Genomic DNA, 517,910 nt, shown 5'->3' with positions numbered 1-517,910 from the left:
CAGCCCAGAGCCTTGACAGGTTTCCAAAGGAAAGGGAGGCAGGGCAGAAGAGACAGCTGACCGGCTAGTTTGAATCATATTGGTGGCTGTGGCTACCAAGGTGACCAATAGTTGCTTGGGACCTGGGCCTGGGCTAGTGTAGGGCAGGGGAAATGCTGGCTGGGTGTGTGAGTTAGATAAGGAGGTGGTTCAGACCATGGGCTGCAGTTCTCAGGAGGAGATGTAAGCAACTTGGAGTGTTAGTTTGGCTCTATGATGAGTAGATGCCAAACAGACAAATACAGGCTCTAAAAAAAAAACACAGAACATGATCGTGTAGGGCAGTGGTTGGCAAACTGCGGCTCACGAGCCACATGCGGCTCACGAGCCGCGGTTTGCCGCTCTGTTGACTGAGTTTGCCAACCACTGCGTAAGGCATTAACCTTACCCAGAAGTTTTGACTTCAGGTTAAAGACATTAGTACATTATTAAAATGTTTCTTAAGTGTTTTTCCCTAAGGCAGTGGTCGGCAAACTCAATAGTCAACAGAGCAGCAAACCGAAGCTCACGAGCCGCATGTAGCTCGCGAGCCACAGTTTGCCGACCACTGGTGTAGGGTCTTGCAGATCAGGCTAAAATTCCTAGAGTGCGCAAGCTGGGTGTACCCGGGAGTGGCAGGAATCCCTCCACTCACCACAGACGGGTCCACTAACCACAGTAGCTACTGTGACAGTCACCAAGGTGCGCACCTAACTGCTCATACTCAGTTTTTCAGCTAAGATTCCCACCTATTTCCTGATTTCTTTTAGGCGAATGTGTGCAGCTGGTTACAAGTTTTATCTGATCACTCCTGGTGTTACTTGGTATGTGTTGGTTTTTTCATTCAAGTCCGGTTTTTGTTTCTGTTCCAAGGAAATAACAGCAGAATTTGTACCGATGGGCTTCCTAGAGCAAGATGGATGATGGCCCAGATGCGAGGGAGTCTGTTCATCTGGATTTGTGGTTCAGCATTCATTTCATGGAAGAATGCTTCCTGAGGTTATTACTCACATCCAAGGACAATCTAAGCTCCATTCTGTGAACTTACAGATGCTTTTTTAAAAATTGAAGAGTTTATCTCACAGCCTGGCTCTCTGATCGGCTCTGTCTTTTGTGTTCATTTGTTTTCACTGCAATTAAAAACCACAGCAATTATCCAAATGCAAAGAACTGAACTGGCAAGGACTAATGTTTGAATCTTGCAAAATAAACATTTTGCTTTCCATTTGCCGTATTCCAGCTTATTTGATCTGCTGAGAGCAATAAGGCGACATAAATTATGTTTTCCAAGAGCTGCCTCAGCTCAGGTGACCAAGGAAAGTCAGTTGTAGATTCAGTCACAGAAAGCTCAGAATTTCATTCATTTGGCAAATAATTAATGGGCCTTTGCTGTGTGCCTGGCACACAAAGAGAGCATAGCACTAAATAAAACAAACTTGGTCCCTGCTCTCATGGAATTTAAGTCTACTGGGGGAGAGAGACGTCTAAAAAAAAAACCACGCCTGTCCTAGTTGGTTTGGCTCAGTGGATAGAGCATCGGCCTGTGGCTTGAAGAGTCCCGGGTTCAATTCTGTTCAAGGACACATGTCTGGGTTGTGGGCTTGATCCCCAGTGGGGGAGGGGGGGGTGCAGGAGGCAGCCAATCAATGATTCTCTCTCATCATTGGGTTTCTATTTCTCTCTCCTTCTCGCTTCCTCTCTGAAATCAATAATATATATATATATATATATATATATATATATATATATATAATAAAGAAAAATGAAAAACACCTACTACATATATCATTATAAGTTGTGATACATGCCATAAAGGAAAAGTAAGGAGAGAGGAATACGATTTAGACTGTGGAGGAGGTATCTAAGGAGGCCTCTTTGAAGACAGGTTATTTGACCAGGGACTTAAAAGATAGACAGGAATGTCCAATATAGTGGCATAGAATTCCTGCTAAAAAATTCTGCAGGTCAGGATTTCAAACCAGGCCTGGTGGCAATGGCCTGTTTCTGCTCCACAGTGTTTAGGGTCTCAGCTAAGAAAGCGTGCATGTCTGGGAATAACTCAAACAGCTGGGGCTGGAATCATTCCTAGATTCCTCACGCACCTCAAGGTGTTGGCCACTTATAGCAGGGAGTAGAGTGGTCACAGTCTGCACTGTGCGTGCTGGTAGCCACTAGTCCAGGCGCTGTATTGGGCTGAATAGTGGCTCCAAAGAGATATGTCAAGTCCTAATCCCCAGCACCTGTGAATATGACCTTATTTGCAAAAAAGCGTCTTTGTAAATGTGATCAAGTTAGAGATCCTGAGGTGAGATCATCCTGAATTTAGGGAGGGTCCTAAAGCCAATCACCAGTGTCCTTGTAAGAGAGAGAAGAGTTAGGGGGAGGAGAAACACCGGGACGGTGATGTGAAGATGGAGGCCGAGGCTGGGGTGTCTACATGCTGGGGAGCACCAAGGATTACTGGCTACCACCAGAAACTAGGAGGGAGGAGTGGAACGGATTCTCCCTCCAAGACCCAGAAAGAAGCAACACTGCCAACACCTGGATTTCAGACTTCCGGCAGACTTCGGAGCTGCAAGAGGATGAATTTCTGTTGTTTTAAGCCAGTGGTCGGCAAACTCTTTAGTCAACAGAGCCAAATATCCACAGTACAACGATTGAAATTTCCTTTGAGAGCCTAATATTTTAAACTTAAGCTTCTTCTAACGCCACTTCTTCAAAATAGACTCGCGCAGGCCGTGGTATTTTGTGGAAGAGCCACACTCAAGGGGCCAAAGAGCCGCATGTGGCTTGCGAGCCGCAGTTTGCCGACCACAGTTTTAAGCCATCACGTTTGTGGTAATTTATTAGGGCAGCCACAGGGAACTAATATAGGCATCTAGGCTGGGATGACTCAAAGGATGAAGCAGCGCCCTGTGGCCTCTTATGTGGTTTCAGCTTCTCATAGTGTGGTGACCAAGAGCATGACTGTCAAGAGACCAGGGCAGAAGCTGTAGAAGACACGTTAAAATCACTTCCATCACAATTAGATTCAAGGAGAAGGGATATAGACCTCATGTCTCAGTCCGAGGTGTGTCACAGAATTTGTGACCATGGTCTGAAACACCTCCAGGCGTCGGCCACTTGTAGCAGGGAGTCGAGTGGTCACAATCTGTACTGTCCGTGCTGGCAGCCACTAGTCCTGTGCTATTTAAACGTAAATGCATTTTAAATGAAATGAAATTAGAAATTCCGTTCCTCAGACACACGAGCTACATTTCAAGTACTCATGTGCAGAACTAGAGAAGAGTGGCATAAAATAAAACTGCTCACACAAGACTGGACTGAATATTTAAAGGAGTTTATATTTTATTCTAAGTGAACTAGAACTTGCCTAATATGTTGTTTTGTATTTTGAATATTGATGAGAGGACTAAAAAGGAACAAATTTATTGTGGTTTGTTGGTATATTTATTAGTAAAAGTTTTGCTATAAGAGACAGAATCCAAAAATAATGAAGGTTTAACCAAATTAGAAATCTATTTCTCTCTCAGTTTACATGAATGCAGGCTGCTATGGTGACTCAACAATAATCAGGAACCCAGGCTCTTGGTTGAGGCTTCTACCTTATTATCTAAGATGTCTACTTTGGTCCAGCCATTATATCTGCTTTGCAGCTAGTAGAAGGGAGAAAGGGGGAGATGGAGAGCTATTGCCCCTCACATCCAGGATGACCTCACCTCCAGATCCTTAACTTATTTACATCTGCAAAAGCAATCTCCAGATAAGGTCATAATCACAGTTATGAGGTGAGGGCTTGGACATCTGCTCAATTTAAAGACATGTCTCAGATCAAGTTACACATTAAATGTAGAGAGCGCCTGAGAAGGCATATGGGCATTTCTTTAATTATTGTCAGCTGAATCCAGTGGCGTTGGCAAAGCCACGTCCTGGAAACACGCTTTGCCAAAAGGCAGGAGTGTTGTCATCTTAACCTTCAGCCCAGGTGCCAGGGGGTGGGTTTTGTTTTTTAAATCCAGCCAAGCACCAAGAAGAAATACGACTCGGGCCCACCCAAGAATGCACATAATCTCCTTTGTCTTGACTCTTAGTAAAACTTCTTGTTTTTTGCTGTATAAAATAAACACACTGAACCCCCTGGCAATGGGCAAGGAGACACCTGATTGGTGGTGCTGCTCTTATATCAATCAGGGGCAAAGCACATGTACCGTCCTTAGTTCATCCTAGCTTGATGCCTGTGTCGGTGGCCAGAGCTGTTTCATGCCTGAGGCACATAAAATAAAAATAAAAAATAATAAAAAATAAAATAAAAAAAATAAACACACTGTATTGGCTCTGGGTCCCCGTCCCTGTCTCCATCAGAGGACAGCTGTCCCACCCGGCCCCAGCTTTTTCTTTCCATCTCTGTGTCTGTCTCTTTCTTTCATTTTCTCAATCCCCAGCCGCCCCTACTCAGGAACCGGATAGCTATCTAGCCGAGCTGGACTCGGAAAAGAGAGAAATATCCACAATTAAACTTCCACTACATTTTATTGGCCATAACTTTGTCATATGGCCACATCTACCTTGCAAGGGAGGCTGGGAAATATAATCTTTATTCTGGAAGCATGTGCTCAGCTAAAAAGGAGAATTCTATTACTATGGAGGATGCCAAGATGAGCTGTGAGGGGCAGCAACTATCAATCTCTGTCATTATCATATGCACTTAAGCATTTCCCACTAGACCCTGAGTTCCTGAAGGAGAGGGGCCAGTCTTATACATCTTAAATCCCCAGCATCTCGTATATAATAACTCATCACTGATTATGTGCTGACTTGCATGCTTGCTCAAATGTAAGGTTGTTTTTAATTACAACATTTTTATTCCCCAGAAAGATTTCTTTCCTAGAAGCCACACCCTCTCTTCCCCTCCACTTGCTGGGAGCATGAGGGAACTTTTCTCCAATCTCCATCCTGAGAATCTGGTGGGGCGCCTGGAGATGAACAAAAGTGTAGGAGCCCTGTAGACACTCCCCATCCCCACCCCGGGAACTTTTAATTCTCAAGCTCCTTTACCCTGAGCCTCCAGCAATTTGTCACTTACAGTTGAAGTGTCGCCACTGTACTGGCCCCAGCTGCGGACTCGTGCTCCTGGTAAGGCGATCCTCTGTATTTGCCCGTCTCTCCAATTCTCAGGGTAACGGTTGCCTTGTGACCTTAGTTCTCTGAGTTGTTGATTTTCAGTTTGTTCAACTTTTTCCTTATTGATACAATGATGTAGGAAGGGGCTAGGTTGGTAGGGGAGAACACAAAAGAGAGAGAAAAGGTGAGGGATAGCCAGGAGAGGCAGGAAACACAAGGAGCTCCACCTTCCTACAGCCACCCACTTCTTCCATCTGGCCACCCAATTCCTGCTGCCCTTCAGCCTCCACAATGGCGATTTCAACGCTGATTGTTCATTGGGATCCCCTGGGAGGTTTTGTAACTCCCTGCTCCGTCTCCCTAACTAGAAGCACCTGAGGGCGCGCCAACGTGCAATTGCTGCTGAGAACCAGCGACCTGACGGTTGCTACTCCAAGGGTGGCACAGGGACTCGCAGCGCTGGCACCACCTGGGCTTATTAGAAAGGCAGCTCCCAGGCCCTCGCCCAGATCTACCGACCTTATTTGCGGTTTAATAAGATCCACGTGTGATTTCTATGCACCCTAAAGTATGAGAAGATCTTCCCACACCCGGTGGTCCTTATGAAGCAGACGGCTCCCTGGACAGTGCGATGTCAGCCAGGTGTCCTGTTGACCACATGACAATGGAGAAGCCCAAAGCAGCCAGCGTGGCCGGTGTGCCTGCTCTGATTTCCCAGGGACAATATATTTGAAATGGAGAGAATTCGATCTTCCAACAGGGGTAGGGGTCCTTTAGTCCCGTGGTCGGCAAACTCATTAGTCAACAGAGCCAAATACCAACAGTACAACGATTGAAATTTCTTTTGAGAGCCACATTTTTTAAACTTAAACTTCTTCTAACGCCACTTCTTCAAAATAGACTCGCCCAGGCCGTGGTATTTTGTGGAAGAGCCACACTCAAGGGGCCAAAGAGCCGCATGTGGCTCGCGAGCCGCGGTTTGCCGACCACTGCTTTAGTCTGAAACACCAATACTGGGTTCATTAGCTTCAGGATACACAAGAGTAAAACACTCTAATTGAATAAATTATAATCTAAGAGTTGGGGTTAACTTGGAGGGTGGGGTTGGAAGCAGGCAAAAGAGACTTCAAGTGGCAAAGCAGACAAAGTACAAGGCCGAGAGGAAGGACCACTGGGGGTCAGCAAGTGAGGGGGGGAAGACCAGAGGTCGGCAGTTCAGGGGGGAGGAGGAGCCCACAGTGAAGCCGGTGGACTCACGCAGGAATGCCCAAGCGGGCGACTAGAGAGGAAATGCAATGAATAGTCCCAAATACTAACTCCCCCTGAACCACGTGGATGCAGTCACTCAACCCTGGCTTACTGTTACACAAGCTCTGGTTGCCGCTTTCCCTACAAGATCTCAGCACTTTGTGGAATAAATAGCAGGCTTGTGCCAGGCCCTTGACTGCTCACCGGGACAGGGGCATAGAGCGCAGGTGAAGTGCAGCGGCTGAGAACTTGGGCTGTGGAGCCACGTAGCCTGAATTCCAGTCTCAGCTCCGCCACGTACTAGCGAGTAACTTTGTGCAAGTCAGCTGGCCTCCTTGGAGTCCTTCCTCGTCTACAAAATAAGAATGATGCTGGCCACCACCTCACAATGTAAATGCAGAAAGGATGTGAAGCAAAGAGCACCAAGCCTGGCACAGTGAGATACATACACATACACATGTACGGACACATATACATGGCATATTATTGAGTATTCTGTAAGTGTATGTTGAATATTATACACAAGGAGCTGGGGCCTGATTCTCCTGACTTTTTCTGCTTGAGGATTGTCCACCATTCCATGTCACCTGTCTAGGTTCCTTCAAGAGCACTCAATGAGAGTGAGAACACTTAGGAAGTGATTTTTTAAAAATATATTTTATTGAATTTTTACAGAGAGGAAGGGAGAGGGATAGAGAGCTAGAAACATCAATGAGAGAGAAACATCGATCAGCTGCCTCCTGCACACTCCCTAATGGGTATGTGCCCGCAACCAAGGTACATGCCCCTGACCGGAATCGAACCTGGGACCCTTGAGTCCGCAGGCCGACACTCTATCCATTAAGCCAAACCGGTTAGGGCAGTGATTTTAACCAAATAATTGTGCAGAACTTGTTGGGTCCTGATTTCAACAAACCATGGATACAAAGACATATTAGGTGTGATAATGGTATGGTGGTATGTGAAAAATATTTGACCATTTTGACCTGCAGAAACAGTAATTCCATGTGGCTCAAATATGGGCAAAACAGGCACCTACCCAGCACTTTCTTGCTCACCCAGACCAGAATATAAAGCATAGATAGAGTGCAGGGACTAAGTGTAATAAATAATGTGATGTCTGGGATTTTTAAAAAATATATATTTTTTTATTGATTTCAGAGAGGAAGGGAGAGGGAGAGAGAGAAACATCAATGATGAGAAAGAATCATCAATCAGCTGCCTCCTGCACACCCCACACTGGGAATCAAGCCTGCAACCAGGGCATGTGCCCTGACTGGGAATTGAACTGTGACCTTCTGGTTTATAGGTCAATGCTGAACCACTGAGCCAGGCTGGGATTTTCTTTTAAAACTAGAGTCCCAGTGCATGAAATTTGTGCACTGATAGGGACCCTAGTGGCTGCCGACTGCTGGCCTGATACTCCCTCCCTTTGCCCAGCCGCCTTCCTCCCTCTCTTCCCTCAGCCGGCCCCACCCACTGGTCAAACTCCCGGACAGCCTCCCGGTCAAGGGAACAATTTGTATACTATGCTTTTATTATATAGGATATTCCTGAGGAACAAAAGGGAGGAGGTATAGACAAGATTGTCAAAATATTAATAACTGGGAGGCTGGGTGATGAGAATGTGGGGTTTCAGCACATCATTCTCTCTACTTTTGTGTTTGAAACTTCCCATAATAAAAAATATATATTTTTTAAAGTTTTGTTTGATACTTTTCAACTGTGTATCAGTATTTATGACTAGGGCAGAAACCCAATTCAATCTTGCTTAAGCCAAAGGAGGGATTTAATTGTGCTGTGTAATTGACCAGAGGGCAGCGTGGAGCTGGTCTTGAGAAAGACTGGATTCACTGCCCGAATACCTTGACATCTTGTGTCTTTCTCTAGTTCTTGGTGCATTAACTTCCTCGGCTGATACAAACTTGTCCAGGTGGTGTGGTAGAGCTGCTCCCAGCTAGTAGGCCCATATCCTTGGGCTTTGTGATAAGAGGAACAAGCGGTTCTTACCCCCTGACATGTGCCCACTCCATAGACCAGTCACTGTGGCTGTGGCTGTGAGGGTCTGTAATTGGCCCACCCGGGATCACCTGACCACCTCTGCAGCCAGAAAGGCTGTTTTCTGATGACTCGGGAGAGGGAGAAGGGCTGAGCCGACAGAAACAATAGCCACCCTTATAAGGTTTCCTTCCGGTTATTGGCACTAGCTATTAGATTACAAGCAGTCTTTGATCACAGATCATGACTTTTTCCTTCCCAGTTGTTTGTTTTCTCTCCAGTTTTTACTTTAACATTTTATAAAGCTGGCCCCAGGGCTTGTGCAAAAAAATAATTAGCAGTTACCATCTCTTCCCCCATTTTCCTTCCTGGGAGGCAAATATTTTCAACTCTCTAAACTGGATATTTTGGTCTTATTTCCACATATATAAATGACATCCTTATATTGCTATACTTGGTTTTGCAATTTTAGGCATTATCCATTGATTCCTACCATGGGAGATGATCCTGAGGTCTTTCACACACACCCACACTCCCCACCCCATTTATTTGTCCTTTCTATCCCCCCAAGTTCCCAATAGTATCATATTGAGAAGATCAATATTTAACATTTACATGCTAGATTTTACATGATTAACATTACAGCATTATGACTGTGTAAACACTATCTCCAGCTGAGCCACAGCTGTACACCTTTTTGTTTCTCCTTTGAGTTCGTAAGTTTTTCCCAGTGACATTCAGTCCCTAATTGTCCAATGGTCCAATTTTCCTCTAAAAAGATACATTCAGATTTATGAGGTCTCTGAAGCTGTCTGACCCAATCTGAACTGGTTGCCACCCTGCCGGTACCCAGCTCCCATCCTGGGGTTTCCCTTCACCACCACCCTAGGGTCCTCTTTCCTTATTTCCTGCAGAAGTGTATTCCTAACAACAATCGCCGAAACTACCTATAAAGCTGGATTAATAATAACCCTGAATAGTAGCCATTAAGACTATACTAAATCCTGGGTGAAAATATTGCAATGAAACTCACCTGTTCCATGTAGCCATTTAAAACAAAGTAATTAAAAATACTACTAAAAAATGGGAACTAATACCCTTTAGGCAGATACATTTGCTAAATTTTCTTGGTCCAATTTTTTTTTTCAGTATCCACCTACAGTTGAAGTAAGAACTTGAAAGTATTTATGAGATGACACATAATTCTGTATCTGTTTCACATTGGCATTCCTGTAATGGCTTGAAATAGTGAAGAGTTAGGATGATATGGCTCTCTGATTTATTTTTTTAAACATTTTTTTTTAGGATTGTCACATTGAAATGCTCATGAAATATCATCTGGGTAGAGTCTGTCTCACCAGCATACATTTTTGCTTAATAAAATTAACACATAGGTCTCAACTTGAGACTTCACCACTGTTATTTCAGGTTAATTGCACCCCCAAAATACACTTATTTTTATTACATTTTGTAACATAGTTCCAAATGAGGCAACGATTTGGTAAAAAATAAGTTTAGGGGGGCTTATAGTTATGGAAATGTATCAACTTTAGTAATTTTTCAGAAAACAGAGTGAGCCAAAAATGTAGAAAGGTATATAAGGCAAGGCATACACAATATTTCTGAACTTCTGACCACAGCATTACACCGTCTGAAGGTATGTATGCTATTGCAATATTTGGTGCTTTTTAAATGCTAACTTGATCTAATGTTTACAATGTGGAAGAAATGATTTTCAGAAAAGATATCCGAACAGTAATTCTCAAAGTGTGTCCAGAACAGCAGCAGCCTAGCCTAACCTGGTAACTTGTTAGAGATGCAAATTCTCCTCGTCCTTGACTCATCCCACTTCCTGAGAAAGAGGGGGAGGGGAGCAATCCCTGTGTTAACGAGCCCACTAAGGGATTTTGATGCAGACTAATGTTTGGAAACCATTGTCCTAGAAAAACATTGTATAAATTAGGGATTATGTTCTGATGTTAGTAATAGAGATCTGAGATAACAGTAAACATGTCAGTTTTTTTCTCCCATAAAAGAAGACTGGAAGTAGATAGTTTGGGATGGTTTAAATGTCATATTTTTATTCTGTTCTTATCCCTTGCATCCTCATGGTTTCAAAATGGCTGCTGAAATTCCAGCTATTACAAACACATTCCAGGCAGCAGGAAAAAAGTAAGGGAGATGGGTGGAAGACAAGCTAGGTAAGCCACGTTTTAAGTGCATAATCAGATGCCCCACTCAGTGACTTCTGCTTTTTCTCTTTGCCACACCTACTTAAAAGGAAGGCTGGAAATGAATAGCTGGTCATATTGTTCAGAATAAAACCACAGAAGCCAGGAGAATAGGTACTAGAAGGAACTAGCAGCCATTTGGGCCTTCATTGAATGGAGTCAGTGATCCAAGTTATACCTTTGAGCATATCATTCTGAAAGAGCTCTTCACTAACCATACATTAAAACATATTGTTGGCCCTGGACGGTTTGGCTCAGTGGGTAGAGCGTCAGCCTGCAGATCGAAGGGTCCCAAGTTCGATTCCTGTCAAGGGCATATGCCTGGGTTGCGGGCTCTATCCCCAGTAGGGGGCATGCAGGAGGCAGCCAATCAATGATTCTCATCATTGATGTTTCTATCTCTCTCTCCCTTCCTCTCTGAAATCAATAAAAATATGTTAAAAAAACAACCACCACCATATTGTTTGATCTGTTAGAGGAATGGCTACAACCTTGCTTTAGGCAAAGTCTTTGCTCACTTTGAGAATCAAAACAGCCATATATCAGAATAAATAAATACAATTTATTTCACATAGGTTGAGGCTGTCGTTGATTTACACCAACCAAGTGTCCTATATAATTATTTGAGTGGGTGATTTGCAACATATATTAAAAACAATCAGAAAAAAAATAATAATATAAAAAACAATGCATTCTCTTCAGGATTGTAATCCCACTCTTGAAAATGCCTCCTAAGGAATTGTATAAGGCTGTTCACAGCATCGTTATGACAGCCAAAAAAAAGTTAAGTAGCTTAAAATTCAAATGTTCTACAATAAAGGAAAGACTGAGTGAATTATGGTAAGACCAATAGATAGCCATAAAGATCATGTATTAATATGGGAAAGTGGTGCAACTATATAGGCAGTGGGAAGAGAGATAAGAAAATGCATGTGCATATGGATAAGATTAGAAGAGCAGTCAGAGAATTATAATGATTTTTGTCAGCATGTTAGAATTATGAATACAAAGGGTTTCTGTTTAAATTGCCTTTATTGTCCTCTGAGAAACAACACCCACCACAACACAAGTGAAATAAGCTTATCCGGACGGCTGACCATGGTTTTCTGACTCCATGCGTCCTCTGCGGGGTTCAGGGCGAGGTGCCCCCGGGAAGGAAGGAGCTGCAGCTCTGCGTGAAGAGCACCCTGCCACCCGGGGAATGGTCTTCCTGTGGGTTCTGCACACCCACGTAAGTTGACCCACTGATCCCGTCTCTGAAGTGAAGCTCCAGCTGTTTGCTATGCATCATCATAGGAATAGTTTCCCAGTGATAGGCATGAATTTGCAGTCACCTGCTCTCTCTTGCCAGGGTTTCTTCATAATCAGTTTCATGAAACTAGAAGCCAGTAGTTCTAGTTTAGACGCAACTTTGTAGACACCAAAGGAAATATAAAAAATATGGAACTGCTTATCTAGAAATCAAGCCTATGGGTCTTTAACCTTTTGCACTCGGATGTTGAGTGTGACTCGACACGGTTAGCATTAGAATAAAGGAATCGAGAAAAAAGCAAGCGAGTACAAAGGGTTAATACGGTGCTGGAGAGATTTCCTCACCCTCCCCACCACTACTAAAAAAAAAAATCCAAATTCTTCTGTGAGATGACTATGCTTTGTATGATTGACCAGCTTGGCAAGAGCTAGAACTAACCTCAGCTGGAGAGTAGGTGTACATTTCTTTATGAAGATTCCTACAATGGGCTTACTCCTTGAGATGGCTAATTTATGAGTGTGACACGCATGCTCCTTGCCAGCTAGGAAGGCTGGTGGCTGTCATTGCTTTAGAAAGGGTGAAAAAAGAAAACAGATGAGGGGGTTTTCAGAGCGAGGGCAGGGGCGTGTGGATGAGCAATGCCAAATATCCCTCAGCCGAATAGACCTGGAGAAGGTCATGTTAGGAGGACAGAGGGAAGCTCATCAGGAATTACCCACCAGCCAGGCCTGAGGACACCGGTTGGAGCCAGTCCTCATGTCCTCAGGGCTCACAACCTGGCAGGAGTCTTGATGCAGACAGAAAGTCTGGCTTTTCCAGGGACTGAGGGACAGGCGATAAAGGGCTCTCGCTGCCTTATTAAGAACTTCCACAAAGTAATCAAGTAAACACAAATATTTATCTAGAATCTAGATGGTTAGATTCTAGATAATTAATCTTAGGGAAACCAACCTGAAAGAGGATGAAGACAGGGAAATCCTGGACGATCCTTTGAGACTTGGCCAAATTAAACAATTCATGTTTGTGTGCCTATGTTCTGTATAGAGTACACACACCGAATGTCTTCTGCTCTGAAGTGAAACTGACTGTGGTCCTCACAGACTGGGCAAGTATCACAACCTGAAAGAGTCTTTGTGGGGAAATAAAATAGCACAACCAGAGAAAGGCAACACCATAAATGTTTGGAGAACATTTTATTTTACAATACTGGAGAATTAACATCTGGTAGCAGCAAATACACAATGCAATTCCGATCTATTTAAAACTCGTGTAATGGGAAATACGTATTTTGAAAATGGTAACACACAGGAGGAAAGACTTAGAGATCATTTGATAAAAACGTTTTAAAAAATCAAAACTCTCATTCCATCATCATCAACAACCACAAAAACAGCTGGAACATTCATAGGGTACATTCTTCCACTTTATTCGCAAAGAAGATTGTCATTTCATCGAATATATATCAAATCATCACATTCTGGAAGGCAAGATAAATCTTCAGGTTTAACTCTACAAATTTAAACATTTATATAAATATTTCACTTAAAACAAGCAAAACATTAAGAATAGCAGCAGCATGGGTCTTTATTATAATATTACAGTAGTTTCTTCTGTGTGATATATATATATATTTTGGTAGAACTTTCATTAATATTATTTGATACACTTTACAAACCCCAAGGTCCTGGTCTCATCACCAAATAACTTAGAGTGTAGATTCAATAAATACTATGCAAAGACTAATGATAAAACACAGACTGCAGGACATCCTCCAGACCAGAGCGGATCATGCAGAAAGGCTGTAGGGAAGGGTCGGGCTGGGAGGCATGTACGGATTCTGCAGGGTCCCTGAGGCCAGGGCATGTTCTGACCAGCTCCCTGAAGGTTAGACAGCGAATCCTGAGAAATGTGTCTGTGAAACAAAAGAAGGCACTGCCACCTTTTCATGTTCCGTGTTTCATCTGAACATGGAATTACACTGATTAATAACTTGCAAATTTCCCGAGGAACAAGAAAGAGAATCATTCCTCCTGAGAGGCAAGACACTGGACCAGGAGGTCGACATTTGCTTTTCAGTATTTGCATTTATTCTGATGACCAAAGGCATAAAAACCAAGATTGCATCAGGATCTTGTGTACTTAAACCTGGATAATAGGAAATGTACTCCAATCCATTCTCCCAGTCTAAGCCACGGGACCAATTTGCTCATCATATTGGCTTAGAAAGAAGCCCCACATGGAGTGACTAGAGTTTCTGCATACCTGGATTTGGTTCCAGACGTTGCCCCTGCAACTGTGGCTCCTTTTTATATTTCAAAAGTTGTGGGGTTTTTTTCCGAAAAGGTAAATGGTTAAGTCTAACAATGGTGTTGGATCTATGTTAGCCTTATTGTAAGGCTGTTGTTCTCTGACACTTCAATAATTTGTCCCTATAGTCAAAACACTTCATAGCAGTATTATTTACAATAGCCAAGATCTGGAAACAGCCCAAGTGCCCATCAGTAGATGAGTAGATAATAAAGCTGTGGTACATTTATACAATGGAATACTATGCAGCTATAAAAAAGGAACTCCTACCTTTTGTGACAGCATGGATGGACCTGGAGAGCATTGTGCTAAGTGAAATAAGCCAGACAAAGACAAATACCATATGATCTCACTTATATGTGGACTCTAATAAATAGAATAAACTGATGAACAAAATAGAACCAGAGGCATGGATACATGAAACAGACTGACAAGAGTTCAGAGTGGAGGGGAATGGGGGAACTGGATGAAGGAAGGTGAGGAGATTAGCCAAAGAACATTTATGGATAGCCCACGGACACAGACAGCAGTGTGGTGACGGGGCTGGGTGGAGGTAGGCAAAGCCAGGATAGGCAATCCAGTGCTCACTTCAAAGACCGAAGTGACAGCTTGTCACAGTCACACACACTAACGACCTGATAAGGATGTTCTGCAGAACCCAGCTCTGACCAACAGTTACTTATCTTTAAGAACAAGGACTTGGTTAACTGTTTTCTGAAGAATAGAGTCATTTGAAGCAGGTAGGGGAAAGGAAGGGAGAAAAATGAATTCCAGGGAGACAATGGTGCCACTCGGCAGTTAGTATCATAAACTTTAAAACAAGCAAAGTTCATTTCACAGACATTTTAAAAAGTACTTAAAATACTTCAATCTTTCAAATAGTCTCACACTGGCATTGATTACTACATCTTCATATAGTCCCTGAGGCTGACACTGAAACATAAGATCACCAAGAAATTTTTACGAGTCCCTTGATTTCCCGAGACATAAAAACCCTGCTCCTATCCCATTTCACCTCCAGCACCACACAGTTACATTACAATAGGTTTATATTTGACTCATTTGGTAGTTGTCTAAGGTGTAGATTTTACAAAATATCTTTAATCAATATTCTTGCTATATCCTTAGGAAAATTAGCTTGTTCTCTCTGGATCTAAGCTAAGAAGACTGCAATGAACTTTCATAATTTTAAGTTTGGGTTCCACTTGGACAGTTGCTGGAGAAGAAATTTACTTTAATGACCATAATAATTAATTTTGAAAGCTGTCATATTTCATATAGCCTTTTCAATAAAATTCAGCGATTCTCAGTTTGGTAGTTCCATAAAACAAAAGTATACTAATTTCATTATAAAGAAACTTATATGTAATGGTAATCTATGAACTGGAAGACTTATGTTCAATGTTCTGGAATATAACATTTTGAGTATTAATCAGTTCTCATTTTTAATCAGGAAATGTGCTTTGAAGAAACAGTTGAATTAAAAAGGAGGCCATCATGTCATATAAATCCCTTTGTTCCTCTTCAGATACCACGTGTCTCAATCCCCCTACTTAACCCAAACACCTCCCCAACATTCAGACACTATAAATGCCACACCCACAGGGTCTCCCGACCCTGAATTGAATGAGTGAGGCATCAAAAGGTAAATTATGCTTTGGCAAGCAGGAAATTGGACAATTTTTTTTAGCTCTTCTGAGGTAGTGAAGTCTCTCCTTCTAATATTCTAATGCAGGGGTCCTCAAACTTTTTAAACAGGGGGCCAGTTCACTGTCCCTCAGACAGTTGGAGGGCCGGACTATAGTTTAAAAAAAACTATGAACAAATTCCTATGCACACTGCACATATCTTATTTTGAAGTAAAAAAACAAAACAGCAAAAACACCCGCATGTGGCCCGCGGGCTGTAGTTTGAGGACGCCTGTTCTAATGGTTAGAAAAAGTTGAATGAGTTGAATTAAGAGACAAGTGGAGTATTGGTCACTGTACTTAAATGCTATTCTGAAATGGGAGGTTTATATGGGTGATCACCACACTCTAAAACTTATTCAGCAGGACCCAGGTTGTTATGTGGAGAACTTAAGATATTAAGGTTGCTGTATGAGTAGGGAAAGGCATATTCCCTTGAGAGCATTGTATAAGTCATTAAAACTTGGACTTAATTGCTACACATTTCTAAAAATTCGTCTGGCATACAGTAGGAGATCAATAAATATCTGATGGCTGTTTAAGAACTCTGACTTAACTCAGTGAAATTACAGGCAGAAACAAACAGGCCCAGCTGGTATGGCTCAGTGGTTGAGAGTTGACCTATGAACCAGGAGGTTGTGATTCGATTCCTGGTCAGGGCACATGCCCGGTTGCAGGCTCGATCCCCAGTAGGGAGCATGGAGGGGGCAGCCAATCAATGATTCTCTCGCATCATTGATGTTTCTTTTTCTCCCTTTCCCTTCCTTTCTGAAATCAATAATAAAAAAAAAACAAAAAACTTTTTTTTTTTAAAGAAACAAACAAAAGTACTCAACCAACTGCAGGCTAATTGTCACCAAAGGCTAAGTCACTTTCCCTTGTGCATGGAATTTTAGATCCCTTTCAAACAATTAGGAAGTTAAGCTCATATGGTACTGGATATGGGATAGTATACAACTCCATATTAACTCCATTTATCAGATGCCTTGTTTCCATAATGATTTTATCATGACGAGATTGTGGGATTTTTATCCATAAATAACTTTTCTGAAGACAAATTGATCCACTCTCTCTGTTGTTCTTCAAGCTTTTCTGCCAAGCATTTAATCAAGACAGGGTCCACCTTAGAATCAAATTTATTAGCAAACCAATGTCCATCTTTGATAAGCCACCTCAATTCTGCTGCTCCATAGATACACACACTTCGGCGGTGAGAGCCAGTACAACTGGGATAGAAAAGGCCTTCGTGATAATTCCATTTGACAAGGCGGGTCTTACTCTGTAGGTCAGACACATCCTTGGCTGACCGAGAAATCTCCCCAGGGATTCCTGGCACCCGAATTAAGGTAGCCCAAAAATGCTCATCAGGCGAGTAGGTGTCTTCAGACCAGGCAAAAAAGTCTTTAACCAGGGAGTTGTTGAAAACATATTTAACAAATGCTCGACTTAAAACAAAGTAAGCACTGCCAACAAATATCTCAATGTTATGAGGGGGTGCTTCTTTGGAGATGTTTGTCCTTACTGGTAGCTTCACATATTCATAAGGCACCTGTCTGAGTTCATGGTGATAAATGAATCTTTCCGTTTTACTGTTAGGGGGTTTCACTGTCTCTAACATATTTGCTCCATTGAGTTTCTTCAACTCTGACACTAATTCAAAGTTGGACTTCAAAGGAAAGTCTTGCCCACACAGGTTGATAACATATTTCCATTGAACTGAAGACTTGAGAAGATCTGACAAGCAATTTAAATCAGCTTGGAGTCTGGAAATGTGGGCATAATGCACAGTCTCTAATTTGGAAGCAATGAAAATATTGGAGAAGCACTTAGCTAAATTGTTCATGGCGACTTTGAAGGTGTCGGGTGACTTACGGTCATAATGGATGCAGTAAATATTGTGCTGGTTGTATATAGCATGGATTAGCCTTTCAACCATGATTGCATCTTTGTGAACCACCAAAGAATAGGCTATTGGGAAGCTTTTCTCTTCCCTTGAAACGAGCTTTTGATGGTACCTTCTTAGGAGCTGATAAACGTCACAATTGCTGGTCATTGCCACAACGTCATCATCATCCAAGTCGATGATGTCTCTTCTTCTAATTTCCAGAGTCTTGCCAATTTCCAAAGGCTCCTGTTCATAGACACCCGAACAGTTAACTTTATACCGGACTTCGTTGTCAACATGGGTGTATCTGTTCCTTACAAAAGGGGAGGTGCTGAGGAAGTGCTCCACCAAGTAAATGCCTCTCTGAGGGAAGAGGAGTCTTCCCACATTTAGAAGCTTCAACAGGGAGAACAGCCACAGGGTTAAGAACAGGATGAAAACTTTCTGCTGTAGGGGGTATTTAATACAACATCTGAATATCTTCATTCTGTAAGAGGCAAAAGGAATAATTCAGTGGAAACATTAAGATAAAATTACTTCAACAGACACAGACAATAGGATGGTGAAGGCCTGGGGTGGAGGGCAGGGGGGTGGGCTGGAAGAGGTGAAGGGGTGTCGGGGGAAGGGGACATATGTAATACTTTCAACAATAAAGATTAAAACAAGTTTCTTGCCTTGAGAGAATCCAGAAATAAGGAAATGGAACTATGTAGAATGGTGGTATTTTGTGGTATTCTGTACTAACTATATCTAATCTTGAGAGATGTTGCTTACCAAGTAGAATGGAAAATAATGTAAACTACTAAAATATAGCCCAGCCGGGTGTGGCTCAGTGGTTGAGCATGCGTAAACCCAGGAACCAGGAGGTCACCAGTTCAATTCCCAGACAGGGCACATGCCTGGGTTTCGGGCTCGATCCCGTGTGGGGTGTGCAGGAGGCAGCCAATCAATGATTTTCTCTCATCATTGATGTTTCTATCTCTCTCTCCCTCTCCCTTCCTCTCTGAAATCAATAAAAATATGTATTTTAAAATATATAGATACTTTAGTACTATGTCATTTATATTGTCTGCGTTTCTGCTTAGCATATTTGGGGAGGGAGTACTCTGGGCAGAGGTCTAGAGAAATGGATGTCATTAAGAAATCTTTGGAGCAGCAAATGGCCCACCTGAGGCTAAAAGGAATATCTTTCTTGATTTTACCTTCAGATCCTGATTAGATGGACGTCTGAAGTCAGATGGGAAAAACCCTGTGAATCCCACTGTTATAGACTGAATGCATCTCCTCCAAAATTCTTATGTTGAAACCAAATCCATAACTGTGATGGTATTTGGGAGTGGGGTTTTGGATCATGAAGGTGATTGGGTCATGAGGGTGGAGCCCTCATGAATGGGATTAGTGCCCTTATGAGGAGAGACCCCAGTGAAGACATAGCAAGAAGTCAGCAGTGTGCACCTGGGAGAGGGCCTTCCCAGAACCCATTATGTTGATCTTGCACTTCCAGCTTCCAGAACTGTGAGAAAGAAATTTCTATTGTTTACCAGCCACCCTATCCATTGTATTTGTTATAGAAGCCTGCATGGACTAAGACTACCTTAAAAAATAAGAGCAGTAGGCAGTCACCCAAAGGAGCTATGGTAGGTATTAGGACTGTAAAATTTTGTACAAATTATACAAATTTGGTAATCCTGCACATTTCTTTATTTTTTATTTTGTTGGCCTCCATTTCCTCATAGTGTTTAGCAATTTAGCTCTCCTTTATGGTGAAAAGAACATGACTCTCATTGAGGGTGGGGGATAAAAACTACTTGGGGGGGGGCAGTTAGGCCATATCTCTCAGTTTTACATGTACCTACCCAGAAGAGCTCATGTGTGCAAGGAAGGTGTGCACACAAGCAGGTTCCCTGCAGTGTTACTTGTTCAGGTTAAAGACTGAAAAGCACTAAAACATCCCTCAACAGGGACTGATTAATTATATCCACACTCTGTGAAAAAGACAAATCTGCATGTGCCCCTGTGGAACAATTTCCACCATACAGTGTGAAATAGAAATAAGCAAAAGTCAGAACTGTGTGTAGCGTGCTCACATATGTTAAAAAAAAAAGACCATACACACAGGTGTCTACACACAAAGGGCACATGTTGGCAAAACTTTCCTTTCTCTGTCACAACTCTTCAACTCTGCTGTTGAAATGAAAATGCAGCCTCCAGACAATGTGAGAGTGGGCATGGCTGTGTTCCAATAAAACTTTATTTACAAAAACAGAGAGCTGGCTGAATCTGGCCCATGGGCCAGTATTTCTGGGAAGATGTTGTATAGATACAACACTGCTGGGAACAGGAGTTGCTTTGCAGGGCAGGGTGGGCTAGGGTAGGAGGGGGATTTACTTATCACTGAATAGCCTTTCATACTACTGGAACTTAAAAGATGATGCATTACTTTATTAGGTAAAAGCAGCCTAATGAAGGGGAGGGCACAGATAGGCTATTTGGGAAGTAGCAGGATCCAGAGGGTACTACCTAAGGTTTGAGGAACCCAATGTAATTTCCTAATACATCTCAATACATCTTAAATGAGAATGTAAACCTCTACCAATTTCCTTAGAGAGAATTAGCAAGAAATTTTGGAACCTGGTTTATTTTTGAAGATTGTATAGCTGAATCGAAAAAGGTTTTGCTGGGAATAACATTTACTCATTTACATTCGCCGGACTCACTCTTCCTTAAAGAACACCTACGGACGGTGAGCTGCTCGGCAGAATCCGCGTCCTCTCCAGCCACATCTCAGTGTCTCTCTGTGGGCTTCCTCGGGGTCCTGTTCTCTACTCACTGCTCTTTTCACGCACAGTCCTCCTGGGTCTTTGGATTTCAACTTCCACGTACACAATGTCAACACTTTATCTCTAACCCCCACCTCTTGCCCAAGCCTCCGAAGTGAACAGCCAATTGTTTGATGGACACGTCCATTAAGATGTCTAAGGCACTCAACCTCAATGAGTCCAGAATTGAACCTGACATTTCATCTCTTCTGTGTTTTCTGTCTCAGTTTATAGTGAGACCATCCACTCAATGAGCCACGCTTGAAACTCAAGAGCCATCTGACTCCTCCATTTTCCCATACACACATTAACAAATCACCTCATGAACACGCCTCAAACCCAGTCTTTCTTCTCCATCCTGTTACCAGGTCCAGACAACACCTTTGCTGACTCGGAACCCAGGTCAAAGGAACCCCAACCAGGCACATGGCTCAGGGTCCCTTGCCAGGCCTTGGCCTTCTGCTCCCCCACAGGGAACTGAGTAGGGTTCCACCCACTCAGTCTCAAGGCCACAGTTCCTGTCAGTGGTTGGAAAGTGTGGGAGAACTGACTCCCAATGAACAAGGCGACAGACACAAACTACAACCCCCGACGCCCGAGCACACGTTCGGAATTGGGTGTTGTGTCTATGGCCATACTACCCTGAGTGCACTCATCTCATCAGAATTGGGTGTTGTGACAAACTTAGAGATTAATCAATCCCAAAACAATCACTCTGTCTCATCATTGTCCTAATTCATGGTAATTAGGCATAAATAGAAAGCAACTTACATAAACAGCTAAAATTAGAATGAATCTTACCCAAATGAAGTTTTTGCTTTTTCTTTTCTTACTTTATTGGTCCAGGAAATCTCAAATTAGCATTAGTTAATAGTTCCCGCTGATAACAACAACGGTGATTAAAATGAAAAGCCCTCGCGTTGCTAAAGAGGTTTACAAAGGCTCCCAGGGCTGTCATGTCCTTTATGACGTGCCGTTTAATTACCAGCTTCACACTTAAGTAAAAAGGCAAAGGCGGCTCCGGGTCCTGCCAGCCTTTCCCAGACCCTTTCCCGGGACCCCCTCTGCACCACGCTTCCCCCGAGCCTTCCTGAGAACGGAATGCCTGGAGCACACACTTCTGACTCCAACCTGCTGCCTGGAGAGGCTGAGTGGGGCAGGAGGCCTGGCTGCCTGCCCAGGGAGAGAGGTCACAGGGCACCGGAAGGGAGAGGCACGCTCTGGGTCCCATGTCTGAGCTTCAGCAGTGAGGGACCAGAGTCAATTTTAAAGGAAGAAGGAGCGGCAGTTGGACAGCCCAGGCACCTGGCTTTTGACCCTTCCAACCAGGTGTCTTTAAGGGGAACTCCTTGTCTGTCTGTGGCCCAGTCTTTGACATCAGGGGACAGAATCAGCCCTAAAATAAATCCACCCTGTCCCCAGTCAAAGCAAAACGCCTTCCCAGAAATTCCTTGACTGAAAGCATTCCTCTCCCCAAGTGAGAAGATGTGATGGTACAAGATGAGCTTTTGTCAAATGCTGAAAGGGGCTGCTGGCCTCTTCCCAGTGGTGAGAAGTCAGCAGCTTATCTCGGGCTCTCAAGCCTGCGGGAAGTTCCAGACCAACGTGCCCAACCAAGGCTCCACTTTTGGACACCCACGGCCCTCCCAGCTGGGTCTTCGATTTGCTTAGGGAACATCCAGCAGCAACAGAGTCAGGGGCCTGAAGTGGAGGTAAGCTGGGGGCAGGCGCCAGCCCATTGGGGCACTGCCTCCCTTCCCTGCCACCTGCAGCCCAGGCCTGTGAAAACCCCCAGGCGCCGGGTCTGGAGGGAGAAAAGGGAGCACCTAGCCCTGCCCCAGGTCTGACTCGAGTTGGCTGGTCGCAGGCTGGCAGCTATGCTGGCCCCCTGGTTCCTAGGAGACCAGGGCAGCAAAGCTGAAAAGCTCATGAGCAGGAAGCAGGCAGGTGTTTTGCTGCCCAGAAGTCATCTTATAGTTACACTAGAGCAGTGGTCGGCAAACTGCTCTGTTGACTAATGAGTTTGCCGACCACTGAACTAGACTAAATGTTACCGTGTAGTTGGAAGCTGTGAGGATTAGGCAATTGTGGCATATTGTGTGCAAAGAGGTAAAGGGTAGTATATGACAGTGGTCTGCAAACTCATTAGTCAACAGAGCGGCAAACTTCGGCTCATGAGCCGCGTTTGCCGACCACTGCACTAGAGGCCTGGTGCATGAAATTCATGTGTGTGTGTGTGGGGGGGGGGGTTCCCTCAGCCCATCCTGTGCCTTCTCGCAGTCTGGGACCCCTCAGGGGATGTCTGCCTGCTGGCCTAGGCCTGACCTCCCCTCCCCCCGCCAGGGATCTGGCCTAAGCCGGCAGTCGGACATCCCTCTCGCAATCCAGGATCCCTTGCTTCTTAACACCCGCCTGCTTGCTCCTTATGGCTCGGCTCGCCGCTCCTTAGTGCTGCTGCGGAGGTGGGAGAGGCTCCCGCCACCAAGGCTGCGCTCACCAGAAGTGAGCCTGGCTTCTGGCTGAGCAGCGCTCCCCCTGTGGGAGTGCACTGACCACCAGGGGGCAGCTCCTATATTGAGCGTCTGCCCCCTGGCGGTCAGTTCGTATCATAGTGACCAGTCGTTCTGGTCATTCCGCTGTACGGGTTGCTTAGGCTTTTATTATATAGATTACAAGTAATCTCCCACCAATGGGAGAAGGGTATTTCCCCTCCCACCCGCCCAGGCAGAGAAGGAAGCCTGACCTGGCGTGGAGCCTATCTCCACATGGGTTCAGTTCCTGGTGATGACGGCGGAACTGAGAAGGAAATGACGGTGAAGTTTGCTCACCAGAGCGCAGCTGAAATAAGGTCTACTTGGATAATTCAATAAAAACCCAACAGGATGTTGAATGAAGCTTTTCCCCCCGAATCATCATTTCCCCCAGCCCTTCCAGGTGCTGTTTACAGACTTAAGGGAAATAGCAGGCACAAAGGTACACCCAGCTAAGTAGTTATAATTGCACTCAGGGCTAAATGGCCACAGCCATTAGCAGCTCCTCAATGCACTCTCCTCAAGTCAGCGATTTTAAAATCCAGACATGTCATGGAAGTGCATGCTTCCTGTCCCAGGGAAGGAAGGGGATGGTAGTCATGAATGGGAGGAGGGAGCCTGGAAGAAAGGTGCTGAATAAGGTTTAGCCTGGGCACCAAGAATGAGGGACCCACAGGCCATATGTGCAGATTAGGTGGCCTCAGCCCCCTCCAAGGCCCCTCCCTTTCCTGCTGCCTCCGTGCACACCTGCAATTCCTTCCAGAAACTCCTACAGGTTGGAGGGGGGCACTTGGGAGAGAGGAAAGGAAGTGCCTGTGTGGGCTGCAGGATGCCACAGACCTGAGCTTGATCCATGGAGAAACACTTAGTAGCTGCAAGACTGATCAAACCAACCTCGGAAGCCCGGTTTTCTGATCTCAAAGTGGGGATTAGCACCCCTCCCCCCAGCTGCTCTGAGGGTTCAAGAGACCCTGTGACAAGGGTCACCCCACAAGCACACGTGATCAGGCCTCTTTTTTCCCATGCCCAGCTTGCCAGACTCTCAATCTGGGAGGGTGTGCTGACTTTGTGGGGGTTTTTAATGAAAAGAATTCACTAGATAATTTTATGTAGACGACATTAAGGAGATAACTGACTTTTACTTTTCTGATCAAAGTGAGAGGTGGAAATGTTTTAGGAAAGGAGAACTCTGTGGCGAGCTAAGAGCTTGCTTGGGGGCTGGGTGGGAGAAGAGGAATCCACATGGGATCCTGAAACCATTGGGTTCAGCTCAGGAGAGGCCCCTGCACCCCTCAGGAATGGCCCATCGAGCACCTGGGTCCTGGACAAGCCCCTCGACCTCTGCATCTTCATTGGTCGTTGGACGTTAATAACAGCAGTAACACCTGAGGAATTTTGGGCTGAACCAGGGGATGCATGCACAGTGCCTCAGCACAGTCCAGATCATGACCGCCTGGTAAATGCCAGCCGTGGTTCCGTCCCCTCCTCCCCATCACCTCCACCCTCATGCCCAGACACTACTGTTCCTCAGTGGTAAGCACTTGTATTTTTTTTTAGATTTTCCCCAGACTTTTGGCATCTTGTCTTATTTTTCAACCTACTTTCTATTCCCCCTAAAAGTCTCAACATAAACTCACTATTTTGGAATGAATCATGCCTGAATGCCTCCATGTAATGCTCTTCATTAATTTAATAATATCATCATTATTAATGTAGACTCATTCATTAGAGTTGCTACTCAGGACACTGTTCTAAGTGCTCTGCATGTAAGAATTCAACCCTCTCAACAGACCAGTGAGGTAGCACCACCTTTGCTCTCCGACAAGACAGTAAACTGAGGCACGAGGAAATTGAGAAGCTGCCCAAGGCTACAGGGCTAGAAAGTACTTTAGCTGGAACTTGAACCCAGAGAGTCTCGTTCCAGAGATGCACTCTTAACCCTTTAGCTAATACTGTCTCTTGGCATCGAAAGAAAAACTGTATTTTCCACAACAGTTTTGATCCCTGACTAAACTCTTTCACTACTATGTCTTATCTAACTGGCCCAAAGCTGGAACAGACATGAACAGCAAACCACGTGTGAAGTCCTGAGCCTTCCCCCGTGTAGGGATTATTTATTTACATGGGGAACGAGGCTGGGCCAATCCCGGTGGGAAGGGAGAGATGAGCCCATCTCCCAGCCCGTGGAAGGCTCTGAAGGAAAAGAAAGCCAGGTCATCCTAAGAAATTCCTGTCTCGTGTCCTGTCTCCGTGTACTTACTGACTCATCTGTTTTGCAGGGGCAGTGACACCATTTGGGCTCTGAGAATCACTAACTATGTCAGAAAACTTTCTGGAGGAACTCTCTCTCTCTGGGTGGAGACTGTATTCCCTTGTGGTCCACCTTCAACTTCTTAAACTTTGCATCATTAGGTCAGTGTGAAAATAGGATTTGAAGTTTATTGATTTAGAAGTGTTAAGATTTTGTTTCTTGCTGAAGTCTTACAAAGAAGAATCATCACTTAAGAACACTAATATAAAGATGAGCTCACTAAACAAAAAGAAAAACCAACTAAACAAACAAAAAGAAAAACCCCTCATCCAGTTGCATGAGCTAAGGTCCTTCTACTGAATGTAGCTCCTTGATTTCAACAAAGCCACGGGTTCTCTTTGATGACATGCAAACCACTGAACCCAGAGAAAGTTTTGGAGCACAACCACTAGCGCGAGGATGACCCAGCCAAGATGAATTTCCTCCTCCCCCCCCCCCCCCCGCCAACCCTCCCCCCCTTGCCTCCACCCCCACCCCTGCGCAGCACCAGAAGAGCCTGCAAAGGAGCAGGAAGGCAGGTCTCTTGCCCAGGTGGCCTTCCGTTCTCATTGTTCTAGAACAGTGGTCGGCAAACTCATTAGTCAACAGAGCCAAATATCAATAGTACAACAATTGAAATTTCTTTTGAGAGCCAAAGTTTTTAAACTTAAACTTCTTCTAACGCCACTTCTTCAAAAATAGACTCGCCCAGGCCGTGGTATTTTGTGGAAGAGCCACACTCAAGGGGCCAAAGAGCCGCATGTGGCTCTCGAGTCGCAGTTTGCCGACCACGGTTCTAGAGGAAAGATTGCAACAGCAGATAATTATCTGACTAAGAGCAGGAAACAATAAGGAGGCAAAATAGAAGACAATACAAATTGAGAACGAACAGTCCTAAATGGTAAGAGGGGATAGTGTCAGAAAGGAAAGGAAAAGGTTTTCCATTCTCTGTTTATGAAAGTCAACATCTTCATTAAATAAATAAAAACCAGAAAGTCAGAAAAGTCTCAGAGAAAAATACAGCTCCTTAGTAATCCACCTCCCCTGCGTAAGGACACTCTGTGGGTGATGTGTCCTTCCAAACTGTTTTCAATACACCTTGTTGGGTGTTTTTTTGTTTGTTTTTGTTTTTGGCTTGCTTTTTAATAAGAAGTCTCACTATATAGCACCGTCTTATGTTTCTTTCATTTCACAGTATACTGTGAACAAGTCCTAACCTAAACTGGGACTTTAAATTGTTAGAGGGTGATTTCGAACAGGGGTCAACATACTTCTCTATAGGAAGAAAACATTTAAAGAATAGCATTTACTTTTCTGAGCCTTCTCCACCAAGGCTTAATTAATTAATCCACACTTCCTGATAAGCCTGGGAGCAAAATTTTAAAACTGACAAGGACTTTAATGGTGATCGAGTTCAAATTCCTCCTTCTCTAAATGAGGAAACAGGCCAACCCATCATTTAACACCGTCCCATTCTTGGGATGCTGGGAACATGTTTTCCCCATTGAATACATGTTTGTACATCCACCTGAGCCCCTCAAGGGATTGGACAGAGCAGGGACCTCTAGGCCCCATATCCGGGCCCCTCTGGGTAGCGTTCTATCCATCCCAGCTCCACAGTCCCCTCCACTTAGGGTTCTGGCCAAAGTCAACACAAGTCTCCATGCTGCCTGAGTCACTGGGCACATACCTGCCCCTCCTAATGGTCTAGATCTGTGGTCGGCAAACTGCAGCTCGCGAGCCATATGTGGCTCTTTGGCCCCTTGATTGTGGCTCTTCCACAAAATACCATGGCCTGGGCAAGTCTATTTTGAAGAAGTGGCATTAGAAGAAGTTTAAGTTTAAAAAATTTGGCTCTCAAAAGAAATTTCAATCGTTGTACTGTTGATATTTGGCTCTGTTGACTAATGAGTTTGCCTACCACTGGTCTAGATCACTAGAACTATTTACATTTTCTTGTTTACTAGAGGCCCGATGCACGAAATTCGTGCAAGCTCGGCCCTCGCAGCCGCGGCAGCTTGCCTCGGCCTTCACAGCCCCGGCTTTGTCCAGAAGGTCTCCCAGAAGGTTGTCCAGAAGGATGTCCAGAAGATCATTCGGCTGTCTGGTCTAATTAGCATATTATGCTTTTATTATTATAGATTCCACTCAATACGCCTATGAGGCAGGTACTATCATTATCCTCATTTTTCAGATCAGGAAATTGAGTCACAGAGGATATATGTGGAGGAGCCAGTATTCTCAACTATGGCCCAATTTTAGAGCCTACACTTTTTTAAAAAAATATATATATTTTTTAAAGATTTCAGAGAGGAAAGGAGAGGGAGAGAGAGATAGAAACATGAATGATGAGAGAGAATCATTGATTGGCTGCCTCCTGCACGCCCCACACTGGGATCAAGCTCCCAACCCAGGCATGTGCCCCGAACAGGAATTGAACCGTGACCTCCTGGTTCATACATTGATGCTCAACCACTGAGCCACACCAGCCGGGCATAGAGCCTATACTTTTAACCACAATGCGAGGCTGCCTCTCCAAGCTCTTGACAGTAGCAAAACCCATCCAGAAAGTATTTTGAATCCTTTCCACCCACCCCTTTCCACTCCATCAGAACCTCTCTAATCCAAGGCAGCATCCACTCCTGCCCACCTATGAAATAACCTCCTCACCGGCTTCCTTTGCTTCCTCTAATCCATTCCCTGTACGGCAGCCAGAAAGATCTTTTAAACACATCAGTCCGATCACTCCCCCTCCCTCGTCTCACTCCCAACACTTAAAGTCCTCCACTGGGGTTTCATTGCACTTAGAATAAAATCAGAAATTGTTCCCATGGCCACAAGGCCCAGTGGTTCCTGCCCCTGCCCTCCTCTCCAACTTCATCTTATTCTGCTCATTATACTCTAAGCCACCCCAGCCTCGACAATTTCCTAGGACACCAGCTTCTTCCCTGCCTCAGGACCTTCGTACGGCTGTCCCCATGTTCAGACCGCTCTCCCTCGGGCCCTGGCCTGCAGGCCCCTCACATCCCTCAATGTGGGAGGAATGTCCTTCCCTGGGATCCTCTCTGATCATCCTCTCGACTCTCTCAAGTCCTTGTTTTCTTCTGAGCACTTATCACAGTGGCAGTTACTTTGTTAGCCTGTTTATTTCTGTCTCCTGGTCAGGCCTCTGTCTGTTTTCTCAACATGTAGGTTTTATTTTAGGTTAATATAATAAAGAATTTAAAAGACTGTTTAGTTAAAAAACTAAACATCCTGCCCTGGCCGGTAGCTCAGTGGTTGAAGTGTTGGCCTACACACTGAAAGGTCACCTGTTCGATTCCAGGTCAAGGGCACAGGCCTGGGTTGCAGGTTCAATCCCCCCAGCCCAATCCAGCGTGTGTGAGAGGCCACCAATTGATGTGTCTCTCTCACATTAATGTTTCTCTCTCTCTTTCTCTCCTCCTCCCTCCCTCTCTTCCACGCTCTCTAAAAATCAATGGAAAAATACCTTCCGGTGAGGATTAACGAACCAACAACAAAAATCTAAGCAAACTTATGCCAACTGTATAGAACAGTAAAAGCAGACGCTTCAGATTTCCATACAAACTATAATGTTACAATCATTAGGACAGTGTGGTGCTGTGCTAGAATGGAGAGAGCAATGCGCTGAAATTCAGAAACAGACCTGGGAGGTAACGCTTTTGTCTATGGCTGTGGAAGAGGCGGCCAGTTACCGTGCAAGACCCACCCTTCCTTTCTTCTGTACTAGGAGAACCCTACATTGTTGTAGCAGAAACGTGCCCCTCCGTTCTAGAGGACCAGTCAGTGAAATATAATGCCAGTCTCTGGGAAAGTTCTTTAAAAACCCTAATCTGGGGGGACGTATGCCATGTTGTTATCTATTCCCCTTGGTCCATTTTTCTGCCTGAACTCCAACATGGCGGCTAGCATTGTAGCTGCCATCTCGGCACCATGAAGCACCAGGTCAAGCGAGTGTCAGAGACCTCAGCCCCCAAACCTCAAACCACTGGGCCAGCAGCAGCAAAGGCCCACTCTGCGTTATCATATGAGAAAAACAACACCCTTCTATGTTTAAGATGACCATATGGAAAGAGTAATGCTTCACACACACACACACACACACACACACACACAAGCTTAAATTTAAACCAGGCTAACATGTCCACTTATACAACAGTACAATCCCATATATAGCCAAGTGCAAAATTATGTGTCTCAGATGATGCTGAATGTCTGTCTCATCCATCTGTACGTAGAGGCAGATGGAGGCTTCGGGTAAACATTGGAAGGAAAGCAGACTCCAAGATTTACCGAACTGACTCTGATGTTGGCATGAACGGGGCAGCCTGCTCCCCAAACCTCAGGTAAGCACGGCTCAGCTTACGGCAAACCTCCTTTGGTCTGGTTCTGGCCACGGGCAGGGGGCAGGCCACGTGATTGCTGAAAGTCACCTTACAGGTGAGCAGCCTTCTGGAGAGCTCGTTGTAACAAGCTCGTTACAAAGAAAAGGTATCAGTGTCCTGTAGGGTGAACCACACTGAGCGGTTGTGAGTCACTCTCTCGTTCCTCCCCGACCTGCCTGACCCCATTCCTCTCCTCCCTGCCACACACTTGACACCCCGCTCCCCGTCTTACCCTCCTGCTCTACCTCTGTGTACAACATCATGGGTTTGGAATGTAAAGTCGACAGTTCTGAATTTCAGTCCTGACTGCCCTAACGAGCTGTCACTAATCTTGTTACCCCCCTGCTTCCTCATCGGTGAGAGAGGGCCCGGGGGCTGACTCACAGGGCACTGTGGGGACAGAGCTCACACACGGGCACACGGGCACACGGGCCGCAGGAGGGTAAGGGGCGGAAAGCAGTTAAACAACAGCCGGAGGAGGAGCACCAAGTTTCACAAAGCAGGGCTGTTCTCCTAACGGGCACTGGACTCCATCCTCAACATGCCGCCGCAACCCCCCACACCCCCACACCCCCATGTCTGCACGCAGAGACCGCCTCCCAGAGGCAGCCGTGGGGGTCCCCCCACCCCCCGCCCCGCAGAATGGTGCTGAAGCCCCATCAAAGCCTTCTCACCATCAAGGGGAATCAGACGGCTGCCCACTGTGCTAGTCTTACGACTTTTCTGTAGGTTTAAAATGTTTTAAAACAGCTTCCTTTTTAAAAATATATATTTTATTGATTTTTTACAGAGAGGAAGAGAGAGGGATAGAGAGTTAGAAACATCGATGAGAGAGAAATATCGATCAGCTGCCTCTTGCACACCCCCTACTGGGGATGTGCCTGCAACCAAGGTACATGCCCTTGACCGGAATCGAACCTGGGACCCTTGAGTCTGCAGGCTGATGCTCTATCCACTGAGCCACACCGGTTTCGGCAAATAGCTTCCGTTTTGTTTGCTTGTTTTTGTGTGTGTGTGTGGGGGGGGGGGGATAACGGGGACTAAATGCCTTTGAACATCCCTGGCTTGTATAAGGATTCAGATGTCCATTCTGAGCAGCACCGTCTTAAATATCTTTACAAGCCTGGTGTCACTGCCGGCCTCTCTATAAATAAACTTCCTGAGTATTACCTGCTTAACGTCTTGGTTATAAAAATAACTTCTGTTGTTCCATATTTATGAATTAATTGTTAATATATGCACTTTATACTATTTTATTGTCATAAAATATATAACATAAAGTTTACAGTTTTAACCGGTTTTATGGGTACAGTTCTGTGGCATTAAGTACATTCACTGGTTTGTAGCCAATACCACCATCCATCCACAGAACTTCTTCTTGCCCAACTGAAACTCAGTACCCATTACACACAAACTTCCATTTCTCTCCTCCTCCCAGCCCCTGGCAACCACCATTCTACTTTCTCTTTATATGAACTTGACTACTCTGGGAACCTCATATAGGAGGAATCAGACAACATTTGCCTTTTTGCGACTGGCTCAGATTACTTAACACATGTCTTCAAGTTTCATCCATTTTCTTCCTTTTAAGGCTGAATAATATTCCATTGTATGTATAGACCGCATTTTGTTTATCCATTTGTCTGTCCATGGACACTTGCATTGATTGCTCCCATCTTTTGGCTCTTGCGAATAATGCTGCTATGAACATGGGTGTTCAAATATCTGTCATGTCCCTGCTTTCGCTTCTTTTGGGTACATATCTTATATACATGCCTTTATGCTCATATAGCCTACTTCTATCCCCCTTCAGTTGGTTGCCCATCCATCCAGCAAACATTGACTGTGGTCCCACCATGTGCTAGGCAGGCACTATACTAGATTCTGGGGAGATACAACTAGAAACTGTGCTGCCCAGGAGAATACAGAGAGAAACAGTGAGGTCCTGGGCCACTTGAACACAATCTCCAGAAATCCCAGTCATTTTGTGACATTTAAATTTTATTGTAGCGACAATTCCCCAGAAAAGGCCACTAGCTAGCAGTTGGAAATGCTTCTTTTATTCAGGGATTTTCATGCCATGGTATTGACTGTATGTTCCTCCTGTCTTAGGATCCCTCCCCTGGGCCCCACCCCTTTCTTCAGCTCCAGAATCTCCATATGATTCTTTTCAAATATATTTTTTTTATTGATTTTAGAGAGAGGGAAGGAGAGGGAGAGAGAAAGAGAAACATCGATCGGCTGTCTCCTGCTCATCCCCTACTGGGGATCAAGCCCACAACCTGGGCATGTGCCCCGACTGGGAATTGAACTGGTGACCTTTTGGTGCATGGGATGACGCTCAACCTACTGAGCCAAACTGGCCAGGGCTCCATATCATTCTACTAGCATGTTTTCATGATCCAGTCTTCACACTTTAATTTGTATCTACCTGTGTGTCATCCCACCTGTTTCTCTCCTGACCCATCTGATGCTACATCCATCTGCCTTTGCCTGCCTCAGAGCAGGGCAGGGTGGGTGCCAGAAAGGCCAAAGGGAGAACCTGGTGGAAGATGATGACTGGCAGAGAGAGCCTCTCCTTTTAGTAAATGTGGGGGGAGTGGGAGGAGGGCGGAAAAAGGATGCAACAGTTTAAATATTCCAAATATGCTGCAATGATGCAGAGGAGTAGAAGGAAAAGAAACCTGGGCAAGCAAGGACCTGTGCTGAGACTGTTCTTCCTGGTCTGGGCACCAGAGCCCACCCTCTGCTGCCATCGGAACCAGCAGCTTTGTCACAGGTTGTCCACATCTGGCAGAGGCCCGTGGCATGCCAGCGCTCACAGAGCCTCTGGAAACAGGCCCAACCTATCCAAAGGCCGACAGGCCGCCTGTCCAGGCTGAGCACAGGAAGCCCTCCTCCAAAGGGACTGCCTGGTCCATTTCTCCCTTAACTAGATCAGAACACAACAAAGGGGGACAGACAGAGGAGGCATGAAAGGAAAGAGCTAGAAGAACCGAGTGTTCATGGACGTTTACTTGAGGTTACAAAGCGCTGCATTGGCACCAGACACGTTTCTCTGTTTGCTGCAGTAAGGGAGAACCCATCGAAAGAGGTTTGGTATTATCTTGGAAGAAGAAAGTCGTCTTGGATTTTTTTTGGAGATTTTTGCAGTTTGGTTTAAGGCTCCTCTTTCCGTGCAGGCGGAGGGAGGAAGAAGAGGGCGCCAGGAGGATTAGATAAGGGTCATGAAGAACAGTGTAGAATTCCAGGCACTGCTTCATGCCCTAGCAACCATGGCTAAAAGCATTCTTGCCATAAAGTTGTTTTGCTTTTGCCTTTTAAAGCATTTTTTGTGCAATGACATTATCTAGTTGTACTCCTTTAAGAATCATGTATGACAGATTGCTGACAGATATATGAAAAGATGCTCATCCTCACTAGCTGTAAGGTAAATGCAAGCCAAAACCACAATGAGATACCAGCTCACACCAGTTAGAATGCCTATTATCAACACAATAGGAAGTAGCAAGTGTTGGAGAGGGTGTGGAGAAAATGGAACCTTCACACCTGCTGGTGGGAATGTAAATTGGAGCAACCTCTATGGAAAACAGTATGGAGGGTCCTCTAAAAATTAAGAGCTACCATATGACCCAGCAATCCCTCTTATGGGTATCTACCCCCAAAATTGAAAACACTTATTCATAAAGTTATATGTGGCCCTGACCGGTTTGGCTCAGTGGATAGTGTCGGCCTGCAGACTGAAGGGTCCCAGGTTTGATTCTGATCAAGGGCATGTACCTTGGTTGCGGGCATATCCCCAGTAGGAGGTGTGCAGGAGGCAGCTGATCAATGTTTCTCTCTCATTGATGTTTCTAACTCTCTATCCCTCTCCCTTCCTCTCTGTAAAAAATCAATAAAATATATTTTCTTAAAAAAAGATATATGTGCCCTTATGTTCATTGCAGCACTGTTCACAATATCTAGGACATGGAAACAACTCAAGTGTCCTTCAATGGATGACTGGAAAAAGGGGACGTGGTTCCTACATACAATGGAATACTACTCAGCCATAAAAATGATGAAAATTTCCATTTGCGACAACATGGCTGTATCTTGAGAGTATCATGCTAAGTGAAGTAAGTCAGATGGAAAAAGATGAGAACCATATTTCACTCATATGGGGTATACAAAACAGAAATGAACAAACAAAACAAACAAACTTATTGACACAGATATCAGTATGGTGGTTACCAGAGGGGAAGTGGGGTGGAGGGAGAAGGAAGAAGGGAGAAGGTGAAGGGGGTCAAACATATGGTGATGGAAGGAGACTAGACTCTGGGTGGTGAGCATACAATGCAACATACATATGTCATCTTACCCCTATACATTTAATTTAAAAATCCTAAAAAAAAAAATCATGTGTGAGCAAAATTTTACATTATAAAATAACTTAAATCTCTTGGCTAAATATGGACTTGAGTTCTAGAGCTTGGGAGAAGGGAGTGTGCAGTGAAGCAGAGAGAACAAATGAGGCACAATTTTTACTTCCTATTATTTTGAAGTTTCTGAATTCAGCTTCATCTGACTGTAGATAAGTTGAAAATTACTTCTGTGTCACCTACAAAAAAATCTCAGTTGGTGGTCTAAACATAAGAGCGAGAAAGAAGCCTTCATCACAAACAGCTCCTGAGGAGAAGCCCGCCCACCTGGTGAGAACAGCTCTCCCCGGAGAGACTGCCGCGGAGCACTTGAGAACAGCAGTAATTTCAATGCAAACCACAATGGGACTGATGACAACTACTCTGATGTTAGGCCCACAAGGACTGCAAAAGATGCCAAGTTTTCAAGCCTCATTAACTGTGGGGAAGGCCTCTAACAAAAATACTCATATTGTTAATTCCTCAGGCCAGGACATCAGCGGCCAAATTGGCAGAGGACATGAAGGTTTCTACGAAAAAGGACAGAAATAGGACTCAAACAGATCTGGACAGACTTGCATCTAGTAAGATGAAACTTAACAGAGATAAAGACTAACACTTAGGTCCAAGAAATTAGCTGCACTTGTCCCAGATGGAGAAATGTGGTTCAACAGGAGCATCGATGGAGAACAGCTGTGTTTTGGCTGGCTCTATTATTTGGAAGAGTCTCTGTTTAGTATAAAACTGCCAGGTGAGTTTTTCTTTTAAAGGCAGCAAAACCAAATCAATGTGGTTCTCCCAGAGTGAGGATCACAGAGCTGCAGAACCCTAAAGGGATCTTAGAAAGCATCTTCCACCAGTTTAGACCTTGGGACAGAGAAGGGAGGGGTTTGTGTCTGGCCACAATTTTCTACAAGTTAAGCAGCACAGTGAGAAGCTAGTGACCACAAGAGGGAAATGAAAGGTTAAGACCAAAGAAGTGAAAATTCAAGAGGAATGAAAGCTGGGTCCAAATATATATATATATATATATATATATATATATATATATATATATATATATATATATATATATATTGATTTCAGAGAGGGAGAGGGAGAGAGAGATAGAAACATCAATGATGAGAATCATTGATTGGCTGCCTCCTATATACCCCCTACTGGGGATCAAGCCGGCAACCAGACCTGTGGCCTGCCCGGGAATTGAACCGTGACCTCCTGGGTTCATAGGTTGACACTCAACCACTAAGCCACACCACTGGGCTTGGCTCTAAATATTAAAATGCAGGTTGCTGGACCCAGAGGTCCCAATTCAGCAGATCTGGTGGGCTCAGAATTTGCATTTTCCAGGTGCAAATTAATAAGTTCCCAGATGATGCTGATGCAGCTGGTCTAGGGACCATACTTTGAGAACCACTGCTCTAAGTAACAAAATCATAGTTGTTCTTAAAATATATATATACTAGGTGTACTAGTTAATAATGCGGATTTTGTAATCAAAGAAAACATGATAATTTCAAGAGAAACACCAAAAGTGCTTTATTCAAAGTAATGTCCATCGCTAGCTACACATTTCCCCCATCTTTCAGGTAATTTGTGGATACCGTCCCAATAGAACTTTTCTTGTTTTGAGGCAAACCATTCAGAGACCCAATTTTCTACTTCTTCGTACGTTTTGAGGTGATGCCTGCTCTTCAGTCATTTGGTCGTCCCTCACTAACACCCCTGCCGGCCTGGTCGTAGGCAGCCATCTTGTGAGGGCATGAGGGTTAATTTGCATATTACCTCTTTATTATATAGGATATACATATATATATATATTTTTATTATTATTATTATTATTATTATTTTTTACTAAGACCTATCATTGTCAATGGCCTATTTCTTAGTAAGCCCAATTTAGGGAAACTTTATTGGTTTTAAAACTCCACACATTGGTATTTAAGATTATGCTTAAAAGTTCCACCTTTACTTTCTGACCCTTAGCGTTTTTTATTAGTTCAGCTTCATAAAGCAGACTTTGGTTTCTGCTTCATTTTCTGGCATTTTATGTAACAGGCCTTTTCTCTCTGGTTTTCTTCCACTTTTCCTTATTTTTCTAGTATACTCAGCAGAAAAGCTTTATCACACATTAAGATGTGACCTGCTTTTATCAAATGGTATCTGGCTGTTCACATCTTCTAGAATAGTAAATATTGATCCACTCCTTTCCCCAAAGCCCACACCAAGCCCATCATTCCCAGGGGCCCATTAGGGTTTGAAGCAGCTGCATTTAATTCCTCATTAATTTTGTTTGATCTTATGTACTTGAAGCTTCAGCCTTTAGATCTCACAAGGAAAATTACCAGCAGATGGAAATGCATATAAAGTGACATGTAAAGCAATGCAAATTAATACAAAACATATATCTCTACATCGTTTAGGAAAAGTCTGATATCTGCTTTGCTCCTCCGCGCTCTGGTGAGCGTCACGGGATCCTTTTATTATAATTAATTTAATTTTGTTTTATTTATTTTGTTTGTTACAGCTAATTTTAAAGAGCATCTGGAATCTGACACTTGTTGATATGCTAACCTGCCTGTGAGTTAGGCAAATGGGATCCTGGCCTTAACTTTGCTACTGTTCGGCTCTGAAGGGCTTGGACAGGTTCTCAAAATTCTCTAGGTCTCAGATTCTACATCTGGAAATGATGGAAACGACATCATCATAATACATCCACCAGCGCTAAGGCTTCCTGAGCACTATGTACCAGGCACAATGCACACACACACACACACACACACACACACACACACACACATTGGACATTCATGATGCACATGTGCCTACCTTGTGCAATCATCATACACACATTCATACATTGTACAGACACTGCACATACATAACGCACACATGCAATCCTCACAACAGCCTGCAAGAAGTCACCATAGAGCATGTACCCCTTAGGTGTGGTGCCATTTCAGAGGCCAGGAGACAGGAGACCAGGCAGAAAGGTCAGGGAGCTTGTACAAGGTCATGAGCTAGAGAGTGGTGGGGCCACTCCAGGGGCCACTCTCAGCCACTCTGCAGCTCTACTGTGTGATTTCCATCAATGTTTCTCCTAATCATTAAATTTGCATATCTACGAAGTAAAACTTCAAACTTCATAGACATAAGTGCTTCAAAATTTGTCTTAGTAAGATGTTGAAATTTGTTACATGAGTTTGATATCAAAATGCCAGCATGACCAGTCTGTTTTTACCTAATGCTCCCAGAGTGGAAGGGGCTCCAGATATCCCGTATGTTCATCCCCTCCTTCCCACGCGTTCATTCCATTCACAGATCAATGTGTGCAGCTCTCTCATCTTAAAAAAGCCAGCCCCTGCCCGGCTGGTGTGGCTCAGTGGTTAAGCATCAACCTATGATGAAGAGGTCACGAGTTCAATTCCTGGTCAGGGCACATGCCCAGATGATGGGCTCAATCACCATTAAGGAGTGTGCAGGAGGCAGTCAATAAATGATTCTCTCTCATTGATGTTTCTCTCTCTCTCTCTCCCTCTCCATGCCTCTCTGAAATCAATAAATATATATTTTTTTAAAAAGCCAACACTCTGTCCCACCTCTCATTCAAGGGGCAATTTCTAGGGAGGTTAAGTGTAGCCCCGCGCGCGCGCGCACACACACACACACACACACACACACCCCACGATGCTCACTCCCACTGCAGCTTAGGTGGAGATCCAGCACCGCCCTGGTTTTCCTCCACCTTTTCCCATGAAGGCAGGGGCTTTTTTCGAGGTCCACACCCCTCCCCCAGCCCACCCCAGGCTTAAAACAACAGGTGACCCCCAGCTCTTAATCTTCGGCCTGCTCTATCCAGACACTGAAGTATTTCCACTCTCAAAGCCTAGAAAGCAGCTCAGAGTCAACAAAACCAAATCCGCCCCCAAATCCTCCCCAAATCCGCCCCTCCTCCACTGTTCCCTCTTTTGCACATGGCAGCACCACATACCCAAGTGCTCAAGCTTAAACTCAGCGGCGTCACCCTGCACTCTCACACCCTACACAAAACTAGTCACCAGGTCACTCCGAGGTCTGCCGTCAATCCACCCACCTGTGTCATCCCTGCTGCCACGACCTCAGCCGAGGCCACCAGGCCTTCTCACTGGCCTGGAACCAGCCCTGTCTCCTTGAAGGGCTGTCAAGTCCATTTCCCACACAGCCACTGCAGCTTTGAACGTAACTCTCACCAGGACACTTTCCGATGTGAAACAGTCCTGAGGATCAATTCTGCAAGATGGCCCAAAGATCGGGCATCACCTAGCCCTGGTACCTGCTGACCTCAGCTGGTGCCGTCCTCCCCCAGGTCACACTAGACGGAACAGTCCCTGCTCTCCCCTCCTCAGCCTCCGGGCACACCCTTCCCTGGGCGAGCACACTCCCCCTTTTCTCCTTTGCCTCCTCCCACTTAGTTTATGCAGCTCCTACTCATCCTTCAGGTTCTAACTTAAGTCTCCCCCAGAAGGCCTCCTTCCTTCACCCCAGCACCCAGTACTGCCAGGCACACAGTACGTGCTCAGTAAATGTGGGTTGATGAAGCGCCTTTCCAACCTTGCATTACAGAATCCTGTCTTACTGCTGCTTTCTTCCTGCCTTTGAAGCTGGCCTAGTTTTACTCCCAGTCCGTGGTGCTATAAGCCCCAGGCCCCCAACACTAGTGGTCCCACTGGCTGGTGATTCTCAAGGGAGAGAGAGCAGAAGCTGGGCACTCTCTGTAGAGTCTTATGTCTCTACCTGCTCCTGCCTCCATGACCCACGTTCACGCAAAGTTAGTTCCATAACGATGTACCGCCCTGTCCTGAGGGCACTTGGCCTGGCGCCATCGAGTGAGAATTTGGACTAACTGCCCAATGGTGCCATTCACCCCCACAAACCACCTCTCTGCCGACTGTGTGGCATTTAGCAAATCACTGTAAACGTGACCTCCCAACGGAATGGGTCCAAGTCATAACCAGGAGGGAACACTTCTCCCCCACTCCCAAAGGAAACTCCCCAGTCTTTCCCACAGACGTTCAGTGCCCCACAACCCGATTCTGTGGTTCTTCCGCTGTGTGCTTCTCCGCAAAGGCAAGTGAAACAACGATTCAACCGCATCTTAACTGGTCATTTCTCACGGCGAAATGGATCCTTAGGAAGCGCGACAGAGAAACGGCTCTCTGCAACGATTCGCTTACCTTTATTAAGGGTTTTACTTCCTCGTGACACTGTCAACAAGAACTGCGCGAAGGACAGGCTCTAGAATGCCTTGGATAGGTGGCTGCATGGAAAGGCCACGTTTGCGCGAGTAAGACAAGACCCAAAGGGGTGGCTTTCCTGTCTGCCAAACAACGTGGACACTTAACATGGTCTATCCCCAACTCCCTCGATAGTCTGTTTGCTGCTTTTTGATTTTGAGGAAGAGAAAAGACAAGTGCCTCAAGGCTAACGCCAGCTCCCCACCGGCCCAGACGGACGACAATACACAAGTTTCCTCGGCTACAACCACGAGAGAAAAAAAAAATCCTCCCCCAAGCGGGACAGCGTGGTTCTGAAATTAACACAACAATGCCGCCCGCCAGCTCCGTTAGCCGAAGGAAAGACGGTAAGCCGACTCCGGGGTGCGCACCTCCTGGCTCGGATCCCCGGAGGCCCCAGCCCGCCGGGAGGGCGCCGCCACGTCGCGGGGGATGGAGGGTTCCCGGCCGCTCCGCCGCGCCAGCGCCAGACCTTAGCAGCGCCGAGGATCGTCCCCGCCGAGGGCGCCGCGGGGAGGTCAGTCCCGCAGCCTCCGGCGCCCGAACTATTAGGAGACATCCCCACCCCCGATCCACACACCTTGTCCTATTGGGGAAGCCGGGGAAGCAGCCCGTTCCCGCGGGCGCCGCCCCCCTCTCCCGCCCCTTCGCCTCCCGCCGCCCGGGGGCCGGGACGCCCAGGTCGTGGGCAGCGGGGCCGGGCCCCGCAGGTCCAGGTCCCGGGGAAAGGCTAGCAGGAGGGTCCGAAGACACGGGCGTGGGGACCCCGTCCTTCGGCTCCCCTCCCCTGGGCGAGTCTAGGTGGCCCTCCGGCCAGGAGGACCAAGACGGCGGGCCCCGGCCCGGGAAAGGCGCATCCCGGCAGCCGCGTCCTCACCCGGGGGGAGAGTCCAGAGAAAACCCTGGGGCGCGCGCGGCTACTCCGGCCACCCCGCTGCGCTCTGCCCCCGGGGCCGGGGTGCGGACCCGCGGACCCCATCTCCCAGGACGCCCTCGCCCTACACACGCCGGCCGCCCCGCACCCTCCGCCCGCGTCCCCAGGGAACTTCCAGCGTCCGGCCTCCGCCCGGGGCCCTGAAGTTGCTGCGCACGGCGGAGCCGCCGTCCGGTGCCCGCACCGGCCTGGGGACACCCGCAGGCTCAGCCCAGGATCCGAGCGACTTCCCCGGCCGATCCCCGCCCCCATCTCTCGAGAGGGACGGGCGCCCAGGTTTTCCCCGGAGGTAAAGTGAAAGTCGCGAGGAAGAGAGGGTCCGGACGTCCCGGCCTCCCAGCGGCTGGGACAGGGGCCCCGCACCGCCGCCGCGGGGCCAAGTCGACTTACGAAAGAGAGCGGGCAGCCCCGAAGCGGGGTCCCCTCGGCTGCTGAGGTCGTCCTGGAGGGGGGGGCCTCGGCTGCGCTCCGGACTCCCGGCCCCTCTGCCCCCGCGGGTGGCTCCCGCCTTCCCCGGCACCTCGGCGGCGCGCCCTGCCAAGCAGCGGCTGTCCCTCCGCCGGGGGTGGGAGAGCGCCGAGCGGCCCCCGTGACGTGGAGGGGAAAGGAGGAGCGCCGCCGCCGCGCTCCCGCAGAGGGAGCTCCCGGCCCCGCGCTCCGGGGTCCCGGCCCCGCGCTCCGGGCAAAGTTCCCAGGCGCGCGCGGCGCACGCTCCGCTCGGGTCGAGCCGCGGCTGCCCCGAGCGTCACTCAGGTTCGGTCCCCTCCCCGCGTTAAACAGACCAGAAACCCGAGGCCTGAAGAGCCGAGCGACTTGCCCCAAGTTGCTCAGAGAGCGGTGGTGACAAAGCAAACTCACATCTGCGTCTTCTTGCTCCCCGCTCCCCCCTCCCCCTCCCACCCCCCGAAGGCTGGGCTCCGCGAGGCTCGGCTTTGCGGGACTCGCCCGCTTCCATTGTCCCGCGCAGCCTGGAGAAATGTCATCGAGGAGCAGCGTGGGAAGGTGGCGCTTTATGCCCAGTAAATAGAGTACAAAGTTGTTTCTTTCAATCAGTGCCTACATGCCAGACAGACACCGCGGCTTCCTCTTCACCCGCAAGCGGGGTGAGGGTGGCGGGCTGCGGGCGCGGTATCCGGTACCAATCCTGCTCACCCCAACACTGCCTGAAAGCAGGCACACGCCTGTAGCCAATTGGGCAATGTCTACCTCTCTGCCCGCGTAGCGGGTTCCTGTGCGTACGCTGACTTTATTAAACGCGTGCTCGCTCTGCGCTCTGCTCCTAATTCAGTCCTGCACTCGCAGGCGCCCCCGCGGTGCTCCCCCCTTCACGGCCAGAGCTCCGAGGGTCTGCCTGGTGGGGCGGGGAGCGCACCAGGAAAGCCACCCAGCTGGTTTCTTCACTCCTTCCTCCGCGGTCTACGGTGACTGTGTGCCTGGCTGGTTGGTGGGATCTGAAAAGGACCTGGTAATCCGGCTAGGAGTCCCGAAAGGGATCCCATATTCTTTTCTCCCAGGATCTAGAGTCTGTCCACAGTAATAGAGACTCTGAGACTACCCTGCCCTTTACAAAGTTCCCTGTTCTCAGGGGGAGCAAGTAATATCCATTTTACAGGCTTATTTTCAAGCAAATGGCTAGTTTTGCACTCATCTTTTTCCCAGTGGGAAAGTCACTCATTCACTCCTCTGGTCTCCCTCATTTGCACATCATGGTGATGATGGCGATGGTGATGGTGATGATAATGACAAAAACAACCGAGGCTTCCATTATCCATCAATGGTGCTATTCTAAGCAATTTATGCAGATTAACTCTTTCATCCTTACAGCCTTAGGAGGGAGGTGCCATTTCTATTCTGATTTTACAGATGAGGAGAGGGAGGCAAGTGAGGTGAAATAATTTGCCAGTAAGTGGCGGCCCAGAACCCAGAGTGGGAGGTCTACCCTGGTGTCCATGCTGTTAACAACTGAGGAAACTGAGGCCTCCAGGACTGGAATCCAAATGGTTCACCAGCCACCAGCAGCCGGCTCACACGTGGGCCTCCAGGTATCTCAGGAAGGCTGCCAGGAAATCCACACGCACACTCCCAACTAGGTCCATTTTACCATTTTGAATCTATGATATCATAAAGTGGTTATCCATTTAACTCGCTCTACTATCTCCAACTCCCAGACCAACCTTCTTGTCATAAAGAGAACTGTGTCTATGATGGGACTTTAAAAACACCATTAACATGAATTCTGTAAACTTTGTTTTAGATTGTTCTACACTCAGACCATACCCAGCTCTCTCCCTGTCCTGTCCACCCACTGCCTTCACTTAACCCTTTCCTTCCCTTGAAACCGCGCTCAGATCAGCACCTTCAGAAAGCAGTTGCCCGAGGATGGATGGTGGCTCCAGAAGGCCTCTGCCAAGTGCCACAGCATGCTCAGCATTCCCAGGGGCGTTTCCCGGGGCTGCTGTAACAAACTGGGTGACTTACAGCTGCAGAAATGGATTCTTTCGTGGTCGTGGAGGCCAGAAGCCGGAAACCAAGGTGTTGGCAGAGCTATGATCCTTCTGAAGGGAAGACTCCTCTGCCTCTGAGCTTGTGGTGGTTGCTGCCCGTCCTTGGTGTTCCTTTTTGCAGCTGCCTCATTTCAATCTCTGCCTCCACCATTGCGTAGCCTTCTTTTCCTGTGTCTCCTCTGTGTCCAAACTTCTCTCTTCTATAAAGAATACAAGACATTGGATTTATGGCCACTCTGATCAGTATGGCCTCATCTTAACTTGATTACATATGCATATACATGAATTTTGGAGGGACCTTATTCAACCCAGTACAATGGTCAAAAGTTAACATTGTTAGTGAAAATGTGTTGCTTGAGTTGAGAATGCAAAGAGATATAAGTCACAGTCCCTGCCCTCAAAGAAAGACACTGTAGCTACAGAGGTAGTCCCTGCACCCAGAACATAACTAACCAACAAGACAGGGGATGCTAAGAGCCAACTGACTGGGACAAAAGACAGTTCATGGGCCAGGTGTGAAAGCTCCTCAGGGAATTCTGATGTGAGCCAAGGCTGTAAGCCCCTGAGACCTGCAGCACTGTTTTGGAGAACTCTCAGTACTGCTAGGTTGTGCTCCAGTGGCTTCCAGCTCCTTGTGTCCCACAGCTGGGATCCTTGATCTTCTAGTCTGAAAGGGACATGTGCAGGGACTTATACAATAACTCAGTTTGGGGAGAACTATAATCACTCTCTCTATTGTGAAAAAAAAAAGTGTTACTTAAAGCAACTGAATGTAATCTCTTATACTTCACTAGAGGCCTAGTGCACAAAATTCAGGCACGGTGGTGGTCGGGGGGAGGCTCAGCCCAGCCTGCACCCTCTCCAATCTGGGACCCCTTGAGGGATGTCCAACTGCCCGTTTAGGCCCCATCCCAGTGGGATTGGGCCTACACGAGCAGTTGGACATCCCTATGACAATCCAGGACTGCTGGCTCCCAGCTGCCCTCCCCTGCAGGCATGGTCCCCCCAACTGCCCTCCCCTGCTGGCCTGGTCTCCCCCAACTGCCCTCCCATGCAGGCCTGGGTCCCCCCCCCCAACTGCCCTCCCTTGCTGGCCTGGTCTCCCCCAACTGCCCTCCTCTGCTGGCCTGATCACCCCTAACTTCCCACACTGCCCTCCCCTGCAGGCCATCTTGTGGTGGCCATCTTGTGTCCACATGGGGGCAGCCATCTTTGACCACATGAGGGCAGACATTTTGTGTCTTGGTGTGATGGTCAATTTGCATATTACTCTTTTATTAGATAGGACTAGAGGCCCAGTGCATGATTGAATCATGCACGTGCAGGGTCCCCTACACGCTTTCGCTTTCCATCGCGGGGGAGCTGGGTGCCTGTCCACTGGTGCACCAGGCCTTTCAGAAGCCTCCAGCTCGGCGGAGGCTTCTGAAAGGCCTGGTGCCGGAGCAGACAGGCACCCAGCTCCCCCACTTTTGATGGTCCGCAGCGGGACGTGAGCTCGCTGCCCCAGAGGCCCCTTCTTTTCTGCAGCACAGCCATGGCGCAGACGCTGAGCTCGCGCCACCGCTGGCGACGCGAGCTCAGCGTCCCGCTGGCCCAATCGGCTACCCTGGCCACCCCAAGTCCCGCCCCCTGCACCTCCCGCTGGCCCAATCGTGGGCGTAGCGGAGTGATGGTAATTTACATATTACCATTTTATTAGGTAGGATGGCTAGAGCAGACAACACTACACGAATCCTATATAATAAAGTGGTAATATGCAAATTGACCCTCACACCCTCACAAGATGGCTGCCTATGACCAGGCCAGCAGGGGGGTTAGTGAGGGACGACCAAACGACTGAACAGCAGGCTGCATGGGGCGACCAGGCCAGCAGGGGGGTTAGTGAGGGACGACCAAACGACTGAACAAGCAGGCTGTGTGGGGTGACCAGGCCGGCAGGGGGGTTAGTGAGGGACGACCAAATGACTGAACAGCAGGTCGTGTGGGGCAACCAGGCCGTCGGGGGAGGGCGGGCAGTTGGGGGCGACCAGGCTGGCTGGGGGGCAGTTAGGGGTGATTAGGCTGGCAGGGAGGGCAGTGAGTGTTGACTAGGCCGGCGGGGGGGGGGGGGGAGTTGGGGGCAACCAGGCTGGTGGGGGGGTGGGCAGTTGAGGGTGACCAGGTCAGCAGGGGGGGCAGTTAGGGGCGATCAGGCCAGCACGCAGAGGCAGTGAGGGGTGATCAGGCCGACAGGGGGCAGACAGTTAGGGGCGACCAGGCAGGCAGGCAGGTGAGCGATTAGGAGCCAATGGTCCAGGATTGTGAGAGGGATGTCCAACTGCCAGTTTAGGCCCAGTCCTGGCAGTTGGACATCCCCCAAGGGGTGCTGGATTGGAGAGGGTGCAGGCTGGGCTTAGGGGGCCTCTTCTTCTGTGCACGAATTTCATGTGCCGGGCTTCTAGGGTTTTAATAATGAGAAAGCTGAAGCCCCCTGGGCAAAGCCTATATGGGCAGGGGTGATCACAGAGAGCCAAATGGTATGCTTATAATAAAACTAGTAGCCCTGTGCACAAATCCATGCACCAGTAGCTCGCTGCCACCTTCCAGGAGCTCTCTGCCCGCTGCCCGGCCCCCCTCCCCCCCATAGCTTGCTGCCCTGCCCCCTCCTGTAGCTCTCCGCCGCCCGCTTGTAGCTCGCTGCCCCACCCTCCTACTGATCTGTGATCCGGTCATTATGCGGTCGGTTGTTACACTTCACGGCGTAACGACCATTTGCATATTACATCTTTATTATATAATAAAATAGGGGGGAACATAGGAGAATTTTGACTTCCTATGGCAGGCCTGGAGAAAGGTGATGGGTGGCCCAGGAGATAGTGAGAGAGAGAGAGAGAGAGAGAGAGAGAGAGAGAGAGAGAGAGAAGGGGAAGATGTGGAAAGAATCTATAGAAGTGGTTTTCAGCCTGGCTGCACGTTAGAATCGCCTGGGGAGCTTAAGCAATTACTGATGCCCAAACTTACTCTGAAAGATTCTGCTGTAATGGGTACAGGAGTGTAATGTATGTGTGAATGATGCAGCAGGGTTGTTAATCAGAGGTTTAGAGAGAACTAGGGGAGACTTCTCATAATAACAACACATGTGATTTATTGAGTAACCACTATGTGCCAGCCAGTGGGCTGCTCACTTTACACAGATTGTCTTATTAAAGCCTCACAGATATCTTAAGGGGAAGGTACGTATGTTTAGACATGGAATGAGACCTAAGGAGGGTCACAAGGTTCCATAACTAGTGAGTTGCGGAGCCAGGATGTCAGCCTAGAGCCTGCACTCATATCCACTCTCCTATACACCTCATCCAAGGCCGGGTCTGAAGGGAATATCATCAAGGACAGAGTCCCTGCGGGAGAGACCATGTTCAGTCATTTCTAAGTCGTGTGCTGTACTGTAACTCCTTCCCCTTTACTACCAAGCCTTCCAGGAAGCTTCTCCTGCTCCACAACAGCTGGGGTGCCTGGTGCTTTGGGAAAGGCCCAGGTGGGGTGGGATCAGCATGAGGCAGGGGCATGTGGGAGGTGGTGACTGCACAGTGGTGGTTGTGCTGAGAGCTGAGAGCAATGACCAGGGACCAAGCTGACCAGCAGGCTAATGGATTTTTTCATAGAAAAGCAACTACAATGGGAGAGCATAAGTCTATTCTTGGGAATATGTAGAGAAACCAGGGTACCTAAAGTGGGGGAGGTTAGTGGCTTTTGCCCTGGGTGTTGACTAAAGGGCTTAAGTCACTCCATTTGGCCACTAAAAGTAAAGGAGGGCCACAATCCCAGGGAGCTAGGGGCTCTCAGACATGCATTACTGCACATGAAATCGTTTGTGGCACAGAGCTGGGCTCTTCCAAATTTAACTGCCTGCCCTTTATACGTCCTGGATATCTCTCTTTTGGGGTCGGAGCACTAAGAACCAACATTTTCTTAAACCTCTTCACTTCCATCACCAGCCTATCTTCTGGGGCCATTTTAACACAAAGAAACAGTTTTTGTTTTGTTCTGTTTAATCTTTTCATGACAGATAATGTGTAGGCTATAATGAACAGAACAAAGAGGCTGTGCTGAGATGCAGGTGTTGGGTGATTGGTGAGGCTCACCCCCCAGCTAGGAAACTCGCCTTACCACTTCCTTGCCTCCAGCTTTGAAGGGACAGGACCCAACTTCATATCTCATCCAGGTGTCTTGTGTACAGAAATGTTAGCTGCCTGTACCTTTATAAGTACCACTATTCACATTACAGCTTCAAATGTCTGCATCTATTGTTTCTATTTTAAAGCCCCGTCAAAGTAGCCAAAATGAAAGAATGTGAACTTAAAATTTGTCCAAGGAATTTAGAGGTTAACCATGCAGCCTGTACTTGACAGGTTGAGTTGATCTGACATGGCCTCAAATTCTGTTGCTCTTATTTAGGTGGGAAAGGAAATAGGGATGTGAGATGATGATCGAGGTTAAGCAGAAACTTACCACATTTCTTGGCCTTTATGTATTTAAGAAAGATATATTCCTGGTTTCCTGTAAAATGGGCTTCAACAAAAATGAGATGAGGAGCCCTAACCGGTTTGGCTCAGTGGATAGAGCATCGGCCTGCCGACTGAAGGGTTCCAGGTTTGATTCTGGTCAAGGGCATGTACCTTGGTTGCAGGAATATCCCCAGTAGGGGGTGTGCAGGAGGCAGCTGATCGATGTTTCTCTCTCATTGATGTTTCTAACTCTCTATTTCTTTCTCTCTGTAAAAATTCAATAAAATATATCTATTTTTAAAAATGAGATGAGGAAAATAGAAGGAAAAGGAGTCCAGAGCAACAAATGTGGAGGTCATGTGCTGAGAACTGAAAATCCAAAGAGACTTAAAATCCAGGTCCTATGGGCACATGCATTAACTTAAAAAGAACAGGATACCCCGAGCTGGTTTGGCTCAGTGGAGAGAGCGTCAGCCTGCAGACCAAATGGTCCCGGGTTCAATTCTGGTCAAAGGGCACATACCTTGGTTACAGACTCCTCCCTGGCCCAGGCCCAGCCCCTGGTCCTGGTCAGGGATTAAGCAGGAGGCAACCAATCAATGTTTCTCTCACATAGATGTTTCTCTCTGTCTTTCCCTCTCTCTTTGACTCCCCTAAAAATCAATGGAAAAATATCCTCAGGTGAGGATTAACAAACAAACAAACAAACAAACAAATAGGATAGTCTCCAAGAAAATTGAGTTTAGGCAATATCTCAGATGAATAAGCTTGACTCATTCTTTATACCTGGAACTCCCTAGATTGAAAAAGAGAGCCCACGAGCAGATACCAATGTGTTCATCCTGAAACTTGTCCAGCAAGACGTCTACATTCCATTACCCACCAATGAGTATCACCATCTTCCCTGATTGCCTGTCATTCACCAAAATGAGCAAACACCAACTCCCTCAGAATGTGTAGGTTGGAAGGAGCCAAGAGTCATCATCACTCAGAATGATGTTGACACTGTTTTCAACATTTAATATATATTTTCAGGCAGATATATTGGTTGAGAGAAATATATGGTACATCACAGTGTGAGCCTGAAGCCAGATTGCCAGGTTTAATTCCACCACTTGGAAGCTGTGTGACTTTGGGTCAAGTTACTTCATCCTGTATCTCCATTTCCTCATCTATAAAATAGGGATACAATTTCTTACTTCATAGGGTGTGGTGAGGATTAAATGAGTTAAAACCTTGAAAGTGCCTACCAATGACTAGTATATATTAAGTGTTCAATAAATATTAGTTCTCACCCCAACCCTTCCCCACACACATGGTGTTTTGTTTTGTTGTTTTTCTTTACTGGCAGCCTGAAGTCTATACAGCTGACTACTCTCTTGCACATGGGGATGTACTTACTTCTCTCAGCCAATCAAGGTAAACCCGATTCCCTGTTAGTAACTGACTAAGGAACACGCAGATGGTACAATTCTGAGGCAATGGCCAATTTTCTGGGGTGGTGGTGATATTCAGGAAAGGTTTATTCCCAAAGGATGTACATTGAAAGAAAATGTTTCTTTCCTTTCTTCTTCTCTTTTTAAAATATATTTTACTAATTTTTTACAGAGAGGAAGGAAGAGGGATAGAGAGTTAGAAACATCGATGAGAGAGAAACATCGATCAGCTGCCTCCTGCACACCCCCTACTGGGGAATGTGCCCGCAACCAAGGTACATGCCCTTGACTGGAATCAAACCTGGGACCCTTCAGTCCGCAGGCCAACGCTCTACCCACTGAGCCAAACCGGTTAGGGGCTCCTTTCGTCTTGTAATGATGTGATTCCTGCAGGTACACCTGCCTGTAACAGCAGAGCCATCTTGGCACTGGGAAGGGAGCTGGAAGAAAGACAGAAACGTAATCACATTGTAGAGTGGAAGAATTAACCAATCCTGAAGTCCCTACCTCTGGACTTGTGTAAAATAATGTATTTTCCTTATTGCTTAAGTCATTTTGAGTAGGGTTTTGTTATTGTACTTGAAAACACCCTAACTGACTGATATTTCTTGAGCATCTAGTATGTGCAAGATATTTTATAGGAAACACACAGTGTATAACCCTAAATGTGATCATGACAAGTTTTCCAGTTACTTGGGGGAGATATGCCATGAAGAGAAAACTAATAACTACCAAGCAGTTGATATTAAGTGCTTGGATTTGGGTGGTCTGAGAAAGCAACACAAGAGTTCATACAGGAAGAGAGGGCTCAAAGAATAAGGAAAACATATATGAGCAGGAGGAGAAGGAACATTCTAGGTAGTATAAACAAATGTAAGGGATATTTAGAGATTGTATTAGTTTGCTAGGGTTGGGTGGCTTAAACAACAGAAAGTTATTCTCACAGTTCTGGAGGGTAGAAGTCCAAGATCAAGGAGTCGCAGCAGGGCTGATTTCATCCTAAGGCCTCTCTCCCTGGTTTGCAGATGGCTACCTTTTCACTGTGTCCTCACAGAGTCTTCTATCTGTGCAGGTGCATCCTTGAGGTCCTTTTGTGCAACTATATTTCTTCATATAAGGACAACAGTCAAATTGAATTAGGCGCAGCCTTATTCTAACTTAATCACCCCTTTAAAGGCCCTATCTCCAAATACAGTCACATTTTGAGGTGCTGATGGTTAGAACTTCAATATATGAAATATATATATATATATATATATATATATATATATATATATATATATATTTCAGAGAGGTAGAGATAGAAACATCAGTGATGAGAATCATTGACTGGCTGCCTCCTGTACACCCCTAATGGGGATTGAGCCTGTAATCTAGGCATGTGCCCGGACCAGGAATCAAACTGTGACCTCCTGTTTCATAGGTCAATGCTCAACCACTGAACCACACAGGCTGTGCTCAAAATATGACTTTTGAGGGGACACAATTCATCCCATAACAGGGATGAAAAAAGTTTATGAGTGAGTTAAAGTTAAAGATGATTGGGACATGTAGCTGGAAGGTTATATATGATCACTGAGTAGGAGTCCTTGAATGTTAGACGTAGGTTTTCCTCTTGAAGCAGCAGGGAAGTAAAATAGATCTTTAAGAAGAAGAATTTGGCACGGTGTGCCACAGGTTTGCATAAGGAAAAATGGGGGTGGGTTAGGATTGCTGATGCACATTGTCTAAACAGGCACTGATAAAGGACTGAAACCAGGAGGGGAAGTGGAAGGGACTGAATGAAACTGAGAAAAGGACAAGATGTATGCTTGGACATCAGCCTTCAGGCCATGGGAGCCTGTACCATAGTAACTCAAGCCTTAAAAGGAAGTTTTATTTTATAATTTTTATAACAGGATTGTGACATTGGGGTTCCAGCTTTCTAACACTGAGGACTACCTTACAAAGTGATGGTAAGGAATAGGCTTCCTTGGTGAGTAAGGAGTATCTGGAGGTGTTCAAGAAGTGAGTTTTATGGGAAGGATGCAAGTATCAGGCAGAAGACTGGATTTTTAGATACTCCCTGAAGTCCCTTAAATGGCTTAGAATCAGAAGCTTGAGGGTTTCATTTAGAACTCAGAATAGGCAAAACATCTAGCAAATCCCCAAATTGCCCAGTCTTCTCTCCTGCATGATCTGGGTCAGGTGGCTTTCTGTACCTGAACCCTAATTGGAGTAGACCTTTTTGCTGTTTAGTTTGGGCAACACTCAGTGTGCCTCAGGGCCCTAGGTGTTATTTCAGTTTCCAGTTGGTATATAAAATTTTAAATGGGCTTAGAAAATTAAGTGTAAGGATTTGATCACTAAAATGAAAAATTAGAATTGCAAGATTTCTTGTAGTATAAATTTAGAATGTATGGCTTTTGTAAATTATAATCACTAAATAAAATACCTGCTTTTAAAGTTGTTCTTAAAATATATATTTTTAAATTACAAAAGAAATCTGGTGTGTGTTTTTTAAGTTGAAAGTAAACTGCAAAAGTATGCTTTCACCAGGGATTAAGAAGCACAAATTGGCAATTATAAAATAGTCACGGGGATGTAAAATACAGCACAGGGAAAACAGTCAATAATATAATAATTATGTATGGTGGCAGGGGGTACCAGACTTATAGGGTGGTCACTTTGTAAGTTATATGTCTAATCACTATGTTGTACACCTGAAACTAATATAATATTGAATGTCAACTGTAATTGAACAATAAAATTACAAAAATATCCTTAGGGACCGTCACTGCATAGTTTTATTTGCAGCATGCCATACCTTTTACTCAACATACCCTACCCTCCTACACACTTATACAAATACACATTTCATAGCTTATAAAGTACATATAGCATACATAATATAAATATATACATACTAGAGGCCCGATGCACGAAATTCATTCAAGCGTAGGCCTTCCTTCCCCCGGCTGCCGGCACCAGCTTCTCTCTGGCACCCAGGGCCCGGGCTTCACTCGCAGCCCTGGTTCGTTCGGAAGGTGGTCTGGAAGGACGTCCAGTCTAATTAGCCTATTATGATTTTATTATTATAGACTTATATGGTTATTTTTATACATGCACTCAAAGGCATATAATTTTTATTCATTTAAAACCAGTATGTTTTAAACATTTCCTAACAATTTGCATCTTTCATTTACTTACATGTATAAGTTCCATGTTAGTACATATATTCCCAAAGGACCCATGTTTTTGTTTTGTTTTTTAAAATATATTTTATTGATTTTTTTTTTTTTACAGAGAGGAAGGGAGAGGGATAGAGAGTCAGAAACATCGATGAGAGAGAAACATTGATCAGCTGCCTCCTGCACACCTCCCACTGGGGATGTGCCCGCAACCAAGGTACATGCCCTTGACCGAAATCGAACCCGGGACCCTCAGTCTGCAGGCTGACACTCCATCCACTGGGCCAAACTGGCCAGGGCCAAACGACCCATGTTTTAAATATATCCTTAAGTAATAAAAGCCAAATAGACCACATCATGTAAACTATTCAAGAATTATGATAATGGAATAGTCTAAGAAAATTATGATGGAACTAGAGGCCTGGTGCACGACATTTGTGCACTAGGGGTCAGGGGGTGTCCCTCAGCCCAGCCTGTGCCCACTTGCAGTCCAGGACCCCTTGGGGGATGTCCACTTGCTGGCTTAAGCCTGCTCCCTGCAGGCAGTTGAACATCCCCGAGGAGTCCTTAGTGCTGCCTCGGGGGCAGAAGAGGCTCCTGCCACCGCTGCTGTGCTTGCCAGCCATGAGCCCAGCTTCTGGCTAAGCGGCGCTCCCCCTATGGGAGCACACTGACCATCAGAGGGCAGCTCCTGTGTTGACCTGGTGGTCAGTGTGTATCATAGCGACTAGTCGTTACACCATTCAGTCGATTTGCATATTAGCCTTTTATTATATAGGCTAATGAAACTCTTTTCAGTTCTCAAACATTACAACTTGAAGGGTTATTCTATACTGAACATTTTCAATGGACTCTCAAAGGAAGAAAAATAAAATTATCTACTATCTACATAAATAAAAGAGAAACATGCAAATTGACCATCACTCTGCTATGCCCACCAGCCTATCAGGAGGGAATATGCAAATCAGAAGGACAAAAATGGCAGCCACCCAGCTGCTCCAGGCGCGGAGTGGCTGGGCAGGGCAGGATGCCTGCTATAAGAGGGAGGGGGGGCGCGAAGGGATCTACAGGAGCAGCACTCCAGCTGCAGCGAAGACGAAGACTGCAGACTCCGGAGTCTGCAGCGAAGATAAAGATGGCAGACTCTGGCTGGAGCCTGCAGCAAAGACGAAGGCAGCAGACTCTTGCCAGAGCCTGCAGCAAAGACAAAGGCAGCAGACTCTGGCCAGAGTGAAGGCCTGAGTCCCAGGTGCCAGAGGAAAACCAGTGCTGGAAGCCAAAGGAAGGAAGGCCTATTGCACGAATCTCTTCGTGCAATGGGCCTCTAGTGTCTTTATACTTTTAGTAATAGGTAAATCTTCCAGGTGCTTTCTTTTCAGAAACTTAAAATTTGTATCTGAATAGAAAGCACACATAGAACCCATTCAAAATTTGCCAAAGGGTCCATGTAGTTAAAACTCTTTCTTTCCCCTTAGATCCCCATTAACTTTTCTCCTCACAGGTAACTGCTAATGATAAAGATATTTAAAATTCTATACACTTAAAATAAGAAATATAAAAAACACCATCCTATCTCCTCTCCACCTTCCCTCAAAATTCTAGCACTGCTAGAGTAATTTTAATTGCAATTTTGACTTCTCAAATGAGAGAGAAGGGATATAATTAGGCCACAGAGTTTATTTGGGAGTCTGGGATGATGACAAATAAGTGAAGTTTATTTGGGAGTCTGGGCTGATGATGAATAAGTGAAGAATAATATGGTTATCAAAGGATTAAGACAGACCCTTGAGAAAACTTACAATGCTCTTGAATATATCTCTTTAAAAAAACCTTCATGAAAATGTAGCAAAAGTCAAAGATGAATTACATCCTAGTTAAAATAATCAGCCCCAAATCAACACTTGATTCATGTTTTTGTTCTAAGACTCACACAGTTACAATTCTATCTACGCTAAATTTTACAAAACTTAAATCTCTTTAATAATTTCAAATTTTTATTTTGAGATAAATTTCAAAGTAAATGGGGAAAGGTATTGGGACTTGACTTCTTATTTGAAGTAGATTCACTTTAGCCAGGCCTTTTTTTTTCTTTCCAATGACCACTCTTGCTTGTATCCTTATTTCCATTAAGGAATAACTATTATTTATACAAAGGTAGAGGTGTTGATAAAAAGATTAGTTTTAAAGTTATGTTGGTAAAAAGAAAGCCAGAGAGTCAATATGGTTTACTTCAAAAATGCCTTTATTTGAATTGATGAGCAAATATAGACCCAGAGACATAGAAGCATGAACAGACAGTTGAACCTCAGAGGGAAGGCAGGGGAGGGTAGATGGGAAGAGATCAACCAGTAAACTTGTATGCATATATGCATAACCTATGGGCACAGACAATGGGGTGGTGAGGGCCTGGGGGTGGGGCGGACAGGAGCAGGCTGGAAGAGGTTAATGGGGGGGAAGGGGGCCTATGTAATACTTTGAACAATAAAATTTTTTTTTAAATGCCTTTATTTGAATGGTAAAAAAGTATTAATCTTACTTCAGTAGTTGAAGTTATGTTTTTTTCTTACAACAGTAAACACACATCTTAAGTGTGTATTAAAATAGGCCCACCAGACCACAAAGATGAAGTATGAATGTTAGTTAATAATATGAACAAATACCTAATACATTATTAAGAAAACAAGGCTTTAGAATGTTAGCTCCTCACACTCCACATAGAACTTCCAATGCTGATCCATTATATGGCATGGGAGAAATTCTTGATCGCTGATTAATAATATTTCATTTATTTGTAGATAATGTGGGATACTTGGCATTGACTTGCTGGAAGTTCCTATTTAAATAAGTGTCAACAAATTAAAATCTGCCTTTAAAAATAAGATTTAAATTTATTGCAAATCTCAGACCCTCGTCAAGTCTACGAGCACACATAATAGGCTTTCTGACCACATAACTCTTCACTCCATTTTCTATACCCAAGATAAGCTGTAAATCAGCGTTGGCTGATCTTCGGAGAAAGAAGCCTGTTTGCAGTCTGAGTCATTCATCCTGAAACTGGCTTCTTCATCCTCCCTGACAGTCTCAGAAAGTCCTTTCTCAGAGGGCTATATGAGCTCTATATCATTCAGCAAATTGAATCTTAGTCCACAGCACCAATATGGGTGTGACCTTTGCCAGGCAATTTCAGTTAGACAGACCATGTAGTCCAAGAGCTCTGTTCATAACTGCTCTCCCCTGCAGGCCTGGCCGCCCCCAACTGCTCTCCCCTGCAGGCCTTGTCCCTCCCAACTGCCCTCCCCTGCAGGCTGGGTCACCCCTAACTGCCCTCCCATGCAGGCCTGATCGCCCCCAACTGCCCTCCCTTGCAGGCCTGGTCCCTCCCAACTGCCCTCCACTGCCAGCCATCTTGTGGCAGCCATCTTTGACCACATGGGGGTGGACATCTTGTGTGTTGGCGTGATGGTCAATTTGCATATTACTCTTTTATTAGATAGGATATCTAGTTGTACTAAGGGAAACATTCTATTATGGCTACTTAAATAAAAGTTCAATGCCTTTTAAAAAGAAAGGGATCCTAATGGATAAATATGGTAGTAGAGTACTACATGATTTGATATTTAATTAAAAATTTTTCTTTGTTTATTGATTTTTTTTTTTTTTTAGAGACAGAGGAAAGGAAGGAGGGAGGAAAAGGGAGGGATGGGGCAAAAGGAGAGAAAGAGAAGGAGAGGGAGAGGGAGAGAGAGAGGGGGAGAGAGGGAGAGAGGGAGAGGGAGAGGGAGAGGGAGAGGGAGAGAGAGAGAGAGAGAGAGAGAGAGAGGTTGATTTGTGTGTTTCACTTATTTATGCATTCATTGGTTAATTCTTGTAAGTGCCCTGACTGTGGATCAAACCCACAACCTTGGCATATTGGGATGACACTCTAACCAACTGAGCTACCTGGCCAGGGCTATGATTTGATATTTAAAACTAAATTATAATTTGATATTGATTCACATTAATAAGATCAAAAGTCAACTGTGAAATTGAAGTTGTACTGGAATCAAGAAATAAAGTTGAATTTTATATTTTGAAGTTTAAAACTTTGTCAGCCCTCATCCTTTGGGGAAAAATGAAATTTAATAGGTGGTTCCTTAAACTGAATTGGATTTGAGGTACTTGATTTTATATGTAAATTTGCAGGTTTTTGTGTCTTTGTTGTACAAGCACGAACCCTGGAGTTCTGCTGAAAAGGAGCTCCTAAATGGCCTAACGTATGTAAATGTGAAAGCATCTGGTAGAGGGCCAGGAACATGGTAGATACTCAACAGAGAGCTAGTTTTCTTCCCTTTTCTCCACTTTATGAATTAGGTCAAAGGAGTATTAATCATAAAACCAGTATGAAAAACATGATGAAAATAATGAAAAACAATTAAGAGTTGTAAATAGGAGCTGAAATAAACCCTCTGCTGTTATCAAACACCCATCTTCCTTGGGTGTTTACGGTTTAAGAAGTTCTTAACCACATAAAACAGAAGCACCTGTGTATGTCTGTGCTCTATTACTTATACTTTTACAGAGAAATGAAGCACAATAACAGCACTGAAATGATGAAAACTCTTTAAAGTCACTTTTTATAACAGATTATCAGTAAGTCAAGGACTATTTTTATGTTTTTAAGTGCCCCCGGTGGAAAAATTCTTTGTCACAAAGCTAAGTAGATGTTCATGGTTATCATTGCAAAAGGAGTCTGTTTTTTCCTGAAAAAGCATGTTCTATTTTCAAATGAACAAATGATGTTAAGCCCCCATGAAAGAGTTTACACTTTTCTAACTTGCCATGTCTTTGGATTTTTGTAAGGTGATAGATCCTCCCTTTCCCCAACTGATGGACGGAGTATGACGTAACCTGCACCTGCGGCCTGGACATTCCTGAGCATCTAACTAGGCACCTTATATGGACTATACATTGAACCACCAATCAGCACCTGCCAAATACCCTAAGTACCTAAGTGCCTAATCATGTGCCTTATATGAAACCACCAATCAGCGCATGCCGAGTACCCTAAGCCCATCCCTTCCCATTCCTCCCCTCAAAAGGCGTGTTCCCCTCTGCACATGTTGCTACTCTCCCCTTTTGAGACAGCCAGGCAGGGTCCTTCTCCTCTAATAAAGCCTGTAGTCCTGGTTTTCGGCCCTCTGTCTCATCTTTCATACGGTACCACAAAAAGTAAGTACAAAAGAATCCTAAATCAAGAAGGTTCAAACAAAACTCTAACAGCAGCCTACAGAATATCAGCAGGGACCTGCCTGTAGATTCCTATTCCCAGATGAAGGTAGTAAGAAGTGGGTTCTGGTACTTCCACAGTTCTCAAATTAGCATTAATATTTTTTAAAATATCTAAAGGAAAGATAGTTCAGAATTTAGTAACAAGAAACTGTTTATATTGTCAGTAACAGAAACAGCAGTTGAGAAATCATTTTTTTAATTTCATGCTCACTTAGCAGGGAATTGTGGTCTCTGTGAGGAAGGAGATGCATGGCTGGGGGGTGGAAATGCATGCCTATTTTAGGATGTACTACCCTTGGCCTATTCTGTTTGGACATGCTTTCTGAAATATATTGTTATAAATTTTTCCCCATAGCTTCAAGCAAACACCCTGCACCTGCAGAAGATAAGATACACTCCCCAGCTGACTCAGGCGCTCCCCTCTGCCTGAGTTGTGTTATCTTCCAAGGACTTCCTATTGTTTAGGCAGCTACCCAGCTGGCTGGTGCAACCCTGACCCAGTCCATATATAAGAGAACATAAACACTCCCTCCGTGCTGATGAGGGGGAATATAAGACATGTGGGGGGCAGGGGGTGGTGGCGCTAGCGATCTGAATCTGTGCCAGTAACCTAATGTACATTCTTGATAGCCTATATTTTAAGTTACTGTCCCTTTCTCCACAATCTGGTCTAGCAAAACCTGTTTTCCTAATTACTCCCAATTTACAGAGGGGCCATAAACAAAGAATGTAACAGTTTAGCTACAGGGGAGGTCACTGACACCACCCAGACCAGGCACTTAGATACCATCTAACTCCCCCATTCTAACTGACTCGGGAGGGGCTGTGGGAGCCCACCACAAAAGCCTGGTAGTTAGGAAACAGACAGAAAACAAAGAAGCCAAAGGGTATAAAGGGAAAGCTTCCTCCATATTCACTCGCTCAGGATTTGGAGAACTGACTCCCTGAGTCACTGTACTAGTACATTTGAAAATAAATGGGTTTATCATCCTGGACCTCTGAGTACTCCCTGTGTGTTTTTTCGGTCGCCTGGTAAATTCTGTTACCCTGACACTGACACAATAGTCTCAGCCCACTGTGAGAGAATATAATAAAATTTCTTAAACTCTCATGTCTCTTGGCCTGGCTCCTGTTGGCATGGACCTAACACGTGTCACTGGAAAATCTGAGGAGCAGATAACCTTTGTGTATAAAGAAGACCTACAGTTCTGCTTCGAGGTTAGAATCTAGGAGAAAGAGTTTACTTGGCTTTCCTTCAATGTGTGTGTGTGTGTGTGTGTGTGTGTGTGTGTGTGTGTGTGTGTGTGTAAGAGAGAGAGACAGAGAGAGAGCGAGAGAGCGAGAGAGCGAGAGAGCGAGAGAGCGAGAGAGAGAGAGAGAGAGAGAGAGAGAGAGGGAGGGCGCCTGTGAGCACTAGATCGGGTGTGCTTTTGAATCAAAATAAAGGATGAATGTATCAAGTTTTCCAATTATTATCTGCATAAGTAATCAGATTCTACTAGTCATTCAAAGTAATAGGTTTAGAGTAATAGGTCAGGCTGACTACATAAGAATCACTTTTTAAAATTCAGGTTCCTGAACCCTACGCCAAGATTTGATTAGATAGATCTGCAGTCAGGGTTATAGGAACCAAATACCATAAATTACTACACAAACTCCTTTTCGTTTCTTAAGGCTTTTAATTTCACCACAATGGCTGTTTTATCAAGTCTGTTTCTCCCAAATGATAATAAGCACTTCTGAAGCTGTCTTCAGAAAATTGGGGGAAATGCATCCTATTCTGAAACCAGTTTTGGAGACAAAGGAGGACCCTCAGAAGTTAGGGTGGATTAGGTATCAAGTTAGGAGAGGAAAGTACTTTGAATTATTGGGGTTTGTTGTAAGGAAAGGAAAATCCCTAGAGCGCCCTGGTTAGGGCCGTGGTGACGAAGCATAGTAACCTCCATCTTGTATAAAAAACTGCTGTTTGAAATTCTCTGCTATTGTTAGATAATCCCTTGTCCTGTAAACTCTGTCATTATAAACTCTGTCACTTTAAGACAGTCTCTTATTCTCTAAAATGACTTTGTTTTTAGTTCAAATAATAGAAAAAAGATAAACTTAACTGTCTAACCTTGCAAGCTAGCCATCCAATGTAATAGACTGATATGGACTAATACTGATAATAATTCCCATATTCTTATGCCAAGTACTAACTCATTATGTATTCAAGGTTACAACTGTCTGTAACAATAACTCACACAGAGCCCTTTGTAATATCTGCAAACAAAGAAGCTGCACAATAAACGACTCCTAATTAATTGGCTCATTAAGGCATCTTGTATCTCATTTGCTGATTTACGATACAACAGTGATAGTAATCCCTGTTTGGTTCATGTCTCTGGTTATTTCAGTATTATTATCTTCTGATTTGTACCTCTTCTCTGTCTACATTGTCCCCAACTAGTCTAGGGCAGAGACGGGGATGGGGGTTGGGGGGTTAGGGGGGGTAGGAAATACTATAGCAGAGAAGGGTAACTTAACATTAGTTAAGTTTTCCAAAAATGTGTGCTGCCACTTTAAGATCATTTCAAAATCTGCAGCTAATTGGTGAAGACTACATTCTTTTCAGTTTTCTCAGGCTAAGGTTTATTTCATCAGATAAATCGAATTTTTTACACTAATAAGCAAAGATTTATTTTAGTATATTTTTAGAAAATATGAAAAACTAACCAAATCATGACATTAAAAAAAAATCTACCCAAAGAAAAGAGAACGAAATTGTGAGCAGAGGCTATCATTTCTTTAATTATCCTAGAATCAGTTTGTGGTTAAAAATGGAGTGCTATAAACAAACAGAAAATAGCAAGTGTTGGTGAGGACATGGAGAAATTGGAAGCCTTGTACATTGCAGTTGGGAATGTAAAATGGTTCAGTTGCTGTAGAAAACAGTTTGGCTGTTTCACAAAAAGATATAGCATGGCTCAGTAGCTAGAGTGTCGGCTTGCCCCTGCCAGGGGCATGTGCCTGGGTTGCAGGTCTATCCCCATCCCAATCCAGGCGTGTGCAGGAGGCAACCAATTGATATGTCTCTCACCTTGATGTTTCTCTCTCTTCTCTCCCTCTCTTTCTCTCTCTCTCCTCCCCCATCCCTTCTTCTCTCTGATATATTCAGAATAGGTAAATCCATATAGACAGAAAGCAGACTGGTAGACCCCAGGGATGGGGAAACTGGAGAATGGGGAGTAACTGCTGAATGGTATGGGGTTTCTTTTTGGGGTGATGAAAGTGTTGGAACTACACAGAGGTGGTGACTGTACAACATTGTGTATGTACTAAATGCACTGTGTATGACTTGTTCATTTAAAAATGGTCATTTGAATGTTATGCAAATTTCACCCGAAAGAAAAAGAAGACAAAAATAAAAAAGAGGAGTGCTTTCCCAGTAGGTTTGTGTGTGTTGTTCTCATAACTAAGAAATGGGTGTGGGTCTGCACATACCTGGAAGATAAGGTTGATGTTGCTGAGGTACCAAGTTTGGTTCTGGAGGTATGGGTACTTCTTCAGAAGCACACTTTAAAAGCTCCTTCCCCAGATATGTTACCTGTATATAATTAAGCACAGAATTTAAAAACTATATTATATAATAAAAAGGCTAATATGCAAATAGACCAAATGGTGGAATAATTGGAACAACCGGTCGCTATGATGTGTGCTGACCACCAGGGGGTGTGTGCGGAACATGGCGGGCGTTGGCTGCAGCGAGATGGTGGAGCAGGTGAGCGGGGCGCCAGACCAAGGTGGGGCGCCAGCTGCTGTCATTGGGGTGAGGCTCTGGTGGTTACTGAAAATTCTTTGCTCCTGCATGCCGTGGTCCCGCCTGGCACTTGCACATACTGCCGGTGCTGGCCCTGCTCACACCCGCAGCTACCACCGGAGTTGCCGCTTGTACCCGCTGCCAGTGCCCAGCGTTGGTCTCAATCACTCAGCGCCATCAGCAGGTGGAGTGGCAGCTGACAGCCCTGATCGCCCCTGAGGGCTTCTCCACCTCCCCCTGTTCCTGAGGGGTGGTCAAGGCAGCAGCCGCTGCTCGAACCCACTGACGGCGCTGGCCCCACTCACACCCACTGCTGGCACCGGCCCCAATCGCTCCACGCCATCAGCGGTGCGAGCAGGGCCAGCACTGTCAGTGCATGGGAGCAGTGGTGGCAGGAGCAGGGCTGCCGGCAGACAGAGGACCGGGGGCTGTGGCAGGAGGGGCCAGGCAGGGGTGTGGAGGATGGGCCCAGACCCGCCCTTGTGCCTACTGCAGCCTCACGGCCCACAGTTCCTTTCAAGGTGCATGAATTTGTGCACTGGGCCCCTAGTACATTTTATAAGGAGCAAATTGTAACTTTGGTCAAGTATTGACTGTTGTATATTATGAATTGGTAAACTGCAGCCCAAAACCAAATTTGACCTGCCACCTTATTTACATAAATAAAGTTTTATTAGAGCACAGTGATACCCACTTGTTCACTTAACATCTATGGTTGCTTTTGTGCTACAACAGGATCAAATAGTTGCAACAGAAACTATATGGCCATGAAGACTAAAACATTTATTACCTGGTCCTTAACAGAAAATATTTGTTGACCCCTGTTGTATATCATTTCTCTTATCCATTCACTTATTTAACAACCATTTATTTGGCACTTGATACTTCAAAACTTTTAAAAATGGTACTTTTCAAGAAACCAGATACTTAACTGATTAGATTAACAACATTTGGGTCTATACATCCAAGTTTTTTTGTTTGGGTTTGTTTGTGAACTTGGTTATTGTTTATCACTCCGAAAGGTTAGAGCTTAGAAATATCTACAATGAATGGGCTAGGCAGGGGTGAACTGGCAAACACCTACCAGAAATATTCTGGGCCTGACTGTCCTTGGGTCCTCCACTCTTAGTTCTAGGGCAGTCTGATAATATGCCCCAAAAGCTAGGTTCACTGTAGCTAAACCATCAAGTCTTAACTTGAACACCACTTCCTCCAAGATGCCTTCCTAAACCTTTAACTCAAGTAATGACCCTCCTCTAGGCTCCCATACCTTCTGTGCTCATATTTCTGCCAAGGCACTTATCACACTAAAATAAAATTACGTGTTAATATATCTGTTTCCATTAAACTATAAGCTCCTTGAAGACAGGGTCTGTGTTATATTCATTTTTATACTCTAGTACTTCACATATTTCCTGGCAGACCTGGGGGGGAAAGGGGGACTCTGAAGTCCTAGCTCTTAAGCAAGATTCTTAAATTCTAAGTCTGTTTGTACATTTATAAAACGAGCACCTTTGGCTTATTAAGTTGTAGTGAGGATTACGAGAGATAACATATGAAAGTCATTCGGCATACTGTCTACCAAATCTTCAATAAATGCTTGTTACTGAACAGAGTGAGGAGCACCTAGGGAATCTGGCAGGGTTAGGCACCCTTTGGGCTCAGTCCCATGACCAAAAGAAGCCTGGTAATGGAAATGAAACAGACCTGGCTACTCAGTGTGCTAACCCCTCCTCACTTGCATTGGAAGAAGGGCAAGGCACCAAATGCCATCTGTCAGTTCTCTAAACAACTAAAATTAGAAACAATGGATTTTATTCATATTATGCCCTGACCATATACAATACACCTTATATACTCATCAATGTGGAGGCTCAGTATGTTTTCACCTATATCTCAGATTTAAAGTACATTTTTGTCAGTTGGTGCTGGGTAATCTTACCTAATAATAGACAAATATGTAAAATGACCATACCTCTGCTATGCCACCAGCCAATCAAGAGTGATATGCAAATCAACCCAACAAAGGTGGTAGTTAATTTGCATACACAGGTGCCGAGTGATGGGGCAGGTGGGATTCTGCCCCACCCCTGGTCTCTCAGGGCCTCTGGGCAGCGTGGGAAGGCGGGACTGGAGCGGAAAGAGGGAACTCCCAAGCAGAGAGAGGCAGCTCTGGGGCCTGAGCGGAAAGGGGCTGGGCCAGAGTGGAAAGGCAGTGCTGGCAGTCAGGGAAAGGAAAGCCCATTCTAGCACGAATCTTCATGCATTAGGCTTCTAGTCTATATATATAAAAGGCTAATATGCTAAGTGTCCCTCCAACTGTCCGACCAGTCGCTATAATGCACACTGACCACCAGGGGGCAGACGCCCAATACAGGGGCTGCTATGACACACACTTGCCATTTACAGAGAAATGGCAGGGCGGACCTGGCGCCAAGAAAACAACACTCGGCTTCCCCCAAGAGGAACACAGGCCCTGCCACCCACCCCAGAGCGACAGCCCACCAAATCACAGCTGATACTGCCGAGACCCCATGGTGCAAAATGCGGCCCACAGCCCAGCCCAGCCTGGAAACGGTGGCTGTGGGTGCCAAGTAATGACATCACGTAGCAAGGCCCGGCTTCCTCTCCCTAGCGACTAGCCTCCTTGCAGTTTCTTCAGCCCAGGAACACAACTTGCTTTATAGCCAGGTGCAAACATTTCACACTTTAACCAAATGTCTGTGAAGCATTTTCCTGTGCCTCATCTCATTTGATCTTCACAGAAGTCCTGGAGTAGGTAGATAGGAGACTCAGTAGAATCCTATTTTCTTTTCATTAGCCGGAAAATGGAAATTTAGAAAGCTTAGAAACTTGACCCGACTGAAAAGAAGAAATGGTGGATGCTGAAAATGACTGCACAAAATGTAGTCAAACACTGCTGCAGTTAAATAATTTACCCTTTGTTCTCCCTGCATGATCTACAATAATAATATGCTTTGTGTTGATATTTACTGCTGTGTTGCTGACAATGACCTGAAAGAGAAGGTGGGGTGCTTCACTGGGCCAGAAAAAGTTTAGCTACATCAGAAAGTAGGTCTAATTAAGCAAGTTTATTCTATATATATAAAAGGCTAAGTTGACTTGCACATGCACCATATATATAAAGCTCTCGTTGGTGCCAATCACATGCGTGTATTTCGATCTGTCATTGTCGATCATGAATTTGGTTGACACTCCTAATACAGAGAAAGAGCAAATAATGATATTAAAATATTTCTTCTAATTAATTTCCTTTCAACATGCACAAATTCATGTATTGGGCCACTAGTATTATCTCTCTATATAAAAGGCTAATATGCAAAGTGTTCCCTTGGGAGTTTGACCAGGAGACCAGGAGTTCGATCACTCGCTATGATGTGCGCTGACCACCATGGGGCAGCATAGAACACGGCGGGTGACCAGTGGTGGCGGCGGGGTGCTGAGGGAGCGAGGGAAGGAGGAGTCGGGGAATCTGAATGGCCCTGATTGCTGGCCAGGCCCTGGGACCCTACCTGTGCATGAATTTCGTGCACTGGGCCTCTAGTAATATAATAAAATTATAATTTAGTAGCCTTAGAGATTTTAAACATACCACATACAGCTTTAAGAAAATCCACTGAACTCTTTGAGGAAGATGTGGTTATAGATGCAGCAGAGCTCTGTCCCACCCGCTCCTGCTCCTGACTCACCAAGAAACAAGTCAGTCAGGAAGCTGAGCCACAGCCATGGCTTTAAAGGTACCAGAAAGATACCCGTGGAACCATGGAACCAGAGGTGGCAATTCACCGAACTGTAATTACTCTAACCAGCCACAATGTAAAATGGTTGGAGGAGCTGTATGCTGACTTGACCAGAGGTGCAAAGATAAGAATCCCAAAGTGAAAGGACCAGGTCAGATGCCTACCAAAACTCAGAGGATCACTACAAAAAAACCCAGTGGGGAGGGTTCTAAAACTTGGGATCAGTTTCAGACAAGGATACACAGTGACTTCATTGACCTGCACAGCTCTTCTGAGATTGTTAAACAGATTCCTTCCATCATATTGAACCAGGAGTTGGAGTCTGCAGTCACCATTGCAGATGCTTAAATCAACTGTTTAAATAAATTGACAATCAGTGGTTAACAGCCACAACAAATCCACTGAGTTTAAAATCTATTTTCCACAAGTTAGAGTGATTTGTTGAATAAGGATAGTAATAAATAGATCTCTAAATGAGCAGGCACTCGGTCACTTCTGGAATCTGTCCATCTCACATTAGTTCCTGTGCTCCAGGTGGCTAAAGCCACCCCATCCTAATGTCACAGTGCAACACACTGCTCATGTGTTTGTAGTGATGCTGGTGTAAACAAATCTGTCCTGCCAGCAGTGTAAAAGTACAGCACATACAATACGTGCAGTACATACTACTTGATAATGGTAATAAATGACTTTGCTACTGCTTTGTGTATTTACTGTACTATTCTATATAATAAAAGCCTAATATGCCAACTGTCCAGTCATCCGGTTGGCCATTCAACCAATCAAAGCATAATATGCTAATGATATGCTAAGGCCACTCAACTGCTCGCTATGACATGCACTGACTACCATAGGGCAGACAGTCGACCAGTCACTATGATGTGCACTGACCACCAGGGGGCAGACGCTCTGACGGGTAAGTTAGCTTGCTGCTGGGGTCTGGCTGATCAGGACTGAGCGAGACGGGCCAGACACGCCCTGGAGCCCTCCTGCAGTCCCAACCTGGCTGGCCAACCTCCCGTGTCCCTCCCTGGCCCCGATGGTGCACCGGTGGGGTCCCTCTGCCTGGCCCATGTCCTCTCACAATCTGGGCTGAGGGACGCCCCCCACCCCTGAGTGCACGAATTTCATGCACCAGGCCTGTAGTAGAAAAATAATAAAGTACATCTGCCTATGACAAACTGATTCCTGGACTAAATCTCATTAGATGCAAATCTACCTCATATGCCTGCCCTGACAGAGACTAGGTTCATAGGATCTTGGGCTACATAATTTTCAGCAATCTCAGCAACTTCACCATCCAAAGCCCATTTTGATGAAGGGTACTTGATGGGAAGCAACCTTCCCCCAGATGAGGACAAGTAAGAGAGTAGTAGCTCTGGGTAAGGTGTATTCTGTAAGTTGTTGTGTTCTTAGTTTTCTAAAAGGTAGTGCTAAAAGGGTGCTTCACCCTGAGGCCACAGGTGCTTTCCCTGAAGCTTTCAGAGCAGAGATCCATTCATTATTCCTCAGAAACCAGTCTATGCCGATGCCCTAATATCATATTTAGGAAAGAAGTGGGGTGTGGGAAGTGTGCATGTAGGTGTTTGGGGTGGACAATTCAGGCAGCCACTATTCTGAAAATGTAGTGAATGAGCCAAGTGAAATGATCAACTAACTTTATTTTGGTTAGGTCTCTGAAAAATAAAGTATGGTATCAACTGTCATTAACTGCAGTAACAAATGTTTCTCTACACCTTATGTATTAACATGCATCAAGAAAAGAATATAAAACATAACCTGCCTTTGAATATTAAAGAGGTGTCCAAGAATTTGTTTCCCTGCTGGGACTGCATTTTATTTGAAAGTACCAGTCCATTTTTCACAGATCTTCATAAAAAAAACAGTTATTGGTATTGACTAATGAGAATCTGTTCACGGATGATCAAATGACTGTTTTAATTTCATTTTAAGTTTTAAGAAGCAAGTCTTAACAACCTTTCACTACTCCAAGAGGATGAAAGAGAAAACAAAAATTGTTTTCCATCTTAGGAAGAGTAAAAAGGCAAAGTTCATTTCTTTAAGTTCGTTGCAAGATAAAAACACATTTGGGCTAAGAATATTAAAATATTTCTAAGGAAGTCAAAAGACAAGACAGAAAAGAGTATCGAAGTGTAACTGTAATAACTGCTTTGCAAGAGCTGATCCTGGGGAAACGATGAAAGATATCTTCCTCACCTCCTCACCATCCTGAAGCCTCTCTTTCCACTTCCCCCAGATACCCTATGCAGTTAGAGGCAAGAGAAGAGCAGCAGGCCTTTCACATTATTTACGTCTTTAGATTCATACCTCAGATATTTGTATTTTAATCTTTTTAATCCTCACTGGAGGATGTTTATTTAGCAAGAGGAAGGGAGAGAGGGAGAGAGCAAAATATCCATCAGTTGCCTGCTGTATGTGCTGAGGATCGAATCTGTAACCTCGGTATGTGCCCTGACTGGGAATCAAACCTGAAACCTTTTGGTGTATGCGACAATGCTCCAACCAACGGAGCCACACCCACCAGGCTAGATATTTGTACTTTAAAGGGGCCCACATCTCTAACGATCTCCTGAGTAGAAGCTGGACTCACAGGAGGTTTAAGTTATGACACATTGGGAGTGTAATTAATGGACTGAATGAGGCTGTCTGTCCAGATAAACAATTTCCATCACTTTCTGTATTCCTACCCCAACTTCTCCATATCTTGATATTCCTAATCATAATAATGTGAGAAATTTTTTTAGGAAGTGTGTAGGGTGAGGGGGAAACCATAGAGAAAAGTCAATGCTATGTCCAAAGGAGTACATTTATGAGGGTAGAATTCAGACAGGGAAGCATCACGATGGGAAGTGTGTTTGCAAAAGAGATCTGTCAGTGCTCCTTGAGTCACTGCCCAAACGGCAGCTTACTTTTTATCTGCATAAGTCTAGACCTGGGCTTGAACTGTCATTGCCATTCTTATGATTTTCATACTGCAACTGTGTCACAGAAAGGCATTTTCCCTGTGGAAGTGGGCCATTTTTGCGGCACAAGAATAAGTCTTTGCAGAAATTCATAAAGGCAGCTAAATAATTCTGAGTTCAGGGCAAGCTGCTTCCAGGGAAAGGAAGTAGGCCTCCCTTCTGTGTGATATTGTTGTAAATGTAGAAAACAGTGCATAGGAAATCAGAAGATCAGCTTCTAGTCCAGTTCTGGCACTTATTGGCCTTGAGGCTAATCAGGTCACTAACCACATGCAATACTGTTTTCATATCCACGAATAAAGATTATAGTTGATCTTCTGACTTCTTAGGGGTTTTGTGAAAGAATATACGTAAAAGTGTTTTATAAACCACACAGTGCTATGCAAGTCCTAGCATCTCCATGTTGGAAGGATCTTTAGAGACCATTGGCATTATTATTTATTTTATACATAAGAAAACAGGTTCAGAAAGGTTAAATGATTTGACCTAGATCAGTGAGTCTCACTCCAGGCTGCACATTAGAATCGCCTGGAAACCTTTTAAAAAATATTACCACTTGGTCTTTAATTCAGACTATTAGATCAGAAGCTAAGGGCCTGGAGTCCACTAGGCACTGGTAGATTTAAAAGCTCCCCAAGTGATTCTAATGTGTAGACAGGATTGAAAACTGTTGCCCACATCATATAACTTACCAAGGGTGGTATCAGGAACAAGCATGGTCTCCTGTCTCCCACAGAGAGAGAGATCACTCTGCCACATCAGGATGATGGCTAATAGCCAGGAGACTGTCAGTGACAGCAAATAGTGATGCCCAATGGGAGTAAGCAGGATTCCCATGGCTAGGCCAAGCTGCTTGGGTAGGAATATGAGTCATCTCTTGGTCTTGTGGCTCTGTCATTCTGTCTGATGCAGGACGAGACCTAGTTTTATGGCATTTCTTGCCTGACAACCAACTATTCCTGGTCCAACATTCTTAAGACTAGTCAGTTGAAATGTTCACATTTACCAATGTAACAAAGGTTCCCTTCATCAAGAAGTGACTATAAATTCAGGAGTTACTCCAAGACAAGAGGAGGTAGAGGCAATTTTTGTGGTAAAGTTTAAAAGAGGTTTTTAAAATAAACTATTTTAATAAAGAAACTCACTGAAGTAGAGTTTCTCAGCCTAGAGTATTTACTGGAAGTACATGCATGGCCTATAGAAATTGTTAAAACTTTTCCTGTTTTTAGAACAATTTTTTAAAAATGTAATCCTGTTCAGATAATCTGTATGAGTATCTTATATGCAAGATTTGCACTAATATTGATGTCCACATTTGCATTTGGCTTCACTATCACATAGATGTTAAACAATACAACCCTAATTGACATGACTAATGAGAAAAGATCAGAAGCAATGTGGTATGTAAATGAAGTACAGAGTGAGGGCTAAATGATGTCACAGCCAGTTATTCAAAAGCAGGAATGCAGTAGTTCTAGTAGAGAAAAAGAGTAGGAGACTTAAGTCATCAGTAGGCACACTGTAACAGAGGTATGTCAAGCTCAAAAGAACCTAAGCTATAGCAATCAGTACCATATTTATACTGTGAGCATAGATTCAGTTTCAGCAAAATAATATAAACTATCATAAGTTTAAGAAACATTGTAAAAAAAGTAATTTCCATGGGTTAAGTGTTAATTACTAATATGTAAATATGATTTATGAGTCCATGGAAAGGATTGGGCAAGGTGAATTGAAAGCAGATGGCCAGTTGACTCCAGGGGTTGAAAGTTAAAAAAAAAAAAAAAAAGACAGAGAAACTATAATACAGAGATAATGCAAAATGCATTGATTTAAGTAAAGGAATTGAAAGAGTTCCGGAAGCACCTGCCACAAAGATCTAGGAGACCAGAATGCTGTGTTTAGGCACACAGACCAAGAGCAGGGGTTACGAGAAAGGGTAAGCAGGGCTTGGACAAAAAAAGAGGAAACTATGTCTCTTATTAGTGCTGGACTGAGGCTTACTGTAATAGTGAGTGGAGGCTGAAGATATCTGCAGTTCTGTGAAACGGTAATGGTGGATGTCCAATTTTCACACTTGCCTGGGTGAATCATTGCAAGAATGTTCCCTTAAGTGGTGCCATAGACATCTGGAGGTGGCTGGTCATTGGACCTCAAGGGTGTCAGTCATTAATAGTCTTCAAATTGGTGGTCAGACTGGGCTTGTAAGTCAGAAGACAGACTGAGGAGGAGGCTACTAAGTCTGAATGAAAAGAAATATTTCTTTTGGGGGGAACTAGCAATTCATAGATAAAACTATGTTCAAACATAAAAATGCACCATAATTTCTGTGGGTCTTAGGACCCTTGCTGGTTCCTTCTGTCTTTAGGAGAAGATTCTGTCAGAATGCTGATAACATATTAATAAATGTGGTTCCAAATTTTCTACACGGAGTCACAAGGACCTGAAATCACTTGGGGTCAAGAAAATTGGGGGCATTCAAATTTCTGAGACTAAGTGAGAAGAAGGAACGAGGCCCTTGCGCCTGGGGAATTCTGGCAAATAGAAATTGTGGGAGAAAGCATGTAGCATATTGCAGAAGGGACACCTGGGGACAAAAATGAGCTTGGAGAACTTGCAAATTTCTTTAAAAGAAAATAAAAGTAAGTAGTTTTATCATTTTTTTAAAATGTATCTTTCCATTTGAGCATGAAGTGAAAGATGACCCACCTTACTCCAAGCATAATTCCAGGTCACATGACTGTCACCTCCTAGAAGATCCTTGAGCCAGGTGACTGGATTTTGATAAATCTGACCATTTTCTACCTTAATTTTACCACTCAATAAAACACTGGCTTTGTGGGTAGTCTCCTGAAGAAAAAAAAATGTTAATATTAAAAAATTAATAAAATATGTGAACTTCTGCTTCTGGTCATGAAGTAACAGGGACCAGATTTACCCTAACACCTGACGCAACCAAAAAACAGACAAAATATATGAAAACAATGGTTTAAAATTTCTTAAAACTCAATAGGAAAACAAGAAAACAATAAAAATGAACAAAAGATTTGAACAGATATTTCATTAAAGAATAAATATGAAGGCAAATAGCACATGAAAAGATACCATAACTAATCATTAACAAATGTAAATTAAAACCACAACACATGTACTACTACATATACATATTTACACTATATGTTAGCATGGCTAAAGTTAAGAGACTGATCATACTAAGTATTGGTTAAGGAACTATAACTCTCATTGATAGCTAGTGGGAATGTAAAATGTTACAAACTTTGGCAATTCCTTAAAAATGTTAAATATACACTTACCATATATAATTTTGCCACTCCACTCTCAAGTATTTACTCAAGAAATAATGAAAGTCTATATCAGACCAAAGCTGTATGTCAATGTTCGTAGTAGCCTTCTTTGTAACAACCAACAATTGGAAACAATCTAAATGTCTACCACAGATGAATTAATAAACTGTAGTATATACATATAATGAACTAATACTCGGCAATAAAAATAAACAAACTACTCCAGGGGTTGAAAGTTAAAAAAAAAAAAAGACAGAGAAACTATAATACAGAGATAATGCAAACAACAAGAATGAATTTCAAATAATTATGCTCAGAGAAAGAAGTCAGACAAAAATAAATACATATGGTATAATTCCACTTATACAGCATTTTTTTGAAATGCAAACTAATGTAGAGGGACAGAAAGCAAACCAATAATTGTCTAGACAGTGGCATGGGAAGGGAGCAGATGAAGGAGGTGTACAAAAGGACACAAATAAGTTTTGGGGATTGATGTATATTGCTTGTGGTCATGGCTACATAGGTGTATACATATGTCAAAACTTGTCAAATTGTATACTTTAAATATGTGTATTGTATTGTATGTCAATTACATCTTAATAACGCTATTAATATGAAAAGTTGTATAAAAATTTAATTATAGCTAATCTAGAGATGTAACCACAACTGTCAAAATATGAGTTAATGTAATTAATTTACTAAATAAAATGATATTTGCTCTGGCTAATCTGAGGTAGGTACTACTTAGCAATAAACTGGTTGACAGGCAAGCAAAGAGGAACATCAAGGAATCTGAGATCAAGCTACTAATTTGGTCTTTAAATTATAGTTTGAAGCTTTAAAATCTTTTTGTTTTTGTTTTTGTTTTTTTGCTCCTAACTTATAAGTAAAGCTTACTAACTAGGAAAAGCCTAATTACCCAGAGATGGAAAGGGTTGGAAACATAGGTCATTCAGATTAAATTCCAGTTAGCCTGGATTGATATCTGTTGGATGGTCCATAAGAAAGGAAGCATTCCTGGACTCTGCAATCTTTGCCACTCTGAATTCCTTTCAAAAAGTGAATGTGGGAGGGAGGAGAGGAAGCCTCTTTTGTCAGCATTTCTAGCAGAACCGTTTTTTCCCTCCTTTACTTTTATGTATATGTGATATTGTTTTAAGTGGGTCCGATTTACGCAAACTCCAAGTCACTTTTTTTTTGGTAAAAACAAACTGAGCCCTGGCTAGTTTTCTCAGTGGTTAGAGCGCCTATCCTCTGATCAAAAGGTTGCAGATTTGATTCCTGGTCAAGGGCACGTACCTCAGTTGCAGGTTCAATATCCAGCCCCAGTCGGGGCATGCAGGAAGCAACCAATCGATGTGTCTTTCTCTCTCTCTCTCTCTCTCTCTCTCTCTCTCTCTCTCTCTCTCTCTGTTTCTCTCTCTCTCTCTCTCTCTCTCTCTCTCTCTCTCTCTCTCTCTCTCTCTCTCTCTTCTCTTTGTCCCCCCTCCTCCCTCCTTTCCACTCTCTCTCTAAAAATAAACAAACAAACAATGAAAAAAATATCCTGGGGTAAGGATTAAAAAAAAACACACACAGAAAAACAACAAACTAAGTTTCTATGGAAGATAAATTTATACTTATCTCTTATCAGGGGAAGCTTCAGCAGTACACTGGTAGTTTCCAAAATTTTGGAATCAAAGCCAGCTCAAGCTTACTATTTTTATGTTGCTCTTAAATCCTTCTTGGTGCAATGTAATTTCAGTCTGAGAGCCCAAAGATACTTGTGACTAAAATGTACAGGGAAATTCTAGAAGCACGATTTCATTTGCTAAGAATACAATGGTTGTGGTCCCTCCATTCAAGAAGCCCAGCCAAACCCCATTTCACTAGTTGGAGGTAAATGCCTAGTGTAGGCAAATTTATTCACTTTTAAAATTTAGATCATTTTAGAGAAAAAAATAAGATACCTGTGTTTTGAATTCCAAAATGTTATTTCCTGGATTAATTCTTCCTAGTGCTATCAGATCCTTTATCTGCATACGCTTCTTTTTAGGAGCTGTGCTGTAGTTCAAAGGCTTTTTTGCAGTATGCTGAGGGCCAGACCCAGAAGAGGAGGTGCTCTGACTGTCATTTGCGTGTGGAACAGCAAAAGCTGAATTTTTAAGATATGGTTCCATCTGATGCCCCATATCACTGCCTAAATCATCAATATCTTGATGTGTCAGGGTTTCTGATGCCCCCCTAGGTGGTTGCTGGGGAGCTGTTTTCTTGTTTCCTTTTTTTGGATCATAATTGGAAAGAGTCTGACCACAAATAACAGTTGACAGATGGGCATCATTTGGGACAAGTACACTTGTGGTTTCTGAAGTATTTAATGGGCCAGTTAGTGCAGAAGGACTATAGGAGTCATGATCTTTGGTTGTATATTCTGTAAGATCGTTTTCTTTTTGTAAATATTCTGCTTGAGCAATAAAAGCAACAGGTAACTTAATCTTTTTAGTGCCATCTAAAGGTCTGGATTTTGAAAACTCATCCAAGGAATAGTCATTGACATTTCGTCTAGAATTCAGCTTAATTCCAGAAAATTCTTCCCCTCTCACTGTCCCTAAATTTAGACAAGTGTTGGTATTTTGGCTGTTGTTCCATGTTTCCAGAGACAACTGTGACTCCTGTGTGCTTTCACAAACAGAGCTGGCCGGAGAAAATGAACCCGCCAGGGGCTGCACTGAATTTTCCAGGCTGGTAAGCTCTTGGCTGTCCTTTTCACAAGGGATCTCTGAGCTGGATGGCAGTTTCCTCAAACTAAGACCAGACACAGAGGTAACATTCTTATAGTTTTGAATTTTCTGGCTTATTTTTTTCTGTTTTTTTGCCACAACTAAAAGGCTCTTCTGTCTCATGGCCAAGTTAGCCAGTTGTTCTCTCAGGACACCATGCTTAAATGATTCTATGGATACCCTATAGTAAGAAACAGAAGAGACAAAAAATACAGAGTAAAAAGCTTTTTTTAAAAACAGTCATTTGTACTTTAAAGATACTTTGTCTCAATTTAAATTTGACCACCACAAAGTACACAAGATTCTGTCTTTGTAAATGCATTTTCTTTGAAAGGAAACTGACTCTTAGGATAAGTGAGTTTGCCTTTCTCAGGAGGTGGCAGTGTGGTTATCCACATTTATACCCACATTTATATTCAGATCATTATTTAGCAGTTGTGAGTCAACCCTAAAAGAGAAACACAACTTGGGTAGTCTATCCGGCTATCTACTGGTCCTTGACTCGGAAGCTAGTGACTGGTGGCCGAGGAGGAACACCATTCTTTAAGTTTGAAGTTTGGTTACCTGTTTACAGTGGAAAAGTGTATGAAGAAGTAAAATTTAGAAGTTCCATTCAAGTTCCCTTAATTTCAGAAGAGTGAGATTGTTTTGTGAATAATTATGCCTGAGCTAACCTGAGAAATTCAGTTCAACAAGTAATTACTATAATTGTACTAAGCACTTTCAAGTTCAGAGGGACTACTCAGACAAGCATTAATCCATGTGCCTCCCCAAAACCAAATCTCTCAGGGATGGAGGACTAAGTGGGAGGAAATGGCTCACCCACACCTCTGGTTTTTTTTTTTATTATATTCCACAGTTACCACCTTCAGGACATCCTGTGACACCTTGTTTCCAGTAGTTCTCAACCTTTTTGTTCTCAGGACTTTCTTATACTCCTAAAAATTATTGAGAGACCCAAAGAGCTTTTGTTTATATGGGTTATATCTATCAATATTTACTGTTTAGAAAATAAAACTGAAAAAATTTAAAAACACAAGAATACCCAAGCACACATTCCATTAGCTATTAGAGTGATGATGTCATCACACACTATGTGGCCAATATAAAATTCCATTATACACACATGAGAGAATGAGAGCAAAAAAGGGCAAATAACATTTTAGTATTCTTAAAAAATAGTTCTGACTTCATAGACCCCTTGAAATAGTGTCAGGGATCCTTAGGGACCACCCATTAAGATCAGCTATTTTAAGGAAAGCAGTAATATAGACATCTGTTTCTTCTGTCACAGTTTAGAGTTGTTGCTGCTAAACTCCAAGTATACTGGGTATTAAAGTAGATGTAAGTGTAAGAAACAGAAAGAAGAAATTAGATTAACAAACAACTGATAGCATAAAATGCAAGAAAATAGAGAAAAACTAAATTAACAATATCACATTTAAAACTATGTGAAACAGAGGCTTCAGACAAAATGGCAGCATAGGTAAACAAGGTACTCAAATCCTCCCACAACCATATAAAAAATACAACTAATTTAAATATTAGGAGGCTTTTGGAAATTTTATAATGTAGTCTTGATAGCTTTTAATTTTTTGCACTAAAATATGACTGCTTTAGGTTCATTACATGTTATGCAACTTTACCATGAGATGAACTACCAATAAAAATTTTAGTTAACACTTTAGGAACAGCTTTTTGTCCAGTACAATTAATTTTTCTAGAATATTCACTTATTTCAATTAGCCAATTTAAATTAGTCTGAAAACCTGACTACTATTTTACTGTCAAATTTAATACTCTAAGAATTTTATTTTACCCTGTAAATATTAGTGGAAAGGATTATTTGCCTTCTTGAGTAGGCCCTGAGCATTCCTGGTGCTAGGCTGGATTTAGATATCAAAAACCCACTTTCCCACACCATGGGTACAAGACAACTCAAAAAAGGGGGGGATAGTAGAAGAATATCATGTAAGGAAAAATATCCTGTAAGTAAATTACATCTAGAAAATTTTTACTTTAGAAAATTAACTTTCATTTGTAATGCTAACAGCAAGATACCCATGAAAAAGACACATAGTGTCAAAACAAGCCAAAGGAAAATCGTTTGGGCAAAAAATGAAAAAGGATCCCAAGTCAAATTTATAGAAAAGATTCCTTTATTAACTTTTGGTCGAGAATATGTTTGTATATTTTCAGAAAACAACTCCAAGACCATGTGGATTCCTGCAAAAGAGAGGGATTGACAGGACTGCTCCAGCCATGAAGACAGAAGAGAAACAGTCCAGAGAAGGAAGACGCTGATGACGCCTTGCCATACTAGCAGTCAGCAGCTGTGCGTCGCTGCAGGTTGCCCAGAACCAAACCAGAGAGGGTCGGACCTGCATTACCACCATTTGTCCACCATCTAGAACTGAAATATCATTGCTGTTATGTACACATAAGGAACTGTTTGACATTGAAATTGAGACTCAAAAGAACTGTTGGCCCAGAAAGAAACTCACTACAGACTGATTCATTTGCCTCTCAGCATAAACATTATTGCTTGTCTCATTTTCGGTTCTTATAAGTGTATTTCTAGTATCACATGATCTCATTCATCTAAGGGAAATAATGAATAACATAAACTGATGAACAAAAACAGACCCGGAGACAGGGAAGCATCGATCAGATTTTCAAACCTCAGAGGGAAGGTAAGGGAGGGTGTGGGTAAGGGGGAGAGATCAACCAAAGGACTTGTATGCATGCATAAAAGCCTAACCAATGGTCACGGACAACAGGGGGTTGGGGGCATGCGTGGGGAGGGGTTTGGGATAGGAATGGGGGGATGAGGACAAATATGTGATACCTTAATCAATAAAGAAATTTTAAAAAATAAAACCAAAAAAAACCAAAAAACTTTACTCAGATGTTCTCAGTTTGAGTTGCCTCGCTGTTTCCTATTGGTTTACAAATATAATTTTTTAGATATTCTAATAAAAAAAATACAACTAATCTTTAGAATAACCATAATTCAGAACTGCCTGAAATTTAGCTAAATGGGAGTTCCACAACTAGGGAATTAAAGAAGCCCCATAGAGACTGGTAGGAGGGGTGGAGACATGGAACAGGCTGGTGTGGCAGTTTTTAATTGGGAGGGATATCTTGGCTACAGAGGTCCCCCCTGAGGAGTGAGGGATGCCAGCCCCATACCAGACCTCTAGCCCAGGGTTCCAGAGCTGAGAAAAGAAGTCTCCGTAACTTTGGGTTGTAAAAACGAGCGGGGATTGACTGAGTGATATGGAAGCTGCTGGAGTCCTAGGCAGCTCCTCTTAAAGGGCCCACTCATTAACTTATTTGGACTTATTCCCTCTGAGCTACTTCATTGGGGCAGCAGCTTGAAAGGAATCAGGGACATACAGGGAGTAACTAAATTGTCTGGTATCAGTGCAAGAGCTGGGAGAGAAGCTTTCTCCAAGACAAAAGTGCTGGCAGAGGCCACTGTTCCTTTGCTGAGCCCTTCCCCAACATAGCCGACAGATGGGTGCCAAGTCTGAGTCTCCATCAATTTGGCTCACATTTTTCGCTCCATTCTGGTGATTCCCTGCCCTACCCAACTTGGGGACTTATCCAAGCCATTTCCAACTGTCCTCTCTTGCCTCAGAGGACAGACTTTCCTAAAATCTCTCAAACAAGCAGCAGCTGGCCTCAGTGTATCCCATATCTCTTGCTAAGTGGCCCCAGGCCTGGCACTAGCTGCAGCCTGCCTTGGCTCAGAGCTTGGCCTCTCCTGGGTACCTCTGCAGATAACTCTGTAGCTCATACCGGGTGGGCCCAGGCAAGGCACCAGAACCTCCCTGGAGGCCCCAGAGTCGGTGCACTCAGTGGACAGCTTCAGACCATGCCGAATTACAACGCTACCACCTCCATGTGTGATACACTCAAGGAAGCTCCCATAAGACTGTCGGGTGATTTCTTAACAGAAACTTAGCAGGCCAGAAGAGAGTGTCAAGAAATACTCAAAGCGATGAAAATCAAGGACCTACAACAAAGAGTACTCTACCAATCAAGGTTATCATTTAGAATTAAAGGTCAGATAAAAAGCTTCCAAGACAAGAAAAGTCAAAGGAGTTCATCGCCACCAAACCAGTAGTACATGAAATGTTAAATGGTCTTCTTTAAAAAGAAGAAGAAGAAAAAAAGATAAAAAATATCACCAATAAAATGTCAATAAATACATATCTATCAACAATTGAATCTAAAAATAAAAATAAATGAACAAGCAGAACAGAAACAGACTCATAGATACAGAGAACATTTTGATGGTTGCCAGATGGGAGGGGGATTGAGGGGATGGGTGAAAAGGGTGAAGGGATTTAGAAGTATAAATTAGTAGTTATAGTATAGTCATGGGGGTGTAAGGTACAGTATAGGGAATATAGTCAATAATATTCTAATAACTATATATAGTATCAAGTGGGTATGAGATTTTTCAGGAAGATCACTTAGGAAGTTTTATAATGTCTAATCACTGATGTGTACACCTGAAACTAATGTAATATTGTATGTCAACTGTAATTGAAAAGTAAAAAATGATTAAAAGTAAAAATAAATTTAAAAATAAAACTATGTGAAACAAAGAGTTCAGACATAAAATAAAAGTGCTCTTTAGTTTGTAAGATTTTAAGTCTTACAGCAATTTTAATAAGGATTTACACTTGAAACCCTAACTGATCAGGAACTTTCCAAAATTCTAAGTATATTGTTAATCAAAGGACATAAGAAAAATTGAAGCTAGCCTTCTCCAAAGTCTCCCAGATTGGCCCAGGGAAGGCACTGGAACCTCCCTGGAGGCCCCAGAGTCAGTGCACTCAGTGAACAGCTTCTTTTATTCAAGTCCCTATCTGTAGGTCTTATAAGCTCATTGGCTTTATAGAAAGGAATTTATGATACTTATTCACTAGAGAGTAAAGCAAAATGGATAAAGATAGTAGATTTATAATAAAAATAAAAACTGATTTTAAAATAAGTTCATAAAAAAATCTGAATATGCAATGGATGCCAAAAGATTATGACAAGAATATAAAGGAATAGAAATATTATGTGTGAATAAAGAATAGGGTCAAAAAGATCTGCATATTCATTGCAGCATTATTCACAACAGTTAAGACATGGAAACAACTTAAGTGTCCATCAATGAATAAAGAAAATGTAACACACATACAGTGGAATATTATTTAGCCACAAAAAGAAGGAAATCCTGCCATTTGTGACAACATGGATGGACTTCGAGGGCATTATGCTAAGTGAAAGTCAAACAAAAAAAAACCCAAATACCCTATGATCTCACCTATATATTATATACATACACAGTAGGTCCTCAGGTTACGTCGGAGATCCGTTCCTACTGCACGACATAACGCAATTTTCGCCATAAGTTGGAACCCACCTACATAAGCACCTACGTCACTCACATGGAGCACATACACAGCAGTAATGAAGTGAAATAGTAAAAAAAAGTTTAAAAGAAATATAACAATTCCTGACCTTTACTTGTGGTAAATAAAAAACATAAAGCACATATGTACATATGTCAAAATGACGGAACTTTTTTTTTTATAAATAAATGGGAGATGGCAACAAAACCACAAATGACGTACGTTGAGTCCAATGTAAGCCGAGGACTGTCTGTATATATTCCAAGAACAAAAGGTGGGAGGCAGGAGGTGGCTGATATGAGTGAAGGTGGTCAAAAAGTACAAACATCTAGTTATAAAATAAATAAGTCATGGGAATGTAATGCACAGCATGGTGGTTACAGTTAATAATACTGCATTGTATATCTGAAAGTTCCTAAGAGAATAGATCTTAAAAGTTCTCATCACAAGAAAAATAATAGAAAATGCCCAAACAAGAAAATATCCTATGTAATAAAAGCCTAATATGCTAAGTGTCCAGTCATCCGTTCAACCAATCAAAGCTTAATATGCTAATGATATGCTAAGGCCACTCAACCGCTCTCTATTACATGCACTGACCACCAGGGGGCAGAGTCAACCAGTCGCTATGACATGCACTGACCACCAGGGGGCAGATGCTCCAACCAGTAGGTTAGCTTGCTGCTGGGGTCCGGTCAATCAGGACTGAGCAAGACGGACCAGACATGCCCTGGAGCCCTCCTGCAGTCCCTCCCCAGCTGGCCAACCTCCCACATCCCTTCCCAGCCCCAATCATGCATTGGTGGGGTCCCTTAGCCTGGGGCCTGCACCCTCTTGCAATCCAGGACCCCTCAGGGGATGTCTGAGAGCCGGTTTCGGCCCGATCCTGCAAGCCAAGCCGAGGGACCCCACTGGGTGCACGATTCATGCACCGAGCCTCTAATATATATATATGACATCTTTCTCAACAAAGGATGAGAAGCCCTAGCCAGTTTGGCTAAATGGATAGAACGTCGGCTTGTGGACTGAAGGGTCCCGGGTTCGATTCCAGTCAAGAGCAAGTACCTCGGTTGCAGGCCCCAGGCCCTGGTAAGGGCTCGTGTACTGGCAAGGGTGCATGCAGGAGGCAACCAATCAATGTGTTTCTCTCACATGGGTATTTCTCTGTCTTTCCCTCTCTCTTCCACTATTTCTAAAAATCAATGGGAAAATATCCTCGGGTGAAGATTTAAAAAAAAAAAAAAGGATGAAAAGAGGTATATAACCCATATAATCAGGAAAAAACTCCTTAGGAACCCTGAAAACTTAAAAGTACACAAAACAAATAAATATACATAATTAAACTGCTTAGGAGGACAACATTTGTGATAGCAAAAAGAAAAAATTTTAATGTAAAAAATTTGAGTTTACTAAGGAAAAAAATTTACTTTGGGGATTCATGACCAGAAAGGCTTTCATAAAATTCTTGGCTGTAGACAAGTTTTCTACAACTTTTGGTTTCCTGAATATTTCCAGTAATGAATAAAAATATCTTTCTGGGAAGTACAATTCCCCGTGGAGGTAACAGATTAGATAAAGTTATTTTTTGGTCCTAAGCAACAGTCTTAAGAATTTGTATTCTAAGAAATTCTAGGCCTTACTATTATAGCTAAAAATGTATAAATTCTAATAACTCTAACACACTCCTATTTTTTCCACTCACCTGTATTTTTTAGCCAGATCATCCCTTTCTGCCTTCTGTTTGGCAAGCACATTATCCATAATCTCTTTTATCTCTAACATCTTTTCAGTGTATTGTTCTAGAAACATAGTAATAAAATAAAAAGTCGGTTAACTGAGAGATAGCAAACGTTAAATTTGGTCACATAGGACTCAGCCTTGCTGTTAATTTTAAAAAGTTATTATTTCCTTATCCTTTTCCCCTATATCAGTAGTCCAGATATATAAATCAAGGCTTAATGACTTATGTCACCGTATGGAAGTACCCTAACATGTATAGGTAAGAACACTGTACCAAGCAAGAGCCAGCCAGCTTGAGTTATAATCCTACTACCCTATTGACTAGTCTTAAACAGGGCAAGTCACATGACCTCTATGGTCAGCTTCCTTATTTGTGAAATGAGGGGGGTAAAGAAAGATAAATAGGAAGATAAGTATTTTCCTATTAAGATTATTTACTTTTTTAAATACAAAAAAGTACATTATTGTTGTAAAGAATAATTTCAAACTATATGAATGTTTACCCAGAAGAAAAGTAAAAGAGTATCCCACTCACCTCCCTGCTTCACCTCTATTTTACTTTATAAAAGGACTGCTGTAAATACTTTGGTAGCAGTGTATGTATTTGTGTATATTAAATATATTTATATAATATATTGTTATATATATTTATACTATATAACTACATATATGTGTTTAAAAATAATAACTGTGCTATCAGTTCTTGCTCTTTATTCTTAACACTTAGATAGGGCTATATGAAATTGAAGGTCACTTATAGATCTATTTAAAGTAAGTTTTGTAATAATTACTTAAAATTTTCCTACTTTCTTCTATTGCCTCCTAAGTAAAGATATCATGCACTCCCCCAGCCCCATCATAAACCCACAGGATTTACACATAAATACCAATTATGTCCAAATACAGAGTCCCAAGTAGGAAATTGAAAGACTTAGATTTGATTTCTTTTAAGCTATCTGCTATTCATTTCACTTTTGGTGTTGTTCCCTTATGTTTTTGACTAATTTTTTAGACCAATGCATATTTTCTATATAATTTAACTAGAGAAAATCAATAGTAAGAAATAACATGAAGTTCATGGTTGGAATTAGTTCCAGAACCTGCCTTTGCAAATGAGACAAATGATTTGATATGTAGAGAGTGAGTGTTTCCAGAGTAGTTTTTGACTCCTCAAAAGGGTTAGTGTCACAATGTGATGCATATGCTAACAAAGGGGGGAAATGTCTATGATCATTAAGAATTTAGCCTGGCCAGCATGGCTCAGTGGTTGAGCGTTGACCTATGAACCAGGAGGTCATGGTTCGATTTCCAGTCATAGCACATGCCAGTGTTGCAGGCTATTTCCCCAGTAGGGCATGCAGGAGGCAGCCGATCAATTATTCTCTCTCATCATTGATGTTTCTATCTCTTTCTCCCTCTCCCTTCCTCTCTGAAATCAATAAAAATATATTTTAAAAAAAGCTGTGGTACATTTACACCATGGAATACTATGAGAAGTAAAAAAGAAGGATCTCTTACCCTTTGAGACAGCATGGAGGGACCTGGAGAGTATTATGCTAAGTGAAATAAGCCAGTCAGAGAAAGACAAGTACCACATGATCATATTTACCTGCATCTTCGGGGGTTCTTATTTCAAACTCCAATAAAATTTCCTGTTTTTCTTCTATATCTTGTAGAATGGCACTTATGGTCTGATGCTATCAAATAAAAATATTAAAACTTCATTATAAGAAAGTAGATATTTCTCTCTGATATGCAATTGACAAATGCACAATGAAAGTGCCATTAAAAATACTCATTTCCCTATATATTCAAAAGGTACTCATGCTTTGTTTAACCGTAAGTGTATAAATACTGCATATCTGAGGGGAAAAAGTAAACTGAATATATCTTGATTTAAGCAGCAGTTCTATTCCTGGAAAATAGAATGTAAGAGTAGCAACCATATAAAAAATCATAATTTTTCATTGACTTCTGTTATAATTATAGGTGTAGGAGAAAAAACAATAACTCAGCACATAATATTTAAAGATAACATATATACAACAAATTCACTTTAAAGCCTTATAACTATCATTGCACCCTATTAAAATATCACACATAATATTAGAAATATAAAACATTACTTTCAAAAACTCAGAAAGGGGATTTAAGACCACATCTTTATACCCTTGTTAGTATTAATCTTCCTTCCTGGAACATCTTCAATTTATTCTGCCCAGATCCCTCCCTTCTTATGAGAGATGGAGTTATAAAAGTGAACTCTTGAACCAAACCCATCTCATACACAAAACCTCTTAATCCACACTGATTTTTCCTTTCTCAGAATTACTTAACAATTTCAGTGCTACAGAATTTAGTATTAATATGCATGTCTTACAAATTCTATTTCTCCATCAAGATAATGAGGTCTTGTAATCAGGAGCATGGTTTTTATATTTACACGTGGTTTCCACACTATTGGATATAAAGTTGTTGCTCACCAGATAAAAACTGAAGGATTGGTTCATATTACTTATCCTTTAATATATTCTCAATACACATTAAATTTTACAATGTGTAGGTTCTCAAAGCCTTCTGAAGTATGTTGCTCTGAAATTTTAGTTTGGTGTCCAGAAGGGATATAGAAAATGCGCATAATAAAACCATCCAAGTATGTGGAAAAACAATCTCATTGCTGTCCTTTATAAAATGACTCAAAACTAAACTACAAAATATAAACATGCAAAACAAATAAACAATGAGATTTATTTCTTTGTACATTGAATGGCTATGGTAATAAAAGAAAACTAAAGGGCTGAATTTGTGTCCAGGCTAAATCTCTACCTACAGATTCAAATAAAACAACTTCTGATGCTGACTTTCCTTTGCCTTATATTGTTAATGCCTTATATTGCCTTATAATGTAGTCTCAGCCACCACTGGCCATAAGCTTTCACTCCACACTAGTTCCATATTCCACCCTGAAGGATCCAGCACACTCTTTCCTCCAAAATCCCCTTCTTAGTCCTTCATTATTGCTTATATTAACACACACACACACACACACACACACACACACACACACACACAGAGCTAAAAATAGAAAAGGAAAGGAAAATTCCCTGGTGCCAGAAATTAAGCTAGCAGTGGTCCATGTGGGATTTGGAACACAGGTTATTAGGGGTTAGGTTTTTAATGCCCATGCAGGAATAGGAGATAAGGCCTCAAGCCCATATGAGGAGGGAATTATAATACAGTTCCTGCATAAAGCTAGTGGCTCAGAGTGGGTGCACTTTAGGTTAGATAAGGATTAGAAAAACTTGTCACCCATCTAGGCTTTAGGTAGAAAAGTAGAGACCTACTTTTGTTACACATGTATATGAGAACTAAATTTATACAATGTGTGGTTAGAAAACCTTAAAGGGAAATTAGCATAAAAATTGGTGTGCAACTGACAAACCTCTAGGGCCCTTTGAAAAGCAAATTTTAAATAGGAAGCCTACACTCACCAAAATTCCCACAGTAAACAACCATCACTGAAGTGAGATTAGAATAAAAAAAATTACAAACAACATGAAAAATCATGTTATCATGAAAAAGAGTCAGGAGGAGAGTTTAAAATTCCTTTATAAATGTTTAAAAAAATTTTATAAAATAATATCAATATTGTAAGGAAAGAGCAGAAAAGTCTTTTTGTTTATTTTATTTTTAAATAAATATTTGAAAAGGAAACAATTTCTAGAAATAAAAAAGTCATTAAAATTAGCCCTAACCAGTTTGGCTCAGTGGATAGAGCATCGGCCTATGGACTGAAGGGTCCCAGGTTCGATTCCAGTCAAGGGCATGCACCTTGGTTGCGGGCACATCCCCAGTATGTGCAGGAGGCAGCTGATCGATGTTTCTCTCTCATTGATGTTTCTAACTCTCATCCCTCTCCCTTCCTCTCTGTAAAAAAAAAAATCAATAAAATATTTTTTAAAAAGTCATTAAAATTAAAGACTCAATGTATAGGTTGAATAAATTATAAATATTTGAGGAGAAAAATAATGAATTGAAAGAGAAATCAAAGGAAATCACCCAGAATATAATACAAGGAGTTCAAGATATAGAAAATAAAAAACATATTAGGAGACACAGAGATGGGCCTAACAGACATCTAAATAGGAGTTCAAAAAAAAAAGAGAATACTGAGGCTGGAGGAGAGGCAATATTCAAAGATATAAGGGCTGAGTGTATCTAGAATATAAATGAGAAATGTCTTCAGATAAAGGAGCATGCCTAGTCCTGACTATAATTAATAAAAACACATCCATATTTAGAATGTAAAATAATAAGAGAAAAATTTTAAAAACTGCAAGATTAAAAAATAGATTATCTACAAGGAAATGACAAGTCAATTGACAATTGACTTTTCATTTATTACAACAGATACCAGGAAACAATGCAAAATATTTCAAAGTGCTGATGTAAATGCAATTTAGCTTTGAATACGACTTAAAATATTTAAGGTGTAGCCTTTGCCAGTTTGGCTCAGTGGATAGAGTGTTGGCCTATGGCAGGGGTCGGCAAACTCATTAGTCAACAGAGCCAAATATCAACAGTACAACGAATGAAATTTCTTTTGAGAGCCAAATTTTTTAAACTTAATCTTCTTCTAATGCCACTTCTTCAAAATAGACTCGCCCAGGCCGTGGTATTTTGTGGAAGAGCCACACTCAAGGAGCCAAAGAGCCACATGTGGCTCACGAGCCGCAGTTTGCCGACCACGGGCCTATGGACTGAAGAGTCCCCAGTTCAATTCCAGTCAAGGTCACATGCCCAGGTTGTGGGCTCAATCCCCAGCAGGGGTATGCAGGAGGCAGACAATCAATAATTCTCTCATCATTGATGTTTCTATCTCTCTCTCCCTCTCCCTTCCTATCTGAAATCAATAAAAACATATTAATAATATATTTAAGGTATAATTTGGATTCAATGAATGACATTTTCCCTCTCTACACTAATAGAAAATATGTAAGAGAAGCTTGATCAACATTCATAGTCTTATTCAAAGTATTTCACTGAGGATACTACTTTGCTTAAGAAGTAAGTTATAAAAAAAGAAGTTAGGATCTAGTATGCTTTGTTTTTTTGTCAAAGTAAGGATATATATCTTATCAATTAATATATATCTTATTGAGAAACTATTATGTTATTTTTTAAAATATATTTTATTAATTCTTCACAGAGAAAAAGGGAGAGGGACAGATAGTCAGAAACATAGATGAGAGAGAAACATTGATCAACTGCCTCCTGCACACTCCCCAGTGGGCATGCACCCACAATCAAGGTACATGCTCTTGACCAGAATCGAACCTTGGACCCTTGAGTCCGCAGGCCAACGCTCCATCCACTGAGCCAAACCGGTTAGGGCTAGTATGTTATTTTTTGCAAAAATATACCTTTATATGAAAGGTTTCACATATAGCAAACACTATTGATTACTATAAACCATGTGGGATCCAGGTTGGCTAGACCAGATTGCTTTCCTCTTCTCTGAGATTTGGGGTCTTTTCTAGTATGTTCGCTAAATACTATTAGGAAGTGGGTGAATGAAGACACATTATGACTGTGGAAGTGTCTATGGGACAAGAAGTAACCAAAGAACCAAACCTAGGTGTAAAAGACAGCAGCTAATCTATAGTTCTTAATCAGTGCAGATAATTGAGAATTAACCATACAACATACCTTCTTGGCTTCTTTTGTTCAATTATGCTACATGTTCTTATGACAGAAAACATTTTCAACCTGCGTGTCCTTAAAATGGAAGGAGTGCTGCAATAGCCAAAATTTGGCTGGCCCAAAGAATGGCATTTTCTAGGTGAAGAACAAAGGACTTCAATTTTACTCACCATATGAAGGCTTTCTCTTGTTTTTTCTTGGTGTGAAAGAGAAGGTGGATCAACAGTTTTTAAGCCATCACAAAAACACGGTTTGCGTCTTTTGGACTGGACAGTAGGAATTTTTACTTTAAAAAAGTAAAATTAGAAAATACAATAAGTATGTGCAAAAATTTAGCTTAATTTTATCAGTTGTAATGGTGAAAGGAAAGGCTAAATTAAGTCTACAATTACATTAATGTTGGTCAACACCTTAATGTTTATTATCAATTGACTAATTATAGCTAACATTTACTGAATACTTACCACATGGTGGGTATCATACTCTTTCCCTGAATCATATTTAATCTTCATATGAACTCTGTGTGATAGGCAGTTTATTATATCTATTTTACAGAAGAGGAAAGTGAAGCTTAGAGAAATTCAGGAGATTGCCTAATTGTCACGTAGCTAGCACTGAAACCAGATCTGACTTCTAAGTCCATGCTCTTAATCACTATGACTATGATTTATTGTCTCTGTATAGTTCTCTCTGAGTCTTCTTCCATTCTGGACTCCCTTTCTCCATATAACCATTGTATTCTACATCCCTCATCCTTTTGGGGAGCCTGTCCAAGGAAATATGTATACAAGAAACAAGTGGGAATAGATATAGAACTTTACAACAGAGTGCCTAATAACGCCAAATGAAAGGCTTCTCTTAAGTTGAGCTGAAATAATTCATGGGATCCAAACCTTCACATATAGCTGTGGAAAGGGATAGAGCCATGAATGTGGCTCTAAAAAAGGCCCTAACCAGGGGACTTACCATATAGTCGCAGACTATGAAAAGAGGAACTTTATATACATGTGATTTAGTATACTAGTAAAATATGTCACAATGATTATTCTTGGCTCTAACCAATCATATCAATAGTTGGTAAGAATACTGGTAGGCTGGGGAGAAATGTGTGTCAGACTCTTCCTAACATTCTCCCTCATAAAGAGAGAGTACAGATTATGTTGGTGGTTTCTTCTTCTACGAGTCAAAACTCAAGCATAAGGGAAAAGGTAAAACAATTCCTTCTCCTCAATACTTAATAAATTGTGTTGAGCTCAGCTGACCGGTTTGGCTCAGTGGATAGAGGATCAGCCTGCGGACTCAAGGGTGCCGGGTTCGATTCCGGTCAAGGGCATGAAACTTGGTTGCAGGCACATCCCCAGTGGGGGGTGTGCAGGAGGCAGCTGATCGATGTTTCTCTCTCATCGATGTTTCTAACTCTCTATCCCTCTCCCTTCCTCTCTGTAAAAAACCAATAAAATATATTTTAAAAAATAAATAAATAAATTGTGTTGAATTGCCTATTTTCTGACTGATGTCTCCACAAGACTGAAAGCTCCTCATGGGCGAATGCCTGGTTTGCATAGCAGGTACTCAACAAATACGTTTTCTAAATTAGTGTTTACTAAATGCCTATTTCTTATAGATAATCCATTATAATATTTCAATTCAACAACTGCTATAAAATGGTTCATAAAATTTTGCCTGGCTGTACATTCCCTTGAAATATTTTTTCACTATTACACACATACCCATATATTTGCTTAACAAATTCATATTCTAGCATTAGAATATTAGATTCTTTAAAAGCTGGCATTAGTCCAACTTTTATATGAATCATTACAAATTGTGAAGTAATGAAATCTTTAGTTGCAAATAGTTTAGTAGTATAATATCTTTTTCCAGCCCCACTACAAGTAAACCAATGTGCATTGCTTTAGTTACATCTCTATGTCAGACCCAATGTTAAGGAGATACATGTTTATTTAATGAATGGTACGGGTTTTATTTCAATTGTAACTCCAAATCCAATAGGATCATATTATTTATAAATTAAACCAAGTTTGTAAATGCTACTTTCTAAAAATAAATGGTTTCTCAAGACTTTAATAAACATACAAAACATCTGTCCCCAGTTATAACAACTTACATTACAAATATAGAGATTTTATTTTTCTAAGCAGAGGTATACACCTATATAAAAAGGTAAGCAATACTGACATACATACCAGTGACTCTAGCTTTACTCTCATCTCTACTATCAATCTCAGTAGCACCATAAGATTTTAGCAGCTCTCTCATTCTTTCATGAGCTGCTTCATCTAAAGCAGTCTTTTGTTTTTTATTCTTTTTATTAGGGTTTGCTCCATGTTGTAGTAGAATCTCAGCTGCCTAGAAGACATTCCAAAGTTATCTCTATTAACATCTTAGATCAATAATTTCTGCTTTTATTATAAGACACCATTACCGAGCATTAAAAGTTATTTTAAAAAGCTTTCAAACTCTGGCCATGTATTAAATTTGATATGACAACTGCAAGTGGACCCACTAATTTGACCTGATTTGTTCCCACAGGAAAACCAAACATGATGACATAGAAGTACCAGATATGCAGCCTTGAATGCAGTAAGAGGCAGACAGGTTTTATTTGATATCTCTCTCTCTCTCTCTCTCTCTCTAATATATATATATATATATATATATATATATATATATATATATATATTATATATATAATATATAATATTATATATATACATACACACACACATATACATATATACACACACACACATATATATACATATATATGTATATATATAATATTTTTATTGAATTCAGAGAGGAAGAAGGAGGGAGAGAGAGATAAACATCAATGATGAGAATCATTGATTGGCTGCCTCTTGCACGCCCCCTACTGGGGATCGAGCCCACAACCCGGGCATGTGCCCTTGACTGGAATTGAACCCAGGACCCTTCAGTCCGCAGGCCGACGCTCTATCCACTGAGCAAAACCAGCTAGGAATATTTGATCTCTTTAACAGAGTGCCCTGTTCACCCTCCTCCAAACTGATGGAGGAAGAGGTAAAGAAGGGAGAAAGAGTCACTTCAGGACTATATTATATTATAAACTTTATTATATACTAGAGGCCCAGTGCATGATTGAATCATGCACGTGTAGGGTCCCCTACATGCTTTCGCTTTTCACGGTGGAGCTGGGTGCCTGTCCCCTGGTGCACCAGGCCTCTCAGAAGCCGGCTCGGCGGAGGCTTCTGAAAGGCCTGTTGCCAGAGCAGACAGGCACCCAGCTCCCCCACTTTTGATGGTCCGCGGCCACTGAGGGGGGCTACCCTGCTGTTGAGAGGCGCAGGGGGTGGGACTCCCGCCCCCTGCACCTCTCAACAGCCGCTGAGGGGGGCTGCCGGGGACACCTGGCTACCCTGCCGTTGAGAGCTGCAGCTGGGAGTCCCGCCCCCTGCGCCTCTCAACAGCAGGGTAGCCCCCCTCAGTGGCAGCGGATCCGTGCCTCTCAATGGCCGGATAGGCCACCCCGAGTCCCGCCCCCCAGCCTCCCGCCGCCCAATCGTGGGCGTAGCGGAGTGATGGTAATTTACATGTTACTCTATTATTAGATAGGATTGCCATTAGACATAGTTGAATAAAGTTCTATTTGGACTATATTTCAGGAAACTTGATATCCAATCTAATAATGTCTATTCAAATAAGTGTCCTAAATAACTGATTTATATTCACAAAATGTTAAAGATAAAAAGGAATGTAGAAATAATTTATTCCAACCCCATCATTTTATAGAAGAGAAAACTGAAGTCAGAGATTGTGACATTTTAAAGGCAAAATAATCTTTGAATATAAGTAAGATTTCTCTAAATAAATCAAAATTATGTGTTAGAAGTCAGTTTGCAATTGGTCAAAGTTAAAGATGGTTACTAATTAGTTCATGGTATAAGTCAATTAGTAAAAAAAAGCCAGTGATTCCATTTGCATGAGGCAAGCGACTCCAACCACTGAAAAACTTTCTAATTAGGAAAAGATGGTAAGGTTTTGTTTAAACAGAGATGTGCTATGTGCTAGGAGCTTTTCTCTTTCTGCTTGTGTTCATGGATGAAGAAGCAGAGAAACTGAGGAGCATATGGTCAGCTAAAATGGCCCTTATTAGTTCCATTAGCCTAGAGATAGCACAGCATAAAGAAAACACATTTATTTTTATTTTAAAAAATATTTCTTGTTTAAGGTATTACAGAGGTCCCATTTCCCCGCCCCCATTGTCCCCTCTACTCCACACCCGCCCCTCACCTGAGAGCTCCCCACCAATCACAATACCACATTTATCTCTCTTGCTCTCTTTTTTATCTTTCTAGTTTACCTATTAATATCCTATCTCAAGATAAAGAAATAAAGATAAAAGGGGCAAAGTGAGTCAGAAATAAAATGAGCCAATGATAGAAGAAAGGTCACACAGAGAGAAAGTTCATGAAAATATGAGGAAAGGTAATAACAATATATCCATGTCAGGGGAACTAAAATATCATGAAAAATACCATCTTCTTTTCAAATAGAACATTTCTCTTAAAATAAATGCAATAGATTTTTTGAAGTTTCCTCCAAAAGCAAACTGTCTATATCACCACTTAGGTGATATAACAATAGGTCAAACAATAGCAAACTATAGCCCACACTGGCCAAATCCAGTCTGCTGCCTGATTTTGTAAATAAAGTTTTATTGGAGCAGCTATATCCAGTCATTTACATATTGTCTATGGTTGCTTTTGCACTACAACAGCAGTTGATTAGTTGCAACAAAGACTGGGTGGCCTAGAAAACCTAAACTGTTTATTATCTAGTCCTTTATCCTATATAATAAAGAGGTAATATGCAAATTGACCATCACTCCAACACACAAGATGGCTGCCCCCATGTTGACACAAGATGGCCTCCACAAGATGGCTTGCAGGGGAGGGCAGTTGTGGGTGATCAGGCCAGCAGGGGAGGGTAGTTGGGAGGGACCAGGCCTGCAAGGGAGGGCAGTTGGGGGCAATCAGGTCTGCAGGGGAGGGCAGTTAGGGGTGACCGGGCCAGCAGAGGAGGGCAGTTGGGGGGGACCAGCCCTGCAGGGGAGGGGAGTTGGGGGGAACCAGGCCTGCAGGGGAGAGCAGTTGGGAGGGACAAGGCCTGCAGGGGAGAACAGTTGGGGGTGGCCAGGCCTGCAGGGGAGGGCAGTTAGGGGTGACCAAGCCTGCAGGGGAGGGCAGTTGGGGGTGACCAGGTCTGCAGGGGAGGGCAGTTAGGGGTGACAAGGCTGGCAAGGGAGGGCAGTTAGGGGTGACCAGGCTGGCAAGGGAGGGCAGTTAGGGGTGACCAGGCCAGCAGGGGAGGGAAGTTGGGGGTGACCAGGCCTGCAGGGGAGGGAAGTTGGGGGTGACCAGGAGAGCAGGGGAGGGCAGTTAGGGGTGACCAGGCCTGCAAGGGAGGACAGTTAGGGGTGACCAGGCTGGCAGGGGAGGGCAGTTAGGGGCAATCAGGCCGGCAGGGGAGCAGTTAGGCATCGATCAGGCTGGCAAGGGAGTGGTTAGGTGGTGATCAGGCTGGCAGGCAGAAATGGTTAGGGGCAATCAGGCAGACGAGTGGTTGGGTATCAGCAGTCCTGGATTGTGAGAGGGATGTCCGACTGCCCTCGAGGGGTCCCAGATTGGAGAGGGTGCAGGCTGGGCTGAGGGACACACACACATCGCCCCCCTGGGCACAAATTTTGTGCACCGGGCCTCTAGTAGGAAATATTTAACAACCCCGCTCTAGACCAGAGCACTATCTAGCAGAATTTTCTGTGATGACAGAAATGTTCTAATCTGTGAAGTTTAATATGGTAGATACTCGCCACATGTAGCTACTGAGTACTTGAAATGTGACTAGAACAACTGAAGAATTGATTTTAAATTTAATTAATTTTAAGTAATTAAATAGACACATGTTGGCTAGTGGCTACAGCATAAGACAGCACGCTCTAGATCAAATTCCTTATTTCAGAGGTAAAAGTACTATCTCTTTCTCAAGCAGCTGAACTTGGCCTAGAATTCAAGTTTACTATTATCAAACTTGGTGCTTTATCCACTAAACCAAGCTCCCCTTCTGCTACTTCCTATTGGTTGATCTCTTTCCCCCTCCCCACCTCCCGCCTTCTCTCTGAGGTTTGACAGTCTGTTCGATGTTCCTATGTCTCTGGGTCTATTTTTGTTCATCAGTTTATGTTCATTAGATTTCACTGAGGTATCACTTCACACCTATCAGAATGGCTACCATCAACAAATCAACCAATTTGACAAGTGCTGGTGAGGATGTGGAGAAAAGGGAACCTTAGTACACTACTGATATGAATGCAGACTGGTGCAGCCATTATAGAAAACAGTATGGAGTTTCCTCAAAAAATTAAATATAGAATTGCCATTTGACCCAGTGATCCTACTTCTAGGAATATACCCTAAGAGACCCAAAACACCAATCAGAAAGAATGTATGCACCCCTATGTTCATAGCAGCGTAATTTACAATAGCTAAGATCTGGAAAGAGCCCAAGTGCCCATCAGTAGGTGAATGGATAAAAAAGTTGTGGTAGCCCAGCTGGGTGTGGCTCAGAGGTTGAGTGTCGACCCAGAAACCAGAAGGCCACTGGATCGATTCCTCGTCAGGGCATATACCTGGATTGAAAGCTCGATCCCCAGTGGGGTGCATGTAGGAGGCAGCTGATCAATGATTCTCTCTCATCATTTATGTTTCTATCTTTCTCTCCCTCTTCCTTCCTCTCTGAAATCAATAAAAATATACTTTAAAAAAAAGCTGTGGTACATTTACACCATGGAATGCTACGTAGCAGTAAAAAAGAAGGATCTCTTACCCTTTGAGACAGCATGGAGGGACCTGGAGAGTATTATGCTAAGTGAAATAAGCCAGTCAGAGAAAGACAAGTACCACATGATCTCATATGTGGAATCTAATGAACAAAATAGATCCAAAAATAGCATGGAACAGACTGTGGAATCTTAGAGAGAAGGCAGGGGTGGGAGGGTGGGTGGGAAGAAATCAACCAAAGAACTTGTATGCATATATGCATAACCCATGGACAAGACATTAGGGTGGTGAAGGCCTTGGGGGTGGGGGAACAGGGGCAGGATAGAAGGGGGTCAATGGGAGAAAAAAGGGGATATGTAATACTTTCAACAATTAAGATTTAATTTAAAAACTATGAAAAATTTTAAAGTCTAGATTTGAAATTCATTGTTACTAAAAGAGTAACCCTAGTAATTTTCTCTTATGATATTTTTACCACACTGCCCAATTAAGAAAAACAAAGGAGAAAAATATATAACAAACCTCCAAGTAACAAGCTATTGTGTTTTTAGTCATTTCTTTGAAACCTCAAATCCACTGTGTAATTCTGAGTTAAAGTCTAACTGTCACATGTATCATCACTATAATTAGACTTTTTATGCACAACAGCAAATCATTTAAAACCATTAAAAATGGAATGTATTAGATTGATAGCCTGTGTTTATTCTGAACCATTTCATTTTATTCTGATTTATATGAATTATGTGATGAAGAGACAATAGAAAAATGAGTCATTAGAAAATAGATTGATTTTTCAATTACACAATGTCTTATCTTCATTTGTAACTTTGAGGTTTTAAAAATAATTTTTTGGCTCAGCTGATAGGCAGTGGCGGTGGCGCATTGGCGGAGGCCAGAGAAACCAAGATGGCGGCATAGGTAAACACCTAAATTGCTGCCTCGCACAACAATTTCAAAACTACAACTAAAAGACAAAACGGACATCATCCAGAACCACAGGAAAGCTGGCTGAGTGGAAATTCTACAATTATAAGGAAAGAGAAAATCTCACGGAGAATCAGAGGAGCTGTAAAGGGCTGAGGTATGGAGACACGTGCACAGAGAGGAAGGGAGGCCAAGTGCCTGGCTGGCTTTCTCTGGTGGGAGGGGGAAGGAAGCCCCCGACTGCACTGAACCCCAGTTCCGACTGAACTGAACCCCAGTTCTGTCCAAAACCCCATGGACCCAGGCTCATACAGGGGAGTCTGGACTGTCAGGTAGAGAGAAAGGCACATGGAGACTCGGAGACTCGGGGGAGCCGCGGCAGGTAGAGGTCTGGAGGCGTGCGCGTGCGACTGCGCACAGAGACGACTTCTTCTAGAGAAGACTGACTGCAGAGGTTGCCACAGGCTTTCCCTAGCGGAAGGGAGTTGGAAGTTCCTGACTGCACTGAACCCCAGTTCTGGGTGAGCACCTGGGGACCCATGCTCTTACGGGAGGAATCTGGACTGTCAGGCAGAAACTCAGGGGAGCCGCGGAAGGTAGAGGTCTGGAGGTGCGCGCACAAGGGTAGGGCTGACGGAAAGCCAAGACTGTCTGCTCAGCCCTGAGTCTCCGCCCCACCCAAGCTGAGTACAGAGGCTTTTGCAATTTTTCAAGTCTCGTCCTATAAAGCTGTCTCCAGCACAGAAGGTCTCCCGGCGTAGACACAGCTGATACTCACAGCCAGTTGGCCTGGAGGTCAATTCCTCCCAGTGATATCAACAACAATCAAGACTTAACTACAACAAGGCTGTACACACAGCCCACAAAGGGATGCACCAAGAGTGTCCACCTCAGGTAACTGGGGAGGCCGACTCACTGGGCCATATAGGACACCTAGCACACAAAGCTTCCCTACCAACTCAGGGAAGCAGCGAAAATGCGGAGACAAAGAAACAGGTCACAAATGAAAGAAATGGAGGAAAACAAACGACTGGATATAGAATTCAAAACCACGGTTATAGGGTTTTTCAAGAATTTCCTAGAAAAGGCTGATAAATTTAGCCAGACCCTCAAGGATATGAAAAAGGACCAACTAGAAATTAAACATACACTGACTGAAATAAAAAATATTATACAGAGACCCAACAGCAGACTAGAGGAATGCAAGAATCAAGACAAAGATTTGAAATACAAAGAAGCAAAAAACACTCAACAGGAAAAGCAAAAAGAAAAAAGAATCCAGAAAGTTGAAGATTGTGTAAAAAGCCTCTGGGACAACTTCAAGCATACCAACATCAGAATTATGGGGGTGTCAGAAGAAGAGAAAGAGCAAGATACTGAAAACCTATTTGAATAAATAATGACTGAAAACTTCCCCCACCTGGTGAAAGAAATAGACTTACAAGTCCAGGAAGCGCACAGAACCCCAAACAAAAGAAATCCAAAGAAGACCACACCAAGACATATCATAATTAAAATGCCAAGAGCAAAAGACAAAGAGAGAATATTAAAAGCAGCAAAAGAAAAACAGTTAATTACCGACAAGGGAGCACCCATACGATTGTCAGCTGATTTCTCAACAGAAACTATGCAGGCCAGACGGGAGTGGCAAAAAATATTCAAAGTGATGAATAGCAAGAACCTACAACCAAGATTACTCTACTCAGCAAAGCTATCATTCAGAATTGAAGGTCAGATAAAGAACTTCACAAACAAGAAAAAGCTAAAGGAGTTCATCACCACCAAACCAGTATTATATGAAATGCTGAAAGGTATTCTTTAAGAAGAGGAAGAAGAAAAAAGTAAAGATAAAAATTATGAATAACTAATACATATTTATCAACAAGTGAATCTAAAAATCAAGTGAATTAAAAATCTGATGAACAGAATAAACTGGTGAATATAATAGAATCAGGGGCATAGAAAGGGAGTGGACTGACAATTCTCGGGGGGAAAGGAGTGTGGGAGGTGCGGGAAGAGACTGGACAAAAATTGTACACCTATGGATGAGGACAGTGGCGGGGAGATAAGGGCAGAGGGTGGGGTGGGAACCGGGTGGAGGGGAGCTATGGGGGGAAAAAGGAGAAACAATTGTAATAATCTGAACAATAAAGATTGATTAAATTTTAAAAAATAATTTGTTTTAAGGAATCACTTTAGTTCTCAATTTAAAATACCTTCATTTTGTTCACTCATTTTTCAAAGAAAGAGTAAAAGGAGCCAAATCTGATGTGCACTGTACCTTTAAATGATTATTTGCAACAGCATCATGTAAGGGCAGAATTCCATGTAGATCTTCACAGTTAACATTAGCACCAGCTTTTAACAACTCCACTATTATATCATCAGATCCCTCACTAGATGCCTTATGTAGTGGTGTCCAACCTAAAAATAGAAAAAGGAAAAAATTAAAACAAGCTGCTGCTGACATATACTCATTATTAAGTTTGCTTGCATTAATGAAGTTAACATCTACATTGATTCAAATGTACATATTAGTGGAAAAATAATATTGAAAACTGTGGCCTTAAAATGTGTTTTATTTTTAAAAACAAATTGATCTCATAAAAAAATATTTCATAGAGGTGCCAAAACAGAAGCATAAGCATAATGGGACCAAAGTAAGTATTAATCATGTCAATTTGTTTCAACTCAGATATTAAAATACCCAGCAAAGCTATCATTCAGAATTGAAGGTCAGATAAAGAGCTTCACAGACAAGAAAAAGCTAAAGGAGTTCATCACCACCAAACCAGGATTATACGAAATGCTGAAGGGTATTCTTTAAGAAGAGGAAGAAGAAGAAAAAGGTAAAGATAAACATTATGAACAACAAAATGACAACAAATACATACCTACCAACAAGTGAATCTAAAAATCAAGTGAATAAAAAATCTGATTAACTGAATGGACTGATGAATATAATAGAATCAGGGACATAGAAAGGGAGTGGACTGACAATTCTCAGGGGGAAGGGGGTGTGAGGGGTGCGGGAAGAGATTGGACAAAAATCTTACACTTATGGATGAGGACAGTGTGGGGGAGGTACAGGCAGAGAGGGTGGGGTGGGAACCGGGTGGAGGGGAGCTATGGGGGGAAAAAAGAGGAACAATTGTAATAATCTGAACAATAAAGATTTATTTTAAAAAAAGATCATCTCTGGACTTTTCTACTTGTATCCTTCCATTGTCACATTTTTCTTTAAAATGACATGTCATTCCATCAATTTTTGAGTTTTTCCCTCTGGAATTCCTCACACAAGATTCTTAGTGCTGAGCAAATTGTTAGATCAATTTAAAATTGGGGGTTAAGAAAGGAATAGTAGAAAGAACAGAAGGAAAGGAAAGAAGGAACAAGAAAGTGGGAAAAATTTTGCATTCTCTCCAAAGTTAGGGAATAGAATTAAGGCCTACAAAGAAAAGGCCTAAATAAAGTTCCCTTACTCCCCATTCTGTATACTCTTTTTTAAAAATATATATTTTATTGATTTTTTTACAGAGAGGAAGGGAGAGGGATAGAGTTAGAAATATCAATGAGAGAGAAACATCGATCAGCTGCATCCTACACACCCCACTGGGGATGTGCTCGCAACCAAGGTATATGCCCTTGACCGGAATCGAACCTGGGACCCTTGAGTCCGCAGGCCAACGCTCTATCCACTGAGCCAAGCCGGTTAGGGCTGCATTCTGTATACTCTTGCTGAATGCTCTCAAATGCATGTTGAAGAAGGAAATTATTTTAGCAATTGGTGAGAACCAAGGTAAGTCTTACTATTCAAATTATATGTCATTAAAGAAAATTGTTCAAAGTTAGTTATTACATAGTAGCCAGATTCAAAACTGGGGTTAGGGGCTGTGAAATGTGAGTTAAAATTATAAATACAATTAAAAGAATCCAAACCTGCATTATCTTTTAGATTCACATCTGCTCCAGATTCTATTAGAACTTTCATCAGAGACAAATCTCCTCTTCTGACAGCCAAATGAAGTGGGCTTTCCCCCCTGGCATTCCTCTTATAGATCCCAGCTGTTTTCATTTCTGTAAAATTGCCAAGTAAAACTGAGGCTTCTTTTCTGCCAAATGCTGATTATAAAGGAACTTTAAAAATACACCAACTTCCTTAAAATATCCTAAGTAGGGTGCACTACACAGAAACATATATCCATTAACATAACTGTTACTATTTTAAAATATAACCATAACATAGTTCTTCAACTTGTGAAGAAATTATAGGGCACTTAAGCATTACTACAAATTCATTCTAGCAATTGTTCAGTCACTCTATCATACGTTTGATTAAAACAAATAAATCTGTTTCAGTTCTATACTCATTTCACCCTCAGTAGTCCTTTAGCAATAATTTTTTTCTTAAAACAAATTGTGATTTTTATAAAAATTCTCTTTGTTCGCCGAAACCGGTTTGGCTCAGTGGATAGAGAGTCGGCCTGCGGACTGAAGGGTCCCAGGTTCGATTCTGGTCAGAGGCATGTACCTTGGTTGCGGGCACATCCCCAGTAGGGGGTGTGCAGGAGGCAGCTGATCGATGTTTCTCTCTCATCGATGTTTCTAACTCTCTGTCCCTCTCCCTTCCTCTCTGTAAAATATATTTAAAAAAAAAAGAATTTATTAAGCACTGAGTTGTAAAGAAAGACTTTAAAAAAAAATTCTCTTTGTTCTACAGCTATTCTCTCTATCTAAATGGGTCTGTTTCTGATCACATAAGATGCCAAGAACCAAACTATGGCCTATTGGTTTATTATTTTTCTTTCATAAAAAATAAAGTACAGGGTGGGGATGGGGTCAAAAAAAAAGAAGAAAAATAATAAAGTACAGTATCATTATTTAAAGATTCTTTTTTTAATCTTTTCTTTGCAACACAAATTAGACTTATAAGTTGAAGCTAAAAATGGTGAACTAACCACATTTCCCCCCTATTTCCTCGCCAAACCATGCTAAAATTATAGTAAAAGATATTTTGAAAAATGCCATACAAGAACAATAAAAGAGGAAACAATAAATAGAAGACTTCAAATAAATTTAGGGGAACTGGAAAGTCACTGATAGAGAAGACATGATTGACATGGCAGAGTGGGGAATGCTCCAACCCAAGTGCCTGCGAAAGGAATTTGCAGAGGAAGGGAGCCGATCTGAATCAGGCACTCAGCACTTGGGGGCATCAGGTACCATGAAAGGCAGTATAGGACAGGGCTGGAAAAAGCGAGACTGACTATAAACGTATGTATATAGAAAAGTTAGAACTCCGAGTTGCTTTTCCCAACCCCAAAGTGCCTGGCAACCACTCCTCTTAGCCCAGGTCCCCATCTGGAGGTTCACTTTCTGTAGAAACTACATCAAAGAAACTTCAGACTAAGACACAAGGCAAAGTAGAGGGTTGGGCTGATTAAACAGAAAAGAATAGTACTCAAAGTGGAATCCCAGATCAACAGTATCACTTGGGAAATTTGTTAGAAATGCAAATTCTTCAGCTACCCTAAGCCTATTCTGGCGGGCAGACTTTAAGATGATTCCTAATGATTTTTACTTCCTCATATTTATAGTCTTGTATAATCCCCTCCTCGAGAAACTTGCTTCTAATCAATAGAATAACTCAACATTGAGGGTATTTAATTTCCTTATAGATATATATAAAAACCCAGTGGTCATAATGCTGTAACGACCAGTGCGCTGTGAGGTGCACATGAGTGGGCAGGGCTGCGAATGCGACGGGGCAGCAGGCGGGTGGGCAGGGCTGCAAGAATGGCAAAGCATGCATGGGTGGGCGGGGCCGCACAATTTCGCATGCTGGGCTTCAAGTCTATATATATATAAAAGTCTAAGCAACCATTATGACCGGATGACTGGCCAGTAGCTATGACGCTCACTGACCACCAGGGGGAAGACACTCAATGCAGGATCTGCACCCTGGTGGTCAGTGATCTCCCATAGCCAATCTCTCGTGGTCCCTCCCCCCGGCCAGCCAACCTCCCTCAAGACGGCCCCGATCAGCCCAATCGCTGGCCAGGCCAAGGGACCCCACCTGTGTATGAATTTGTGCACCAGGCCTCTAGTTAGGTTATAAAAGATTATAACATATTCTGTCTTGCTAGTTGACTTCCTCTACCACCTTCAGCCTGTATGTTTTAATGAACAAGTGGCTACCTTGAAAGAGCCCATGAAACAAGAAACAGGATAACCACCGGATGGGCACAACCCTAAAGGAACTGAATTCTGCCAACAATCAAATGAGCTTGAAAGTGGATTCTTCCCTAGTTGAGCCTTCAGATGAGACCCCAGTCCTGGTCAACACCTTGACTGCAGCCCAGGAAAGATCCTGAGCAAAAGACCTGGCTAAGCTATGCCTATTTCCTGACCTACAGAAACAATGAGATAATTAAGGTGTGTTGTTTTAAAATAATTTGTGATCATTTTTCATGCACTAATAGATAACACACCTATTGAATTAAAATTCCTGATGGTAGACCCCAGCAATGCTTTGATGGCTTTCCAGGTGACTCTGATGCAACATAAGGTTTGACAAACACCGCATTAAATCATCAGACCCTTACCCTGTCCTGTTTCCTAAATGTCAGCAACCAGACATATAATTTCAGAGCAAGAGAAAAAAAAACAAACGTCTCTAATGGATGGATCCTTTGGTTATGAGAGTCACAGGGAAGATTGATAGCTTCATGTCCATCTTCCATTGACAGCCAGATTTTCACTCAGAAATTTTTTATTGGACAAAGAAGACATATTACATATATTTCATGTGTTATATGTATATTTTTTTAAATGCAGATTACAAATTTGATTAGAAAAATCTCTCTCAGTAACTGTTACTGTGAATAATACAAATCTCATCTTGTTCCTGGTATGTTTGTAGCAAAGAAGGTAGGTATGTGATAAATATTTTGGTGCAAAAACTCAAAAATTGCTCAATGTTACTGTCATCATAAATTTCCCCAGCATTTAACTGAAATTTGAAAATAACAAAATCTGGGAGAAAATGGAAAGGAAAAATATGGGACTTACAATAAAATTCTTTATAAAGTACACTGTAGTTAAAGCTGAGTATTTCTTAACAGCTTTATATTTAATTAAAGCATTGATTATTACTTGTCTATATTAATAAAAGGGTAATATGCTAATTAGACCGGACCTCTTCTGGATGTCCTTCTAGGCAAAGCCACAGTGGCAGGGGCCGAGGCAGAGGTGGTTAGGGGCAATCAGGCAGGCAGGCAGGCGAGTGGTTAGGAGCCAGCGGTCCCGGATTGCGAGGGGGATGCACAGAAATCGGGCCTAAACTGGTAGTCAGACATCCCCTGAGGGGTCCCGGATTGGAGAGGGTGCAGGTTGGGCTGAGGGACCTCCCCCCCATGCATGAATTTTGTGCATTGGGCCTCTAGTTTATTAATAAAGTATAATGTCATTAAGAAATACTCAGATGATCCTGGCCCGTCTGGTTCAGTGGGTTAGAGCATCGTCACGTGCACCGAAGAATCTCAGACTTGATTACCAGTCTGGGCACATACCCAGGTTAAAGGTTTAATTCCCAGTTGGAGCGTGTACAGAGAACAAGTGATCAATGTTTCTCTTTCATATCAATGTTTCTCTCTCTTTCACCTACCCTTCCTCTCTCTCTAGAATCAATAAAAAACATGTCCTCAGATGAGAATAAAAAAAAAAGAAAAAGAAATACTCAGCTGTCTACCTTTTTATATGGCCTGTTTTTTCCTCTCTAGATTTTTGGATCTTCTCTTTACTTTTGTTCTGAAATTTCACAGTGAGATGTCTTGCTTATTGTACTGGACACTTTGTGGGCTCTTTCAATATGGAAACCTCTGTGCTTTATTTCTTATTTCTTTAATGATTTATTTTTCTATATTCACTGTTCTCTCTGGATATCCTGATCTAATTTTATTTTCTCTCTTTATTTTTTTCTATTTTTATTTTTTATAGGAGATGTGAAAAGCTTCACCTCCTAACTCTGCTATATCCATATATATATGTAGTTTAAAAATCCTGCTATTTTTAATATCTAAGGGCTCTCTGTATTGTTCTTCATTCCTTTTTTTCTATGCCTTTTTAAACAAGTTTTAAATATATCCTGATTCTTTAATTATTTCTGTTTCTTCTGGGTTCCTTTAGTATGTTTAGATCACTTTGATGTATCTTTCACACTGGGGTTTTCTACAAAAACTTGTTGATTTTTGGCTATCTGTTCTTATTTAAGTGAGAGAAACTAAAATGCTGACTGGTAATCTGTGGAGGGTAAGAGGAGTACAGCAGAGCTCAGGGCTTGGTTGAATTCACCCTTGGTGATCAAGAAGTAAGCTGGCATTTATGTTAGGGAATTGCTAGATGTATTTGGAATTATCTCCTCTTGGGCAGTTCAGTTTATTAGTTTAAAAAAATAATACTTACTCAGGCACTGTGTTAAAAACAAAAACAAAAGCCAGAAATGAAACACAAAAGAAATTTATGATGTCATAGTTCTGGAGATCAGAAGTCCAAAACCTAGGTGTCAGCAGAGCTACACTCTCTAAGGAAGAATCAGCATTTCTTGGCTTCCTGGGATTTGGCTACATTGCTCCTCTGCCTCCATCTTCACATTGTCTTCTCTCCTGTGTGCCTCAAATCTCCTTCTGTTTTTCTTTTATAAAGACACAGTAGTAATTAGATCCAGGACCCACCAAATAATCCAGGATGATCTCCTCATCTCAAGATCTTAATTACATCTGCAAAGTTTTTTTTCTAAATAAGATAATGTTCACTCTTTTATCACTCTTTTATATAACACTAGAAGCCTGGTACACAGATTCGTGCACCAGTGGGGTCCCTCGGCCTGGCCTGCAAAGACCAGGCAGAAACCGGCAGTCTGACATCCTCCAAGGGGTCCCAGATTACGAGAGGTACGAATCCATGCACTGGGCCTCTAGTATGCATATAAGATCTTTGGTTAATCTCTTCCTGCCCTCCCTCCTCCCCACTTGCCACTGAGATTCATCAGTCTGTTCCATGTTTCCATGCCTGTGCGTTGAGCGTCTGCCCACTGGTGGTCAGTGTGCATCATAGCTACCAGTCAAAAGGTTGAAAGGTCACTTAGGCTTTTATAATATAGACTAGAGGCCTGGTGCACAAAATTCATGAGTGGGTATGGTCCTTAGGCCTGGCCTGCAATCAGGGCCATCTTCCTCAGCTGCCTGCAGCCACCCATCCCCAGTTCCCCATTTGCCATCAGGTGATTGGTGCCGGCCGGCTGGGGAAAGGGATCAAAAGGTGGTCAGTGCGCCTCATAGTGACTGGTCCAGTGGTCATTCTGGTTGTTCCACTGTTAGGGTCAATTTGCATATTACCCTTTTATTATATAGGATAGAGGCCTGGTGCACGGGTGGGGGCCGGTTGGCCTGCCCTAAAGGGGGCCCCGGATCGGGGTGGGGGTCCCCGCTGGGGGGTGGGGTTGGCCTGGGTGAGGGGCCGTGGGCAGTTTGCAGGCCATCCACGCCCCTGATCAGGGTGAGGGGGGTCACCGCTGGGGGGTGGGCCAGTCTGGGCGAGGGGCCGCAGGTGGTTTGCAAGCCAGCCACGCCCCCAGCTTTGTCAGGAATGGCATCAGGAATGATGTCCGGAAGACCGATCCGGTCTATCTGGTCTAATTAGCATATTACCCTTTTATTAGTATAGATAATATCACAGATTCCAGGGCTTAGGGCATGGACACATTTTGAAGAGCCACCATTTAACTCACTATAGGAGGAATATATAAGAAGGGCTTCAATTTACATGAGACAGGACAATGGGAGAAGGTTCACAGAAAATGCCTAATCCAGTGTTCGTTCTACCACTAGTATACTAAACAGAAAATAAATCAACTTTTCAATGCTTAGTATTCAATTCGAAGTGGTCCAGCCCACTGTTCATCACAGAACTAACTCCAAGAACTATCAAAGGATAGTTAGCCTGTCAATACTTCCAAACACATACAGTTCATTCATATGACACAAAAAAACTAGTGGCTATGCTTTTTTAATGTTCGTTATGTTAAAAGGGCTCAGTGGAAGTATCTGAGAGATGAGACACAGTTCACCCACAATGCTCACACTCAATATTCTTGCTGTTTATATCCTTTAAAATAACAAATTAGAAGTCAGAGGCTGAAATATCATAAGAATATATCTGAAGACTAATAAATTCTCAAGTGTTGCTTTACAGTAAAACCATTTAAAATATCGCTGAAATAATCTTGTAATATAGTGAATGACTAAAAAAATAAATAAACAAATAAATCTGAAAGTTTAGAACTATTCTGAAATACAGTGGATTCTTGGGTCTGGCCAGGTAAACATTTACCTATTGTATACAAGTAAAGAAATACAAACCTTGGCTGCAGGTAGCTTTTGATAAATTTTGTTCTTGGATGTTAGCAGGTATGTGAATTTCTGAATCTGTTCTATCCTTTTTCTCCTCACAATTTCTTACAGTGCTTTCATCTCCAAAGATATTAGTTAATTCCTTATCTGAAAAATAAACATTTCTGTAATATCAGTATGGCAGTTCTTCTTACTGGTTAAATTACTAGTCATATAACTATTCCAAGTTTCTGTTCCTAGCTGGAAGAATTTAGAAATAGTTTTATATAACTAATGTAAATTAGTTTGCTAAATGCAATTCTGATGGGAATACAGTGAAATCACTGGAGCTAACAATTTCCTGCTATAAAAATGTTAAGTTTATTGATACTAAGATAAGTCTATACTAAAAATGAATATAAAAATTGATATAAATACTCTTTATTAACTTCTGTCAATATCAATTTAGCAACCATCTTTGATAATAATGGTTGAACTTTTAAAGTAAACACTATTACTTAACTAATTAACAGCATCCCCCAAATTATAGCCCTCATGTCCTCATTCTTGTCAGTTTGGGCATAGGTTGAGTGAAATTCAGTTGGAAATTTCTATAAAATAAGTAAATCTATAGGAAATGTGTACAAATCTATCAACACTACTAATACCTGGTTTATGAGAAATTTCCTTCTCTTCTCTTTGACTAGCTTGTGAGATGTTGGTCAATTCTTTATTCATATTGTCAATGGAATGAAAATCTATATTATGTATGATTTCACTCTCAGCAAGGTCTTGTCTCCTTTTTTCAACTTCAGTTATTTCTATTACTTGAGAATGAACAACTGTGGATAAAGGCCCATTTGAAAAATTTGGTTTTTGGCCTTTGTCAGTGTAATTCCTTTTAGTGCCTTCTTTCTTATTCACCTTTTCCACAATATGTGTATTTGTTTGATTCATTAAAGAAGTTGGTATGCTGGGGCTACTACAATTCTGAGGCCTTTGGAATTGCTCCACATGATTAGTCAACTGAGAAACTTCATGTGTTGAAATTGTTCTTGTACAAGCCAAAGAAGTATGCTCAGGACTGCCTTGTGAGTGACCAAAAGAAGTTCCATATATATATTGTTCATAATTTGCAACGTGTGGTTCAGAAACGGCTGTATTATCTGAATTAGAAAAATTAACAGCCTCCTGTTGTGGAAGTATGCTTAGGCCACCTGCTTTTAACTTATTTTCCTGTGAAAAATGGTCTTTAGAAGGTAAAGACTGTTCAAAATCCATTACTTCTCTATTTGTTATATTCTCTTTATAATTATAGTGGTTTTTGCAACTTGTAGAATATATCACCTTTTTAGACATTATGGTCTCCTCAGAGGTACAGCAATCAACATGAATATCATTATTAAAATTTCCCCACTTATTAAGGTCCTCTTTTTTTTCATCCGAGTTAGTGTTTTCATGAGATTTATAAGGACTAATGTGCTGTTGTTCTTGGTGAATTTGAGCCTGCTGATCTGTAGTAACAATGGGTAATTCAATTTCTTTATGTACAGAAAGTCCTGAGAAAGTAACAGCTTTAGCTTGGTCACTGGATTCTAATCCCAAGGATTTTATTTCTTGACTTTCTAATAAATCCAGGCTCTGGGTATGTGTCTCTTTGGGAACTGAATGAGTGTCAGTATTTTTACTTAATCCATTTTCCAGGCTTGACAGAGCTGGGCTAAAAGGTTTACATGACTCTTCTGGAAGGTCATCGAGGGTTTGGAGAATTTGCTGCTGATCAGTAACCAATCTACTTCTTCTGGAAGAAGAGACAGCTACGGTCTTTCTTGAGTTTCTTTCTTGGATTGCCTTATGCACCTGAGTCCTTTTATGTTGTTCATTTCTTCTTCCTTTATATTTAGACGCATTTGTGCTGGGATCCTTGACATTATGGAGATTGTTTTTCCTGAGTCCTGTAGAGTATATTTGGTTAACAGTTGATTGCTTATGCTTGAAGTTGCCTAATTTCGTGCTTTTGGAATTTCTTGGGTAATGTTCATTTACCTCTTCTTTCTTTATAAATAAACCCTTTTTGCTTCCTTTATCAACTTTTACATGTTCTGCCTTCTGTCTGTTGGAATTTTCATCACAAACAAACCCAATGCAATTTTTAGAACTGAGTTTTGGTTTCTATAGAAACAAAATATATAGTTAGCTTTAATTTTCAGCTGTAGTTCTATACTTGATTCATTCTGGATTGTTCATAAATTAAACTATTATTCCATTCAATTTTATAATTTGATCTAATCACAGGGCCTGCTGAGATATATACAACCTGATTCTTCAGAAAAAGTAGACTAACAGAAGAAAGGCAAATATAATAGACTCAGTATGTGTACTAATCTTTGTTCTCTGCTGTACATTTCAATTTTTTGACAATATTTTAGCACTACCAATCTTACTAAATATAATTTTAAAAATCTTAATCTACTTAATATTTATAGGCTCTGGAAATAAATCAGATAAAAGTTTCCTTGTAAAGGAAACTTAACAAGAATGCTTTAGAAACACTCTTCTTTCCCAATTGTTATACAGATAGAGCTAGAATTAAAAGAGTTTCTTCCTCTGGTATCTGTGACAGACTGTAAGTAGGGCAGCAGAAGAAGGATTTTGAAAACAAGAAGACATATATATGCTCCCAAATTGGTCTGCATGGAAAGATTATTGTGGGCTGATAAGATTAAAACAGGAACAATGCTTCCTGCTTCCTGTCACTCATCACAACCCAAGCACCAGATGAAGAGTAACTGCCCACCATGTAAAGTTTGAAGGGATGGATTGACGCCTTTGACTCTTGTACTATGTTTAGGCCAGAGGAAATTTGACATGGTTGATAACCCTAATGGCTCCATGAAGAGGAGGTAAAAGGAAATGTCTACCAATATATCAGTGCCCAGATATGCTACATTTACTGCTTCCCAAATTAACAGCCCAGAACCCTCTGATTCTCATATAATTATTCCCAAGTATCTTAAAAGCAAAGGTGAAGTCACTGTTCCTGATGCATGCTTCAGTAACCTTTCTTTCCTCTTTGATGATGCATTCTAAAAAAATGTTTTTTGCTAAACAGAGATATACCTTGGGCTGGTGTGCATCCTCTACATCTAATGGGTCAGTGCTATCCTTTTGAGCTGTAAACAAAAAGAGAAAAGTCAAAGAAAACAGCCTCCAGTGGCCAGACTCAGGACTCCTAAAACATATAAATCCCTTGCTATGAGAAAACCAGGTAAATTAAGCAAAATTATGCCAACATTTTCTATTAAGATTGGCATAATCTTACATAATATTACTGTAATTTCCATATTTATCAGAAACCAAAAGCTATCTTGAGAGAGCTGAGAAAATTTCTGTCAGTAAAGCAAAATAGACCTTAAAAATTAACTAAAGATGGACACTAAACTAGGTATTTTTATATTCTCCACAGACATATCTAGATATTTAACTGTGTAAAAGCTACTTTTATAAAGCAAAAAAAATATTTCATAATTAATTGAATTATCATTTCCTGATATGTTTGCTTAATAAAGTTCAGTCTGTTTCTCTTGTTTTCCAGTAAGATTAGGCTACCAGAAAGAAGTCTTTTGCTCTAAAGAACTTATTAATTGCCTCTAGGTGGCTTTTATCAATGAAGTTATTTCTTTACTATAAAAATAGGGTGCTTTGATCCAGGTCTTAGTCCTTAGTGACATTCAACAATTATCTCTTGGGAAAATTATACACATATTATCTCTTGAATGGAAAGTATTTGTTTTGTTGTGTTGTTTTTTTTCCAAAGGATTGATACTACTTATTCAACAAAAATTTACTGAATGCCTACTATGTATATGGTACTCTAGTATTCATTACTAGACAAAACAAACATCCTTTCCTTCATGGAGCTTAGATTCTAATGGGGGAAGACCAAAAATAAAAAATAAGCAATTGTCCAATGTGTAAGATGGGTGTTAAGTGCCAGGAAAAAAGAATAAATACTTGTACAGTAGGGTAAGAGGGATTGAAATGCGGTAGTTCTAAAAACGTGTTCATAAAATTTTTGATACTCTTCCATTCAAGAAGTGGAGCTTAATTTTGTTCCCTCTGAGTGTGGGCCAGACTTAAAAGACTAACTTCTGGGAGAAACCAAGATGGTGGCATAGGGTAAACACCTAATTGTTGCCTACCACAACAATTTTGAAACTACAACTGGAAAACAGAGCAGACATCGTCCGGAATCACCGGAAAGCTGGCTGAGCGGATGCTCTACAACTAGAATAAAAGAGAAAGGGACGCTGAGCTTCGGGAGCTGTGGAGGTGCAGAGATCTGTGAGCACGGAGAGGGGGCGGGCGGCTGAATACACGACTGGATTCGGCGCGGGAGAGGGTGGGCACCAAGTGCGCGGCTGGCTTTCTCCTTCGGGAGGAAAACAAAGCCTCCCTATTACACTGATTTCCAGCGCTGGTCGGGGAGAGGCCAGCCTGTCTGGAAGCAGGAGAAACTTGAGAGCAGCCTTCTCTCAGAGGGGCGCAGCCATTGTAGCAGGATACGGAAAACAAGGCCCTCTTAGGGCAGGGCTGACGGGAAATCAAAGCTTGTCTGCACCAACCTGAGACCCCGCCCCATCCAAGCCGAGCACAGAAGCCCTCCCAGTGGCTAGCTTTCTCATTCGGGAGAAAAACAAAACCTCCCAACCACACTGATATCCAGCTCCAGTCAGGGAGAAGCCGGCCTGTCTGGCAACAGGCGAAACTCGAGAGCAGTCTTCTCAGAGGTGCGCGCAGCCATCACCGAGGGACATTAGGGCGGGGCTGACGGGAAACCAAAGCTTGTCTGCACCACCCTGAGACTCCGCCCCATCCAAGCTGAGCACAGAAGCCTTCCCAACGGAGACACTGCTGATACTCACAGTCAATTAGCTTGGAGATCAACTCCCCCCAGTGATACCAACAACAAGCAAGGCTTAACTACAACAAGACTGCACATACAGCCCACAAAGGGGTGCACCAAGAGGGTCCACCACAGGTAACTGGGGAGGCTGAGCTACTGGGCTCTGCTAAGACACCTAACACACAAAGCAACTCCATCAACTCAGGGAAGCAGCTAAAATGCGGAGACAAAGAGGCAGGCCACAATGAAAGGAAATGGAGGAAAGCAAAAGACTGGATATAGAGTTCAAAACCACGGTTATAAGGTTTTTTAAGAATTTCCTAGAAAAGGCCGATAAATTAAACGAGAACCTCGAGGACATGAAAAGGGATCAACTAGAAATAAAGCATACACTGACTGAAATAAAAAATATTATACAGAGACCTAAAAGCAGACTAGAGGATCGCAAGAATCAAGTCAAAGATTTGGAATACCAAGAAGCAAAAAACACTCCCCTGAAAAAGCAAAAAGCAAAAAGAATACAAAAAGTTGAAGATAGTGTAAGAAGCCTCTGGGACAACTTCAAGCGTACCAACGTAAGAATTATGGGGGTCCCAGAAGAAGAGAGAGAGCAAGATACTGAAAACCTATTTGAAGAAATAGTGACAGAAAACTTCCCCCACCTGATGAAAGAAATAGACTTACAAGTCCAGGAAGCACACAGAACCTTAAACAAAAGGAATCCAAAGAGGACCACACCAAGACACATCATAATTAAAATTCCAAGAGCAAAAGACAAAGAGATAATATTAAAAGCAGCAAGAGAAAAACAGTTAGTTACCTATAAGGGAGCACCCATATGATTGTCAGCTGATTTCTCAACTATGCAGGCCAGATGGGAATGGCAAGAAATATTCAAAGTGATGAATTGCAAGAACCTACAACCAAGATTACTCTACCCAGCAAAGCTATCATTCAGAATTGAAGGCCAGATAAAGAGCTTCACAAATAAGAAAAAGCTAAATGAATTCATCGCCGCCAAACCAGTATTATATGAAATTCTGAAGGGTATTCTTTAGGAAGAGGAAGAAGAAGAAAAAGGTAAAGACAAAAACTACAAAGTGAAACAACAAAGTGACAAAAAATACATATCTATTAACAAGTGAATCTAAAAATCAAGTGAATAAAAATCTGATGAACAGAATAAACTGGTGAATATAATAGAATCAGGGGCATAGAAAGGAAGTGAACTGACAATTCTCGGGGGAAAGGGGTGTGGGGGGTTTGGGAAGAGACTGGACAAAAATCATAACCCTATGGATGAGGACAGTGCGGGGGAGGGGGGTGGTAAGGGCAGAGGGTGGGGTGGGAACCGGGTGGACGGGAGCTTGGGGGGGGGGGTAGGAACAACTGTAATAATCTGAACAATAAAGATTAGTAAAAAAAAAATAAAAGAAGAAGAAGAAGAATATGCCATATACTGTTGAACCTCAGAGGGAAGGCAGGGGAGGGTGGGTGAGAAGAGAATAGCCAATGAACTTGTATGCATATATGTATAACCAGTGGATACAGACAATGGATGGTGAGGGCCTGGGGGAGAGGGGAGGATGGGAAAGGGCTGGAACAGGTTACTGGGGGGGAAAAGGAGGGCCTATGTAATACTTTCAACAATAAAGATTTTTTTAAAAAGGAAGTATAAGTAATTTAGTAATCTAATAAATTCAGAATATCTTAAGGGGAAAAAAAGAATATGCCATATATATATATAATCTTGTTACTGACAACTGCAGAACCATTTTTTTTGTAGTTCAATTTAAAAGTGTTATGGATGAGCCCTAACCAGTTTGGCTCAGTGGATAGAATGTCGGCCAATGGACTCAAGGGTCCCAGGTTTGATTCCGGTCAAGGGCATGTACCTTGATTGTGGGCACATCCCCAATAGGGGGTGTGCAGGAGGCAGCTGATTGATGTTTCTCTCTCATCGATGTTTCTAACTCTCTATCCCTTTCCCTTCCTCTCTGTAAAAATCAATAAAATATATATTTTTAAAAAGTGTAATGGATGAGAAGGCAAAAGCAGAGCCATAAGAGAAGATTCTTAGGGAATGGAAATAAACAATTTTGGCTATATTCATTGATAAAGATACAGACAAATATAATTTACATCACATCATGCTATTCAGCCAAAGGATTATAGAGTGTCAGAATTTTATAGAAGTTTTCTTAACTGTCTGTAATGTACAATCTTGGGAAAAGTACATTTGATATTATCTTTCTTTGTTCTTTTAGACTCCTTCATTTATGTGCATTTGCAAAAAGTGAGTGTGCTTTATTAAAGGAATGAAGCAAGGCCTTGGGTGGTGTGGCTCAGCTGGTTGGAGGATCATTCTGTGCACCAAAAAGCACATACCCAGGTTGCAGATTCAATCCCAGGTCAGGGAGTATACCAGAAGGCAACCAATCCATGTATCTCTCTCACGTCGATGTTTTTCTCTCTCTCCCTTCCTCTCTCTCTCTCGAATCAATAAAAAACATATCCTTGGATGAGAATATGTTTTATAATATATATATATTTAAAAAGAATGAAGCAAGGACACCATTGGGTGGATTTTCTCAAAATGTATAAGGAAAATAAATTTAATTTCTATAATTTTAAATTCAATTTTTGTAATTCTCTACAGACATGGTGAACAGATATAACAAGGCAGTATAATCTTACCTGAAATAAGCTGTTTTTGATGTTTAGGAACATATCTCTCAAGAAGAAGCCTCATACGTATACCTTGGGCCTCATCCAAAGCACACTTTCCATTGGCACGTCTAAATAATGGATCAGCTCCATTAAAAAGAAGTAACTCTGCCACCTAGAGGAAGATTGTTCAAATGAGGGAACACGGACAAAAGGTATATTATTGTAAATGTGTGCTAGCATACAACTCTAAGCAACATCAAATATTTCTTCCAACAATATATAGTTTGAGTTTACCTATAATATCTTGCCCAATAAAAAATTTAATATAATTGCTACTGAACCATAATTTATTGATATGCATATCACTTTTCATAAAGTCCCATCAAGTAAGAAAAAAGACAAAAGAGAACAACTTTCATCCAAGAGAGACTGGGTGAAATAATTTGTTGACTTACCCCAGATAAATCGAAGGGGAGGGTAAAAAGAAGACAGACTGTGACTTCACTCCACCCTACTAGGTTTTAGCTTTTAATTCTCATGACCCTTCTCTAGATTTGTACTCCTTGTCATTCTCTTTTATCTGACCATCAATCAGGGTATGCCATGATGCCAGGAACACACGAGTCATGGAACACAGGAGTTGGCAAAAGGGAGAGTGGTAAGTAGTGAGCCTGTGTCTTTGGTCCCTTCTACTTCACTGAGGGAACAAGAGAAGGTTACATATCTGCAAAGGCTAGAGGGAGACAGCTAATTCTAGCTTGTGAGGTGGAAATTAACTGAAGATTCATCACCAGGTAGAGCAAAGGAAGAACTGAGAAAGAAAAGTGCTCACATTGCCCAAAAGGAGAAAAGATTCCTCACCAGAAAATGTCAGCCCTGACAAGAGGAGAAGAAAGAAGTGCTTTGGGCCCTAACTGGTTTGGCTCAGTGGATAGAGCGTCAGCCTGCGGACTGAAGGGTCCCAGGTTCGATTCCAGTCAAGGGCATATACCTTGGTTGCGAGTACATCCCCAGGAGGGGGTGTGTAGGAGGCAGCTGATCGATGTTTCTCTCTCATTGATGTTTCTAGCTCTCTATCCCTCTCCCTTCCTCTCTGTAAAAAATCAATAAAATATATTTTTTTTTTAAAAAAAAAAGAAGTGCTTTGCCCTGGCTGGTTTGGCTCAGTGGATAGAGCATCGGCCTGCAGACTGAAGGGTCTCAGGTTCGATTCCCGTCAAGGGCATGTACCTTGGTTGCGGGCACATCCCCAGTGGGAGGTGTGCAGGAGGCAGCTGATCAATGTTTCTAATTCTCTATCCCTCTCCCTTCCTCTCTGTAAAAAATCAATAAAATATTAAAAGAAAAAAAAAAGAAGTGCTTTGGCATTAAGTTTTCACTGCTGGAGGTCAGCTGTGAAGAGGGGGTAAAGGGCAGAGAGAGGGTGCATACCATTACCTGTCTAAACCTGTATTCTTCTGGCCATTAAATTAGGTCCCAGGCAGAATTCTTTCCTCCCAGCCTCTACACAATGTGCAGAAATGATCACTTACTAGCAGGTGATACATTATCCAAAAAAGCAAAACTACCTAAAGCACTATTTCACACTAGGAAGGAATGGGCCTATCTATCTATGACCATATCTACCAGCAGCCTTCCACAGCTCTGTGTTAGGCATTTCTTCTGAAGGTATACAGAACAGATCTTCCTGAGCCCAGTTGTTAGCCCACTTTCCTATCCTAGGAGTTTTGAACCCAGGGGGAACTTCAATCCTCCTATCTAATAAAAGACTAATATGCAAATTGACCATTACTCCAACACACAACATGGCTGCCCCCATGTGGTCAAAGATCCTGCCCCCATGTGGACACAAAATGGCCACCACAAGATGGCCAGCATGGGAGGGCAGTTGGGAGGGACCAGGCCTGCAAGGGAGGGCAGTTGGGAGGGACCAGGCCTGCAAGGGAGGGCAGTTGGGGGCAATCAATCCTGCAGGGGAGGGCAGTTAGGGGTGACCAGGCTGGCAGAGGAGGAAAGTTGGGGGCAAACAGGCTGGCAGGAGAGCAGTTAGACATCAATCAGGCTGGCAGCGGAGTGGTTAGAGGGTGATCAGGCTGGCAGGCAGAAGCGGTTAGGGGCAATCAGGAAGGCAGACAGGCGAGCAGTTGGGAGCCAGCAGTCCTGGATTGTGAGAGGGATGTCCGACTGCCCGTTTAGGCCCGATCTCACCGGGCCTAAACGGGCAGTCGGACATCCCTTGAGGGGTCCGATTGGAGAGGGTGCAGGCTGGGCTGAGGGACAACCCCCCTCCATGCACGAATTTCATGCACCGGGCCTCTAGTACTGAAATAAATAACAAGGTATTTTCAGTAAGTGCCTCAGCCCTGTAATGCAGTGACTGAACAACAACAACAAAAGTAAAGAACGCTCACAGCATATTCAATTTCTGAAATAAACTATGTGTGCTGGAATTCATAATCTTTATTATCCATTATTACAGTTACTATTAATCAACTCATATGGAATTACAGTATTTTGATATTTAACCAAGGTATGCTTATGCTGGTGTGTACTGCCTGATCATTAAACCTGGGAGGTTCTCATGTCTTATGGCAACTCTGAAACTGATACTAGACTCCATAAAACTATATGCCTCCAAATAGGACTGGACATCATTGTGTAACACTTCATAGAAGGAAAGATTCTCTTGAAGCTTATAAAGCACCATACAAAAAGAGTCTAAAAGTACCCGGCTGGCATGGCTTAGTGGTTGAGCTTCAACCTATGAACCAAGAGATCAAAGTTCGATTCCCAAGGGCACACGCCTGGGTTTCAGGCTGGATCCCAGTATGGGGCGTGTAGGAAGCAGCCAATTAATGATTCTCTCTCATTATTGATGTTTCTATCTCTCTTTCCTTCTCCCTTCCTCTCTGAAATCAATAAAAAAAAATTTTTTTTAAGTTACATGTAAAATGTCACCTACCATATTAGGGACAATAAACCCATATACAGTAAAATTTTAGAATAATTTTGAATATTGATTAGCAGAATAACCTAAAATAATTCCTATTTTCCTATTTCTTAGTGCCAGAGCATTTTTAAGACTTGCAGAATGTAGCATTTGCTCCACAAACGAAAGCATCACAGTACCTTATAATGTCCACTCATCACAGCATCATGTAGGGGAGTGATTTGGTACTTTCCTTTGACATTTACATCTGCTCCACCTTTTACTAGTTCACTTGCTGTCTCATAAAATCCCCTTACACTAGCTTCATGAAGTGCTGTCCAACCTATTATATAAAAAGGAAATAATACTTGTTTATATTTGGCATCTTAATGCATCTTAATAATGTTCTGTGCTTAGCCTTAAAATAAAAACTCAAATTCTAAGCTGTTTCTTTAAAAAATATTTTTATTATACGAGACAAGATAATCTCACCATGAAAACAAACGATATTGTTTGGTGAATTCAACAAATCTGAGGGACAAATCAAATTTCTACCCCAACTCTGTTGCAGAAAAATATAAAAAGAAGTAAAGTATTTAAAACTATTCCTGCCTTCTTCAAATAAAAAGGCTGTAAGGAGGGTGGGTGTCATTATTAGCTCAGAAAAAAATGCTGGCTGCAGGCTACTTTTCTGTGAAAAAAGAGGGAAGAAAAGCTTTATTTCTAGCTCAAGGTACTTCCATTAAAGTAACCCAACTGGCAGGACTACATAGAATCAGTTTAAAAGTATATATTTCTTTTCTCCTTATTTGCAAAAAAAAAAAACTATTTAAGGTAGTTCAATTAAGAATCCACAAACTATTCCAAGAAAACCATTCATCCAGACTAATGTTCTTTTTCTCTGTTAGCAGAGACAATGGTATAGGTTATAGAGATTTATTAAATTCCATATGATTGATGTAAAAAAATCTAAAAGTTGCATGTTAAAAGTGTATTTCAGCTCTGGCTGGTTGCTTAGCGGTTGGAGCATCAGCCCACAGATCGAAGGATCTCAAGTTGGATTCCTGGTCAAGGGCACATACCTCATACCTTGGTTGCAGGTTCCCCAGCTCCTATAGGGGTGCATGCGGAAAGCAACCAATTTATGTGTCTCTCATGATGTTTCTCTCTTTCTCTCCTCTCTCTCTCTCTCTCTCTCTCTCCCCCCCCCCCTCTTCTACTCTCTAGAAATCAATGGAAAATATATCCTCAGGTCAGGATTTTAAAAAATAATAATAATAAAATAAAATATAATTTTTTTCAAAGTGTATTTCACTCTTTTCAGAACCTTCTCCATAAACAAGGGTTTCTTAGATTTGGCACTAACATTTTTGGGCTGGATAATTCTTTATCGTTTTGAGCATTCTACCAAAGGCCAGTAGCACCCAACCCCTTCCCAGCTGTAATAACTAAAAATGTTTCCAGAAACTGCCAAATGTCCCGAGAGGCAAAATCACCCCAGTTATAGAAGGAATTTCTCTTAAATAGAAAGCCTAGAGTAAAAAATAAAGGACACCAAAAATGGAAAATATATAGTTAATAGAGGTTTTTTTCCTATAAATTTCCTCAAAATGCACATGGCTATTTAAAGCAATTAATAAGTAATATCGGTCGATAATTATAACATTACTAGAGTCCCGGTGCACAAAATTTGTGCACTGGGAGGGGGGGTCTCTCAGCTCGGCCGGTGCCCTCTTGCAGTCCGGGAGCCCTTGGAGGGTGTCCGACTGACGGCTTAGGCCCACAGTCGGACATCCTTAGCATATTAGGCTTTTTTTATATAGGATAGACTTGCTTAATTAGACCTGCTTTCTGATTTAGCTAAACTTTTTCCAGCCCAGTGAAGCACTCCAACTTCTCTTTCAGGTAATTGTCAGCAACACAGCAGTAAATATCAACACAAAAGCAGATTATTATTGTAGATCACGCAGGGAGAACAAAGGGTAAAATATTTAACTGCAGCAGTGTTTGACTATATTCAGCACAGTAAGAAAACCTGAAGTCATTTTCAACGTGCACCATTTCTTCTTTTCAGTTGGGTCAGGTTTCTAAGCTTTCTAAATCTTCATTTTCTGGATAATGAAAAGAAAACAGGGTTCCACCGAGTCTCCTATCTACCTACTCCAGGACTTCTGTGAGGATCAAATGAGATAAGGCATGGGAAAACACTTCACAGACATTTGGTTAAAGTGTAAAATATTTCCACCTGGCTATAAAGTAAGTTGTGTTCCTGAGCTGAAGAAACTGCAAGGAGGCTAGTCGCTAGGGAGAGGAAGCCAGGGATTGCTTCCTGACATAATTAGCCCATAGCCACTGTTTCCGAGCTGGGCTGGGTTGCGGGCTGCATTTTGTGCCATGGGGTCTTGGTAGCATCAGCTGTGATTTCATGGGCTGTCGCTCTGGGGTGGAGGCGGGGCCTGTGTCCCACTTTGGGGAAGCCGAGTGTTGCTTTGTGGGTGCCAGGTCCGCCGTTTCTTTATAAATGGCCACTGCGTATCATGGTAGCTCTTGCATTGAGCGTCTGCCCCCTGGTGATCAGTGCATGTCATAGCAAAGAGTTGGACAGTCAGACAGTCAGATACTTAGCATATTAGCCTTTTATATATAAAGATGTGACAGTTATCACACAAAGGATAAGGGAAGTATGTTCAATGTTCATATGTTTTATATGAAGTATTACAGTATTAACTCTAAGAAGACTGTGGAATATTAAAGATGCATATTGTAATCCCTATACTATCCACTACAAAATAATGCAGAAAAGGTAACAAAAAAACAAATGAAGCTCATAAGGGACAAATAGCAAAATGGTAATCCTAAATCTGACTACTAATATTAAGTGAAAATTTACTAATCATCCCAATTAAAAGGCAAAGATTATCAAAATATGTAAAATAGCAAAATTGTATGCTGTCAACACAAAATACATTTTATTTTTTTAATATATTTTTATTGATTTCATCAAGGAAGGGAGAGGGAGATAGAGATAGAAACATCAATGATGAGAATCACTGATTAGCTGCCTCCTGCACACCTGCTACTGCGGATCGAGCCTGCACAATTCAGGCATGTGCCCTTGAGAATCGAGCCTGGGACCCTTCAGTCCACAGGCTGACGCTCTATCCACTGAGCCAAACCAGCTAGGGCCTGTGTCTTTTTTCTTTTTTTTTAATAATATATTTTATTGATTTTTCACAGAGAGGAAGGGAGAGGAATAGAGAGTCAGAAACATCGATGAGAGAGAAACATCAATCAGCTGCCTCCTGCACTCCTCCTACTGGGGATTGTGCCCGCAACCAAGGTACATGCCCTTGACCGGAATCAAACGTGGGACTCTTGAGTCTACAGGCCGACGTTCTATCCACTGAGCCAAACCAGTTAGGGCCTGTCTGTGTCTTTATATTTAAAATATATTATGCGTAGCCCTAGCTGGTTTGGCTCAGTGGATAGAGCACTGGCCTGTGGACTGAAGGGTCCTGGGTTCAATTCCAGTCAAGGGCACATACCTTGATTGCAAGCTTGATCCTGGCCTTGGTCAGAGCTCGTGTGGGAGGCAACCAATGGATGTGTCTCTCACATCTATGTTTCTCTATCTGTCTCCCCTCCACTCTCTCTAAAAATCAATAGAAAAATTGTTCTCGGGTGAGGATTAACAAGAAAAAGAAAAATAAAGACACAGACAGGCCGAAAATAAAAAGATAAAAAATGGCATTGCAAATAGACAAGAAACATAGAAGGCTACAATGTCTATATTAACATACAAAGTAGACTTCAAGACAAAGTGTATTATTACCAGAGATAAAGGGATATATTTCATAAAGATTAAAAAGCAGATTTAGCCCTAGCTGGTTTGGCTCAGTGGATAAGAGCGACAGCCTGCGAACTAAAGGGTCCTGTGTTCAATTCTGGTCAAGGGCATTTGCCCTGGTTGCAGGCTCAATCTCCAGTGGGGGATGTGCAGGAGGCAGCCAATCAATTATTCTCTCTCATCATTGATCTTTCTATCTCTCTCTACCTCTCCCTTCCTCTCTGAAATCAACAAAAAATATATTTTAAAAAAGCCGATTTATCATAAGATATGACCATTATAACTATATATGCACCTAATAACAGAGCTACAAAATATAAGAAGCAAAATTTGACAGAATTAAAGGGAGAAACAGACAGTTCCACAATCATAGCTGTGAAGACTTCAATACCCTTCTCAGGAAATAATAGATCAACTAGACCAAAAAAAATCAATAAAGAGAAAGATGTTCTGAACATTACCAACCACCTTCATCTAATTGACATTGATAGGTCATTACATACAACTGAAGAACAAACATTCAAGTGCACAAGGGTTCTTCACCAAGACCATATACTAGACAATAAACCAATTCTCAATAACTGTAAAAGGATAAAATTCATAGGAAGTATATCCTTTGATCACAATGGAATTAAATTAGAAATCAATAATGAAGGAGATCTGAAAAATCCTCAAATATTTAAAAATTACACAACTTCTAATATAATCCTGGATTCAAACAAGTAAACATACAAGAAATAAAAAGTATTTCAAACTGAATGATAATGAAAATGCATTAAAATCTGTTAGATGCAGTAAAAGCAGTATTTAGAGGGAAACTTAAAGCTTTAAATCCTTATCCTATCAATAAAGGGGCAATATGCAAATTAACCATCACTCCATCACAAAGATGGCGGCGCCCATAGCCACAAGATGGCAGTGCCCAGTCCTCTCAGCCCCACCAGAGTCCCCCAGTCCCAGGAGGGCAGCTGCTGAGAGCGGGCAGTGTGAGCAGCCTGGCAGAATGCTTGCATCGTCGCCCTGGCGACGATGCAAGCATTCTGTGCCCAGCCATGGATGGAACTCTGGGCTGTGCAGAGCCTCTGGGCAGTGGTTGCAGAGTGGCCAGGCCCTGCAGAGAGCTACTGCGCACAAATTCATGCGCAGGGCTACTAGTAGTACAGAGGAAGGTACAAAAATTCGTGACCTAATTTTCAACCTTAAGAAACTAGAGGGGAGAAAAAACTAGAGAAAGAACAAAGAAAATAAAAAATAAGTAGAAATCAGAAGAAAAGTAGAAATAAAATACAAAACAGGTAATAGAGAAAAATTTAAAAACCAGCAGTTAGTTCTTTGAAAAAAAAAATTAACAAAATTGATTATCTTCTAGCTTAGGAAGGATGGAAGAAAAAGAGTAAAAGGAAGGAAGGAAAGAAGAAGGGAGGGAAGAAGGAAAGAAATGAAAGATAAAAGGAAAGTATAAGGAATGAAAGATAAAATATTCCTAAAGATCTTCACATATTACAAGTATTACAGGGGAATATTATAAATAACTTTATGCCAATAAATTCTGTAACTTAGATGAAAACTGAAACAAAAAATCTGAATAGCCCACACTTAATAAATAATTTTAATTTATTATTAGAATCTTCCCACAAAGGAAACTACAGACCCAGATAGTTTTACTCTTAAGTTCTGTCAAACATTTAAGGAAGAAAAAAAACCTCAATCTTATGCAATCTCTTTCAGAAAATAGAAGGGAGAACACTACTTAACTGATTTTATGATACCAAAACTAAAGACATTACAAGAAATTAAAGTACAGCCCATGTGGTTCAGTGGATTGAGCATCATCCCATGCACCAAAAGGTCACTGATTTGATTCCAGGTCAGGATACCGGGTTACAGGCTTGATCCCCAGTGGGGGGTGTGCAGGAGGCAGCCGATCAATGTGATGTTGCTCTCTCATCAGTGTTTCTATCTCTCCCTTTCCCTTCTTCTCTCTCTAAAAATTAATAAAAGCATATTTTAAAAAAAGAAAATTATAGACCAACTAGAGACCCGGTGCACAAAATTCATGCACGGGGGTGGGGGCATCCCTCAGCCCGGCCTGCACCCTCTCCAATCCAGGACCCCTCGGGGTGATGTCCAACTGCCAGTTTCGCAATCCGGGACTGCTGGCTCCTAACCGCTTGCCTGCCTGGCTGCCTGGTTGCCCCTAACTGCTCCCCTGCTGGCCTGATTGCCCCTAACCACCTCTGCCTGCCTGCCTGATCGCCCCTAACTGATCCCCTGCCAGCCTGATCACCCCTAAAATCTCCCCTACCGGCCTGATTGCCCCTAACATCCTCTGCCTCGCCCCCCACACCCAGGACCCAGGCTTCCCTCCCTCTGGCCAGCTGCGGGGACCTGGGACCTGAGCTGACTTCGCCTGGGCCGGCTGCAAGAGCCTGGGACCAGGGGCAGCTTCGCCTAAGCCGGCCACAGCCACAGTCGCTCAGGACAGCAGGCGGCTTCGCCCAGGCTGGCTGCAGCTGTAGGTGCCCGGGACCAGCTTTGCCCGGGCCCGACTTTGTCAGGAAGAATGTCTAGAAGGTCATCTGGAAGACATCTGGTCTAATTAGCATATTACTTTTTTATTAGTATGGATAATCAACATCGATACAAAAATATCCTTAACACAGTATTAGCAAATCGAAGCCAGCAATATATAAAAAGAGTACTATAGCATGACCAAACATCTATTCCTCATAAAACTCTCAGCAAATTGGGAATAGATTCCTCAATATGATAAGGATCAGCTACAAAAACCTACAGCTAACATCATGCTTATTATTAAATATTAAAGAGGCAAAACTAACCTATGGTGAAAAATATCAGAACAGTAGTAGCTTCCAGAGACTGGGGATGGGTAATAACTGAGAAAAGGCATGAGGGAACTTTCTAAGATGATGGTAATATTCTCTTAGAGGTTTGGGTTACACAGGAGAATGTATATGTCAAAATTCATCAAATGGTATATTTAAGATTTGGCATTTCACTGTATAAAACTTTATCTCAAAGAAAAAAAATTGAACTGTAATTAATGACATTTATGCTGAGGTCTTTAGTGGTAAAATATACTGTCTATAACTTTCTTTGAAATATATCATCATAAAGATGGATTGATTGATGAACAGAGAGATTGATAGATGGGTAAGTGTGAAATAATAAGAAATAAATATTGGTCTCTATCTTCTGGTTTCTGACACAGAGCTCCAAAAACCATTGTATACAGGGGTGCTAGAATATTTTGTTCTAATATTTAGTTTTTGACCCATTTCCTTGGCCATTGCTACTTCTGTACATCTACTTCTGTACATCTTTCATTTTATCATCAGCCTCCCCCGAGCTCAGTGTGCCATTAGCTTCTTTCAACCTTTGACCTCATTTTCCACTCAAAAATGAGGTGTATAGTAACAATGCCCAGGCAAAGGCAGCAAGCCAGCCTCAGGAATCCACCCTTTTGTGTAATGCCACTGCACACAGCCTACCCAGAGGGCCCCAGGCACGCATAATCACTGAAGATGAAATATAATGCTCTTCTCTTGCTCCCTCCACTTCCCACTTCCCTAGGAGATGATGTTGAAGAGCTACCTGTGCAGGAAAATTACCTGGAAGCTTTCTGTTTGAGACTTGCCTTAGGCTCGCTTTACCATATGTTCATAGGAATAACTAATCTAAAACTACAAACCACTTTCAAATAACTGTGGGTGGTAACCCAACTTACCAGCATAACTTGGTTGATTAACATTTCCTCCTTTTTCAATACAATAATGAACAAGATGAAAATCATTGAGAAGAGCAGCTTTATATAGCAAGTTCTCTCCAAAAATGTTTCTCCGGTTAATGAGAGAAAGAGGTATTTTATTCATCTTCATTTTTTCTAAAAATAAGGAAGGAACAAATGAAAACAAAAAATAACAATCCTTATTTGAAAATCAGGAGGAATACAGATGACACAGTGAATCTAGTCAACGGAACAGATGTATACTATATTATGAAAGAGTATTTCATCCATTAACCCAACTATAATATCTACATGAAATAAGGTGAAAGAGACAAATGTTAATTTGAAGTTATAAATCATCTGAGCAGTTTATGTTGACTGAAACCCATGAAAGGTGCATATATGAGAAGATTAACAGATTTTCTTTTTTTTTAACCTTTATTGTTGAGAATAGGTTTTTAATTAATTTATTTATTATTGATTTCAGAGAGGAAGGGAGAGAGATAGAAACATCATCGATGAGAGAGAATCATGGACTAGCCGCCTCCTGCACGCCCCCTAGTGGGGATCGAGCCCACAACCCAGGCATGTGCCCCTGACCAGAATGGAACCCAGGACCCTTTGGTCTGCAGGCGGATGCTCTATCCACTGAGCCAAACCTGCCAGGGCGGTTTTTAATTTCTTGCTCCCTCTCTTCTCCTGGCACCACCATGATGTGCATGTTGGTACACTTGAAGTTGTATCTGAGGCTCCTTACACTATCTTCATATTTTTGGATTCTTTTTTCTTTTTGCTGTTCTGATTGGGCATTTTTGGCTTCCTCATATTCCAAATCGCTGATTTGATTCTAGGCATCAACTACTCTACTACTGATTCTTCATTTCAGTTAGTATATCCTTCATTTCTGACTGATTCTTTTCTATGATTCCTATGTCCTTTGTCATGGTGATTTAAGTTTCACTAAGTTACTTGAATTTCTTCCTAAGTTCCTTGAGCATCCTTATAACCATTGTTTTAAACTCCATATCTGGTAGTTTTCTTACTTCTATTTTAGTTCTTTTTCTAGAGATTTCTCCCATTCTTTCATTGCAACATGTTTCTTTGTCTACACATTTTGCTGCTTCTCTGTGTTTATTTCTATGTATTAGGTAGAGCTGCTATGTCTCTCGGTCTTAATAGAGTGGCCTTGTGTTAGGTGTCCTGAGAGCCCAATGGCTCATCTCCCCAGTCACCTGAGCTAGGCACTCTAGGTGCACCCTTGTGTGAGCTGTGTGCACTGTGCTGTTGTAGTTGAACCTTGATTGCTGTTGGCATCACTGGGAGGAATTGACCCCTAGACCAATGGGCTGTGAGGACCAGCTATGACTACAGAAGAGCTGCTGTGCAGGAGTTGACCCTATAGAACAGGACTTGCTTCAGTGGGGCTTTGGTGCTCACTGAGTCTGTCCCTTGAGTGTGTCACTAATGGAGGTGGTAGCATTGTAATCTGCTATGGTTTGAAGCTATCCAATGGGTGCACTGGCTCTGGGGCCTCCCGGGAGGTGCCAGTGCCTTCATGGAGCCACAGAGCATAAGCTACAGAGTGATCTGCAGCCTTGAGAAGAGCAGCCTTATACAGTAAGTTCTCTCCAAAAATGGCTGATACTTGTTTTGGGTTTGGAGGTACTCAGGAGAGGCCAAGATACAAACCAAGGCAGGCTGCTGCTAGTGCCAGGCCTGGTACCACTTAGCAAGATGCATGGGGTGGCCGAAACCGGTTTGGCTAAGTGGATAGAGCGTCGGCCTATGTATACTATATTATGAAAGAGTATTTCATCCATTAACCCAACTATAATATCTACATGAAATAAGGTGAAAGAGACAAATGTTAATTTGAAGTTATAAATCATCTGAGCAGTTTATGTTGACTGAAACCCATGAAAGGCGGACTCAAGGGTCCCAGGTTCGATTCCGGTCAAGGGCATGTACCTTGGTTGCGGGCACATCCCCAGTAGGGGGTGTGCAAGAGACAGCTGATCGATGTTTCTAACTCTGTCCCTCTCTCTTCCTCTCTGTAAAAAATCAATAAAATATATATTTTTTTTAAAAGATGCATGTGGTGCACTGAGGCAGTTGCTGCTTGTTTGAGAGATTTTAGGAAAGTCTGAAGAATGAGGCAAGAGAGGAGAGTTGTATGGAAAAGCCACTGAAAATGGCTTGAATGAGCCCCCAAGTTGGGTAGGGCAGGGTCTCAGGGAATCACCAGGATGGGATGTAAAGTGTGAACCCCGTTGATGGAAACTCAGATATGTCACCGCCTGTCGGCTGTATTGGGGGGATGGCTCAGCAAAGGAACAGTGGCCTCTGCCAGCACTTTTGTCTTGGAGAAAGCTTCTCTCCCAGCTCTTGCACTGATGCCAGACAATTTAGTTACTCCCTGTATGTCCCTGTTTCCTTTCAAGCTGCTGCCCCAATGAAGTAGCTCAGAGGGAGTGAGTCCAAATAAGTTAATGAGTGGGCCCTTTAAGAGGATCTGCCCAGGACTCCAGCAGCCTCCATGTCATTCAGGCATAATCCCTGCTGGTTTTTACAGCCTGAAGTATGGGGACTTCTCTTCCCAGCTCTGGAACTCTGGGCTAGGGTCTGTTATGGTGCTGGGACAGCTCACTCTTCAGAGATGACCTCTATAGCCAATATATCCCTTCGATGTAATTAATATAAGTCAGATACCTAAGTTTTAAAAGGGTTCTATAACTATTCTCTCCAATAAGTATAGAAAAAATACCAGCCTATGAGCCAAAAGTTCAGGATTAAGTCCTAATTATGCTACTGATGAGCTATACAATGTTGGGAAAAATCCTTAACCTACCTCCTTGAATTGCCTCATCAGTAAAATGAAAATGTTGAGATAGAGAAACTTTAAATCTTTTTTAGTACCAGAATTCTGTTTCTGTAAGTTACTACTTAATGTAATAAAATATTCCTCACCTTTCTGTCTCATAATTTTTCCATTTTTCCACGTTTGTTCTTTACTCTTGAGTCTGGATGAATTCATATTCTTCCTTTTACCTTCAATCATTAAAGCAGGACCCTGCATTCTTGAAAAATAAATGTGTTTTTAAAATTATTCTCATGTTCTCTATAACCATTCACAGAGAGCCATATCAAAAATTCTGACTAAATTTTTTAAAACTCAAAGGTATTTTACTGATCTGTTGTCAAGCAGCACAGCAATTGTAAATAAGGAGATGGCTCCTGAGGAAACTGTGGATAAATCTGTGACAGGTATGCTAGTCATTATCGTTTCTAGCCTATTCTTTTTGGCACCTGTGTGCTTCTCTCCTTCAGAGGAAGTCACCTGCAAGTGTATTCTGAGTCTCTTGCCCCTCACTCTCCAAGTTGACATGCGACTATCCACTCTATTCACCTTCTAGGGAAAAAGAGGTAGGCTCTTTGCAAGAAAAAAGAACTTGCCATATAGTATGGCACTGACCAAAAACTGCAAAATATTGGCATAAAAACAGACACACAGATCAGAGGAACAAAATAGAAAGCCTGGAAATAAACCTATACATGCATCAATTAATTTATGACAAAGGAGCCAAGAATGTACAATGGAGAAAAGATAGTCTCTTCAATAAATGGTATTGGGAAAACTGGACCGTCACATGCAAAAGAATAAAACTGGATCATGATCCTACACCATAGACAAAAATTAGCTCAAAATGGATTGAAGATTTGAGAGTATGACCTAAAACCATAAAACTCATAGGAAAAAACGTAGGGGTAAGCACTTTCACACTGGTCTTGGCAATTATTTTTTGAAATTAACACCAAAAGCTAAGGTAACAAAAGCAAAAACAAGCAAGTGGAACTACATAAACCTTCTTCAGAGCAAAGGAAACCATCAACAAAATGAAAAGGCAACCTACTGAATGGAAGAAAATATCTGCAAATCATATATCTGATAAGGGGGGGGGGGGCGTTAAAATCCAAAATATATAAACATACAACTCAATAGCCAATAAAATAAGATTTTAAAATGGGAGAGGGCCTAGCCAGTGTGGCTCAGTGGTTGAGCATTGACCCAGGAACCAAGAGGTCACCAGTTCAATTCCTGGTCAGGGCACATGCCCAGGTTGCGGGCTCAATCCCCAATAGGGGACATGTAGGAGGCAGCCGATCAATGATGTTTCTCATTGATGTTTCAATCTCTCTATCCCCCTCTCTTCCTCTCTCTCTAAAAATCAATTTAAAAAACATATTTTTTAAATGGGAGAGGAACTAAAAGGACATTTTTCACACAAAAAAAGACATCCAAATGGCCAATGGATATACATGAGTTATATGAAAAGGTACTCAATATTACTAACCATCAAGGAAATGCAAATCAAAACCACAATGACATAGCACCTTATACCTGGTGGAGTAGCTATTATCAAAAGACAAGAAATAGCAAGTGTTGGTGAGCAGATAGAAAAGGGAATGGTTGTGCACTGTTGTTGGAAATATAAATTGGTGCAGCCACTATGGAAAACAGAATGGAGTTTTGTAAAAAAATAAATAAAAAATAAAACTACCACATGATCCAGCAATTCTGCTTCCAGGTATTTATCCAAAGAAAACAAAATCATGATCTTGAAAAGGTATCTGCACCTTCACATTCATTACAACATTATTTACAATAGCCAAGACATGAAAAACAATCTATATTGTTGAATGAATGGATAAAGAAAATGTGGTATACATGTAGAATAGAATATCATTCAGCCATAGAAAGGAAAAAAAACAACCTGCCCTTTTTTTAAAAATTGATTTCAGAGAAGAAGGGAGAGAAGGGGGGGGGGAGAGAGGGAGAGAGAGAGAGAGAGAGAGAGAGAGGGAGGGAGGGAGGGAGGGAGGGAGGGAGGGAGGGAGGGAGGGAGGGAGGGAAAGAGAAACATCAATGATGAGAGAGAATCATTGATCAGTTGTCTCCCACAAACCAGGCATGTGCCCTTGACTGGAATCAAACCCGGGACTCTTCAGTCCGCAGACCAATGCTTTATCCACTGAGCCAAATCAGCTAGGGCAAAACCTGTCATTTTTTACAACATGGATGGACCTTGTGGGTATTATGTTAAGTGAAATAAGGCAGACAGAGAAAGACAAAGACCATATGATCTCCTTATATATGAAATCTAAAAAAAACCCAAACTCATAGATACAGAGAACAGATTGATGTTGCAGGGTGAGTGGGTAAAATGGGTGAAGGTGGTCACAAGGTATATACTTCTAGTTATAAGACAAATAGATCCTTGTATATGGTGACAAATAGTAGTATAGTTTCATTTTTTTTGTATGTGGTTTCCAGTTTTCTCAGCACTGTTTATTGAAGAAGCTTCATTTTCTCCAGTGTATGTTTTTGGCTTCTTTGTAAAAATTATTTGTTCACATTTATTTCTGGGCTCCCAATTCTGTTCCATTGGTCTCTGTGTGTGTTTTTCTGCCAATACCATGCTGTTTTGATTAGTGTCTCAAAGTAATTGTAATATAATTTGAAGTCAGGGAGTGTGATACCTCCACTTTATCTTTTTTTTTTCCAGAATTGCTTTGGCTATTTTGAGTCTTTTGTGGTTCCATACAAATATGGTGATTTTTTTTTGGTTCTATTTCTTTAAAAAATACCATTGGGATTTTGATGGGGATTGTATTTAATCTGTATATTGCTTTGGGTAATATGGCCATTTTAACTATGTTGATTCTTCTAATTCATGCATACAGAATATCTGTCCATTTCTTTGTATCTTCTTTAATTTCATTTAATAATGTCTTATAAGTTTCAGTGTATAGGTCCTTCCACCTTTTGTTAAGTTTATTCCTAGCTATTTTATTTTTGTTGCAACTGGAACTGTTTTTCCATTTCTTTTTCTGAAATTTCATTGTTAGTATATAGGAATATAATAGATTTTTGTATATCAATTTTGAAACCTGCAACTTTATTGTATTTGTTTATTGTTTGTCACTATATACAAAAATTAACTCAAAATGGGCCAAAGACATAAATATAAGATCTGAAACAATAAATTACATAGAAAAAAAAGCATACTACTAAATGTAGGACCTTGGTCTTAGAGAGGATTTTGTAAATTTGACCATAAAGACAATGGAAGTAAAGCAAAAATAAATGAATGGGACTATGTAACACTAAAAAGCTTCTGCACAGCAAAAGAAACTGCTAACAAAATAAAAAGGCAACCAACCAAATGGGAAAAGAAATTTGCAAACAAAACCTCCAGTAGCATTTAATATTCAAAATATATAAAGAATTCATACAACTCAACTACAAAAAACAAACAATCCAATTAAATGGGCAGAGTACCTGAACAGATACTTCTTCCAAGAAGACATACAAATGGCCAAAAAATACAAGAAAAGATGTTCAGCTATACTAGCAATTTGGGAAATGCAAATCCAAAGCAAAATGAGATGCCACTTCACACCTGTTAGAATGACTATTATCAACAAAACAAGTAATAGCACGTGTTGGAGAAGGTGTGGCAATAAAGGAACCCTCATTCACTGCTGGTAAGAATGTAAACTAGTATAGCCACTATGTAAAATAGTATAGAGGTTCCTCAAAAATTTAACAATAGAGTTACCACATGACCCAACAACCCTTTTTCTAGATATCTAACTGAAAAATTTGAAAGCATTTATTCACAAATATATGCACCCCTATTTCACTCTAACATTATTTACGGTGGCCAAGACATAGAAACAAGCAAAGTATCTTTCGATAAATGACTGGGTAAAGATGTGACATATATATACAATAGAATACTACTCAGACATAAGAAAAGATGAAATACTGCCATTTGTGACAACATGGATGAATCTTGAGAATATCATGCTAAGCAAAATAAGTCAGACAGAAAAGTTAAGAACCATATGATTTCACTCATATGTGGGATATAAAAGTGAAATCAACAAATGAACAAACAAGAAAAACCAACATACAAAAACTCATAGGCACAGACAATAGTATAGTGGGAAAAGGAGCGGGGTAGTAAAAGATAAAGGGGGTCAAATATATGGTGACAGAAGGAGATCTGACTTTGGGTGGTAAACATACAATGCAATACACAGATAATGTATTATAGAATTGTACGCTTGAAATCTATATAATTTTATTTACTAATGTTTACCCCAATAAATTTAATTAAAAGTTAAGATATACACATAAATAAGTCCAGTCCTGCCGGCGTGGCTCAGTGGTTGAGCATCAATCTAGGAACCCAGAGGTCACGGTTCAATTCCTGATCAGGGCACATGCCCAGATTGTGGGATTGATCCCCAGTAGGGGGTATGCAGGAGGCAGCCTACTGATAATGTTTCTCTCTCGTCAATGTTTCTGTCTCTCCCTCTCCATTCCTTTCTCTCTCTTAAAGAAAAATATTTTAAAAATACATATATATATTTATATGTATGTAAGATATATATATATATATAAATATATGTATATATATATATATGTATAAGTCCTAGGGATATAATATACAGGACAGTGACTATCCTATATAATAAAAGGCTAATATGCAAATAGACCAAACGGTGGAACAACTGGAACAACCAAATAACCAGTCGCTATGACGTGCACTGACCACCAGGGGATATGCGCAGAACATGGCGGGTGTTGGCCGTGGCAGGATGGTGGAGCAGGTGAGCAGGGGACCCAGACCAAAGCTGGGCGCTGGTTGCTCTCATCAGGGCGAGCCTCTGGTGGTTACTGAAAATTCTTTGCTCTCACACGCCGTGGTCCCGCCCAGCTCTCGCACCTGCTGCCAGCGCCGACCCCACTCGCACCCGCTGCTGGCACCAGAGCCACCACTGCAGCCACTGCCAGCACCAACCCCACTCACGTCTTCAGCCGGTGCCGGAGCCTCCACTTGTACCCGCTGCTGGCACCAGAGCCGCCACTGCACCCACTGCCAGCACCAGCCCTGCTCACATCTTCAGCCGGTGCCAGAGCCTCGACTCGCACCCGCTGCTGGCACCCAGCGCCAGTCCCGATCTCTCGGCACCATCAGCGGGTGCAAGCAGCGGCTGCCGGCCCTGATCTCCCCTGATGGCTTCTCCTCCTCCCCTCTGCTCCTGAGGGGCGATAGGGGCAGCAGCAGCCGTTCACACCCACTGACAGCACTGGCCCCACTCGCACCCGCTGCTGGCACTGGCCCCAATTGCTCCGTGCTGTCAGCAGGTGCGAGCGGGGCCAGCGCTGTCAGTGCATGGGAGTGGTGGCAACAGGAGTGGGGCTGCTGGCAGAGAGGAGATCGGGGGCTGCGGTGGAGGGGCCAGGCAGGGGCGCGGAGGATGGGCTGATACCCGCCCCTGTGCCTACTGCAGCCTCGCGGCCTACAGTTCCTTTCAAGGTGCACAAATTTGTGCACTGGGATCCTAGTAGTTAATAATACTGTAATGGATATTTGAAAGTTGCTAAGAGAGTAAATCTTAAAAGTTCTCATCTCAAGTCAAAAAACTGTAACTATGTGTGGTGATGGGTTATCTAAAACTTACTAAAAAAAAAATCAAAGAAAATTAATGTTAGACTGAAATACAAGTCTCCATTACTTTGTCTTACAAATAAAAAAGTAAAAGAGTTTTCTAGCTTTAAAAAAAGCAACTGCAAGATAATTATTTACCAATACTAAAAAGTAAAGTTCTTTACTTGGGGTAACTATACACTGACTCAATGTCCCAAGCATAGATTTATCTATAAGCTCTGTAGCATAGTTGGTAGAAAAATATAATTTTATAGCATACCTGAAAGTCTTAGTTGAAGAGTTATTTGCTTGACTCTCACAGCCAAGTACAGTGGGTAAAATCTTTTCTGGTATCTTATACACGTCATCTTTGTGCTTTGTATATTTGCCTACTTTCATTCTGGATGATCTCCTTAACACAGATGGAGGGTCCTGATCAGAGCTATTTTCCAATGGATTTGAATTTCTCTTATTATTTAGTGGATCACAAGAGATTACATTTTGATCAACCAACGTCTGCAATCCAAATGGATTTGGATCTTCTAGAGTCTGTAATAAAATATAAATAAATATTCAAATAATTACAACAATATAAAAATATTAAAACTAAGAGAAATAAGTTTCATCTTGTCCTTTTGAGTACATGAAAATGCCTCTTACAAGTTGAAAGTATAAAAACCCAGACATATGTGAATATAATGAAAATGTATGTAATATACAGTATAAAAGGCTAATACACAAAGTGTCCCCTCAGGAGTTTGGTCAGGAGACTGAGAGTTCAATCGCTCGCTATGATGTGCACTGACCACCAGGGGGTGGTGCAGAATGAAGGAAGGCCCTGGCCAGAAGCCAGCAGCTGGGAAAGGAAGGCCCTGGCCGGCAGCTGGCAGCCGGGGTAGGAAGGCAGCCGGCAGCTGGGAAGGAAGGCCCTGGCCTGCAGCCAGAAGGAAAGCCCTGATAGACCCTGATCGCTGGCCAGGCCTATGGACCCTAACTGTGCATGAATTTCGTGCACCAGGCCTCTAGTTAATATAACAAAAGACAATGCATATTTAAAAGCCTAAGTTAAGCAGAATATAAGTAAAAGTTATTTTTATCAATATTCATCCTTAAAATTTAGTGGCAAACCTGAGGTCACTCTGGGTGCTTTAATTTCACAGGAAATAGATAGCATAGACACATACAAAAGGTAGAGATATGACACTAGGCTAGATCTATGTTCTATTCAGCCTAGGTATTTTGCTATTTGACAGCAGTAGTTAATGATATTTTGTGGAATAAGGTAATATATAACCACTAGTGGCCCTGTGCACGAATCCGTGCATGAGTAGCTCGCTTCCCCGCTCTTCTGTAGCTCTCTGCTGCTCATAGCTCGCTGCCCCGCCCTCCTGTAGCTCTCTGCCACTCGTAGCTCGATGCCCCGCCCACCTGCTGATCAGTTGTTACGTGACAGCGCCCCAACCAATTTGCACATTACCCTATTATAAGTATAGATTATAATGATTTTAAAAGGTTAACAGTATATTATGAATAACTCTAATTTCCCCCTTAATAATCCATTATAGATGAAATACATTTTTTATAAATATCATGTAAAGCTTTCCTGAATTATTTATATATCCAGATTACAAAGCTTCTCAAGGTAATAAGATCCATATTTTTATTACAGCTGTGTAGGAGTATTTAATTTTTTTTGTTCTAAATCAATCTTCTTTCTAATTTTATTTATTTTTGAGTGATATGTTTAATCATGGTTTCTTTTAACATTAAATTATTAATTTTCATTGGTAATAGTGTATATGTATTGATTAAAATTATTTATATATATAAAAACCTAATATGCAAATAGACCGAATGGCGGAACAACTGAACAACTGGTCGCTGTGACATGTGCTGACCACCAGGGGGTGCACACAGAACATGGCAGGCGGCAGCAGCAGGCGGCAGAGCGCGAAACATGGTGGGCGTTGGCCACGGCAAGATGGTGGAGCAGGTGAGCTGGGGTGCCAGACCAAGGCAGGGCGCTGGTTGCTGTCATTGGGGCGAGCCTCTGGTGGTTACTGAAAATTCTTTGCTCCCGTGTGCCATGGTCCCGCCCGGAGCTCGCACCTGCTGCCAGCGCTGGCCCTGCTCACACCCACTGCCAGCATCCGGTGCCGGCCCCAATCGCTTGGCACCATCAGCAGGTTGAGTGGCGGTTGACGGCCCTGATCGCCCCTCACAGCTTCTCCACCCTCCACCCCTGCTCCTGAGGGGCAATCGGGGCCAACAGCTGCTGCTTGCACCCATTGACGGCACCAGCCCCACTCGCACCTGCTGCTGGCGCTGGCCCCAATCTCTCCACACCAACAGCGGGTGCGAGCGGGGCTGGCGCCGTCAACACGTGGGAGTAGCCACGGCAGGAGCAGAGCTGCTGGCAGACAGGGGACCGGAGGCCGTGGTGGAAGGGGCCGGGCGGGGGTGCAGAGGATGGGCCGAGACCCACCGCTGTGCCCACCGCAGACTCGTGGCCCACAGTTCCTTTCAAGGTGTGTGAATTTGTGCACTGGGCCCCTAGTTAAATATAGTAATATCAATAAACAATCAATAATCAATAATGATTATTTAATGTCACTGGGGCAAAACTCATTGCACAAACAGGCTACAGCATGGATGAAACTCGAGAGCATTATGTTAAGCGAAATAAGCCAGTCAGAGAAAGATAAATATCACATGATCTCACTCATTTGTGGAATATAATGAACAACATCAACTGATGAACAAAAATAGATCCAGAGAGAGAGAAGCATCAATCAGACCATCAAACCTCAGAGGGAAGGTAGGGGAGGATGGGGGTAAGGAGGAGAGATCAACCAAAGGACTTGTATTCATGTATATAAGCCTAACCAATGGACACAGACACCAGGGGGGTAAGGGCATGACTGGAGGTGGGGGGTGGGGAGGCAATGGGGGGATAAGGACACATATGTAATACCTTAATCAATAAAGAAAAAAAAGAAAATTAGAAACTCAAGCAATTATTCAAAGATTTCTTCTTTCTACTTTAAAAAATTTTTTTTTCTTGAAGACTTGCTAAGGTCATGTCTACTCTATCAATACCAATCGTAATTTCCTACATTCCTAGTATGAATGAGTTATTCATACTACCTCATTTTAGATTAGAATACTCAAATGTTTTAATTTCCATGCCATATTCCTGTAGTTTCTCTTTTTCTGAATAATTTTTAGTCCTATTATGTCTATTTTGAGATTTTTTTTTACCACAATTACATGTAGTATTTATTCTAGGTGTGTATGTTGCAGTATGACCTTAATATCATGTTATTTATATCTTCCCATGGATGTTCACAGGAGCATTTTGATAATAGCCAAAATAAAAGAAAAAACAATAATCCAAATAACCATAATTAGTGAATCAGTCAAATAAATTACACACACACACACACACAATCCATACAGTAGAATGACATGCAGCAACTAAAAATATTTAAGTTGTGTGCTACATTTGCTGAGGCAGAAAGATAACCAAGATTATTGTTAAATTTAAAAAACAAGTTATATGTTTATATTATATGTATTATAGTCCCATTTACATAAAATTATATAGACTATGCATAGAAATAATTAGAGACAGAGATACACTAAACTGTTAATAGTGATTATCTCTGGAAAGCAGAATTGTGGGAGACTATATTATTATGTATTGCTGTAATGCTTAGTTTTTATATAATGAGGACATATTACAATAATGATGATTTTTTAAAATTTTCAACAAGGAAAAGTGACTTGGCAAGTGGTAGGCCACTGGCGGGTCTCCAGGCATGATACTGTAAGCACTGTGACACCTGGCAGTATCTTCAGACACAGAATGCAAAGTTCTCCTGAAGCCAGGCATACTTTTTCCCTCTCTAAGCAGCCCAATTACATATATTCTATGTCCTGTTAGAGATTAATGTGGGGTATCTCATCTCTACTGTGCACCCAGGTAGACATAGTGACTTTCTTAGGTAATAGGGAAAATTCTGGTAAAGAATTCTCTCTTTCCTGAATATAAGCAATCTAAAGATATGTTTTCACAGGTCTTCTGGGGAGAAACTGATCTATTTTAATTTTTGCCCCCTTGAAAACTCAACCCTAGGAACCTCTAAAAAGATCACTGACCTAGGTGGCGTGGCTCAGTGGTTGAGTGTCAACCTATGAACCAGGAGGTCACAGTTCAATTCCGGTCAAGGGCACATGCCTGGGTTGCGGGCTCGAGCCCCAGTAGGGGGCGTGTAGGCAGCAGCCAATCAATGATTCTCTCTCATCATTGATGTTTCTATATCTCTCTCCCTTCCTCTCTGAAATCCATAAAAATATACTTAAAATTAAAAAATAGATCACTATGCTTCAAAGTCAACAAGTCTTTTCTGAGTGTTGATATTTGTGTAGAAGGTTTGATTTTAAAATAAAGTATATGGGCAATAAGACTTGTTAAAAGGCACTATAAAAGGCAAAATCATAGACTCATACTTGCACTTACTTGCTCCATTGAAGGATGCTTGTCCTGCAGCTCGGCTAACTTGGAATCTTGTTCATATGGTGGAATAGAACAAAGAGATTCAAAATTCACCTCTGCTATTTGTGTGCAATCTTCATCAGTCTGAGACATGTTGGGCTCTATTCCTAAACATTCATTTCCAGCACTGAGACTGCTGTGACAAATGGGTCCCACCTTGGCTTCTGACAATGTGTTTATGGCTGCTAACAATTCAGCTGGCAATGCATCATCCTTTGTGTTTTCTAGTAAATCTCTGTGACATGTCAAAGGTATTGATAGGGAATTCAAAGAGTTGCTCAATGGGCTCATCAACTCTCTAGGTTCAATATCATTCATTGTTTCAAACAATGTCTCCTCCTGTGTGCTTGCTGGTGATGTTATTAACTTTTCTAAGGCAGAAACAAAAGTTTCAACAGAGCTTTCTTCATCTTTGGTTTCTTCAGAAGTCATGGTCAATGTGACTTCCTTTCCAGACTCAAAAAATACATTTGGTGCTGCTAAGATCTTCTGTGGCTCTATTAACGAATTCTCCTTGACAGCAACCATATCAGATACTTTAATAGCAGTACCTGAGAGAAGGCTAATTTCAGGAGAATCTCCATCTGCATTTAGTTCCTGTGTATTCAAAAAAGAAATTCCATCAGTACAGAATATACAAAGAAGTGTTTAAAATGAAAACTTTATAGTTTTCCAATTTATCATGTCAGTAAGTTATCACCAAAAAGTTTTAACAAATTTCCCTCCCTCCCCCTTCTATAAATAAAAATAGTCTTTACTACTTTCCTATACCAAATCACTAATGAACAAATGGCTAAACATACAAAAGAAGACCAAGGGTAAAATTGGCTGGACCATAATTACAGATGGCAAATTATCCGTTCAGCTAAGTTTAAATTAACCATGCTAAAAGAAGAAGCAGAGATGGCATGGATAGTTAACAGATTATCTTAAAACTTCACTGCAGTTAATGGTTGTCAAAAACTTGGTCAAAAATCTATTGAATTTTATAAAAATTATTAATCAGGAATAAAATTGGTATAGTTTCACCTTCTTTTTATTTCCCACCTCTTTATGAATATATTAAATGTGAAGTAAAAAAGCCAAAAGACAGGAGGTCAGAGGAACAAAGAGGAGAAATGAGGGAACAGTTCTATGTAAATATTACGAGCCCTGCCTATAAATAAATGGTTCTGAGTTGTGAATTTTTTAAACAAAAAAACACAAAACTTGTATTTCTAAATGACTATTATTTTTCAAAAACATCATCTTAATAGATTATACCCATTCTCAAATATTTCTAATGCTCAAAATATTATGAGACTTCCTCTTTTGAAAGTAGTACTTTCAATTTTTTATAAGCCATTCAAGAAAACCACTCTCAATATTTTAAAGGAACTGAACTTCTTTTCAACACTAAAAACCATTTATTTGGTTGACCTTAAATAACAGAATGGGTTTCAATAAATTTTGACTATTCCTGAATGTCAAATCCACCTTCCAATGACATACCACTGTGATAAAATGAACTGTGAATTGTAAGCCCTTTAATATTCTGACTTGAATAAGAAAAATGAAAACTATTTTATTCCCTCTCCTCCTTTTCTACCTGCCATCATTTATCTTCTTCCATACATAACACACAAAGCTTAAGAAGATATATTTATTTAGTAGTAATGCAAACTATAATTTTCTCTGAAAGATAAAAGGAATTTAGAAGGAATTCAAGAACCAGATCCTATCCATTCTTAAAGGCACAGTTCAAGATCTCCCTTCTATTTGAAATCTTTATAGCTATTAAATCCAAAGCCATAGATGTAATAAAGTATATACAGGGTGTCCCCCCAAAATGTATACACACTTTGAATAACTATAAAGGCAATGTTTATTAAATCTAAAAAGAAAGAAACATCAATTGAACTATCAGCTGTTAAAGCTTGCATACATTTTTTGGGACACCCTGTATATTGGACACTGCCCTAAAAGAATTTAATTTCTAACTAAAGATTAAAAGAATAAGTACATAAGACATTAAATAAAGTATAAATAATGTAAAAAATACTGTATGAATTCAAATGAATGGCATAAACCATAGAGTGGCCTAATGTATTACAAGATAGTTTTTTGGAGAAGGGAAGAGGAGGGAGTCTGCAGCAAGTTTTCATGATTGTTTTAAAAATGCTTGGTTAGACAAAGTTAAATAGGTTTCTTTACCATAAGAATTTTCATAGTATGCATATTATAAATCTGAGAAGACTTTAGGATACAGTGTTCTCCAAACTTCTTTGTTCAAAAAAGTCCTTTTTCTCAAAAGATCTATTAATTTTATAGGATGCAAGTGCTTAGGAAAAAATGATATAGTCAGTGAGTAACAAATGCTAAAGAGGAAGCAATTTGTTCAAGATCAACAAAATTATCTGAGAAAGAGCCATAAAGGAAAGGGGACTTGAGCCTGAAATAAAAAAAAATTGTGAAGGAGTGAAATAAGGGAGAAACACATATTATTAACCACCAACTAAGGCCCAGACACCATGAACTATCATTGCTCTGTCCGCACAATCCTGTGAAAAGGATATCACTAGTGGTATTCTACACATATAAATGACACACTTGGAATGCACACCTATCTGGTTCCAAATTGTATGCTCTTTCTCTTGCTTCCGGGTTCTTGACTTGAACGAGTCACTGAAGCAGGAATGTGTAAGGTACAGCTGAGATGAAGTAAGGTACAGGTATAGTAGTATTAACCAAGGAAGAGTCTAAATGGGCTTGAGACTTTAATCAACATAATTTTTTTAAAAATCTAAACCCATGATCTGTATGCCTAATCTCAGTTATATAGACCAACCTTTGCTGGGTGTAGCAAAACTTCAGGGTTTTCAGCGTTAGGCCCTAGAAGAGAAAAATATATGTTTACATTCCAATTTTATTAAAGTACTAAAACCACACGTACCCTCACCTGGCATTTCTTAATCATGTAACTTGAAATTACTCCCTCAGAAATATATATAACATTTCAAATATTTTCTATATATTATATCAATTTGATATAAAAGTATCATTATGTTGCCAATAAAGTTTATAAAAAAAATTTTTGCCACTTCTTTAAAAATATTTTACATGAAGTCAAGTAAAATTATAAGTATTTGGAATTATTTTGGCTGAGCTATTCTAAGTGTTTATAACTACAAGGGGAAAAATCACATCTACTTTCTCAGTGTTCTTATCCAGTATAGGTAATAGAATTTAAAGAAATTCATGCTGTCAAGTTAAGCATGAAAAGGAATGCCCCATGTAGACTCAGGAGGTTATCCTAAATGTGCCTTCACCATCAACTCCTCACCTGGCCTGTTGCCCCTGAGATGAGCTGGCTGACAGCAATTCACACCAAGTTAAGGATGATCAAGAAAAGATATATTTCTCCTACTCCATTCCTCTTGCCTCCAACCTGCACTGGCAAGGCCCTGCCACACTGACACACTTAGGCAGGAATTCAGGGCTCACTGGCATATGTTTGAGTCATTACTTTGGTTTCTTTTGATTAGGCAATATCTAGACCTAGAGTGTAAGCAAATAATTATCTACTGAACTTCAGAATGCATCCTCACAAGCAAGACAGGTTTTTCAGGGGGAACAATAAACATACTGAGCTTATATGCTTACTGAGCTTTATAGCCTGCAAAAACCTATAATTATTATTATTATTTGCTTCACCTTTGCCATTTGATGATGAAAAGCTATGAAAATCAGCTAGGAAGATTAATAGCATGGTATTCCAGTTCCTCACAGAATTATGAGCAAAAAGTCATAAGAATAAATCATTTCTTATCCTTGCATTAGAGTCCTTTGTGCCAAGCAATAATGATATATAGCACTATCAATATCTTTGTTTAAAATTTTGTATTTCTGGTTGCTTAAAATTTAATACCAATAAAGGAACACTTTAAAAACAATAGATACATCTTCAATTATCTTTGCAAGGAGATTGTTTTTAATAAACTCTCAAATCCTTTGGGGTTAGAGTTCAAAAAGAGAAAAAGTTCATCCTCTTCCTCCTTCTCTGAATTGTAAAGAACCTGTCATCTTTTATGTTGTTTCTAACCACCTCAATATAAAAATGATCTGGGGAGGGGTGTGGGATGGGAATGGGGGGACGAGGACAAATATGTGATACCTTAATCAATAAATAAATTTAAAAAAATATATATACATATATATATATATATATATATATATATATATATATATATATATAAATGATCATTCTTTTGTGCCAATAGTTACTATTCTTAAAACTTGATAAATTAATATAATGAAGTGTATTATTATAATTTGATTACTATATTTAAAAACACATTTAGAAGGAATTCTCATTTTCCAGCAACAAAATTTACTTAAAAGTTTTCACAAATAAAAAAAGTATTTTTCTTGAGTTCTTATCCCTCCTTTAATAAATTATTAAAAGATTTTCTACTTATCACTTGAAAAGATAAAATGTGCTGTATGCAAAATAAATTCTAAAGTGCCAAATGAAAAGAAAATGCTCAGAGGAACTTAATTTTAACTTATAAACAAACTATTTTAAGGCCAATGTTATCATATTTACTAAAGATCATTTACTTATTTTGGTCAGTTACAATCTGGTTAGAATTACTCTGAATCGGGAGGGAGAAGATAGAATTGTATAAGAACAGAGTCAATTATACTACCTAACAATTTAATCGTTTCCTTATATGTAAATTAACCCACTGTCTAGGATGATAACAAAAGGAGCTTCCTGTTCTGAACACTCTGAAGAGTAAAAGCAAGAGGGTGCTGCAATGAAGTGCCAGAAGGGAAGAGAATTATTTCTGGGTCTCAAGTCACAGAAGCTTCATGGCATCAAGAAACACCATGAAGTTATAATTCTGGTGCCCATGGCACTTTTAAAGGAACAGTCAGTAAAATACTTGTGACTCAGAAGTTCAATGAGTGCCTTATGATGCTATTGGTGGTGGCAAAAGTGCACAAATACCAATAGCATTATAAGGTGTAACTGCTCTCAGAAGGCCAAATGAGTAGGAGGTTGGAAGTGTGGGAAATGCAGGGAATAGTGGAACCCTGTTTTTCTGAGTCTGAGTATGAGAAAAATGAGAATAGATCTTTTGCCTAACTATTGCTGACCCTCGTTATCATGTTCAAAATCCAAAGGAAAGAAAGGAATACCCAAGGCATGCTAACACCCATGACACCTCTCTTTCAAATTGTTTAAGACAACCTATATAATAAAAGCCTAATATGCTAAGTGTCCGGTCATCCAGTCATCCATTCAACCAATCAAAGTGTAATATGCTGATATGCTAAGGCCGCACAACCACTCGCTATGACATGCACTGACCACCAGGGGGCAGACAGTCAACCAGTCGACCAGTTGCTATGATGTGCACTGACCACCAGGGGGCAGATGCTCTGACTGGTAGGTTAGCTTGCTGCTGGGGTCCGGTCAATCAAGCCCTCCTGTGGTCCCACCCCAGCTGGCCAACCTCCTGCGTTCCTCCCTGGCCCCAATCGTGCTCCAGTGGGGTCCCTCGCACTGGCCTACGCTCTCTTGCAATTCGGGACCCCTTGGGGGATGTCAGAGAGCCGGTTTTGGCCCAATCCTGCAGGCCAGGCTGAGGGACCCCACTGGTGCACGAATTCGTGCACCAGGCCTCTAGTACTTACCTAAAAAAGGACTTCAACTTCTAAGATGGTACCTCTGTAGCTTCATTATTGTTCCAGTTTAACTATAAACTGAATCTTGTAAAAGATGCTAAACGGGTTTTCACCACATCTGGAGGGCATGTTTGGCATAATCTGAATTATATTAGGCTATTTGCTATTGATTAGACATCTGAAAAACTACAAAGGCTTTTATACTTGGAGAGAAACATCCATTACTATTTGTATTTATGTTTGTTTAATGGTCAATTTATTAAACTTCTGTTTAATCTGAAAACTACTGTTTCTTTAATATTTCAACATTAATTACAAACTTAAATTCCCTTAAATAATTTAAACTACAAATTTAATGTTTGCTATTTCAAACATATTAACTATTAGACAAAACACACATGAATACAATGGCCTTAAAACTTATTAATGCTCTTAATCTAATTCTATAATAACAATACATTGGTGTAATTCATTCTACATTATTTCTATATCTGTTCCTATGCTTTCTTATGATTAAAGTTATTGACTGATTTTTTTCTTGGCACATAAGACATTTCCCTCAAGATAATTCAAACCTGAACACCCAATTATCTGGCTTTACTTTAATAAACTTAAACTTCACAAAGGTTATTTTTTATGATCTAATGTTTTGCCCAAGAATGCTGCTACCTTTAAGTTTTAGGTGGCCAGTGTTACAAAAGCTTTTGTGCTATCATTATTATATACTGATCTATTCTGTTAGCATCATTGCAATTTTAATATCTTATCATGAGTAGCAGGACCATCTAAGGCTTTAATTTCCTAAGAGATGAGGGATCTAATCTGTGTAGAAAACTCTCCTTAACTGGATATCAAGTTAGTCTGCCATCTTGGAACTTAATTAGACCCCACTTCTTACGTTTTTATGTGTGGCTGCTGATGCTGTGTGGTCTTTCCTTTTCTTGGTACAGTTCTTATCTGAGGACTACTTGACTTACAATTCTGTTTTCTTTCTTCTCTACTTACACAGTGATAAACAAAAATATCCTATGCTTTGTAAACATTATGTATTTAATAGGGAAAACAAAAAGCACGTGTATTAACAGGTTCCTATTTCTTAAAGTCATTAAGAAGTCTTAAACACTCTACTATAGCTGCTTTTCTTTTTGCATTGAGACTACCTTTGGTACACTATTAACATTTTTAAAAAATATTTTTTACCCAGCCGATGTGGCTCAGTGGTTGTGGGCTGGATCCCCCGTAAGGGGCGTGTAGGAGGCAGCGGATAAAAGATTATCATCATTGATGTTTCTATCTCTCTCTCTCCCTTCCTCTCTGAAATCAACAAAAAAATATATATTTTTTTAAAAATGCATGGTAGCAATATATACTAGACTAGCCCAGTTGTAAATAAATATGTCTAATTAGACTAAGACAAATTTACTTTATATGACTCTACCCATGAAAACATACCTTGAATACTTTTGTGGTTCAGTGAAAGTTCAGCTTCAGGAAATGACACAATGAACATTGGACAACTTTTTCTGGTTTTAAAACATAAATCAATTAATAAATAAAAATTTTAAAATGAAAAGAAGAAACACTTTCTCATTCAAATACAATTTAAATTTTTTTCTTCATTTAAAGGAATTTCAAAATAGGATGTTTTTATTGCTACATTATTCCAATCACTTTTACAATTACTACCAATTTGTTAACATTAATATTTCAAATGCTGCCCTATTTTGTTTGGCTCAGTGAATAGAGTGTCAGCCTGCGAACTGAAGGGTCCCGGGTTCGATTCTGGTCAAGGGCACATGCCTGGGTTGCAGGTTCGATCCTCAGTAGGGGGCATGCAGGAGGCAACCAATCAATGATTCTCTCTCATCATTGATGTTTCTATTTCTCTCTCCTTCTCCCTTCCTCTCTGAAAATATTCTATATAATAAAAGGCTAATATGCAAATAGACCAAACAGTGGTACAACCACACAACTGGTCGCTATGACGTGCACAGACCACCAGGGGACACGCACGAACATGGGGGTGTTGGCCGAGAGGGATGGTGGAGCAGCTGAGCGGGGGCACCAGACCAAGGCGGGGCACCAGTGGCTGTCATCGGGGCAAGCCTCTGGTGGTTACTGAAAATTCTTTGCTCCCGTGCGCCATGATCCAACTTGGTGCTCGCACCCACTGCCAGCTCCCAGCGCCAGCCCCGATCGCTCAGCGCCATCAGTGGGTGCAAGTGGAGACTGCTGGCTCTGATCATCCTTCAGGGCTTCTCCACCTCCCCCTGCTCCTGAGGGGCAATCGGGGCAACAGCTGCTGCTCGCACCCACTGCTAGTGCTAGCCCCAATCACTCGATGCCATCAGTGGGTGTGAGCGGGACTGGCGCTGTCAGTGCATGGGAACGGTGGTGGAGGGAGCAGGGTTGCTGGCAGAGAGGGGACTGGGGTGGGGGGGAGCGCAGGAGGGGCAGGGCAGGGGCGCTGAGGATGGGCCAAGACCCGCCTCTGTACCCACTGCAGCCTAGTGGCCCACAGTTCCTTTCAAGGTGCATGAATTTGTGCGCTGGGCCCCTAGTATTTAAATAAAATATTTCAAGTGCTTGCATAGAGGGAGCTGAAAATTTAATGGGTGAACTTCAGTGGTGTAAATATGTTAAACTACACTTAGTTCTGAAAGTAACTTTAGAGATGACTGTCTGCCAAAAAGGGGTGATGGGGTCAGGAAAAAAGAAATCCTGCTCTTGAACTATGTAGCTTGACTATCAAATACACTGAAAGTTTGTCATTATACTTTAAGATGTAAGTGAAAGTCACTAATGACTAATGACATGATTTATAATTCTTGTATTTCACAGTAAAGAAAAAGATAGGAAAGATAGGAAATACTGAAGGGAAGAGGTTGAAAGCACAATAAGTCATTCTTTTTTTTTATTATTTAAAGTATTACATGTCTCCTTCCCCACACACACACATTAACCCTCCCTCCGCCACTCCCACCCCCGAGGGCAAACTCCCATCACCCCAGTGTCTGTCCATTGATTATACTAATATGCATGCATACAAGTCCTTTGGTTGATCTCTAACCCTCCCCCTGCCCCACCCCCAGCCTTTTCTCCGAGGTTGGATGGTCTGCTCAGTGCCGCCTTGTCTCTGGATCCATTTTTTTTTTTTTTTTAGTCTTTTTGGATCCATTTTTGTTCATCAGTTTATGTTGATCATTATATCCCACATATGAGTGAGATCATGTGATATTTATCTTTCTCCAACTGCCTTATTTTGCTTAGCATAATGCTCTCCAGTTCCATCCATGCTGTTGGAAATAGTAAAAGTTCCTTCTTTTTATTTATTTATTTATTGTTTGAAGTTTTACATATGTGTCCTTTTTCCCTGCTTGATGCCGCCCCAACCCCCCAGCCATTCCCACCCCAGACAATCCCCCACTGCCTCAGTGTCTGTGTCCATTGGTTATGCTAATATGCATGCATAGAAGTCCTTTGGTTGCTCTCTAACCCACCCCTCCCCCCCTCCATTTGTCTCTGGATTTATTTTTATTCATCAAATTATGTTGATCATTATATCCCACATATGAGTGAGATCATGTGACATTTACCTTTCTCTGACTGCCTTATTTCACTTAGCATAATGCTCTCCAGTTCCATCCATGCTGTTGCAAATGGTAAGAATTCCTTCATTTTTATAGCAGCATAGTATTCCATTATGTAGATGTACCACAGTTTTTTAATCCACTCGTCTGCTGATGGGCACTTAGGCTGTGTCCCAATCAGAAAAGATATATGCACCCCTATGTTCATAGCAGCACAATTTACAATAGCTAAAATAAGTCATTCTTAATCTGTAATTGTGATCATCTGCCCTGGGATCATTAAAAGTTCATTGAAGAAAAGCAATCAGTTAATCTTTTTCTCAACTACTTTACTACACAAATTCAATCAAGATGTCTTCCTTAAAAAAAGAAAATAAAAAGAAAGCCTGGGCTGTGGCTGATAAGGATCAGTTGGTTGCAGACTTGATTCCTTGTCACAGCACAGGTTGTGGGTTCGGTCCTGAACCATGTAAGCTACTATCTCATATTTGCTATTCCTTTCAATCTTTTTGTTTTGTTAATCCTCACTTGATAATTTTTCCATTGATTTTAAAAAATGTTTTTATTGATTTCAGAGAGAGGAAACGAGAGGGAGAGAGAGAAAAATCAATGATGAGAGAGAATCATCAATTGACTGCCTCCTGCACGCCTCTTACTTGGGACTGAGCCCACAACCCAGGCATGTGCCCTGACTGAAAATCGAACTGTGACCTCCTGGTTCATGGGTCAACATTCAACCACTGAGCCACACCAGCTGGACTCCACTGAGTTTTAGAGAGAGAGGGAGGGAAGAAGAGGGAAAGGGAGAGAAAGAGGGAGAGGGACGGAGAGGGAGAGAGAGACAGAAAGAGGGAGAGGGAGAGAGAGAGAAAGATCCATGTGAGAGAGACACACGTTGGTTGGTTGCCTCTTGCACATGCCCAGACCAGGGCTGGGGTTGGAACTTGCAACCCAGGTACAAATTGAACCTGTGACCCTTCAGTGCGTGAGCTGATGCTCTAACCACTGAGAAACACAGGCCAAGACTGTTTTCACTCTTTTGCCATATATTTTGTTTGACATATATAACAAAAATCTGATCTTATGCAGACATGCAGCTGAAAAAGAAAGGAGTATTTTAGTAGCCTTTTTGGATAATTGTGGCTATTCTTCTTAGATATCACACCAAAATTCTAAAAGCAATAACTTCCTTAAAGGTAACTGAAAATGTAGAAATTGAATCAAACTCAATGAACTTTTTATATTGTGTTACATTATAACACAGAGACCCAATGCACGAAATTCATGCATGGGTAGGGACAATCTGTGGGGTGACTGGTGGGGCAATCGCGGGGGGCGGGGGGGGGGGGGGCCCACAGGCACCCACCTTGGCTGGCCTGGGGCCTGCGGGCTGGGGGCAGCTCCTGCATTGAGCGTCTGCCCCCTGGTGGTCAGTGCTCATAACAGTGACCGATTGTTCCACAGGTTGTTCCGCTGCTTGCTCGATTTGCATATTAGGCTTTATTATATAGGGTTGGTCTACTTGCACTCAGATCTTTTATCTGTTACTGATTTTGTGATATCATGCATTGGTCTTTTAGAAAATATTGAGTTATGCAAATCTTTTTTTTTAATATATATATTTTATTGATTTTTACAGAGAGAAAGGGAGAGGGATAGAGAGTTAGAAACATCAATGAGAGAGAAACATCGATCAGCTGCATCCTGCACACCCCACTGGGGATGTGTGTGCAAGCAAGGTACATGCCCTTGACCGGAATCGAACCAGGGACCCTTGAGTCCGCAGGCCGACACTCTATCCACTGAGCCAAACCAGTTAGGGCTGCAAATCTGTTTTTAATCTCACTCAAGGATATATTTTTATTAATTTTTAAAGAGAGAAGAAAGGAGAGAAAAACATTGATGTGAGAAAGAAACACCGATCAGTTGCGTCTTGTACACACTCCAACCAGGGATTAAACCAGAAACCTAGGTATGTGCCCTGACTAGGAATCAAACCTGAAACCTTTTTAGGTATATGGGATGACACTCCAACCAACTTCACCACCTAGCCAAGGCGAATTATGCAAATCTTATATGTATTTCATTATAAAATATCAAAAACATCACCTTTGTAAATATTACCACTGATCTCACCAGAAAACTTTTAAGTATTGGAAAGCCATCAATGTCAAAGTGGTAGACAGAAGTTTTCCTAAACTCTAATTTTCTCTTGAAAGCTTGAATTTTTTCATTGGCAACAAATACCATTAGCAGTTTTTCTTGAAGTGACTGGGTTACTTCATTCATTTTCAAGAAAATGTCTGACATATACACAAGTGTGAATAACTAGTTTGTTAGTTATTTTTTTCAAGTTTAAAAAAAAAAGTAAGGCTAGTTTTTTGTTTGTTTTTTCAGAAAACAACTCCAAGACCATGTGGATTCCTGCAACAGAGAGGAATTGATAGGACTGCTCCAGCCATGAAGACAGAAGAGAAACAGTCCAGAGATGGAAGAGATCTCATAACAATACCAACACATTATTGGAAGAGATCTCATATGGCTGACGATGCCTTGCCATACTAGCAGTCAGCACCTTGTGTTGCTGCAGGTTGCCCAGGACCAAACCAGAGAGGGTCTGACCTGCATTACCACCATTTGTCCACCATCCAGAACTGAAATATCATTGCTGGCATGTACACATAAGGAACTGTTTGACATTGAAATTGGGACTCAAAAGAACTGTTGGCCCAGAAAGAAACTCACTACAGACTGATTCATTTGCCTCTCAACATAACCATTATTGCTTGTCTCATTTTTGGTTCTTATAAGTGTATTTCTAGTACCGCATGATCTCACTCATCTAGGGGAAATAATGAACAACATAAACTGATGAACAAAAACAGACCTGGAGACAGGGAAGCATTGATCATACTGTCAAACCTCAGAGGAAAGGTAGGGGAGGGTGCGGGTAAAGGGGAGAGATCAACCAAAGGACTTGTATGCATGCATATAAGCCTAACCAGTGTTCACGGACAACAGCTGGATGGGGCATGCGTGGGGAGGGGTTTGGGATGGGAATGGGGGGATGAGGACAAATATGTGATACCTTAATCAATGAAGAAATTTTTTTTAAAAAGGCTAGTTTTCTTAAACAAGTGCTCTACTCAGTACTTTTAGCATATTTCCCGCTTCATTTGATTTAATAAAACTAATAATTTTTCTGCTTCAACAAATTCATTAAGTGAAACTGGCTGTTTTTTTGTTTGTTTGTTTGTTTGTTTTTAACTGCTAGCACACGGCAGTGAAAAATACTGTGATTATTAGTGCTATTTGGTGGCACTGCCCTGATTCCTACCTAGGACTCCAGAATTTTACCCATTTACTTGAGGACTGTAAGTGCAAACGTAAATACAAGCAATAGGCAATAATGTGTTGGTATTGTTATGAAAATGATTTTGACCTCACAGACCCTCTGGAAAGAGGCTCAAAGATTCCTAGATGGTGCACAGACCACACTTTGGGAATCATTGTTTTAAAAGAACTAAAAGGGTAGTCTCCTAAAGTAAATAGTTGTATGAAGTCTAATTTCAATAAATTCTACAATTTCTTCTTTCATGCTATGCCTTAAATTCCCTTTCAAAATAATATTAATAAACAGAATCATTTAATCTGATTCAACCTCTCTTAAGAAATAAAACTTACTGCCTAGACAGTGGGTGAGCATTGACCCATGGCACCAAGAGGTCACTGGTTCAATTCCTGGTCAGGGCGCATGCCCAGGTTGCAGGCTCAGGCTCTAGTAGGGGGCATGCAGGAGGCAGCCAACCAATTATTCTCTCTCATCATTGATGTTTCTATCTCTCTATCCCTCTCCCTTCTTCTCTCTCTAAAAATCAATAAAAATGTATGTTTTAAAGAAGAATACTTTAAAAATAAAAATAAATTTAAGAAAGAAATAAAACTTATTGAGAGTATTTGTAAAATTATACACACACACACACACACACACACACACGCTGCTAAAGGGGCAATTATTCAAAAACATAATTCTAAAACTGTTAAGAAAATGAAGACATTTTTGATGTGCAAAATGACAAAGTATCTATAACATAATAAAGCCAAAAATTAGTATGCTTACTCTAACAGAGCTTGATTTTGTTCCATTTCAGCTTGAGGTTGCTAGGGAAAAAAAAACACAGTAGTTTTCCAACTGATGAATACTAACCCAATGCAACACACTAAACATTTAACATTTAAGGTAATTCATGTTATTCTTTCTTAGCATCTTTTTTTAAATTGTGGTAAAATACATATAAAATAAAATTTACAATTTTAACCATGTACAGTTCTGTGGTACATATATATTCACAATGATGTGCAACCATCACCACAATCCATCTCCAGAAGTTATTCATCCTCTCCTACTAAAACTCCATATCCATTAAACATTAACTGTCCATTTACCACCCCACCAATCCTCAGCATCTACCCTTCTACTTTTTGTCTCTATGAATTTGACTACTCTAAGAAGCTCATATAAAAGAAATACTGCAGCACTGGCCAGTTTTGCCTAGTGGGTAGAGCGCTGGCCAGCAGGCTGAAGGGTCACAGGTTCAATTCCCGGTCAAGGGCATGCATATCGGTTGCAGGCTCAATCTCTGGCCCCCAGTCCGATGTTTCTCTCTGCCTCTCCCCCTCCCTTCCACTCTCTCTAAAAATAATGGAAAAATATCCTCAATGAATATTTAAAAAAAAAAAAGGAATACTACGCATATTTGTCCTCTTATGACTGGTTTATTTCACTTAGTATAATGTCTTCAAGGTTTATCCATGTTGTAGCATGGCTGAAGAATATTCCATTGTATGTACCATATTTTGTTTACCCACTCATTTGTTAGTAGACACTTTGGTTACTTGCACCTTTTGGCTATTGTGAATAATGTTTCTATGAATGTGGGTAAACAAATATATTTCCGAGTCCCTATATCCACTTATTTTAGGTATAATTGCAAAAGTGGAATTTTTGGATCCTATGTATAATATTTTGTGGGATCACTATACCATTTTCCACAAGGCTGCAACCATTCTATATTTCCCACCAGCAATGAGCAAGAATTCTGATTAAGAGAGAATGTTACCCTGGCTGGTTTGGCTCAGTGGATAGAGTGTCGGCCTGCGGACTGGGGGGTCCTGGGTTCGATTCCGGTCAAGGGCATGTATCTTGGTTGTGGGTACTTCCCCAGTGGGGGGGGGGGGGGTGCAGGAGGCAGCTGATCGATGTATCGATGTTTCTCTTTCATGAATGTTTCTCATTCTCTATCCCTCTCCCTTCCTCTCTGTGAAAAATCAATAAAATATATTTTTAAAAATAGAGAGAGAGAATGTCACCTGCCAACTTAAAAAGATTGATACTGATACACACACACACACACATCAGCTACATATATAATAAAACAAGTACTATATGTACATATAAATCTCTCTATGAGTGCTGGCCTTGCCAACCACGATCCTTCTTCTATTATCTGGTCATCAAACAAGCGTGTGATTGTTCATTTCCTTCAAGGTTCTCATTAATGTTCATTTAAACTGATTTCACCTTTACATGTGGGTAAGGATGGAAGGTGAAAGCTGCAGAATGGAGAAGGAAAGTGAGATTCAACCTGAATTCACACCTCTCAGATAAAGAGTTCCACTGGTAATATCCATAAGATTGAACTAATCATTATTCCCTGTCAAACAAGTATTTTCCATATGATCAAAAATGGATTATATAAAAAAATGGATTATAATAAAACCAGTGATGCCCCTGTACTAATCAGGGTTCTCCAGAGAAACAAAACCAGTAGAATATGTATATACATATAGAAAGAGATGTATTATAAGGAATTGGTTTCATGGACTGGCAAGTCCAATCTGCAGTGTGGGTCACGAGGCTCAAGACTCAGGAAAACTGATGATGCAGACAAAGTCCAAAGGCTGTCTGCTGGAGAATCCTGTCTTGCTCAGGGCGGCTGGTCTTTTTGTTCTATTGAGGCCTTCAACTGGTTGGATGAGGGCCACCTACATTATGGAGGGTAATCTACTCTACTAAAATCTATTATTTAAATGTTAATATCATTAAAAAACATCCTCTCAGAAACTGCTATTCTAAACATTTTCCATGTAAAGTTTAAAAACTGTATTCCAAAAATATATGTCAGCTAGAAATATAATAAAACAGGTACTATATAGGTGTAGCAAAAGTAGGTTTACAGTTGTTTATATGGAAAATAATACAATAATCCTGTATAATAAAAGCCTAATATGCTAAGTGTCTGGTCGTCCAGTTGTCCGTTCAACCAATCAAAGCATAATATGCTAATGATATGTTAAGGCTGCGCAACCGCTCACTATGACATGCATTGACCATCGGGGGCAGATGCTCTGACCAATAGGTTAGCTTGCTGCTGGGGTCCGGCCAATTGGGACTGAGCAAGATGGGCCAGACACGCCCTGGAGCCCTCCCACAGTCCCTCCCCGGCTGGCCAACCTCCCGAGTCCCTCCCTGGTCCCGATCCTGCACCAGTTGGGTCCCTTGGCCTGGCCTGCACCCTCTCGCAATCCAGGACCACTCAGGGGATGTCGGAGAGCTGATTTTGGCCCAATCTGCAGGCCAGGCTGAGGGACCCCACTGGTACACAAATTCATGCACCAGGCCTCTAGTTAATAAATAATAATATAAGAATAAACTGTTTCACATACTCATAACTGTAAATCTACTTTTGTCCCACCTTATATATATCAATGAAAATAAATGTTCAAATAAAATAAAAAATAAAAATTTAAAAATAAAAACTGCTTGCTATATAGCACCTGTAAATAATAAGGAAAGATATTGCAAAACCCAACAAAAATGATGAATATGATATATTTTAAAAGATGCTGCTTATATTTTTATTTTATTTTTTAAGAATAGTTTATTGATTTTTTGAGAGAGAGAGAGAAACATCGGTGTGAGAGTGTAACATCGATTGGTTGTCTACTGCACACCCCCTACCGGGGACTGAGCTGACAATTCAGCCATGTGTCCTTGACCGGGAATCAAACTGGCAACCTTTTGGTGTACAAGCCAACTGAGCCACACCGGCCAGGACCTGCCTATATTTTTAAAAATTAGTATAGTGTATAACAAACCAAAGATCCTCGATTTCTACAAAGTTTATCCTTATCCAAAATAATCCATCATTTCTAAAATATTATGTTTTGAAGTTGAAACATAAATATTGTATATGAATACTAAGGAAGAATTTATTTAGAAATCCATTTAGTATTTTTTTGGAATTTATTTAGAAATAAATTCAAGGTATAAAGCAATATATTTTATTATTTGAAAATAATTATGGGAAAGCATCTTTTCTGGTGTCTCTATTTCTTTATTTGATAAAATCAATTTCCCTCATATTATTTCTTCTCCCTTCCCTGCCCCCCCCCCCCAGAGTGGACTTTTCTCTCCCCCCACCACCCGCAAGAGTGCCTTTTATTTCAAATTGACCAAGTGTAAAGGTTGAGGGAAAGAGACCCAAGTCTGTCTGTCTCCTTGGCTGAGTCCCACTTGCATTTCTATACATGATTCACACAACAACAAGCCCCCACTGGCTAATGTCACAAGGTTTCTGAGTGCTGGAATATAAAAAAGAATAACTGTGGAAAGTGTTGGGGTCTGTTTTTTAAGGTGGGAATGGTTTATTTTCATAGAATAAAAATTAAAATAATGAGAGTAATATGTATCAATTTTTAAAATAATATTAAAATTCACTACAGATTTAAACATTTTGGTTATATGGTCTAACTTTTACTGTAGACAAAAAAAAGAGGGGTAGGGGAAAGTTAAAGGAGATATCTATTTTACTACCAATGAATTCCCATGAAGGTGAAAAAAAGAGGGACAAATATCAAATATTTCATTTATCCTTCTTATTATAATTTTACAACAAGCCCATACAGCATATAGCTGATTTACTATCTGATGTCCAACCTTTGAAAGATATAATCATAACTCTTTTTTTAATTGTTTAAAGTATTACATATAGTAGTACATATATCTCCTTTTTATCCCCCATTCACTTTCCCCCAGCCTCTCCTACCCCATTAACTCTTAAAGTCCTGTAAAGCAATTGTTCCAAGCTGGTTGATTATCAAAAATTACTTGGGAGTCTTTCAAAAATGGAGATTCCTAAGTTCCACTCAAGTACAGGTGTTAAGAGTTTATATTTTTAGCCAAAACCGGTTTGGCTCAGTGGATGGAGCGTCGGCCTGCGGACTGAGGGGTCCCAGGTTCAATTCCGGTCAAGGGCATGTACATTGGTTGCGGGCACATCCCCGGTAGGGGGTGTGCAGGAGGCAGCTGGTCAATGTTTCTCTCTCATCGATGTTTCTGGCTCTCTATCCCTCTCCCTTCCTCTCTGTAAAAAATCAATAAAATATATTTTTTAAAAAAAAGAGTTTATATTTTTAAAAAGCTATCCAAGTGAGTCTGATAATCAAGCTTTCAAAATCACTGTTCTGAGGTATAATCTAGAGCAGTGATGGCAAGCCATTTCTGATGACACGCGGCTGCATGCCGAGGATGAAACATTTGCTGCTCCTGAGGATGAAACATTTGCGACTAGAGTCTTGGAGTTAGTTTTTTCCTCAAAGTAACACACTACCCAAGTTATGCTCAGTTTTTTGGCGAAGTTTGACACACCAAGCTCAAAAGGTTGCCCATCACTGATCTAGAGCCTGGTACAATATTCTCATAGCAAATGTTTCTGAAATAAACTGAAAAAATTATTACTTCCCATTTCACAATTACTGAAACTAAGGAGGAAAATGTTTTTCCCTTAACTCAGAAATTGCAAAATGATTTTTAAGCAAATTATTAGAAACTAACTATAGACATTTCAGCTTCAAGAAAAAATATTTTATGTTAAAATTTTCTTTCAACCAGAGATAATTCAAGTGAGACACCTTCCTAGGTATAATATTAAATAGATCCTCATAGTCAAATCTTCCCTTCCATTCCTTAAGACTTTGTAGGTATCTCTGGTTAGCTAATTTATTTATGCCAAGGTCAAGGTACTAAATCACCCCTTACCTTTCCTCAAGGTGATTACATTACAAAGAAGCAAATAAAAATGTGTGTATATAAGTGTGTATACACACACATGCATTCACACACACAGCACAACAGAAAAGCCTTTCAGTGGCCCATACCTCAAATTCTATCACATAGACTACTATCTTCTTCATAAATTTAAGATGACTATGACATATCATGGAGATGAAAATTGTTATTATATTCTAATTTTACTTCTTATAACATTCTGTTCCTCTCACTTCTACATCTCTACTGAAAGAGAAAAATAAAGGAAAGAGGAAAAAGGAAATATTTTAACACCTCCTCCTAAAAAAAACTGTTGTTGGTGTCCCTCGTTAGGGTACCATAATGCCGGGGTTCTTTACCCAGCCTACAAAGGGTTCAGCATTCTGGAGAAAGGAGCTGCACATAGATTCAAGAAGGAGTCCAAGGACGAAAGATATTTTTGAAAGGCATTGGGGGTCAGAGGAGCTTCAGCTATAGGGAACTGAAGACTCTCCTTGTCTCAGGATGCCTTTTATTAAACACAATTTGTCCCAAGGCAAGGTGGAAATATACACTTCAAAGGGTAAGGTATCAAAGGGTACAAAAGCATTATCAGTTTGGGGAATAGCCTACAAGCTGTTCAGGTGTTTGGCCAACAGGAGGCAATAAAATGCCCTGAGCTGTCTCGCAGCTAACAATTATCCTATTCAGGTTTGGGGGAAGTGCCTTAGCCGTTTCCAACAGGTAAATGACATATGTGGCTCAACCTTGTTGAGCCCACCAAGTCCCATCAACCTTTTGACGGAACTCTTGTAATTATTACATGCTGGAATTGGTTCTCAGCAAACTGTCTTTCAATAAATTTGCAACAGGGAAATAGAATGATTAGCTAAGAAAGGAGAAAAAACTGATAAAAGATAGAAGCAGCAAAATAACAGACAAAAAGAATTAATCATTAGTAACTTGCCGTTCTTTAAAATAACATTTCCAATTTTTAACAAGTATGTATTGAATCAATATGCTTACACACCTGTAAGACTGCATCCTCACTAAGCACAGGCATAGTCTTCTTTTTACTTATTTGATTTTGTGGATCCTCTCTGAGCTTCAATCCAAGTTGAATCTCAGGAGAGCGTGTGCCTAGAATGGAATATAATCATAATCATTCATAACAGTTTTATTGCTCTGACAATGATCCAAGGTTTAAAGATAGTAAAAAAAAAAAAGTCATTAAAGATCATTTTGTAAATTATAATTTCCTAATTGCCACTTATATATATTATGGTTTTTAACTTATTAATTAGGAGGAAACATACACACTACAGTGAATAAAATAATACTTGTTACTTTTTTTCAGGATGAATGATGCAAAGGATATATATAGAAAATTATATAGACTTAAATCCCACTAGAAAGAATACTTATTTTTTTTAATCATTTTAGGTCTTTTTTAAAACCCATCATGTTAGTATAATTAAGGAAAAGCCCAAGTTTCTGTTTCAAGATGGCAAATTGAGCCCACATTTTAACTTTCTTCCCTTCCCAATTCCTAAAAAGAATCCAAAGAAATGATTAGGTTTTAAAAATCTAAAACAGCAACGGTTTAAAAAAAAAAGGGGGCGGGGGGAGAGATACCCTCTATAGATTAGAAGATGAAAATAGATTAAATAGAAAACATTAGTAAACAGCTGGTGACTCATCATAGGAAAAGGAGGGGCTCCTTCAGAAGTAACTATATGGATTTCTTCCATCAGAATCCCTGAAAACTACCCAGCTAAGAAATCCCACCAACAAAAGATGGAAGAGGGCAGAAGTTCACAGTGAGTGCTGAGCTTGCTGTTTGTATCCAAGAAGCTTAGGATGAATGTTGTAGCCAGCTACTCTGTGTAGGAAGATATATTCCAGCCCAGATATAGAAATGTACTAAAAGCTAAGGTTGGTAAAATAATGTAATAATGGCACAGAAGTAGAAATAGTCAAAAAGATCAATGAAACAAAACAAAAAGTGGAAAACAGACATATATATATATATATATATATATATATATATATATATATATGGGAACTTATGTAACAACATGATATTTTAAACAGTGGCACCAAGAAGAGTTATTTAATAAATAATATTGGGAAAATTGCTTAATCATTTAGAAAAAAATAAATTTAGAACTACCTTCCCATAGGCCAAAATATTCCAAAAAGATTATTTGTAAAAGCTATAAATATAATAAATGGAAATAAAGATAAAATACTTTATAGTCTTGAAACAGGTAAACTATTTCTAAATTTGAAAAAACTAATAAACCTTAAAAAAAAAGACTGCCCTAGCCAGTTTGGCTCAGTGGATAAAAGCATCAGCCTGCGGACCAAAGGGTCCTGGATCCCATTCCGGTCAAGGGCACATACCTGGGTTGCAGACTCATCCCTGGGCCCTGGCTGGGACATGTGCAGGAGACAACAAATTGATATGTTTCTCTCACATTGATATTTCTCTCTGTCTTCCTCTCTCTTCCACTCTCTATAAAATTCAATGGAAAACTATCCTCGGGTGAGGATTAAAAAAAAGAAGTTAAAAAAAAACCTGACTGACTTTTACTGCATAAAAACTTAAAACTTCTACAATACAAAATATATCACGAATAACATGAAAACATAACTAAGAAACTGGGTAAACCTATTTGCAATACATATGACAACTTTTGTTACCTTTAATATGTAAAATGCTCTTATAAATCAATAATAAAGATTAGGAGATATATAAGGCAATTCACACCAAAAAAAAAGTATGAATGGTCAATATTAATATATGCCTAAATAGTCTTTAATATGAAAATTAAAATAATCAGATACTTTTATTTATCAGTTTTGCAAAGACTGAATATGTCCTATGTTGGATAGAGGGGAAAGCCATTTTTTGGGGGGACCATAATGTCAAGATCTGACACATGTCAGATCCTTTAAAATCAGGATACATTATTTGAAAGTAAATCTAATTTTTGCTAGTTATTTACTCTAAGTAAATAATAAAAAAGTAGGCAAAGGTGTAAGCATTAGAATATTCATATTTGTTATAATATTGAGAAACATCAAAAATATAATCAATTTATTAAGGGTACATTCATACAAAATAATATGTACCAATTTAAAAGGTTAACGTAGATAAATATAACAAAATATGAAACATATTATGTAGTATTATAGCAATTATGAAAAGATATTTATATTGGCATATAAAAGTCTAGAAGGATATACAAATACTAAATGCTGGCAATTTTTGGGAGTGGAACTGTAGGAAAGAATAGGGGGTAGGATCTTTAATTTTCTACATAATATAATTTTTTATTTGTTAAATATTTTATACTTTTAGTAATTAGCAAAAATAATAAAAGTCTATCCATTTGGAAAATGAAATAAAAGAAAAAAACTTGGATGGAATATTAAAGCAGACCTCTAACTTTTTTCCTACTGGCACTTTATACATCAAAGAATACATTCTGGAGACCAATACTACTCACTGTCCCTTCCGATTATAAGTAAGAAAAACCACTCCAAGACAAAACTGTAACTTGCCATTGTGGTATGAGGTGAATTAATGTATAGTGAAAAGACTTTGCAAACTATACAAAGATCTTCATGGTGTTTAGGAAATTTTTCTTCTATACTCATTTCCAGACATCCTCCAAAATGAAAATGCTCACAAGAAGAAATAATAAAAGGAGATAACCTACCATTTAAACACCAACTGCCGAACTGAACTTTTTAAACAGTAACAATTAGTGATAGGCTTTTCTAGACACCATTTAAATTGATCTAGAAGTGGACTCAGGAAGTATGAATTGGCAGGTGAAAGGCACTTTCTAAAAATATATAACTAGACTTACTGTGTGACAATGTTAACTGCACTAATAGGCTATGTTAACTAGACTTACTGTGGTGATCATTTCAAAATATATAGAAACTAGAGGCCCAGTGCACAAAATTCGTGCATGGGGGTGGGGGGGTCCCTCAGCCCAGCCTGGGTCCTCTCACAATCCAGGACCCCTTGGGGAATGTCAGGCCTAAACCAGCAGTTGGATATCCCTCTCACAATCTGGGAGATTATATGCACCAGTGACCATACTTTTCATACAGGTGAAAGGCATCTTGCTGTTGTATGGGTAGCTACAATTTTTGTCCTGATTATAAAAAGTAGCACATAACATGATCCTTCTGAGGTAGCAGTACCATTTTCCCCATCTTATGGGTGGAAAACTGAAGCAGAGAGAAGTTAAGTAATTGGCTTCGTCACACAGTTATAAGTATCAGAATCAGGGCTGACCACAAAATGTGCAAACCAGAGTTCATGCATGTCATCACTAAATCATCCTGTTTTTTCAGTGTTAAGAGTAGCCTTGCCAGGTTTTAATTTTTAAATCTAAGAGACTGTTCCCAATATATAGGGTATGGTCCCTAGGCCTGGCCGGCGATCAGGGCCATCTGTGGGGTGATGGGCGGGTGGGGCGATCAGTGGGGGAGGGGGCCCCTGCTGGCACCCACCTTGGCTGGCAGTCGGGTGCTACCCACTGGCCGGTCCCACCCCCTGATCGCTGCTGCCAGTCACCTCCCTCTTGGGGCGGGGGGCGGAGGGGAGAGAGCAGCTCCTGCGTTGAACATCTGCCCCCTGGTCGTCAGTGCACATCATAGTGACCGGTCGTTCCACTGGTCATTCCGCCATTTAGTCTATTTGCATATTAGGGTTTTATTATCCTACCTAATAAAATAGTAATATGCAAATCGACCGCACCTTCGCTACGCCAAAGCCACGCCTACCAGCCAAAGCCACGCCCACCAGCCAATCAGGGCGGGTATGCAAATTACCCAACAAAGATGGCGGTTAGTTTGCATACGCTGAGGGAGGGTGGAGTGAAGACTGAAGACAACTTAGAAGGAAGAGGGAGGAAAAGCAGAAAGCAAGGTGGCTGCCAGAGGGAAAGCCCGGGCAGGGTGGAGCAAGGCAGGGTGGGGCGGAGCGGGGCGGACGGCAGTGGCGCGCGGGTGCAGGTGTGGTGGCCGCAACAGCGGCGGCAGCGGCAGTGCACGTGGCCGCAGCGGCCGCTTGCAGGATTCTTCCTGCAAATGGGCTACTAGTATAAGATAATGAATCATTATTTTTTACACTTGAAAATAATATGATGTTATATGTCACTTATATCTCAATAAAAAATAATAAAATGAAAATAAATAAAAAATATATACCAAGGATATTTGCAACTTAATTTTGACTGAAAGAATCAGACTGGTTATTATAAAGTACTATTACTGCCCTGGCAGTTGTTGCTCAGTGTGTTGGCCTGTACACCAGAGGGTTGTGGGTTCAATTCCCAGTCAAGAGCATGTACCCGGGTTGCAGGTTTGATCCCCAGCCCCTGTCGGGGTGTGTGCGGGAGGCAACCAGTCAATGTGTCTCTCTCACATTGATGTTTCTCTCTCTTCCCCTCCCCTCTCTAAAAATCAATGGGAAAAATACCCTTGGGAGAGGATTAACAAGAAAAAAGTATTATTGACTTTTTCAGCTTCTAGGGTTAAACTATATAGTTGCGGGGGCGGAGAAGAGCTATCTCAGTACTACTACCATATCTCTGTTGTAAACATCTTCCAGAAGTATGATCCCCATTGCTGTCCTCATAGTAACCGACCTTAATAGACCTCAGGGTCTATTACAGATGCCTCAAAGAAACTAACTCTGTGTAAAGTTAAAGAATAAGACTAAATATAAAAGGAGACATTAATGAAATAATAACACCTGGGAAATTAAATGGATTACTTAGTGAAAAGAATTATTTCTCACCTTTGCATGTTCCACTTATATCAGGATGGAGACTGAACTCAGATCTAAGAGATGTGTCTTGATCAAAGAGCAACCTTTCAAATACCAAAAAGAAGGTACAGATTGTTATCATGTTTCCTAAACAAAGACTAACAATTTAACTGTCAGGTTTTTCCTACAGTTTACTGTCAGTTTTATTTTGTATTGGTTTAGGGTGTACAGCTTAGAGATTAGACAATCATATACTTTACAAAGTGTTCCCCTCAATATTTCCAGTGCCCAACTGGCACATACATAGTTATTACAATATTATTGACTATATTACAATATTATTGACTATATTCCCTATGCTTTCCTTTACATACCTGTGACTATTTTGTAACTACCAATTTGTTCTTCTTAATCCCTTCACCTTTTTCACCCAATCCCCAACCCCTTCTCCCTTCTGGCAACCATCTGCATCTATAAATCAGTTTCATTTATTTTGTTCTTTAGATTCCGCATATAAGTGAAATCATACAGTATTTCTTTCTCTGACTGACTTATTTCACTGAGCATACTACCCTCTAGGTCCATCCAGGCTATCACAAAAACAAACAATCGAATTTAAAAAATGAGCACAGGCCCTGGCCTGTATGGCTAAGTGATTAGAGTGTTGGCCCTCACACCAGAGTGTCATGGGTTTGATTCCGTCAAGGGCACATACCTGGGTTGAAGGTTCAATCCCTGGCCAGCACTGCAGCATTGTCGAGTGCAGGAGGCAACCAATCGATCTTTCTCATACTGATGTTTCTTTCTTTCTCTCTCTCTCTGTCTCTCTGTCTCTGTCTCTCTCTGTCTCTCTGTCTCTCTGTCTCTCTCTCTCTATCTCTCTCTCTCTCCCTCCCTCCCTCCCTCCCTCCCTCCCTCCCTCCCTCTCTCCCTCCCTCCTCGGGTGAGGATTAACAAAAATGAGGACAGGATCTGAGTAGACACTTCTCCGAAGAGGACATATGGATGGCCAACAGTCATATAAAAAGATGCTCAACATCACTATCAGAAAAATGAAAATTAAAACCACAATGAGATATCACCTCACACCTGTCAGAATGGCTATCATCAACAAGTGATAAGTGTTGACAAGGATGTGGAGAAAAGGGAACTCTCATGCACCTGTTGGTGGGAATGCAGACTGGTGCAGCCACTATGGAAAACGTTATGGAGTTTCCTCAAAAAATTCAAAATGGAACTACTTTATGACCCAGCAATTCCACTTCTGGAGATTTATCAGAAGAAACCCAAAAGATTATATGCACCCCTACCTATATTCATTGCAATGTTATTTAGAATAGCCAAGATATGAAAGCAAACCAAGTACCAAGTACCTACGAGTGGATAAAAAAGTTGTGGTACATATATAAGATGGAATATTACTCGGTCATAAAAAATGAAAACTTAACTGTAATTTTTTTATACATAAACTTGCTAACATTCTTAGTTATACCACTATTAATATGTTGGGATGTTACTTCTAAGATTAGGTTACAAAAATTCACTAGCTTCCATCTTGTCTTCCTCTTATTCTCTTGCTTCTATACTCTCATGGAAGTCAGCTTGCTTTGTGAATGCCCTGTGGAGAAGCCTGTGTGGCAAGAAGGTAAGAGAGGAACTAAGGCCAGAGAGGAACTAATTCTGAAAACCACCATGTAGAAAGTGGATCCTTCTCATGAACCCTTGAGATGAATGCAGCCTTGGGAGTCCCTGAGCAGGATGATTTAGTTAAGCAACTCCTAGATTCTTGAAGCACAGAAACTACAAGATAGTAATGTTTATTGTTTTAAGATGCTAAGTTTTGGAGTAAGTTGTTATACAGCAATGGAAAACTAATAAAGAGATTTTAGTCACATTTCCCCAAGTTCTCTTTTTACAGTTGTTTTGTTCAAATCAGAATCCAAACAAGGTACACATTAAATTTAGTTGCTATGCAAGTCTCTTTTTAAATCTATATATTACCCCCAACCTCCCCCACGCCTTTGCAATTTATTTGTTAAAAAACTGGGTTGTGCCCTGGCCGATGTGGCTCAGTGGATAGAGCGTCGGCCTGCGGACTGAAGGGTCCCGGGTTCGATTCCGGTCAAGGGCATGTACCTTGGTTGTGGGCACATCCCCAGTGGGGGGTGTGCAGGAGGCAGCTGATCGATGTTTCTCTCTCATCGATGTTTCTAACTCTCTATCCCTCTCCCTTCCTCTCTGTAAAAAATCAATGAAATATATATATTTTAAAAAAAAAACTGGGTTGTTTTTACTGAAGAGTTTCCCACATTTTGCATTTACTGACTGCATGTCATTTAATATGTTCCTCTATTTTGTATATTTCCTGTAAACTGGTTATTAGATCTAGAGGTTTGATCTAATTCAAGTTCAGTTTGGGGAAGCATATGTGTACTTCCTACAGGAGATAATAAAGTATATATCGGGAAAGGCAGTCTTGTGCATGCAGTTTTTCAACTACCTTTTGGCCTTGAGCTTGAAACACTTTCTTATAAAGAGACCAAGAGTTCTCTCAGGCTGTGCTGGACCTATTACCTTGTGTGAGAATACCTTTCCTTGTTTCAGACTCAATGTGTATTTCTTTGATTTGTTTAAGTGTGTGTCACATGGCACCTGGCCAATCCCACCACTATATATGTCTTTTCTGGGGAGAGGATGAAGTTCTTCGTTCTGTGGCACAAGAGGGTGTGGGCATGCCAATGGCCATGGGGGACCAGTGCTCACTATTGAAGCCAATCTTGCTCTGTCTCTTCTCTATGTAAAGTGTTGTTCCAGCACCGTGTTTTCATTGGTGACTCTAATACCAAGATATAGTGGGTAGAAGTGTCTGGATTTCTGTTTCTGGTGAAAGGCAACAGATGCCACTTGCTCAACATGATGGTTGTAACTCATTTTGTGATGTTAGTGATCATTGATGACCATTGCCTAGGTCTATTCATTATTAAGAGTATATAAAACGGCAATATTCTACTTTATCACTTTCTTCATTTATTAATGGAAATACATGTTTTTAAAAACTTTCACTCATGCCCGGCCAGTGTGGCTCAGTGGTTGAGCGTCAACCCATGAACCAGGAGGTCAGGGTTCGATTACCAGTCAGGACACATGCAGGGGTCATGTAAGAGACAGCCAATCAATTATTCTCTCTCATCATTGATGTTTCTATCTCCCTCTCCCTCTCCCTTTCTCTCTTTGAAGTCAATACAAACATATTTTTTTAAAAACACTTGCACTCAATCAACTATACAATTACTTTCCATCAAGCCATGTTAACTCAGCCAAGTTACTTACAGTTTGCATAGGAAAGGCAAAATAAATGCCTGCTTCTTCCTTTCTTTTTTATTTTGTGTATTTTATTTTAAAATATTTTTTATTGATTTCAGAAAGGAAGGGAGAGGGAGATACAGATAGAAACATCAATAATAAAAACTGCTTCCTGCACCTCCTACTGGGGACCAAGCTCACAACCCGGGCATGTGCCCTTGACCTAAAGTGGACCCAGGATCCTTCAGTCCATAGGCTGACGCTCTATCTACTGAGCCAAACCAGCTAGGGCTGCTTCTTTCTCTTTCCTTATCAGTTTTCAGAATATTGAAATATGTTTTTAAAGACCATTACAAACTCATCGATTTAAATCCACTGTTGTTATAATTCTTTTCAATGTTCAAACTGTCCCATTTTTAGCTAGTGATAGCTTCTTCAAAGTGGCTCATAGGTTTTTTGACATGAACCCACTTATATCAACCCCCAATGTGACTAGATTTGGAAAGAAGTCTTAAAGGAGGCAAATAAGATTATAAGGGTGGGGCCCTAATCTAATATGACTGGTATCTAATAATCTAATTAGAAGAGAGGGATACACCAGGTATGCATGCACACAGAGGAAAGACCATCCTGTATAATAAAGACGGAATATGCAAATTGACCATCACTCCACCGCAAAGCTGGCAGCACCCACGGTGGGGGTGGGGGTTTCCGTAACACAAGATGGCTGCGCCTACAGCAGAGGCGGGGGTGGGGGTTTCCTTAACACAAGATGGCTACACCCACAGCGGAGGCCAAGTTCCCCTAAAGAGCCTTAACGAGCAATCAGCAGGGACCTGAGGCTGCGTCCCCCCATCCACCCCCATGGAGCTTGACAGGGGACCTTAGGCCACACCCCCCACAATGGCGCCAGGTGGGGGACCTCAGGCCGCGCCCCCCACCCGGCAGGGCTTGACGGGGGACCTCAGGCCGCACCCCCCACCCAGCAGGGTTGGATGGGGGGACCTGAGGTTGTGCCCCCCCTCCCAGTGGGGCTTGACGGGCAACCTGAGGCTATACCTGCCTCCTGGCGCCGGGCAGGGGGACCTGATGCAGAGCCCCCCACCCAACGGAGCTTGACGGGGGACCTCAGGCCATGCTCCCACCCCAGGCCAGGGGACCTCAGGCCATGCCCTCCAACCCGGGGCCGGACCAGGGGACCTCAGGCCATACCCCCATCCCGGCGGGGCTTGACAAGGGTGGGACCGGCCAGGTCTGGATCTATCCCAATGTGGTGGGGCTGGCCGGGTCTGGGTCTTGTGCGATTTCGAGGCGCATGTGGGTGGGTGGGTTCTTACTCTGGGTCCTGTGGTGCGCCCCAGACTCTGACAGGAATAAGATTTTCATATACATTTTACTAATTTTCTTTCATCTCTGACACTTCTATTATAGAGAAAGGGAAAATAGCAATATTAAAATATTTCCTCTAATTAATCCCCTTTTAATGTGCACGAATTTTGTGCACCCGGCCACCAGTAGAATTAATAAAACTTCAGGCAGCTGGGAGACAATTTCAAAAAGTCTAACATTTATGGTCATTTAAAGTTCCAAAAGAGAAGAAATTGGTACAGAAAAATATATATGAAGGGCCGAAACTGGTTTGGCTCAGTGGATAGAGCGTCGGCCTGCGGACTCAAGGGTCCCAGGTTCGATTCCGGTCAAGGGCATGTACCTTGGTTGCGGGCATAACCCCAGTAGGGGATGTGCAAGAGGCAGCTGATCGATGTTTCTAACTCTCTATCCCTCTCTCTTCCTCTCTGTAAAAAATCAATAAAATATATTTAAAAATATATATATATGAAGGAATTATAACATAACTTCCCAAGTTTGGTGAAAGACATAAATTTACAGATTCAAGATCAATGAACCAAAAACAGGAAAAAACACAAAGAAAATCATGCCTAGACACATCATAATCAAACTGCTAACAACCAAAGGTGGGGGGAGGAGCAGAGAAAGAAAGCAGACAGACAAAAAAGATGATATACTACATGTATAGGAACTAGTAGCCCGTTTGCACAAAGATTCGTGCAATAGACCTTCATTCACCTGGCTGCCTGCACCAGTTTTCTGCCGGCACCAGGGACCCAGGCCTTGGCTGTGGCCACCGCCTTCTGCCTTTTTCAGGGTCGGGGCTTGGCCCCGGGCGGTGGCCTTGGGCTAGGCAGCACCCAACATCCTTGCTAAGGATCGCAGGAGCCAACCCCCAGTGGTTTCCTGTGATCCGTGCAGGCTGCCCACTGGTGCCCAAGGCCAGGAAAGCCTCCGCCCCAGGCTTTCCTGGCCTTGGGCTCGCCTCACCCAGGGTCCCTGCTACCGATCACAGGAGCCGACCCCCAGTGGTTTCCTGCGATCGGTGCAGGCCCCCCGCTAGTGCCCAAGGCCTGGAAAGCCTCGGCCCCTGGGACCCCCGGGAGCGGCGGGAGGGGCCGAGCCACGCCCCCCCAGGTGGCCGATCAACCCCCGGACCCCCAGGAGGGGCGGGAGGGGCCCGGCCACGCCCCCCCGGGGTGCCGATCGCCCCAGGCACCCCGGGGAGCGGCGGCATGGGCCCGGCCACGCCCCCCTGGGGTGCCGATCGACCCAGGCACCCCCGGGAGCGGCGGCATGGGCCCGGTCACGCCCCCCCAGGGTGCCGATCGCCCCAGGCACCCCCGGGAGCGGCGGCATGGGCCAGGTCACGCCCCCCCCGGGGTGTCGATGGGCCCGGCCACGCCCCCAGGGTGCCGATCGCCCCAGGCACCCCCGGGAGCGGCGGCATGGGCCGGGCCACGCCCCCCCGGGGTGCCGATCGCCCCAGGCACCCCGGGGAGCGGCGGCATGGGTCCGGCCACGCCCCCCGGGGTGCCGATGGGCCCGGCCACCCCCCCCAGGGGTGCTGATCGCCCCAGGCACCCCCGGGAGCGGCGGCATGGGCCCGGCCACTGGGCACCGCCATCTTGATCTTCTCAACGGCGGATATGCCACCCGGAGTCCCGCCCCCAGCCTCCTGCCGGCCCAATCGTGGGCATAGCGGAGGTGCGGTCAATTTGCATGTTTCTCTATTATAATATATAGGAATAGTGATTTAAATTGGAGAGGGGCTTGACTACAAAGGGGCAGCTAAAGGGAGTTTTTCTGGAGTGATGGAACTGTTCTGGATCTAGATTGTGGTGGTGGTTATAAGATTCCATGTACTAGTCAAAATGTTCCCTGGACACCAACAAGAGCAAATATTACTGTATGTGTATTCTATATAATAAAAGCGTAGTATGCAAACTGTCCCCTCGACCAGGAGTTCTCTGGGAGTTTGACCAGTGGGCAGGGCCGGCCAGGGGAAGGGAGGGTGGTCCTGGCCAGCGGCCAGCAGGCGCTAGGAACCCCACTAGTGCATGATTTCATGCACTGGGCCTCTAGTACATAAATAAGCCAGAAACCTGGGTATCATCCTCCATTTCTAATAAACCACCATCTCCTGCCAAATTCACTCTCTAAAGATTTCTCAAATTTGCCCTTTTCCCTCCATTCCCACTGTTTCTTCTTAGTTGAGGTCTCATCATCCCAGATCTACTACTTAGATCTCAAAGCTAAGCTCTTATAAAAGGTGATCCCTTCTCTAATAGTACTAACTTTAATCTGAAAGCTTGTCAGCAATGCAGAATCTCAGACCCCTCCAGATAACTCCTGGATTGGAATCCACATTTTACCAGGATTCCACAGTGATTTACAAGGGCATGGAAATTTTAAAAGCCCTAGTCTAGCCCAGCCAGTGTTGCTCAGTGGTTGAGCATCTACCTATGAACCAGGAGGTCCTGGTTCGTTTCCTGGACACAGCACTTGCCTGGGTTTTGGGCTCCATCCCCAGTGGAGGGGCATGCAGGAGGCAGCCAATCAATGATTGTCTCATCATGGATGTTTCTCACTCTCTCTTCCTCTGCCTCTCTCAAAACAATAAAAAAAAAATTTTTTTTAAAAAAGGAGTGGTGAGCCGAAACCGGTTTGGCTCAGTGGATAGAGCGTCGGCCTGCAGACTGAAAGGTCCCAGGTTCGATTCCGGTCAAGGGCATGTACCTTGGTTGCGGGCACATCCCCAGTAGGGGGTGTGCAGGAGGCAGCTGATCGATGTTTCTCTCTCATCGATGTTTCTAACTCTCTATCCCTCTCCCTTCTTCTCTGTGAAAAATCAATAAAATATATTTAAAATAAAATAAAATAAAATAAATGACTGAAAATTTTTTAAAAAAGAGTGGTGAAAATGGACATCCCTGTCTTAAAAATAAGTAAATAAATAAACAAACAAACAAACAAACAAATAAATATACAAGGCCCTAGTCTAGGACATGCTGGAGTCAACAAAAATCTGAAAATGCTGCTGCTCCACCTAACACTTCACAAGGACACAGGGAGGGCATCAGAGGCCTTGGAAGACCTCACCCTACCAGGCTCATCGTCCTCCACTCCCCGCCCCGGCGTTTAGCACTTCGGTAAGAGCTAACTGTACCTTCCAACACCCACAACACAGTGCTGTGTCCCACCGCCACACCTTGGCCCAGAGCACCTCCTGCTCTTCACCTGGCTAACTCCTCACCCGTCTTCAAGCCGGTGCTCCGAAATCCACCCTAACAAACGCCCACGGCCGCCTGGGTGTCCACAGAAGACACTCTGTGCTCCGAGCCCCGGCCCGGGACTGCCCACGTTACGCTGAGATTGTGTGTCTGTGTCCTTCCTGGCCAAAGGCAGGGGCCTCGTCTCTTTTACCTTTTCCCTGAACCCGGCACCGCAAACGGCCTGTGCTCGGGAAGGTGGTGGTGGCCGAAACGACGGCCCTGTTGGGTTCTTACGGAAGGACCGGTTTCCCGCTGGGTAGTGCCCAGTCCTCCCATCACACATTCTCCTCCTGGGGGAGGTGACGTTAACCACGCCCTGCACCTGAGCTACAAGCTGCGGGCAAGCAGAGGCATTTGAGCTCTTTAGACCTACTACGTTTTTGCCTCAGGCTAAGAGTAAAGGCTTTTTTTTTTTTTCTTCTTTTTTTTAATGCCATAAAGCCATATACATTTTACTCTAAAGCTCATTTTGTCTTAAGTTGGGGCGTTGTGTCCTTATTTATTTACAAGTTCCTCGCGCAGGCCTGGCTGCCTCCCAAGGCCTACCTACGAGGGTCCGGTCATTTCTGCGCCCTCGGCGCCGGGGCCGGGCCTACGGGCGGCCCCTGTCTCCACCCCGGGGGCTAAGGGTCACCTTCGCCAGGGCAGCTCCTCTTCTTCCAGGTCACTCTCCGTCACCGACCCGTCTATCACCGTTTCATCGCTGTCCCAGTCTGGGCCCTGGGCGCCTTTCTCCATCTTCACCCCGCACTTGGAGTCTTTTTTTATCCTCCCTCTCCAATTCTCCCTTTCCCGCAAAAAAAAAAAAAAAAACCAGTGAGCGCCTCTTTAAACTGTGAGTTAAAAATAAGATTCGTGGCGGGAGCCTGGCCTAGCACGGCGTGCTGAGGAGACAGAGGGACCAGGAGGGTCGTCGTGGCAAGGCGGTCCCGTGGCCGCCCGCCGCCGGCAGGGGGAGCCGCGCGCCGAGTGCGCTCTCCGCCCCCCTCCCCCCGCTCACGTGGCCGGAAGTGGCCGGTGGCGCGCGCCGGCTCTGGCTTTCCGGTCTCGGCAGGGCGTGGGCCGCTGCCGCGCCGCTTTCGGGTGAAGTTCCCGTCCTCCTCGCTGGCTGGGCGGTGTGGGGGCTGAAGTTGTGGCCGTGAGGGCCGGGAAAGCAGCGCCGCCGCAGGCAGACCGCCGGCGGAGCTCGCTAATGCCTTTGGCTGGGAGGGAGTCCAGGGCGGCCTCACCTGCAGGGCACCTGAGGCTCGTGAGACCCAGACCCCAAGGAACTGTCCGCTCCTGCAGGGCCCAGCAGCCCCAGCCTCAGTCTGACGGTCTGAGTGTGGTCACATGCACCGCCAGGTTGCCAGTTCGATTCCTGGTCAGGCCACATACCCAGGTTTTGAGTTTGATCCCTGGGAGACAACTGACGGATGTTTCTCTCTCCCTCTCCCTTCTTTTCTCTCTCTAAAATCAATAAAAAAGATATTTTCTTAAAATTTCCTTTTACATAACAGTAAAGTTATTAAGGAAAGTTCACCTGTCAGCTTGCATAAAAAGGTTTTGCCAAAACCCATAAATATTACTACAAAACAAAACACCACCACATACACAAATCTCATTATTGCTCTCTTAAACTATGTGGAAATCTAATAGAAAATGGCCTCCCCTGACTTCTATTCTGCAGCACTATAAATGGTTCCTCTATGGTTCTTTGGAATGCATTGTAGCTGTCCCCTCCAACATGTACAGCCTTGATGGATGTTTATAAAATGTTAAATAACCAAAATTTACACTATAAGTCCATTATGGGAAGAATCCTGTATTTTTCTTTTAAAATTGACAGATGAGGAAATAACCTGGATGGAATTTAAAATTACATAAGAAGATATAGTATTGGTCCATGTACAAAAAAGGAAAGATAAATTGGATTTAGCTCAAAGCTCTCTATTGCTTTGGGATAATATTGTTTATCTTTATTACTTTATCTTTTTTCTTAAATAAAAAAAATAGGTGTGTGTGTGTGTGTTTCCTTAATATCTTTATTTTGAAATTGCTATTGTTTAGACTTACAGCTAAAAAAAGTCTTGAGTAACCCAACCATCAATTATTGTTTGAGTAATAAAAACTATTGAAAGCAGTGTTTGTTTACAATCCTGGGTAATAGGTGCTCCCTCTCCTCTGTTATTACCTCTGCATTTATTGAGCACTTCATGTGAACTAAACAGAGATGGTACAGATAGTACCTCTTGTCTTGAGCTCCTTGTCTCAGTCTGAGTTCAGTGACAGACAAGTAAATCCAGTATTACAATGCAGTATGTTAAATGGGAGGCATGAACTGTTTATAATATTATGTCAACATCTTTTTAATATGAACACGATGTAGTAATGACCTCCTTTTTTATTTTGGATATTGTTAGTGTTTGTTCTCTTTTTTCCATCTTGATAGGGGGTCATCAACGTCCTTCAACTTTTTAAAAAATATATTTTTATACATTTCAGAGAGGAAGGGATAAGGAGAGAGAGATAGAAACATCGATGATGAGAGAGAACCATTGATGGAGCCTGCAATGCAATCTGGGCATGTGCCCTGACTGGGAATTGAACTGTGACCTCCTGGTATGAACCTCCTATGAAGGTCCACACTTAACCACTGAGACATGCCAGTAAGGCCTTCATCATTTTAAAGACCCAACCTTAAGCTTTGTTCTCTCTATTGTAAATTTGTTTATTATTTTACTGATTTATAATCTTATCTTTATTACTTATTCTTTCTGCTTTCTTCAGGTTTAATTTGATGTATTTTTAGCCTCCTGAGAAGGAAATTAAAGTAATTGATTTTTTAGCTTTTCTTCTTTTCTAATATATGCATTTAAAAGCACAGATTTCTCTCCAAATGCCACTCGAATAATATTTCACAAGTTTGAGTATGTTGAATCTTTATTATTCAACTCAAAAGATTTTACAATTTGTGATTTCTTCTTTGACTCATGGGTATGTGAAGGTGTATTATTTAATTTTCAAGATATGAAGCATTATTTTTGTGATTTATATCTTAACTAGAGTCCCGGTGCATGAAATTCATTCACTGGGGGGGGGGGGGGGGGTTGTCCTTCAGCCCAGCCTGCACCCTCTCCAATCTGGGACCCCTTGGGTGATGTCCGACTGCCAGTTTAGGCCCGATCCCTGTGGCAGTCAGACATCCCTCTCACAATCCAGGACTGCTGGCTCCCAACCACTCGCCTGCCTGCCTCCCTGATTGCCCCTAACCACTTCTGCCTGCCAGCCTGATCACACCCTAACCACTCCCCTGCCAGCCTGATCGATGCCTAACTGCTCCCCTGCCGGCCCAATCTCCCCCTACTGCCCTCCCCTGCTGGCCTGGTCACCCACAACTGCCCCCTCTGCCAGCCATCTTTGTGGTGGCCATCTTGTGACCACATGGGGGCGGCCAATGTGAAGGTGTGATGGTCAATTTGCATATTACCTCTTTATTATATAGGAAGATTCCACAATAGTCAAAGAATACCTGACTATTCAAATGTTGATTGACTTCCTGCTAGGAAAGAAATAAATTAGCAGTCTTATTTCTTTATTACATATTCTTTTTGTACTACATAACCATCACCTAATATTTCTTAGTTATATTATTTTTACATTATCAAAAGTTATATTTATAGTTAAATACATTTATATATTTATAAATAGTTATGCAATCATATTTATATAATCATAGTTTTATAATAATTTCTGTCAATTTAGTCTTTGTTTCATATTTAAATTGATATAAATTTGTCAGTTTTTTTACCACATTTTCTCCATACTCAGTTTTCAATTTTCATTCATTCCTGGATCACTGAATTTTTTCAACAAGTAACATTTTCAAGAGCACTCATAGGTATTGTACCCGTTGAGTTTCTTTATCTTTAATAAGTCTGCCTTTTGCCTTTATACTTGAAGGACAACTTGCCTGGTTTTCCATAGATTTGGGTCACATATATTTTCCTTCCAAAAATGTGTACATTACTCCATTTCTTTCTAGCATTAGACTCCCTTTTGTCCTTTTAACACTATTCCAAATCATCTTTTTGTTATCTGGATTCACCCATCTATAAATTTTTAAAGAATGGCTCATGTGTGTTATATTCCTTGAGTACTTTCATGTTTAAGAATTTCTGCCAGCTGCATTTAAAATTCAGTTCAATCTGGCTGAGTATAATATTCTTGGGTAATACATTTTCTCAGAGCTTGTAGACATAACTCCATTGTCTTCTGGTGTTAAATGCTGCTATAGAAAAATCAGAGATAAAGTATTTTTTTCTCTTATGATTTTGTGCCTGGGATCTGAAGAGTTCTTTATATATAAAGTTTAGCAACTGAACCAGACAATATCTTGATTACAACCATTCTTTCATTTTCTTTTTCTATTCCACTGCATGCCCTTTCACCTGGCAAGTCACTATGTTGAGTTCATAAATATGGATTTCTACTGTCTTTAGATGCTTTTAAAAACTTTTTCTTACAACAATTTAAAAAACTCACACAGATGTAGAGGAAATGATATGATGAAATCTCATCTATTCATCATCCAGTGTCATCATTTATCAGCATCCTACTATTTTGTTTCTGAATACCTGTTTTATTTGGAGAGTTCTTTACTTCAAGAATAGCAACTTATCCTTATGTTTACTGATGTTTTATGGCCTACATATTTATATTCTATTATCTATTGCTTTAATTGATTTGCATTTTTTTTACTCTGCATTTTCTATGATATCCCGCCTTTCTCTTTATTAGTAATTCTCTAATTCTGACTAGTTTCTTGATATTTATAATTTAACTAGAGGCCTGGTGCACAAAATTCATGCACTGCGGGGGAGGGGGGAGGTTTGTCCCTCAGCCCGGCCTGCACCCTCTCATAGTCTGGGAGCCCTGCGATCTATCGCCCCAAAGAGGTAGGCCCCATCCACCTGGCCTTGGCTCCACGATGGATCACCCTGCAGAGGGAGGCCCCACCCACACTCCACAGCCCACAGGTCAGTGGCCTGGGCCTCCCTCTGCAGGGCAATCATGGGGCAATGGCCAGCCCCCAACCAATCACATCGCACCTGCCTTGGTTGGCCTGGCGCCAGTGGGTGTCATAGCATGGTCATCCACTGTTTGGCCATTCAGTCAATTTGCATATTATGCTTTTATGATTATAGATTATTAATTCTATAGTGGTATTATGTTAGAACTCAATTCATTTTCTAAGCATTGCAATCTCCTTTTTTCAGTCCATTCTGTTATTTTACCATCTAGTCTTTGAACTTTTATTTATTTTTATTTATAATATTAATAAATTGTTCTATAATGAGAAAGTGTTTGGGAGAATTTTCTTCTTTTTTCTTGCGTTATATTTTCTTCTAGAGTGGATTCATTATCTTTTGCTTGCTAGCTTCCTTAATTTAATTCATTTATTTAGTATAGCATGTTTGTCTAGTTGCCCTGCCATTTTTTTCTTACTCATGTTTAAAGTGGGCTGCCATATCTACACTCCAGGGCAGAGATTCTCAACTTAGAGTGATTTTTCAGCCCAGAAAACATTTGGTAATATCTGGAGACATTTGTGATTGTCACAACTGGCGAAGGAGGAGAAGCAGTGTTTGCTACTGGCATCTAAGAGGTAGAGGACATGGGTAACATTAAACATTCTGCAATGCACAGGATAACCCCCTCCACCACAAGAAAGAATTATCTGGCCCAAAATTTTAAGTACTCAAGTTAAGAAATCCTGCTGTAAGGCCTTCTGTTCATATGATATATGATCTATGATATGGAGGAATTGTCCTTGTTACTCTTCCAATATGTGTCTCCCTCTAAGAACAAGGACTTTAAAGCTGAACATTGGGTTCCACTCATTTCTCTGTAGATTGAGAGCACTAGAAGGGGGAAGGGAGAATCCTTCTGAGGTTGCATGCACCTGTTATTACAGTACCTGGGCTTTGCTTTATTTTCTGAGATTTCTTGTAACCAAGAAGTCTCTCTCTGGTTGGAACAGCATCTATTCCTGTGACTTCAGATCACTACTTTAGCATGGAATCAATAAAATGAGAAGCCCTGGAAGTTCTTCCTGCCTCTGTTAACATGCTGTGGTGATAGTGGCTTCTCTCTAGGGGTTTGTTGACTTTTCTCTTTTCTATCCCTCTCCCTTCCTCTTTGAAATCAATTTTAAAAAATTTAAAAAATTAAATCAGACCTAACCGGTTTGGCTCAGTGGATGGTGCATCGGCCTGCGGACTGAAGGGTCCCAGGTTCGATTCCGGTCGGGGGCATATACCTTGGTTGTGGGCACATCCCCAGTAGGAGGCAGCTGATCGATGTTTCTCTCTCATTGATATTTCTAACTTTCTATCCCTCTCCCTTCCTCTCTGTAAAAAAAAAAAAAAAATCAATAAAATATATTTAAAAAATGAAATCAGTATCCCACACAAAATAAAAAATAATGAGTTCATCACCTGCTAAGTTTCTGAAGGTGGGGATCAAGATATTTCCTATCTACCCAGCTGGTGTGGCTCAGTGGTTGAGTGTTGACTTATGAACCAGGAAGTCACAGTTTGATTCCTAGTCAGGGCATATGCCCAGGTTGTGGGCTCGATCCCCAGTGCAGGGCATACAGGAGGTAGCCGATCAATGATTCTCACTCATCATTGATATTTCTATCTCTCCCTTTCCTTTCCTCTCTGAAATATACATATATATTTCCTACCTAATAGCATACACAATTGCCCTATTTAAAGAAATTTTTTAAGATCTGGCACTGCATATTCAGACTTGTGCCATGTTAGGCATTGTTTTCAGCAAGCAGAAATGAGATACTTCAATGCAGCCAAGTCCATTGGTTGCCCTCTCCCTTGCTGTTTCTCCCAATAAAAAATTAAAAACCCAAATGCTCTATATCCTGCTTCTCTTGCATTTAGGGGTGGCCATGTGACAGAGTGTAGCCAAGGAGACATAAGTAGAAGTCTTCTGAAGAAGTCTAGGGAAACTCTTTTTTCTGATAAAAGAAACAGATCAGATTGTATGCCCCTTCACCCTATTCCTCCTTTGAACTATAGGAGGATGGGGTGGGGGGAGGGTGGGTGCAAAACTTCACTCAACCTTCCTAGGGTCTCTGGCTGGGCCTAAGAATTAAGTTGCCATAAAACAGATTAAGGGGAGAAAAGCATGCACATTCTACTTTTACATTTACATGAGAACCTTCTAGGAAAATGAAGACCCAAAAAGCATTTTGAACTAAGTACTTACTAGTACACACTAAGTTGAACATAGAGTAGTAATTGTGAAAACATAACTAAAATATATGGGGAAGCGAAGGGAAGATAGGGCTATTTATAACAAGGTCTGTTTATATAGGTTTCTCTTGGTCTCAGCTCCTTATCTCTGATAAAAATGTCCTTCTCCTCTTGGTATAGGGAGGGCATCTTTTACAAGGGAATTTTATCTCCTGCTTTCCGGAGGAAAAGGAGAGATCAAAGTGTCCTTTTTGCATCAGCTAATCCTTAAATGCCTGTAGTTCAAAAGAATCCTTATGCCAAAGTGGTATATTTTAGGGTAGCATATTCTGCTACTCTCCAGAACCTGGATGTGACACCTGGAGCTTCAGCAGCCATCTTGGAACCATGGGTAAAGGCCAGCAGAACCATAGAGGTGGTATGTATACCTATCACTTTTGTGCTGCTGGACCAAAGCTAGTAACAGCCTACCTCCAGATTTCTTTTTTTTTTTAATATATTTTATTGATTTTACAGAGAGAGGAAGGGAGAGAGATAGAGAGTTAAAAACATCAATCAGCTGCCTCCTGCACACCCCCCACTGGGGACGTGCCCGCAACCAAGGTACATGCCCTTGACTGGAATCGAACCCGGGACCCTTCAGTCCGCAGGCCGACGCTCTATCCACTGAGCCAAACTGATCAGGGCCAGATTTCTTGATATAAGAGGGAAAAAAATGTTTAAGCCTCTGTAAGTTAAATTCTCCATTACTTGTAGTTGAAATGTTTCATAAAAATTAACCCTTGAAACCTATATAATCTTATTAACCAATGTCATCCCAATAAATTTAATAAAAAGAAAGGAATAAAATGAATAATTCAAAAGCAACTCCTTCATCGATTGATTGCCCTAGTGCAGAGAAATACTTCCTGGTATTTAGGGAGTAACACAAAATGGAAAGTCTAGTAGTTATGCTGCCTTCAATTGTTTTCAAATCACTCCACATGTACTTCCACAAGTTGAAGTCCTTAATCATGGAAACCATATCACCTTATTTAAAATTTCCACAATCCTTGCTTGAGTAGGTCTGGCCAATCAGAAAAGTACTTTGTAAATCCAATATTCTTTATATGAGGCACTAGAGCTCCAGATAAGGTACACCCTCAGAATCTATAAACATTTTCAGAACACACTATCCTTTGGAACCAAACAAAAAAAACTAATGTGATTCACTAAGTGACTCACCCTAAGGGAGAGTTTATAGATGTGTGGCTGCAGAGAATATAGTCATTGGTCAAAAGATTCAATTGGATCTGTACCTCACAATACACCCAAGAATAGAATCCAAAGGAATCAGAGATCTTAATGTAAAGAACAAAACCAAACAAGTACTAAAACACCGATGAATTCCTTTATAACCTGGGTGTGGAAAAGGCTTTTGAACTATAATTCAAAATCCAAATGTAATAAAAGACTACATTTTTTACAAAAACTTTATGTAGCAAAAATCACCAGAAGCAACAGACAAAGTGGAAGACACTACTTGCAAAATACATCACAAATAATGGGCTAATAGTCATAACAAGAAGCACATCTCTAATATAATAGCATAGAGAGGAGTAACAGTGGCATAGACTAGAGCAGCAATTTTCAACCTTTTTCTCGTGGCACACATAAACAAATTACTAAAATTCTGCAGCACACCAAAAAATACATTTTTTGCTGATCTGACACACACAAAAAAAGGTATGATTTTGATTCATTGACAGCTATTGTTGTATTGGCTGTTGTCATTTTTTAATTTGACAATCTAAGGGAAAAGAGGTCAGGTGCCCCTGACTAAATAGTTAGGTATTGCATGTTGTAAAAATTCTTGAGGCATACCATTATGCCTCTTGCAGCACATTGGTTGAAAATCGCTGGATTAAGTCAGGGAAAGACAAGTATCACATGATCTCACTCATATGTGGAATCTAATGAACAAAATAAACTGATGAATGGAGTGAATCCAGAGACATGGAAGCATGGAACAGAGTGTGGAATCTCAGAGGGTGGGGTAGGGTGGGTGGGTGGGAGGTGATCAACCAAAGAACTTGTATGCATATATGCATAACCCATGGACACAGACAATAGGTAGTGAAGGCCTGGGGTAGGGAGCAGGGACAGGCTGGAGGGGGTCAGTGGGTAAAAAGTGGGACATATGTAATGCTTTGAACAATAAAGATTAAATTAAAAAAGAAAATAGCTGGATTAGAGCAACCTGTAGGCAAACAGGAACACATTAGCATTAGCTACCTAATTCTCATTCCTTTTAGGATTTAATAGTTAGATCTTATGGATAGAAAGTTTGGAATGCTTAATTATCTATTGACAGTTCTTCTAATAGTCCGGGGTCTTAAACGTGGTGGGCATAATAATTTCTACAAATATTAAAACAAAATATGCACACTATTTTATGACATATAAAGAGATTTCACGAATATTTTTGACTCTGACAATTTCTCTTCCACATGATTAAAAAAAAAAAGTCTTGCTATCCTGATAGTTTCTTTTTACACTGATTTTGAAGACCTTAACTTCCACAAATAATATGCCCCTTCTGTCTGACAAAGATGAGATTTTTAGATATCAGAAACATTTGTAACTCCACCTGTACAGCTTCTTGAATTCCTATTTAACTGTCCATTAGCTTTCTTGTCCTTTCTTTGAAATACTTTTTCAAGAATTGATTTCACTTGACAAGTTCTTACCTAACAATATTATAAGTCATGGTTTCACTATTGTTAGCATCAACAAATATATGTTGGTCATTTCCCATGTGTAAGCTAGAGTACTTACTGTTAGGTTTGACCGAACAATTGAATTGATACCCTCCCCTGGGAACTGGCTTTTCAGGTCATTTCACTATGGAGTTCCCTTTGACCACATTTCACTTGCGGTGACCACATTCCATTATCTCTCCTCCAGGTATGCATAAGTCTCCACCCAGAAAAAAAGCCCGCCAAAAGTCCTTTAAAAGCCACTGGGTACTGGAGCCATCCAGGCTCAGCTACCTGGTGTGCATATGATCGAATAAATTCGTAATTCCTCACTATTCTGGCCTCGTGTGTTCCTCCTTTGGGGACCTAACACTTACTAGCTTAAAAATGTTGATGGCCACCTGGCCAGTGTGGCTCAAAGGTTGAGTGTCGACCTATGAACCAGGAGGTCATGGGTTCGATTGTCAGGGCACCTGTCCGGGTTTCCGGCTAAGTCCCCAGGAGAGGGCAGGCAGAAGGCAGTTCGATGTTTCTCTCTCTCTCTCTCTCTCTCTCTCTCTCTCTCTCTCTCTCTCTCTCAAATCAATAAAAACATATTTTTTAAAAATGGTTCACTTCCCTCTTATCAACTGAGACCAGGAGAAGGTTTGTTATTGAAGGAGAAAAAGTAGTACTCATATTTGGGTCAGAATTTTTTCTTCTTTACCTCCTTTCTTGGTCTTCCACTGACTCCTTTGTGAATCAGTCACCTTAGCCAAGAATCCTTAGATAGGTTGTTTCTATGTTGTGTAGGCATCCTCCCCACCCCACCCCCTTCCCGGAGGAGAGTAAATCCCTTTAAAAGAAAAAAAAAAAAAGTATTCCAATAGAGCTCATACCTACTCCCCAACTGATTCTACAAAGCCGGGGAGAGGCCTAAAGAGAGGAATGGGGAACTGTGAAGAAGAAAACAAACACACGGTTAAACATTGAAAGCAGTCTCAGTGGACAGAAGAAATCTTTCATGTGTGTGCCATCTCCTGTAGAGACCTTTGCTCCCAACTTCAAGAGAGACTCCAGCTACTTATTTCAGTTCAGAAAGTTTTAGGATCAAGAAGAAGCAGAAGTTTTAAGTAAAGTACAAAATGAAGAGGACTAGTGAAGACTTTTAGCCATGTGAGATGTCACCAGTAGAAACTTGAGATCTCCTGCCAACCTGCTCATGAGTTCCTCACTTTTAGATGTCTCATATTCTACAGTTCTTTAAGACTTCTGCCTAATTAACTTTTCTGCTCCAGTATCTATGTTACCTCCATTCTCATGCTCACAATCTTGGCTCTAGTGGCTGGAATAGCCTTCTTTCAAAGCACTTCCTCCCCTTGTTCAAAACACACCACACTCTAAACTCCATGCCCCCCCCCCCCTTTTTTTTTTCATTTGACCCTCACTCAGAACATTTACCATGCTTCTGGAAAGGATCTGTTCATGTAAATTTTCTTATACAGCTCTGCATCTTGATGCCTAACCCTTTGCCTAGCATAGAGTAGGTCCTCAGTGAATATTTCTTGACCAGAGATTGATAATCACAGTCTGTGCCAAAAGCGAGTGACCAATTAATCCCTTGAAATGTACTAGTTAAACAAATTACCCTTGAGGTTAAAAAAAAAATAGAGCTCTGGTTGGTGTGGCTCAGTTGTTTGGAGCATCCTCCTGTGCACCGAAGGGTCACGGGTTCGACTCCCTGTCAGAGCACATACCCAGTTTGTGGGTTCAATCCCTGGTGGGGGCATGTGCAGGAGGCAACAGATCGATGTTTCTCTCTCACATCGATGTTTTTTTTCTCTCTCCTCACTCTCCCTTCCTCTCATTCTAAAGTCAATAATAATAAAAATAATTTTAAAAATAGAAAGATTGTGTAAGACAAGGAGGTAAGATTGCCCAACACTGGAAGATATAAATTTGAACACAGCTGGGAACTATGAATGTTGATATTATGAAAGTTGTTTACATAGACTGATGAACAAGAACAGACCCAGAAACAAGGAGGACTGTCGGGCCTCAGAGGCAGGGGAGGGGAGGGTGGGGGTAGGGGGGAGAGATCAACCAAGGGACTTGTGTGCATGCATACGAGCCTAACCAATGGTTAAGGACAACAGGGGGGTGGGGGCATCCGTGGGGAGGGGTGGGGGATGGGAATGGGGGATGAGGACAAATATGTGACACCTTAATCAATAAAGAAATTTAAAAAAAAAGAAAAAGAAAGTTGTTTACAATGGAGCATCAGAAGCTTAAAAAATCATAATATGTGTTGATACAAAGCAGTGCATATTATGCTAATACAAAAGATGGTAAGTGGAGTGGTTTAGAGCATGTGCTTAGGAGCCAGATTTCAAAGTTCATATTCCCACCCTGCCATTTCTAAGCTGTGGGAATTTAGGCAGGTTACTTAATTTCTCCTTTTATGTAGCTTCATCATTTGTAAAATACAAATGCTACTAATGCTTTCCTCATAGAACTGTTATGAGAATTATAGAAGCAAATATAAATAAAGCACTTAGAAAAGGGCTGGTACATAGAAAGAGCTTTATTATTGTTTGCTGGGAACCAATTCCAGCATGTAATAATTACAAGAGTTTCACCAAAAGGTTGGTGAAGCTTGGGCGGCTCAACAAGGGTGAGCCACATATGTAGTTTACCTGTTGGAACCTGCTAAACGGCACTTCCCTCAAATCTGAATAGGATAATAGTTTGCTGCCAGACAGCTCAGGGCATTTTATTGCCTCCTATTGGCCAAACACCTGAATAGCTGTAGGCTATTCCCCAAACTGACAATGCTGTAAACCTTACCCTTTGAAGTGTATATCTCCACCTTGCCTTAGGACAAATTGTGTTAAATAAATAGTGCGGGGTCCTTAGACAAGGAAGTAGTCTTCAGTTCCTTTAGCTGAAGATCCTCTGACCCCCAATGCCTTTCAAAATTATCTTTCGTCTTTGGACTCCTTCTTGAATCTACACATCAGCCCCTTTCTCCAGATTGCTGAACCCCTTGTTAAGGCTGGGACAAAAACCCCAGCAGTTGTTGTTATAATTCCCTATCTTAAAGCAGGATCCATGACAACAAAAAGGAGGAAAAGTGAAGATGGGAGGTCTAACATGTTTACACAGTAAATGCTAAGGGCAATGTGAATTAAGGTTGCAGTATGGGTCATTCATTACTTTAAAAGAGGCTCTTAAAATTATATTTCTTTGCTCTGAGGGTAAACCACAAGAGAAGAAGGCACATAGATTCCATTGACCCCATCCCTCATGCCTCTATGTCGTGTCCAGGACAAATTTTGTGATTTATCATTAAATACAAATTATTAGTTAAGTGTAATAAAGATTCTTTTGAAATACACTTTGGAAATCATATAGAAGTTGTTTTAAGAACATAAAACCAGCCCTGGCCAATGTGGCTCAGTTGGTTGGAGCATACATCGAAAGGTTTTTGTTTCGATGTACATCGAAAGGTTTTTGTTTCCTGTACATCGAAAGGTTTTTGTTTCCATTCCCCGTCAGGGCACATACCCAGATGGTGGTGGGTTTGATCCATGGTTGGGGTGCATACTATCGATATCGTCTCTCCATTGTCTCCTCCACCTACAACCGCACCATCCCCTGCCAGTGTGGGGCAGTTCTCTGAAATGTGCCTCTCCAGTGTCTTCTCTGCATTTCCTCTGCCCTCCCTTTGCTACAGGCCTTTATTATCTCTTACCTGAAATAGTGCAATACTAGTAGCCTCTCCTAACTCGTCTCTCCACTCTTGGTGCTTCCACCCTCCAATCCTATTACGTATTCCATAGGCCTGCCTCCAAAGCATCAAAAGTTTCCCATTGTCTGCTATGTTAAAGAACTGGACACCACCAATATTGCCCCACCCCACATTTCTTGCATATCTCTCACTACTTCCCTGTGCCATCCCTACATTACAACCCAAAGAGTCACACCCAGTACCTTTTTTCAGTCACACTCAGTACCTTTTTACCTCCCTGCATATGAGTCTTTGTTTAATATAGATATGCCTGTGCATTTTAATTGTTGAAATCTTAACTATCCTGTAAGGACCATTTCATATGCCACCTCCTTTCCTGATTCCCTCAAACACACTTTATCTCTCCCTACTGTGAATACCCCAAATTTCCATGATATTCTGTGATTTGTGAAAATTTATTAAGAACAGGAATTTTAACCCATTCAATTTTTAAAGCCTTGTATGTATTTTGAAACACAGACCCTAGAAAATACTACCTATTCACACAGTGGGATTTTTTTCATTGCTTTTTAAAGAGGATGGAAGGGAGAGATGGAAGGGGTGGGAAGAGAGAGAGAAAGAGAGAGAGAGAGAGAGAGAAAGAAACATTGATATGAGAGAAACACACCTATTGATTGCCTTCCAAATGAGACCCAACCAGGTCAGGGGATCCAACCTGCAAACCCAGGTACGTGCCCTTGCCTGGGAATTGAACCCATGACCCTTTGGTGGGTGGGCTGGCACTCCAACCATTGTGCAACACCAGCAAGGGCCACAGTGGGAGTTTTAATAAACCATTATCCTGTTAAATTCTCATAATCCTTGTAAAATAGATATTATCTCCTTTTACAAAAATAAATAGTTAAGCAACTTGCTGTAGATCACATAGATCAGGGGTCCTCAAACTTTTTTTTTTTTAAATATATTTTATTGATTTTTTACAGAGAGGAAGAGAGAGGGATAGAGAGTTAGAAACATCGATGAGAGAGAATCATCGATCAGCTGCCTCTTGCACACCTCCTACTGGGGATGTGCCCGCAACCAAGGTACATGCCCTTGACCAGAATCGAACCTGGGACCTTTCAGTCCGCAGGCCGACGCTCTATCCACTGAGCCAAACCGGTTTTGGCAGGAGACCTCAAACTTTTTAAACAGGGGGCCAGTTCACTGTCCCTCAGACCGTTAAGAGGGCCAGACTATAGTTTTAAAAAAACTATGAACAAATTCCTATGCACACTGCACATATTTTATTTTGAAGTAAAAAAACACCTGCATGTGGCCCGAAGGCCGTAGTTTGAGGACGCCTGACATAGATAATAATTGAAAAAACTAGGATTTGAACTCAGATCTAAAGCTTATGCTGGTTCTACTATACTCCACTGCTTCAGTATGAGACCTTTATTCATATCTCTTGACCAGATCCTTTTGGAATGCCCATTATGTGAAATGCACCGTAGCTGACACTGAGATAATAGCGACAGACATGAAACCTTTATGAACCTTACATCTCTTCACAGAATAGATGATCATTACATATTTGTTGAATTGATTACAGTGAAAGGAATTTTCACAATGAAGAAGACAGAGGTGAACTAACCAAAGATTGCAATATTCTTAGTCTTATCCAAAGGAAGAAGAAAGGAAAAAAAAAAGAGAGAGAGAAAGATCTGTAAGTACTAAGAGCCTAGAAACTTTGTCATACTTGTAATGTTCCTAGAAGTCTAAAGGGCCAGATGTCTCAGAATTAGTTACAGATTATACAAATGTTTACGAATATAAATTCAAACAAAGATTATGAAGCTGTTTCCACAAAGGTTTTAGACCAAGATTTGGAAACTTTTATTCCTAAAGTTTGCTGAATTGAGAACTCCAATAAGCATATAAGTTTAAAAGCAAGCAATAAAGAAACTCTAATTGTCTGGTTTTATGTTTTGTTTTTAATTTTAGAAAAAGGAAAGGATGGGGTGGGGGGGAGAGGAGAGAGAGAGAGTCTGAGAGACCAGTCAGTGACTGGAGTCATTTACATTAATGGGCAAGACACAGTCAGGTGTTGGTTTAGGACATTAGTCAGCATGAGGTTTGGTTGCACCTCGCTGCCATCTTCCCCTTTTTATATTCCCTTTTTCAGGGCCACCTCCACTTCCCTCCATCTCTCTCCTCTAAGTCATTGAGCTTTATATCCTCAGCCTGGCTTGCATCTAGCTTCACACTCCGCTTCTCACAGTGCTCTCATGGCCAGGGTGACACAGGTCAGCTCCAGGGTCGCAGAATACTCACTCCACCCGTCTTCGCCAAGGCAGCTTCGAGGTTTGCGCCCCCATGGCCCTTCGACCAATGGGCAAGCCCCCGTGCTGGAACTCGACTCGCTATTGGTTGGCCGAGCCGTGGTGAGAGATGGTGCGGTGCCCGTTCTCACCAAGGATGAGAGCTGTGGGCGGTTGTTAAGGCGACCGTTCGTGACGCAGCGCCACCAGGCCGAGCAGCCCCCCGACGATTGGCCAGACGATCGGACGATCCTTTCTCATTGGTCGCAGGCTCGGCTGGCTCCGAGCGTGCGTAAGCTGAAGGTTCCTTCCGCTCCCCGTCTCCGTTGACTGGAGGCAGGCGGAGCGCCGGCCGCGGGGTTCGGTGACCTCTAGTGAGATCAGGAGGTGAGGCGGCGGCGGTGGCCGCGAAGGGGAATCGGGACGGCGGGGAGCGGGGGAGCAGCGGCTGGGGGGGGTGGCTTTCGGGTCTTGTTGGTGGCAGTTTTCGAGCTCCGCTGGGCCTTGGGAAGGGGCAGGCGGCATCTCCTGCGGACCAGACGACGCTGCGGGGGTGGCTTTGCGGGGTGGGCAGCCCTGTCCCTCGCGGACTTCGATTAGGTGTCCTTGAGGCGCGGCCGATGGCGGCCCCGACACCTATGCCGGGGGAGCCCGGGAGCCAGGCTGGGCCTGAGCGAAGGGCGGCGGACGGCGGCGCGGACCAGCGATTGCCGGCCCTGCTCGATCTAGGCGGTGCTGGCTGCGCTGTCTCGATCATTGAGCTGAAAGCGTGCTAGGCGGGTGACCTTAAAGGCCCCTCGATTCGAGAAATGTGTGTGTGTGTGGGGGGGGGGGCGGTGGTTGGGGGACGGCCCGGCCCGCAGCTCGCCGAGTGAGCGCTAGAAGGTCCATCCGGTGCCGGCGTCCACGCCCAGGCGGTGCTGTTCGTCAGCACCTTCCTAAGGGATGTGGCTGATCTCCGTAAATGATGCCACTCACTCACCCAGGGCCGTGAAAAAACGGTGGGTCTGCATAGATGTGCTCGGTTATTGCCAGGAGAACCGGGTTGAAGATGCGGAACCCAATGTAAGGAGTCACCCAAGGACTTAAAGGATTCTTCTTTTTTTCTTATTTTTATTTTTTTTGTAAGGGGCGTAGACTCCTTATTGCCGATGTCCTTTAGTCCAAACCTTTAGGTTTTGCGGAATTATTTGGCTTTCGTTAGGAAAAACCCACCTTGGAGGTTCAAATATCGAACCGTCCAATTTCTGCGGTAGGAGAAGGTTGATGTGTACTCCCATCTTATATGGTGTATTGAAATATTCCAGGGCTTGAGGACATGCTTGCTTAGATTTGGTGCTGAAAAGTTATAGGAAACATTGTTTCCAGGCCATGCTAAATAGTCGTGCATAATGTGAGCATCTCACGATGTAGAAAATGTAATTTTTGTTGGCTCGTGAATTTATTTTTCACTCCATGCAATGAAAGACATTTTATGATTTAGAGGTGATCTAGCAAAGGCCTGGAGTGTACACTGGGGATGAATAGATTGGATTTCAAGGACCTGCTTGGTTGTAATGTCTTTCCAAAATTTATGATAAACTTGCCAGTGAGGGAAAATGGGAACTAGTAACATGAAGGTTTAAAAAAAAGTGTGCAAAGATTACACCATTAACATGAAAATTCGCGTGTGGCACGAGCATTTCAAGATAAAGTGTGTGTTTGGATGTTTGTGCTCTTTTTATTGTATGATCCAGTTTATAGTCCATGGATAATCAGATATACAGGATGGGACAAAAGTAGGTTTATTGTTGTTCGTATGGAAAAATAACACAATAATTAATAAAAATATAAGAATAAGCTCTGTTTCACATATTCTCAACTGTAAATCTACCTTTGCCCCACCCTGCATATCAATATCCTTTTAGGTTGATCCATATGAAATTGCTGATATTTGAAATTTGACTTTTTTACCTACAAAAATAACAGTTTCATATAGTTTCACTTAATACTTTGTCAAAACTGTGGAGCTCTAGCTTTATAAGTGAATAAAAAAAGAGATGTGACTTACAAGCCGGTAGCATATACTAGAATTGAGTGTAGAATCCATGCTTCCTGATTTCCAGTGCAGAAAATTATTTTTTTCCCTAGGATACTAGGTTGAATGCTAGATCCTGTTGGAACTAAAAATGTCTGAGAATAAGACAAAGTACTTACCTTCAAAGAAACAACATACACAGCAATTAATTTGAGAGCAGTGTAAGCTAGTATAATCAAATACTGGAATGTGTAGCACAGGTGGAGTGCTGAGGGGGAGGAAGGAATTAGGGCAGGATGTCAAAGCATCCTTTTCTGCAATTGGCCATGGTAGGTGGTTTCTGTAGCATACTGGAGTAGAGCTGGGGGATTCCATTGAATTTAAGTTATCCATGCTTTTGAAAAACCTTGTGAAATGTTTGTATCACACTTCAGTCCGAATAAGCAAGGCATACATTGCCTTTTTAACTTGATTTTTAAAGTAAATTTTATTTTTATTGCAGCATGGCATAAATACTGCCTATTGAATTTGCATGAACCGACCTGTAGCCTGCTGGTGCCACTTGCAACTGCTGATGAAGGTGGAAGATTGGATTCCATGGCATTTAAATGCTTTGCATAATCACAGAGAAATGGGGAGGGTGCTCATGAGAAATGAGTTTACAGTTATGGTTACTTTTGACACACCTTTGTGTATTCCATTACTCAGTTTGTATTTCCAAATAGGTCAGGTTCTTTGTGTTGGGTATGGTTTAAGGGATCATGTGTAATTCTTTTCCTGAATGTTGCAAAGATGACTTTACACCCAGGAAAGAAATGTCACAGAATTGACAGTGCTACCATGAAATCTTTTTGAGGGAAAATATAATGTGCTGAATATATAATTACAGGTTAATAATGCTAAACTGATTTGTGATCAAATTGGGGTGCCTTCCTGCTAGTAACTCAGATTTTAATTCAACTAAATTAACTTTTTAATAGTGAAGGATATGTTGACTTGATAGGGATTTACCTAAATTGGAGGGTTTTGGGAGAGGAAGTGTTATAAATCATTTTAACCTAGTTTTGACTCCCCTTGATTTTTTAGATTGGTTTGCAGGTGTGTTTTTGTTTTGTTTTTTAATATAAGAAGTTATGTGATAGAAGACCATCATGAAAAACTAAGTCTCTTGTGAGACTTGTGGTTGTAATAAAGTAGGGTTTAAATCTAAGATATGCTTAATAATCTCCAATACTTTAAGGCCAGTTCCCTGCTAATTTAATAGAAAGTATTTATGCTATTGTTCATTTTCCACAATAGTATATAAAATGTAGCCTCATTCCCCACTCATCTCCCTGTAATATATTCCCTGAATACTCTGCATTCAGCCTTTGACTGGGGGCCAAGAATGGTGGGGGATTATATTCAGATCTTGGTGACTTAAAAAAATTAATCTTTATGTCTGTTTCAAGATGTGTCAATAAAATATATGGTACTGTAGTGTAAGAATTTATTTTTAATTAAGCAGATATTTGTTGAGCAACTGCTATATATGAGTACATGTGCTAAGGAGAAAATGAGTTAAGACAGGGGAGAAGGTTGAAAAACATGAATAAACACGGGCAGATGCATGACACATTTATATATCTTAGTGACTGCCAGCTTTTTAAAATGGAGACCCACAGTACAAAATACATGTAATGTTAGAAGCCAGTACACATAGTCATGTATGTATAATTTCATGAAACAGAAAGTTTCAAGTAGTAATGCCTACCCATACTATATTTCTTACCCACAGCTATTTTTTTCTATTTTATTTTATTTAAAAAAAAATTTTTTCTGACTCAAAATTGATTTCATAATTTAATTGATCCAGTGACTTGTACTTTGAAAACGTATGGTTGCTATGTAAAGAATATAGAGGAATGCAGTGAGAGATGTTTGCTTTGCTTTCTTTAGATAGATTTGGTCCCTTAATATATACAAATGCTTTCTTTACCTTAATTTTTTGCCTTTTTATTTTCTGTCTTCAATGAATGAATCATTTTCTTAGTTATCACCATAAGTGTGAGATTCATTTGAATTTTTGCTAGTGTCAATCAGCTTGTATTTTACATCTTAATTTTAATGGATTTTTATGAGTAGTTAATATTCTGTATCATAGCATTAATTTTAGAGTAAGAATTAAGACTTGCAAGTTCCTATATTAGAGTTCAATGACTGTTAGGTTTTGTTTTTTTTTAAAATCAGAATATCTAAATTGTTATTATTTAGCCAGCAAACATAGGGAAGGTTAGTCATGGTAGGGGTAGATCAAAATTACCCATATGTTCTGTGGGGAATTTTTGAATGATATAGACACATACTTTGGTTGGCCATCCTCTTCTTTCAGTAATGTAGCATTTTGATTAGCTATAAAAGTTTGGTTTGGGAAAAGACTTTTCTCTGGTAATGACAACATTAGGAAGCTAAATATCATTTGGCTAGTGACATTATGCTATATGTTGGATGGAATGTTAAAGTGTAATGGCCCCTTCCTTGAGGGGTTTTAAACTAAGGTCATTTACTGGACACTCAAGGAGTAGATTCTTTAGTATTTTTACCTTTTGCATAACCAGAATGTGGAGAGAGAATGAAGAGTATGCTTACATGCATTTTACATCAGGGTAATTAGAAAATAAATATGAATAGTTGTTTCTCACTTTTGTTTTCTGCTTTATTGCTCTCCTCCTTGGCTCAGATAATATCAAGGTCTGAGATATTTATTTGTTTTTATCTTAAATGCCTGAATTCATACAGTTGTAAGAAATAGCTGTTCTTAAGTTGGGAGCTAGTGAATAATAGAGGATATAAGTGTTGCGAGTAAAGAAGTAATATCAGTCATCTATTTTGATTTTTATAACTATTTTCCAAAATTATAAGGAGCACTATCAAATAGTGTTATTCATATGTACAAGATACTGTGCATACAATAGCAGGGTTGATAACATTTTTTTCCTAAATATACAGTCAGCTGTATACTAATTATTCATACTTGCTATTCCTTTCAGGATCCAAGTATTCTGTAGCTACAATGTTGTCAAGACTTTTCCGAATGCATGGCCTCTTTGTGGCCTCCCATCCCTGGGAAGTCATAGTGGGGACAGTGACACTGACCATCTGTATGATGTCCATGAACATGTTTACCGGCAACGATAAGATCTGTGGTTGGAATTATGAGTGTCCAAAGTTTGAAGAGGTTTGTGAAATTAATTCAGTATTGGCTCAAGAAAATTACACTTTCAACTTCTAAAGAGTATCTTATCTTCTTTTAGAGACCATAGAATCAAAAAAGTCAAGTAAAATATCTTAGTATTTATGAACTTCACCTCAAATGAACTTCACCTTTACTTCTGTAGTATGAAAATGTACTAGAAACACTCTTCTTTTGCCTTTCTCTACACAAATGAGTGTAATTGACTCAACTTGAGAAATATAGCTTTTATAACTGACTAACGGTGAGTGTTTGGCTTTAACCGTAGGTTGCTATTTAAAAATTGGATTTAATTTAAAAATATATATTTTTATTGATTTCAGAGAGGAAAGGAGAGGGAGAAAGATAGAAACAATGATGAAAGAGAATCATTGATTGGCTGCCTCCTGCATGCCTCCTACTGGGGATCCAGCCCACAGCCTGGGACCCTTCTGTCTGCAGGTCTACGCTCTATCCACTGAGCCAAACCAGTTGGGGCAGATTTAATTTTTGATTTGTATATTTAATATTTTTATTTGACTTGTACTGTGCCTATACTTATATTATCATAATATGTAAACAAATGATATTTTATGATAATATGTAAATGAATGATGCATACAAAATAAAAGTTCTTATTTTTGATTGCTTATTTTAAAAGCTATAGCTATTATGGTTTTTTTTTTTGTCTCTCCCAATAGGATGTTCTGAGCAGTGACATTATAATTCTGACAATAACACGATGCATAGCAATCCTGTATATTTACTTCCAGTTTCAGAATTTACGTCAACTTGGATCAAAATATATTTTGGGTAATTATTTTATACATTTAACTTCTTTGTGTGCCATCAGATTTTTTTACTTGCTGTGGAAATACACCTGATTGTTCAAATCATGTGTATGGAAATGTGTGTATTGCTTAATGTGTGCTGCATGTATTTAATAGTTTACTTTCTTTTTATTGGGAGTTAGACATTCTAGTATTTAAGACCTTAACAATCTGGAGAAAAATAATAATTCAGAATATTGATAAGTCTGTATATTTTTCTTGTGTGTAATAAAAGATGAAGTTTTTCAGTTTTTTGAATTTTGTCATTTTAGGTATTGCTGGCCTCTTCACAATTTTCTCAAGTTTTGTATTCAGTACAGTTGTCATTCATTTCTTAGATAAAGAATTGACAGGCTTGAAGTAAGTATTTAAAGCATAAATATACTTTTTTGAAAATATTTTATATGTTTCATATTTTTTCAAAATATAGTAAGAACTTCTAAAGTTGTAATATATAAATTTTCAGAAGTTTTAGAAAATACAAGGAAAGTTTACATGCAGTCTTTTAGCTATTTTTAAAACTTGTTAACATTTTGGTATATATCCTTTGCCACTTTTTTTAATACTTAAAGAAAACTTCTGAGATCATCTATAATAATAAAAGCGTAATATGCTAATTAGACCAACAGCCAAATGACCTTCCCAACGAAGCCAGGACTGCGAGGACCTAGGCAAGCCACCGTGGCTGCGAGGGCCAAGCCCCTTGCGCGAATTTCGTGCATCAGGCCTCTAGTACTATATATACTGCTTTATAACTTAATGCCTACTAAATAGTTCATCAACATCTTTGCATGTTCTTAATACTAAACTAAATCATTTGTAGTGTCTCTCTAGTATTCCTCTGTATAAATACATTGCAGTTTATTTACTTATCCCTGTATGGCTGGATTGTTAGGTTATTTAATTTTTTTTAATTAATAAAAACACTGTTGAATGTCTTTGAAGCTAAATTTTTGTTTATATTCATGGTCATTTTCTTAGGATACATTCTTAGGAATTCGATAGTGGCTGTGTAAGTTTTAAGTACTTTTGAGTGCTATCTTTTGCAAATTTACTCTCCAGTAAGGTTTAGTTTATCCTCCCACAAGTAATGATAAATGAAAGAAAATTATATTCTTTTTTTTCCCCATGCTAAATCAAGACGACATTGTTTACTAAGGATGATATTTGGTATAAAATTAGCAAAAGGTATTTCTGTATAAATATATTTGCACTTTTAACAAATGTTTTGAATAACTAAAATGTTTAGTTTTGTCAAAGGGAGTATAGGGTATATACTTTTTGTTTTGCAAAAAAAGTACACATGGGATCATACAATGTAAGGGGGGAAAAGTTTTGTTTTAGAAAGAATTTTTTAAGCCATATTTTTTCCTCTGTTAAATGTACCTCATTATCTGGGTTTGTTTTTTCCAGTGAAGCTTTGCCCTTTTTCCTACTTTTGATTGACCTTTCCAGAGCAAGTGCACTAGCAAAGTTTGCTCTCAGTTCCAACTCACAGGTAAGTATTATTTATAAGACACAAATGTTAATAGTATTCCTTTTTTTAGTTTGTTTACATTAATAGGAGGGATTTTACATTAAACAGTGGATTGTTAATTAACAGTGGAAGGATTAATAGAGTTTCTTCATAGTTCAAGATTTAGAAATTATCTACAATTGTAAGTTTAATTATCAAGTCTTAAGACTGGTCTTCTTAAGTGCCCTAAGAATGGTCTCTTTTATCTAACAACTCAATTATAATTCCATAGCTTCTGGAATTTGGAATCGTCCCCATTTTCCTTTTTGAAGGTTTCAGAAATTAAAGTTATATTTTGGACTTTTGGATAAGTAAGAGTACCTACCTAATAAAACACAGGATAGGACTATGGAAGAGAGTCTCAGAGTAGATTTATTTCTAAACCTTTTTAAAAATATATATATTTTATTGATTTTTTTACAGAGAGGAAGGGAGAGAAATAGAGAGTTAGAAACATCAATGAGAGAGAAACATCAACTGCCTCCTGCACACCCCCTACTGGGGATGTGCCCATAACTGAGGTACATGCCCTTGATCGGAATCAAACCTGGGACTCTTCAGTCCTCAGGCCGATTCTCTATCCACTGAGCCAAACCAGTTAGGGCTTATTTCTAAACGTTTTGAAAACTAGCATTATTTCCTACCTAAAGTTTTCTCTTGGTGTTCATTAGTCACTTTAACGAATCTAACATTTTAACAATCTTTCATTAGAGTATCTGAGTATAAAATAGCATGTACTAAAAAAAAAGCATGTATTTCTGCCTTGATTTTGTAATTTGAGGAATAGTTATGATCATTTGAGCAAGGATATGATTTAGGTTTTATAATACTAACATGGTCTCCAAAATTTTGCAACTAAGAACTTCTGTCAATGGTAGCCAAAATATAAAATATTATAAAATTTAATTATGTGAGATTTTAATGGCAGGATTAATGCACCGCTTCTCAGGAAACTTTACTAGAAATATCTTGTTCAGTGGAAAGGGAAAGCAGGGTACTATATGTTTTTTGTTTGTTTTTAGTCCACTGTATTATTAGTGTACTTTGCATTTACAATGCCTATTAGTTGTATCATATTATATATTTTATTCTTTGCAAATAAGTTATATTTCAGTGGAAACCTTAGCATGCTCTGTAACATTTTTTTAAAGTTATTTTGGGTCTTATCCTCATTGATATGTTTGGTCTTTGTTGTAGGATGAAGTAAGGGAAAATATTGCTCGTGGAATGGCAATTTTAGGCCCCACTTTCACCCTTGATGCTCTTGTAGAATGTCTTGTGATTGGAGTTGGTACCATGTCAGGTTTGTAAGAAATTTTTAATATAGTTCAAAATAAGTTTTTAATAAAGAGGAAAAAAAGAACATCTTAGATTGCATTGGGTTATTCTTAAATCCTGACTTTTAAAAGTCTGATATCACTCTTAAAAATTTTTGATTGTATGAATATGTGGGTATATTTGACCTCTCTGTTAGTTTTAATATAAACTTAGCAGCAGGTTACTGATTTATTTTTTACTCTTGCCATCTATTTCAATGCACCTTCCTTTCGATGACTTTGTCTGTGGTGCTTTTGTTCTTTGTTTTGTTTGTATTGGAAGGCTTTTCTGGAAAGCACCTTCCAGACCCTGCTGTAGCTTATACTAAATTAGTGACTTGGTTCCTTATGTTTTATTGTCTTGTAGAGATAGTACAAGAGTCAGGAGTTGTCGGCCCTGGCCAGGTAGCTCCGTTGGTTAGATCGTCTTCCTGATACGCCAAGGTGTTATGGGTTTGATCTCCAGTCAGGGCACATATAAGAAGCAACCAATGAATATATAAACAAGTGGAACAACAAATTGATGTTTCTTTCTCCTTTCATTTCTCTCTAAAATCAATCAATAAATTAAAAATATTTTTTTAAGTCAGGAGTTGGATAGAGGTAAGTCAGAGTCCCCTAATAGGATGGTAAGAAGATTTAGTCAGACAGTATGTAGTATATCTCAGTTGGAGAGGAGAGAATTAGATGTTAAATATCAAACACAGGACTCTGTTATAAAGGACAAAAATTATGGCCTGGCTTGGAATTTTGCCAGAATGAATATATCATGCTGTTGTGGAGGTTTTCTAAATCATTGAATAATTTTTTCATGTAGGCCACATGTAGTTAACTTCTGTTATCATATATTTCCTAATAACTTAGTGCCCTTATTAAGGGGCTTCATTCTTTCAGAAATAAGTTATCTAAGTTCTTTTTTTGTTAATCCTCACCTAGGGATATTTTTTTCCATTGCTTTTCAGGGTGGGGAGTGTGGGGAGGGGGGAGAAAGAGAGAGAGAGACATTGATGTAAGAGAGACACATCCATCTGTTGCCTCACAACCCGACCGGAGCTAGGGAGAAACCCAGTTACCAGCCCTTGACCAGGAATTGACCCCCTGACCCTTCGGTGCATAGTCTGAGGCTCCAACCATCGAGCCACACCAGCCAGGGCAAATTAAGTTTTGAGAATAGTTAGTTGTTGTTATTAGTTGAGGTCTCTTCACTCAGTAAAAATATAATATTTCCTTTTTTATTTTTTAGTTTTTTTATTTTAAGAAAAATGATTTTAAATATTGTTACATGCAATAAACCTTGATATTTCAAGAAAAACTAACTTAAATATAATAATGTTATATGCAATAAACATTAATATCTCAAGAAAAACAATTTTAAATATGTTACATGCAGTAAACACCAATTATTCAAGAAAAATGATCTTGCATATAATATTTCATGCAATAAACATTAATATTTCAAGAATAAAAGGATTTTAAATATAATAATATTGCCAAAACTGTACTAACATAGTATGATATCACAAAAGTTGTAGGAAATATTAAAAATCTGCAAATAACAGGATTCTGTTATATTCTAGAATATTTTTTTTTCCCTCTGGCTCTATTTTTGTTCATCAGTTTATATTGTTCATTATATTCCACAAATGAGTGAGATCATATGATATTTATCTTTCTCCAACTGGGTTATTTTGCTTAGCATGATGCTTTTAAAGTCTATTTTGTTGGATATGAGTATTGCTACTCCAGCTTTATTTTTCTTTTCCATTTACATGGAAAATTTTTTCCATCCCTTCACTCTCATCCTGTGTGTGTCCTTTGTTTTGAGGTGGGTCTCTGTAGACAGCATATAGTTGGGTCAGGTTTTTATATCTGTTCAGCTACCCTACACCTTGTGATTGGAGCATTTAATCCATTTACATTTAGGGTTATTATTGAGAGGTAGTTATTTATAGCCATTTTAATTCTGTATGGCTAGGTTTCTCTCTCTGTTTCTTCTTAGCAATCCCTTATAGCAATCCCTTTAGCATTTCTTGTAATGCTGGTTTGGTGGTGATGAACTCCTTTAGCCTTTTTTTTTTGTCTAGGAAGCTCTTTATTTGACCGTCTATTTTGAATGATAGCCTTGCTGGATATAGTAATCTTGGTTTCATATCCTTGCTTTCCTTTACCTTGAGTACTTCATGCCATTCCCTTCTGGCCTGTAGAGTTTCTGATGAGAAGTCAGGTGTCGGACTTATGGAAATTCCTTTGTAGGTAACAGTTTTCTTTTCTCTTGCAGCCTTTAAGATTCTCTCTGTCTTTAATTTTTGGCATTTTAATTATGATGTGTCTGGGTGTGGGTCTGTTTGGGTTCTTCTTGTTTGGGGTTCTCTGTGCCTCCTGAACTTGTGTGACTTTTTCCTTTACCAGGTTAGGGAAGTTTTCTACCATTATTTCTTCAAATACCTTCTCTGTTCCTTTCTCCCTTTCTGCCTTTTCTGGCAGACCTGCTATTCTACTATTGTTACGTTTCACATTGTCCTACAGCTCCCTTAAGCTGTCCTCCGGTTTTTTCATTGGTTTTTCTTTTTGGGTCTCTAATTGAGTGATATTTTCAACTCTGTCTTCTAACTCACTGATTTGATCCTCAGCTTCCCCTAATCTGCCGTGTATTTCTTCCCGTGTGTTCTTTATTTGTGTTATGTCATTCTTTATCTCAGACTGTTCTTTTTTCATAGTTACTATATCTTTTTTCATACTGTTGAGCATTTTTTTTTGTTTTTGTTTTTTTATTAAGGTATTACATATGTGTCCTTATCCCCCCATTACGTACTTCCAACCCCCCACTCATGACCTCACCCCCCTGTTGTCTGTGTCCATTGGTTAGGCTTATATGCATGCATACAAGTCCTTTGGTTGATCCCTCCCCCTTACCCCACCCTCCCCTACCTTCTCTCTGAGGTTTGACGGTCTGATCCATGCTTCTCTGTCTCTGGATCTGTTTTTGTTCATCAATTTATGTTGCTCATTATATTCCATAAATGAATGAGACCATGTGATATTTATCTTTCTCTGACTGGCTTATTTCACTTAGCATAATGCTCTCCAGTTCCATCCATGCTGTTTCGAATGATAAGAATTCCTTCTTTTTTACCGCAGCATAGTATTCCATTATGTAGATGGACCACAGTTTTTAATCCACTCATCTGCTGATGGGCACTTAGGCTGTTTCCAAATCTTAGCTATGGTGAATTGTGCTGCTATCTGTTGAGCATTTTTTTTTAATTTTATTTTATTGTTTAAAGTATTACAAATAGTAGTACATATGTCTCCTTTTTTCCCCCCATTGACCTTCCCCCGGTCTCCCCTAGCGCCCCCCCGGCATATGCCCTCACCTCACCCCCCCACCAGTGTCTTGTGTCCATTGGTTATGCTTATATGCATGTATACAAGTTCTTCAGTTGATCTCTTTGTTGAGCATTTTTAACATCATTACTCTGAACTCTGTTTCAGATAAATTTCTTATCTCTGCTTCATTTATCTCTTCTGGAGAGTTCGCTAGTTCTTTCATTTGGAGGTTGTTTCTTTGTTTCCTCATTTTGGTTGTCTGCTTGGGTTTGTGACTGTTTTAGGTAGATCCTCTATACCTCTCAGTCTCTAGTGCAGGACAGTGTTAAAGGTTGTTTCTGACTAATTGGATCAGGCTAAGACTCAAAGGCTCCAGAGACCGCCTCTGTCTACAGACTTAATGACTTGAATTGTCCCCAGGCAATCGTCCTCAGGTGTGGTGAGAGTTTTTTCAACAGGGTGGGGTAGTTGCTTCTGCCTGGAGGCTAAATTGTTATTTTAATCTCTTAAGTAGCCTCAGGACAAGGTTATTTTCCAATAAGGTGTGTCAACTGTCTTCCCCCCAGGCAAGGCAGGTGTCTATGTGGGAAAGATGTCCTCTGCTGCGTGAGGGAATGACTCAGCCTAGGAAACTTGGGGTGTCTGCCTTCTGAGCTCTATCCCCTGAGTCCCCAGCCCTGGGTTCTGTTCTCACAGCTCCAGTCCACTTCACCCTCCCTCTGCCAGAGCACAAGGTGGGTGGCTCCACAGGGAATTTTTGTGTGTTGGTCCTTTAAGAGGGTGCCTGAACTTTCAGCTACCACTCCCTGGCATACAGCACCCCACTGCTTTTCACAGCTTCGGGAATACCCTCAGATTTGGTGCTCTCTGCTGGGGAGCCCAGCTTCAGGATTAGATCCCAGAGTTCTCAGTGGCACCCCCACAGCTGAGATATTTCTTCGGAACTTCAGTTGCTGTTTGTGGGCGCCCAGCCAGCCCTTTCGCGCCTCTACTCTTCCTAGCAGTCTCTATTTGGTCTCCACCTTCCATCCTTGGGTATCAGAGTTCTCTCCTGTGAGTTTTCCATTTATTATTCAGGAAGCCTTTCCATATTTCAGTTGTAATTCCAACTTGTTTCTGGGAGCATGTCTGTGCAGCATCCTCCTACTCTGCTGCCATTTTTAATCTTCCTCATCTTATTCTAAAAATCTAATATTTCTTAAAACTTTCTGAAGGGTCAATTTTGTTCAAGTTATTAATCTGTCATTCAACAAATTTTATTTTGCAAAGAGGATATTTTTAAAATAATTTTTTAAATGTACCTTCATTAAAATTTTTTTGGTTAAGCTTCTGAGTTTTTGACAAAAATATGGTCTAATTTAACCACCACCACAATCAAGAAAAATGTTTTTGATTAGGTGAAAACATATCTGATTTTGTTCAAGCAGAAGTACATAAAAAGATGATGAGGATCAGCCAGGAACTAGTAGTAGGCCATGAAACCAAGGATTAATCATTTGAAACTTATATGGAAAGCAGTGGAAAGTTCGGTCATGAGTTTTGTTACAATAGGTCAGAGAAGTGGACAAAAGAAGTAATTAGATTTATAGTTGGAGAAGCCAGTCAGGAGACATTTATAGCTATACAAATCTATACTAATAAAAGGGTAATATGCTAATTAGACCGGAAGACCTTCTGGACATCCTTCCAGACAAAGCCATGGTGGCGGGGCCGAGGCAGAGGTGGTTAGGGGCGATCAGGCCAGGAGGGGAGGGCAGTTGGGGGTGATCAGGCCAGCGGGGGTGGGGGGGCAGTTGGGGGCGAGCAGGCTGGCAGGGAGGGCCAGTTGGGGGTGAGTAGGCTGGCAGGGGGGCAGTTAGGGGCAAGCAGGCGGTGGGGGGGGGCGGGGATTTGGGGGCAATCAGGCCGGTAGAGGGGGGCAGTTGGGGGAGAGAAGACCAGTGTGGGGGCAGTTGGGGGCAAGCAGGCCGGCAGGCAGGCGAGTGGTTGAGAGCCAGCAGTCCTGGATTGTAGAGGGATGTCCGACTGTCCATTTAGATCGGGCCTAAATGGGCAGTCAGATATCCTTCGAGGGGTCCCAGATCTGAGAGGGTGCAGGCTGGGCTGTGGGGGACACACACACATACACACACACATCCCCCCACATGAATTTCATGCACCGGGCCTCTAGTTTTCATATATTTGTCTAACTATGGGAAGAGTCCTTGTGATGTATACAGCATCAGAAATGCACATACTTCATTAATTGTACATTTAACTTTTCTCTTTTCAGGGGTACGTCAACTTGAAATTATGTGCTGTTTTGGCTGCATGTCAGTTCTTGCCAACTACTTCGTGTTCATGACTTTCTTTCCAGCTTGCGTTTCCTTGGTTTTAGAGGTAACTGCAGTTCTTACTACGACATTAATAGACGAATAATACTTTTCATTATATCACTTCACCTAAATGAAATTAATACCTTCTAATGTAACACTGATTTACTTTTTAGCTTTCTCGGGAAAGCCGAGAGGGTCGTCCAATTTGGCAGCTGAGCCATTTTGCCCGAGTTTTAGAAGAAGAAGAAAATAAACCAAATCCCGTGACTCAGAGGGTTAAGATGATTATGGTAATTACATAGCTTTCTTCTCCCTTCACTATCTTCTGCTTTTCAGTTTTGTTTTATTCTTCTTCTTTTGTTATCCTATAATTTTTGGATTTCACTGATTTTCCTCTTCCCTTTTCTTAACTTGTTTCTCGTTTCTTAGAGGCTCCTGGTCTTTCTTAGTGTCTCTCCCCTAAACAGATTTTTTCAAGTTCCTCCACTTATCTCTCACTGAAAACCTGTTCTTTGGAATGTGTTCAGGAGTTCAGTGAGGCCAATACTTTAGTCCTGTAGCAAGCTTGGGGCTTTTTGTTCCTGTATGGGGAGGCCAAGGAAGATAGTATATCTTTTTATTCAGTTGCTAAGGATGAGAAGCTTAGGTTTTATTGATATGTAGAAGATACATAATTTTTTAAAAACTTTATTTCAGTCTCTAGGCTTGGTTCTTGTTCATGCTCACAGTCGCTGGATAGCTGATCCTTCTCCTCAAAACAGTACGGCAGAAAATTCTAAGGTTTCTTTAGGATTGGATGAAAATGTGTCCAAGAGAATTGAACCAAGTGTTTCCCTCTGGCAGTTTTATCTCTCTAAGTAAGTTACCGGAGACTTACTTTGTTGTATATTAATCATGGTACTCTGTGCTACTGTAAGTTTAGGTTATGCCTTTATATTTTTTAGTAATTTAATTTGCTTTCTTTTATTTAGAATGATCAGCATGGATATTGAACAAGTTATTACCCTAAGTTTAGCTCTCCTTCTGGCTGTCAAGTACATCTTCTTTGAACAAGCAGAGACAGAATCTACACTTTCATTGAAAAACCCCATCACATCTCCTGTAGTGACCCAAAAGAAAGTTGCAGATGATTGCTGTAGACGTGACCCTGTAGTGGTCAGAAATAACCAGAAATGCCATGTGGTGCAGGAGGAGACAAGGATAAACAAAGAAAGAAAAGGTAATTTCTTAGTCTCTTTATTTTCCACTCTTAAAATGCTGATTTGTCAAGAAGTTGAGTCAGTTTTAAAACTTAGTTCGGTATTGTGAAATGTCTTTTGATCTTTTGAACAGTTGAGGTCATAAAACCCTTAGTGGCAGAAACTGACACCTCAAACAGAGCTACATTTGTGGTTGGTAATTCCTCCTTGCTCAATACTTCACCGGAACTAAGGACACAGGAACCTGAAATTGAACTTCCTAAGGAGCCTCGGCCTAATGAAGAATGTCTACAGATACTTGGGAATGCAGAGGTGAGGAAAATAAAATAAATTCAAAGCTTGGTATCTTCCTTAAGAAAAGGAGATTTTTTTTAGTAAAGGAAGGAAGTAAGTTATAGCGACTAAGTACCTACTAAGTTCTAGGCAATCATTGCATGGTTTACAGGTATTGATCTTATTTATGGCCCATAACCTGTGAGATTAGTGGAATTATCCCCATTTTTTAGATGAGCAAGCTGAGGCCCCACGAGGTTTAAGTATTCCCCAAAGTAATACATCTAGGAAATGTTAAAACTGGGTTCATGGGTTCAAGATTTACTGGCCTAAGAGTCAGCGGTCTTTCTACTTTATTACTGCTGATTGTAGAGATGAGCAACTATTGTACTCTCATATGTGTGGTGAGACCTAGAAAAGGTTTAACATAGAAATGAGCCTCAAAAATAGAAGAAAGCTTTTTGTTTTTAAAGTAAGCTTGTTGATCAAGAGGAATTTTATTTTCCTTTCTGAGATTTTAACATGGTTCCCACCCACATGACCATATGAGTCCACTCATGCTTTAGTGGGATATTCTAGCCATACCTGCTTCATCTGGTTCATTAATTTATGCACATATGAGTGAGAATAGAGTTATATTTGTTTTCTTTACCACTTTCCTTTCCCTCATTCCTAGTAATATGCATACCAATATCTCAGCTGTCTTCTCCTGTATATAGGGTTAGCAAAACCTATAGGGTAAGTGTCAGAATTTTTAAATTGTGGATATTTTCCCTGTGGACCTTCCTTGCTAAATTTATTGTTTTGGTCTTATATTTGTTTAATTGTCACATTTTTATGAAGAATTTTCTTTCATTTTGATAATCTTATTTGTTCCTAAATTATCATCTTTAGAATTCCATAGTCCTTTAGGTTCCCTTCTTGTGTGTTAGTTCTATTGAGAGTATTATTTGTATTAAATGGTTTATTTAGTATGAATAATATGAAATGCAGTTCTTCAAAGTCTTTTGTCATCACTATCCCTCAACTCCCTCCCGTTTTTATTTTTTCATTTCTTTAGAAAGGTGCAAAATTCCTTAGTGATGCTGAGATCATCCAGTTAGTCAATGCTAAGCATATCCCAGCTTACAAATTGGAAACTCTGATGGAAAACCATGAACGAGGTGTATCTATTCGCCGACAGTTGCTTTCCAAAAAACTTCCAGAGCCTTCTTCTCTCCAGTATCTACCTTACAGGGACTATAATTACTCCTTGGTATGTTATTTTCTTGATTTGAGAAGGTTTGCTTTATCTATCTTTATTGATTTCAGAGAGGAAGGGAGAGGGAAAGAGAGATAGAAACATCAATGATGAGAGAGAATCATTGATTGGCTGCCTCTTGCAGTCCCCTACTGGGGATCAAGCCCACAACCCAGGCATGTGCCCTTGACCGGAATTGAACCTGGAACCCATCAGTCCGCAGACTGACGCTCTATCCACTGAACCAAACCGGCTAGGGCTAATTTTGTTCTTGACTGGTCTTTTATATGTACATAGTTTTTATAAAATATTTTCCTTTTTTTTTAATAGCAAAGGTGGAGATTTATTGAAGAACAAGTACAGACTCCCACATGGGGAGAGGGAAAGAGTCCCACAGAATGGACTCCCAAGTAGGGAGGGGGAAAGGGTCCCCAATATTTTCCTTTTTAAGTAATTTTACTGTAATTTTGTATTCTGCTTTAGATATAGGACATAGAAATTAAAAATATCCTTCCTGTTTTATAGTCATTACTCAAATATTTTAGTATCTTAAAGACTTTTTAAAGAGTAATTAAAATTTTGTTGAAAAATACACTAAAGGGTTAAGTGAAGAAAGTTATTAATGGCAAGAGTGTTATATTTGCAATACTGATTTTCACTTGGTGTCTAACTTTACCTTTTAGGTGATGGGAGCTTGTTGTGAGAATGTTATTGGATATATGCCCATCCCTGTTGGAGTGGTGGGACCTCTGTGCTTGGATGGAAAAGAATTTCAGGTTCCAATGGCAACAACAGAAGGTTGTCTTGTGGCCAGCACTAATAGAGGCTGCAGAGCAATAGGCGTAAGTTGGCATTTATATATTTGCCTGTTTTAGGGTACACTCTAGGCCAGGCGATGGGAGGAGATTGGGGACAACCGGGGACACCTTTTGGGATAAGCAGAAGTGTTTCAGAATTAATATGTGCTTCTGTAACCCCGCATAGCTTGGTGGGGGTGCCAGCAGCCGAATCCTTGCAGATGGGATGACGCGGGGCCCAGTGGTGCGTCTTCCCCGTGCTTCTGACTCTGCAGAAGTGAAGGCCTGGCTTGAGACACCTGAAGGGTTCACAGTGATGAAGGAAGCGTTCGACAGCACCAGCAGGTTGTGTGTGTGTGTGTGTGTGTGTGTGTGTGTGCATTTATATTTATTTCAGAACCAGTGCCATCTTCTTTGATCACTAAACATAATTGTTAGCATATTGCCAGCTTAAAATGATCTAAAATCTCTACCTTAAATTAATTCAACATTAATAATATTAATGCTTGGTTTGGGGTAGAGGAGCAGAATGTTAATCCAAATGAATACCTCCATAGAGGTAACTTAGAAAACTATAGTGTGAGCTGGTAAGTTTGTGTGTTGATTTTATAATGCTCACTTCGATCAGACTGTTATTTTGCCCTAGAAGAGCTTTGACTGAGCCTTGCTCTAGGGCAAAATTGCCTGAGAAAATGATTTTGGAAGCAGGATAGAAATAAATATTAGTACAGTAGGTTTTCTTTGAATACAGAAAATTAAATTTATAATGAAGCATAAACGATACAAATTATAACCTTGCTATAGTTCAAACTTATATGCTTGTTTTTGTTTGGACTTTTAAAGTTTATGATGAAATGATTGTCTATAGCCCTCCCTTCTTGCAGCATATAAGAATGAGAGAGTTGATATAGTATTCTAATACGTTTAAAGAAGAAAATGCATTAATAAGTAATTTCCATGGGGTTTCTCTTACAAATAAAATGAACCAACAAAACTAGATTTTAAGATAACTTCCATCTTCTTAAAAAAATACTTGCTTCTTTTGTTGACAGGTTTGCACGTCTACAGAAACTTCATATGAGTGTGGCTGGGCGTAACCTTTACATTCGTTTCCAGTCCAGGTCAGGTGATGCCATGGGGATGAACATGATTTCGAAGGTGAGCATGGGTAGACTAGAACAGAACTTGCAGGAGTGTCCCAGCAAAGGGGAACTCAGAGAGAGAAGTGGGACCAGCCTCGCTATTTTATGCCCTCCTATACTTTGAATATTATACCACGTACATGTGCTGCTTACTCAAAGAGTTAGTTGATTGACTGATTTTTTTTTAATTTCTTTATTGATTAAGGTATCACATATTTGTCCTCATCCCCCCATTCCCATCCCACACCCCTCCCCACCCATGCCCCCACCCCCGTTGTCCTGATTGACTGATTTTTATTGAAAAGTAAATACTGATTCATGTAACTCATTATATAAATCAGACATTTATTGATTGGTGGTGTTTGTATTTGATACATTTAATTTAGATTTGGCATTATACACGTTCTGTGTCTATTCAGAGGGCGTGAGCAGTCTAGGAGTTAGCACTTTAAAACTTTGTCCTATAAACCTTGAAAGTTGACCTCTTCTGGAGACTTTAAGTCTTGTGTTTAAGAGGCCAATCTCATGTATATAGTCCATTTATTTTAATTATCTCCTTATAAGAAGCTTGTGTATGGCTTACATTTTATTCTACTGGTATTTGTTATTTACCAGACACAAATGTAAAATGTTAAAGTCAGTTAAGTTAGTAAAATTTATTTTTTGGTTTACCTGTTTATAAGGACTATTTGGAAAGAGAACGGATAGTAACTAAATGCATACCCTTTAAAAATTGCCAATAAACAGTATACAGAGGTTCCTAAAACAATTAAAAATATAATTACTATTTTCTAGCAATTCCACTTCTGGGTATATATTCAAAATAATTCAAAGGAAGGTCTCAAAGAGATAATTGTACACCCTGGTTTATAGCAGCATTATTCACAATGGCCAAAGGGTCAGAGCAGCCCAAGTGTCCACTGATGGATGAATGGGTAAACTAAATGTGGTGTGTATATGCAATGCAATATTATTCACCCCTAAAAAGAAAGGAAATTCTGACATGCTAAGTATGGATGAACTGTAAAGTTCCCTTGCTAATTGAAATACTCTGGTTACAAAAAATAAGTACTGTATGCTTCCCTTGTAGGAGGTAGATTGGTAAAATTCATAAAGATAGAAAGTGGAATGGTGATTGCCAAGGGCTGAGGAGAAAGGAGAATGGGAGTTATTTAATGGGTACAGAGTTTCAGTTTTGTAAGATAAAGAGAGTTCTGGAGATTGGTTGTACAACAATTGGATATACTTAAAACTATTAAACTGTAAACTTGAAATTAGTTAAGGTGGTAAATTCTGTGTTATGTATATTTTACCACAATTAAAAACCATTTTTTTAATTGCCCACAAGTATGTTTTAGGTTATTGAGGTGTGAGTTAACTGAATTAATTTCACTTAATTGGAAATCATTAGAAGTCTTATTTATATTTCAAGTAATATAAATCCCATCAACTTTCCATTTACAACAAGATTTACTTTAATGTCTGACCTCTCCTTCCAGGTTTAGTAAATTGGGCTTTTAGGTAATAATTTAATAACCATAAGAAGGAATGGGTTGGGTAACTTCCTCCCCAGTGACATGAATATGAGTATTATATTCTCATTGAGTATTGTTTAATATTCTCATCTACATTCTAATTATCAATCACTACAAAGAAGTTCATTTTCATACCTAGAAAGAACCTAGGAATCTATACCTGATTGAGAAATTACTTTTGTGCTCAGTTTCTTTATAGTATTGTATTAGAAATTAAGATTATTATAGTTACTGTACTTAGTATCAGATACAAATAAAGCCTCTGATCTATAAATAACTGTGCACTTTAATGTAATTTTTTCTTTGTTTGTTTTGTTATTGTTAATAGGGTACAGAGAAAGCACTTGCGAAACTCCATGAGTATTTCCCTGAAATGCAGATCCTGGCAGTCAGTGGTAACTATTGTACTGACAAGAAACCTGCTGCTATAAACTGGATAGAGGGAAGAGGAAAGTCTGTTGTTTGTGAAGCTGTCATTCCAGCCAAGGTTGTCAGAGAAGTGAGTGATTGAATAAAGAGTCTATAAGTTTAATCTTTAATTGGATTAAAAATTAGAGAAAGGAATGGTAACATTCTAAGTTTAATATATGGGGGTATGTTTTACGTTAAAGATGACTATTTTATCATATCTTGCCCATCTGTCCATGGCATTCAGAGGAGCTGGTACTCTTTTTATTGAGGCCAGGGCTTAAATGGGGCCATGTCTAAACTTGCTTGTTTGCTGGAGGTACAGAAAGATAGATATGGGGAACACACTCCTGAATCTTCTGGGGGTAGATATAAAATGTGCACAACTCTGTTTTCTAGGTGTTAAAGACTACTACAGAAGCTATGATTGATGTCAATATTAATAAGAATCTGGTGGGCTCCGCCATGGCCGGGAGCATCGGAGGGTACAATGCCCATGCGGCAAACATTGTCACTGCCATCTACATTGCCTGTGGACAGGTGAGGGCTCCGGCCTCCACTTCTTTTCTCTTTCGTTCTCAGTGAGAGAAGTTTATAATTTTCCTTTTTTTATTTTCCAGGATGCAGCACAGAATGTTGGTAGTTCAAACTGTATTACTTTAATGGAAGCAAGTGGTCCCACAAATGAAGATTTGTATATCAGTTGTACCATGCCGTCTATAGAAATAGGAACTGTGGGTGGTGGGACCAATCTGCTCCCACAGCAAGCCTGTTTGCAGGTATGAAGCGACCTCAGTCTGGTTCTCACTGAGATTCTGTTTCTACCTGACACTGCATGACTCACCTCTATATTTTAGTTGGTCTTTTCATTCTTTTGTTTCCCACCAGCCTAGTCCAAGTATGTATATGTTCAGGTGTATGCTTAGTAAATAGTGAAAGTAGATTAAGAAGCAAATAGATGTTCATGTACTCTGAGTAAGTACACTGCCAGCCAGGCTGTGGTTGTATGTTAACTATGGTGTATACATTGTAAATCTTGGAAGTTTAGTGGAGTCTAGTTCAATTCTGCTGCCACTGTAGTTGCCCTTATTTAGTTGATTGAGTAGGAAATTGTTGCCATGACGTTAAGGGTGAGTCCTGCTGTTTCTCTCTCTCTGACTGCAGATGCTAGGTGTTCAAGGAGCATGCAAAGACAATCCTGGGGAAAATGCCCGGCAGCTTGCCAGAATCGTGTGTGGTACAGTGATGGCTGGGGAATTATCACTGATGGCAGCATTAGCAGCAGGACATCTTGTCAAAAGTCACATGATTCACAACAGGTAAGACTTAAAGATAATTATTTAACATGTTTTCTCTGTACTCAAAATATCATTAGAAAAACCTAGTATTCAGCCCTGGCTAGTGTGGCTCAGTTAGTTGGAGCATCGTCCTGTGCACTGAAGGGTCGTGGGTTCAATTCCCGGTCAGGGCACATTCCCAAATTCGGGTTCAATCCCTGGTCAGGAGGCAACCAATACGACATTTCTCTCTCTCTCCCCCTCTCCCCCTCTCCCCCCTCTCTAAAATCAATAAACATATTATTGGATGAGGATTAAAAAATAAATAAACAAAATAAATAATAATAAAAACCTAGTATTCAGATAGAATATTTCTAACTTAAAATTCTGCATTCTTGATATTTTGTATATCTCTTTGTCTTTTTTCCCATAGGTCAAAGATAAATTTACAAGACCTCCAAGGAACTTGCACCAAGCAGGCCGCTTGAATAAATAGCCGGACGGTTCTGAACTGAAATACGGGTGTTGGGTTCTAATGGACTAACATAAAATCTGTGAATTAAAAAGCTCAATGCAGTGTCTTGTTGAGGATGAATAGATGTGATCAGTGAGACGGCTGCTTGGTGTTTGGCTCTTTCAGAAAGGTCTGAGGTCCTTTCCATGCAGCTTCCTCAGCTCTGAAGACAGTTCAGTGCTTTACATGCTGTGTTCTTTGGAAAGATCTCTACATGGATATTATACTTTAAAGCGTCACAGATGGTAATCAGCAGCTCACTTCTGAAAGAGTACACGCTGGAAACAAGTGTTTTCTTTTGATGAAATTCATAGAGTTCATGGTGATCAGAGTGAGATTGGCCCGCCCTGCCCAAACCCCCCACCACCAAGGGTTGAAAATGGGTTTTTAAATTATACTGTAGCTGACAAAACTCGTGATTTCATAGTTAATTTATTAAGCCTGGGTTGTAGAACTTCAAGAAATAAGAGCTAAGTTTATTTTTTGTAAACTAATACTTCATTTGGTGCTGGTCTGATTTCTTTTGGGGTAGCCAACATGATTCTTCAGAAGATGATCTGCTTTCTTCAAGGGAAGAATTACTCTTATTCCCCAACTACAGAATAATGTGCTAAGCAGTGCTAAGTAGTTCTCAATCAAGAAAACAAATCACTGCATTTATCTCTGCAGGCTATTTGCTCAGAGAGATCTCTTGTGGAAATGTAAATTTCTAGATTGGCTGTAACATATCTTTGAACATAAGGCTTTAAGAAACAGAATTTTGTGCTCTTTATTAAAGATACCAGAGCTCTTAATTTTGATTAGACTAGTGATTTTCAACCTTTTTCATTTCGTGGCACACATAAACTAATTGCTAAAGTTCCATGACACACCAAAAAATACTTCTCTTGTGGATCTGACCCAAAAAAAGGTATAATTATGATTTGTTCACATAAGACGTCTATTGCTGTATTGGCTATTGTCAATATTTTATTTGACAATCTAAGGGAAAAGAGGTCAGTGCCCCTGACTAAGTAGTCAGGTATTGCATGTTTTAAAAATTCTTGCAGCACACCTGTTAAAAATCGCTGCTTAGATAAAGATGACTGTTTAACAAGAACATACAACTCTTGTGACTCCTCTCAGAACTCAGAGGGTGGAAAATAGGTTTGAAAGAAAAAATACAATTTCGTTCATCAACTTTAATTTCTTAAAGGACAAATTTATTTAGCTGAAAATCTAGTTTCTTGTAAAGAATTGTATAAAATCTACATATGTTGTAATAGAACCTCATGCTAGGAATTTATTGAAAGTGTTCAATAAATAAATAAAAACTTGTATACTGATAAAACACTCTAAGCTTAGGCCAGAGACAATAGTGTTCTTTCATGTTGCCAGGAAACCCTGGCTTGCTTGTGGAGCCTAATGCAAGGGGAAGTCAGGTTTCAGAGCCAGTGAAGGGAAGGCGCCGTGTGAATGGCCCTGGAAAGTGTGCCGTGTTCCTGTGGCCAGGAGGTTGGTGACTTCATACAGGGCTCTTGGATGGACCCATAAAAGCTCTTAGCTTTCTCAGGGGGTCAGCAGAGCTGTGGGATCTTAATTTTTTTAATGTACAAGTTTTGTATGAGTAATAAAGAACTCTTTATTTTGTATTACACCTAATGCTTCAAGTGTTGGTCTTGGAGAACCGATGGCTCATGTAGAAGATGGACTCTGAGAAACATTCCAGCAATGCCATGGCAGCACGGAGCCTCTGAATGATTGCCTCTGCAGTGTTGTTGTGAAAGTTGTCAGTAAACTTGAAATTGTTTCTGTTGCGACCTTTCAGCCAGTGACTTATTATCGGACCTTTTCATAGATGTGGCAGTGAAAAATATGCTGAGTCTTCATTTTGGTGACTATAACCAATATCGTCTTGCTAAATTAATGTTTTGTACAATTACTACATTGTATACATTTTGTTATACTTTTTTCCAGTTCCAGTAAATTATGAAAAGGAAGTTAATACTGTGTAAGCAGTAACCTTTTTTGTTTGGATTAACCCTCAGCCTGAGGCCTGGAAGCTTGCAAAGTCTGGCCAGAGTGATAACCCAATTCACGCTAGGTGTCATGACCATTCATTGTTCTCCATTGTATTCTCCAACTCTGCAGCATTAATGGCAGGCTGGTGTTGCATGTACATTAAAATAATCTTCCTTATACTTAGAGAATTGGATTAGTTGAGATTTATCATTGCAACTCAACTACTTTTGGATATTGGGGTGTGAGGGTTAGTTGAGAGGAAGAGGGCATAAAGATTGGGCAGCCAAAACCAAATAGCCATTGCAGGTGTGCTTTTAAGCTTTTTCAGCTGAAATGGAGAGTAGAGTTGGCCTCTTTAAAAACTGATTCCCATTTAGTTGCAATTGACTACACTTCTGCTATAGTTAAGAGGTAAAAAGGTATGTGTGAGCCTCTAAGAACAAAAGCCCATATAATAGAAAATCAGTTTGAATTTTTCTTTCCAGATGGCATGTGATCACTTGTAGAGTCAGCCCCCGCCCCCCCCCCCCCCCCGCTTCCCCTCCCAGATTGGAGCAAGTTAGATAGGCAACAGTGAAGGATTTTCATCCCCTATTCTGTGGAGGTGATTTCATGAGCAGTGAGGTGCATGTGGCAGGACAGGACTTTTCCTCCTCTTAGGATAGAGAAATCAAAAGGAAACATTCACATTGTTCAAGGGTCTGAGCTCAAATAAGGATGCAGAGCTGTAAAACAGCAATACAAATCCACTGTATATAGAAGGTGAAACTTGGCTATAGAAAGCATTTTTCAAGACTAATGCTTCCCTAACTATGCTGGCCAAGACTAATTTATTAACAATCAACTTTCCACAGTTAGCAAAGATAACGGATAACCTGTACAGTGGAAACCAGGAGATGGCAAATGATGTTACAATTACGTTGTAACATTCCTATTTTTTTTTTTTTTTTGCCCCACTGTAATGGAACATGCTTCCCACACTCCCCTTATTTTTTTTTCCCTCCTGAACAAATCTAACCTTTTGCACTCGGATGTCGAGTGTGACTCGACACGGTTAGCATCGGTAGCAGGAATCGAGAAAAAGCAAGCGAGTGCAAAGGGTTAAGAGCTGCTGAGGGAGGTATGGGCACTCTTGCATTGGGGTAACAGCTGCAGTTAGGAGGTAGAACACAAAAGAGTACATTAACTCAGTGCTTCTCCAACTTGAGTATGCAACACACTCATTGGAAGACCTGTCAAAACAAATTGCTGAGTTATCCCCAGCGTTCTGATTCCCTGGGTCTGGGTGGGGCCAGGACTTTGACAGTTCTATTGATGCTGCTTCTGCGCTAACAGTTCTGGTTTTCAGTATGAGGTGCCTGGTATTACTGAGTGAACAGTATTAGAAAATCATGTTCATTCAGAAGCACACAGTTGGAAACCCCTGTGGGAAGATCAAGTGTTGGTTAATAAGACTTAATTAGAATCAATCCTAGAGAGAGACAGTAACTGACCAACTAGAAAGTATATTTGGATTTGGTGTTACCCTGCCCTGCACCTATGACTATCCCCCGCTGCCCACCAAACAACACTATAGGTCTGCATATCTTCAATGAATGAGATGACTGCCCCAGACAAACATCTACCCTCTGTTGATTATGGAATTCCTTGCTTTCCTGTCACTGGAAATTTGAAAAGGTAAACAGGACTTAGTGGGTGGGGTAAGGGTAGGGAGTGGCTGGGGGAGCAATTCTGTCTCCACTCTAAAATCACCTGGGATTGTATGTTGACACCATAAAGCAAATGCAGAGGCTTTTAGTCCTAAAGGATGTGTTATGGATGAACCTACTCCAAGCTAACTCCCAGCCTGAAGATCACATAGTAGCCTCAAAGGGCTAATGAAACCACTTCCTGCCTCAGTATCTTCTAATATCAATTATAACTTGCGAGAGCCCAACCTCATTACTCTTCTTAATAGCAAAATACACTCAGATCTGTACAGAGTATCCCACTCACCTCTGGCCACGGCATCTTCAACAGACATGGATGCTCTCACACTGCACAACCCTTGGGAAGAGTCAAAGCTTACACTTGGCTTGCTGGTGTAGCCTGGATAATTGCAAAGCTCTTGAGGAAAGGGCCTACCTAGGCCAGAATCCAAATCTTTATTTATATATATATTTATTTCAGAGAGGAAGGGAGAGGAAGAGAATCATTGATCAGTTGCCTCCTGCACACCCCCTACTGGGGATCAAGCCCACAACCCGGAGATGTGCCCTTGGCCGGAATTGAACCCAGGACCCTTCAGTCCACAGGCCAACCCTCTATCCACTGAGCCAAACTGGTTAGGGCCAGAATCCAAATCTTGAACACCCCATCCGAAAAAAAGCTTTCAGAAACACCAATAAAAAGTGTATTTCTTGATAGATTATGTTGACATGTATATTATCCATCAAAACCAAAATATATAAATATCTACACTAATAGAAGAGAAATATGCAAATTAACTGTACCTCCTTGACACCCATCAGCCAATCAGGAGCAAGTATGCAAATTAACCCAAGATGGTGACTTAATTTGCATATGCAGGCACCGAGTGGCTGGGATGCCTGCTATGAGGGGGAGGGCAGGGGGCGGAGGGAGCTACAGGAGCAGCGCTCCGGCCAGGTCCTGGGCAGCCATGAGTGAGGACCTGCAGGCTCCTGGGTGGCTGGGAGCGAAGTGAGGGGAAGGAAGGCCTATTCTTGCACGAATCTTCGTGCAATGGGCCTCTAGTATATAAATAAAAGTTGAAGATTTTTCTGTACTCCAGTGGTAAATCTTGCCCCCATTTTCCTCCAGACTGAGGTCTCTTCAAGACAAGGACAACGTCTTGTTACTTTAGTATAGCACCTTAAAGTTAAAGGTACTTGATGTTGAATGGCTAACACAATACATTAATATAATCAGGACTTATTCCAACATAAAAAATAAGTCATTGAAAGTGTTGAGGGAGCTGGAAGTCTAGAGAGCTCCATTTCAGTCGTGGCTGCCACTACTGTGAGAGACCTTATTCACTTCATGGTTCTCTCAGTTCCCTTATTTGTAAAAGAAACAGTTGGATAGCTGGCTGCTAAGGCCTTCTCTTACTCTACACACACTATAAAATGTTATATTCTCTCATATGTGTACAGCATTTTATTAGCCAAAGGTGAAACATGAGGCAATTTTCTAGTGGCTGTGATAAGGATCTCATGTATAGTTTAGGGAACAGCCTGTGCCTTCCACAGAGCATCCTGGGGTTCTGGGCAGAGTTGCTTAACCACTTGCCTCCCTTTTTACCATGTCTCCTCAGGAACTGCAAAGCTAACTACTTAACTCTTTGCAGCCCAGACCCTGTGGGCTGTCACAGCATTTGCTTTACAAGTCCTTGCACGTTTGCCACAATCCCTGGCTGGGAGATTCAGATCTTTTTATAAAGCTTAAATCCTAGGGGAAATGAAGATAAAGGTGTCCCTCTTCCTGGGTCTCATCCTTTTGAATTTAACATACTGTTCTTAGACAGCTCACCCGCCTCCATTTATTCCTCCTGTTGTCAAGTATGTACCTTCTCATTCAAGTTAAAATCTCTGCCCATCTCAGTCCTATTTGCTTTTCACAACCTATCCATTTTTTTTAAGTGAGGGTTTGCTTTTTTAATGTATAGTTGATATACAATATATTAGTTCCAGGTGTACAATAACCTATCAATTTTTTTCACTGCTTATTTGCTGCTTCAAATATACATTCCATTGAAATTGCTTTTAGATGGGGCCCTATGTTCTGAGGCTTACAAGCTAGTTGGGCTGATAAGCTTATTAGTACAGCTGCTAGATTAATACAACAAGCAATGTTATAGTACACTAGAGGCCTGGTGCACAAAATTCATGCATGGGGGGCGTGTCTCTCAGCCCAGCTTGCAACCTCTCCAATCTGGGACCCCTTGAGGGATGTCGAACTGCCCGTTTAGGACATCCACCGGGATCGGGCCTAAACGGGCAGTCAGACATCCCTCTCACAATCCAGGACTGCTGGCTCCCAACTGCTCACCTGTCTGCCATCCTGATTGCCCCTAACCGCTTCTGACTGCCAGCCTGATCACCCCTAACCACTCCCCTGCCAGCCTGATTGATGCCTAACTTCTCCCCTGCCAGCCTGTTTGCCCCTAACTGCCCTCCCCTGCAGGCCTAGTCACCCCTAACTGCCCTCCCCTGCTGGCCTGGTTATCCCTAACTGCCCTCCCCTGCAGGCCTGGTCCCCCCCCAACTGCTCTCCCCTGCAGGCCTGGGTACCTCCAACTGCCCTTCCCTGCAGGCCCGGTCGCCCCCAACTTCCCTCCTCTGCTGGCCTGGTCACCCCTAACTGCCCTCCCCTGCACGCTTGATCACCCCAAACTGCCCTCCCTTGCAGGCCTGGTCCCTCCCAACTGCCCTCCCCTGCTGGCCATCTTGTGCTGGCCATCTTTTGTCCACATGGGGGCAGGATCTTTGACCACATGGGGGCAGCCATCTTGTATGTTGGAGAGATGGTCAATCTGCATATTACTCTTTTATTAGATAGGATAGAGGCCTGGTGCATGGGTGGGAGCCAGCTGGTTTGCCCTGAAGGGTGTCCCAGATCAGGGTGGGGGTTCCCTTGGGGCATAGGGCGGCCTGGGTGAGGGGCCTGTGGTGGTTTGCAGGCTGGTCACGCCCTGCGGCGATCCAAGCGTAGGCCCTGGTATCTGGGATTTATCTATCTTCTCCAATTGAAACTTTGTAGCCTGGAGCAGAGCCAAGCCTTCTGCTTGCTCCATGGCGGCAGCCATTTCTGTTGGGATTTATTTATCTTCTATAATTGAAACTTTGTAGCCTTGAGTGTAGGCCTGGGCCGGCCAGGGCTGCAGAAGCTTGGCTTCCTCCCATCTCCAGGGGCAACCCTAGCCTCCTGCTCTCTCCAGCTCCATGGCTGCCAACATTGTTGTTGGGATATTTATCTTCTATCATTGAAACTTCGTAGCATTGAGTGGAGGCCTAGGCTGGCAAGGGCAGGCGGAAAGCTTGGTTCCCTCCATTGCCGAGGAAACCCAAGCCTCCCTCCTGCTCTCCGTGGGTTGAATTTATTTGCATATTCACTGATTGGCTGGTGGGCGTAGCTTGTGGGTGCAGCGGAGGTACGGTAAATTTGCATATTACTTTTATTAGATAGGATTACTTTGTGTTGGGAGCTGCCCATTGCCTTCACTAGCAGAAAGAGGTGGACAAGGAACCCGGAATGCTGGTCAACCTTGAGGCTCTGGCAAGGGTCAGAGCCATACACCCACTGTTTAGTTGAGACAAAGGTAGCTCAAACAACTTCCACCTTTTAGTCTTACGTAAATCCTTGCTGATGGGCTATCATCGAGCTATCATTGGAATTGCCTGCCTAAGGGCTATGGGTGTACCCCAGACCTGAATAAAAAGGATGGCAAGGCCAGAGCAAAGCGTAGTCCTCTCTTGGGCTTCTGCCTGGCTCCCAATTCCCAAATTAATATTTTCATGTATAGTCTCTTTCATTTGTGTGCAGCCTCCTCCAGAGCCCGAACCTGGAACCACGCGGGACGTGGGAGGGACACTTGCAACTTTGGCCTCTTATCCACAGTTTCATGTTTAGTGGTTTGTTGCCTGCACTTGAAAAGTATTAAATGGAAAATTCCAGAAATAAACAATTTAGTAGTGTGATGAAATCTCAAGATGCCATCCTGCTTTCTTCCACCTGGGACATGTATCATCCGTTTGCCCAGTGTATCCACGCTGTATATGTTACCTGCCCGTTAGTCACTGGATAGCTGCCTAGATTATCAGAGACCACATTCACATAACTTTTATACAAAATTGTTCTATTACTAGTTGTTAATCTCTTATTGTGCCTAATGTACAAATTAAACTTTACCATAGGTATGTACATAGAGGAATAAACAGTACAGAGTTTATAAACAGTTCAGTGCATGGAGTTTCAGGCATCCACTGGGGGTTCTTGGGACATGTCTCCTGGGGATAAGTGGGAACTACTATAGTTATATACTTCAAGTACGAACAGAAAAGCACACAACAGAACTGAAGCTGAGGAGGCTGGTCAGAAATTGAGACCTTAAAGTAGGTTTTGGATGTTGACTAAAGGGAGGAGAGTTCATTAGAAGGTAAGCCTGCACTGCTGAGTGGCATGGAATAGATCCACCTGGCTGGGTTGACATATATGTACAGGGGACCAAGACTGGTTATGCTGGTAAGGCAGATAGGGTAAAGTCAAACTCTTTAAGGATACCCTGGGCATCGGACTGAAGTCAAGGAGTGTGACTCAGTCCTGGAGAAAAGGGCACTATTTAAACATTTAGCAAGAGACATTATGTACTAAAAGATAACTTTATAGTGGCAGGAGGAAGAATTGAATATGAGAAAGGCAAAGATATCACTTAGGAGACTCTTTTCTACAATGACTTTCCAATTCTGAACTCTTCTCCAGTTAATCTATATATATAAAAGCCTAAGCAACCGTCTGACTGGTAGCTATGATGCATCCTGACCACCAGGGGGCAGACGCTCAACATAGCAGAAACCACAGGCATGGAAACATGGAACAGACTGATGAATCTCAGAGGGGAGGGGGGAGGTTGGGAAGAAATTAACCAAAGATCTTATATGCATACTAGAGGCCCGATGCACGAAATTCGTGCAAGATTAGGCCTTCACAGCCCCAGTCAGCCTTCGCAGCCCTGGCCGCCTCAGCCACCCCGCGCAGCCCCAGCTGCCTAGGTTGGCCATCTCACCCCGGCTTCATCTGGAAGGTGGTTCAGACAGTTCTGCTGTCCGGTCGATTAGCATATTATGCTTTTATTATTATAGACTAGAGGTCTGGTGCACAGATTCATGCACTGGTGGGGTCCCTCAGCCTGGCCTATGCCCTCTCGCAATCCGGGACCCCTTGGTGGATGTCGGAAAGCTGGTTTCAGCCCGATCCCTGCAGGCCAGGCCGAGGGACCCCACCAGTGCACAAATCCATGCACCTGGCCTCTAGTATTTTATAAACATGGGAGTGACTACTAAGCAGCTACGGTTTGAAATGCTATCACTTCCATTTCTCAAGTTAAAAACTCCTGGTTTCCCCTCCTCATTTCTAACATTAGCATAGGAATTATTTACAAGTAAAAACAATGTTAACAGTTGAATTATTCCACATCCAAGCAAAACCTGGCACCAAGTCCCACTTATTTTTCGGATGTGTAAACCAAAAATGTTCAAAAAAAGCCCTGAGGGACTACCATTGCTGGCAGAACAAAAATCAAACTACTTGACATACCCTGCAATTTTTCTCCCCAGAAAACTTCTGTCTCTTCCTAGTTTTCTCCCTCGCTGCACAGTCCTGTAAACTAAACCCGACAAGCCAAGGGACTTAGTTCAAGTTCAAAGCCCAAAATGCTTGCAACCTTCTTGTCATTATTCCTGTCTTACTCATTTTCATGTTATCTAGCACTCAATAAATGAGAAATAATTTACTTATGGCTAAATTCATGTAAATACGTGTGGATTGACACTGTAGTTTCATTTTAGAAATTCCCAACTGTATATGCTTTCATTGTTTAGCAATTAAAAAAATATTTGGGCTATGGCACATAGTAAAAAATTCATTTTAAATTGTAACCCACTATACACACACATTTATACATACGAAAAAATATTCAAAATATTTACCTTTATTACATTCTATGTACTTGATTATTCCATTCTGTTTTAAGAAAATAATTGGATCATAACTCATTAATAGTTTCCTTTTTTAAAAAATATATTTTATTGATTTTTTACAGAGAGGAAGGTAGAGAGATAGAGAGCCAGAAACATCGACGAGAGAGAAGCATCGATCAGCTGCCTCCTGCACACCCCCTACTGGAGATGTGCCCGCAACCAAGGTATGTGCCCTTGACCGGAATCGAACCCGGGACCTTTCAGTCCACAGGCCGACGCTCTATCCACTGAGCCAAACTGGTTTCGGCATTAATAGTTTTCTTGATCCCTAGCTGGGTTACAACCTAGTTTGAAGAACAATGAACTAGAGCAGTGGTCGGCAAACTCATTAGTCAACAGAGCCAAATATTAACAGTACAACGATTGAAATTTCTTTTGAGAGCCAAAAACCGACTTCTGTGCTTGGGCCACGAAGTTTCAATCGCACTGTACGTGCGCGCTTGCATGTGGTATTTTGTGGAAGAGCCACACTCAAGGAGCCAAAGGGCTGCATGTGGCTTGCAAGCCGCAGTTTGCCGACCACTGAACTAAATATTTCAAGCTCTTAACTACTCAGAGAATTATGAAGGACAGTATCTTGGGGTTAAGAAAAACAATCAAACAAGCACATTTGTCCATAATATTTTAATACTTTTCCACTTTTAAATACTGGTTTTAAATTTGTGATTGTAACATGGAAGATCCAACTTTATTACTTTTTTTTTTAAAAAAAAACATCATCAGGATCATAAAGCTATTATAGAATAGTTACACTCTATACACTCCCAAGGTACTTTAAAATGATGTTTTGAGTTTGTAGATAAACAATGACGGTAATCCACATACATCGTCTGTATAACTTGGATTAAATACTGGAGAAAATGTTTAATTGGACAAACAACTGATAAATTTAAAGATAACCAGCACAATTTCACGAGAACCAGCTCAGCCCTACTAAAAACTTCTCAATAGCAATCGACACTGATGTTGTGTAAGTGTATAAATTAGTTGACGAAATTGAACAAATGGGAAACCTATTCCTCCCTTGCCTCATTTGGTCTTCTTACACCTCTCCCAGCCATCCTCCTCCTTGGTCTGGCTGCCCCTGTGGCGATCCCAAACCAAGAGCTGCTATGATCACCCTCCACCTCAAAACCATGAGTCCTGAATTCTAACTGAAACACTGTGCTCTCTCTCTCTTGAACTGTAGGGTGGGCACTCAGGAACAAAACCCCTTATCACCAATATTTTTAAAGTTTCTATCATAGTACAAAAAGAGTAACTGAGTAGAAAAGAGAGTAAAAAGATAATTTTTTTTTTTTTTTTGGCTTGGGGAAGAGAAGTAGAAAATAACAATGAATGAGAAAACATCATGTATATTCAGAGTATGTAGGAATTAGCCATACAGAATTCTAGAGGGTCTGAATATTGTCTAAAGGGCTAGTACCTATCCAAATTATAACCTGTTTTAAATTCTTTTCATACTCTCCTACTCATTTCTAAACTTGGTTGGACAGGATTAACTCTAGTAAAGTACCAGTGCAGTTATCTAAAGGTAAAATGTATCTTTTTCTTTTCCTTTTTAATACAAATATTTTAGAGTAATCATTTTATTTACAGAATTGCAAAAGTATATCATTAACATTTAGTGCAAATGCAACTAATGATAATTAGATTTAGATACTGCTTTGTAAACTTTCCATACCTTTGTAAAACAAAGCTATTTAATTTAGTTACGAAAGAGTTACTCGTCTGTGTTCATGATAGTTACCAGAAAAAATGGCAAACAGAGAAACATTTATAGTGGGTATACAGAACTGTTTTTGAAGTTTCCATCAGCATCTATGGTGAATATACCTTCCCTCCCCAACCCTCCCATACTCCCACACCCTGACCCACAGCTGATTGTAAAATAAAATACACATTTGAGGTATAAACTTTTCTTTTTTAAACATCACAATATAAAATGTTAACTGGTGATGTAGTAAACTGATATAATTTGTCTTATTTGCCTTACTAGCATTACCACCATAGGCACTTTTCCACATAGTCAAATTATGAACAGTATTTTTCTATAATAAGGCATATTCCATGCACATCATTTAGAGAAAAGTAAATTAAAAAATAGAAAAATTTATGGAGCATGAAATCTGCGTGCATGTAATGTAAGCTATGTTTTATATGTATTTCCTCTCTATACAGAATAATAAATACCACTATATTTGATGCAAGTAATTCACCTCCAGGATTGTGCATATGAAGTGACCAGACTAATCCCATCATTAAATTATCACCTTGCATTTATCATTAAGACTCCAATACCACGTATGAAATATATACAGGACATGTTCCACGTGACATGACTTTCTGCTTTACAAAATGGGTCGGATTTCTGTGTTTCTACAGAGATGAGTTTAAGTCAGCAAAGCGTCTACAAAATGCCTCTGCTTTATGCAAGCACGTTTGTGTATAAACATAATGAAGATTTTGAAGTGGGCAGTCATTTCTACTTCGATGAGTATAATTCCTTGCCTCAACTCCATGCTTCACGGTTTTTCACAGAGGCCTAAAACTAATAAAACTAAAAAAGGATTTTACATTTAAGTTCTTATAGCCACTAAGGAAAGAATTTCAGTCTGAATCACATGGAATACCTTAAAGCTCTGCTCAAGTTTCTGATCAAAAGGCAAACAGAAGCACTGCTCACATTTCTATGCATATCTTGCAATATGTCTTTTAAACTAACCCAAATTAGAAAAACTAAAAAACATACCTGTTACTGAGTCCTAAAATGTCAAATGTCAAACTCAGTCTGATTTGCTTTCACAAGTAATAACTGCCTATCCTCTTACAAATTTCGTTAAAAAATGTGAGTTCATTTTATCCTGACCATTTTTCCAGAAAGCAGTTTGTACCCACAAGATTTATACAGATGATTCTGTTTGAAGGCAGGCAGAACCAATTTAGAAATTGCCAAATTCTGTTTCTAACAAACTGGCAAAAAAAAAAAAAGCTGTAGCGTACAGAACACAATAAAAAATATAGGAAATATAAAGATAACTGGGGTGGGGAGGAGGAATAAAGCTTTTCATTCTTTCTCCATCAGAACCAAGGTTCTTCATCGGAGTAAGAATATAGAAAAGGCAAAATCACAGTTATTAACAGCCCTCAGTTATTAAGAGACACTTTACATGACTACATGAATCATTACAGAAATCAGCAGCAATGAATTCTATGATTATACAAAGCAAAAAAAAAAAAAAGGTTGAAAAATTCTAGACGCAGACTGAACTGCAGGCCTGATAAAAGAACCCCGTCCAGGTATTTGGTGCACAGAAAGCACATGCCCCATGAGTATTCAACTTTCGTGCACAAAACCCGATACCACTGAGGATCTTAGGCTGGACCGTATATTAAATTAAAAATTCTGAAAAAGTTTCCAAAAATTAAAGCATCAATTCCTAGTTGTGATTCAAAGTTGATTTTTCTCTCTTTTAGGAGCAAGCAAATAAAAATATAGCCATGTACATGTAATTTTACATGTATTTATAATTATATGCTGAGCATAGAGGTCTAGCAGGAGACAGCTAGGGTTAGACGTTCAGCTTTGCTATTGCAACATTTCTTCATTTTTGTACACAAGGTCAAGGTGTTGGGCCATAGACAAGGCTGTAGATCCTACGTTCCAGCTTAGAGCATTCAATTTTTGTGTGTGTGTGGTTTTTTTAAAGTTTTCCCTCCAACATGGAATGTCACACAGCCTTGTTTCAATCACTGTAGGAAAGAAAATGACAAGTTAAAAATTCAGCAATATATTGCTAACAACTGCAAGACTACCAGAATAGATTCCCCCTACTCTCTGAATTCATGGAATGCATAGATTCTCTCTTAAAATTTAACTTTAAAGGATTTTCAACTTTAAGAACATAAAATTGTTCATCAGAAGGAACAGAAGGTATAAGGAATCTTTGAAAGCTAGGAAATGTAAAAGGGTAATGTACTATAGGTAAACAAGGAGGAAATCAACCAAAGGTCTCTGGATTTGTACCCCACAAACTTGGCATTTCCTTCTTAGTCTTCAATAAAAATTATGCTATATAATTTTTCAAGAATTTTTAAAATTTACTTAAGCTATGAAGAGACTTAACTAACAGGCTCAGACCTTATCAAATGTGTTTAAGAAATGTGACTAAGAGTTTTGAGTATCTTTGGACCTCATTAACTTTATGAAATTTATCTAAAGTTACTTTTTCTCCATCACTAAAATTAAGCATGTTAGTTTTGTTAAGATTTCACTGCTAGAATCCACTTCATAGATACATCTTTGTTATTATGAAACAAACATTACTTTAGGTGAACAAAGATTTTTACCACATGTTAAGGTTAGAATTTGGGTTCTTTGTCAGTAAGAAGCTCAATCTGGATTCAAGGCCAGTGCTAATTTTTGTCCAGTGAGTCTTAGCTACTGGTGCACGGATTCATGCGCAGGGCTACTAGTAGTTAATAAATACGTAATACAAGAATAAACTATGTGTTTTGCATACTCACAAATATAAACCTACTTTTGCTCAACCCTGTATATAACTGCATTCTGATTTTTTTCTGCTTAATACATGGTTATATTTTCTGCCCTGCTTAGCAAGGCTGGGAGTGGAGGTGAAGAGAGAAAGCAGATAGAGTTGAATACTTAGTCTTGGTTAGAGCAAACAGCAACTTTTTAGAAATCTTTGGGCAAGGTGACAAGCCTACTGCCATTGTGTGGCATCAGGTTTCTGGTTTGACAAATATGGTGCAGAAATTATGTGTCCAGATCTAGTCATAACAATCCTAAGTATAAAATAGTCTAAAAATAGTCAGCACATTTATGCAATGCAATTATGCCTTTAGAAAGAGAATTCCTCAAAGGTCAGGCTGTATTCCAAAACACTAAGCATTCAGATCAATAAGGCCAGAACCTGTTTAACATTTTCAGGTCACCTTTTTCCTGGGAAAATCTAAATATCTAGGACATCAATGCAATAATAACCCTTGTGTTAGCATCTGATAATAGATTTAGCTTTTCAGGTCTTTTTGAAAAAGACATACTATAAGTCCTTTGTTTGGCTCAGTGGACAGAGCGTCGGCCTGCAGACCAAAAGGTCCCGGGTTTGATTCCGGTCAAGGGCATGTACCTTGGTTGCAGGCTCCTCCCTGGCCTGGGCCCTGGTCAGGGCTCATGCAGGAGGCAACCAATCAATGTGTTTTTCTTACATCAATGTTTCTCTCTGTTTTTCCCTCTCGCTTCCACTCTCCCTAAAAATCAATGGAAAAATATCCTTGGGTGAGGATTAATAAAACAAAACAAAACAAAACAAAACGATATACTATAGACAGATTCAGAAACTAGATTTAATGAAAGACATCAGTCATATGATTGCCTATATTATTTTTTCTAAAGAAACTGACTCAAGAACAAAAATTCCTCAGCCAATGATTTAACGTTCAGTATAGAAAAGAATGAGAAGATGTTAATATAGATTTACTGCCTGTAACTTATACTTTGGTAAGATCTATTAAAAATTTTTTTTCAATTGATTTCAAAGAGGTAGGGAAAGAGAGAGAATCATGGATTGGCTGTCTCCTACACTCACCACACTGGGGATCGAGCCTGCAACCCAGGAATGTGCCCTGACTGGGAATCAAACCATGACCTCTTAATTCATAGATCAATGCTCAATCACTGAGCCATGCCAGCCAAGCATCTATTAAAAATTTAAATGCTGCCCTGGGCAGTGTGGTTGGAGCATCGCCCAATGCACAAAAGGTTGTGGGTTTGATTCCTGGTCAGAACACATATCCCCAGATTATGGTCTCATTTTCTGGCCAGGGTGTGTGTGTATAAGAAGCAACTGATTAATGTTTCTCTCTCTCGCTCTCCCTCTCTCTAAAATAAAAAACAAAAATAAAAAAACATATCCTTGGGTGAGGATTAAAAATAAGTTTTAAAGAAAAACATTTAAATGCTAACATATTGAGAGTTCACAGAAACAGAATTATACAAATGTTCTCCAATGGACCAAAAGATGCTCACACTCATTCATAATATGAGAAATACAATTAAAACTACATGGCAAGAGTACATCCAAACAATGAGATATTATATAGCCTTAAAAAAAGAAGCTCCCCAATGAAATGTAAAAACCTTCAAAATAATAAAGTGCAAAAACAAGATGCAGAACGGTGTGTATAGTATGCTACATTTTCTTCAACAACAAAAGAGTATCTGTGGGAAGAATAGAATTGTATTTGCTTATTCAGGCATTAAAAAAACTGTGGAAAAATACACAAGAAACTAGTAATATCAGTTAATACACTTTTCTGTGTGTGGAGGGAGGATAAAACTGAGTGAATAGGGAATAGGGGATAAAGTTTACTGTATATCTTTTCATAATTTTGACTTTTGAACCATGTTAACATATCACTTATTTACAGATAATGAAAGATTCTGGCTCCTTGCACAAAGATGTTCAATGCAGCATTATTTGACAGTAAAAATATGAAACCAAAACAGATGTTACCATGGAGACTAGTTAATAAATTCTGCAACATTCATATAACATTTTAAAACAATGAGACGGTTGTATATGTCTCATATCTTTATATGGAATAATAGTTAAAATTTATTAACTAGAAAAACAAGCTGCAAAATAATATAAACACATTTTTTAAACAATTAAAAATACATATATGTACCATATTTTCCGGCGTATAAGACGACTTTTTAACCCAGGAAAATCTTCTATACGCCCAGTCGTCTTATACGCCGGAAAATACGGTTAAGTACATACATGTAAAAATCTGGAAGAATATATCACAAACCTAACAGTAATTTCTGCGAAGGGAAAGATATAGGGAATTTGTACTTCTGAAATTCTGCAGTTCTATAATGTTGAAATTCCTTTAACCCTTTGCACTCACTTGCTTTTTTCTCGATTCCTTTATTCTAATGCTAACCGTGTCGAGTCACACTCAACATCCGAGTGCAAAAGGTTAAATAAGCAGGTATTATTTAACATAAACAGAAAGATAAAAATGTAAGTTTTTTTTTAATATTTTATTGATTTTTTACAGAGAGGAAGAGAGAGGGATAGAGAGTTAGAAACATCGATGAGAGAGAAACATCGATCAGCTGCCTCCTGCACACCCCCTACTGGGGATGTGCCCGCAACCAAGGTACATGCCCTTGACCGGAATCGAACCTGGGACCCTTAAGTCCGCAGGCCGACGCTCTATCCACTGAGCCAAACCGGTTTCGGCTAAAAATGTAAGTTATAAGGCTATAAAAACAACAACTCTTTATCTGGCAACATCATAAAACACAGAAACTACTTTCAACAGTTAACTAAATTTTAGTATCTGCAGCAGGGGTGGGGAATGTCTGGCCTGTGGGCCGTATAAGGCCTGCAAAATCATTTGGTCTGGTCCTGCCAAGGCATTAGGGGTGAGTAAATTAAATGTTTGACCAAATATAGCAGGCTAATTTTTAGGTTGGTAATTTTGTATGGCCCGCAAATGATGTTTTAATATCCAAATGGCTGTTGGCAGAAAAAATGTTCCCCATCCCTGGTCTACAGAGTCATGTTAGTCAAAGTTTAAAAGGATAACATCTATCTTCCAGTACCTGTTAATACTAGAACAAAATAGGTTTTCCTGCTGTTTTCTCTTGTACGTAAGAAGTAAAACGTTTTAGAAACTTGGGATACTCTCGTTTTGCCACTGCCCTTAACACTGAGGCTGGTGCCCATCCTCCAGGGTTCACTATGAGTTAAAGAAAAATTAAAATGTTAAAATACAATTCTCCAAATACACATGAAGCACTCATTTTGTTCCTTTGCTTTAAAAAATTTCATGATGTTGGAATAATTGGCATCTCTTAAAGTCTTGACCATTAATCCTTCATATTAACCACCAAACAAGAACAAACAGCAAATAAGAAAGCATTTATTACTTTTCTAAATTGTTCTTACTTCCCTAAAATATATTTAAATATTAGCATAGCTACACTTTAGGTTACTTGGGGCAGATTTTTTCATTAAGCTCTACTATAATCAAACTAGAGGCCCAGTGCATGCAATTCGTGAATGGGTAGGGTCCCTAGTGGCTGCTGGCCGGGGCCTGCCTTCATTCTGTGCTGCCCCCTGACGTTCTGGTCAGCGCACATCATAGAAGGCAATGGAACTCCCAGTCGGTTGAACTCCTGAGGTGATACTTTACATATTAGGCTTTTATATATATATATACTAGTGACCCGGTGCACGAAATTCGTACACATTAAAAGGGGATTAATTAGAGGAAATAATTTAATATTACTATTTGCCCTTTCTCTATAATTAGTAAAATGTATATGAAAACCTTCCTCCTGTCAGCGTCTGGGGTTCACCACGGGACCCAGAGTCAAGTCCCTGCCCACCCACATGCACCTCAAAATCGCGTGAGACCTAGACCCAGCTGGCCCCCCCATTGGACTAGATCCATACCCGGCCAGTCCCACTTTGTCAAGCCTGGGTCCCCTGGCCCGGTGCCAGGATGGGGGGGCGTGGCCTGAGGTTCCCCAACCCAGACTGGAGAGGGGGGCATGCCTTGAGGTCCTCCATCAATCCCCGCCAGGTGGGGGATACGGACTGAGGTCCCCCATCAAGCCCCACCAAGTGGGGGGGGGGTTTGCAGCCTCAGGTCCCCTGTCAAGCCCCCCCGGCAGAGGGCGCAGCCTGAGGTCCCCCGTCAAGCACCGCTGGGCGGGGGCACGGCCTGAGTTCCTCTGATCCAACACTGGGGGTGCACCTTGAGGTCCCACATCAAGTCCCGCTGGGTGGGGGGCACGGCCTGAGGTTCCCTGTCAAGCCCCATGGCAGTGGGGGAGGGTGTAGCTGATTGCTTGTTAAGGCTCCTTATGGGAACTGGGCCTCAGCTGTGGGTGCAGACATCTTTGCGATGGAGTGATGGTCAATTAGCATATTCCCTCTTTATTAGATAGGATAAACTAGAGGCCTGGTGCACGAAAATTTTGTGCATTCAGGGGGAGAGGGGTCCCTCAGCCCAGCCTGCGCCCTCTCGCAGTCCAGGAGCCCCCGGGAGATGGCCGCCTGGCGCGGAGGCTCCCACCACCATCGCTGCACTCGCCAGCCATGAGCCCGTTTTCTGGCTGAGCAGCGCTCCCCCTGTGGGAGCGCACTGACAACCAGGGGACAATTCCTGCATCGAGTGTCTGCCCCATGGTGGTCAGTGCGCGTCATAGCGACCGCTCGTTCCGCCATTGGGGCGATTTGCATATTAGCCTTTTATTATCTACTAGAGGCCCGTTGCACGAAGATTTGTGCAAGAAAAGGCCTTCCTTCCCCTGGCTTCGCTCCCGGCCGCCTGAAAGCCTGCAGTCTTTGCTCCCAGCTGGAGTGCCACTCCTGTAGCTCCCTCTGCCCCCTGCCCCGTGCCCTCATAGCAGGTGTCCCGCCCCGCCACTCTGTGCCTGCGTATGCAATTAATCCGCCATCTGTTTTGTATTAATTTGCATACTCACTCCTGATTGGCTGATGGGCATAGCGGAGGTATGGTCAATTTGCATATTTCTCTTTCAGGATGGCAGGCAGAGGCAGTTAGGGACAACCAGGCTGGCGGGGGAGGGGGGATAGGTGGGCAGTTAAGGGCGATCAGGCAGGCAGGCGAGCAGTTAGGAGCCAGCAGTGTCCGATTGTGAGAGGGATGTCCGACTACTGGCAGTCAGACATCCCATGAGGGGTCCCGGATTGGAGAGAGTACAGGCTGGGCTGAGGGAAACCCTCCTCCTCCTTGTATGAATTTTGTGCACTGGGCCTCTAGTCCTATATAATAAAAGCCTAATATGCTAAGTGTCCGGTCCTACGGTCGTCCGTTCAAAGTGTAATATGCTAATGATATGCTAAGGCCGCTCAACTGCTCACTATAACGTGCACTGACCACCAGGGGGCAGAGAGTCGACTGGTCGACCAGTCTCTATGACATGCACTGACCACCAGGGGGCAGACGCTCTGACTGGTAGGTTAGCTTGCTGCTGGGGTCTGGCTGATCAGGACTGAGCAAGACAGGCTGAACATGCCTGGAGACCTCCCACGGTCCCTTCCCGGCTGGCCAACCTCCTGCATCCCTCCCTGGCCCAGATCATGCACCGGTGGGGTCCCTTGGCCTGGCCTGCGCCCTCTTGCAATTTGGGCTGACGGTCCCCCCTCCCCCAAGTGTACGATTTTTGTGCACCGGGCCTCTAGTATAGGATAATAACTTACTCAGACATAACTATCTCTTTAAACACACTAGAAGTTATGGTCCTGTATTAAGAAGGCATGAGGATTTGGATTTCAATAACTCCTGCAAGTAGGAAATGGGTGTAGTAAGGAACCAAAGCAACAGGGCTGTCCAGCAGCAGGTCAATATAAAACAAATACGTAACTAGCAACTAATAAGGATTAGGGACCAATCAATGATGCAAAAAATGAGCAAGCCTGCTAATTTCCTTTCCCACTGTTGCTTACATTTCTAATTCTATGTATATTCTTTTAGGTATTTAATAGAATGGTTCTTAAAACCAAGGATATGTGATAGTGATCTTGATACAAAGTTTAAAAAAAATAAATATTTTTATTGATTTCAGTGAGGAAGGGAGAGGGAGAGATAGAAACATCAGCTACCTCCTGCATGTCCCCCACTGGAAATCGAGCCCATAACCCAGGCATGTGCCTTGACCAGGAATGGAACCATGACCTCCTCGTTCATAGGTTGATACTCAACTACTGAGTCACGTCAGTTGGCCTAAAGTTTTAAAATTTACCTATCTAGTCCCAGCTTCAAAAATTCTGATATAGTAGTTCTGGGGTGGAAGGTAGGTATGTGTATTTCCTGAAAGTTTGATAATCATCTTTCCAAATTAAAAATTACTAATCTAAAGGATAAAAACTCAAAAGGCATTTGTAATGGTATTTATCCAAATGGCTAGTTATCATGTAGATCACACTAAGAATATCCACATTACCAAGTAGCAAAAACAAACAACGAAATACATACCATTAGCTACATATGTAATCTTGCATAAAATGTTGTCCCTGCTAATCTTCTGGTTTCCTTCTGGTGGGCTAACCAAGGTTTGACAAATCATAGCGATATTTATTTTGGCACGAACACATCGATTGTTCAGCTGCCAAAACAAAAAATAAAAACAAAACAGCAGTATAGCAGATACCCAGTATTTTGTAATCTCTACTAGTCTAATAATACTATACTAAGTAAGTTGAAACCTCAACTCATCAAAATATTCAACAAAATCTTATAAGGATCAAATAACACATGCCAAACTGATAAGATATCAGAAATGATTTCTCCTCCTTTTACGTAGTAAATGGAGCTAAATCAAGGTAGCAACCAGAGGTTTTGCCAATAGTTGATCATGGCTTGAGAGGTAACTGTGAGAAGTAGTCTGCATATACTACCCATCAGTGCTGTCTCACCTCATCTTAGGAACAAAGGAAAAGAGATCTGCTGAAATGTTCACAGTCATGACTACTGTCCTTTAGATAACACACAGGCTATATTATTCTAAGAAGCCAAAATAACACAAAATGTAAGTATTATCAACTCTAGTATCTGTGTGTGTCTGGCATGTGTTTATCATTTTTGCATGGCATGTATAGTTAGCTTTATATTGTACAACTGTACACATTTATACAATGTACTTACAGGAGCACTGTCATGATCCACAGAAAAATTACAAACTATCCAAGTTTCAGGGTCATTTTCAGTAAAGGCTGGTATTTTTCGAATGGCAGAAAGATATAATACATCTCGCTGAGAAGCAGGCCACACTCTCTGTGGAAGAAGTAAAAATCATTTGAAAATTTGAACAATTCTTTATTCATTTGTAATATGGAACTAACAGAGAAACAAATGTAAAATCAATAAATATCTTAGTTGAAGGTAAAATCTGTAAAATTTTAAATGAAAAGCATCTGAGAATACCCACCAAAGTACTAATTATGGACAGTGAGTTAATGGCTTTGCAGAACTATATCAAAGAAATAGCGTTCTGCTATTTTATTTTTTTTAAATTGTAGTAATTTGCTATTTAAACCATTTTTAAGTGTACAATTCAGTGCCATTAATACATTCAGAATGTTATGTAAGCATTACCACTATTTATTTTTAAAAAATTGTTATCATCCCAAATAGAAACTCTATAATTTACCTGCTTTTTAAAGCAGGTATGTGTATTTCCCATTAAGCAATGACACACCATTACCCGCTTCCACAAACCCTGGTAATATCCTGCTTTTAACTATAGTATTAAACTTCAGCTTAAATTGTTCAGAGACTTTAAGCAAAGATTTTAGGGAAATAAGACTACTCTTTTGATATCATAATCACACTTGAAGAATTCCAAATTAGTTAGACAGAATCTTTGAATTTTATGGTATCCAAGGAAAAATATATACTGTTGGAATGACATGGTACCTAGGTCTCAGAAAACTGGGGCTACTGTACTTTTAAATGAGAGAAAATATGCCTTGTCTTTTCTGATTGTTGAGTATATCAAGTAGCCAACAACTTAGTGTCAACACAACACAAATCATTTCCAATTATATTTTAAAGACACAAAATTTCATGTAGTCAACAAAAGTAGTGTTGGAGAAATAGGTATGAAGCTAGTAATAAATGAAAATTTAATTATGTTAGAACTAATAAATGCAAATCCAAAAGGATGATGATGAGAGAAATTTAAAGAATGAGATGACTTAAATATCAGAAGATAAGTAGCCTTCTTTAAGACCATATTATAAAAGAAGCCAAATCTAAAGAAAAAAAGATGTATATAGCGTTACTGGATTTTGTTGAAAATAAATATGCCAGGATAATTTTATTCAAATAATTATAATTGTGACTTAAATTTTGTTATATATGATATATTATTTTAATAATTTTTAGTTTTATTTTTCAAGAAATAAACCTAACACAACCTATATAATCCTCCCTTCCATCTAATATTTACCAAGTGAAATATTGGCAGCAGATTGTTTTCCTGGATCAATTAACATCAAATAATAAGATTCTTCTGATTCTAAATTATTGGCCATTTATTTTTATTCTAAATTATAGGGCAATTAATTGATATTTTAACATCTACTAAATTTTAGATTATACTTAAACCCTGCACAAATCTGTATGCTGAAATAGAATCTTCATTTTTACACATTTCTTGAGCAGCTATCATGTAAAATGAAGCCTAGCTTATAGTCATCCTATATAATAAAAGCCAAATATGCTAAGTGTCCGGTTGACCGTTCAACCAATCAAAGCATAATATGCTAATGATATGCTAGGGCTGCTCAACCGCTCGCTATGATGTGCACTGACCACCAGGGGGTAGATGTTCCGACCAGTAGGTTAGCTTGCTGCTGGGGTCTGGCCGATCGGGACTGAGTGAGACAGGCAGGACATGCCCTGGAGCCCTCCCGTGGTCCCTCGCTGGCCCCGATCGTGCACTGGTGGGGTCCCTGGCCTGAGCCCTCTTGCAATCTGGGACCCCCTTGGGGGATGTTGGAGAGCCGGTTTTGGCTCAATCCCACAGGCCAGGCTGAGGGACCCCACTGGTGCATGAATTCATGCACTGGGCCTCTAGCCTATATAATAAAAGACTGTTACACTGGAGCGACCAGTTGCTATGATGCGTACTGACCACCAGAGGGCAGAAGCTCAACATAGAAGCTGCCCCCTGGTGGTCAGTGTGCTCCCAAAGGGGGAGTGCCACTCAGCCAGAAGCTGGCGAGCACAGCTGCCATGATGGAAGCCTCTCCTGACTTTGCGGCAGCAGGCGCAGCAGGCTGGGATGAGTGCAAGTGGCGCCCAGCCCTGATTCGGGCTCCTCCCTGGCTGCTTGCTGCTTGGCACAATGCTACATCCCCTGGCGGGTCCTGGACTGCGAGAGGGTGCAGGTGGGGCTGAGGGACCCCGCCCCCAGAGTACAAATTCATGCACCAGGCCTCTAGTTAGATATAAAATGCCTCAGGTGACAACTCTGAGCTTAAGAAATACAGAGCAATCTCAAATATTTTCACATATTCAGCTCAATTAAAAAATCACTTGAACCCTAGCTGGTTTAGTTCAGTGGATAGAGGGTCAGCCTGTGGACTGAAGGATCAATCCCAGGATTGATTCTGGTCAAGGGCACATGCCTGGGTTGTGGGCTTGATCCCCAGTAGGGGATGTGCAGGAGGCAGCCAATCAATGATTCTCTCTCATCATTGATGTTTCTATCTCTCTTTCCCTCTCCCTTCCTCTCTGAAATCAATAAAGATATATTAAGATCATTTTCATATCTATTAGTCTTAACACAGGCAAATAACATACTTTTCCACTTCCCTTATTATATTGATGTCACAGGAAACTATGATTCACTTTTATATTTGATAACTATCAATCTCCTATAGACTAGCTGCTAGAAAAATATTTGCATCCCTGAATTATTAATAAAGTCTTTAGATCTTTTCTGGCACTTAATTTCCTGCCAATTTTTTAAAAATATATATATTTTATTGATTTTCTACAGAGAGCAGGGAGAGAAATAGCGAGTTAGAAACATCGATCTGCTGCCTCCTGCACACCTCCCACCGGGGATGTGCCTGCAACCAAGGCACATGCCCTTGACTGGAATCGAACCTGGGACCCTTCAGTTTGCAGGCCGACGCTCTATCCACTGAGCCAAACCGGTTAGGGCCTGCCAAATTTTATTTTAGACAATTTCTATGTCTGTTTGAATTATAGTGAAGAGCTTTAGGGGTGAAGAGACATTTACCTTGTGCGTTTGATAAATGATGATTGCATTATCAGCTAATGTTTCCACCACATGAAAGTTTTCTATAGTTGCTGAAATGAAGGGAAAATATTAGTAGCCAAAAAGACATATTACTTTTTCCTAGAAGGTGATTAATCCACTTATACTGAGAGTCAATTACAAATGAACATTACAGTAGAATGAACAGGATTCTGCCCCACTTGGGCTAAGTTCAAAGGGAAGGTAGTTAATACCTAGTATTAGGACGATAGATGGTGGCTGTGGGAGCTGATCACCAGAAAATCTCATTTTCCTTTATTCAACATTCAGCTTCCACAGCAAGAAAGCGATTCTATATCAACACTGCATTATTCAGGCACAAATTATTCCCTAACACTATGACCCCTCCCTATAATCCCTAATTTACTGAAGCTGAATAAACTGCTCTATCTAGGTTTAGGTGACTTTATTTACTGGGAGGATTGTCAAACTGTCATTGATACACATCTTATGATGTTCAAAAGTATCTATTTATGCAATCTGGTGCCTAAGGGAAACACCCCCTGCCAAAGTAACTAAACATACCACAGCAAGATTCATGTAGGATTTACCAGGGAAACAAAACAATCTAGGAGAAAAGCAGGTAAAACAGAAACCGTTTTAGTCCTTGCTTTTACACCTACTAGGTCTGTGGCCTCTGACAAGTCATTTGACATATCTGAATTTTACTTTATTACCTATCTTTGCAAAATTGTTGAGGTATTAAATCAAATGCTATAAAATACTGCAAAGCATTATAAAATGTGAAAAACTTTATTTAAATATAAAGTATTATCAGTCTCCTATATTTTCTACACTGACTTTGAAAACTATAGATCATATGGAGAAAACCAGATTGGATTTGATATTAAATTCTAAATAATAATTATATTAAAATACATTAATAATAGCAGCTTACTTTCCCAATCATTGCGAACGTCAACATTCCAGAAGTAATTGCAGACCTCGTGTCCTGTAACTCCTTTAACTGCATGGGTAGCTTTCAAAGGATCCAGAACAATCCCATTTTCTTCTACTTCCCTCCTATATACCTATATAGGACATAATTAAAAACCTGTTTAAAAATTCTAAAGTAAACATTTGAAAGCATGTTTGCAAATTTAACAGCTTTTTAAGATTTTATTTACGAAAATTTCTTTATGGAACATAAACATTCTGTTAAATTAAGTTTAAAATTTTAAATTATTAACACATTAAAAATATTTAAAACTACAAATACAAGGTAAATTTCAACTATGAAAAAATACGCATATATCATGAATGACTAATTACTGTGAGTTGTTAAAAAAATAAATATACCAATTTAAATCAGGCATTATTTACTGTACATTCTCAAGGTCTGTTCACAACATGGCAAAAAGACGACAAATAAGCCTGGTTAAAACATAATCTCCTTTGGGATACTGATTTGAGGCAGCTGTGTTCACTGATGTATCCCCAGCATCTAGCATAGTATCTGAAACCCAGTAAAGCAACTATTTGTTGAATCAATGATTGAAAACTAAAATGTAATAAAGATCTATGCTCTCTTGCTTTAAATACTGAGGTTGTATACTGAAGTGCTGATTAAAACTAGTTATTTCAAAATTATTGTGGGCTTGCTACTTTAGAGAACCCTGTAGTAAGTTCTTTTTAAAAAAATCCTCACCTGAGGACATGCTGAGAGAGAGAGAAAGGGAAGAGAAGAGAAGAGAAGAGAAGAGAAGAGAAGAGAAGAGAAGAGAAGAGAAGAGAAGAGAAGAGAAGAGAAGAGAAGAGAAGAGAAGAGGAAACATGGATCGGTTGCCTCCCATATGCGCCCCGACTGGGAATCAAACCCAAAACCTTTTGGTGAATGGGATAATGCTCCAACTGAGCCACCTGGCTAGGGCCTGTAATAAGTTCTTTTGACAAGTGATTAAACATGTTACCAAAGGAAGAATCAGCTCTCAATTTATGGAGTGCCCATGGAGCCAGATAGTACTAGGTATTTCACATAAAGTTTCTCTTTTACAATCTCTCTCCCCAAACTCCATTCCCTACATGCTTATTTATTTGCTAGTGGGTCTGCTATTTTCCAAGTCATATGAAATGGAACTCTGTAGACTTTTGGCTCCTTCTCTCACATTTCATGTGGGCTATTAAGATTATTACAAATCTTCTATAAAAAACTTGACTTTTCTACTATGGTTACTCTTTTAGGTAGACTTTCAATATCTTGTACCTGACTTTCTCAAGTGGTTTTCTTGGTCTCTTGCTGCTTCCCTTTCAGCTTACTCTTCTGAAAATGCTACTTTGCATAGTGGCTTACCTACTGTTACAAAAGGTAGACTATTTGCTTTAGTGGGTTATTTTATAATCCAGCCCTAATTTCTCTTTCTAATTTTGTGGGTTGTAGGAGCACTTATTTTGTACTTAGTCCCTTTGCTTCCTGGAATTTCCCTAAGGGAGAAACACTTATCTGAATAATGAGTACAGAGGGAGAACTAGGCAGATGTGGCTCAACCCCTTCTGCAGAAAGTATGCATCCTGGTCTGCTTTTAGGGCTCTTGTGGGAAAGGCCTCTGATTATCCAGGTATATCAGAAACATGTTTAGAGGTAACATATTAGCAAGACATTGTGACAGCTTAGTCTCCATGTTGTAATCCAATCAGATCATCAGAATTACAGAATTTTGATAACTCATTTGCCTGTCTCTTCTAACTTATTTCTTACTAGAGGTCTGGTGCATGAAATTTGTGCACGGGGTGTGTGTGTGGGGGGTGTGGGTGTGGGTGTAGGTGTGTCCCTCAGCCCAGCCTGCACCGTCTCCAATCAGGGACCCCTCGAGGGATGCCCAACTGCCCGTTTAGGCCCGATCCCAGTGGTGGCATAGGGCCTAAACGGGCAGTCGAACATCCCTCTCACAATTCAGGACTGCTGGCTCCCAACCGCTCGCCTGCCTGCCTGATTGCCCCTAACTGCTTCTGCCTGCCAGGCTGATCACCCCCTAACCACTCCCCTGCCAGCCTGATTGCCTCTAACTGCCCTCCCCTGCAGGCCTGGTCACCCCTAACTGCCCTCCCCTGCCAGCCTGGTCGCCCCTAACTGTACTCCCCTGCAGGGCTGGTCACCCCTAACTGCCCTCCCCTGCTGGCCTGGTCGCCCCTAACTGCCCTCCCCTGCTGGTCCTAACTGTCCTCTCTTACCAGCCTGGTCCCTCCCAACTGCCCTCCCCTGCAGGCCTTGTCCCTCCCAACTGCCCTCCCCTGCAGGCCTGGTCCCTCCCAACTACCTTCCCCTGCAGGCCTGGTCGCTCCCAACTGCCCTCCCCTGCTGGCCTGATCGCCCACAACTGCCCTCCCCTGCCAGCCATCTTGTGGTGGCCATCTTGTATCCACATGGGGGCAGCCATCTTTGACCACACGGGGGCAGCCATCTTTGTGTTGGAGTGACGGTCAATTTACACATTACCTTTTTATTAGATATGATGATTCCCTATTCAGGAGGAGAGGAAATTCCAACACTTAATATTGCATCCCATTTGCTAGAATCATTCTGGTCAACACAGTCTATATAAAACTCCTGAATAACAAATTAACTTTCAACAGTGAATTCAGTCAGACAGAAAAAGACAAATACCGTATGATTTCACTTATATGTGGAATCTAAAGAAAATAGATGGCCCTGGCCAGTGTGGCTCAGTTGGTTGAGCATTGTCCTGTGTACCAAGGGGTCCTGGATCTCTGGTTCGATTCCTGGTCAGTGCATATACAAGAATCAACCAATAAATGGAACAACAAATCGATGTTTCTCTCTCTCTCTCCCCCGCCTTATTCTCTCTCTGTCTAAAAAATCAATAAATTAGAAAAAAAATTTTTAAAGAGAGAAATATCCAAATAGAGAGCCATCAGTTAATTGTGGCCTGTTCATATTTAAACCACAAAATTTTATTTCTCCATGGCTTAGGCAAAACAGAATGGTTTGTGCATAGATTTGATCATAAAGAAATTATATAAAAGCTAAACCAGGAAAGCAAAAGGACATTTTATTTATCAATATCTGGTGCTTCTTTGATCATATGTAGTAATTTGTTTAAAAGTAACTTTTAAATGCTATCCTTATTCGTATCAATAATGACAATATGACTGGAATAGAGGTGCAATTAGCAACCTATAACTTTTCACTGAGAATTACCTTCATTTCTCCTTCTTCTACAACCAACTGCCAATTGGCATCTCCACCTACATCCTGTAATGAGTAAGTCATGTGGTTCTGCACCATCTCTTCAACCTTGAAAAGAAAAAAGTAAAGCTGTAAGAATCCGCCTCCAATTAATAGCTATGACATAATCTCTAAAAAAACAATGATATTCAGTTTACTTCAGTTCTAAAATGATGCTCTTAAGAGAGCTGAGCAACCAAATGCACAAAGGTTAGTAGGTTTGAAAAGTTTAGCCTACATTCTAGATATAATATCTAGGTTAATGACAGGAGGGAGAAATATGGAAAGATGCTTCAACCAAATAACATACTGTACACTGGGTCTAAGGTGCATCGAGTGACCAAAATAAGCATTTTCGGGGTGGGGAGAGGGGGGCGGGAATTCTTTCCTTTACCATACAGAGATCAAGTCTTCCTTACAGAGATGTAAGGAAGCGCTTCCTTACAGAGATGAAGTCTTAAAGCATATATTCATTAAACTCTAAGGATAAAAGGAGCATGAAGAGGCCATCTAGTCTAGTGTTTCTATATTTAAGACTACACTGAGATACTAGAAAATTCATCATACACCAAGATTTCCCTACAAAAGGTAATAAAACTTTGCATATTTCAGTGAAATGATAAAAGAGATTGTTGCTGAAGGAACTGACTCCTTTACCATCTACTCATAGACACTTTATCTAAACTCTATTTTCTAATTTTTTACTCCTTATATTGTTTTATGTAATAAATACATTAGAGAAGACAGGAAGAATTGAAAAATATGTATACTGTACTTCAATTAAAAATGTATCCCTAAGTTTAACTACATATTTTACATAAAATCTATGTTCATTAGGGATTTAAAAAATAAGAACCAGATTTACACATATTTTTAAAATATATATTTTTTATGGATTTCAGAGAAGAAGCGAGAGGGAGAGAGAAAAACATCAATGATGATAGAGAATTATTTATTGGCTGCCTCCTGCACACCCCACACTGGGGATTGCGAGCTGTGACCTCCTGGTTCATAGGTTGACACTCAGCCACTGAGCTATGGCAGCCAGGTTACACATATTTTGAAATAAACAAATACAAAATAATGGCTTGGGGGCAGAAACTTAAAATTACTAACCCTGGGGATATATAAGTTTTATACACAAAAGGATGTGATCAATATGGTATTGTGGCTGTACTTCTGCTACATCAAGCTTTCTAGATCTCAGAATGCATCTTTGGTTACTGAAAGCAGGATGCTGTAAGTATCTCCTTAATTGGCAGTGATCACAAAAAGATTTTTGATAAAAATACATGCTGAGATTTTATAATCTATTTTTGTATTAAATAAACACTAAGATAACATTTTATTTCTTTATTCATTGCTCAAAACAATGTGAATGGTGTTGGGTTGCAGACTTGAGAGAAAATTTTAAATGTGACTAATAGAACATTCTATAGTTTTATAAAACATAACTTGAGAAGCTGTCTGGAAAACGTGTGCCTCTGTAATTTTGAAATATGCTAACAGAAGGTGAGGATGACTAACGTGGGACTCCCAAGTTACAAATACATTCAAACTGTATCTCATTTCCAAAAAAGAACAAAGAAAGTTCCAGTTAGTATCCATAAGTAAAAAAGCCACAGTAGCACTGCATCATTGTCTGTTTTACATCCTGATATGGAAAATGTTTACCCTTATTAGATCCTAAGATCTTAAAAATCTTTAGATTTGATATGTACTTTTTAGGTCGGACACTGGGAGTTAAGAACACCTTTATCTATTAAAAGATTCGAGGCAAAAAGAAATGCTTCCCCCAACTAAGTCCTACTTATTAATGGATTACTTGTGAAAGAAGAATGTTAAGGGTTTTATTCTGGTAAAAATAGAGTGAGTTCTGCTTAAAAAAATATTTACTGTCATTTAGCTCTTTTGTTGGAACGTATGCAGGTAACTGTGCTTTTGTTTGGGAGGTTATTCCTGAATTAGCAATTTCAAAGGTTTAAAAAATGATCTATTTTGGTCCAAAAGAAATCAGATTCCACAAATATAAACTGACAGAAGGTAACGTAAGTTCAAATAATGCAAAGTAAGTATATTTAACATTGTCTTTCTAGACAGATAAAAAAAATAAATAAAAATGGTATTCATATAACAGTTATCACTGCATCTATGGAAGTTTTTAGTCTTTTGCCCTTATCTGCTTCCTTGACTTAAGAGGGCTTGAAAAAGTCCACCAGAGAAACAAATAAGATGTATTCAGTGCAGTAGTCCTAGGAAATTAAAGAAACTAATGAAGTACTCAATTATTGTAGTTACCATTTCTGCAAAGCCTTCATCATGAAATCTTTATTCAAGCATCTTCCTCTAGGTAATAACATTAGGATTAAGAAGAAAGGTGATACAGGTATAATTTCATTATAATGAATTTTATGTTCACTGTAATAAAATATGAAGTAGCCAATCTTACTACAGGGGCAGTGACTAGGGCGTTCATGACCACAGATACTTCAGATCTAATCTAATGATCTACTCCATTTATTGTTTCAGTTATGATTCTGTATATAAAAAATAAGTGGGACACAAGGGACCATTAAGTTGGACAAGAATTAACACAAGCCAAAGTTACCATTTTCTTAGGTTCAAAATTTGATATACTAGAAAATAATGTTCCTAGTAATACCTACTAATATTAAAAAAAAAAAAAAAGACTGGACCAAATTATTGAAGCAGGTTTCCCCTATTAAGTATAAAGTTTAATTAGATAAACATAATTTTAGGAATCGTGCCCTTGATTTCTTTGGACCTCCAGTTAAAAATGATGAGCTACACAGACAGTATCTTCATACCAAATGAAGTATGAAAAAAATGGATAAAACAAATAAGAGGTGATGGTACTCTAATTATTACCCTTTCACCTCACATCTGAATAATTCGGTATGCCATTTTAGGAGGCTATCTCTAATTTAATTTTTCTAACATTATTAAGATAGTAATTTCAAATTTTTAAAAATTCTTTTTATTAATTTTAGAAAGAGGGAGGAAGGGTAGAGGGAGGGAGAGACAGAGACAAACATTGATTTGTTGTTCCACTTAGTTATGTATTCATTGGTTGATTCATGTATGTGCGCCCTGACAGAGATCAAATCTGAAACTTGGGCATATCTGGATGATGCTCTAACCAGCTCAGCTATTCGGCCAGGGTAATACAGTAATTTTAAAATAAAATTGACCTTTGATAGCACAACATTGTAATGAACAAAATTCTACTGAACAAAAATAAATCTAGGAGGGCTCAAATATAGCTCAGATCTCTTTTTCTTACACATTTTAAAGGAATACTACTATGTTTATTATTACAGTTAGAGTCAGAGAGCTATTTGTTGGATAGTTTATTAATAAGTTAAGAGTGTACTGTTAACCTAAAAGAAAAAGGCCCAAAACATGAATAGTCAATTCACAGAAAAATTGCAAACATGCGAGAAGCAAAAATACCACTTTCAGTGTATCACACTGGCAAAAATTAACTAAATTATAATATTCAGTGTCAGTATAGTAAAAGAAAACTGACCTGGGAATGCAGTTGGTTCAACTTTTTTAATGAACAGTTTGGTAATCTAATTTAAAATTCCTAAGTGTGCATGGCCTTTATCCTAACAATTCTAAAAATATATTCTAAGGAAATAATTTAATAAGTGTACAGAAAATGTATGTAAAAGATATTGTATATACAAGAATGCCCATGTAGCACTACTTATAATAGCAATAAACTGAAAAGAAACTAAATATTCAATATCAGGTGAGAAGGTAAACCCAGTATGCAATCCATAAATAGGTAAGTAGATATAGACCTTTGTTTATTACTGATGGGAAGATGGACCTAATTATATGTTTAAAAAATAAAGCTGGTTACAAAATAGTATATATAGATTTAACTACTGTCGTAGAAAAAGACAATTAAGGTATGTGTATTGATCATATGAGCCTGATTTTTTTATATGCATTAGAATATCTAGCAGTGGTATAGTATTTTACTTTTATTTACTTTCTAGTTCTGCTACAATTAGCATGTATTACTGTACAGTAAAAAAGGGAGGAGTAAAATAAACAATTACCACAACAATGTGTTACTGTGAACATAAAGTAGAAAAGCTTTACACAGAATTGTTTTGCAGTGATGCTCCCCATGGATTGATTAACCTGCAGCTGTACTGCCCACCCTTTGATTTTATTTTTTCAAAAGATGATTTTTTTCTCTCATTTTGAAATGACATCTTTAGTTGGAAACTGTGTAATGCAAATAAATGTGACCAAATGATCAATTTATAAATCCAAGTCTTTTCTACTTTCTGTACACTTTGATTTAGAGCTACTTCATTCCCAATTTCTACCCAGAAGACAGATTCATAATTTGCTGTTAACTTCCTAGTAGATTCACTTATTTTATTTGAAGTTATTTTTCAGGGCATCTCATAATCCTATGTTTAATTATCCTGTCCAATCAGGATTATGAACATAATTTCAACAAGAACAAAGCAGTCATGCACTGAGACTTGTACACAGATGCCAAAGCCAATTAATCAATAGCTACATGCCAAAGCCCAAGTTTGCTAATGACACCAAATACTTTAGCAAGGACAATAAACACTCGAACCTCAATGTTATTTGTCTTCATTTCTGCCCTTTTTTTGGAATATGACAGTACAATAATCAAAAGCTTAAACAATCTGATCAGTCACACGCATCACATATTAGGGAAAAAGCCCTTTGGAAAGATTTCTCAACTTACAAACATAAATTACACAAAAAATTAGGTAAAGAATTAAGCTATGATTTGGCAGAAATCTTGTAAAAAGCTGGGCATCTACTTCTCAGTGACATATTCACCTGTACTGACATATTTCACTGTTCTATAGCTCTCTACAGCCAGGGTTCTGATCTGGGTTCTGAAGCCTCAATTCTTAGGCACTTATCAGTGGCTTGTATTCTTTTCTTGCTCTCATTTACATTTTCTTTAATTTATAGTCTGTTTATTCCTATATTGTAAGGGAAAATGGTGACCAGTACTGATGGGTTTTAGTTAGTTTGGCTCTGGGTGATTTCTGATAAATTGATACATCTCTTTCTCAAAAATGTTTAAGGAGAAAAAAGCTGCGAAAGTCTGAACAACACAATTTGATTTTAGACTTATTGTTCTTTACTGTATAGTTAAAGACTAATGTAAACTTTATTCATATGTGTAAACTAATAAGAATCTGTTTTAAATTATGCCTTTTAAAAACTTTTATTGAAATACTCAAGAGAAAAAATGATATAGATAATACTGATTAACTCAAAGAAATTATGTTGTTATATTATTAAAAGCTCACTTACTGAGCACTGACTACATGCCAGGCCCTAGGTAGACCTGAGTCCTAGCTAGATCACAGAAGTGCAGCTAACACAATTTAAACTTGGGTAACTTTGGGAATTCAAGTTCTTAAAAATAAAATGATTTAATCCAATAAAATGCAATCACCAGAGAGATATAAAGTTGAATTGCAAAGATGGGAAGATAAAAAAAAATTGTCCCCCAACTAATGCTGATGCTAAAATATATTGTCTTAATGATTTTATTATGAGAGCAGTGACTGCAAGCATCTAGCTTCCTGTCTTAAATTCCTAAACCCTTACTAAATGATACCAAATAATCAATTAAAACCAATTTCCATAAATTTAGTATAGAACAGAAGTATTAATTTATAATATCAAATGGTAATGTGCATAAGCAAAGTACAAGCTGTTCAACAAATATTATTTAAAAAGTTATTTCCCTGTTGAATATAATTATATTTTAAATTAGATTAGAAGTGAGGCTGCTGAATCCTGCTTTTATGCTCTAACCATGTCCATCAAATTTGCTGAATCCTGTCTGAAGAAATTAGATATTACATAATATTTAAAAACCATGTACTTTCAGTTGTTTCAATTCAATTTACAATCTTTTAGGAATACCTCCTATCTGGCAAAATTTCAAGCTATTCACAGTAAAAGATACAAAGGGCACATGCAAGCTTGATAGAGGAACTATTTAGTAGACAAGGAAGGCCTTTTTAATGCTTATAACTATTTAAAACTTAGAACGAAAACAAGTGGCCTGCCTAACCAAAAGATTTCTCGGAACTGGGAAAGCAGGCTGAAATATAGCACAGAAAGACTCAAGTCCACGCTATACATTCATACAGTACCTGGGAGCTGAATCTGTGAACATCGTCAGAGGCACTGACTAGATCAATGGAAGACATGGAGGAAGAGCGACTATAGGGCTACCAGAGACAGACAAAGAAAAAACCAAGTAATCAGAACAAAGGCACAACAGAGCATTCAGTACCAACTTCCAAACACAAGATAAAGAGAGAGAACAAAGCACTGTATGAAACAAGCTCAGCAGCAAGTGCTGAGTCCATGCACCTATTATGTGTTATGCTCCAAAATCTATCTAAAATGAATGCAGCACTTTCAACAATGTAAAATAATACTACTTAAACTCAAAGAAAAAGAAACTTAATGTAACTGGCTCAATGGACTAGTCATTCCCTGTCACCCCCCCCCCTTTCCTCTTAAATGAAAAAGAACATTATATTCATAAGAAGATTTCTGTTTTAGAGGATGCATATGGAAGAAAACATGTAATACCAAAAAAATCTCATTACTTAAGTTCAAGAAAAGGGAGAAAACTTATACAACAAAATAGTTCCATTAACAGTGAAGAACCATACAACATATACTTTCAGTAAACGCTGACATTAGGCTTACCTTTTGGACAAATCTATGAGTCCCCACAGAAGAAAAGGCATCTCCAGATGGCATGGATGTAGGCCAATGTAACCTGACCTTTTCGCTCTGTGACTAAGAAAACATATAATGTTAAGATGCGAAGGCTTTCAAGTGTATTTTGCAGCTAAAGAATGGTTAATATAACCTATAACCTGAAACTATCAACATTTAATTACTGAACACTTTAGTACTTATGTAGTAGGCAGTTAGACAGACATGAGCAGAGCAAGATGACAGGCTAAATACAGAAGGTTACCAGAGCAAAAAGCCTCAGGTGCCTAGCTATGGGGAAAACAAGGACCTCCATCCCCAGGGTAACCTTTCCTCTCCGGAGCATATCACCAGTCATGTGGGTTAGACCCCCTTAGAGGGGGAGAGAACGAGGGGACAGGAGAAGAGCCTCATAAGACTCCCATACAAGCCCTTGCATGATTTCTCCCTTAAGGATTAAGCTCCAGGACAATGAGGTTCTGACCCACATCAAATAATCTTCGGAACAAAGCCTCGGGTCTGTTGACCACAGAGACAGTTTAGGTTAAAATAGGGATGACATCTAGGCCTCAGTTGTGCTTCAGCTCCAGGCCCAGAAAAGCAGCAAAACCAGACAAGCCATGCTATGGCTGACATCAGGACCAGCTGCATTGACTAATGACTCCCTGCCGTGGTGCTGACCAATCACTGGAGATTACAACCCTGAAAGGACAGATCTGTAAAGCTGATGAATATTCTACTGGGATCCTCCCTGAAACTCCCAGACAAATACCCTCCAGGCTGATAAACTAGCGTTGCTTTCTGTATGGAGCACACCCATGCCGTTCCCCACCCTCAGGCACGTCTTCATTGCCTCTTTTTTCATAATCTTCAAGGGTCTTCTTTTGCCTCTGTAACTTGTTTCCTGAGCCCATTTATTCTGACTCACTTCTAGCTCTGTGGCTTCCTAAATAAACTTTTGCTTGTGTTTGAGTCTCAGCTCTGAATTCTTTCTTAGGCAGAACTCAAATAGTGAGGACTCAAGAACCGAGGTTGCTGAACTGAGGTACGGTCTAACTACACCAAACATGCCAAACTCACAGCCAAGAGGCTGCATGTGGCCCACAATGAATATTTTTGCGACCCAGCCAATATAACCGTATGTAAGAAATGTTTTAATAAAAATTTTGTAACTTAATTTTTACAATATCCTATTATACATAATCTATATTTATAAAAGGCTAAAAAGCCTAAGCAACCGGCCAACCTTCTGGTAGCTATGATGCGCAATGACCACCAGGGGGCAGATGCTCAATGCAGGAGCTGCTGAACTGCAGTGACTTGGCAGTTGCGGTTCTAGGGTGATGCACCCGCAACCAGAGAGGAGAAAGCCTGATTCTGGGGTACGTCACCTGAGAACTGCCCTCTCACAATCTGGGACCCCTCAGGGATGTCGGAGAGCCTATTTCGGCCCGATCCCTGCAGGCCAGGCCAAGGGACCCCACCAGTGCACGAATCCGTGCACTGGGCCTCTATCTATATATATAAAAGGCTAAGTGACCGACCGACCGTCTGGTACATGATGCACAACGTTGACTAGTGCATGCACGATATATATAAAGCTCTCGCTGGTGCCAATTGCACGTGACCAACCGGCCGGTACATATGACAGGCACTGGCAATCCTATCCTACATAATAGAGGTAATATGCAAATTGACCATCACTCCAATACACAAGATGGCTGCCCCCATGTGGACACAAGATGGCTGGCAGGGGAGGGCAGTTTGGGGTAATCAGGCCTGCAGGGGAGGGCAGTTAGGGGTGACCGGACTGGCAGAGGAGGGCAGTTGGGGGCGACCAGGCCTGCAGGGGAGGGCAGTTGGGGGGGACCAGGCCTGCAGGGGAGGGCAGTTAGGGGCGACCAGGCCTGCAGGGGAGGACAGTTAGGGGCGACTAGGCCGGCAGGGGAGACCAGGCCAGCAAGGGAAGGCAGTTAGGGGCAATTGGGCCTGCAGGGGAGCAGTTAGGCGTCGGTCAGGCTGGCAGGGGAGTAGTTAGGGGGTGATCAGGCTGGCAGGCAGAAGTGGTTAGGGGCAATCAGGCAGGCGAGCGGTTGGGAGCCAGCAGTCCTGGATTGTGAGGGATGTCTGACTGCCCGTTTAGGCCTTATGCCACCGGGATCGGGCCTAAACGGGAAGTTGGACATCCCTCGAGGGGTCCCAGATTGGCGACAGTGCAGGCTGGACTGAGGGACACACACCGGGCCTCTAGTCCTATATAATAAAAGCCTAATATGCAAATCGACTGAACGGCAGAACGATCAGTCACTGTGATGCGCATTGAGCACCAGGGGGCAGATGCTCAATGCAGGAGCTGCCCCCAGCCCGTAGGCCCCAGGCCAGCCAAGGAGGGTGCCAGCGAGGGAACCCCCTGATCGCCCTGCCAGCTGCCCCACAGATAAGCCCTGATTGCTGGCCAAGTCTAGGGACCCTACCCATGCACAAATTTCATGCATTGGGCCTCTAGTTTAAAAATAAATGTTTACCGCATGAATCTTTCTTCTAATTAATTTCCTTTCGATGAGTATGAATTTGTGCACCAGGTAACTAGTTATTAATAACAAACTACAATGTTCACTAATGACTGATTACTATAATCGTGTTGCATTCATTTCCCTTACATGCCTTACGCGCAGGCACACCATTTCTCTCCACTAATACTAGCAAGCTAATATTTTAGTAGTCAATTGCCACATCATTAGTCTTGCACTGACTTGTTTGGTGTGCACAACGGGAAATATCTTGCTTTCAGAGAACAAGAAAAATAGGTTTATTTGCGTTATACTTATTAATTTGTGGAGTTATTCAGTGTGTGGTAAGTTAATGTTCAAGAAAAAATATTAATTTTTATTAAAATGTTCTATTATTTTATGTTAATGATTACTCATTTATTTCAGCCCTTTGTATTCAGCATGTCTCTATTGAAATAAACCTACGTTTCTATGAAAATTGAAGCTTTTGTTTTTTTTGCGGCCCACATAAACTTAATTCTTGTTTATTTGGCCTGTGCTAGCCTTTGAGTTTCACATACTTGGATTATACCAATGTAATAACTGTTGCTGTTTTGCTGCCAACACTTAGAAATATTTGAATCATGAAACTACTCTGATATTTCCTTTATGTGTCCCAATTCAATCTCTTCTTTTGGACCCTACAGTTACTAACTTAGCCCAGGGATTATTTTTTTTATTTTGCTCCTAGTCGGACTCTCAAATGCCAACATGACATCATTTACCATAAATCAATCTTAATTGAATATTGCTGATTTTCTTATCCAAACTCTGCCCAAATTATTCAAATCATTCCACCTCATAAGGCTCCTGCAGGGCTGTATCATTTGAATCAATATCAGTGTTTGCTTCAGTCACATTCCAAAACACGTCACGTCTATCTTTGCCTCCTTTCCATAAAGGTATTCATTTTGTCTTCCATCTAATCATTTCATTCCTGTTAAGCTGCCACTTAACCTCTTTCTTCCTCCTCAGCTTCCCTAGTTTCTTCTCACTTATTCAATAAATATCTATTAAATGTAATGTACCAGAAACTTTGCTGTTTTGTGTGCTCATTTTCTAACTATGTAGAAAACAACTGGTTATTTCTATTCAATATGATCTGAACACAAACGGCAAAGAACTCATTTCTCACCACTTTTTGTATGCCTTTCCTTATGCTGGCAAATAATGTAAAACAAATAATGTAAACTTGAAGACTACCTATGTAGTGGTTGTGTTGTTGAGGGACCTGTGTAATATCTAATGCATACAATGAGGAAAATGATCTGAACCTTTGGAACTGATTTCATGGATTATTGATGCTTACTCCTCTATAGTATTAGCATACTGTAATCATCTGTCATAATGACATGCCTAGTTATTAGGCAAGGAAAGTCATGGTTCTGTTTAATGCTTGTTTTGTAGAGGATCTATCGGAGTACCAAAAATAGTTTGAAATGAAATGAGTTGATAGTCCCATGAATATTTCTTTTCTCTAAAGCTTATAGAAGCTTTCATTGATTCTCTTCAACCCCAACTCAACCAATGTGTTGATACTTCAAAGAGTAGGATTTTAGAGTCATAGGTATGATTTGAGTCATCTTGTCTAACCCCTTGTTTCACAGATCAGGAAACCAAGGCCCATAAAATTTAAGTGATAGGTTTATAGCTTCATAGTTAGCCAGTGGCAAAACTAAGACTAAAACAAAGTTGTCATGACCTCAGTTCACTACTCTTCCATGATAACACATATTAGATAAAAACAAAAACAAAAAACAGAACACACACACACACACACACACACACACACACACACACACACACAAAACAGTGAAGGTGAAAAAAACCTCCGCAAAAAACAAACACAATGATACTGTTTTGGTTAATACTTTTGGCATCCAAAATTCAAAGTCATTTGAGTGCTGTGTAGCATAATGAAAAATGAACATGAAAAGCAGCCACTATTACAGGTGATTTACCTTCAAGTAGATAGACTAATAAATGGACATAATAGCCATGACTGCCTTAGCAATGGTAGGGAATGAACATGCCAACTTTTTTATCCAAGTAAATCTGTAGTGTACAACTGATATACATATCATTTATTTGTAAGATGCTTCAAGTCCTGGGAAAGTAACTAAAATTCACCTTAAGTACCATCTAGTGGTAATACATGGCAACTGCATTTTTGCAGAATTGAAGGCAAAGGATCAAATTAATCTTGAAATTAAGAGTTAAAGGATTTAAGATATGCTTAGTTCCACTTCCACAAGAGAAGCTGGGCATAACTGCTGTGAATTTAATGATTATAAAACACTGAGCAAAGTTAAAAGTGAGGAAGCAATTGAAGGTTAAGGAAAGCAATAAAGGAGTTAATAATAAAAACTGAATGGTACCAATGGGAGAAAAATAGATTCTTTGTACTCTTCCTTTTGAATTTATATGGCACTTGGTAGTAAAAAGAAGTTCAAAGAGACTGTTTTACTCAGAGTAAATACATGCTTAATATTAACAGGATCATGATAAAGTTGGATATTTCAAGGGCAATAGGCAGACTATTTTAATTTAACTTCAAGTTAATTATGCATGCTTTCTTTAAACTATCATTGGTCTCCTTTCCATTGCTTGGAAATTGATCAATGGAAGAAGTGACATAAAGATTCTCCTACATTGTGACTCAATGCAGACACAGTTCATTTTCTAGGTTATCAGTTTCACAGTTTTCAAATTCTATTTATATAAAATAACATACATCAAGAAATACCTAGTGTTAAATTTTTAGTGACAGATATACCTGTTCTTCTATTTTATCTTGTCTGTCAAGAGCAGCTTCAACAGCATCAAAGAACTCTTCTTCATTAATCAGACTATTTGGACCTTCCTATTTGAACACACAGAAGAAAAAAATAAAAGCTGGTTTAAGAAAGTAGAACACTGATAACTCTGGCATTAACTCTAGGGAAAAGTTGAAAAGTGATTCAACAAACATTTATGAACCAGTTAGTACACTAAGTAATCTACACTAATAAAAGAGAAACATGCAAATTGACCAACACTTTGCTATGCCCACCAGCCAATCAGGAGTGAGTATGCAAATTAACCCAACAAAGACGGCGGCCCCACCCCCCAGCTGCTCCAGGCCTCTGGGCAGCACGTATGAGGCACGCAGTGGCCGGGTGGGGCAGGACGCCTGCTATGAGGGGAAGGGCCGGGGGCGAAGGGAGGAGGGAGCAACAGGCGGCCAGAGGGAAGGCCTGGGTCCCGGGTCCTGGAGGAAAACCGGTGCCGGCAGCCAGGGGAAGGAAGGCCTATTGCAACGGGCCTCTAGTATTATATAAAATGAGTAACGTATCTTTTGTGTAGAATCATGAGTATAACAATTCAATCATTCAGTACTCATATATTTACTGTATATTGACCAATACTGTATTAGGGCAATAATCTAGAGTAAGAGATTGGTGAACTATATGGCCCATAGGCCAAATCCAGTCCACTGTTTACTTTTGTATGGCCTTTAAGCTTAGAATTTCATTTTTTAAATGGTTGGGGGAAATGGAATGAATAACAATATTTCATGACATGTTGGAATTACATAAAGCTATATAAAGTTTTATTGGAATACAATCTTGTTCATTCATATGCATTGTCTATGCCTGCTACAGTGACAGAGTTGAGTACTTATAACTTGAATACTTGGTGACAGAAACAATATAAAATTGAAGAAAGGTAAGTACAAAGTTGCAGATCTACAGGCAATGAGCAGTACAGATAGGGTACTGAGGGGGATCTTTCTAAGCAAATACAAGTAGTTCATGGAGAAAGAAAAATTGAGCTAGCTGATGCTTGAGAGCCTGGTTAGATGGCAGAGCAGTGGTTCTCAATTGCCTGGAGAACTTGTTAAAATGAAAATACCCAGGACCTCATACACAGAAATTACTTCTCTGCAGGTCTTGGGTGGAGCTGAGAATATGCATGTTTAATTAGTTCTCCAAGTGATTCTCATGCAAAGAGAACCTCAGCTGTATCAGAAGATAAAAGTGTAAAAGAACAATAGCAAAATGGAAACAAACAAGGTATGTTCCTGCTGTGATGGAATAAATAAGTGGACTGTAAGTTGAATAATGGCTTTATATTATGGTAAAAGTAGAGGCTGAAAAGGTATACTTAGGTTTAAGGTTCCCTAAATTTTTTTTAAAAAAATAAGTTTTTAGCCCTAGCTGGTTTGGCTCAGTGGATAGAGCGTCAGCCTGGGGACTGAAGGGTCCCAGGTTCGATTCCAGTCAAGGGCACATGCTCGGGTTGTGGGCTCGATCCCCAGTGGGGAGTGTGCAGGAGGCAGCTGATCAATGATTCTCTTTCATCATTGATGTTTCTCTCTCTCCCTTGGATTCCTCCCATTTCCTTCATTCAATCACCACACCCTTCAATTCTACTTTCCAAATATCTCATTTGTCCACATCTATTTCTACTGTCCTACCCTATCTAATTTAGACTATATTCAATTCTTATCTGCTATACTGAAAAAAATCTCCAAGTCCCTGTCACAACTCTCAACTTTAATCCACTCTCCTCACTGCAGGAAGCAAGAATAATTTTTCTAAACTGTAAACCTGAAAACCCAATTTGCTTAAAACCCATTCCTGAGGATCTGTACTGTTCTCAGACCTTTTTATCCCTCCTTCCTCTCAATAGGCTCCCTGCTCCATTGATAAGTTACTCTGGGACAAAATGCTTTCTTTTGCTTTGGGCCTCCACATGTTTTCTTTCTTCTAAGCCCTTACAAGCAACACTCTTTCTAGGTTATTTGCCTGGTTGACATCTACTCAACCTACTTATTCTTAAGGTTTCAGCTAAGATGCTATTTCCTTTAGGAAGCCATGCCCACCACTGTTAAAAGTGCTTATAATATATATTATTCTATTTGCCTGTTACCTAGTCTATATTACCATTAATATATACTCAGGAGGGGCCTTCAGGCAGGATCCTTGTCTGCCTTGTTCCTTGCAATCTCACCCCACCCTATACCTAGCACAGTGCCTTGTGCTATAGTAAGTCTTAAGGAATGGATGTAGGATTATTAAGTAATTTCTGAGGCTATAGATGACAGAAACATTTAAACTTTGTTCAATAATTAAAACATCATAAATGTTGAATAAGAACCAAAATAAAGTCACATTTTGAATTACTGTCGTTTTAAAATCCATGCAAGCATAGTACTGACACAATATAGATGGTTCAAGACTCTAAAAGGAAGGGGGAAAACATAAAAATAGGCCCTTGTTTATTTAAAAATTGCATATTTAATTTCATACCACAAGGAGTTGGTGAGAAAAGGCTGAAGTACCCTTAACCATGTTCTTCATTAAAAGAGGGCAGTACAGGAGTAGAAAAGAATGGTTTATTCAACAACACCATTAGAATAAAAGATTCCTATATTATACCATAATTTTTAAAAATCCAGGTATATTAGTGATATATTTAGAAAAGATCGTTAAAAAAGAAAATACAGATAATTATTTGAGGTACAGAATGCTTTTTTAAACATGACACCAAATGTAGAGATAAGTATATCAAAAGACTGAGAGATTACATAAAAGCATAAAACTTTTATATAGCAAATTTTAAGTGACCAATAAACATTTTTTTAGAAAAGCCTAAATCAATCACATCAATAAATAAAATTTTTAGATTTGAAACTAGTAAACACATATACCTAGCACAAGGCCTCTCTTTCCTTCACCCCGCTCATTCCCTGAAAGAAAACTGTGTTGACAGAAGTGGAAGTATCCTACATAATAAAAGGGTAATATGTAAATTACCATCACTCCGCTATGCCCACGATTGGGCCAGCGGGTGGTGCAGGGGGCGGGACTCGGGGTGGCCGATTGGGCTGGTGGGACGCTGAGCTCGCGCCGCCAGTGGCGGCGTGAGCTCAGCGTCTGTGCCATGGCTGTGCTGCGGCACAGAAGGGGCCTCTGGGGCAGCAAGCCCACATCCTGCTGTGGACCATCAAAAGCGGGGAGCGAAAGCGGGGGAGCTGGCTGGCTGTCCGCTCCGGCACCAGGCCTTTCGAAAGCCTCTTTCGAAAGGCCTGGTGCACCAGCAGACAGACAGACAGCTCCCCCGCGATTGAAAGCGGGGAGCTGTGTGTCCGCTCCAGCACCAGCGGATCCCCTGCCATCAAAAGCAGGGAGCAGGCTGCTAGCAGTGTCCGCGGAGCGTGCTAGGCTTTGCGGGGCAGTGGATATGGCCTGGATGGCAGGTTAGGCCTAGGGGACCCTACACGTGCATGCACTGGGCCTCGAGTATATCTATATTTATACATTGCTGGAAGGAAATAAATTAGTACCATATATTGTTAAATTAAAAACACGGGCTTTTTGTGTATTTTCTCTAATCTTCCTATAAGAAACATTTATTTATAATATAAAAAAAGGTAACCTAAAATGGCAAAACAATATGCTTAGCATCAGAGTAAAAATTATAATTGTAATAGCTTATATTTCAGTCATTTAGCTTATTAAAACCCCAGAGAATAATTATATAATTTTTATATATTCTAGAAGAAATGAATTGACAGCTTAATAATTAAAAAAATATTACAGCTCAAGTCTCATCATCATGGATTTCCACATTTGGAAATCAATTCCAACATAAAAAGATATTTAGTCAATAGCAGCTGAGTTTTTTTCTTTAATCAATTCCAACATTAAATATAGTTAGTAAAGGCTCTTTTTTTTCTCAATCAGTTCCAACATAATAGTCAATATCAGCTCTTTTTTTTTCTCAATCAGTTCCAACATAATAGTCAATATCAGCTCTAGAATAAAAATGGCAAGATTTTTTTCTTCTATTTCTTTAAATATAGTCTAATTATGATTATTTTAAAATATATGTATTTTTTATTGACTTCAGAAAGAAGAAGGGAGAGGGAGAGAGATAGAAACATCAATGAGAGAGAATCATTGATCGGCTGCCCCCTGCATGCCGCCCACCTGGGACTGAGCCTGCAACCTGCCATGTGCACTGACTGGGAATTGAACCACTGTGACCTCCTGGTTCATGGGTTGATGCTCAACCATTGAAGCATACCAACCGGGCTAACTATAACTATTTTATCATCCTATCTCTATCTCAATGGTACTCCTTGCCAAAATATTCATTTTACCCTGGCTGATTGGCTTAAGTTGATTGGAGCATCGACCTGCACACGAAAAGGCTGTGGGTTCAATTCCCAGTCTGGGCACATACCTAGGTTGTGGGTTTGATCCCCTGTTGGGGCATGTATGGGAGTCAACCGATGGATGTTCTCTCTCTCTCCCCTTCCTCTCTATCTAAAAATCAATAAAAACTAAAAAAACAAAAAACAAAAACAAAAACAAAAAAACCAACCCCCCAAAAACATATCCTCAAGTGAGGATAAAAAAGTAATTAAAAAAATGCTCATTTCAGGAATATCAACAATGTTAATGACAATTACCATATATACACTGAGTGGCCAGATTATTATGATCTCTGAACGCATAATAATCTGGCCACTCAGTGTACTTACGTATAATGGAAAGCTTGCAAATCTTGATATGTCAAGGGACCAGGAGATAGTGGCCCCCAGCCTCTGGCTAGTAAGTCCTCTGCTTCTTTCTAACTACCCACAATGCAGTTCTTTTTCTTCTTTTTTTAAAAAAATATATTTTGTTGATTTTTTACAGAGAGGAAGGGAGAGGGATAGAGAGTTAGAAACATCGATCAGCTGCCTCCTGCACACTCCCTACTGGGGATGTGCCCGCAACCAAGGTACATGCCCTTGACCGGAATCGAATCTGGGACCCTTGAGTCCAAAGGCCGACGCTCTATCCACTGAGCCAAACCGGTTAGGGCTCACAATGCAGTTCTTATACATGGAAAAACCTTATTTTAAAATCCCAACTCTGTGGTCAGTCTACACTGAGTGGCCAGATTATTATGCGTTCAGGGATCATAATAATCTGGCCACTCAGTGTATATTTATTATATATTTTTCTATAAAAACATGACAAAAATAGCTTATAAAATTTTAATTATGCATGTATATGGAAAGAAGATTTTATTAACTGCTCAATAAAAAAAATATGAGGAAAGAAGTTAGTTTCACACATTCCAAACATAAAGGCAAGGTAATTATAATAGTTTGTGCTCTACTGTGGATAAGACATCATAGTATATTGCACAAACTAAAATCTTTTGTCTGTATAAAGTATTCAGGTTTTCCCTCAATAAGTTGCTTTTATTTAAAAAAGTGAGTTAGAAGATAACATTAAAAATTATCATCTTCACAGGGGAGATGAATATTTGTCTTATACCGTGGACAGGCATAATAAATAAGCCTTTTAAAGCCTATACTAAACTTTGTAGGCAATACCAAAAATTCTATTTCAAAATAAGCCTAGCATTTATATATTATGGTATACACATTTAATTAAAATAAAGATAGAAAAATTATATATTTAGAACCTTTAAAGGTTACAAAAGTATAATTAAAAAATTAATCACTTTTGTGATAGGCATGCCTATGTGTTTTCCTTTCTAAGATCAAAATGTAACTCCATACCTCATAATCAGGTCCTCCAAAGTGGGATTTTTTCTTAAGTTCTATCATGGCATTTTTGTATGCTTCCTCTGCTCTTCTTCTTTTCTCCATTTCCTATTTTCAAAAGAAAGCAAGTGAAAAATGAAAATAAAACATCCACCCAAAACTGACAATATTATGTGCTGACAAGGGTGAAGAGCAACGGGGTGACCAGGCCAGCGGGGGGTGGAGGGGGCAGTGAGGGGCGACCAGGCCAGCAGAGGGGGCAGTTGGGGGTGACCAGGCTGGCAGGGGGCCAGTTAGGGATGACAAAGGCCAGAAGGGGGGGCAGAGAGAGGTGACCAAGCCGGCGGGGGCAGGGGGGGGGGCAGTTAGGGGCGACCAGGCCGGCAGGCAGAGGGAGTTAGGGACGATCAGGCAGGCAGGCAGGTGAGTTGTTATGAGCCAGCGGTCCCGGATTGTGAGAGGGATGTCCGACTGCCGATTTAGGCCCGATTCCCAGGATCGGGCCTAAATCGGCAGTCGGACATCCCCCGAGGGGTCCCGGATTGGAGAGGGTGCAGGCTGGGCTGAGGCCACCCTCCCTGCATGAATTTCTTGCACCGGGCCTCTAGTACAATAATAAAAAAGAATAAACTACCACTAGATGTAACAACATGAATAAATCTCAAGTCATGTTAAGGGGGAAAAAAAACAGACACAAGAGTGTATACTGTATGATTTCATTTATCATGTTCATGAACATATAAAACTAATCTATGATCATGTAAATTAGAATTGTGGTCACCTCTTGAGGTGGTGGTGGTGGTAAGGGAATGAAGGAAGCTTGTGCTATAAAAGTTCTTTCTGCATGTTGATCTGACTGGGGGTTATAGGGGTATATACAAATGTACAAAAATCATCAAGCAGTACACTTAAGATTAGTGTACTTCACTATATACATTAACATATCTTAAAAAATGAACAAAACCAAACTACACAGCACAGCAATAGTAAAAAGACTTAGGGAAAAGTGAAAAAGCAAGCGAAATTACACATATGTGAGTCTACTAATGTAAGCAAACATCTTAAATGAATAAAAGAATATTTTTAGGCAGTGTGGTTAGATATGAATGAAGATGATGATTCCTTAGGGAAGGTTAAAGAGACTAAAGAAAAAAGTTTTAAATAAACTAGTCTAGATGAGTTGAATGAGTCTCTTGAACCATTAGTCTAATAGATTTAAGGGGTTGTCCTGTTTTCTCAATACATAATTTTTGTGTGCACAGGGAATCTTCTAAAAATTCAATTTGATCCACATTGGTATAGAGTTGAAATCTTTTAATATAGAACAGTTTGACTCCTGAATAATAATGAAATGGCTGTATACCTTAAATGGATGTTTTTATTGCCTGTTTTTAGAAGATACATATTTTGTCAGTCAATATGGCTACTTCACTTGAGAATTCTGAACAATTCTCTTTTTGCCTAAACATGGGGACCGTTTTAAATACATAGTGATATTCAAATCCTATGGCCATTCTGCCATTACATCAGTGTTGACAATGCTTTCCTAATGTCCTGCTTTAAATTGATAACACCTTCAAATTCTACAAGCAATATGATTCACTGATTAAGAAGATTCTGACTGGCCCTAGCCAGTTTGGCTCTGTGGTTAAAGCATCAGCCCTTGGACTGAAGGGTCCCAGGTTCTCTTCCGGTCATAGGCCTCGGCTTCAGGCTCACAACCAATCAATGTGTCTCTCTCATATCAATGTTTCTCTCTCTCTGTCTCTCCCCCTCCCTTCCACTCACTCAAAAAAAATTAATAAATGGGAAAAATATCCTCAGGTGAGGATTAACAACTCCCTCCCCCCAACACACATAAAACAACAACTACTAAAGATTCTGAATGATTTCTAGCCTAGTATCCAGAGCTGAAATATAGAAAATAGTAAAATTCTTCTAATTCTGCTACTTAACACCTCTGGACAAGTCTCGGGGCCACAGTTCCTCTTCTATAAAATGGTGGCATATTTGGGTTCTAACATTTTACTATTTCATTGATGTTGAATTATAAACAGAATTATTCCTACTAAACAAATTCACTAAGCCACACATTACACTAGAAACTAAATATTCATATATATATATATATTTTAAATATATTTTATTGATTTTTTACAGAGAGGAAGAGAGAGGGATAGAGAGTTAGAAACATCGATGAGAGAGGAACATCAATCAGCTGCCTCTTGCACACCCCCTACTGGGGATGTGCCCGCAACCAAGGTACATGCCTTTGACCGGAATCGAACCCGGGACCCTTGAGTCCGCAGGCCGACACTCTATCCACTGAGCCAAACCGGTTTCGGCTAAATATTCATATTTTAATATTATCAGTGTAGCAATTTAAACAAAGGTCAGAAAAGGTGAATAGTAAGCCAACGTTTAAGGAACAATATAATGTATGTTGAATGATATCACAATGACCTTGGAAAATACACATGGTTATAAATGCAATAAGTTAATATTTAACTTTATAAATTGGTGTTTAAGTTAGTTTATAAAGCTTAAATACAGTTTCATATGTCATACAATAAAGCTGGGTAATTTTAAATGGCTCATCACTTCCATTCTAAAGCATTGCTGTTATTACAAAAATGTTATTAATCAAGAATGCATATTGTACAGTTACTGAATACTTAACTGATGAATCTCATTAGGAAAATGAGGTTAAGATGCCCGCAAAGTGTCAGAAGTACCACCTGCTACTTCTATCAACCCCAATGCATTTTTCCCTAAGAAGTTAGTTTGGTTTAAACATTCAATCCACATATAAAACTTAAATGAAGTGATTATTTAACAGAAAGAAAACTAGTCTTACCTTATCCATTCTCTTTTGCCAGCTGTCCTCACGTTTTACCATTAGTTCAATACAATGAGAAAGTGTAGCAAGGATTCCAGCAGTAGTTGCTTTAAAAGTTATTGCCTCCCCTTTAAAGTCTATACCATTAATTCCTTTCGGTGTTACCTGTGGAAATACTAAAAAAGAAAGTTTTCCACTGAAGATCTTCCTAATGGTAAAATAATTCTTCACAATTTTAAAATTAAAACTTGTTTAGAAAACTAGCAAATCAGCCCTGGCCAGTGTGACTTAGTTGGTTGGAGTGTTGTGCCACAAACCAAAAAGTGCAGATTCTATTTCCAGTCAGGGTATATACCCAGGTTGCAGATTTGATCCCTGGTTGGGGCATCTGCAAGAGGCAACTGATCAATGATGTTTCTCTCTCTCCCCTTCCTCTCTCTAAAATATAAAGTAACAAACAAACAAACAAACAAAACCCTAGCAAATCAGAGCAGGCTTTCAGAATATAATTTCCTTCTTGTTGGTCAACATTTAAAAATTTCCATCCATACTCTATCAGCAAAGAAGCTTGTGGCAGCATATGTACTTTCAAGTCCTTTTTTCTGGATTCTATTTCCTGAAATCTATTTGCTGTGCTGCATTTAATGAATAAAGTAGTAGGAGAATATATACAAAACCCTAAGTGACTAGTCGACCATTTGGTCGCTAAGACGCGCACACAGAAGCTCAACACAGGAGTTGCCCCTGGTGGTCAGTGTGCTCCCACAGTGGGAGCGCCGCTCAGCTGACCGATAGGCACCAGATGCCGGGCTCAAAAGGTTGGCGAGCACAGCAGTAGCAGCGTGAGCCTCTCCTGCCTCTGCGGCAGGACTACCAGGCAGCGGCAGGTGCAGCAGGGCCAGGATGAGCGGGAGCGTGTGGCGCCTGGCCTGGGCTCAGGCTCCTTGCCAGCTGCCCGTGCTTCACGCACTACTATATCTCTCGGGCCGAAACCGGCAGTCCAACATCCCCCAAGGGGTCCCGGATTGCAAGAGGGTGCAGGCCAGGCTGAGGGACCCCACCAGTGCACGAATACATGCACCAGGCCTCTAGTCCTATATAATAAAAGGGTATTGATGTCTCAAACTATTAATACTGAATTGTCTTTTTTTCTCTTTTCAATTTGCATAGTTTTTGTTTCATATATTTTGGGGCTTATTGTTACATGCAATTATGTGTATAACTGTTGTATCTTTTTGATGGATTGACCCTTAAATCCTCATAAAAATCTTCTCTTTGTCTCTAGAAACATAAATTAAGATGATATAGAATATAACAAGAAAATTTGCATTAGAAGTAAATAAGAAATTTGTTCACTGAAAATTTAGGGAACAGTGCTTCCACCATGACCCAGAACTCTTGAGGTCTTTAACTAAGGAAGGTGTTTGCTTATCCAAAAACTTCTCCTCTGGTCTAATCTAAAGGCAAATTACTTTAATTGCCTTTCTTTTCAGGTTAGAATCGTTGGAAGTTTTACTCTTGCTGTATTCTACCCCCTTCGTAAAATCGTGTTTTTGTAATGTTCACTGTTTACTAGCTAGTTCTAACTTTTTAAGACTTTAGCATACTCAATATTACAATATGTGATTTAGACCTAATCCTTAATGATGGCCTTAATGATGAGACTCATTATAATTATTTGAAGATTCCATTATCTTGTAGCCAATGTTTCTGGAATCCTAGCACCAAGACCGTCAGTATTTAAGAGATGATTTATATAGTCTAATCCCGAACTATGATCAATAGTATCAGATTTAAAGATTACATGTTCTACTTACTTTCCACCTATGATGATTAACAAAAGTTAATTTCCATTAACCCTAAGGAAGGAATTTTTTTAAACAGTGACTTCCACAAGTATACTGAAAATGTGACTCATTATTTTAAAAAGTATGCAGACAAGCTTGTATAGGATATTTCTCTAAATGACAGCAACAGCCCTATCTTCCATTGCTTGGTTTCAGGGCTCTCTTCAAAAAAGAGATGTTGGGGGCTTTCCTTAATGTCTGGAGGTCTAGCCATCTGTTTACATTAAAGAGTTATGACCTGTAAACCCTGTATGCAACAGCAGTTTATTTTAACTAAGTAGAATTCATCAAAGGGTGACGTGGTAGCGAGACAGCTTTTTCATGATGGGCCCTTGAAAATCTCTATTTATAGGTCTTTCTCTATGTCCACTCAAATGTCTCCAGAGTTTAACTTTGCATCAGAAAATATTTGTCTGGTTGATAGGCACTCGGCAAACAGGGTTAGAGAAGGGAGCTGGGGATGGCATCTTTCAATATGTAAACTTACCTTTAGTCCCTGGCTACCAGATTTCTTGGAGATAAGCAGAATAGTGATACTCTTAGATTTCAATAATCAATAGGTACATTTCCACTTAATCACTTTATTGATAGACTGATACACCTATCTTGCTGTGCTGGGTATTCCTGAATCTATAACTCTTTAGTTCAATTTCTACAGAAAATAAGCTTCCATTCTCCTTTGCAGAATGTAGGCGTGGTAGTTGAGTATATGTGGAATGGAAGACTAGATCTGTGAGTTTTACAACTACTTTCAATAATTTTTCCAATATGCAAACAAAATATTTTTCTATTTAAGCAGATTATTCATTGTGAAATTAAAATGTAACTGGGGAAAAAACCTTCCCAAATTAAACGTTTAATTTCATAAAAATACATAAATATAGATGATTCAATAAGGTTCAACAATGTAGTCCCAAAGTTATAAGGAAACTTTGTAATAAGCTAGTATTTTGCAAAATTGGGAGGGAGCTAGGTTATAAGAAAAAAGTAGAGAGCCATGATGAAACTAAGAAATAAGAAGGAAAAGGGGGGGAGAGAAACATTACATTTTAGTGCCAATATTCAGATGAAATATTCTCATATGATATTTGAAACAGAAAATTATTCCCATGCATATAAAAGTTGTTTTTTTTGGTGGGTTTTTCGTTTGTTTGTTAATCCTCACCTGAGGATATTTTTTCCATTGATTTTTAGAGAGAGTGGAGGGAGGGAGGGAGGGAGGGAGAGATACAGAGAAAGAAACATTGATGTCAGAGAGGCACATCAATTGGTTGCCTCCTGCAGATGCTCTATCAGGACCAGGGACCAAGCCTGCAACTGAGGTATGTGCCCCTGACCGTAATCGAACCCAAGACTCTTCATTCCACAGGCCAATGATCCAACCAATGAGCCAAACCAGCCAGGGCCACCCATACAACAGTTTTAAAAAATTATCTGAAAACATGACACAGCTATAGATTATTTCATAGTCTTTCATAACTTCAACAAAAATGAGCACAATTAGATTTAACTTTTTTTTTTTTTTCCACAAAGGCTTATTTGTAACTTTAAAAAACTTTAGGAATCCACTCTAGCTTTTTATTAGGACATGTCAAAACAGGAACACTGACTATTAATCACAGGTTTCTGGTGTTTAAGATTCTACATATGAGTGATGCCACATGGCATTTGTTTTTAGCTTAGTTCTCTTAGCATAATGCCCTTTAGGTTGATAACTATCACAAAACAGAGGTTTCTAATGAACAATTCAGAATTCCATCTAATGAGTCAGCCATCCTATATAATAAAAGGCTAATATGCAAATAGACTGAACAGTGAAACAACCGGTTGCTATGACGTGCGCTAACCATCAGGAGGCATGTGTGGAATATGGCAGGCATTGGTAGCAGGCAGCAGAGCAAGGAACATGGCGGGCACCGGCGCGATGGGATGGTGAAGCAGGTATGGTGGGGCACCAGTCGCTGTCATTGGGGTGAGCCGCTGGTGGTTACTGAAAATTCTTTGCTCCCAGGCACCGTGATCCCATCAGGCACACGAACCTGCTGTCGGCACCAGCCCCAACCACACCCACTGCCAGCACTGGAGCTGCCGCTCGCACCTGCTGCCAGCTCCGATTGCCCCTCAGAGCTTCTCCACCTCCCCCTGCTCCTCAGGGGCAATCAGGGCCAGCAGCCATCACTCACACCCATTGCCAGCGCCAGAGCCGCCGCTCACACCCACTGCCAGTACCGGCCCTGCTCGTACACCCTGCCTGCTCCTGGCACTGGTCCCGATCACTCAGCGCTGTCAGTGGGTGCAAGCAGTGGCTGCCTGCTCTGATTGCCCCTGAGGGCTTCTCCACCTCCCCCTGCTCCTGAGGGGCAATTGGGACAGCAGCCACCACCTGCACCTGCTAATGGTGCTGGCCATGCCGCACACACGCTGCTGCTGCTGGCCCCAATTGCTCCGTGCTGACAGCAGGTGAGAGTGGGGCCAGTGCCATCAGCGCATGGGAGCAACTGCAGCGGGAGTGGGGCTGCTGGCAGACAGGGGACCAGGGGCCGTGGTGGGAGGGGCCAGGCGGAGGCGTGGAGGATGGGCCGAGGCCTGCCCCTTGGCCCACCGCAGCCTTGCAGCCCACAGTTCCTTTCAAGGTGCACAAATTCGTGCACTGGGCCCCTAGTTCTAAGTAAAAAAAAGACCAATTAATAAACTGGTATATGAAATAAACCACTTTGTTCCTGGTCTATAAACAATTGTGCTGTGAAATCAGAGCTATTACAATAATTTTCTTTTAATAACACTGATTATATGCTTTTCAACACGTTTATCAAGTGGAGGGGAAAAAAGGGAGTTTCCCATCCACCCCAAGCAACATTTTCAGTTCTAGAAACTGATTCTACCAAATAACACTGCAATAAGTGGGCCATTGTCTGGAATTCGGAATGAGTCCTTGTTAGATAATTAGGAGCCATTATTATTTAATGTAAGAATGTATCTTTTTTCTCAAGCAACTTTCATTTATTTTTTAAAAATTACTCACTTAAGGCTCTGGTTTAAGTCTGATTCCCTGTCAAAGACCCATACCAGGGTTGCAATTTCTATCCCTAGCCACAGTTGGGGCAACCAATTGATGTGTCTCTCTCACAGAGATGTTTTTCACTCTCTCTCTCCTCCCCCCCTCCATCTTTCCCTTCCACTTTCTCTAAAACCCAATAAAAAGAATACCCTCAGGTGAGGATTAACAAAATAAAACAAAACAAAAAAATAGCCAAAAAGTCATTTAGATAATTATTCTAGTTATATAGTTAGTGATATATAACTTTAGAAAGTGCACTTTATCCAGCCGAGGGAGGAAAATGTATTACTTACATTTTTCCTTATTGCCATTGGTATTATGCAAGAAGTCTCCATCAGAACGTGTTGTAGGAAAGTCATCTTCATCATCTTCTACCACTAAATAAAATATATTTAAGGATATTAGGATGAAAGAAAATAGAAATTAACCAATTTATTCTTAGGTTCAATTGAGTCAATACATTCTGGATTCTCTTGAGTGCAAGATTTAATTCATTTTTGTATTTTCAGTGCTTATCAAAGTATGCCCAACAAATATGCTGTAGACGTTAATAATTATAAAAACTGTACCCATTCTCATTTGTGTAAGGGATGGTATTAAGATATGAGTTATTTTGCCCTTTAGTCTTCCTACCTACCTTGGGGCAATTTCATAATTCCATCAGAAGCCTATAATGGCTGAGCAGGACTGTAAAAGGAAAACTTCCATGCAGAAAATGCCTTAGCTTGCTTCTGGGAGTTCCTAAATTTACCATTTCTAAACATGCAGGAAAAATATAATAATTTACAGGTGTGATTATCGATTTTCATTCATCCCAGTGTCTGTGCCTAGAAATCCTTTTAACTTATCCAATTCTATAAAGAACAAAATCCTGTGTTCTCCTCTGTTTATCTCTTTGTTCTATTCTTTTTTTTTTACTGCCTAACATACTTTAACCTTTTGCACTATATATTCCACTGTTGTTGTTTTTCTTTTCTTTTTAATGTATTTTATTGATTTCAGAGAGGAAGGGAGAGGGAGAAAGAGAAACATCAATGATGAGAATCAATGATCGGCTGCCTCCTGCATGCCCCCTACTGGGGATAGAGCCTGAAACACAGACATGTGCCCTGGCCTGGAATGATACTAGGTGTACCAGTTAATAATGCGGATTTTTTCAATAGATGGAGTTACACATATGTTGACATATATGCAATTTGATATGTATGCTATTTTGTGGTATTGACAGCAAGCTTTAAACTTCATCTGTCAAATTTGCTGAAGGTGTTAACATCATAGATATTTTTATGCTTAAAAATGTCGAATTTCGTGCCAAAAAAAGAGCATTTGAGGGAAGTTTTTAATTCATTACTTTATTTTGAAGAAAAAGTTATCGTATACTTTGGAAAGCTTATGGTGAACATACTCCATCTCAAGATACATGTGAACACTTGCTTAAACGCTTTAAAAATGATTTTGATGTGAAAGACAAAGAATGTCCCAAGTTTGAAGACCAACAATTACAAGCATTATTGGATGAAGATGCATGTCAAACTCCAAAACAACTTGCAGAAAGATTAAATGTTGCTCAACAAACAATTTCTGATCATTTACAAGCAATGGGAAAGATTTTAAAAGAAGGAAAATGGGTGCCACATCAACTGAACGAAAGACAAATGGAAAACCGAAAAGTCATCAGTAAAATGTTGCTTTAACGGCACGAAAGAAAGAATTTTTTTGCATCGAATTGTGACTGGCGATGAAAAGTGCATTTATTTTGAGAATCCCAAATGCACAAAATCATGGGTTGATCCAGGTCAACCATCAACATCGACTACAAGGCCAAACAGCTTCGGAAAGAAGACAATGCTCTGCGCTTTTGGTGGGATCAGGAAGGTGTGGTGTATTATGAGCTTCTAAAACCAGGTGAAACTATTAATACTGATCACTACTGACAACAAATTATCAATTTGAACCACGCTTTGATCGTGAAATGACCAGAATTTGCCAGAAGACACGGCAAAGTAATTTTGCTTCATGATAATGCACCATCACACACTTCAAAACTAGTTAAAGACACGTTAAAAGATCTTGCCTGGGAAGTATTAACCCACCGTCTGTATTCACCAGACTTTGCTCCTTCAGATTACCACTTGTCCCGATTGATGGCACATGCACTTTCTGAACAGCACTTCAAAACATACGAAGAAGTGGAAAATTGGGTCTTTGAATGGTTTGCCTCAAAACAAGAGAAGTTCTATTGGGACGGTATCCACAAATTACCTGAAAGATGGGGGAAATGTGTAGCTAGCGATGGACATTACGATGGATGTTTCTCTTGAAATTATCGTGTTTTCTTTGATTACAAAATCCGCCATTATTAACTGGTATACTTAGTACTGTGACCTCCTGGTTCATAGGTCAACCCGCAACCACTAAGCCACACCAGGCTATATATTTCACTCTTTCTAAACCTCAGCCCCCAACCTTATTTTCTGCTTTCTATCAAGTGCTCTTAATAAGGCTTCTTCATTGTATTATCTTTTGAGAAACACTCTTTTTACAGAAAGAATCTTCATTCTAAACTGTTGTACTTCTTATCTCTTTACAAGGAGTATCTCATCCATTTTGGCTATCTTTCCAATAGATGCAAAGCCCATTACTGTTTCTTATTCCCTTCCTGCCTGCCTGCCTGATCGCCCCTAACTGCCCTCCTCTGCCGGCCTGATCTTGCCCCCTATGGCCCTCCGCTGATGGCCTGATCTCGCCCCCAGTGGCCCTCCCCTGCTGGCCAATTTGGTTCTGATTGGCTGGTTTCTATGCCAGTCAGCGTCAAAAGCTCTGCCTTCTAGGCAGCCATTGGCTCCTCACAATTCACCCAGATTTGGTTGTGATTGGTCGGTTTCTATGCCAATTCACCCAGATTTGGTTCTGATTGGTTGATTTCTATGCCAGTCAGTGTCTCTGGGACTATCTCCGGGCCTAATCAGAGAGGCGGGGCTGATCGCCCCCGTGGAGGTCCGGAGAGAAACAGAGGCGCAGCTGCTGGCAAAGCCCGGAGAGACAGAGAGAGGCAACAGCTGATCAACAGCTGCCACGGAGGCTGCGGATCAGACCCTGCCTCTCTCTCTGGGCCTGATCCATAGCCACCTTGGCAGTCAGTGCTGGGTCATCCTGGCAACCCAGCACTGACTGCAGGACTGACTTCCGGTGTTCAGTTGAGCCTTCGGTCGGTCGTTACAAACCCTGGGTTCTTATGTATTAGGATTGCCATTTCTAACTAGTGGGCTATTTCATTTTTTCTAATTATTGGGCTAGTTCATCACTTCAAAATTTTGCTACTCATCTATAACAACTTTTTTAAACCATAAACTGCTATTACCTAACACCTACTATTCAGCTAACTGATACCAATATCTGACACTGTTTTTTCCTAGTCCATCATTCCTATAGATTTCAATATCCATAATGAAGCCTCTGTAGACACCTAAATCCCAAGATTAATCAAATGCCCAGATTCTGAGGATCATTGTTGTCTCATCAATCATTTATAAATATGGTCAATTCTAGAAATTCATTAACAGCACACTGCTATGTTTTAAAATCAGTACTCATCATCAGATAAGATTCCCATCCTGATCTTGACTCAATACTACTCTGATTGACTGCTCTTAACCATCTGTATGCCATAAGCGTCTATAGACGCAAGCAGCAGACCTTTTTTTAATTAAATTCAAACTACAGTGGCAGTTAACTGGTTAAACACTGAAAGGCATGCACTTCACTTATATCATTAGTATCTTGTTTGGATTACTGAAGATTCACTTTCATATCCCTAACTACCCGATAGCTGTACCACCAAACAGGGATTTTCAACCTTGTTTTTTGAGCCCAATACTCAATATATAAAACTGATGAAAACAAGAGCCTCTCTGGCTAAAGACTGGCCTTTCCCCTTTCTTTCCCAACCAAATAATCCTTTGTCCATTCTTGAGGCACCCTTAAGGGATATCAGACATGGATTGAAACCACTGTTCTAATATAAATCCCCTATCTCAATCAGATCGGTTTCCCTTACCAACACAAACTGATTATGCTAAATTCCATCTCTGGATATTACATATTCCTGCTTTCTATATCCCTGCAATAACCCAAATTACATTAATAATACCAGCTATTTGTTTTTTTGCTGTTAAGCAGAGTGCTAACATATATAATTCTTATTTTAATTGTCACAATTGTATGTGCAGGACATAACATCTATTTTACAGTTGAGGAAACAGATATGAAGAAATGTTTCCTCAATGAATAGAGTATTTCCTTTAATGTGGTACATATGTCTTATTTTACAATCAAGAAGTATGTTTCAGTTAAAGATAATGTGTCTTCAACTTCTGAAATCCCAGAGTACATAAGACCTAAAGGGTTAATTAAATCACTGAAGAATGGTGGGAGTGGTGGAGGTCAAGGTTAAGATTGCCTTACTAGCAATTCTGATAAAACACTTTATATGAAAAAAACTGATGATCACCTAAAACAGAATTTGCTATTACCATTTCAATGACACATTTACTGAAGAACAGTAATTCTTAAAATTCACACACTTGATTTTGATAATTTAATGAAAGTGCACCCATAGAGATCCCTAAGACATAGGTCAGCATCTCTGATCTACAATCTAAATAGAAAACTAAGGTCCATGTCCTTATTTTACTTTTATCCAGCATGTATTCTTAAAACTGTCAATATTTCTAAAAAGAGCAATTATAGAAAAAACAATTGTTATAGGCAGAATTGTGTACCCCTAAAATCCCTATGTCAAAGTCATAACTCCCCCATAGCTCAGAATGTGAATGTATCTGGAGACAGTGACTTTATGGACGTAATCAAGTTAAAATGAGATCATTAGGGTAGGCCCTGATTCAATATGACTGATGTCTTTATTAGAGGAAGAAATTTGGACACAGAAGAAATATGATACAAAGACCCAGGGAGAAGACGAACATCTATAAGCCAAGGAGAGAGGACTCCAACAGATCCTTCCCTCATGGCCCTCAGAGGAAACTAACCTTGCCCACAACTTGATCTCAGACTTCCAGCTTCCAGAACTGTAAGAAAATTAATTTCTGTTGTTTAAGCCACCCAGTCTGTGGTACTTCATAATAGCAGCCCTAGCAAACTAATGCAATAGTCTACCACTGTTATTATTTATTAAAAATGAATAATGTTTAAAATCATTTTTCAACTCTTCTATACAACCTGGTTATAACTGCAGCCCAACTTCTATTTCTCTCGCTATCACTTTTGTCTTTCAAATGGTATATACTTTTGATGTGTATCATCTATAATAATAAAAGCATAATATGCTAATTAGACCGGACAGCTGAACGACCTTTCAGACGTCCTTCCAGATGACCTTCAGGACGACCTTCCGGATGAAGCTGGGGCTATGAGGGCCGAGCCCCTTGGATGAATTTTGTGTATCGGGCCTCTAGTTTAAAAATAAATAAGGAACCCTAGCTGGTTTGGACCAGTGGATAGAGCGTTGGCCTGTAGATTGAAGAGTCCCAGATTTGATTCCCAGTCAAGGGCACATACCTCAGTTGCAGGTTCAATCCCCGGCCCTGGTAAGGGTGTGTGTGGGAGGCAACCACTTGATGAACCCCTGGCTGATACCATAATCAGCAGACGTCCAAGTCTCTCTCACATCAATGTTTCTCAGTCTCTTCCCCTCCCTTCCACTCTCTTAAAAAAAAAAAAGGGTAAAATAAAAATAAACAAGGAATCCAATTCAGATATATATTGATTTAGTTTAAAGGGATATTTTCAAGCAAATAAAAGTTGATGGGTAATGTTTAATTTGATAAAAAGGCTATATACAGTCAGCTTTCTGTATCTGTGTATTCAACTAACCGTGGACTGAAAATAATTGAAAAAAGTTACATCGTTGCTGACATATACTTTGTTGCTAGGCTTACAATGGTGGCGTCTGTACTGAATGTGAACATACTTTATTTTACCCCTTGTCATTATTCCCTAAACAATACATTATAACAACTATTTACATAGCATTTACATTGGATTAGGTATTATAAGTAATCTAGAGATGATTTAAAGTATATAGGAGGATGTATGTAGGTTATATGCAAATATTAGTCCATTTTATATGAGGAACTTGGACATCTGCTGATTATGTATCAGCTGGACGGGGGTGGGGGGGGGTCGTAGAACCAATCCCCCGTGCATACTGAGGGACTATTACATATATACACTGAGTGGCCATATTATTATGATCTCTGAATGCATAATAATCTGGCAACTCAGTGTATATCTTATATAATAAAAGGCTAATATGCAAATTGTCCCCTCGACCAGGAGTTCGACCAGCAGGCAGGCCGGCCAACCGCCCATGTCCCCTCCCCCTGGCGAGGCTGGCCAGACCCCACCCATCCACGAATTCATGTACCGGGCCTCTAATATATATATATTTTATATAATCTGGCCACTCGGTGTATATATGTATATGTATATATATTTTTTTTGATGAAGGAGAAATAGCTCAACTACCTTTATTTTTAGAGAAATAAGCATCCAATGTTAAAGAACCAAAAACTTAAAAGTGTATCAAATATAAAAAACATCAAGGCTACTTATTTTGTCTAAATTTTAAGAAGATATGGCCTTCTGCTTCTGGCCAAGACAGAATAAAGGAATTGAATTTACCCTCTAGCATGAAATTAAAACCTGGACAAAATATATGAAACAATGGTTTTCAAGAACATTGTATACTAGAAGCCCGGTGCACGAAATTCGTGCACGGCAGGGGGTTGTCCCTCAGCCCAGCCTGTACTCTCTCCAATCCGGGACTCCTGGAGGGATGTCCGACTGCCCGTTTAGGCCCGATCCTGGTAGGATCGGGCTTAAACGGGAAGTCGGACATCCCTCTCACAATCCAGGACTGCTGGCTCCCAACTGCTTGCCTGCCTGCCTTCCTGATTGCCCCTAACCGCTTCTGCCTGCCAGCCTGATCACCCCCTAACCACTCTGCTGCCAGCCTGGTTGATTCTTAACTGCTCCCCTGCCAGCCTGTTTGCCCCCAACTTCCCTCCTCTGCTAGCCTGGTCACACCTAACTGCCCTCTCCTGCAGGGTTGATCACTTTCAACTGCCCTCCCTTGCAGGCCGGGTGCCTCCCAACTGCCCTCTCCTTCTGGCCATCTTGTAGTGGCCATCTTGTGTCCACATGGGGGCAGGATCTTTGACCACATGGGGGCAGCTATATTGTGTGTTGCAGTGATGATCAATCTGCATATTACTCTTTTATTAGATAATATAGAGGCCTGGTGCACGGGTGGGGGCCAGCTGGTTTGCCCTGAAGGGTGTCACAGATAAGGGTGGGGGTTCCCTTGGGGTGTGGGGTGGCCTGAGCAAGGGGCCTGTGGTGGTTTGCAGGCCGGCCACGCCCCCTGGCAACCCAAGGGGAGGCCCTGGTATCTGGAATTTATTTTCCTTCTACAATTGAAACTTTGTAGCTTGGAGCAGAGCCAAGCCTGGGGCTCTGGCAGCCATTTCTGTGGCAGTTAATTCACCTTCTACAATTGAAACTTTGTAGCCTTAAGCGGGTGAGCCCGGCCAGGGTGTGCGGAAAGCTTTGCTTCCCCTGTTGCCGCCGGCAACCCTGGCCTGCTCTCTCAAGCTCCATTCTGCCGCCATTTGTTTGAATTTGTTTACCTTCTATAATTGAAACTTTGTAGCTTGAGTGGAGGCTTAGGCCTGCAACGGCTATGGAAAGCTTGGCTTGCTCTGTTACCTGGGAAACCTTGCTCTCTGTGGCTGTAGCCATCTTGGATTGGGGTTAATTTGCATACTCGCCCTGATTGGCTGGTGGGCGTGGTTTATGTAGCGGAGTGATGGTTAATTTGCATATTACCATTTTATTAGAGAGGATTTGGCAAAAAAAGATTTGATAAAACATTTTATATGAAAAAAACTGATGATCACCTAAAAGTGGCAAGGAACAAATGATCTGAACTCTATGAGTATCCAACTTACTGCCTTGGGAGAGATTCCAAGCTGTAGAGTAAGGAGGAACCCAGGAGAAGCCCAGTATACTCTCTGAGGTGCAGAAATGGAGCTGAGTCCAGACAGACAAAGGCAACTAGAGTTCACAGGAGAGAATACTAGAAAGGAGACAGCTGTATAGAGAGAACCCAGGAAATTGAAAGAAGGGTCCCCTTGAATATTCAGCAGAGTACTGATAGCACATACAAATGAGGGAACTATAGAGGTCAGGGAAAGAACCAACTAAGAGGATTCCAGGAAAAAGTTTCCTTAGAGTATTTGAGGTATATTACTTGAAGATATATGGTAATAAATTAAATGTGCATACTATAAACTAAAGTAGCCACTAAAATAACAATTATATCTAAAAAGCAAACAAAGGAGATACAGAACAGAGAAGACAAAAGAATTTGAACTCCGATAAAACACATTTTAATAAGATCAAGAAACGAAACCATGTCAAGCAACTTAGTTATACTGTGAATAAAAGGAGTGCTATTTAGCAATAATTTGCCTTCACAGCAAATAAGAGAAAAACTGAAGAACAGATGTTGACATCAGTAATATCTTCAGCAGTAACAAAGGAAAAGTTCAAAACTTACATTATAAGTTAACTGAAGATCATAGCTCTTAAAAAGCTCACTATAAATTATTTTTAAATGTATATATAGCTCGATTATTGCTTTCTCTAAAACAGAGGCCAGAGAAGGGAGAGTGATGAAGAGTGAGAGGAAGATGAAAAGAGAAAGACAGGGAGGAAGGAGGAAAAAAAGAGAAGGAGAAAGAGATCAATTGATTCCAGACTGGAGGATTTAACATAAACATATGCCTATCGCTAAGACTCATCATAGGGTAAATATATTAGACATAATCATATAAAAAGCCCCATATTACTAAGATGACAGACACTATCTTTTAGTAAAGAACTTAAAAATCATTTAAAAATCTTCAGTGGAATCTAGTATGTATGAATGATCAGAATAATTAAGATGTGTTATTAAAGTATACAAGTTATATAGACACGGAAATCTGTTACATTGGGGGTTTGCAGCAAAAATGACTATTAATTACCTTTATCAGTTAAAGACATTACCCTTTAAGATCAAGAGGCTTTATATCCATTCATTCTCCAAGTAAAAATAGTGGTAATAGCCTAATTAACCTTTATCCCTTTGAAGTTCATCCTTGGAGACAGCATCAGCACAGGCATCAAAGTACTTCTGTAGAGTATCAACTTGTCTACATAGGATATCTCTAAAGGTTTCCATTTCAGCCAATTTCTCACGTAAACTGTGGCCTTTCTGCAAAACACAAAAAAAGGGGGTGGTGGATGTAATCCAAATTAACAAAACTGTAATTTATTTAGTCCTATTGTATTTCATCACTTTTTAAGGTCTACATCTTACTAATGAGGGCCATCGGGTAGGGAGAGCTGTCAATGTAATAGTTCTAGGAATTAACTTGAATCTGACTAACAGTGACTAGATAATGATAAGCCTGAAGGAAATAAGGGACAAATAAGCCTGACAATTTGTTCATGTAAAATTTAATATTTTCAAATTATTGACATTGTGTGAAAAAAAATTGTGAAAGACTTTGAAATGGGAAAAAATATTACTGGATATCCTTTCAAAGGAATGGTGTGTGCTATCTGTGGAACCTTTAGCATTTATGGAATGTTGTCTAATCATATAGAAGTCTTTGATTTCATTACATTTGGCCTATTTTATAACTCTTTAAGTAGTAGAAAAATAAGAGTAATGTAAATTATTTTGGCCATAGATATGCAAATGAATTTTGATTGGTGGAGATACACTAGTTTCTAATCTGTGGATACTGAACAGTTTTGCATATATTAGCAAAATCATTTTGGCATTCTTCAGATCCTCCTTTGAACCAATTTATTTTTACGTCTTATCTATTAATGAATGACAAAATCTTGGATGTGTTCATTTTCTATTTATATGAGTCATAAATGTTAACCCTTAAAAAATTATTCTGAACTTAAAATAAATTACATTGTAGAGAAGTTCTTTTGAAAAAACTATTAAATAAGTTCTGTTCACAACATTCAGTACTAAATTCAATTTATGAGGCCTTAACTTAAAGCATTCACAATCACAAACCTTGAATGAAGAGGTGGATGTTGCAGAATAGCCACTTGCTCCAGACACCAGTGACACCATTGAACCATGTCGACGCAAGCTGGATTCAGATCCATAACCAGATTCAGTCTAAAAAAGAAAGTAAACTACATGAAAAAAAATTAAATAAAAATTACTTAATCATCACAAGAAAAAAATTGTAACTGTGTGAGATAGATGTTTAACTTATTGTAATCACTTCACTATATATGCGTGCTTGTTGTACACCTTGCTGACATATATAAATGTTACAATCATTATGTTGTACACCTTAAATTGCTACTAGGTTATGTTAATTGTACCTCAATAAAACTGGAAAAATACTTAAGAATAAACAAGAGTTTTCCTATAAATTTATAAGGCTGTTATAAAAATTGGATAGGACAAAGGCAAAAAGTAAAAATAATAGAAGATGGGCTAAGATGTCTTGAACCACCTTTAATTCTTTTTTGTAGCACAAAGAAATAAACAGTAAATTTTTTAAAAAGTACTAAGAGGAAAACTTCCAGTACTACTTCTTTATAGTACTATTTCCAGTACTATCACTTATTACTGTCTCAATGAAACCTCTACTATTACATTAGGCAGTTTGTCTTTGTATTCTCAACCATTCTTCACATGTCAAAATTATAGCATTTACCATATACTTGGTTATATTTAGATTTTATAATTACTATAAAACTTGGTTCTTCTGGAAGAAGACTGTAACTTTTTCATTTTGTAGCCACCTCAACAGTTCATTTCACACACAAAATTCTCAACTTTACCAGTCTGTTATAAAAAATAATTGAACTCCAGGATATTAGACTTAGCACTGTAATAATCCTATATAATAAAAGCTGAATATGCAAATTGTCCCCTCGGGTGGGAGTTCGACCACTTGCTATGATGTGCTCTGACCACCAGGGGGTGGCGTGGAACATGGTGGGCATCAATGATGATGCTGGCAGCGGGCGGCAGTAGAGGCGCTGCCAGCCCTGATGGGCCCGATGAGAGCGGGACTGCAGCGGGATGGTAGAGCAGGTGAGCGGGCAGCGCCAGGCCAAGGCGGGGGCCCGGTTGCCCCGCAGATGGCGACCAGTGGCAGCGGCAGGGGGCAGGGCCACCATCCGGCTCCCAGGCGCAGAGGGAATTGGGTGGGGGCCTGGCCCCAATCCATCGCCCCGCAGACGGTGACCAGTGGCAGCAGCGGGGCCGTTGCCAGGGCAACGCAGGTGTGAGCGGGGGCCCCAATTGCTCCACTGGTCACCCCACAGACGGTGACCAGCAGTGGTGGTGGGCGGCGCCAGGCCAATGTGGGTGTGAGTAGGGGTGCCGATTGGTGGGGGACTGGGTGAGTGGGTGGTGCCAGGCCAAGGCAGGGTGCCAGGTGTGGCTGCGGGGCTGCGATACTAGGGGCGTGAGCTGGGGCTGTGAGGGTGGGGGCATGAGCTAGGGCCCGATCTCCACAGACCACCCTGAGGGACCCCACCCATGCACGAATTTCGTGCACTGGGCCTCTAGTACTTTTATATAATTCTGATGTGGTTGGTACTCTTCAGAGCATCAACTTTATATTCACCCTCCCTATTACAAATGCAATACCAATAAAATAGACAATGGAATTGGATATTAATTTTAAAATGCTCTTAACCAAGATTCGCTTATAATAGGTTATTTTTTTGTTACTAATTCACTGTCATTTTAAAAAAGAGAGATATTTTTATTGATTTCAGAGAGGAAGAGAGAGGGAGAGAGAGAACAGAAACATCAATGATGAGAAAGAAGCACTGGTTGGCTGCCTCCTGCATGCCCCACATGGGGGATGGAGCTAGCAACCTGGGCATGTGCCCTGACCAGGAATCAAACCGTGACCTCTTGGTTCATAGGTCAACTCTCAATCACTGAGCCATGCCTCCCGGGCCTCACTGTCATTTTAAAAAAATAAATTTTTAAATTAATTTCAGAGAGGAAGGGAGAGGGAGATAGAAACATCAATGATGAGAGAGAATAATTGATTGGCTGCCTACTGCACGCCCCCCTACTGGAGATAGACCCAGCAACCCAGGCATGTGCCCTGACCAAGAATCAAACAGTGACCTCCTGGTTCATAAGTCGATGCTCAACCACTGAGCCACTACTACCAGGCTCAGTGTCATTTTCAACAAATTTTAGAGAATAGACCATATGTTGGAAAAAACACTGCAGTAATTTTGCTGACATATACAAATATTAGAGGCCCAGTGCATGAAATTCATGCACGGGTGGAGGGGGAGTCCTCTCAGCCCAGCCTACACCCTCTCCAATCCGGGACCCCTTGGGGGATGTCCGACTGCTGGTTTTGGCCCGATCACAGGGATTGGGACTAAACTGGCAGTTGGACATCCCTCTCACAATACGGGACCGCTGGCTCACAACTGCTCACCTGCCTGCCTGATTACCCCTAACTGCCCCCCCCCCCCACTGGCCTGGTTGCCCCTAGCTCCCCCCACCCCCAGGCGGACTGGCCGCCCCTCACTGCCCTTCTCTGCCGGCCTGGTCACTCCTCACTGCCCCCCCTCTGCCAGCCTGGTCGCCCCTCACTGCCCCCCCTGCCGGCCTGGTCACCCCACACAACCTGCTGGTCAGTCATTTAGTCATCCCTCGCTAACCCCCCTGCCGGCCTGGTTGCCCCATGCAGCCTGCTGTTCGGTTGTTACTGTGAGGGTGTCGTGACCAATTTGCATATTACCCTTTTATTAGTATAGATTACATATCTACAACTATAGTATACATATTTAAATCCAAGAGTCACTACTCGCAAACAATGTTTGGTCAATGATTAGCTGGTGATCACAGTGCTTCGCACACGGTAATTGGTTCTGCTGTTGCATGGTGTAACTTTCTGCAGCAGTTTTAACTTGCATGCAGGCCAAGTTCCTACGTGTGCTAAGCCACAGCCCAGCCATGTGGCATTTATTTACTCGAGTTGACTGGTGATTGCACAAATGTACTAGACCTATTCAGTATAAATTTAAAATTATAGTAATACATATAGAAAACTTTTTTGTGAAATTAAACTTTTCATACATTTTAATTACACAAACATGTCTACATAAGTATAAATATGTAAACTAATTTTTCAATTGTTTATCATACACATCTGGAAAACCTACTTTATTATATAATGGACTTTCGGCTTTAATGGACAGCCCCTTGCCCGAATTATTATATCGTGGTTTTACTGTATTTGACACATGTTCAAGTATTTTAGATTTCTGATTACTTCCTACTGCTTTTTAAAGTACTGTGCATGACTTTAGCCCTAGTCTCTAAATTTAAGAGGTAAAATAACATCTAATTATTCTTGGCATACACATAATAAAAATCAACCATCCCATTAAAATAGTAGTTGTTTAGATTACTTGATTTTCAAGATTAACCCTTTGTACTCGCTTGCTTTTTTCTTGATTCCTTTATTCTAATGCTAACCGTGTCAAGTCACACTCGACATCCGAGTGCAAAAGGTTAAGATTATGAATCATTAAAATTAAGTACAATACATTGTAGAAAGTATTTCCATTGACATTTTACATCCTCTGTGCTCTAGTTCCTAAAAATCCATTACATTTTCTATATAGCTGTTGGTTTAGCCCCGACATTATTCTAACTGGACAATGTTTTTCTAGGTACAGAATATCAAGCTTTTATACTGATTTAATAAATAAAATTATGTTATTTTTAATAAATAATATTAACACTAGTTTAATACACTTTTCCAGTTCAGTATCACTTCATTAAAGTTTAATATTCTAGGGAGAAGGAGGAGGAGAAGGGAGTTAGAGAGAGAAAGGAGCTAAAGAATTCATAACCAAAATAGCAAAACAACTCATTAAAAAAATATATCTTCAGGCAAAGACATTAGAAATTTATCCATGTGAAAAAAGCAGCCTCTTAAAATTCAAACTTTCAGCATATACAAGTCACCAAACACCAAAGTGATAATGTCATACTTTTAATGATGCTTGTTTATAAAACACTACTAGAGGCCCGGTGCATGAAAATTCATGCACTGGAGCGGGGTGGGGGGGGTCCCTCAGCCCGGCCTGCCCCCTCTCATAGTCTGGGAGCCCTCAGGGGCGGGAGGTGACCCGGCTATCAGTGGAAGGTGATGCTCCATCACACCTCTGCTGCTGCCACTGCCGGCAGCACAAGCCTCAGCCGGCCCTGGTTACCTGAGCCTCGGGTGGCCCTGGGCAGCTGCCATCCGAGGCTTGCCTGGCCTTGGGCTGGCCATGGGAAGCTGGGGAGCTGAGGGGACTGGGGGACTCGGGAGGCAGGCGCTTGGCAAAGCTGGGCCTGCCTCGGGATGGGCCAGGCCTTGCCGCACCTGCGGCCCCAGCAGGAGTTAGGGGACTGGGCACCGCCATCTTATGGCTGTGGGGGCTGCCATCTTTGAGGGCGGGGCAGTCAATTAGCATATTCCCTCTTTATCAGATAGGATTCTCAGGAAAAAGAAAATATAGGATAACCAATTCCATTGTTACAGAATTTAAATAATAAAGATCCCATTTCAGTCAGAAAGTGTATTGAGATAACATTAAGTATAAGTGAAATGTTTAACAAATATACATACACACACACAAATGAATCCTCACTGTTTTTAAAAACTAGTCATTCTGGAAATGCCTATAATTGTGCAAATGATGCTGCCATTGTGTAAAACATTCCTGATAGTCTTACCATAACATTTAGCCTAATTTTATGACAGCTACAAAATTTAGCTATCTCAAATCATTTTTAGGAGTCACAGAATAAAAATTAAAGAACTGTCTCATAACTTTAAAATAACTTCAAAATGTTTAAGTTTGATTGGCTTTCTTATTCACAGGACATGGTTCTTAGTTTTAATTTTTCTCAAAAATCTAATCTACCAACAAAGATACTGCTATCTTTTAAGGGTTTATATTTTAAAAAAATTAACCTTAGCATTTCTGCAACATGTAGAGTTTATTTCAAAGTTTACATATGGCAGGTGTTTTAAAAATTGTATTCATTAATGGGCATTTACATACCTGAGTGGTGTAGGTGCAGCCTTGTCTCAAGATTCAATATTTTATAAACACTGTCATGGGGCTGAAAATAATTCTAAAAGAGAAGTTGTAAAACTATTCTGAGAATGGCAATGTTGTTGACAAATCTATTGTGGCTTCCCAAAATGTCCTCTTTGAAGGCAACAATACTCATCCTGAATTTATAAGATCTACTTTTTGAAGGTCGAGTGGGTGAGGGAAATAGGGATGAAAATGGGAAGATATTAGTTTATAGTCATAACCTGATACACTGTTAAGTGTTCTTAAAATTTTAAGATACTTTTGAATCTCATCAGTATTTTTGTGAATAATACTCTAAAGGCATGTGGGCTTTTAAAAAATTCCACTCACTCTTCCACAAGAAAAAAGTTGAGTTTACTTACAATCCCTAATCACTAATATAGTATTTTGAAAACACCAAATTCTATCTAAAATTAATAATGAGAAATTCAAGTACAGTTATTGTAGGAATATTTTTCCCTTTCAATATATCTGCTTTAAGCTCCCTCAAATGAATTGCTGTGCAAAAACTTCCTTTCCCAAATTTGTGAGTTAGTAAGCAATATTCCTGAACAGGTTTTGCAAAAACATATAATATCATTTTAGTTCAATAAAAAGTGTACTGATTATATCTTAATATAGAACAAGGTTTACTTTTAAATACTACAGTAATGAGACCAAAAAGCACAATCTTTTGGCCACTAGAGGGGGTCAGTAGCATTTTCCAAATAGCAGTATACTACTTGGAAAGCTGATAATAAAGGTTACTCTTGGTCAAAGTATAAGAGTAACCTTTAGACTAATTCCTTTACATGTACTGTACCCTCTACATCTAGACTTTTGGAGAAAAATGAAAAGCATGATAATTTAAATCATGTAGCTCAAAGTTATGAATTTAATAAAATACCAAAAATGTCCTAAGAACTGATTCGAAAAAACTCCCTTAAAGTCACAGCTAAATCTTATTGTTTGGTTTAATCATGTGGAAGATAAACTTATATATAATCATTCTGCACAGTCTGTTCATTAGCTTATCCATATACCAAAGCAGTGGTATAAATTACAGTAAGAATGTTGGCTTATAATTTTTAATGGAACCTGGCTTTTGAAAATCTTATTCTTTTCCTTAGCAACACTCTCCAGCAAGAAATACAACAACAAAAAAATAGAGACAGTAATTAAGTAACTTCCTCATGGTGTCAAAAATTATGTTATTAATGGCATAGTTCCCCCACCCAAAAAATATATTGTCATTTTTCCATTTTAATTATGGAAAGAGAGAAAATATAAGATTAAATGTTAATATAAGCACAAAGGAGCATTATCCAGAAACTGAAATTCTGAAACCTGTTATAAAACCAAATAAGCTTGCTACCTTCAATATTATTATTTTAAAGCAAACCACATGAGAAGCAAGAAACTATAATCAGGAGAAGAATTTAATCAATAGAGTTGTAATTTAAATATCATAAGTTGCAATGGCAACAATTTTATTCTTGTCTAGGACAACAGAATATTTGAGATAAAATTTGGCACAATAATTTCATACTTGGAAATATTAAAAATTTCATCTATTTAGCCTTTCAAATATGTATGGGATCCCCCTAGAGAAGCAGTAGCCTCTGAAATAGAAAAAACACAAGGATAAATTTAAGACAGGCTTTAGTATCACTGTAACCACTAGACAATAAGACAAGTCAGTCATTACAAATCCTGGGCTCAATTTTATTTTTAAAATAATATGGCTAGTATGGTACTATAGTTCTCCATACTAAACCTAAACACCTGAATCGTAGGCTAAAAAATGTATATATTTTACATGGAGGCCAAAGGTAGTTCTTTATTGAACCAGATGGAAAGATATAATTCATTCAGAAAACCAACATTTATAATGTATCAGATGAGGAGAGGTTCAATACACAATGATTTCCAGGAATTGCAGTGTTTCATTGAATCAAATAAATTAAAAAATATATTTAAGAAAACGGTATTAAAGAGGATTTTATCATACTCTGCATAAAAAAAGCCCAACGGCAATACACTTAAACTTCGAGTACAATATCTGCTTAACCTCAAGATACTTTTCTCAAATCATACTGAAAAACAGAACATTTGCTCAGACTAGTTCTAGGAAATTTCTTCTTTTTCCTTTTCAGACCCTAGTCATTCTGATACCATGATTTTAAAAAAATATCATGACATAAGGTTATTTATAGACCTTGATTATTCATCTTTCATTTTCTTCTACGAGAGCACGAGAAGAACTTTCCTTTACAGACATATCTAAATAGGCAAAGTGTTAAGAGTGAGATGAGGCTGGAAGGCTTAAGCAGGGCCTTATCACACACCCTTGTTACCTATTAAAAGAATACAGAAGAAAATAAGACAATGTTTATCACTATTGGAAGTACTAAAAAACAAAACAAAACAAAACAAAAAAAATAGCCCAAATACAACATGTATATCCTTCTATCTACAGGGAGAAATTAGTAAACTACCAAGTCCTTACTCTGTACCAAAAGCTGTTTAAGAATCCAACCTGTGATACAAAAAACAATTCTAAATAAACTAAATTTAACACTCTGAAATTCAGTCTTATTTTCTCAATCTTTCCTCCTTTTGAGGGAGCCTTAAAAGGAAGGTGAGAAATAACTAGTTATATCAAATAAGGCTGTCTAAAGAAAATCTGTTAAACAATTTTTCCACCCTAGCTTTACAAAACAAATACTAAAGGATAAGGGAGATTTTTTTTTATTTTGCTTTGAAAAAGAGTTCAGTAACTTTAAATGGATGTTTTATATATTCATTTTCTATTCTTTAGATTTCAGCATTGTCTTATTTAAATTATTCATTTTATATATTCATTTTCTATTCTTTAGATTTCAGCATTGTCTTATTTAAATTATTTACAGCAATAACATATCACTTCTACAAAAATTAAAAAAGTCACAGAACACATTTTTCATCTAACTTGGAAAGGGTTAAAAAATTAATAATACTAGTAACGTTGCAGTGAAATGAAGATCTACACATTCTTGCAGATGAAATTATATTAGCACAATCTTTTTCTTTTTTTAATCCTCACCTGAGGATATATATATTTTTTAATTGCTTTTTTTAGACAGGGTGGAAGGGAGAGGGGAGAGACAGAAACACCAATGTGAGAGAAACACATAGAACGCACCGGACCAAGGGATCAGGGATCGAGCCTGCAACCGAGGTATGTGCCCTTGACCAGAATCTAACCTGAGACCCTTCAGTCTGCAGGACGACACTCCAACCACTGAGTAAACTGGTTAGGGCAGTACAATCTTTTTGAAAAGCAATTTGGCAATATATGTGTGTGTGTGTGTTACACACACATATATGTATATATAAAAGTACTTATATTCTTAAACCTAGCAATTCTATTTCTGAGAATCTATTATAAGGATGCAACTACACTGCAGAAAAATGCTTTATGTAGGAAGGCAATAAATACAAAAAAAGTAAATTATAAAGGTCTAATAATAAGCAAATGAGCACCAAAATCACAGCACAATAAAATATTAACAAAGCTGTGTTATAAGAGAAAATAATGTTAGATTGGGAAAATAAACAGAATATAAACTTTGTTATCTCCACAATGTTTTGAGGGTAAAATGTACAGAGAATAAGAAGGAAATACAGCAAAATGAAGAGTAATTGTCTCAGTTATAAATTAAAGATAGTTTTATGTCCTGGCCAGTTTTGTTCAGTGGTTGAGCACTGGCTCGCAGACCAGAGGGTCCCAAGTTCAACTGCTGGTCAAGGGAACCTCAGCTACAGGTTCCCCAGCGTTGGTCGGGGCGCTTACCAGAGGCAACCAGTTGATGTGTCTCTCTCACATCAAGATTTCTCTCTCTTCCCTCCCTCCTTCTCTTCCACACTTTATAGAAATCAATGGAAAAAATATCCTCAGGTGAGGATTAAAAAAAAAAGATAGTTTTGTATTTTTTTTTCCCCTTATGAGCAAATATTACTTTTAAAAACCAGTGGGGGAGCAATAAAATCTAACTAGTGAAACTATTTGCAGGAATGGTTTTAGACTTCCTAAGAACTTTTAGATCTAACTATATAGGAAAGATTTTTTTTAAAGGGGGTTGACTGATCATTTATTTTTTAGTATTCAACCATGCATCCATGAGAATAGCTGAAATTAACTAGAAAGGGGGAGTATTTAAAAAATGAGGTTGTTGCTTTTGAAATAATAATGTTACCACTCACTGATCAATGTTCTCATAATCTACTTAATTTATTTTTAATGCAAAACGAGAATGACGCCTACACTGAAAGGCTTCCAGGAGGATTAAATGATAACAGTGATTAATTATTCTTCAAAGGGATGGTACTGAAAAGAACAAGGGCTTAGGAAATGAACAGTGATATGCGCATTCCTATCAATGACCCTATCTGGTCTATCGAGAACATGGATGTGATGGAAAAATGATAGAATTGTTTTCAGCTAGGATAACATTTTAACCTACAGGACATTCATTTATTTTGCCACCTATTTGTATTATTCCTAACCCAATGCTGTGTTTCATTCCTCAATTTCAAACAAACCTAGACTATTTTACCAGGCAATAAAGACAACATAAGCAAAATATTTTTTAGGCTATTAGTGAAAAGGTTTACTTGATTAAAATGAGTTTTATATTCTTTGTTTTTTAAAAATGTAGGGAGCGGCTATAGGGTTAAGCCTAGGACTGACCTGTTGGCAAAGCCATAAACAAGTCTCAGCTTAGAGGGCACAGCCCTCTTAGCATAATTAAGCTTGACCTTATGACGCTCCCTAGCTCCTTCCTAGATAGCTAATGGGCTATGGGAGGTGCAGCAAGTGCTGCCAAAACAAATCAAACTCACAAGATCATTGTAACTATGGTGACCACTACCTTGTTTACCTCTGACTATAAAATAAAGCATCAGCTTGCCATCTGGATCTCTCTCTGTGGCCTCAGCCAGGCACAGGAGATCCACTGAGCCCCAGCTTATTCTCTTTTGTCTTTTCTTTAATCCTTTGCCACCCTCCACCCCTGCCCCACCTCAGGCTCACCTAACCCTTGGCTGTGCTGGCCCAGCACAAAAAAAAAATTACTAGATAATTTTAGGTAAAATTAGAAAAGTTACCACTGCTGTCAATATGTTTAAGCCATGCCACCCACCATGACTTTTCCACATCAAATTAGAAAAAGCAGAATCCCATCTGTCCCAGTAACTGTCAGAAATCTCCTCTCTAAATAAACATTCAAATACAATATTGAAACATTATAAAACACTAGAGGCCTGGTGCACGAAATTCGTGCATGGGAGGGGTGTGTCCCTCAGCCCAGCCTGCACCCTCTCCAATCTGAGACCCCTTGAGGGATGTCCAACTGCCCGTTTAGGCCCGATCCTGCTGGCTCCCAACTGCTCGCCTGACTGCCTTCCTGACTGCCCCTAACCGCTTCTGCCTGCCAGCCTGATCACCCCATAAACACTCCCCTGCCAGCCAGATTGCCCCTAACTGCCCTCCCCTGAAGGCCTGGTCCCCCCTAACTGCCCCCCAGCAGGCCTGGTCCCTCCCCCCAACTGCTCTCTCCTGCAGGCCAGGTCGCCCCCAACTTCCCTCCTCTGCTGGCCTGGTCACCCCTAACTACCCTCCCCTGCAGACTTGATCACCCCCAACTGCCCTCCCTTGCAGGCCTGGTCCCTCCCAACTGCCCCCCCCCACTGGCCATCTTGTGTCCACATGGGGGCAGGATCTTTGACCATATAGGGGCAGCTATCTTGATCTTGTGTGTTGGAGTGATGGTCAATCTGCATATTACTCTTTTATTAGATAGGATATAGGCCTGGTGCATGGGTAGGGGCTGGCTGGTTTGCCCTGAAGGGTGTCCCGGATCAGGGTGGGGGTTCCCTTGGGGCGTGGGGTGCCCTGGGCAAGGGGCCTGTGGTGGTTTGCAGGCTGGCCACGCCCCCCGATGATCCAAGCGGAGGCCCTGGTATCTGGGATTTATTTATCTTCTATAATTAACCTTTTGCACTCGGATGTTGAGTGTGACTCGACACGGTTAGCATTAGAATAAAGGAATCGAGAAAAAAGCAAGCAAGTGCAAAGGGTTAAAACTTTGTAGCCTTGAGTGGAGGCCAGGGCAGGCGGGGGGCGGGAAGCTTGGCTTCCTCCATCGCCGGAAAACCCAAGCCTCTTCCTTGCTCCATGGCCATAGCCATTTTTGTTGGTATTTATTTATCTTCTATAATTGAAACTTTGTAGCCTTGAGCGGAGGCCAGGACCGGCCAGGGTGTGCGGGAAGCTTGGCTTCCTCCATCGCCGGGGAAACCCAAGCCTCCTGCTCGCTCCGTGTCTGCAGCCATCTTGGTTGGGTTAATTTGCATACTCATTCCCGATTGGCTGGTGGGAGTGGCTTGTGGCCATAGCAGAGGTATGGTCAATTTGCATGTTTCTCTTTTATTAGTGTAGATGACTTTTGTAGCATAACTTCATATTCTTTACTATTTTCTGAAGTAACTATAGGGAAAAGTTATTCAACTCTAGTAAACTGCCTTTTTTACTTGATCTCTCTTATCTAAAGAAATATTTTGCGAAATGATTTCTATGTTGAACCCATGGCAACAAGGGGAAGAGTCCTCCACGCTCCTGTCCACACTCCCGGTTCCTACAGAGCCCGGGCCCGTCCTCCCAGGAGGGGAAGGAGCCGCCGCTGTCCTCTCGGTAACACGCCCGGGCCCCGGCGGTGGCCCCACTGCAGTCCGCCCGCGGCCGCGGGACTTCACGTCCGGGATGCGGGTTTAAGTGGGCAAACAGGCAAGCACATCAGACGTGGACCGAGCGCTTTTACTCGTGGACCGAGCCTAACAACCAATGTCCCACAGACAACACGACCCGGTCTCAGGCGGAGTCGTGTGCAGGGAAACCACCCTTCGGCGGATACTGAACGAGTGGCCGCAGGGAGCCCAGTGGACAGGTGTGTGATGTGCTGGAAGCCAGGGGTAGGGCCGTACCTTCATTCAAGGGCCATCGGAATACAAAAATAAAAAAGTCAGCTTTTTTATTTTTTTCTCAAAAAAAAAGAAAAAAAAAAGAAATATTTTGCAAGCAAATTACAGACTGACTAAGACTAGAGAAATACACTGAAAAATCTAGTAATATTTACCTAAATTGCTAGTAACAAATAGGTGGTAAAGCATTATAAAAACTTGCAAATTTGGTAAACACTATACTGAGTTATACAATATACTCACAGAACATTGTTTGTATAACCGCCAGTCTGACCCTACCCAAGGAAATATACAATCTATAATAATAAAAGCATAATATGCTAATTAGACCAGACGTCCGTCTGGATGACCTTATGGACAAAGCCAGGACTGCGAAGGAAGCCTGGGTCCCTGCCAGTGGCCAGAGGGAAGCCCAGATCCTAGGTGTCGGAGGGAAGCTGGGGAAGAAGGAAGGCCTACTCCTACACAAATTTTGTGCATTAGTCCTCTAGTTAATTATAAATGGGCCAAGGGTGGCCAATTAATAGTAACCTAAAGTGAAAAGGCAATCAGATATTTTTCAAGGCATTTACTTTTGGAAATGCCAAGAGATTAGGGAGTTGGTAGTAGGAGTTGAAGCTGAAAAGAAGCCAAAGATAGGAAAAGGTCATGACAAACCAAGGAAGAAGAAACTAAGAGGAAGATGAGAGAGCAGGTTATGAATAACAGGTACTATAAAAAGAGAGAATAATAGAATGAATCTAAGCTACACAGGTGAATGGAGAGTAACTGAGTTCTGTTAACAATAAGATCAGAGTTAAGTATACATTTTGGGATTTCCATGCACATAGGGTATTCTAAATTTTCTTGGTTCATGGCAATATTACTATTTATCAATGGGACATGGGTTGGCCTATATTCCCTGTAACATAAAAAAGCTTAATTAAAATGAATAGACCCATGACATCAATATCCGTGGGATCTTTTCAAATTTTCAATATTTACCTTATCTGAAAAGACAACTATGTTTTGCTTTAGTAGATATTGCAAAACTGTTTTTCAAAGTGTTTGCATGCAATTTATACTTGTTGCTTCACATCCTCAACACTTGGTATTGTCTTTTTTATGTTAAAAGCGAGGTAGATGGTGATACCTCACTCACTGCAGTTTAAATTTGGGTTTCTCTGATGACTAATGGAATAGAGTACCTTTTCATATGTTTATTACCCATTTATTATTTTTAAATTTTTTTTTTTATTGATTTCAGAGAGAAAGGGAGAGGGAAAGATAGAAACATCAATGATGAGAATTACTGATTGGCAGCCTGCTGCACACCCCCCCAACACTGGGGATCACAACCCAGGCATGTGACCTGGCTGGGAATTGAACCGTGACCTTCATAAGTCGATGCTCAAATCAATGACCCATACTGGCTGGGCCCATTTAAATAACCTTTTATATTTTTTATAAAGTGCCAGTTCAAGTCTTTGGCTTTTTTTCAAAAATTAAACTTTATGAACTTTTTTTATTGATTTGACAAAAAAAATGTTATCAAATTATATCTTAACTGGTTACATAGTTAACATGATTAGCTACCTTAGTTATCTTCTTTTTTCACAGTTCTAGGTAAAATCCTGATTCCTCTTTTACCACTGTGGTAAAAGATAAACACCTTCCTCAGATAAAAGAACCTGGCTGAAAACTATAAATTACTGACATCTATTCCCTCTTTTCAAGATGACATACATTTTGTTTTGTTAATCCTCATCTGAGGATATATTTTCCATTGCTTTTCTGAAGAGAGTAGAAGGGAGTGCGGGGGAGAGAGAAAAAGAGAGGAAGAGAAGGAGAGAGAGAAACATCAATGTGAGAGACATACATGGATTGGTTGCCTCCCAAACGCTTTTGGACTAGGATGGGCCAGTGAACCCACAACCCAGGTACATGCCCTTAGCTGGCAACTGAACCCTGGACCGTTTGGTGCTCCCACTGAAGCTCTAACCACTTAGAAACAACATGGGGTAGGGCTCAAGATGATAGACTTTTAATTAAGTATTTAGGTAACTATGGAAGCACAAAGTGCAGATGTTGACTCAGGTGAATTCAGATTTCAAAAATTGCAGGTAACAAAAACTAACAAAGTTATTTTAAAAGCCCTTGACAGGTGAATTGTTTTTATTTCAGTACACTAAGAATAATAAAGAGGGTTGATACTTTGTTTTCTTCCTTTGATTCATCGACTATAAAAGTCATGGTAATGTAACACTAACTACATTTAGGTGTTTAAAAAAATATATTAACCATGTATGGATTGCTGCAAGCAATTTAACCATTAACTCCCACTGTTGGGAACTAAGCAAATTCCTGATCTTAATGAGAAAAACATGCAGAGACATAATGATGTTTCTTTGCTGGTTAATAAAGTTCAGTTGTGATCCCATGTACCTGGGTTTTTCTTCAACTTATCTGACAGCCCTGATGACTCTGGCAGCTACTAGATTGCAGCACTTCCCTCAAAAACTAAAACTCTTGAATGTAAAGGAGAATGTAAAATTTGATTCCATCTTCGTCTCTCCGTCAACCCTGCATGGTGCATACAGGTAAATGGAGAAATGCCTCTAGTCCACTGATCTCATAAAATTACTTACAAAAAACATACACTAAAAATAGTACTTTAAAAAGTTATATTTACAGTCTTAAGCCTTTACAATGAAATCAGATTCAAAATGCAAAGCTGTTTATATGCTAATCATTTATAAAGCAAACAGTACAGAAAGAACCTGTAATATCTGTTAAGAAAATTTTCCTAAAGTATAGTTGATTAAAAATGGCAAACAGAGATAACTGCTTTACATGACCTTGATATTTAAAATGCTAAGAAGTAACAGGTATATTTTGCCACCTAGCTATCCTACCTAATAAATCCTATCTAATAAAAGAGTAATATGCAAATTGACCATCACTCCAACACACAAGATGGCTACTCCCATGTGGTCAAAGATGGAAGCCCCCATGTGGACACAAGATGGCCACCACAAGATGGCTGGCAGGGGAGGGCAGTGGTGGGCGATCAGGCCAGCAGGGGAGGACAGTTGGGGGGGGGGAACCCAGGCCTGGAAGGGAGGGCAGTTGGGGGGGACCAGGCCTATAGGGGAGGGCAGTTGGGGGGGGGGGACCCAGGCCAGCAGGGGAGGGCAATTAGGGGTGACCAGGCCTGCAGGGGAGGCCTGTTGGGGGGGGAACAGGCCAGCAAGGGAGGGCAGTTAGGGGCGACCAGGCTGGCAAGGGAGGGCAGTGAGGGGTGATTGGGCCAGCAGGGGAGGGCAGTTGGGAGGGACCAGGCCTGCAGGGGAGGGCAGTTAGGGGCAACCAGTCTGGCAGGGGAGGGCAGTTAGGGGTGACCAGGCTGGCAGGGGAGGGCAGTTAGGGGCAATCAGGCCGGCAGGGGAGCAGTTAGGCGTCGGTCAGGCTGGCAGGGAAGTGGTTAGGAGGTGATCAGGCTGGCAGGCAGAAGTGGTTAGGGGCAATCAGGCAAGCAGGCAGTGAGCAGTTGGGAGACAGCAGTCCTGGATTGTGAGAGGGATGTCCGACTGCTCATTTAGGCCCAATCCCAGTGGGCAGTCGGACATCCCTCAAGGGGTCCCAGATTGGAAAGGGTGCAGGCTGGGCTGAGGGACAACCCCTGCACCGTGCATGAATTTCGTGCACCGGGCCTCTAGTTTTAAAATAGTTTTCTAATGAGGTTATGTCCAATTTAACAAAAAAGAAATGAAGTTGTTAAGTAAAATAAAATTAGAGGAAAAGCACCAAAATCAAGCTGACCCCAAGGTAACATGGGGGGGGGGGGTTCGCACTTGGAGATTTCATTATGGCAAATAGCAACACAATTTTTAAAAGATCTTTACAATGAGTACTAGGTACATTTAGATGTCTCAACCAATGAGAATCTTTAGGTAAGAAGCTTTTTTCACACCCATTTCAAGTAAAATGTCTAAGTTACTTTTGAAGATTGTTTTCTACATTATTTCCTCAGATAGAAATCCTTAAACTTCTCAGGTTGAGAATAAACCTTTCTTCTGAAAGCAGTCAATGGAGCTTCACATATGAATTAGTGGGCCTTCACAAAGGATAAGAAATCCACAAACGTTAAATTACAAAACATCTTCCCACCACATACAATCAACATCTGTAAAAATTACCATTTGGATTCTTTCTCCCTCATTGTGCATTTTCCTATGACTCATCGTGTATGGATAATTTCCAAAATGTGAGGAAAGTCTGGGTGGCCCATGACCACCAAAATTACAGAATCTAATAAGGTTGCTCCCTTATGGACATAAAGAAATGTCACGATTACCACAAACTCTGTTAGAGCCAAAAAACTTAACTTTTTCAACGTGATTCCTAAATTTGATAGTGCCAGGAGAGCCTTTGTGCTAGCTTTTTTTTTTTTCTGAGGGTGGTGGAACTGATACTGTTGTAATAACCTGGTTATTATTTAACAGCAAAGGAGTAAAAGGAAAGACTATATATAGGCACATCATTGATACAGCTTTGGGAAAAAGCTGCATTTAACATACTCCAAGTCTATTACCCGCTGATTGATGGGGGAAGGTACTAGACAAAGTCAGTTTAGAGGCATGCCCAGTAAGATCTGAGTGACATGGGAGGCTAACTGCGCATTAATCACACCTGGAAACAGGTAATTGGCCAGGATGGCCATGGCCACTGCAAGTGCACAAAACCTAAATATTTACAAAATACATTCAGAGACATAGAAACATGGAACAGACTGATTAATCTCAGAGGGGATGGGGGTGTGTGGGAAGAGATTAAGCAAAGAACTTATGTGTATATATGAATAACCCATGAACACAGACAATAGTGTGGTGAAGGCCTGAGGTGGGAGCACGCTAGAAGGGTCAATGGGGAAGAAAAGGGAACATGTGTAATACTTTCAACAATAATGATAAATTAAAAAAAAATAAATGATGAAACTATTTTAAAATAACCACAATACCACTATCAAACCTAAAAATACCTAGTTATTTAATATCAAATATCTCATGTTCAAATGTCTTCAACTAACTTAAGCACCCAAATAAAGTCCAAATGCTGAAATGATATTAAATATCTTTTACTTGGAACAAAACCTGAATATTTAAAATTCTAAACAAAGAAGTGAGCTCTCGCTTTCACACGCTGGCCCTCTTAGGACTCCTGCTGCAGTGGGGCTGTGCTCCCTTTGTGCCAGGAGCTGGGCTCCACACATGGACTAATGGACGTTAATCAGCCCCAAATGCTTATCCACACTCGGCTGCAACATGGAATGGAAACTCTGGACACTAGCCTTATTTCTGACTTGACTGAGCTCCCAGATGCACCTCTTCCAGGACTGGCTTAAGGGGCAGGGGACTCTGGAACCTAAGAAATTTAACTCCATGCCAATAAAGCCTCTTCCCACATTCCATCCTCCCGTGGGGGCTTCTGAAAATGCTTCTTTCAGCAGTGCCCCAAGATCCTGGCTCCCTCAAACAGGGGAGTTTCATCCACTGCAACAGAAGTAAATTACTTTCATGGTAAGAAAAAACTGGGTTTAGTCAAAATCACATTTATACTAATAAAACGGTAATATGCTAATTAGATGGGGTGACTGGACATCTTCCGGACATCTGACTTCCTTCCAGACAGTTAGGGGACGACCAGGCTGGCAGGGAGGCAGTTGGGGGGGGGGGGGTTAAACCAGGCTGGCAGGGGGGCAGTTGGGGGGTGACCTGGCAGGCCTGCACGGGGGCAGTTGGGGGGTGACCAGGCCGGCAGGGGAGCAGTTGAGGGGCAACCAGACAGGCTGCCAGGGAGGCAGTTGAGGGGTAACCAGGCAGGCCGGCAGTTGGGGGGGCAGCCAGGCCAGCAGGGGGGCAGTTGGGAGGCAACCAGGCAGGCTGGTAGGCGAGCGGTTAGGAGCCAGCGGTCCCAGATTGTGAGAGGGATGTCTGACTGCCGGTTTAGGCCCACAGGGATTGGGCCTAAACCGGCAGTGGGACACTCCCCAAGGGGTTCCTGATTGAAGAGGGTGCAGGCCGGAATGAGGGACACCCCGCCCCCTGTGCACAAATTTTGTGCACCAGGCCTCTAGTGTATTATAATTGTAAAACATTCTAGGCATAACCCTGACTCTTTTAAATAGTATCAATAGATGACTTGTAACATTTCCTTGACAAACTAATTATACAGGAAATATTCACCAAGGTCCTTTGACAATTCAGAGACACACCTTTTTCTTTTTTTTTAATTTAATAAATCTTTATTGTTCAGATTATTACAGTTGTTTCTCCTTTTTCCCCCCATAGCTCCCCTCCACCTGGTTCTGACCCCACCCTCTGCCCTTACCTCCCCCACACTGTCCTCATCCATAGGTGTACAATTTTTGTCCAGTCTCTTCCCGTACCCCGACACCCCTTTCCCCCTGAGAATTATCAGTTCACTCCCTTTCTATGCCCCTGATTCTATTATATTCACCAGTTTATTCTGTTCATCAGATATTTTTGTTCACTTGATTTTTACATTCACTTGTTGATAGATATGTATTTGTTGTTCATAATTTTTATCTTTACTTTTTTCTTCTTCTTCCACTTCTTAAAGAATACCTTTCAGCATTTCATATAATACTGGTTTGGCGGTGATGAACTCCTTTAGCTTTTTCTTATCTGTGAAGCTCTTTATCTGACCTTCAATGGTGAATGATAACTTTGCTGGGTAGAGTAATCTTGGTTGTAGGTTCTTGCTATTCATCACTTTGAATATTTCTTGCCACTCCTGTCTGGCCTGCATAGTTTCTGTTGAGAAATCAGCTGACAATTGTATGGGTGCTCCCTTGTCGGTAATTAACTGTTTTTCTCTTGCTGCTTTTAATATTCTTTGTCTTTTGCTCTTGGCATTTTAATTATGATGTGTCTTGGTGTGGTCCTCTTTGGATTCCTTTCGTTTGGGGTTTTCTGCGCTTCCTGGACTTGTAAGTCTATTTCTTTCACCAGGTGGGGAAGTTTTCTGTCATTATTTCTTCAAATAGGTTTTCAGTATCTTGCTCTCTCTCTTCTTCTGGCACCCCTATAATTTGGATGTTGGTACGCTTGAAGTTGTCCCAGAGGCTTCTTACATATCTTCAAATTTTTGGATTCTTTTTTCTTTTTGCTTTTCCGGTTGAATATTTTTTGCTTCTTTGTATTTCAAATCTTTGACTTGATTCTTGCATTCCTCTAGTCTGCTGTTGGGTCTCTGTATAATATTTTTTATTTCAGTCAGTGTATGTTTAATTTCTAGTTGGTCCTTTTTCATATCCTTGAGGGTCTCGTTAAATTTATTGGCCTTTTCTAGGAAATTCTTGAAAAACCTTATAACGTGGTTTTGAACTCTATATCCAGTCGTTTGTTTTCCATTTCTTTCGTTTGTGATCTGTTTCTTTGTCTCCACATTTTCGCTGCTTCCCTGAGTTGGTAGGGTGGCTTTGTTTGCTAGGTGTCCTATATGGCCCAGTGGGTAGGTCTCCCAGTTACCTGAGGTGGACACTCTTGATGCACCCCTTTGTGGACTGTGTCTACAGCCTTGTTGTAGTTAAATCTTGATTGTTGTTGATATCACTGGGAGGAATTGACCTCCAGGCCAATTGGCTGTGAGGAACCGCTGTGTCTATAATGGAAGAACTGCTGTGCTGGAGACACGCTTATGGGGCAGGACTTGTTTCAGTGGGGCTTTGGTGCTCACTGAGTCTGCCTTTTGAATGTGTCACTTATGGATGTGAGTAGTTGAAATTTGGTGTCGTCTCACACTGACCACTAGATACACTAGCTTCTGAATCTCTAATGGGTGCAGGTCAGCTACAGTCTGAGGCCACCCAGCAGGAGCTACAAGTGAGAACTACAGTTTTCTCCTCTTTGCTTGGGGTTTGGAGGTTTTGGAGCTGTCTGACCAGAGCTGCAGTTTGTTAGGTTAAGCTGCGATAGGGCAGGCCATTTATATGCAAAAGCCACTGCGTGGAGCTTGGGTGGGTTTGTAGATTGTGCGGGGCGGGGTCTCAGGGAGTCACTAGGCTAGGGCGTGGCAAAGAGCGATGGCTGCCAGTCAGCCGTCTCTGCGTCTCCGAGTTTCCAAATCCCCATGTCCTGTGCCCTAGTGCAGTAAACAATGATTGCTGTGCACACGACTGCAAGAAAGCCGCCCTCACTTTCCGACCCGATGGCAGACAGTCCAGCTTCTCCCTGTAGGAGTTTGGGTTCCCAGCGTCTCCCCAGAAAATGGAGTTCAGAGTAATTGGGAGCTTGTATCTCCCTCCTGATTGAAAAAAACAACAGCACACCCAGTTGCCAGCCTGGTTCGTGTACCTCCGTACCTCTGCAATTCCCACCAGACTCAATGTGCTTTTCTCTCTCCTTCTAGTTGCAGAACTTCCACTCAACCAGGTTTCCCGTGGTTCTGGATGATATTTGTTTTGTCTTTTAGTTGGAGTTTTGATGTGGTTGTGAGAGGCAGCAAGTACAGATGTTCACCTATGCCCCCATCTTGATTGTTCCTCAGCTTTTTCTTTTTAAATAATTTTCACAAACACCATTTCATTGACCTCAAGACAACATGGGTGATGGCGAAGAGATTTAAAAACAAAAAAAATTCCATGTCTTAAAAATCATTTATTTAGTGTTGCCTTAAATCCAGGAGGAATGTAGAATATGAATGGACTCCACAAAATAAAACCAGCACTATTTCAAAATAAAATTATTGGTCTGATATACTATGTCCCTTTTTATATTTTAAACTGAAATAGATCCTTCAAATTTAAGAATGACCTCAGGAATATCTTTGTTGCACAGGGGCCACTGTCTAATGTCTCACTGAATTGTGCAATTTCTAATATATTGAGAAAAGTTATATCATAGAAGCAATCATCTTTTAAAAATTTTCTTATAGTGAGCAAGTTATTCTGGAATGAATACCAAGGAGGACAAAACAACAAAGCTACACAAAAAAAATAGAACTCTACATTGTATTTTTGTAATTATTCTAACACCAACTATAAAGATTAAAAGAAAAAAAAAACCTTAAAAAATCACCTATTTCCCCCCATAAAATCTGTTTTACAATACTGTAAAATTATTTGAACAGGAAATTTTATGTGTTCAATGCTTTGCTGATTACTACAAAGAAGTTGTACAACTGAAACTTTAAGAAGCTTATGGTTTAAAATAAATACAAGAGATATGAAGAACATATAAAAATGAAAATATTGAAATTTAAAAAGCCCATGATTTAAGTCAACAAATACATTTCAAATAAATACATACTTATAGGATGACAGAAGTGCTTGCTGGCCAAAAGCTCTGGTTCTTAGGTCAGATAGACCTGGGTCTGAATGCTGGCTCCTTCACTAATTAGCAGTTTGACTTTGGACAAATTACTTAACCTATGTCTCAATTTCCTAATCTGTAAAAATAGGATAATAATGTTAAACTCATTAAGTTTGTGAGACTAAAATGAGATAATGTATATAAAGTGTTTATTACCATATCTGGCATACATCAATTCTCAAAAATGTTAGCTATCATTATCATCATCAGTACATTATTGTTAAAAAGGTTCTGTAAGATAGAACTGCTAGTGTGTGTGTACGAGAGAGAGAGAGAGAGAGAGAGAGAGAGAGAGAGAGAGGGAGGGAGGGAGAGAAAGTGGACTAGTACATAGATGTTATTATAATGAGCATAAGGGCCTCCTGGAAGGAAAAGAACAGAAACCTTGAACTTCTTTCAAATATTACAAATTACATAAACCTGTCAGGTAATAGCAAAAAAAAAAAAAAAAAAGAGAGAGACAATGAAAGCCCATCTGATGATATTAGAAGAGAAAATGACAAACCCACTATTCCAAGTGTCCTGTCTAACCATCATAAGGACAGATGGGCCCATGAGGAAGTAACTATGAATTGAATGAGCTGGAATGATGAAAATCCAGGTCAATTTTAAAGTACAACACTCTTGGTTTATCATAACTGGGTTATTTTGCTTGCTTGTTTGTTTTTGTTTGGGGGGAGAGTGCACTGTCATCTTTCCTTCTTTAAGTAACTTACCCGTGTCACACAGCTATTACATAATAGTGCCAGAATTCAATCCCATATTTGTCAGACCCCAGAATCCAGTATTCAAACACCAATTAATACAATGGAATGCTCTTTTTGACAATCCATGGGCAGAAAGATGAGTTCATATGTGTCTTGCATATATACGATAGTAGAAATCAAATGACATACTATAGCCTGCACAAGGTAAACTTATGGAAATTATTTTTAAACATAGAAAGTGAACCAACATAAAACTGAATCCTAAGAAACTAGAAGGTAGTATATATATAGTCTCAGACAAGTTACTTAATTTTAATCTAAACCTCAGTTTTCTCTTCTGTAAAACAATACTTCCTTCATCTCTCAGGATAGTAGGAAGAAAATAAAGCACATGAAGTACAAACAATAACTAGTACTTCGTGATCCTCAATAAACAGTAGAGCTCCTATCATCATCATCACCATCGTCATCATTATCATCATCACCATCATGCCTTAACAATTTGACATTAATTTTGAATAGCAATACAGCAATTCATGTTTAAATAGTAAAATTAGTAAATTTAGATTCCACATTCAATGTTCGTTAGTGATATTGAAGAATGAATTAGAAAACATCTCACTACCTCCTTATTCCTAAAAGAAAAATGTTGCTGATTACGTTTGGTGATAGCATTTGAATTTTCTCCCTCAATGTATTAGTTTAATAACTCAATTTATTTTTACAATTCACATGCAATTTAAATTTTTACTGATATGTTGCTTAGTTGGCACATATCACATATTTTACATTAAAATTAACTAATTAAGTATTAAGAATATCAATTAACAATGATTCCTTCTTTCTTGTCTATGAATAAACTATCTTTAGAAATTTGAAAGAAAACGTTTACAATGTATCTGGAACTTGCTGCTGACTCTCTTTTCTAAGAACTTAAATTCACCAAAAATCTGTTACCTCAGCTTAAGTCACAGTGCTCTGAAAGAGACCCAAAGATTGTATCTATCTGTTGTTCAAAGACACAAAGAAATCAATAATATGGAAGAGCCTGACTGGTTTGGCTCAGTGGATAGAGCGTCACCTGCGGACTCAAGGGTCCCAGGTTCGATTCCAGTCAAGGGCATGTACCTTGGTTGCGGGCACATCCCCAGTAGGGGGTGTGCAGGAGGCAGCTGATTGATGTTTCTCTCTCATCGATGTTTCTAACTCTCCCTCTCCTGATCTCTCTGTCAAAAATCAATAAAATATATATAAAAAAAAATACGAAAGAAATATATGCTTCATGTATATGTCTTCATTAAAAAAGAAAACACAAACTGGAAGCATGCTAAGAAAAACAAGCAAAATAAAGTGTGCTTAAACAGAAAAAACATAGCCGTGTAATCTAAAACAACTAAGCCTTTAACAATCATCCCAGTTAAAAAAATAAAAATTAGTTCTACTTAATAACATCTTTAATCATTAAGAGGGCTGGCCCTGATTAAATTCACAAACTAGGCCACTCTCCTTATGTGCACATTTAGCAACTCTCACTGAATGCAGATCTCTTCATTCAGAAACAACATGGTATAATTTAGTTGTAGCTATGTCATGAATGGGAAGATATATCAGCCACTGTGGTGTAAGTAACTTTATATATATTATCCCATGTATTCCTTACACACACTAAGAGATGAATTATCATACCAAGGGTCACATATGTTATACTTGGCAGAGGCTGCAGTGTCTGATTCCAGGTAGGCCTGGCTCCAAAGCAGTGAGAATTTGTAATTCTCATCTCTTTTTACTATTATTATATTTTTTATTTTTCATCTCTCTTTGAAATAACAGAAAACTGTTCCCATTTTTAGACTCTTTTCTAAATTAATACAAAGATAATTAAGATTCACAAAATATTTATTTTTTATTATTTTTATTTTAGAAAGAGAAACACTGATGTGAGAGAGTTGTCTCCTATACTCGCTCTGATTGGGGATCGAACCTGCAACCTGGGTATGTGTCCTCACCGGGAATCGAACCTGTGACCCTTTGGTGCACAGGATGACGCTTCAGCCATTTGAGCCACACCAGCCAGGACCACAAAACTTCAAAAACCAATATAATACTAAAGCTAAAACAGAGATTAAAAGATGGACATCACAGCAAGTTTTCTTTAGGCTGGGAAAAATTCAGAATCAATAATCAGACAATAAAAGCTAGTGTATCATCAATATCAAGAAGAATGTGCCTGTGGTATCCCAGGTCAGACTGGTTTTTCTTGCTTTGTGTGTGTACGTATTTTGCACCTCTCAACCAAAACAGGCGTTTCAACTATAACTCTGTAAAAACCAAATGAACAAGTATAGGCAAGTATGTGAACAAGTGCAAAGTTCCCTTGAAGTCACTCAGGAGTGGCATGGTAAATTTATAACTTTCCTTATTCCTTGGTTTACCATCGCATACTGAATTAACTAATAATGCAGATTTATTAATATCATAGCAGAGTCAAAGACTAGCTTTAAATGACAAGAATGTGGCTTATATATTTATATAAAAATGACATCCTAAAGGTTTATTACCAGATATTTTCATACTTACAAAAAAAATGATTTGCAAATGTTTACACTAAGAATTTACCCAAATGGTTACTATGAGCCTAACATTGGAATTTTAAAATATTAGGGTTTTACAATCCAATGTTGTTTCAAAAATTCTTTTATCTAGATCATATAAATGTCATTTTTTTAAAATGGCATTTTTTTTTGAAGCAAATCCTAAATTGGAAAAATCAACATTTCTTTTACTAAAAAGAGCATATTTTGTTTTAGTTAACAATTAAAAATATTTATCACAGCAAAGTTCTTTAGAAATAAAAGTATTTCACAAATTTAATTCTGTACTGCTTTAATTTTACCACCCAAACAATGTACAACTTTTCAGTAACACACATTATATATATCTCAAGATGGACAAGTAAAACTGGAGACCCTACCTTGTGCTGTTCGATGGCATCTATCCACTGTTGTCTGTGATCTGGATCCTGAGCACGAAGATACCAAACGCTATCATTTACACTAATATCAAATCGACATTCATCAAAATCATGGGGCTGTAGAGAAAAAAGTAGAAAATGAAAAGCAAAACTAATTATATTCTTAGATTATATTCTTAGAAGTATATTCTACAGCAAAAAACATAAACATAACCCATTCTGGCTGGTGGGACATGCTTGTTATTCTTTTGTTTTCTATTCAAGTAACTTTTTTGTTGTTTCTTTTTTTTTTAAAATCCTCACCTGAGTATATTTTTTCCATTGATTTTTCAGACACAGTGGAAGGGAGGAGAGAGAGAGAGAGAAAGAGAAAAACATCGCAAGTGACACATTGATTGGTTGCCCCCATATGCGCCCCAAATGGGGCCAGGAATAGAACCTGCAACTGAGGTACAGACCCTTGTATAGAACCTGAGACCCTTCAGTTCACGGGCTGACGCTCTAACCACTAAGCAATCCGGACAGGGCTCAAGTAATTTTTTGAAGATTCCTCAGATGAAGAGTACAACAAGGGTATATAGTTACCAAACAATAAATTTCATTCACCATTCCTACAAATGAGGTGACACAAACTATAAATATATTTCAAAAAAAGTGTTTTTCATCAAATGCTTTTAGTTAGCTAAACTAATGGAAACATTACTGAAAGCACAATTAAAAAAGATTCAAAATAGACCAGCGGGGGTGGCTCAGTGGCTGAATGTCAACCCATGAACCAGGAGGTCAGTTTGATTCCCGGTCAGCGCACACGTCACGTTGCGGGCTCAATCCCTATTAGGGGGTGTGCAGGAGACAGCCGATCAATCATTCTCATTCATGTTTCTTTTTTAAAATATATTTTATTGATTTTTCACAGAGAGAAAGGGAGAGGGATAGAGAGCTAGAAACATCGATGAGAGAGATACATCGACCAGCTGCCTCCTGCACACCCCACACCGGGGATGTGCCCGCAACCAATGTACATGCCCTTGACCGGAATCGAACCTGGGACCTTTCAGCCCACAGACCGACGCTCTATCCAGTGAGCCAAACCGTTTCGGCTCATTCATGTTTCTATCTCGCTCTCTGAAATCAATAAAAAAGATATTTTTTTATTTAAGAAAAAGGTCCAAAATAAGTCTTAGGAAAGACATTTATTACATTTTTCCCTGCCTCCATTATTCAAAAGTAAATTCTCACCATAAAGAGTTTGATTTCAATAAATTTTATAAACAAGGTATTTTTACATTCTATCACAAAATTGTTAACATTTCCTCTTAAGTATCTCAAATTAACTTCTAGGCTTTTATATGTCTTTGATAGTAACAGTCAGGAGAGCTTTCAATGAAAAGCAAAGATAAAATGAATAATACATCAGACTTATGTTAGATAGTGGAAACTGCCTGCATCAAAACGTAAACACTTAGTGAAAATGTCAACTATTTGGTTTAGTGTTTTACGTTATTCATAAGAATGTATAAAATTAATATCTTAATTTTTTGCCCAATAAATGAATTACAATATTACAGAATCACATCACATATGCCATGTCTTTGTCTACTGGATAGAGTACAGAGAGTCATCAATGTAACAGAAAATTTATTTGCTGAAGAAAATTTACTTTGCCGGCCACCCAGTCGCTCAGGCTTTTATATATACTAGTAGCTCTGCGCGTGAATCTGTGTGCCAGTAGCTCACTGCTGCCCTCCAGTAGCTCTCCGCCCGCTGTCCCGCCCTCATGTAGCTCCCTCTGCCCCCCATTAATAGCTTGCTGCTCTGCCCCCTCCTGTAGCTCTCCTCTGCCCGCTTGTAGCTCGCTGCCTCACCCTCCTGCTGATCCATGATCTAGTCATTACGCAGTTGGTTGTTATGCTTCATGGTGTAATGACCATTTGCATATTACATCTTTATTATATAGAATAGGTCCTATATAATAAAAGCCTAATATGCAAATTGACCAAACAGTGGAACATCGGTTGCTATGATGTGCACTGACCACCAGGGGGCAGATGCTCAATGCAGAAGCTGCTTCCTGGTGGTCAGTGCACTTCCACAGGGGGAGCACTGCTCAGCCAGAAGCTGGGCTCAGAGCTGGTGAGCGCAGTGGCGGTGGCGGGAGCTTCTCCCACCTCCGCTGCATTGCTAAGGAGCAGCGAGCCGAGCAGTAAGGAGCAGTGAGCAGGTGGGCGGTACGGAGCGAGGGATCCCGGACTGTGAGAGGGCGCAGGCTGGGCTGAAGGACTCCCACCCCTGCCAGTGCTCGAATTTCGTGCACTGGGCCTCTAGTTTGTTTATATAAATAGATATAGATATAGATATAGATATAGATATATAGATATATAGATAGATAGATATAGATAGATAGATAGATGGTAGGAGGTAGTGTGTGTTAAAACGATGCAAAAGGAAAAAAACCAGTGCATAGCCTGTTCAATAATTAGCAACACAGAAATATATAAAAGACATTTAATACCCATAAATACAATTACTATAAATTTAACTGAATGCCAAATATTCAGAAATCTTAGGAATAGAGTTCAGTCATTAAGAAAGCTTCTTGGAAGAAGGGAAGCATATATACTATCTGAAGAACAAAGCAAAAATTTAATCAGTTTACTGTCCTAAGTAGCCCAAGGATCTGCTTTCATTTACTATAATATTGTCTGCCTTTTTAATAAATTTATGTAAATAGAACCAGATAGTACATATTTCTTTATGCTTCACTGTTTTTATTCAGTATAACAATTTCAAGACTCATCCATTTTGTTGTGTCTCACCAGTAAATTACTAATACTCAATAGGTGCAAATGGGGCTAAAAAGAGGGCAGGGAGTGTATATAGGATACAGCAATAGTTTTTCTTTAGAAAAAATATAGTATAATTAAATTTTCTATTCAGTTGTACTTCCATGATACTACATCCCACTCAACCGGAACTGTGGTACTACCAAAATTCATCCTAGCATATTCTTTAAAATTCTTTAGATTATTTCTTAAAATTTCTGAGTTTTCCTGATATTTAATTGTTTACCCCCATATCCTGATCATAATGGTATATATCTCAGATAAGTTCACAGAAGTTCATTTCAATAATAATGTCTAATAACTACAAAAAAAAAAAAGCTGAACAGAATACCTACTCCATGGATTATACAGCAATTTTAATAAAGTTAGTGTATGAAAGAAAGATTAATAGTAACTATCTTTTAAATTGTATGATTAGAACTAATTGCCTTAATTTGCCTATACTACATTTTTCTATAAATCACATGTAATACTTTTGTTAAAGGACAAAAGTGCTGACTTAAATGTGGAAGGAGTTTGTAGAGTTGAAAAATCACCATTTTGTCAATTATAGAAAAGATTGGGTGGGGTAGGTGCCATAAATAGTTGAAAAATCAAAAGGCCCTCTTCCCTGATCTCCAGACTTTCACTCAGTTGCCTCTTCTATTATTTTCTCTTAAATGCCTATGATGCATCTCAATATATCTAAAACTGATCTGATATGCCTCCCTCCCCAAACTTCTCCTCTCGCAGGCTTTTGAACTTTCGGAAATGGTAACTACCAACTGCTTAGACCTGAAATCATCTGACTCCTCATTTCTCACACCCTATAAGGAATCCACAAGCAAATCTGCAAGTCTTGTCAGCTCTATCTTCAAAATGAATCTGGAATCCAATCATTTCTCATAATCTCTACAGTTACTACTCTGGTCCAAGCCACTATCATCTTTCACTTGAATTATCTGCAATAACCCCCTAAGGCTGTCTGATTCTGTTTTCCTACTTCCATCCCTGCAGTTGTGACTCACATTATATTTCTACTGAACAATCATGATCTAAACCATTCATTTTATTTTTCTATCTATGTAAATAACCAACCAATGACACATTTATGAACACCTATGATTTACCAAGCACTATTCAAGGCACCGAGAATACAATGCTGAGGATGAACTGCTATGATCCTTAACTTTGCAGAGATCACATTGACCAAATAATTACACACAAAATATAAAACTTCAAATATAACAAGCCATAGTTAAGAAAGGTACACCATGTTGAGAAAGCCTATAATAAAAGGAAGTAACCTAATCAGGGGAAGGCTTCCAAAAAATAATACTTCAGCCAAGGGAAGGATGAAATGAAATGAACAAAGAAGGAAAGAAAGGAAAACATTCAGCATGTAACTTGGTTGGAGTGGCTCAGTTGATTGAGCATCCTCCTGTACACCAAAAGGCTGCTGGTTCAATTCCCGATCAGGGAAAATACCTGGGTTGCAGGTTCAATTCCCAGTTGGGGCACATAGGTTAGGCCCCTGGTCCGCAGAACTGCGGCTCACGAGCCACATTCGGCTCTTTGGCCCCTTGAGTGTGGCTCTTCCACAAAATACCATGGCCTGGGCGAGTCTATTTTGAAGAAGTGGTGTTAGAAGAAGTTTAAGTTTAAAAAATTTGGCTCTCAAAAGAAATTTCAATCGTTGTACTGTTGATATTTGGCTCTGTTGACTAATGAGTTTACCGACCACTGGGTTAGGCAACCAATCAATGTTTCACTCTCTCCCTTTCTCTCTCTAAGCAAGAACTGGGAGGTGGGGTGGGGGGGGGGAGAATGCATGTAAAAATCTAGGGGCCCAGCCGGTGTGGCTCAGTGGTTGAACGGGGAGGTCATGGGGGCATGCAGGAGGCAGCTGATCAATGATTCTCTCATCAATGGTGTATCTTTTTCTTTTCTTTTCTTTTTTATAATCCTCACCCAAGGATATTATTCCATTGATTTTTAGTGAGTGGAAGAGAGAGGGAAAGACAGAGAGAAACATTGATGTGAGAGAAACACATCAGTTGGTTGCCTCCTGCATGAGCCCTGACCAAGACCCAAGTTGGGAAATAGCCTGCAACCAAGGTACGTGTCTTGACTGGAATCAAACCTGGGACCCTTTGGTCTGCAGGCTGATGCTCTATTCACTGAACCAAACTGGCTAGGGTTCATCAATGATGCTTCTATCTCTCTCTCCTCTGAAATCAATAAAAATATATTTTTAAAAAAGATCTAGAGCAGGAAAGAGCAAGCCTAGGTAAGATCCCGAAAGAGATATATAGCATGATTGGAGGTGACACAGTGAGAGGGAGTTTGCTGGAGATGAGAGTTAAGAAGGCAGGCCCTGGCTGTGCGCCTCAGCAGTTAGAACGTCAGCCTGCCCATCAAAGGTTCAATCCCCAGAACCTTTGATGGAGGCAACCAATCAATGTGTCCTCTTACACTGATGTTTCTCTTTCTCTCTCTCCCCCTCCCTCCTGCTCTCTCTAAAAATCAATGGAAAAGCCTGGCCGGCATGGCTCAGTGGTTGAGGGTCGACCAATGAACCAGGAGGTCATGGTTTGATTCACATGCCAGGGTTGTGGGCTCGATCCCCAGTAGGGGGCGTGCAGGAGGCAGCCGATCAATGATTCTCTCTCATCATTGATGTTTCTATCTCTCTTTCCCTCTCCCTTTCTCTCTGAAATCTATAAAAATATATTTCTAGAGTTTATAAAATGTCTTCATAAGTTGCCAAGCTAAAGAATGCTAATTGCTTACTTATTAATTTTCATGAGAAATTTAAGTTTTAAGGGTTAGAAATCTCAATATATGTAGGAAAACTTCTAAGGTATAGTGTATGGGAAAACATGGTTGTGAATTAAACAAAAGTCACGGCTATGAAAAACCAAAGATGACTGTCGGGTTCTCCCCTGCTCTCTGGTTCCCCGTTTTCCAGCTTTTGCATTTCGTCATGCATCACTTATCTTTAAACTAGATTTAGATGAAGGAATTTAAGAGCTGACATTACTGAAAAGAGACATCTTATACCATTGCCAAGGTTTGATAAGAGTCACTTCAAGAAAATGCCAAGTTGGTAACACCTTCTTTTCACAGGGAGCTCCCAGGAGACAGACACTTTAAAGATCAGTTGACTGCCACCTTGAGATTTTGTTTATTGAAGACAGCATCAAATAAAAGACACTCTCCAACCTCAATGGATGGGACCTTATCAGGCACCGAATTGTGAATGGATATCTTACTCCTGCCTACAGACATCAAAGACTCCTTGAGGAAAAGAAGCTGCCAATACCAGAGGTAGACAATTATCCCAAGACATCAATAAGGTCTGTATATCTACAAATTGATATTGAACTCAGCAAACATTTTATTATCTTTACCTGAATGCTAATGATATTAGTCACAATAATATATTTATTCTCTGAGTTTCTCTATATAGTCAAACTATTTATGATTACTGAACATGTATAAGATAATTGTTAATATTCTTTTCATGACTTATGTTAATGTTATACTAGATGCCAAATATAAAAAAGTGACAGAAACTCGGGTCATGATATTCCACAGGATAGAAATGATCCAGAGTGTATTTTTTACTCAATGAAGGCCATTAAAATCTTGAGACAACATGGGGACTTGGGCTCAGGATCCCAAGAATGCCAGATAAGAAAAAATGCAGCACTGGCATCACCCTGCTGCCCTTTACCTTATCCCAAAGACCCCAGTTAGCCACAAGAAACACCAATAAGCCAACCATAAGAATGTCACCAACCCTCCACTTTCTGGCTCTCCCACGCCCACGAAAGCAGAATTTTACCTCCCTCTAACTACTTGCTTCTCCAACCCCACATGGAAAATTCTACAAGCCCACCTTTTTGCACAAAGCCACTTTGTCCTCAACTTATAAAAGCAGCCAAGCAGAGACAGACCCTTGAGCCAGTTCAGAGAACCTTCCTTTCCCCTGTGCTGCCTCCCTGTGCTTACACTTAATAAAAATCTGTCTGGAAATTTCTCTAAGGTTTCCTCTTGATGTCTATCTTGGGAAACCCAAGAACCCTAATACTGGTAACAACCTGATGCCTTCCATTTTTGGGAAAAATCTGACTCCCATGGTTACGGTATTGCCCCATCCCCAATGAACAAGATGCCCTTGATACTGAGACTTTCTCGGAATAAGCCTTCCCTAGTACTGTGAGACCACTCTATCTAACCAAAAGATTGGTCATCAATGCATCCTTCAGATTAATGTATGACTAAGGGGAAACTGGAAAAAAGAAAAAAAGAAAAGAAAGTAACCTCACAGGGTGATCTGATTATAAATTTGTAACTAGGTAGGTCATGGTGGTAGCCCTGCCCCAGACATTTAACTTCTTTAGTAAAAAGTTTATCTATGCCTTAAGTAAGCCCTGCCCATTGTTTCTGTGCATCTAGGTTATCACCCTTTGAAATAACCACCCTGAAGAGAGCACAGAATCTTATTAACTATCCGTTAACCCAATTCCTGCCTTGCTTTCTCCCACCTCCATGAAATCTTCTTCCTTACTTTCCCTCCTTAATTTCAAATGCATAAAAGAAGTTGCAAAACTGTTATTCTCAGGAAGCATTTGAGACCTTGCTTCCTGGGCATGTACTGTCAGTTTGGCTCAAATAAATTTTTATAAAAATCAAAGAAAAGAAAAATACAACCACCAAAGTTCTGCATGCAAATATAAGTATAATAATAACAACATAAAATCTACAAAAAAACAGTTTTTCTTGAGCAGATGCAATGTAAATGTTCATTAAAAATTTTCCTTTGCCCTGAATAAACAATGCACTATTACCATTGTCCATAATTCAAGATAGGATAAACTATATTTAAATCTACATAAACTAGCATGGTACTCTAGAAATACTACTTAGTAAACAATAAAGATAAAATTTCATTCCTTCCTATTTACACATCAACCATCAACATATTATTTTCAAAGAGTCAAATATGTAACTAATAAACGTGGCAATATGCAAAAAGGAGGGGAGGAACCTAGGAAAACATGTCAAGAAAGTACATTTCTATGCACTATTCTGTCTTCTAGCATGGATAATGTTCTACCTTAAGAGAAATAAAACCCCCAAATAATAAACTAGATACAATTTCAAAATACAGTATAACGTACCAAATACCAGTCAAAATAAATGAGCGCTTACATTTAAAATATTTCTTTTTAAAAAATATATATTTTTATTGATTTCAGAGAGGAAGGGAGAAAGAGAGGGAGATAGAAACATCAATAACGAGACAATCAATGATCGGCTGCCTCCTGCATGCCCCACACTGGGGATAGAGCCTGCAATCTGGGCATGTGCCCTGACCGGGAATCGAACCATAAACTCCTGGTTCATAAGTCGACACTCAATCACTGAGTCACATCAAACGGGCTCAAAATAGTTCTTTAAAACTGTCCCTAAGAATGGAGAGTAGTAGTTTCATTCTTAATACTTCCAAACAATTCCTCTATAGGTTTTTCTATCTCAATATTCAACTAAGCTTTTGTTTTCCAACTTGGAATATCCAAAAGGAGCAGAATGTATGAAAAATAAAGGAAAAATACTATAAAATTTTTCTTAATTGTGTAAAATAAACGTATGTAAGTCAGATTTAGATATCAAAACAGATCCAAAGTGCTTTCTACTTTTATAAGCAATATAAAGTCTATAATAATGTGAATTCTCTTTGTATTAGTAAAATCTATGATTAAGTTTTAATATACCTATTTTCAGATTTTAACTACAAACACTACCTTCATTGACCTGCATTCAATTGACCTGCCTTAACCAACACTTTTTTTTTCTCTTTAATAAATACGCCAAGGTATGCTGACCACTCTCAATTTGTATGCTATTTTTAGTATATTCAGGCACTTCTGATCCCACTAGTTGAGATACATGTTTAACAGGTCAGTTGGTTGTTCCCAAACCTGATTATGCCAGTTTACTTGTTGTACTTCTTACATAACTTAAGTAAACATTATGTAAGAGTATGAAATATAAGTACAAAAAGAGGTTTGTTCCTACGTAAACTAAGTTGAATGTAAACCAAGTAATTACTCAGTAAAGGTGAGTCAGTCCTTTAAAAGGTATTGACATCTGTAAAATATTAGAACAAAATAATTAAAAGTCAGAAAGAATCTATATTGAGAGTTTTTAAAAAGTATCTTTAAGCTTTTATTCTATTTTAGAGATATCAAAACTGGAAATTACAAAGCATGTATTATGGATATAGTTTACACAAGATCAACTTCTCTCGAATCCACACCCAAAGACATGGTGTTATCTATACATAAAAAATTTGGTAAACATAGATTTATATATTTTAAGTTAAAATTTTAAAATGCCAACATACATATTTTTATTTTTGTTAATCCTCACCCAAGGATATTTGCCCTTTAGAGAGAGTGGACGGGAGGTAGGGAGGGGAAGACAGAGAGAAACATCGATGTGAGAGAGACATCACATATGCCCCGATCAGGGCCAGGGAGCAAACCCACAAACCAGGTACATGCCCTTCATCGGAAATTGAACCCAAGACCCTTCAGTGCACAGGTGGACACTCTTAATCATTGAGCAACTTGGCCAGGGAAAGGTATGTATTTTTTAAATTTCCTGCTTTACTGTTTTTAATAACCTACCAATCTCAATGGACATGAAACCTTCTAACATCCTTTTTTTCTGAAGGCCTTCCTTAAGGGCTTGCTATATCAACTAGATAATTATTACATGTCTATATAAAATAATAGTATGTAGCAGTAAACACTCTAAAATAGCTTTATGAAAAAAAAGTATTAGACTATATACTCCACAAGGGCAAGAATCTTTGCCTATTTTGTTCACAGATGTGTACCATGTAGGTAGAATAGTTTCTGGTGTATAGTTGATGCTCAATAAAAGTATGTGTTTAATGAAAGAGAACAGAAACTTACCGTGATGACAGCCTTGCTAAGACAGATGGATCCTCTGCAGCCATACTCTGTCTCGTCTTCAGATTTGTAGTAACTCAAAGTATTATTTTTCATAACTACCCAACGATCTTGCCACCCATGAATGTAGTTTGTCCACTGGGAATAGAAGAAAGGCAGGGGGGAGGAAAACAAAAAAACAACGTCAGTATTTTAGAAATCCAAACTTTCTGAAATAGCAATCAATCTAATTTTAAAACCAAAATGTGAAAAGTTCTAACGTAATAATAATTAGTAAAAATGATTAAGTGGAAAGTTGATATTTTCTAGATTGTATAATGGTTTTCAGTAATTTTTTATAAAATTATAAATAAAATAGATCAATAAAATATAATATTCTTCTAACATTTGAGGAATAAAATAGAAGCAGATTTCAGTTTAAAATTCTGCTTTGCCTCTTGCCAGGCTGGTGTGGCTCAGTGGTTGAAAGTCGACCCATGCACCAAGAGGTCACTGGTTTGATATCTAGTCAGGGCACATGCCAGGTTGCAGGCTTGATCCCCAGTAGGGGGCATGCAGGAGGGAGTGATGTTTCTCTCACTGGTGTTTCTATCTCTCTCCCTCTCCCTCTAAAATAAATAAAAACATATTAAAAAATAAAATAAAATTCTGCTTTGCCTCTGCACAGCAAAGGAAACCAACAAAAACAAAAAGGCAACCATCCAAATGGTAAAGATATTTGCAAATGATACTTCCGATCAAGGGCTAATATCTAAAATTTGGACAGAACTCATATAACTCAACAACAACAACAAAACCCCACAAACAATCCAATTAAAAAATGGACAGAGGATCTGAATAGACATTTTTCTAAGAAGACAAACAGATGGCCAATAGGCATAGGAAAAGATGTTCAACTTCACCAATTATTAAGGCAATGCAAATCAAAACCACAATGAGATATTACCTCATACCCATTTGATCAACTATTATTAAAAAGACAAAAAATAACAAGTGTTATAGAGGATGTGGGGAAAAGGGAACCTTCTTGCTCTGTTTGAGATTGTAAATTGGTGCAGTCCCTATGGAAAAACAGTATGTAGGTTCCTAAAAAAATTAAGAATATACTACCATATGGACCAGCAATTCCTCTTCTGGGTATTTATCCAAATGTGAAAATACTATTTTGAAAAGATATACATGCCCCTATGTTCACTGAGGTATTATTTACAATACCAAGATATGGAAACAAGCTAAGTGTCCATTAATGAATGAATAAAGATGTGTATGGGTGTGTGTGTGTGTGTGTGGTGGCATGTGCGCGTGAGCAATACACAGACATAAAAAATGAAATATTGCCATTCTGACAACATGGATAAATAAATCTTGAGGGTATGCTAAGTGAAATATAATCAGATAGAGTGGAACATAACAAAAACCATATGATTTCACTCATATGTGGAATGTCAAACAAAAAAGTAACAAATGAACTGACAAAACAAAACAAAAACAAACTCATAGATACAGATAACAGACTGGTGGTTCCAGAGGGGAAGGTAAGTGGTGGGAGGGTGAAATGGGTAAAGAGGGTCAAATATATGATAAAGCATGGAAATTAGACTTTTTGGTGGTGAGCATGCAATGGAGTATAGAAATATTAAATTTCAATTGTATACCTGAAATCTATATCATGTTATTAAACAATGTTACCTCAATAAAGTTTTTTTTAAAGTATACTTTGCTCTTTGTGTGCCTTCATCCTCCCTTCCTCACCACCTCATGGCTCTTAAATTATTTTGGTCCCTGCTACAATTAAGATATTCAATAGAAATGTAAGTTTGGTTACATAGTCTCCTACACCAAGTACTGCATGAGATCTTTTAAATCAACAGAAGTATGAAGCTAATCATGGCCAAAACTGTACTTTTGTTGTAAGTTATTCCTATAGGAATACTAGATTAATCTTTATTAAGTCTATGTCAATTTTATTTTTTTTCCTCTACAGAACTCAACATTTCATATTTAAAACAGTTAATTCATTTTCCAAGTTTTTCTGAAGATCTGTTTTTCAAACCCAAAAGCAATATACTAATACAAAACTGGTTTTTCAAAAACATGCTTGGATTATCTGTTTCCAGTACCTATAAATGGTTTCTGTGTTGCTTAAGTTTCGATGCACACTGAAGAGCACAATCAATCAACTTGCAATGGCGGAAATATAACCTCTATGGGAATTCTTGACTTTGCTTATTTTCATGTTATGGGGGTTTTAAATATAGACAATACCAAAATTGTCTGCCAAAAACAAATTCAAGATTGTTAAAAATATACATACTGCATTGGCTCAGGCTCTTTACCCATTGAGAAATCTTTACTTTCCTATTCCCTAACTCAGCATGTTTGAGATGGGGCTTAAATCTTCTAAGCCCCATCATTACAACTCCTCCCTGAGCAGTCATCCATGCTGGCAATTTAACTCATTATTTCCTAAGGGCTCCCTAATCATCATTCCCTTATTTTTTTTTAACTCCCTATGACTTACCACCACTTATACTGAAAGTTGAAATAATGATTCTTACATACAAAACTCAATTCACCTTCTTTAAGGTACACTTTCTTCCTAAGTTCCCATTTCCTTGACTTCTGGACTATTAGTCAAAGACTATTTCCTTGACTTCTGCAGTCATTCAGACTCAAACCTGACTGAGGGTTTGTATATTATTGTATGGACAGAGCAGTGGATACACAATCAGAGATTCAATTACTTTACTAGTTATATGAGGAGTTTTGAAAAGTTAACTTTTCTGAGCTTCAGTTTCTTTGTTATTTGAATGGCTGAATAAAATCATGACGACCCCTACTATATTTATAGGAATACTCAATTCCTGAGGGTTCCTTCTCAGTCTTTATAGCCTATTACCAACTCCTATTCATCTTTCTTGCATATTAAACCCTTAAATTTGGCTAATCTTCTGTATTTTCAATTAATCCAATTAAGTTATCAGGTTCCTAGATTTCTGAGAAGGCTTAATAACCTTATCTCTGGTATCTTCTGCTTTTTATTTCATAACTTAGGTAATCTTATTTACTTATTAAGCATATTTGCTTACTTATCTTACATGTTAATCTCACTGAATGCTCAGCTCCGAAACTTACATGAACAACTCCCCATTGCCTACAACATAAATTGTTTAGACTGGCAATCTTAATGCACTTCACTTTCAATTATTGCCCTTCAGAAGACTAGTAACTGTGAGACTATGATTAGGTTACTTATCCTCTCTATTTCTCTGTCAAAATCTACTTCAGAATTATTAAGACAAAGTAAGAAGAGACTTAGAACATTGCTAAGCACATGGCACTTTCAGGTGGAGGCAGTTAAGCATAGCTAACAAAGCTTAACCTTCTGCAGCTCACCTCTTCCAAAGCGACAGAAGGGCCCCTAGCAATTTCATATAATTTCTTTTTAGAGGACCCAATAAAGTACATAAGCCTCAGGACCCTTTAGTCGGTAATGTTAAACTATTATCATACCTAGAAGGCAGATTTTTGCCTTTCTCTACAGTCATAAAGTACTTCTCTCGTCCCTGTTTAACAAGTAGAGACAAGGCAATATGCTAGACACTGCAAAAGAATCAAAGATTTCTGTTCCCAAGCTATATTTTCAAAAGGAAAAAAACCCCACTACATTTAAAATAAAAAGAATCAAGTTACAAATAAAATGCTATGGGAATCCAAGGGAAGGAGAAGTGGAATGGTTGGTGAAATAAAAGAATAACACCAAAACCTATATTCCTGTTGATCTAAGTATGCAAAAACACTGAAGTTATTTACCTACCACAGAAGTGGTCAAATACTACATTTCTACACATTTAAATATCAAAGAGACAGTCTTCCATTTTTTCCATATTTCCATACAATATGCCTACTCTACTGCTCTGAATACTCAGAGCACTAGTGACTCCACTAGTCACTCTAATCCCCCCAAAATGATCAATAGATCAAAAGTACAGCTTGTTTTGTCAAATACTTAACCACACCAAAATACTAATTTGAAATACTGCTTCTCATCTAATGAGAAAAACGATGAAACTACCAGAATCACTCAGAAGCAAAGAGCCCATTTCATAATTCCATCTGAAAATTTATACCTATTACAAAATGAATTCAATACAGATTCTTAAATTACACGATACAGTTAATCTAGAGAAACCCCAAAGAGCTTCACTTTACTGAAAACCTTTCACTGAAATTCCAATAATGAGCACAATATCAACACACACCATAATTTTTCTGCTATGTAAATAAGAGTTAACACTTGTTAAATAAGCCTTTGTTCTAATATATTCATGCCTTTCTTAGGCCTTTTCTTACTAGCTTTCTAGACATTATAAACACCTAATATGAAACAATTCCAAATGATGCCCAAATGCTTAGCCAAAGTACGTATACTGGAAGCAGGGTGATTTCTTAATAGCTGCACATGACCTAGTATCTTATGACCAGCTTGTTGAGAGACTCGCCCCAGCTGCCCTCCTTTCTCCAGGTTAACTGCTGGCTCCAGCCATTTCTAAAAGTTTAACAGGAAGGGAGAGGAAGTAAAAAAACGCAATGTGGATCTTGTCATAACTTTAAGAAAAACAAACAAAAGACACCACCCGCTCCCCCCACCCCATACTACCAAGAGATCACCCATTCTCCTCCTCTCTTAAAAAGAGCCTATAAGTGACTACTTGTTTTACTAAAATTTTGAAAAAGGGCTCTTAAAAAACACCGGAAAGGTATGCGATCCTTTCCTTACTCTGGCCCTCTGACTGCAAGAATATTTTATTAAATAATGCTCTTCTTCCTGGACTAAAAGTCGGTCTTCATGCCAGCATTTCCAAGTTACTGTGAATATGTTTGGTACATATCACGTTATAAGAGACTCAATAGCTCTTTTCTGAACAGGGTTAAGTGGTGAGGGAAAAAGTACCCAAGTCCTCCTCATTGAGATTTCTCCCTACATCTAACTTGGCATAGTTTTCCACCTGAGATTTCAGCCATCAAGTCTAGTGGCGACGGCTTCGGTGTCAACAGCCACGTTCCCAGAATCCCCCAACCCTACTCGGCTTGGCATCTCTGGACTAGTCTCTTCGGAGATCCGATTTGCACTGTTCCCATACCCAGTTGTTCTGACACCGCTGTTGCTCAACCCGGATTCCTATACCCGGGACAGCTGCCACACTGAGTCCCAAGTCATGGTGCGCATCCTGCCCCCTAACTGGATCCGGGGTTGGGACACGTTTTCCTCGGTATTCGGCGGCAAGCCCCCTGGGCAGACAAGGAGGACAGTGCCCTTCTCTCCTCTATCCCACTCCATCCCTAGTCCGGGCACTCCTCCCGCAGAACTCAGCCTCGCACCCCAGCACATTCCGCCGCCGCTGCTCCGGGACAGCCCGGGGCCCCCACCCTGCCCCACCCCATGCCCTCCGCGGCGCGCCTCGCGGCAGGTGAGTCTGGGCAGGGGGCCCTCGGCCGCGCGGGTGGCTCACCTTGCTGAGGACCCCGCAGCGCTCCACAGGCGGCCCGAACTCCGTCTCCGGATCCTCCTCCGAGCCTGACGAGTTCCAGCTCTGGTTATCCGACATGGAGGCGCGACAGGCGAGCAGGAGACCGGCCCCTGCTCCGTGAGCTCCGCCGGAGGAGGCGCCTCGTCCCCGGGGTGAAATGTCGGAGGACGGCGAAGGGAAGAGCGCCCGCTCCCGTGCCGGGGGGTGCTGGAGGTAGGACGAAGTCCGCCCCACGCGCCGCCGCCGCTGCGCCTGACACCGAGCGGACCGGGGAAGGAGGACGAGCGGCGAAGGAAGCCTGCCCTTCCAGCCGTCAGCCGCCGCCGCCGCCGCCGCCGTGACCCCTGCGCTGCGACCGGCGCCGCCGCCCGGACTCAGCCCCGTCGATGCCAATCTCAAAAGGAGAAGAAAAGGGGAAGAAGAAGGGAAGAGAAAATCCAGCTGCAGGCACCCGGGTCCACTCACACCTCCGCTCCCGCCGCCATCTTCCTGCCTGGCCCACTATTTACCCTCCCCTCCCCTCCCCTCTTCCCTCCTCCCTCCTCTTCGTCCTCCCATTCTCCCCCGCCTCCCCGCCCCGGCCCCCTCCCAACGTCTGACGCTGCACGTCGTGGGCTTGGGGTCCCTCCAGCACCCTACCTCCGGCCCTCCCGCGTGACGCCAGGGAGAGAAGTAGGAGGAGCGGAGAAAGGAGGAGGGGTGGGGACGCCGCTGTACTGCATTCTGGGAAAGACCAGCTCCGACAGCCGCGTTGCCTCCTGGGAGTTGTAGTCGCGATTGTGAGTCCACTGGTGAGTGTTTCGCGTCGGTAAGGCTTGTTGTCCTGGGGACGGTCAAGCTGTGGATGGGCTTCGTGGGATAATTGCGTGACCGCTTCCCCTCCGCCGCGCTTCTCTTGCTGCCTAGCGTGTTTATGACGAATCCTCCGGGCTTGGGGGGCGGACGAGAGATAACTCTCCGCTGAGGGTGCCGGGCCGGCCTTCCATGGCGGCTTCCCGAAAGCCGGGGAGCATTTTGCCTCTTGCCGGGCGAGTGTCCGGGACTCTTCCGCCTCCACCCAGGGCCAGGGGTTTGCCATCTCCAGTGCCAAGGGGGTTTCTTTCCGCCAAACGGGTTTCTTTCCGCCAAACGGCCTCTGCAAATTTTGAAAGTCTTCCATCCCATCTTTAGAAATGAGACTTCACACTTGACGTTTCCCGCCTTTGAAGGAAACATTTTCAGTTCCTTCTCACCAGAGCAAACACTTGACGTTGTTAGATTTCCAGGAGTTTTATTTTGTGGAGAGTAATTTTGAAGGTGTCAGAGAATAAGTCACGTTTTAAGAGTTTTTAAAGTAAAATAAGAATGTGAGGTAATCGCCTGGAGTTTTCCTTTAGTTGCAAATGAGTATCTCCCCGAGACTCAGGTTAACCATCTCTACCGACCTACCGATCTCTGAAAGATAGAAAAGGTTGGTATGGAAACTTCATTATAAGACTGACCCGTGTCATATAGTCTACGTGACAGAGTTAGGATTTGAATACAGATCTATATGATTTCCAAGACGATACCCTTCTCTTTGCTTCAGAATACCTATATAAAGAGAAGAATTGTGTAAGTAAATAATATATACTATAAATAAACACACCAGAGTAACTATGTTCTTAATTTCACCTAATGATTTGAACATCATTTATTTATGCTGTCCTATTTAATCCCAATGTAGAATTTATTATTTCTATTCTATTTCTACTAGTAGCCCATTTGCAGGAAAAATCCTGCAATCGGCCGCTGCGCCTGCACCCACGCACTGCTGCCACCCGCCCCGTTCCGCCCCACTCCGCCCTGCCCCACCCCGCCCCGCCTGGGCTTTCCCTCTGGCAGCCATCTTGCTTTCCGCTTTTCCTCCGTCTTCCTTCTAAGTCAGTGATGGCGAACCTATGACACGCGTGTCAGCACTGACACGCGTAGCCATTTCTGATGACACGCGGCCGCCTAAGAGGATGAAACATTTGCTGCTCCTGAGGATGAAACATTTGCGAAATAATGTTTTTTCCTCAAAGTGACACACTACCCGAGTTATGCTCAGTTTTCTGGTGAAGTCTGACACACCAAGCTCAAAAGGTTGCCCATCACTGTTCTAAGTTGTCTTCAGTCTTCACTCCTCCCTCCCTCAGCGTATGCAAATTAACCGCCATCTTTGTTGGGTAATTTGCATACTCACCCTGATTGGCTGGTGGGCGTGTCTTTGGATGGTGGGCGTGGCTTGGGCGTAGCAAAGGTGCAGTCAATTTGCATATTACTATTTTATTAGGTAGGATGTCTGATGTTTCACATGAAGAAACTGAACCACAGAGAAGTTAAATAACCTTCCGAAGGTCATACAACTAGTAAAGAGCATAGTTGCAGTTTGAGCCCAAATATCCTGATTCCAATTTTCATTCCCATCCCACTAGAGTTCTTCAATTCATCTTCTATCTGCCTATCTTCCACCTCATCTCATTCTCTCAGCTTTTATTTCCACTCAGCACCAATTCCAAAGCCTGCATCCTGGCCCTCTACTCCCCCGTCAAGACTCAAAAGCCAAACAAACAAACAAAAAACCCAAAACACCCAGAGGTGCTGGAATTGGTAAGGTTTGCAGTTTTACTGATCAGCAGGTAGAGGAATTAAGGGGAGTATTTATTTGTTTCTGATGCTAGAAATATAGCAGGAGAGGATATCCAAGTTGAAACAGAAAACACTAATTTTATAAAAAAATAATGCTATATGATAAAAAGGTAATATGCAAATCAACTGAACTGCAGAATGACTGGTCGTTATAATGCATACTGACCACCAGGGGGTAGATGCTCAACACAGGAGCTGCCCCCTGGTGGTTAGTGCACTCCCACAGGGGGAGCGCCACTCAGCCAGAAGCCCTGAGCTGGTGGGAGCAGGCCTAAGCCGTCAGTCGGACATTTCTGGAGAGGGTGTAGGCCAGGCTGAGGGACACCCCCCCTCCCCCGCCCCCAGTACACAATGTCATACACGGGCCTCTAGTATCCTATATAATAAAGAGCTAGTATGCTAATTAGATTGAACAGCAGAACGACGATCCAGACCACTGTCCCAACGACCTTCCGGACGAAGCTGGGGTTGCAAGGGCCAGCCGAGGCTGCGAGGGCCAAGCCCCTTGCATGAATTTTGTGCATCAGGCTTCTAGTAGTCTATAAAAAGCCTATGTATTAGCTCAGGCTGACATACAAAATACCACAGGCTGGGTGGCTTTGGCCTTTCTCCTCTTGTAAGAACATCAATCCTATCGGTTATGACTTCACTTATCCTTAATTACCTCTTTATAGGGTCTATTTCTAAATTTAGTCACGTAAGGAGTTAGAGCTTCAAATATGAATTGTGGCGGAACACTAGTCCATAACAGAGCTTATAGGTTCTGTATTTCCACAGTATTTTTTTGTTAAATATGTGTTTTGAGTTAAGTAGTCTTTTTTAACTAACCTGGGAATTTAACTGTTTTTTATACAGCTTTTCCAAACTGAAGCATAACTGGGTTAAAAGTTAGGGGTTTACATGAGAAACATGATTTTGTAAACTTAGAAATAAAATACTAATCTATGAAACAGCTAAAAATCTATGAATAGCAACAGTCTAAAAACTAGAGTACAAATAAGCAAAATACAGCATGTGAATAATACAGCTGATTTTTTTGGCCCTATTTTAATGGCTTGAATAATCTGGATGGTGAAATTATGGAGCATTTAAATTTTTGTCTTTATACTGTTTTGTATGAAGGAAAGAATATCTATATAGGTATATGTGTGTGCATGTGTATATGTATATATCACTTGTGGTAGGAGGAAAGGTAACTGATATTAATTAGGTAAGGATTAGTTAATCTCTTTTTTTTTTTAAATCCTCACTCAAGGAGTGACAATTATTTTTTTCATTGATTCTAGATATAGAAGAGAGGGGGTGGAGGAGAGACTGAGAAAAATCTACTAGTATGTGACAGAATATGAATTGGTTGCCTGCCGGGAACCAATTCCAGCATGTAATAATTACAAGAGTTTCATCAAAAGGTTGGTGAAGCTTGGAGGGTTCAACAAGGGCTGAGCCACATATGTAGTTTACCTGTTGGAACGGCTAAACGGCACTTATCCCAAACCTGAATAGGATAGTCTGCTGCCAGACAGCTCAGGGCATCTGAAATCTACATGTTATTGCCTCCTGTTGGCCAAACACCTGAACAGCTGTAGGCTATTCCCCAAACTGGCAATGCTTCTGTAAACCTTACCCTTTGAAGTGTATTATCTCCACCTTGCCTTAGAACAATTTGTGTTAATAAATTGCATGGGGTCCTTAGTCAAGTGGTAGTCTTCAGTTCCTTTAGCTGAAGCTCCTCTGGCTCCTCTGGCTTTCAAAATTATCTTTCGTCCTTGGACTCCTTCTTAATCTACGCATCAGCCCCTTTCTCCAGATTGCAGAACCCTTTGTAAGGCTGGGACAGGAACCCTGGGAGTTGCCTCCTACATGTGCCCCCACCAGGGGCAGGGATCGGACCTGTAACCCAGCTACATGCCCTTGACTGGGAATCCAACCTGCCACCCTCTGGTGTGCAGGCCGGTGCTCTAACCACTGAATCACGAGGGCCAGATCTAGTTAATCTCTCCACATTCACAGTGTTCTAAATTAATTTTTAATTTTGAGTTGTTAATGTCCCTTGTTTCCATATATTCATGATCAGGAGAATTGATGATTGCAACATTTCTTAAGAATGCCACATCATTGTCTTCAGAGTTTTTTCTCCAAGCTGCTGACACCGATTCTTCATGTTTTGATGCATAGGTAATGACAAGTATGTCACAACTGCTACCTTACTGACAAGGATTATGTGAGACATCCCAATTTTAGCAATGTTAAAATGTGAAAAGCCCTGACCCAGTGATTCAGTTGGTTGGAGCATTGTCCCCTACATCAAAAATGTTTCAGCTTCAATTTCCAGTCAAGGAACATAACTAGGTTGCGGGTTTGATCCCAGGTAGGCGCGCATGCTTGAGGCAACCGATCGATGTTCTCTCTCTCTCTCTCTCTCTCTCTCTCTCTCTCTCTCTCTCTCTTAAATCAATGAAAACATATCCTTATGTGAGGATTTTTTAAAAATGAAAAAAATGTGTGTCCCTGAAGCAATGAAATATGGTTCTTGCTTTTCTTTTTTAACTGTTTCCTCATTTTTTCCCTAAGAGCACTATTTATGATTTTTACAATATACACATATATGTGGACAGAGAGAGAGAGAGTCTATTTATACTATTGTACAAATTCCATTTTAAATTAAACAGGTAAGAGGGAACTGCAATTTTCTCTCTCGTTTCTCCCTTTTCCCCTATATTACTATTGTTTATATGTGTTGTGTATAACTATTGTCTGTTACTGTTTTCCCTCTTCCTGTATTCCTCCTCTACCATAGCAATCGTTGGCGGCAGTGATGGGAATAGTTGAGGAGGGAGCAGGTGAGAAATAGAAGCTGGGAGAATAATAAGCTATAATGGAACTTTTGTAACATGCCTTACATCCTGTTTTACTTGGCTCACAGGGATAGAGAAGAGAAGCTTATGTTATGCCTATTCATAATTGTGACTTCAATCATGTTTCCCACCCCAGCATTCCAAGCACCCCCAATCTTCTCACCATTTTTTCAGGCCCTGTGATTTGTATTTATATCCTGGCATCGAAGCCAGACTTGATTTCTTACATCTCAGCCTCATATTTTTATTTTCCTCCAAGGGGTATCATTATGATTCTAAATGGTTAGCAGCATTAGGTTAGGTTATCCATTTTGTGGAGATGGATATTTAAGTAGGCATGGCCATATTGCTTGCTTGCTTCTTCTTTGTTCTGTTCCTAATCACCAACCCTCCATTTGGATTGAGAGACTCTTTAATTACTTCAATTATTATTAGTGTATTATGCTCCTACTGTCAGGACTTACTGTTACTTGATCCATAAGGTGACTTTGCATAACTTATATATCTTAGACTCCCTTGTGTGTTGATTTTTACCTTTTAACTCTCCAAGGACAAATGATACCATAATGCACTGCATATAGTTTCTTAAAAATATGTAATATCCCACAGAAAGTTCTAACATTCAGCATAAGACAGTGATTTCTGAAAAGGAATTTCAAAGAGCGTGTAAGCTACCCTTTTATTCCTTTTCCTGTTGTATAGAGGAGAGCCAAGCTAGGTGTGTTCCAAGCAGAAATATTGTTTTTCACTGTTGAATAAAATTGAAATTGTATTCCATTATCATCTATATCTATATCTATATATCTATATCTATATCTACCTATCTATATCTATATCTATATCTACCTATCTATCTACCTATCTATCTATATACCTACCTATATGTATATATATTTGGTTTTGTTGGTTAAAAACTTGTCAGGACTAACTGTTTCATAATTTCACTCTAACGGTAAAAAATCCACAGAGTATACATCTATGATAGATGAACAGTGATATCAGTGTCCACTCTGTATGTACACATTTTCTTTTCATTTTTCCCCCCAAGCTTTTGAATCTCTTTTAACTTCTTTTGCTGTTACAATTGAGAAATTATTTTGTTAATACATTAAATTCATAGTGTATAAAGCAGTGTGGTATTTTTAAGTATTAGTAGAATCCTTATGATAGTTAATTTTGTAATTGTGTTTTACTTCCTCTTTTTCTTTCCAACTCTTTCATTGTTTCACTTTTACTATAATTTCAGATCCTCTTCTTAGTCAAGTAAGCTGAAAAATATTGTTGTAGAATATACACGTTGCTATGGTGATACAGACAGTTTCTGAATAGACAGTTTATCTTCTTCATCCTCATGAATTCTGCTATATGATTGATGATTCTGATTAGGGTGCTGTAAATATGAGATATATACACCACATCTTCCATAGATTCATTGTTTTGTAACATTTTTCTATCTACGAATACAGACAATAATTAAGTGTATAAAATTTTTATGTTTTTTTAAAAAATATATATTTTATTGATATTTTACAGAGAGGAAGGGAAAGGGATAGAGAGAAACATCTATCAGCTGCCTCCTGCACACCCCCCACTGGGGATGTGCCCGCAATCAAGGTACATGCCCTTGACCGAAATTGAACCTGGGACCTTTCAGTCCACAGGCCAACGCTCTATCGACTGAGCCAAACCGGCCAGGGCAGAATTTTTATGTTTTTAACAGTAGCGTTATTTTTAGAGATCAGGTAAAGATTTAAAAATGCTTGTCACATAGTAAGTGTTCAGGAAATATTTACAGATAAATGGAATAAGTTTAGTTGGTTGATGATTGAAGGGAAGCTGTAGGAATTGTAATTAACAAGGTCTAGGAGAAAAATCACTAGCATAGTAAAAATTAATGAGAAACTAAAGAACCAGATTCCATCATAGCTTTTTGTAAGGAAGAAGGACCTACCCAATGTAAAATGTTGTTTTAGGTTTATTACATTTAGTATTCACTCTTCATAAAAATCCTTCAGGGTAGACATTATCCTTGTCTTACATATAAAGAAATAGAAGTTCAAAAAAGTTAAATAAGTTGCCCATAGTTAGTGAATAGTTGCATCTAGAATTTGGAACTTCAGAGGCTTATAGTATATTAGTGGCCCGGTGCACAAATTCGTGCACATTGAAAGGAAATTAATTGGAAGAAATATTTTAATATTACTATTTGCCCTTTATAATAGAAGTGTCAACCAAATTCATGATTGACAATGAGAGATCGAAACACACGCGTGTAATTGGCACCAGCAAGAGCTTTATGTATCGCACATGTGCAAGTCAACTTAGCCTTTTATATATGTAGAATAAACTTGCTTAATTAGACCTGCTTTCTGATTTAGCTAAACTTTTTCCAGCCCAGTAAAGCCCCCCAACTTCTCTTTCAGGTAATTGTCAGCAACACAGTAATAAATATCAACACGAAGCAGATTATTATTGTAGATCACGCAGGGAGAACAAAGGGTAAAATATTTAACTGCAGCAATGTTTGACTATTCTGTGCTGTGAGAAAACCTGAAGTCATTTTCAACGTCCACCATTTCTTACTTTTCAGTCGGGTCAAGTTTCTAAGCTTTCTTTTTTTTTTAAAAAAAATATATTTTATTGATTTTTTTTACAGAGAGGAAGGGAGAGGGATAGAGAGTTAGAAACATCGATGAGAGAAGAAACATCGATCAGCTGCCTCCTGCACATCCCCTACTGGGGATGTGCCCACAACCAAGGTACATGCCCTTGACTGGAATCGAACCTGGGACCCTTGAGTCCTTAGGTCGATGCTCTATGCACTCAGCCAAACCCGTCAGGGCAAGTTTCTAAGCTTTCTAAATCTCCGTTTTCTGGCTAATGAAAAGAAAATAGGATTCCACAGAGTCTCCTATCTACCTACTCCAGGACTTCTGTGAGGATCAAATGAGATGAGGCACGTGAAAACACTTCACAGACATTTGGTTAAAGTGTAAAACGTTTCCACCTGGCTACAAAGCAAGACATGTTCCTGGGCTGAAGAAACTGCAAGGAGGCTAGTTGCTAGGGAGAGGAAGCTGGGCGATGCTATGTGACATCATTACCTGGCGCCCACATCAACTGTTTCCGGGCTGGGCTGGGCTGTGGGCCGCATTTTGTACCATGGGGTCTTAGCAGCATTGGCTGCGATTTGGTGGGGTGTTGTTCCGGGGTGGTGGTGGGGCCTGTGTCCCTCTTGGGGGAAGCCGAGTGTTGCTTTGTGGACACCAGGTCCTTGGTGCCATTTCTCTGTAAGTGGCCAGTGCGCATCACGGCAGCTCCTGCGTTGAGCGTCTGCCCCTGGTGGTCAGTACGCGTTATAGCGACTGGTTGGACAGCTGGACACTTAGCATATTAGCCTTTTATATATATAGATACTTTTAATACATATAAAATTGATTTTAGACTTAAAAAACCCAAATTATACTACAATGATATTTTAAAGCATTTGAGCATCTGTTAGAGCCAGATTATATTTTAGTATGTTGCATAGTTTTTCTTTAGTTTGGCAATTTTCCTAAAAGAAAATTCATCCATATACATTTTTAAGTTGCAATAATATGTAGCCAGTTTACAGTTTTTTTTCTATGATTGATAACCAGTGAAATATGTGTGCTAGCAAATCTATGTTCTAATTACTTGTAAATAATTTAAGTGATCTTTGGGGCCTGTTGCAGTTTTTCTTTTGTGTAATGTTGATAAAGGAATTTTTGCTTGTTTGTTTGTCTTTTTTAAAATTTTCACCTAAGGATATGTTTTTATTGATGAGAGAGAGAGAGAGAGAGAGAGAGAGAGAGAAGAGAAGAGAAACGTTAATTGGTTGTCTCCCATACACCCCTAACTGGATATCAAACCCCTCAACCTAGGTATGTGCCTCAACTGTGAATCGAATCCGCAACCTTTTGGTGTACACGATGATGCTCCAACCAACTGAGCCTCCAGCCAGGGCAGGAGTTATGTTTTGATTTAACTCAATATATCAGAAAAAATAGTGATTGGAATTTATCATCAGTTTAATTTTTCATATTTTTGAGTAACTTATTAATCTTGAGAAGTAATGAAGGTATAGTGAACAACTTTATTAGAAATTGTAATAAAAATGGACACTTGCCCTTGCCAGCTAGCTCAGTTAGTTAGAGCATCATTTCCATATGCCAACGTTGCCGGTTCGATCCCAGATCAGGGCACATATAAGAGTCAACCAATGAATCCAAAAATAAGTTGAACAACAAATCAATGTTTCTCTCTCTCTATCTCTCTCTCAAATCAATAAATACAAAATTTTTTTAAAAATCAGAACTTAGTATACTAACTCAAAATTTTATTCCATATTCCCCTAAAATACCGTATTTTCCGGCGTATAAGACGACTGGGCGTATAAGATTTTCCTGGGTTAAAAAGTCGTCTTATACGCCGGAAAATACGGTAGTCCAATATATCTAATCCCATCAATATAGTCCAATATACCGTATTTTCCGGCATATAAAACGACTTTTTAACCCAGGAAAATCTTATATGCCCAGTCGTCTTATACGCCGGAAAGTACGGTAGTTACTATCTTTGTAAAGCAGCTAGCTGCTCATCAACTTCTATGCATGATTCTAGAACTATCCATCTTGTAAATAAAGGTTTCAGATTTAATATGCATCTTTAATACATCTAGCTTATCATTACTTATGGTTCTTTATTTTGCACTTAGGTTGTCAAAATGCAATAACATTGCAAACTTTGACATCTCATAACCTTGTTAAAGAGAAGGCAACCATTTTCTTCCCTTGTAATTGCAAAACATTTTTATTTTTATATTTATAAGTCCAGTTGGAATTATAAGTCCAATGAAGTTTTCATTTCTACATTACCTATTCCCTTCGTATATAACTTAACCATTTGTTTACTTACAAACTCTTATAAGTAACTTTTAGTGCAAACATAAAGGATGAAAGAACACTGTCATACATCCTGTTAGCAAAATGGGGTGTTCCAAGTTGTTGCAAATACTCTGTGATGAAGTTCTTCCTGTTGAATGACTAATTGGATGGGAATGCCATATTTGCTTTTTATTCTTAAATATGCATTGTTTACTCATTGATTCTTGAGTGTCAGAAAATATGTTTGAATCATCTGAAAATTCATAGTCTAGAATTTGCTTATATGGTCAATTTCATCATTATAGTGTAGAATGCTATTAATCTCTATATTCATCTTCTGATTTGTCTAGTAATGTGAAATTCTGTCAATTGTCTTCTCTTTGCTGGTATGAAAAATTCAGAACTTTCAACTATATTTAACAAAAGCTACTAAAAAAACAAAAACCTGCAAAAATGGTGTCTCTATACCTCACTTATACTTTCTTAAAAGTTGTAATACTGTGGGCAAAACATAATAAGAAAACTGAAGGATGATAAATAGTGAGGATTTCTTTTACTATTAGATCATCCATCTAGGTGATTCTATTATTTCATTTTATTATTTTATTTTTAGCTTAACTCTTACAAATAATTGATGAGTAATGATTACATAAATCCTAGGATGATAAAATAGATCCATATAGAAATTTTGCCAAGATAAAGAAAAAGTAACATATGAAACATTAATGCTTACAAGTGAAGTTGCTCAAAAAAACTAAAAAGCTAAAATTGGATTTAATAGATCCTGTGGTACATCAAGGGTTAATATAAACTACATTTCTTCATTTTATTTCATAACCAAACCTGAACTAGTTTGTATTTCCTTCTTTCTCAGGTAAAGAGGTTAGCCATTGTAATTCATTCCAAAATAATAATTTGATTAAGTAAGGTACTTATCTTAAAAATTAAAGTACAGTTTAATATATTAATTACTAGTTCATTTATCTTTGCTTAATACAGTGAAATTTTTGCCTTAAAAATAGATGTATAAAAATTCATGTATAAAGTATAATAAATATGTGCCCATTGGGACATCTGAATAGGCCATTTTTGTTAGTTGGAAATACCTAAAATAACAGAATTTTCCTTTCCTTTTTTTTTTTTTTAACATAAGGAAAGCATGGCTATCATGTAGATCCCACTATAGCAAGCATTTCACAGTAGAACCATCCTAATATATATAAAGAGCTAGGTGGCGTCACGACCGAACGGGCGACCGGTCACCGTGAAGTGCATGGAGCACCTCTCGGTCCCCTCTGTCCCCCAGCCCATGAGCGGGGGCTGGCGCGGGGGCGGGACTGGGGACTGTTGAGCGGTGGTGGCGGACTGCTTCTCGGTGTGGCCGTGAGCTTAGTGGAGCAGTCACCCAGGCGGCAGCGAGTTTCGCGGAGCAGTTGCAGGGTCGGGGAGCCTTGCAGAGCAGTGGCGGGGCAGGGGGAGTTTCTCGGAGCATCCTGCAGTGAGCTTCGTGGGGCAGCAGCAAGCTTCGTGGAGCAGTCGACGGGGGGGGGGGGGGGGGGGGGGGAGCCTCGCGGAGCAGTAAAGGGGCTGCAAGCATCGCAGAGCGTCCCGGGGCAGGGAGCTTCACGTAGCATCGCAGGGCGGCAGATTTTGTGCGCGCTGGGCCTCTAGTACTCTATAAATCACACTCCGAGGGGATCATCCGAAACCAGGTGAAGTCAGGGGGATCAATGACTCACATGTAGTAATATGTACTTTAGCCCTCATGCGGATATGTGAAAAGATGTGTGCAAGTAAAGGAATACTGGTGAACTCCAGAGGCAAAGGCCTTCTTCAGAAAGAACTTGCTGCTTTCTAGGGATTGTTGCTAGTTTTTTATGGGATGAAAACCCAAACTATTTTGTGGTTAAGATTAGTATAGTGCAGTGATGGGCAACCTTTTGAGCTTGGTGTGTCAAACTTCGCCAAAAAACTGAGCATAACTCGGGTAGTGTGTCACTTTGAGGGAAAAACATTATTTCGCAAATGTTTCAGAAATGGCTACGCGTGTCAGTGCTGACACGCGTGTCATAAGTTCGCCATCACTGGTATAGTGCTTGATATTGCACATAGAAATTAAAAGAGGTATATAATTTAAACAGCTTTTTATAGGTCATATTCTTGAAAAAGGAATTGGAAATTTTTGAAGCTTTGTAAAGCCTTTGTCTTCTTCCTTAATTGGGAGTATTTTGGAACAATGGGAAAACATTAAAATATATGCCGTATGAGGGTAGGAGGGAAGGAGGAAGGCAGCCCTGCTGCATGTCAGGGACAGAGAAAACCTTCAAAGCTTTACAAGGACTGGTGAAAGGAAGCAGGAGGAAAGTGTTCACAGGGAATACAGGAACCTGGTCTAGCTCTGTCCTTTGAAGGACAGGATGTGCCTGGGCACATCATGGTCAGTAGTTGAAAAACAAAGACTAAGAGCAAAACTTGAAAGCAGTAAAAAAAAAAAAAAAGGCATTATCACCTATGGAGAATAACAATTTGAAAGATGATGGTCTTAACAGAAATAACAAGAGGTTAGAAAACAGTGGAGCAATTTCCTTTTGTATTTTACTACTATATACTTCATTGGGATAATATCTAAATTGGTGAGTAATCATGAGGAATAAATGAGAGAATATTTCTTAAGTATTTAGTACCTGCCTGGCATATAAGTAAGTTTTTAGAAAATGCTAATTATCATTAATCATACATACTTTTAGCAAAGTAACCAACTTTTATGGAATTTAGTATTTTTTATTTTCATGTTTCAATTTTTTCTATTTTTAGAGAAAAGTATTTTATTTTAAAAGTTTTATTTTTTCCTATTGTATCATGATAAAAGAAGAAACCACTGACAGTATTGTAAAAGAGAAGTCACCTTTGCTGCTACTTTCACTTGTACAAAGACAAGATTTAGGAAGCTCTCATTTTCAGAAAAAAAATCCTTTTATGTATAATGCTGCTCTTTTATTGTCGGTGTTGCTTTAGATGGAAATATAGGGCTTTTTAAATTACTGATTTTTAGTTGTTATTAGGTAAGGCAAATGCATGGTAGAAATGAACTGGTTGTTTTAGATGCTATGATTATTGAAATTGTCCCTTCAGATTTGCAGTTGATCCCCAAATACATTTTTCTTTGTGCAATGTTTATCACATTTCAGGATACTAAAAAAGCCCTCATCTATAAATGTTTCTTTAAAAAGTTCACAGTTTTTAGAAAAGTCTGAATGAACATCATATTTTCATAACTTTATTTTAGTTTCTTGTCATTGTTTCATATTTTCATTTGAAGACTTTAGAGAGTTTTCAAAATCATGATGTCATTTAAAACTAAATTAAGACATAAGTTGGGCCTTTTATTTCAGTACTATATGATATTTTATCACCATTCATTCCACTTTTATATTACTTCCATTATCAGTCAACAAAACAACTATAGTTGCATCTTTTTGGGTAAGATTTCACTAATTTTCTATTTTTACCTTTTTGTATTTATATTAAGTATAATGGCTTTGAAGCCAGACCTGAAATACAGTCCCAAATTTGTCTAACTTTATCTAAGGTACCTACTAAATCTGCACCTTAGTTTCCTCTTCTCTTACGAAGATTAAATAAATGCACATAAAACAATAAGATTCATGTTAGCTTTTATAGTTATTACCTTTAAAAATACTTAACTGAGGTGTTACCATTAATTTTATTCCTTTCTGAATAATAATGTGCCCATCATTCATTCATTCAACATACATTTATTAAATAACAGGTTGAGTGGCCTGTTATTACTCCCTTGAAATCTGTATTTTAGTTGTACTAAGTTCTGCAAAAAACATTGCCTTATTTTTTTCTTTCACAGATTCTAGAAGAAAATCTCTCTAAAATCAATAAAAACATATTTAAAAAAATCTGTTAATATAAGCATTTGTCAGGTATTTATTTTTTAAAAAAATATATCTTTATTGATTAGAGAGAGAGAGAGATCAATGATGAGAGAGAATCATCAATCGCTTGCCTCCTGCACATACCCCCTGGGGATCCGGCCTGAAACCCAAGCATGTGCCCTGACCAGGAATTGAACCGTGACCTCTTGGTTCATGGGTCGATGCTCAACCACTGAGCCATGCTGGCTGGGCAGGTATTTACATTTTTTAAATATGCATGTTCTAAACTAGACTTCTAGAAATTTTCTTGGGGGATATTCTAGGATTTAATTTAAAACTTTACTCTGAGAACTTGATCTATTCTTAGAAGTATATTAATTTGATTTTTACATTAAAATGCAGATGTTTGTTAAGCTACATTAATATAAAGTATTTCTATACATATCCTAGATAGTAATATATGTGCTTTTTAAGTCAGTCATGCCAAACACATTAGTATGTTGGTGCGTTCAGACAATTAAGAGTTATGAGATCAAACTCAGCATAAGCTGTTAACGTTGAAATTTTATGTGTGTGTCAGACTTGGTTACCTTACTGTTATATTCATCGACTTGAAGTAAACTAAAATATAGCTTGGTACCTTGACTTGAATTTTAGGATCATGTCGATGGTAAAGCCTTAAAAGCCATGAAGAAGAATCTCTTGTTGGTTTACTGAGTTCCACAAGATCTGAGATGGGAGTTGTGAGGGATGGGGGCTGCGCCAGGCATTTGTTCTTTCTGACTTCCTTAAAGTTACGCCTAACATTTTGTGTGTGTTGGTGGTGGGTGATTGTTTTCCTTTTGTCTTATTTAGTAATGATGATTTTTCTATTATTTCACAATTACATGCTCATGTTTGCAGCTAGGCCTGTAGTCTTAGTTACATTTTAGAGAAATAAGTAAGAATGAATGTGTGAGGAGAGAATCCAAGTAGTTACATGCTTACTATGTGTTTACTGTGCTAGGGGGCTCTTACATATTAAACATTTAACCCTCAACAATCCTGGAAAGTGTTACAGACCAGGAGACCAAGATTTCATAGACCTTGAAATAACATAAATTACCCCAAAAGACACAGCTAATTAAGCTTCAGAGTTTACATTTAAAAAATCCAGGACTATCTGGCTACAAATCATTTACTCTCTATCAAAATGCCTCTTGAAACTGAACTCTTTATTAAGTCTGTAGGTTAAAATAAGCAGTTAGCATATTTAGCTCTCATAAGGACAAAATAAGTATCAGTAAATCTGGACTATTCCTTTTATGGGCTAATAGTTCTGTTTAGTTAACATAAATCCTCTATTGTGCAAGAGATGATAGTTTAATAAGTTATTCTAGCTCAGTGTTTTGCAAGTTTTTTTTAACCCATGCTCACAAACATTCCTTTCCTTTTCCAGGAGGCTATGTATTTATGCTTTTATATTAGTGATAGAACATATATGAAGAAATTATAGGAGAGCTCTACAGTATTCTTAGAACAAAGATTTAAGGAAAAGTTTGAGGTTTTACTTAAGCTTTTGTCAAGGGTTAGGTTGTGAAAGTGCTTTAAACTCCCGCCATAGACTTTTGGCACTATAAGAAATCAACAGTGGATTAAGAAATGATATAAAGAATATATCTTTTTTTAAAAACTGGAGCAGTTTGTCAGAAGGGATTCATTGAAAAGATCATTTTTCCATGATAAAATAATATCTTGTACAACTCTTTCTGTACAATTTATTAAATTTATTTAAAAAATATTTTTCTTCCACTACTGTAGGACACAACACAGTGTAGTGATACAAAGTATAATAGCTCAATTTTCCAATAGTAGTGGAACCTTATTATTCTGGCTTCTTATCTATATCTATATATCTATATATCTATATATCTATATATCTATATACTAGAGGCCCAGTGCATGATTGAATCATGCACGTGTAGGGTCCCCTACACGCTTTCGCTTTCGATCACGGGGGAGCTGGGTGCCTGTCCGCTAGTGCACCAGGCCTTTCAGAAGCCTCCGGCGCCGCGAAGGCTTCTGAAAGGCCTGGTGCCTGAGTGGACAGGCACCCAGCTCCCACGCTTTTGCTTTCGATCGCGGGGGAGCTGGGTGCCTGTCTGCTGGTGCCTGAGCGGACAGGCACCCAGCTCCCCCGCTTTTGATGGTCCGTGGTTGGATGTGAGCTCGCTGCCCCAGAGGCCCCTTCTGTGCCGCAGCACAGCCATTGCGCAGACGCTGAGCTCGCGTCGCCACGGGCGACGCGAGCTCAGCGTCCCGCTGGCCCAATCGGCCACCCCGGCCACCCCGAGTCCCGCCCCCCGCGCCTCCTGGCCAATCATAGGCATAGCGAAGGTACGGTCAATTTGCATATTTGTCTATTATTAGGTAGGATATATATAAAAGTCTAAGCGACTGAACGACTGGTCGCTATGATGTGCACTGACCACCAGGGGGCAGATGCTTAACGCAGGAGTTGCCCCCTGGTGGTTAGTGCGCTCCCACAGCCAACCTCCCCCTGGCCAGCCAACTTCCCATGGTCTTTCACCCTGGCCGGCAGGCCCTGATGGTCCGATTGGGGCCGGCCCCTGGGCTGGGATGTGGAATTGGGGGTGGGTGGCAGCGTACGTGGCTCCTTTCCCAGGGGGGCTGAGGGCCGGCTCCCTACTTGGGGCCGGTGGCCAACCTCCCATGCTCTGTCTCTCCCCCCTGGCAGCAGGCCCCAATTGGCCTGCCACTCACCCGCCATGGTGGCGGCATGGCATCAAGGGAAGGAGGGGGAGGAGTCGGGGAACCGCACGGTGGCAGGGTGCCGACAATGGTGGCGTCGGTGTCCATTCCTTCTGCGCCCGGCCTGGCGACCATCACCTCCTCTCTGGCCCAGCCCTGATCACCCGCCAGGTCTATGGACCCCACCTGTGCATGAATTTCATGCACCAGGCCTCTAGTATAATTTATATTAAAATGGTAACATTTGAGATTATAAAACTTAAAAAATTATTACAGTACAAAACTACTATAGAAAAGTCCTTTCTTCCTTTTCTAAAAACATATGTATTCAACTATCCTTTAAGCTTTGTGCACTTTACTATATAAACTAAAACAAAAGTAGTCTGTTTATTATCACTTCTATGTAAGTAAATATTTTTGCTGGCTTGATCTAGTACCCAAAGAAAGAACCTCTTAGTATAACTCCTTTTTGTTAATCAATCAACATCCCAAGAAACAATCAACTTCTTAAGGTATAAATTTAGTTTATCACAGTTTTTAAATGTCTTGAGTGTGTTTATTTCTGAATATAAACAAAGTTTTTATTGTTAAAGAACCCACCAGATTTTTTACAAAATATGCAACTCATCATCAAAATAGGAACTTAACTTTGGGTAATTCACCTTTGGATCAACACTTTATTTAATGTGTTTTGTATCAGGATATCTTCCATTCTGTACTAAAGAAGCAAATAGTTTTAATTTGTTATTCTATAAGAGTGACATTTATGTCTCTAAGTTAAGAAGAGTAGGTTTTGTGTTTTTTTTTTACTGCCTCTGCCTCATTCTTCTTTGGAATAAGTTAAATGAATAGAAAACACAGGAAGGAAAAAGGCAATTGAAAAGAATATGTGCATGGTTCTCTATTAAAGAGTAGACCTTATGTCTTCAGTGAAAACTTGAATTTTCTTTTACCTTACATCTCCTTGGTTTAGGATCTATGGGGTAACATTTTTTTCAGTTATTTCTCTCAGTGATACATGCACATTTAAAATTCAAATAATCCACTCTGAAGTAATTTTGAAATTTTTGTACATCTTATTTTGTAAAGATATTAAAAGTTAAAGATCCCTGGCTGGGTAGTTCAAGTGGTTAGAGCATTGTCCCCATACACCAAGGTTTCAGGTTTGATCCCAGGTCAGGTCACATACAAGAAGCAATCAGTTAATGCATAAATAAGTTGAACAACAAATCTCTCTGTCTCTCGATACCTACCTCTCTCTAAAATCAAATTTTTAAAAAAGCTAAAGCTAAAAATACAGTTGTTCTCATCATATGAGAATTGTGGGAGCCCTAGCTGGTTTGGCTCAGTGGATAGAGTATCAGCCTGTGGACTGAAGGGTCCCAGGTTCGATTCTGGTCATGTACCACGGTTGCAGGCTCCTCCCTGGCCCCTGCCCTGGTCGGGGCATGTGCAGGAGACAGCCAATTGATGTATTTCTCTCACATCGATGTTTCTCTCTCTATTTCCCCTTCTCTTCTACTCTCCCTAAAAACCAATGGAAAAATATCCTTGGGTGAGGATTAAAATAAATAAATAAATTTTTAAAATAAGAAAAAAAAGAATTGTGGGTATATGGCTTGAGTGTATGTGAGCACATATGTGTGTATAAAGTAACTGAAGAGAAACAGAGAACATAATGTGTTAAAGTGTTTGAGTTGTGGTTTTTTATATTCTTGAAAATTAAACATTTTTTAGAAGAAACTGGAAAAAGAAATTTTTAAGTCAGACATTAATTTGAAAATGACAATTTTAAAATTAGGGTAGTATTTTTTATTGTATTTGAATTTAGATAGTAAAAAGAACATTTAAGCACAATCTAAAGTTTTGTGCTCGCTGCTTAATCTGTTCAAACAAACATTAAATATTTAAACATTTGGATAATTTAAAAATATTTGTTCTTTTTTTTAAAATAAATCTTTATTGTTCATATTATTACAATTGTTCCTCTTCTCCCCCCCCCCCCATAGCTCCCCTCCACCCGGTTCCCACCCCACCCTATGCCCTTATCCCCCCCCCCCCCCACTGTCCTCATTCATAGGTGTACGATTTTTGTCTAGTCTCTTCCCGCACCCCCACACACCTTTCGCCCCCCGAGGATTGTCAGTCCACTCCCTTTCTATGCCCCTGATTCTATTATATTCACCAGTTTATTCTGTTCATCAGATTTTTTATTCACTTGATTTTTACATTCACTTGTTGATATGTATTTGTTGTTCATAATTTTTTTTCCACTTTTTTTATTTAGGTATTATATGTGTACATATCTTACCATTGTCCCACCCACCCCTCTCCCATACATGCCCTCACCCCCAGAGTTTTGTGTCCATTGGTTATGCTTATATGCATGCATACAAGTCCTTCGGTTGATCTCTTATCTCCCCCACCTCTCCCTAACCTTCCCCCTGTAATTTGATAGTCTGTTTGATGCTTTACTGTCTCTGTATCTATATTTTTGTTCATCAGTTTATAATGTTCTTTATTATCCATAATAAAATGAAAGAAAAATACAACATGATCTCACTCATTTATGTTGTTCATAATTTTTATCTTCTTGTTCCTCTTCTTAAAGAATACCTTTCAGCATTTCATATAATACTGGTTTAGCGGTGATGAACTCCTTTAGCTTTTTCTTATCTGTGAAGCTCTTTATCTGCCCTTCAATTCTGAATGATAGCTTTGCTGGGTAGAGTAATCTTGGTTGTAGGTTCTTGCTATTCATCACTTTGAATATTTCTTGCAACTCCCATCTGGCCTGCATAGTTTCTGTTAAGAAATCAGCTGATAATCGTATGGGTGCTCCATTGTAGGTAACTAACTGTTTTTCTCTTGCTGCTTTTAATATTCTCTTTTTGTCTTTTGCTCTTGATATTTTAATTATGATGTGTCTTGGTGTGGTCCTCTTTGGATTCCTTTCGTTTGGGGTTTTCTGCGCTTCCTGGACTTGTAAGTCTATTTCTTTCACCAGGTGGGGGAAGTTTTCAGTAATTATTTCTTCAATAAGGTTTTCAGTATCTTGCTCTCTCTCTTCTTCTGGCACCCCCATAATTCGGATGTTGGTATGCTTGAAGTTGTCCCAGAGGCTTCTTACACTATCTTCATATTTTTGGATTCTTTTTTCTTTTCTGGTTGGGTGGTTTTTGCTTCTTTGTATTTTAAATCTTTGACTTGATTCTTGCGATCCTCTAGTATGCTGTTGGATCTCTGTATATTATTTATTTCAGTCAGTGTATGTTTAATTTCTAGTTGGTCCTTTTTCATATTCTCGAGGGTCTCGCTAAATTTATCGGCAGTTTCTAGAAAATTCTTGAAAAACCTTATAAACATGGTTTTGAACTCTATATACAGTCATTTGCTTTCCTCCATTTCTTTTATTTGTGACCTGTTTCTTTGTCTCCGCATTTTGGCTGCTTCCCTGAGTTGATAGAGTGGTTTTGTGTGCTAGGTTTCCTATAGGGCCCAGTGGCTCAGCCTCCCCAGTTACCTGAGGTGTACACTCTTGGTGCACCCCTTTGTGGGCTGTGTGCACAGTCTTGTTGTAGTTAAGCCTTGATTGTTGTTGGTATCATTGGGAGGAACTGACCTCCAGGCCAATTGGCTGTGAGGATCAGTTGTGTCTATGATGGGAGAACTTCTGTGCTGGAGACACCCTTATGAGACAAGACTTGCAAAAGCCTCTGGCTCAGCTTGGATGGGGCGGAGTTCCCATCAGCCCTGCACTAAGAGACCCCTGGGTCTCAGTGTCCCGTGGTAATCACTGCAAGCACCTCTGAGAGAGAGCCGCCCTTGAGTTTCGCCCGCTGCCAGACAGTCCAGTTTCTCCCCGAATGAGTCTGGATCCCCAGAGTCTCGCCCGGAACTGGAGTTCAGAGCAGTCAGGAGCTCTTGTCTCCCTCATGATTGAGAAAGCCAGCCACGTACTCAGTTGCCAGCCCTTTTCGCACGCACTCCTCCGTACCTCTGCCTTTCGCAGTTCCTCTGAGTCTCAATGTGCTTTTCTCTTTCCTGACCGTCCAGTTTCTCCCCAAATGAGTATGGGTCTCCAGAGTCTCGCCCGGAACTGGAGTTCAGAGCAGTCGGGAGCTTTGTCTCCCTCCCGATTGAGAAAGCCAGCCGCGTACTCAGTTGCCAGCCTTCTCAGCGCGCGCGCCTCCATACCTCTGCCTTCTGCAGCTCCTCTGAGTCTCAGTGTGCTTTTCTCTTTCTTTCTAGTTGTAGAATTTCCACTCAGCCAGCCTTCCTGTGGTTCTGGATGATGTCTGTTTTGTCTTTTAGTTGTAGTTTTGAGATTGTTGTGTGAGGCAGCAGTTTAGGTGTTTACCTATGCCCCCATCTTGGTTTCTCTCTCTAAAAATATTTGTTCTTAAACCCTATATAGATTTTCTGGAGGATTATTTGGTTTGGTTATTTGTAATATATTAAAAATAGGAAGCAGGCTCCACCTAGGAAATTCCCTATGGTTTAGTTTTTCCCCCTCCTCCTCTTCCCATCTCCTTTCCTTTCCTGCTCTATTCCTTCTCTTTCTCTTATTTATTTATTTTGTATAATTTCTGGTGGATTAATTCTAGGTGACTTTGGTCAATATGCTAAGTGCTTGTGATATTTTTTATGTAGTTTTGTGTGCTTTTTAAATAGGTAGGTCGAACCCTAGCACACAAAAAACTTCTTCTTTAGAATCCCTTCTGAAAAATTCTAATTTTCCATCCTTACTACCACCCAAAACATTGGTTGGCCTTAATATTTTTTAAGTGGTAGTCTGAATAGTCAGTGGTAGAATCAGATTGGGAAGAATTTGAATGTTTCCAGAGAAAATGTGCTTTTAAACAATATGCTAAACCACAAGAACCCAGAGTTCTTTCCTTTGAGTTATGCATTACTGTTTGTGCTTCTGGGTTGAAGTGAAACAGATTATTCAATAATGTCAAGCTATAAAAATATTTGACCATTTTTTAAAAAACATTTTGTTTATAAAGTCTGTTATATCCATTCATAGACTTTGGGACTTTATATGTGATGGTGCATAGTAATCATAGGACAAATACTTCTTTGGAAGCAAAACAAAATTCGCCTGTGTGATCTGTAAACTTTGGCATTTTGTCAATGATGCTTACAGTGAATCCTCTTCCCTTATATAGTCTCTTTATCTTAAAGAGAAGGAAGTAATAAGCCTAACCAATGGACACAGACAACAGGGGGGTGAGGGCATGAGTGGAGGGATGGAGAGGGGGGGGGCAATGGTGTGATAAGGATACATATGTAATACCTCCATCAATAAAGAAATTTAAAAAAAGAGAGAAGGAAGTAACACAAGTGATTTTTCACAGCTCTGAAAATTTGCTTAATAATAATAATAATAACTGTTGATTCAGTTTATCACGTAGCAGACACCATACTAATCCCTGACTTTATGTGCTGCCCTCCTAAAGTCATTTGAAGCAGCATTAAATCTCCCTCCCAGAAAAATATGGAAAATCTTCATTCTTTGTGATATTATGTGATTATCTCTGCTAGGAACTCCCCCTTTCCATTTATGGATTTCTAGATAAAGCAACTCAGTAAGAACTAATGGGACAAATAGCGATACGAGGACTAATGAGGGATTTTAGAAATTTGAAAATAACAGGAATCTTACCTTATAATAGAGAAACATGCAAATTGACCGCACCTCCGCTATGCCCATGATTGGGCCGGCAGGAGGCTGGGGGCGGGACTCCGGGTGGCATATCCGCTGTTGAGAAGTTCAAGATGGCGGTGCCAAGTGGCCGGGCCCATGCCGCCGCTCCCGGGGGTGCCTGGGGCGATCGGCACCCTGGGGGGCGTGGCCGGGCCCATCGGCACCCCAGGGGGCGTAGCCGGGCCCATTTTGCCGCTCCCGGGGGGTGCCTGGGGCGATCGGCCACCTAGGGGGGCGTGTCCAGCCCCTCCCGCCCCTCCCGGGGTCCCGGGGTTGATCGTCCACCTGGGAGGGCGTGGCCCTGCCCTTCCCGCCCCTCCCGGGGGTCCGGGGGTAGATCGGCCACCTGGGGGGGCGTGGCCCGGCCCCTCCCGCCGCTCCCGGGGGTCCCAGGGGCCGAGGCTTTCCGGGCCTTGGGCACCAACGGGGAGCCTGCACCGATCGCAGAAAACCACTGGGGGTCGGCTCCTGTGATCGGTAGCAGGGACGCTGGGTGAGGCGAGCCCAAGGCCGGGAAAGCCTGGGGCGGAGGCTTTCCCGGCCTTGGGCACCAGTGGGCAGCCTGCATGGATCGCAGGAAACCACTAGGGGTTGGCTCCTGCGATCCTTAGCAAGGATGTTGGGTGCCGCCGAGCCCAAGGCCACCGCCCGGGGCCAAGCCCCGACCCTGAAAAAGGCAGAAGGCGGTGGCCACAGCCAAGGCCTGGGTCCCTGGTGCCGGCAGAAAACTGGTGCAGGCAGCCAGGTGAATGAAGGTCTATTGCACGAATCTTCGTGCAAACGGGCTACTAGTACTAAATAAAAACAAAGCAGGCTCACCACAGTGACATAAATGAGATTACCAAAAGAAACTGATAGTGACCCAAGTACACTAAAACTTAGTATGTTGTTTATTGCTGTTCTCTAACAGTTTTTCTTAGATTTAGATATATTTGGGAAGTATTTCAAGAAATTAACAAAGCAACTTAATTTCTCAAAGAATAAACATAAACTAGAATCTTTTTAATATTAATGGAACGTAACGAGCATTATATTATGTAAATTCAAAATATTCTTACATTTTAATACAAGTCCCAAAAGCTTTAATAAGCCAATTTAACCATTAAGTGTCTTAGGAAAATAGGGTTGTAAAATTGGAGGTTGTTTAGGCTCATATACGTGTCCTTACATGTAATGTTGAAATAGGAAAAACTACAAATATTTTAAAATTATTAACTTCAGAAAAGCAGTTTTTCTCCCATTCTTTTATTGTGATTATGTGCCCTTCCCATGTGGATAAAAGAATGAGAAAATGATATAAACTGAGTATGAGGGTAGACAGGTAACAAGTAACTGGGATACAGATTCTTAAGGGGTTTATTCTGGAGTGATATGGGGTGCCATTATATAGTTTTTAGCAGAGGGATAACATGACTTAACTTGTGATTTAAAAGAATAATTTGGGCTACTATGTTGATAATTGAATGTAGGAGGAAAAGAGCAGAAACAAGGGACTATTGAAGAAGCTATTGCAATAATCCAGGGAAGAGATAGTAACAATAGTTCAGAATCGAGTGGTAAATGAGAAGTGGTAAATTCAGAGTAGATTTTGAAAGCTGAGCCCACAGGATTTCCTGACAGTTTGGATATGGGGTGTATGAGAAACAATAAGGTCAAGAATGGCTACAATGTTATTTGCATGAGCAATTGGAAAGGATTAGAGTTGCCTTCAACTGAGTTGAGGAAGACTGCAACTGGACCTTGTTTGGAGGATAGAGGCATATGAGAAGATCAATTTGGACATATTAAATTTGAGATGTCAGACATGCATTTGGACTAGAGTTCAAACTTGGAAGTCATAGCCTGTAGATGCTAGTAAGCCTATGTCCATGAAACTGGACATAAATTGCCTGGTAACTGGGCATCAACAAGGCAAGGTGGTAGCTGAAAACTACCTTTAACGATCACAATTTTTCCTGGTGTCAGTATTGCTGATAGCCTACTTCTTCTGACCTAATCAAGGACCAAAACCAATTCTTCTTAGAGATTTTGGCCTAAATAGTATACCATATGTGAAGTAATAAGCATACATTAAGTGTTTCTTTTCCTTTCATACATTTCACCATTTAAAGGACAAGGCAACTTAAATGCAGGATGTCTTCATTTAGCCTCTCCACTCTTCAGTAGGTTGGGGAAATTATGAATGGATTACATTTACCTGTTTTACTGGAAAATAACAAGTATTTGGGTTACTAAAGAATAAGGCAAAAATATCAGGTACTATTAGGCTGAATGTAATAGTTGAGAAAAATTCAAATGATGAAATTAGAAAAACAATCTATATACCCTTGGCCACTGAGGAAAAACATCACCAGTGGTTCCTATACTTTGGGGCACATTGGAATTAGCTGGGCATCTCTTAAAAATACTGGTATTTGTTCCTACTCCCAGACCTGATTTATTTGGTATGGAATATGACGTAGGCATCAAGAGTTTTAGAATTTCTCCTGGTGGCTAATGTACAGCATAGTTTGAGAACTACTGTGATGTACACTATTTGTTTTCTAATGGAACTATCTCTAATAATCACAGTATTTAAATTTCCTTTCATATTTTTTTCATTCTTTGCTGGTGCCAAAAATGGAATAAAAGGTCCTCTTGTAGTCATTATGCCAAGTGAAATAAGTCAGATAAAAAAAGAAAAACACTATATTATTTCACTTATATGTGGAATTTTTTAAAAACACACACTGAAGTCATAGATACAAAGAACAGATTGGTGGTTGGGAGGGAGGAACAAAATGGGTGAAGGTGGTCAAATGGTAACAAATTCCAGTTATAAAATGAATTAAGTTCTTAGGATGCAATGTAAGGCATGGTGACTATAGTTAATAATACTATCTTGCATATTTGAAAGTTGCTAAGGGGTCTTAAAAGTTAGTACAAAAAATTTGCTATGATAGCTTCATTGGGCTTGAAAAAGACTTGGATTCAAATCACAGTTATTTTGCTTATTAGCAGAATTATAATAGGCAATTCCTTTAACCTTCCTGATATTCTGAATTATTTTCTCTAACATGAGAATAACCAAATCTACTTTGCATGGTTATTATAGTTTTTAAAGCTAATGTATGTGAAGGTAAATAATAAAGAACTATATAAAGATATTAAAGAATTACTATTTGAAAGGATTTTTCTTAACCTTAGAAATGATAAAACATTGTAAAATGTAATAATTTCCTGAAAGTGAATAGATTATTATTTTTTCACTGCCGTAAGAATAAAGCTCTTCATACAGCAGGTAATAAGTGCTGTTAAGTAAACATGTTTAGAGGAAATGTTATTTATTTCCTACTAGAGGCCTGGTGCATGAAAATTCATGCACTGGAGGGAGGGGTCCCTCGGCCCGGCCTGCCCCCTCTCACAGTCCTGGAGCCCTCAGGGGCGGGAGGTGACCCAGTGATCAGGGGAAGGTGACACCCATCACGCCTCTGCTGCTGCCACTGCCGGCAGCACAAGCCTCGGCCGGCCCTGGTTACCTGAGCCTTGGGTGGCCCTGGGCGGCTGGGCAGCCACCATCCGAGGCTTGCCTGCGCCTCAGGCCGGCCCTGGGTAGCTGGGAAGCCGCCATCCAAGGCTTGCCTGCGCCTCAGGCCGGCCCTGGGTGGCTGGGGGGCTGAGGAGACTGGGGGACTATGGAGGCAGGCATGCGCCTGCTGCCCCGGCGGGGCCGAGGGGACTGGGCACTGCCTTCTTGTGGCTGTGGGCGCCGCCATCTTTGAGGGTAGGGCAGTCAGCATATCCCCCTCCTTATTGGCTGTGGGCACTGCCATCTTTGCCGACAGCATGAGGGTCTATTAGCATATTCCCTCTTTATTAGATAGGATAGCGTGTATTAATATGTGAAAAACATGTGGGAAACTCAGGCCTGGATTTTAACACAGATGTCACTTATTAGCAAGTTTGTGTCAGTAGACATATTCTAGGTCTCAGGTTTCTTTTCTCTTTATATTGGGGATAATAACCTCTCAGGGCTCCTGTGTGAGGTTCAAGTGTAAAGCACCAAGCATAGTGACTGGCACGGAGCTTGCAGGAAATGTTACTTCATTTTTCCCCTCCAAGAGTACTATAATATTGGAATAGTAATTTTAAATACTGAATAATGATAATTTCTCAGTAGCTAAACATTCCTAACCATGACTTTTTATCTGTTTTGCCGATTTCTATATCATTTTAACTTTTAAGTGTCTACCTCTCCTCCCACTGTCAGTGCTTTGAAAAGCAGTTTTTATTTTGTGTGCTTTTTCAGGTAATAAAAGAAGTCATTTCAACATTAAGTCTACACCATGGACAGCACAAAGGAGAAGAATGGCAATTACAAAGATGATCTTCTTCTTAGGATGGGACTTAATGATAATAAAGCTGGGATGGAAGGATTAGATAAAGAGAAAATAAACAAAATTATAATGGAAGCCACAAGGGTACGTTTCTTGTTTCTTTCAATATCTTTAATATAGTAACTTTTATACTTTTTGTTTAAATGAAAATCAGTAAATTTTAAACATCCTTTTAATTATAATTTTAATATATAACATTGTTAAGCTACAAATGGGCATGGAATAATCTTCTTTCTATTCAGTTGTTCTTGCCATCCTGTTTTCTACTTCACATATACATAATATTTATGTAAAAGCAAAATATCATACATGTATTTTTTTGCCATTTTTTTAACCCCAGAAGGAGAATATTGTGATTGTTGTGTTTTTTATTTTGTATCAGTTAACATAACTTGGAGGTCTTACTGTGTAAGTAATTAAAGATATTCATTGGTTTTTATGCTACATGTGTGGATATAATATAATTTATTGAACCAGTCAGAAATCTAAATTTATTGGTGGACATATGTCGTTTCTAGTATTTTGTTTTTACAAATAATACTGCAATGAATAACCTTGTATTTTATAACTTTGCATATGTGCAAGTATAACTATAGGAGAGATTCCCAGAAGTGGAATTGTTCCAGCAAATGCAGATAGCACAAATGGATACAGCATGTGCAATTTTTAAGAATTGCCCAGTAGCCCTCCATTGTAGTTGTATCAGTTTACATTTCCACTGTCAATATATGAGGGTATGTATTATCTTGCCACAAATGTGCCCACACTGTGTGTTACTAAACTTTTGGATTTACCAGTCTATGGTAACATAGTGTAGTATTTGTATTTCTCTTATGAAAAGTGAGATTGTGCATCTTTCATATGTCTAAAAGCTATTTATATTTCTTTTTATATGAACTGCCTCTTAGCCTTTGCACAGATTTTGCTCATGGTAGTTTCTCCTGGGCAGAAGATTTATGTTTGCTTCTTTTTATGTTGAATCAGTCAACTATATATGGCTTTCTCCAAGACCATGAAAGAATTCTTTCTTTGTTGTTGTTAATGCTCACATGAGGATATTTTTCCATTGATTTTTAGAAAGAGTGGAAGGGAGAAGGAGAGACAGAAATATCAATGTGAGAGAGACACATCAATTGGTTGCCTCCTGCACCCACCCCGACCAGGGCCTGGGAACCTGCAACTGAGGTACAAGCCCTTGACTAGAATCAAACCTGGGACCCTTCAGTCCACAAGCCAAGGCTCTACCCACTGAGCAAAACCGGATAAGGCCGAAAGAATTCTTTAACCCTTTGCACTCGCTTGCTTTTTTCTCGAGCTGCTACCGATGCTAACCGTGTCGAGTCACACTCGACATCCGAGTACAAAAGGTTAATAGATTTTCTTCATACCACTTTTTTCGGTTTCATCTATATACTAGAGGTCCAGTGAATGAAATTTGGGCACTCAGGTGGGGGGGGGGGGGGCCTCACTCAGCCCGGCCTGTGCCCTCTTGCAGTCTGGGAGCACTCAGGGGATGTCCGACTGCCGTGGAGGTGGTAGAGGCTCCCACCACCACTGCTGCGCTTGCCAGCTGTGAGCCTGGTTCAGGGCTTCTGACTGAGCAGCGCTTCCCCTGTGGGAACGCTCTAGCCACCAGGGGCAGCTCCTGCTTTGTGCGTCTGCCCTCTGGTGGTCACTGCGCATCACAGCAACCGGTCATCCCACAGTTCGGTCGATTTGCATATTAGCTTTTTATGATATAGCACTAGAGGCCCAGTGCATAAAATTCATGCACGGGGGAGGGGATGGTGTCCCTCAGCCTAGCCTGCACCTTTTCCAATCTGGGATCCCTCTCGCAATCCGGACCACTGGATCCTAACCACTCACCCGCCTGCCTGCCTAATGCCTCCAACTGCCCTCCCTTGCAGGCCTGGTCACCGCCTACTGCCCTCCCCTGCTGGCCAGTTCACCCCGAATGGCCCTCATTGCCAGCCAGGTTATCTCCAACTGCCCTCCCCTGCCTGCCTGGTTGCCCCCAACTGCCCTCTCCTGCCGGCCTGGTTGCCCCCAACTGCCCTCCCCTGCAGGCCTTGTCGCCCCCAACTGCCGGCCAGCTCGCCCCCAACTGCCCTCCGCTGCTGGCCTGATCTCACTCCCAACTGCCCTCCCCTGCTGGCCTTGTCGCCCCTAACCCCCTGCCAGCCTGATCTCGCCTCTAACTGCTCTCCCCTGACAGCCTGATCACCCCTAACTGCCTGTGCCTCAGCCCCCACCACCATGGCTTTGTCTGGAAGGAAGTCAGACGTCCAGAAGATGGCTGGTCGATCCGGTCTAATTAGCATATTACTCTTTTATTAGTATAGATTATGAATATCCATGCAGTAACGTGTAAAATTTAAGAGAATAGCCTCATTCTTAGGAAATGCATGCTGATATTCACAGCAACTTTCTTCTAATGGTTTAGGAAGAAATGATGAAGAAAGGTGTGTGTGTGTGTGTGTGTGTGTGTGTGTGTGTGTGTGTGTGTATGCACGCGTGCACGCAACCAAATGTTGGGAAGAAACCAAATATTGCAGGAGATTAACAATTGCTGTATCTGGAAGAGGACATATAGTGATCATTGTACTATTTTTTTTTTTCAGCTTTTAAAGGTTTATAGATTTCAAAATAAAAAGTTCAGGGAAAAATAATTTTAGTATATAAAACATAGATACAATTTTGAAAGTTAAAAGGGTTATGAGATGAAATAAGCAGGTACAACATATCGACCCTGATTGGATCCTGCTTAAACAAATACATAGGTGAATTTGAAGATGGAAAGGATACTAGATGATATTAAGGAATTATTATTCACTTTATTAGTTATAAAAATGTTATGATTATGTGGGGAAATAGCCTTATGTTTTTTTCTTTTTTAAATATATTTTTATTGATTTCAGAGAGGAAGGAAGAGGGAGAGAGAGATAGAAACATCCTACCTAATAGAAGAGTAATATGCAAATTAACCATCACTGCGCTACACCCACCAGCCACGCCCACCAGCCAATCAGAGCAGTATGCAAATAAACCCAACCAAGATGGTTACAGCCACAGAGAGCAGGAGGGAGGCTTGGGTTTCCCAGGCAACGGAGGAAGCCAAGCTTTCCGCCTGCCCGTCCTGGCCTAAGCCTCCACTCAAGGCTACAAAGTTTCAATTATAGAAGGTAAACAAATCCAAACAGAAATGGCGGCAGCCACGGAGCTGGAAAGAGCAGGAGGCTAGGGTTGCCCCCGGCGATGGAGGAAGCCAAGCTTTCCGCACACCCTGGCCGGCCCAGGCCTCCGCTTAAGGCTACAAAGTTTCAATTATAGAAGATATACACAAACCCCAACAGAAATGGCTGCCGGCCACGGAGCGAGCAGGAGGCTTGGCTCCGCCCCAGGCTACAAAGTTTCAATTGTAGAAGGTAAATAAATTCCAGATACCAGGGCCTCCACTTGGGTTGCCAGGGGGCATGGCCGACCTGCAAACCACCACAGGCCCCTCGCTCAGGCCGCCCCACGCACCAAGGGAACCCCCACCCTGATCCGGGACACCCTTCAGGGCAAACCAGCTGGCCCCCACCCGTGCACCAGGCCTCTATCCTATCTAATAAAAGAGTAATATGCAGATTGACCATCATTCCAACACACAATATGGCTGCCCCCATGTGGTCAAAGATCCTGCCCCCATGTGGACACAAGATGGCCACCACAAGATGGCCAGCAGGGGAGGGCAGTTGGGAGGCACCCGGCCTGCAAGGGAGGGCAGTTGAGAGAGACCAGGCTTGCAAGGGAGGGCAGTTGGAGGCGATCAACCCTGCAGGGGAGGGCAGTTAGGGGTGACCAGGCCAGCAGAGGAGGGAAGTTGGGGGCAAGCAGGCTGGCAGGGGAGCAGTTAGACATCAATCAGGCTGGCATGGGAGTGGTTAGAGGGTGATCAGGCTGGCAGGCAGAAGCGGTTAGGGGCAATCAGGAAGGCAAGCAGGCGAGCAGTTGGGAGCCAGCAGTCCTGGATTGTGAGAGGGATGTCTGACTGCCCTTTGAGGGGTCCCAGATTGGAGAGGATGCAGGCTGGGCTGAGGGACACCCCCCCCTTCCGTGCACAAATTTCGTGCACCGGGCCTCTAGTCCTATATAATAAGAGAGGAATATGCTAATTATCCATTATGCTGTAAAGTCACAACCAATCTACAAGTGGTGGAGAGCTACAGGAGGGCAGGGCAGCAAGCTACAAGCAGAGAGAGCTACGGGAGGGTAGGGTAGCGTGCTAGGAGCAGGGAGAGCTACAGGAGGGTGGGGCAGCGAGCTATGAGCAGCAGAGAGCTTCCAGCGGCCGTGAGTGGGTGGCCAGCTAAGGCAAGCAGCAGCAAGCTAGTAGCCCTGCACACGGATTTGTGTGCAGGGCTACTAGTCAATGATGAAAGAGAATTATGGATTGGTTGCCTCCTGCATGCCCCCTACTGGGAATTGAGCCTGCAACCCAGGCATGTACCCTTCACCAGAATTGACCTGGGACCCTTCGGTCCACAGGCCAGTGCTCTATCCAATGAGCCAAACCAGCTAGGGTAAAATAGCCTTATTTTTAAAGATGCGTAATGTAATACTCTGTGGACTAGCTATATGTCATTATATCTGTAATTTAGTTTACAACAGGTCACTTAAAAAAATCAATCAAGGTAATATGGCAAAATGTTAACAGTTGTTAAATCTCAATGATAATTTTGTACGTGTGTTCATTTTACTAATCTCTCAATTTTTCTGTTTGAGGCTTAGTAGAAATTTTAATTATACAATTTTTTAAAAAGAAAAAAAATAAAACCTATAAACCTGGTTTTCAGGTTGAGAGATAAAATATTAGTTATCTTAGATGTCCCTATCAGATCTCTCTCTCTTCTCTGTGTCCCAGAACCACTTATTAAATAAATATCCTTTTCCTACTGATCTGCCATGCTTTTTCCTGTCCCACTGGATTACATTAGTCATTGGGAAAATGCAAATTAAAGTTACAATAAAGATTTTAAAAAATTAAAAATGGAACTGCCATTTGACCTGGTGATCCCACTTATAGGAATATATCCTAAGAAGCCTGAAACACCAATCAAAAAGAATATATGCATCCCTGTGTTCATAGCAGCATTATTTACAATAGCTAAGATCTGGAAACAGCCCAAGTGCCCATCAGTAGATGAATGGATAAAAAAGTGGTGGTACCTTTACACAATGGAATACTATGCAGCTATATATAAAAGAAAAAAAGGATCTCTTACCTTTTGAGACAACATGGAGGGACCTGGAAATAATTATGCTAAGTGAAATAAGGCAATCAGAGAAAGACAAAGACAAATATCACATGATTTCACTTATACAGGGAATCTAATGAACAAAATAAACTGACAAACAAAATATATCCAGAGACATGGGAGCATGTAACTGATGATTCTCAGAGGGAAGTGGAGGGCAGAAATAACCAAAGAATTTATATGTATGTGTGGATAATCCATGGACACAGATAATAGTGCAGTGAAGGCCTAGGGAGGGTGTGGGATTGGGGAGGAGGGGGCCAATGGGGGGAGGAAGAGACATCTGTAATACTTCCAACAATAAAGATAAATTTTTTAAAAAATTCCAGAACAAACTAAAAAAAAAAAAAAGTTATGCCATTCACACTATTATAGCCTACAATGGCTATAAGAAATAAGGCAGACATGGATGTGGAGAAATTGGAACTCTCACACATTGCTGGTGGGATTGTAAAATGATTCAGCCACTTTGGAAAATAATCTGACAGTTCCTCAAAAGATTTAGCGTGGAGTTACCATGTGACTCAGATTTCACTCCTAGGCACATATCCAAGGGAAATGAAAACATGTCTACCCACAAAGCATGTACACATATATTCATTGCAACATTTTTTATAATAACCAAAAAGTAAAAATAATCCAGATGTCTATCAGCCTGAATGACTAACATTAAATTTTTAAAAATACTTTTAAAGTAAAAGTGAAGGAGGTAACTGATGATCCATCTGACTAAGGCCTTGGATATGACCTAAGGATTCTGTCTAGGGACACATTGTTATTTTTTTAGTACAGATATGTACCCATCTTAGTTTATACTGTGCTTAGTACTGCCTCACAACAATTCTATCATGTAGGTAAGTATAAATTCATTTTACAGATAAAGAAACTGAGACACAGAAAGATTAATTTTAGGATCGCTTAGCTAGAAATAGTCAAGCTAAATTTTGAATTTAATCATTCTGATGCTCTCTTACTCTTAGCCTCCAGGTTATACTACAGTGATGCTTTCCTTCAGACATTTTTCTTATGCTTTGCTCTGCTTTCCTACATAGGGGTCCAGATTTTATGGAAATGAGCTCAAGAAAGAAAAGCAAGTAAACCAACGAATTGAAAATATGATGCAACAAAAAGCTCAAATTACCAGTCAGCAGCTAAGGAAAGCACAATTACAGGTATTAATTTATTTGCTAAAGAAAGTGAAAGCTGATAGAATAGGAATTGACAGTTTAAATGCATCATGCTCATGTCATAAGTAAAAATAAGGTAAAATGTAAATAAAATGTTCGTTATACTGTAAAACAAAAATTTAACAAATATGTATACTTTGTTAAAATTACTCTACTTTACATAAAGATGCTACACTTAGACATTGTCATCTTCATCAAACAGACGAGTAAAAGGAACCTTAATTAGATTAAATAACTTGCCTAATCATTTGACAAGTAGTTGGTAAAGTCAAAGCTTATATTCTTTTTATTATATACATACTTGGCAGCTAGAAGGGCCACAGGATTAATGTGCCATATTTTCTACAATGCTAATTTTGGAGGAACATATTAACTAATTAAATTAAAAGGTAATTTAAAACATAATTGTATTATAGTAAAACAAAAAGTCACATAAAGGGTAGAATGTCTAATGTCTAATTTTTAAAATAAAACACAAGAATTCTAAAAATTTGGGGGCTTTTGGCTTCTTCAGAATCTTTGGGGAGTAAATACTTTGTTCCCTCTGGTATTAAAAGTTATTTCAGGAGAAAAGATTGGTAAGAACTACACTGCCAGAGAACATGTGGTAGAATGACAACTCAAAGCAGTCAAGGTTCTGCTAATAAAACTAAAGTTTAATTTTAAAAATAATTTTATTGTTGATCAAATCTGATTCAATTTAACAAAGCACTTTGCAACATAATGATAAAATCATAATATTAATTTGATTCTTGTGATAGAGTTGAGATCATAAATTTTATGTCTTCTTTACCAAACTATAATGTGTCATTTAAAAAAATATATGCTTTCCCAGAGCACAACCTAATTTTGATCTTCTGTGTTAAGAAGTCTGCTACCATGATAAAATATAATTTGTCTACCAAATCATCATTTTTAGTGCTTCATAGCATGCCACTGTATGGAGGTACCATAATTAATTTACTTTAACCCACTGGTTCCAGTTGTTTTTTTTTTTTTATATATACATCCTTGTGATAATCATTCTTATTTACATGTCTTTTTATAGGCCCCCACCCACCTCCCCTCTGACAGCTATCAGTCTATTTCATGTATCCATGCCTCTTTTTCTATTTTGTTCTTCAGTTTACTTTGTTCATTAGTGAGATCATATGGTATTTGTCTTTCTCTGACTGGCTTGTTTCACTTAGTTATAATAATCTCCCGGTCCATCCATGCTGTGGCAAAAGGTGATTGTCTTTTTACACATTAGTTAGCTACTAATATTTCCTTTTTTGGCTGTTTCCTCTTTTATTCTGTTAGGATGTAGGCTAAGTAGCTGGCACAAGAGACCCAAACATATAATGGTCTAAATAAGATAAAAATTTATTACTTAATAGGTAAGTAATCCCAGCTGGTCAGGTAGTTCTGATCACCATAGTAATTTTGAGAACCAGTTTCTGCATCATGTTTCATAATTTCAAAATGTTATCCTTACCAGGATTGACAAAACTGGATTAGCTCCCTAGTAAGGAAGAAAGAACAAAGGAAAAATTAAAGGCAAAGAATTTGCTATTACACAAGTGAAAAAGAAGTTGCACACAGTATTTCAGCTCACATCCTTTTATAAGAATTTAAATTCCACGGTCACACCTAACTGTAAGAGAAGCTGTAAAATATACCTGGGTGGCCATGTGCAGCTAAAAATCTATTACTATAGAAGGAAGAGAGAATGGATTTGGGGGTTCAACTAGCAGTCCAAAGCAATGTCCTCTGTTTATATTTCTAGAGGAGCAGGTATCTTTTTTCTCTTGATTTATAGATATCATATATTAAGGATTTTTTATTTTTTAAAAATATATTTTATTGATTTTTTACAGACATGAAGGGAGAGGGAGAGAGAGTTAGAAACATCGATGAGAGAGAAACCTCAATCAGCTGGCTCCTGCACACCCCCTACTGGGGATGTGCCCGCAATCAAGGTACAGGCCCTTGACCGGAATCGAACCTGGGACCCTTGAGTCCGCAGGCCAACGCTCTATCCACTGAGCCAAACCGGTTAGGGCATATTAAGGATTTTTTAAATCTGCACTTGTAAATACTTTCTCCAGTTTGTTGTCTTTTAATTTTACAGGGTTTTCCCCCCTATATAATTTTAAATGTTTATATAAACAAATCCAACAGTATTTTTAAAAATTTCCTTGTCTTAGGTATTGTGCATAGAGGTTATTCCTCACAAATAAGCCTATATGTTCTTTTAGTATTTGTATAGATTTTGTTATAGTCAAATATTTAGTCTCTTTGGAATTTGTTTTGATGTAAGGTATGAAGTATTTTTTTCTAAAATAGTGAATATTATTTTTTTCCTAAGTGGTATTATTTTCCCCAAATAATGATTCTCTTGTCCCAACATCACTATTGAATCATGAGTCCTTTCTCTACTGAGTTGAAGAGGCATGTTTATATACTAAACTCTCATTGTACTTGGATTTGTTTTTGGACTCTCCTGATCAATAGAATCTTTTCCTGTATCAGTACCATGCAATTTTAATTATTAAATTACAATAATATAGTTTAATATCCTCCTTCACTACTCTTCTTTAAAAATTTTTTATTTTTCGCCAAAACCGGTTTGGCTCTGTGGATAGAGCATCGGTCTGTGGACTGAAATGTCCCAGGTTCGATTCCGGTCAAGGGCATGTACATTGGTTGCAGGCACATCCCCGGTAGGGGGCGTGCAGGAGGCAGCTGGTCGATGTTTCTAGCTTTCTATCCCTCTCCCTTCCTCTCTGTAAAAAATCAATAAAATATATATTTTTAAAATTTTGGAAAAAAATTTTTTTTTATTTTTCTCATGCATTCTTTTAAATAAATTTAAGCATCATTTTATCAAGGTTTTTAAAAATTCTATTCTGTCCACATCAACATTGTCTTTAAAGTGATATTAATCCTTATGCAATTGATTTTCTAGACCTTTTTTTGTTGAGTTTTATGGATCTATAGCCTGCGAATATCTTTAAGTTTTAAAGATATAATACATATGAGTGGTGCAATATAACAATATCTTGCTGTTCATACTATTTTTAAAGCTCATATTTTAAAATATGCTAATAATTTGGAGGAATAGAGAATACCTATATATATTGCACAACAGAATTTCAGATTTGTTACAGTTTTAGTTGACTATTTCACAGGAGGATCTCTGGCATCTTTTGTAAGGGGAATGACAGGAAATGTGTTTTATGTTGATTGTTAAATTGTTTTGTTTGTTAAGCTTCCTTTAAAAGAAGTTGTATAAATGGGAGGGGATTGAGGAAGTCCTAAGGAGTCTAGAAGTTCTCAGAGAACAGAAAAGTTTTCATAGGAAATGTGTTTCTATTTTAGAGTCATAAAATTTCTGAATAGTAGATTTTATTATGTGTGATAAGATAGTATGAACTATTGCCAGTCAAGCTGAGGTAAGTAATCTCTGTAGACATGAACTCCCATAATATTTATTCAGATCCTCTCTATGTATTCCCCACCCCACCCCATCCTCATTAGATTTCTTAAAGGCACATTTTTGTAGCTGCTAAAACATCTTATTATAGCATGGGTTCATAAATTGAATAGACAAACATCATATTATAGTAAATGGCAACTACACAGCAAATCACTGCATTTTTACCATTTTAACACTTGATTTTATGAATTCAGATTTATTCAACAATTGTCAGAATAATGCTAATTAAGAAAATGAAAAACAATATTTCTGAAATACTCTCCTAGATGTAATAGAAAAAGGATTTTTAAGAACTTAGACATAATATGGATATCAAACATACCACTAGCTTATTTCAGTGATAAAAACCTTTAAAAATCTATTTTAGGGTAGCATAAAATAATGGAAAGAGCACAGACTTTGAGTAACCTGATTTCCAGGTCTAATTCTAACATTTACCAGCTGTATGAAGGGCAAATTACTTAATCTTATTGAGTTTTAGTTTCCTTATCTATACTAGTGAAATGGGAGTAATAATCATTATGTCAGAATTATTTTGACCATTAAATGCATTAACAATAAAAAGCACTTAAAATATACCCTTGTCATTTAATATACTTAGCAAATGTCACGTCTACTCTTAAAATTATAGGTAATATCATTAAGCCCTTACCACTTGACAAATAAGGAAAGTGAGGAGGAGAGGACAGTTACACTGTCATGTAACTAATTAGTGGCAGAGCTGAGACCCAAACAAAAGCCATTAATCTGTGACATACTGGATCTCGAGTGTGGCAAAAGGGATACCGTACGTACATGTTTGAGATTCATATCCAAACTTGAAAGTCATTTGGAAGGAAAAATGGAAGAAAGGAAAACATGAATGAGAATTTCACTAGAAGAAACTTGAAAAAAGCAGTGGTGGGCATTTGGTAAATGTTGATAGAAAAGAGTTCAGAGAAGGGTGACTAATGAGAGATAGTAAAGGAAAATGGAATGTATGAGTCATCAGTGGGGAGGTTTCTTTTTGGCAACTGTACACTTGCCATAAGCCCAGAAAAGTCAATAGATTGCTGAAGAAACCGCCATATCTTTAATATATGAGTCCAAGGAGAATTTTTCCCATTTAGTTTGCTTTCTATTATCTTTTTCCTTCCCAACGATTCTGGGTTAAGATATTTCAGATGCTGCTCTCTTATTCTCAGTTGACTCATATTTTAAGCATATTTTCTGGATTAATATAGAGTAGTTTTCAAGTCCTTGTTTTTATTAGTTTCCATGACTTGCTCATATCTTTTTTTTTAATGTCAAGATGCTATTCTCCAGTGTAAAATTGAACTGGAAGTTTTAAAACTGGATAATAAATCAGCTTAATGTTGAAAAGTTTCATTTATTAGTCATGGTGTCTCACTGCATGAGATCAGCCTTCCCCAAATTTTTCTACAAATACTACTTTCTCTTTTTAACCAGAAATATACATATGTATAAATTTTATTCCTCTTTTCCTCTCCCTTTCTTTCTTAAAGTTCTTTCTCCTCCTTATCTGAGACAAGGTTTCTCCTTAGGTACTAATCTCACAATTTAGTATCTAATACAATAAGTGCCATAGTAAGAACAGGAAAACTTACAAGGAAACATTAAATTCTAGGGTGCAGAGGACAGAGATTCAGTTAAGTTTCAGAGAAATATCTGAACTGACTCTTAAAGGCTTTGTGACAGGAAGGGCTTTCTCGGCTAGAAACAGCCTGAAGAAGGCCAAGAGCACTGCAGATTGTTCAGTGAATTGCAGCCTAAATAGGATCAGGCCCTCTAGGAAGTCTTACTATGACTGCTAGAGACAAATGTGATACAGTGTGACTGTTTCTAAAAGAGAAGTTGCAGTCTTAACATGCAGCTAGTGGGCAGCTAGTGTCACTATAATGCTAAGAAGCAATGATAGTAGCAAGGCTGAAGACCAGTGAGGGGAAAGGCTAAACTATACCCTTGTAACTCTCCACCTTTGAGGAAACCTGCCATGGGGATTTCCACGTGATGGAAATTGCTTTTATTCCAGAGATCACCCCATTTATATATTTATGGCTGTTTTCCCTCAAATTTTTAAAAACATATTTTTATTGATTTCAGAGAAGCAGGGAGAGAGAGATAGAAACATCATTGATGAGAGAAAAATCATTGATCGGCTGCCTCCTGCACCCCCCACACTGGGGATTGAGCCTGCAACCCTGGCATGTGCCCTGACCTCCTGGTTCATAGGTCGATGCCCAACTACAGAGCCACACTGGCCAGGCTCCCCTCAAATTTTTATTGTTTTGTTATACAGCTAGACATTGATCCTTTTAGTAATAGGTTGCATTTATTGAATTTGTACCATTTGCCAGCCACTCTTCCATGTTCTTTATGTATTCCATCTCACTCAATAGCTTTCTAATCCCTTTTCTCATAATTTTACTGGTTTTATTGACTTCTTTGTGTGTGTCAAAGATCAGAAAGGTCACACAGCCACTTTCTGCTGGTGGGAGACTGAGAAAGTGCATAATTAGCTTTTTCAGCATCTATGGTAGAGGTCGCAAAAAAGGAACACTTGGGACTGGGTATGTCTGCTATATAAACTCTTTTCTTACTGCCCTACTTTGCTTATTTCTACCCCTTTTCATTGACCCAACTCTTTCTCTCTAAAGAAACAAAAAAATTCTTTAAAGATTAAGATTCTTTACTGTTATATATGACATATATACTGAAATTTTATGAAAGATTAATTACACCTTAAATTTTTAATTTGATTTGTATCAAATTTTAGCCTTATAAAAACAGTTCTACAGAGGGAATGTTTACATGTGCTTTAGTATAATCTTTTGTTGCTCATTTCCTTTGTTGCTATTTTAAGACATGAATATTATGAGTCAGATAGGAGTAGTTGTTTATTTTACCTAAAGTGAAGCTTTTAGTTACATAAGTTGTTCTCCAAATTTATAAAGCAGTAGAGTCATTTGATATAAGAGGTTGGAATAGTTTATTCTTCAATAAATACTTATTAAGTACCTCTTATACTTATGGGTAGGGTATTGGGACATGTAAGAGTTGATAGGGAATGATATTTGAGAACAGACTGCCTATATTTGTGAAAATTAAGCCTTAATAAACAACATAGGTAGGTGGGTGAGTGGGCAGATGGATGGATAGTTGAATAGAGACAGATGGACTGATACTTAGTAAAATATTAATGTTATGATTAGTAGTGTTATAATATTATGTTGTCAAAAGTATATTAACTTTTTAAAAATTAAGGTTGACAGGTTTGCAATGGAATTGGAACAGAGCCGGGATCTGAACAATACCATAGTGCACATCGACATGGATGCTTTCTATGCAGCTGTAGAAATGAGGGACAATCCAGAACTGAAAGATAAACCCATTGCTGTAGGATCATCAAGTATGTTGGTAAGTAGGTAAAGACAAAATGGAAATTTCATAATATATTCAAGTAAGCCTTACTGGTTTATGCAGGGGAAAGATTTTATTGAATTCTACCAGTTTACTGAGTATTTTTCTGATTGCTTTAGTGTTCAGTTACTAAATCCTTTCAACATCCCTTGAGGTACAAATTATTGTTTCCATTTGACAGATAAGAAAACAAACTTAGAGAGATGTTTAATAACTTCCCTAAAGTTCCAAACCTGGTAAATGGTAGAGTGGCATTGTACTTTCTGTTGCAAATTATATTTTTCTCAAGTAACTGTTCTAGTATAAAAGAAAAAAAATGAAGAAAAAGGAAAAATGTTATTCTAAAGCAGGGCTTTGCAAGCAATGGCCTACACACCAAATCCAACCTACTGCCTCTTTTGTAAGTAAAATTTTACTGGAACACAGTCACACCCATTAATTTGTTATTATTGTTGTTACACTAAAAGAACATAGTTGAGTACTTGCAACAGAGGCCATATGAACTGCAAAGCCTAAGTAATTACTATCTAGAAAAGGTTTGCCACCCATTCTAGAGTGACATATTTCATTAATGTAGTACTGTAATTAAGTAATTTTCCCCATGACTTGGAATCTTTGCTTTTCTGATTACTATGGTGCTCTTCCTTATTTCCACCCTAACCATAGAAGGTAAAGATGACCAGAATAACCATATGTAGCTTAAAATGTGTTGGGAATTAAAAGTAGTAACTAGAATAGTTGGGTTTTGGTATTTAAAAAAACACACATATGGGGAGGTCAATCAGGGAAAAAGGAGACATGTGTAAGATTTTAGACAATTAAAAAAAAACCATGTTTCCCAATGGTTAGAGCGTCAGCAAGCACACCAAAGGGTTGCAGGTTCGATCCCTGGCCCCCAGATTAGGGTGCGTGCGGGAGGCAACCAATTTATGTATCTCTCTCACATCAATGTTTCTCTCCCTCTCTCTTTCTCTCTCTCTCTCCCACCCCCTTTATTTCCCTCCCTCCCCTCCTTCCTTCCACTCTCTCTAAAAATTAATGGAACTTGGCTAGAGTGACTCAGTGGTTGAGCGTTGACCTATGAACCAGGAGGTCACGGTTCAATTCCCGGTCAGGGCACATGCCCGGGTTGCAGGCTCAGTCCCAGGTGGTGGGCATGCAGGAGGCAGCTGATCGATGATTCTTTCTCATCATTGATGTTTCTAACTCTCTCTCCCTCTCCCTTTCTCTCTGAAATCAGTAAATACATATTTTTAAAAATTAATGGAAAAACTATCCTCCTGAGAAGATTAACAACAACAAATATATATATATATATATATATATATATATATATATATATATGATAAATGCTTTCTAATGCCTTAGATAGCTAAATCCCTAATGACCTCTAATGCCTTAGATAGCTATAAACCTAATTCCTACTAAGTTATTATTTTATTACAAAACTATAATCTGTTCATTATATCTGCTCCCATGAGTATGCAGGCAACTAACAGTCCTGGTCCCAAAACAGTGTTTATTGAAAGGATACTCACCTTTCCCATAAATCAACTAATACTTGAAAAAACATATTTAATTTCATTAATATTATATAATGCTATATTCTTATCTATTAAATTATGTATGTATGCATATATGTGTATATATACACGCATGCAAACATACACACATACCATAGTCATGTTAAAGATAACCCCACTGTTAAATTCACAAAATATTTACTTTCCTATAATTTTTTTTGTCTTTCTTTACACCAAGCAACCTACAGGGCTGCTGCTTCTACTTTCCTATAATTTTTATCCTCCTAAAAATTGCTTGTTTTCAAATTCAAAATGATTATCTGTTATATTTAAACAAAGATTACTCCCCGTGTATGCTGATCTAATAGATTTCTCTTCTAATGAGATTTGAAGCATAATTGTTTTTGTCCTGATAAACTCTTAAAAATATCTATATAGTCATGGTGGTGATGATACACGCTTTATTATTACAACCTGTTACAGTTAGAATTCTTTTTTAATGAATTGTAGGATTTTTGAAATGTTTAAGTTAGTACTCATAGTTAGAACTTAGACCCTGTAGTGGTTATTTATTGCTGCATAATGAACCCTTTCAGTACTTAGTGGACAACCATTTATTTGCTCATGATTCTATAATTTGAGCAGATATGATAGGGATGGCTAATCTCTACCTGGGGTTGCCTAGAGCTATTTAGCTGGGGCTGGAAAATCCAAAATGGCTTCACTAACATGCCTGGCACGTCAACTGACTGAGATGGCAGGAATGGCTTCCAGCCATCCAGCTTTCCCCTGTCTTGGTGCATATTATTGTATTTATTTATTTTTGCCCCTCACCCAAGGATATGTTTTTTTAATTGATTTTTAGAGAAAAGGGAAAGGAGGGAGGGAGGGAGGGAGGGAGGGAGGGAGGGAGAGAGAGAGAGAGAGAGAGAGAGAGCCTACAGCCTAGGTATGTGCCCCAATCCGGGATCAGACCTGCAACCTTTTGGTGTATGGAATGGCATTCCAATCACCTGAGCCACCCAGCCAGGACTCATGGTGCATTATTATTTAATATTCTAACCATGTAGGTTGCCAGATCCCACAAATGCAAAGGCTGCTGACTTCGTAATGCCGAGGCTTCATGACTCAGAATTTCACTCCCTCACATTCTTTTCGTCAAAGCATGTCAAAATGCAAGTCACTTGGCATGAGGAACTAGAACCCACCTTTGATAGGAGGAACTGTAAAATATTGTAGCTATGATTTACAATCTACCACAAACTAAACGTTAAAGGAAGTCATATCTAAAATTTTGTTTCTGCTTTACCATAGATCTAGTGTTTATATACACTGAGTGGCCAGATTATTATGATCTCTGAACGCATAATAATCTGGCCACTCAGTGTATATCGTATATAATAAAAGGCTAATATGCAAATTGTCCCCTCGACCAGGAGTTCGACCAGCAGGCAGGCCGGCCAACCGCCTATGTCCCCTCCCCCTGGCCAGGCTGGCCGGACCCCACCCATGCATGACTTCATGCACCGGGCCTCTAATACACACACACACACACACACACACACACACACACTGAGTGGCCAGATTATTATGTGTTCAGAGATCATAATAATCTGGCCACTCAGTGTAGATCCCATTAGATTTATTTATATTTAAAGCATTGGTTTGTCTTTTTAGTGCCATCTGCATTTTCTGTTCCAGAATACTGACCAAGGATTAGTGTAGTTTTGAGTACTATCAAGATTTTTTAAATGCCATTTAAAAAATAATTAATGGGAAGTTGATGTTATTATTGTGAAATAATGACTCCATTTGATAGATTCTGTTTTGCATTTCTTTGACTTTTCACTTAATGTTCCAAAAAAAAGATTTCATTTGTGATAAATTTGTATGTAGTACTATGATCTACCACATGGACAGAGACTGTTGTCAGATATCATCCATAAGATTTAGTAATGTTCTCCTTTTTACTTTCAGTTTTTATTTCTATCTCCTAATCAAAATGTTTTCATCAAAAAAGATATTTAAGCCTTAAGAAATGAAATTAACTTTTAAAGTTCTTTTAAGCTTTTATCACTTCATTTTGGAGACTTAATTTGACTAACCATATATTAGACCTTTTGATTTTTGTTCTAGATGAAAAATTTCCAAAATCCCATATAGATCAAATTCCAAATCTGTACTATTGTACCATCCTATTACTTTCTATATTATTACTTTCATGTAACATCTATACTATTTGTATTATAATATTACTTTATATTTATACTTTACTATTATTACTGGCCAAGGGGGAGGGGCCGTGGGCGGTTGGCCGGCCGCCCCCGCCCCCTGGTCGAACTCCCGGTTGAACTCTCATCGAACTTCTGGTTGAGGGAACAATTTGCATATTAGCCTTTTATTATATAGGATCACCCACTATCATCCAGACTTTGATATATAGTACTATATTATGGGTATGCCTTAAAACCAATGAAGTTTAGTTACTGGAAATGTAAGGGAACCTTTTTATTATCACAGTCTTGTTTATTACCTGGTGTCATAATTATGGAGATAGCAGTGGGAGAAGGTCATGATGTCATCATGCTATGATAGGATAAAATAAAAGCTTGATTTGAGACAGTGACCTATAAAAGACATATCCTTAACTCCTGGCCTAGTGGCTCAGTTGGTTGGAGCATCATCCTGTACACCAAAAGATTGCAGGTTCACTTTCTAGTCAGGGCACATACCTAGGTTTCAGGTTCAGTCCCCAGTCAGGGTACGTATGGGAGGCAACTGATCTTTGTTTCTCTCTCACATATCTCTCTCTCTCTCTCTCTCTCTCTCTCTCTCTCTCTCTTCTCTTGCCCTCCATAAACATATCCTCGGGTGAGGATTAAAAAAAAGAAATGTCCTTGAATTGAAAATGCACATCAGTAATGTGTTTCTTTTGAATGCATCGATCAATATGTTCATTTTAGGTTTGTATATTTATTCCCAAGTGGTCCATTTTCTTTCAGAGTACTTCAAATTACCATGCAAGGAGGTTTGGTGTTCGTGCAGCCATGCCAGGATTTATTGCTAAAAGGCTCTGCCCACAACTTATTATAGTGCCTCCAAACTTTGACAAATACCACGCTGTGAGTAAAGAGGTAAGTCTAAAGTCTCACCCCTACTTATACATAGCCTTCACTGATTTCCTGTCACCTACAAAGTCAAGTCCACATGCCTTCACACTTCAGAATTTGGCCTTAGTTTATCCCTTTAGTCTCACCTCCTACCACTTCAATCTATATATTAAATAACTGAGCTGTATAGGGTATCCAGAATGCACCCTTCTTTTTCCTAATTCTTTCTTTTTCCATATGTTTTTTTTTTAAATCTGCTTTAGAAAACTCTTTATGTCCCCAGAAAACTTTGAATTGCTTTAATAATAACCTAAATTAACTTTAGATTTTTTTTCTTAATGTGCACTGTACATTTTCTTCTGGAATCACCTGATATTTATAATGTACAAAATCTACTCAAGTCATTAATTTCAACCTCTTTTCTGAATAATTTTTTATCAGTGTTTTTAAAACAGTAACAGAATTCACATATTTTGATTAGCTTTTAATAAGCTTGAAAATCCCTCAAAGACTTTGTAAGAAAGAATTGTTTTAACTCCTACTGTAATTCAGTAAAACTCTGGACAGTGTGATAATGAGAACAAATTGTTTTTAGTTATCTTTAGTGTAGTTATTTACATAAGTTAGAGAAATCTTTAAATTTGAGCAGGATTTAGCTAGTTTATTTGCAGATAATAAATGTTTTTTTATGTGTAAATGAACAATGGCATAAATTCACTGACTATAAATACATTAATATTTATAGCTTGGTTTAAAAGTTCAAAGAAAAGCCATTTTTGTTTTATCCAAAAGAATGGGATAGCTTTAACTGTTGTCATAGCCTAGTACTTGATATTTACTGGCACATTCTATTCTTGTTCTTAAAAGCAGTATCCTATGTAAAGGAAGTTAGTGAGTACTCAGTGCCTCTAGGGAGTACTTCTCATTCAGAATAATCTTAGTTGGCTGCCAACTACAGACTTTCCAGAATTTCATTTTCACTAGAAAGATTCTATTTGAGTACATCATGAAAATGGTTTCTTCTACAGGAACAGAGCTAATTAGGTACTCTGAGCAAAACTTGGCCAAGTTTTATGTCACTGTTTTCTAAAATTACCTTTCACTCAGCTGTTCATATTATATTAAGCTAAAAAGCTTTCGTTTTATAAATCATCAAGAAAGGCTTTCCCATAATGCATCAGACAGCTTTTAAATACTAGATGGAACCATAACGTAATTTATTAGCAAGTATGTTTTTCTAACATATTATTTTGGCAACCATTTCCTCTAGTTTCAGCTAATACTTCAATGGTTAAAAAAAATTAGTTTAATGTAATAAAACTGTCTTATATAAAAAGCATTTTCAGAATCATGCAGAGATTCAGACCTTTTTATGTATGTATTTCTTTTATCCCAAGATGCAACTCCAGACTATTGTCCATCATTTATTATAGTCACAGACACTACAGATTTTGTCATCTTTTCCCATTATAAATCCTGATAATTGAGCCTTGTTTTCTTGAATGGATACATGCATTAATGTGTATATTGAGTGGAGTTTTATGTGCATGTTATAATTAATTGAAATAGAACTTTCTAAAGTAACATAGTATCTTTATATAAGATTATCTTTTTAAAAATGTACAAAAACCATCATGAAAGGTGGGGGAGAGGGGGTTTCTGTTGTTCCCATTACTATTTTTGATCAACTTCTTAAAATTTAGTTGCTTAACCGTTTTTTTTCCTGTGCCTACCAGAATGATGTATTGAGATTTATTTGAATCACTTACTATTTCTAGATACAGGTGGCTAAACAGAGATTGTATCAAATAAAGCTATTTCATGGCCTTCTGCCTTCATGATCTATTTTAATAAGAAAGAGAATTTGGACAAATGTGCCCTGGCGGTAAATTATTTATTCCCTAAATCCATGAGTTATTGATTGTAGGATCGTTACTATAGTTGCAAAGTAAGAATATTAATTTTTATTTCAGCTGTATGTGACAGATTTTGCTATGGCTGCAAAACTTAAACCATTTTGTTCCTTTTGAAGGTTAAGGAAATACTTGCTGATTATGATCCCAATTTTATGGCCATGAGTCTTGATGAAGCCTACTTGAATATAACAAAGCACTTACAGGAAAGACAAAATTGGCCTGAGGACAAAAGAAAGTATTTCATCAAAACAGGGCACTCTCTGGAAAATGGTAAGCAACTTATTAGAACAATCAAACAAAAAACCCTTTGTATTTGAATTAACCCAGTTAACTTATTAGCATGCATAGGTTGTAGGACTAGCTATACATTTATTATTAAAAATGAAAACTCAGAAATAAAACATACCAGTGGGTTTTCTGAGTTAAATGTGTGGAATGTTGCCCTGGCTGGCTAGCTCAGTTAGTTAGAGCATGGTCCCAATACGCCAAGGTTGCAGGTTCCATCTCCAGTCAGGGCACATACAAGAAGCAACCAAATGAGTGCATAAATAAGTGGAACAACAAATCAATATTTCCTCTCTCTCCCTCTCCCTCTCTAAAATCAATAAATAAAAATTAAAAAAATATGTGTGTGATGTCACTGATACACCAAATAAGATTGCTAAATCTCTAGACTTTAAAAGAGTATGCAGAGTCCCTGAATAAAGTGATGTTATAGCAGTTCTTTTCCTAAAATGTAACTAATAAGGGGTTGGAATACATTGAATCTGAAGAGCTTGTCTATTTAAGGTGGCCTTTTGTTGTAATTGCTAAATGGAAAATAGATTTTAAAAAAATGTTGATTCAAACATATCATAACATTGGGTGGGTTTTTTGTTTTGTTTTTTCATCATTCCTAAATAAAAAACTCCCCAGCTCCCTTTTTTGCCTTGGACATACTTTTATTCTTTTATATATGATGAATCAGAAGTTTCATGATCCAAAGCATTCTTTTTAAAAGGCCCCTTCATTACCTATCCAAAGTGATAACATGGAGATATTATGCATACTGCTTTCAACCCTCTGTCAAAGGTATGATTATTTCAAATGTCTGAGCTGTCCTAGATTACTGAACAAAGTTCATCTGATGAAAAGGTAGAAACAGAGAAGGTTTGCTCACAACCCACAGCTATATTCCCTGTGCACAACTCATTGATTGCTTTGAGGGGAGAAGGGAGAAGGCATAGGCAGTGGTGGGTAAACCTGTTTGTAATTTTCCCTGAAGCAAAAATGGTGAATTCAATGGCATACAATTATAACTCTCACATTGTTTGGGTCTCAAATCTTTGAAGCAAGTTTAATGTGGACATCAAATCACAATTTCATTACCTTCTTTATAGCTCTAAGGGGTAAGTCTCTTTAATAAAAACATTAAATAATAAACAAGCATAATTTCTGGATACAGAGGCTTGGAGCAAAACTTATTTTTCCTTTAGTTTAACTTTATTGTTTGGGGAAGTGGCACAAAAAGCCTGATGCCACGTTGCTTCAAATCTCACTTTGTTAGTTCCTTACTTTTCACAAAGCATCCCCTCCTATAACAATTACTTTGCTCTGGCTGGTTTGGCTCAGTGGATAGAGCGTCGGCCTGCGGGCTGAAGGGTCCCAGGTTCGATTCCGGTCAAGGGCATGTACCTTGGTTGCGGGCACATCCCCAGTGGGGAGTGTGCAGGAGGCAGCTGATCATTGTTTTTCTCTCATCGATGTTTCTGACTCTCTATCCCTCTCCCTTCCTCTCTGTAAAAAAATCAATAAAATATATTAAAAACAAAACAAAAAACCCCAATTACTTTCATGTATGTTTTTTAAAAGTTACATTGGGACTAAAGTACATGTTTTTATTCTCTACTAATGTTCTTTTTATTTATTATAACATGTCGAAACTCACAATAAGAATGTAAATTTTTAATATCTGTTGCTTTTAACATACTTATGTACTTCATGTGTTTCATACTCTTAAGCAATTTAAATAGTTCAGTTTGTTTTGGTCATATATAAATCCCTGTGGGCTGGACTTTCAGGTATATCTGATTTTACATTATGCCATGGGAGCTGTCAACAGTGAGCTGGAGCCATGCAGGTGATTGATATATCTTCCTCTAAAGTCCAAGACAGTTTTTTTGCTGTCTGCCCCTTTCCTAAAAGATGTGGTCTTTGAAAAAGTATTGCTAACTACTACGTGTATATACAAATGAAATAATCATTATGATTTTATGTTTATTCTGCCTTATAAATCCAAATAGTGAGTGCCAAGGAATGCTTGAAACTGAAATACTGTACATTTTTAGCACTTGCCATCCAAATGGGTGCTTTAATCCTAATGTTTCAGATTAAAGAAACCTTAGTTTTGTACTCTCATCACCTCAGTTATGGGGATTATAAAGATATTTCTTTCAGAAAGCAAATAAGAAACCACTTCAGTATTTAGTTGCTCATCCAGGCCTCACAGAGAAGTAGACAGATTTAAAAGGTAACAATGCTATTCAGCAGCAGCTCTAACAGTGAACCTGAAGGCAGCATGCTTTGCTTCCTACTGTAGTGTTCTATCAGAGTGACTCACCTAAGGGCAGGGTGAGAGAGCCATGAGAAAGGTAAATGTGGCATAAGGAACTCTGCAGAAGGGGCTTATGAACGTGACAGGTACCTTCCTTGAGCTGAAGTTTTTCTGCTCTCTTTACCTTGACTTCTACCCATCCAGATGGGGAAAAGAGAGTCTAGGTAAATACCATTCCAACTGTGCCACAGTCTTAATCCCCTCTGAATTGCTTTGCAATTTAAAACCAGAACATGGGAAATGAAAGGAACAGAAGCACACAAATAACAGCTAATGTAAGTTTGAAAGTAAGGCTTATTTTGTAGATGGCCTGGGAATTCAGCTTTGGGAAACATCTGTCTGTAACTTAATTCATATATTATACTTTAAAATTTGAAATGAATCAGGTGTTGTCATATTATTTATATTTTCTTAGGAAATCTTCCTAAAAGGCCAAGTTTATTTTTAAAGTAATATGCATTCATGTGTCTTGAAAATAGAAATTTAATTTTTGCTTCAGCATTTACCTTAATTTGGAAAACATTTATATCTTATAAAATTATGAAATGGGATTTGAAAGCTCTGTTGTTAATCTTAGTTGTTATAAGTATATTTAAACTGCATTTCTCCTCCATTAAGCCTAGAAAGTAAAGTCTTTAATGGATTTGTTCATGAGGACATTTTTAGTACTAGTATAGATTTAAGTATATTTTACAGTCCATTTACAAAAAATGCAAATTAAATGAGGTAATAACCAGAATATTTTTACTCTACTTTTTAATAATTTTAGTTTACAGCCTATCCTATATAATAAAGAACTAATATTCAGCCTGCTAATTAGACCAGATGGCAGAACAACCTTCCAGAACCACCAGTGGGCAGGGGGCGGGGCTGCAAGGCAGCTGGGGCTGTGAGGGCCGACTCCCTTGCATGATTTTGTGCATCGGGCCTCTAGTTGATAATAATAAAGGCTTCTTTCCCTTAACCTTGGACAATGGTTAATCTGATCAAACATTAAGAATTTGAATATTTTCATGGATATACGTATGCAGATCTATAGACTACAAATAAAAAGTAAAACACCAGAAGTAGTTTATATTTATTTCAAATATGCCTTTAGTAAAAAAGATACTTTATAAACAGGCATGTCAAAATTAAAATAATCATATGAAGAAAATTCAAATTATGTCAACATTAGAAATGTTTCTTTCATGAATGAAGAAAATTTAAGTTTATTTTTCCTCTAAAAACAAAACTTATTTTTCAGAAATTTATTCTAGATTGCTTAATGCCTTTTGCCCTGATTACTAAATCCTAATTTAAGAAAGCTCTTTCCCCCCCTAGAGATGAATAGACAACAAACAAAAAAAAACTTTAATTTTTAAAGAAAATGTAGTATGAATCTAAACCTAATTCTGGGTTTCAATTAACTTAGGTATAAAAATCAGTGAGTTTTATTTAAGGTATTTTCTTTTAAAATGTATACTATGGAAATGGGAAATATATTCCTTTTAAGAAACACTTAGAATCATTGTTTTCTTTTTAAACTGTTATAAAATATAAATGATGACATTTCTGATCTTGGTTCTTAGAAACAAAACTAAACTAGATTTATTTTGTTTTAAGAAAGAATGTAATGAAACCTGATTTGTGAAGTATATGCTTCTTAAAATGAAGGTAATTACTGTTTCTATTTATAATTTAGACAAACCACGAAAGGAAGTTAATAAACTGAGTGAGCATGAACGATCCATCTCTCCATTACTTTTTGAAGATAGTCCTCCTGATTTGCAACCCCCAGGAAATACTTCCCAAGTGAACGGTGAAGAACAAAATAATCCTCAAATACTTCAGAACTCAGTTGTTTTTGGAACATCAGCCGAGGAAGTGGTAAAGGAAATTCGCTTCAGAATTGAGCAAAAAACAACACTGACAGCCAGTGCAGGTACTTAAACAGGATATTGATGGCTACAATAGTTTTAATTTTCAGACTGTCTAATTCAAATGTAATATTAGTAGTTTCTCATTATAAAGTATAGAGTAACATTTTACTTATCCATTTTTTGATTCATCTTCTAACAACTTAACCTATTTAGAATGCCTAGAACCTATAGGTAAATTTGAATTAAGCCAAAAAGCCTTTGAGCCCAAAGAAAAAACTATTATAAATCTCATGTAGCTTTCCTGTTTTTTAGGTACAAAATATATTTTAATTATTTTTGGACATAGTATTTTTTTAGTTTTCCCTTAGAAGTCTTCATTTCTTCCAAGGTTATAGTGCAGGAGAGACCCCCAGATGACCACAAGGTAGTGGACAGAAGAATCACCAACTCATAACATAACAATCTAGAACCATCCAGTGAAGGGAAAAAGAGCTTTACATAGGTCAATAGCATATAGGGTAACACCACTTAGCATAGAGACTGATATGTGTCATAAGTGCCCTAAATTATTTTATAAAAACCATATTATGATGAGGTTAGTCTTTTCTTTCCATGCCAAAACATGAGAATAAGTAATAAAATTTAGGAAGATGTACAGTATATAAACATTGAAATGAACTATTTAATGATTATATTAGAATATTCCTATTTCAATTTATCTTAGTCATTTAGACTCCTAGATATTATAAAACATCTTTCTTAAAAGTAGTAATTTAGCCCTAGCTAGTTTGGCTCAGTGGATAGAGCATTGGCCTGCGGGCTGAGGGATTCCAGGTTCGATTCCTGTCAAGGGCACATGCTTGGATTGCAGGCTTGATCCCCAGAAGGGGGCGTGCAGAAGGCAGCCAATCAATGATTCTCTCTCATCATTGATGTTCCTATCTCTCTCCCTTCCTCTCTGAAATTAAAATAATAATAATAATAATTTACTCTGTGAATAACACAAAAAGAATGCACACATTTCATTATCGTTTTAAATATACTACAACCCAGAATCTTTGATTTTTTTTTTTAATGTGGATAATGTATACAAAAGACCTTTTTAAAGAATGAACATACATCCTAACTTATATTCTGGATCATTAATATAAGATAGCCCTGTGTTTCTACTAGTAAGTAAATTAACAATATTTCTTAAACTCAGAAATTACTCTTAGACTTTAAAATACCATGGAGATTTAAATAGCCCTCATTTCACCCTAGCTGGTTTGGCTCAGTGGATAGAGCGTTGGCCTGCAGACTGAAGGGTCCCAGGTTCGATTCTGGTTAAGGGCACATGCCTGAGTTGCGGGCTTGATCCCCAGTAGAGGGTGTGCAAGAGGCAGCCGATCAATGATTCTCTCTCATCACTGATATTTCTCTTTCTCTCTGTCCCTCTCCCTTCCTCTCCGAAATCAATAAAAAAATTTTAAAAAATAAATAAATAGTCCTCATTTCTGCTGTGAAAATAACTAACACAATTCTTTTTCCTAAAATCATAGGAAGCCCTGGGGAGATAGATAATCACTATTATTTTTATTATTTATATATTTATTTACTTACTTAACAAGACATCCTATCTAATAAAAGAGTAATATGCAAATTGACCATCACACCAACACACAAGATGGCTGCCCCCATGTGAACACAAAATGGCCACCACAAGATGGCCAGCAGGGGAGGGCATTTGGGAGGGACCAGATCTGCAAGGGAGGGCAGTTGTGGGAGATCAGGCCAGCAGGGGAGGGCAGTTGGGGGCGATCAACCCTGTAGGGGAGGGCAGTTAGGGGTGAACAGGCTGGCAGAGGAGGGAAGTTGGGGGCGACTGGGCCTGCAGGGAAGGGCAGTTGGGGGGGGGGACCCAGACCTGCAGGGGAGGGCAGTTAGGGGTGACCAGGCCTGCAGGGGAGGGCAGTTAGGGGCAATCAGGCTGGCAGGGGAGCAGTTAGGCATCAATCAGGCTGGCAGGGGAGTGGTTAGGGGGTGATCAGGCTGGCAGGCAGAAGCGGTTAGGAGCAATCAGGAAGGCAGGCAGGTGAGTGGTTGGGAGCCAGCAGTCCTGGATTGTGAGAGGGATGTCCGAGATTGGAGAGGGTGCAGGCTGAGCTGAGGGACACCATCCCCCCCCCCCCCCCCCGCGCACGAATTTCGTACACCAGACCTCTAGTATAATTATGATTTTTTTGCTAACATCTGGGTATTCTCTTTCAAACAGATACGCATTTTTTATTTACTTAATTTATTGGGCTGACATTGGTTAATAAATTACGTAGGTTTCAAGTGTACAGTTCTATAATGCATCATCTGTATGTTGTATTGTGTGTTCATCACTCAGTCAAGTCTCTTTCCGTCACCATTTATCTCCCCTTTACTCTCTTCTACCTCCCTCTACTGTTGCCTCTGACAATGAGTGTTTTGTTTTCGTTTGGTTTGGTTTTTGCTTAATCCCTTCACCATTTTTACCCACTATTGTGTTTAAAATAGCATTTCACATAATTTGAGATGTTTTGCACTTAACATTATTATTTTTCTATATTGTCATCGCATATTTTAAAATCATACATATCAACTTCTTTGAGTCATCAGAGTGTTCTTCTTTTAAGGCATTGCCCCAAACACAATGTTAGCAAAAGTATGCAGTGATAAGAATAAACCAAATGGACAATACCAAATTCTGCCCAAAAGACAAGCTGTGATGGACTTCATCAAGGACTTACCCATTAGAAAGGTGAGATTTTTATATAAAATTTATCATCTACATATACGTATATACTCTGAGTTCTGAAGAGATACTATTTAGGATGATAGTAATTGTTAGCTGAAAGATTTTAAAACAGTAGGTAACAAGAACTATACTGGATGATTGAATTTGGATTTAAAGAAATCTATCAAACTCTTAAATTGAGGTTTAGGATCTTGTTTGCTAGAAAGTTTTAAGGAAGTAATAGATGACAGACTTTTCAATGTATCCTTGCCAAGGAGAAGAAAAATAAAAGGAATACTGGTAAGAATCCTTTCAGCTGTAACTCATATACAATCTTAGTTCTAAAGTACAGATTGCTTTCTGATTAATAAGTATGATACTTGAAAAAGATTTAGAAATTTAATTGTTTTGACAAAAAAACAACAACACACCACATAAATTAAAACACTTTACCATCTTTAAGAAATGGTAAAATGATCCTGTAGGAGTTATAGAAAGGAGGCTACCTTTTATTTTTATTTATTTATTTTTATTTTTTTTAAATATATTTTATTGATTTTTTACAGAGAGGAAGGGAGAGGAATAGAGAGTGAAAAACATCGATGGGAGAGAAACATCAATTAGCCGCCTCCTGCACACCCCCTACTGGGGATGTGCCCGCAACCAAGGTACATGCCCTTGACCGGAATCGAACCCAAGACCTTTCAGTCCGCAGGCCAACGCTCTATCCACTGAGCCAAACCGGTTTCGGCTACCTTTTATTTTTAAAGTTTCTAGATTTTTCTGCTATGTATGCTTTGTAAACAATAATTGCATATACTTTTTGATGTTTTAGGAGTTGCTTTTCTCACAACATAATGTATATGAGTGAATTTAAATAAAGCATTTCTCAATGCTCAGAAGAAAGGCTTTATCAAAATATATAAGTGTATAATGATTACTGAATAGCTTAGTATGTAAGGTGTGGCTATAAAGCAGTATTTTCCAATCTGGTTTTTAAGGTATGAATAGGTATTCTATAAAAAAGGCTCTAGGGTCAAATAACTATGAAATCTACCACCCTTATGAGTCACAAGGATACTAGTATATTAAAGATTCATAAGTCTTGCAGTGAAAAATTCAACTTAAATTTGTTTATCCCACCATTCCCCAAATTTGTCTGACCACAGAACTCCTTATTTTTTTACTAATTATTTTATTTTATTATTTTATTTATTTTTGCTAATCCTCACCCAAGGATATTTTCACATTGATTTTCAGAAAGAGTGGAAGGGAGGGGGAGTGACACAGAGAGAGAAACATGGATGTGAGAGAGACACATCGATTGGTTGCCTCCTGCACGTGCCCTGGCCAGGGCTGGGGAGCAAACCTGCAACCAAGGTACTTGCGTGCCCTTGACCGGAATTGAACCTGCAACCCTTCAGTCGGAGGGCCGATGCTCTATCCACTGAGCCAAATCCACCAGGGCAGAGCTCTTTATTTTAATGCTTTTAAAATTTTCATGGAATTTTAAATTTAAGTTTTCCATGGAACACTAGTTTAGGAAATGTGGCCAAAAAGAAATTAAAACAGTTTTCTTATGAAGATAGTTATATTATTCATGTTTTTATTGATTATAAAAGGTATAATGAGATTATAATACCAGTTCTTGCTTAAATTTAAAAATGTATTAATAATATATATTGATTCTCTTCTAGGTTTCTGGAATAGGAAAAGTTACAGAGAAAATGTTAAAGGCCCTAGGAATTATTACTTGTACCGAACTCTACCAACAGAGGGCATTACTTTCGCTTCTTTTCTCTGAAACATCTTGGCGTTATTTCCTTCATATTTCCATGGGTCTAGGTTCAACACACCTGACAAGGTATCCATATGTATATTCATTCTGCTTTCTCTCCTTTTTTTTTTTTTTACTTTATTTTTATTGTTGACACTATTGCAGATGTCCCCATTTTCTCCCCCTTTGTCAACTTCCACCCAGCCTCTGCCCTTCCCTTCCCCCTGGCCATAACCACAGCTGTTGTCTATGTCTGTGGGCTAACAGTTTTAACCATTGAAGTGGAGCCAATAAGGATAACATGTTTTAAAATTATTTTAGGCTGGTTTAATTTAGAATATAATTTTAAAATTAGAGTCCAACGACTGGATGTGGGAGAAAAGGAAAAGATGAATAAAGAATCACTTCTAGGTTGTTGGCTACAGCAATTGGATAGATGAACAAGAGCATGATAGGTACTTTCTTTTCTATCTTGTGCTTTGTTTAGAACATAAGAATACTAGGACACTGGTGGTCAGATTTTTAAGAAAAGCAAGATGGCTCATTTTCCAGAACTCACCTTTTAAGCAAGGAGATTTAATGATTTTTGAAAACCTTCAAACTCTATATATATCCCAAAAAATGTATACATACACTTTGAATGATTATAAAGGCAGTGTTTATTAAAATACATTTCAGCCCTAGCTGGTTTGGCTCAGTGGATAGAGCATCGACCTGTGGACTAAAGGGTACCGGGTTTGATTCCAGTCAAGGGCACATGCCCAGGTTGCGGGCTCAATCCCCAGTGGGGGTGGGGGGGGGGGCGTGCAGGAGGCAGCCGATTAATGACTCTCTCTCATCATTGATGCTTCTATATCTCTCTCCCTCTTCCTTCCTCTCTGAAATCAATAAAAATATATTTTAAAAAAATACATTTCGCCTGGCCAGTATGGCTCAGTAGTTGAGTGTCAACCTATGAACCAGGAAGTCACAGTTCACTTCCTGGTCAGGGCACTTGCCCTCGTTGCAGGCTCGATCCCTAGTAGGGGGCGTGTAAGAGGCAGCTGATCAATGATTCTCTCTCATCATTGATGTTTCTCTCTCTCTCTCCCTCTCCCTTCCTCTCTGAAATCAATAAAAAGATATTTTAAAAATAATTAAAAAATACATTTCATTTTCAAAATTGAGCTATCGGCTATTAAAGTGTGTATACATTTTTGGGAGACACTTGCTGTGTTCTCAATGGAAAAATGATTCATTCAATACTGAGTACTTACTTTGTATTAGGCACTGTTCTTGGCCCTGGGGATAATAGCAGTAAACAAGAGAGAGTCCTGCCTTCGTGGAGTTTTCAGACTAGTGTGGGAGATGTAAAGTAACCCAAAAAACAAAGAAAGAAAGGGAGGCAGAGTGAGAGCATAAAATGACTTGGGGTTGGGGGGTGGTAAGGGTTGGGTTGGCTGCAGTCATCCAGAGGCAGAGACCTCGGGGGCCAGCCACGTAAAGCTCTAGAAGAGGAACAACTAGCAGTGAGGCCCTGCGTTTTCTTTCTTGTCATTCTTTCATCTGGGTCTTCAAAGGAAGTGTCCTAGAGCTAGAAGTGTACACTTTTGTGGGGGAGTGAAAGAAGGGAATAAAAAAAAAAAAAAGAATGGGAATTGACACAGCACTATTTTTACAGTTTTGTCATCATCTTGTCAGCCTGCTCTCAAAATAACTCCTTTCTATTCTTATACTCAGACTAAAGGAGAACAAGAAGATTACTGAGGGGGCATACAAAATAAGTTTTATTTACTAATTAAACCTGCTGAATCTTACAGAGATTGTAAAGCCTGTGGTATTGCTTTTCTTAACTCTTTGTGCTTCTCAATCATTTGAGTCCACAGTTAGCTGACATTTATTTTGAGTGGATATAATGAAAAATAAGAAAAAGACAGTACTCTAAATAATCTAGTATTTTTAAGATAATGGGAAATAAAACTGTCTCTTTTCATCCAAAAATTAACCTCTTTTTAATTCCATAGTGCTTGAACACAATAAGAGTTCTTGATAAAACATAGCACATATTAACCTGGGGTATTTAGACCTGCAGGTAATGGTGGTCTTAATTCATAGGTTGTTTTTTTTTATTAATTCATAGGTTTTATATATATATATATATATATATATATATATATATATATATATATATATAAAAGTCCATCCATCTGACCGGTATCTATGATGCACACTGACCACCAGGGGGCAGATGCTCAATGTAGTAGCTGCCATGACGCGCATTGGCCATTTAAAAATAAACGACACCACGGACCTGGTGCCCACAAAGCAATACTCAGCTTCCCCCAAGTGGGATAAGAGCCCTGCCACCATCCCAGAGTGACACCCCACCAAATCGCAGCTGCTGCTGCTGAGACCCCTTGGCGCAAAATGCGGCCCACAAGTAACAGTCGCTGTGGGCACCGGGTAATGACATCACATAGCAACGCCCACTTCCTCTCCCTAGTGACTAGCCTCCTTGCAGTTTCTTCAGCCCAGGAACATGACTTGCTTTATAGCCAGGTGGAAACATTTTACACTTTAACCAAATGTCTGTGAAGCATTTTCCTGTGCCTCATCTCATTTGATCTTCACAGAAGTCCTGGAGTAGGTAGATAGGAGACTCGGTGGAATCCTATTTTATTTATATTAGCTGGAAAACGGAGATTTAGAAACTTGACCCGACTGAAAAGAAGTAAGAAATGGTGGACATTGAAAATGACTTCAGGGATAGAAACCAAGATGGCGGCATAGGTAAACACCTGAACTTGCTACTTCGCACAACCACTTCAAAACTACAACTAAAAGACAAAATGGACATCATCCAGAACTACAGGAAGGCTGGCTGAGTGGAAATTCTACAACTAGAAGGAAAGAGAAAAGCACACTGAGACTCAGAGGAGCTGCAGAAGTAAAATGCAGAGGTACAGAGGCTCACGCACACGGAAAGGGCTGGCAACTGAGTATGCAGCTGTCTTTCTCAATAGGGAGAGAGACACAAGCTCCTGACTGCTCTGAACTCCAGTTCCGGGCGAGACTCTGGGGACCCAGACTCATACGGGGAGAAACTGGACTGTCTGGCATCGGGTGGAACTCGAGGGCGGCTTTCTCTCAGAGGTGATTGCAGTGATTACCAAGGGACACTGAGACCTGGGGGCCTCTTAGGGCAGGGCTGACGGGAAGCCATTGCTGTTTGCTCCGCCCTACCCAAGCTGTGCACAGAAGCTTTTGCATATGAATGGCCTGGTCCTTTGAAATCTAAAATTACCTAACAAACTGCAGCTGAGTCAGAGAGACCCAGAACATCCAAAAGAAGGCCCAAGGCCCCACAGCAGCTTGCATTGCTTCACAGCTGGGCCTCATCTGGGCACCTCCAAAACCCAAACAAAGAAGAGGAATCTGCAGATCTCTCCGTAGCTCCTGCTGGGTGGCCTCAGGCAGAGGCTAAATTAGCACCTCCTTGGAGATCCAAGAGCCAGTGTACCCAGTGGTCAGAGTGGACCATCCAGATTACAACTCCTCGGATCCATAAGGTACACACTCAGGGGGCAGACTCTGAGCACCAAAGCCCCACTGAAGCAAGTCTTGCCTCATAAGGGTGTCTCTAGCACAGAAGTTCTCCCATCGTAGACACAGCTGATCCTCACAGCCAACTGGCCTGGAGGTCAATTCCTCCCAGTGATACCAACAACAATCAAGGCTTAACTACAAGGCTGTGCACACAGCTCTCAAAGGGGTGCACCACAAGTGTCCACCTCAGGTAACTGGGGAGGCTGAGCCACTGGGCCCTATAGGACACCTAGCACACAAAGCCACTCTATCAACACAGGGAAGCAGCCAAAATGCGGAGACAAAGAAACAGGTCACAAATGAAAGAAATGGAGGATATAGAGTACAAAACCACGGTTATAAGGTTTTTCAAGAATTTTCTAGAAACTGCTGATAAATTTAGTGAGACCCTCGAGGATATGAAAAAGGACCAACTAGAAATTAAGCATACACTGACTAAAATAAAAAATAATATACAGAGATCCAACAGCAGACTAGAGGATCGCAAGATTCAAGTCAAAGATTTGAAATACAAAGAACCAAAAACCACCCAACCAGAAAAGAAAAAATAATCCAAAAATATGAAGATAGTGTAAGGAGCCTCTGGGACAACTTCAAGCGTACCAACATCCAAATTATGGGGGTGCCAGAAGAAGAGAGCAAGATATTGAAAACCTATTTGAAGAAATAATGACAGAAAACTTCCCTCACCTGGTGAAAGAAATAGACTTACAAGTCCAGGAAGTGCAGAAAACCCCAAATAAAAGGAATCCAAAGAGGACCACACCAAGACACATCATAATTAAAATACCAAGAGCAAAAGACAAAGAGAGAATATTAAAAGCAGCAAGAGAAAAACAGTTAGTTACCTACAATGGAGCACCCATATGATTGTCAGCTGATTTCTCAACAGAAACTATGCAGGCCAGATGGGAGTTGCAAGAAATATTCAAAGTGATGAATAGCAAGAACCTACAACCAAGATTACTCTACCTAGCAAAGCTATGATTCAGAATTGGAGATCAGATAAAGAGCTTCACAGATAAGAAAAAGCTAAAGGAGTTCATCACCGCTAAACCAGTATTATATGAAATGCTGAAGGGTATTCTTTAAGAAGAGGAAGAAGAAGAAAAAGGTAAAGGTAAAAATTATGAACAACAAATACATATCTATCAACAAGTGAATGTAAAAAATCAAGTGAATAAAAAAAATCTGATGAACAGAATGAACTGGTGAATATAATAGAATCAGGGGCATAGAAAGGGAGTGGACTGACAATCCTCTGGGGGAAAGGGGTTTGGGGGTGTGGGAAGAGACTGGACAAAAATCGTACACCTATGGATGAGGACAGTGGGGGTGTATGGGGTGGGGTGGGAACCGGGTGGAGGGGAGCTATGAGTGAAAAAAGAGGAACAATTGTAATAATCTGAACAATAAAGATTTATTAAAAAAAAAAAAGAAAATGACTTCAGGTTTTCTCACTGTGCAGAATATAGTCAAACACTACTACAGTTAAATATTTTACCCTTTGTTCTCCCTGCGTGATCTACAATCATAATCTGCTTTGTGTTGATATTTATTGCTGTGTTGCTGACGATTACCTGAAAGAGAAGTTGGGGTGCTTCACAGGGTTGGAAAAAGTTTAGCTAAATCGGAAAGCAGGTGTAATTAAGCAAGTTTATCCTATATAATACAAGCCTAATATGCTAAGTGTCTGGTCAGCCATTCAGCCCATCAAAACGTAACATGCTAATGATATGCTAAGGCCACTCAACTGCTCGCTATGATGTGCACTGACCAGCAGGGGGCAGACGCTTCAACCAGTAAGGTCGCTTGCTGCTGGGGTCAGGTCGATCAGGACTGAGTGAGATGGGCCGGACACGCCCTAGAGCCCTCCAACGATCCATCCCTGGCTGGCCAACCTCCCATGTCCTTCCCTGGCCCCAATTGTCCACCGGTGGGGTCCCTCGGCTTGGCCTGCGCCCTCTCACAATCTGGGACCCTCAGGGGATGTCAGAGAGCCGGTTTCAGCCCAATCCCGGAGGCCAGACCAAGGGACCCCACTCACCGAGCCTCTAGTCTATATATATATAAAGCTCCCACTGGCACCAATCGCACGCATGTATTTCAATCTGTCATTGTCGATTGTGAATTTGGTTAACTTCTATAGAGAAAGGGTGAATAGCGATATTAAAATATTCTTCTAATTAATATCCTCTCAGTGTGCACGAATCCGTGCACTGGGACACTAGTAATAATATAAAATAGCAAACCTACCTTCCCTCTGTCCACATTCTCTAGGTCCCTTACTCTCTTTTATTTTTAAATTCGTAGTACTTCTCCCTTTCTAACATATTCCACATTTACTTTTTATTTGTTTATTTGTCTCTCTCCACTAAGATACAAGTTTCTTAAGGGCAGGCACTTGGTCAGTTTTGTTTATAACTGTATCTCCAAGACCTAGAACAGTGCTCCATTCATTAGGTTCATTAACTTTTTGGAAAATGAATAACCTAAATGTCATTTTAGCCTTTTGGTGCCAACTACTCTAGAATCCAACCAAATTAGATGTTTCAGATTTCCGGTCTTCATCCTGTTGCTGTGTGCCAAATTCTGACTTAGGTTCTATGTAGTGGTATAAATGAATAATGAAGAGGCTATAGGAGAGATAAGTTAATGTACTAAACCAAAAACTAGATAGTTGATATTAAATGATTTAAAATTTAATTATATCGTATAACTGCAAGCTATTACACTACCACCTGCTATTGGTTTTTGTAAGTTGTGGTTTGATATTTAGAAACAATTTATATTAACCTATTTTAAAATTTGTTCTTTTCAATAGATATAGACTTGATCAATGCCATGTGTAATCGTATTAACATCTTATCTATCTTCATTATTTGGGTGATAGTTTTATTTTTAGATTTTAAAAACTCACTGTTTTTCATGATGTATAAATTCAATACATTAAATCTTCTTGTTTGACTTAAAGGAACTCAGTCTTTGAGAAAGCAAATAAAAACTTTTTCTTCTTCATTCAAGGGATGGAGAGAGGAAAAGCATGAGTGTTGAGAGGTAATATTTTGATATTATTGTTCATAATTTATGCTATTTTAAACTAATTTTTAATTTTTAGGAAAGTATCACTGAAATTTAAAAATCTATTTTCAAACCTCAGAACAATTCTCAGCATGTCACACTCCTGAAGAAAATGTCCCAGTACACTGCTGTATTATCTTCACTTGTTGTTCTCTCAGTGGAAAAAAAAAGTACACTGCAGTTATTTTTTTTAATGTTGTTTTTTTTTCCTATTCAGTGAAAACCAAGCATTTTAGGATTCCAAATCTTAATTTCTAGACTTTATAAGAAAAATTATACTGAGAGGTTATTTGGCAAATTTAAGAAATGACAATGGAAATTCTTCCTAAAACTCTTCAAATATTGGTGAATGAACAGAGGCATCAAATAATAAGATATTGATGAAAGAGAGCTTAGAGATTATCTATTTCATTGGTTTACAATATTGTTCAGAAGTCAAATGAAATCTTGATGGAAACCTTATTGTTTTGGGAAATGTGTCATTGTTTGAAAAGTCCCTCAATTTTCTCCTCAAAGCACCAAAGTTCCACTGAGACATTTAAGAACCACTGACCTCCTACAGAGTTATATTAATACTAATTATATTAATGACTGATAAAAATTGCTTTGAGGCTTAGCTTTACATAAAAGCAATTAAAGGAAAAGAGGGTAAACAAGCATCCAAGAGTGAGATAATATTGTCCTATTTAATGAATTATCACTATCCGTTGTTGGTTTTAATCATCTTTTAAAAAATTATAGAGAGCCCTAGCTGGTTTGGCTTAGTGGATAGAGCAGCCTGCAGATTGAAGGGTCCTGGGTTCGATTCTGGTCATGGGCACATGCCCAGGTTGCCAGCTTGATCCTGAATAGGGGGCATGCAGAAGGCAGCCAATCAGTGATTCTCTCTCATCATTGATGTTTCCATCTCTCTCTCCCTTCCTCTCTGAAATCAATTTATATATATATATATATATATATATACATATATATATATATATATATATAATATATTTTATTGATTTTTTACAGAGAGGAAGGGAGAGGGATAGAGAGTTAGAAACATCGACGAGAGAGAAATATCGATCAGCTGCCTCCTGCACACCTCCTACTGGGAATGTGCCCACAACCAAGGTACATGCCCTTGACCGAATCGAACCTGGGACCTTTCAGTCCACAGGCCGACGCTCTACCCACCGAGCCAAACTGGTTAGGGCAATAAAAATATATTTTAAAAAATTATAGAGAGAGCAAAAGTATAAAAGTATACTTTTACTGCCCCAGCTGCTGGCTCAGTTGGTTGGAGCGTTCTCCCATACACCAAAAGGTTGTGGATTTGATTCCTGTTCAGAGCACATACCTAAGTTGTGGATTCCATCCCTGGTCTGGGCACATACAGGAGGCAACTGATTCAAACGATCCATGTTCCCCTCCCCTCCCTCTTCCCCTCCCCTTTTCCCTCCAAATCCAGAAAAACATATCCTTGGGTGAAGATTAAAAATAAAAAGTACACCTTTGCTAATCAGCTTAACTATCTAAATGATCTTCAATCATTAAGTAGATCTTAAATGGTTTTCACTTAATTATATCTTAATTCATCTGAAAACTTTATTCTATACTGCAGAAAATATAACTAAATTATCCTGAATTATACTTTACTTTGTGCACCAAAAATCATCCTTGTCTTTCTAGGACATTCAGTGAGATAAGTAAAGCAGAAGAACAGTACAAGTTGTGCCAAGAACTTTGCAGTGAACTTGCTCAAGATCTGCAGAAAGAAGGACTTAAGGTATTTTATTTTAGTGTAGTGTTCTTAGTTTTAAGTTTTTCTAATAATAAAATGCACTTTAATGCAAGAATTAGACTTTGAATACAAAGTGGGAAATGTCAGATAAGAGTTCTCATCACCAGCGAAGAAATTTAATTCTGACCCTTAATTGAGGCCTGTGATAAGGTCATTCTGTGAAGAAGCAACTTATAGGGTAAAGTGGTTATAACTCCCAAGGAGTTCATACTGTCTCAGGAATACATTTGAATAAGTTCAAGATCAGAGTTATATTAGAGAATAAAGCAAAGGGGGAAGGATTTTCCCAGAACTGTATTAACATATTATAAATGCCTTCCCAGTCATCTTTAATGTTTTTCTCTTGTAGACATTGACTTTCTAGAGTAAGCATTTTGTTTCAAGGCTCTAATGCAGGTTGTTTAGCACATTGAGAACAAAATCTGGAAGGCTTTGAACTTTGTGTTTTATAATCTTCACTCAAAACAGTCTGTATTTACTGTTTTTCCAATATTCTCAAATCATTTATTCAGAGTTATTACAATATGTAATGGTGATTATCAGAGGGAAAGAGGAGGTGGTGGAGGTAGAAAAGGGTAAAGAAGGATAAATGGTATGGGAAGGAGACTTGACTTGGAATGGTGAATATACAATACAATATACAGATGATGTATTATAGAACTGTACACCTGAAACCTGTAATTTTATTAACCAATGTTACCACAATAAATTCAATAAAATTTTTTTAAGTATTAAAACATTATCACAAAGCATAGGATAAATAATTTATGAGTATTTTCTTATCATTTTTCTCTGTTATACTTTGATTGTAAAAAGAGTTGTTTTTTTCAATGTTTAAATAATTTTCTTTTTAATCCTCACCCGAGGATATGTTTTTATTGACTTAGAGAGAAAGAGAGAGAGAGAAACATCAGTGTGTGAGAGAAACATTGATCAGTTGCCTCCCAAACACCCCAACCAGGGATCAAACCTGCAAGCTAGGTATGTGCACTGACCAGGAATTGAACCCACAACCTTTTGTTGTATGAGATGATGCTCCAACCAACTGAACTACCCAGCCACGGCCATTAAATAGACTTTTAATTTTAGAATCATTTTTAGATTTACAGAAAAATTGCCAAGATACTATAAAGAGTTCTGGTATACCCAGTTTTCCTCATTATTAACTTCTTATATTGCCAGAGTATATTTCTCAAAACTAAGAAACTGACATTAGCACATTGTTATTAATTAAACTCCAGAACTTATTTTTCCATTAATGTTCTGTTTCTGTTCCAAGATTCAGTCCAGGGAACCACATTGCATTTAGTTGTCATGTCTTCTCCAGTCTTCTCTAGTTTATGATAGTTTCCTTGTTTTCCATGACCTTGATTGTCTTGAGAAATACTGGCCAGATACCCTGCAGAATATCTCCCAACTTGGGTTTGTCTGGTAGTTTTCTTTAGATTAGACCGTGGTTATGAGTTGTAGAAAGAATACCACAGAGGTAAAATGTCCTCATCACATCCTAAGAGGTACAGTAGTCCCCCCTTAGCTGAGATTTCGCTTTCCACAGTTTCAGTTACCCACAATCTGAAAGCATTGAATGGAAAATTCTTGAAATTAATCAAATCTTAAGTTTTATATTGTATATCGTTCTTAGTAGCATAATGAAATCTCATGCTGCTCCAACCTGCCCAGGATGTGAATTATCCCTTTGTCCAGCATATCCACACTGTATATGCTACCTGCTGGTAATCACTTAATGGGAGTCTTGGTTAACAGATTGTTTACAAGAGAGAAAGAGATCACATTCACATAACTTTTATTACAGTGTATTTTAATAACTGTGCTATTTTATTATTAGTTATATTGTTAATCTCTCACTATGCCTAATTTACAAATGAAACTTTATCATAAGTATGTATGTATAGGAAAAAACATAGTATATCTAGATATGGTTTGGTGCTATCTGTAGTTTCAGGCATCCACTAGGCGTGTTGGAACATTTACCCGCAGATAAGGGGGAGCTACTGTATTTGATAGCTACATGATGTCATGGGTGATGTTAATCTTCATCACTTGTTTAAGGTAGTGTTTGCTAGGCTTCTCCATTGTGAAGTTACTATTTTCCCCTTTCAATTGGCTATTCTTTGGAAGTAAGTCAATCTAATCTACTCTCACTACCTCCAGGAGGTATTAAAATATATGTAACATAAAATATACTGTTTTGACTATTTTTAAGTGTACATTTCAGTGGCACTAAGAACACTCATACTGCATAGCCATCAATACTGTCAATCTCCAGAACTCTTTCATTATCCCAAACACTGTACCCATTAAACATTAATTTTAAAGGGAGTTCTAACATGTAAATTGTTTAGCATAGTATCTGTTGTATAGTAGGCACACAATAAGTATGAGCTATCCACAAGACCTTTTCACTGAGGCTTTTTAAAAAATATATATATTTTATTAATTTTTTACAGAGAGAAAGGGAGGGGGATAGAGAGTTAGAAACATCGATGAGAGAGAAACATCAATCAGCTGCCTTCTGCACACTCCCTACTGGGTATGTGCCCACAACCAAGGTACATGCCCTTGACCAGAATCGAACCTGGGACCCTTGAGTCCGCAGGCCAATGCTCTATCCACTGAGCCAAACTGGTTAGGGCTCACTGAGGCTTTTTTAGAAAGATTTTTTTTCCTTCCATTTTAGGTACTGAATTGACCTCTAAAAGAGCTGGTGAAAAAGAAAAATGATTACTTAACTTTACCCTGTATATAAAAGTCTCTTATAAAAATTCATTTGGAGAGGAGAGTAATAATTATTGGTTAAAATGGGATTTTTATATTACTTTTGGATTTCAGTTATTCTTTATGACAATTTTATTACTATGTTTTAGAAATAATTGATTATACTTTCATATTATATGTACATATGAGAGCTTTATGAGCTTTTTTAACCTGTAAAATAACTTTTTTTTCTAGAAGTTAGCAAGCCATATATAATGTATTCTGCTTATTATAGGGTAGAACTGTTACCATTAAGCTGAAGAATGTGAATTTTGAAGTAAAAACTCGTGCATCTACAGTTTCATCTGTTGTGTCTACTGCAGAAGAAATATTTGCTATTGCTAAAGAATTGCTAAGAACAGAAATTGATGCTGATTTTCCACATCCCTTGAGATTAAGACTTATGGGTATGACTTTTCTTGCTTTTCCTTAAATAGCTAGACTTTCCCAAAGAATCAACTTTGGAAATAGTCTCACCTCTAATTTATTTCTTAAAACTGTTTAGGAATTTGTACTTACGCTACTGCCATTTTTCTTAATGCTTAGAACCTGATGCATGTGAAGCTATGATAATTAATTTAATTCCAGTGAGGACCAATCAAAGTTGTCCTTTTCTTACAAATATTTAAATCCTTGGGGCTAGGCTTTTCAAATTTTAGAAAGCATACTGAGTATATTTTGTAATACTCCTTTGAGATCTGAGGAAACACTTCATGTTCAAAGACATTAATATTTTTGTAGCAAAACAAAAAATATTCACACTGAGTCATAAAAACTCTAAAGAGTTTATTATAAGCAACCATATGTTGCTTACAATTTATCTGGGCTTTTTGGATTTCAGAATTACAGATGAGGGACTAAAGCACTCTTTAGCCACCACATGTTAGAAAAAAATAAAACGACAAACAAACCATGTTTCTAAAGTGAATTGGGTGAGAGGATGTTTATGGATAAGCACCCCAAATGCCAACTTAGTATGCTACTAAGAATGGGTCATTAACCATATTTTCATATATGAACGACAGCGGCTGCTGAGACCAATCGAATAAAGTATATTAACTAAAAAGAACTAAGAATAGATGTTAATAGCAGCTTTATTCATAATTGCTAAAACTTAGAAGCAACCAAAATGTCCTTCAGTAGTAGGTCATCGGAGACTGTGGCACATCCCTACAATAGAATTATTTAGCCATAAAAAAACAACAATGAGCTATCATCCTGGCCAGTGTTGCTAAGTGATTAGAGCCTTGGGTTAGACCCACGCACCAAAGGGTCACAGATTCGATTTTCAGTGAAGGGGCACGTACCTGAGTTTCAGGTTAATTCCACCCCAGTTGGGCACTGTTCAGGTGGCAGCCAATTGATGTGTCTCTCTCACATCGATGTTCCTCTCTCTCTCTCTCTCTCTCTCTCTCTCTCTCTCTCTCTCTCTCCCTCTCTCTCTCCCTCTCTCCCTCTCTCCCTCTCTCCCTCTCTCCCTCTCCCTCTCCCTCTCCCTCTCCCTGTCCTTCTCCCTCCCTCCCTCCCTCCCTCCCTCTCTCCCTTCCTCTGTCCCTCCCTTCCACTCTCTCTAAAAAGCAATGGAAAAAATATCTTCGGATAAGGATTAACAAAATAAGAAACAAATAGAAATGAGCCATCAAACCATGAAAGACATGGAGGAATCTTAAGTGTATGTTATTAACTGAAAGAAGCCAACCTGAAAAGCCTACATACTGTATTATTCCAACCATATAACATTCTGGAAAAGATATGGAGACACTAAAAATATCAGTAGTTATCAAGGGTTGGCGGGAAGGGAGGAATGAACAGGCAGAACACAGAGGATTTTTAGGGCAGTGAAACTATTCTGTATGATGCTATAAAGGTAGATACATATCATTATACATTTGTCAAAATCTATAGAATGTGTAACACCCAAAGTGAATCCAATATAAACTATGGACTTTGATAATGTTGTGTCAGTATAGGTTCATTGGTTGTAACATATGTAACACTCTAGTGGGGGATGTTGACATATGTGTATATGTGGGGGGGGCAGGATTACTGCCCCCACACATATACACATGGGAACTCTGTACTTATTATTTAGTTTTGCTGTCAACCTAAAATTCCTCTAAAAACTAAAACCTACTGAAAAAAAGGAGCTTAAGTATCTATGTAGTTGACTCCAATTAGTTACTTGGTACTTATTAAATGGTATCATGTGTTACGATGTTAATTGAGAGACCTATATAATCATCTAACTCAAATAGATACCTACTAATCAGTAATACCCAGTTTTATAAAGGAAAGTATATATTTCAACTCAAAATGCCAGCTTTGGAAAAACATCCTTTAATTCAGAAAATACACAGTGTTGCTTATTGTTTATCTCTAAATAGCCTTTTGTAAATATGTCATAACAGTACTTGCAAAATGTTTTTATGAATTACGATTGAATTGGCTTTTTAAATTTGAAATTGACTAATTGTGCTTGGTTTAATTTAGGTGTGCGGCTCTCTAGTTTTCCAAATGAAGAAGATAAGAAACATCAACAACGGAGTATTGTTGGTTTCTTACAGGCTGGAAACCAATCCCTGTCAGCCACTGGGTGTACAGAGAAAACTGACAAAGATCAGTTTTTAAAACCTGTAGAAATGTCTCATAAGAAGAGTTTCTTTGATAAAAAACGATCGGAAAGGAAATGGAGTCACCAAGACACATTTAAATGTGAAACTGTGAATGGACAAGGTGTACAGACATCACAATCATTCCAAGTTTTAAAGAAGAAGATGAGTGAGAATTTAGAAACATCAGAGAGTTCAAATAACAATCAGATGTTTACCTGTCCTGTTTGCTTTAGGGAGCAAGGAAGCATCAGTCTGGAAGCCTTTAATAAACATGTAGATGCATGTCTCGGTGGACCTTCGATGAGTGAAATGTTCTCATGTTCACATGCTTCCTCTACAGAAGTTAACAAGAAAGAAAATGTGCATCATTCTTTTTCACTCTGTGAGAAGCAGGATTCTGAAACTCATCAGAAGAATACAGAAATCACTTCAGAAGATTGTGTCGAGTTGGTAGAGACTGTAGGTAATCCATCTAAAGCAGAAAGTGTAGATGCTTCAAGTAATAAGCTCAGCAAAGAGGAATGTTCTAGTCTTCCAAGCACATCGTTTAATATTGAACACTGTCATCAGAATTCTTCTTGTACTGTTTCATTACAAAATGAAGATTCCGGGTCATTGAGAAGACAAGAAACCCTCCAGCCTTATTCATATGAAGTGATAACAGACCAGGCTCTAATATGTCCTGTTTGTAACCTAGAACAAAAGACTTCAGATCTTACCCTGTTCAATGTGCATGTGGATATTTGTTTAAATAAAGGCATTATCCAGGAACTGGAAAAGGATAAAGTTAACCCTGTAAATCAGCCCAAAGAAAGCACCAAAAGTACTGGTAAGTTTGCAGTAATTTTAAAGAACTTTATTTTCCAGGAGTGTTTTATTAAAATTGAGATCATTGTTAAACCTTAAACACATACTATTAAAGTGACAGTTTGTGTATGCTGCCATTTAGGTGAATGTTAGTTACCTTATTATAAGTTTGAATGAATTGAAACCATTAGATTTTAAATTTAGGGAAAACTTTGGTTTGGGCTTGATTTAGCACAGAATGAACTCAAAAGTTTAGGGAGCTGAGTGGTGTAATCAAAAAAGAAATATTCCTTCAGAGAACATTTGTCAAGGCATAGTGGTAAATTAACAATAACTTACATAGCCAGAAAGCCTCTTTAACTTGTTCTTTGGTAGTTCTGACTCTGGCCAATTTTCAAAAATAAAATTAAGTGTAACACTAATAAAAATAATTAAAAAGAAACTAGAGGCCCGATGCACGAAGATTCATGCAAGAATGGGCCTCCCTTCCCCTGGCTGCCGGCACTGCCTTCGCTCTGGCCGGAACCGCCTTTCTGCTCTGGCCCGGAGCCACCTTTCCACTTTCCCATGCTGCCAGAGGCCCAGAGCGGCTGGGGTGGTGTGGAACATCTGTATCGCCACCATGGTGACAACGCAAGCATCCCACCCCACCCCCGACCGCTTAGCGCCTGTGTATGCAAATTAACCCGCCATCTTTGTTGGGTTAATTTGCATGCTCACTCCTGATTGGCTGGTGGATGTCGCGAGGGTATGGTCAATTAGCATGTTACTCTTTTATTAGTGTAGATTATGCTATCAAATTAGTTTCTGGTATGTATAAATATGAACTATGTAACACTGAGGAACTTTTTATTATCGTTATATCAGTCAGCTCTAACTTTTTACATTTTTATGCAACCCTTTAAGTATTTCTTATTATTCAGTATGGAATTTCTTCATTTTTCTTCCCTCTAAAGGTAACTCAGGCAGAGTACAGAAGACCATAACAAAAACCAAAAGGTATGGCTAATTTGAGCTTTAATAAAACTAGCTATAAGATTCATATTTTGAGGTTGAATTTTTAGATGTTAACATTTTCTTTTATATAAAGTAAAATTTTTAAAAAATCAGTTATTTGCAAAATTATTTTTTTAATCTTTCTGCATTTTAATTTGTTGTTTTTTAATTCTAGGTCAGGATCGATGACAAAATCCTCAACAGCAAAGAAAATAAAACCAAACAATCCCAGACACACCCTGGATATCTTTTTTAAGTGAACATTGAACATTTTATCATTAATTTTTAATTGAAACTTGTTTTTATAATCACTGAACTATTCTTCCTCATTTTAAGTTTACAGATTCATTTAGTAAATGGCCAATGCAGCAATTCCTTCCCAATGATATTTCCTGTACATGAATTTGGAATATATACTAATTTACTTCTGTATACCTTTTTGATATCATAAGAATTGCACTTCCTGTTAGAGATATTTTTAAAATGAGAAATTAAGGAATGGGATCAAAAATTGATTTCTGTCTTTATTAAGTTTTATAGTAAATATAAAACCATCTATTTGTAAGGGCTCTCAGAGGTTCACAGAAACCTTTTTTAGCATAAGAACTTTTCAGCACTTAACCATTTGTTGGCACTGGTCTGCTATATTTGATCTTAGTGTCTTCTACAATTTTGTATATTAGTATTTTAGCTCCTCGTACCTTCAGATACCTCATGAGCATTCATAATTAATATTTATCATGCATTCTATGAAGAATATTAGTTTAGCAGAACTAGCATGAGTGGTTCTGTTCCTTTTAGGATAATAGTATCACAGTATCATTTTCTGTGTAAAACATTTTTTGCTTAAATATGACTTCATTTCATTTTTTAAATTAAAATTTCTTCTTATGAATAAGCACTTGATCCACTTTAAAAATTTTTTGTCTGATATAAGGTAATTATTTTCTTATCTAGAACTTTAAATGGCAATTATGTCTGTACTCTACACAAATCTATAAAGAATAAATTGTATACTCACTTTATTTTTATATAACCTTATAGAGAAAAATGTATAAAAGATGAATGTGTATTATAATAGCTCATTTATCTTAGTTATATTTATGTCATGTTTTTATTAATATTTATGAAAGAAGACAGCTTAACAGTAAGTAGTTTCTCCAGATAATTTAGTGCTATCAGTAAGAGTTTTTATCATTAATAAGTATTTAATTGAAACATGAGGATGATAGTCATTTTGTGGCTGCTTTAAAGAAACAAATATTTTGTTCTCTTATATTTCTTGTTTTTTTCCAATTGTAGATAGCACCTTATTTGTTTTCTACCTTCCCTCAAGTTTATATTTATTGTGCTTTCAACATTAAATACTAAATTATTTAGTCATATTTAATAATAATTCAAAATAAAATTTTAAATATGTAGTCGATCTTTTAGCCAATAGAAATGGTTTCCTTCCTTCCCACTTTTTTTCCACCTTAGTGCTTTTACTCCTGTTTTCTTTGCTAAAAATTTTCTTCACATTCTTTTCTATTTAATCTAATTCATCCAACTCATTTTCTTTTCTTTAAAAAAAAAATATTTTATTGATTCTCTACAGAGAGGAAGGGAGAGGGACAGAGAGTCAGAAACATCGATCAGCTGCCCCCTGCACACCCTCCACTGGGGATGTGCCCGCAACCAAGGCATATGCCCTTGACCGGAATCGAACCTGAGACCCTTCAGTCCGCAGGCCGACACTCTATCCACTGAACCAAACCGGCCACGGCTCATTTTCTTTTCTATTATAATTTTCCTTTGAGGCATTTTTAGAAAATACAGCAAAGCTACAAAGTATAAGCACTTATAATCTTATCTACTAAATAGGGTCAGAATATAAGGAAGGACTTGGGAGAACATATTTGTAGCACAATAACTGAGAAAGAACTAGTAACCAGAGTATATAATCCAGAATATATAAATGAGTTCAATGAATCAGTAAAAAGAAAAAGACAAACAGCCAATAGAAATTTAGATAAAAGACTTTAAATGGCACTTGACATAAAAAGAAATAAAAATGGCCAAGAAACATGTACATATTCTCAGCCATTTTAGTAATAGGGAAATGAAAAGTAAAAACACAAAGAGGTATCATTACAACCCTACCAGATGCACAAAAATGAAAAAAGGGTCCATTGTTCTGTTCATGATTTGGAGCAACATGAACTCTTATTTGAAAACAATCACTTTGGAAAACAGTTTGCCTTTGTCAACAACCCAGCAACTGCACTCCTAAATATACACCTTTCCTGGTTATTTGTTTTTTCTTTTTTTAAAATATATTTTCATTGATTTTTAGAGAGAAAGGAAGGAGGGGGAGATAGAAACATCAATGATGAGGAAATCATCAATCAGCTGCCTCTTGCACGCTCCCTACTGGTGATTGAGCCTGTGACCTGGGCATGTGCCCTGACCAGTAATCGAATCGGTGACCACTTGGTTCATGGGTCAACAGTCAACCACTGAGCCACACTGGCTGGGCTCCTGGTTATTTTCTATTTGTCCTCCATATCACACTTTGCCCTTCAGTACCCTGCTTTATGTCCAGCAAGGTATCATGGCAATGGGGAAGCCACTGTAGAAGATTTGAGGGAAGAAGAAAGGTGAAGTTGCGTATTTATTCCTTCATGTACCTTTTTGTTAAGTCCTTTGACCTAAGGTCACAACCTCTTGTAGGTGAGCATCTTCATATTGCATTCTCTGCTCACTCTCCAGGTTCTGATAATCCGTTTCTTTCCTCACCTCTTCAGCCTAGGAGTGGCAACAGAGCCTTGCTCTTAGTATCCCTGGGGTGCTGCACTACCCTTTATGGTTTCCCCATACCTGCCCGCACCTATAGAGATGGTCCCTTTATTAAACTCATCTCAAATTACAATTTTTTTTTTCTGCCAGAACCCTAGCTAATACATTGCTCTGGGAAAACTATTGAACATATTCCATCGAAAGCATGTATAAGAATGCTCATAGTAGTACTGTAATAGCCAGGAATTGGAAATTAACCAAATATTCAGCAGTGGTGGGATGGTTAAATTCTATCATTGTATATTCCAACAATAGAATTCTACACAGTGGTGCAAATGAAGGATATATATAGCTAATCAGAATGTGGGTGGATATCACAAAGACAATGTGGAGCAAAAGAAGCAAGTCATAGAAGGATGCCATCAGCATGATTCCATTTATATAAAATTCAAAACAAAGCTAGACTATATTGTGTTAAAGATGTATCCATATGAGATCAAAGTATTTTAAAAAGCATGAGTGTTGTCCCAATGGTTGGAATAATGATTTCCTCTGAGTGAAGGTAGGGGAATGTGATTGGGCAATGGTACATGGAGCTTCTGGGGTGCTGGCAGTGTTCTGTTCCTTGTCTTGCGTGGTGATTGAATGGATGTTCATTAAAAGATATTCTTTCAGCTGTACAAATATATTTTATGCACTCTTGTTCATGTGTGACCTATATCACAATAAAAAAAATGGTAGAAACTGCTTTGCTCATCTGCTTTTCCTCCATCTCTGCAGGCTACTAGCTTCAGTAGAGAAAAAAGTACATTTCTCTCTTCTAGGACTTTGCTGAACACAGCAAGAAAGTGCCATCCTATACCAACATTTTGAGTTTTTCTTCTAATACTTCCCCTGATACTACAGCCTCAATCAGCATTTGGTCTGCCTTCCAAAGGACAGCAGTTGACAATTTGACCTAATACTTTGTCACCATCAAATAAGTCACCAGCTTTTCAGCCAGTGATATTCATGTTCCCACGGCTCCAAGTCCTCCCTCAAACACTAAGCCAATTCTGTATATTAGGTTTTGTTACTTGCAGCACCCTACTTTCTGTATGAGTTCAGAATTTCACTTCTGCTGTGAGTTACAAAGGCCCAAATGAGAGCTTTTTAAAAAAAATCGGTTTTACTTTTCACTTGAAGCCTCCGATTTTCTTGGCCTCACGCATTCGATTTGAGGTCACAAGATGGGCTTTTCCACGTCCAACCCTACACGTGAGTTCCAGGTAGGAGGACAAGAAAGTGAAAATTAAAAAAGGGCAACAAATTTGTTCCTCTTCAAGGAGCTTTCCCGGAAACTTCACATAATTTCCACATATCTCAAACTGTCACATTGTAGGGCAGCTAATAAGGATTCCCCATATAGAGAACCAGGAAATGGAGTTTTTAGCTGGGCCCATTGCCACCCGAAACCGAATCAGGGTTTGTTAGTAATTCTACCTGTACCATAAAAAATTCCTATAGAAAACTAGATAAATTATCACATTGGTGAAATTTTAGAAGCATTTCTTAGGAATAACACACGGGTGCCCTCATTATTTTGTTGGAGGTCCTAGCCAATTTAATAAATAATATGAATGAAAACTGGAAACAGAAATAAAAATAAAACTTTATTGTCTGTGTTTGTCTACATTTTTTTCAAAAAATCTAGATTTAATAAGAGTTCAACAAGGTTATGACTACAAGATCAATATACAAAATGAATAGCATTCCTAGACCATAATAACCAATTAGAAGATATAATAAAAATAATCTCTTACATGACAACAATCTACAAGATACCTAAATGATAGGTATCAAGAAATATGCAAGAACTTGGGAACTACAAAATATTACTGAAAGATCAATAGTACATCTGAGGAAATGAAAAAAGTATATTTATGATAGGAAGGATGATAAAACTATTCTCCCCAAAATTTTCTATAAATTCAGTGAAAATAAAAACAAAATCCCTCATGTTTTTTCTTGGGAGTTAAGTAGATCCTAAATGTTATATGGAAAAGCAAAAGCTAAATAAGGAAGAAGATTTTTTATAAGTTTTTATAAAGTTATAGTAACATTAATTATTTTTATGCTGATTTTATTTTTTTCCCAACTTTTTTTTATTAAGGTATTACATGTGTACATATCTTACCATTGTCCCCCCCCCCAGTAACATTAATTATTATTAAGCTATAGTGTTACTATAGCTTTATAATAAATCTGGGGCACAAAATGTTCTTTTGTTGTATAATTAAGAAATAATCACTTTTGCTTTGTAATACACAATTGGGTTAGCAGTTCAAGAAAAACCTTAATAATGTGAGAATTGGAAACATGATTCCATTTATTAAGCAAACCATAATATTGAACTTGTCCCCCTTACAAATGTGAATTAATATGACAGTCTTAGTATTTCATTGTTGCTGTCTACAGAAGTCTCAGGGCAACAGAAGATAATTCAGAAGCAAATGGTGCTAAACCTTTCTAACTGCAGTCTCTTAAATTTACTATAATTTCAAACTCACACATACATATGTATACACAGATATACATACATTACACACACACACACACACACACACACACAATCAAACTCTGCCAAAGTTATGTCTACTATTGAATTTTGTCTACCTTTGTGGGGCCTCTTGAAAACATCCACTACTTTCTATACCTTTTATCAACCCCTTAGCAGTTACCTAATCTCTGGCTTTCCAATTTTCATCAGTTTCTCTCCCTTCTCTCTCCCTCTAAACATTTAATCACCTTTATTTATTTATTGTTTTTGTTAATCCTCACCCGAGGATATTTTTCCATTGACTTTTAGAGAGAATGGAAGAGAGAGGGAAAGACAGAGAAATATCGATGTGAGAGAAACACATGGATTGGTTGCCTCCTGCAGGAGCCCTGACCAGGGCCCCGGCCGGGGAGGAGCCTGCAACCAAGGTACATGCCCTTGACCGGAATTGAACCCGGGACCCTTTGGTCCACAGGCTGATGCTCTATCCACTGAGCCAAACCGGCCAGGGCTCTCTCCCTTCTCTTAGGTCCGTGCACCCGTGAATCTGTGTGTACTAGTACACATACAAAAAAGGTGGGCTAGTTCTGGGGTCAAATCTAGTTTTGTTATGAGGGCTCACATTTTTTTCACTCCTAGAATATGCTGCACTTCCAATGTGACCGCTGGAGCCATCCCACAGGTGTGAGCTGGTTTCATTTGTTTGGTTGCAATCCATTAGACACGTTATGGGATTCCGGGCAGAGATCTTGGTTGTCCTCAATATTCTACTTTTCTTGCATATTATTAGAATTTTAGCTAGGCACATGATTGCCCAAAGTAGATTACTGTGTCTCACCAATTCATTATTGTATAAACTACTAAGAAAGTGATAATACCCAAGACAAGGAACCCAGTAAGTTACAACTGCATTAAAATGGGCCACCCAGGCTTACACCTCAAGAGAACTTGAGAGTGTCCCTTTATTCCAAAGAAAATCCTGGAAGCCCATGTAGAAATGGTTTAATACTGAAGTTCCAGTAGTGTTGGCTATGAGTCCAGCCTCCACAGTTCTCAAAACCGTAGGAAGAATCGCTGGAGAATGCGCTGGGCGTTTCCTCACAATGTTTTTCTTCAGGGAAAACCAAATCGTGTCACGTGCCCGCCACACCTGCGGCGGACCTCCCACCTGAGCCCGGTCCCGCTGCCCACAGAACCCCGGACCTCACACCTGAGCCCGGTCCCGCTGCCCAAGAACCCCGGACCTCACACCTGAGCCCGGTCCCGCTGCCCACAGAACCCCGGACCTCACACCTGAGCCCGGGCCCGCTGCCCGCAGAACCCCGGACCTCCCACCTGAGCCCGGTCCCGCTGCCCACAGAACCCCAGACCTCACACCTGAGCCCGGGCCCGCTGCCCGCAGAACCCCGGACCTCACACCTGAGCCCGGTCCCGCTGCCCACAGAACCCCGGACCTCACACCTGAGCCCGGTCCCGCTGCCCACAGAACCCCGGACCTCACACCTGAGCCCGGTCCCGCTGCCCACAGAACCCCGGACCTCACACCTGAGCCCGGGCCCGCTGCCCACAGAACCCCGGACCTCACACCTGAGCCCGGTCCCGCTGCCCACAGAACCCCAGACCTCACACCTGAGCCCGGGGCCCGGGGCCCGCTGCCCACAGAACCCCGGACCTCACACCGGTGCCCGGGCCCGCTGCCCACAGAACCCCGGCCTCGGACTCGGGCGGACCGACCTGCCCTGCCCCACCTGCGCCCTGAGGCCCCCGCGAAGGGGGTTCGGGAAGACGTGTGGGGCGCGGCCGCCAGGCCCTGGAGGGGCCCGGCCAGGAGCCGAAGCAGGAGGAGCGTCTAGAGGAGGCGGCGGCGGGTCAGGAGCTCCGGAGTCCCCGGCCAGGCCAGGTCTGGACAGTCTGGCGGGGCGGGCGGGGGCCGGGCTGGGGGCCGGGCTGGGGGACAGGACGGGGCGGGCTAGGGACACCCCCTCCCCCTCCGCGGCCCCAGCCTCAGCCCTGCGCTCCCTGCGCTCAGGCTCAGCCTCGGAATCCACCCCCATCCCGGTTCGGTTCACATTTCTCAGGTTAGGCCTGCGCTGTGAACGGAAGGAACGTGTTCTTCCCTCATAAGGAAGAGAATTTTTATAGAAATGATTAAGCCCTTTTACAAATAAGGGTTTTACGTGCTTTGTTATCTCATAGCCTGACTCATGTGCTGATTTATTGTGTGATTTTAAGTAAGTCAGTTTTCTGTACTTAAGTTTTTAAAGCAGGGAACGGATCAACTGTGCCTTGGGAATCCAGGGGTCCTCAAACTTTTTAATCAGGGGGCCAGTTCACTGTCCCTCAGACCGTTGAAGGGCCGGACTATAGTTTAAAAAAAACGATGAACAAATTCCTATGCACACTGCACATATCTTATTTTGAAGTAAAAAAACAAAACGGCAAAAACACCCGCACGTGGCCCGCCGGCCGTAGTTTGAGGACGCCTGGCTGAGGCACGTTGGAAAGGAAGGTGAGGTTAAGAGTTTGAGGGGGAGTGTGCACTGGAGGGATTATAGCATTCCTGTGTATTTTGAGGGGAATGATTAAATGATTCAGAGAAGAAAGGGGATAATGTCTAGGAAACTGATATATATGAAATCATGGGTGAGAAGGGGTGGGATTCAGAGCCCAAGTGAGATGTGAGAAGTAGAATAGTTTTTGAGGATGAGCAGGTCAAGAGTATGACCCTGAAATCAGGTGACTGAGGTCAGATAGAGGGTAAGATTATTAGGGCAGGGAGCAGGGAACTGAGACTAGGTGCTTCGTGGATGTTGACATTACAGGGTGGTAACAAGAGTAGGTGATAGAAAGAATGAAGACATTCCCTGGTCTTTGATTGGACTTGGTGGCATTATAAAGAGTCTTTGGTAGATGCTAGGGAAGCTACTCAGCAATACATCTACAAAACCTCTCTTTGAGTCCTTTCTTTTTGGAGATGGTTTATTGGTGATTTCACATTTTTCCAATTCTGACTTTATCTTCCAGAGTTGGGGTTGTCCCCTGTGAGCCTTCTCCTCCCCTACATAACAATAAATAAATAAATCCTGAATCTTCTCTGTGCTAGGTAATGAATCCTACCATCTCAATGTGTATATGTGTGATATGTAATGTTTATAGTAGGTGTGAATCTACTTTTATCTCCTTTCATATAAATGAGAATAGAACATGTTCAACCCTTTTACCCTTTGTGTATATTTATATGATGTGCTGATTTTATTTTATTTTTTCATTGAATTTATTGGGTGACATCTATCCTATCTAATAAAGAGGGAATATGCTAATTGACCCTCACACAGTCACAAAGATGGTGGCACCCACAGCCAATAAGGAGGAACTATGCTAATTGACTGTCATGCCCTCAAAGATGACAGTGCCCACAGCCACAAGATGGAGGCGCCCAGTACCCATGTGCCTGCCTCCGGAGTCCCCCAGTCCTCTCAGCCCCCCAGCCACCCAGGGCCAGCCCGAGGCACAGGCAAGCCTCAGATGGCAGCTGCCCAGCTGCCCAGGGCCACCCGAGGCTCAGGTAACCAGGGCCGGCTGAGGCTTGCACTGCCAGCAGTGGCAGCAGCAGAGGTGTGATGGGGCATCGCCTTCCCCTGACTGCTGGGTCGTCTCCTGCCCCTGAGGGCCCCTGGACTGTTAGAGGGGGCAGGCTGGGCTGTGGAACCACCCCCCCTCCTGTGCATGAATTTTCATGCACGGGCCTCTAGTATATATATAAAAGCCTAAGCAACCATTCGACCATTTGACTGTTCGACCGGTAGGTATGACGTGCACTGACCACCAGGGGCAGACGCTCAATGCACAGGCTTGGAAACATGGAACAGACTGATGAATCTCAGAGGGAAGGGGGAGGGGGAAGGCGGGAAGAGATTAACCAAAGATCTTATATGCATATTAGAGGCCTGGTGCTCGGATTCATGCACTGGTAGGGTCCCTCAGCCTGGCCTGTGGGGATTGGGCTGAAACTGGAAGTCCAACATCCCCTCAGGAGTCCTGGATTGCGAGAGGGCACAGGCCAGGCCGAGGGACCCCACCAGTGCATGGACTCTAGTTGGTTAATAAAATTATACAGGTTTCAGGTATACAATTTTACAATACATCATCTGTATATTGTATTGTGTGTTTACAATCCCAAGTCAAGTCTCCTTCCATCACCATTTATCTCCCCTTTACCTTCTGCCTCCCCTCACTTCCCCTTTTCCTTTGGCAATCACCATGCCATTGTCTATGACCATGAGTTTTTCTTTGCTTAATCCCTTCACCCTTCTCACCCAATCCCAACCCCCTCCCTTCTGACGGCTGTCAGTCTGTTCTCTGTATTTAGGAGTCTGTCTCCAATTTATGAATTTATTTTGTTAATTAGATTCCACATATAAGATTCCACATGTAAGTGAAATAATATAGTATTTGTCTTTCTTTGACTGGCTTATTTCACTTAGCATAATACTCTCCAGGTCCATGCATGCTGTCACAAAAGGCAAAATTCCTTTTTTTCTAACGGCCCAGTAATATTCCATTGTGTAAATGTACCACAGCTTTTTTTATCCAGTCGTCTACTGATGGACACTTGGTATCTTGGCTGTTGCAAATAACGCTGCAGTGAACATAGGGGTGCATATATTCTTCCGAAGTAGGGATTCAGCATGTGCTGCATTTTAAAGTTTTGTTTTGGCAGGCCTGGCCTCTGCACAGGGTTCTTCGGACAACAGTTTTATCTCTGTGTGGAGCATTTGAGCTTCTCCCTGTCTAATCTTGTAGAAACATTTTACAAACAACGTCCCCTGGGAAGTCCCTGGCCACCTTCCACCTCCTAGCGCCAGATCCTGCGTGGCTGACTTCAGGGTGGTCCTCGGGAATCATTACTTGTTGGGACCGGGGATATTTTTAAGCGTGTGAAAACACTTGTAGAGCGAGGAGAAAGCAGCATCTTAGCACTGCAGCTTTATCAGACATTGAAGCAAAGTCCCCGTGTTCAGAATGGCAGAATGAGAAAGGCTCAAGGCTGTAGTTTCAAGTTTTTATAGAGTTAAAAGGTTTACCAAATGAGGTTTGTTTTTTCTTCATCCTCTTTAAATCCCCCCCCAGTCATGCTTTGCTTGCTTGCTTTCAGTATTGCCAAATGAGAGAAGCCTCCAGAATGCTGCTAAAAGCAATAATTTGGATCTTATGGAGAAGCTGTTTGAAACGAAGGTTAACATTAATGCTGTGAACAATGTGACTAGAATTCACTAATGTGACAGTGACTACCCTAAGGGTGGCTTGGGTTTACACAGGTCAACTGAAATATAATAAAAACTAGAGGCCTGGTGCACGAAATTCGTGCACGGAGGGGGGTTGTCCCTCAGCCCAGCCTGTACCCTCTCCAATCTGGGACCCCTCAAGGGATGTCTGACTGCCCGTTTAGGCCCAATCCCAGGGATCGGGCCTAAACGGGCAGTCGGACATCCCTCTCACAATCCAGGACTGCTGGCTCCCAACTGCTTGCCTGCCTGCCTTCCTGATTGCCCCTAACTGCTTCTGCCTGCCAGCCTGATCACCCCCTAACCACTCTGCTGCCAGCCTGTTTGCCCCCAACTTCCCTCCTCTGCCAGCCTGGTCACCCCTAACTGCCCTCTCCTGCAGGGTTGATCACCTCCAACTGCCCTCCCTTGCAGGCTTGGTCCCTCTCAACTGCCCTCCCTTGCAGGCCAGGTGCCTCCCAACTGCCCTCTCCTGCTGGCCATCTTGTGGTGGCCATCCTGTGTCCACATGGGGGCAGGATCTTTGACCACATGGGGGCAGCTATATTGTGTGTTGCAGTGATGATCAATCTGCATAGTACTCTTTTATTAGATAGGATAGAGGCCTGGTACAGGGGTGGGGGCCAGCTGGTTTGCCCTTAAGGGTGTCCCTGATCAGGGTGGGGTACCCTTGGGGCGTGGGGCGGCCTGAGCGAGGGGCCTGTGGTGGTTTGCAGGCGGGCCACGCCCCCTGGCAACGCAAGCGGAGGCCCTGGTATCTGGAATATATTTTCCTTCTACAATTGAAACTTTGTAGCCTGGAGCGGAGCCAAGCCTGGAGCTCCCTCTGAGGCCCGCAGCCATTTGTCTTGGGGTTATAATTGAAACTTTGTTGCCTTAAGCGGGTGGGCCCGGCCAGGGTGTGCGGAAAGCTTTGCTTCCCCTGTTGCCGCCGGCAACCCTGGCCTGCTCTCTCAAGCTCCATTCTGCCGCCATTTGTTTGAATTTGTTTACCTTCTATAATTGAAACTTTGTACCTTGAGTGGAGGCTTAGGCCTGCAATGGCTGGCAGAAAGCTTGGCTTCCTCTGTTACCTAGGAAACCTTGCTCTCTGTGGCTGTAGCCATCTTGGTTTGGGTTAATTTGCATACTCACTCTGATTGGATGGTGGGTGTGGCTTGTGGGCGTGTCGGAGGTATGGTCAATTTGCATATTTGTCTATTATTAGATAGGATAAAAATGATTGTGCTGGATGAAATAAGGGAGATCTCCTTTGTCGGTAATTCCAGGGTGTTTATGCTAACGGTGAAATCAGCACTGGAATAGGCTCTTCGAGTCCCACTTTATCTTAAAGAGGGGACGTGCACGCGGTCTTCATGCACATCTGTGCAAAGTCTGTGGGTGGGCAGTAAAGCCAATTGTCAAGGTTGTGGGCCTGGGCTTGGTCCCAGATGATAGGCTGTGGGTGACTTTGGCCTCACACATTCTGGGAAGGCACAACCTTTTTTCCTACATCTCTGGGTTGTTTTCTCCCCAGTTATGTCCTGTGTATTTGGTTCTTCCACATTTAAAATCTAAAGGCAGCCCCAGCCGGTTTGGCTCAGTGGATAGAGTGTCAGCCTGCAGACTGAAGGGTCCCAGGTTCAATTCCAGTCAAGGGCACATGCCCGGGTTGTGGACTTGATCCCATTGTGGGGCATGCAGGAGGCAGCTGATCAATGATTCTCTCTCATCATTGATGTTTCTATCTCTCCCTCTCCCTTCCTCTCTGAAATCAATAAAAATATATTTTAAAAAAATCTAAAGGCAGTATGGGTTTTCGTTCTACTGCTTTTGAAATATAGTACATGTTGGGCAATGGAGCCCTTTCTGAAACCCGGCTCTTACTTAGTTGCTCTTCGAGTGCTTGGGTTTGGGGGAGAAGCCCACTGCCAGAATAGAAACTTCCTGCTGCTTGGTTTTGTGGGGATTCCCTGTTAGCCCCTCAAAGTAGGGTTTATTAAAGTGAACTCACTGGGGGCTGTGTCAATTGCTTAGGACAATTTGTGGAGTGGTGCAAGATAGGGATGTCGGAGGTAAATTTAATGTTAAATGAAACAAAAGTTCCAAGGCATTCAGAGGGTTCTAGCAGATGTTCCCATGGCAATATGATTTTGTAAAATATGAAAAAGTGAGAAATTTTAACTACAATTGGTTAAGTTTTCTGACTCTGGCATTAAATGGGGCTCCCTAAAGAGTGTAAACTTCAGGTTCCACAAAACCTGGATCTGCCCCAGGCAGTGAGGTCATAGAAACTGAAGTCTTGCATCATATGCAGGGGAAGGATGTTTAGCAGTTATTCATGTGTGTACTAGTATGTGAGGGGATATGTGTTTATGTGTATATTATGTACATGTGTGGGTGTCTGATGTCTTACGGGTGTATATATATTCATTGTCTATATACCTCCTAGAAGTACAAAATTTTGCAGCATAACAACTTTAGTAACAAAAAAAAAGGAATCAAGGAAAAAAGGAGAGAAAAAAAATAAGCAAGGATCTTTGAAACTGTTGTTTAGGTTAATTGTTGAATAAGTAAAGCAATAATAATTTTTTACTGTAATCATTTTTCCAAGTAGCAGGAAATAGATTCTTCAATATAATTTTATAACCATTTCAATTTTTTTTACATATAACTTCCTGATATTTTAAACCATATTTTCATATTAAAGTACTTGGAGAAACAGTACAACCTAGACCACTTTAACTTATAGTTAGTATGGCAAATTATTATAAACTCCTGGTGAATTGTATTATTCTTTATAATGACATCTCTATTAGGCCTGTTTACGGTAAATTGTTGACATGGTTACTTGTAATGTTCCTTAAAATCTGGGATGATAGAGATGAAAAACTGTAGGTGGTTTTATTGCATTATCTTGGATGCTGTTTTGACTTGCATTTTTACTCACAAAGTTAAGGGGTTGTATAAGCCCATATTTGACATATTTCAACATTGCTCTAGACTGCGGGCAACGTCAAGATAAGTAATGTTTTGTCAAACTTAGTTTATCACCAGTTTAGCTACCAAGGAAATCAGATGTTTAATTTAAACGATTCTCATATTTTTGCAATAAATTTTTTATATGAAACAAAGGATAGTAAATCAATGCCCAGGCACCTTCTTTGGAAGCAAAAACAGTGTCTAGAATATGGGAAGTATGAGATGAGTTTTATTTGCAAGCAAAACATCCATTGTTTGAAACACATTAAACTGTCTCTGGACATCTCAGGAGCACTATGGTGGCTTTCCTTTGAAGCAAAAGATATTCATCGCTTTCTTTTTTTTTATTCTCACCCGAGGATATTTTTCCCATTGATTTTTAGAGAGAGTAAAAACGAGAGAGGAGACAGAGAAAAGCACCAATGTGAGAGAGATTAATTGATTGGTTGCCTCCCGCATGCCCCCCAGAGCCTGCAACCGAGCTTCATGCCCTTGACCGGAATCAGGCCCAGGATCCTTTGGTCTACAGGCCTACGCTCTATCCACTGAGCCAAACCAGCTAGGACCATAGCTTTCTTTCTCTGTGCCTATTTCTTTCTCCTCTCTTCCCCATTCCCTTCCTTTCAGAAGAATTTGTTTGCTTCAGTAAAATTTACAGTCCAAAAAATTGCAGATGAAAGACCACATACGTATCTATTGAAAATCTAGGAAAACTTTTGTTATGCATTATCAATATATTCTAACCAGAAAACATTTACCATTTTTGATGATTGCATATGGGGAAAACACAACTTGTACTCTAATTTGAAATTCATTCTACTGTTACAAGCAATAAGTTATGCAATAGATTTCAGTGTGGGGCATATCCTCCAGTGGACTGCCAAATTCTCTGGTATTTCTGATAATCGATGAAGGCAAGATTATGCTAGATACAATTCTCACTACTTTCAAAGACTAAAATGAATAGAGAAGTAATAAAAATACAAGCACCTGATAGAAAATTATGGTCATTCTAGAAACTGGCATTTAAAAAAAGGCTAAATAAAAATCAGATTACTGAAAACACAATTATGTTTCCTCAGATGAACCGCACAGCCCTGCATTTTGCAGTGGGGGCAAATCATTTATCTGCGGCGGATTTCTTGCTTAATCGCAAGGCCAGGGTGGATGTTGCTGATAAGGTAAGCTCATCTTCCTTTGGTAGAATGAATTGGAGCAGAACAAATGTGTGGGGAAATCTGGTCACTTCAGTTATCTTTTCTTCACATATGCATAAAATGTTTCCATTGGCAGTATTCATTTTGGAAAGGTCTCTTTGAGAATATATGTGCTAGTATTATGTGCTCTGTATTTGGTGACTAAATTGTTTATCCATTGCCTATAGGACTTAGGCTTTTATTTATTTTCCCATATTCACATTATGGCTAGTAGCATGCATTTGTAAAAATAAAATGCTTGCTCAGAGTATAACTTGGGACATGGAAGATAGAAGCTAACTGGCCTCAGGGACATTAAATCTTGACTTTGCCCTGTGAACTCTGATAAAGAAATAAGGCTTGTGCTCGCTTCGGCAGCACATATACTAAAATTGGAACGGTACAGAGAAGATTAGCATGGCCCCTGCGCAAAGATGGCATGCAAATTCCTGAAGCATTCCATATTTTTAAAAAAAGAAGAAAGAAGGCTTAATAAACATATAGTATGTACTAGATACCAGTTTTAGGATTTGAATATTTAGTCCCTCAAACTTATAAGAAAAGTAATACTCTAATAACCAATTTACAGATGTGGAGTCTGAGAAAGATTAAATAGCTTGCCCCCAAAAATTATATCTAAGAAGGGGTGGAGGCAGGTTTTGGACCTGGCTTAACTGGTTCCAGAGACCATGCCATTACCCACAAATCAGCCAATTTGTCTGCTCAGATATGAAAACCCATCGTGAGGATTTCCCACCCACTTCTCCCAACTTTATCTAGGACTCCACAGAGCTAGTCTGTTTTCTCTCCGAAATGACTCTTTGGAGGGTAAGGCTCAGCATTGCTCTACCTTCATGTCTTACAGGACTTGGATTTAGTATGTTCTTAGTAAGTCTTTGGAAGATAAATGAATGAGGTCCGTTCAAACCAGTTGATCATTTTGTTGGTTTTGTTGGCAATCATAGACATGGTCTAGACAGACAATGATGAGAATTTCTCCTTGTTTCACCAGTAGGGTACACCCCTCTATTTTATTGCTCTGGTATTTTTGGGCAAGTGGATTGATCAGTAACAGAAGCCGAATGAAGAACTACCCTTTTTAAAAAATTGACACCAGAAGCACTCCAACATGTGAGTGTAATAAGTTGTGTTATGGTAATGGTACTTAAGGAACATGTATTTTAGGTCTGGAAATTGTTGCTTGATTATTTTTCAGTGTTAGTTAGCCTGCAAAAGATACTTTGGTCATAGACCTGATTGCGAAGAATCTATTCTTCTTTTGACATTGAAATCCTGATACAATAACTTTTTAAAAAATTTTAATTCTTTTTTTAATTGATATTTTAGAGAGGGGAAGAGAGACAGAGAGGCAGAGACAGGGACAGAGAGAGAGAGACGAGAGAGAAAAAAACACGGATTTGTTGTTCTACTTATTTATGCATTCATTATAATTCATTCTTGTATGTTCCTTGATCAGGTATTAAAACCACAACCTGGGATGATGCTTGAACCAACTGAGCTCCCTGGCCAGGGCCTTTACTTTAATTCTTAAATTAATAGACTATACAATTAAATTTTGGGTTTTTTTTTTTTGGCATACAGTGCTATGAATTTTAACACATGTTCATAGATTCATGTAGCCACCACCCTAATCAAAATACTAAACATTTGCATCATGCTGCTCTTTGTACTCAAAGCCCCATAACCCTGGTAACCACTTATCTCTTCTCCATCTCTATAGTTTTGCCTTTTTGAGAATGCCATATAAATGATATTGTATAGTATGTATAACCTTTGACACTGGCTTCATTCACTCAGCAAAATGGCTCTGTTGTATGTATCAATAATTCCTCCCTTTTATTGCTGAATAGTATTCCACTATATGGCTATAACACAGTTTGTTTATCCATTCACCATTTGAAGGACATTAGAGTTGTTTCCAGTTTTTTTTATCATTCCTTGATTTATTTATTTTATTTTACACTAGTGGCCCGGTGCACGAAATTCATGCATGGAGGGTGGGGTTCCCTCAGCCCAGCCTGCACCCTCCCCAATCAAGGACCCCTTGGGGGATGTCTGACTGCCAGTTTAGGCTCGATCCCACAGGAATCAGGCCCACTGGGATTGGGCCTAAACCTGCCGTCGGGCATCCCTCTCGCAATCTGGGATGACTGGCTCCTAACCACTCACCTGCCTGCATGCCTGATTGCCCCTAACCCCTCTGCCTGCCTGCCTGATTGCCCTTAACCCCTCTGACTGCCTGCCTGATCGCCCCTAACTGCCTCTGCCTGCCTGCCTGATCACCCCCAACTGCTCTCCCCTGCCAGCTTCATCTTGCCCTCAACTGCCTCTGCCTGCCTGATCACCCCTAACTGCCCTCCCCTGCTGGCCTGATCTTGCTCCCAACTGCCCTCCCCTGCTGGCCTGATCTCACCCCCAGCTGCTCCCCCCTGCCGGCCAATTTGGTTCTGATTGGTCAGTATCTATGCCAGTCAGCGCCAAAAGCTCCACATTTCAGGCAGCCATTGGCTCCTCACAGTTCACCCAGATTTGGTTTTGATTGGTTGGTTTCTATGCCAGTCAGTGTCTCCGGGTCTATCTCCAGGCCTGATCAGAGAAGCAGGCTGATCAGCAGCCCCCGCAGAGGCCCGGAGAGAAACAGAGGCACGGCTGCTGGTGAAGCTGGGAGAGAAAGAGAGAGGCAACAGCTGATCAACAGCTGCCACGGAGGCTGTGGATCAGACCCTGCCTCTCTCTTTGGGCCTCTCTCCTGGCCTGATCTGCAGCCCCCTCAGCAGTCAGTGTTGGGTCACTGCACCCGCACTGACGGGACTGACTTCCGGTGTTCAGTTGAGCCTTTGGTTACGGACCCTGGGTTTTTATATATTAGGATTATTTTATTTTATTGTTGACAGTATTACAGATGTCTCCAATTTTCTTCCTTTTTGTCCCACTCCACCCAACCCTTCCCCATCCCAGGTTTTCCCCATGCTATTATCTATGTCCATGGGTTATGCATATATGTTCTTTGGTTAATCTCTTCCTGTCCCTTCCCTTGTCCCAACTTCCCACCCCACTGAAGTCTGTTATTCTGTGTTTCCGGGGGGGGGGGGGGGGAGGGGTTGTTTGTGTTAAAAAATATTTTATTAATTTTAGAGAGGGAGAGAGATAGAAATATCAATGATGAGAGAGAATCATTCCCATCCCACACTGGGGATTGAGTCCACAACCCGGGCATGTGCCCTGACCGGGAATCAAACCATGACCTCCTGGTTCATAGGCCAGTGCTCTACCACTGAGCCACGCTGACCGGATGTCCAGTTTTTAATTGTTACAAATAAACCTTCTAAAAACATCCATGTGTAGGCATTTACATAAGCACTAGAGGCCCGGTGCATGAAATGTGTGCACTCGGGGGGTCCCTCAGCCTGACCTGCACCCTCTAACTGTCCGGAACCCCTCAGGGGATGTCCGGGAGCCCTCACTCCTTACCGCTTGCCAGCTTGCTGCTCCTTACCACTTGGCTTGCTGCTCCTTAGCACTGTCAAAGGCAAGAGAGGCTCCCACCACTGCCGCTGCACTCCCCAGCCATGAGCCCGGTTTCTGGCTGAGCAGCGCTCAGCATTGAGTGTCTGCCCCCTGGTGGTCAGTGTGCATCATAGCAACCAGTTATTCTGCTGTTTGGTAGTATTAACCTTTTATTATATAGGATAGGTTTTCATTTCTCAGGTGTAAATACATAGGACTGAGATTACTGGGTCATATAGTAAAGTGATGTACAAGAAGCTTCCAGACAGTTTTCTAAAGTGCCTGTTCCATTTTCATTCCCACCAGCCATATAGCAGAGTTCCAATTGTTTCACATCTTCATCAGCACTTGGTATTGTCATTTTTTACTTTTAGCCATTCTAATAGGTTTGCATTGGCTTCTCATTGTGGTTTTAATTTGCATTTTTTTAATAGGAGGTTGTGTCTTGTGTTATTTACCTTTCATATATCTTTTTTGGTGATGTATCTATTCAAATCTTTTGAATATTTTTTTAAAATTGGTTGTTTTCTTATTGTTGATTTTGAGAGTTATTTATGTATTATAGATACAAATATTTAGTCAGATATGTGATTTGCAAATATTTTCTCATATTCTGTAGCTTTTCATGTTTTTTTAGACCAAAGTTTTAAATTTTGATGAAGTGCAATTTACTTATATATTTTTATATAGTTTTTAAAATTGATTTTAGAGAGAGAGGGAGAGGGAGAGAGAGATAGAAACATCGGCTGCCTCCTGCATGCCCCCTACTTGGGTATCAAACCAGTGACCTCTTGGGGCATGGGTCAACACTCAACCAACTGAGCCACAGCAGCCGGGATACTTATCCTATATAATAAAAGCCTAATATGCAAATCAACCAAAGGGTGGAATGACCGGCGGAATGACCGGTTACTATGATGCGCACTGACCACCAGGGGGCAGATGGTCAACATAGGAACTGCCCCCAGCCTGCAGGCCCAGGCCAACCAAGGCAGGTGCCAGCTGGGGGCACCCCCCAATTGCCCTGCCAGTCACCCCACAGAGGGAGGTGACTGGGGGCAGCAGGGGGTGAGGCTGGCGAGTGGGCAGCACCAGGTCGGCCAAGGCGGGTGCCAGTAGGGGCCCCCTGATTGCCCCGCCGGTCACCCCACAGAAGGAGGCGACTGGTGGCGGCGGTAGGGGCGGGGCCCGTGAGCGGGCGGCGCCAGGCTGGCCAAGGCAGATGCCAGCAGGAGCCCCTGATCGCCCCACCAGTCACCCCACAGATCGGCCCTGATTGCCGGCCAGGCCTAGGGACACTACCCGTGCACAATTTTGTGCACTGGGCCTCTAGCATTTTATATTGTGTTATATCTAAGAATGATTTGTGTAACTTAAGGTCATGAAGACTTTTCTTATATTTTTCTTAAAAACTTTTATAGACTTGTGTTTTACATTTAGTTCTATTGTCCATTTTGAGTTAATTTAAGTATAAGGTGTGAGGAATAGCTCCAAGGTTATATTTTTTTGTTGTTTTTTGTTTTCTTACATATGGATGACCAGTTTCTTCAACACCATTTGCTACCATGTCACTACATTTTCAACATCTTTACAGTGCTGTCTGGATCTGTCTCGCCTGTGCAACATTCAGGGGCTAGTCTGAGACTTGGACAGTGGTCTAGCTGTTCTCCAAGCTTTTGTCAAGCTGTTTAGGTTCAGGTCCATGTACAAGTCAGGGATGAGGCCAGGAATACATGCACAACTTTATGGGATTGCTTTCTCGAGCTCTCACTTCTCCAAGACCATCTCCCCTTATTTTCCAGCTTCAGGGCCCCTCTCCCCTTTTTCCTGGTCCTCTGACTAGAGAGCTAAGGGTGTAGTCTCCCAGCTCCACTATGTATTTCTCACAGTTGGGTCTGCCTCCAGGACTAAGAGAGGAAAAGAAATAACATGAGTTCCCCCTCCCACTCATACCCCCTCTCTGACCGCAGTTTCTCTGGCCAGAGAGAAGGATTCCACTGCCAGAGTTTTTTTTTTTTTTTTTTTTCCACTGCCAGAGTTTTATTTTATTTTTTTTATAATATATTTTTATTGATTTCAGAGAGGAAGGAAGAGGGAGAGAGAGATAGAAAATCAATGATGAGAACCATTGATCAGCTGCCTCCTGCACGCACCCCACTGGGGATTGAGCCTGCAACCAGGCATGTGCCTTTGACCGGAATCGAACCTGGGACTCTTCAGTCCACAGGCCGACGCTCCATCCACTGAGCCAAACCGGCTAGGTCCCACTGTCAGAGTTTTAGATGCTTGCCCAGTCACTGCTGCTATCCCTTCTACCATAGGGTTACAGCTTTGGGAGTGAGGCTTGCTTGGGGCAGGGCCAGAAGAGAAAAAAGAAACAGAATTTCCCTTCCCTTTTCTGTCCTATAGGGTCCCCCTTCCGCTCCTTAGACCAGAGAGGGCTTCTCTTGAAGCTTTTTCTGTCCCCGCCCAGGGTGTAGTTCTGTGATGTGCACTTCCATGAGTCTAAGTGGGAAGGTATGAAGGGAAAAAACAAACAAAAAATCAGGAAACCCCAATTGTTTATAGTTTGGGTTCTGTTTTTTCCCCCCAATCTACCTATTACCATTTACTTCTCAGATTTCTCAGATAGCTTCTCCATTCATTCTGTCCAGAGATTCTAGTCACATTTGGTGAGAGAGACAGGGTCCTGGTTACCCCATCTTAACCAGGACCAAAAACCCAAATCTTTAATCCTATATAATAAAAGCCTAATATGCTAAGTGTCTGGTCATCCGGTTGGTCATTCAACCAATAAAGGTGTAATATGCTAATGGTATGCTAAGGCCACTCAACTGCTCGCTATGACGTGCACTGACCGCCAGGGGGCAGACACTCCAACCGGTAGGTAAGCTTGCTGTTGGGGTCCGGCCGATCCCCAGCTGGCCAACCTCTCGCATCCCTCCCCGCCCCAATCATGCACCAGTGGGTCCCTCAGCCTGGCCTGCGCCCTCTCGCAATCTGGGCTGAGGGACTCCCCCCACCACCCGCAGTGCATGAATTTCATGCACCGGGCCTCTAGTATGCTATAAAAGCAAATAGAATTGTACAATAAATATCTATGTATTCATTGCTTAGGTGGAATAGCATTTTTCTGTTAAACACCATGTTTCTAATATATTAAATATACTACTGGTTTATGTCAGAGTATAAGTCAATTATTCACAAAATACTTTACCAACTTATTCTATTTGAGGCTTTTCCCATTTGGAAGCTTCTTGTAATTTGCCTCACGAGACTGAAGGGCTGTCAGGTAAAAGGTATAGTAATTTATGATGTGTCGCTATACTCTGCCTTGACAGGTTCACTAAGTTAAATATTCCTATAACTAATTTAATTACAGTGGCATTAGTATATAGCTAATAAAATTATTTTTATAATTCAAGCAATGCCATGTTTGGTCAGACCTGGCAGCTTCTTTATTTGGTTGAGGATCCCTGACTTTGACTTGGCTAATCTGTTTTGTAAGTTCTAACACCTGTTTGCAAAGAGTCATTAACGAAGCCCAGTATTTATTCAGTGCTTGTTGTGGGTAAGTTTCAATGCCAACTTCTGGGGATTCAACTAGATACAAGTTCTTGCCACTCAAAGTGTGGTCCTGGACCAGAAGCACTGGTATTACCTGGGAGCTTCTTAGAAATTCAGACTCTCAGGCCCACCCCTCACCTTTTGAATTAGAATCTGTGACTTAACAGGATCCTCAGGTGATTGTGTCTGGAAGGACTGGCATGAGATACAGTCCCTGTTTTGAAGGGCCTATAACCTACTGGGGGAGCAAGGACCAGGATGTAACAGATGTGTACCAATTGAGGCACTGCATGGTAAGGATCAAATGCATAGCCCAGATGCTGAGGACTCCAGGTTCAAAGTGGGTAGCATTCCAGAGTCTTGGGAAGAGGCAGAATAGGTAAAAGGAAGCTCTTCTTCCAGGTCTGAACAAAGGATCCCAGGTGGAGTGCACATGATGCTCAGAGAATAATGACCACCATCTGCTCTCAGAGCTTCTTATTTCTGGGAAACTCCTCAAGAGCAAATGTTCCCAGGGGAAGTTATTGACCTTCCCACCTATGACCAGACTGGTAACGAGGACAGGTTGTTAGTGGCGGTGGGCATTTTATACTGTACAGAGCATCGTGTACCGACAGTGACTGTAATCCATGACACATGCTCATAAACTGTCTCAGGCGTGTCAGTTTGATAGTACAAGACTTACCGTATTTTCCGGCGTATAAGACGACTTTTTAACCCAGGAAAATCTTCTATACGCCCAGTTGTCTTATACGCCGGAAAATACGGTAGTTTTATGATGGTTCTTGTGGGGGGAATTAACCTCTGTGAGCGGTGATTCCTTGACTCTGAGGAACAATGGTTCCATTTCGAATTTATTGGCTTCAGAGACTCGAGTTGTTTACAGCTTGAATTCCTGGTTTTTGGATTTTATGGTCAGTGTTTGAAAGCTTTAAGTGTTGGTGGATTGAAAATTAGGAGTGACCTCTTAGGGAAATTTTGAGCTTCTATCAAAATGTGATTTATCCTCTATCCCAAATATTTCTGACCTTTTTTTTTTTGTTACCATATGTGAAACTGGACTTAGTGTTATTGAATATAAAGCATTAATTGCAACTAGTTATTGTACATTGTTGTTCCTTGAAGAAAAGAGTACATTTTCTTTATACTGGAATTGTAAATATTTAAATAGACTATGTAGGCCTAACTGCATAATACACATCAGCAACAATGTAATATTTTTTACCCAAATGTTTTAAATTTGTAGTTTGTTGAATACACAGATGTGGAACCTGCAGATATGGAGGACCAACTGTATATACATATACATATATGAGTTTTTCTGGTCATTGCTTGTTTTATAAAAATGGGATTATGTTATATTTTATCTGCAACTTATTTTTTACATTTTAACAGCTACCTCATGGAAAGTACTCCAAGTCAATTGTTATAGCTCTAATTCATGATTTTTAATGGCTGCATGATGTGTTCCCTAATTTGTTCAGCATTCCTATATTGATAGACATTTACCTTGCTCCCAATTTTAAGGGTTAAAATTAATATCCTTGTTGATATAACATTAGGTCTTAAAACTTATTTTCATGGGATAGATTCCCAGGAGTGGAATTGCTGGTTGTATTTAAATTTTTAATAGACATTGCCAGATTTCTTAAACTATAATGGTTTCATTTTCCACTGATACTTTTTTTTCAATTGGTTTAATTGCCTTTTTCTTGTTGTTTTGTAAGAGTGCTTCATATATTAGAGAAAATAACGATTTATCTTTATTAAGAAACATTTAGAGAATCAATTCTTTGTTTATGGACTTTATCAACAGTCTTTCCTTTTATAACCACTGGATTAAGATATTGTGCATTGCAGTCTAGATTTTCTTCTAATATATTTATTGTTTGTGTGCTTTTGTGTATTTGTGATAAGATATAGGACTTAATTTTATTTTCTTTCCTAAGGAGAATCACTTGTGCCTGCACCATTTATTTGTTTTCCCCATAGAAATGAAATATCATCTTTGCTGTATATGAAATTCTCTTCCTGTTTCTTAATTTTCAACAATTGACTATTAACTTGGCTTTTGGTGATTCGGATCATGTGTTCTTTTCTTCTGTCTTCTTGGGAAAGCATGGCTTGACAGTAATTCACCGTGCAACCTGGTCTGGAAGCCTCGAGATCATGCTCATGCTGGTTAGAGCTGGAGCAGACCAGAGAGCCACGAATCAGGTTGGTATGTGGGTCACACCTGGACATAAGCTCTCACCTCACAGTGCAGAAGGGGAGGTCTTGAGATCACTATGTGATGATCTCCTCTACCCTAGCTGTCCTCAGGATGGAATGAAGGCCTTTCACTTCGCAGCTCAGAGCAATAATGTGCACATTATGGAGTACCTCATTCAAGATCTGCACCTGAAGGACCTGGACCAGCCTGATGAGGTATGCTTGCTGTGGTAGGACAGGTCTCACATATACCCCTATCAACTTCCCCTTTCTTTCTGCCCCTGCTGGAATGCCAATGCAGCCAGCACAAACCTGCAGCCAGCTCCTCCATCGCCCTGGCAGAACCATGGAGCAGAAGGGAAGTGCGGGTGTTGGCCATGGCCCTGGCTCCGGCATGTGGGAGGACAGGAGGTAGTAAGGAAGCCACCAGATCCCTTCTTCCATCTCTACTCCCTCATCCTGGCAGGGGTGTGGGCAGTATCCACAACTGTTTGGTATTCACAATGGGTAACCACATTTTACTCTATCAAGCCTGGCCTTTTAGGAATGAATTTGACCCAAGGCTCTACAGTAATGAGCCATGGAATATAATGCAATTTTATCATATTTGTCTATGTTTCTTTTCTTTTCATAAGGAGATATAATAACAGCTACCACTTTTGAGTAGTTATTAGTGTGCTGGGTACAGAGGAAAGCTACTTACATTCATTATTTCAGTGAGAGGCTAGAGCCTGGCACACATGGATGTTAAACAAATCATTGCTGAATGAATGAATTATCCTCTTCATCTGCACAATAATTTTATAATGAAGAAAATAGTGTGCTCATTGTTAAAGGTAAGGAGGTTGAGGCTCAGAGAGGCTAAGTACTTGATCTGAAGTCCCAGAATTGGAAAGTGAAAGAGCCAGGTTGTGTGTTCAGGGCTGGCTGACTCCAGTTACCGTGCAGTACTGTGTCCCTTTTCAGATGACAGTGGCCATTGCCCTCGTGCTAGGGATTGTCATTTCTCTGGAATATCTCCTCGGTGTCTTTCATAGGATATAGCATTCTCTGTGAGGTTGGCTTTTTTTTTTTTTTTTTTTTTTTTTGGCATTTTTATTTTGAATGAAATCACCTTTTTTTTTTTCACTGTGCCCACAGATCTTAGAAAAAGAGTAGACTTTGTCTTTTCAATTGATTAATCCAAAGTTCTTACAGTACTAAAAGTGGACTCAGAGATTCTTCTCTCCTTAGATGAACCAGTGGGCTCATTATTTTATTTTCCATAAAAGTCTCTCTAAAAGTTAGTCAGCAATATTTACTTCATTTTACTTCGTTTAAAAAAACTTACATTTTTTTCCTGACCTCAGTCTAAAAACAACAATAACAAAAACTATTTCTTCAAATAAAGTCTATAAATTTATTTTACTTCCTCTGAGTATGACTAAGCAACTATACATTTATAGCTTAGAGGCAGAGAGACTTGGGCTATGGTCTGGGTATATATTATCTATGTGGCTCTAAGCAAGTTCTCCAACTGCTGAAAGCCTCAGTATCTCCATCTGTACAATGGGAATAATAAAACCTACTTCATGGTAACACCAAGGGAATGATTGGAGGGGGGTTGACCTCCATATAATTTTTTTTCAACAACACCCCATTTCTTGATGTAGACAATTGGTATTTTGTCAATTTTTATGTAAAAATGGCTGTGCTGATGAGCTTCATGGTGAGCCATTCCATCACCCCTTTCCAATCAGACACTACTCCTAAGCCATTCTTATGTAGCAAATATTGGAGCAGCCACTGTTGGAATGCTTACATGAGTTAATGACTAAAGCACTTAGCAAAAAGCACTTGGCACATGGTAAGTGCTCACTAAATGGTAGCTATTATAACAATTACTATAGGATAAAGTCCACTATCTGATTTCCTCAAACTGATAATTACAGTCAGATAGCATCTAGTGTCAGGGAAAAGTTGGATCATTCTGGTTTGATTGATGCTGAGTAGGGGTGCAGCCTCTGAATGAATTCTATTCTGTTCAATTCAGCAGGTATTTGTTGAGGGCCTGTCATATACAAGACACACGACTGTCTTCCCTTTCCGTGGACTCTGGGTGCTTTCATGGGAGACAGCAGTGTGTGGGGAGGACCAGGTGAGCTGAAGGGGCTCAAAGACAGAAGCACATTTGTGGGGACCCTCCCCTATTTCAAGAACTTCTGCTGGCCAGCAACCTTTGTGAAGGTGGAGCAATCTTTTCTATCCAACTAGAGGCCCGGTGCACGACATTCGTGCACGTGGCCAGGGGAGATCCCTCAGCCCGGCCTGCGCCCTTTCGCAGTCCAGGAGCCCTCGGGGGATGTCTGACTGATGGCTTAGGCCCGGCTTGTGGCTGAGCAGAACTCACCCTGTGGGAGCAAACTGACCACCAGGGGGCAGTTCCTGCATTGAGCATCTGCCCCCTGGTGGTCAGTGCGCATCATAGCGACCTGCCATTCCGCTGTTCGGTCGATTTGCATATTACCCTTTTATTACATAGGAAGGATGTGTTTCATCTCTTCAGCTGGTCTGGGTTTGTCCTCTTCCACCCTTCTTCCTCCTCCCTGACTATCTGTTGGGTAAAAGGCTGAGGAGCCCTGGCAACGAATTGTGCAAGCTACATGTCCAGCTGAGAGATCATAAAAGAAAGATGGCTCTAGAGATATATGAGGAATGAACAAATAATGAGCCCACTGGGTCATCTAGGGAGAGAAGAATCTGAGTCCACTTTTAGTACTGTAAGAAACTTAGATTGATCAGTTCAAAAGACAAAGTCTACCCTTTTTCTAAGATCTGTGGGTGGGGTGAAGGATGCTGGCAAAAGCTAGTGGGAGCTCAGGGTCTATGAATTTATCTTAGGTTTTCTGTCAGTGTTTGCTTAAAAGTATTGTGGAGCTCGTGAACACATTTGATAGAAAAGACTGCTCTGCCTTCACGATTGGCCCTCTGGCCTAGTGTCTTACCAACAGAAGGCGGTTAAGAGCCTGCTTATCTGCCCAGGCTTAGTGACATCCTTTCTTTAGCATGGAGGGAACTCCAAAAGCTAGCAAGGAAAGCTCTACTGTGCAGAGGTCTTATTAGTAAAATGGATTTGTCTGGGATCCCTGTGGGAATGGGTGGTCAGGTTAGAGTTTGGGTGCCCATTAATGACTGTTTATTAACATTTTTGCTGAATTTGGTAACTTGTCAAATATGATGACCCTGGCAGTAAACTTAAAAATGAAAAATAGAAAGAGATTAATCAAAGAACATATATGCATATATGCATAACCCATGGACACAGACAATGGCATGGGGAAGACCTGGGGTAGGTTGGGGTTTGGGTGGAGGGGGGCAAAAAGGGAGAAAATGGGAGACATCTGTAATACTGTTAACCATAAAATAAAATAAAAGAAAAAGAATTTCTAATCAACAATTGCAACTCTTAAGACTTACATGCAAAAAATTTAAATGCACGAAATTAAAACGTATTAGGTTAAATATACATTAAGTTGATACAGGAAAAAGGAGCAGGCATGCTGGGCCCTCCTTATTTTTGTTAATAGGAAAGGGAATCAGTAACCTGAGCTGGGAAGGCATTGTGATGTGCCTGGGCCCCGAAGTCTGGGGCTCTGACACCAGGCTCTACTTTTCTCCTGGTGGGAAAATCTCCCTGCCTCCTTGCCTCCTACGTGAGGGGCAGTCCTATGAGAGCCAGTGGATAGAGGCCTCTCCAGTTCAAAAGGGTCAGGCGGCTAAAAATGAAATGACATGATCAGAAACTATATGTAAAAACATTTATTTAAAAATTTCTGTTGTTGTTTTGCCTACGTGTACTAGGATGGTGGAAAAGATTTATATCTCATTTTACTGTTTCTTTAGGCTATTTTTGGTATTTTCTGTTTACTAGATGGGATGCTGCTGCCCGATTCATGAACTGTTGAATAAAGCCAATTAGATCTTTAACTTAATATACATATACTTTATGATATTTTTGATGTTCATAAGATATAGATTACTTTGTATAAATTGGCTTTCACTTGTTGTTGTTGATGGTCACATTTTTAAAGGGCATTCAAAGTTTAAAGGAACAACTGTTTTATTGGCGAGGGAAGATGTTCCATTTGTGATAACCTCCCATTTCCTGCCAGGCTATTCTTTGTGGGTGGGCCCTCTATCACTTTGTTTCAATATGCAGAAATGCAAGACTGTGTGGCAAAGGTAAAAGAATAAGGCCATTTTAAAGTTGAACAGAGCCCCTGAGATACTCTTAGTAATGTCTGTCCCCAGTCTACTAAGTATGTATTAGTTAGAATTCATTCTGTTATGAGTGGGGGTGTGTGTGGGGGAAGCAGCTTAATCTAGATTAAGAAATAAGGTAATGTATTCACTCCTAAATTTGAGGGTATAGCATCTGGCTAGCTTCAGGATCCATCTCTTGGCTTTCTCTCTGTTGGCATTATTGATAGGTATACTCTCCACAAGGTGGGAAAGCCGGCTGCTAGCAGCCTCCAGTTTACATTCTCATGGACATTCTTAAGTATTTTATTTATTTACTTATTTACTTTTATATATGTTTTTATTGGTTTTAGAGGAAGAGGAAGAGAGAGGGAGAGAGAGAGAAACATTGATGTGAGAGAGTAAAACCAATCAGTTGCCTCTCATATGTACCCCGACCATCGATCACACCCATAAAGTGGGGTGTGCCCTGACCAGGAATTGAACCAGCAACCTTTTGGTGCATGGGATGATACTCAACCAACTGAGCCACACTGGCCGGGGCTGAATAATGCCTACTTTCTTGATCCCATTTCATATAGGCTGTTCTTAAGAGTTTTCCTGTTGATTCTTCGTGAACGTTGGAGATAAACATATGAGCAAGAAAGCAAGGTCTACAAAAGAGCAGTGGATAAACTATCATGTTTGAATGAGCCAGGTAAATATTGAGCCCTGGAAAATTTCTGCTTCAAACATTTTTGTCAAGAAGGCAAGGCTTACTTACTGTGTGATGTGCAGGTGCCCGAGACAGTCTGGCACGTAACAGCTTCCTGCTAAATACTTGGCGTGAAAGAACTGTTCAGTAAAGGTGGAAAGTTGGTAAAATTGCTACCTTTGAAAGGGAATCTTGTCTGGCTGTTAGGTGGCACTTGCCCAGGTGCTGGGGGAGACCATTTCTGAGCAGCACTTCTCTGCCCCCATTAAATGATTCTGTGCTGATGGGAAATTTCCAAAGGTCTGGGCAGTCGCTCAGAACCGGGTCTGGTTGTTATCACTCTCCCCAAGGAGGGCCCGGAATGCCATGACCACAAGCACGTCTTGGTTTCCGGTCACCCTCAAAATGCGGCCTGCCTTGTCAGTTGTCTTGCTTGTTCAGTAAACGTGTCACACACAGTGGAGGTTTATGGTTGATTTTCAGAAAGGAAGAAAACCTTTTCTTTTGGCAGCTGAGAGGGGCCATGTCGAAATGATAGAAAAACTTACCTTCCTTAATCGGCATACTTCAGAAAAGGACACCCTGACTTGGACTCTTTCTCTCCTTCTCCCTTTCTTTCCCTCCCTCCCTCCCTCCCTTTCTCCCTCCCTCCCTCCCTCCCTCCTTTTCTCCCTCCCTCCCTCCCTCCTTCCCTCCCTCCCTCCCTCCCTCTCTCACCCCCCCCTTCTCTCTCTTTCTCTCTTTCTTTCTTTGGGGGTAGGGGAGAGGACTTTTATTTCTTTAAAGAACAAGAGGGAGGGGACTGACAGTGTGTATTTTGCTTATGGCATTTTGGTCAGAAGTAGAGTTTTTTAGTTGTTACTACCGTCCGAGAAAATCTTGGAATATCCAGATGAAATTAGCCCACTTTTGCACTGGATGGCTCAGATTGTCCATTTTTGCTCCATAAATGGTTGTGAAGTCAATAGACTGCCTGCATTTCCCCCTCACTCTCTACACCACTCCTCTCTCCCCCTGAGGTCTTGGGGAGACTCAGTCCCACCTGATTCGGGAGGAAACCGAATCTATATCTATGTACACATCTTTGATTATTTTCTTAGGACAAACTCCTAGATGTGTAATTATGGGTCAGAGTTCTGCACATTTTTAAATATTTTGGTATGCCTTGCTAAAAGTTTGACCAGTTTACCTTCACAAAGGTTATGTGGATTACTGTTATTGTCCTACTTGTTGCTAGCAAATTAGCAGCAAAGGTTGAACCAAGAGTATGGAGAATTTTTTTTCCTACTGGTTCATACAGTATGTACTTTCATTTAAAACTTTAAAATATTATAAATTTCACGTGAAACTGTGGATAATGTGGTCCACACTCTGGACCACAGCTTTACCCAAATGAAACCTCCCAGAAGGCCCCTTGCCACCTGACCAGTGAAGAGGCGCGTTCCTGGGTGCAGGGGACTCTGTCCTGAGTGTGTCTGTGCTGCAGGAGGGGAATGCTGCCCTGCACCTCGCAGCACAGCATGGCCACGGCTCTGCGGGATGGGCGCTGCTAACCCAGGGGGAGAAATAAATGAGACCAATGAGGTACGTGGAGGCGCTCATGACAGTGGACATGGGGCTCACAAGTGGGTGGCAGGAATGACTTGCAAGAAAGGGAAGGGCTCTGGCCAGTTTGGCTCAGTGGATAGAGCGTCGGCCTGCGGACTGAAGGGTCCTGGGTTTGATTCTGGTCAAGGGCACATGCGTGCAGGAGGCAGCCAATCGATGATTCTCTCTCACCATTGATGTTTCTGTCTCTCTCTCTACCTCTTCCTTCCTCTCTGAAATCAATAAAGAAATATATATATATATTTTTTTTTTAAAAAAGAAAGGGATGGGAGGAAAACAAAGATGTTAGTGCCACAGGGTCTAAATGTGATGCTAAAAGATTCCTACTTTTTTCTTTAAAGCAGCCTACAGCAATTTATTTGTTAATCCATTCATTTATTCACCCATTCATCCAAAAAAATATTTACCATGTGTTCTATGCTACGCAGAGTATATATCCTTATTCTAGAAGCTGATAGGGCAAGAGGGCATACCAAAACAATCCGTTGCACTAAACGAAACAACAGATATCTGTGCATACGAGCAATGACAGCTCTCTCATGTCTGCTGCCTGGCCACCTGGGGCTGTGAGGTGATAGGTCCTGATCTCAGAGGGGCTGGCATGTGACTGAGAATTGGTGGGGGGTGGTCATCACAATAGCAACTGTGGGGAGCATGACGGAAGCTGAAGGCTGTGAAAGTGAGCGTGTGCCGTGCCTGTGAGAGGACAGTACTCCCTTTCCACCAGGGGAGCCCCTCAGCCTGGACCCGGGCACACCGAGGGTAAAGCAGGGCTGTGGCTGCTGGTCCTGGCCCCATCACTCTTCCAGCTGGCTGATGGTGGGCGCCTTACTTCGCCCCTTTCGGCCCCAGGGTCCTCATCTGTAACGTAGCTTCAGGAGGCCACAGTGAGCTTGCAATGGGAAGGCTGTGCCACACACGTGGTCAGCGTGCAGCAGCAAGTGGTTGTCTGCTGTTACTGTTGGTGCTGTCTGGGTGCAGTGGGTGGGATCCTGGTTATCATTGGCATTCGTGCGTAGGTACTGCTTTCGCCCTCAGTATTTTCCCTTCCAGCTTCTAGGAGAATGTAAGCCAGGCTTTTAGCCAAGGACCCTGGCCAAAAGGAGAGCCTCTGTTTGTTTGTGTGTGTGTGTATGCGCACTCTTTTCTGACCATCTGGCATGACGACCAGGATTAATGGCTTTAACTTAATTAAAGGCAATCCCGGGAATTTGGTCCTTTTGAATGAAAGTTAGGACAGATGTTTTAGAAACTCAAAAAGAGCATGAATCACCTGGGGTGAATTGTAGGTGTGATCTGCCTTCAGAAATCAATATAGAGATGGAGCCCTGTAGACCCAGGATTTAACTTAAAGTCTGAGTCGTGCCTGCCCTGCTCTGTTTTAATGCTTTACCACTGGAATGTGTGCACTTGGGTTTCATCCACCTTCTAGCTGTTTTTGAGTCAGGGCACATTGGGGAGGACTCGTAACATCCAACAAACTGTAATTACAGGTTCTGATAGGCTTCACTTGCACAAAGTAAAGTGTCTGGTGATGTTGCTGGCCTTTTGGAGAAGGCCCATAATATCCACACCGTCTCCGGCTGCCTCTGTTCCTTGGGAGAAGCTGTTGCCAGAGCAGCTGAGTGGCCCGTGAGAATATGCTCTAGAGCAATTGCCTCCGAACATGTTTGGTAGCAAACTCATGTCAGGAAACAAAGTTGGTGCGTGTGTCTGTCACATACATATTTATAGTTAACACGTTACAAAACATATGCCTGAAATAGACATTTTAAAAAATTGAGATAAGAATCAAGATAGATAGCAGTGCTCATATTTCCCCGACACTGAAATGGTTCTCTTGTATACCTCTCATGTGTTTTCCTGCCAGTTTTCTTTGAATTCCCATGCATGTATACATTGGGGTGGATGCCCCAAATCCATTTAGTTTATTATTTAGTTAGTTAGTCAATTTCAGTTTTCCTTTATTATATGCTATCATGAACCTCTTTGTACATAACCCTGAGTTTGAATTCCTCACTATTTCCTTTGGGTGTATTCTTAGAGGTAGGATTGTTGGATCAAAGATATGAACGTTTATTAGGCTCTTAATATGTTAAAGATGTGAATTCTTTCCTTCGCATTTTGTGCAAATGTTTTTCCAATGGGGTTTGCCTTTTGGCATCTCTTTTCCTGGGAAAATGAGAAGGTAGGTTATGAAGAGAAATTCTGTTGTAACAGATGGCTGTCCCAGGCACTCAGGTGAGCCAGCCTGGAATGGAGTTTTCCATCTTGTTGGAATGGGAACATTGTTTCCATGCTCTTGCATCCCGGTTACCATGATTGTTCAGATCTAAATAGCTACAAGAAAAACCTCTGAATTGTCCAAATGCAGTTTTTAAGGATTTTTTTCTTAACATCCAACAGGGGAGATGGTTTTAGGAAAGAATCTGCAGGAGGAGGGGAAAATATCCAAGCAGCTGTTATATGAGACCAGTTTCTTTTCTCTCTGTGTTTTGGCCTAACCTAAACTAAACTCACTTTGTCCTGTTAGGTTTGTCATTAGTTTCAAGAAACGTAATTATTATTGAGATAGCATATTACTTTAAAAAATGACATACAACATTTTAAATCATTTTTAACGGTTAAAGCTGCACTTGGTACAAATGTGCTTATATTTTTGTGTTTCACTGCCTCCTCATTCCTTGTCTCCCTGATTATCTTTCTTAACAAGCTGTAACCGTCTGATGGGTAGGGTCTGTGTCATATTTGTCCTTCCAATCCCAGTGCCTAGTAGTGTCTGACAGATAGTAGGTGTCTAATAAATGTTTTCTGGGTAAATTAACAAAGGTTCAGGTTATGAGTGATGGAGGGAAAGAGTCTGAAAGGAGGCAGCATAACAGAGTAAAGAATGCAGGTTTGAGAGCCAAACCGGTAGACTTGCATCGTAGTTTTGCCACTTTTCAACTGAGGCTCCATTTCTTTATCTGTAAAATGAAGATACTATTAACTCTGATCTCATGGGGTTGTTGTGGAACTTAGCTGTGCCAAAGCATAGTCTTGGCAAAATATGCTGGCACATAGATGCTTAATACATGCTATCCATTAGTAAGAGTAATTCACAAATGCTATCCATTAGTGAGAGTAAAGCACACTGTTTCTCAAGTAATTTCATCCCATGACAAGAGGTAATTTTTACATTTTTCCGTTTGTTAGAACGGAGAAACACCATTCTTCCTAGTTGTTGCAGGAGGTCGTGAAGAATGCAGCAGAGTGCTGGTGGCAGCAGGAAGTGATACCAACATTCCAAATGCAGTATGTGTTCCACTCACCCAGTGGGAGGGGACTCAGGATGCTCTTTGGGTGATCTGGTCCTGTGTTGATCCACTCACTGGGCTTTGGTAGAATATTTATAATTTGTTTTGTTTGGGGTAATAAGCATTATTGATTTATCTCTGATATCCCCTAATTAATGTCTCCTCAAAAGCAATGCCATTCTCCCTAGTTATTTAAAAAAATTTTCATTTAAAAAAATTTTTAGAGAGTGGAAGGAAAGGGAGGAGAGAGAGGGAGGGAGGGAAGGAGGGAAAGAGGGAGGGAGGGAGGGAGGGAGGGAGGGAGGGAGGGAGGGAGAGAGAGAGAGAGAGAGAGAGAGAGAGAGAGAAACATTAATGTAAGAGAGAAACATTGATTGGTTGTTTCCCTTATGTGCCCTGACTGGGGGTTGAACCCGAAAGCCAGGCGTGCACCCTGACTGGGAATTGAACCTGCCACCTTTTTGGTGTACGGGATGATGTTCCAACCAACTGAGCCACACTGGCCAGGGCTCTCCTATTTATTTGGGGAAGGAATCATTGAAAATGGGGCAAAAGGAGCCGATAGGTGTTACTTCTCAAATATAGAGACACTCTTATTTTGCTTTATTTTCACCCTACCGACTAGTGCATGCCTGGTTTTTGTCAGCCCATAGTAGGGGCTGATTGTCAGTCTGGAGCCTAGAGAAGGCAGAATGGTGCCTTCCTGTAAATACAAAATACTTCGGTGCTAAGAGCCTTTGACATTGATCTTCATTTTTTAGATGAGAAAACTGGAATTTAGAAAAGCTAAGGAACTCATCCAGGATCACATGACTGGCTAATGGCAGCGCAAAGGCGACAGCTCACGTGCCTGAGCTCCTGACCTCTGCTGTGGCCTTGTCTTGTGATGGTTTTGCTTTCCTTTTCTATTTAAATTACAATGAAAATAACAAAAACGTTTGAATACTACCCAAAGGTATAGGACGAAAAATGTCTTATTCCACCTCAACTTTGAAATTTCACCTCCTCAGAATTAACATTATGAATAGTTTATTTAATCTTACATGGAAAATGTGATTAAACACACACACATATCCACACTGACACCACATTAATGGTAGCCATATATACTGCCCTGCACCGTGTTTTTGTTTAAATTGCCATAGATCTTGGAGATCTCTCCATATCAGCACAACATATAACCAATTCCTCTTCAGAAGTATTCAAGAATAAAGTCCCAAACGGGTACTACTTTATTCCCTTCTATTCTGCTGGCAGGACTATACATTTATTTGACCCTCTTGAAAAGCAATTGGTCACTTTTCTTCCACCCAAGTTTCAGGAATTATTTATTTTTAAAACACCTGAGGATGTTTTTCATTGATTCTAGTGAGAGAGGAAGGGAGAGGGAGAGAGAGAAACATCAATGTGAGTGAGAAACATTGATTGGTTGCCTCATGCACACACCCCAATCGGGGATTGAACTTGCAACCTGGGTATGTGCCCTGACTGGGAATCAAACCCGAGACACTTTGGTGCACGGGACGACACCCCAACCATGGAGCAACACTGGCCTGGGCAGAGAAACTATTTTAAGGGGATGATCTAAAAGGGGGAAAAAGCTTCATGCATGAAAATGGATGTTAAAGTTGACTTTGTAATGTCTTTTACAAGCTCACTTCTCCCCACCTAAAACTGCAGGCCCCACGTTGTCCACGTTCTTATGGCCTTGGCCTCATCTAGGCGGTCTGGAAATTGTCCTGAGTCCATTTTTCAGCTTTTATGTTATCTTGAGTCTTCCCTCTGAGCGCCTTAGCGTACTTCCTGGATCTACAGTCTCAGCCCCCACTGGCGGTCCATACCTGCCTCTGCCCAATCCAGTGAGGACCGCAGGGAAGCAGGCAGTGTGAAGCAAGAAGCCAGCAGCATGGACGCACATTACCCAGAGGACACGCTAGACTCATGTTGCTTTCACATCTGCAGGTGATTACTGTGTATGCTCTTGGAAGTGCTTCCCCCGCTGACATTGATTAGTCTTGGTCTCCAGGAGATTGCTTTCAGTCCCCACTCCCCACCAACAGGGGTGGCAAAGGGTTGAGTCATTTCTGAGGAGGTAACTAAAGTAGGTTATGGATTTAGCCGATGGTCGACTTCCTGCATCAGTGCTGGATGTAGAGAGGGCACAGAGTTTGGGCAATAGGCTCTCTTCAGGGCCGTACTAGCTGCCTGGGTCCAGTGCAGGCTTCTGTAAGAACTCATATTTCTGGGGGTCTATCCTCACAACTTATTAAACATATTTAAATTTCCCCACATTTCACGTTAAATAATTTTTTTTTGCTCAAACTTATTTTTAAAGGCTCTATTACTTGTGCTTTCATAATTATTTGGATATGGTAAACTCCCCTAATTTATGATTGATTTCTTAGACCTCTGTGCATACTTGGGAATTTCAGGAAGGTGAAAAAAATGTAACCTACAAATTGTTTACAAATGTAATGAATATTTTATGAATATTACATTTAACAATCAATGAAGTATGAATATGTCACTTAAATATTTATTCACTTCAATTTTGTGGTTTTCTTTTGGTATCTTGGAACCATTTTTTTTTTTTTTTTAAGATTTCAAATATTTCTTTGTCTCTAAAAGGTCTGGAGGCCCTATGCACTGTGCCTGTGGTACCTCACAGGTACAATGCCGCAGATGCCCACAGCTCTTCCTCCATAGGGTCCCTGGCTTTGGGCTCTTCACAAACTGGTTTCTGCTTCAGATCTCCCTGATCTCAGTCTAAATGTCACCCCATCCAAGAAGCCTTTCTTGACCCTTCACTGGAAAGTAGTCATCCACTTCTATTTTACTTCTCATTGTAGCACTTATCGTTAGCTGATATTCTTCTTTTAACAACATCTAGAGTCTAATAAATTCATTCTAAATCTACTGCTTCACTGATCTACCAACCTATGAATGGATAGATCAATTTATTTAGCCCACTCCCACAGAGATTTTGTCAGTCTCGTCAAATCCCCCCAATATCGAACATAGGGCCCGGCACAGAAAAAGTGTGCAGTAATTTTTTGTGAAGTGAATAGGATGATAATTATGATTACTGTACACATTCACTAGCTCATTTATTTTCCCAGTATGGCTGTGTTTTGTGAGAAAGAGATAGGGAGGTGTGATAGGCAGAACAACAGCTCTCACAGCCTAATCCTTGGAATCTGTGAATATGTTATGTTACCTGGCAAAGGGGAATTTAGGGTGCAGAGGGAATTAAGCTTGCTCATCATCTGACCTTAAAATGAGCTGATCCTGGATTATCTAGTCGATGCTGATGTAATCACAAGGGTCCTTTAAAGCGGACAAGGGAGGCAGGCCAAGAGGTCAGAGGGAGGCGACGTGAGAAGGACTCAGCGCACTCTTGCCAGCTTTGAAGATGGAGGAAGGGGGCCGTGAACCAAGGGATGTGCGTGGCTTCTATAAAACGGAAAAGGCAAAGATATGGGTTCTTCTGAAAGCCTCCAAAAAGGCCTTTATTTCCTCCCAGTAGGACCCATTTCAGACTTCTGACTTTCAGACCAGTAAGATAATATATTTGCATTGTGTAAGCCGCTAAGTTTATGGGGCTTTGTTAATAACAGCCATAAAAAACTAATATAGGTGGTAATGTCATTTTCATAGAGGAAGACAAAGTGGCCCATATCTGAGAGGCCACTTATCCAAGGTCATACAGGCATTTGATATCAGCTCATGCTAGACTAGTTGGTCAGAATGCATATTATTCCTGTTAGCAACTGTTCCACTTACCTGTTGCTTCATAACAAACCAACCCAAAGTGCAGTGGCTTAAAACAATGCTTTATTATCTTTTGTGGCTCTGAGGGTTGACCGGGCCCAGCTGGGAGATTCTTACTCTAGGCCTATTATGTGGTTGCAGTGAGATGTCAGTCAGGCCTTCCGTCATCTGAAGGCTTAACTGAGGTGGGTGTCTACAGTGGCTCACTCACATGCCTGGCAGAGGACCAACATGTGGTGTCCCCACATGCCTTGGTCTTCACACGGCATGGCAACTGCTCCCATGAGGTAGGAAGCAGAAGCTGCCAGGCCATGTAGGGGCCACACCTGGCACTGGCACACTGTCACTTCTGCCATATTCTATTAGTCAGAGCCGTTACAGGGTCTACCCAGATTCAAGGGGGCGAAAAAATAAATGCTACTGCTTGATGGGGGCGTGGCAGAGTCACGCTGCAGAAGAGCATGTGGGAGAGGAGATACTTGTGCAGCCATTTTAGGAAGACATACTCTCCTACAGCATCCTTATTTGGAGGGCCTGAAAACTGTGTAGCAATCCTACAGTGAATTAAACAATAGCTATGTTTGGCCTTGTATTATTGCAAGGCACCTGCTAGGCCTTGTGAGAGAGGGCAGGGTAGTCAAGAGTAGTCCCTGACCTAAAGCAGTTTGACATCTAGCGTGGGCACTGAGTGAAGGCACTTGAGCACAGGGAGCTGTAAGAGGCCGCTGCTGGCAGTGGAGGGGAGGAGGTGGTAAAGGGGTTGAGAAAAAGGGCCAGCGTTCCCTTGGTATCAGTCATGCTGAGCTTTGGCAAAGGGGAGAGCTGCTAGCAAACAGGCAAGGAGGCAGGAGAGTGCTGAGGCGTTTCCTGGGACCAATATCATGTCAGCTATTTTGGCTCAAGGTGGGGGGCGGGGAGTGTGTGCGGGGGGGAGGGGTGCAGGGTGTATAGAGAGAAGACTTGGCTCTAGTCTACTTTGTGCTTCCTGGAGAAGGGAAACAGAGATTTAACCCATATTTGCCTGAGGCATGTATTCCTCTGACTCTTGAATGGAAAACATGTAGAAGCAACACAGAACCTCCCCAAATTATCGAGAACACATTGGATTTTCTTTGTTAAATAGTCATACTATTTCATTGAATTAATTGACTGCCAGGTGACGAATGCCAGAAAGCATGCCGGATTCTAACGGGAATCCCTCCATGCTCTTTCCACCTGTTTCTTGCAGCTCAATCCCAGTGCTTTGCAGATAGCAACCCAGGATGGCCACACATCCCTTGTCAGCTTTCTTCTCGGTGAGAACGCTGATCTGCACCAGAACGTGAAAGTGAGTCCATTCCAATAGCTCAGGGTTTGATGGTGGCGCTGTGAGGCCGGCGTGTGGGCGATGCTCCTCGCAGATACGCGGTGGGGACGGGTGTTCACAAAGAAGGGATTCTTTCTGGGAAGGCCGACCGACTTCTTTTGGAGACGGAGTCTTAATCTTGAGAAATAAAATCCGAGGAATGAATTTTAGAAAGTCATTGAAGTTCCTGAACAAAATGAAATCTGTGTGGTTTAAACACTTATATTTGCTGTAATAAAACGTCCTCCTGTGTCTAGAGATGCCATTGTTCTTGTATTAAATTTATCAGCCTGGGCAAATGATGAAGTTGCTGTCAATAGGAAGGAGAAAGATAGTTTTCCCTCCTTCAGGAACAATCTTGTTTTTCTTTTGAAAACCAACCCTTTATGCTGATTTAGGTTTTCTGAAGTTTGAATTGGCTTTGGTAAAACTTACAAAGGTTCTCTGTGCTGGAATTAGATGGGAAACATTCCTCTATTTTTCACCCTGTTTTCTTTTCTCCTGTGGGAATATTATTTCCTCGGATCTTGCTTAAACATTGCTATTTGTTGTATGAACTCCAGAGAAGCGATGCGATTTCAACCAGGGCTGGTAGTTTTTGGAGAACGGCGTTGAGGAATTGGCTCTGAACTTGCCCGGTCCATCCAGAGATGCTTCCTTTTTCTCAGGAGGGGCTGGGCCCCAGCAAGGCCGGCGGTCCCAGCAGAAAGGACACTGCCCACTTCCTGGGAGGAGGGATACTTGTTCTTTCTTCTTTTCATGCTCAGTGTGTCAAGAGAGGAGGTTTTCCTGAGCAGACGGGGCCTGCGCAGAAAGCCTTCCCTTCACATTCCCCGCCGGCCCCGTCTGTCTCCCCTTTCCCTTGCTCACCCTCTGCCCACTCCCACATATGCTCTCCTGCTACTCTCTACTTTCCCTCCAAAGCACTTCTCATAACATGTAATTGTATATTTATTTTGTGACTAAAAAACAAACAAACAAACAAACACCAGCTAATATTTGCTTACCTCACTAGACTGGAAGATTCCTGAGAATGGGCCGTGCTCACCACTCAGTCCCTAGTCTCCTGAAAAGAGCCTGGGCTTCAGCATAGGGTTCTAGAAGGAATGAAGCGGGGAAACTGGTCACTGGTGAGCAGGTTTGCTGCCCAGCCTTGGGATGGAGATGACTGCTGAGCACGGACTTGGGGTCAGTCACTGTGCTGGGCAAGTCGGTACTCAGATGGCTGTAGCCATCTTGGATTGGGGTTAATTTGCATACTCGACCTGATTGGCTGGTGGGCGTGGCTTGGCTTATGTAGCAGAGTGATGGTTAATTTGCATATTACCATTTTATTAGAGAGGATTTTAGCCCAGAGGCAAAATCTTGGAGTAAAAATCACCATGACTTCAACCCACTGGAGCAGCATCGAATACCCCATAAAAGGAATCCCTCTCTGGCTGGAAATGGACATGTGGGGGTGGAAGAGTGAAGAGGATGGGGATGGGCACTGTCTCTCGGGGCCTGCTCTCAGTCGGCTGCCCTCTCCCAGGAGCTGCTGGGAGGGAATGGGAAGGGAAGCTCTCGGGAGAGGAGCCCTCCCAGAATCCCGAGGACAGAGACCTCCGGGCTCCCCCCTGCCTTTCTGGCTGCCTCTTCCCAGAGAAGCCTCGGCTGTGCCCTGGGTGGAGCCGGCCAGGTGGGCGGGGGTGCCAGCTAACCTGCTGCACATCTGTCAACCCAGGGCACCCACTCAGATCTGTGTCCTCTTCTCCTCGGAGCTCACCTGTGCCCTGAGCTGATGGAAACTATTGCCCTTCTGTGCCTTCCTTCCCTGGGGACCTTCCTCCTCCCCCATCTTCTACTATCCCAAAAGTTTGGGGGAAGAAAAACTCCTCTTGTTATGAAATATATTTATGTGCTCAACTATGTTAACGCCCTCGGCCTTGCCTACTAGATCCACTCCAGAGAAGGAGGGTATGGTAGGTTACTATCCTATATAACAAAGAGATAATATGCAAATTAACCCTCACGCCCTCACAAAGATGGCTGCCTACGACCAGGCCAGCAGGGGGGTTAGTGAGGGACGACCAAACGACTGAACAAGCAGGCTGCATGGGGCAACCAGGCCAGTGTATGTGTGTGGGGGGGCTATGAGGGACAACCAGGCCAGTTGGGGGGCTGTGAGGGATGACCAAATGACTGAACAGCAGGCTGTGTGGGGTGACCAGGCCAGTGGGGGGGGATGTGAGGGGCGACCAGGCTGGCAGGGGGGCAGTTGGGGCGACCAGGCTGGCAGAGCGGGGCAGTTGGGGTGATTAGGCTGGCAGGAGGGGCAGTTGGGGGCGATCAGGCAGGCAGGCAGGTGAACAAGTAGGAGCCAGCAGTCCAGGATTGTGAGAGGGATGTCCAACTGCCGGTTTAGGCCCATCCCCTGGATTGGGCCTAAACCGGCAGTCGGACATCCCCCGAGGGGTCCCGGATTGGAGAGGGTGCAGGCTGGGCTGAGGGGACCTCCCCCGTGCACAAATTTATTTCGTGCACCGGGCCTCTAGTACAGTTATAAAACCAGATTTGATTGTTTTAATTTTTTGTTAGACCAGGAATGCACTTAGTATATAAAAATAAGAAAACATAAATAAGCTAAAAACTTATAATTTATTTGTAATCTCCCCAAAGAAGGAGAACTCTTGTTAGCATTTTGGCGCATCTCCTGCCTCCTAAACTTACAGCAGCACTGTTACATGAGCTTTTACGAGGATTTGATGTTTTACACACGTGTCTCCCTTCCATGTTGGTCTAGGCCAGTGGTCGGCAAACCACGGCTCACGAGCCACATGCAGTGGCTCCTTGAGTGTGGCTCGTCGTTAGAACCACTTCTTCAAAATAGACTCACCCAGGCCGAAAACCGACTTCTGCACATGGGCCACGAAGTTTCAGTTGCACTGTACGTGCACGCCCACACGTGGTATTTTGTGGAAGAGCCACACTCAAGGGGCCAAAGAGCCGTGTGTGGCTCGCGAGCTGTGGTTTGCCGACCACTGGTCTAGGCCTTCGGTAGGTTTGTCAGTGTAAGTGCAGTGTCTGGGATGATGATCCCCCTGAGGGGCACACTGCCATCCAAGAGCCTTTAATAAGTGCGTTTTGATATTAATTATGCGAATACCCTAAGCACATTGGCCCTATGCGCTGGTAAGAAGAGTACTGGCCTAGATTATTGCCCAGCTGTGTAACCCTGGGGAAGTTGCTTCCTTTCTCTGGTTTAGGGGTGGGGCTACATCACAACCAATGTTCTGTCCCAATATTTTAGAAATGTTTCACATCAGCATAACTTTGGGTGGTAGATTAAGATGGGTGGCTTCTTACGATTTCAGATATTCTTTGAGACACTCTCATCCTCTTATAATATGAAAATGATTGTTCCAGAAAGAAATTACAAGTCCCATAGTCTTTTATATGTTACAATGCAGGAAATTTACAAAATAGAAGAGGATGGAGAATAAAAGTAACTTCTGATCCCACTATCTAGATATTATCATTCTTAAGATCATGGATGTATTTTCTTATATAAATTGAGATATATATATATATATTTGAGCTTGGCTAAATAGTGTTGTTTCCTTGTTTCCTAAGGCTTTTAATGTTAAATAAGGTTTTTTTTCATTTTAAAAAATAATATTTGAAACCATTTTTTATTGTGGCAAAATATGCATGACATAACATTTACCTTTTTCACCATTTGTAAAGGTACAGATCAGTGGCATTAAGTATATTCACATTGTTGTGCAACTATCACAACCATTCATCGTTCCCAAACTGAAACGCTATTCCCATTAAATAGTAACCCCCCAGACTCCTCCCCTCAGCCCCTGGCAACCACCATTCTACTTCCTGTCCCTATGAACTTGACTATTCTAGGCACCTCATATTGAAATCACTTTTTAAAAACTATTTTTAATAGTTGCCTACTATTCCAATATATGTATGGAAATATGGCAACTATTTTTAATAGTTGCCTACTATTCCATAGTTCATCTAATGCAGTGGTTCCCAATGTGGGGCACACACCTCACAGGGGGCGCAATTTGAGAATGAGTTACTAACAGTGAATTTTTTGCATTTCTTATGGCTCTAGGGGCCTCATATTCAGTATATAAATATATATTGTGACATATTTATGCATTTCAGTTCTCTATTATATGTTTTGAAACTTTATTTACTATTTTTTCCAAATCACTTCATATTATTATTATTTTTTAACAATTTCTTATTGATTTCTTCCTTAGTGTTTCAACTGTCCTTTCATTCTTTTATTTTATTTTTTTCATGGATGCCATGTTCTTTGGAAGCTTGTTTAGACCAAGTTAATGGCCTTTTAGGCTTCCTCCACATGAATAGGAATTCACTTTTTGAATAATAAGAATTATATGTCATGGGGCAGGGGGGCATCAGGATTTTAGAGGTGATCTGGTTCCCATACTACCCTTGACATATGTATCCATTATTATACATTTCTCTGTCCTTTCTAGAGTTTCTTTCTGCATAGGTAAGCAAACATAAATATATTATACTCTTCTTTTATTCCTCTGTCCTTTTTACACAGTGGTGCTATACCTCTACATATTGTTCTGCATGTAGCTTTTTTGCTTTAACAAGATAAAGTGGTGATGGTCACATATTAGTACGTGGAGAGTTTCTTCATTCTTTTTTTACACAAATGCATAATAGAGTGTGGTATGGACATATGGTAATTTAATCCTCAGCTGATGGCCATTTAAGTTGTTCCTAAGCTTTTACTGTTATAAACAGAGCTGCAATAATAATCTGGCCACTCAGTGTGTGTGTATAGGTAAACAAACATATACATAGTGTCTCCAAGATACTATGCCTGGAGAGAGGTATTTGAACATTTGGGTGCTTCCACCTTTTGGCTTTTATGCAGACTTGTTTGATGAAGGAATGCAGGCTCAGCCATGGGAGGGTAGCGGGATGACTGTCCATTAGGTTCCAGCTTTACTGAGTGATGGAAAAGCTACAGACTGCTGGTGGCAGCCCTGTGAGTTGCTCACACAAGCCATCTTCCTTCAATCCTCACATGTCTTCTGTGAAGGGGACAAAAACCCTGCTTTTTAAGACAAGATTTGAGAAATGTTAATGACAGCAGGGGCACACACATAGTAAGAGCCTGGCTTCAAAGCCCCGGCTCCTGGCTGCTCGGTTGTCTGGTGCTTTCCCGTCCTTGTCTTCACCCAGACGGCTCACCAGCTCGGCATATCCCTAATTCCCAGTGCAATCACCCCACTCTACTTCGGAATCACACAGTTCACATTTTTAGGATTGGAAGCAGTGATATGCTATTTCACTCTTCTCTGTATGTCAGTTTTTTTAATTAACTCCTTTTTTTCTGATAATAAAAATAATACAGTTCCTCTGTTGACAATCTGGAAAACATAGAAAAGCATAAGGAAAACACAACCACCCATAATTCTATGACTTAGGTGGAATCTCACGAATTGTAGCTCATTAACTTCTAATAACATTTAGGATTAGTATTAACATTTGGTGTTAGTATTTTCCTATGCTTTCTTTTTGTACTTTATTCTACTTTTTCATTAATACATAGCGCCTCCAGGGCAGTCTTGTGGGTGGAGAATCTATATAGCATTGGCAGGGACTTCATGTTGGGTCCCTTGGTGCTAGTGGACTGGCTATTCGAGTAAACACTATTAATACTACGACTTGACTTTGTTTTCAGAACAATAGCCCACAGTTTACTAGACCTCACAATTTGATTTTCCTTCTCCTCCTCTCTTTCCTCTCAGTGTCTAGAATATAGTTGGCACCAAATACATATTGAATTAATAAGTAAAAGATACCTTTTTCTATCTGCTCCCACATTATTTTTTTTTTACTAAAGATAAGTGACTGTTTCCGACCTGGATGGAAAAAAAGGAGCCACGGTTTGGTATACATCTGACTTTCCCAGAAACCTGTTCTCTGGGCCTGATCTATCACAAGGCTCCCCGAGGGCCTTCCACCCTCAATAGCATAAGTGCTTGGATTTCCACTCCAGCACACACTCGGGGAAAGGGTTTCTTTTTAAAAAATACATATTTTTAATGACTTCAGAGAGGAAGAGGGATAGAGAGATAGAAACATCAGTGATGAGAGAGAATCATCGATCGGCTGCCTCCCGCACTGGGGATGGAGCCCTCAACCCGGGCATATGTCCTGACTGGGAATTCAACCATGAATTCCTGGTCCATAGGTCGACACTCAACCACTGAGCACGCTGGCCGGGCCCAGGAAAGGTTTTCTGTGAGCCTGAAAACTGGCTCTCAGAATGCTGCCTTCTCCAAATAGGCTAATGACGGTGATGCAAATGGCGTCACAAGCCAGAATTTAGACAACGTACAATTAGAGGCTTGCTAAATGCCTGCAAAATGCAGTTCTTCCTAATTCCATTACTGTCTCTTTTGATTAGGAGCTGATTACTTTCAGCCCTAATTTTTAGGCTCACCTGGGTCTTAGTGCCTGCCCTAACAGCCAAATCATTTGGGAGTTGCAAATAGTCAGATGTGAGAGAATTATTGGGATAAATTGCTGGATCCCTAAGCATAGAAACATAGGTTCCTAAGATTGGAACTTCTTCTTGGGTTACGTCTGACCATTCATTTTAATTTTTGTTAGGATTCGTGAGCAAATTTTTCATGGGTCGTTGGCAAAACAAAGGGAACTGTCCCTTTTGCTCAGGAAAAAAAAAGTCTAGATGTCTAGATTGTGTACTGCATAAAATCTAGGGGGAAACATCTAGAGTACACTGCTTGCAAAGCGGTGTGCCAGGCTTTGAGCTATATCCATCCTGACAAAGGTGTGCCTTCTGTAACTTATCTAAGGTACCATAACAGCTCCAGGCCACTCATGCCCCAAATTATGTCTAGAATAGCCCTTATTTATCAGACTATTTGGTTAAGATTTCAACCCTCATCCTTGGTTAGAGGCAATATGATATAATAGAAAACAAATTCTAGTTAGGAGCCCAGCAAGCTGAATTCTGTGCTATGAATCAGTCATGTTGTCATGATTGCTATTACTTTTAATAAAATCCAGCCCTTTTCTGTCTTACTACCCTTCTTAACGCATGGCTTCTGCTTCCTGGGCTAAGGTGACTGTTTAAGCTCCCACCGCCATGCCAGCATTCCACTCAGGAGGAGGAAAGGAAGGAGAATGATATCCCTCTTCTATTTAAAGATACTTCCCAGAAGTTGCATGTACCATTGGCCAGAACTCAGTACAAGGGAGACTAGGAATTGTTTAGTGGAGTGGCCAAGTGCCCAGCTAAAACCAAGAGGTCTCTTGGTTTGGAGTGGCCAAGTGCCCAGCTAAAACCAAGAGGTCTCTTCCTATAGAAGAAAGGAAGGAAAGGCTATTGAAGGGTGGGCCATGGCCGCTTGCTAAAGCCTCTGCCACAGGTTAAGTCTGCCTTTGGAGGAGAAAATGTACAATCATGTAATTTATTTGCTGAGGACATCCCAGGGCAGTGAGCCAGGGAGAACCCGGGGGTATTGAAGAAATGTTGGGGTTCTCATTGGTAGAGCATGTGTAAAATATTACTTGTTGATTGTGAGTCCCTAGCCCAAACTCTCTCCCTTGCCCAGTTGACACAGCACCAGACACTATCAGTATCTAGCATTTCTTGGACAATTTACATGTGTCATGCATGACATGTCCTAAAGGGCATTACATACATTATCATATGTACCTCTCACCACTACACCGTGAAGTAGTTACTGAGATGGAGAGCAGCTAAGAACTGGCCCAAGTTCACCATGCAAGGAAGCAGTAGGGTTAGGATTTGTACCCAGGCTCCCTTGTTCTAAAACTAGAGCTCCTAACTACTAGGCCATCCCACCTGACACTTTCGTTTTTAACTTTCAGCAAGGAAAGACTGCCTTGGCCGTGGCCTCCCGGAGCAACCACAGCCTTGTTGTGGACATGCTCATAAAAGCAGAAAGATACTATGCCTGGAGAGAGGAAAGGAAGGACGATACATTAAAAATGCATTTTTTTGTTGTGACATTTCCTTAGCCAAGGCATCACCTCTGTTTTCTTTGGGGGTGGGGAAATAGCAGTGGGTTGTGACAGAAACAAGGGACACAACACTGTAACATCCCTCACATTTCCTGTGTCAGGCAGACAGTACTCACATTCTGAGAACAGCTCGCTAGTAATGAATTCTGCCAGTCTGAAAAGAAGACCCAATGATAGACCTAGAGGGCTCTCGCCCTGCAGGGAGGTGTTGCAATGTCTGATGGACATTCTGAGAACAGCTCCCTAGAGTAAGGGAGTAGTTGCAATAGTGCTCTCTTGTGGACATTCTGATAACAGCACCCTATTAAGGGATTAGTTGTGTGTGTTTTTTTGTCTCCATCTTGAATGACAAAAATGATCCAATGACAGATAACATTGAAAAGGTAGTCTTGGTTACCCCCTTACCAGTTATATCTGAAAATATTTACTCTGAAATAAGGCAATAAGCAGAAAATGTCTAAAATCATTTGATACCATTACTTTCAATTTAGAAGCATGGTGAGAGCACCAGGGACGCACCAACCAACTTTCCTCTGACATTCAAGCAAGACCACAGCCAGCAGACCAGGCATATTCGCAGTCTCCTCTGGAACCTGGCTTATCGTCAGCTGAAGGCCAACGAGTGGCAGAGGCTGGCCCGAGCATGGAACTTCACAGATGACCAGATCAGAGCCATCGAGGAGCAGTGGTCAGGTGAGCACCCCCAGGCGATGTGGGCAGAGGCATTCAGTGTTGGGAACAGCAGTCCTTCCCGGTGGCAGATCTTCCAGGCAGGTGCCAGGGACACAGACTGGGGGCTCTCTCAGAGGATGCCAAGCCATGGAATCATTTAGCCAGACTCCAGCTGTCAGAACTAGTGAGGTCACGTCAGCTGGAGGCCTTCGCTTTGCTTTTTAATGATTTGGCCCAAACCTAGGAAAGATAGGAAGCTTGCTTGGCACTAATCAACTAATTAACTTTATAAACAAAGAAGCAAACACTCTCCTTGGGAAAACTTTCTACGTATAGCAATTTCCATACGTCGGTATCATGAGATGTGAGCAAGCCCCATGCTATCGTTGACTTGCACTGCTGATTGCTGGGAATTGTAGACACAGAAGCACATCCCCTGACCCCATGCTACTTGTACCACAAGTTATGGTGCTTTTTATGGCGAATTCTAGGATACATTTTCATGTGAAAAAAAAAAAGGAAAATATTGAATATTGACTATAGTTTCTGAAAAGAATTCTTCATTATTTCTCCTCTGTTGCTAATTAGACATGTATGTCCCGTGAAGTCTTTAGGAAAGTTGTCTTCCGGAAATCGCTCTTGGCCTAAAGAAATGGCTTGGAAATATAGTGTGCCCTCAGAGTACTTGCCATCAGGGTAGGGGGATTTAAAATGTTTCAGGCCAACACTGCAGAGTGCCTACACGCGGTCCACCTCTGCCAGGTGAGGTCCATTGGCTCAGTAAGCCATGGCACATGTTGGATGCAGTTTGTACCCTCGTTGGCATGATCACAGTAACATTCTCAATCCACTTATATTGTGACTCAGGTAATGGCACCAGGGGGTTGGTGGACTTTTGAACAGAGGCATGGCATGTTAACGATGGTATTTAAAGAAAATTAGTTGGGCAAGGGCAAGATTAGAAGATTCACCTAGGAGTACATTCTTTGTGTGCGCAGTTCGCTCTCCCTGAAACGCCGGCCCCTCCAACAGTCTGTCCCACAAACTTCCTCCCCGAGCTCAGGCCCAGCTCCTGGGCACACCCTCCACCGAGCCAGAAGCCTGTCCTGTGTTTGTGACTGTGACCTCCTACTGGAATGCCAGTGGCTTCTCATCTCCACATCCCAGCATGTCCCCCATACGTCTCAGGGGTTAGGTATCCAAGGAGTGTTTGCCCAGCACTCACTGGCCCAGAAGAGGGGTGGGAATGCAGACTTCCACCAGAAACTGGAGTGGCAGGTAGCTACCTGCTTGCTGCTCAGAGTGTGGGTAACGGGCAGCAGCAGCAGCAGCAGCAGCCACAGCTGAAAGCTTATCAGACATGCAGGGCGTCACCCCAGACTGACTGAATCAGAACGTGCATTTTCACAAGATCCCCAGGTGGTATCGGCACTTTAAGTTTGAGTTTAAAGAGCTCCACGTCTCATTAAGATTGTCCCTTCCCGCAGGGCAGGGGTGCGGCTGTGAAATCTTTAGTCCGCTCCTACAGGGGTGCATGGCCAGTGCTGGAGCGAGTCCCAAAGCTGCCCGCAAGCAGCACCCGTGGGGGCAGCTGGAAGGGCTTCCATCCCCTGGGGCTTCGATCCAACCATCAGCAGAAGAGCAGCCACGGAGGAGTTACAGTCAGACTTGAGATCCCAGTCACAGAGAGACAGCAGCAGCAGGTGGTGCTTTGCCTCTGACCTTGTGTGTGTGGCTCAGCACAGGACAGCTTCCGTGAACACGGCCACAGGGCTCTGCTCATCTGGCTGCAGATCTTCCGGACGCGCCGGTCAAGCACCTGTATGAAGAGCTGGTCCGCGCAGGTTTCCCGAAACTAGCTGGTGAGTGACAGTTTTCAATAAACAGACACTCCCGGTCCCTTGAAATGTTAGGGGACCGTTGACAGAGATCTGCCCTGACAGCAACGGTCCCAGCTTGGGGTTCACTGGGGCTCAGTCAGCATAGGCAGCTTCTTTGGGGAGTGACTCAGTGAGTACTTGTTCTGTGTTTTTTTTTTCAGTCCTCAGTGTTGTGGGCATTTGAAAAAGTACAGGAGTATTTGTGTGTGTGTGTGTGTGTGTGTGTTGTGGGGGGTGGGGGCTGGGGAGGCGAATGAGGAAGGTGACGGGGGACAGGAACGCTGAACTAGGTCATAAGGATAGTTCTCCACAATCAAGAATTGTCTCGCTCCAGAAGCTACTTGGCCCCTGTTGGGAAACGGCAAGTTAGTGTCTTTGAAAATGTCATCTCTGGGTTGGAAGCAAAGAGCAGGCAGCCTATTGCTTTGCCAGCCAAGGTTAGTGCTAAAAATTACTCTGCCAAAGATTATTGTGTCAGGGAAGATGCTTTCAATAAATTAGGTGGTGTTATAACTTACATGTAATCATAACCATTCACGCAAAATAGAGCAACCTCTGCCATTTTTTTTCATGATGCAGTTTTACCTGAAGCTGAGACCACACTTCCACAAATCAGACACCCGATCCAATATTCTGTTTCAAGTATAAGGAATAGTGCCTGGGCGATGCCTGTCGTCCATGAAATTGTCCGCATAGCACTGGGGAAGTGTGTCCATAAGAACTCCCAGGGAGTGACTAGAGGCTTTTTCTGAAGGGGTGCAGGACATGGGCTCTGAACTTACGCCTGAACTCCAATGCTAATAAGCTGTGTGACCTTGAGAAGTTCTGTAACCTCGCTGTGCCAGTGTTCTCATTGATTAACTAGGAAAAAAGGCATCTATGGCGAAGGGCTGTTGTGGGATTAAGTGTGTAATAGTGCCTGGCACATAGTAAATGCTTAATAAATGTTAACCATTAATAATAAATTTTATGCTATTTTTTCCCCCAGAAAAAGATCCGTCAATTCAAAAGTGAAACTAACTCAAAGCCCAAGAAATGCAGTTTCATAAAAGCCTAGAGAAATTGTATTTAAATGATTTTCCACTCAGCATCCAGTCCTTTGAAGTTCAGCTCTTTAATGCCATGAAGTTCCTCTAGCAGGACTGATTTTCAGCTATGAAGATGGTGGCAATAGGATCCCTAACAGATGAAAAAGTGGTATTCTACTTTCCAACCACTGAAATGAAAAGTCAAAAAACATTTTTGGCTTTTGCTTAAGGCAAGTTGTATGTGATTTTCCCATTTCTGTCATTTGATGTAACATATGTGATAGCATAATCTAGGAGGATTTTGTACCTCATGTTTTAGAAAAATGTGATTGTGGCAGCAGCATCGTGGCGTATAGGAAAACCAGGGATTTTAAGACAGACACGGTTTTGAGTCGTGATTTTGACACTTTTTAATTATGAAACTGGGCATTGTAATATTCAAATTTCCAAATCTCCAGTTTCCTTCTCTATAAAAATGGAAGAAATACCTGCCATAGCAGTTTGGTGAGGATGAAGGGAGAATGCCTGTAGCCTCATGCCCATAGTATTGACCTCGTTAACTATTATTCCTCTTGTAAGTGAAACTGGCTTTGGAAATTATAGTCACTGTTGGCTTTAAATAACACATATGTGTAGTATGTATGGAAAGGCCAGAAGTATATATACCAATATTTTTTATCTCTTGGTGATTTATAGGTGACTTTATTTTCTTTGTACTTCTTGGTACTTTCCAATTTTTTCCACAATGAACATGTATTATTTTTGAAATCTGAGAAAGTTATTAAACATGAAATCAAGTACCAATTTATGGCAGTTTATAGGCACCTATTCATTATAATTTAAGGCTCTCCATTCTCAAATTCTGACTCTAGGCCTATAAGGCCAGAAATAATATCATGAGCAATTTCAATCCAGTTAATTCTATCATGAATTTATAGTTCTACGTCTTTGGCCCACTTAACGTTATGAATGTTTAAAACAGTTAATATGTTCACATGATTCCCAAGTTTTAACAAAGGTATTCAGTGAAAAGTCTTGTCTCCATCTGTTCTTCAGTCTGGCCAGTTTCTACTGACCTTGCTACTCCTCTTCCTGCCCACCCCCCCAAATCTGGGTAACCTCTTTATAGAAAAAGAAATATGAATACATACTCTTATTGTATAAAGTGTTTTAATTGTTGAATTTACGTTAACTTAGGCTAACACTAATTACTTGATGCTTTATACCATATAGCTTCCAGAACTTGAAGTTTAAAAAGATAATATTCTTAAAAAAATTTATAATATTCTTAATCACAGTATTCATAATATTGACTTCAGTTTGTCCACATGGTTATGGCTTGCACACTGAAAACTGCTCCTAATTGTAATTGAGGTTCTTCAAAAAGCGGAGCCTGAAGCCAGTTCACATGCCACTGCTTCTTTCAGGAGTGCAAACTCAAGGGAGCAGGAGTGAAGGAAAAGGGGCGATATGGCGACGGAGGGAGAGCCTAGACCAGGGTGAACTACTAAATTGGCCACCACTTGGTACCAAGCTCAACTTATTTGACCTCGAGGGTACTCTTTTCCAAGAGATGAGAGATGGGACGGCTATGCATAGCGGGGAGAAAGGAAGACTTGATCTGTTTACCACAATGGGTGTTAATTCAGGGCTGCATGAGGGGACTGCAAATGGAGCCTGCCTGTTTCTCATGACTGGACTGGGAGGGGAGGAAGCCCTGGGGGAGAGAGAGGGGGGAAGGAGATTGCCCTCTGTACAGGCAGCAGATGAGGTGCTGTTGGTTTGTTTGTTGTAATCCATGAGCTGTTTGCCACAGTAGTAGCTGGGCCAGAACCCAGAACAAGTTTGGCATAAGAAGGGTCTAATACTCTTTAAGACATGGCCAGATACTTCTAATAATTCAGAAAAGCCTTGGTTTGCCCCGTTAGAAAATGGGATATCTGATATTGTTAATTTCCTGTTAACAATATGGAAATTGAGGCCCTAGACAGATTCTTCAGAATCTACTCATTTTTTATGCAACCCATAAGTACTTTAACCCCAGCAACCAGCAATAAAACCATAAGAAGCCTGGTTCTGTACTCCTTGGTCAGTTCTGCCCAGATGGTTTCTTCCTATTGGCCAGCACTGAAAAGTCTCTCTTCAGGCTTGGAAGATTTGCCCAGGGCTACACCACTCCAGGACACTGGATGTTTAGTGAGAACAATATGGATTCAAAACTGAGTTTTCAAAAGAGACAAGGAAGAATATCAGAAATAGGATCATTCTAATAGAAAATTTTCTTTTTATGTTTCTGTAACTGTGTTTTTGTGCTGGTAAATTTTTTCCCTTTTAACATCAAAAATTATTCATAGGTGTTGCCATTTCCCCCTACCTTTAATTGCTGGACTACTAGAAAATGAAGACAAATATACTACAGTCACAAAAAACTCTGTGGTAAAAATATCACTACTCTTGGTTTTTATCTTTTTCACTTAAAAATACAAATACCCTAGTTTCTATTAGTTTTAATAATTTTTAAAATAAACTTAAAGTTTACTTAGTAACCTTGGAAATGATTCAGCTTTGTGGAATAATGTAGAGAAAACAGGATTTATATACTTTGATGGTATAATCAGCCACAGGCTGAGTCTATTAAAAAATATAGTCCAGTTTTTTAATTTAAAAAAGTTTTACTTAATTGCTTAAATTAAAAAAATAACATTAAAATAATCCTACATATTATTTTACAAAGGATGGTGTGGCTTGAAAAGTCTCTTATAATTTTGAAAAGGTGAACATGATGTATCCATGATGTTCTAAAAATATGGAAAAATTTGAAACTAAAGACTTCTAATCCTTGGTAAAACCAGAGCACTTAGAAGATCTTAATATGAACATATTCATTTTAGTCAACCACTTTGATGGATTGAACGCTTGTGAGAGACTGGGTGTGAGTTGATCTGGTTCCGAGAGATCTGGAAGCTGAGGTAGTACTTTCAGGATGAATAGTCCGGGGGTATTTTGCTGCAGCAGCTTGAGGAATGGTTTGCTGAAAAGATAAAAATCTATTTTAATAATCCTATAAAATTACACATATTAAATATCATTTTATCACTTATAATTTAACCCAACATTCGTTAAGTGTCAAGCAATGAATTGAAGTAGTGGTTACGACAAGTTGTAGTTCTTTTCCATAAGGAACCCACAGCCAATTAGACTGATGTGTTCAATACCCATAATTTATGCAAGAGCACAGAGAGAGCCATGGGAGCATTCATTTCTCAAGGAGGACTCAACTGGATGGAATCTTATAATGCTTAGAGAGGCGAAGTGAAGAAAGGGACTTTGTGGTGTCTGAAAGAAGGGTCCTACCCCCCAAGCCCTCCACTGTGAATATGTGGAGTCCAATCCTGGGGAACATGTAAGGAATCCAGTCTGGTCCTTGCTTCACACCAGCATAAAGCAGGTCTGTCATATTTTACCTGGGAACTGACTAAACCTTTTTTGGTGACACACGAGGAGGACTTCTCAGAGGCCTGGTGCTCCCTTCATATGGACCACAACTTTCTAAATAAAGAAATAAGTAGAGACTGAGGACACATGTTGGGGGAGGGCATGTACACTGCCTCCGAGCTCAGAGGAACATCTTAGACATGAGCACTGATGCATTAAAGTCAGGACACATCTGCCTTCATCTATACATGCAACATGTTCAAGTCCGTATTATGTACTTAAGTACACATTACATGTATACATCTGTGTAATATGTACACGTATACTGGTAAGTCTTTCCTGTATTATACCCAATACAGCTTCTCACTAGGCCACAGTGGGATTTGTTATGCAGATGAGTTCTCAGTTCATGTCACTGACTAGCACATGGAGGTTCCGATTAGGGTCTTCCATTTAGAAAAGCCATCTCTAAAATACTTGAAGTAAAATTATATATATTTGATCAAAACATTCACTATGCATTTCAAAAGCTTTATGATACAGATATGCAGGTCTTCATTTTAGATTCTGCTTTAAGAATAAGAGCTTCTCTTTAAGGAAATGGAAAAATAACCTTAAATATTTTTATAAATGTTTCTTTGTACATAAATTAACTGGGTAATCATAACAAATGGAAGATATTCTTGCCACTACTATGAAATTTTAGTTGCTAACTACCTAATCTGACCCTGTCGAAAGAGGTGTTTTTCTTTGGGGAGGACTGGCAAGAGGAACTGTAGAAATAGATTCACGTTACCATGGGTATCATGATCTACAAAATCCAGTAGAGAATGAAGTAGCACCAAGAGCAAGCAATTAACCAGCAGATGGGGCTAAAGTGTCAGAGATCTGATTACTGCTTTATTAGTAATAACTTTCTGGTAGTTCTGGATCTTGATTCTTAGGAAAAATGTAAAATTGTAGAGAGGCTCGCCATCATGTCTGTCACATATCCAAATCAGGTAATAATGGGAGCAGTTTGTGGCTTTCTAATTCATGGCCAATTATTGGAGAAGTACTGCAGGTGCAAAGGGCAGTTTGTGAGATAAACATCAGAAACAGGTTAAAAGTCTTTAGTTCCTTATTTTTCTATAAAATATGAATTTCTATTATTAATCTAAAAACAAAGGCTATCTAAATTAAAAATAAACATGTGTAGTCTCTTTAAAGCCTTCATCTTTTTTAAAAAAAATTATTTTGTGTTTTTTATTGTTATTTTTCTCCATTGATTTTTTTAGAGAGAATGGAAGGGGAGAGACAGAGAGAAATATTGATGTGAGAGAGACACATTGATTGGTTGCCTCCTGTACATGCCCCAACCAGGGCCGGTGATTGAACCTGCAACCAGGTATGTGCCCTTGACTGGGAATCGAACCTGAGACTCTTTGGGCCTCGGGCCAATGCTCTAACCACTGAGCACACTGACCAAGGTGAGAGAATTCTCTCCGAAAATCAATCCTGTTTCTCTTTGGGAATATGTTCTTGTTACTTTTAAAAATTAAAATTTTTGAGATAATTCTTGAATACAAGAAATAATGCAGAGGTATTCCTGTATCCTTTTTAAAATATATATATATTTTTTTACTGATTTCAGAGAGAGGAAGGGAGAGGGAGAGAGAGATTGAAACATCAATGATCAGAATCATTGATTGGCTCCTCCTGCACGCTCCCTACTGGGGATCGAGCTTGCAACCCAGGCATGTGCCCTTGACTGGAATCGAACCTGGGACCTTTCAGTCCGCAGGCCAAGGCTCTATCCATTGAGCCAAACCAGATAGGGTTCCTGAATCCTTTTCTAGCAATTTTTATTTGCTTTTGGTTTTACAGTTTACAAAGTGCCTTTCTACAACATTATCTCATTTAATCCTGAATTCTGACAACAAACCATAAGAGCTAAGTACTCTTTGACTCCCATTTTACACAACAGAAAAAGGAGGCTCAACTATTTTCCTTGTTTTATATTTGATCAAAAAGGCAATAAGTAGCATAATTGGGATACTAACTTGTTTTTTTTGCTTAAATTCCACGGAGGCACAAACTTTTTTCCAAACTAGAAATATGATGACAATTGTATTGAAGAAGGGGAAGAAGAATTTAAAATAAGGAGCAAAAATTAAAAATTATAAAAGTAGGGAAGTATTTCTTGTAATAAAAACCTGCTACATGAACAACTAGTTATTAATAAGTGAACAGTTTTTGCCTCTTTTTTAAATGAATGAGAAATCATTTATATATTTTACCCTTCTAGCCACTGACAAACTGTATTGCTTTATGTATTGGATAATTTTTACACTGTTGAGAAGAAAGAATGTTTTTGAAATTAATTTCTTAAAAGAGGAAAGGCAGATTCAGACAGGTGTGTAATTATAAGCATAGAAAGACAAAATAGTAAAAGGCAGAATAAGCACCAGTCATCATGAATGTTGATCTTCTCCTCAGCATGTCATTTAAGTATTTATTGATCTATAAATTTCAGGACATAGATTTTGACAAAAGGTCAAAATGTGGACTCACCACTGTGACTGGATGATGTTTTTCCACAACAACTGAACTCATGGGAGGAGAAACTCCCATTATAGCTAAACTGCTACTAATTCTGTTTTTTGAAGCAAAATCAGATCTCCCTGTGATCCGGGCGGTAATTGTTCTTCCAGCTTTCTGTTGTGCAGATGTCACAACTCTGGGTACATACTAAAAAAGTAAATAAATATTTAGTTGGTAGAAAATCCATGGCAAAATTTAAACACTTTTGGTTCTATAACTTATGAAGAAAATACATAGGCACTTAAAATAATTGTATATTCAATCAACTGTAACATGAAAAAAAAAAACCAAACTTAAAACAATGAGACAAAAATCACAACATAAAACTGAGCACCGCAGAGCATCCCTTTAACTTTGGTATGCCAACTATTTTATATAGTACTTCACCAACTTTTAAAAAAACTGTTTTTTAGAAATACTTATAAATTTATAGGAAGTTATAAAGACAATGTAGAGAGATCCTGTGCATTCTGCACCCAGTTTCTGGAAATGATTACATTTTAAATAATTATGGGATAATTATGACATCAAAACCAGGAGGCTGACATTGGTAAAATGTCTGGGTATAGATCTATATCACTTTACTAGTGATCCGGTGCACGGATTCATGCACATTGAAAGGAAATTAATTAGAAGAAATATTTTAATATCACTATTCGCCCTTTCTCTATAATAAAAGTGTCAACCAAATTCACGACCGACAATCACAAATCGAAACACATGTGTGTGATTGGCGCCAGCAAGAGCTTTATATGTACTGTGCCTGCATGAGTCAACTTAGCCTTTTATATATATAGATGAACTTGCTTAATTAGACCTGCTTTCTGATTTGGCTAAACTTTTTCCAGCCCAGTGAAGTACCCCAGCTTCTCTTTCAGGTAATTGTCAGCAATACAGCAGTAAATATCAACATGAAGCAATTATTATTGTAGATCACACAGGGAGAACAAAGGGTAAAATATTTAACCGTTGCGGTGTTTGACTATATTCTGCACAGTGAGAAAACCTGAAGTCATTTTCAATGTCCACCATTTCTTACTTCATTTCAGTCAGGTCAAGTTTCTAAACTTTCTAAATCTCTGTTTTCTGGCTAATGAAAAGAAAATAGGGTTCTACTGAGCTTCCTATCTACCTACTCCAGGACTTCTGTGAGGATCAAATGAGATGATGCACGGGGAAAATGCTTAATAAGCATTTGGTTAAACTGTAAAATGTTTGCACCTGGATATAAAGCAAGTCGGGTTCCTGGGCTGAAGAAACTCCAAGGAGGCTAGTTGCTAGGGAGAGGAAGCCAGGCGTTGCTACGTGATGTCATTACCCGGCGCCCACTGCTACCGTTTTCGGGCTGGGCTGGGCTGTGGCTGCATTTTGTGCCATGGGGTCTTGGCAGCATTGGCTGTGATTGGGTGGGGTGTCGTTCCGGTGGGGTGGTGGGGCCTGTGTCCCTTGTGGGGAAGCCGAGTGTTGGTTTGTCAGCGCCAGGTCCGTGATGCCGTTTATTTTTAAATGGCCAGTGTACATCGTGGCAGCTCCTGCATTGAGTGTCTGCCCCCTGGTTGTCAGTGTTGCATCATAGCTACCGGTTGGACAGTCAGATGGACACTTAGGCTTTTATATCTATAGATTACATGTGAAGATTTGGCAATGAAGACACAAAACTATTCCATCACCATAAAGATGTCCCTCATGCTACCCTTTAGTCATATCCATCCCCCTTACCCCATACTCCTAACCCCTGGCAACCATTCATCTGTTTTATGAACTCTTTTGATTCTTATGCATAATTAATATTATTATTACAAATACTTTCGTGTTCTGCCTTTTTTCTTATTGCTTTGTTAGTATACTTTTTTTTCCCATGAATAGAGAATTGCTACAATTTTGAGAGGTTTTAATACCAACAAACTAGTTTATCTAATTATCTCAGTTCTTTTCCTATTATATATAGCAAATTTTTGTGGAAATGGACTCCTTTTCCTTTGAGAGTTATTTCTACAGAATATATTGCAAAAAAAAAAAAAAGCAATGATCAGATCATAAAGTAATGGTAGCTTTAATAGATTTTGTTGCTTACTGCTGGACAAAACCCCATAAAAATTATATTTATATCAGGGGTAATACATATGTGTACTCATTTTTCCCCACTGTCAACTAATTACATTAGCTGGGCAAAAACAAAAGCAATAAAATAAAGAGAACTGACATAGTCTACTTTTGTTACTGTGTCCTCAGGCAAGTTACTCTAAGCCTCAATTTCCTCATTTATAAAATGGGAAAGCAGCACCAACTGCCTAATGATACCCTTTCATTTTCATTCAGACGAAGAGAACATTATTAGACACACTTTACTAAATAGCTTAAAAATCCAACTAAAATCCCTCAATTATTCCAAATGGAGTTAGAAAAAGTAAAGTGCCATCTATTGTCCAACCTCATGAACCGCAATTTATTTGCTTATATAACTTGCCTAATGTGTGTGTTTTTTTTTAAATGTTTCCCACCATGAAATGCTGACATTTTATTTAACACTAGAGGCCCGGTGCACAAAATTCATGCACGGGAGGGGGGTATGTGTGTATGTCCCTCAGCCTGGCCTGCACCCTCTTGCAATCCAGGACCCCTCGGGGGATGTCCGAGTGCCGGTTTAGGCCCGATCCCGCAGACCTTACAGAACTACACATGCCTTTGTGCCAAGCTAGAGGAGGGAAGGATAGAGTGTAAAAAATAAAGGAAAAAAGCCCTACAGAGGTGAGTCAGATAAGCCTGACTTGTATCCCTATACCTTTCTCTCTTGAGAGACACTGAGGAATGCAGGTTTAAAACCAGGAGGCGGAGGAGTCAGAACCATGCTGTGCTCTAACCCTTACCACATTAATAGCATGGTCAATTTCCCTTCTGGCCAATTCTCACACCATTACTCCATCCCCAGACAATGCTCTTCCCCTCTAAGCACTTCTCTAATGGTGCCTCTAGGAAAAACTGTTCCTGTCTTCATTCTAATTATGAATTAAACATTAAAATCTAATCAAATCAAGATGGAGTTATTACAGAGTAGTAGTGTTAATGATAATGTCTATCCAGGAAAAGGGAAGGCTGTAGTTGAACAGAAGATATATAAAAGAGTCATTAACCTACTAAGTCCTTGAATATACCAACGAGTTTTCTTCAAAATTAAAAACAAAGAAAACCAAATCAACTCTATAATCTATTTTTCCTGAATAGTTTTTGAAAAATGTAAAATGAAAAAGTTCTTTATTTTTGTTCAATTATCACTACTGTAGAACTTTCTATAGAACTTACAAATTAATGTTTTAGCTACTTGGTGTATTAAATATTTTCTGTGACTTGGCCTAAAACTCTAGCGGCTTTTTTATCCATGAGGAAAAAGTTCAGAATACCCGATATACCCACAAGCTGGGAACCCTTTCCTAACACTGGCACCTGCGTGCACTGCACTGACCGTTTCCTCTGACGCAGTGGGAGCTGTGGACCCCGCACCAAGAGGAGCAGAAACAGAGGAGGCGGAAGCAGTCCCCGCGGAGGTGATGGTCGTGGCGGAGGGAAAGGCCGCAGTGCTGGCCGCCCCCATGGCTGCTGCTGCTGAGGACGGTGCAGGGGCAGCTGCTGAGGGCATCGGAGCCGAAGGATCCAGATGAGCAGGACCATACTCTTCCTTCTTACTATTTGTGAAGTCTAGCCGTAAAAATGACAAGTTAATTCCATCTACATTCTTCCAAGTTAAGATTACTTTTATCTCCCAACAGTTTTAATATGTAATAGCTACAAATTGGTCATAACAGAAATGTAGAAATTTGTCATATATTGTATACATGTTCAGTTAATAGTTTGTCACTGTTAACTGACTTATGTAAGCATTAACCACTGAAGACTTCAGACCACTTCCTTCAATATGTGAAAGCGAATGAATGATTTGCTGTTATTTAAAAGAAAAAAATAAATTCTGTACTCAGGTGGGACCTCACAGCCATTACAATGTCACACTGAGGATTTATGTCCTTTTGTGTTAATTTATGCAACTATTCTGATAAATGTCCTGATATTTAGATCTTTAGAATAATTTCGTGATACAACACACACTCTCATTTCCTTCCACTGCTCCTATCCTAACAAAAAGTGTATTTTGATTTTTCAGCAAACAATAATAAATTAATAAGTAAATCTTGACACTGTAAAAGAAATGAGCTCTTGCAGGTGGATTGAGTCATGAATTAAGAGCATATTTGCACACTTAACTGATTTTAGTGACACACATATAGTAACTTTCTCTTAAAACTGAACCTTAACCTTAGATCAAAGAAGTGAATAACCTCATTTTCTAGAGAAGCTAGGACTAAGGGTACTATTTTATTTTATTTTATTTTGTTAATCCTCACCCAAAGATATTTTTCCATTGATTTTTTTTTTTTTTTTAGGGAGTGGAAGAGAGAGGGAAAGACATAAACTTCAATGTGAGAAAAACACACTGATTGGTTACCTCCTGCAAGAGCCCCAACCAGGGCCCAGGCCAGGAGGAGCCAACAACGAAGGTACGTGCCTTTGACTGGAATTGAACCTGGGACCTTTTTATCTGCAGGTGACACTCTATCCACTGAGCCAAACCGAGTAGGGCAACTAAGGGTCCTATTTTAGATTTTTCCATCCCAATATTAGAATTTGGTTAAAATTTCTACTTAAAACCATATTTTTGTGATACCAAAGACAAGGGTGAGGGTTTTCAGAATATCTGGAGTATGTAACCCTATGTTTAAATAGTTTTCTATGTTGTCCTCTTTCCATCTAGAAATATGGGCTTTTGTGTAACTCCTTTTATTATACTAAATTTATATAAAAATATAAACTTTGATTAATGAAGTTTAATGAGGGCTATAATGCATGGGTCCTTTGAAATCATTTGATGGAAGGGGCTAATTCAATATAAAATACTGTTTTTGCTTTGAAATTAACACATATACACACTGAGTTTAACATGCTTTTGATAAAAAGTGATTCTGACTGTCTGTTTTTAGGTCAGGTCTGGCCAAGGGACTCACTGGAAGAGAGACAGATGACCCACTCTCCTTAAACTGGGGGGAATATGCAGTTCCTGTTTGTAAGTTTTAATAATTATTCTTGCTTTAACTGGGATAAATTTTTTCAATTATTAAGTATTTTTCTACTCTTCCTAAAATTGCTTTGAAAATTGGCAGGTATCATTTAAAGGCCATTTTTATTGTCACACTTTGCCTTCTCTCTTTTTTAAAAATATATTTTTACTAGAGGCCTGATGCACAAAATTCGTGCAAGGAGCTCAGCCCTTGCAGCAGCCCCGCCCCCCACCCACTGGTCATCCCGGAAGGTCATTCCAGAAGGTTGTTCCGCCATCTATTCTAATTGGCATATTAACTCCTTATTATATAAGATTGATTTCAGAAAGGAAGGAAGAGGGAGATAGAAACATCAACAATGAAAGAAAATAATTGATTGGCTGCCTCCTGCATGTCCCCCACTGGGAATCCAGCCCACAACCCAGGCATGTGCCCCGCCCGACTGGGAATTGAACTATGACCTCCTGGTGCATGGGTCGATGCTCAACCACTGAGCCACTCTGGTCAGGCACACTTTGCCTTCTTCATATAAACTTCTAACTTATGATCTATAAGATTTAGGATATTGCACAACAGGCGATACATAGCAAATGACAGAAGAAAATCAGGACAAATTAAAAAAAATCAAATACTAGTTTTTTTCTAACAAGACAGATACATTAGGAACATTGCATTATTAAAAAGTACATTATAAAAAGCAATTGTTTTAAGGGAAGAAATGGGGCCAGATGTGATTTTTTTTCTTGTGAGAACTAATAGCTGTTATTGAAATGCCACAAAACCTAAATATCACAGAGCAAATCCAGCATTAGATCACAGTGAACTTTGCCTTTGGTAGCTCCCCCAGCACTACTGCTTACTGTGTGTCTTATTATTCCTATTATCTTTATCCCTCATTATGACAAACACTAGAGACCCGGTGCACAAAATTCGTGCATGATGGGGGTGTCCCTCAGCCTGGCCTGTACCCTCTCCAATCTGGGATCGCTCTCATAATCCAGAACCACTGGCTCCTAACCGCTCACCTGCCTGCCTGCCTGATGCCCCTAACTGCTCTCCCCTGCCAGCCTGATCCCCTTAACTGCTCTCCCCTCCTGGCCTGATTGCCCTAACTGCCTATCTGCTCTCCCTTCCTCTCCGCACCCTTTGGACCCCTGGCACAGGCATGCTGAGAACTCTCGGTCGCGGCCCCACCCCCGTACTGATTGGTTGTTATGTGACGGCGTCCTGGCAAATTTGCATATTCCTCTATTATTAGTATAGATAGCACAAGGCCAAAATCCATTGGGTTCCCAGAACTTGGCATTAGCTACAGAAGTCAGTGGATGTGAAAGCAACAGGAGCAAAACAAATCATGTTGGGTAATTATCAGAATACATTTTCTTTAAATCCTGTTATGGATGTTTGCCTGTAGGAGACACAGCTATATTTGAATTTAAAATTTAAGATGGTCAATTTATAAAGGTGGCAAAACACTCTGTCCTAAGTCAATTCATGTTCATAAGTATGTTATGAAAAACAGATTTCTTGTAATTAAATGCAAGAAGTTCTAATAATAATTTGCCACCTTACTTGTGGAACCTAATATCTCTTCTGAGTAGATAATTAAATTAATCAATTTAATACATATAACTTGCTAATAATTTTAAATGAAAGCAGACTAGTCTATTATAGGAGGTGGTAAGTTTGTTTTTAGCATTGATACTCAATTAAAAAGCCATTTATTAGAGAAATCAAGCACACTTTGGGGTATCAACAAGATAAACTATTTAGCCTTGATAATCTATAATTCTATGTTTCTAACCTATATATGGGCCATATACCTCAACGGTTTCAGAGAGAAAACAATTTGCTTTAATTCACTGTCACCCACAACATGCAGTTTATATAATAAAAGTTTGTTGATGTTTTAAAATGAAGCACAGAGAAGTTATTCACTGGAATGAAATCATGTTAATGACATTACAAAATGAAACTGTCTCATGTGTAAGTTAACCATGAGTCTTAGATAGGATTTACTATAAGGAACTACTGCAAAAATGTTCATGTTTTACATGAAACATGGGAGGCTGATTTGAATGAATTAAGACTACAGTAATGTCCAACTGGTGTGGCTCAGTGGTTGAGCATTGACCTATGAACCAAGAAGTCACGGTTCAATTCCAGGTCAGGGTATATGCCTGGGTTATGGGCTTGATCCCCAGTGTGGGGCACGCAGAAGATAATTGATCAATGATTTTTCTCTCATCATTGATGTTTCTATCTCTCTCTCCCTTCCTCTCTGAAATCAATAAAAATACATATTTCTAAAAAGCCACTGTAAAAGAAAAAATACTTTAGCATGTAAGTTGAGTCATGCTATAATTACTAGTCTTTTTTTAAAAGCGTTTTCAAGTGTATTTCACAAGAATCTCTCTATTAAGCTAAATAAGGTAAAGAAGGTTTATATTATCTTGTTTGTTCAGAGAAGAAAACCCAAACCCAAAAAGGAAACTAGGCCTCATTGCAAATTGGTGGCAAAGGACTCTTGTCATGTGCTCTTTCAAGCCATCTTCATGAAACTGATACAAACAACTCAGGTCCGAGCCAATACATGGACTTTTCTTGAAATAATTTTTTAATTTTTTTATTTCTATAGACCTATATTTATAACTTTTGAAAATGAGTTTTAATTGCGGTTTCTCTTAAACTGGAAAACGAGCAATTTTTAAAAATGGGAAACCATGACTAGATAAGAAATATTTAATCAACAAAATAGTCCAAGGAAATTGGCTAATTAGAAAAAGACAAAAATAGAAGTTTTGCACTTAAAGGCATTATACATTCAAAGCATTGTTGTAACTCTGAGCCTATGTACTTAAGAGTCAACAGTTTACTTGCTCAGATCTAAGATACCATAAGAAACCCTGAGTAAGTGAATTTTCATGATGGATTTAAAACTGGATATGACGCTATGAAGTTAAAAATACAGTGCCTGGCCCCAGCTGGTTTGGCTCAGTGGATAGAGCATCCACCTGCAGGCTGAAGGGTCCCAGTTTCAATTCTGGTCAAGGGCACATGCCTGGGTTGTGGGCTCGATCCCCAGTAGGGGGCGTGCAGGAGGCAGCCAATCAATGTTTCTCTCTCATCATTGATGTTTCTATTGCTCTCTCTCTCTCCCTTCCTCTCTGAAATTAGTAAAAATATTACTAATTTTTTAATATTTGTAAATTACTAATATTTGTAAAAAAATACAGTGTGCCTGGATGAGACATATCTATTGCAGAAAATTAGTACTGTAGACCATACTAATCATTGAAATCTCAAATTCTTTTTGAAAGTAGGCAGAGACTCTGAAGTAAAACACTAACCTGCATCATTTCTGTTTTGAAACATTGTCATGGCTTCAAGATTTAATGCACACACACCCCTCATGAAAGCTTTCTTCATGGAATCTTCAAAGTGCTCTTTTTCATGTTGCATTCTTTGGATCTCAGCTTTTGCATTTTCCAAAGCTCCAGATAACTAAAATAAGGCAAATTTTTTTAAAAAGGGTTGTAATACAAGGAAGGATATTATTTATTGTTAAAAAGTAGACTTACACTGTGAAGTATTTTTAGGTGAAATACAGGTACTAAAAACACTTTGCCACATGCCTCTTCTGCTCTGTGTCTCACTTTATTTTAAACGGTGCATCTTACTTTTAGTGTCTTTCAACACACCATTTCCATTTCTAACCATGAAATGAAGGTTCAAACAAGGGGAATTGTGTACCAGTCCCACTGAAGGTTGCTGATGTGTTTTAATTATACAAAAAGATATATCACTTCTTACCATAAATCTTTTATGTAGAATATAGAATATTAAACAAAATACATTAAGAGCCACAGACAGCCCTCACCCCTTTAGAAAAAAAAATTAAGTGCCTGCAATATTAACATTTTTAAAAACTAAATGATACTATAGAATTTAAAGTGCAAAGTGATATTAGTTGCAACACCTTTTTCCACAGACCAAATCTAAAGGGACTCCATTTTTTGCATGTCATTTTCAATTGCAGAAAGTTGTCTGTATTATGATACTGATTTTTAACATTAAGAACTTTGTACTATAATGATGAAATATTTTTTCCTTTTCGTATTTTATTTCAAGAGGCCTACTGCATTCTTCAATATAGTTTTTATTTCATTTTGAGTCTCAAATGTTTTCCCGTGGGAACAATGTTAATTTTATTATTAAAAGTCAATGGGAAAGTAATTCCAATTTGTATCCAACTTTATATGAATAAAGTTTATTTAAATTAACAAGAGGATAAACATTTTTGGTTTTGGTCTCTATTTTTGGCTAAATAAAAGCCAAAAGAAGTATAAGAAAGCATGCTTTCTTAGAGACATAAGGATCTATGAGTGATTTAAATTGTCAAGACACATGTACACACAAGAGTTCCAACATAAGTTTGGAGGCCAGAGTTACAACTTTTAAAGAATAAATAAGTCTATAAATCTGACTCATTGTTCTTTCCCAAATAGTCACATAGTCTCATTTGAAGATAAACTGCATTAAATGGAATTAGAAATGGGTCACTCTGCTTAACTATAGTAAAGTAACAGTGAGTGATGCTACCCATCTTGTTTATTTCTATTAAAGGAAAGTAAAAATAAATAAAAAAATATAAGTTTTACCACAGCAACTTTGTTTTCATAATCATTGGAAATTTGGACACAAACTTCTTCGGCTCTTGCTTGACAAGCTCGCTCCACCACGTCCTTCCATTTCTTTTGCACCGTGGAATGCCAGCCCATCCACACTTTCTTCAGTAAAGTTCTCTGGAAGTACTGGTCAGCGAGTTTCCCTTCATAAGCCTAAGTGAAAGTATTATAAACTTAAAACACAGTGCACTGGTAAATATACTGGCAGTAATAAAACAAAACATAACACAGTGGTGAGCAGTGCACATACATTATTATTTAATCCTGTGTAATTATTCTTATCTGCATAGAGAACAGGCTTATAGAGGTTAAGTAACCTGCCCAAGTAGACAGGGAAAAGCCATTCTTGCTTTATTCCAGAGCCTAAGTTCTTTCTTATCCATTACACATCATTGTTTTATGTAACTAATCAAGTTAGGGGAAAAACAACAACAAAAAACAAGTGAAAGAAAATGAGTAATTTGCCACTTGCCATCTTAGTTCTGAATCTGCATGACCTTTTAGCTGAAACCAGGACTAGGACAATAGAGTGGTTGGAAGACGAAAAGGTAACTGTGGCTTCAAATGGCATCGTTTTCCCTTCGGCTTGGTGGACACCACCATAAGCAAGATTAATTTACATACTTTGCATCATATATAGTGCCAAACTGATTCAAATAGGAACATATGCTATTCTTTTTATCAATGAATTTAAATTATTTTGAAGAAGTAGTTCCAATTTTCAATCTTCTTAAATTTGTTTTACTATTCAAAAAGTGATGGCAGCCTCAACTATTTCAACTAACATAAAAACAATATATTCTCATTATGTCACTTGATAAATAACTTTCAAAATATGGTCTAAATACTCATTTTAAATAGCTCTTTTCATTCTGATCAATGTTGATTGATCTATTGGGATTAATTAAAAAATGAAAGCATTAGGAGGAATCCTATTCCCTAATAGTGGAATATTAAATACTGATGTTATTAATACTAAATATTAATGTTTAAAAAATATTAACATTTGAGATCAACCAAAGGACTTACATGCATGCATATAAGCCTAATCAATGGAAACAGACAACAGGGGGGTGGGGGCATGAATGGGAGGTGGGGGGTGATGGGGGAATAAGGACACATATGTAACACCTTAATTAATAAAGAAATGTAAAAAAAAAGAATTAAAAAAATAAAACTTGGAAAAAAATAAATAAAAAATATTGACATTTAATATTAATTTATTGGAAATAATGCACAGAGATCACTCAATGGCTCACATGAGCATTACATTAAAACTATATATGTATACACACAGACACACACACATACATATATATATCTCCACCTCCTACACTCTTAAGTCTTTATACTCTTGTCTTCTTGTAGGATATATACATATTCATACTTTTCCACTTCTGATACAATAACTTATTATTCTCTCTCAGTTTCCCTGTACTCTGATATGTTGAGTTAGCTCTTATTAATTAAAATGAACAATGTTCAAATTTAAATTATGTACAAACTGAGGATAATTTTTAAAAAGCTATACAGACATGGCTTTAATTCTCACTCTAATGCAAGTCTACACAACAAACATTTATACAATTTTATAATGTACTAGTAGGGATCCGTGCACCAGTCGCTCTCTGTGGGGCCTGGCCGCTCCACGCCCGCTGCCCAGAGGCTCTCCACGGCCCAGAGGCCCATCCGTGCCCTGGCCTGGCCAGAGGCCCATCCGTGGCCAGGCGCAGAATGCTTGCCTTGTTGCTGCGGCGACGAAGCAAGCATTCTGCCAGGCCGCTCATGCTGCCCTCTCTCAGCGGCCACTCGGGATTGGGGGACTCCGGTGGGGCTGAGAGGACTGGGTGCCACCACCTTGTGGCTATGGCACCACCATCTTTGTGATGGAGTGATGGTTAATTTGCTATTACCCTTTTATTAGATAGGATAACTGTAGTGTTGCCTCTTTTTGAGGAGAATGTATTCAGGCATTTTAGAAGGAGAAACAAAATGAGAAGCATATGATATGTTAAAGACTGTAAATTCTTTCTTCACATAATCATATTTGAGTCAAATTTGTTAAAGGGGTTCCATTACCAAGGCATTTGTAATTTAGGTACAATCCCTACTAACCTATTGTGACAAAGGAAATGATATATCAATAGATCTATAAAATATGAAGTATTTTTCCCCAAACTATACCAAAATCAAATTCCTTGAAAACAGAGCAACATTAAATTCATTTTGACTTATTAGATAATAAATCCTTCTTTGACTTTAACAAGAGTTCTAAAATGTGATCCTAAACAATTTTGAATTCAGAAGTCTAATATTTGCCAGTCATCTTTTCGTTTTTATACTTACATCCTGTCGGGATTTGACATGGCCAATTCGCCAGTGGAAGAATGTTCTCATCAACTCTATCCTTTCCTTTTGTTTGCCTATAGCATGAGACAAGCTGGAAATCACCTGTGAACAGCATTTAGGCCAATTATTGTGATGTTACAATAACAGCTACTAGTAAAGTGATTTTTCTCATATATCCAAAAGTGCTAGAGAATATCAATGGATCACTACTATATTCATCCAGTTAACTTCATTATTATCTTTAAAAAGACCAAAAAACTTCTCCACATGAATACACTATATGAAGGGGAACAAAAGAAGAAAGAATTTTCATTATGTGTAAATCTTGGTAATCACCAAAATACATTTATGTACATGAAAATTAATACAGGGTGGGATACAAGTATGTTTACAGTTTTTCCTGTGGAAAATAACACAATAATTAAAAATTAATACAAGAATAAACTGTGTTTCACATAAATCTACTTGTGCCCTACCCTATATGGTATTGACATTTAATTCAAGAAAAACAAGCATACATTGAAAGTTTTGCTACATATACAAAAAGTATTTATTGACTAGGATTGAGGGCAGAGGCCAGATTTTATATATCTTTCTAGTCACTAAACACCTTTAGTACCTTGGATTATAAGTTTCTCAACTGTTTTATTTAAAAAATATTTTTATTAATTTCAGAGAGAGAGAGAGAAAGAAACATCAATGATGAGAGAGAATCATTGATTGGCTGACTCCTACATGCCCCCTGCTGGGGATTGAGCCAACAACCCCCAGTATGGAAACGTGACCTCCTGGTTCATATGTCAACACTCAACCACTGAGTCACGCTGAGACACGCTGGCTGGCTGGGCTCAATAACTGTTTAATAATTTTTTTCTGAATTCAACAAACTCATAAACGAAAATAGTCATACTCTGATGTACTTCTTCAGTGTTATTATTCTTGCTCTTTTATTTATTATATTTTAAATGTTTTTATTGATTTCAGAAAGAGGAAGGGAAAGGGAGAGAGGGATAGAAAGATCATTGATGAGAATCATTGACCAGTTGCATCCTACATGACTCCTACTAGGATTGAGTTAGCAACCCGGGCATGTGCCCTGACTAGGAATTGAACCATAACCTCTCCATGGGTCCATGTTCAACCACTGAGTCACAATGGCTGGGCTTATTCTTGTTCTATAAAAATAAAATTTATGGAGGCTTTTAAATCCTAAGACAATACTCTCTCATAAAGTACCGAGTAGCTGAAACGTCTATCTAAAAATGGCCACAAAAAGAGATTTTGTAAACTGGGCACATTTACTGATAGATATTTATTCTGGTTTCTTTAAATAATTTTTAAAAGTGGAAAAGGGCACACATTCTAAGATATTGTTAATATTCTCTTTCTAAAGTTGTATGGTGGTGGCTATCCACTTTCTTTGTTTTAAAAAATTGGACATATATGTACAACTCTTTTTTATGTGTGATACTTTAATATTAAAAGCCTTAAGATGGAGTTTTGAGGACAATAGAGAAAATGACTAATATTAATATCTATTTAAAAAAGTAAACTATGAAAAATGTTCAATTTTATATCATACCTTGCAATACCAAAAGAAATGTATATATTTTTAAAAAACACCGGACTCTTTAGTTAATTAAAACAGTGAGGGCTGCATCTACAGACCAGCAGTTGAGGTGTTTGCGGAGTCCCTTCTCTCTGAAAGCCGCCATCCTCTGGGGGCAGCCACAGATTTGTTGCCCACCTGCTTTGTTCAAGGTGTTGTCTGCAGGCACAAAATTAGCACGCACCTGAACCTTACTTTCAAATTCTTAACAGGCTAACAGAAAGTGAAATAAAAGGTGCTGTTTATCAATAAAAAAACAGACTTCTTCAGCGAATAAAGACTTATCACAGATATAATGTGAGAAACTTAAAATAACCCCTAAAAAGACGGCTTAAAAACTGGATAATGCTGGTTCCCTAAAGTGCTCTTAAGGGCAGTTAAGAAGGAAAAATTAGTATGTACATTTAGCATGTACTCTTAAAACTCCAAGCACATCAAAATTGATCTCAAAGATAAAATGGCATGACCATGGCATGTTTAATAGGAAGATAAATTGTATATCTATGCACCTATTTTTCTACTAATTTCTGAAGTGATCTCCCCTTTGTATCTTGCATGACCTAAAAAACCCCACTTCTTGGCCTCTTAGGGAGGAAGGGAGAAAGGAGAGAGGAAGAAGGAAAAGGAGAGAGGCAGAGAGGGAGAAAGGAAGAGAGATGGAAAGTGAGGGTGAGGGAGAGAGAGATGTGAGAGAGATACATCTGTTGGTTGCCTTCTGCACCTGCCCCGGCTGGGGATCAAACCCGAAACCTGGGTAGGTACCCTGACTGGGAACCAAATCGATGACCTTCTGGTGCACCAGACTACACTCCAACCAACTGAGCCACACCAACTAGGGCACTTCCTGACATTTATTATCTAGCAAGACATTTACTGAATCTCAGTTAAAAAGAAATATAAAAAAGAACACCTCATCTTTTCTCCCAATGGAGATTTCATAGGCTTTTTGCAGCTCCTTCAAGCTGTTGATCTGGTTGCATAGTTGTTTTAAATGTGCTGCATGTTTTTCTTTCTCTTTTTTCATTTCCATACGGTGCCAGTCAATAAAATTTAGTCTCCATTTAGTTAGTTCAGATATGACGTTGGACTGAAAAATAAATATACTGATAACTAAGCAGTTTGTTCCTTAATAGTGCTTCTTAAAATTACACCAAAATTAAGAAACACTTTTAAAAAATCAGAACAAGCAATCAACATGAAAGCTATTTTTTAAAAAAATCACTAATGAAAACATTTATAAGTTCAACAGTTACAGCTCCTCTTAGTTCACATTCACCATACTAAAGAGATGCATTTTTTAAAATTTTAAGTTACTTTGTATTAAATCTTGTCATTTAAAAAAATTTCAGGTCTTATTCTTTGTTTATTCAAGAACTTAAATGTCCATATTAAGTTGGGTCAGGGAAAAGGAAATGCAGGGCCATGCGCTAGGCTGAGCCATAGGACTGGATGTTATTTAGATAGAGGTGGATAGTGGGAGCCATGGGAGTTGATGCTTTCTTCCCCCAAATAATTTATCACAATGGCTACCTTAACAAACTGCTAAGTCTGACCCCTTTTCACTCTACCAACTGGCATAAATAAAAAAGACCAAATAATCATGTTATCAAAAATCAGATAATATGGTTCATTGAACCTAGAACAATTTTAGTGGTTGGTGGTACACCACTCCAGGTGACTTACACCTCTTGATTCCTGGGTTGATGCTCAACTGCTGAGACAAATCGGCCAGGCTCCCTGCCATTTCTGTAATACTTTGTTTTACTTAAAGGCCACTAACATTACTAAAAATAAACATCAATTTTTATAGAGATATCAGTTATACATTGTGGTTGCTATAAGAATGGCTATAAAATGAATACAAATTGCTAAAATTGGATTTTGTATTTCATTTAAAGGAGACATTTTCATTAGTCATAGCTACAATATAGTAAAGGTTCACTGAGTGTCTCAGTCACATACAGTCTTTCAGAACATCTGAGAAATTCAGTAGACTGTTCCATCAACTATTTAAAACCTTGCTATTCAAAGTATGATTTTTGAACCAGCAGCATCAGCTGGGATCTTGTTAGAAATGCATTATCTCAGGTCCTCAAATACAACTGAATAAAAAGCTGAAGTTCAACAGGATTCCTAGGGGATTCATATGGACATCAAAGACTGAGAAGCACAGATTTTAGACATTGGACTGATCTCCTAAAACTAAAGATTAAAAAGAACCTTTTATTTTAAAATAAAAGAAAAACTGGAATTAAGAGCAAAACTATTATACTAATCCAACAACGATACCTTAAGACCTGAACTCCAAAGATCCAGTACACTTTCCACCTTTTGAAGGTTTTCTTCAGAAACAACAGAATTGCCCACAAGTATTTCATGGACACCTGCATGACTAGAACCAGACCCTGGTGTGGAAGAGTCGCCTAAAAGATTTGAACTGAAAAAATCCATGACGGGGTGAAAAGGCTTCCTTGGCGATGACACTGGTGACAACCCTAGAACGAAAAGAAGTTGTGGTGGTTACGGCAGATTGAAAACAACCCAAACTGGTGAGGACTTACATTGGAAGGCTGGGAGATGTCATTTACTATAGAGGCTGAGGAAAATGCAGAGAAATGACCTTTCAGTGTACTTAATCTGGATATTTTAAATTTCAGTATTGTCACTGATTTAGGACTAATCAGCATGAGATGCCTCCTATACTCAAGTAAAGATGCTTCATATATCCAGCTCCAACCTGAGCACATCCAAGTGAATAAAACTCTTAAGATGCAGTACAGAAATTTCAGAGCTCGTGGGCAGATGAACCCATACATGAGCTCTCCCTGCCACATTGAGACGATCTTTACTGAAAAAGAGCAGACTGTTCCAAACCAGAAGAAGAGGTTGCACAGAAGAAAAAGATACCCCAGGAGAAACTGAAGAAACAAAAACTTATGACCTGAGAGTAAATTCAGCATGAAATAAATACTAATAAAAGTAAAAGAAGGAAAAAAAAAAAGACCTTGGAAGATCCCTCAGAAATTACATTGCCCAAGCCTTCTATGTAAGTGAGAGGCATTTCTTATATGGTGGCTTAAAAGGCCCTTACATTAAATAACATTGAATCACCTAGTATAAAAAGTGTCCTATTTTTACTATATTACTTATTCTATGTCAAAGAAAAAGTTTCAATCTGGTGCTAGTATGCTTTTAAAACCTCTGTAACACTTGCTAATCAGGCTGAACACAACACCACCAATAGTATTCAACCAAACTTTAATAACTTTGTTTGAGTTGCATTTATTTTTACCATTGCTTTCTATTTGTAACAAATATGTATTAGTTTTATGTTATAAACAGTAATAACATATGTAACATATTTTCTTTTAAAATAAAAGCTAAAAATGAATATTTGTGAAGAAAAACACTTAAATGATAGAACATGTGGAATAAAGATAGGAAGAAAATCATAAAGTTAGTACGCAAATGCCTGAAAAATGGGAAATACTGCCTTATGAAAAAATTTAAATCAGCCAAACTATCTGATATCCTTTTGAATCTTTAAAAATATTTGCCCTCTTGCCCTAGCCAGTTTGGCCCAGTGGACAGAGCGTCGGCTGCGGATTGAAGGGTCCCTGGTAGATTCTGGTCAAGGGCACATGCCTGGGTTGCGGGCTCAGTGCCCAGTAGAGGGCATGCAGAAGGCTGATCAATGATTCTTTCTCATCATTGACGTTTCTTTCTCTCTCCCTCTCCCTTCCTCTCTGAAAACAATAAAAATATATTAAAAAGAAAATTGCCCTTTAACCTAGAAGATTTAAGGATGTCACATACTATAATAAATAAACCTGTTTGTCCTAATTGTACTATTTTCATTATTATAAAATTATTTTAAATAGTATTACTCAATAAATTAGCAACAACAGTATTTTAAAATCCTGCCAATAAGTAATATGCTAAAATATTCCTCTTACTACATAGGTAATATTCATCAACCCACAAAATGTTGTATATTAATAAAAACAAGCTAAGGAAAAGTAATACCTTCTGTCTTTGAATGACTTGAAATATTTAAATCACGTCCTTTTCTAACTTCCGTCCTTGTTTCTCTTTCTCTTCTTACTGTAAAGAAAAATACCCCAAAGCACTTTTAAATAAAATACCTATTCACACACACCTAATTTAAGAAGGTTGAGGTATATCAATAAGATTTTAGAACAAAGAAAATATAACATGGTGGGGTTAGAGGAACATTAAAACAAAAAACAAGAATAAAGAAAAGACTCTGAAACTAGAAAAAATATTATTATTAATAAACTCGATTTCACCCACCAAATATGGATGAAAGAGAATTCAGTTTACTGTGGCATTCAATTCACACTGAGAATCAGTGGATGAATGACACTGGAACTTAGAAAGACTATGCTGTCTAATAACATTGGATATTTCCAGGGGCCGGCTGCTTTTCACTAGCTGCAATCAAACTAAAGTGACACCGGTTCCCCACCAACAGGGACTTCCTTACTTCCACCTCAGGAACCTTTAGTCAATACACGGTGAAAAGGAAAGTGGGAAAAACCTCACAAGAATGACTCTGCCCCTCTGACACACCGCACTTATACTAAACAACGGCAATACTAAGAATAAAGGGAATGGGATGATAAATTTACACAGTCCATTCTAACCAAGTCTATGCGTAAATCAGAATAATCTAAATTCACTGCATGTCGTATGCTTAGGTCTCAAGTCCTTTTTGATAAAGGCAGAGCATAAACAAATACTACCTTACATACTAGAAAAGAACAGGGGTTACCTTGAAAGGTTGCAGAGTTGGGGCAAGGAAAGGACTCCTGTGTTGTGTCACTGGGAACAACAGTACAGTAATACTGTAGCCAATGGAAAAGGAAACAAGCTTTTGGTGACCACCTTAAGGGCAGAGGTTTAGAGGGCTAATACACTACTAGTAATTGCCTAAATTCATTTGTAAGGAGTATGCAGCTCTTTGGGTTTGCTCAGTAGGAACTCCATGTTGAGGTGCCAGTATAATCAAAACATGGTCAATATCACTGATATAAAAATTAATAAATTCAAGGGTTGTATCTCTTAAAGATCAATAAATCTGGATAGAAAGTATTCAGTAGAATGAGTATATGTATTTTACAATTGGGATCTATTTGTTGATCCAATGCAATAGGTCAAAGATTGAGAAGCAAAGAAAATGCCATTCTACAGAGGGAGAAGGACAATAGACACTAGGGCTGCGACTTATCAGAAAACGAGGAGCCTGCTGACTGTGAGTAGGCTGTGTCATGTGCCTTCAAGGAGGGATCCTTAGCGTTTACTTATTGTTGATAACTGCCCATTATCAGAGCTGTTTTACAAGGGCTTTCTGTACCCTTATTTAGAGTGAGCTGTTGGGATCCTGTTCTTTACTAAATAAGGGACAAAAAGGTAAAAGGAGCTTCATTCTTCATTTTCAACCTTTTACTCATCTATCATCATACATCCTGATTTGTATTAGCTCTCAATCTGTCATTGACATAGTCCAAGAATGGATTCATGTTTGTGGTGATAATTCAAACAGTCCTCTATGCGTATATAAATACCTCTGACAAAGTCCTAGCACATGGTTCATAAACTTAAGGGGTTCTGAGGGCTACCTATGGACCATCTTTAATTTGGGGGGTTGGACATTTGTTTTTCAAGATAATCCGGACAAATAACCATTAGAACAAATATAGAGATGTTACATATTTCACTAAGAGACATGCAATGGCTACAGTGTTGCTTTAAATTTATTACTTTTCAGAAAAGTAATAGTCAAAGGAAGCTCAAAGATCCAGCTGTCATATAAGAGCCAAGAATAACATATTAAAATGTAAAGAGTTTCCCCAGATAATAGTGATATTCACCATTGACTGGAGCATTTTCACAATCATAAGTCAATTGCATTAATAAGCTCAAATAATATCTTAAATTAAGAGATGTTTTAAAAAATATACATAACCTTGATTATGAAGAATATCATCAATTATAGTTTGAAATCTAACATCTGGCACCATTTCTCCCTTAGAATGAGATGGCTGTGAAGTACCTGGTTCAATATTTGGAGTCACTATAGTATAACGAAGCAATTCTTCATACTCTTCCTATGAGAAACCAATAATAAATAATGTTTTATAACACTGTCACAATGGACACTAAGGCAAAAGAACAACAAAAGCTGTACATATATACTATATATAAAAGTGTATAGCTATTTTATATTACTATATTTTGAAATGTTTTCAACAATAGGACATGGGTAGGCTTTCAACTGTAGTTAAGAACCAGTAGGGTCGTAAGTTGAGGGTTACTAATAAACAGACTCTTAGTTGGGCTGACATTCTAAGCAGATAACCAATAACACAAAATTATTTCTGGTGTGTCTAGAAAATCCTTCCTTATCCCTGTTTTAAATTCTACTCTAGAGATTTATTATTTTGATGTAAAGCTTTGTCTCCTAACAAAACAACTTGAGATCTTATAAGGTGCTTACATTTTAGTAATAAAGGGGTCGGGACCCAACATTACAATGTATGGGTTTTTGGACACCAGCTGGGTATCTTACAATTCAACTCAATCTGACAATATCCACCAGAGTTAGCAGCAGATCACACAGGTTAAGGGTTCAGTCCCATAAGACAGCTCCCCGCAACCCAAACTTCAGGTCACCTGTGCTTCTGACAGACCAGCTATGGATTGGAGGTTCCCTCCTCAGGTTCAATTAATTTCCTAGACTGGCTCACAGAACTCAACATTTCACTTACTAGATTACCAGTATATTATAAAAGGATATAACTCAGGAACAGCCAGATAAATTGAGGCATAGGGCAAGGTCTGGGGAAGGGGCTTGGAGCTTCCATGCCCTCTCTTAGCATGCCAGTCACCCAGGACTTCCATGTGGCTCACCACCTCAGAAGCTCCCTGAATTCTCTTTTTTGGGTTTCTATGGAGGCTCCATTACATAGGCATGATTCATTAAATCATGGCCATTGGTGATTGAACTCAATTTCCAGCCCCTCTTCCCTCCTGGGAAGTTTGGGGATAGGACTGAAATTTCCAATCCTCTAATTATATAATTGGTTCCTCTGGCAACCAGCCCTCATCTTTAGGTGGGGGTGCAAAAGTCACCTCATAACAAAACACACCTTTATCATTCTCATGGCTAAGAAATTACAATGTTTTAGGAGCTCTGTGCCAGAAACCAGAATGAAGACCAAATATATATTTATTATAAATCATACTATCACAAGTATAAATGAGTTAATTAGGTCCCTCTAGGAACAAGTCTGGATAAGACAGAGATGAAGAGTACAAGAAAGCACTGACACCTAAAAAGATAGCACCAAGTTGGAGAGGTACCATCCAAAGGGAAGGCAAGGATACATCTGTCACAATTCCCGACTGCTTCTTTACTAGTAAATAACCACAGATACTTTAACAGTAGCTTCCCAATGTTTAAATTTGTCATTTCAATTAAAGGAACACATTTGCTCATAAAATATTTTCTTGAAGCTTTTCTCATATTATACTTACTCAACATAATGTAACATAAGCATAATGTCCAGCTTTTTTCCTCTTAAGTGATATAATTATAAAACTCAAGATATACCATGTTATTATTCTCTCAATTAAAATCTACTCTAGAAATCTGAATCCATATTTTTGATGATAAAACATTTAGAAATAAAAGAAAATTCAGAGCATTTCATATAAAACCCATACCTTCTGCAGTCAATTTATCTGTCACTGTCCAGGTAGCAGAATGTGATGAATGTTGTGGCAACAGGGACTAGAACCTAGAGTAAAACACTAAGGAATCTAGGCCTCAGAACTTTGGATGGTTTGATGTTGTATTAATTGGCATTAAAATGAAAGCAGCATTCATAAAGAGATAGCTACAATGAGAAAATTTCAAGAAAAAAATGTTTCTTGAGATTTCTAGCTTCTCTCATTGTATTGTTTGAAGCCTTTGTACAAAGAGTAAAGAGCTCATGATTATTTTCTGAAAGATTAAAATAATGTAAGGCATTTCCCAAAGTTTGTAAAATAATTCCTAAAGTTTGGTATAATTTGATATACATTGTACATTATATACACACTAGAGGCCCAATGCATGAAAATTTGTGCAAGGGTAGGCCTTCCCCTGGCTGCTGGCACCAGCTTCCTTCCGGCACCTGGGACTCCGGCTTCCCTTCTCCGGCCACCTGCAGGCCCCCAGACCTGGATGACTTCCCTCTGGCCCCGGCTTCATCTTTTCTAATTAGCATATTAACCTTTTATTATTATCCTATATAATAAAGAGCTAATATGAAAATGGTGGTCACACCCTCATGCCCTCGAGCCGGGGCCGGGGGGCCTGAGGCTGCGTCCCCCGCCCCAGCACTGGGGCCAGGGGACCTGAGGCCGGCCCCGCTCCCCGCTCCCCCCGGTGTCGGGGCCAGGGGACCTGAGGCTGCACTCTGCACCCTGTGGGGCTTGACACGGGTGGGGCCAGCTGGGTCTGGGTCTCGTGTGATTTTGAGGTGCACACAGGTGGGCGGGGACTTGACTCTGGGTCCTGCGGCACGCCCCTGACTCTGACAGGAGGGAGATTTTCATATATATTTTACTAATTTTCTTTCATCTCTGACACTTCTATTACAGAGAAAGGGCAAATAGCAATATTAAAATATTTCCTCTAATTAATTCTCTTTTAATGTGCACAAATTTTGTGCATAGGGCCACTAATCTACACTAACAAAAGGGTAAGATGCAAATTGACCGTACCTTCACAATGCCCACCAGCCCATCAGGAGTGAATATGCAAATTAACCCAACAAATATGGTGGGTGAATTTGCATATGCAGGCACCGAGCACCCCAGCTGCTCCAGGCCTCTGGGCAGTGTGGGAAGGTGGAAAGGTGGCTCCGGGCCGGAGCGAAAGGTTGCTCCGGCCTGAGTGAAGGCAGTGCTGGCAGCCAGGGGAAGGAAGGCCCATTCTTGCACGAATCTTCGTGCATCGGGCCTCTAGTAGATTATAATTATAAATGTAAATGGCATGAATGAATGAAAAATGTATTCCTAGTTTTCCCTCATACTATTTGTTGAAAATAAGTAAGTCATAACAAATTTATACATGTCTTCCTACCTGAAGATCTGAAGAGCCTGAACTGTTTTGGTTGCAGTCATTCTGCATAACTGGAAATGCATATTTTTCCTCATCTGATGACATTCTGCAAAAATACTATAAAACAGTAAACGTTAACTTTAGTTTTCCCCCCCTCAATATTTAAACTAAAATAGAATTCCTTATATAGAGATGGAACACCAACCAAAACAATAATTGTGATATTTTAAAATCATTCAACATATTTGAGCAACCATAGACAAAATCATTGGACAAAAAAAAATAAAGACTCAATTCCCAAAATTAGTGAGTTTATAAATTAGCAAAGGAGATGAAACAAATACATGAAAGGTTAAAGAAAAATGGAGGCTCCTCAGAAAAATCGGCATAGTAGAGGGTTGAGAATAATGGATTGTGATCTCTGTTCTTAACAATGTGTGACAACCTAGATGTTGTGCACTTTCTTTGAAGATGCTGAACCAAGGAGAATGAACAATTTGTGCAAATTCCCTGCTTAGGAAACTTACCTTTTGGAAGTATTATTTTTTTAAAAAAGTAAACCTATACAAAACAACAGATTCTAATACACACATAGAAAAATTGTTGAAAGTCTTAACCAAAAATAAAATAAATAAATAAAAGTATTTTTAGTAACTAGTAAGTAAATTATTTAAAAGACAAGTAGTGAATATTCAAACTATCTGAATACTAGTAACATGTGAGACACTAGTGAGGAAGCAGTAAGATGAGTCCTCAAGGACTTTACAATCTATAGGGAGGAGCCAGATATGTATATAAGTGACTGATGAAAAAAGTGCTGATAGACGCTAAACAAAAGAGATGCAAAGAAAGACGATAGGAGTAGCCATTTTTCATGGGGTGAGATCCTGAGGGTGTGAAGAAGTAAGAATGGAGCCAGAGAAAATTTTAATAGAGAAAATGACTCCAGTGTTAAGATCTGAAAGACAGATAAAAGTTATCAGGATATACTAGGCAGTAGAGCTGCATAAGCAAAGATACAGAGGCATGGACAGATATGCTAGGAACATAAGTATAGTAGTTAATGCTGTAAGCAAAGGGTGTAAAGCAAGGCTTGGCTGAGAGCAGCCAGATCATGGAAGATCATGATTATGTCATGTTAAAAAGTTTGGTCTTAATCCAGGAGATAAACGAGGACCTGAATCTAGGAGTCAGCAGTGGGAAGTAGATAGAGAGTATGACTATGAGACAGTTGTGTTATGGCAATGAAAATGAGAGATCATGGTTAAGAACTGGTTCAGGGATTAAAGAGAGGAATTGTTAATGGCTTCCAGTTGTCTGACTTGAGTAACTAGATAGATGATAGTGCCACTCACCACGGCAAGAAATGTAGGAAGATGAGCAGGTTGGGAGGAAGAACACTAGGCTCAACATCAGATGTTTTGGGTGTGCAGTACCTGTGAGGCACTTATGCAGCATATGGCCACCCTGTATGCTGTGCACCACCCAAGGACTGCCATTTACAGTGAATGGTGCATCCTGGAGTTAAACAATGTGGGAGCCCTGCTTTGGAGCTTTAGGTTGAAGATACAGTTTGAGGAATCATCAGCATGATAGGAAATGCTGGAAAACAAGAGGATAAGATCACCAATGAAAAGGAGTGACAGAAAAATTTCTTACTCCGAAGTCCATATACCCAAGTTGTAGGCAATATTTTTAGCATAAATGCACATGTGTGTATTTTTCTAGGAAGAGGATCCTTAGCTTCCAATATGTGTTCAGAGGAAACTACAACCCTAACAAAGTTAAGGGCCACTACCATAGTGAGACAAAGGTTAAAACCACAACCACTAACATTTAAAGGGGGAAAAGGAAAGCCAACAAAGAAGACTAAAAAGATCAATAAAACTATCAGAATGAACAGCATCACAAAAGCTTAGAGAAGGAAGTCAGAGTCACATACCAAAGAAAAGATGAGCATTGGACAGAATTCCTTGAATTTGGCAATCAGGAAGTTGCTATGACATTCCCCTGAACAATTTCAGTGGAAAGTAGAACAGGTCTCAACCACAGTGGGCTGAGAAGTAAGTGAGAGATGAGGAAACTGAAGTAGAAAGGGCAGATACAGGGAAACGGCAATATTAGAAGAAACATGGATTGGGGCTAGACTGTGGAAAGGATAGCTGAACTTTATTCAGTGGGTGTTACTGAATCTACACATGATAAGTAAACTAAATCTCTGCATGACTGTCTTTAGCTAAGCCAATTAGGAAGGATAAAATAAGCACATACATCTCAGCAAGGAGTGGCTGCGTCACAGGACTTCAAATCCACCACTGAGGGAACTTGGTCCACCTCTGTTTCCATCCCCTTCTTCCTTTGGGGTGTGCTTGCTGACCAATTAAGGATAGGAGTGGGGGTGGCGTGGGGCTGATTATTTAAAAACACACACAAATGAACTGCAAAGTATGGTTGGACTTATTTTGAATATAGATACTGCAGACACGAAACAACTACCGTACTTTTGGGAAATACGTCCTAAATCTTCCACCTGCCCTGCTTTGATGCCAACAAGGTAGGGCAGTTTATTTGAAACTCTAAAAACAGTAGCATCACTTCTCCTAGGTTCAGAAACAAAGGAGGAAAATGAAGCTTGCTTTGATGGGTGGCGGATGTACATCAGTTCACTAAATTTTCCATATTTTCTAACCCAAAACGTCAGAAACCAGGAGATAAAAAGTTCCGAGTGCTTCTCTATTGCCAGGTAAACCCAAGGACGTCTTGGTAATTACCTGGCTGACGGGGAAAGAGGGCTCCTTCCGGGAACTCAAAAGTAACACCTAAGAGGCAGAGGAGGAGTGAATTAGGTGCCAGCTGGCGGCAGGGTGGGTCCCTGCGCCCTTCGCGGACCTACCTGCCAGGCACGGACGGGGCGCGCGCGAGCTGCTCCCACGCCGAGGACTCGCAGCAGAGGGGAGGGCCGTTGCGAGTAAGCAAAGGGCTAGTTCTTGTCAATCCTTTTCTACCCACCCCTGTTTTAATAACATTCTTACTTAAAAACAATAAAGCGTTTGACATGGTTCTTCCCCCCCCCCCCCACCGCCCCCCTTACGTTTTAAATGGCCAGAACCCATGGGACAGTAACCGCTATATTTGAGGCATTCCTCCTCCTGCCCTCTCTCCTCCCGGACTCGGGGAGGAACACCTCCAGAGCAGCAGCAGGGCCCGGGTCTAGGGGACGATGCTCCCAGCCCGGAGCCCGGGAGCGGAAATCTGGGCCAAAGCACTTTGAAGCCCACTCCGCTGCCTCCGCCAGGGGCTCGGGGTCGCCCAGGGCGCCGCTACCCACCGTCGCAGCTCTTCCCGGAACTACGACTCCTCCGCCCGCGTCGGCCCGCCGCGTCCCGGCTGAAACCACAGCCAGTACCGGGGCTACCTTAGCAGCAGCCTGACAGTTTCAAACTGCAGAGAGGAATGAAGGACGGCCCTGGGCATTGGCCCCGACCTTCAGCAACCTGACATGTGATTGGTCAAGCCAGCCGGGGGCGGGGTTTTAGGCCGCGGCCGGGAGAAACCGTAGTTAAGGTGCTAAGGAAAGCCCCGCCCTCTGGTCCTGAGGGGGCGGGTCTTCAGGAGCCCTGCCGAGCGTCTGGGGGCGCATGCTCAGTTCCGTTCTGCGACTGCGGATCGCCAGCCGCTTCAGAAACAGGATTTGGTTAGGGGCTGCGGAGCTGGGCCACAGTCAGCCAGGGCGGAAAGCTGTTGCCTTTCGGTAATGCTCAGTCTATGCGTGTGGTCCTCATGCATAAAAGTCATCTGCGTCTACAGGTGCCCTGCAACAGGATCACTTGGAGGTGCTTTTTAAAAAAATACACATTCCTGACCCTGTCTCTGAATTCCTCGGGTCTTGAGCAGGGCCAGGGAATCTGAATTTTTTATCTGTGTTCTGGACACTGTACTCAACTCATTTAATTCTCAGATTTATCTCCGTGATAAAGATGCTATTTCCATCCTCATTTTACAGATAGGAAAACGGAAGCCCAAAGAGGTGACTTGCCCATGATCACATGGCTAATAAGAGCAGAACTGGTATTGAGATTGAGGTAGACTGGGTCCTGGAGTCTATGTGCCTATCAGTAAGTCTGCTGGGAACAGTGTGACTGTTGCGGATTAAATAGTGTCCTCAAAAAAAAAAAAAAAAAAAGATGTTAAGTCCTAATCTCTAGTACCTGTGAATGTGAATGTACTTGGAAGTGGGGTCATTACAAAATGTAATCAAGTTAAATTAGATCATGCTGGATTGAGGTGAACCTAAATTCAATAACTAATGTCCTTATAGAAGGAAATTTAGACACAGAGAGAGAGATACAGGAGAGAAGATGGAGGCAGGGATTGAGTGATGCATCTATAAACTAAGAAACATAGAGGATTGCCAGCCACTAGCAGCTAGAAGGGGCAAGGAAAGATCTGCTAGCTCTTTCAAAGGGAGCACAGCCCTGCCCACACATTGATTTTGGCTTCTGGCCTCCAGGGCTGAGAATACATTTCTGTTGTTTAAGCCATCCAGTTTGTGGTAATTTGTTATGGCATCCCTCGAAAACAAATACAGTGGCCCAGACCTTGAGATAAGAAAGTGCTTATTGTATCTGGGTAATGAATAAAAGCCAGAAAGTAGTCTTATTGAGGAGCAGAGTGGCACAGGATGAGGCTACAGATGTTAAGGATTTGAGATTTCATTTAAAGCTCAATTAGATGTTTTTAGATATTCCAGAAAGAGATGAAAACAACTTAAACTGAAGGGATGACCAGGGTATATTTCACTTCCATACATATCACATTGCCTAATTAGGCAGCTATTCACCCAGCTTCAATATTTTTTTTTTTTACTATAGAAGAAGGGAATAAATTTTGAGTGATGGATAGATGATATATATTTAAGTGTCTATGTATGTATTCATCCATCCATCCATCAAAAGAACACAGTAGATTATTTTTGGCAAGTGGCTCACAATGCATGTCCCCAAAGAAATCTTTTGTAGCTGGACTACACAGTCTATTTAAAATCCTTTCATACAATGAGAGCCAAAAAGATAGATTCATTGAATATATTTTTAAATGTTTATTAATTTTAGAAAAAGAGAGAGAGAGAGACATCAATTTCTTGTTCCACTTATTTATGCATTCATTGCTTGTTTCTTATATATGCCCTGATTGGGGATCAAACCTGCAACCTTGGTCTATCCCGGGACGATGCTCTAACCAACTGAGCTACCTGGCCAGAGCCTCATTGAACACATTTAATTGAATTAGAGGATGTCCTCTCCAGAGGAAGAAAGGCTGTCAATAAGCAAAGACACAGGTTGTTGGCAGGAATCGTGGCTGCAGTGGTCTGCAGGTGAGACAGTGTGGCAGTGCTGTGCAGGGGTGGGTATTTGTAGAGGAGTAAGAGCTTGTACAGACTATTTTGATTTCCTGGATTCCACAGTTGCATTTTGCTACACAGCACTTCCTGGCTCTTTCATTGCAGAAGGGAGTTTATTTCTTAGCCCTCATCATCAGCCTTCTGTTCTTCCTAATCATAAAGACTCATCCTTGAACCTCTCTGTTACCATCCCCTAGCCATATGAAAAAAAGCTTCTTATCTTTAGAATTTCCTTTTCCTGATCAAACAATTTGGGACTAGCTGTGAGGCAGGATTAATTAGTTTTACAGAGAACAATGTTACAGAGTCCCACTGATGTTTGAGTGCTATACAGATGCTGTATTCGTGGGTCTTTAGGGCTTCTGAGGGTGGGTTTGCAGATCAGGGTAATTCAGCTCAGAGAGAAAGGGCAGATCTTGCATTTTGGAGTGCTTAACCCAAAATGTACATGAGTACTATTCTGCATTAAGCAATGTGCTAGGCCATTTCACATCTATTTTGCTATTAGTCATTACAAAATTCTGCATAATTAAATGATGGAACCAGAAATACATTCACAGTAAAAATTTAATTTGATAATATGCAAAATTGTGATGTAATATTAATCACGATTATATATTACAATACTCTATTGTATATTTATCTCTAAAGTTTAAGATTTAATTTTTATAATGACTTTTGCTCTTTAGAATTTTTATTAAGAAAAAAGCAAATACATAAACCCAGATTAATTAAATGCCATGTATGTTCTACAAACTTTCAGAAGAGAAATGACATGAAAAATGAGATTTTGAAATCCTCAAGGGGCATTTTTATCTACTGATATATAACATACATAATCCAAATACTACATAAAGCAATCTCTATCATATAACTTAAAAAATATATAGATTTTGTTAATATGAAACAGTGAAAAGTTCTTTTTAAAATTTATGGGTTTTGCCGAAACCGGTTTGGCTCAGTAGATAGAGCGTCGGCCTGCGGACTCAAGGGTCCCAGGTTCGATTCCGGTAAAGGGCATGTACCTTGGTTGCGGGCACATCCCCAGTAGGGGGTGTGCAAGAGGCAGCTGATCGATGATTCTCTCGCATCGATGTTTCTAACTCTCTATCCCTCTCTCTTCCTCTCTGTAAAAAATCAATAAAATATATTTAAAAAATAAATTTAAAAAAAACCTAAAATTTATGGGTTTTTAGAATTTTATATTTAAAAAGCATTTTGTGTTGGGATTTATTCAATTTATATGAATCATTATTTTCCCAAAATGAGTGGGTATGTATTTGAAGACCATTTATAGAAAATACAAGTCATTGATTTATATCTATGACCCTGAACACTTACAAAATTTGTGAAACACCCAGAATTCTAAGAAAAACATATGCCAAGTGCATAGTCATCTATAAACTCTTAATTCAAATAATTGAAATGACAGTTGAAGATATTGACATCTACAGTATAAAAGCATCAATTTTACCATGAGAATGAGGGGATGAAGTTGATTTGCTGGATTTCTATGAATCAACACCCAAGCATCTTTAGAAAAAAACCACAACTTTAAAAGTGAATAGCTGTCGCCTCACTGGTATGGCTCAGTGGTTGAGTGTCAACCTGGGAACCAAGAGGAGGTCAAGGTTAGATTCCGGATTGGGGCATATGCCCAGGTTTTGGGTTCAAGCCAAAGTGGGGGGCATGCAGGAGGCAGACGATCAATGATTCTCATCATTGATGTTTCTATTTCTCACTTCCTCTCCCTTCCTCTCTGAAATCAATAAAAAAACATTTTAAAAAAGTGAACAGCTATTAATTCATTTATGGCCAGTGAAGATATAATTGTATTAACATAATACAAATATATCATCTAAATTATTTTAAATTATAAATAATCCTATCTTACTAAAATGATGAAAAATCTATATCGGAGGGTTTTTGTCTTTTTTTTTTTTTTAGGCAACCTTTTTTTTTTTGGAAGCAAAAGGGATTTGAAGAAAACTTAATGGATATATTGGTATCAAAAACTACCATTTAGAAATTACTTTTTAGGAAAAGCAAAGTTTAATTGTCAGTTTTGCAGTTTAAATATTTTCACCCTTCTAATAGTTTCTAATCACAGTTGACTGAAAACTGTAAATTTTCTCTTGTACACTTTGCTGATGATAAAATAAGATAAAAATAAAACAAGACTTTTTTAAAAACTAGAGGTTTTAATTTACTATTTTAGTATTTTTGGTATGTATCTTTTCTATCCTCTTCAGTTAACCTGTCTCTGACCATAAAATCCCAAATCTCCTTCAAAGGCTTATCCCAAATACCACTCCTCCAAGAAGTCTGTGGTTTTTTTTTTGTTTTTGTTTTTTTAAATATATATTTTTATTGATTTCAGAGAAGGGAGAGAGAGAAAGAGAGAGAAACATCAATGATGAGAGAGAAAATCATTGATCAGCTACTTCCTGCACACTCCACACTGGGGATCGAGCCCACAATCTGGGCATGTGCCCTTGACCAGGAATCAAACTGTGACCTCCTGGTTCATAGGTCAACACTCAACCACTGAGACACACCAGCCGGCAAAGAAGTCTGTTTTTATACTTCTTATGATCTCTTTCTCTCTCATGTGCTTTGTATGCTTAACTCATTTTGTATTCTGCTGTAACTGCTAGATCCTTTGGGGCAGGGATTGTGTCTTCCTCATTTTTTGGTCACCTTTAGGACCAAGCACAGACCTCACCTGCAGTGGGTCTTTAAAAAACATTTGCTGAGTTAAAAATGCTGAATATTTATGGTTTCTCCATCCTGTAAAAAATGATTTGTGTTTGCTGTTGATGCGACCTCTTCCCTTATTTCAGTAGGCCTGCAAATTCCTCCAGAACAAAGTGAGCCTGCAGCATGACTCAGCAACGTAGGGTCTGAGTGTGGTCCCTGCTTTAGTAGTTTCCAGAGAATGGAAGTAAGTTTGTCCCAGCCACACCAGGTGGCAGTGTGACCCACACTTGCATGGCCACCAAGGCAGGTGTATGTGGAAAAACAAGGCAGTGATTCTTCAAGGAAAACATTTGAAAATAATTCAACACAAAACGGCTAAGTGAACTCAATTTTCTATACTCTATTCAGAGATTCCAAGACTCCTGTGACTTATATCATTGCTGCTAACAGGGAAAAGTGAAAAAAAAAAAGTTTTTTTATTCGCACTGTCAACAGGTACACAGAGAGAAATAAATATGTATTCTGGCAGGCCAGAGTAAATCTTGCATTTATATAAAGAAGTACAAATGATCATATTGAAAGTTAATGTTATGGTATTATTTTGTAAACTAGAGGCCCGATGCATGAAGATTCGTGCAAGAATAGGCCTTCCTTCCCCTGGCTGCCGGCACCGCCTTCGCTCCGGCCTGACACCACCTTTCTGCCTTTGCTCCGGCCAGAGCCACCTTCCGCCTCTCACCTTGTCACGTCAATTTGCATATTCCCTCCTTTTTGGCTGTGGGCACCACCATCTTTGTCGTGGAGTTACAGTCAATTTGCATATTCTGTCTTTATTAGATAGGATATGAGAATAGCTTTAAAAGGTACAATTATTCTTCAGAGTTCACACTATCCTACCCATAAAACATTAAGAGATTAATCTGATTATCAACAGTATTTTTGGAGTTATAAAATGATAGGATTTTTATTTTGGAGCAGCTGAATAATTTGTGCAAAATGTTTTCCATGCTTTTAAATACCATTATTGTCTTAAAATTGGGATTATAGCTGAAGTCCCTCTGAATTTGGGATATGATGAAATAAGAGACAATTGCATTATTCTGGTATGGGAACCATATTCCTCTATGAAGAAGCACACTCTGCAGTACTTGGTAAGTATCATCACTTCCATGTTTCCGTTGGTTTTCTATTTGCTGAAACCCTAAGATAGAGGAAGCACTCACTAACAGAGAGAAATCTCTCCTTCTGGACATTTGTCATTGTGGATATATCTGATTGCCCAGCACCCTTTGAACACTCCTTCATGTTTGGAAAATGTCTTATGAGTTCCACTTCCCCAAGCTGAAGCTGAAAACTGACTTTCCCAGGTTCCCTTGCAGCCTGGGCACAGGTGTATGCCCTGGATTTTACCAATTAGATGCACTTGCACATAGCTTTAGTTCAGAAGCAAGCAATGGGAGAAAGAAGGCATGCAGAATTTGTCAGTGGAAAAGATGACAACACTATAGTATTGGGCTTTTGGGGGGCATCAGTGACAGAGTTTTTGGCATCTGCTCCTGAGCAACACTAGAATGGGCTGGGCAGCATCTGTGCAAGTCCCGGTGGAGGTGCCGGCCAGTGGCAGCAGGGGTGATGGAGCTGCAGTGGCGCCTGCGGAGTAATTGAACACTGTTCCTGATTCTCAAGCCCTCTCAGAGCTTCTGTGAGTTACCTATTAGCTTTTAATTAATTCTTTTTTCCATCTAAGCTAATCAACATAGATTTTATTGTTTGCCACTTAAAACCCTGATAGAAGCAAAGAATAAGAAGACCTACTCATTTTTTCTAGACATAAATTTTGGGATAACTTGTAAAAATTCTACCATGTTATAAATCTAGGGAAATTTTCATATGAAAACAAGAAAGGAAAAAGAAAGAATATAATAATTATAATCTTGAACTGATTAAAGATCCAATAACTGAGCTAAAGCAACCACAAGTGAGTAAAAGGAAAGCCATTTTAATATTTAAGTCTATAACTAGCATGTTTTCTACAAATAAGGGAGTAATACGTTTAATGTTCAAAACTAGGGCTTTTAATGGTCATATAGAAAACACTTAAACTTGATATCAAAGAGGAATTTAACAAAGTACCAGTCTTTTAAAAAGTAGAACAGAAGACTGTTGCTTTTGTCTGACTAGAATCTTATTTCACTTGTAATTACAGAATTCCTCTTTGTTTTGGAAAGAGAACCCTTGGCCTGGGGACTACCCATAAGAAGATAAGAAATAATTGCTGAGAAGGGTGGGGCAGACAGTGAGCTAAGGCAATGTTGGTAGCACCATGGGCCACTTAGTGGTCATGAATTTAAAGTGAGTCCTGTCATCCTAGTTGTGTAGTTTTCTCCAACCACATTCAGCTGATTAGATGCAAGTGTGAAGTAGAGAGTGATTTAATCTGGGATACCATTTAGCCAATTGAAATGCAGGGCAAGAATGATGAGGTATGCAAGGGAGTGATTCTAAAGATAGACAATGGAATCTAAGTGGGATAAGGGGGGAAAGGAGGACATGAGTAAGTGAAGAAGAATGAAAAGTTGGAAGGCCCACTGGGGTCAAAGAACTGTAGTATTGTTAATATACAGAGTGGGTGGGAGAGGAAAAGGTGGTGGTCAGAAAATGGAATCATTGAAATTGAGATTTAGAAAGAAATTTATAAAAAAGATGGTTTATTCATCACTTTTCAGTAATACCCTTTCTTTAAATCAACTTTTTAAATGTATAATTTGTAATAATGAAGTTCATAGATTTTAAGTATATTGGTTGAGGACTTGACAAATATATCTACCTATGTAATTGCAATAGAAATCAAGATATAGAAGACTGCCATCTTTTCATAGCTCACTTGTGCCACATGGCAGTCAACCTCCCTGTAATGGACCAAGTGTGTGTAACCCCCTCTGCCCCCCGCACCCCAAATTCATATGTGGAAATCCTAACCTTCAATGTGATGGTACTAGGAGGTGGGCTTTTGGGAAGTAATTAGGTCATGAGGGTGGAGCCCTCATAAATGGCATTAGTGCACTTATAAAAAGAGACCAGAGAGGTAGTTAGCCTCCCTCCACCCTGTGAGACACAGAGAGAAGATAGCTGTCTATGAACCAGGAATCAGACTTTCACCAGACACTGATTCTGCCAGCTCCTTGATTTCAGACTTCCCAGCCTCCAGAACGGTGAGAAACAAACGTTTGCAGTTTAACTCACCCAATCTATGGTATTTCTGTTGTAGCAGCCCCAACGGACTAAGCACTCCGCAACCCTCACCTCAATGAAACACTGGTCTGATTTTTAAAAAATCACTATAGATGACTTTGAACTTATTCTAGAATTTCATATAAGTGAAGTCATATGGTATGTACTCTCTTACCCTGGCCACTTTTACCCAGTGTAATGTTTTTGAAATTCATCATGTTATTGTGTTTATCAGTAATTTGCTCCTTTTTATTACTAAGTGGCAATTCATTGTATAAATATACAAGAATTAGTTTATTCCCCTGTGGATAGATGTTTGGGCTATTTCCAGTTTGGGTTGTTATTGACATTCATATATAAGTCTTTTTATGGGTACATTTTTTCATTCTTGGGTAAATACCAAAAACTACAATTGCTGCTATGTATTACCTGTTTTTACATATTGTTGGATTTGATTTGTTAATGTTTTATTTAGGATTTTCCTGTCTATATTCATAGGGCTAAGGGAATCACCATAACTATCAGTCAAAGAGGGAAACATTTAGTCCTTTGCTGGAAGGTAAAGGCAAACCTAATCCTTTGGCTCTTTACCTGTGTTGGCGCCATCATATCAACAGTCCCTTGATTCTAAACAATGGCAAATGGAACCAGAATGCATATAAACCAGGTGGAATCATCCATCACCACAGGAAGAAAGGTACAAGAAATGAATATGAGGTCTTGGCAATTAAGGACAAAGCAGATATTCAGGGGCCACAACACTCCCTTCTCACAACTAAATAAACTTGCCCTAAACTCTTCTAGTTTCTGTTTTGGGAGTTCTATTTTATATATTCTTAGGCAACCAATTCTTACATAGTCCGTGCTTCCTGAATTGAAATTCCTCTGCTCAATTACTGGTCATTTGAGTTTGCCTCAGTTTACCTCTTTATTTAGATTGATAATTTATTCTCAAAATACAAGTCTACAAATCACAGGGCTGAGAGTAGGAGCTATTCTGATAAAAACACCGACAGTCAGAGACTCTCCAAAGGGCCGCCAAATTTTTGGGAGGCCAATGGTCTAATTTAAAATGTATTGAGGCAGACCGTTTTCAGTTGTAGCAGTGTAACCACTGAACCACTGTACCTGAAGGTGGGTCCAAAGTGAAGCAGCCCCCATGGAATTACAGCTTTTGGTACCTGGATCAAATACCCTTTTCCTTAAGTGTGAAGTGACTCTGGAGGGTAATTGCTTTAAAGACTGTCAAATTTTCCCAAAATAAAAATTACTTATTCCATAGTAAATACTTTAATTTACAAGGTAAGATTTATAACTAATTTACTGGAACTTCTCTTTCCTGTATACTTTTTAAATACCCAACTGAACCTCTGGCATGTACTAAGGCTATCAGTACATTTTTAAGAAAACAATCAATATTCCAAAATGTCTCATCCCAAAATTAGGCATTATGTAAATGTAACTGAAGTAAGAAACAAAGAACACATTGTTCTCTTCACTAGTTTCAGTTCTTCCCTGACAATGAATTTTCTTGAACTGCTTGGATTATTAAGGTAAATTGATATTTTAAAGTTTGTGATTATTTGTGAAGAAGTACAAATTGTGAAGAAGTAGGCTTTTGATTGTATATTTATAGTTATACTGAATATCTATGAACTATTGTGAGTAAATACCTTCTGTTTTTAAATTGCTCATTTAGTATAGTATTTGCCAAACATCACTTACATGAATACTTATTATACAGCGTGGGGCAAAAATAGGTTTACAGTTATGAGTACGTGAAACAGAGTTTATTCTTGTATTATTATTTATTAATTATTGTATTATTTTCCATATGAACAACTGTAAACCTACTTTTGCCCCACCTGTATGTGAAACACAAGTGTTTTATGACTTGACTTTAAAATATTAAATTAAAAAATGGAGGGTAAAGTATCTTAGAGCACAATATAAATAGCTTATATGACTGTGAGGGAAAGGACCTATTAGAGTAAGTTTTCTGAACACCTAAGAGCTGCCTTTTTTCTCTTACTCAATGAAGTAATAGTTTTTCAAAATGAGTTGCTTGAATTCCTGCCATCTTAACCAGAACATATAGAATGTAACCTATGTGTTCTGTAGGTGACAATTGCACATGTCAGTTCACCAAGAGGTGCTGCCCTTGAAGTTTATTGAAGTACACAGACACAAAGGAAGAGATCAGAAAATAAAGCAATGTAACAATTTGGGGCAATATATAAATGATGGGTCCAGATATTGAATGCCTCCTCTCTCCCCTGACTCCTCTCCTTACCACACCCATTTGCTTCTAGTCTATTTATCTAAAACTAGAGGCCCGGTGCATGAAATTTGTTCACAGGTATGGTACTTAGGCCTGGCCTGCGATCAGGGCCATCTTCCCTGGCTGCTGGCAGCCGGCCTGCCCCTGCCGCCACCCACCCATGTTCCCTGTTCGCCATCAGGCAATTGGAGTCTGCTGGCCGGGGGAATGGACCAAGAGGTTGGCAGGGAGGCCCCAATCGATCGGGCGATCAGGGCCTGCGGGCTGGGGGCAGCTTCTGCATTGAGCATCTGCCTGCTAGTGGTCAGTGCTCTTCATAGTGACTGGTTGTTCTCTCATTTGGTCGATTTGCATATTACCCTTTTATTATATAGGATCAGGAAGACTGAGGGTTGATATAAAGAAGCAAATGACCTTGGTTATTTCCTCACAAATTTAATAATCTTTTACATTTTGCTTTCATGTGGGTGTCAACTGATATATTCATAGGCCTTTTTCTCTCATTTTTGTACCATAAGCCTTCTGTTTATTAAAGTTAGTAAAAGAGTGACTTCTGGAGACATAATACATTATTAGACAAACTTTCAGCTTTCAGTTATAAGATGTTCTGGGGATTTAATGGTGATTACCAGTAATGTATTGTATGTTAAGGGTTCTCACCACACACACACTAACTATGTCAGGTGATGGATGCGGTAACTAATTTGATTGTGGTAATTATTTTACAATGTATACGTATATTAAATCACACTGTACACTTCAAATGCATACAATCCTTATTTGTTAATTATATCTTAATAAATCTGGAAAAAAACGATCTGTGTACTTCAAGGTTAGGAAAAGCATGAATGGCCCATGCTTGTCTTGGAATCAGAACCTGAGACGAATTCAAAGAAGAGTTCGGCAGATCCTCGAATAGAGAGTCATTTTGTTCAGAGTGGTTTCAGTAGAACCTTGATGAGATGCCATAGGAACTCTACCCATTAGCCTGCAGCAAAATTGATTTCCGGTGCTGTTGTTACCCGAGGACTAACTGGGGCTTATTTGGAGGGTGAAGGACTGACCAGCAGGGAAGTGGGGGCTTGAGAGAAGGAATGGCAGGCAGTGGAGAGTGTGTATCAAGCTTCAGTCCACGGGACACCCACCCTGCAGTCACTAGATGAACCCCCGTAAGTCAGAGCAGCGAAGGAGCTGAGTACTTCCGCACTTCCGCTGGAGTGCGTGGGCGGGGCGCCCGTGGGTGGGGGTGCGCGCGTGGGCGGGTCCCACAGTGTGTGTGTGGGGGGCGTGCGTGGGTGGGGGCGTGGGCGGACGGCATAGTGTTGTGGGGGGCGTGCGTGGGGGCGTGGGCGGGAGGCATGGCTTGCATGGGTGCACGTGCGTGGTGCGTGTGGGTGGGCAGCGTGCGTGCGTGGGCGTCCTGCGTGGGGGTGTGCGTGGAGCCGTGTGCAAGGCTGGTGGAGGAAAGCCCTCCCGTAAAGAAACGCGGTCCTGGTGTGGTGGAAGAGAAACGGAGGCATGTAAACACTTTTAAGACTTTTTGAGTGAAGATGGATTGGAAGCGGGCAGCGCCCAACTGCAAGTGGTGAGGAGCATCCCCGCGGCAGGAGCGCAGGGCGGGATGCGTTCAGAGGGACGGTGGAAGCTAAGGAAGTGATGGGCGGGCTGCAGCTTAAAACTCCTGGGCTGTTGGTGATTGCCTTCAGGTTTCGATTGCGTGACCTTGAGGCATTTGCAGGCTTACACAGGCCACCGCGGCATTGGAACCGCCTGGGTCCAGTGGTCTCCTTGTTTTGTTAACTTAACAGGCGGCTTACACTGAAGTGGCCCTGTCCAGGGAGTGGATGGGGCCACTGTAGTGTCCACTGCAGCTGGAGACCTTGACACGGGAATGGCCCCTCCTCTCCGCCCTGGATTTGTGGGCTGGCATTTTTGAGAACAAATTGTCAACCTGAATAAAGAGGTAAACCGAGGCAAACGCAAATGACGGGAAATTGAGTTTACTCAGGAGGAGCAGAGGAATTTCAGTTCAGGAAACGCAGCTATGGGGGAGTCCGTTGAAGGTTTGCTGTGGGCTGTATTTATGGGCAAGGAGTGTAAAGAGGGGGGAGTCCAGCCACAGGCCAAGCAGGAAGTTCATTGGCTTGAGGAGGGGGAGAGATTCTTGGCGGAAGTTTATTGGTTGGGAGATACGTTTCTGGCCTTCTGTAAATCAGGTGTTTATGGGAAATCAGTCTCTCAGTTCGTAAGGTTCCTTTTCCTGAGGACATAGGCATGAGATTCTGCTTCATATCCTCTGGTTCCACTTTAGACTAAAATCCTTTCACAAAGTCAGGAGACAGTTATGTGTTTCCTTTCATTATACTAGTATCTGGAAACATTGGTCTACATAAGCATGTCCAACCCGCCGCCGGGGCCACATGCCTCCTTTAAAGCTCAATCACTACTAAGTTAAGGTGACCAGATTTTAACATTGGTAAAGCGGGACACCATTGACGGGGGTGGGGGGGTGGGGGGGGGGTGGGGGGGTGTTTTCTTGATTAAAAATTTGGTCTATATGGAGCAACAAAAATTTTCATAGAACGCAAAAATAGTATTGTAATATATTTTTTTAAATTTCAACATAAGTACAATTTACAAATATAATAAATAAAAATTATGTATAGTATTATTTTATTCTTTGGCATATTTGAGTGAATTTTTTTTAGTAGATTGCTGTCGTTGTTTAAAAGGTCATGAATTTGCTGTAAAGTAAGTCATGTCACTTTCAAGGCCAGCGCTAGACTTTTTGCCGCCACTATAAAATATAAATAATACGAGTACTGTCTGCTAAATTCAAGAAAATTTATGTATTTATGAAATAAATAAATAAATAAATTACCTAAATTATCTGAATAGCTGATTTGTAATGACATCACTTGTTTAACTAGGTTACTAGCATGCAGTACGATGTGTATTGTCTGAGAGACAGTTACAAAATGTTTTCATCGTTGCCAATCCCAAAAAATGCCATTGTTCATTAAGTCCAAACAATGGTGGTCGAATTCTAACAATTGATCAACAATGCGAACTTTGATAAGCAGTTCTCGATAATCGGTTCTCAACAATTATTTGTTATTATTAAAGTTTAACATTATAAATTAACAAAAATAATATAAAACTCATATCCTGGCTAAATAGCCACATGGCCGCCGAAAACCGTATATTCCCTTCCCGTTCTCCCGCCGTTCCCTAGCTTGTTGTGCATTCTTTCCAAAAATGGGGACTTTTTTAAAACGCCGCGGGACGCGGGACAAATTGTTAAAAATCGGGACTGTCCCGCCAAAAACAGGACGTCTGGTCACCTTATACTAAGTAGGTTCAACATGTAGCCTTTTCTGGTTTATTTTCTAAGTAAGACAATGAATTGTCTAACTCTACTTTCTTGTCTTTACTTGTATAATAATTTAGCTGCTGCCAATTTTAATTTCTTCTCAGTCTCTTGAATAGTTATATGGGGTGGGATGAGGGAGAAGCATTTGCTTTTCTAGAGTCACTTTACTCCTTCAAATCACAGTTCTTAAAATTATAGATTAATGATTCTGAAAATTATTAAAAGTAAAGCACTGCCTGTTTATAAAAACTATACTGTCTGTAAGATGCTCAGCTGTGGGCTGGAACAGAGAGTACAAATAAACAGGGATTCTGTCTGGGAAGCTCTTTTTGTTGGCCAGCATCTTTTTCTTGTGGATCCTTTTCTCTCCAACTTCATTTGACCTTGGGTCTGTGTCTGTAATGGGGTCTCACATATACATACCATTTCCAGGGTTGGTATGTGTGATGATTAATTTTATGTGTCAACTTGACTAGGCTACTGGGTGCCCAGATTAAACATGATTTCTGAGTGTGTCTAAGAGGGTGTTACTGGGTGAAATGAACATTTGAATCCTAGCCTCAGTGAAGTAGATGGCTCTCTCCAGTGTGGATGGGCATCATCAATCCATGATTGAGGGCCTGAATGGAACAAAAAGTGGAGGAAGGGAAGAGTTATTCCCTTCTTGCCTCCCTCCTTGAGCCAGGCTGTCCTCAGGCTTCTTCTGCTCTTGGACTGGGATCTATACCATCAGTTCCCCTGGTGCTCAGGGCTGTGGACTCAAACTAGAATTACACTACTGGCTTTTCTAGTCTCCACTTTGCAGATTGTGGGACTTCCCAGCCTCCATAATCATGTGTGGTAATTGCTCATAATAAATCTCCAGCTCCGCCAGAGTGGCTCAGTGGTTGAGTGTTGACCTATGTCACCAGTTCGATTCCCAGTCAGGGCACATGCCCAGGTTTCTGGCTCCATCCACAGCAGGGGGTGTGTAGGAGGCAATCAATGATTCTCTCTCATCATTAATGTTTCTATCTCTCCCTTTCTTTTCCCCTCTCTCTAAAATCAATAAAAACATTTAAAAATAAATCTCTCAGTATATGATATAGCCATATAATGTATGAAGGTAGATATAATATATGTGGCTATGTATATGTGCCTATATATATGTATACATATACATATATATATATATATATAGTATGTATTATTTATCCAGTGGTTCTATTTCTTCGGAGAATCCTATTTATAGCATGTGACCGGGGCTGGACCAATCTTAACACACTATTTGGTTGGGTTCACAAACTATGGATATTGACAAACTGAAGTTCTCTTTCTGCCTTTTTGCTAATCTGGGATAATATAAAAGTGGGCATGGTTGTGGTCACTGTCTTGATTCCCTTAGGTGGAGAGAGATTGCATGTAGAATGCAGCCAAGTAGAGGCAAGTAGTGGAGACAAAAAGTCCTGGAGGTTTTAGTCTCTGGATCTGGCTATGCTTGAGCTCAATATTAGGGCCTTCTGAGCAAAATTTTCTGAACAAAGTAATCATTTTTGTTTAGTTTTAAGTTAGGTTTTAGCACCTGCAATAGAAAGAGTTCTGACTAAAACATACTCAGAACTGGCAAGAAACTCAAGATGAAAATAAGAAAATGTATCAGAAAAATTTTTTGAGAAACTTAGCTTGATGATGAAAAAAAATCTCCTTAAGCACAATAAAAACTGATTTAATATCAATTAGCAAGAGGTTTTATGAAGCCAGAATATGTGTGAACTTATGACAGTTTTTAATAACTCTTGTATTATCACACCCTAAAGAGAAAAGGGTAGCTAACATTTATGTTTCCTTGCAGAAGAGAAAATTACTCCGGGATATTTTTGTCTTCTGGCCTCCAATTCTAAACAAGTTTGTGAAAGTTGGCAAGTGAGTAAATACATATATATTCTTTTATAAGTTTAATTCTTATGTGCAACTTTATTTCCAGGGCTGGGGGTCAGGGTATGAGGTGAATCACAAACATGAAAAGCCGTTGTTGATGTGCAATATTTACAGTATACAGTAAATCAGATGGTACTTGTGATTCCTTTGAGAATTGGTTGGAAAACCATGAGATAACACTGATATCTGGCCTTGGAAACCTGAAAGACCTATTTTGGGATGGTGAGTCTTCCAGCAAATCCCTGTTCTGTCTTAATCACCAGGACTTCTCACTCCCAGCAAGCAATGATCTCAGCTATTGATGCCCTACCTTCAAAGCAACCCTTTGTGGTACAGCAAAAACAAATGATTTATAGAGAGGCAGTGGGCCAAGGGCCTCTCAGTGCAGAAGTGGAGACCGTGTGTGTTACACCACATAACTGATCAATGGAAGCAGCTGATAGTAGTCTATAAAGAGAAACACGGAGGGTCACAGGTGATTGGGACAAATCATCTGTTTTCAAACTTTTTGTTTTCAGAACCCTTTATAATCTAAAAAGTTACTGAAGAATGCAAAGAATTTTGTTTATGTGAGTTATATCTATTTATATTTACCATATTAGAAGTTAAATCAGAAACATCTATAAGTATTGGGAAGCTTACAGGCTCACGGAGGAGGATATGTGTTTCTAATATTCTAATTTATATGGAAAGATTATAATTTTTTAAAAAATATATTTTATTGATTTTTTACAGAGAGGAAGGGAGAGGGATAGAGAGTTAGAAACATCGATGAGAGAGAAACATCGATCAGCTGCCTCCTGCACACCCCCCACTGGGGATGTGCCTGCAACCAAGGTACATGCCCTTGACCGGAATCGAACCCGGGACCCTTCAGTCCGCAGGCAGAAGCTCTATCCACTGAGCCAAACCGGTCTCGGCGGAAAGATTATAATTTTTAATTGGCATCAAATACTGTGTTATTTTCCTTAAAGTAACTAGAATGTGAAGTGAAAATGTCCACCGGTACCCAAATCTGAATAACCATGCTTTGCCAGTGTTTTTTTTCAAGACAGCATTGTGTTCCAGGAAAAAAGTGTCTAGTTCAGCTTACAATTTACATATACAGTTATTTCCCTTGAGCCAAACATTGTGCTTCATTATACAGAGGAAATGCTTTCTGAGTATTTTCCATTTCATAACAGAGAATGTTAAAAAGAAGTATATTCAAGGGTTGATAACTAACAATTTTTAGAGCTTTAGCAAGGGCATTCTTAAGTGAAACTGGCTTTGTTGTTTTTACCGGAGTGTGTGACAATGAAGAATACAATGACTACTAGAATAGTTTGGTGCCACTCTCTTGATTGGTGCTAAAGTGCCAATGGTTTTACCCACATTGCTTTGCACTATCAGTGTAAATGTCTATATAGTGAAGGAGACACAAATCGTCTTAGTGTTATTATGAAAACAGTTTTGAACTTGTGGGTCCTTGAAAAAGATTTGGGAACCCCCAAGGGTTGGCAGACCATATTTTGAGAAGCATTGATTTAAAAATGCTATCATTTTATTATTCAGAAACAGGCTCATTGAGTACCTTTTATTACCAGGCACTTCAGAGTGCATGGGCTGTGGCAGTGGACAAAACAAGATCTCTGCCTTCCTGGAGGTTATTTTCTACCAGTGGTGGTGACAGACAATAAGAGAATAGATATAATAAATAGGCAAATTCGGAGATGCATTAGGAGATAGTAAGTGCTATGGAAAATTCAAAACTAGAGTAAGGTAAGGGTGATTGAGAATGCTGGTAGGTGACAAGTAGCAGCTTGAAATGTTAGAGTGCTCAGGATAGCCCTCATTGCAAAGTTGATATTTGAGCAACGTCTTAAAGGAGGTGAGGGGATTAGCCATGTGGTTGTCTGGTGGAGGAGCATTTCAGTCAAGGGAACAACTGTATAAAGACTGTAAAGTGTGAGTATGTCTGGCATGGTAAAAAAAAGCACCATCCTTGCCCTGGCTGGTTTGGCTCAGTGGATAGAGCATCGGCCTGCGGACTGAAAGGTCCCAGGTTTGATTCCGGTCGGGGGCATGTGCCTTGGTTGTGGGCACATCCCCAGTGGGAGGTGTGCAGGAAGCAGCTGATCGATTTTTCTCTCCCATCGATGTTTCTAACTCTCTATCCCTCTGCCTTCCTCTCTGTGAAAAATCAATAAAATATATTTTTAAAAAAGCGCACTATCCTTATATGTAGCATGCCTCCCCTTTGATGTAAATCTTTTATATATATATCTCAGAAAAATTCTAGTTTTTTTCATATTAATCACACTCTTTTTGGTTAGGTTTATTCATAGGTAATTTATGGTTTATATTACTGTTTTTCTCCCATTACATCTTGGTCATTGATGCTACATAGACAAAACTTTGAAAGTGTATATTTATCTTGTATATGATTACTTTCCCAAAATTAAAAAAAAAAATCTGACCTTTTCAATAGATTCTCATATGAGCTACAAATAATTATGATTTGTGTTCTCATTTCCAGTAGTTAAAGTGCTTATTTTTACTTTCAGTTTCTTTCCTTTTTAATTAAACTCAATGGAAGAATTATGATAGTGTATTTAATCCTTATTTTTAGTGAGGATGCCTTTAATGTCTTACTGTAAGTTATTTGGTTGGCTGTTGGTTTGGAGTAGATATTTCTTTTTTAAAAAAAATATTTTTATTGATTTCAGAGAGGAAGGGAGAGGAAGAGAGAGAGAGAAACATCAATGATGAAAGGGAATCATTGATTGGCTTCCTCCTGCACGCCCCACCCTGGGGACCGAGCCCGCAACCCAGGCATGTGCCCTTGACCAGAATCGAACCTGGGACCCTTGAGTCCACAGGCTGACGCTCTATACACTGAGTCAAACCGGCTAGGACTGGAGTAAATATTTCTTATATTGAGAAAGAATCCTTCTCTTCCTAATGCACCAGATATTACTTTCAGGCCACAAACTCAGGTGTGCAAGAAAGATAACAGGTAAATTTGTGTTTTGGGTCTTTATTTTGTAAGATGGCAAGACCTAACTAATCTTAGTCAGTTAGGGCTTCTCCTTCCCCTTTCCAAGGGGCTTACATTGTGCTGAGGTGGGAGAAGAGTGGGCATTTGATCCTGGGCCTCCTTGTCTTGTCTATTCCTTCATTTCTCTCTTCCCCAATTGTGGCTGAACAAGTCAGCTATGAGGCAGAGTGGGAGGGAATGGACTGGGAGAAACAGCAAAGATTGGGGTATTCTTTCTAATTTTTTCTCTCACAGATTGCATTGGAATGCGGAAAAAGCAAGGAGTGTTCAGAGAAGTTTTCCTTACCCGGCTCCCTGGTCTTCCCTTGACAGCTTATGGTCCTATCACAGGTTCATCAACTCACTAGCTGTGAGGTGAAGTCACAAGTGGGGTGTGGAGTGTGGAGTGGTGGGAATGAGAGGGTATGTGAGGATCCCCGCAAGCAGTGGAGCATAGAAATAAAGGGAGAAGGGAAGATGAAAGGAAGGAAAATTACAGGAATAAGTAGCAAGAGAATAGGTCTGGGTTGGCATGGGCTGGCTGCTCTTACACATAAGCAAATTTGCTGGCTATTCCTAGTGAAGGACTTCCCATATTTCAATTAAAAATAATGAAAAAGGAAGTAGGCATTACCCCAAGAACTTCCCCTTTTCAATATTTTGAAATACATATACATATATATTTTGTATTTTGTATCTGAATCTTTTCTTCTTACTTCTTTTTTCTTTACTCTTCTTTTCTTCCCTTCCTTCCTTCCTCCCTCCCTCCCTCCCTCCAGATTTGTAAAGCTGCCATACAAAAGGCAGAAACTTGGGACAATAAAAAAAGTAAATGCATTTTGACATTTACCTCTGGTTTTGAATCAAAAGTAGCCTGAGAGAACAGATAAGTGATTTATTTTGCCAGAGTATGTTTAAACAACAGAATGTTTTTCTTTCCTTTGGAAGAAAAACCTGCTCTACATTGTGCCTGTTCTTTTTTTTATTTTTTATTGATTTCAGAGAGGAAGGGAGAGGAAGAGAGAGAGAGAAACATCAATGATGAGAGAGAATCATCCATCAGCTGCCTCCTGCATGCCCCCCACTGGGGATGAGCCCACAACCAGACATGTGCCCCTGATCAGAATCAAACCTGGGACCCTTCAGTCAGCAGGCCAATGCTCTATTCACTGAGCAAAACCAGTTAGGGCTCTCTGCCTGTTCTTTGAAGAATGCAGCAGGTCGGACTACTAACTCTCGGGTAACAGTAATCAGCAGTGCAGCCTTCTTTCTCCGGATCACAGGTTGCCATTTATTTCTTAAGCTGCAGTTTTGTGCTGTTATTTTTTCCTCTCCATCTGACTCATTCTGAGTCATGGGGAACACGCTCTCATTATGAGGGGGTACACTGCAGAGAGGCTCACCTTGCATGTTTTGCACCATTAAATCCTTGCTCGAGTCTATCAGCAATAGTTTGGAGAGTCACAAAACAGGAAAAAAAGAGAGAGAGAGCGTGAGGGTTCTGCTTGGGAGGACTTGGATTAGGAGAAATGAAATTAATGAAGAGAGTTTTCTTATTTATTTATTTTTCTTTATTTTTATTGTTGATACTATTACAGATGTCCCCATTCCCCTCACCCCCACCTCCTTTGCCAGCTTCCACCCAGCCCCTGCCCCCCTCTTCCCTCTGGCCATCACCACACTGTTGTCTGTGGGTTATGCATATATGTTCTTTGGCTAATCCCTTCACCTCCTTTCATCCAGTCCTCTTCTCCCTCCTTGCCTCTGAGAGCTGTCAGTCTGTTCCATGTATTCATGCCTCTGTTTCTATTTTGTTTGTCAGTTTATTTTGTTCATTACATTCCACATATAAGTAAGATCATATGGTATTTGTCTTTCTCTGACTGGCTTATTTCACTTAGCATAATAATCTCCAGGTCCATTCATGCTGTTGCAAAAGGTAAGATTTCTTTTTTTTTTTTTTTCGTCCTGTCCTCTCTGACCTGGACACACAGCGGCGTACAGGACACAACTATGGGAGCGTTGCCCCAGTCGACAGCACGAGAGGAAATTCACTCTCCGTTACCGAGGTAAGATTTCTTTACACAGCTGCATAGTATTTCATAGTATAAATGTACCATAGTTTTTTCATCCATTCATCTATTGATGGGCACTTGGGCTGTTTTCATATCTTGGCTATCTCTCTCTCTCTCTCTCTCTCTCTCTCTCTCTCTCTCTATATATATATATATATATAAAGAGGTAATATGCAAATTAGGCCAGGACTCCATAACGGGTCACGACCAGACAGGAGGAGGTCGTGCATGCAGGTGAGGCCCAGAGTGGAGAAGGAGACAGAGGCAGGGGGGCCTGCCCGAGTCGGCTCGGTGGCTCGGGTGGCCCAGAGCGGACACAGGCAGGGGGGCCGGGGAATGCTGTGAGTACCGACCCTCTGTGGCGCTGGTCTGGCCTGATTCCTGCAGCAGCTGGTGCTGCGTGAGTCAGGCGTGGATCCCAGCCTCCCACGGGGTGCCTCCTCGCGTGATTTTAATTGCATGCTGGGCCTCTAGTTGTAAATAATGCTTCAATGAACATAGGGGTGCATATGTTCTTTTGAATTGGTGTTTTGGTATTCTTAGAATATAGTACCAGAAGTGGGATCTCTGGGTCAAAAGGCAGTTCCATTTTTAATTTTTTGATGAAACTCCATATTGTTTTCCACTGTGGCTACACCAATCTGCATTCCCACCATTAGTGTACTAGGGTTCTCTTTTCCCCACATCCTCACCAGCACTTGTTTGTTGATTTATTGATGGTAGCCATTCTGACAGGTGTGAGGTGATACCTCATTGTGGTTTTAATTTGCATCTCTAGTGAAGAGAGTTTTCTGTTGTTTTCCTAAAGCAATGTACTACTGTCATGATTCTCAAGCAAATCTCTCTGTCATGATTCTCAAGCAACCAAAGAGTCATTTAGCAAAGGCATTCTCTCCTGATGAAAGATTCTATTTGCGCATGCCGGGCTCCTAGGGAGGAGTTAGGGTTGGGGTCCCTTAATGACAGAACAGCATTACCAATGTCAAATGTCTTTGGTCATTAGTCTTCCCAAATACATTTGCTTGTAATCCCTCAATGGGGAATGGAAGGTTATTATCTCAGTCACACTGAAGGGACACGCTTTTTCAGGAAGTGCGAGCCTTCTGTTCCTTAGGAGCCCACTGAAACCGAGCATAGTTTGAAAATCTGAACAAAAGTAGCCCTGTGGTCAATGAAAATTACTTCCAAGGAGATAAGACAAGGGTAATATATACTTTGAGGATATTAAGAGCTAGAATAGAATGGAATTGTGGTACATTTCTCTTCTCTCCTCCTTTCTGTGCATAGTTCAGTTATTTCAAACGTAAGTATAGTACATATAGAAGATGGAGACAATGAATAAAAAACTCACTCTTTGTCCTCTCATCTCAAAACATTAAAATCCAATTGATTTACTGTAGGTGTAATAATTCCATTTCCAAGAGAAGAACCATAGCACCAGTAAATGATAGAAAAGTGTAATTGGTTGCATTAGTGGCAAGCAGTTGGAATAAAATGTGTCACAGTTTAGAAACCATTCTGTGTGTGATTATGTGTGTGCTTTGTAAGAAGAAATACACAAAATGGAAGGACATAGGGAATAACATCGTCTCATTGGCATGAATCATTTCACTTGAGAGTCCTTCTATAGTTGTAAGCTATAAAAAAGCATATTTGCCCAAAACTGTTAACTTGCAGTAAAATCCATTTTCAGTACTTTTAAATTCAGAGCACATAGCCTTCTTGTAGGCTATAAGGAAGTTCAAGCTGTTCTAAAACAGTCACCACGATCCATTACACTTTGTTCCCTGTAGCTTTTGCTCCTGGGTACATTTGATACTGTAATTGTATAAGAAATTTAAATATATGCTGATTTTATATATGGAAGGATTATAGTTTTGCTTGTTCAAAGCATTCTTGAATATACCACCCATAATTTAGCATGAATAATTCAGGGCAAAGGTAACATTTCAAAAGGTAATATGTCAAATTAATTTTTCTTTTTATGTTGAAGGAAGTACCTTAAGAGAAAAATACTTGTTGAGATTGTGGTTTGGTTTACATGTGGGAAACAAAAAAATTCAAGCTAATAATTTAGTCCCAAAGATTTACTGCAAATATCTATATCACTGAAGCAAAATCATTTTTCCTAAGTGTGCATTATTTAGAGATTGTATTTATTCCATTTCTAATAAATGATAAAATGCATCATATATAATATTTTAGGTAATTTTTGAACTATAATTATTCTCTGTTTTGGATCTTGCAGATTATATTTTTAAGATCTACTTTGAAAGGGTTAGGAAACAATGTACAGAAAATACGTACTTTCATACTAGTTTATCCCTCAAACTAGGGAAAACTCAGCCTGTTCTTTCAGGAGCTAGCTCCTGCTCCTTCTGATCATTATTGTTTCATGTCTTCTAGTCATTCAGTCTTCTTTGAGATCTTTCACTCTTTCCTTCTCTATGCAATCAGTTACAAACTCCTACAAAGTCTTCTCTTGTAAAAGTGCTCTCCTCCATTGAATCTCAGAATTTTGTTTATTTGGAGGAGGCTCCTATAGTCCAGTTTTTTCAAAACCTTTTAAGTAGCAGAAAGTTTTTTCCATATGATACCTAGAAGTCCTACTACTACTATGACGATGACAACAGCAACAGCAACACAACTACTACTAAATCTGATTTGGTTCAAGCAAGGGTAGAAGGGAAGGTCACAGGCCTCTTACTGGTCCATTCTTGCTGGCTTGCTTCACCTTCAAAGATGCTTTATTTAACCTCAGGGGATCCTTGGAGTGGGAAAAAAAGGTCCAGAGATTAAGTGTCTTGTCCAAGATCATTAAACCAGTTAGTAAAAAGCTGGGACCGGAAGTCAAGTCTAAGTTTATTGCCCTTTTGGCTCCATTGTCCACCTGAGACTTGGCTTTTTGCAATATGTTCTTAGTACTCTCCAATCTCTCCTCTTACACTTTCCCATTTGTAGAACATAGGATATTTTGTATCTCTTCTGTATACAATAAGCTCCTGTGGCTCTCTGTTGCTTATAAAATCAAGCCCTAGTCTTTCTGGATTCATTTCAGGCTCTTTATAATCGGAGCTTTTTCTTACATTGTTCTCCAATTCAATGTCACTGTGCCGGCCTGGTGGTTTCTTCACTGATCTGGGAATCACCTCCAAGTCTTTTCTTATATTATTCCCTCTACCTAGGATCCTGTTCTTCCATTTAACCTATCTTTCAAGGTCCTTGAAACCTGTTCTAACTACACCAGTTCACAGTTAACCGTTTTGTCTTTTGAAGGACTATATTCTATACCATATTTTTGGCTTTTAAATTTCACATGGGTAAGACTATGTATTGTTTTGTCAGTAAAAATATAAATTCTGCTAAGACATGGACCGTGGCTTCTTTTGTACACAATGCTGACACTGTGTCATGTGAAAATCAGTTCAATTTTGTGAGTGAATTAATTTTGACTGGGGCTATGAAAACTCTCCCTGCTCTTGACACCTTACAAGGATCCACTGCAGTAGTTTTCATGCAGCTGATGGGGTTACTCCAGTTGACTCTCATCCATTTTCCTTTCCCACCATAAAAATATTGGATCTAAGACTTTTTACTTGATCGTATTTTGTAATTATGCCATCAGCCTAATCATTAAATGATTCTAATAGAACATAAACAGATTAATCATTAATTATTATTAATGATAATAATTATAAAAATACGTTATTGTGAATCCCTATTTCTATAAGTTTTCAAAAAATGTTCTTAAACTTACATAGAGCAATGAATAGAATTCTTTTTTAAACATTAATAGGAATCATGCCAAAAGCCATGTTTGCTCCTAGAGCAGAGGTTGTCCACATATCCAGATGAAAAACTCAAGCAGAGCTCCATGCCTTGTCTACATATGTATTTATAATTAGAATTCAGAAGGTAGGGTTAGTTGAAATGAAAAATGGAGTCAGAATTCTGATTGGTTATTGGTGTGACAATGAAGAATAACTTTGCTAATTAGGATATAGAATGAGTATTTTCAATATACCTTTGTTAGTACCTTTTTATTTTTTATCATTATTTTTAAAATATATTTTTTATTGATTTTTAGAGAGAGAGGAAGGGAGAGGGATAGAGAAATAGAAACATCAATGATGAGAGACAATTATTGATTGGGTACCTCCTGCATGCCCCCTGCATGGGGATGGAGCTCCCAACCTGGGCATGTGCTCTGATGGGGAATTGAACCCTGACCTCCTGGTTCCTGGGTTGATGACCCTCAACCACTGAGTCATGCCAGCTGGGCTGTTAGTACCTTTATAAAAAACATACAAGCTGCAGATTTAGCTCAAGTTATTAAAAATATGTTAACAATATTGAATATAATTAACAGTGTCTTAGTTTTCTCAACTTGTTGTGAACATATTGTGGTAAAGGAAATGACACTAAATGAAAAAGTAAAAGATATAATTAAGAATGATTTGATTAGTTTTAGAAAAGTCTTTTGATATATTTCCCCCAAATTGAAAAATTGATGTTTCTAATGATGAGTAATAAATCTCTTCACAATTCAGGGTGATTTCCATTTCAGTGCTTTCAATAAAATTGAGGAGGAGCTAAATGAGTTGTCAGCTGATGGGCCACAAAAATAATATTTGACCATGTGGCACTGGGTGGGTTTGGCATGTAAAGTAGAAATAGTTCAAAGAATTGAATGACATAGTTTCATAACAAAATTTGCTCCAATTTCATCTATTCATATATTAATAGAGATTCTCAGAGCTCACAAAAATAACACATTAGAATTGATGCTGAACCCAGTCTTATTATAGCAATAAGTAATATTCATCCACAAAAACATGAAAAAAATTTATAATCCTCATCCATTTTATTGACAAAAGAATTTCCATTTTTTCCTTTTATGTTTAAAATTTACATATATAAGTTGTCCCAAAAAATGTTTGCACACTTTACCAACTGATAACTCAATTTTAACTCCTTTTCAGGTTCAACTGATTTGAAATAATGGGTGAAGCCAGACTAAGCTTTGAACAAAGAAAAGTATCACTAGATTGTTTTTATAGGAATACATAATAGATAAAGTTTATGATACAAAACCGGCAATAGTCAACCAATTGAGGGCACAAAAATACTGAACAATATCATTCTTGATGTTTGCGATTCCATTGCTTCGCGTTACCAGCAGTGCCTGGACACGAATGGTCATCAGTTTGAAAACAGGCATTGACATCCTGGCCAGTGTGGGTCAGTGGTTGAACATTGATCCATGAGCCAGGAGGTCAGGGTTCGATTCCTAGTGCCCGGTTTGTAGTCCCATGGCCTGGGTTGTGGCTCGATACCCAGTAGGGATGTGTTGGAGGCAGCCAATCAATGATTCTCTCTCATCATTTATGTTTCTCTCTCTCCCTCTCCTTTCCTCTCTCTGAAATAAAAAAAAAAGCTAATAAAAATAAAACATGCATTGACAAAAAATTATTCATTTCTGTAGGTTCTTTTAAATTTTGAAAATGAACTGTATGTTAATAAACACTAACTTTATAATAATTCAGAGTATGTATACTCTATATTTATATTTTTCTTTTGATAAACTATATAGTATTAGTAATAACTCAATCCAGAATAATTTGACAATTATTCTGGAAGGATACATAAGCAAAATCTCTGAAACTCCTCTGACCAAGAAGCACTGAGTGACACAGGCTCTGTCTGCCTCCCTAGCCTCTTCTGTATATAGTCTAAGCCTCATCTGGTGCTTCCCTCTCGTTTTCTCTCTGCTTCCAAAATACATTGGTCCTATACATGCATATAAGCCTAACCAATGGACACAGACACCAGGGGGTTGAGGGCATGAGTGGGGTGGGGGTGGGGGAGGCAATGGGGCGATAAGGACACATGTAATACCTTAATCAATAAAGAAAAAAATACACTGGTCTTTATCCAGTTCTCTGAGTGCTCTTAGATGCTTCCCAACTAGGGGCTTTTTCCCCTTCCCTATACACAGAGTGGCACCAATATGCCCGCAATACTAACTCAACCACCCTTAACCAGATGATGTCCACTTGTCCTTCTAAATGAAGCCTCAGCGATAGGGCTTAGGGAAGCCTTCTCTAAGCCACTTACCAAAGATAGGTTCCCCAGCATCTCCCTAGCCTTATAATACCATAATACCTTGATCTTTTCCTATGTATCTCTTACCACAATTATTATTTTAAAAATTGATTTTTTTTTTTTACAGTGAAACCCATTAGGGCAGGTACTAGCTGACTCTGTCTTGCCCACTGCTGTATTCCCAAGAGAGTCCAGCACAGAAATGATGTTAAAGAAAAAAAAAAAAATTCATGACTCTTATTATAGACTAGAGGCCTGCTGCACGAAGATTCGTGCAATAGGCTTTCCTTCCCCTGGCTGCCAGCACCGGTTTTCCTCTGGCACCCGGGACCCAGGTCTTTGCTCTGGCTTCAGCGAAGAAGCCAAGCCTTGAGGCTTCTCCGCTCCAGCTGCAGCGGAGAAGCCAAGCCTCTTTAGTCTTTAGTCGTCTTCAGTCTTCAGACTTTGCTCGGGCTGGAGCCTTCAGTCTTCACTCCGTACCTGTGAATGCAAATTAACCCGCCATCTTTGTTGGGTTAATTTGCATACTTACTCCTAATTGGCTGGTGGGTGTCACGGAGGTATGGTCAATTTGCATATTTCTCTTTTATTAGTGTAGATGGTAAGGCAGACTTTATTCAGTACTATTGTGATAGGTATAGGGACCACTTTGATAGAATTTTGCAGTGGGGGAGGGAGATTGGATTCAATATAGCATAGGCAAGCAAGAATTTATAACCAAGGCACAGGGTTGGGGTCAGTGGATGAAAAATTACTGAGGGGAAATATCAGGGGTAGAGGTGGGATTCTGGCTAACCCTATAGTCAGAGCCAGCAGCAAGAGATCTGCACAGCTCTGCTGGTCTGACTGGCTGTGAGTTCATGTATTCTTCTAAATTCTCCTATCCAACTATGCCAGGGCTGGTTCCTGCTTGAACGCTGCCCACTGTACTAACTGTGGGGAACTTAGTCCAAGTTCCTCCTTTATCCTCTGCTCACTAGTAACAGGTGTTGGGTCTGAGCCCCTCTGCCTGGGGCTGGACCTCTGGGTCTTAGACGGAGAAGCCATGAGAGGTTGTGGGTATAAAAGAATGAGTCTTTATTGCAGAAGCCAGTGGCCATATAGTCATCAGACAAGTCCATACAGGCAGGCAGCCGGACACAGGCTGGTGAACATATATATTTCCCATAAAGCAGCATCAGTCTCTGTACCCACAGCTATTATCTGAGCAGCCACATGCTGCCTCCTAGATTCACCACCTCACATCGTAGTGGTACCTGAGCTCTCCAGCTCAATAGCTTCTCCTGTCTCTCTTGCCCAGCTGCTCTCTCTAGCAGACTTCTTCACACACTTCATCCTAGCTGCTCTCTCTCCATACTCCAGCAGACTTCTTCTCACTCTAGCCTACTCCAGCTCACTAGCTGGTCAGTAACCTACTTTTATACTATTTAGACAAAGAAGGCTTCGTGCCAACAGTGACACCAATCATATTTGCTGCAGAAGGGCAGTGCACCTAGTGTCCTTGCACCTGCTCATGGTATCTTGGACTGATTAGGATTCTCAGGCTCAGAGTCCTTGAACATTCCATTTAGGCACATGCCCAGAGCGGCCTTTGGTCATTCTGGTGTATTGATAACAAGGCCTTTGTGCTCTCACCGGCCTTGACTATCTGGGGACCTGGAATGGTTCCCATACCTATCTAACAGGATTCTTACTGAAGACAGGCCAGGGTGATCAGATATCGCCCCAATGGATGGTGGAGAATGAGGAATGTGATCAGATATCAAGGGTGAGCAGATATTGAGGGTGGGAGGTTCATGCTAAACAGCAGGCTTCTTATAAAAACTTGATTTTACCAGGAAATGCAGAGAAGGTTTAGGAGCCTTACTAAAGATTGGCCAAGCAAAGAATCTTTGTCAGTAGGATCATAGAAGTGATTCAATATTTGTTGAATGGATGAATGAATGATACAACTTTTAAAAAATACAGTTTATTCTTAATAGCAGTGTGTGGTCATAGCTAATTGTAGAGTATTATTATTTAAGGAGGAAGAACTTCTATACTCATGAAAAATCTCAAGAAAACCTTACAACTAGCTACATGAATCAAATACGATTATGTACAAAAAAAGACTTTGAGGGAGTTAATGTCAGTATTCAAATGTTGACTATTTCATGTAAATTCTCTGTATCATTTGATTTCTGGGAGAAGCAGTCACCAAGATAGGCTTAGACATGCAGGGGATTTATTGAGGAAAATGCCTGTGAAAGATGAAAGGGAGAGAGAGAAAGATAAAAGGGAGAACTGCAGACTGTGATGCAAATCTGCTACCTGTGAAGGAGAGGGGGAAGGAAGAAGGATTTGGCAGGAAGAGCTTGAGACTGCAGTGCAGTTCTAAGAATGTGTCAGCCACCTCAATGGGGAGTTCTCCAGCCCAAGTCTCCTCTTGGGGAAGTTTTCTGTTCTTCAGGATGGACTGCACTAGTACCCCCACCATGCACTGTGAAGCCTTAGGGCAGCCTAGGGGAAGCATGGCCTCGTTACAGATGTGGTGATGGATCCAGAGGCTGCAGCTGGGGCTGTCAGTCCATTCTGTTTCTGCCAGCAGGAAACCGAAGCAGTGCATTCTCATGGCTACCACACCCAGAAACCTAGAGGAGCACCGTCCGTGCTATCATATCTCCTTTATCTGTCAGGTCACTTTACACTGGGCTGAGGGCAGCCGACTGTCTAATTTTCAGTTTGTAATTCATGGAGGCTATTTTCCTTTGACAAAGGCTGAACTTACTCAGTCAACACCACCAAGCTTCCTGGTCTCCCTGCTGTTTGCCACCCGCTCATTGCATATTCTAGGTAACATGGATTTCATTTCTTTGTGGTCCCCAGTCCATTTACTGCTTGGAACTGACAAGCTCATCCTTGGTTATTCCAGTGTTGGGTTAGGGAATAGAAAAAACAAATGAGGAATAAAGGCAGGCCTTTAGCAAACAGTCCTTCGTTGTGGTAAAAGCTCTCTGGGCTAAGCACTTACACATTTTACAACAAGTAATAAGGATTCAAAGGACAGAAATGTGGTAACATTTAACTATTAGAGCATCTCTAATTCCAGTAGCTGATACCGTTACCTGGTAGTGAGTTTCTTTTTGGAGAAATGCAGAGACCCAGGGGATAATATCTTGGAACTCATAAAAGCCTGACAAGACCAGCTCCTGTCATCTCCTTGGGGCTTCATAAAATTCAGTGTTTCCTTCTGATTAAGAAAAGAAACTCTTAGTGAAATACATAGTAATAGAAACCACAAAAATTCCTGCTTAATGGTGAGAGACTAGAAACTTTCCCAGTAAATTTAAAATAAGATAAAGACGCATCCTAGAACTGCTAAATTATTACTTCAAGATTATATCCTTATATATTTTGAAAACCCAAAAGAACCAACTGAACAAAAGTATTAAAAATAGAGGATTAGATGGACACAGACAATAGTGTGGTGAAGGCCTGGGTGGGGCTTCATCTGTCCTCAGGAACTGCACCGTCAGTTCCACTTGTCTCTAGAGAAGTTTTGCTAATGGTTCTGCTGCCATCTGTTGTCAAGTGTCCCTTGGAGGAACAATTTCCAGTATGGTCACCGTGGTGATGCCACATGGGTCACTTCGTACTTTTGTATGACCTAGACATCAGAGACCTTGATTTTAGGGCCAACACTATAGTCTTTTTGGAGATATGTAATTATGAATCAATTATATAGAGCATTAATACTAATCATGTAGAGGTCTAATGTTAAAATAGCATTGAGAGGTAAAAAATAACTTTCAAATATTCTCACGCCTATGTGGTGATGGGTAGTTTTTATGTGAGCAACTATAGATTTGAATAGGAGGCATATTTCGTCCTGATTGTTGTATTGCTACTCACTTAAAAAAATAAAAACAAAAGACATTTTGCTTCTGAAATTTAGCTAATAAAATAACTCTTGTTGTAGATTTAGTTCAGAAAATGCTTTGAGGTTTCAGTTCAATAGTTTTAGAAAATACAAAAGCCCATCCCTTTTTTCAGGGATATATCTAAGACAGAATGTATCTTTACATGCTACATTTTCACCAGTTGGAGGAGGGATCAAAATCAAGTATTTTAAAGAAAGATTAGGCTGATATACAGGTGTTACTATATCGGATGCCTGTACTTTAACTCTGTAGTTTGGTATTTATTCCAAATATTTATGATCCTTGTGTCTGGAATGTTCTTATAAGACAACCCCTGCCCCCATCATCAGAACTATCACCAGCCCCTCCAATCTCTCCCTTCTTCCCCTCCCATGCTCCAAAAATATACCCATTTTCTCTCTAATTCTCTTGGGTGGTTAACTTCCAAATCTTTTGGTTCTCAGCTGAAATGTTACTCCCTCACCAAAGCCTGTTTCATTGAATCACCAATATCCAGCACAGTTTATAAAACATGGTAAATATTTAATTAATTAATTTCATTCCTGTTTTTGCTGATGAGTAATGTTTTCGTTAACATCAAAGTGCACGTCTCCATCCACATGTCAGGCTATTTCCTGAAGGTACATACCTATAGGTAACTAACTGGGTTTAAAAGGTACAAACATTTTTAAGACTGTAACTATATATATTGCAAAATTGCTTTCCAGCAATTGTTCCAATTTCTACTAATACCATTAGTATGGTCTTTCGTATCCCAACAAGGAAACAGTTAAATTTTAGGGCACTGTTTTCAGGCTTCCTAAATTCTGCAACTTTATTTTAAATTGATTGAAAATGTATTTTCATTTCCCTTTTATTTTCCTCTGTTGCTGGCTTATTAAAAAAATCTCATTTCAGTGGGCAGGCATGTTGCTGTCACACAATTATTTATTCTCTTAGAGTTTTCTTATTCAGTATCACATGATCTTTATTCCAAAAGGCAATATATTTTTTGCCAAAACCACAAATGATTTCTCTAAAGGTTTTTTAATGCCTCCAATTGAGCTGTCATCTAGTTCACTGATCCAAAAAGATGATAATACATTTTATATAAATAATTTAGGAGGATTTCTCCTGTCAAAGCAAAAAGTGCCTTTAAAAATAAACCAATATTAACAGTAATAATTTAGAAAAGATACCATAACAAATCCATGAATGATATTTTATATTTATTTTACACTTTATAAGTGAGGACCATACTATATATTGCAAATAATAGGCTACATTTTAATATCAGGTTCTTATTTCACAATACTATGTAGTAATTGAGGATACTGAATAAGAGAATAAATGTTCCTTTTACAGAAAAATATGGCAAAAATCAATCACCAAACAGGCAAATTAAGGATTTTAGCATCTGAACAATATAAATTAGAGTTTGTATATGCTGACATTTTATATTAACTCAGAATACATGATAGCCTATGCCAGCGGTTGACAAATGTTTTTCTGTAAAGGGCAAATAGTAATTATTTTAGGCTTTGTGGGGCCATTGGGTCTCTGTTGCAAATACTCAACTCTGCAATCGAGGCCACAGGCAATGAGTAAACAATGGGGGTAGCAGTGAACCAATAGACCGGTTTACCAAAACACAACAGTAGGGCTGGAATGTGCTGACCCTTGGCTGTTAAGTTAGATATGACAGTGTTGCTCCAGAATGTCACTGAGAATCCAAAATATGATTGTTAGGAAGAATAGGAATATTTACCAAAGCATGTTACAAAAAGCATGAAGAAAACACACATTAAACATGGCACATTAAAAAACCCAGACCTATAGATAGATGAAGTCTGAAATAATGTCATAAAAGTTTTCAAAGCTGGTAGAAAGCGATGAGAAGAGACTGAGTAAGATGTAACAGAGCAGTCTCTTGCCCTCAAGGCAAGGGGGGAAATAATTGAGATGTTGCTGATGGTGGGTGGGGATTAGAGATGTTTAATGAAGCCTGGACTGCAGACTTTCTTAATGTCAGAAGCCCCAGGAAAAAGGACCTTGTTTCCTTTGTTATCTAGGGAAGAAACGAGCTACTGAGATGGACTTAGCTTGGTGTGCAATTAGAGTTTTTTTACTTTGTCTCTCCCTGCAGTTCCCACAATGGTGATATTGTGGCCAGCAAGGAAACTAGGTTACTCAAATATACCCAAATTATGATGGCTCAAGATCCATTTACTTTATTTATCCTCCCCAAAGTATACTCAGATATGTAGGAGAGGTCCTGAGGTACTGCCTCAGATGTGGTAAGCCCCACTTCCTCACCCTCTTACTGTCCATTCTCTGTCACACCTTCACAGTGTTGTCTCTCCGGCTGACAGCCCTCATGCTTTGCAAGGCACACCTGTTCCTCCACTGGTGAGCCCCACTGCTTCAGGAGAAAGATAGATTTTTCTCCTTATAGAGAGGGCATTCCGCTTTCACTAAACTATAGGGGTTTAAATGGATATAGTTCTATTTTTGCCACAAAACAAGTTCAGAGGTATATAGTCTATACTTTTGTGTCACCATTTTTAGCCTTTGGTTTTAATCCTCATGGTTGCAAAAAGGCTGATTATATGTTCAGATCATGTCCACAGTCCAGGCAGGGACAGGCAGATAGGAAAGAGTTGGCACCAGCAGACTTCTACTGATATATTTATGGCCATAACTCTGACAAGTGGTCATATTTAGTTGCCATGAGTCTGGGAAATTTATATGTTCTATATGTATATCTCCTATAAAAATAGTGATTAGGTTAGCCCATTTGTACTGAATTCTCAACTTCTTGTCTCTTTCATTCCATTAGTAGGCCAGGCTCTAACCCTAAGTCCCCCAAAATATGGTAGAGATTGGGCTTAACTTCTAAAAAATAGCTCTTTTTTTGGAAATAGTTTAAAACTCATAAGTTGCAAAATGATAATATAATTCCTGCATACCTTTTATCTAGCTTCCCAAAATGATAATATCTTACATAATCATGTTTCACTGTCACAACCAGAAAACTGATGTAGGGCCCGGCTGGTGTGGCTCAGTTGGTTGAGTATTGTCCCATGCACCAAGAGGCCACTGGTTCCATTTAAAAAATATGTTTTTATTTATTTCAGAGAGAGGAAGGGACAGGGAGAGAGGGATAGAAACATCATTGATGAGAGAGAATCATTGATCTGCCACCTCTTGCACGCCCCATACTGGGATTGAGCCCACAACCCCTGGCATGTGCCTTGACCAGGAATTGAACCATGACCTCCTAGTTCATGTTTCTATCTCTCTTTCTCCCACTCCTTTCCTCTCTCTAAAATCAATAAAAACATATTTAAAAAGAAAATAGAAAACTGATATTGTCACAATACCATTATCTCAGGTATAGACCATATTGAACCATATGGTAACATGGATTGATATGTAATAGTGCTGAGTAAAATAAACCATACCAAAAAAGACTACATATGATATGGTTGCATTTATATAACATTTTAGAAAAATGCAAACTAATGTATAGTGACAGCAGAATAGTGGTTGCCTGGTGTTGGGTGGATATAGGGTGGATTCCCGGTCAGGGCATATGCCCAGGTTGCCTGATGGAGGAAGGTTACAAAAGAGCATGTAGAAACTTTTCAGGTTGATGAATATGTTCACTATCTTGATTTTGGTCATGGTTCTGAGCTGTGTATATATGTCAAAACCTCTCAAGTTGTACATTTTAAATGCATATAGATTGTTTTATATAACTTAAACCTCAATAAAGCTTTTTGAAATAGCCACACTAAAGTAAAATTAAATTCATGTATAATCACCAAAGTTATGATAATGATCAGTGTTTTAATTTTGTAAGTGATTACTCTTTTCCAGTGTTTCTGAAAACACTTGACATGTTTTCAAGCATTTAGTATCATACTAACCATGTGAGATAGTACTGTGCTTATCAGCTTTTACCAGAGGAGGAGACTGAGGCATGTGCAGAGGTTAGGAAATATAAACAAGGTTGTATAAGTAGAAAGTGGCAGAGCCCAGTGAATTGGCTGCAGAGATTGTACTTGTATGATTAGCCATTTACAGGTGAAAGCTGGGAGAGAATGTGAGTGTGTGACAGGGCAAAGATCCAGAGTGAGACATGTGGGTATCTTAAGCAAGCCACTACTTAGGATCCTTTCCAAGCCAATATTAATTAAATATTTCTTAAATATTTATTTTGTGGAGGAAACTGATATTCTATTAATAATAAAATTACACTTTTAAAATGTTCAAAACAAACACTGACATCAGAAAAATTCTAACTTGTTGGAAGTTATCTTTCATTTCTCAGTTTTTCACGCTGATTTTCTAACGATAGAGGTAACAGGATTTGGGGAGAGGGTCTTGTTCACATTTAAACGTTTTTTTATGCTTGTTCCCACTTGTCTATGTATCTTTCCTTTTTTTTTTTTAAAATCTTTATTGATTTCAGAGAGGAAGGGAGAGGGAGAGAGAGATAGAAACATCAATGATGAGAGAGAATCATTGATCAGCTGCCTTCTGCCCGATTGGGGATTGAGCCTGCAACCTGGGCATATGCCCTGACCGGGAATCAAACTGTGACCTCTGGTTCCTAGGTCAATGCTCAACCACTGAGCCACCATTGCCGGGAGCATCTTGTCCTTTCTTCTGTTTTCTTGGGAAAACAAAAAATCAAACAAGTTCTTTGGAAGTACACTATAGAACTTAAAAATTCATTTCTTCTTCTCAATAAGTATACTATGCATTTAGCTCTGTCATTTTGTCAGCTTCCAGGCTTCTGTTAGGTGACTAGTCTCAGTGTTGATGCTATAGGTTGTTGGGCAGTGTAACTTTTGTGTGTCACAAAAATACTCAAAAGTCATGGGTTGTTTCTAGCAAGGAGTAGTTTTCCCCTCACTAAAGGTTACTTTCTACTCAGAAGAAATGGGGGGAAATTGCATTTTACCAATTATGTAAGGGATTGATTTTGAAAACCTCGGTTAGTGGCATTATATTTATGATTTACTCCAGAACTCTTTAAATGCCCATTAGAGCTGTCTGCTGCTTGGTAGCCCATTCCTTAATCCAGTTCTGGGAATACGCAAATCCTAACAATCTGATCAGAATTACACTGAAAGAAGTAGGATGGAATAAGACAGTAATTTGGAGGATCTGTCTGTACTGAAATTGAAATCTCTCTGTGAAGAGCTAGAAAGTGGAATCCAGAAGAAGAATTTGTGTAGTGTTTGCCCGGCAGAGCTGAAGACCCGGAAGGTAGTGCACTCTACATTTCCGGTACCTATACTTTTCTCCATCACAGGGATAATGGGTTAATATGCGGTGTGGGGAGAATGTATTGATTTCTTCAGTTCAAATGAATAGCTTAATTTTCAAGCTCATTAAGACTTTCTGTTGAGAGTCTTCTTTAGCTCAATAAAGAAGGAAACCTATCCAATAGCACTATGGCTACTTGATTTGTTGTCTAATAACTAAAGTGGGGTTTACTTATTTGTGGGTGAGTCACATTGACCAATATTGAGGAAAAACACCACTAGCTTTACTACCATCAAAAGTATGCTTAACAACAAAATAATTACGTTAGGTTTATCCATGTTCTTTCTTCTCCAGAGATTTTATAGGCTAAATTATTGATCCATTTGTACTCAATTTAAGATCTAAAATAGCAATGTAGACTAAGGAAAGGAAGATATTGATTTATGTCTTGGAAAAAGTGGTCAAATGTTGATGTGCCATTAATATATATATAACAAATGAATTACTAAAATCCTGACTAGGAATATGGATGTGTTTAACTGAATGTGGAATGCTGAGATGTCTTTGATGACAACTAGAAGACAATAATATGAAGAAAGAGAAAGGTCTCATGTTTACTGTTGATTCTAATGAAATGATTCTTGATTAAGCACTTCACCTTTTTTATATCTTGGTCTTTTCACCAAAAAACAAAAACAAAAAGCAAGAAAAACAAAAACAAAGTTAAGCCAAGCCAGCATGGCTCAGGGGTTGAGAGTCGACCTATGAACCAGGAGGTCATACAGGGTTTGATTCCCAGTGAGGGCACATGCCCAGGTTATGGGCTCGCTCCCCAGTAGGGAACGTGCAGGAAGCAACCAACCTCCGGAATGATAAGCTATAAGAGAATAAATGGGTGTTTCTTTGAGCTACCAATTTGAGGTGATTAATGGTACAGCAGTCACAGGGAGTGAATCCACTGGTCATTTCTTGACCAGTGGTGGGCTCTTGTCAGCAGCTCCCTCAGGTCTTCCACTGTGACAGGAGCACCCAAAACAGAAGCAAACCTTTCTCTTGTTAATAAGGATTGATTTTCATGATGTAACGGTTTTACTGAAAGACTTCCAACCACCTGGAAAGGAATGAAACAGATAAAGGAGACTGAAAAATTCACCCTGCCACAATATGAGTGGGATACCTAGCATCCCATGCCTTTCTTCTATGCATTAATGTTGGTCCAGGCCCAATTTCTGTGAACCAGATAAGGGACATGTACCATGACAGTCTAATTGGTTCTATTTAATAGGCTGGCAACATGTAGAGGTTATCTGTTCTGGGGCAATCTTCTCTAGCAGAACCTCTTAGGGCAAGCTTGCTGTCAAAATTTTGTTATGCATCTCTATCATGCAAGACATAAATTGATCACAGCATCCTTCCCCACTAAGCTGGCACTTGGGGTCTCTGAATGCCTCTCAATACAGATCTCCCAAAGGCTACTGCCAGATGAAGGATGTTGCTCAAGAGGTTTTCCATCCCAGTACTAAGGGTGTGCTGGGGCTGAGAGCGCTCATGACAACTCCGGGCAGACAGTATTTGTCCCACCAGATGGTAGACCAAAATGACCTGATTCAATTTATAAATATTTCTTCCCCTTTAAAAATTATTCTTTCAGAATCTCTCATATGAGTCATCCCTGGAAAAAATCTTCTCAATTATGAGAAACTTCAAACTGTGAGAACTCATTAAGTGTGTGTTAATCGTTCTGAACTAATCAGAGAAAGAGGTATTACAGAAATAAAAAAGTTTTTAAGCTGTGTTTTTTTTTTAAGTTGCAAGCAAGTTCTGTAATATTTATTCTCCCCATTGGTTGTTTTTTGTATGTTGGATATCAAATATTAATGTGTGCCCCTCTGTCTTCAGCAACTTCACTCTCAACTTGGGGTCACATCAAATTCAAGTTTGGTTTTTACCTAAGGTACCCAGTGTCCTGTCTGTGCCTCTGGATGGCCTTGAGCTCAGCATTGAATCTCTCATCTAGTTATGTCACCATCCCCATTGGTATGCAAGGTAATGGAACATTCATTACCTCTGCTAGGTCCCCATGCAACCAGTGAAAAAACTCCTTGTATCTCTGGTTGCCCTTAGCCATATTCTCTTTTTATCTCCACAGAGGGATTTGAACTTAGCAAAGGTAGGTTTGGTTCATTAGTAGGGAAGACCAAATTTATGAGCTAAGCTTTAGCACATAGACACATAGGAGGGGATAATTTTAAGTCTTGGTGAATTCAAGGGTAGCAGAGCTAGTTTAATTGAATTTCTTATGTATCTCTACATTTTCATGCATTTCTTTTGTTTTTATGTAGCTTATGTAGCTTAAAGTACCTTTTGTAATGAGCTTTGAGATGGGAATTTGAAATGAGAGCATGCTTTATAAATTTGGAATCGAGTCACTGCAAGTGGTATATGCCCAGAAGTCACCAAATGTGCTCATTTTGTTGGACACCTTTTCCCAGTGCCCATCACTTGCATCCAGAAAGCTGCTGTTCCAGAAAGCTGTTTAGAGTAATTCTGAAAACCGTAGTAATCAAATAATTAAAGCTTTCTGCAAGAAAGGAAACTGACATCACAGTTTTAAAAAGAAAAATTTCTTGACAGATTGACTGCTAGTATTGAGGCCCCTGTTATTATTGTTCTTAAAGACTCACATTTTAAGTTAAAAGGAAGAACCAACATACTTAACTTTGGTGGAAACACACAAAAGAGAATGGCCATACGCAAGTTCACTAGAAAGATCTTTGGACTTTTTAAAGGAAACATGAGCTGTTCTATGTATTCATATAAACAAAAAAATATCTGTATATTCTATAAATTGCTCAGTGGACCAGCTGGCTTTTCTCAGCAAGGAACTTTGACAGTTAATAACACAATTCCTCTCTGTATGTATGGTTTGGTTGAACTTCAGTCCTATTAGGTATCATTTTATTTCCTGCTCCAGGTTGCTGTCATTCCAAGGCATGGGTCCTTTACTTTGGGATTCTTTTGTGGGCCTTTGCCTGTGTGCAAATCAACACAGCTCTGAAAATCCCATCTTCCCAGAACTCATTATTAAATCTCTATTTGAATAACTTCCAGTCATTTTTGCTTTCCTAATAAGGGACTTATTTCAATGATTGCCTTCTGCCATTAAACTTTCTTCAAATCTCACTTTGGTTCTATGCTATTGATGTAGCCTAGGCTGCACTGGGGGACTTTCATCAGATGAAAATCTTTTCTGCTCTCTTTGCTCATCCTGGCTCACCCCCCTCCACCATTACTAGCTATGCGAAGGATGAGCAATCCTTAAGACAAGGTTGAATCATTCAGGTGGGTCATCACTTTGGGAAGTGGGAGGACCACTCTGTCTATGGGGAATAAGTGGTCCTTCAAATGAGGATTGAGGGATGTATTGCTGCAGCACACATACGGCCATGGACCTGGGGCTTTGGAATGAACAACAGCAGTCGTAATAGTGGTTGTGATGGTGATGCTACCTGTCTCAGGTCAGATTTACCTAGAAGGAGATTTGTGTGCAGGAAGTTTATGAGGAAGAGCTCTCAGGAATGACACTTACAAGGAAATGAGGGAGACAGGATTGGGCAGAGGGAGAAGTTGAAATAAGATCCTACTGCAGCAGAAGATTCTGCCAATTGTACCTCAAGCTCAGGAACCAGATGACCCTTCAGAGTTGTCCTGAATTGAGGCAAGGGGGCTGGGTATTGATAACCATTATATACTGGTTGAATCCAGCTACACTAGGAGAAGAGTATTATTGTTATTCTCATTTTACATTTGGGAAATCAGGGCCCAGTGAGATTAAGAAACTTGCCTAGTGGAACATGGTTAGTAGGGAGCAAAGGCAGATTTTGAATCCAGAGCTAGGGTAAAGGGTTCATAATTGTAACATTCTTCTCTGTTTGTCTTGCATGTGGTCTTCTGAAGGTAATTACTTAGTCTTTATCATTTCTGAAATTTCTTAATGTAAAATGGTGATGTTAATGTACATCCCCTCCATTCTTGGTGAAATGTTGGTAGGCATGCAATTAAATATAGACTTATTTGCTCAATCCATCCAGTGGTCTTTACAATTAGAAGCTGGCCTGTGCATGCTTTTATGACCAAAAGTTGTTAGCTGTGAAGGGGAGGAAAATAATCATACTTTTCTTTTCCCTCAAACGTAAGTGCTGTCTCCACAGAGTTATAGAAATTCATGAGCCAAAGCCTGTTTGGCTCAGTGGATGGAGCATCGGACTGCGGACTGGAAGGTCCCAGGTTCGATTCCGGTCAAGGGCATGTACATTGGTTGCAGGCACATCCCCCGGTGGGGGGGAGGGGGTACAGGAGGCAGCTGGTCGATGTCTCTCTCTCATCGATGTTTCTAGCTCTCTATCCCTCTTCCTTCCTCTCTGTGAAAAATCAATAAAATATATTAAAAAAAAAAAGAAATTCATGGTTCTCCTTCAAGAAGGCATAAACCATGGAAACTGAATGTCTACCTAATACTCATAACAGAGTGGTTCTATAGCAGCAATGAGATTCAGTTAACAGGCTTGATTGTTCTTTAAGTTAACACCTGTTATTGGAACTCTTATTTATGATTGGTAGGAATGCAAAACGGTGCAGCCATTTTGGAAAGCAGTTTATTACAAAGCTTAACAAACTTTTACCATGTGATCCAGAAATCATTCTTAGGTATTTACTCAAATGAATTGAAAACTTATATCCATATGAAAACCTGCACACACATTTTTATAACAGCTTTATTTATAATCTCCAAAAGCCTCTACCTCTTAGAGGTTCACTCCCTCCCCCTACATCACACACAGATTTTCATGAATCCAGATTTTTTAATGCCTCATCTAATATAAGACAATTAAGATGTCCTCTAATAGGTGAATGGATAAAGCAACTATGGAACATTTATATAATGGGATATCATTTAGCGATGAAAGGAAGTGAACTATCCTATCTAATAGAAGAGTAATATGCAAATTAACCATCACTCCGCTACACCCACAAGCCATGCCCACCAGCCAATCAGGAGCAAGTATGCAAATTAACCCAACCAAGATGTCGAGCCCACCAGCCACAGAGCAAGCAGGAGGCTTGAGTTTCCCCAGCAATGGAGGAAGCCAAGCTTTCCGGACACCCTCGCAGGCCCAGGCCTCCACTCAAGGCTACAAAGTTTCAATTATAGAAGATAAATAAATCCCAACAAAGTGGCAGCAGCCATGAAGCTAGAAAGAGCAGGAGGCTTGAGTTGCCCCTGGCGATGGAGGAAGCCAAGCTTCCGCAGCCCTGGCTTGCCTTGGTCTCCACTCAAGGCTACAAAGTTTCAATTATAGAAGATAAATAAATCCCAGATACCAGGGCCTCTGCTTGGGTCGCCAGGGGGCATGGCCGGCCTGCAAACCACCACCAGCCCCTTGCCCAGGCCACCCCGCACCCCAAGGGAACCCCCACCCTGATCCGGGACTCCCTGCACAGCAAACCAGCTTGCCGCCACCCATGCACCAGGCCTCTATCCTATATAATAAAGAGTAATATGCAAATTGACCATCACTCCAACACACAAGATAGCTGCCCCCATGTGGTCAAAGATGGCTGCCCCCATGTGGACACAACATGGCCACCACAAGATGGCCAGCAGGGGAGGGCAGTTGTGGGTGATCAGGCCAGCAGGGGAGGGCAGTTGGGAGGGACCAGGCCTGCAAGGGAGAGCAGTTGGGGGTGACCGGGCCTGCAGGGGAGGGCAGTTGGGGGGACCAGGCCTGCAGGGAAGGGCAGTTAGGGGTGACCAGGCCTGCAGGGGAGGGCAGTTAGGGGCAAACAGGCTGGCAGGGGAACAGTTAGGCATCAATCAGGCTGGCAGGGGAGTGGTTAGGGGGTGATCAGGCTGGCAGGCAGAAGCAGTTAGGGGCAATCAGGAAGGCAGGCAGGCGGACAGTTGGGAGTCAGCAGTCCTGGATTGGAGAGGGTGCAGGCTGAGCTGAGGGACACACACCCCCGTGCACGAATTTCATGCACCGGGCCTCTAGTTAAACTATAATAAGACACGGAGGAAACTTAAATACATATTGTCAAGTAAAAAAACTACATACTTTATGATTCCAACTGTGTGATCTTTTAGAAAGAAACAACTATAATAATGTTTTTTAAAAAATAAAATCTTTATTGTTGAAAGTAATTTTCCCCCCATTAACCTCTTCCAGCCCTCTCCCATCCTCCCTCCTCCCCCAGGTCCTTACCACCCCATTGTCAGCTTCCATGGGTTATGCATATATGCATACAAGTTCATTGGTTGTTAATGGTTTTTTAAAGAAAAAGAAAAACATAATAAAAAGATCAGTGGTTGCACACATTTTAGGATGATTTTAGGATGGTGAAACTATTCTGTGTGTTACTGTAATAGTGGCTATATGACATTATGCATTTGTCAAAACCCATAGAACTTTATAACACAAAGAGTACACCTTAATGTATGAGATTTTGAAAAATTATGTAGAAGGTCAGGGATCTATGCATGAAATGCAAACTGTGACGAGAGAATCTAAATGTTTACAAATGTTTTAAACAATCTCATTCAAGAGGTAGGCCTAAGTGACTTTGGTAGTGAGAGGCATCTGTAAGACCAAAGTCAAAAGGAACTGTATATAAACGCTGCACTCTAGTTGATAAAGTTGTGTCTCATGGGGGTATAGATTAATATTCTGATACTATTACACATATATCCTGGAATTGAACAAGTAAGTATCTCCCATGCAGAAGAATTCCAAATAATTTATGTAGACATTTTGCTGTAAAGGAGGGGGAATATAACATCCCACTCCTTAAAGTCAGTGGGCTACGCTGATTTCCAAAGAGTACAGTATGGAAAGTGGTGGGGAAAAGAGTAATTTTACAGGGGAGAAACGTGACAAATACTACTTCAGTCAGGTGATCCAGGTCAACATCAATGTTCATAAATCATGTCCCTTGATCTGATGTGATGAGAATGGCATTTTATCTCTGTAATCTTCCTCCCCAAAAGTTTACTCATGAGAAAAACATCAGACTAATAAAGGGGTGTCCTACAATATGTCTGAGCAGTACTCCTCAAAAGTGTTTTGTGTTGGTCAGCCCATTCTTTAGTGATTTATAGGTTTAGTCTAGTTTGAAGTAATCAAAATAGGAGCCTATAAAAAGACTTCTGTGTTCCTCCTGCTAGTGTGTGTAGCCCAGACAGAAAGGTCTTAGTTGCACCAGCTTTGCTTAAGATGAATACTTGGCTTCCACAGGTGCGCTTCCCATTAGCATCATCAGATTTACATTTCACAATTAGAATCAAAGATGGTGAGGGTATTGATAAGTATATTGCTATCTCAAAACTCCCATTATAGAGATACTAGAGGCCCGGTGCACGGGATTTGTGCACTGGTGGGGACGTGGTCTGCGGGGATTGGCCCAGCTCGCTGTGGGAGCGCAGCTCATCCAGGTCAGCCGAGTGGCTATGGACCCACCCTCTGAATGGCTGCTCCCTGGTCGGGCATCTTCCATGGAGCCAGAGTACTAGCCTCTCCAGGGGACCCGATCGGGGCTGGGCCCAGGAGTAGGCAGCAGAGTAGGCCTCAGTCCCACAGAGGCCACGAACCCGCCTCTCAGCCTCCAGGGTCAGCTCTACGAGCCCTGGGCAGAGGCACTGCGCAGCCTGCAGGTGTCCGGAGGAGGTGGCAGGGAGCGAGGAGAAAGAGCCTGGGGCGAGGAGGCGACGGTCACAGCCCGGGTTCCTGCCTGTTGGCCGGGGTTTGCAGCGGGAGCAGCTGCTGATCCTGGTCAGCTGAGCAGTGCTCCCACTGTGGTAGCGCACTGACCACCAGGGGGCAGCTCCTGCATTGAGCATCTGTCCCCTGGTGGTCAGTGCACGTCATAGAGACTGGTGGACCGGTCATTTTGGTCGTTCCGCTGTTTGGTCGCTGGGCTTTTATTAGATAGGATTGTCTACTTTGAAATCATAGAGCACATTGGTATTTTTACATAAAAAGCACTATATATACTCATAAGGTTACCAGGTTTGAGACGAGATTTGCTAGTAGCACAACAAATTCTTACAGTAACAGCTGTCACCAAGTGATGCACTGAATCTACTCTAAAAACCTCAGCCGTTTTTATTATTTTCTATATGTCTTGTGTACAGCATCTCTTGACCAAGGCAATGCTGTTGTTCATAAACTGTGAAAAATATGATGACAGTATTGTCAGGAGTTCCCAGCCATAGTTCCTTGATCTGGAATTCAGGGTGCACAGTCACCTGATGGGCAGAAAGAGTATAATCTGGAATTGTTGAATTCAGCATTCAGAGATCTATTTGGTGAAAGAAAAATAGGACACTGAAGATGTGTAAACTGGCAGAGAACAACAACTCCTCATTGGCAAATGTGAAAATAGTGAGTGGCAGCTCACCCAAATGATTTCTTAAATGATAACCCATGATAAAGTTGTGAATATTCAGTTTACGTGGAAGCTTTCCGGTACCATTGTTTGCTGTTTTACCAAATTAGACATTTATAAGGGCTCAACAAAAATCATGGCTAGTTATATCTCCGTAATATGTGCAGTGGGGCAAATTAAACTCAACATCTAACTCCCATAGTTAAGGGGGGAAATCAAGTAATTAGAGACAAAGATTTTTGGCACAACAAAATTGTCATTTAATGTACAATGCTTTGTCATGTAACCCAGCACAAGAAGGATCAAATGTTGTTTTTTTTTAAATCATAATAGGGCTATGATATAAAAAAATAACATGTTATTTTATGTGCAATAATATCAAAGTTATGCTATGAATTTATCATGTGGGTTTGAGGGTGAAAATCCTTACAGTGACAAAATGTGTTTAATGTTTTAGATCCTTTAAGAGGGAATGTTCTAGATAGAACCCAGAGTAGTTGTCCTTCCACTGCTCACTCTCTCCTCCCCTATCCCAGAGCCAACAGAACTCACCCTCCCCTCAGAGGAGCAGTCAAAATGGAGACAATAGAAAGTCTGGCATTGAACACTTGGGGTCATGGAATCTGCAGCACTTGGAGGGAAATGATGGTGGCTGAGACTTGGCAGTTTCTATGGGGCATTGTGGTAGATCCCAAGGGGGACTCTGGGTAATGGCTGTGGAACAGAAATAGCAGAGGAGGAAAGGGTTGAAGGAAGAGGGTAGTGGGTTGAGGAGGGAGCAGGAGAAGAATTAGGAAAGAAGCAAACACACAGACACTCTCCAACTCCTGCTCTGTCCCAACTCAGGCCCATCAATGAGGTCTTTTCCCTTGTGCAGGAGGAAGGAGGTAGAAGTGGGGACCCCTAGCTCCCACCACATCCCTGTTGTTAATATGTGAACACTGTAACATCCCTATGTGGGTTATTAGACAGCAAGGGTCATCTCCTGCAGTGACTGCCCAGGAAGGGAACAAGGAAGGTCAATGTCCCTGACCTGCCTTCTCTGGAAGGTAATTCAAGGCATTCTCAGCCACATTTTACGGGACACCATATGTTGAAGAAGCCCTTTAATAAGATCATGGGTGGCTTAACTAGCAGAAGCGTAGCAGGCAGGGCTGGCAAATCCAGATCTGGAATAAGTGTCAGTTATGGTGATTTTAAGTTGCTACCCCTGTTATGACCAGGTCAGTCATGAGCTCTTTGGGGTACCTAGATTCACTTTCATCTTTTTGTGCTTCCATCCAAGATTTAAATTTTCAGGAAAGAGAGGGTGCCTGATTTACCTAGATTGGATTATGTGCCTAACCACTGGTCATGGGGATTATGATAGAAACAAAACATGTGGTTAACACACGAGAGGATGAGGATGCTGGATAGGCAAAAAGATCAAATGAGGCTCACTTAGAGGCTCACTTCCCTCCCCCTACATCACACCCAGATTTTCATGAACCCAGATTTTTTAATGCCTCATCTAATATAAGAAAATTTATGTGCAACCAAGAACACATTAGTTATGGTATCCAGTTTAAGTTCAGGCTCCCAGGGTAAAGTACATTCCTCTTCTAGTTCCATTGCAATTTTGCCTTGCCATTCTGAAACCTGAAACTTGATCCTTTTTTCTTACTTAACACTATGTGTAGGTGAGTCATCTACATTGATACACATGACTCTACATCTTTCCTTTCTACTACTATATGACTACGATTTACCCATTTTTTTTTCAGTTGAATTTTTCAATTTTGGGCAATTACAAATAACACAGTGGTAAATATTTGTGTGTGTGTCTCTTTGTTCACACGTGTAAGAGTTTTTCTAGGGCAGAAATAGCCGAGTCAGAGTATGTGCATTTCTAACTTTTTCTATTGTTAAATTGCTTACCATTTTATATTCCCACCAACTGTGCATTGGAATCTTATTTCTTGACCTTTTCTACAATATTTGTTACTATTGGATGTGAATGTTTTTGCTCATCTGATGGGTATGATATATCACATTATAGTTCTTACCTTCCTCTCTGATGTCAACCTTTGGTAGCAGGTATTATTATTAATCTCATTTTATAGTGGGTGAATCAAAGACTTAGAAAATAATTTGTTCACAGCTTCACATTAGTAGGGGACAGGAAGTCAGGAATGACCCTGGAGTGTCTAACTCCGAGTTTCAACATTTTAGCTTCCACTTCACTGCTAAGCCAGGATGTGTTGTTATAATGTGGAAACAGCACAGGGAATCATATTTTTCTCCTTATTCTGTACTCTTCCAGTAGTCTACTCTCTTTCTGAACTTTATTCTGGCCATCTTTTTATCATTTCCATGTTTCCTTTTATCTTTTTTTCTTCCCTCTCTTCTTTCCCCCTTCAATCATTCTGTCCCTCACTCCCTCCTTCCTTTCAACCCTACATTTTAACAATTGATTTTAGCTGGGTTATTCTGGTATTCATAGAATTGGAAAAAATGAAGTAAATAGGCATAATAAAATCTTGATATATTAACTGGATTTTCTTTATACTGTATGTGAAAAAAATTACAAACCCACATATGTCAAGGCTGAAAGGGAAACATGAAGCTGAATGCATTCGTGTTTGTGTGTAATTTGGAAATGACTGTTAGCAAAAAATTCTTTCTGGAGCAGCTGCTTCTGATACACACCACTTGTCTCTGATAGTTAGAATCAAATTTAAGCTTCCTGGGGAACTGAAATTATGCAGTAAATTTATAATTAACAATAAAATATTAAATGGAGAGTTGTCCCACCATTTGTTTCTGCATTAATTTTTCTGTTAAATTTCTTTGGCAAATTCTATTCTTAGCTGAAAGGGAATGACCACCTAAGCAGGTAATGTGAGAAGTATGATTGAAAAACAAAATACAAGCTCAGGATGTTTTAAACCTTGCAGTTGGAAGAGCAGTGAAGCAAATTGGACTTAGTCACCAAAGCACCAAGTTCAGCAAAATCTAGGCCTCAGGGTTTGCTAGAAAAAAGATACAAGAAGTTGAATCAGTATTTTCATACAGAATGTTAAAGTTTTGACTTTATCATGTTGGTTTTTTTCTTACCCAAATAGGAAGTCTCTCTTCTGTGTCCACACAGCCTCTCTGCACCCTTAGGACAGTTTGCCTCCCATGAAGCTTTTTTGATTTATAGGTTGCCACCATCACAGAGTGAAAGATACTTGACAACAGGGCTCACAACTTGTTCATTTTTGAGTCCTTATAGAAATTAGCACCTTCTCTGACACAATACATGATTATTGGTTTAAGTTAAACTGAATTCAATTAAGGTAATATCCTGCTCTCTAATTCTGATCATGTCTGTGAAGAACTGGTTTTGGACACATGCTGAACTGTTATGATTATAGCAAATTTCTGATCTCCATAGCCCCAAACTCAGCAATACAATGCTTTTAATAGAAAAACCAAAGTATCCTAGGTGGGATATTGGTAGTGAGCTGTGGTATAGGTTAGCAGATATCCAATAACAGTAATTCCATTTCCCGCGGTACCCTTGAATAAGTGACAATGATGCCTTATCCTTGGGTGGGTAGATTTAATCTTGTATAATTTTCCCCCCCTTAAATTAGGACTTACCAGCATTTTGGGTTGGGGGCAGATTGAAAAGAATGTTCTAAAGTTAACTTGGAAGAAAAACATGCAGGAATTCACCAGAATTTCTCAAAACTTGTCAGACAAGTTATTAAAACATATTACAAACTATTATTACTAAAACACCATGGCACTGGGGTAGGAATGGATCAATTTGTTTATTTGTTCATGTATTTCTATTTGGATTGTTTCCAGTTTTTGTCTGTTATGAATGGAGCTTCTATGAACATTCTCGTACAAGTATTTACATTCTTGTAAATGCCTGCGAGTGTAATTGCTGAATCTTATGGTAAGAATAGGTTTAACCTTATAAGAGATTGTTACACTCTTTTCCAAAGTGATTGTTTGATTTTTCATTTCCACCAGCAATGAATGGAATTTTAGTTGCTCCACATTCTCTCCAATATTTAGTGTTGTCAATATTCAAAATTTTAACTATTCTAGTGGGAGTACAGTAAATCGCAGTGTAGTTTTAGTTTGCATTTCCCATATGACCAATAATGTTGAGCATTATTTCATGTGCTTATTATGCATTTGTCAATTTTTACTTGAGTTATTTGTCCTCTTCTTGTAATTAAGTTGAAGAGATCTTATATAGTATTTTGGATACAAATGCTTTGTCAGGTATATGTTGTCTTAGGTTCTCCAGAAAAACACAGAACCAATAGAATATCTGTAAGAGGAGATTTATTATAGGAATTGCTTACATGGTTAGTGATTACAGAAGCCAAGAAGTTCCAGGATCTGCAAGCTGGAGAACCAGGAAAACTGGTAGTGTAAATCTAAATCTGAAGACTTGAGAATTGGGGAACTGAGGTTATAATTATTACTACTGTTATTATCATTTTGAGAGCGAGAGGAAGAGAAACATTGATTTTTTGAAATTATTGATTTGAGAGAGAGAGAGAGAGAGAGAGAGGGAGAGAGAGAGAAAGGAGAGAAAGAAACATCAATGTGAGGGAAAAACATTGATCGTTTACCTCATACATGCCCCTACCGGGGATCAAACCTGGCAGCTTGAAGAATGATGCCTACAGAGATCAGATACCTCCATTATTAGACAGAAGAAAGCAGATGGAGGATGAAATATAGAGCTGAGAACAAGCACCATAATACCAACACAGATGTTTGTCCTCTGTTTCTGAAAAGCATGTTTATGCTACTTTACTATTTTTTCAAATTTAGACTTTATCTATTGACACCTACCATTGAAAATTTGGTTCTCTTGAACTATTTCCATCCTCCCCCCATGCTAAGCTTCCTTCATTTTGCAAGTAGTGTTATATCACAATTTTTGTCTAAATAATGAATGCTGTATTATGAATATGTTTGTACATGTTGTCCACAGCTGAGCTATGTAATGCATTATAATTACATTTCCATTAATCATTTTTTAAATTGTGGTTAAATACACAGAGCATGAAATTTATCATCTTAACTACTTCTAAGTGTATAGTTCAGTATTGCTAAGTACATTTATATTGTTGTACAGTCAATCTCCGGAACTTTTTCATACCTTGAAATTCCCCATTTTCTCCTCCCCCAACCCCTGACAACCACCATCTTACTTTCTGTTTCTATGAGTTTGACTACTCTAGATACATCATGTAAGTGAAATTGTATATACAATATTAGTCTCAGCATAATGTCCTCAAGGTTCATCCATGTTGTAGCATATATGAGAATTTCCTTCCTTTTTAGGGCTGAATAATGTTCCATTGCATGCATATATAATATATTTTGTTTATTCATTTATCCATCAGTGTTTATTTGGGTTGCTTCTATCTTTTGACTATTGTGAATAATGCCATTATGAGCATAGGTGTATAAATATCTCTTTGAGACCCTGCTTTCAGTTCCTTTGGATACATATCCAGAAGTGGAATTGTTTGCTTACACAGTATTTCTATTTTTAGTTTTTTTGTGGAACCATCATATTATTTTCCATAGTGGCTGCATTTTTTACATTTTCACCAGCAGTGTACAAGGGTTCCAATTTCTTTACATCCTAGTCAACACATTACTTTCTGTTGTTGTGATTTTTTTTTTATAGCAGCCATCCTAATTGTTGTGAGGTGGTATCTCATTGTGGTTTTCATTTGCATTCTCCAAATGATTAGTGATGTTGAGCATCTTTTTATGTATTTGTTGGCATTTTGTATATTTTCTTTGGAGAACTATCTATTCAAGTACTTAACCCATTTTTAAAAATAAATCTTTATTGTTCAGATTATTACAGATGTTCCTCTTTTTTTCCCCCATAGCTCCCCTCCACCTGATTCCCACCCCCTCACCCCATGACCTTACCCACCCCCACTGTCCTTGTCCTTAGGTGTAAGATTTTTGTCCACTCTCTTCCCTCACCCCCCACGTCCTCTACCCTCGAGAATTGCCAGTGCACTCCCTTTCTATGCCCCTGATTCTATTATATTCACCAGTTTATTCTGTTCATCAGATTTTTTATTCACTTTATTTTTAGATTCACTTGTTGATAGATTTGTATATGTTGTCACTTTGTTGTTCATAATTTTTATCTTTACCTTTTTCTTCTTCTTCCTCTTCTTAGAGAATACCCTTTAGCATTTCATATAATACTGGTTTGGCGGTGATGAACTCCTTTAGCTTTTTCTTGTCTGTGAAGCTCTTTATCTGACCTTCAATTCTAAATGATAGCTTTGCTGGGTAGAGTAATCTTGGTTGTAGGTTTTTGCTATTCATCACTTTGAATATTTCTTGCCACTCCCATCTGGCCTGCATAATTTCTGTTGAGAAATCAGCTGACAGTCATATGGGTACTCCCTTGTAGGTAACTAATTGTTTTTCTCTTTCTGCTTGCAAGATTCTCTCTTTGTCTTTTGCCCTGGCATTTTCATTATGATGTGTCTTGATGTGGTCCTCTTTGGATTCCTTTTGTTTGGGGTTCTGTGCGCTTCCTGGACTTGTAAGTCTATTTCTTTCACCAGGTAGGGGAAGTTTTCTGTCATTATTTCTTCAAATAGGTTTTCAGTATCTTGCGCTCTCTCTTCTTCTGGCACCCCCATAATTTGGATGTTGGTACACTTGAAGTTGTCCCAGAGGCTCCTTACACTATCTTCATATTTTTGGATTCTTTTTTCTTTTTGTTT

General features: G+C 40.3%; 7 protein-coding genes across 28 annotated transcripts; 3 read left to right on the top strand and 4 right to left on the bottom strand.

The window, feature by feature from the left end:
* Positions 1-13,044: 13,044 nt before the first annotated feature.
* Positions 13,045-41,185, bottom strand: GCNT4 (glucosaminyl (N-acetyl) transferase 4). Of its 4 annotated transcripts, none has more exons than XM_079784890.1 (2): positions 40,792-41,185; positions 13,045-18,235 (listed from the first exon to the last, which is right to left on the bottom strand). In XM_079784890.1, the coding sequence occupies exon 2, from the start codon at positions 18,232-18,234 to the stop codon at positions 16,870-16,872; it is 1,365 nt and encodes a 454-aa protein (XP_079641016.1). In that variant the 5' UTR covers position 18,235; positions 40,792-41,185; the 3' UTR covers positions 13,045-16,869. The 4 variants fall into 4 exon arrangements, with proteins under 4 accessions (XP_079641016.1, XP_079641015.1, XP_079641017.1 ...); XM_079784889.1 differs by lacking the exon at positions 40,792-41,185 and adding an exon at positions 39,839-40,760; XM_079784891.1 differs by lacking the exon at positions 40,792-41,185 and adding an exon at positions 39,408-39,780.
* Positions 41,186-53,386: 12,201 nt separating this feature from the next.
* Positions 53,387-169,059, bottom strand: ANKRD31 (ankyrin repeat domain 31). Its single transcript, XM_079784874.1, has 25 exons — positions 168,752-169,059; positions 160,220-160,293; positions 155,423-155,532; positions 149,425-149,465; positions 143,167-143,237; positions 138,869-138,912; positions 136,006-136,638; positions 131,764-132,032; positions 125,950-126,059; positions 122,983-123,138; positions 115,588-115,730; positions 112,486-112,630; positions 108,003-108,055; positions 105,551-107,054; positions 104,913-105,050; positions 98,434-98,571; positions 96,776-96,918; positions 88,939-89,101; positions 86,902-87,017; positions 82,638-82,725; positions 80,991-81,087; positions 73,062-74,052; positions 70,514-70,654; positions 60,744-60,846; positions 53,387-54,828 (listed from the first exon to the last, which is right to left on the bottom strand). Exons 1-25 carry the CDS (start codon positions 168,853-168,855, stop codon positions 54,683-54,685), a joined length of 5,721 nt encoding a protein of 1,906 aa, XP_079641000.1. The 5' UTR covers positions 168,856-169,059; the 3' UTR covers positions 53,387-54,682.
* A 15,335-nt stretch (positions 169,060-184,394) lies between these two features.
* HMGCR (3-hydroxy-3-methylglutaryl-CoA reductase) lies at positions 184,395-209,045 on the top strand. 2 transcript variants are annotated; one of them, XM_079799538.1, is made up of 21 exons: positions 184,395-184,531; positions 186,664-186,741; positions 189,191-189,378; positions 190,074-190,185; positions 190,475-190,562; positions 191,616-191,700; positions 192,916-193,021; positions 198,634-198,740; positions 198,850-198,966; positions 199,373-199,533; positions 199,648-199,895; positions 200,009-200,187; positions 201,209-201,403; positions 202,072-202,230; positions 202,373-202,530; positions 203,238-203,343; positions 205,191-205,361; positions 205,670-205,810; positions 205,891-206,049; positions 206,435-206,589; positions 206,981-209,045. In XM_079799538.1, exons 3-21 carry the CDS (start codon positions 189,214-189,216, stop codon positions 207,033-207,035), a joined length of 2,667 nt encoding a protein of 888 aa, XP_079655664.1. In that variant the 5' UTR covers positions 184,395-184,531; positions 186,664-186,741; positions 189,191-189,213; the 3' UTR covers positions 207,036-209,045. The 2 variants fall into 2 exon arrangements, with proteins under 2 accessions (XP_079655664.1, XP_079655665.1); XM_079799539.1 differs by lacking the exon at positions 186,664-186,741 and having other exon boundaries at positions 184,418-184,531.
* A 7,902-nt stretch (positions 209,046-216,947) lies between these two features.
* On the bottom strand, positions 216,948-312,880 carry CERT1 (ceramide transporter 1). Of its 4 annotated transcripts, none has more exons than XM_079796302.1 (18): positions 312,126-312,629; positions 306,616-306,750; positions 296,802-296,918; positions 271,661-271,768; positions 270,697-270,835; positions 261,789-261,872; positions 256,609-256,766; positions 253,767-253,859; positions 247,974-248,060; positions 242,637-242,729; positions 242,069-242,146; positions 235,836-235,931; positions 232,578-232,710; positions 231,641-231,711; positions 228,532-228,660; positions 227,863-227,992; positions 224,456-224,592; positions 220,433-220,569 (listed from the first exon to the last, which is right to left on the bottom strand). In XM_079796302.1, the coding sequence occupies exons 1-17, from the start codon at positions 312,219-312,221 to the stop codon at positions 224,465-224,467; spliced, it is 1,875 nt and encodes a 624-aa protein (XP_079652428.1). In that variant the 5' UTR covers positions 312,222-312,629; the 3' UTR covers positions 220,433-220,569; positions 224,456-224,464. The 4 variants fall into 4 exon arrangements, with proteins under 4 accessions (XP_079652430.1, XP_079652428.1, XP_079652427.1 ...); XM_079796303.1 differs by lacking the exon at positions 220,433-220,569 and adding an exon at positions 312,783-312,880 and having other exon boundaries at positions 221,891-224,592; positions 312,126-312,525; XM_079796301.1 differs by lacking the exon at positions 242,069-242,146 and having other exon boundaries at positions 312,126-312,368.
* POLK (DNA polymerase kappa) lies at positions 312,826-388,156 on the top strand. Of its 2 annotated transcripts, none has more exons than XM_079796282.1 (15): positions 312,826-312,934; positions 339,212-339,383; positions 345,652-345,771; positions 352,532-352,684; positions 357,213-357,344; positions 359,353-359,506; positions 363,514-363,753; positions 366,334-366,458; positions 368,132-368,298; positions 374,821-374,853; positions 376,549-376,645; positions 379,671-379,842; positions 381,926-382,876; positions 383,811-383,853; positions 384,026-388,156. In XM_079796282.1, the coding sequence occupies exons 2-15, from the start codon at positions 339,249-339,251 to the stop codon at positions 384,108-384,110; spliced, it is 2,607 nt and encodes an 868-aa protein (XP_079652408.1). In that variant the 5' UTR covers positions 312,826-312,934; positions 339,212-339,248; the 3' UTR covers positions 384,111-388,156. The 2 variants fall into 2 exon arrangements, with proteins under 2 accessions (XP_079652408.1, XP_079652409.1); XM_079796283.1 differs by lacking the exon at positions 312,826-312,934 and adding an exon at positions 316,008-316,201.
* Positions 388,157-390,983: 2,827 nt separating this feature from the next.
* Positions 390,984-434,547, top strand: ANKDD1B (ankyrin repeat and death domain containing 1B; the record flags this gene model as incomplete). Its single annotated transcript, XM_079797811.1, is given in 15 exon segments — positions 390,984-391,050; positions 394,323-394,426; positions 398,496-398,594; positions 407,823-407,921; positions 408,027-408,131; positions 413,332-413,430; positions 414,335-414,404; positions 414,407-414,432; positions 417,652-417,750; positions 422,752-422,850; positions 430,786-430,881; positions 431,430-431,631; positions 433,351-433,410; positions 433,413-433,471; positions 434,479-434,547. Coding segments are annotated over 15 exon segments (1,353 nt in total), but the record flags the coding sequence as incomplete, so codon positions are not given.
* A 1,209-nt stretch (positions 434,548-435,756) lies between these two features.
* Positions 435,757-466,856, bottom strand: POC5 (POC5 centriolar protein). 14 transcript variants are annotated; one of them, XM_079793753.1, is made up of 14 exons: positions 466,749-466,826; positions 466,192-466,431; positions 464,857-465,022; positions 463,442-463,537; positions 460,277-460,418; positions 458,314-458,391; positions 456,577-456,782; positions 455,198-455,374; positions 452,676-452,780; positions 450,303-450,482; positions 448,992-449,145; positions 443,997-444,229; positions 440,507-440,683; positions 435,757-437,549 (listed from the first exon to the last, which is right to left on the bottom strand). In XM_079793753.1, exons 3-14 carry the CDS (start codon positions 464,917-464,919, stop codon positions 437,406-437,408), a joined length of 1,755 nt encoding a protein of 584 aa, XP_079649879.1. In that variant the 5' UTR covers positions 464,920-465,022; positions 466,192-466,431; positions 466,749-466,826; the 3' UTR covers positions 435,757-437,405. The 14 variants fall into 14 exon arrangements, with proteins under 14 accessions (XP_079649879.1, XP_079649883.1, XP_079649886.1 ...); XM_079793757.1 differs by having other exon boundaries at positions 460,364-460,418; positions 466,749-466,825; XM_079793760.1 differs by having other exon boundaries at positions 466,192-466,239; positions 466,749-466,799.
* Positions 466,857-517,910: the final 51,054 nt, after the last annotated feature.

This window comes from Cnephaeus nilssonii (assembly GCF_951640355.1).
Source record: "Cnephaeus nilssonii genome assembly, chromosome: 2".
NCBI lineage: Eukaryota > Metazoa > Chordata > Mammalia > Chiroptera > Vespertilionidae > Cnephaeus > Cnephaeus nilssonii.
The sequence above is the reverse complement of the archived record's forward strand: the minus strand, read 5'-3'. Positions and strand labels throughout refer to the sequence as shown.

What these genes read in the sequence shown, in the direction of transcription:
- GCNT4 (XM_079784889.1), bottom strand. Translation starts at nt 40,026, where the DNA reads ATGTCTCCTAATAGTTCGGGCGCCGGAGGCTGCGGGACTGACCTCCCC. An exon ending in CCGGGGATCCGAGCCAGGAG is followed by an intron (nt 18,236 to 39,838) that starts GTGCGCACCCCG and finishes TGCCTCTTACAG; the next exon opens with AATGAAGATATTCAGATGTT.
- ANKRD31 (XM_079784874.1), bottom strand. Translation starts at nt 168,855, where the DNA reads ATGGAGAAAGGCGCCCAGGGCCCAGACTGGGACAGCGATGAAACGGTG. An exon ending in TATAAGTGGAACATGCAAAG is followed by an intron (nt 155,533 to 160,219) that starts GTGAGAAATAAT and finishes ATTCCATTCTAG; the next exon opens with GCACACGCTCTCCTGAGATT. An exon ending in TTTTGGAATTCAAAACACAG is followed by an intron (nt 70,655 to 73,061) that starts GTATCTTATTTT and finishes TTTTTTCTTCAG; the next exon opens with GAGACTACCCACAAAGCCAG.
- HMGCR (XM_079799538.1), top strand. Translation starts at nt 189,214, where the DNA reads ATGTTGTCAAGACTTTTCCGAATGCATGGCCTCTTTGTGGCCTCCCAT. An exon ending in AAAGAATTGACAGGCTTGAA is followed by an intron (nt 190,563 to 191,615) that starts GTAAGTATTTAA and finishes TGTTTTTTCCAG; the next exon opens with TGAAGCTTTGCCCTTTTTCC. An exon ending in TGGAGTTGGTACCATGTCAG is followed by an intron (nt 193,022 to 198,633) that starts GTTTGTAAGAAA and finishes TTCTCTTTTCAG; the next exon opens with GGGTACGTCAACTTGAAATT.
- CERT1 (XM_079796303.1), bottom strand. Translation starts at nt 312,865, where the DNA reads ATGCAGTACAGCGGCGTCCCCACCCCTCCTCCTTTCTCCGCTCCTCCT. An exon ending in ATGCCATCGAACAGCACAAG is followed by an intron (nt 271,769 to 296,801) that starts GTAGGGTCTCCA and finishes TTTCTTTTTTAG; the next exon opens with ACTGAATCTGGTTATGGATC. An exon ending in AAGATAAAATAGAAGAACAG is followed by an intron (nt 242,730 to 247,973) that starts GTATATCTGTCA and finishes ATGTTTTCTTAG; the next exon opens with TCACAGAGCGAAAAGGTCAG.
- POLK (XM_079796282.1), top strand. Translation starts at nt 339,249, where the DNA reads ATGGACAGCACAAAGGAGAAGAATGGCAATTACAAAGATGATCTTCTT. An exon ending in AACACTGACAGCCAGTGCAG is followed by an intron (nt 363,754 to 366,333) that starts GTACTTAAACAG and finishes TCTTCTTTTAAG; the next exon opens with GCATTGCCCCAAACACAATG. An exon ending in TGCAGAAAGAAGGACTTAAG is followed by an intron (nt 376,646 to 379,670) that starts GTATTTTATTTT and finishes TGCTTATTATAG; the next exon opens with GGTAGAACTGTTACCATTAA.
- POC5 (XM_079793753.1), bottom strand. Translation starts at nt 464,919, where the DNA reads ATGGCAGTCCTTGGGTGGTGCACAGCATACAGGGTGGCCATATGCTGC. An exon ending in ATGTCAAATCCCGACAGGAT is followed by an intron (nt 450,483 to 452,675) that starts GTAAGTATAAAA and finishes ACTTTCACTTAG; the next exon opens with GCTTATGAAGGGAAACTCGC. An exon ending in CCACTGCGTCAGAGGAAACG is followed by an intron (nt 440,684 to 443,996) that starts GTCAGTGCAGTG and finishes TTACTTTTTTAG; the next exon opens with TATGTACCCAGAGTTGTGAC.